The 511,712-nt window shown below is 42.8% G+C and overlaps 53 protein-coding genes, 3 long non-coding RNA genes and 2 pseudogenes across 84 annotated transcripts; 26 read left to right on the top strand and 32 right to left on the bottom strand.

Annotated features, from left to right (window-relative positions):
• Window positions 1-7,266: 7,266 nt before the first annotated feature.
• Window positions 7,267-10,933, top strand: LOC4344873 (putative F-box/LRR-repeat protein 23). 2 transcript variants are annotated; one of them, XM_015793157.3, is made up of 2 exons: window positions 7,267-7,776; window positions 9,997-10,933. In XM_015793157.3, the coding sequence occupies exons 1-2, from the start codon at window positions 7,754-7,756 to the stop codon at window positions 10,643-10,645; spliced, it is 672 nt and encodes a 223-aa protein (XP_015648643.1). In that variant the 5' UTR covers window positions 7,267-7,753; the 3' UTR covers window positions 10,646-10,933. The 2 variants fall into 2 exon arrangements, with proteins under 2 accessions (XP_015648643.1, XP_066159747.1); XM_066303650.1 differs by lacking the exon at window positions 7,267-7,776 and adding an exon at window positions 8,126-8,602.
• A 5,444-nt stretch (window positions 10,934-16,377) lies between these two features.
• On the top strand, window positions 16,378-18,898 carry LOC136351496 (putative F-box/LRR-repeat protein 23). 2 transcript variants are annotated; one of them, XM_066303666.1, is made up of 3 exons: window positions 16,378-16,908; window positions 17,565-17,729; window positions 18,354-18,898. In XM_066303666.1, the coding sequence occupies exons 1-3, from the start codon at window positions 16,496-16,498 to the stop codon at window positions 18,682-18,684; spliced, it is 909 nt and encodes a 302-aa protein (XP_066159763.1). In that variant the 5' UTR covers window positions 16,378-16,495; the 3' UTR covers window positions 18,685-18,898. The 2 variants fall into 2 exon arrangements, with proteins under 2 accessions (XP_066159763.1, XP_066159764.1); XM_066303667.1 differs by having other exon boundaries at window positions 16,432-16,908; window positions 18,382-18,861.
• Window positions 18,899-20,657: 1,759 nt separating this feature from the next.
• Window positions 20,658-23,315, top strand: LOC4344872 (putative F-box/LRR-repeat protein 9). Its single transcript, XM_015794011.3, has 2 exons — window positions 20,658-21,128; window positions 22,442-23,315. Exons 1-2 carry the CDS (start codon window positions 20,767-20,769, stop codon window positions 23,118-23,120), a joined length of 1,041 nt encoding a protein of 346 aa, XP_015649497.1. The 5' UTR covers window positions 20,658-20,766; the 3' UTR covers window positions 23,121-23,315.
• Window positions 23,316-30,744: 7,429 nt separating this feature from the next.
• Window positions 30,745-31,834, top strand: LOC4344871 (uncharacterized). Its single transcript, XM_015792952.3, has one exon. It carries the CDS (start codon window positions 30,946-30,948, stop codon window positions 31,795-31,797), a length of 852 nt encoding a protein of 283 aa, XP_015648438.1. The 5' UTR covers window positions 30,745-30,945; the 3' UTR covers window positions 31,798-31,834.
• Window positions 31,835-35,048: 3,214 nt separating this feature from the next.
• LOC107276736 (putative F-box/LRR-repeat protein 23) lies at window positions 35,049-36,588 on the bottom strand. The gene is made up of 2 exons (XM_066303514.1): window positions 36,374-36,588; window positions 35,049-36,271 (listed from the first exon to the last, which is right to left on the bottom strand). The coding sequence occupies exons 1-2, from the start codon at window positions 36,586-36,588 to the stop codon at window positions 35,746-35,748; spliced, it is 741 nt and encodes a 246-aa protein (XP_066159611.1). The 3' UTR covers window positions 35,049-35,745.
• A 5,369-nt stretch (window positions 36,589-41,957) lies between these two features.
• Window positions 41,958-43,786, bottom strand: LOC107275601 (putative F-box/LRR-repeat protein 9). Its single transcript, XM_015793722.2, has 2 exons — window positions 43,464-43,786; window positions 41,958-42,387 (listed from the first exon to the last, which is right to left on the bottom strand). The coding sequence occupies exons 1-2, from the start codon at window positions 43,784-43,786 to the stop codon at window positions 41,958-41,960; spliced, it is 753 nt and encodes a 250-aa protein (XP_015649208.2).
• A 5,157-nt stretch (window positions 43,787-48,943) lies between these two features.
• LOC107277898 (uncharacterized) lies at window positions 48,944-62,804 on the bottom strand. Its single transcript, XM_015793608.3, has 3 exons — window positions 62,679-62,804; window positions 62,511-62,575; window positions 48,944-51,412 (listed from the first exon to the last, which is right to left on the bottom strand). The coding sequence occupies exon 3, from the start codon at window positions 51,384-51,386 to the stop codon at window positions 49,260-49,262; it is 2,127 nt and encodes a 708-aa protein (XP_015649094.1). The 5' UTR covers window positions 51,387-51,412; window positions 62,511-62,575; window positions 62,679-62,804; the 3' UTR covers window positions 48,944-49,259.
• An 8,947-nt stretch (window positions 62,805-71,751) lies between these two features.
• LOC4344870 (uncharacterized) lies at window positions 71,752-75,273 on the top strand. Of its 6 annotated transcripts, none has more exons than XR_010734578.1 (6): window positions 71,752-72,079; window positions 72,885-72,999; window positions 73,847-73,902; window positions 74,282-74,461; window positions 74,547-74,738; window positions 74,809-75,273. XR_010734578.1 is itself a non-coding variant. In XM_066303611.1 (6 exons), exons 2-4 carry the CDS (start codon window positions 72,425-72,427, stop codon window positions 74,287-74,289), a joined length of 1,392 nt encoding a protein of 463 aa, XP_066159708.1. In that variant the 5' UTR covers window positions 71,752-72,079; window positions 72,192-72,424; the 3' UTR covers window positions 74,290-74,461; window positions 74,547-74,738; window positions 74,809-75,273. The 6 variants fall into 6 exon arrangements, 4 of the variants coding, with proteins under 4 accessions (XP_066159708.1, XP_066159707.1, XP_066159710.1 ...); XM_066303611.1 differs by adding an exon at window positions 72,192-72,790 and having other exon boundaries at window positions 72,885-73,902; XR_010734579.1 differs by lacking the exon at window positions 73,847-73,902.
• A 312-nt stretch (window positions 75,274-75,585) lies between these two features.
• LOC136351073 (putative F-box/LRR-repeat protein 23) lies at window positions 75,586-77,688 on the top strand. Of its 2 annotated transcripts, XM_066303312.1 has the most exons (3): window positions 75,586-75,756; window positions 75,854-76,226; window positions 76,949-77,688. In XM_066303312.1, the coding sequence occupies exons 2-3, from the start codon at window positions 75,892-75,894 to the stop codon at window positions 77,412-77,414; spliced, it is 801 nt and encodes a 266-aa protein (XP_066159409.1). In that variant the 5' UTR covers window positions 75,586-75,756; window positions 75,854-75,891; the 3' UTR covers window positions 77,415-77,688. The 2 variants fall into 2 exon arrangements, with proteins under 2 accessions (XP_066159409.1, XP_066159408.1); XM_066303311.1 differs by lacking the exon at window positions 75,586-75,756 and having other exon boundaries at window positions 75,764-76,226.
• Window positions 77,689-103,252: 25,564 nt separating this feature from the next.
• LOC107281900 (putative F-box/LRR-repeat protein 23) lies at window positions 103,253-104,601 on the top strand. Its single transcript, XM_015793719.3, has 2 exons — window positions 103,253-103,670; window positions 103,933-104,601. The coding sequence occupies exons 1-2, from the start codon at window positions 103,342-103,344 to the stop codon at window positions 104,363-104,365; spliced, it is 762 nt and encodes a 253-aa protein (XP_015649205.1). The 5' UTR covers window positions 103,253-103,341; the 3' UTR covers window positions 104,366-104,601.
• A 3,171-nt stretch (window positions 104,602-107,772) lies between these two features.
• Window positions 107,773-109,689, top strand: LOC107276462 (putative F-box/LRR-repeat protein 23). Its single transcript, XM_015793718.1, has 4 exons — window positions 107,773-107,972; window positions 108,242-108,355; window positions 108,941-109,100; window positions 109,336-109,689. The coding sequence occupies exons 1-4, from the start codon at window positions 107,773-107,775 to the stop codon at window positions 109,687-109,689; spliced, it is 828 nt and encodes a 275-aa protein (XP_015649204.1).
• A 2,701-nt stretch (window positions 109,690-112,390) lies between these two features.
• Window positions 112,391-115,630, top strand: LOC107276388 (putative F-box/LRR-repeat protein 9). 2 transcript variants are annotated; one of them, XM_015794089.3, is made up of 3 exons: window positions 112,391-112,539; window positions 113,688-114,040; window positions 114,672-115,630. In XM_015794089.3, exons 2-3 carry the CDS (start codon window positions 113,709-113,711, stop codon window positions 115,423-115,425), a joined length of 1,086 nt encoding a protein of 361 aa, XP_015649575.1. In that variant the 5' UTR covers window positions 112,391-112,539; window positions 113,688-113,708; the 3' UTR covers window positions 115,426-115,630. The 2 variants fall into 2 exon arrangements, with proteins under 2 accessions (XP_015649575.1, XP_066159560.1); XM_066303463.1 differs by lacking the exon at window positions 112,391-112,539 and adding an exon at window positions 113,264-113,326.
• Window positions 115,631-117,275: 1,645 nt separating this feature from the next.
• Window positions 117,276-120,156, top strand: LOC4344869 (F-box protein SKIP19). Of its 2 annotated transcripts, XR_001548123.3 has the most exons (3): window positions 117,276-117,934; window positions 119,146-119,917; window positions 120,009-120,156. XR_001548123.3 is itself a non-coding variant. In XM_015793940.3 (2 exons), the coding sequence occupies exons 1-2, from the start codon at window positions 117,378-117,380 to the stop codon at window positions 119,777-119,779; spliced, it is 1,191 nt and encodes a 396-aa protein (XP_015649426.1). In that variant the 5' UTR covers window positions 117,276-117,377; the 3' UTR covers window positions 119,780-120,156. The 2 variants fall into 2 exon arrangements, 1 of the variants encoding a protein (XP_015649426.1); XM_015793940.3 differs by having other exon boundaries at window positions 119,146-120,156.
• Window positions 120,157-125,888: 5,732 nt separating this feature from the next.
• On the top strand, window positions 125,889-128,176 carry LOC107276215 (disease resistance protein RPM1). The gene is made up of 2 exons (XM_066303513.1): window positions 125,889-127,990; window positions 128,062-128,176. Exons 1-2 carry the CDS (start codon window positions 125,889-125,891, stop codon window positions 128,174-128,176), a joined length of 2,217 nt encoding a protein of 738 aa, XP_066159610.1.
• On the bottom strand, window positions 128,174-129,934 carry LOC136351396 (uncharacterized). Its single transcript, XR_010734464.1, has 2 exons — window positions 129,663-129,934; window positions 128,174-128,639 (listed from the first exon to the last, which is right to left on the bottom strand). It is a non-coding gene; the product is annotated as an uncharacterized lncRNA (long non-coding RNA).
• A 4,732-nt stretch (window positions 129,935-134,666) lies between these two features.
• Window positions 134,667-137,811, bottom strand: LOC4344868 (F-box protein SKIP19-like; annotated as a pseudogene).
• Window positions 137,812-140,548: 2,737 nt separating this feature from the next.
• On the top strand, window positions 140,549-143,204 carry LOC4344867 (F-box protein SKIP19). The gene is made up of 3 exons (XM_026027509.2): window positions 140,549-140,676; window positions 141,362-141,708; window positions 142,120-143,204. The coding sequence occupies exons 2-3, from the start codon at window positions 141,377-141,379 to the stop codon at window positions 143,129-143,131; spliced, it is 1,344 nt and encodes a 447-aa protein (XP_025883294.1). The 5' UTR covers window positions 140,549-140,676; window positions 141,362-141,376; the 3' UTR covers window positions 143,132-143,204.
• A 2,202-nt stretch (window positions 143,205-145,406) lies between these two features.
• LOC107276429 (F-box protein SKIP19) lies at window positions 145,407-149,070 on the top strand. The gene is made up of 3 exons (XM_015793585.3): window positions 145,407-145,526; window positions 146,647-146,996; window positions 147,856-149,070. Exons 2-3 carry the CDS (start codon window positions 146,662-146,664, stop codon window positions 148,520-148,522), a joined length of 1,002 nt encoding a protein of 333 aa, XP_015649071.1. The 5' UTR covers window positions 145,407-145,526; window positions 146,647-146,661; the 3' UTR covers window positions 148,523-149,070.
• A 2,234-nt stretch (window positions 149,071-151,304) lies between these two features.
• Window positions 151,305-154,064, top strand: LOC9268520 (F-box protein SKIP19-like; annotated as a pseudogene).
• A 1,117-nt stretch (window positions 154,065-155,181) lies between these two features.
• Window positions 155,182-159,699, bottom strand: LOC9272514 (solanesyl-diphosphate synthase 1, mitochondrial-like). 5 transcript variants are annotated; one of them, XM_015793361.3, is made up of 13 exons: window positions 159,528-159,699; window positions 159,360-159,441; window positions 159,166-159,258; window positions 158,901-158,984; window positions 158,694-158,765; window positions 158,436-158,552; window positions 158,260-158,346; window positions 157,731-157,805; window positions 157,365-157,450; window positions 156,309-156,441; window positions 156,122-156,211; window positions 155,832-155,930; window positions 155,182-155,720 (listed from the first exon to the last, which is right to left on the bottom strand). In XM_015793361.3, the coding sequence occupies exons 4-13, from the start codon at window positions 158,913-158,915 to the stop codon at window positions 155,541-155,543; spliced, it is 954 nt and encodes a 317-aa protein (XP_015648847.1). In that variant the 5' UTR covers window positions 158,916-158,984; window positions 159,166-159,258; window positions 159,360-159,441; window positions 159,528-159,699; the 3' UTR covers window positions 155,182-155,540. The 5 variants fall into 5 exon arrangements, with proteins under 5 accessions (XP_015648847.1, XP_015648844.1, XP_015648845.1 ...); XM_015793358.3 differs by having other exon boundaries at window positions 158,901-158,981; XM_015793359.3 differs by having other exon boundaries at window positions 158,901-158,981; window positions 159,360-159,438.
• An 8,901-nt stretch (window positions 159,700-168,600) lies between these two features.
• LOC4344865 (nucleolin 1-like) lies at window positions 168,601-173,016 on the top strand. Of its 2 annotated transcripts, none has more exons than XM_015795396.3 (15): window positions 168,601-168,979; window positions 169,319-169,405; window positions 169,482-169,586; window positions 169,785-169,886; window positions 170,030-170,122; window positions 170,314-170,421; window positions 170,525-170,608; window positions 170,716-170,751; window positions 170,833-170,924; window positions 171,002-171,119; window positions 171,354-171,442; window positions 171,537-171,627; window positions 171,696-171,787; window positions 172,279-172,598; window positions 172,706-173,001. In XM_015795396.3, exons 1-15 carry the CDS (start codon window positions 168,704-168,706, stop codon window positions 172,732-172,734), a joined length of 1,722 nt encoding a protein of 573 aa, XP_015650882.1. In that variant the 5' UTR covers window positions 168,601-168,703; the 3' UTR covers window positions 172,735-173,001. The 2 variants fall into 2 exon arrangements, with proteins under 2 accessions (XP_015650882.1, NP_001409425.1); NM_001422496.1 differs by having other exon boundaries at window positions 168,603-168,979; window positions 170,528-170,608; window positions 172,706-173,016.
• A 1,868-nt stretch (window positions 173,017-174,884) lies between these two features.
• LOC4344864 (transcription factor GTE7) lies at window positions 174,885-177,003 on the bottom strand. The gene is made up of 3 exons (NM_001422482.1): window positions 175,662-177,003; window positions 175,406-175,574; window positions 174,885-175,286 (listed from the first exon to the last, which is right to left on the bottom strand). The coding sequence occupies exons 1-3, from the start codon at window positions 176,871-176,873 to the stop codon at window positions 175,222-175,224; spliced, it is 1,446 nt and encodes a 481-aa protein (NP_001409411.1). The 5' UTR covers window positions 176,874-177,003; the 3' UTR covers window positions 174,885-175,221.
• Window positions 177,004-190,706: 13,703 nt separating this feature from the next.
• On the top strand, window positions 190,707-194,326 carry LOC4344862 (SWR1 complex subunit 2). The gene is made up of 11 exons (XM_015793236.3): window positions 190,707-191,002; window positions 191,106-191,175; window positions 191,429-191,500; window positions 191,626-191,669; window positions 191,754-192,018; window positions 192,200-192,278; window positions 192,693-192,812; window positions 192,957-193,025; window positions 193,162-193,204; window positions 193,687-193,752; window positions 193,895-194,326. Exons 1-11 carry the CDS (start codon window positions 190,932-190,934, stop codon window positions 194,088-194,090), a joined length of 1,095 nt encoding a protein of 364 aa, XP_015648722.1. The 5' UTR covers window positions 190,707-190,931; the 3' UTR covers window positions 194,091-194,326.
• Window positions 194,327-194,670: 344 nt separating this feature from the next.
• On the bottom strand, window positions 194,671-199,792 carry LOC9269926 (uncharacterized). 2 transcript variants are annotated; one of them, XR_010734463.1, is made up of 5 exons: window positions 199,631-199,792; window positions 198,895-199,084; window positions 198,255-198,498; window positions 196,420-198,034; window positions 194,671-195,627 (listed from the first exon to the last, which is right to left on the bottom strand). XR_010734463.1 is itself a non-coding variant. In XM_026027620.2 (4 exons), exons 2-4 carry the CDS (start codon window positions 199,061-199,063, stop codon window positions 197,716-197,718), a joined length of 732 nt encoding a protein of 243 aa, XP_025883405.1. In that variant the 5' UTR covers window positions 199,064-199,084; window positions 199,631-199,792; the 3' UTR covers window positions 194,671-197,715. The 2 variants fall into 2 exon arrangements, 1 of the variants encoding a protein (XP_025883405.1); XM_026027620.2 differs by having other exon boundaries at window positions 194,671-198,034.
• Window positions 199,793-206,472: 6,680 nt separating this feature from the next.
• On the bottom strand, window positions 206,473-210,828 carry LOC4344860 (pentatricopeptide repeat-containing protein At3g59040). Its single transcript, XM_015792629.3, has 7 exons — window positions 210,680-210,828; window positions 209,687-210,005; window positions 209,260-209,550; window positions 208,163-208,411; window positions 207,964-208,088; window positions 207,346-207,444; window positions 206,473-207,263 (listed from the first exon to the last, which is right to left on the bottom strand). Exons 1-7 carry the CDS (start codon window positions 210,739-210,741, stop codon window positions 206,579-206,581), a joined length of 1,830 nt encoding a protein of 609 aa, XP_015648115.1. The 5' UTR covers window positions 210,742-210,828; the 3' UTR covers window positions 206,473-206,578.
• Window positions 210,829-211,108: 280 nt separating this feature from the next.
• Window positions 211,109-216,523, top strand: LOC4344859 (tyrosine--tRNA ligase 1, cytoplasmic). The gene is made up of 10 exons (XM_015793639.3): window positions 211,109-211,286; window positions 211,383-211,557; window positions 211,797-212,077; window positions 212,256-212,334; window positions 212,867-212,969; window positions 213,198-213,277; window positions 214,305-214,450; window positions 214,566-214,671; window positions 214,907-214,966; window positions 215,939-216,523. Exons 1-10 carry the CDS (start codon window positions 211,252-211,254, stop codon window positions 215,963-215,965), a joined length of 1,092 nt encoding a protein of 363 aa, XP_015649125.1. The 5' UTR covers window positions 211,109-211,251; the 3' UTR covers window positions 215,966-216,523.
• Window positions 216,524-218,138: 1,615 nt separating this feature from the next.
• Window positions 218,139-222,024, top strand: GLYI-11 (lactoylglutathione lyase-like). The gene is made up of 9 exons (NM_001403516.1): window positions 218,139-218,271; window positions 219,136-219,256; window positions 219,329-219,453; window positions 219,672-219,736; window positions 219,848-220,063; window positions 220,195-220,242; window positions 220,383-220,490; window positions 220,571-220,723; window positions 221,619-222,024. The coding sequence occupies exons 2-9, from the start codon at window positions 219,138-219,140 to the stop codon at window positions 221,658-221,660; spliced, it is 876 nt and encodes a 291-aa protein (NP_001390445.1). The 5' UTR covers window positions 218,139-218,271; window positions 219,136-219,137; the 3' UTR covers window positions 221,661-222,024.
• Window positions 222,025-224,764: 2,740 nt separating this feature from the next.
• On the bottom strand, window positions 224,765-226,650 carry LOC136351338 (uncharacterized). Its single transcript, XR_010734349.1, has 2 exons — window positions 226,313-226,650; window positions 224,765-225,204 (listed from the first exon to the last, which is right to left on the bottom strand). It is a non-coding gene; the product is annotated as an uncharacterized lncRNA (long non-coding RNA).
• A 2,267-nt stretch (window positions 226,651-228,917) lies between these two features.
• Window positions 228,918-231,025, bottom strand: LOC4344857 (autophagy-related protein 8C-like). Its single transcript, NM_001403493.1, has 6 exons — window positions 230,921-231,025; window positions 230,662-230,737; window positions 230,105-230,160; window positions 229,957-230,009; window positions 229,374-229,492; window positions 228,918-229,272 (listed from the first exon to the last, which is right to left on the bottom strand). Exons 2-6 carry the CDS (start codon window positions 230,696-230,698, stop codon window positions 229,175-229,177), a joined length of 363 nt encoding a protein of 120 aa, NP_001390422.1. The 5' UTR covers window positions 230,699-230,737; window positions 230,921-231,025; the 3' UTR covers window positions 228,918-229,174.
• A 1,098-nt stretch (window positions 231,026-232,123) lies between these two features.
• LOC9268758 (soluble starch synthase 3a, chloroplastic/amyloplastic-like) lies at window positions 232,124-245,011 on the bottom strand. The gene is made up of 17 exons (XM_015795182.3): window positions 244,888-245,011; window positions 243,193-243,372; window positions 242,184-242,247; window positions 238,864-242,097; window positions 238,466-238,680; window positions 237,662-237,932; window positions 236,894-237,069; window positions 236,661-236,768; window positions 236,125-236,234; window positions 234,662-234,764; window positions 234,227-234,397; window positions 233,975-234,103; window positions 233,551-233,733; window positions 233,312-233,443; window positions 233,121-233,232; window positions 232,832-232,955; window positions 232,124-232,603 (listed from the first exon to the last, which is right to left on the bottom strand). The coding sequence occupies exons 2-17, from the start codon at window positions 243,292-243,294 to the stop codon at window positions 232,471-232,473; spliced, it is 5,367 nt and encodes a 1,788-aa protein (XP_015650668.1). The 5' UTR covers window positions 243,295-243,372; window positions 244,888-245,011; the 3' UTR covers window positions 232,124-232,470.
• Window positions 245,012-248,134: 3,123 nt separating this feature from the next.
• Window positions 248,135-249,565, top strand: LOC107281899 (putative F-box/LRR-repeat protein 23). The gene is made up of 2 exons (XM_066303840.1): window positions 248,135-248,500; window positions 248,878-249,565. Exons 1-2 carry the CDS (start codon window positions 248,178-248,180, stop codon window positions 249,512-249,514), a joined length of 960 nt encoding a protein of 319 aa, XP_066159937.1. The 5' UTR covers window positions 248,135-248,177; the 3' UTR covers window positions 249,515-249,565.
• Window positions 249,566-249,999: 434 nt separating this feature from the next.
• On the bottom strand, window positions 250,000-253,974 carry LOC4344854 (phosphoribosylamine--glycine ligase). Of its 4 annotated transcripts, none has more exons than XM_015795618.3 (5): window positions 253,628-253,974; window positions 253,249-253,543; window positions 252,684-253,057; window positions 251,671-252,201; window positions 250,000-250,755 (listed from the first exon to the last, which is right to left on the bottom strand). In XM_015795618.3, the coding sequence occupies exons 2-5, from the start codon at window positions 253,511-253,513 to the stop codon at window positions 250,342-250,344; spliced, it is 1,584 nt and encodes a 527-aa protein (XP_015651104.1). In that variant the 5' UTR covers window positions 253,514-253,543; window positions 253,628-253,974; the 3' UTR covers window positions 250,000-250,341. The 4 variants fall into 4 exon arrangements, with proteins under 4 accessions (XP_015651104.1, XP_015651107.1, XP_015651105.1 ...); XM_015795621.3 differs by having other exon boundaries at window positions 252,684-253,054; XM_015795619.3 differs by having other exon boundaries at window positions 253,249-253,538.
• Window positions 253,975-260,450: 6,476 nt separating this feature from the next.
• LOC9270306 (putative aconitate hydratase, cytoplasmic) lies at window positions 260,451-267,859 on the top strand. Its single transcript, NM_001424313.1, has 20 exons — window positions 260,451-260,794; window positions 261,948-262,052; window positions 262,460-262,620; window positions 262,702-262,794; window positions 262,979-263,164; window positions 263,244-263,405; window positions 263,705-263,849; window positions 263,935-264,077; window positions 264,496-264,552; window positions 264,639-264,718; window positions 264,813-264,888; window positions 264,983-265,168; window positions 265,256-265,323; window positions 265,422-265,540; window positions 265,630-265,751; window positions 265,890-265,988; window positions 266,115-266,594; window positions 266,680-266,778; window positions 266,865-267,107; window positions 267,238-267,859. The coding sequence occupies exons 1-20, from the start codon at window positions 260,512-260,514 to the stop codon at window positions 267,304-267,306; spliced, it is 2,976 nt and encodes a 991-aa protein (NP_001411242.1). The 5' UTR covers window positions 260,451-260,511; the 3' UTR covers window positions 267,307-267,859.
• Window positions 267,860-270,271: 2,412 nt separating this feature from the next.
• LOC4344852 (protein PIN-LIKES 2) lies at window positions 270,272-272,649 on the bottom strand. The gene is made up of 2 exons (XM_015795366.3): window positions 272,473-272,649; window positions 270,272-272,134 (listed from the first exon to the last, which is right to left on the bottom strand). Exon 2 carries the CDS (start codon window positions 271,976-271,978, stop codon window positions 270,611-270,613), a length of 1,368 nt encoding a protein of 455 aa, XP_015650852.1. The 5' UTR covers window positions 271,979-272,134; window positions 272,473-272,649; the 3' UTR covers window positions 270,272-270,610.
• A 1,854-nt stretch (window positions 272,650-274,503) lies between these two features.
• LOC4344850 (uncharacterized) lies at window positions 274,504-276,748 on the top strand. The gene is made up of 4 exons (XM_015793242.3): window positions 274,504-274,634; window positions 274,812-274,929; window positions 276,140-276,231; window positions 276,435-276,748. The coding sequence occupies exons 1-4, from the start codon at window positions 274,619-274,621 to the stop codon at window positions 276,497-276,499; spliced, it is 291 nt and encodes a 96-aa protein (XP_015648728.1). The 5' UTR covers window positions 274,504-274,618; the 3' UTR covers window positions 276,500-276,748.
• A 473-nt stretch (window positions 276,749-277,221) lies between these two features.
• On the bottom strand, window positions 277,222-280,916 carry LOC4344849 (uncharacterized). Its single transcript, XM_015793713.3, has 3 exons — window positions 280,398-280,916; window positions 279,244-279,369; window positions 277,222-279,161 (listed from the first exon to the last, which is right to left on the bottom strand). Exons 1-3 carry the CDS (start codon window positions 280,722-280,724, stop codon window positions 277,587-277,589), a joined length of 2,028 nt encoding a protein of 675 aa, XP_015649199.1. The 5' UTR covers window positions 280,725-280,916; the 3' UTR covers window positions 277,222-277,586.
• A 6,352-nt stretch (window positions 280,917-287,268) lies between these two features.
• On the bottom strand, window positions 287,269-308,156 carry LOC136351420 (uncharacterized). The gene is made up of 2 exons (XM_066303512.1): window positions 308,055-308,156; window positions 287,269-288,700 (listed from the first exon to the last, which is right to left on the bottom strand). The coding sequence occupies exons 1-2, from the start codon at window positions 308,154-308,156 to the stop codon at window positions 287,387-287,389; spliced, it is 1,416 nt and encodes a 471-aa protein (XP_066159609.1). The 3' UTR covers window positions 287,269-287,386.
• A 3,766-nt stretch (window positions 308,157-311,922) lies between these two features.
• Window positions 311,923-313,023, bottom strand: LOC136351517 (uncharacterized). The gene is made up of 2 exons (XR_010734734.1): window positions 312,624-313,023; window positions 311,923-312,509 (listed from the first exon to the last, which is right to left on the bottom strand). It is a non-coding gene; the product is annotated as an uncharacterized lncRNA (long non-coding RNA).
• A 3,023-nt stretch (window positions 313,024-316,046) lies between these two features.
• Window positions 316,047-321,249, top strand: LOC4344848 (putative disease resistance RPP13-like protein 3). The gene is made up of 2 exons (XM_015793425.3): window positions 316,047-316,609; window positions 317,945-321,249. The coding sequence occupies exons 1-2, from the start codon at window positions 316,107-316,109 to the stop codon at window positions 320,535-320,537; spliced, it is 3,096 nt and encodes a 1,031-aa protein (XP_015648911.1). The 5' UTR covers window positions 316,047-316,106; the 3' UTR covers window positions 320,538-321,249.
• Window positions 321,250-322,231: 982 nt separating this feature from the next.
• Window positions 322,232-327,314, top strand: LOC4344847 (RNA-binding protein L-like). 3 transcript variants are annotated; one of them, XM_015795304.3, is made up of 7 exons: window positions 322,232-322,708; window positions 323,332-323,791; window positions 325,745-325,794; window positions 325,877-326,007; window positions 326,105-326,207; window positions 326,293-326,460; window positions 327,051-327,314. In XM_015795304.3, the coding sequence occupies exons 1-7, from the start codon at window positions 322,325-322,327 to the stop codon at window positions 327,051-327,053; spliced, it is 1,299 nt and encodes a 432-aa protein (XP_015650790.1). In that variant the 5' UTR covers window positions 322,232-322,324; the 3' UTR covers window positions 327,054-327,314. The 3 variants fall into 3 exon arrangements, with proteins under 3 accessions (XP_015650790.1, XP_015650789.1, XP_066159552.1); XM_015795303.2 differs by having other exon boundaries at window positions 326,284-326,460; XM_066303455.1 differs by lacking the exon at window positions 327,051-327,314 and having other exon boundaries at window positions 326,284-326,499.
• A 2,735-nt stretch (window positions 327,315-330,049) lies between these two features.
• LOC4344846 (germin-like protein 8-11) lies at window positions 330,050-331,154 on the bottom strand. Its single transcript, NM_001403492.1, has 2 exons — window positions 330,965-331,154; window positions 330,050-330,802 (listed from the first exon to the last, which is right to left on the bottom strand). Exons 1-2 carry the CDS (start codon window positions 331,080-331,082, stop codon window positions 330,246-330,248), a joined length of 675 nt encoding a protein of 224 aa, NP_001390421.1. The 5' UTR covers window positions 331,083-331,154; the 3' UTR covers window positions 330,050-330,245.
• A 2,945-nt stretch (window positions 331,155-334,099) lies between these two features.
• On the bottom strand, window positions 334,100-335,247 carry LOC112935981 (germin-like protein 8-10). Its single transcript, NM_001403491.1, has 2 exons — window positions 335,018-335,247; window positions 334,100-334,826 (listed from the first exon to the last, which is right to left on the bottom strand). Exons 1-2 carry the CDS (start codon window positions 335,133-335,135, stop codon window positions 334,270-334,272), a joined length of 675 nt encoding a protein of 224 aa, NP_001390420.1. The 5' UTR covers window positions 335,136-335,247; the 3' UTR covers window positions 334,100-334,269.
• Window positions 335,248-339,994: 4,747 nt separating this feature from the next.
• Window positions 339,995-341,107, bottom strand: LOC9272376 (germin-like protein 8-9). Its single transcript, NM_001424587.1, has 2 exons — window positions 340,918-341,107; window positions 339,995-340,725 (listed from the first exon to the last, which is right to left on the bottom strand). Exons 1-2 carry the CDS (start codon window positions 341,033-341,035, stop codon window positions 340,169-340,171), a joined length of 675 nt encoding a protein of 224 aa, NP_001411516.1. The 5' UTR covers window positions 341,036-341,107; the 3' UTR covers window positions 339,995-340,168.
• Window positions 341,108-345,566: 4,459 nt separating this feature from the next.
• Window positions 345,567-346,733, bottom strand: LOC4344844 (germin-like protein 8-8). The gene is made up of 2 exons (NM_001422481.1): window positions 346,492-346,733; window positions 345,567-346,301 (listed from the first exon to the last, which is right to left on the bottom strand). The coding sequence occupies exons 1-2, from the start codon at window positions 346,607-346,609 to the stop codon at window positions 345,745-345,747; spliced, it is 675 nt and encodes a 224-aa protein (NP_001409410.1). The 5' UTR covers window positions 346,610-346,733; the 3' UTR covers window positions 345,567-345,744.
• A 5,008-nt stretch (window positions 346,734-351,741) lies between these two features.
• Window positions 351,742-352,904, bottom strand: LOC4344843 (germin-like protein 8-7). The gene is made up of 2 exons (NM_001422480.1): window positions 352,681-352,904; window positions 351,742-352,502 (listed from the first exon to the last, which is right to left on the bottom strand). The coding sequence occupies exons 1-2, from the start codon at window positions 352,799-352,801 to the stop codon at window positions 351,946-351,948; spliced, it is 678 nt and encodes a 225-aa protein (NP_001409409.1). The 5' UTR covers window positions 352,802-352,904; the 3' UTR covers window positions 351,742-351,945.
• A 2,346-nt stretch (window positions 352,905-355,250) lies between these two features.
• LOC112936027 (germin-like protein 8-6) lies at window positions 355,251-356,400 on the bottom strand. The gene is made up of 2 exons (NM_001422479.1): window positions 356,207-356,400; window positions 355,251-356,029 (listed from the first exon to the last, which is right to left on the bottom strand). Exons 1-2 carry the CDS (start codon window positions 356,325-356,327, stop codon window positions 355,473-355,475), a joined length of 678 nt encoding a protein of 225 aa, NP_001409408.1. The 5' UTR covers window positions 356,328-356,400; the 3' UTR covers window positions 355,251-355,472.
• A 4,200-nt stretch (window positions 356,401-360,600) lies between these two features.
• LOC4344841 (germin-like protein 8-5) lies at window positions 360,601-361,631 on the bottom strand. The gene is made up of 2 exons (NM_001422478.1): window positions 361,418-361,631; window positions 360,601-361,236 (listed from the first exon to the last, which is right to left on the bottom strand). Exons 1-2 carry the CDS (start codon window positions 361,533-361,535, stop codon window positions 360,680-360,682), a joined length of 675 nt encoding a protein of 224 aa, NP_001409407.1. The 5' UTR covers window positions 361,536-361,631; the 3' UTR covers window positions 360,601-360,679.
• Window positions 361,632-365,438: 3,807 nt separating this feature from the next.
• LOC4344840 (germin-like protein 8-4) lies at window positions 365,439-366,577 on the bottom strand. Its single transcript, NM_001403490.1, has 2 exons — window positions 366,399-366,577; window positions 365,439-366,168 (listed from the first exon to the last, which is right to left on the bottom strand). The coding sequence occupies exons 1-2, from the start codon at window positions 366,517-366,519 to the stop codon at window positions 365,615-365,617; spliced, it is 675 nt and encodes a 224-aa protein (NP_001390419.1). The 5' UTR covers window positions 366,520-366,577; the 3' UTR covers window positions 365,439-365,614.
• A 5,511-nt stretch (window positions 366,578-372,088) lies between these two features.
• LOC4344839 (germin-like protein 8-3) lies at window positions 372,089-373,178 on the bottom strand. Its single transcript, NM_001422476.1, has 2 exons — window positions 373,000-373,178; window positions 372,089-372,841 (listed from the first exon to the last, which is right to left on the bottom strand). The coding sequence occupies exons 1-2, from the start codon at window positions 373,118-373,120 to the stop codon at window positions 372,285-372,287; spliced, it is 678 nt and encodes a 225-aa protein (NP_001409405.1). The 5' UTR covers window positions 373,121-373,178; the 3' UTR covers window positions 372,089-372,284.
• Window positions 373,179-385,826: 12,648 nt separating this feature from the next.
• On the bottom strand, window positions 385,827-387,010 carry LOC4344838 (germin-like protein 8-2). The gene is made up of 2 exons (NM_001403489.1): window positions 386,839-387,010; window positions 385,827-386,664 (listed from the first exon to the last, which is right to left on the bottom strand). Exons 1-2 carry the CDS (start codon window positions 386,960-386,962, stop codon window positions 386,123-386,125), a joined length of 666 nt encoding a protein of 221 aa, NP_001390418.1. The 5' UTR covers window positions 386,963-387,010; the 3' UTR covers window positions 385,827-386,122.
• A 20,655-nt stretch (window positions 387,011-407,665) lies between these two features.
• LOC4344837 (putative germin-like protein 8-1) lies at window positions 407,666-408,735 on the bottom strand. 3 transcript variants are annotated; one of them, NM_001422475.1, is made up of 2 exons: window positions 408,582-408,735; window positions 407,666-408,420 (listed from the first exon to the last, which is right to left on the bottom strand). In NM_001422475.1, exons 1-2 carry the CDS (start codon window positions 408,700-408,702, stop codon window positions 407,879-407,881), a joined length of 663 nt encoding a protein of 220 aa, NP_001409404.1. In that variant the 5' UTR covers window positions 408,703-408,735; the 3' UTR covers window positions 407,666-407,878. The 3 variants fall into 3 exon arrangements, with proteins under 3 accessions (NP_001409404.1, XP_066168964.1, XP_015649422.1); XM_066312867.1 differs by having other exon boundaries at window positions 407,726-408,417; window positions 408,570-408,702; XM_015793936.3 differs by having other exon boundaries at window positions 407,726-408,417; window positions 408,582-408,702.
• Window positions 408,736-425,841: 17,106 nt separating this feature from the next.
• LOC107275921 (uncharacterized) lies at window positions 425,842-431,064 on the bottom strand. 3 transcript variants are annotated; one of them, XM_015793584.3, is made up of 9 exons: window positions 430,922-431,064; window positions 428,220-428,376; window positions 427,944-428,012; window positions 427,771-427,830; window positions 427,417-427,488; window positions 427,113-427,178; window positions 426,898-426,939; window positions 426,738-426,806; window positions 425,842-426,085 (listed from the first exon to the last, which is right to left on the bottom strand). In XM_015793584.3, exons 2-9 carry the CDS (start codon window positions 428,374-428,376, stop codon window positions 426,012-426,014), a joined length of 609 nt encoding a protein of 202 aa, XP_015649070.1. In that variant the 5' UTR covers window positions 430,922-431,064; the 3' UTR covers window positions 425,842-426,011. The 3 variants fall into 3 exon arrangements, with proteins under 3 accessions (XP_015649070.1, XP_025883181.1, XP_025883182.1); XM_026027396.2 differs by lacking the exon at window positions 427,113-427,178; XM_026027397.2 differs by lacking the exon at window positions 427,417-427,488.
• Window positions 431,065-445,224: 14,160 nt separating this feature from the next.
• Window positions 445,225-448,154, top strand: LOC4344836 (CRS2-associated factor 2, mitochondrial-like). Its single transcript, NM_001422472.1, has 5 exons — window positions 445,225-445,734; window positions 446,234-446,361; window positions 446,454-446,679; window positions 446,809-446,936; window positions 447,515-448,154. The coding sequence occupies exons 1-5, from the start codon at window positions 445,230-445,232 to the stop codon at window positions 447,626-447,628; spliced, it is 1,101 nt and encodes a 366-aa protein (NP_001409401.1). The 5' UTR covers window positions 445,225-445,229; the 3' UTR covers window positions 447,629-448,154.
• A 577-nt stretch (window positions 448,155-448,731) lies between these two features.
• On the bottom strand, window positions 448,732-450,072 carry LOC107277927 (fatty acid desaturase 4, chloroplastic). Its single transcript, XM_015792996.3, has one exon. It carries the CDS (start codon window positions 449,916-449,918, stop codon window positions 449,043-449,045), a length of 876 nt encoding a protein of 291 aa, XP_015648482.1. The 5' UTR covers window positions 449,919-450,072; the 3' UTR covers window positions 448,732-449,042.
• A 1,849-nt stretch (window positions 450,073-451,921) lies between these two features.
• Window positions 451,922-455,903, bottom strand: LOC4344834 (glucose-6-phosphate/phosphate translocator 2, chloroplastic). Its single transcript, XM_015794847.3, has 6 exons — window positions 455,668-455,903; window positions 454,388-454,881; window positions 454,071-454,296; window positions 453,316-453,538; window positions 452,705-452,918; window positions 451,922-452,256 (listed from the first exon to the last, which is right to left on the bottom strand). The coding sequence occupies exons 2-6, from the start codon at window positions 454,874-454,876 to the stop codon at window positions 452,245-452,247; spliced, it is 1,164 nt and encodes a 387-aa protein (XP_015650333.1). The 5' UTR covers window positions 454,877-454,881; window positions 455,668-455,903; the 3' UTR covers window positions 451,922-452,244.
• Window positions 455,904-467,424: 11,521 nt separating this feature from the next.
• LOC4344833 (polyadenylation and cleavage factor homolog 4) lies at window positions 467,425-476,828 on the top strand. Of its 3 annotated transcripts, XR_003243817.2 has the most exons (8): window positions 467,425-467,868; window positions 468,938-469,303; window positions 469,487-469,603; window positions 471,619-472,335; window positions 473,050-473,979; window positions 474,082-474,613; window positions 476,149-476,222; window positions 476,547-476,828. XR_003243817.2 is itself a non-coding variant. In XM_015794535.3 (7 exons), the coding sequence occupies exons 1-6, from the start codon at window positions 467,599-467,601 to the stop codon at window positions 474,595-474,597; spliced, it is 2,913 nt and encodes a 970-aa protein (XP_015650021.1). In that variant the 5' UTR covers window positions 467,425-467,598; the 3' UTR covers window positions 474,598-474,613; window positions 476,149-476,828. The 3 variants fall into 3 exon arrangements, 2 of the variants coding, with proteins under 2 accessions (XP_015650021.1, NP_001409397.1); XM_015794535.3 differs by having other exon boundaries at window positions 471,622-472,335; window positions 476,149-476,828; NM_001422468.1 differs by having other exon boundaries at window positions 467,454-467,868; window positions 476,149-476,826.
• Window positions 476,829-478,797: 1,969 nt separating this feature from the next.
• Window positions 478,798-486,309, bottom strand: LOC4344832 (homeobox-leucine zipper protein ROC1-like). Of its 2 annotated transcripts, NM_001422469.1 has the most exons (12): window positions 486,111-486,309; window positions 485,699-486,007; window positions 484,429-484,709; window positions 484,159-484,276; window positions 481,814-482,452; window positions 481,620-481,721; window positions 481,271-481,471; window positions 480,941-481,115; window positions 480,510-480,781; window positions 480,315-480,410; window positions 479,369-479,796; window positions 478,798-479,274 (listed from the first exon to the last, which is right to left on the bottom strand). In NM_001422469.1, the coding sequence occupies exons 2-11, from the start codon at window positions 485,783-485,785 to the stop codon at window positions 479,413-479,415; spliced, it is 2,355 nt and encodes a 784-aa protein (NP_001409398.1). In that variant the 5' UTR covers window positions 485,786-486,007; window positions 486,111-486,309; the 3' UTR covers window positions 478,798-479,274; window positions 479,369-479,412. The 2 variants fall into 2 exon arrangements, with proteins under 2 accessions (NP_001409398.1, XP_015650022.1); XM_015794536.3 differs by having other exon boundaries at window positions 480,315-480,781; window positions 486,111-486,217.
• A 14,610-nt stretch (window positions 486,310-500,919) lies between these two features.
• LOC136351395 (ubiquitin-like) lies at window positions 500,920-501,229 on the top strand. Its single transcript, XM_066303462.1, has one exon. It carries the CDS (start codon window positions 500,920-500,922, stop codon window positions 501,169-501,171), a length of 252 nt encoding a protein of 83 aa, XP_066159559.1. The 3' UTR covers window positions 501,172-501,229.
• The last annotated feature ends 10,483 nt before the right edge of the window (window positions 501,230-511,712 follow it).

The following is a 511,712-nucleotide window of genomic DNA, read 5'->3' as shown; positions in this document are numbered from 1 at the left end:
TGGCAATGTGGCGCTCATGTCTCCACATGCCGCATCTCAATTACCTTCCCAAAGGTAATTGCCCAACCATATAGCATTTGATAAATATGAGTATGCATGATTCTAGAATAGCATTTCTAAGCAATTGTCATTGTTGACTAGGGACTCATACGTAAACATGGTTACAAAGATTTAAGGGTAAACAATAATCAAGGCATGGCATAATCACAAGTAGGATGTTCATCACTGCATGCAATTTTATTTGTAAACAAAACAATTTCGCAATTAGGATCAACATGTTCAAGGAATAGTGATGACTTGCCTTGCTCAATGTCTTGCGGGTCTTGATCTTCGCTTGGATCCGCAACTCCCTCGGGCTCTATAGTTACGTGCGAAAATTGATTTGAATTCGGTTAGAATTCAAATAAAAATCCAAATGAATCAAATGAAAGTCGAATGCGAAAGTCGATTTCTTTATATTAACTTTATTATCCGCGAACTAAGGCAAACCCAGTTTCGATTTAAACTATTTTGCGGGTATAAATATTTTGTTGCCATAAGTTTTTAATTTAATCTACCCGAGCATTATATCCATATAATAGATTGGAAATTTCTATCGCAAGCTAAATATCGGACGGAATCCTAAAATTATCTTATAATATTATACGATTAAATTTTAGTCTAGGACTAAACGACTAAATATAATATACGTCTAAAATTCCTAGTGATTAAATCCGAATTTCTACCGTGAATCAATTACTTATAGAGATTACCCAAAATAATCTATAATAGTCTATAAGAATTCATCTAATTGTTTAGTTATTAATTATATCTAAATTACTACCAATTTTAATCTAATCTGATCAAGAAACATATTTTTATAATTAACTCGGAATTTCGACCGAAATACTATTACGCTCGAGGAATTTCCAAAAATAATCTATGATTAACCCCGACCATTTTTATTTCCTAAATCCTCCTAATTTCTCCCCCAATTTCCCTTCTATTTTCTCCTTTTCTTCTTTTCTATTTTCCCTCTTTTCTCTCCCTCTCTCTCTTTTTCTCTCTTTTCTCTCCCTCTCTTTCTTTTTCTCTCCTTTTTCTCTCCTCTCTTTCTTTTTCTCTCTTTTCTCTCCCTCTCTCTCTTTTTCTCTATTTCTCTCCTCCCGGCTCCTTCCTCCTTTCCTCTCCTTTTTTTTTTCTGCTCCCTCCCGGCTTCTTTCTATCTCTCTCTCTCTTGGCTCTTTGCTTCCCCGGGCGGCGACGGCGGTGGGCGCGAGGTGAAGGGGGGGAGACGGCTCACCGGCGGCGGCGGTGGCGGCGATGACGGCGACGGCGGCGCAAGGCGGCGACGCACGGCGCGGCGGCTCCGGGGCGACGGCGCGGCGGCTTCGAAGGTGGCGGCGCGGCGGCACGACAACGGCGGCGCGGCGGCGCGACGACGGCGGCGCGTGGAGAAGGGGAAGAGGGAGAAGAGGAGGGAATGGAGTGGGGTGGAGAAGGGGGGGATTGGGCTGGAGTCTTTATAGGGAAGAGGGGAAGAAAGAGAGGGGAAGGAGGAGGAAGGGTGAAACGACGGCGGCGCGGCGGCGCGGGGCGCAAGGCGGCGGGCTCGCGGCGCGAGGCGACGAGACGGCACGCGGCGCGGCAGCGGCGATGGGACGCGCGCGGCGACGGGACGTTGATGGCGACGGCGACAGCGGTGGCGCGCGGCTCGGGGCGGGATGCGATGGGCGGCGACACGACGGCACGGCGCGACAGCGACGATGGGACGACGCGGCGCGGCGCGGTGCGGGCTTGACGGCGACGGCGGCGACGCGGCGACGGGACGGCTGCTCGGGGCTCGAGGCGACGCGGCAACGGGACGGCAGCACGCGCGGCATAGGGTTGGCGATGTCGGCGCGGGCTCGGGGCGGCTCGGCGACGTCGGCGCGGCGGCAGGCGGCACGCGCGGTGATGGCGACGGCGACGGCAGAGGGGAGGTGGAGCGGCGCGCGGCGCGCGGGGCGCGAGGGCAACGCGGCAGAGGAGGGCTAGGGCTAGGGAACGCGATCAAACACCTAGGGGGCAATGAATAGTGACTTTTCCTATTTATCCCGATTTTAGTGTATTTCCCATATAAATTTGATTCCACAATTCCTAAATTTTGCATATATGCATTTTACTCAATATTTGTGTTATCTCAACTAATGAATTCACCCTAGATTAATATTACTCATATTTTATTTTTATATAATTTATTTGAATTTTTAATTAGGGTTAATTCTTATCCCATCGTATTTAAATTTAATTAATAAAAGAAGGGTTACAAAGGCAGTTCTACACGACATTTAGAGTTTGGATGTTATGAGAGTTTTGGAGGAAGCGCCAGTGGGGTCCAAGGTTCAGGTCATCCGCCAACGATTTGTCCCTAGCTTCCTGCCAGAGCCACGTAGACCATGACGAATTTGAGCTATGCGTATGGAACAACCTCTTAGATCAGCAGTACGTCATTCTGCAACCTGAGATCCTTTATTCCCAGCCCTCCGCGATCTTTAGGTTGGCAGACCTTTTCGCACGCTACCAAGCAGCGGGCTCCGGAGCAGACATTATATTGTCCATAAGAAGGCACGCCTTCTCTTGTCGATTGTATCAGTTTGGACTATGATTAGGAATCCATTCTACTTTGAGGAATTAGAGGACTACGATTATTATTATTATTATTATTATTATTATTATTATTATTATTATTATTATTATTATTATTCCCGCTACGAGGATGATCTTGACAAATATGATAAGATATTAAGATGCTTCCCCGGGGTATGCGTAGTTTCCTGAAATGAAGAACCTTCAGCACGATTTGGTCAATGTGTTATCAATGTGAGTCCAACCTTTTCTTTTCTGGGAAGAATTTTCTCCACGCTCTTCATGTATGTAAATTCTGCATTCATATTATTTTTTTTAGAGAGCGTGCTTTTTATTGCCCGGCTTTGTGAGAAAAGCCTAAGAGAACATGACAAACCGAGAGCCTGTTCAGATTGTAGCCAAAATAAATCTTACCAAGTTTTGACAATGCCAAAATTTTAGTAAGATGGCAAAATTACCAAAATTTTGGCATGATTTCTTATGTATTGATCAAATTTAGCAACAAACTAAACGTAAATATTTTTTTTGACAACTTTACCCAAAAAAGGTATAGTTGAAAATGGCATCAAAATGAACAGGCCCAAAGTATGTGGAAAGACAAACAGAAAAACTACGCCTATAACACCGAAGTAACTAATATAACATCACTGGGATCACCAGTTTCACTGCAACCAGAACAAACAGCTAGGGCCTCCGGGATCATAAATCTTTCAGCAAGCACATCGACCTTCAGGCTTTAGCTGCCTCAGCCTGGCCAGGATTTCATCAAGCAAGTTGCGCAGCAGTTTCCATCGCTGCAAGACAGAAACAGCTCTATATATAAACCACATGCACTAGTAAAAGACCGTTTGTCCACAAAGAAAAACTTACACAAGAAGACAATTGTACCCAATGACACTTGCGACATCTGCAATGACGAAATTGAAACAGTTTCCTTTGCCCTTTTGCAAAGAGTTTCTGGGAAAAGATTGGTGTTCAACCGTTGATTCAAGATGTTGAATCCAGTTTCATCAGCCCAAGCCAGGCCTTCGAATGCCGATTCTACACTATCAGGTTTTCTATCTCCTTTGTTTCTGGGCATTGTGGAATCACAGACATGATGTTGTCTTTAGAGGCCAAGGTCCTTCCATCACCTCATGTCTACAGCGATGTGTGCGAGAAGCTGCTCTGTAGGCTGAAAATCTCAAGTCTGAAGCTCGCTATGTAATTCAAATTTGGAAAGAAATTTTCTCTTCCCCCTTACAATCTATTAACTCTATGTAATGAACCTCGTCCGTTTCCTTTCAATGCAATGACAAAATTCAGGTGGGGACGCCCCCCCCCCCCCCCCCCCCCCCGCGCGGTGATTTAGTAAAAAATATATATAAACCACATGTAGGGGAGATTTGATCAAAATATTGTGAAAAACCCAATCATTTTTGGTCAGCCAGATAACCCAACAAAAACCAGCTACCATCATCACAATCCCTATATATTTTGGAGTTGATTTTCTTTCTTATTCAAGCTACGAGTTACCCAAAGTTCCCAGGCAAATTGACTACCTGAATGACACCTCTAAGCACTGCCCACGCAAATCTAACTACCGAGCACCCAAAAATAACATGAACTTGCACTCCTCCATTCCACCCCTCCAATTCCTCAACCAATTGAACTGCACATTGGATTCTCTCCCTTGAAATTTACCAGGTAGGCGTTCGTGAAAAAATATTTACCAGGTAGAGGAAATGTTTGATTTTCAATGGCAAGCATTTTGCCTTTCCAGACCTCTCTTAGCTTGGTATCGACCACCCCATCAAACTTTATCAGTCTGCACAGTGATCTGGTTGAGAAAATTCCTCCCTTAGCATGAAGCCAGATCAGTTTATCGGATAATTAAAATCTTCAATTTCCATCACCCTTGCATCTCTCTTAAACTAGCTAGCTCTGAGCCCTCTTGACTGTCCACATTCCTTCCATAGTTAAACCTCCAAACCCCATTCTGATTCAAGTCAGCAACAGAGGCATTCATATTATTTGATCGATCTTATGAACTAGTTTGTAATTCAGAATGATGTAGTAATAAACTTTCTGTCATGACAGTTAATTATTGGCTTGTCAATTATCAAGGCAGCGGCAGCCGGAAGCCCGGAAGGAGTCTACCCAAGTGAAGCCTAGCTATGCTATCTGATTACTTGTGCTGTTGTGCAGTTTCCATTCTGGTTCGGACAGTGATTATCGCTCTTCAAGCGAAAGCAGCAAGAGGATGTTTTCTACGGTGACCACTACCGGGGAAGACCACTCATCACCCATTCATCATCATCCCCTCATAGACTCCTCTAGCGCATATACTATCAGAACTGGGAATTTTGTTGGTGGCCAGAAGCCGTCAAGAACAGAATCAAAGCCAAGTTTAGAGAGCAAGGGAAATCTAAATTTCTTACTGGCTAACTTTCAGTAAAAGTTTTGGCGGTTAGACTGACAAAAAAATTGTGATCATATCCAGCTTTTCAGAGCGCCAGAGTTATAACCTTGTCGGTCTGAGCCAACAAGAATATGGCTTACATGGCTGTTAGTTTTAGCCGCCAAGAAAATATGTAAACTTGACAGCTTCTTTTTTACGCCAATAAAATTAGCTGGCCATCAAGAAAATTCTGGATTGTTATAGTTATACCTGACTTTCACAACATCCTCACTGACCACTGTCTACCATGACTACTAACTATTCTCTGTGATCATGGTGGCTTGTTGGTAGGGTGTACCGCCATAAGTAGTTTCAAGTCAAAAGCTCTAATGGAGTAGTACTTTAAGACTGAATATGCATATATGGGGTGATCTAGCTAGATATCTGAATGCATATGCATGGGACATCCGGTACTTGGTTAGGGTTTTTTATGAGACGGATGGAGTAACGTGAAAATGGTCGGACAGGTTGGTAGCTACCTAGATTTAATAATCAATGGATCAACTAGTGGCGATGTGTATATATGCAAGCAATCACTGATTTGTATACCACCATGCATTGCATAGGAGTACATGATCTTTGGCGCATTGAGTTTACTGTTTAAGGTCTTTAGGCTGAGTTCGGAGCTACGAGTACTAGTATGCTAAACTGATCGATTAGCCCCATGTAAAATGAGAAACATAATTAGCAGGTGATTAATTAAATATTAGCCGTTGTAAACTCGAAAAAATATTAATATATTTTTCTAAAGAAACTATTGGATATAAAATTTTAGTAAAAAACACAATGTTTAGCCGTTTAGCTCATGAAAAAAATGGTAAAATTTTAGCCCAATCATCAGCTCTGAATGGAGCCTTAACCTATTGTTTTTCATTTGATATAAGTTTCAAACAAAGAAGTTTTGTAAACTCAATCCTTTTTAAACAATCGATAATCTTTAGCTTTGTTTCAGATTATAATAGTTTTGACTTTAGAAAAAGTCAAACTATTTCAGGTCTAAATCAAGTCTATAATTTATAAGTAACATTTTCAATACATGGTACTATAAAAGTATATTTGACTATTAATTTAAAAAACTAATTTGGTTTTGTGAATATTGATATATTTATCTTAAAATTTAGTCAAATTTTAAGTATTTTGACTTTAACCCAACTTATGATTTGAAGCCAGTACTAAAAAATCCTCATAGGTACATGATCATAGAAGCCAGTTTATTTAAAACCGGCTCCTATAACCTATTTACCCTACGTTCATCGGGAGGGAAAAATATGGAACCGGCATATTTGAATGATTATAGGTGCCAGTTTTAAATAAAAACAGACACTTATAATGTACAGTATTGCCAGTTTTTTTAAAAAACAACCGGCGCCTATAATATATTATAGATGCCGATTCTTAATAAAAAAACTGAGTCGAGCCGAGCCACCATCCAACTCATCCTTTTAACCTCTCCGTAGTCACCGCCGATCCTTACCCTCTCTTGCTCTATCTCTCTCGTGTTCATATCCGACGCCACCACCTGTCGTCCTCTCCTCCCCCCGCGCCGCTGCCCCGTCGCCTTGAGCTTGCGTGCCAACGACGACACCTCCGCTAGTCGATGTCCTCCATGGCGCTCCTCCAATGGAGAGACAAATTGGCGATGACGGTGCTAGTGGCTTTGCTAGGACCAGGAAGAGTGAGTTCATCTTGCTTGTTTAGTTCTTCATCTTACTTGTGTTGATCTATGATGAATGGGTCTGGAGATTGTTATTGTTGAGCTGTGATGGATGAGATTAGGGGCTGCTTGAAAGGGGCCGCTCGAAAGCATTAGCTTGATGAGCTGATGCTACGAGCCGACTTCTCTCTTTTCTTCTTGAATTGGAGAGAGCACGAAAGTGTTGATTCTACAACCAGCACAAGTGACCTAGTGCTGGTCCTGGAAAAATTGGTGCCGACTGCGGAACCAGCACGTACGCCAAGTTTACAACCGACACCATTAAGATGTTCTGCAATGGTGAATGGAGGGAAATAGATGAATGCAGTAGTGAATAGAGGGAATTAAATAGAGGAACATTTCTTTCTTGGGGCTGTCTATACATCTTGTGACAGAAAATCCAACCCCATATCATTCGAATTTTAGACCATTGGATATGCTTCAAGATTCGTGCAAACCCTTTTAACCTAACTCCTCTCCTCCTCCCCCCCGATTCAGATCGCACGCCGCCACCACCCCTTCGTCCTCGCGCGATCCCCGCCCCACCGCGCCGCCACCCACCTTGCCGGCTAGTCGGAAGGGGTCAACGGCGCCGGCGAGCCCCCTCCCCCTCCCCCTTCCCCCCTCTCCCCCTTCCCTCCTCTCCTCGAGGTGGCGACGGCGAGGTGCCCCCGCCCCGCTGTCTTCCCCTTCTCCGGCGGCTCCCTGCAGCCGGATCCACCACCACCGGTTGCCGCCGACGCCAGCTCACCGCCCTTCTCCATTCCCGTGGCTTCGGCGCCGCCGCCGCCGCCTCGCAGCCTGCCGGAGTCCACCGCCCACCGCCAGTCCTCCGCCGCCCACGGGCATCCCTCTAAGCCCCGAGGAAACCCCCCTCTTCCCCCTCCCCCAACCCCCCTCCTACCCTCACCCCAACCCCAAACCCTAACCCGTCGGAGTTGGGGTGTCGCCGGCGCCGGAGAAGAAGGGGAGCCCGCCGGAGTTGGAGGAGAGAAGCCGATGCACGAGAAGGCATGGATCCAATGGTCCAAAATCCGTAAGATTTCTTCCCCAAATTTCATTCGAATGCCATACAGCAATCCCGTTCTTTCTTTTAAAACGTACTTGCCCTCTGTATTTGTGTAGATTTTTTTCTCAATATGCCCTTATTTATTATCCAACCTTTTTTTCATGTCATCCGCGCACGTGAAATTGTGGAAGGATATTTTGATCCTTTATGAAAAAGGAACAATAATACCCAAAGTCAAAAGTTCAATTATATATAGAAAGGAACAGTGCATGAAATTCTATATTTAAAATATCCATTTCTAATTCTACACTACCGGAAATATAGAAACCGCCTTGCTAGTTGCTATATTATCTCTCAACACTAAACGCAGCACTCCACCCCACACTCGCCCAGAAAACCGCCTCCCCTCCCGCCTTCCATTCCTCCTCCAAACCCTAACAATCCCAATCCCCGCCGCGGCGCGCGACGCGATGCCGTCCTCCTCCCGCCGCCGCCGAGGCCATCACGGCAATCGCCGCCGGGGCCGCGGCTCGGGGGCACCGAAGGCGTAGGCGGCGAGGAACTGGGCGGAGCTGCCGCCGGCCGCGATCTCGGCCGTCCTCGGGGGGCTCGACCACGTCGACATCCTCACGGGCGCCGGCCAGGTGTGCCGCTCCTGGCGCCGCGCGGCCCGCGACGATCCGGGCCTGTGGCGCCGCGTCGACATGCGCGGCCACGCCAACGCCGACGCCAAGCGGGGGGTGAACCTCCACGGGATGGCGCAGGCCGCCGTCAAGCGCAGCGCGGGGCGGTGCGAGGCGTTCTGGGGCGAGTCGGCCGGAAGCGACCGCTTCCTCCTCTTCCTCGGCCGCGCGTGAGACCTCGATCCCCTCAATCCCCTAATTTTTTGTTTTGTTAGGGCATTTACATGATTCGTCCTCCGTGATTGCTTGCGTTTCGTCAGATTGCGATGCTTTGGTTTGAATTATTTGGTGGGCTATTGTGTTCGCGTCGCGGGGGGATCCCCTGATTTTCGGGCCTTTAATTACATGCTTTATATTCGTTATGCAAACGCGTGTTATGTGTTCAAATCTGAAAAAAAACCACGAATATTAGGGAAGGACCTAATATCAAATAATTAGAAGGGGTGAGGCTTCGAACCCAGGTCGTCTAGCCCACCACCTTGTGGAGCTAGCCGGAAGACCCCGTGTTCAAATCTGCATTTCTGCTCCTGGTCTAATGCTTAATTAGCGCCTTCATTTTTGGTGTATTCTATTGGACTACATTTAGACGCTTAATTAGCGCCTTCATTTTTGGTGTATTATATTTGACTACATTTAGACATGTTTTCGTCATTAGGAGCATGTTGTTTATTTACATGGATACTATAGTAGATTGATTATTCCGAATCCCCTCATGGTACCGTTACATCTTTCAATGCTGTCCTAACCATTGGTGTATATGGCTGTTTTTTTGTGCGCATTCATCGAAATTTTAGCAATGTTTTACTACTAGTTAGAAGGTGATGGCTTCTCATGGTTGCACCAGATTGAGCACTTTCATTAGATCCTAGGCCCAGAAACTTCAAGAAAAAAAAGAAGTATTCTACAAATATGTGGGTAAATCAATAGGAATAACCCATCACTGTAACATTCTTCAAAATTTGCTGCTGAATTTCCCTTCACACCGCAATTAGATAATACAGATCTTTGATTGTCTTTCTAATATGTTCCACTTGCCAAGTCATCCACACTGAAAAACAAAAGCATCGTTGTCTCTTAAACTTACTGGCACACTTGTATTTATGTATTGCATTGATAATAGGCTCCTGACATTTTAGCTTAGAGACAAAGGAAATGTCTCTTCCTCTATTCGAAGTAGAATGCAGATGTGAGTAAATTTCTGGGATTTGAAGCATTACCAGTTGAAACGACATATTGGAGATGATATTAAAATATTTTAATCCTGAAACAGAATGAATTCAGTTGAATGTATGCCAAATTTCAGTATTTATGCTACTCTCTCCAGTCAACTGCAGGCTCCAGCGTCCAGCCAATTCTTGCCACTTAAATATGTTTGGACAAAATCTGATAGTTTTATAAATTTAATCATTGACAGGCCAATTTTTTTCTGTACACCGCTTCTCTACGATGCCTGCATTTGTGCAGCTAAATAAATGCTGGTTATTTTTTGCAGAATTCTTGTTGGTTATTTGATTCGCTGATTCATTTGTTGTTAATTAATATCCAACTTCTGCTACCATTGCAGAGCACCAGGTCTGAAGAGCCTTCGCCTCATCTCTTGTTATGATGTCTCTAACAAAGGGTTTGGAAAAGCAATAAAGAAGTTCCCTCTGCTTGAGGAGCTGGAGCTTTCACTCAGTCCAAATGTTTTTGGGACAGATGTGTTCAGGACTGTTGGAAAATCATGTCCACAGCTTAAGCGCTTCAGACTGAGTCAACATGGCTTTCACAGTTTCGAAGACTCGCACGATGATGATGAAGCCCTGGGGATAGCAACTATGACTCAGCTACGCTCCCTTCAGATTTTCGGCAATACCATCACCAATGAAGGATTGGAAGCCATCCTTGACAACTGCCCCCATCTTGAATCCCTCGACATACGCCACTGCTTCAATGTCTTCATGGATGACACCCTGCGAGCGAAGTGCGCCAGAATCAAAGCACTGAGGCTCCCCGATGACTCAATCGATGACTATGACTTGCAGGTTTTCAGCCCTGTTTTTGCAGATTCAGGCAATTCCTCTGATGACATGGATGACGGTTACATGGTTCCCGGCCTTCACTGCGTCGTGTTCTCGGAGGAGAATGAATGCTTTGATGATGATATCAACGAGGACGAGCTGGATGATGAAGCCAGGATGATGCTCAATGGCCTGCGTGCGCTCCTGATGTGAATTCCATCCAAGTGTGGAGCCAGGAAGTGAAGTGCTTAGATGCTCGCCTTTTTCGCTCAACTCTCTGAAGCTCGCGTTGCATGTCCCATGTCTGTCAATTGATAGTTTGAACCTATGGTACTCCAGTTCTCAGAAAGTACCGGCAGTCTTTTACTCGGTAGTAGTTTTCATATTGCTTGAGGACGATATTCAAGCTCATATTAGTTTCGTTAAGGCTTAAAAGACAATATTCAGGTACTTATATTGGTCAGTATTAATTTTCAGTTCCCTGGTCGATACCTTCATTGATGTGATAGCTTTTCTTTTCTTTTCTGGTGGGTTTGGGATATGGTAGCTAAAGATTATCTCCTCCCAATCCTGGAGATAATTATCCTGAAGATAATGGGTAGGGGAGATAATCTGCAAGGATCGACTGATAAAAAAAATGTATGGATCGATACACAGATGGACAAAACCAACCTCTCAAACCTTCTCCTTGATAGAGTTCGTTCATTTCTACCTTCTTGTCTTCTCTCGATCCACAAAATCAAGAAATAATATGCATCACCCCCCTCCTTTATGTACCAACTTCACATCGCGTACTAGTATATTCTAATTAAGTGAGTCATATTGATTGTCGGCACCCGGGGATGCAATTCCCGAATACTCGGAGCGTACAACGTACTACTCCCAGAATCAGTGGCTAGTACATGCATCCACAACCTTATCATCACATCCACACATAATACACATACAAATAGATAGCATGGTTCACATAATTTAGCGAGTGCACAAGTCATACAATATAGATAGGGCTGACCGGCCAAATGGAAGAGTTTAGACGCAGCGGGAACAGTAACAAAATATATAAGTTCTTCGGTATGCCCATCTATCAAACCACCACAGGCAACCGACCTAGAAATAACCATCCTCGAAACCTCCGATACCCGGTGCAAAGTACGCGTCACTAGACATATCATTTCCTGCATCAATGTCTAAAAACAACAACAAGAGGTGGGTTAATACAAACGTATTGGCAAGCCTATGTCTTTTGCAAGTTGAGATCAAAGTAGGCTATGTTTGTGGACCAAATTTCAGCATAAAGCAAATTTTGATTCACAATAGTAAGTAATAATATATTGCAACGAAATTTATAAAGCAATAAATAAAAAATAGTAATAGTAACATAAGCACCATATTAATATCATCCTTGTGCCCTCCATGGCAGCAAGTAACCATTTTATTCTCAACCCACACCGAACAAAATCATCACCAATTTCCCACCATGCCAATTTCACAAAACATGTATTAAATGACCAACACTAAACTTGTATTATTTCACCAAGTCGCTCATGACCGTGAGCACGGCTAATCGATTAGTTTAAACTCTACAGAGTTTGTACACTATACCCACATGACATATACTAGCAATCATGTTAACCATGCCATGCGATACCAACCGGTACCCGTTTTTGCTAGCCTATGACGAAACCACTACATTACTCAAAGATTAACTTGCATGAGCACGGAGAGTGTTTCTCCACATTGGCCATGAACCAATGTTGCTACGAAAGGTGGACCCCATCCTAATCCCAACATCGCGAGGCAAACACATCCGTTCCCTTAACGAGGCACCATTCGTTATATTGGACATGCTCAGACGCCCAAGGCATATGGGGAACAAACTCCATTTCCATAGAGGCACAATGGTAGCTCCTATGAACCATCGCTCAGACTAGTCCCTACTACTTTGACCTTCCAATGCAAGGTTAAGTAATAAGCAATATAGTAGGCTAAGGTTACCCCATAAATAACACATGTGGTTGCACGATATATTTTAGTTGGTGACACATAGCTTGGTCCTTAATCGACTCGGGTGAACACTCCCCCTATCGGTATGTAACTACCACCATATGCACAACATTTGCCGCCCAAGTCTAAAATCACCACTTTTTAGTTTTCAACTTCACAAATATCAGGGGCAACACCTCTGTCCAATATTTTTAAATAGCCCAAATTTTGAAGAGTGAATGATCCATCATTTGTAACATACGAAACTCTAAGCATGGCTAAGCAATAGCTATATTAGTAGCGCGAATATACCCAAGTTGGCACTTGGACAGTATCACAACGCATCCTAGATGTGCCAACAGTAAGGTAATCAATAGTCACGGAGGATAAGTGCACCAAATAAGAGTTCTACCAAAATCTCACATTTTGCGATATCGCATGCAACTTATAAACAATATAGCATTTGTAAAAATATAGGATTCAACATAGCGTGCACCAGATGCAAAGGAAGCGGTGAGTTCTCTTTTCTGTTAAGTTTTTCGTTCCGCATCAAGAAAAAAAATCCTCCCGTGCGAGTTTTCTGTTTTCTTTCCTTTTCTTTTTTCCTAAAAAGCATTCCTCCCGTGCGTGTTTTTTCTTTTTTTTTTTGACTAAAAGATACTTTTAACTTAGATTTGAAAATTTTGAAATCAAGAATTGAAATCTTTTCAATTTAGATTCGAAAACTTTCAAGTATAGATTTAAAAGTTTAGACTTATATGTGAAAACTTTCTGGTTAGCTTTGCAAATTTTTAAGTCAAGATTTAAAAACTTTCAACTTAGATTTAAAAAATTTTTAACTCAGATTTAAAAACAATTTGATAACGCCAAAAGTGCCTGGAGAGTTTGTCAGAGTGGGTACAATAACTGGCTAAGGGCATCCATAATGTTGCTAGAAATCAAGTATTAGGCATTCAATGTATCCTTACTACCTGATAAGAAGCATTGTGAGGGTGATAAATAACTACTATCTGGTCATATAGGTAATACCCGGTAAGAAGCACTGTATGCCTGACACATGGAGTAAAAAATGAAATGAAAGCAACTGGCTGCCACGTGCAGGTGTACAATTGAGTCATCGATGATGTTTTTTCAAGGGCAAATTTTGCTACAAGAGACTTGTTATGTGTGGTTTTAGCCCTAGAACACTGTCCAAACTAACTTTTGGGGGAAAACACTTCATAAACGTGGTAATTTATCAGTGGACACCGCGCCGATTAAAATAATACTTTCCGGTTGGGGAGGAGAGATAAATCATGTGAAATATCAAAAATGCCCTTGGGCCCACATGTCAGCTCTATCTCCTATATCTCTCCTCACCCCTCTCTCTTTTCTCTCTCAGAGCGTGCTCGCACGGGGTGGCGTCGACAGCGGCGGAGATGGCGAGGATGGCGGGCGGCGGAGTGTAGCGGGGCGGCGGCGGCGGTGGACGAGCGCGCGACAGGCGGAGAGGTAGCGTCGGCCGAGCGGAGTGGCAGCGGCGGCGAGCGAGCGCGCGGTAGGCAACAGCTAGCGGCGCTGAGCGAGCGCGCGGCAGGCAACAGCTAGCGGCGGCGAGCGAGCGCGTGATAGGAGCTGCGGAGGCGAGCGAGCGCTTGATAGGAGCTGCAGCGGCGGGCGACTGGCGAGAGTGGCGCGCACCCCATGGCGACAGCGATTGCGACGCAAGCTCCCACGTCGGTTGATCTCTCCGGCGGCGGCGTCGGGCTAGCGGCTGGGCTCGCTGGGGAGGTGGCGGCCGCGGCGGCGGCCGCCTGAGAGTGAGAAGACGAGGTGGGCGGACGCCGGACGGCGATGCCGCGCGCCTTGGCCTAGCTGTCGCGGACCTCATGGAGGTAGAGGCGGACGGCGCGGGCGCTGAATGGGTTGGCCTCGGGGTGGCCGCCGTGCTCCTCGAAGGCGGCGCGGAGGTGGCCGACGAGCACGTCGAGGCTGCCCCACGCCTGGCGGAGCGGGCATGGGCACGGCGCCAGCGGCGAGGGGTGGCTCCGCCGGCTGCGCACTCGTCCACCGCTGCCGCTGCCCCGCTCCACCCCGCCGGCCGCTGTCCTCGCCATCTGAGAGAGAAAAGAGAGAGAAAAGAGAGAGATGAGGAGAGAGATAGGAGATAGAACTGACATGTGGGCCCAAGGGCATTTTTGACATTTCACGCGATTTCTATCTCCTCCCCAACCAGAAAGTATTATTTTAATCGGCACGGTGTCCACTGGCAAATTACCATATTTATAGAGTGTTTTCCCCCAAAAGTGAGTTTGGGCAGTGTCCTTGGGCTAAAAGCACACATAACAAGTGTCCTGTAGCAAAATTTGCCTTTTTCAAGAGGGGTCCACCTTATTCCTCCCTATTGCACATAAGCTTTGTGGCTTCCTGTGATATACTATTGCTATGTACTGTTTGGGTCCACCCTCCTACCGAGTTGGGTAGGATATACTGAGCTTGCCCTTAGCTAACCTTCGCCTACGTGGAAGTGAGAAAGTGTTGGAGAGAGAGGGAAGCGGACGCTTGCATGAGAGCCGGCCAAGCACAAGCGCATAGGCCAATGCCCCAATATGTTAACTGCTGCATGTCAGTATTCCAATATGGCCCAAAGGGAGCAAACCTGGTGGTCCCACACATACATAAGAAAATGGGGAGTGTATTCTAATCCCTCGAGGGGATATCCCCTCGTATATCTTTTTCTTCCAAATTCAATGCAAATAGTTGTGAAAAAATCTGAAAAAAATGACAATGTAGAGTATAATGATACCTACTAGTCCACCAAAATTCATGTTCAAATTCGATCTACACATCGAGAAACAAAAAAGACAAATTTAGATATAAACAGTACGCTACTATTCATACGCTGAATTTGTCTTTTTTATATCTCGACGTGTGAGTTGAGTTTGGACTTAAGATTTTGTGAAGTTGTATATATGTGTTGTATGAATGTTGTCAAATTTTTGCAGAATTTTTCATAACCGTTTAAATGGTTTTTGAGCAAACGAGGGAACATCCCCTCGAGGGATTAGAATAGTTTCCCTAAGAATGGTCCTGTCAAGATGCTTTGAATGACATGGATGTAAATTAGAGCCGGTGCTTACTCCACCTATTAAACCTGCTCTTAGCTTATGCTCAGGGATTCTGCTGCGTGGGTAATTGGTACATTAAGATGATCGTGCTTGTTGACTTTGCTTATACATGTAAAAGAATCAGCATAGTCGAATGATTTGAAAGAAAGAAAGAAATGTTGAACCCACCATAAACATTTATATTTTTCATGTTCACTTTGTCCATGGGTGCATTTTTGCAGGAATTTTCTGAGATTTACACATTTCCTTACCCTCTATGCATGTTAATTGTAGTTTATACGGCACAATCGCTAAGCGCTTGTAGTATAACATGCCGAATGGCCTGAAAACTGATCCTGAGCACAAGCATCTTTCTTCCTCGTAGGCAAGGTTCAAAATTTCATTTCGGTTCTATTGGACCCTCCAATACATTATTATTTTGGTCAATTTTTTTTTTGAATTTGACAATATTTATTCAAATTTGACCAAATTTTGTTGAAAAACTAAAATAATTTCGGACCAGAATTTTTGAAATTTCACCGTATTGGCACCCCAATATAAATGTTGAAAACGAAATACAGTACTGAACTCTGCTCGTAGGTTCTCTGCAATTAAATCTTTCTGGCAATCATCACTTGTCAGATATATATATATATTGTAATCAAAAGAAAGAAAAACCAGGTGTATTAAACTTTTCAACGCGATATATATATAAAAAATACTTGTTTGAATTCAGGCATGCATGCATTCAGTATAAATTTATTTAAAATTTTGTCTGAGAATTTTTGTTCGAAAGTATCACCAAATATCCATCGGAATTTTATTTAATTTTATCCCAAAATGCAAAACCATGTTCCAATCTGTATTATTTCAAATCACCTGAATCCGTATATGTTCAGCATATGAGTATCCGCATCCAACTGAAGGCATATGACTTATGGACTAGAAGGCTATACGACTGATCCGAGAATCCTAGCGATCGAGATCGATCGCCATGGCTTCCCCGTCGCGGCGGCGGCGGCGCCGGCGCCGGCGCCAGAGGAGGAGGACCCGGACGGTCCCGCTCGGCGTGTTCCTCTACCACACGACCCTGCCGGCGGCGAGGGACTGGGCGGAGCTGCCGGTGGACGCGATCCTCCAGGTGTTCCGCTGGCTCGACCACGTCGACATCCTGATGGGCGCCGGGCTGGCGTGCCAGTCGTGGCGCGCCGCCGCACGCGACGAGCCGGCGCTGTGGCGCCGCATCGACATGCGGGGGTTCGCCTGCCTCCCCTACTGGCAGCGCCACCGGCGCGACACCGTCCGCGCCATGGCGCGCGAGGCGGTGCGCCGCAGCGACGGGCGGTGCGAGGAGTTCTGGAGCAAGGTCGGCGGCGACGACGAAGTGCTCCAGTTCCTCGCCGACCAGTGAGTTTACATGGATTAATTATCTGTTGCTTCGATCGATCTGTATTCCCAAATTTTAAATTTTTGGGGTTTTATTATTTGTTCAGTTCTTGTTTCTTCATCCATAATTTGGTTGTTAGTAATTAGGAGCTTGATTTAATTAATTCGTGCGTTTAACAGATTAATTATATATCCTGATGAGTGATGATCGGCATGAATAATCAGTTAGGTGCATGATAAGATGGGGTTAATAAAAGAATAGAATAAAATATATAATGATATTTCTAACAATCATATTAAATGTAAAAAAAACATAAATTCATAATTTGGCAGCTAGCTTGAATCTTTGACACGAGTGAAAATATATATACAAGTTTACTACCATGAAAAATACTTGGAACAGATTTTGGCTCCTTGACACAAGTGAAAACTAAACACAAATTAACTTGACATGCCCATGAAAAATTTTCTTAGTTACGTCATTTTCATATGTATATATGCCCAAAATCATTCATTATAAAACATTTATATTATCATGGTTGAAACCCAACTCGTATGATCAATAATTTCATACATATATATAGATTGTTCTTCAGGGAGTACTGTGACTGAACTACTACTGAATATAAGTACTGAATTACTGATCATTTCAACAACAAAACCTTGAACGTTTGCAGCGCACCATACCTGAGGAGCATTCGCCTCGTCAAATGCGACCATGTAAGCAAGGAAGGAATCTCGGCGATCATCCAGAGCTGCCCTCTCCTGGAGGCCTTGTACATAGACAGCGACTGCATCCTCAGGCGCGACATTGATGCCCTGCGAGACACGAACAAGTTAAGGTCCTCACCGGTCACCCATATTTCTTAATAGAGTAAATTTCACAAAACTACAGATACTTTGATCAATCTATCACAAAACTACATATTTAAGAATGTATTTTACAAAACTATAGATTTAGAGTTAAATTTATCATGGAACTACAGATTTAAGATATTATATCACAAAACTATTGATTTAACAACTATTTTATTACAAAACTACACATTTAAAAACTATTTTATCACAAAACTATAATTTTTATAACTTTAAATTAAATAAATAATAGTGCTATGATCTAAGCTCTAGAATATGTAATTCTTTGATAACTTAATCACTAAATCTGTAGTTTTGTGATATGGTGCATTAAATCTGTAGTTCCGTGAAAAGTTTAACGCTAAATCTGTAGTTTTGTGATAGACATTCTTAAATCTATAGTTTTGTGATAATTTGACATAAGTATATGTAGTTTTGTGAAATTTACTCTAATTTCTTAATAAGTCAAAACAATTTATTATAGAATAAAAGTACTTTTATATGTGCGTTCTAAATCAAATACTGAAAAAAATACATTGAAAATAACTTAAAAATAGATATGAAAGTTAAGTTTAAAAATTCAAATTTTAGCATTGGCTTTGATTTATTAGGGAAACCAATAGGGCTCTAAGTATTCAGATACGGTCGCATGGCGAGGAAGAAGAAGCCGATAGGGCGCAGAATGGCAAGGACGAAGAAGCCGACACTGACTATGGCGATGACGAGTTCACTGGCGATCTTTCTCCGTGGTCCAGCATCTGCTTCGAACAGGACCGCGACGACGGCCTGGATGAGTTCTTGAAGTCGGAGTATTTCCTGGAGCCTCATCGCTACCTCCATGACGTTCATGTGAATGAATTCGATGAGGAGCAGGATTGCAGGATGCTCGACAAGGGTGATCGCAGGTACCTGAAAGCCGAAGGATGGACATATGTAGAGTGAATTTTTTTCTTTACAAAATGGGATAAATCCAGCCTCTACAATTTCCGGTTACCGGATGTACATAAACAGCCAATGACATGTATGTTGGTGATGGAACATCTTCAGATGAGTTCTAGCTTGCTGTCATCTTCAGAAGTTGAGAAACATCAACTAAAGTCGTGAAAAAACTAATCTTTCTCAGGAGCAAATTAGGCCACTTAAGCTGAAAAACAAATACCATCGGATACATGATTGGATAAATGATGACCGTCTGATCAATCATCAAATACGTACGTGCATTATCCCTCTGGAGCCTTCTAGTGTCTCTCGTCACCCACTTGGCAAGTATGAAAAGTAAGCAAGCAACACAGTTGGGAACTTAATGGTCCACAATTTCATATGTTGGGTACTTATGAAATTTAACACATGGACCAAGTGAAGCAAATACTATCTCCATTTTTGTATTATATGATGCCATATTAACTTTTAGATATATGTTTGACTATTCATCTTTTTCAATTTTTTTTCAAATAAATAAGATATAAATCATGTTTAAAGTACTTTTAGTGATAAAACAACTCACACCAAATAAATTACAAATATGTAATTTTTTAATAAGAAAAATTGGTCAACCATGTGTCTATATATTAACGACGTCATCTATTAAAAAATGTTGGTTATATATGTGACCTATATATGGGCAACTTCATAGTAATATTTAGGGCAAAGATCATTTTAATTGCAAGAGAAAAAATCTTCATCTTTAACAAAGATGGCTTCTCATATGGTCGCGCAAACGTACGATTTTGAGTGGCTAGTACGGATGAAAGCATCATAGAGTGATGAACTGATGATGACAGAGCTGATTTATAGATGATCACCGTTGTTGTGGAAAGCTAAGTGTGCCGCGTTTTTTTATCCTTGCTTGCCATTTACGATCCTCAACATGTAAAAAAGGAAATAGTAAGAGAGATCGAAGTCGAATTACTTGAAAGAAAGAAATTATAAAGGTTGAATCCACGACCATAATATACAAGCCCACCATCCTCCTCTCTCCTACGGGGCTGGCTGCCACGAGTCCACGGCCACTGGCCATTGGTCTACTGTCGAGCAGTGTTTGTGAAAAATAAAAAAATAAGTTTATTTGAATTTTTTAAAGCAACTTCTGTAACGAAAATTTTTTAAACGAAACAATATTTAAAAAAGCGCACTAATGGAAATTAAGGAGGTAGCCAAGCCGATCCCATTTTAGAACACGGCCTTAAAAAAGCATCAACATATTTCATTTATATAGTTGTACATTTAAATCTCCAAAGACGTAAATAATATTACAAAATATATACATATATATATTTGCAAACGTCAAAGTTCCGTAAAATTCTAGTTAATAATCTGTTTTCCTATTAATTATTGAATGATACTATTTCCGTTCGATGACCATACTCTATTTCACAACGCTGTTGACAAAGACCAAGCTTCTACTTCTCTACGAACCACAGAGTAAATTATAAGGTTAGAAATCCTTGTGATTTTATTTTCAGATTTATCTCTACTACTCCCCCACCATCCTACTTTCCCACTATTTATAAACACAATCCTGTAAAAAAAACATATTATCTAAAACAACCGCTAAAAAACCAGTGTTTTACCAAGAAAAAAATGAATCAATAAATCTGAACCCATAAAAACATCAAACCCAAACAAAATCCCATATGCACCCTCCGTCTCAAAATAAGTTTATTTGTGGGTTTATATGTCCGACGCTTGATCGTCCATTCTATTTTAAAAACTTAAGTCACACACAAAATATTATTCATGTTTTACCATTTCACAATAAAAATATTAATAATAAAAAAATTTAAGTAAAACAGACGGTCAAATGTTAGATATAATAACCCATAAATAAACTTATTCTGGGGCGGAGGCTAGAGGGTGTAGTGTAGGACTTTGTGGACTTTTCAAAGTTTCCACCAAACTCGACGGAGTTTATGGATCCTCACAAAATCACAGGTTCAACTCCAACCCAGTGAACCCCTCCACCTCGCGCGCGCCTTCCTCCACCAAACCCTAACCCTCGCAACCCCACCCCGCGAGCGCCACGCCATGCCTTCCTCCTCCTCTCGCCGCCGCCGCCGCCGCGGCCGCCGCCGCAAGAAGAAGGAGGAGGAGGCGAGGGACTGGGCCGATGGCCTGCCGCTGGACGCGATCCTGGCCATCTTCCACAAGCTCGGCCACGCCGACATCCTCATGGCCGCCGACCAGGTGTGTGCCACCTGGCGCCGCGCCGCGCGGGACGAGCCCGCGCTGTGGCGGCGCATCACCGTGCGCGGGACCGAGGCGCTCTCCGCCAGGATCAACCGCGGCGGCTTGGCCTGCGCCGCCGTCCGCCGCAGCGCGGGCCAGTGCGAGGCCTTCTGCGGCGAGTACGCCGGCGACGATGGCTTCCTCGTGTACCTCACCGAGCAGTAAGCACACTGATTTTAATATGTATATTTGATTGTTTTGATCCATGTCGCCTTTAATTTGGAGAATTTCTCTTTTAGCTGTCTTGATTAGTTGTCTTCATGTTGAATTTGGATCTTCTGTTTGATTTATCTCTGTTGCCTCCATTCAACATTACAGGTAGATTTGGTCCAGAATTTGTTCCAAATATTGATTGTTGCGGTGTTTGTCGTTGACTCTTTTCTTGTTTGGAACTTTGGATTGAAATATTAGTGTGAAATTGTGAAGGCTTTAGCTAAAATTTGCTTAGGCACTCTCAATAAGTTTGCCATATTTTAATTTAATCTGAAGAGAAGAACATTGATGCTATGTAGAAATTAATACCGCTTGAAGTTGTAGATCAAATAATTTGTCAGCTTATATCGTTGCAAAGTTGCATCAAATTTCGATGATGAATTCGTATGTAATGTGTTCTTCCGCCAGTCATTCTGAGTAGTTAACGACAAACACCGCAACAATCAATATTTGGAATAGGAGGATATACTTGTAAGGTGTTAGCAGGAAAACAATGTGATCAGATCATGTCCTTGGAAAAAAAAGGGTGATAACTGATAAGATCATAAGGATGGTTCGTTGAAAGAAATTGAATATATCTCTATCTTGGATAAACATAGTGAAAAATCCTACCTAGCTAGTAGGGTATTGACATACAGAATGAAAAGTGGTACCTGAATCTATTCGGAGGATTAGCAGTCACAACAAATTTCTGTGTCAGATTATGCAGTTATGCTTTGCTGACAAGGAAAAGAATGATACTTTTAGCTGACAAGGATTAGGAGTTCAGAAATTATTCCAGAGAAGAATGTGCAGACTTCATACACTCAAACTAACAGACAAACTGTTCATCAGACTATGCTTTGAAGTTTGAATAATTCTTAATCATGACATGGACTGGACTGGACTGGGTTTTGTGTTCATACACATATCTAAAAATATTATTGATGAACTTTTGTTGCCAATATTGCACTGGCATTCTTTTGCAAGTATGGCCATTTCTTATTCCTGCTATCTTCCACAGGACAGAAATGAAATGACAATAAAGTGAATATTTACCGTATCAGTACTTCAGTAGTCATTGTCCAAATAACTGATATATGAGAAGTTGGTTCATCATAATCCGTTCTCTTCTACATTGAGCATTGTCGCCTCTTCCAATTATTTATCTAACTGTGAACTTGTAGCTGGGTAGTTTATTTATTCAGACAGTTTTTATCAGCATATTTTCTGATGCGATTGGATTGCTGGTAGTTATAAAATCCCTGTGCTATCTTTGTAGGGCCTCCTGTTTGAAGAGCCTTCGGCTCATCTCATGCTTGGGTGTCTCAAATGAAGGAATTGAGGAGGCAACAAAGGAATTCCCTCTTCTTGAGGAGCTTGAGCTCTCATTCTGCTACAATGTTACTCATGAGGCGTATGCGGCTATCGGCGCGGCATGCCCACAGCTCAAGCGCTTCAGGCTTAGCAAACGATCCTTCTATGATTCAGGAGGTATCCGCTGGAAAAACAACGATGATGCTGGTGGAATTTCAAAGATGCACGGGCTACGCTCCCTGCAGCTCTTCGCCAATAACCTCACAAATGAAGGTCTCTCAACCATCTTGGATAACTGCCCCAACCTGGAGTCTCTTGACATTCGCCATTGCTTCAACATCGACATGGGCGCCGACTCCCTGCGAGCAAAATGTAGCAGGATCAAGATGCTGAGGCCACCTGATGACTCAACTGATGACTATGACTTCGATGTGTACACTCCCAGGAGGCTCCCCATCTCCCCCGGTTTTGTGCGGTATTATTCGGTGTATTCTGATCCGGAATATTCCATGTACTCGGATGAATGGACGTCTGAGGAATTTGATGATGATGATGATGATTATTCCGGTCCTTCCCGCTACGAGGAAGATCTTGACAAGTATGATAACGCGCTTCCCAGGTGCATGAGGACGTTTCTGAAATGAAGAACTGCATGATTTGATCAATGCGAGTGGAATTTATGTTGGAGTTCAACTATTTTTTTCTGGGAATATTTTCTCCCTTTAGATTCATGTAAGTTCGTTCTGCACTCATGTTAGTTGATGAATTTTATGAACTAGTACTATGTAGTACATGGAATATTCTCTTCAAAGTAATTAATAAATGTTCTCTTTAAAGTCTGAGATCTATTTCATTATTTGGGTTTTCCAAAAATCTAAGTCCTATTTGTAGTCGCTATATACTAAATTAAATTGTGGATCGGAAACCAAGTAGCCATAAGTACTACTTATTGGTTGCATGTTCATTGGTTTTGCCATATGACAAGTGAGTTAATTGCTTCTTAGTATTGATGCAACAAGAAATAGGTCTCATATTTTTGGAAGGAGGGAGTATTTGACATTGCAATTACCAAGGCAACTGCCGGGACAAGAGCTGGCCGTCGGCGGTGGCAGGTGAAGGACTAGAAAGGTCAGCGGGGGAAAGAACGAATTGATTCGAAGAGAAGACGCAACGGAAGGCAGGAGGGAGGACACGAGAAGGTCTACAGGCAGCGGATGGGAAGGGCAATAGGTGGTGGGATTTAGGGGTGTAAGTGGCTAACCCGCGAAACCCACTTATAGGCTAAAATAAGCCGTGAACCCGCTTATTTTGATCTATAAGTGGGTTCGCGGCTGACCCACTTACAGCCCTAGTGGGATTCCCTGGTGGACTACCTTGCGCCCCAGGTCTCCCGCCACACCTCTGGTTCCCCTATCTCCAAGGAAGCAGGCAGCAAGGAAAAGGGTGGCGGGCGGCACGGGGACGGACGACTGCTTGTCGACATGGGAGCAGCGAACTTGCACCAATGCGACCCTCTCCGTCGCATCCTCCCCAGTAGTGATGCCGTAGCACGTCTCGCCGAGCTTCATGACTAGAGCTGCTTTGGCCACGTCATCTCCACCACCACGCACACCGACACTGTCGTGTGTGAGGATGCTTGTAGCCACCTCCGCTCCTCCTTGGCCTCTGCCAGCGCGTGCGCAAGATGCCCCGTAGCCTGTGCCACTCCTTCTCAGCCTCCTCCGGCGCATGCGCGAGGACTCACACTTCTCCTTCTCAGTCTCTGCCGGCACTTGCGCGAGGAGCCCCGTAGTCATCGCCGCTCCTACTGGGCCTCCGCTAGCATGCGCAAGAGTAGGCTCGTAGCCGTCGCGACTCCTCAGCCAGGGATAGAGAGATAGAGAGAGAGGTGAGAGGGGAAAAAGATACAGATCAGTAGATAGAATCTGAAAGGTGGGTCCCATATTTTCTTAAAAGAAAATTGTTGACTAAACTGTCATGTAGGACCAAAACCGCTCACAAAACTACTCAAGTTCTATAATTACTTCACCCGGTTTTATAATTCTTGACGTTTTGGATAAGGTTGTAATCAAACTTTTATAACTTGACTATCAATAATTTTAAAAGTATTTAGTTTAAAATAACTAGAACAACGTATATGAATTTGTCTTTAAAATTCTATGATAAAAGTAAACATTCATTTATTTATTATATATATAAAAAATAAGATCAAAGATATATTTTAAAAACTGTGTCATTATCCAAAACTTCGAGAATTATAAAACCGTGAGGGAGCACTAGTATTGGCTTAGCTATAGTGTTGACTGTGGGCGCGCCCATTTATTAACCTTTGCTCTAACGTCAGTTTTGACTGCTCTAGATCAAACTGGACAGTCGACTATACAGTTTGGCTAGTCCAGTTTTTAGCTTGGCTTCTGCAAGAAGCTACTTCTACTACTCCATCGGAGCCGGACACCAATCCCGTGCGTGTAGCTTTTCCTCCTCTCAATCTCACCACCAACCGCATAATGCCCTCCTCCGCTCGCCGCCGCGGAGGCCGTCGCGGCGGCCGTGGCTCAGCGGTGGAGATGGAGATGGAGGAGGCGAGGGACTGGGTGGAGCTGGCGCTGGACGCCATCGCCGCCGTAAAATAAATTCGGCAAACAAAAAAAAAATCCAAAAAACCCTAAACCCTAGCCCGCCGCCGGATCCGTCGCCCCCGCCGCACGCCGTCGCAGGATCTGTCACCCCCGCCGCCCGCCGTCGCCTGATCCGTCGGCGGCGGCACCGAATCGGCGCAGGGCAGTGCCGCCTGAGGCGGCCGAGCCACCCCCGCTGCCGCGGCGTTGAGAGGGGGGGAAGCGCCGCGCCGAGGAAAGGAGGCCGCTGCTGTTGCCGAGCCTGCCGCTGCTGCGCCGGATGGGAGGTCAGGGAAGGGAGGCCGCCGCCGCCGGTGCCGAGCCCGCTGCGCGCCCGCCGTCCAGACCCGCCACCCGCCGCCATCGTCGTCGTCGTCGTGCCTGTTGCTATCGAGGAAGGGAGCGCCGCGCATGGGAGGTCGGGGAAGGCCGCCGCCGCCGTTGCCGAGCCCGCCGCGCGCTGCCGCGCCGGATGGCAGGTCGGGGAAGGCCGCCGCCGTCGGTGCCGAGCCTGCCGCTGCCGCGCCGCTCCTGCCCGCCGCGCCGTGCAGCCGCCGCCGCTCCCGCTCCGTGCGTCGGTGAGAGAGAGAGAGGAGAGGAGGAAAGAGTGAGAGGCTGAGAGGAGAGATAGGAAAAGGATAAGGATAGGGAGTTAAAATATCTGGATAGGAGGGGAGAGAGAAGAGGAGATGAAAAAATTTGAAAGGAGGAGGAGGGAAAAAATTAATTTTAAATTAATAAAATTTTGAATTGAATTTTATCTATCTAAATGAACTCGTGTGAAAAAGTTGTCAAAAACAAAGTTGTAGAACTCATTGAGATCTACCAATTTTATTTTGGTGATTTCTCCATCCGAGTTTAATTGAACTATATAAAACTTGAATTTTAAAATATAAGAAATTCAAATAAATTTTTGGGTAGTAAATGATGTCAAATGGAAAAGTTGTCAACAACAAAGTTGTATAACTTATCAGGATCTACAACTTTTGTTTTCGTCATTTTTCTAGATGACTTTGTTTGAACAATTTGAATTTGAATTTCAAATTATGATAATTTCAAACAACATTTACAAGTACTAAATGAATTCAACTGAAAAATTCATCAATAACAAAGTGGTATAACTCATCAAGATCTATAACTTTTATTTGGGTCATTTCTTCATCCGACAAAATAATTTGTAACCTTATTCACAAAATGTACATTTCTCTTATATAGTTGTATAAACTATAAGAGAGATATGTAAATTTTGTGAAAATGTTCCTATCGCTTTGTCGGATGAAAAAAATGACCAAAATAGAAGTTATAGATTTTGATAGTTATACAACTTTGTTGTTGATAACTTTTTCAGTTGAAATCATTTACTGCTTTAACATATTATTCGAAGATTTGAAATTCAAATTTTTAATTGATAAAACAAAAATAAATGAAAAAATGGCCAAAATAATAGGAGTAAGAACACAATAACATGATAGAGCATGATTTTAGAAATATTTAGGAAAAAGAATCATTCAATTTGAAGTTCATATGAGTCAGATAGACTAACTAGTTTCGCAGACCGCTCCCTAAGACGCCCGTATGGAAAAATCGATTTTTCCATGCGGGTGCTTAAGTGAGTCACATGCAAAAATGACATGCGGACCGCTTAAGAGACCCGTATGGGAAAATCGATTTTTTCAAACGGACGTCTTAAGGAGCCGTCTGTGAAAATGCCACTCGAATTTTACATACGCTACTAGTTATGGTCCGTTTGCAAAAAATCATAGGTCTCGTGCAGAAAAATCACTTAGTAGTGCGACCACGCCGAGATCCTCGCGGGGGCCGGCCAGGTGTGCCGCTCCTGGCGCCGCGCCGCGCGCGACGAGCCCGACCTGTGGCGCCGCATCGACATGCGCGGCCGCGGCCACGGCCACGCCGGCGCCGGCCTCCGCGGGATGGCGCAGGCTGCCGTCAGCCGGAGCAAGGGGCAGTGCGAGGCATTCCGGAGCCAGCACGCCGTGGACGACGGCTTCCTCCTCTTCCTTGGCGAGACGTGAGATTTTTTGAATTTGATTCCCCCACGCACTCTGATTTTTTGGATTCTTCTTTATACTGAATATTCGTGTTTGCTTTAATTTGGTTGAAATTGGCCGTATAGCCGGTACGGATTTGAATTATTTTGATAGGGACCGCCCCTCGATATGCAATCGCGTGTGAGGCGTTCGATTGTGCTCTTGATTTAATGTTTAGTGCCTCAGTTCTGTTGAATTAATTGCATTAGAAATTTTATTATTTATTTACATGGTTCTATATTTCTATTCGTACAGTGGCTACATATTCCCAATCTCCTTATTTTGCCTCTACAGCAAAGTTCACAAGAGGAAACGCTGTCCTAAAAACGTAGCAACCATTTGTGACTGGAGGTTTTGGGTCCTTTTTTTTGTCACATTTAAAAAAGGGAAACTCTTTTAATCCCTCGAGAGGAAGTCCCTTATTTCTTGTGCGCCATCCAAAATTATTTAAAAAATTCAAAAAACATGAGATGATAAATTAATATGTAATATATCACTGCAAATTAAATGCAAATTTTATAAGATGCAACAAAAAAGACAAAAGTAAAATGTATGAAGGTCATTCAACTTGTTTAGGTGTATCATATAGGTCACTTTATTTTTAAAATGCATATCTGCAGGTCACTAATGTGAGTTAACTGTGTCATTTGCCCATGTAACTATTCATGTGAGAATACTTTATACACATGACATGCCACATAGCATTGAAAGAAATGCATTTGTACATCCGCAAACTGTTGTCTTCTAGAATTTCACCTCCACCGCTGTTTATATTCATAGTTTGTCACTGTCGCTACCGTCGGTCTTGTCGCTACCAAGGTTCGATGGCAGTGAAAAGAGAGGACTAAGAACTAGAACTTATCAAAATAGGCAAAAGTGAAATGATTTGGTTCCCGTAATTTCCTGTTTTACTAACTGCTAGTGCTGTGAGAAAGGAACAGATAGACATGCAGTTTTCTGCACATGTCCAAAAAGCATTTTTTTTTAATTTTAGGTGGCATGCTATACCTATATGGTAGGTTCATATGGATAGTTAGATGAAAAAATGACCCACTTAATTTAAATTAGTGATCTGGATGTGTATTTTAAAAGTAGAGTGACCTACATGACACGTCTAAACAAGTTAAAGGACCCCCCTTACTCAAAAGACAAATACAATTAATTGTGAGCACACGTATACTCATTTAAGAAGGTGATTGCTGCTAAGATCATTGTAACATTCTCTATAATAATCTTTCTAATATGTTGAACCTAGCTTGCAAAGGGCATATATGCATGTAACGCTCCTTTGCCCCCATCCCAACCCAAAATTGAAGTATCAGTGTTTTGTAAACACACTTTCCATGCACATCGAAGCATCGGTGTCTTGTAAACACACTTTCCCTGCATGCTTCATGCTCCTCTTTGATTTGCAGAAAAATCATTTGAATTTTGGAGGATTTCAATCCTAGAGAAAAAATTCCTATAAATGCCTTTGGTACAGATGATTAAATCATGTCATATCCTTTAAAATTCCTATGGAATGGACAATCCTATAGCGATTTTGTAGGAAATTTAGTAAAAGCTTCAACCTCTTGAAAATTTTCCTTCGAGTATTTCTCTCTCAACCGATTCCTATGTTTTTCATGTAGTCCAATCAAACAGTCATTCTTATGTTTTTCTTTTATTTTGTAGTCATCTGTTTTGCACTTGCATTAGAATCATCTGTTTTGATTTGTGGGCATGGAATTCAAAAGCGAAGTCTGATCAAACAAACAGATCATCATCACAATGCAAGGTGCATATGGGCGAGGTCATCAATCATCAGACTGATCGTAGCCGTCGCATCTGTCATAACAGTAGTAATCATCATACTCGTCATAACCTTCAAGGGCGGAAGGAAGCTTGACAGTCTTTGATCGCGGCGCACTTTGCTACCAGGGCGTCCTCGACATCGCAAGATCGTAGCAGTTGCTTACGTCAAATAGCTCAAGGCAGCGGCGAATCTAGAATAAAAATTACCCGGGATCCACTACATAGTAGTTATCTAATTATTCACTAGTATACTAATCAAAATAGCATAAATTAGTTAGAATTTAACAATTTTACCTGGTGTCCAGTGACACCGGTAAATTGTATGTGGGCATGCCAGTGGCTCAAGGTGAGGGCAGCTATCATCGATGGCTGTCAGCTCGTCGTCATCAATGTTGATACCGTCCAGTCCAGAATTAGGGTTGTGTTTAGATCCAAAATTTGGATCTAAATTTCAGTCTTTTTCCATCACATTAACATGTCATACACACACAACTTTTCAGTCACATCATCTCCAATTTCAACCAAAATCCAAACTACGCGTTGAACTAAACAGGTGTCGCAGCTGGTGCAACGTCGCCATCCCCAGCGGCCCATAACCGTACCCGAAACACGCAAGCCGCGGATGAGCTTGTGTACATGTGCTCAGCTGGAGGCAGTTCAGCCGCGGGCACGTTTCGCCGGTGATCTCATAAAGCATGTGAAAGACGACACTTCCACAACCAACGAGGGAGAGATCCTCTAGCAGTGGACACTTTCTCATTAACTGGGTTAATGCTTCCTTGGAGATACAGGAGCAGAAAACATGCAAGGGACAGCCGCTTCAGAGAGGGCGACCTGCAGCAATGCAAGCAAAACGAATGACAAATTAGTGCGCAAGATTTTTCAAATGATTAGACCATTTCAGAGCAGGATTTAATTAATATATCACCGAAATTTTGATATTTCGGTACGAAAAATTTGAACAAAAAATGAATAACTTTTGCTAAATTCACTAGTTTTTATTTTAAAAAAATTCAGGCGAATTAGGGCGATAGAACTTCACTCTGGAAATTTCAAACCTAATCAATTCAGAGTCGGAGAAACACTGATGCAATAGAAGTATCATTAGTATATATAACTACCTGACCCCTATATACTCGAGCAGCTTATCATCAACAAAGATCTTCCCATCAAACTCCTCAAGCCGGCCGCCCATCCGAACGGTCCACGGCCACCATTGCCATTGCGTACAGGAAATCTCTCAAGATCAATCTGTTTACATCCTCATGGTGCAACATGTCCACGCATCGCCACAGATCAGGCCCAGGCACAGGCCCGACCGCCGGGCCGTGCCTGGGCCTCCCCCGGCACGCTGGGCTGGCCCGGCACGGTCGGGCTGGCCCGGCACGATGGGCTGGCAGGCTAGGCCCGACACACAAAGTTTAGGGACTAAAAATAGACATATAAATGTCGCTGTCCAAAGAATAGGGACCTTAAATATACTTAATTTTAGCTATTTATATCACAGCCCAAAGAAGAGGGAGGTAAAATAGACTTTTTTGAGCTATACATATATCACAGCCCAGTAAGAGGGAGAAAAATTAGACTTACTCTGAGAAAAAGCACGATGGGCCGTCATTCCTTCGGGCCGGCCCGGCACGGCCCGAGGTGTGTTGGGCTGTGCCTGGGCCGTGAGCGCGGCACGTGGGCTGGCACGGCACGGCCCGGTGCGTCGGTCGGGCCGTGCCGTGTCGGGCGGCCCACATGGCCATCTATCGACGGCGCCAAGCTTGGCGAAGACTACCGAGAGCGCGTCCAGCGGCAGCTCCGACCAGTCCCCTCCTTTCCCCTCCTCTTGCTACTGTAGCTTTCCAATCTCTCCCCCTCCGGCCCCTCTTCCCCTTCGATTCCGGCGGCTTGCCGCCGGCGAGGGTTGGAGGAGGGGTCCGGCCACCTCCCCCTAGTAGTATTGTGTCAGGTTTGTCCTGTAGTTAGGGTCTGTCCTGTGTCTCTTTTGCCGGTGAGGTTCTATGGTTGCCGGAGTTATTGATGGCGTTGGCGTTGGTCGATGGCGAGCTGTGGATGTTTCCTGGCAGCGGCGTGGTCTCGTCGTCGTCGTTGTTGGTGTCTTGCAGCTAGTGGAAGTGGAGGATATGCTGGATTTGAAGCTTGAGGTGATGGGGCGGTGTCTGGTCTTGCCGCCGCCGTGGTCATTGCTGCTGCGCATGGAGGTGCTGTTGGTGCTCTACGAGAAGGTTTATTGCTTGTGGTCTCTTTCCCTCTGTGCCGGCTGTGGTCTGGGATGGTGGTGGTGCTTTGTGCCTCTTGCTAGTGTCCGGGATGATGGCGTCGTCGCCGGAGTCGGTGATGTCGTTGTCCCTGCCACCGAGCTGGCCGAAGCCCTTCTCCGACCTCCTCCCTCCTCGGGTTCCCAGTTGGTGCTTCTGCTTCACCTTCTGCTAGTCCGCTCTTTCCCAACGTTGTGCGTCGTTCCCTCTAGAGAACAGTTCATTCGTCAATGGTTGTGCTCTTCACTGCTTCAGGGTGGCTGGATCTGGGGTCCTTCTCCCTCTTCGTTTCTGGGCAGTTGTATCCACGCTGGGTGGGCCATTCGGGTTGAGCTCATGCTCCTCAGATTCAAAGGCGAACTCCGTGGTGAAGTTTGGTTAAGTCCGGTGAAGCTTACACCAAAATCTACGGCTCAACAGCAAATCTCCAATTTGTGCAGACTCTGTGAAGGCGTCCGAAGAGGATTACCGGTTCGTCAAGCGGTCTGCATGTCAAAGGAGACCCAAGGTTCTAATCGTCGTGGCTTCGCCGCAGCTCCTGTCGATTCGCGCCTTCTACGCTGCCTAGTTTCAGGAGGTTGTTTGTACTCTTAGTCTAGTTTTCTCTGATGTGCATCTTGTTGGTTCTTTCTGTTGGCGATGTACGGGGCTTGCCCCCTTGATCTGTTGCTCTAATATATATGTTTAAGTTTCAAAAAAAAAAAAAAAAAAGACCAGTCCCTCGTCTCCGGCACCGGCAGCGCGTCCATTGCACGGCGGCAACACCACCGGAAAGAAGGGCTATGATCTCTTGCCATTGATCAGGTTTGAGAAATGAGATTATGGCCAAGAGAGAAAGCTAGTTGATTGATTCGATTGATCATATATATACACCTTGCTGCTAAGCTTGCTTGGGCTCTTGAATCGGAGGCGCCATGAACAATGGGATGTAGTACTTCTTGAAGTAAGATAGACGACATTTTAAAGGGGAAAATATGGGACGAATCCCTTCGTTTTCCCCGGCTGCCAGTGATAGTTCTCCGTTGTTAATTAGGCAACATAGTTTTAGTTCTATGCACACAAGCTCTCACGTGTACACATGTGCACACGAACTAAAAATTATCACCAAAAAATCTAGAAAAATCCATACATGTACTTTCAATAGTATTACACCTAGGGTTAAAATCTTAACATCAAATTTATTATATTTTAGCCGTAAAAAAAATCTGACAGTTTTAAAATTGTAATTTTATCAGAATTTTATCTTTTTTTTTACTCTCTATGTAGAATAAATTTGAAGATACGACTTTGCACGTAGATGTAATATTAATGGAAGTACATGTATGAATTTTTCTAGAATTTTTTGTGATAATTTTTAGTTGGTGTGAATGATGTGTACACACGAAGGACCTTCGTCCTTCGTGTATAGGATACGCTCCCTGTTAATTAATGCAAAAAATAAACCATGCATCATCACGGCAGCAGAGACGAAGCGGGTTCTGGCGCGTCGCGTGCGATGACCTCTCGCGTTCTGGGCCACTACTGGCAATGTGGCACGGGAAATAGGGAAATAATCATCTGGCATGCATAGGGAGGTAGAAATCTGATCGTTGATTCAGGATCGGACCGCTAGCTATTTCAGCTAGTCCTGCACATCCCAGTGAATTAATTAAATCTTTAATTAGTAGTATTTCACTTTTGCCTGTGAATCCGGACAAATGACTGTTCATATTCGTATAGAGAAATGAACTCGTTTTAGAACGGAGGCAGTACACTTTTTCTCCGCGTCGCCTCCCCGTGAGGGCGGCACGGGCGGTGACAACCCAAGCCGCCGCCGCACAGGGCCGGCTCTACAATTTCAAGGGTCCTAAGACGAACTTGGTGGTGTAGACCCTTAATATGTTTTTTCTATTTATATATTTTTAAACTATATATCTTCTGATGAAATAAACATTGAGCATGTTCTATATATAACCAAAGAACATCAAAATAGAGCTAATATGAATACCTTGAATAAAGGTCAAACTCCAACTGTCTAGCGACTCCATTAATAATACCTCACAAATGAAGAGATGACAAATATCCATGCGGCTTCTTACGAAAAAATACACTCCTTTAAACATTTTTTATGCAAAATCTTTAAAAAATGTAATGAGATTAATATTATCCATCGCATTCTTCTGAACGTAGCACATAGCCAAGCCTTGTCGTAGGGCCTAAACATAGTATGTTCTTGTGGTAATTTGGCCTCTCACCGAACATATGAGATAGTTAACAGACATACTCTTTAGCTACTTGAATAGGAATTCACTCAAGAATAGTACCTAAAAACTGAAGGTTGTGAGATCAGGTTTCCACGGAGGCAGCAATGACGTGATCAGTTGGACAGGGTCACTCCGCCACCACAAACAATCACCACGCATTTGCTCGCAGTATACGTATGTAGTTTCTATAGGTAAACGCACATATACGGCATACCAACTCGTACTTACTTACCTGATCCTGGGACCCTACTTACGTTGGGCCCTAGGCCGTCGCACTCCTCGCCGTAGCTCTAAGCCGGGCCTGCCGCTGCAACCCATCACCCTCGCCTCTTGCCTCACCCATCACCAAGGACGGCGGTGGCGGGGCTCACAGCTCCCGCTCCTCCTGTTCCGACGCGGGCGGACTCCAGGGCAGAGGTCGGCGACGCCGTTTTCAGCAGCGGGCGGAGGCCAAGGCGGCAACTCGCGGCGTTGGGCGGAGGAGGCATCACCGGCAGGGCAGAGGGAGTGGCGTTGGCGCACGGGAGAGGGAGCGGCGGCGGTGGAAGTGCCGCCAGATCCACGCCTGGATCTGGCGGGGAGGCGACAGGCGGTGGGGTTTGCTGGTGGCGACGGCGACGATGGTGCCCGGTGGAGCAGCGGTGGGCGAGGTCCGACTCCACAACGGCCGGATCCAGCTGGACGACAACAGACGGCGGTCGGTCACGCTTGACAGCGGTCGGTCCGGTGCTAGCCTTCTCCAGGGCTTGTGGATTGGCGCTGTCGGTGTATGGGTGGTGATATATTTTTTCATTTTTCCTGGTTACGACTCTCCAGGGTTATAATCTTGTAATTTTTTCTGCTCTATCAATAGAACTTCGTACAGTCTTGTGCGAGTCGTTAAAAAAATAATAGAGTAGATGATTTGGAGCCAATAGTTAGCTATACTATTAAATTGCTATAGACGACTGTCAGAATTCCAATGTAGGAAACTTGAATTGGAGTAGTTCTGTCAGGACACAAAATTGCAAAAGCGCATACACTATTGAGAGCTGCTACACATACGATGTTTGCTTACGATCAAATGTTTCTGTTAACAGCTGCTTATTCCAGTCCTAATCTCTTTTCAAAATATTCTAGTCCTAAGAAAATGTTCACTCCTAGGTGGATGGCACAATCAGAAATCCCAAAATTCCATATCACAATACAAGTAGTAGTCAACCCAAGGAAACTATTACTACTACAAAACATCAAATATGTGTCGCTGCAATAGGAGCCGGTAGTGCTAAAACCGGCACCTATAAGCCATTTCCCACCTCCGCGGGTTGAAATTGGGAAAAACCGGCACCTTTAAGTAATAATAGGTGTCGGTTCTAATTAAAAAACCGGCACCTATTCTATTTTGTGCCGGTTTTTTATAAAAACCGAAACCTTCAAATATTAAAAACCGGCACTTATAATAAATTATAGGTGCCGGTTTTTTTTAAAACCGACACCTATCATTGAGCCGAGCCGGAAGAGCCGAGTCGGCGCGGGCCCCACCACGACGCTTCGAGACTCGAGAGGATAAGGTCGATCGCTCGCTCGTCTCCTCTCGTTCTCTCCGCTCTCTCTCCCTTCTCTCCTCTTCTCTTTCTCCTCTCCCGACGATGGAGGCGGCGGTTGGAGGAGCGGTGTGCGGCGGTGGCCGCGCCCTCCCCTCCGCCGGTGCGGCGGTGGCCAGCGGCGGCCGCGGCGGGAGGCGGCATGCGGCGGCGGTGGGGAGGGGGGATGCGGTGGCGGCGCCCTCCCCTCTCGACTCTCTCTCGCTGGATGCGCCCCCCCCCCCTCCCCTCACCGGCCAGATCCGGGGAGGGGCGGCCTTGCGGCGGGAGGCGGCATGCGGCGGCGGAAGGGAGGGGGGATGCGGCGATGGGACGAGAGGCGGTGGTGGCCTGGAGGCGGCGCCCTCCGTCCGTCGGATCTGGCGGTCCGGCAGCAACCATTTTCTGTGATGATTTCTTTGATCAATGTTTTGTGAATGATTTCTGTGAAGTTCTTTTCTGCGAATGATCGTGGATTAGGGATTGGGGATGAGCTCGATGCATCGGCTCGATTTGAGCCGATGTGTCGAGCTTTTTTTTTTTTTTGGCTCGCGAGTGGTCTAAAGGTGCCGGTTCTGAAAATGTGATTTGTGCCGGATCACTCATCTGTGCCGCCTTCATTGTGCCGGTTGGAAAAACCGGCACCTATTAGAGTTTTCCAACCGGCACCGTTTACCATTTTTATAGTAGTGTATTCTAAACTCTCGAGGAGAGAGCTGAAAATCACCCCAATCTGGTCACTTCCAGACTTCCAGTTCCTGGTAGGGGCGAAGCGTCAACGACTTGATGCCGGCGCACTTGGCTTGCAGGGCGTCGTCGACGGCGGCGAGGCCGGGGCACCCGCTCACGTGGAGGAGATCCAGCTGAGGGCAGCCATCGACAATGGCCATCAGCTTCTCCTGGCTGACGCCGATGCCTTCGAGCGTCAGGTGTCGCAGCTCGCGCATCGTCGCGATCCCGACCGGCTCGTCGCCGTCGAAGTAGGCAGGTAACGCTCCGCACCAGCGTACGTGGAGACGCTTCATGCGACGGCACGCCTTGCCGGCGACCACGAAGACGTCGCCGTCGATATTTCTGCAGCTGTAGAGCGTCAAGTCCTCTAGCATCGGACATTTCGTGATGAGCTCGGTGAGTCCTTTGTTGGAGACACTTGTGCATGACTCGAGGTAAAGACACTTCAGACAAGGTGACCTGTAAATAAAATAATATATAATTCGTGCAAAAATGTAAACAGCATAGAAATTCAAGTACGCAATTGATGATCTACACATTGGACGGAAAATAAAGAAAAAAGCAATATTAACTCGATATGAAAATTTTACAGAGCAAAAAGTTGGAGAAGTTTTGTAGACAAAGCATTATTACCTGTCTGCGACATAGGTGAGGAGATTATTGGTAACAAACCTCTTCCCCTTGAACACCTCGAGCTTCCCGCCGGAGCGGTCCACGGCGACCTTCGCCATGGCGCAATTTCTCCGCGACACGTCCCGGGGGTGCGAGTGCGACATGTCGACGCATCGCCATAGGTGAGGCAGCTTGGCAGCTTGGAGCCACGAGTGGCACACGAGGCCGGCGCCCATGAGGACCTCGATGGCGCGGCAGCTTGCCGAAGACGACGGAGAGCGCGTCCAACGGCAGCTCCGACCAGTCCCTCGTCTCCGGCGACAGCTTCTCCGGCACCGGCACCGGCAGGGCGTCCATGGATTCCACTGCAACACCTGAAATCTGAAAAAAAAAAGAAAAAGAAAATACTGTAGATGGAAGTTTGAGATATCAGAGAAACAGCTTCGATAGATCCCCTACCTCCACCGAAGACATACTCTACTTGTCTCGCCGTAGGAAGGGAGAAAAATGAAAAGCTCAATGCGGTAAAGATCAAGGCGCGATTTATATATATAGGACGCGAGAGGTTGAGATGGCAGATGAGTCGCTTCGTTTTCTCTCCTCGGGGGCGGTGCACGATCTTGGGCTAGTGGCATTGATGTCGCACAGGAAATTAGGTGTGATTGGCTCAAGAGAGCAGCGGTTGAAATCCGACCGTTTGATTCACGATCTTGGATTCTTGGCATAGTCAAGGTTAATTCCAACACAAGACACCAGACATAGTTTTTATAAACTTCACATCATAAAAAAAAACTAGTACTAGACACTACTCTTTTAATGCAAACAATATTATTTCATACTTAAATTTAATACTACTTGTCGACGGGGGATATCCGTAGACTGGATATAAAGGGTATTATGGTACGTTGGAACGAGGATCTACGTAATATGACATCAAGCAAACAAAAGACAAGGATTATACTGGTTCAGGCCCCTTGATAGGTAATAGCCCTAATCCAGTTGGTATGGGATTATATGATGGAAACCGCAGATTACAAAAGAAATAATGGAACTCGATGATACCGACGAGACCGTAGTCGAGTTGGTTCGACTAGATCACCTGGCGACTTGGCTCCCGTAGGCTCCGGCTTCATAGGCTGTGGTGGATGTGTTGGCGATAAGATTCGATGCCTTAGGTCATACCCAGGGGGTCCCTTTTATACCACGGGTCAGTCGATCTCCAAGTAGGACTCGAAGATATCGGACCCCTCACGATATGGCAAAGACTCAGCCTTATCCGAGTAGAACTCCTTCCATCTGTGGATTCTGTATCTACCACATGATAGATTTCCTTAACGCATACATGAACTATCCGTACACGCGTGGGTATACCATATCAGTATACAACGTATATCCAATGATATAGGGTATACCTTATCCATAACCCTGACACTTCTTATCTCACATGATGTCTTGGATGTTATGTAGAAACCATGTCTTATGTAAGATCTGGCTTTCTTTTCTTTCTTAATTTATTCACTTTGTCACATCATATTTTATCTTAGGTGGTAGTTTATTTAATTCTATGGACATCATTCTAGTCATTGGGTTGGTAATGGCCTAATGGGTAAAAAATTAAGAGTATCACCAATAGTCCCCTAGTCTATTCCTAAAACTCATTTTGATAGATTTTAGTCAAAAAAAACAGCTTCGATAGATCCCCTACTCTCCTGCCCAAAATTTGAACTTCCCATCTCCCGAATTCTCGCTCTGTTGATAAAGAGAGCGCGATCTCACCTCTTCCACTCCCAATCGTGCGTTTCCCGCCTCTCTCCCATTCCTGCGCGTGGGAGCGATCTCTTTCTGCGCGCGGGGAAGGAAGAAAACAGAAGGGCCCATTTTTAGTTTTTGGGAATTAAATTTATGTTTTCTTTTGGAGGGAGAAGTTTTTTCACTTCATATTTTCAGTTTAGAAAACCAAAAAAAATCAAAATTTGGAGATAGATTATTGCTAATTTGTTGGTGATGCTCTAAGAGCAATATAAGTATTTTACGTACTCTATTCATCCCAAAATATAAGTCATAACTATTTTTTTCTTATGTCTTATAATATAAAGCATACATGCGTGAATACATTTACTATCACCTCTTGGTTCTTTAAATTTGGTTTATTTTAATTTATGTACTATTAAGTCTTCCAATCACATTGCTTGCATGTATGGATGTGATTTAATCAAGAAGGTGATTAAATTCTTTCTCGGTCTTTGTATTAGGAGTGGTTGAGCATTCTATTTTGGGATGGAGGGAATACTAGTTAGGCTTAAACCAACTATAAGCGCATGCAGAAAAGAAAGATAAAGGAAAATATGGAATATTGGCTCACATCACTACTACAAAACTCTTAATAAGTACGAGTTTATACGTACTGGCTCATTTAAAATCAGCACCTATTAACATTTTCCCAATTTTGTGGGACGCAAAAATATAGAACCGACGCATTTGAGTAAAAATATACCACTTTTCGAGAAAAATTGGCACTACTACTACTACTATCATTTTTAAAAAGAAATTAACACCTATTATACATTAGAGGTACCAGTATTATAGGCATCGGTTAATTAAAAAAATCAGCACCCATACAACCCAAGCTGAGCCGAGCCGGCCGGCAGGACGCGTCATTATCCACATGCACTCACAGCCTTTGCTTGATCTCCCCCCTCTCTTGTTAGATCCCCTCACGATCTCGCCTTCACCTCCACCTCCTCCCCAAGTTCCACTCCACCGTCGCCTCCGCCACCACTGCTCCCCTCCTTCAGTGCTCGTTGGCTTCCTCCCCTATGATTTATCACTCCAAGCCCTAGAATTCATCATCGGCGTGTGGCAGCGACGACGGTGAGACTTGTGGGGGGCACAAGTAGCAGGCGGCGGCGGTGTTGCTATGGCGGTGGAGGGACCTCACGGTGCTCACCAACGCGTCGGCCCTATGGAGGGACCATGTGGTGCTAGCTGACGGCAACGCACGGCTCAGGCTGCACGTCTACCGGCAGTGACTCCACCTCCATCGGGAGCACACCAAGCACAACCTTGGTATGTCTCTCCCTACTACTACCCGTGGCGCTCCTTCTTCCTTCGTCCCCCGCCTCATCCCCCCCCCACCCCAATCTGATTCGTGGTGCCATGTTCTTGCTACTCAATGGTGGCAACAACGTCTTTTTGCCAGAGCTCCACCTGACTGCAGCGACGCCTTCCCGAGCTCCAGGGCACATATCGAAGATTTATTTTTTTTTCATATTTTTTATTTAAAAAATTATAGGTGGGCACATATATATATAATCTTCATAGGTGCCTGTTCTGGAACCGACACGGCGACACCAATACCCGAGGTCATTGATGCCCCCAAACTAGGTGCTAGTTGGAAATCCGATACCTATACGAGGTTTCCAACCAGCGGTTATTGGGTTTTATCTAGTAGTGAATATAAGAGTTAGTTCTACACATGTTCCAAATAAATGAATTAAGTTTACAGTGAAAGAAAATACTTTCTCCGTCCAAAAAAAGAATTGTATTAGGATGTGTCACATCTTAGTATGACGTTGGTTTTTTGGGACGAAGGAAGTAAGAGGGAAAGAATTATAGCTAACCTTACACATCTAATTTATTATACATGTAAGTTCTAATATAAGGTTACATCTAGTACTTAGCTTTACCATTAAACTTGCTGTAATTGTTGATTTATAGGAACAAAATTACTGCACGTTCAGGTTTCCCACGTGACACGATTCCACATGATAGGTGAACAAAGACAAACAAATGACACTACTAGAGGATTGATTTTTCTGGACGCCGTCCCTTTTGTTTCCATGCGGTTCGTAAGTGGAACAGCACGGAAAAAATAGGGGACCGGGCGTCGGGCTATCGCCCGCACGGGAAAATCGATTTTTCCGTGCGGTCGTCCTAAATGAACCGCACAGAAAAATAAACCGATTTTTCCGTGCGGGCCTATTAAGAGAGCCGCACGCAAAAATAATCATCCCTCCTTTGTCCCATCCCTCTCCTTTATTCTCTCAGTGCTCTCTCTCCTATCCTCTCCTCGCGCGCGCCCCTCCTATCCTCTCCTCACGCGCGCGGCGGATGTAGGCGAGGGCGGCGGCCCGCGGCGACGGTGACGGCGGCTGCCCGCCGCGAAGGCGACGATGGCGCGCGGCTGGCGTAGGCGACGGCAGCCGCCCCCCGCGCGGATCCAGCGGCGGCGGCCACCCCCCGCGCGGATCCGGCGGCGTGACGGCGGCGGCGGCCCTCCGACAACGACGGGAAGGCGACGGTGACGATGACAGGAAGGCGGTGGATCTGGCCACGGCGACGGCGACGACGACGGGAAGGTGGCGACGGCTAGGTTTAGGGTTTTGTTTTTTCAATTTTGGTTTTTTTTTAATTTTTAATTTTCGCGTGCGGACGACATAAGCACCCGCACGCGAAAATCCGATTTTCGCGTGCGGTTGCGCCGCCCGCACGCACAAATAGCGATTTTTGCAGACGTACTGCTCCAGACGGGCTGAAGCTCCGCACGCGAAAATCCGTTTGACCGCACGGGAAAACCTTCTGTGGAGTAGTGTGACCAGCATGCATCAAATTAAACTACTCATACATTAGTAAGATTTATAGACAGCATCCTAGTCAAAACCGAAGTCGAGATAAAAAAGATCATCATCACAATGCAAGGTAATCCTTGAGCCCGTCGTAATCATAAGCGAGATCATCATCAGACTGATCATAACAGTAGCAGTCGTCGTCATCCTCGTCATAAGAGCAAGGTCAATAGTACTGTCGACAGTCGGCTATACTTTATCTCCATGTCATTTTAGAGTTAATATTATAGCCAATTAATACAATAGAGAAATTGTTGGACGGGCTATATCTCATCAATCAAATAATTAACTGTGCATGCATATACTAAAGTGTATGATCAAAAGTGCACACTATCCTTGTGACCATTTATGCGTGATATGCACATGAGCCTAGAAAAAGAAAGCCACGGTTCGTTCATGTGTTCAGAAACGAACACAACAGCATATAGGAATCGGCAAATCAAAACCCAAACCGGATGAAAGACGAGCAAGCGGCGGGCGGCGGCAACGAACGAGCTGAGATCAAAACTCCTTAAGCATTCACCGGGACTGTAGATCGATCCAAAAGCCGGTTGGCCAGATGAATCTAGAGCGGCAAGCGAGCGATTTGGCACATATCGGGTCGAGTTTTTTAGCCATGGACCATGGGCGAGAGTAGCCTCGCAAGATGCAGGCAAGCGGGATTGGAGAAACATTAACGGAGCTGAAGATTGGCGAGCGATGGCGTGCGGCAGCGCGGCGAAGATCTTGTCCGGCATGCAACGGAGAGGAAGAGGAAAACGCACAGGGGATCGGACGAAGTGATGGTTGGGCCCACAAATGTATTTTCTATTGGCACCAGGAACTGTACCTACATATGTATGCGTGCTATCGCTAGCGCTAGAATAGTCGTCGGCTTCCTTCTCTCTCCGCGATTCTCTCCCTTCCAACTAGGATTTGAATGATCTAGAATATTTTGCAGCCTGCTGAATCAGCTTATTGTACCCGCTCTAACATTATATTCAAGGTAGCAGGGAAGCTTCAGTACGTATCTTGATCTTGGCACACTTTGCTCGCAGGGTACGTAGCATCGACGACCTTGAGCTCATAGCACTCCCTGATGCCAATAAGATCAAGGTGAGGGCAGGGGGCTCTTCGTTGTCGATGTCGATGATGCCCCCTAAAATCAGGTGTTGCAGGTGGCGCACCGTTGGAATCCCCAGCGGCACATCGCACCCGTAACAAGGTCGCTCAAATGCCGTTCGTAGCTCGAACCGCTTCAGCTGCGGGAATGATTTTCCGGTGATCACATTCAAAGCGTGGAAGACGACACTTCCACAGTTGATGAGGGCGATGTCCTCTATCAGCGGACACTTTGCTATGAACTCGATGAACGCTTCCTTGTAGACACTGTAGCATGAGACAAGGCACAGGCGCTTCAGCTTCGGTGACCTGATGATGAGTAATATAGTGAGCAAGGAACGGAAAAAAAATGTCAACTTATCAAATGATGGTGTGGTTGTTTCAACGTACAGCATGAACATTGAAGTACTTCAATGATCAAGTTGATGCGATGTGCTTTTTTTAAAAAAAAAGTTGATGCGATGCATTTTAATTTGTACTAATATACTAACATAGTACCGGACAAGACATGTACTACTACTACGAATCCAGATATTGTAAGACGATGTGTCACATCCAGTACTAGATACGACCGCCGGTTCGGATTGTTACATTATACGATGACCGGCGGTCGGACCGGAGCCTCTGCCGGTTCGGTCCAGTTAAAAGACCGGATATGCAATCAAACCAATATATAAACCGGTCAGACCGGCCAGTTTTCAGAAAAAACCGCTATAAAACTGACAGGTGTCGGAGTGATTTGATCCCAGGATCACGTGTGAGGGAGGAAGCCCACCAACCACCAGGCTATCATCCCACTTGTGTTTGAAAGGAACGAGTAACATATTTAAAACCTACTGAACCGGATTAGACCATTGGTTCAACCGGTTGAACTAGTGAACCATCGAACCAAAAGCCTCACCAGTTTAATTTTTTTTAGATAATGGAATATAACATCCTGGCCTTTGCTCTAAAACGAGCTACATCCAATTATTATAAAGTTGCACTCATAAAAAGAGTGTAGTTCAGATTAAAAAGAACACACCACACCAAAGCAGAGGAAACCAGACCAAAACGAGGAGAATACATTTATTCAAGTCTATTTGTAAATCTCCATCCATAATTGGTAAAAAGTTGCACAACCATCGACTCCAACTTGCGGCATGCAACCTTTAGAAACTTCCCATCATCATCACACCTTTGTAGCTGTGCCCAACACCGGAGCCAGTGTGTTGCCCTAAAAATTACTTGCATATAGGAAATAGATGGTGATTTGTCAAAAAAAACATATCATTTCTACTTAACCATAAAGCCCAGCAAATGACAGAAAGCTCCCACCAATATCAGTTTACTCATTTTCTTGTCCGGTCTTAATGACTATGGCCGAAACAAGATTGAGTACATACCTGTCCCGTATATAGTTGAGCAGCCCATCGTTAACAAACCACTGCCCCTCGAACGCCTCAAGCCGGCCATCAGAGCGGTCCACGGCCGCCCTAGCCATTTCGGACATGACAATGGGTTCCTTCAGGCTCAGGGCCTCGTGGTGAACCATCTCCACGCATTGCCACAGGTGAGGCAGCTTGGCGGCGTGCAGCCATGAGTGGCACACGAGGCCGGCGCCCATGAGGAGCTCGATGGCGCCGAGCTTGGCGAAGATCACCGAGAACGCGTCCATCGGCAGCTCCGACCAGTCCCTGCTCTCCGGCGGTAGCAGCATGCTTTCCATTTGATTCCTCCACCGCAAAACCTGAAGGCAGAAAACAATTAACTGTATCAGGCTTGGAAAAAAATAAATCAGAAATTTGTGAAGAAAAATTGTTGGTTCAGATTGATCATACTAGTACTCCCTCCCTATTTTAATGTATGACGCCGTTGATTTTTTAACCAACGTTTAACCATTTGTCTTATTCAAATTTTTTATGCGAATATAAAAATACTTATATCATGCTTAAAGAACATTTGATGATAAATCAAGTCACAATAAAATAAATGATAATTACATAAATTTTTTGAATAAGACAAAAGGTCAAACGTTTGTCAAAAAGTCAACGGCGTCATACATTAAAATATGGAGGGAGTACTAAGGGCACCCACAATGGTTATCTATAGGCTCTCTATAAGAGATCCATGTCAGCATATTTTCCTACTTGGAAGAGATTAAATGAAGAGAGAGAGCAAAGCTATCTACTAACTTGGAGATAGTCTATAGAGAAAAACGAGACAATGTATTAGAGAGCTATAGATACCCATGTAGACATACTATTGAGATGGTTTACTATTAATCTAGTCTATTGCTGAGATGTACATGTTTTATAGATAACACCTTACTTTACCATTGCGGGTGCTCTAATTAAGCTCAAGCTGGCGGCGTATTCGAATAGCGCGCGGCGCGGGGATGAAGAATGGAAAAGCTCATCGTCAAAATAGACGCATTTTATAGCGCAAAGACGTACGAGATGAATAATCCATTGGTAATGCAAACCATGCATGCTTGCTTGACGGCGGCAGAGGCGAAGCGTTCTCGCGTCGCGTGCGCGATGCGGCCCGTCTCGCGTTCTGGGGCACTGTATAAATGTGGCATGGCACGGGAAATCTTCAACTGCACGGTGATCGAGAGGGATTGGTTTTGTTCGCCACTACGTAGTATACAAATCGTGTCCACGACCAGCGGCGAACACAAACAAGTATAATTGAGGAGAGGAAGCTAGAGATCAATTAATACCACTTGTCATAAAAGTTAATCGATATAGAGGAACGACGACTAACCTTACTGATCGCTTCCGTTATTAATCGCCCAAGACATACAGGTGACGACACAGGGATACATTATATTTGTTAACGAGGTTCAGCCGAAGCCTACATCCCCGGGGCTCTGATTTTATGGGCGTCCATAATCAGAGCCCCGGGAGTGTAGGTTTCAGTTGAACCTCGTTAATAAATATCGTGTCTTCCTGTGTCGTCATCTGGCATGTCTTGGGTGATTAATTACTGAATTAATCGAGAAGTTAGTCGTCGTTCCGCTCTATTGACTAACTTATATAGCATGTGCCGCTCGTGGCACAAGGCGACCACCATGGTGCCGGACGTATGGCGAACCGTGGACATGACGGCGCACCACACGATGCTACGATAGATGAAGGCGAGCGCACTGTGCGCTGTGGCAAAGGTCGCCGTCGACCGCGCCGACGGCCAGCTTGAGGCGTTCATGGGGAGGAAGTTTGTTAGCAATCAGCTCCTCAAGTACATAGCTGACAGGTAAAAATTAAGGTACTTTCAGTTCTTCAAGTAGTAGTATATTGAACTATTTGAGTGCGGGGCTTTTAACTATTTGCCACTCTTAGGAATGGTGCTTAATGATTTGCCACTAGACCCATATGTCACAGACACATGAGGTCCCATCTGTCATAGACAGTGAGTGGCAAATCGTTAATTGCCATATTTCAAAAGTGGCAAATAGTTAAATTTCCCCAAGGTAGTGTTGTCTTTAATTTCAACTATATTTCAAATTATGATTTGAAATGCATACGTAAAATATATTCCAATAAAATAGAGGGCTGATATACAACGGAATCCTGTTGGGACGGGATGATGCCGGTTAGGTATTAGGGCATAATACTTCTGAGGTATCATGTCCTAATACCTAACCGGTATCAGGCGATACTTGAGAGGTATTAGGTGATAACTATAAGGTATCAGGTGATACCTGTCAGGTATCAGACGATTCCTACCATGTATTATATGATACTTGCGAGATATCAGGTGATACATGTCAGGTATCAGGCGATTCCTACCACATATTAGGTGATACTTGCGAGGTATCATGAGCCGGGTACCAAAATGTCGTCATTGGTGGTCCCACCATCCACGTCCCACGCCGGAGCTCGTCGCCGTCGGCCGCATCCTCCACTGTCCACGCCACAATGGAGCTTGTCGGCGGCGGCCGCTCATCTGTCATCCACGCCCCACGCCGAGCTCATCAGATAAGGTAGCATTATAATGAATATAATTCGAACATATAGTAAAATTGGTATTCATATACTTGGAAAGTAATACAATATCAGAGTAGTATAAAGAAGATTATTCTAATAAAAGTACAAGTCTTACGAAAGAAGGAAAAGCTACTAGAGCCATACCCGAATTCTTCCGAAGACTCCGAGGACTGAAGATTCTATTCTATTTCAATTCCACTATATTCTACAAACTAAACTAAACTTGAGAGATGAAATGAACTTCTTTGCTTGAGGTGTATGAAGGAATGGAGAGAGCCAGCTCCTTAAATAGGCAGGTAATGATGGTTATGGCGGTTAGAAAGGTTGGTAATACCCTCCAACCGCCATAGGGAGTGAATCTCCACCGTCCAGAAGAAACCATGTATCCAACAGCACCGGGAAGGGTTCGGCCGAACCATGGGCTGGGCTTCCCTAGCCCATTTTCGGCAGGTGGCCTTCTCTTTTGCTCCTATATGCAGACTTGAATTTTGACTCAATCGGTTATGTCATTTCTGCATTCTTGGTCCATTCATTGATAAATCTAATTCTCGATATCGCCTAATTGATTGATCGCTTGTTTTTTTTATGTCGATTCTCCTTTATTTTATGTCCATTCTCTGCAAGAGGTTAGTAATCCTAGTGCCAGTGGAATATTTATTATTCTAACCCAAATATGCATTGCAAGTATAACTAGTTCTTCTTTATTTTGGTAGTATTGATGGTCGAAACTGATCTCTAACGACCGTCAACAGTAGCACTCGAGGCTCATGTGGTAACCCCTTTAGATATAAAAGGATGTCCAAGCCTATTGAGGAAGGGGTTGAATCCCACAAACTCTGGGTGAGAGGTTGAGCTTTGGCTTCCTCACCAGAGATTCAGAGACTTTGTAAGCTCTTGAAAAATCATTATACACAGGAGTAGGGTACTACACTCTTTAGCGGCCCGAATCTATCTAAATCTCTTGTGTCTCACCCATCTCGAGGGCCCGACCCCATTGAGATAGCCAACCACTCCCTTTTCTCAAACTCCTCATTTCTGCATTCTTGGCCCAACTCCTTTTCCGGTATGACTTGCTGAATACAGTGGGTAATACTCAGTCTTGCTATTTCTTCCCCATACCAGAGCTGAAGTTCTTCCTAGTTGGAGCTTTCTCGGAGAAGTTGGTTTCATCGCTGAAGGATGCCTAGGGAGTCAAGCTTTCAAGTTTAGCTCGCTTTTATCTTTCTGCTGCATTTTTGTAATCTTTTATATGTTTGTAAGACGTGGATATGTGTGTCAACAATTGTCGTTTGTGTACTCTGGCTGGTCCTGGACAGAGGTTTTAATTAATGCACATTCAGCTTAGACATTCTGGTTCGTGAATTTTTGGGCGTGACACCAGCCAGCGCACACACGTCCATTAGGAGCTCCCGTGGACATCTAACAATAACAGGGAAGAGTTGTTGCCCCAGATCCCGGTGCCCTGAAATCGAGCTTATGGCTAGATACACCACGATATGAAGAGGAACATAACTTCTTTTTAGATAATAGAAATGGTTTACATATCCAACCTCTACCTACAAGCAAACAACCAATGTATTCTATAATTGTAAATGGAAGAAAAAAATACAGGGATGTGACAAATTCCCAACTCCTCACCAGAATTAAAAGCTAAGATAAATCACGTAAGTCCTAGCAAGTAATTATGTAGGTGCTACCCTATCCAAAACGATACAAAAGACCCTGGTTACTAATTTTAAGAGTGTAGCACTATTATGCATAATATCATGCTCCTATTGTGATAGCATCAAACACCAAGTATAAAACCAACTGGCAGACATAATCATAACCGGTAAAGGAGTAGCCATTTTTAGTTAACAAAAACTTTATTATTTCTACGTCGCCAAATTGATCAATATAGAGCACGTCCGAAATAAAACCAATTTCTTTTTACCTTTTGGCGCAGCTTTAAAATGCTTTGTTGCTTTTCTTTCTCCTTTTATTAAATACGGAAAAGAGATGGCCATAGTGGCCGACTATAGCGCCCCACGATCGAACACCTCATGTGCCCATCCCACACGATCGGTCGTGAAATGCTTGGAAAGCTCCAACAAACAACTACCTGACGTGAACTCTTGGAGAATGCTGCGCGCTGGGCGCCCGACGGCAGAAGGAAAAATCGGACGCCTCAGGCGCCGGCGCATCCTGCCGCTTCTACTTTAAATAGTTTTAAAATGATTTTTCTTTTAAACTAATTATCCAATCTACGATCCAATCACACCGTTGTATTCGTTGCAATTAAATCTTTACAACAAGACCACACATGATTATATTTCGACAAAAAAATATTTTAGCTTTTCTATTGATATTTTTTTGAATGTTGCATATGATATCTTTTGATGCTTCAACCAGTAGTTTTATGATGTTTCAGCTAGTGTACTCGCGATGTTTCACTATGTACGGATCAAAGGTTGCAGTGGATTTTGATATTATGGAACGCGTCGTTGCAACAAATCACCCATATATTTTGGAAACCCCCTATTAAGAGATTTTGGTTTATTTTTTTTCCACCAAAAATGTTTCACTTAATGTACTCACAATGTTTCATTATGTATAGATCTAATGTTGCAGTGAACTGAAATATTCCATTGCAACAAAAAACACACATATTTTGGAAACCCCCTATTAAGAAAATTCGTTTCATTTTTTGTTCCACCGAAAAATGTTTCAACTAATATACTTATAATATTTCACTATGTATGGATCAAATGTTGTAGTGAACTGAAACATTCTTTCGCTATTTGCTGAAACATTATTTTATATAAGGTAAAATAACACCCGATTTAAACGAGTGAAACATTTTCGATTTATTTAGTAAAACAATTCCGATATACCTGGTGGAACATCGTGCAACATTTAAAAATAATTCAATAATAAGCTTAAAAAAATTTCGTCGGAATATATTGTGGTCTTGTTTTGAAGACGTCAGCGCCCGATTTTTCTCCCAAACATCGGACGTCCGAGCCGGAGTTGTCTACTCTCGCACGCCTTAGGAATACAATGCTTCGGCCGATTGGCCTGACTCCAACGTACGTAAAAAGGAAAACGACTTGAACAGAAAAAACTGGATGAGCTGCAGTGACTAAGAACAAGAAAAATGAAACAAGGAAGGTTTAATCTTGAGAATTGCAACAGTCGGTGGATGAGCGAGGTTGTTGGTGGTTGGGAGTATTAGCGAGGAAACGTTAGGATACGTTTCGTGACGTATTCCACTAGGAGGGCAGCGACGGTGATGAGCTCGCCGCCGTTGCTGAGCTGCCGGGCATGAGAATATGCGCTGCATTGCTGGCCCGCGTGGCACAAGACCTCCACCCAGACTTGGGCGATGAGGCCTAGCTTGCCGTCTGCCCCTGCCTCTTGTAACTCGTCCTGGCTGATGAGCTTTGCACCGAGCTCACATCCTGTGTCTAAAACCAGCTGGAGATGGTGTTGTGTTGTAAAATCAAGGTTGGAACCGTACCTGTGTCGTAGCCTACCACGAGCATCATACTCGGGTGTATCCCCGTAGGTCCGTAGGAAGCTGGCCAATTGCTCGGTTGAGTCGTACCGCAGGCCGCCGGCGGGGGTGAGAGCGTAGGCCATCTCGACGTATGAATCGCGGCTGGCAGTGGGAGACAGCATGTAGGGGCGTGCGGCGAGGAGGAACATCATGTAGTTGGAGAGCGCCTCGGCCGCCTTGGCCATGGGTTGTTGCTTGTCCTGCTTCTGCTGCTTCTTGTTCCACCAGGTGAGGTAGATGTTAGTGGCGAGGTGCCAGACAAGGATGCGCTCCTCCACGCTCCAGGTCAGCCGCTCCTCCCCGTTCAAGGTCTGGCCACCCTCGTACAGTCCCCATCTCTTCAACTCCGCTCGACCCTTTGAATCAAAAAGCTGATCATCTGCGTCTGCTTCTGGTCTTGATCCATGAGAGGCAGAGCCCTCCTCTTCTTCTCCTTTTGATGGAATTGGAAATTGATCTTGTTCGTCCAACACCATCGAGATCGAGGAGGAGGCAGTACCTTCTCTCTCCAATACTTGGTTCACCAACAGCTCCTGGATGCACTCCGAGACGGGGATGGGCCACGAGTAAGCCTTGGTGTTCCACCAATCTTCAACTCCCATCCATCTTGCCATCTTGCTTCTTCGGCTGGTCGTGCTGCCAACGCCCAACCGAAGCAAGTTGTGCTGCCCCATGGAGCACGACCAGTACCTTCTTCTCCATTGCGCTGCACGGACGAGCCGGCGGAGGCTCGTAATTGTATGGCCCAGATTGTTACATACAGTATTGTCCTCCATTCCGCGCTTATGGCGACTCCACCTCACCAAGAGAGGACATGTCCAGCTCGAGAACATAGCCCGCAACAAGGACGCAGTCTCCAGGATGACAGCGCCAACTAGCAGGACATAAGTGACAGCCACATCTAGCCTGTCGTAGCCATGGCCCTCACGGCCTAGTATCACCAGCTGAAACAGCAGGAATGCAGCGGTGGTCGCCATGGCTGGAAGCATATGAATGCAAAGGCCATACAAATTACTGTGGATGACCTCTACCTTGGTGTAGAAGATGTCGTGCATCAGGGAGAGCTGCATCTCGGCCACCTTATACAGATCCTTCCCACTCAAATTCGAAGCAAAAGGGTACTGAGACAGAGAATTTTGCGGCGGCCCCTTCAACCAAATCCTGGGAACCTCCAGCATTCGGTGAGCCATCAGTAGGTAGGTTTCTGTGTCCCACGGAGGTCCAGAAATTATCTTGTCAAGATAGTAAGAGCATTCAAAACCTCTGGAGGATACTTGAAGAGTTCGGTAATTCTTTGCCATCTGGCTGCTATCGGCGCACCTAAGCGCCCACACCCTCTCCCCGTACTTGACAACACCGGCGACAAACATGAGCATGGTGGCCCACCGGAGCAAGGAATGGCTGCCAACAATGGAGGACTCGTAGAGGATGTAGCCAGCTGCAGCCACCTGCACGGCGAGCGTCTGCAGGTGGCGTAGCCACAGACGGTTGTCCTCGATGGCGTAGGCGGTGATGCTGTCCTGCCCACCGAGGTGGAGCAGGAGGAATGGTGCCCAGAAGGCCATCAGCTGATGCTGGGGCGAACTGCTGGTGACGGACATGTGGCCGAGGACGTATATGGCAGTCCCGTCGGCCATCATGTACGCCGACCAGATGAAGAACCTAAGCACGCCGGAGTTCACGCACCGGCGGAACTCCGCCAGCACGAGGAGCGAGACCTGGAGCGTCAAGCTGAGAAGCACCAGTGCTTGGATGCCCCATTCATTCCATGCACGCATGATGACTTCTGCCCCAGCCATCGACGTACGACGTCTCTTGCTTGCTTCTGAAACAGATAAACACAAGTTAAACACAATTACTACTTGTTTTGTTTACGACTATGGAAGTGTTGTGCGATGAGGATTCTGGATTTCTAGCTATTGTTACTCATATACAAAAAAAAAAAAAAATCTCTATCAGGATTAGAGTTCGTACTTTCATTTTACTGGAATTCTGGAAAGGCCGAGTAGCTAGTAGGAGAGCTCCGTGTAAGGCTAAGGCAACGGTGTGTGAATTTTAATTTCAACCCAAACCACACACGAGAAACTCGTTTATCCAAAAACATCACCAGGACACTATGAGTAATTAAGGACTAGATGGTAGGATATTCTCTGTAACTCATTTCTCGTATAGGAAGCAGTGATCTAATGGCCTAAAAAGGATCAACCGGGTGGGATATATATATACTACATTCGTTTTTTCTAATGTATGATGCCGTCGACTATTTTTGTGCAATTATAAAAATATTTAAATCATGCTTAACGAACATTTGATAATAAATCAAGTCACAATAAAATAATTACTAATTACATATTTTTTTGAATAACAGTAATAATCAAACGTATTTAAAAAGTAAATGGCACATACATTAAAAAAAGAAGAGGGTATATAAGAGTGACACTACCACAAATCAGCCCATCTGTAATGGCACACTTGTGACAGGCGGAAATATTTCACCATAGATGGCCTCATCTCCGATAGCTTAAATTCGAGCCGTTTTGAGATAAGGCTGCGGGACGCAGCTTGTCACAAGTAAGGGCCTAGATGTGATGGGTGGGCCCCTATTAGGACCTGACATAGAACGCCTTTGTCCCTTTGTCGGGTCCATATATAAGCCTATCACGGATGACCCCTCACATGTGACAGGTATTGAGTATACACCCGTCGTAGATGAGGTACCTCAGTTGTGACATGTTAAACAATGCCCGTCATAGATAAGGGGTTATTTGTGACGGGTGTTGATGTGGTAGCCCGTCAAAGATAACTATAACTCATCTTTAATGTGTTGACCGATTTACCCGATAAAGATGAGTTACCGCCCATCCTCTAACTGTTTGTCATCCCAGCCCTGTGTACTGTGCATATTTTGGGAGAGTGAGTAGGGGCAAGTATTCTTTGCTCTAAAATCAGAGGTTAAGAAAATGATAACTTGGGGTAAAGCTGAATTATTTTTTCTGATAAAATTGTTGTCTAAATTTATTGTTCACAGATGGAGCGAAGTTGTGATATACACTACTAATCATTTGAGCCAAGAGTTTAGGAATGGAGTTGTTGAATTTCTGAATGTTGTGGATAATGATAAGAGGATTTGAGGAACGGATATATGGTATGTCCATGTGTAGACTGCAGAAATGAGAAGATGTTTTTAGAAAGGGTGTTGGTGCAGTCTCATCTAATACATAGAGGATTTATAAAGGATAAAACATGTTGGACCAGGCATAGAGAGCAAGAGCCATCGAATATTCCAGTTACTGAAGTGCGAGATGTATAGAACATGGAACAAGATCGAGATTACATGTTTGTACCATCTCCATTGGGTGGTGATATCATCAATGTCATCCCAGATACCCTCGGAAATATTAAGGAGTCAGCCTATAATGAGAGGGATTATGAGAAATTTAGCACGTTAGTGACAGATTCTAAGAAGCCTCTATATCCTGGAAACAAGCGAAGCACACCAAGTTATATGACATGTTGGATCACATGAAGCTTAAGGCAAATAACGGTTGGCTACACAAGAGTTTCTCGGAACTGTTTTAGTTTCATGGATCTGCTTGACTTGCTAAAGGACTTGCTACCAGAGGGGAACAAAATGCCAAGACGACTTATGATGCAAAGCAAGTGTTATGCCCATTAGAGGCTGGAGGTTAATTAGAAGAATTCACGTATGTTGAAATGACATATTGTAGTACAAATAATACACCAACTTTGATGCGTGTTCTGTATCTGCTATTTCTCAATACAAATGAAATAATGGTAGTGCTGAAGGTAAGAAGTTAAAGATGATTAGTCTCGCTAAGGTTGTTTGGTATCTCCCTATTACCGATCACATCAAGAAAATGTTTGCCAATCCTACGGAGGTTGAGTTAGTTTGTTGGCATAAAAGATAGGTTGATGTAAGCTAATATACTTGACAAATTCAACGTAGTCGAGGAATATTGATAGGATATACTTAGAATTTGTAGGGGAAGGGGAATGCTAAGGAGAAGGAGACGGATAAGTCATCGTTAGCCCCTAAGCAACGACAACTTAGTTTGTGCTAGGCATGCCCTTGGTGGATGACAATGAATTAGCTCTAATGGGTATTGCGTGTTAAGAATTGCCACTAGTAGAAAACAATTTTTCTCAACACCTAGATTTGATTTTTTTTAGGCTGGCTGTAAAATAGCTAGAGGCCCTATAGTTGTATCACTGCCTATAAAAGAACCGCTTACAAAAATGCCATTATTTTTGCAGGCGGACTTGAGACCTCAGCCTAAGTCCCTCCGCCTCTCACCTCTCTCTTCTCATTCTCGGGGGCTACTAACTCATGCATACGCGCCGGTATCATAAGTGTTGCGCACTATCGGGAGCCCAACTTCTGTTTCTATGTAGGGACACATATACTGCATGGTTCCATGCCGTTGGTTTCCTTTTTATATCTAATCAAGTCATAGATTAGATTTAATTTCTAATTTACTATTTAACTTAGTTTCTATTGAGGATTTTAAGATGTTTAGTCTGATTTTGAAAACTTTCAATCCATAGTACTTTTGAATGAAAAGCATGTAAATATTTTCAACTCAAATTTGAAACATTCAACTCAAAATTTGAAAACTTTCAAGTATAATTTTAACACTTTTAACCCAAATTATGAAAACTTTCAACTCAAACTTTAAAAACTTTCATCTCAAAATACAAAACTTTCAAGTCAAATTTTAAAGTAACCCAAAATTTGAAAACATTCAACTCAAAATTGAAAACTTTCGTCTCAAAAATGAAAACGTGGTCTACACGCCCTCGTCTCACCGAGGCTGGTTCAGACCGCTGTGGTCTACACGCCCTCGCCTTTGCCAACCCAATCCTCGCTAGGGACGGCACTAGCTTCTCCCCACCTCCTCCTTGCCTGAAGGCGCCGTCAAGACGGATAGCCACCTCGGGGTGCCGACCGTGGCGGGGTCACCTCCTAGCTCTCCGCCACCGTCGACCATGTCCCTACCGCTGGCTATTCCATCGGTCGCGAGGGATGGGGTTCTGTTCGACGTTCCATTGGTCGCCCTCGATCTTGACAGCTGGCTGATGGCGCAACTCCCGCTTTCAGTCGCCGATAACGACGCGTTGCACGCCTTCCTCGCCAGCTGCTCCAGGTCTCTGCCTCCAGCACTGCTCTCGCTGCCCCCGCCTCCGGTGCCTGCCACTGTGGGAGTAGTGCCAAAGCGTAGCAAGAGGATTGCAGCCAAGCTCACGCTCGCCGGCCTGAGTGACACGACCTCACCCGCCCAGCACAATTTTAAGCGCAAGATTGGGTTGGTGCCTAAGAAGGGTCCTGAGTCAACCGAGACAGCTTACAATGCCCTCTTCTCCTAGCCCCTCCCTCTAGATCACGCCATGGCCCTGTCTTCGCTCTTTTCTAGCTCTCTGCCTACGGCGCAGGCCAGAATATAGTGGGACCCCCTACCCCACCCTCCCTTGCGATAGGAGTTTTTTTCTTTCTTAGTAATTATCTTTTTTGTATCTGTTTTTTTTTTTGTTTATTTTTTCCTTGACCCCTGTCCCCTGGCAACGGCCTTCTGAGCGTGTGCGTTGTGTAATCAAACTATGCTCTCTTCTCCTAATATATTGACGTGCAATCCTTTTACGCGTTTGCGAAAAAAATAATTAAAAAGGAAGCTTTTGTTTGAAGTAGATGCTCGAAATGTTACCTATAGTATGTTTACAAAGCAATATTGATTAATTGAGTTTTTATATACCGCTATTCTACTATGTCTTAGAGAATAATACTTAGGTGATATATGCAATCAACCGGTTATGTTGAACTAACATTGAATACTTATTTTAATGTATTAATATGAGAGGCCGTGGTGGTTCTCCTTGAACATTGCATGATTGCATCTATGAAAGTTTGGGGGCGACAAATGTATATATGTATTTGTGGCTATATATGTGATTGCGGATACATCTACTTGTAGCTATATATGTCGGTGTATATACATATGCTTGTGTCTATATATGTTTATGTGATTTACATGGAATATGTGATTGTGGACATCAGGACATGTGAATGTACCTATATATAGATGTCGACATGTTGCTGTTGGGCATGAGGCTTTTCTTGTTTTTTCATAGGACATGTCTAGCAATTTTCTAGGGCTAGCTAAAAAATAAACATTTAAAAAAAAACTAAAAATACACATCATTGTTGAGTGAAGGCTGAAACCTTTCACAGATAAACCATGCATATCTGTGGCTGGTGGTATTTATACCCTGTCATAAACAAAGTTGTCTGTGACTGGCTAGGAATGAAATGCCACTCGACGTATGTGGGTCATCTGCGATGTGTGACAATGCCATCCAGTCAAGGTGGTCAACCCTATCTGTGATGGGTGTTTTTTTGGCCCGTCACAGGGATCCCATATAACTAACGGGCCTTCACCCGTCCCAAATGAGGTTCGGTCATCACGGACTACTCATATGTGACGAGAACCGTTCATGTTAGAGATGACTCCTCTCTTGTGTGGGGTTTGCTTTATTGCTATTACTCCCTCCGTCCCAAAATAAGTGCAGCTATGGGTTTTCGCGTTCAACTTTGACCGTTCGTCTTATTTGAATTTTTTTAAAAAAAACTTAAAAACATAAGTCAGGAGTAAAGTACTACTCACGTTTTATCATCTCATAACAACAAAAATGCTAATTATAAAAAAAATTAAAATAAGACGAATGATCAAAGTTGAGCACGGAAACTCATGGCTGCACTTATTTTGGGACGGAGGTAGTATTTCATTTCTTCTCACTGTTTCCCTGGTACACTTCTTAGTAGTTTTCTGAGTTAAGTGTAAACTAATTTTACCCTAGATATTCCCTCCTTTTTTTTAAGAGATTGGTTAGTTTATTTTTAAACTAGTCAACGGCAAATAATAAGATATATGGGGAGTAGTATTAAAAAGCTCCAATTTTTTTTCCTCAATTCCCTACCCACGTACCACCAAAACTTAAACTTACATTTTCACTAACCTACAAAGAAACTGGCCTCAAAACTTCCATTCCAGTCTCCCAACCTAACGCGCTGCGACATCTGACAGTCTCAAATGAAAAAATAAAAAAAGAGAAAAAAAACGCGTGAGGTTTGGAACTATAAAATAACCTAGAGCGATCGAAAACTTTACCGGCCTGCTGCAATTCAAAGGGTGCAAATTCTCGTCTCTATTAATTACCGTGGAATGTTCACGGTTTCAGAATTACCGTACGCGGGTAACAGATGATCTTCATGTATAAATAGAAATTACAACAGTTGTATATTAATCTAGCTAGATCGATATCTAGTTGGAAACAACAGAGCCTGCAACTCGATCGAAATTAAAAAAAAAAGGGGCTGTCTATATGGGATTTGAATGATTTCAAAGGGTTCAATCATTCAGATATTTTAACCATAGGATCTACATCCAACAGCCCGAAATAATTGATACAAATAAAAATTAAAAAAATACATATCTGATGTTTGAATATTTGAAGCCCACATTTATTTTCGGAGCCCAAAGACAGGCTCAAAAAAACCCATTGTCAAAAACAGGCCCAAATAAAATAATTTAAAACACAAAACATAGTGTAAAAATTTGAATAAGATCAAAGGCCCAGATTAATTTTCGGGGAACTAACACAGGCAAAAAAAGCCCAATGTCAAAAACAAGCCCAAGTAGAAAATTTGAAGTAGGCGCTTTGGATGCATCACAGAAAGTGAAGCAGTAGTACTTTGGATGCATCAATTACATGTAAGAATATATACATCATGTAATTACAGGCCCAGATTATGTATATATATTACAGATGATGTAATGAATTTCATCAATTTCATAGTGGTATCATGTAATTACAGGCCCAGATTATGTATATATATTACAGATGATGTAATGAATTTCATCAATTTCATAGTGGTGTTAAGTCTAATTACAGTACATTTTCACTGTAATTACATGGAAAAAAACACTGTAATTATACACACACACACAGACATACATACATACATCATGCAATTAGAACATTAGTTTTAATTTAGATCTAGTACTATATGAACATCAACTAATCTTAATTGAATGCTAATTGTAATTGACCTAATCAATCAATTTGACCAATTAATTCTATAGGTAAAAGTTCTGAGAACTATAAATTAACTATGATTTTATTTGCAGGAATCACGGCAAATGAAGAAGCAGAAGGTAGCAGTGCTTTGGATGCATCAATTACAGGTAAGAATTGGAGACAAAAACAGATTTATTAACATTCCAAATTTCATAGTAGTGTTAAGTCTAATTACAGTACATTTTCACTATAATTACATGAAGAAAACACTGTAAATTTAATATATACATCATGTAATTACAACATTAGTCTCAATTTAGATCTAGTACTATCTGAATATCAACTAAGAAGAATTGATATGATCAAAAAAGCATCAAATCCAGGTAAATCATTGTTATGTGGATTCATTCTTATTCATTAATTGCATCTCTCACTTAATGACTGAAGCATTATATCTATTTGTGATTTGTTAACAAAGGTGAGTGCACAAAAACAAACATACAATTGAAAATGAAGAAGCAGATAAAAGCAATGATTTGGATACATCAATTACCGGTAAGAATTTGAATCAAGATGACTAAACAGTACAGAAGTTGATAAAGTGCAATTTCAATTATCAGTGCTTGCAGGATATGAAATTACAACTTTTAGCATTACAAAAAAAAACCATAAACAAGTTCGAAATTAAACACTGGTTGAACTCAATTCAATATTTGTAGGACTCACATAGACATGTAATTTATAATACATTTTCACTACAATTACATGAGAAAAACAATGCAAATTTAATACACAACAGGTAATTATAAAAATCCCTATGATTCTGAATTTCGAATTAACTATGATTTTTTTGCAGGAACCACAGAATATGAAGAAACAGGAAGAAGCAGTGATTTGGATACATCAATTATTAGTAAGAATTTGAGACAAAATCAAAAATATTTACTTGTTCAAAGTACATGGTAGTGTGATGTTTAATAGTAGTTCTCTACAAAACAAAATAGTACGTAAGTTGATTGACTTCAATTTCAATTTTCAAATGGTGTTTAATAAGCCTGTCAATACGCAAGAGACCCTGAATTTTTTTCGGAGCCTAATCACATGCCCAAATATAGAGAAATGTACAGGAAGCCTATTCTAAAGCCCAAATAATATTTGAAACATATTACGAAAGACAAATTTTAATCAAAGCCTATCGATAAGCCCAGAGACCCAAAAAAAAATTCGGAGCCCAATCACTATAGAGATGTACAGGAATCCCATTCTAAAGCCCAAACATATTAAAAAGTTCAAAACTTAACACACAGTCAAATCATAGCCCCAAATATAGCAAGAAATATCGGCAGGTTTAGCTCAAATAAACAAAACAAAGCCTGTCAACAATCAAAAAGAAAAAGCATGTCGACAATCTTAATTCAGTTGCATTCCATTGAAAACAAAAATTACAGTACATTTGTGATAAATTTAGAGAATAAGAAAACTGTAATTTTAAGAGTAAATTGCACTTTGCACCGGGTAGATTGACACTGTTTTCACTTTACACCGGGTTCGACGGATACTTTCACTTTACACCGGAGGATAACAAACTAATTTTCATATAACACCAGGCTGTGGGATTTGGACTAAACCAGACGCACCGGCCCTCATCCACGCTGGCTCCTTTATTTCACGCTGTCTCGCGCGTGTTCACCACGTTGGTGAAGTTGGTTGCGATTCCCCGATCGAATTGCGCGGGAGAAGCCCACAACCCATCATCGTGATCCGATCATCTAGTCGAACATTTGTTTCGCCTATGCAGCCGCGGCTGTATGTGGTAGGTGCTCAGGTAGAAAGTTGATCATTAAGATAATGATCAAACAACACCTGTGTTCCTCATATGAATTTATACTTAAAAGCTTAACTAATTACCTTTGAACAAGCAACTACAGGCAACAGCACCTTGAGAGCCTCCCTTCCTGCCACGTCAAAACCTCAACACCTTCTCCTGCTGCACCTAGGAACTAGATCCTGATGTGCTCTTGCGCCTGCGCCTGAGAACGTCCTGCCCTGCCGCTCGCCATGAGAACGAGATTGCTCTCTGCGTGAACACCCACAGCCGTCGCTGCACATACGAAATTGACTAGATAATCGGATCACGATGGTGGGTTGTGGGTTTCTCCCGCGCGATTCGATTGGGGCATCTATCGCAACCAACTTCGGCAACATGGTGAACGCGTGCGCGCGAGACAGCGTGGAATAAAGGAGCCAGCGTGGATGAGGGCCGGTGCGCCTGGTTCAACCCAAATCCTACAGCCTGGTGTTACGTGAAAGTTAGTTTGTCATCCTCTAGTGCAAAGTGAAAGTATACGCCAAACTCGGTGGGAAGTGAAAACAATGTCAATCTACCTGATGCAAAGTGCAATTTACTCTAATTTTAATACATATAACATGTAAATTTTAGTGCATACATCATATACTGAATCAAATACATGCTATTACTCAATCAATTCAATTAGACTAAAACATATTTGTACTCGATCATGTAGCAATCAAATTTGTACAATGTTCAACTAGATTAAACCTTAATTTCACATGCACTTTAAACTGATTAAATAGGTCCATACAGCAGCACTACACAATGTTCAACTGCGCATGCACTTTAAACCTGATGAAATCTATAACTAAATTACTTACATACAGAACTAGAAGACAATCTTAAAGTATAAATGTTGAGGTACAAAAAGCATGTCAAAAAGCCTACAATGTTCATTCAGGTTTATTCTTTTGAAAACAAAAATTACAGTACAATTGTGATAAATTTACATAATAAGAAAATTTAATTGTAATACATACAACATGTAAATTTTAATTTTAATACTTATTTAAAATCTTACCTTTTCTGTGCATATTAGTATATTGCCATTGAAGTTGACAAGTCAGGAGTACTGGACCATATTAACTAATCAAACTACAGATGTTGATAGCAGGCATCAGAAATAATCAAATTCAGGAATTTGTGGAATGAATAGTTCCAGCATCAAACTACAAAATTAAGAATTTGAATTTCAGAATGTTATATATTTTAATCCAAGTCACAAACAAACTTTTTATTTGCAGGTATCACAAATGATTTATCACAAAAAGAATAAACCATTCATAGGAACAAAAAAGCATCAAACCCAGGTAAATGATAATTATCTTGCTTCATTCAAATTCATTACATGCATACCTCCTTTAATTACTTGATCAAAATTAAATGCAAATATTCATTTGTTTCATACAGATTTAGCATTTTATTATCTTTTCAATTCATTTATACCAGATCAAAGGATTGAGAAAAATGATCTCAACAGATCACACTAAAAAAGCAATCAAATGCAGAGATTGATTTTTTTTCAAATTTAAAAGATGGAGTAAGTAACATTATCGCGTCATTTACATTAAAGTTTTAAATTTACACTAACAAATGCCATTTTTATCAGAAAAAAATAACCAATACAGGAAATACAGCATATGCAAATGTTGACTCTAACAACTATCCTCTATATGATGAATTGTCTATTTTGGGATCAGGCAACAATTTAGTGAGTTTAAATGTCAGTATTGCTAAAATTACATATATTTGCACTATTTTTGTTAAGTATTTGATACAATATTAAATTTTTAGGTTTCAAACATTTCATACACAAGCCTAATGGAACAAATCATTTCATCACAGCCTACAATTTCAGATATGCAGGTATGAAATTGTGTTGAATAAAACTTTGAGTATTACTTCAAAATTCACAAGAGGCAATTGAATAGAAAAATTATATATTTCATTTAATGTACAGGAAGATATATTGAGATACTCAAGCTATGTTGCAACCCCAAGATATTTATATTATTTCATTTAATATATCTGCTACACCATTTTTCATCATAGAACCAAAATATCACAAATAAACAAGTAAAACATCACATATCAAAATTATCACATCTCATCAACATCAGAAGTTAAGTAATCTCAATCAGGTCAATATTATTGTACATAATTTCCTAAAAAAATTCAATCAGGTGCACAATGAAAAATTCAATCAGGTCAATATTAAGGTCAATGATTATGATTCACTTTATGATAAAAGGTAATAATTATCAGACTTATCATTACAATCGCATGCATATTCATGTTCATCAAGCATAAAATCAGACCCTGACGAGCACTTGTCATCAGAAATTCACCCTTTTGATTACGCATCTATTAAAAGTAACACAAACATCACCATATAGTGGTATGGATTGATTTATAGAAAACAAAAAATATTCAAATTGCTGGGGAGGATTTCTGATACTAAACAGTTCCAATATTATAACAAGCTTCAGTAAAAAAAAAAAAAAAGATTTGATTCACAGAGGAGGGCTCGGGCTCCTCATTGTCTACAAATCGCCGATCTAGCTATCAACTAAGCTTCTACTAAAAATTAAAAAAAAAAACATATCACACATCCATGCATCACCTCCCGCAACCGCTTCTCAAGGCAGCACACGCATAGAGAAAATACAGATCTAGAGGATGGATCTGAACGTTTCAGAACAAAAAGATCTCAAACCATGAGGAACTCGCCCATCACAGTTTTAAATCAACAAAAAAAATGCACATTCATAACACAACTCACGCTAAAATATCTAAAATACCCTAAATGAATGGGGAAAAACTCACAACGAAGGAGGTCATCGTACAGATTTAAATGGGAAAAAGGGTTCACCGTTTCACATTAGAAAATCAACCACATCACAAATCCAAATCGACAACGAGGAGAAGACCAGTCTGAATCGAGAACAACGAGGAAACAGAATAGCACAAGTAGACTCACCGGATAAAGGAATAGATCACTGGCGAATCAACGATGGCAAGCCCGAACTCACAGATCGAAATCGACTGCAAAAAATGCACCAAATCCATTAGCTACATCGAGCAAAGTAGCACAACTTCGAAACAAACAACCGGTAGAAGAAAAAGCAAAGAGCACAAAAAAAATCACCGTCGAACCGACGACGGCGAGGTCGAATCGCTGCCGCGTCGGCGTCGCCTCCAGACCAGGAGACGAAGAGAATGAGAGTTCTCTCGACCTCCCTCGGAGAAAGAAATCCCCAAAATCTCCATCTCGTCAGTGGCCAGTGGAGTACTAAAATACACACTACACAGGCGCGGTTTTCGAAATTAAACAGTAAAGTGGGGCCCACGTAAAGCCCAAAAGAACAAACTAGATGATCCCAATCCAATATGGAATAAGTTCACTTAAGGTCCCTTAACTTGTTAACGAATCTGATCTTCGTCCTTCGACCGGAAAACCAGATACAACGGGTCCCTCAACTATTAAAACGGGTGCAAATCGGGTCTCTCAGTGGTTTCGATAGCGGTTTTAGCTGATGTAACGCCTACGTGGCTAGTTTGACTAGGTCTCCGTCCTAGCATTGACGTGACGCTTACGTGGCAATTATATCTCAGAAAAATAATAAAAACCGTGGGCCCACCTGTCAGCTATAAAAAAATAACTTAAAAATAGCGAGGCCCACGTGGGCCCATATGTCAGCTACAAAACAAATGATGGGGCCCAGTGGGCCCCACAAGTCATTCTCTCCCCTCTCAGCCCTCCCTCTTCCTCTCCGTTCTCCCTCGTCCTCGCAGTAGAGCGGCGGAGCGGAGGGGCGAGCGGAGCCAAGGACGCCGCGCGTACCTCTGACGCGAGAGGAGCGGCGGCGCACGCCGGCCGGCGGGAGAGAGGGAGAGGAACGGGGCTCTCCCTCTTCTTCCTCTACGCTCTCCCTCGTCCTCGCGGCGAAGCAGTGTCGGCGGCGGCGGCGTCGCCGGCGCGAAGAGCGGAGGGGCGGGCGGAGCGGCGATGACCTGGCCAAGGACACCGCGTGTACCTCCGACGCGAGAGGAGCAGCGGCGCACGCCGGCCGGCAGGGAGGGAGGGAGAGGAGCGGGGCTCTCCCTCTTCTTCCTTTTCGCTCTCCCTCGCCCTCGCGGTGAAGCGGGGGTGCGCTTGGGTCGGCGGCCAGCGAGAAGACGGGTAAGGAGCGGCAGCGCGCAAGGACTGGCAAGGGGAGCAGCGCGCGGCTGCTAGTGGGAGAGGGTCCGCGGCTCGCGCCGGCCAACGGGTGGGAGGGAGAGGAGCGGCAGCGCACACCGCACCGGCGGAGAGGGTGGCCGACGAGAGCGTCGCGAGGGAGGAGGCAACGCGCACCAGCCAACGGGAGGGAGGGAGAGGAGCGGCGGTGCGCGGGGGTCGACGGCCGGCGGGAGGACGGAAGAGGAGCGGCGGCTCGCCAGCCTCTGTCCCCTTGTCGGCATCCCCGTCTCCTCCGTCCCCCTCGTAGCGGGCGCCGGCCAGCGACCGTCTCCGCCTTCTCGCCGACCGCTGGCTTTTTCCCTCTCCGTGCGCGCCCGCCGGCTAGCGAGGAAGGATGGCCGGGAGGGAGAGAGAGAAGGAGGTGCCGGTTCGGCGGTCCCTCGTCTCTCGTTGTCCGCAGCATGGATAGAGAGGAGGGTGGGACCCACTGACATGTGCGTCCTACTATTTTTTCATTTTGTCTGACTGACATGTGGGCCTCATATTTTTTTGTTTCTATTTTTTATATATTTTTTGCTTTCATTGCCACATCACCGCCACATAGAATGAAGACAAAGTCAAACCAGCCATGCAGGCGCCACATCAGCCAAAACCACCATCGAAACCACTGAGGGACCCACTTTGCAACGGTTTTGATAGTTGAGGGGCCCGTTGTATCTGGTTTTTCAGTTGAAGGACGAAAATCAGATTCGTTCACGAGTTAAGGGAGCTTAAGTGAACTTGTTCCATCCAAGATTGTACCAATCTCAAAGAAAGATCAACGGCCTAAAAAGTGAAAATACAGCTATCTAAAATCTGTCACCAGACAGATTACAATTCCGTTTCAAATGATGGTGCCATTTCAGAGCAGGATTTAATATATCGGTTAGGCAATTTCTATAGAGGTAAATATTTTGGGGGGAAAAATTCAAATTTGAATAGATCTTGCTCAATTGACGAATTTTTTTTAAAAAGATAAAAACCAGGTGATACACCCAAAAATTCCAGAAAAAACTGAATTCAGAGTTAGAGCCACGTACAATAATTATGTACGATTTTTAAAATCCTAATGAAAATAAAGAGATGTGGCAGTGGATGGGCCATAGACTAGTAGATTGGTGAAAATGAAACCCAAGAAGACAATGAACTCTAAAAACTATAAGGCCTAATTTTTAAAGTTCTAAAGAGGATGAATATAAGTAGTGGTAGATCGAGTAAGCAAATAAAAAGGTGTCAAAGGAGAAAGGGGTAGCGATTGGCATGGCATTTGAAAACTATAAAATTATTAGAATCATGGGAGTGATAATTTTAAATAAAATCATGTGTAAAAATAGATAATTTTCAATTGATACAAAATAAAATAAAACTTGAAATTAGAAAAGAAAAGAAGAGAGTTCAAGTACGAATATAATTTAGAAATAACTGGAATTCGAAATTTAAAATAAGTAATATTGTAAGAAGATTTCATATAGAATCGAATACGAGATAAATTAAAATAAAGAATAAAAATTAAAATAAATTCTGAAAATAGAAAAACAATTATAAGAGTTCAAGTCGGAATACAATTTAAAAATAACTGAAATTCGGAATTAAAAATAAGTAATATTGGAAGAAGATTTCATATAGAACTGAATACAAGATTAATTAAAATTCAATATAAAAAATAAAATAAATTTCAAAAATAGAAAAAAAATATAGGAGTTCAAGTAGGAATACACTTTATAAGTAAAAAAATATTGGAATGAAAAATATGAAATTTTCAAAAAAAAAAAGTAGTTCATCTAAAACTCAACAATGGCAAATAACAACAAAAAGGACATAAGCAGTAGACTATAGAAGAGTAAGATGGCGGCGGTTGATGGGACATCTTAAAACTATAAGCAAAACTACAGATAGAATCCCAATGGCGATTAATAGGAGGAACGACAGATAGACCGTTAGACAGCATGGTCACGACGGTTGGCGGAACTTCTAAAAAGTAAAAAATAAATCGCAGTGACAAACATATTCGATTTTTAAATCTCAATGATAATAAATAGGGGAGGCAATGGGCGGGCCATACAGGAATACAGTGCCGGAGGTAGCGGCGGTTGGTGGGACTTCTATCAAGTAAAAAAAATGAACCCCAATGATAGTTATGTTTAATTTTTAAAATCCCAATAACAATAAATAGGGGAGACATCAGACGGGTCATGAAGGAGTGCAATGGCGACGTTTGATGACACTTCTAAAAAATATAATAACAGAATTGTTGATGCAAAAACACACACTGGCCTGGGAGATCTGCTTAGCTCCTGAGCAGGACCAAAGGTTGGTGAGATGCGGGCGTGCCACTCAGTTTGACCCTGCAACTGACAAGATGTATAAATAGCAGATCAATAAGCCGATCGGCTGTCAAGCCGATGGAGTAGTTCCAGCCGATGCCGATACCAGCCGATAGCGATAGGGTTTAAGCGATCGGCTATATGTCCAATGTAGATTCCGACATGATATAAACAAAGGCAATCGGCTGGTGATGATAAATAATGTAGCAATATAATCCAGTAGAAACCAATCAGCTAATAATGACATGATAGAATAAGCACTGATCCGAAGGTTAAAGCATACATCGGCTGCAGGACCGACGTCAATAAATCCACAGATTAGATTAAACAATGAAACCTTTGTTGTCATCGTCTAAATCCAACTTATATGTATATGCAATCCTTATAAACCGATGCAACGTCCAGATAACTTATTGGCTGGCACCCCGATAAAACATCAGCATGAACCTATCGGCTTAACAAGACTTATATTATCAACAACAATCTAATAGGTCGAACCTAACCGATGCAACACGAGATTGTATATGTCTTAACAGTGAAATTTGGTAAGCCCAAAATCATCATCGGCTTAGAATCAATATTGGCTTCAGAGTCCTGGAATCAGCCGATGTGAGTCGTCAAATCGCCAACAACCGTGTTCTCGATGGAATCGGATCAATTAAAGGGAATTTATCCAGAAGAGACCGAGTTCAAGAAGGATGCGGCATGACAGTTTATCTATTAATTAGGAATAGTTTGTTAGTTTCCTTTTATCTTTAGGAAAGTGTGTTTAGTGTCCGATAAGGACTTTATGTTTTCCTTTTATCTTTAGAATAGTTTCTTTCTTGTCCGACAAGGACTTGTATCAACCCATGGGTATAAATATGTACACCCGGGGTCTATGTAATCTATCAATCTATCGATCAACAATACTCTCGACGCATTGCCACGCTCTTTACCGAGGTTTTTACTTATCATCCGATGGAACTTGGCACCTAACGTGGGGCTACATCGGCTTTCGATCTCCGGCGAAGGGGTAAGTCCTACGTTCCGCCGGCCTTGGTGAATCTATTGGCTACGTTGGTGTTGTTCAAGGCTGCATCGTTTCGATCTCATGGATCACTCTGGTTTGGTTAATATATTTGCCTACCTGATATCTACATTTTATCTCTAATTGCACTGTGTTTAGAGACGCGTCGGTTTAGTTGGAACTGTCTCGATTAGGTCTGATCATCTATCTTAGCCGATATATCTCTATAATCGCAATGCTGTTATAAATAGATTTGTTATATCCATCACATTAGACAGATCTATCGGCTCATCGAGTATTAGATTATCATATACAATCTCGTGCTGCATCGGTTAGGTTCGACCTACTAGATTGTTGTTGATAATATAAGTCTTGTGAAGCCGATAGGTTCATGCTAATGTTTTATCGGGGTGCTAGCCGATAAGTTATCTGGACGTTGCATCGACTCATAAGGATTACATATATATACAAGTTGGATTTAGCCGATGACAACAAAGGTTTCACTGTTTAATCTAATCTGTGGATTTTATGGCATCGGACCTCCAGCCGATATATGCTTTAACCTTTGGATCAGTGCTTATTCTATCATATCATTGCTAGCCGATTGGTTTCTTTTGGATTATATTGTCATTTTATTACACCATCATCAGCCGATTGCCTTTATATCATTATTTACATCAAGTATCAGAATCTACATTGGACATATAGCCGATAGCTCAAAACCCGATCGCTATCGGCTAGTATCGGCATCGGCTGAGATTGCTCCATCGGCTGTTTAGCCGATCGACTGTTTGATCTACTGTTTACATATCTTGTCAGTTGCAGGATCAAACTGACTGGCACGCTCGCATCTCACCAACCTTTGGACCTGCACTGGAGCTAAGCAGATCTCCCAGGCCGGTGTGTTAGATTTTTTCGTCAACACGCTTTTGGCACGCCTGGTGGGACCACGAATTTTATATCCACATGTCTGAAGAAGAAGTCAATGCAAAGATCATGGTCACGGTGGAGAATTTAACGGAGGAACAGAGGCAACAGATGGAGCAGTTTGTAGCTGATTTTCAAATGCGTCGTCTTCAATGTTTCATCATGACACCAGAAGGGCCAATTCAGAAGACTCGATTCCCCAAGCTGATAGTTGAAATACTTCAAGATACAGTTGATGAAGCGGTTCATCGCGCATTATTTGATCAGTCTGGAGTTTTGATGAGTACACTACAAGATGTGATCAAGAAGATAGTTCCTGAAATAGTTGCTCAAAAGATTCAGCTCGAGGGGCAAGCATATCAATATCGGCCAGAAGAACTTCGTCAATATGGGCATGATGAAGAATATCAATATAACAATGATTTGGCCGATAGAATTGCAAAGATAATAGAGAAGCAGTTTGGAATCTAACCTAAGGAACATACTTCTGTGTATCGGCTGCCATATCCTGAGTGGTTTGATAGGGTGCCATTGCCACACCGATACAAAGTTCTAGATTTCTCCAAGTTTTCAGGGCAGGATGATACATCTACAATGGAACACATCAGCCGATTCTTAGCACAATGTGGGGAGGCATCGGCTGAAGAAGCTCTGAAAGTTAGATTTTTTCCATTGTCTTTGACTGGATCGGCTTTTACATGGTTTTCATCGCTACCATCAGATTCTATCCAAGGATTCACCAGGGCCGGCGGAACGTAGGACTTACCCCTTCGCCGGAGATCGAAAGCCGATGCAGCCCCGCGTCAGGTGCCAAATTCCGCTGGTTGATAAGTAAAAACCTCAAGAAAGAGGGTGGCGATGCGCCGAGAGTATTATTGATCGAGATTGATAGATTACATAGACCCCGGGTGTACATATTTATACCCATGGGTTGATACAAGTCCTTGTCGGACAAGAAAGAAACTATCCTACAGATAAAAGGAAGACATAAAGTCCTTATCAGACACTAAACACACTTTCCTAAAGATAAAAGGAAACTAACAAACTATTCCTAATTAATAGATAAACTGCCATGCTGCATCCTTCTTGAACTCGGACTCTGCTGGATAAATTCCCTTTAGTTGATCCGATTCCATCGAGAACACGGTTGCTGGCGATTCGATGACTCCCATCGGCTGATTCCATAACTCTAAAGCCGATACTGATTCTAAGCCGATGATGACTTTGGGCTTACCAAATTTCGTCATTAACACATGCCCCCCAGTTTTGGAGTGTGAGAACTCATGCTCCAAAATTCTCCTATGTCTTATCGATCTTCCCTTGCTTCTTGCAATCGGCTTTTATAAGCCGATACTGTCTGCATTAAATGAGCTAGACTGTCAAATTCGTGGCAGAAGAATCTCTCTTTGATAGGTGCTGACAATCCTTGGAATGCAAGATCTGCGAGTTGCTCATCACTTAGACTCAAACTATAACATTGGCCGCGGACATTACGAAATCTCTGAATATATTTCATAGTCGATTCTCCTTCTTGCTGCTCAACCGATATTAAATCTGAAAGCTTCAACTCTTTGATTCTAGCAAAGAAATAGTCATGAAATTGCTTCTCAAGATCGGCCCATCCTTGGATAGAATCTGATGGTAGCGATGAAAACCATGTGAAAGCCGATCCAGTCAAAGACAATGGAAAAAATCTAACTTTTAGAACTTCTTCAGCCGATGCCTCCCCACATTGTGCTAAGAATCGACTGATGTATTCCATTGTAGATGTATCATCTTGCCCTGAAAACGGGAAGAAATTTGGAACCTTGTATCGGTGTGGCAATGACACCCTATTAAACCACTCAGGATATGGCAGCCGATACACAGAAGTATGTTCCTTAGGTCTGATTCCAAACTGCTCGTCTATTATCTTTGCAATTCTATCGGCCAAATCATTCTTCTTGATCACATCTTGTATAGTATTCATCAAAACTCCAGACTGATCAAACAATGCGCGATGAACCGCTTCATCAACTGTATCTTGAAGTATTTCAACTATCGGCTTGGGGAATCGAGTCTTCTGAACTGGCCCTTCTGGTGTCATAATGAAACATTGAAGACAACATATTTGAAAATCAGTTAAAAACTGCTCCATCTATTGCCTCTGTTCCTCCGTTAAATTCTCCACCATGACCATGATCTTGGTATTGACTTCTTCTTCAGACATGTTGGGTGCAAAACTCGTGTCCCACCAGGCGTGCCAAAAGCGTGTTGATGCAAAAATACACACTGGCCTGGGAGATCTGCTTACCAAATGACTTTGGGCTTACCAAATTTCGTTGTTAACAAGAACCCGACGAGATAATTGACTCTAAAAAGTAGAAGGTCCATTTTTAAAAAATTTCAGGAAGGATAGATAGAAGCCGTGGTAGATCAGGCAAACAAAATAGAAGGGTGATAAAAGAGTAAGAGGTAGCCGCTAATGTGACTATCATAAAATTAAAAATTGAAGGATGATAAGGTTCAATTAATCTTTTAAGGTTCTAAGCCAACGTGATAGCTATTTAACAAATTTTAAGTAATATCATATATTAAAAAATAGATAATTTTATATGGGTGCTAGCCGCGCAATTGCGCGGGCTTCCCATCTAGTTAGGCTTAAACCAACTATAAGCACATGCAAAAAAATAAAAGATAAAGGAAAATATGGAATATTGGCTCACATCACTACTATAAAACTCTTAATAAGTACTCCCTCGAAAGTCGTTTAGGGCAATGTTTAAGTCAATCATTGGGAATATAAATCATGAAATAACTCTCAAATTGTTGAGTTTGAAAATATAAAAATTATATGAATAGATTTATCTTGGAAAATACTTTCATAAAAATATACATATATCACTTTTCAATAAATATTTTTTAAAAACAAAAAGTCAAAGTTGTGTTTTGGAGACCGTGTCGTTGTCCAAAACAACTTTCTTTACGAGTACGGAGGGAGTACAAGTTTATCATATTTTTCTTGAGAATCATCCGTCAGAACCATCTTCTCTTCATCACCCCCTTCCTGGATGTTTTACCCACTAAGAGGTAGATCAAACTCTTGAGACTCTTGCATCTCTTATGTTTCATAGTACTGTAGCGAATAATCCTGTCCGTTCGCTGTGGATCGGACGGCTGAGATCATCCGAATGTCACGAGCACCGTGCTTCTCAGCCATTCCAGGATACGAACCCGTTGATAGGAGAATAATAAAATTTCCCAGTCTAGTGACATTTTAAAACTTTTTTTTATATAATTTTGCCCCTAATCGACGGTTGGAGTTCTGCTGCCGCTCACTTAACGAATCGCATGCACCTGATCAATTTGCAGTGCATCATCAATGCCACAACTCCAGAAGGCGAGAGGTCGCAGGCATTATTTTTCCAACACGGAGAGAAACCTTTTATCTTCACCCGCTCAACCAGACAACCAGAGGTGAAAACGAAACGATCAATTCATCGCCATCTCACCCCTATAAAATATGGCGTCCTCAGAAGGAGAAAATTGTGATTTTGCTATCGCAAAAGATTGGTTTCGCTGAAATACTATCCCTTCAAAGTGATTCATTAAAATGCTATCCTAAACTAAGGGGTGTTCACCGAAATACTATTTTGGTTCTTTTTGGTTGCTAGAAATATATTTTACTCTATTTTAAGTTTTGTTCAGACCAAAAATACCCTTGTGTCCTTATCATCAGATCGAATCGATCTCTCCAGCCGTCCAGTGTCGGTGTTGACTGAGGAGGGAGAAGCTGGGAGCGGCATCGGCAGAGGCGACACCAGCGTGCCTCCACATCGGCTTCGTCTCCGGCGCCGGCCCCCGCCCCTGCCACTCCCCCACCTCGTCCTCCCCCAGTCAGCGCCGCCGCCCCCATCCGCCTCCGCCACCGCCCCCATCCGCCGCCACCCCCACCCCTATCCGCCGCCCCCATCCACCGCTGCCCCTCGGTCAGCTCCTCCCGCCCTCCACTCCCTCCTCCCCTCCCTCAATGTGTGGTTAGGGTTTGGCTCCATGGATGACTCCACCTGGCTACAGATTGTTGGGAGGTATGCACTTCTCTATTTTTTTCAGTGACATGATTGCACGATTGATTTGCTGGAAGTAAGGGGTTAGATAGATCTGACTATTGTTTGCAATTATTTGCTTCTTTTTCTCTAGGCTCGAGGAGGAGCCTGGGAGTCAATTAGTAGTTGTACAATCGCCTACTGATGAACCTGATAGTGGTGGTAGTTCTCCTCCTACTCAAGGAGAACAGCCACAGCCAGAACCACATCCACCACCTATTGTTGATTGGGAAAACCTACAGATTATCGAACCGTTAGATGAGGAAGGAAGGGTAAACATCGTAGATGATGACCAGTTGTACGTGCTTTTGGGTTTGAGGGCTGAGGATGAAGCCGCCGAGAATGCTCCGAGCGGCGGCTGAAACTGAACAGGGTAATGGTAACGATGGCAATGGTGCTGAAAATGGGAATCACGATGAAAATGAGGTTGAGGTTGAGCCTCCGGTCGAGGACGAGGTTGCCGGAGAAAGAATGATGGTGAATGACGCGAATAAGCCATCCTTGGTCAAAGGAACTGTGTATCCCGACATGAAGGTCTTTAGATTGGCGGTTAGACAGTTTGCCATCAATGAGGAGTTTGAACTTTGGGTAAAGGCGACAGATCGTAAAAAATATGTAGGAGCATGCAAAGGGGCAAGTGATTCCCCTTGGCATGTGAATGGGCGTAGACAGGCTGACGAGCGAACCGTAATGGTACTTTTTTTCCTAATGTCATTAATATTTTCACTTCTATGTTGTTTTCTTTATTTTGCTCTAATGCCATGTTTTATTTGTTTTAATTTTGCAGGTGACAAAGTTTACTAATCATCACACGTGTACATCTAGCGGTAGAAGGAAGACTACCACACCAACCAGCGCCTGGGTTGCTTCCAAGGCCATCCATATCCTTGGGACAGATTCAGGTATGGGCCCTAAAGAACTGCAAAAAAGGTTGCAAGAGGATCAGAAATGCAAAATCAATTATGATACTGTGGCTAAGGGTAGGAGTTTGGCTATGATCCAATTGCATGGTAGTTGGGAAGAGAATTTCCATATGTTGTATAGGTGGAGGGCTGCAGTCATGGAGAGGTCCCCAGGTAGTGTTATTGAGATTGACACTGTTGAGGTTGATGGGAAGGTTTATTTTAACAGATTCTTTTGTGCATTTAGTCCATGCATTACTGGATTTCTAACTGGATGTAGGCCATACCTTAGTGTAGACTCAACTGCCCTAAATGGTTTGTGGAAAGGACATTTAGCATCTGCCATAGCTATAGATGGAAACAACTGGATGTACCCTCTTGCTTTTGGTTTCTTTGATGCTGAGACTACTGATAATTGGACCTGGTTTATGATTCAATTGCTTAAGGCCATAGGAAAAGTATCTCCTCTTGCAATTTGTACTGATGCATGCAAAGGACTAGAGATTGCAGTGCACCGAGTTTTCCCTTGGGCTGAACATAGAGAATGTTTTAACCACCTTATGCAAAATCTAATCAAGAAATATGGTGGATCTGTCTTCCAAGAGATGTATCCTGCAGCTAGATCATATAGGGCACAAGTGCACGAGGAGTGTATGGATACAATTAAGAAAGCATGCACTGATGTGGCTCTCTGGCTTGACACTTGCCATAAATTGATATGGTACAGGAGTGGCTTCAATGCTGAAATTAAATGTGATTATGTCACTAACAATCTTGCAGAGTGCTTTAACAATTGGATCAGAGATATAAAGGCCTTACCTATTTGTGAGCTTGCTGACACATGTAGGGAGATGATAATGACCCTGTGGAATAGGAGGAGAAGGATTGGAAATAAATTCACAGGTACAATTCTACCTGCTAATTTGCACCAGTTGAGAGCTAGGACTCGAGGGTTAGGCCACTTGTCAGTTGTGCATGCTGACATAACCACTGCTGAGGTTTGGGACAATAGTAGCAGCCATGCTAGGCATGTTGTGAGGACACATGAGCAGTCTTGTACATGTCAGGAGTGGCAACACACTGGCAAGCCTTGCCGACATGCCTTGGCAGTGATTACCTCCTAGCAAATTAGGGATGTAAAGTTGGAGAAGTACATTAATCCCTACTACTCTGTGGCCCTATTCTGGAATGCATACAACTCAATTATTGAGCCACTCCCTGACAAATCACAATGGCCTAAGGTGGATTTACCTTTTGTTCTTGGTGCACCCCTTGCAAAAAGGAACCTAGGAAGGTACAGGAAACTAAGGATCAAGGGTTGCTTGAAAGGTGGTGGTAGCAAGCCTAAAGACAATGCCAAAGAGAAGGCAACGATTAGAGGAAAAAGGTGTAAAAAATGTGGTGAGTTGGGTCATGGACAAACTAGCTACAAGTGTAAGCTCAATGGTACAAAGAAGAAGCCGTAAGTCTAAATGTCATTATTTTTTTCTGTTGTACTACATTTGTTTTTCCTTGTAAAATTAAAATATATATACCTCACCTTGCAGGAAACGAAAGGCAAGATGGAACACAACGAGGTATGGGCCGGCTCCTGCTCCTAATGCTCCTGATGTGGTTTATGCCCCTGCTCCTGATGCTTATGCTGCTCCTGCTGCTCATGCTGCTCCTATACCATATACCCCAACTAGGCCTACTGTAGAAACCATTATTCAAGAAAGCCCAACAATTGTGACAAGACGGTTAGTACAACCAACTACAATTACATTAACCTAGATGTATTTTTGCTTAACAACAACAATTTCCTTGTAGCCGGCTTGCAATGTTAATGGAACAAGGAGGGACAAGCTCACAACCGGCACTTGCTTCACAAGTGACATGTAAAAGGAGGGTGAATATTGCTGAATCAAGCTCACAGCCGGCTCCATCAAAGAGGACATGTACAAAGAAGCTCACACCCAAGAAAATGAAGCCTACTTGAATAGCTCCTCCTGTATCACAACTAATATTGTGTGCTGTGCATGTGAGGCACAATTATAGGAGGTATTTTGTGAACCATGGTGCATGTGAACCATGTTGGTGTATGTGAACCACCTTTGTTGTTGGTGCATGTGAGGCACTGTTATGTGAGGTCTTTTGTGAACCATGGTGCATATGAACCACTACTATGTTGTGAACCATGGTGCATGTGAACCACTGTTATGTTGTGAACCATTGTTATGTGAGGTATTTTGTGAACCACATGCTATTCAATATTATGTCATACATGCTGTCCAATTTTGTTCTATTTTGTTTTTACAATTTTTTCATGCCCAAATTTTATGGGTTAAGCTAGCTTCTCCATTATATCTTTATAACTTGGAGTGAGAAAAATCTTGATGTGTATGCGCGCTTGTGGCTGAACTGGACTACACACCATTTTTATTGTACAAATGTGAAAGCAAAATATATTGCTCTAGCAAAGCACGTGTTAACCTGCCATTATCCTGGGCGAAAGGAGGACATAGAGGCGAGGGCATTTTGGTCCGGAGAAAAACTAAAAGAGAGTAAAAACATTAGTACTAACAAAAAGATCCAAAATAATATTTCAGTGAACACCCCTTAGTTTAGAATAGCATTTTAATGAATCACTTTGAAGGGATAGTATTCCAGCGAAACCATTCTTTTGCGATAGCAAAATCACAATTTTCTCCCTCAGAAGAGGAGTTCTCCAGTATTCCTGCACACTAGAATCATATCTGAATCAAGTGGTCAGCGAAGGTAATGGATTAAGTTCAGTTTCATCTTTTCACCCCAATCTGAATCTCAATCTAATCAGTGGCCACTGGCAACATTACATATGCTCGATTGTTGTCAGTGTTCAGGTGGTGTTTGCCGACGCAATTGCCGTGGAATATGGAGCCGGTGCCGGTGCCGGAACCGCCGGCGGAGATGAGGGACTGGTCGGAGCTGCTTCTGGACGCGCTCTCGGTTGTCTTCACCAAGCTCGGCGCCGTCGAGGTCCTCATTGGCGCAGGTCTCGTGTGCCACTCATGGCTCGACGCTGCCAAGGTGCCTGAGCTGTGGCGAACCGTGGACATGGCCGTGCTCTACAGGGACATGGGCTCGAAGAACTTGGGCATTCTGACTGCAATGGGGAAGCGGGCTGTGAAGAGATCTAACTGGCAGCTCGAGGTGTTCAAGGGTAGGGATTTTATTACCAATCAGCTCCTCAAGTATGTAAGGCGCAGGTATGGCAAACAAGCGAAGCGATCTCTCTCAATTTATATATATGTAGTACAGACTTAATGATTCTTGTGCCACTTTTTAGTACAGATTTTGTCCTTGCGTAGATCAGAGTCGATCCCATTCTAATTGTTTTTTAATCTTTCATGGTAATTGTTTTAATCGAATAAAGATTGATATACAATTTATTATATCAAACACAATAATTTTTTAATACATTTCCGTTTAATTGGCTCTGGGAGTTTTTTAGATGCTTAACTTTTATGTAACTTTGTATGAATATTTTTTTTGAAAGGAAGTTTGTATGAATATTTGCTTTATGTTCATTAGATTGTGTACAAACTTGTATATGGAGATGTCTCAAAGTGATTGGGAATTTGTAATTCATTTCCTAAGATTTTAAATATGCAGTAATAGCTGTCATTGTCTCCGGCTATAGCTGTTTAAGTAGGCACTAACTATTTGCTTTCATTTATAATTAAGCTGCTATTTGTCGCTATATATAGTCTCATTTAGTTCACTGTTACTGCATCCGTTTCATATTGTAAGACTTTCTAGCATTGCTCACATTCATATAGTTGTTAATGAATCTAGACACTAGTCTTACATTATGAAACGGAGGAAGTAACTATTAAAGAAGTTTGATCGCTAAATGTCTTAACCGGCGATTTAAAACACTGACGTTTCCTCATGGAGTGCCAAAATGCCAATGTGCCATCCGTTGCAGGTCGCCGTGCTGTCTGAAGAGCCTTCACCTCGAGTCATTCACCAAGCTGATCACCAAGTCTCCATTGCTGGAGGACCTCGTGCTCAACTACTGCCAAAGCATCCGCGGCGACGTCTACGCCACCGTCGTCGAGGCGTGCCCGCGGCTCAAGCGCCTCGAGGTACGCAGGCGCTTGGGTTGGTGGGATGACGACGACATGCTGCTTACGATCGCGGCGATGCACGGGCTGCGACGCCTGACGCTCGAGGGCGTCCGCGTCCGCAGCAGAGAGCTGACGGCCATCGTCGATGGCTGCCCTCGCCTGGAGCTTCTTGACGTGAGCGAGTGCTTCCTGCGGCGTGACATCGTCGTCGACGGCGCCCTGCCTGCGAAATGCGCCTCGATCAAGACGCTCAAGCTGCCCTTATTCTCTGATGTTGATGCTGCTGCCGCTGCCACTGCTGCTGATGATGATGGTATATTTTGATGAGTACTTCGCTTATCATGGCCAGTACAGCAGCATTGATCCGTTTGATGACGACACTAATTTTGACGAGTTCGGTAAATTCAACCCTGACTATTTCTACTAGTGCGATGACCATATAGGCCACTGCATCAAGTTGTTAATGTTCGCAATTAGTATCATCATCTGGTAGTACTTATTATCTTTTCAGCCTGATGGTTCCATGTAAGAGTATGTCTGAATGCTTTTATGAACTGTATTATGAGACAAATTTCGCTCATATATTTTCTCTTTCTGATCTTGATTTAGTATGTGTGATCTATTAAAAATTTGTGTTCTAATTCAAATTTAATCGAGCCGATAAATGTTTATTAAATGAAGCGTATGAAGTGTGATGAAATAGAAACTTTTTACCAAATAATTCTTTTGACTTTTTATGTTAATAATTCTTTGTTAACATCGACAGCTCTTATTACTCATCAGGTGCACTCATGGACTCGAGCATCCTCATCCCTCCGATTTTAGTCCAAAGGCTATTATCCAGGTGGTGCAAATTTGTGATTGAACCTGCCTGCCTCCTATGCTGTAATTTTGCAAACAAACTCTGTTTCTTTTGGTAAGAAACAGAGGAGCATAAGCTCTCATCCCTCTTCGATTATAGGAAAAGCACCAGAAAATGCTACAAGTTTGTAGACATGAACAAAGTGTTTCTTTGAAATGCAGGAAAGGTAAAATGGAGGAATAGAAAAGAAAACTCAAAAAATTGGTAGGAACACATATGCAAATCAGAGGATTTGAAACTATTGGAATTATATAGGGAATGGTTGTGTTTGGATGGTTGTGAGAAACATCAGAATAGTTTTAGAGGAATGCAACGTAAATAACCAAATAACAGGTGACTCCCTCTGTCCCAAATTATAAGGTGTAAAATCAAAGATGTTTTTGATTATTATTCTGTGATGAACAATTGGGCATTGGAGTTTATTGGTTTTGTTATTTGGAATTTATTCACGAAGTAGTTTTGGAGATGATTGGATTTCACAGGTGAATATACAGGTACTGCTGTGGTTTTATGTGGACCGGTCAGACCGGGCTCTGGTAGCCGGACATACCGGCGTGTAATGCGCGGTCAGACCGGCGCAGCCCGCGGTCTGACCGGCCAACACTGTGTCGGTTTCGGTTTCGGGTTGTTTATTTGGATATCCGAGTTTATTCCATGATTATGACTTCTAGATGGATACTATACGTATGTAATACTATTGTTTGCTGCTAATGAGTCAAGTTGGAGATAGCTTGGTCTCGGAATATGGTTTCTTTGTTTGTTCCGTGTGTAGGTGACTCGATGTCTCGGGAGAGTATTTGCGGTGATGGACCGGGAGTCGACTTGGGGATAAGACGACGTCCGTGGTGGTCAGAGATCATGCGGGATACTTAGGCAAGAGTTGATGCACGTGGTTGATAGAGTTTCCATATGTCATACGATGGAGTTATTGTGTGCGTATGGGATGCGGAGTCGAATTTGGAAGGAGTCCAAATTTGGTATGATTGGTTATGTAAAGTTTCTTTCTTGTACTAGTGGGTTTCCTAAGGTGTTTAGGACTCCTAGTATGAGTTTGGTTCGTGGCTTTAGGCTGCCTACCTCATGTATAAATAGAGAGGGACCGTGAGGCTTCCCGGTATCACTTTAGAGAGCAATTGAGTTGAGTTTTGAGTTAGGGTTTCGAGTTTAGTCGAAATTTTTGTAAGGAGTGCTGTTGGTGCACTTTGTAAACACAGAGAGAAGTAATAAAGTCGTCATCCACTTTAAGAGTTCTTCGATTTGTGTTTCACCGGGTTTCGGCGGTCTAACCGGCGGCGCACCGGCGGTCAGACCAGCGGCATCGCGGCGGTCAGACCGGCGGCGACAGGAGTCGGCTACAAGGGTTTTCGGCGGTTCGACCGATCGATCTACATCGGTCAGACCGACGTGCATCAGGTGGTCAGACCGGCGCAACTACTTCGGTCAGACCGCGGTCCATCGATTTCGAGGGTAACTTTTATTTCCACTAAAAGTTTTCGGTTTTTGGGTATACCAACCATTCACCCCCCTCTGGTTGGCTTAGTTCTTGTGATTCGATCCTACAAGTGGTATCAGAGCCTCGTTTTCTTCTTTGGATTTTTATCGATCTAAAGTTTTTGCCATGGCTACTCCCGCTAGGTTTTCAACTAAGCCTCATATTTTCGATGGAACTGATTTTCCTCATTGGTGTAGTAAGATGCAATCTTACATTATGGCTGAAAATTATGATATTTGGAGGAAAGTTTCTCATCCTTATGTGATTCCTGAAGCCATTAATACTGATGCTTTAAAAACTGAGTTTGAAAATAATTGCAAAGCTCGTAATATTCTTTTGAGTGGAATTTCTCGTTCTGACTATGATCGTGTTGCACATCTTGAAACTGCTCATGAGATTTGGAACGCTTTAAAGAATTTTCATCAAGGAACAAATAATATTAAAGAGCTTCGTCGAGATCTTTTTAAAAAGGAATACATTAAATTTGAGATGAAACCTGGAGAAGCTTTGGATGACTATCTTTCTAGGTTTAATAAAATTTTGAGTGATCTTAGATCTGTTGATTCTTCTTATGATGCTAATTATCCACAATATGAGATTTCTCGTCATTTTTTGAATGGTCTCGACATGTCTATTTGGGAGATGAAAGTTACATCTATTCAGGAGTCTGTTAACATGTCTACTTTGACTTTGGATTCACTTTATACTAAATTGAAAACACATGAGATGAATATTCTTTCTCGCAAAGTTGATTCTAAATCGAGTGCTTTGGTTTCTTCTTCTTCTTCTTTGGTTGTTGATGCTTCTTCATCTATGCCTTCTTTTCTTGCTGCTTTTAATGCCACATCCGATGATCAACTCGAACAAATCGAGGAGGAGGATTTGGCTTTGGTTGCTAATCGAATTACTCGAGCTATGAATAATGCCAGGAACAGGAAAAGAGGTGGTCCAAATCGTTGCTTTGAATGTGGTTCAATTGATCATCTTCGTTCGCATTGTCCTAAGCTTGGGAGAGGAAAAAGAGAAGACAAAGATGGTGAGAAGACCAACAACAACAAGCCCAACAACTACAACAAGTCAAAGGGTTCTAACTAAGGGAGGAAGATGGAGAATCTTAGGAAGGCTTTTCAACAAGTTTGCGCCGCTTTCGAGCCACTAAGTGATGTAGATGGTGAAAGTGGAGATGATGACAAGGGAAAGAACGTCTCCGATGTTTGCTTCATGGCGCGTGGTGAATCTGACACAGAGTATGAAGACAATGAGGTGAGTGCTTTTGAGGAAGCTATTAATATTTTGAGTGCAAAAAATAAAAAGTGTGAGAAGATGTATAAAAAACAGGAATTTATCATTGAATCTCTTAAATCTAAAATTGATAGGTTAAAATCTCTTATTCCTAATGATGATGATTGTGAAAATTATGAGGTTTTAATGAATGAGATTTCAAAAATTAGAGATGTTAATGCTGCACAAGATTTGAAAAATAGATCTTCTCTTGCTTGTTGTTTTGCTTTGCACACACGCATTTTGGATGAGTTGTTTTTAACTAAAAAGTTATTGCAAAAATATCAAATTGCTTTTCATGCTAGTTTTGATGTTTAACATGATTTCTGCTAAAAAGTTAAAACAACCTCATGATGTTTTGGATTGCTCAACATGTAATTTGAATAAGATGAAACTAAAAGATACTTTAGGTCGTGTTGAGTACATGGAAGATATTGTGAAAAACAATGAAGTGCTTTCTTGCCCCAAATGCCGTAAAAGCAAAGGTGTCATGGTAGATTGTGAAAATTGTGTTAATTTGGAAAAAGAGGTTTCTTATTTGAAAAATTCTTTGCTAAGATTTTCTGATGCTAAAAAGAACCTCAACATGATTTTGGATCAATCAAAGGTTAGCACAAATAACCGTGGTTTAGGTTTTGATCCTTATGCTCATAATTCTAGACATCCTCCTGTTGTGTTAGGTGTTGGTGCTAGAAGAGGTGAGATTTTGATTAAACCTGATACAAATAAAACTGTGTTTAAATCTGCTGGTATCATGTCTACTATAAGTGCATCTTCTTCAAAATCCAATGTTGTGCGTGCAAAACCTCCTGTTTCTGCTTGTGTTGCTAAATCTTCTTGCTCTAACAATGTGTCTAAACAATGTGAAAAATATACTTGTTCTTTTTGTGGAAAAGATGGACATATTGTTGAATTTTGTTTCAGATTAGCTCATAAACAGAAAAAGGAGAGAGAAATTGCTTTTGCAAAATCAAAGTGGCAAAAATCGGGTTTTCCCTCGAGGAAATCGGTCAGACCGCAGTGGGTCCCGCGGTCAGACCGGCGACCGGTCAGACCGGCTGAACAACCTCGGTCAGACCGGGCACCGGTCAGACCGGCGGTACAGAGGCGGTCAGACCGGCTCCCGGTCAAACCGGCTACTGTACCTCGGTCAGACCGGCTTCAGAGGAATTTTTCTGAAAATTCTAAAATTGATTTTGCACGTGGATATATGCCTATTGGATCTTCTGGTCGTGTGTCTCAGTACTGGATTCCTAAATTTTTATTATCTAACCCCAGTACTGAGGCTTCGACTTCTGCTTGTGTGTAGGCTTTTGTGGCAAGGAAGGAGAACGTGTGGATCGTGGATTCCGGTTATTCACGGCACATGACCGGTGATAAAAATTGGTTCTCCTCCCTCAAAAAGGCATCCAAGACTGAATCAATTGTCTTTGCTGATGCTTCTACTAGTGCCGTTGTCGCTACAGGTTTGGTTAAGGTAAATGAAAAATTTGAATTGAAGAATGTAGCTTTGGTTAAGGATTTAAAGTACAATTTGCTTTCAGTTTCACAAATTGTTGATGAAAATTTTGAGGTTCACTTTAAGAAAACTGGAAGTAAAGTTTTTGATTCTTGTGGTGATTCTGTGCTGAATATTTCTCGTTATGGAAGAGTGTTTAAAGCTGATTTTGAAAATTCTGTTTCACCTGTGATAACATGTTTGGTTGCTAAGTTTGATAAAGATGTGATGTTTTGGCATCGTAGACTTGGACATGTTGGTTTTGATCATCTCACTAGGCTAAGTGGTTTGGATCTTGTTCGTGGTTTGCCTAAACTTAAGAAAGATCTTGATTTGGTTTGTACACCGTGTCGTCATGCTAAGATGGTTTCTACTTCACATGCTCCTATTGTTTCTGTGATGATGGATGCACCGGGACAGCTATTACATATGGACACTGTTGGTCCAGCTGGAGTGCAATCTGTTGGAGGAAAGTGGTATGTGTTGGTTATTGTTGACGATTTTTCTCGATATTCTTGGGTTTTTTTTATGGCAACTAAGGACGAAGCTTTTCAACACTTTCGTGGTTTGTTTCTTCGATTGAAGCTTGAATTTCCTGGTTCTTTGAAAAGAATTCGAAGTGATAATGGTGGAGAGTTTAAAAATGCTTCGTTTGAACAATTTTGCAACGAAAGAGGTCTTGAACATGAATTTTCTTCTCCTCGTGTTCCTCAACAAAACGGTGTTGTTGAAAGGAAAAATCGTGTTTTGGTTGAGATGGCTAGAACGATGTTGGATGAATACAAAAACTCCAAGAAAATTTTGGGCTGAGGCGATTAACACTGCTTGCTATATTTCAAATCGAGTTTTCTTGCGTTCTAAACTTGGAAAAACTTCTTATGAACTTCGATTTGGTCATCAACCCAAAGTTTCACATTTGCGTGTTTTTGGTTGCAAGTGTTTTGTCTTGAAATCTGGAAATTTGGATAAGTTTGAGGCACGCTTTACCGATGGATTGTTTCTTGGTTACCCCGCACACACTCGTGGCTATCGTGTACTTATTTTAGGGACTAACAAAATTGTTGAGACTTGCGAAGTTTCCTTTGATGAGGGTAGTCCTGGTACTAGACCCGATATTGCAGGTACACTGTCACAGTTTCAGGGGGAGGATGGTCATATTTTTGAAGACGAGAGCGACTACGACGACGATGACGAGGTCGGCTCGGCCGGTCAGACCGGGCACCAGGCCGGTCAGACCGCCGGCACACCTCTGGTCAGACCGACCCATGAGGAGCGGTCAGACCGGCCAAGTTCGTCGGGTTCGGGTACTGTTGATGCTGATCGAGATGGTCCTCTAGAGAATTCAACTTCGACCAGTACTGAAACAGAACGTGGATTAACTTCAGAAGTCGCTGCTCCTTTGCACATTCAACGACGACATCCGCCGAAACAAATTATTGGTAATATAGGTGAGCGGACTACAAGGTCTAAGGTAACGACTCATGATGTTTGTGCAAATTCTGCATTTGTTGCTTCTTTTGAACCCAAAGATGTGTCACATGCATTAACTGATGAATCGTGGATTAACGCCATGCATGAAGAACTTGAAAATTTTGAGAGAAACAAAGTTTGGACTTTACTTGAACCACCTTCTGGACATAATGTTATTGGAACCAAGTGGGTTTTCAAAAATAAACAAAATGAGGATGGTTTGATTGTGAGAAATAAAGCTAGACTTGTTGCTCAAGGTTTTACTCAAGTTGAGGGTTTGGATTTTGATGAAACTTTTGCTCCTGTTGCTAGAATTGAGGCAATTAGACTTTTGTTGGCTTTTGCTGCTTCAAAAGGTTTTAAATTGTATCAAATGGATGTGAAAAGTGCTTTTCTAAATGGTTTTATACAGGAGGAAGTTTATGTCAAACAACCACCGGGTTTTGAAAATCCTGATTTTCCCAACCATGTTTTTAAATTGTCTAAAGCTTTGTATGGTTTGAAACAAGCTCCTAGGGCATGGTATGATAGGCTTAAGAACTTTTTGCTTGCGAAAGGTTTTACAATGGGAAAGGTTGATAAAACGCTTTTTGTTCTTAAGCATGGTGATAATCAACTTTCCGTTCAGATTTATGTGGATGATATTATCTTTGGTTGTTCGACTCACGCTCTGGTTGGCTTAGTTCTTGTGATTCGATCCTACAAGTGGTATCAGAGCATGCGCAGGGAATTTGAGATGAGCATGATGGGTGAGTTATCGTACTTTTTGGGATTGCAAATTAAGCAAACACCTCAAGGTACTTTTGTGCATCAAACGAAGTATACGAAGTATCTTTTGCGACGTTTCAAGATGGAGAATTGCAAGCCAATTTCAACACCAATTGGTTCTACAGCTGTGTTGGATCCTGATGAAGATGGTGAAGCTGTTGATCAAAAGGAATATAGAAGTATGATTGGATCTTTATTGTATCTAACTGCTTCTAGGCCAGACATACAATTTGCTGTGTGTTTGTGTGCACGCTTTCAAGCTTCTCCTCGTGCTTCACATCGTCAAGCGGTCAAGCGAATAATGAGGTATTTGAATCATACACTTGAGTTTGGAATTTGGTATTCTACTTCATCTTCTATATGCTTAAGTGGATATTCAGATGCTGATTTTGGAGGTTGTAGAATTGATAGGAAAAGTACTAGTGGAACATGTCATTTTCTTGGTACATCATTGATTGCATGGTCTTCTAGGAAACAATCTAGTGTTGCTCAATCAACTGCTGAATCTGAATATGTTGCTGCTGCTAGTTGTTGTTCACAGATTCTTTGGCTTTTATCTACTTTGAAAGATTATGGTCTTACTTTTGAAAAAGTACCTCTCTTTTGTGATAATACTAGTGCTATCAATATTGCTAAGAATCCTGTTCAACACTCACGCACAAAGCACATTGATATTCGTTTTCACTTTTTGAGGGATCATGTTGAGAAAGGAGATGTTGAGTTGCAGTTTTTGGACACAAAGTTGCAAATTGCTGATATTTTCACTAAACCATTGGATTCTAATCGCTTTGCTTTTCTTCATGGTGAATTGGGCGTCATTCATCCTTTTGGCATGGTTTGAGGGGGAGTTTTTACCTCATGGTTTTATCAAGCAATAATATGATAATGAAAAATTGAGAAAAGAGAGTTTTGTTTATGCATATGGTATTTTCTCGTGCATGCTAGCAATACTTTGAAGGTTTATTTGTCTCTAGCATAGCTTGTATGTATTCTAGTCTTTTCATGAGATTTAGATTATGCTTTTAAGGGAGATGATGCATGACACTTAAATTCTATACTTGAATTAAGCAAATATGCAATGTTGATGCTCGCATATGGTTTGATTTATAAATGCTCTATATATATGCTTTATTGATTTGTTATTCCTCAAATACCTTTAATTGCTCATTGTGAAAAAGAGAATAAAAATATAAAAAAATGAATACCGAATCCTTGGAAACAGTCTTGACGACAAGGACGTATTCGATGTGAGCAAAATAATGAGTGCCGAATCCCTGGAAACAGTCTTGACGACAGGGATGTACCCGGAATAAAAGAGAAAAATATGAGCAAAAAGGCTCAAGAAAAAAGGTTATTTTGTGCTAAAGGTTATTTGAGAAAGAGTGATAAATGCAATAGGTCTATGTGTTTAGTGTTTATTCTTCAACCTATGTGCTTGTTAAAATGTTGCATTATAAATCGTATGAAATCATGAATTTTGATTGTTGATTCAAGCTTAATTGTAAAATCTTTGGTTCATGGTTATACTTTAATGCATGCTTGTTTTGTTATAGATGGGTTTATCTTCTTTTTATTGCAACACATGACTTGATATGCTATATGTATGCTAAGCTCTTGAACTTTAATGAACATAATTCCTATGCTTGATGAAATCATTGTCAAAGGGGGAGAAGTAATGTGAAAATTTTTGGATTTTTGGAGAAGCAAAGTGAATTTTTGAAGAGTTGTTGAGAAGAGCATGTTGTTGGTTCCATTGGGAATTTCTTTCTTTTAAAAAGGGGGAGAAGTTTTCTTTTGGATTTTTGAGCACGATGCGTACATTTGTACGAAGTGTGCTTTTTACCACCAAATATCAAAACATTTTTATGGATTTGCCAATGTGTTCATCAAGGGGGAGATTGTAAAATCAAAGATGTTTTTTATTATTATTCTGTGATGAACAATTGGGCATTGGAGTTTATTGGTTTTGTTATTTGGAATTTATTCACGAAGTGGTTTTGGAGATGATTGGATTTCATAGGTGAATATACCGGTACTGCTGTGGTTTTATGTGGACCGGTCAGACCGGACTCTGGTAGCCGGTCAGACCGGCGTGTAATGCGCGGTCAGACCGGCGCAGCCCACGGTCTGACCGGCCGACACTGTGTCGGTTTCGGTTTCGGGTTGTTTATTTGGATATCCGAGTTTATTCCATGATTATGACTTCTAGATGGATACTATACGTATGTAATACTATTGTTTGCTGCTAATGAGTCAAGTTGGAGATAGTTTGGTCTCGGAATATGGTTTCTTTGTTTGTTCCGTGTGTAGGTGACTCGATGTCTCGGGAGAGTATTTGCGGTGATGGACCGGGAGTCGGCTTGAGGATAAGACGACGTCCGTGGTGGTCAGAGATCATGCGGGATACTTAGGCAAGAATTGATGCACGTGGTTGATAGAGTTTCCATATGGCATACGATGGAGTTATTGTGTGCGTATGGGATGCGGAGTCGAATTTGGAAGGAGTCCAAATTTGGTATGATTGGTTATGTAAAGTTTCTTTCTTGTACTAGTGGGTTTCCTAAGGTGTTTAGGACTCCTAGTATGAGTTTGGTTCGTGGCTTTAGGCTGCCTACCTCATGTATAAATAGAGAGGGACCGTGAGGCTTCCCGGTATCGCTTTAGAGAGCAATTGAGTTGAGTTTTGAGTTAGGGTTTCGAGTTTAGTCGAAATTTTTGTAAGGAGTGCTGTTGGTGCACTTTGTAAACACAGAGAGAAGTAATAAAGTCGTCATCCACTTTAAGAGTTCTTCGATTTGTGTTTCACCGGGTTTCGGCGGTCTAACCGGCGGCGCACCGGCGGTCAGACCGGCGGCATCGCGGTGGTCAGACCGGCGGGCACACGGCGGTCAGACCGGCGGCGACAGGAGTCGGCTACAAGGGTTTTCGGCGGTTCGACCGTTCGATCTACATCGGTCAGACCGACGTGCATCAGGTGGTCAGACCGGCGCAACTACTTCGGTCAGACCGCGGTCCATCGATTTCGAGGGTAACTTTTATTTCCGCTAAAAGTTTTCGGTTTTTGGGTATACCAACCATTCACCCCCCCTCTGGTTGGCTTAGTTCTTGTGATTCGATCCTACATAAGGCTTATATTTTTTTACACGCTCTTCAATGATATATTTTGACAATTAATTTATTCCATACTATATTACCAACGAATATGAAATTAGCATCTGGTGCTTCTGGTGCCAGAGAGGCCACCACAGGAGATGAGGGACTGGTCGGGATCAGGTTCCCCTGCAGTTGTAATAGGGACTACAACTTTAGCAGTCATTTGGTGACCATTAGATCAAATAAGAGCATCTCAGATTCGGCCAGGGTATTGTAGCACACACATAAAAGTCCTGTGGTGTACTATAGCGCTGTCAGCCGGGTTGTGACGTCGTTATTCAGATTGATCCGACGGTTGTGGATGGATATGACTGCTTAACTTGCAGTCACTATAGGCTGTGTTTAGATCCAAAGTTTGGATCCAAACTTCAGTCCTTTTCCATCACATCAAACTGTCATACACACATAACTTTTCAGTCACATCATCTTCAATTTCAACCAAAATCCAAACTTTGCGCTGAACTAAACACAGCCATACTAACTACACTTGATCTTGCAGACTGGTGGTACCTGTAATATATGTAGTACTTCATCTGTCGGAGGCTTAACTCCTCCACCAGGGAACCGTGAGGCCCCCCTTTTTTGGTTTGGCCGGGAGCAGCGGGTGAGATTCGAGGGTTTGGGGAGCGAAGCTATGTGTGATCTTGATGTCGGAGGCTCCTCCAAGACGATGAGACAAAAGAGGTTTATACAGGTTCGGGCCGCTATAAAGCGTAATACCCTACTCCTGTGTGTATGATGATTCTTCTGTGCTTAGAAAGTCCCTGAATCCCTGGTATGCAAGCTAGGTTTAGACAAGCTTTGGCTCAGGGATCCTAAGTCCGATCCCCTCCCCTCGCTAGGCATGGTCCTCCTTTTATACTCTAAGGGGATACCACATGTGCTGCGAGTGCTACCTAGGGAGAAGGGTAAATATTCTCTATATTAATTACATGTCTTGGGCCTTACCTCAGAAGCTATCTGCACGTCGGTTGCTGGGCGGGGCCCATCAAATCATGCAGGGCACCCTTATCATTCGTCATTTAATGGATGAGGACTTCCAGGGTTCTCGTTCACACCAGAAAACGGGAACCCGGGTCAATTCAGAGTGGTTGGACCAGCTCTGACCGGGGTAAGAGGCTATGAAGCCCCTCATCATTATGATGGGACGGGACGGAGCACGCCGCTCGCCGCCTGACACACTGACAGGGCGGGGGTACACAGTCGCCGTCCCATCGGTCATTCAACCGGTCACAGACCGGTCAGATGCGCAGCACGCCGCATTAAATGCGGCATGGCGCGGTTCATAGACCGCTTTAAATGCAGTTAGGTGGGTGTTAGGCGCGTCCACCTAACCCTATACACGTGGGCTGATACGTGGAGGGGGTCGGGGCAGCTCGACCCCAAGCGAGGGCGGCCTCCTCCCTCTAACTGGGAGGGGGCAGCCACCGCGCCACCCCAGGCTCGACCCCCCTCGGGGGGAGCCACGTGGGTTTGGGGGCGACCCAACCCCAAGCTGGGAGGGGGTAGCCGCCGCAACACCCCGGGCTCGACCCCCATCGGGGAGAGCCACGTGGGTTTGAGGGCAACCTCCTCCCTCTAGCTAGGAGGGGGTAGCCGCCGCGCCACCCCGGGCTCGACCCCCCTCGGGGGGAGCCACATGGGTTTGGGGGCGGCCCGCCCCCAAGCTGGGAGGGGGCAGCCGCCGCAACACCTCGAGCTCGACCCCCCTCGGGGGGAGCCACGTGGGTTTGAGGGCGGCCTCCTCCCTCTAGCTGGGAGGGGGTTGCCGCCGCGCCACCCCGGGCTCGATCCCCCTCGGGGGGAGCCACATGGGTTTGGGGGTGGCCCGACCCCAAGCTGGGAGGGGGCAGCCGCCGCAACACCCCGGGCTCGACCCCCATCGGGGGGAGCCACGTGGGTTTGAGGGCGGCCTCCTCCCTCTATCTGGGAGGGGGTAGCCACCGCTCCACCCTGGGCTTGATCCCCCCTCGCGGGGAGCCACGTGGGTTTGAGAGCGGCCTCCTCCCTCTAGACGTGATACCCCGGGCTCATATCACCGACATCATCCATCCCATATTACTTGCCGCTTTGAGTTTTTGTTAGTAATGTTTGATCATTCGTCTTATTCAAAAAATTTTGAAATTATTATTTATTTTATTTGTGATTTACTTTATTATAAAAAGTAATTTAAGTATGACTTATCATTTTTTATATTTGCACTATTTTTTTCAAATAAAACGAATGGTCAAACGTTGCAAGTAAAAAGTCAAAGCGACGTCTATTTTAGGATGGAGGTAGTACTTGTTAATCTTGCTGAATAAAGTACTAGTACTAAATAATTTTGTAGCACGCCCATCCTCCTGGAACTCTCCCAGTGCAACACATACTACTTTTTTTTATAGGATAATGGAATAGAACATCCCGGCTTTTGCTCAAAGAGCTACAGCAAATTAGCAACACATACAACTATATGTTCATTTGTAATCCATACCCTTTCACTAATTGTCGGTGACATGGGGCCGGGGGTATCGTGACTAGAGGCTTGGGTAGCCGCGATCACCCACGTGGCCCGACCCCCTCGGGGGGGGGGCGGGCCCGAGGGTGACGTGGACACCCCTCCCTCTGTCTCCCCGAGGGGTCGGGCCGCTCCCGTTTCGGCCCCGAGGGCTGGGACGCCCCGACCCCCTATGGTTTTGGCGCCACGTGTGTGGGATAGGTGAGCCCAGCGGGGCTCACCTAACCGCATTTATAGTGGGTTGGACGAGCGCGCCACGCCGCATTTAATGCGGCGCAGCGCACGCTTATCCGGTCCGTGACCAGTCGCGGTATGTGACCGGTCACAGACCGGTCAGATCGCGGGTTAGGTGGCAACAGGCGGCCTGTCGCACGCCTCGCCGCGTCCCGTCGGAATGATGAGAGCTTCCTGGCTCTCGTCTCTAGCCGGAGCTGGCGTGCTGACTCCTGGAGTTGGTATGTCAATCCCGGTCAGATCCATTCTAGGCTTCAGCGCAAGCATGGCAAGAAAGTCGCTGGCCATTGAATGAAGGTTGAAACGGGCGTCCACCAGGAGAGCTGACGAGCGGAGCAGAAGGCGTGTGCTGTGCTTGTCAGAGGTCACTTCCGGCTGTAGACTAGCCCTCATTGTAAAAAGCATGTTTCCTTTCTTAGGCAGCTAGAGGCCCATGTGGTGACCCCTGACCACATAAAAAGGAGGCCCAGGCCTAGGAGAGGGGGGTCGAACTCTGGCCACTTGGTTTTAGAGCCTGAGCTCTCTCTGGTTCTCTCGAGCTGTATTCCTTCACACACAGATCCACCAGAACACAGGAGTAGGGTATTACGCTTCTCAGCGGCTCGAACCTGTCTACGTCGCCCGTGTCTTGTGCGATTCTTCTCGCTGACATTCCTCAGATCGAGGGCGAAGAACCTCACTTAGCGCCCCCGGCCGAACCGGCAAAGGGGGGCCTGCGCGGTCTCCCGGTGAGGAGCCCCAAGCTCCGTCATCTGGCGCGCCAGGTAGGGGGCGCGCGTGTCTTTCTAAGCCCTCGTCCTCTCTCGTGTGCGCCAAGCTTCTCCCGCTTAGCCCAATGGCCGAACGGGCAGTGGAGCACAACCTCTCTCCGAGCGCTAGTGGTGACGACGGGGAGCAGAACCCGCGCCGTCGGGCTCGCACCCCACCGTCCCCCTCTCGCCGAAATCTTGGGCGGGGGGAGGCGCTCGAGGGGGTCGAAAGATCCGCGACTTCGCCGCCCGCGGGCGACGGGGGAGGACGGCGAGACGGGGTGCATCGCCGCCTCGTCTACGGCGATGGCGGCACGCCCCAGGGCGCGCTCCAGGCTATGGGTGCGCTCCTGCGTCACCCGCCCGTCGTCCCCGATCCAGAGACTCCAGCCCGATGTTGGCTGGATGACGTGGCCGACTTGGTCATGACGGCGCAGCAGCGCCTAGGCGCCGGCGGGCAGTCCTCCGCCACCAAGGCCTCTGGCGCTGCCGCCGCCGGCTCCACGTCGTCGAGGCGGAGGGCGCGGCGAGCGGCGGCTGTTACCCACCGTTCGTCCGCCATTCCCTCGTCAACGCCTCCGACCCAAGAAGATGTGCGTGGGGGACCGGATGCCCGGCTCGATATCAAGCGCCGGCGCGACGATCGTCGCGCCGCCCACGCAACGGAGGGCGCTTCCTCGTCCGGAGCGCCACTTCGTTCCGGGCACGGGGGCCGGCCCCCCGTGTCCCCGGTTGGCGGTGCCGGCTATCGAGCCTTTGTGGCGAGCCTTCGGAACGTCCGTTGGCCCCCAAGGTTCCGGCCCACCATCACCGAAAAATACGACGGAAGCGTCAACCTCGCCGAGTTTCTCCAGATCTACACGACCGGGATCGAGGCCGCCGGGGGTGACGACAGGGTCATGGAGAATTTCTTCCCCATGGCCCTGAAGGGCCAGGCGCGGGGTTGGTTAATGAACTTGCCACCCGCGTCGGTCCACTCTTGGGAGGATTTGTGCCAGCAGCTCACCACGAACTTCCAGGGCATATATCCGCGCCCAGGCGAAGAAGCGGACTTGCATGCGGTACAGCGAAGGGACGATGGGTCTCTTCGCTCGTACATTCAGCGGTTCTGTCAAGTCCGCAACACCATACCGTGCATCCCCGCACACGCGGTGATCTACGCGTTCAGGGGGGGCGTGCGGCACAACCGCATGCTCGAGAAGATCGCCTCCAAGGAGCCCCAGGCCACCGCGCAGCTTTTTGAGCTCGCGGACCGTGTGGCTCGCAAGGAGGAGGCCTGGACCTGGAACTCCTCCGGTTCTGGTGTGGCAGCTCCGGCCGCCCCCGGGTCCGCCGCTCAGTCAGGGCGGCGGGACAGGAGGAGGAAGAAGAAGTCGGCCCGTTCCGACGACGAGGGTCATGTCCTCGCCGTCGAGGGCGCTTCGCGGGCCCCCCGAAAGGGGAGGCCTGCGAGCGACAAAAAGAAGGAGGCCGGCGCTCCCAGCAGGGAGCGCCCGACCGGCAAGTGGTGTACCGTGCACAACACCTCCCTCCACGACCTCGCGGACTGCCACGCGGTCAAAAGTTTGGCTGAGCGGACGAGGAAGTGGGAGGAGGAGAAGAGGCAGGAGCGCCGTGAGGGCAAGGCCCCGGCGGCTCCCGCCAGCAACCGGCGAGGTGAGGCCAAGCAGAAGGCCACCGCCGAGGACATCGACGATGGCGACGATGACCTGGGGTTCCAGGAGCCTGAGGCCACCGTCGCCACCGTCGATGGGGGAGCGTGCGCTCATGCTTCTCACCGGAGCCTCAAGGCCATGAAGCGAGAGCTTCTGGCCGCGGCCCCTACCCATGAGGCGACGCGGCGGGTGCGGTGGTCGGAGGTTGCCCTCACCTTCGACCAGACCGACCACTCGCCGTGCGTTGTCCGGGGAGGACAGATCGCGATGGTGGTTTCCCCCACCGTTTGCAATGTGAAGTTGGGGCGTGTCCTCATAGACGGGGGTGCAGCCCTCAACATCCTTTCCCCCGCAGCCTTTGACGCCATCAAGGCCCCGGGGATGGTGCTCCGGCCGTCCCAGCCGATCATCGGTGTGACGCCGGGGCACACCTGGCCGCTGGGTCATATCGACCTCCCGGTCACCTTCGGTGGTTCCGCCAACTTCCGCACGGAGCGGGTGGACTTCGATGTGGCGGACCTCAGTCTGCCCTACAACGCGGTCCTGGGGAGGCCCGCGTTGGTGAAGTTCATGGCGGCAGTCCACTACGCCTATCTCCAGATGAAGATGTCGGGCCCCGGTGGCCCCATCACCGTCCATGGCGACCTCAAAGTCGCGCTTGCTTGTATGGAGCAGCGCGCGGACCACCTCGCCGCGGCGTCCAAGCCCGCGGGTGGCGACGAGAGGCTCAGCACCTCCGTCCCCGCCACCCCGAGGCAGCGGATGGTCACGTGCGACGAGGTCCCGGTCAAGGAGGTTGCCCTGGGCGACGGCCCGTCCAAGACCACACGAATCGGTGGTCTTCTGGACGACAAATAGGAAGACGCGCTCGTCTCCTTCCTGCGGGCAAACGCCGACGTCTTCGCCTGGAGACCGGCGGACATGCCCGGGGTCCCCAGGGAGGTGATTGAGCACCGTCTCGCCGTGCGGCCGGGCGCAAGGCCGGTCAGGCAGAAAGTGCGGCGGCAGGCCCCGAAACGTCAAGCCTTCATCCGCGAGGAGGTGGCGCGACTTCTGGAGGCCGGATTCATCCGTGAGGTCATCCATCCGGAGTGGCTGGCGAACCCGGTCGTCGTTCCCAAGGCGAACGGCAAGCTTCGGATGTGCATCGACTACACCGACCTTAACAAGGCATGTCCTAAGGACCCTTACCCCCTGCCACGCATAGATCAGATTGTCGACTCCACCGCGGGGTGCGACCTTTTGTGTTTTCTAGATGCATACTCTGGTTATCATCAGATTCGCATGGCTAGGGAGGATGAGGAAAAAACTGCGTTCATTACCCCTATAGGAACTTATTGTTATACGACAATGCCTTTCGGGTTAAAGAATGCAGGTCCTACTTTTCAACGTACTACTCGAATTTCTTTGGGTAGCCAGTTAGGACGCAATGTTGAGGCCTATGTTGATGACTTGGTTGTGAAGACGCGCAACCAAGAGACCTTACTCTCGGATCTAGCGGAAACTTTCGAAAGTCTTCGCTCCGCCCGCATAAAGCTGAACCCCGATAAGTGCGTGTTCGGCGTGCCTGCGGGCAAGCTTCTCGGGTTCTTGGTCTCTGCCCGAGGCATCGAGGCCAACCCCGAGACGATACGAGCTATAGAGCGGATGCGCCCCCCCAGCAGGCTTAGGGATGTGCAGTGCGTCACCGGCTGCATGGCCACCCTAAGTCGGTTCATATCGAGGCTGGGAGAGAAGGCACTACCCCTATTTAAGCTCCTCAAACGCTCCGGGCCGTTTACCTGGATGGAGGAGGCTGAGCGGGCCTTCACTCAGTTGAAGGCGTACCTCAGTTATCCCCCAGTCCTGGTCGCTCCGGAGCCAGATGAACCGTTGCTACTCTACCTGGCGGCAACCCCGCAGGTGGTCAGCGCGGCGTTGGTCGTGGAGCGCGACGAGGACAACCCTCACTCCGCGCATCCCCATCCTGTATCGACTCGACCCGGGAGAGAGCAGGGAGGAGAGGCCCCCGAGCCGAACGGCGGCCCAAGACCCCCGACGGCCGGAGCTGGCCCTCCGCCTGCTTGTCCGACGGTGCCAGGCGCCCCCGACCCCCAGGATGGCCCCGGGGCCACTGCGGGAAGGCCGCGCCTGTCGCCCTCTGACCCCGAGGTCGTCGGCACAGAAGCCGAGTGCGCCCCGCGTGGCCTCTGGGACGAAGAGCGCCCTGGAGATGCGGCCCCTGGCGAAGAGGATCGGCCCCGCCGAAAGATGCAGCGGCCCGTCTACTTCGTTAGCGAGGCCCTCCGGGACGCCAAGACCCGATACCCTCAGGCCCAAAAGATGCTTTACGCTATTCTGATGGCTTCGAGGAAGTTGCGCCATTATTTCCAGGCGCATCGGGTCACGGTGGTTACGTCTTACCCCCTCGGCCAAATCTTGCATAACCGAGAGGGTACTGGACGGGTGGTGAGATGGGCAATCGAACTCTCTGAATTCGATTTGCGCTTTGAACCACGCCACGCGATCAAGAGCCAGGCCCTCGCCGACTTCGTGGCGGAGTGGACCCCAGCTCCCGAGCCCGTCTCCGCCCCCGAGGCCAGCTCGGGCCCCTCGCAGCTGCCTCACACCGCCTACTGGGTGATGCAGTTCGACGGCTCCCTGTCTCTTCAGGGCGCCGGTGCGGGGGTCACGTTGACCTCGCTGAGCAGAGACGTCCTCAGATATCTGGTTCGCCTCGACTTTCGGGCGACCAACAATATGGCGGAGTACGAGGGACTCCTTGCGGGACTCAGAGTGGCAGCTGGACTGGGGATCCGCCGCCTCCTGGTGTTAGGCGACTCCCAGTTAGTCGTTAACTAGGTCTGTAAGGAGTACCGGTGCTCTGACCCGCAGATGGACGCTTACGTGCGCCAGGTGCGGCGTATGGAGCGCCATTTCGACGGGATAGAGCTTCGGCACGTGCCCAGACGGGATAACGCGGTCGCCGACGAACTCTCAAGGCTCGCTTCCTCGTGAGCCCAAACCCCACCGGGCGCCTTTGAAGAAAGGCTTGCCCAGCCGTCGGCGCGACCCGACCCCCTAGGGGAGACGGACGCGCCTGAACGGCCCCCGAGGCCCGTCGGAGTCCAGGCCTCGGGACCCGAGGGGAGCGCTCCCAGCTCCCCTAGATTGATTGCTTGGATCACTGAGATCCAGGCGTACCTCGCAGATAAGACTCTACCCGAGGACCGCGAAGGGAGTGAACGCTTCCGGCGCATCTCCAAGCGCTACGTGCTGGTGGAAGGGATCCTCTATCGGCGCGCGGCTAACGGAGTCCTCCTGAAGTGCATTCCTCGGGAACAAGGCGTCGAGCTTCTCGCCGATATCCATGAAGGCGAGTGCGGAGCCCACTCCGCCTCACGCACCTTGGTTGGCAAGGCCTTTCGCCAAGGTTTCTATTGGCCGACGGCTCTCAATGATGCGGTCGACCTGGTCCGGCGGTGTAGGGCGTGCCAGTTCCACGCCAGGCAAACCCATCAGCCGGCCCAGGCCCTGCAGACCATACCTCTTTCGTGGCCGTTTGCTGTCTGGGGGCTCGATATCCTGGGTCCGTTCAGGTGGGCCCCGGGCGGGTTCGAGTATTTGTATGTCGCTGTCGACAAGTTCACTAAGTGGCCCGAGGCTTATCCGGTCATCAAGATCGATAAGCACTCTGCGCTTAAATTCATCAGGGGCATCACTGCTCGGTTTGGGGTGCCTAACCGTATCATTACGGATAATGGCACCCAGTTCACTAGTGAGCTCTTCGGTGACTACTGCGAAGACATGGGCATCAAGCTCTGCTTCGCCTCCCCCGCCCACCCTAGAAGCAATGGCCAAGTCGAGCGCGCCAACGCGGAAATCCTCAAGGGCCTCAAAACCAAGACCTTCAACATCCTCAAGAAGCACGGCGACTCGTGGATCGAGGAGCTGCCAGCGGTGCTCTAGGCGAACCGAACCACGCCAAGCCGAGCAACCGGGGAAACGCCTTTCTTCCTCGTCTACGGCGCGGAGGCGGTCCTCCCATCTGAGCTCACCCTGAGGTCCCCTCGAGTCACCATGTATTGCGAGGCTGATCAAGATCAGCTTCGCCGAGACGACCTCGACTATTTGGAAGAGCGAAGGCGGCGCGCGGCCCTCCGAGCCGCGCGCTACCAGCAGAGCCTGCGGCGCTACCATCAGCGCCACGTCCGGGCCCGATCACTCTGCGTCGACGATCTCGTCCTACGCCGCGTCCAAACGCGTGCTGGACTGAGCAAGCTCTCACCAATGTGGGAGGGTCCGTATCGAGTGATCGGCGTCCCCCGGCCGGGCTCCGTTCGGCTGGCCACGGGCGACGGCACAGAGCTGCCTAACCCGTGGAACATCGAACACCTTCGTCGCTTCTACCCCTAGTGGGGGTCGGGTGTCATGTCTCGGGCTCGGGCCAACCCCGCACCCCCCCGGGCGTGCGGGTTGGCCGGGGGCTACCACATGCATATACTTACCCTTTTTTCTCTTCCGTATTTCAATAAAAGCACTTTCGATTTCCTGAGGACTGTGTCTGTGCCATCGTTTCCTTTTGAAGAATCTTGGCTTGAATTAGCACGCTCGTGCCCAACCCTGCCCTCGGTGGCCCGGGCCGGCTAAAATCGCCAAACGGGGCCCAGAACCGAGCCGTGCCCCGGGGCGTGGTGAACTCCGGGGGGGGAATCGGCAAAGGCCCACAATCGGGTCATCCATAACCCTCGGTCACCGCGCTCCCGGCCTGGCCAGTCTCGACACGTGGATCTCCCCAGGCACTAGCCCCGACCAGCGCCGTTTGAGGCTGGGACCTGGGCACGAGCCCTTGTTCAAGCCAAGACACAGAAGGACCGTGGCACAGACCATCCTCGTATCATACACACAACAAACAGAACTGACGCAGAAATTTCCTCTTTACTTGATTACAGATTAAATCAGTCTATACAAGAAGGGGGCCCGAAGGCCTAGGAAAAAGAAGAAAAAGTTATTAAGATTGGCGGGGGCCTGGGGGCTCATTCCGACGCGCCCGGGTCGCCGGCCTCGTCGTCGCTGTCATCCGCACCGTCGTCACCGCCCTCCTCGTCGGAGTCGAGGGCGAACGCGAGCCGAGGGGCCGTACCCTCGAAGCTGTGGACGATGTGGTCGGCGGCGTCCCGGACCTGCGCGCGCGCGCCGTCCTCGGTTCCGGGAGGGAACTCTTCCAGCGCTGCCCAAGGGGAGAAGTCAGGGTCCCTGGCCTGGTAGCTTGCCAGCACGAGCTCCACCGCCCCCCGGGCGAGGTCCCTCGAAGACGACTTGATCGTCTCCTCGAGCTCCTCGGGGAGCCGCTCGAGGACCCCGGCCATCTCTGAGAGGCGCTGGGCGAGGCCCCCCTGATTGGCGGCGTACTTCGCGCACCGCCCGCCCCAGAGGCCCGCCTGCCGCCCGGCGCGGTCTAGACGGGAGACGGCATCCCGAAGTATGTCGGGCCCTACCTCGCCCGCCAAGCGGAGGGCCTCGACCTCCCCGGCGGACGAGTCCAGCGCGCCCTGCAGCTCGGCGATGGTGTGTTCGGCGGCTGCGAGGCGGGCGGCTAGGTCGCCGTCGCCCGCGGCCGCCCCGCCGCTATGCGCTCTCGCGTCCAGCTCCTTCGCCCGCGCCTCGAGCTCAGCGGCCCGCTGATCCAGTGCGGCCCTCTCGGCACGGGCGCCTTCCAGATTGCGGCGCGCCTGCTCCTCCCGCGCTGCCTCGCGGAGGAACAGGCTGTCCGCCAGCCGCTGCGCCGCGGCCTCGGCCTCCTCGAGAGCTCGCCCCCGCTCGGTGAGCTCGTCCTCGCGGAGGCGGAGTGCGGACTCCTCTTCGGCGCAGGCGGCCTCGTGCGCCGCCAGTGTTGCCTCCCGGGTGGCGACGGCAGGACCAGCCCCGCCATTGCGAAAGAGAGGAAGAAGACGGACCGCCCCGGGTAGTGTGGCGCCGGGCGTCCCTTGCCCAGCGCGACCACCTCCCGGCCGGTGGCAGATTCCGGCATGAATCGGCGCGGCAGCCCGGCCTGCCTCTCGCTCACGATGCGGGAAGGCGGCAGCACGCTACCGTCGAGCGGTACGGAGCCCCGTGCCATGACGCCGGCGGAGGAGGAGCTTGAGAGCGAGCGAGTGCGGCAAGGGTAGGGCACAGGAAATGAGGAGTTAGAGCGCAAGTGGCGAAGGCAAGGGGAATAGTGGCGAGAGGAAGGAAACGAATCTCTTCCTCGGCGTCTTTATACCCTTGCCAACGCTATGCCCGGCTCCTCGTTTCCCGCGCCCACTATCTCGCCCCCTCGTTTCTCACGCCCGCGCCTCCACTAACCCCACTCGCCCGTTTGCGGCGCACGCGGCATATGTGCGGCCGTGGCGGTTGAGATGGGACAGATCGTGTGCGCATTAACTACGCTCGCCAACCGTGAAAAGCGCCATCATCATGTCTCCAGGCGAAACGAACCGGCTCGTCCCAATTCGCGCGCCGCTCGAGTAATGTAGCGGTTTTGAAGAGGCCGCTCATTATTGTCGGTCGGTTTCCCCTTGCCGATGCGCGCGATTTGCGACCGCTGGGTTCCCGCCCGCCTGCAGGGACCGGCCCCACCTGTCACAAGGCCTAAGGAGTGGCGTCACGCCCGAGCGCCTCCCTCGAGGGGGGCGGTCGCCCTGGCGTAACGCCGGGGGCTACTGTCGGTGACATGGGGCCGGGGGTATCGTGACTAGAGGCTTGGGTAGCCGCGATCACCCACGTGGCCCGACCCCCTCGGGGGGGTCGGGCCTGAGGGTGACGTGGCCACCCCTCCCTCTGTCTCCCCGAGGGGTCGGGCCGCTCCCGTTTCAGCCCCGAGGGCTGGGACGCCCCGACCCCCTGTGGTTTTGGCGCCACGTGTGTGGGATAGGTGAGCCCAGCGGGGCTCACCTAACCGCATTTATAGCGGGTTGGACGAGCGCGCCACGCCGCATTTAATGCGGTGTAGCGCACGCTTATCCGGTCCGTGACCAGTCGCGGTATGTGACCGGTCACAGACCGGTCAGATCGCGGGTTAGGTGGCAATAGGCGGCCTGTCGCACGCCTCGCCCCGTCCCGTCGGAATGATGAGAGCTTCCTGGCTCTCATCTCTAGCCGGAGCTGGCGTGCTGACTCCTGGAGTTGGTATGTCAGTCCCGGTCAGATCCATTCTAGGCTTGAGCACAAGCATAGCAAGAAAGTCGCTGGCCATTGAATGAAGGTTGAAACGGGCGTCCACCGGGAGAGCTGACGAGCGGAGCAGAAGGCGTGTGCTGTGCTTGTCAGAGGTCACTTCTGGCTGTAGACTAGCCCTCATTGTAAAAAGCATGTTTCCTTTCTTAGGCAGCTAGAGGCCCATGTGGTGACCCCTGACCACATAAAAAGGAGGCCCAGGCCTAGGAGAGGGGGGTTGAACTCTGGCCACTTGGTTCTAGAGCCTGAGCTCTCTCTGGTTCTCTCGAGCTGTATTCCTTCACACACAGATCCACCAGAACACAGGAGTAGGGTATTACGCTTCTCAGCGGCCCGAACCTGTCTACGTCACCCGTGTCTTGTGCGATTCTTCTCGCTGACATTCCTCAGATCGAGGGCGAAGAACCTCACTTAGCGCCCCCGGCCGAACCGGCAAAGGGGGGCCTGCGCGGTCTCCCGGTGAGGAGCCCCAAGCTCCGTCACTAATGTTAACAAAAAAGTTGGCAACAAATATAGCAGTTTTCATTCTAGCATGGCGATTTTCTTTTCTTCTCTTTATTACTTTTTTTTTGAAAGAGGTTGTTTTATAAGTTCCGAGGGTCATTGAAGAGAAAATTCTATCTATAGTACTGAAAAAAGTCCAGTACCAAAAAAATAGCACAAAATTTTTCAAGTTCCAACCATAAACACATGCCATTATTTTTTATTCAATTTGTAGCACTTAGTGTCACATTAGCTATTCAGATCAACTGTTTAACCATGATTTAGGGCATGAATGGGCGAATTTGCCCTTTACTCTAGCCAAACATAAACTTGAGATGTCGTTGTGCTCTCAGCCACTTCACTTGCGGTGACGCCACCCGCGAGGTACGACCGTACGAGAGCGAGGGGTGTGCGCTCCAGGAGGGCATGAGAAGGAAGGAGCCAGAGAATGGTGTTGAACAGTTGAAGCAAGCGGTGTACGGGAGGAGACAACGACGGTGTAGATCCCGATGGCATGTCGAGCGGTCATGGTGAGGTGGCGACTGCATGACCGGTGCCAATGGCCTCGACCACGAAAGCACTACTCGAAGGTGGGCTAGTCAGAGGAACCAAGATCCATGGGGCGACGGACGGGGACTGACGAAAAAGAAGGGACCGCCAATGACGACTGCGTGCAAAGGAGGGTAGACACAGAGGCCCAAGAGGGGGTGAGGAGGCTAGTGACCCGGTGAACGGAGACGAAGCTGGTGGCGCCGTTGAGACTCAGCAGTGGTGGGGGCAGAGGGGACCCGATGGTTGGCGCCGTGGGCGACAACCCGGAATTGCTCTAGGAAGAATGTAGGGAACTCCTGGTGGTGGCGACCTCTAGGTCGACGAGGCTGCTGGGGTTTGGCATGGGTGCAGCTGAACCAAGTCACAATGCTATACATAGAGGAGCAAGGGGAAAATAGCAATTTGTCCATCCCAACTCACATATATGAACGTCAAATGTGACGGGAGTACTGCGAAACAAATCTAGTGACATAGGGTGTGTTTAGTTCATATTAAAATTGGAAGTTTGGTTGAAATTAGAACGATGTGACAGAAAAAGTTGGAAGTTTATGTGTATAGAAAAAATTTGATGTGATAGAAAAGTTTGAAGTTTGAAGAAAAAGTTTAAAACAAGGGCATATGCTTTTGATCGGAAGGGGGATTTTTTTCTGTTATTCTTTTTTTGGTATTGACCTTTTTCTGTGGTATGGAAGGCTGTGTTTGGAGGTGGGTGTTGGGAACCCATCTCCTATCCACGAAAAAACGGAGCGGTCCATTAACACGTGATTAATTAAGTAATAGCTAATTTTTTTTAAAAAATGGATCAATATGATTTTTTTAAACAACTTTTGTATAGAAACTTTTTTCAAAAAACGTACCGTTTAGCAGTTTGAAAAGCGTGCACGCGGAAAACGAGAGGGAAGTGTTGGGAACTTGCTCTTGCAAACACACCCAGGGTGTAGTTACTAACTATAGTCTATAGTGATCATGTATCAGCGAAAATTTGCTCAAATTCGCTAAAAAGAAAAGAAAAAGGTTTAAATATCAAAATTTTGTTCAAACTTGTACAAATTTGTCCCAAACTACTTTTTCCTTCCCTCCAAAATTTGCATTAAAAATGTAAGTCAACCCTGCGCAGAACACAATAGGCAGCACGCTGCAGGAGAACGAGGTCCTCATCGTTTGCCTTATTTCTACGATGAATTTGTATAAATAAAAATAAATTTGTACGTAAAACTTTTATAAATATATTCTTGATGACTTAAAAGTCAATATTAAAAAAGAAACTACGTTGAAAATATCTCAAAATCAATATCAAAATTAAGCTTGAAAATTCAAAATTTAGCCCTTTTTTTTTCTGATTAGGCCAACCGATGGAAGCCCGAAACAATAACTCCGATCCCAGTTCCCACCGTGTTGCTTTCCCGAGCCAGCCTTTCCTCTTCCAATTAATTTCTCCTTGCAGCTCTAGAAGTCCAAAAGGTTTTCTCGTCTCATCAGCTCGCCCTTATAAATGGCCGGTGTCCAATACACATTGCCTCTGCACAGGTTTCAGATTGAGACTCTGTTTAGTACCTATCACACTATTATATGTTTGACACTAATTATAAATATTAAACGTATATTATTAATAAAATCTATCTATAATCTTGGACTAATTCGTGAGACAAATCTATTGAGCCTAATTAATCCATGATTAGTCTATATGATGCTACAGTAAACACGGGCTAATTATGGATTAATTAGGCTTTTAAATTTTATCACACGAATTAGCTCTCATTTATGTAATTAATTTTATAAGTAGTCTATGTTTAATACTCTAAATTCATCTAATATAACAGGGTCTAAGGTTTAGACCATGGATTCAAACATCACCTGAGTACGTTTCATCTTCTCTGAATCAAAACATGGCATGTAACCTTCCCATCTACTCCTATCTAAATTCGAGGATTCATTTGTTGATCGGTCAACAGAACTAAAACTACGTACTAATATAGCTCATGTTTTTCTAGTTTCAGGTGTTCGTTCTAGGACAATAAGAGCATCCCCAACAGCTCATCTAAATTTGATACTCCATATGCTTATATGGATGGTCATCCAAATAAAATTCCTTCTTCGTATCTCTTCCCACTCCAACAGATCAACCATATTATATTCCCCATATCATACCTTTCTATATTTTAGTAATATTTTTCAACTACCATACATTTATATTATATCTGAAGCACTATATTTCAGTCTTTTCTCCATTTTTTCTCTACCCTTCTCAAACCTTCTTTTTTTTTTCTCTGTTCTTCTCTTTCCGTCGACGCGGGTGAGTGGCGCAGGTGGCCGGCGGGCAGGGAAGCGGCCGCGATGGCCGGCGGGCGCGGTCAGACGCCATGCTGATGCCGGTGCCGGAGCTGACGCCGCCGGAGACGACGACGACGAGGGACTGGTCGGAGCTGCCGGTGGACGTTCTCTCGGTGGTCTTCGCCAAGCTCGGCGCCGCCGAGATCCTCATGGGCGCCGGCATCGTGTGCAGCTCATGGCTCCACGCGGCCAAGCTGCCTCACCTGTGGCGATGCGTCGACATACCGCAGGTGGTGCGCAACGATGCAGTGTGTTGCGCAATGGCGAAGGTGGCCGTGGATCGCTCTGACGAGCGGCTTGAGGTGTTCAAGGCGATGTATTTTGTTGACGATGAGCTTCTCAAGTATATAGGGCACAGGTACACGATTTGTTCATAAGCTGCAAAATCCAAATAATCTGGCTGGGATAATAAATTTCATTTCATTCGTATACTTTCGGGCAGCGTTTAAAATTTTAGACCGAAATTTCTGTTCTACTGGATCATCCGATATGAAATTATTTCGGCTGAAATTTTTAGATTTTTTTTAATTTTCCAAAATTTGTTCAAACTAAACCAAATTTTGGCAATATCGGTACCCCAATACAAATACTGAAAACGATAATTTCAACCCTGCTTTCAGGTCGCCCGGTCTGAAGAGCCTCTGCCTCGACTCATGCTCCATGGTCTCCAACACAGGACTCACCCAGCTGATGGCCATGACTCCACTGCTGGAGGACCTCGTGCTACGCGGCGGCCTTGATTTGTCCGACGAATTCGACGATCCACTTGTGATCCCAACGATGCACCAGCTGCGGCAGATCGCTCTTGGCAGCCTCTACATCAGCAGGAAAACGCTGACGAAATTTGTTGATAGCTGCCCTCACCTGGAGCTTCTTGACGCAAGCGAGTGTGTCGCGGTTGACGTCGTCGACGACGCCCTTCGTGCCAAGTGTGCCAGGATCAAGACGCTCAAGCTGCCCTCCTACTCTTCTGCTACTGATGCTATGGCTACACTTGATCAGTTGTACTACCTTGCAGATGATGATGATGAGTTCTTCACAGCTTATTATTGACGACTTGGGTTAATTTAAAGTTTTCTATTTTTAGTAGTGCGATGATGACCAGATAGGTCACGGCATCAAGAGCAAGTTTAATAGTATAGCCCACTACTAGTTCCAATTCATCTATAACCAATCTAATAGCTAATTCATACAATAGTTGCTTACTATACTATTAATATATGGTTCCACCCGTCATACACACATTGCGTCTTGGAATCCGCGCTGCAGCTGGCTACAGATCTGTAGCTCGCTGCTCTTCTCTCTCATCTTTTATCTTATTAAAATATGTTTACAGCTAGCTAATATAGCCTGCTATTGTACCTGCTCTATAAGTTATCATCATGATGGTGCATTGTCCCATTTTTCTTGGTAACGCCAGTTATGACAGAGTGGTAAATTTACGAAGAGGATTAATTTGATTCATGCCATTATAAATGTGTTGTTAGAAAAGTACTATTATTATTTGCGATATCTGTTAGGTGGCACTAAAATTTATAAAATTGAAATTATGCTATCACTGTATAGTTTTCTGTCATCTCTGTTACATATGCATCCTCTCCTCGTTTGTGGCCTATATTAGTCAACCTCATTGGCTTCTTCGACTTTGGCGCTGATGTCAACCAACAGCACTATCATGTGGGGGGAGAACGAGATAGCACCGCTAGTAGAGATGGTGACGTGGCGGTGGTGGTGAAGAGGTAAAGTCAGGGCAGAGGAAGACTTGGCGTGGTGCCTCGAGGAGGCCATTGGTGGCACAGGGGCTCAACGAGGGTGCACTACCGGTTACTGGGAGCTCGATGAGGAGCAGACGACGGTGGGAGAGATAAGAAGTGATAGCCTCTAGATCCGTTCCTGTGGCTTTAAGGAAGCCGGTGCGAGACAAAGGAGCAAACGCCAGTGGGCGAGACGAGAAGAATCTGTGCCGGAGGGCAAGCTCAGCGCCACAGCCTCTAGTGGCGACCCGCGATCGACGTGGGGCAGAGCGACAAGGCTAGCAGCGGTGTGCAGCTCGGCCTAACTTCTTCGTCGGCTCTCCTCACTGCTCTTGGAGCATATCTAGGGCTCTATCGTTGGCCGGACACCTAGGGCCCTTGTCTTCATTATTGCCGGCTGTGGCCTCACTCCGGAACCATCAAAGCCAGCACCTCCTCTATTGTCGACTCCCAGATCTCAGCTAATTTGCTTCTTACCCCCACCGCAATGGTCTCCCAGATCCGCACGGCCTTCGGGCTTGTCCACATGCTATTGTCCATCACTAATTGACATAATCAGGAGAACAAGGATATTGCTCTCAAATCCCCTCTTCAATTCGCTAGCTGCCACCCAAGAGGAAACTGATGTCAACTTAATATCCCATCCCAAGCAGCAACCGCGCGTCATCTCGGCACCAGGTGTCCCCCTTCCATCACACAAAGCTACGCCTACGCAATGTCCCCTCGCTGGTATGGGAGCGTCCGATGCCTTCAAACTACCCGAGTGCTCGAGCGCTGAGTGTTGTACACCCCTACACCAACACGGTAGAGCACCCCAATGTGTCAGGTAGGCCGGATCCACCGCCCACACACCTTCGGATTCGCCGCCGAGCTTCGTCACCTACTGGGTGCACCGCAGCCTAGAGGCTGGGAGAGGTGAGAGGAGGGATCGCACGAGAGGAAGCGAGGGAGGAGAGAGAACTGTTCGGATAGAGGGAGGGAGGCGATAAGGATAATAGAGAGTATAGGGCCATTCTTTTTTATTGCACCTGGAGTTCATTTTGTATGGCGGCTAGCTAAGAGAATTACTTGCGAAAATAGATTTTTACATGCGGTGCTCTTAGCCAACCGCTAGGAAAAATAGTGTTATTTTTACAAGCGGCCCTTTTAAGACGTCCGCTTGTAAAATAGACTTTCACAGGCGGTTACTAACCAGGGACGTCCAATTGTATTTTCACAAATGTTTCTTATTTTGTCCATCGAAAAAAAGGTAACAGCATTAAAGGTACCCTTTTAAGTAGTGATTAGCGTTAGGTTGTTATAGATGGAACTCAGCCCCTCTAAGGGCAAGTACAATGGTAGACACCGGTATTGTCTCTACGTTAATTAGAGGCTATCACGTTACAATAGTTAAGACAATACGGTCTCTAACCATTAATGTACCAAAATACTTTCTTACTAGTCATCTTTCCTTTATTAGACTCAATGCAACGAAAAATTTCTTAATAAATGCTAAGAGTCGACTCTATACTGTTGTCATGCGTAGCAATCATCTTTCTCTTTCCTTCTTCCTCTCTCTTCCACGTCATCAAATATGCTTGCATGACAATAAAGAGAGACCGCTAATTAAGACCATTGTACATGTCCTAATTAGTTTGTTAGGTTTATTAGATAAGGTTGTTAGGAGGTTTGTTAATTACCAGTCAGCTCTATTAATTAAGAAGAGAGGCACTTCAGTGCTATGTTTGGCGAACTGGACGTACTTCTGAATCCAAGATGATTAGATGAACATTCTCATTTTCCTGCTTCATTTGTGTGTTTCTGATGGCCAGCAAGTTTCAGGGCCTGTTTAGTTTGCGAAAAGAAAATTTTTGGGTGTCACATCGAATGTTTAACCGAATGTCAGAAGGGGTTTTCGGACACGAATGAAAAACTAATTTCATAACTCGCTTGAAAACCGCGAGACGAATATTTTGAGCCTAATTAATCCGTCATTATCATACGTGGACTAATTATAGACTAATTAGGCTCAAAAGATTTGTCTCGCGATTTTCCCTGTAACCATGCAATTAGTTTTTTTATATATATTTAATGCTTTATGCATGTGTCCAAATATTTAATGTGATGTTTTTGAAAAAAAAAATTGGGGAAGTAAACCAGGCCTCAGTTAAGTACGGATCTCAATTATTCCTTATAAAATGGAGTATGAGAATCTAAAAAAGAAACTTTTACATTGGCCCCCACTTATAAATCAGGCCAATATCACCCCCAAAAAATTATCTTCCCGCGCAAACGCCGACCCGCCGCGCCCTCGAACTTCCACCGGCTGTGTTGCCGTTCCATCTCCATCCATCCGATCAAAAATCAATCGCTCAATCCGTCGTACTCTTCGATTCCAGATCCATGCCAACCTTTCGTCTTCCAAACTTGGAATTAATGAACTCATTGATCATGCAGCCTAGGGAAGTTGGAAAGGTTTTCGTCACTCTCACCTCGATCGCACTTTATAAACGGAGAACAACGAAGCCAAGCTTCTACAATACAATCTCCTCCGAGGCCAACTGTGGCGGCGAGCAAGCAGAGCTGTGATATTTCTGGTTCTTTGTTGAATCATTGGTCTGCTTCCATTAGTACTAATAAAGGTGCTAATCCTCTTTACATTTCTGCATTCGTTTTCAGTTTCAGGTGTGTTGCTGCCTTGCCGGCCGGTCGTTGTGAATCACTGAAATGAACGATGAACTGCCGCTGCCGTCGCCGGAGACGAGGGACTGGTCGGAGCTGCCGTTGGACGCGCTCTCCGTCGTCTTCGCCAATCTGCACGCCGTCGATCTCCTCATGGGCGCCGGCCGCTTGTGCAGCTCATGGCTTAACGCGGCCAAGCTGCCTCACCTGTGGCGATGCATCGACATGCAATGGCGCATCACGATGTCATGACGAAGGACCCGTTGGTCCGTCATTTGCTGAGCGTACTGGCTAGGCCGCCCGCCGTGGACCTGCCCGCAATGGAGTTTGTCAAATACTATGAGCGACGCAAGTACATCGAGGACAGGTATTCTCAATTTGACATCTACATCTATATGTCCCAGCATTACGCGCGTGCGATTACAAACTTCATGTTGCAAAGATCCTGTCTTGATGAAAAGAATTCAAAATTTTAATACACAACGCATGAATTAATATCTGCTTGAACGAACAGCGGTGTGATGCGCGCAATGGCGAAGGTGGCCGTGGACCGCTCCGATGGGCGACTTGAGGTGTTCGAGGGGTACGGATTTGTTAATGATGAGTTGCTTCAGTATATTGGGGATAGGTAATTAATTTTGTTTCAATACTAGACTTATTGTGTAGTTAGTGGAGTACAAATTATCTCTAGACACATACGCACTCTATCCCAAAATAATTATTATATAAGCTTATGCACCAAAATCAAATATAATTTAAATCGCACATATTCTCCCACAATGCATGCATCGAAACACCAGACCAATTACATCTTAGCACACACACATTCTTCTATGTTGTATTAATTGTGTTCCGATAAAATTCGTGTCCATACAATCAGTGGTGGATCCAAAAAGTAATAGTAGGAGGGTCTGAATAAATTAGAACAAAGCTTCAGCCACCTCTACTATCTATGTCTGATAAAAATATTTTCTGGGATCCCATGCATAGTCCTCACCCCCCCCCCCCCAGAAGTAAAGGCTCGAGGCCCCATAGCCCCCATGCTGCATCCACCCTGCATGTGATTATATGATAATCAATTTGAGAAATTTTAAATTTTATTATATCATTGATCAATTTAGGAAGGAGGGTGCACTGTTTAAAGGACCAGATTTTAGGTTTTAGTATGCGTTTATATGTCCATATGTTAAGATAACGCTTTTCCTGCATGCAGGTCACCCTCTCTGAAGGGCCTTTCCCTTATTTCGTTATTTTCGTACCTCGATATCTCCAAGAAAGTATTCACTGAGTTCATCAGCAAGTGTCCCTGTCTAGAGGACCTCGTCGTCGAGGAGGGTGGATTTATCGGTGGTGAAACAGGGTTCACTCTATCGGTTGAGGTGTTTGTATCAGGGGTCACCGAAATCCTGAAATTTCGGAAATTTTGGTCCGAAATTTTGAGCAAAATTTAGTTGAATTTGAACAAATATTTATCAAATTCATGAAAAATTGAAAATTTTCAGCTGAAATAATATCGTATCGTAGGTGACCGAAATGACCGAAATTTCGGTCCGAAATTTCCAACCCTGTGGCGAAATCGTCCTCGCCATTGCCAAATCGTGCACGCAGCTGAAGCGACTCAAGCTAACAGTACATACATACCCAGATTCTCGAGGTTTTTTCGTCGACGAGCCGTTTGGCATCGCGACGATGAAGCAGCTGCGACACCTGATTCTTGGGAGCATCTGCATCGGCAACGAAGAGCTGATGGCCATCATTGATGCCTGTCCTCACCTTGAGCTTCTTGATGTGAGCAAGTGCTACAAGCTCGACGTCGACGACGCCCTGAGAACCAAGTGTGCCGGAATCAAGACGGTGAAGCTGCCGCTCTCCTTGTCTCACGATGGTGATCAGTATGCTTATTGTGACTACCAAATTGATGAATACGGTGACTTCATTGATGACTACGCTGACTACTTTTGATTATGACTACCGCGGCCCTCCTATTTCAGTCTTTCATATACTCGCCGGATGGTGAGGAGTGATGATGACTACTGTTCGGATGTTAGGTACGTGTCCTCTCAGGCTGCTCGTTCTTATGCCTGAGCTGCTGAATTGAAATTAAAGCTCAGTTCAGAATGTATCTTCTCGAGCTTATTGCCTTGTGCTTAAGCTGCTCAAATTAATCAGTCTACTTGTTGGACATGAATCTGAAAGCTAGACGAAAATCTTATCATGATCTTATTTTGCTTTCCCTTTTATTATTTCATCCTCTTGAAAATACCCTTACATACCAGGTTAGGCTGTTTTTGTGCAGCATTGTGTTCTGTGATCGATTTAATTTGTTAATTTGTTCTTGTTATGGCTTGTTCGGTTTGGAGGGAAAATAAATTATTTGTATTCCTAAGGGTCATTCGGTTTGTAGGAATTAAGTATAGAAAAACCAAAGAAACTTTTATTTCCTACAACTTTGTAGAGAGAACAAAAAAAAATTAATATCCTATAAACTGCGGTATGCATGCATTTCTATTACTTTATTTCCTATTCCTATCAATTAAAATTCATCCAAATTGAATTTAACCGGGGTTCTCACTTCTCAGTCTAGCATGGCAGCTTAGTTAGTTAGTTGTGCCTGTACTAGTTCGCTCACCGACTTCATATATTGTCTGCTATAATTACAAACATGCACTTCGCATCTAAGAATTGCACACTTCGACAACATCTTCAAGCATGGACGTTGGATTTATCCTAATATGTTATTAATCTAGTATTTAGTTTTAAATACAATCTTATTATATACACATTGCATTTGAGCGGGGTGGAAAGAGTACGTGTATATAATCCCCGTTTCTCCTTAACATTAAAGTTAAAAGGATTGATGTGTATGCGGTTCTATTTTTTTTTCTCTATTCCTATGAAGCGAAGTTCCTCCAAACCAAATAATAAGGCCATGTTTAGTTCCAAAAACAAAAAACTTTTCGTCCATCGCATCAAATGTTTAGACACATGCATGTAGTATTAAATGTGGACAAAAAAAAACCAATTACACAATTTACGTGTAAATTACGAGATAAATCTTTCAAGCCTAATTACGTGATGATTTGACAATGTGGTGCTACCAGGGGCGGATCTACAGGACTGGGGCCGGTGTCAGATGACACCGACGACTTTTGGTAAAACCTATAGCAAAATTGCTTATCCATATATTATAGCACCATGATCTAAACATAATTAGCATATTATCACACCGATAGACACATTATGACACCAACGAATCGATTTTCTGGATTCGCCACTTGGTGCTACAGTAAATATTTGATAATTACGGATTAATTAATCTTAATAAATTCGTCTCGCAGTGGCGGAATCTGTAATTTATTTTATTATTAGACTGCGTTTAATACTTCAAATGTGTGTCCGTATATCCGATGTGACAACCAAACCCAAAAATTTTCCCCAACTAAACAAAAAGCCTAAGTCCTAAAATTGAATTTAATCGACGCTCAGTCTAGCATGGCAGCTTAGTTGTGACTGTACGAGTTCACCCACCAGGCCACCAACTTCATATATTGTCTGCTACAATTGCAAAACATGCGCTTCGCAATTTCTTTTAAAGAATATGCTGCTCTATTTTAGTATGAATTTTGTGGTATTTAGAGTGTGTTTAGATTTCAAATAATTTTGGCCAAAAACGTCACACCAAATATTTGACACATGCATGAAGCATTAAATGTTGATTGAAAAAACCAATTGCACAGTTTGTATGTAAATTGCGAGACGAATCTTTTGAGCCTAATTACACCATGATTTGACAATGTGATACTACAGTAAATATTTACTAATGATAGACTAATTAAGCTTAATAAATTCATCTCGTAGTTTACAGACGGAATATATAATTTATTTTATTATTAATCTACGTTTAATATTTTAAATGTGTGTCCGTATACTTAAAAAGAAACTTACGAACTAAACACGGCCTTAGCTACTTATATATCTGTTACATTTGTCCACCACGAAGAGATCCCTCAGGTCAATGAGCATGGGACGGATGCTTTGCTGCTGCAGCGCATACATTTTCTTGCCAGGTACTGCAATTCTTTTTCACGAACGTGAAAAAAATTACACGTCAATATATTATTTGCAGGTACTACATATCCAGAAAAAAATTCAGTTTATTTTTTTAATATTGGAAATAGGTTACATCTCCGTCCTTTGCCTATGGGAACACAACCAATACGTTTGAGAAGAATTTAAAATAAAAAAAATATTGATTCATATTCAACACTAGTTCTGATTTCTGAAGATCTCGTGTCGTTTGGTTCTTACTACCTTGCCAAGGCCCATCAAGAGGCCCAGAGCCCATCAAATAACCCAAATCATTCAGGCCCACTTATCGTCCAAAAGCGAAAACCTCTCTTCCCGCGCAAACACCTCCCCACCGCGCCATCCAACTTCCACTCAGATCACGAACTACACGACGTGCAGTTCCTCCACCCGTCCGATCAAAATCAACCGCTCAGATCAACCGTACTCTGACCCACCACTCTGCACGCGTGTCACCATCACAGCCGTACATGGTCCATCGAACGGCGCAAGATTATATCTACCGGCTTCTGTGCGGTTTTGATCTGCGCTGAAGGAGAAGACGAGCCCAAACCGCACCCGCCCACAAATCACGTAGAATTCCATTTCTTTCCGCCATAAAAACCATCGAGCAATCTCCCGAGATTTCAAGCCCTCCAAAATCTCGCCGGAGAGACGCCCAGGCGAAGCTCTCCGTCCCATCCTCTCTCCTCTCGGTCATCCCGGCCGCCGCTGCCGCGGGCGAAGGTACGGCCTCATCTCATCTCTATCCTCGCCAGTAACTTGCTCGTTTGGATCTTGCAGATGAGTTGGTTACCGTTGGTTGATTAAGACGTGGGTCGATCGTGCGTTACGAGAGGCTAGAAACTAGGTTTGATCTCTGATTGAAGTGTAGGGACGTCCGTGTTAATTGGTGCTTGGTTCTGATTAATGAAATCTGCTGTAGTCTGAGTGCTTGTTTGAGTTGGGGGTGATTTTCTATCTGCATTCTGAAACCAAATCCCAATGAAACCTCCCTTTATCTGAACACTCGTCAATTTCTTTTATCAGTCGCTACATGCTTACTCCTTATCCCAAGGAGTACATGTTTATTTATCTGGCGTTCGTGAAAAAAAAAACATGTTTATTTATCTGTGAACAGGGTATTGTTGCCAGGATGCCTGAAATTTCTTTGTTTGTCTTAGTACGATGAACCTACTGACTTCCTTTCTTTGTAGCAGGAATCCTAATAGTACAATGATGTGCAATGCTTTGTGTATTTTAAGAAAGAGATAATCCATGAAATGCCATTGACAAGCATCTAAGTCCCAGAAATGCCATCGACAAGTGTGAGTTCCAAGAAATGCCATTGTACAAGCGATTTTGTCCCAAAAATGCCATCGCCGTTAAGGTTCCGTCCATTCTGCGCCGTTAAATACACTGTTCATCCTTTAGAACTTAACAGCGTGGAATGGACGGAACCCTAACGGCGATGGCATTTTTGGGACAAAATCGTTTGTACGATGGTATTTCTTGGAACTCACACTTGTCGATGGTATTTCTGGGACTTGGACGCTTGTCAATGGTATTTTATGGATTATCTCTTAGAGAAAATAATTCTTCTAACCTCCCTACTCTAAAACCATATTGTCTTCTGAACTTTGTTCTTGTCCTCCTTAATTTATAGATACGTAAAACTCCTTTGTGCATTCCTGAAAAAATATATATACATATTGCGCTCCATGACAGGTTAACTGAACAATCAGAGTTTTATGCTAGTCATAAATTTACCACATGGTTCTCCTTTTATTGAGTGAATGATCAATAAATCATTCAGAGCCCTGACAGAACAGTAGTTGTAACTGCACTGAATCTCAGGTTTTTCCATGAGTGCTGATCTCTCAAACCATTTTCAGGTGTTTTTCGTGCCGCTTGCAATGGAGGTTGATTCAATCCGCTTGCCTGCACCAGATGAGAGGGATTGGTCAGAGCTACCGGTCGACGCGCTCTCTGTATTCTTTGCCAAGATTGGGGCCATTGAGATTCTGATGGGTGCTGGCCTTGTGTGCCACTCATGGTTGGAGGCTGCCAAGGTCCCTGACTTGTGGAGATCTCTCGACATGACGCGCCATAAGGTGATCTTCAAGAAGACCATCGGTGTCATGTGCGCGATGGCTAGGGTGGCTGTGGATCGGTCTGCTGGGAAGCTCGAGTCGTTTTGGGCTCAGAATTTTGTGACTTCTGATCTACTGAAATACATCGGGGAGAGGTAAACCTTTCCTGCTAAATTCTTTTCACTGTTTTTTTTTTCGAAAAATAGTTCTACTGTTATTTATATTTAATGCAGAGAATTGATTATGTCCTGCATTCATGTTATAGTTGTCAGATATTTTGTATCAGATGAACAACTCGTAGTTAGGAAAAGTGAACAAAAGAAAAGGGAATTATGTTTCTGCTCTATGACCATTCTGTGTTTGCTCAAACTAAGCTTGATATCATGTTCATAATGACTGCAACGCCTCAAAACAAGATGAATTTAGAATTTCTTCTGTAAAAGGAAAAAGGATAACTAATTAACAAGTGAACTTCAGAGAGAGTTGCCTTTCTACAACCACTGTAGTAGAACTGAATAATATAAGACTGCAGCTTAATGTAAAATGAAAATATCGTCCATGTCATTTTGTCATGATGTGCAATATCCAGATGTCAAATATTTCTCATGTGTCCTCACATACTATCGGCTTTACATGTCATTTGATCATTTCTCTGGTTACGCTCTGCATCTGATTATGTACAAAAAAAAAATGATATCCGAATCTAACTCTCCTGTTGACACTTCACCAAATTAAACAACCTGATTACTGCATTTAAATTTAATGCCTACATGCATGTCTCTGCAGGACAACTTCACTGAAGAGCATCCGACTGATTGCATACACACGTGTTCCATGGAAAGAACTGGTCAATCTTGCTGCAAAATCTCCGTTGCTGGAGGACCTAGAGCACTCTTACAGAGATTCCCTTGAAGAATTCTTCGAACACCTTGGTTGCAAGTGCCCACAGCTGAGGTGTCTCCGGGTGAACAATGACGGCTTCGTGTATGACGATGCCAAGTATGACCTGATGGACCAAGTTATTGGCGACCACGACGACGACGATGATGAAGAAGATGAACTCGAATATGGCCCTTGGGACTGGCCATCCAATAACAACGGCGTCGCCTTCGCCATTGCAGAGAGCATGCACGAGCTGCGTATCCTTCAGATCACAAACAACACTCTGACAAACGCCGGCGTCCTCGCCATTCTTGACAGCTGCAACAACGTATCCCCAAATGACCAGCTCCGGGCAAGATGGGCCAGTCTCAGGCATTTCAATCTTTCAGAAGGCTGCAGGTGGAGCAATTTCAAGGAGCTCCGTGTCATCGGCGAGGACGAAGGCCAAGAATTCAGGCCTGAAGATGAACTCTCTGATGGATTGTCCAAGGAGTTTTGCTACCCTTCCAAGGATGCAGGGATGGGGGATGGTTGGGATGATGTTTACTGGGATGATATCTCACTTCCTTCAGATGATGGCCGTGATCCTGACCTGAGCAATGTGAACTGTGACGATATCACCCAGTACACCTACCTCCATGATTACTATTCTCTTTAATTAGTTTGTTCTAAAAGAGAGATTATTATCGCTTACTACGAGTGTAGTTTTTTTTTTTTTTGGAGACGTTTGATAGATATTGCAGAGAATTCATGCAGCCTCTGCACCTATAATTTGGAGTTTGGATTTTAGATGAGTGGAGGTTGTCTTGCTCTAAGATTTTACCTTTCATTCACAATGATTCTATTTTAAGTAAATTTCTCTAGGGGTCACCTTTTATTACTGATGTTTTACTTTAGATCACCCCATAAGCAATGTTTTCACTTTGGATTGAGTAATCTTACCTTTTGTTTTTCTTTAGATCATCTTGACTCTCTTCTCAAGCATATTTTGACTAGCTTTGACATATAATAAGTTAATGCAGACAGATAAGTATGGTCGAAAGTGTCATAAGGTAATTTATCCCGTTCAAAGTGAAAACATTTGTTTTTGGGTGATCCAAAGTGAAACAATTGTAATAAAGGGCAAATTTTACTCCAAATAGTAAAATTAAGAGAAATTTTGATCCATAGCACAGGAAAGAAAGCGGTACCAAAAAAATAACACAAAAAGTTTCCACATTCGATCTATAGCATAGGCCATCAATTTTTCTTCGCCTCGTAGCACTTCCATCGCATTTTGAAGTAACGGCGTTAGATTGGAGTGGAGAAAATTTTTGTCGGACTCATTTGCCCTTCGTTCCCCACCAGGTCTCCTCTTCCACTCCCTCGTGGACGGTGGCACGACCGCCTCGTCTCCCCACCATCGCTGAGCGAGCTGCGGTGCTCTTCAACGACGTGGACGTGTGGCTCGCCGTCGCCGCCGACGGTGAGGTGGACCCCGTCTGGCGCTTGGCGCTGCTGATCGAGAGCCTCCCGCGTCGGCGGCCGCTTGACGAGGACAACGACGATGATGTGGGCGGCCCTAGCGTCGGCGTGGATGGATGTGGCCCGTGCGTCGGCGTGGATGGATGTGGCCCTAGCGCTGCAGAACTGGCTCTCCCTCGTCACGGTGCTGTGCCGGCTCACCGCTGCTTCCACGTGACGACGACGACGACATAACAGCGATGGGGACAACAGTGATGGGTACGACGGTGATGACAACGATAGCGACGGGGACAATGACCTGCCGCTTCTGCAGGCGGGCTATGGCGCGCGCTGGGGATGTGGGCGCGGCCGTGGAGCAGCCTCAGCGGGATGGTGTCGGTGAGGAAGTTCCCGCTGAGGTTGACGTACCGGAGGTTGGGATGGTTCGTGAGCGGGCGGCGAGCGAGCGGCAGTGGTGGGCTTTGTCGGCTCGGCAACCTCGGGCGGCGCCGCCGCCGACGAGTAGGTGGCCGGGAGCCGGTGGGCCAGAGGCGCGACGTCTCCACCTCCTCCTCCACTGCCTTCCTCCCATACGGATCTGGCCGGTGCTCCACCCCACGCACGCGGATCCGGCGGCGGCGCGGCGGATCTTGCGCGGGCAACAGTGGGAGGCGTGGTGGCGGGCACCAATCGAGAGCGGTTGAGCGAGCGAGCGGGCGGGAAGCGCAGCTCCGTCAGCTCACCGAGCGTCGGCAACACGGGCACGACAACGTCGGCGAGGGAGAAGAGCGCTAGCTCGGTGACACGGGCGCGACAACGTCGGCGAGGGGAGGCCTTGGGTTTGCCGGGCCGGCTAGCTCGTCGACGCGCGCACGAGCACGAGGACGGACGCATGCCGAGGAGTGTGGGCTGGGTGGATGGATGGATGGCTGCATCCTCACATGGGCACTAGGGGCAAATTAGTATTTTGAACTCTCATGGCTGAACACTCCATCACAATTCCGAACCTGACGAAAGTGCTGCGGAGCGAAGAAAAACTGGTGGCCTGTGCTATGGATGAAAAGTGGAAAGTTCTTGTGCTATTGTTTTTTTACCGATTTCTTTCGTGTGCTATCGAATTTTCTCTAAAATTAAACCGACTCTTTCTCCGTTCCGCTTCCCACCGCCATGCCTTCCTCCGCCGCCTCTCGCCGTCGCCGCCACCGCCACCGCCACGCCGGCAAGCCCGACTACCCACCGTCGGAGCTGCCGGACATCCTCCGCGTCCGCGAGCTCCGCCTTGCCCCTCGCGCCTCTTCTCTCCCAAACCCTAACCCTCACAAACCCCAGCCCCACCCCACGATTCCCTCCTCCACCACCACCACCACCTCTGGACGCCGTCGCAACCGCCGTGGCCGTGGACGCGGCCGCGGGCGCAAGGAGGGGGATGCGAGGGACTGGGCGGGGGGGCTGCCGCTGGACGCGATCCTGGCCATCTTCCACAAGCTCGACCACATCGAGATCCTGATGGGGGCCGGGCAGGTGTGCCGCTCCTGGCGCCGCGCCGCGCGCGACGAGCCCCAGCTCTGGCGGCGCATCGACATGCGCGGCCACGCCGACCTCTCCTTCGAGCTCAACCTCTTCGGGATGGCGCAGGCCGCTGTGCGCCGCAGCGCGGGTCAGTGCGAGGCCTTCTGGGGCGAGTACGCCGCCGACGAAAAATTGCTCCATTTCCTCGGCGAACGGTGAGATTTCTTTATCCCCCCAATTGCGCTCCATTCTGTGATTTATCTATTGAGCTCGCCCTTTCATTTGAGTGACCCTCGGATTCTGGAACTAACAATCCATAATGATTAATGAACACTGGAAGACTCGTCTATAATTGGGCATCATGGATGCTTCTCGTAAGTCATAACAGTTCAATTGGGGCAACCTAGTTTGCACCAAATGCTCCCTCCGATTCATAGTATAAGTCGTTTTGACTTTTTTTACTAGTTAAACTTTACGTAAAGCAAACATATTATCAAAGTAGAGACTAATTTAGTGTTTAAGATGTTGCTAATTTTTTCTATAAATTTGGTCAAACTTAATAATGCTTGACCAGAAAAAAGTTAAACCGACTTATAATATGAAACAGAGGGAATATATCATAAATTCGTAATTAGTCGCATTACATTTGGGTAGATATCAAGATCAGTTATAGATAGTGAACAAATGACAGACAGCTGTTTCTGGTTCGATATTTTCAGTGTCCCTCACGCAAGAGGTTTGATTCGTAATGTCCACATAGTTGTCTTCTGGGAGTCGCAGCAGAATAATTGATTAATCTCTTCATCTCGAGAATAATTGATCTGCAACATTAAATCTATACATAGTGAAACATTAGACTTGCATTTAGCTAGTTGTCTTCACGAGACACAAGGTAATATCTCACATCAGCTTATGGGCTGATGTCTTGATGATTGAAGGTTTCCTGACACAATTAATTGGTCAAGACAAGGTACATCTTCAGTCGGATTCAAAATAATAGAATGCAATTGTGAGAGAGCTTTTCAACTGGAGATTACGTTTCATCATGTGTCTAGTTAAACTGAATGAACTCACATGAATTCTTATTTGGTGCTGCTGTTGAATCATTTTAAATTGCACTCTAGGGCACCATTACGATACTTGAATGTTCCTCTTCCACATGCAAAATGTGGCGATCAAGAGAATTCCTGTCACTAAACCCTTTTAAATGCTAGAACTGTGATGATGTGTGATTACTCTCTAAAGTACCTGAATGTTTTCCACATGTCCTATTAGGGGAAATGTAGTTGCAGTTAACTGCAACTTCTAGCAAGTCTAGAAAGGATGACACAGTACTATTACGTCTTGTACATCATTGTCCTTTTTTTCTTAACGAATGTTCTTCATTCTATAATTGTTAATTCATACCCTAGTCCTATATTTACAGAGCACCATCTGTGAAGAGTCTTCGTCTGATCTCTTGCTATGATATCCTCAATGAAGGATTTTCAGCAGCCATAAAGAAGTTTCCACTGCTTGAGGAGCTTGAGCTTTCGCTTTGTTCAAATATAGGTGAGAGCAATGTGTTTGAGATTGTTGGCAAAGCATGCCCACAGCTGAAGCGCTTCAGATTTAGTAAAGACTGCTTCTACAGCTTTGAAGATAATGAATACGAGATGGACGAGGAAGCCCTAGGTATTGCAACTATGCATGAGCTACGGTCTCTGCAGCTTTTTGCTAATAATCTCAGGAATGAAGGTCTGGCAGCTATCCTTGACAACTGCCCCTACCTGGAATCCCTCGACATTCGTCATTGCTTCAATGTCAATATGGATGACACCCTGCGAGCAAAGTGTGCCAGGATCAAGACACTGAGGCTTCCCTATGACTCAACTGATGACTATGACTTCCAAGTTCAGAAGCCTATCTCGCTTGCTGACTTCTACTCTGACAGTGATGATGATTGTGTTTATGGTGGCCCCGACTATATTCTTGACTCAGATGAGTACGATGACTACTGTGACCCTTACCGCTACCTTGATGGTGTCTATGAGGGCGTCGCGTCAGGGCGAGCTCGATGAAGAAGATCGGATGATGCTCAAGACTATGCGCACGTTCCTGAAATGAATGCCATGCGTATGGTGGTACTTCTGCATGGTTCACTGGATCTGCTGCTCTCTGGGGTGTCACCACTTAATGGAAGATTGCTTAGCAACTTGGTCAGCCTATTTTTCTGTTCTTTTGTCTTCTTAGTACTCTCTACCAAGTTATTCACAACGGTGTCGGTAGTGTTAAATCTTACTTGGACAGGTTCCTGTTCCCTCTGAATTCGGTATGGTGGTGTATGACTATGTGCCTACAGCCAGAACAAGATAATGGCACACTTCTATCAGTATATGGTATGTTCCCCGGCCTAAAAAAAACGCTCGCGCTATGATTATCATTTGGTTATTCCCCATTGACCTTGTTTGTACTTGTTACTCCCTCCGTCCCTAAATATAAGGGATTTTGGTTGAACGTGACACATTCTAGTACAACAAATCTGGATGTGTCATATCCAACCAAAATATCTTATATTTAGAAACGGAGTACTACTTCTACTCTATTTTCATAAATATATGCATTTTAGGATGCGTATGAGTATAATAAAATACGAAAAATCTCACATCACTAACATATACAAAACTATTAACCTTTGATGTTTAGAAATCATATTACTATGTTTCATAATACTTTATTTGGCAATTTTGACTTGACATTGTTATGGTTTGACCACTTCTATTTTATAAATAGACTTGGAGGTATCAAAAGGAATACATTACTGATGTATGTTAAAATATAAGCATAAAAATCACATTTACCATAATCAGACAACTTAAAATATATCAATGGTCAAACTAAAGCAACTATCAGTTAAAATTACCAAATACTCCCTCCGTTTCATATGGACGCGACTCCCGGTCGGGCGTCCGATGGAAGGGGGATAAGCGCCACGTATGCGTGCAAAAACACTTTAAACTATTTTTTCTCTTAAATTATTTATTCAAATCATGATCCAATTGTACCATTAAATTCGTTGCAATTAAATCTTCAAAACAAGACCACACATAAATATATTCCGACGAAATTTTTTTTGGCTTATTATTGAATTATTTTTAAGGCTGTGTTCGTTAGGAGTAGTTCCCAACATCTCCTCCTCGTTTTTCGCGCACACGCTTTTCAAACTGCTAAACGGTGTGTTTTTTGTAAAAAGTTTATATACGAAAGTTATTTTAAAAAATCATATTGATCCATTTTTGAAAAAAAAATTAGCTAAAACTTAATTAATCACGTGCTAAACGCTGCTTCGTTTTGCGTGCTGGAGAGTGAGGGTTCCCAACCCTCACTCCCGAACACAGCCTAAATGTTGCACGATGTTCCACTAGGTATATCAGAATTGTTTCACTAAGTAGATCGAAAATGTTTCAATATTTTAAATCGGGCGTTGTTTTACCTTATATAAAAACAATGTTTCAGCAAATAGCGAAATAATGTTTCAGTTCACTACAACATTTGATCCATACATAATGAAACATTTTTTTGTGGAACAAAAAATAAAACGAATTCTCTTAATAGAGGGTTTCCAAAATATGTGAGTGATTTATTGCAAAAGAATATTTCGTTCACTGCAACATTAGATCTATACATAGTGAAACATTGTGAGTACACTAGGCGAAACATTTTTGGTGGAAAAAAAAGAAGTGAATTCCCTTAATAGAGGGTTTCCAAAATATGTGGGTGATTTGTTGCAAAAGAATATTTTCAATTCACTGCAACATTAGATCTATACACAGTGAAACATTGTGAGTATACTAGGTGAAACATTTTTTTTAGACACTTGGTAGGTGGGGGGCAGGACACATGGTGGGGCAGGGGGGCACGCGGCGTCTAGGGGTGGGGGAGCATCCGATAATGACACCTCGCGTCGGTCGCTCGATAATGAGCGTTTCCGGTTTCATATTATAAGATTTTTTTTTTAGCATTGCCCATATTCATACATACATACATACATACATACATAGAAAGTCTTACATTATGAAACGGAGGAAATGTTACGAAACAGATGAAGCAATTGATTTGTAGAGAAAATGCTTTTGTGTAGTTATATTTGTAATAATGCTTTTCCATGAATATGTATTAGAGAAAGTTACTTTCTTAATTAGCATTTCTCAGAGTTTTCACGAGGTTTAAGGGGAGGTCAAATTAAATTAAGGATGATTATGATTGGTTGAGATAGAAAAGTGGAGAAATTAAATAAGATATGGTTTGTGATTGGTCGAGATGTATCAGTAGCCAGAAAAGTTGCTTCAGAGGGAGTAAAAAATTAGAAGATTTGCCTTGCAATCTACTCCCTCCATCTTAAAATATACAAGGCACAACTACACAAATGTAACTATCAAGAAAAAATATTATCACCTCCTTATTTGGATCATCGTAATAAGAGCAAGTACAAACTAACTATAAGCACATGTGGAGAATATAAGAGAGGAGATAAGAGAAATGGATTAAAAATTTATAACCAGTCGTAGCATGGACTCAAGAATGTTATATGTGTATGAGATATGTGACCATGTATTAATATTGTAGTATATAGTTATAAGTAACTATTGTATGAATAGACTATTAAATTGGCTATAGATGATTTTGAATCCTATTAAACTTGCTGTAATAAAATGTATGCACATAATATGATTAGAGATCTTGAGATTAGTGGATTTTTTTTAAAAAAATATTTTAAGGGAATCAGAGGTGCTAATTAATTCCATGCATGTATGCGCGCATTGCATTATGAAATGTTGGGAAAAAAAAGCAGTTGCACCCTATATTTTAGGATGTAGATAAAAAAGCACATGCATATATGCAATTAACTAGCACATTCCCCTTCTATAAATTTATTTTTTAAATTCCCCTAACCCTAATATCTGTAATTTCTTGGATGCATGTATGGTATTTATTAGGGTGATCCAAACGAAGAGATGCTAATAATTCTTTTTTTTTGTCTTTGGGTTAGTATTAGTGTCAGTTATGTCTTATATTTTAAATGGATACTTGTATTTTGGAATCGATGGAGTATCTTGAACGAGTAAAAAAAATACTCCCTCCATCTCAAAATATAAGCATTTTTAGCATAATAACAAGTTAAACATTTTTAACTTTGACTATTAATAGAAAAAAAATAAAAATGATCAATCATGTAAAATTGATGTTACTATATTTATTATTAAACAAATTATCATAATATACAACTCTTATTATTTAAAACATTTTACTTTTATAGATATTGTTGATAAAATGAACATCTCGAAGACCATGTCAGAGTCTAAAAATACTTATATTTTGGGACGGAGAGAGTAGTGGATTTGAGTAATTAGCCCCGGGAGTCAACGAATTAACTATTTCCTTTGTCAACTGTTCATGCCAAACTAGAGCAGCTTCGCTGCGGCCATCGTCGATAGATTTAGCGCCCGAGGTTTCTGAAACCACCATTGCATTGTTTGCTTCGCGCTTGGATCATTTTTTTTTTCGGGGAAAAGGCATATATTACTTAGACACGGCGTCTTCAAAGACCAACCGCGAAATGAAATTACAGCCATTCCCAGTCCACAGACCGGACAAAGAATCACACCGGGCTTTATTCGCTAAACTATGACCAACCTGGTTTTGGCTACGTATAGCCTTACAAATCTTGACCTCTCTATTACTGCCAAGAAGCTCTTTCACCTCTCTTATAAGATACGCTAATTCAGACATATCCTTCTTCTTGGACTGGATCATTTGTATTGCCACCAAACAATCCGTTTCGAGCACAAACGGCAGGAGGGTCCATTGTAACGCAAGGACAACTCCTTCTTTGCAAGCAAGGAGTTCCGCCTCAAGTGCATTCCGGCAACTGGCCAGCTGCTTACAGGAGGCAGCAATCACGTTTCCTTCCGAGTCCCTAAGCACCACTCCGATACCTCCAGTCCCCGTTTGTGCATCATATGACCCATCAGCATTAACCTTCATCCAACCCTGCTGCGGCTTCTCCCAGTCGGTAGTGCATCCATTGTTCAGTCTTTGCTGACTATCCTTCTTGAAACCCCAATAATTGATCACATGTTTGCCCTTCGTCTGATTAGCCTGGGGATGCTGTTTGATTTCCAAGAGTGTATTGACATAACTCAGCAGGAAATTCTTAGACGCTTCAATCGTGGGTGCAGGCTTCCCATGCATGATTTCATTACGACTAAACCAGTTCCGCCACAGCACCATCAGGAGCAAAGAACGCCCTGAATCCGCCAGGTTCTCCAGGCAATCAAACAACCAATGGCCATAATCAGTAGAAGCTAAATTGTTGGAAATGAAACAGTGATCCTCCTGCAAAGCCTGCAAAAGAGCCCGAGCAAGTGGGCACCTGGTGAGCGCATGTCTTGTATCCTCCTTCTCCCTGCCACATATAACACAGATATCTGAAGATTCCATCTTCCTTTTCTTTTTATTCTCCATAGTTGCTAAACAGTTAGTAGTTGCCTTCCATGCAAAGATTTTAACCTTCTGAGGGATATTACATTTCCAAATTAGGTTCCAGGGGATAGTTGTGGATGCAGCACTTGAACTAGCTCTCTCCTCCATTTGCTCCAACGACTGTGCTAACTTGTATGCGCTTCTAACAGAAAACCTCCCAAATTTATCAGGATGCCAAGCAATGAAATCCTCCTCATCTCTAGAAGAAATCAGCATTTGTAAGATTACCTCAGCATCAATGGGGAGGAAAATATGGTTCACCTTTTCAGCATCCCAAGCGCCATTTTCTGTCAAAAGTTCAGAAACCCACTTTATTCTGCAATTACGTTTCCCAGTGATTGGCCTTCTGGTAAAATTGCGAGGCACCCATGGGTCTCTCCAGACACGGACAGATCGACCATTTCCAATTCTCCAAATAATTCCTTTCTTCAACAATTCAAGGCCATATTCAATTCCCCTCCAGCCGGGGGTTCGCGCTTGGATCATTGAGTTGGTCTTTCCGTGGAATCTCAGTACTACTGTACTAGCTAGCATAATCTTTCTTCCCTTGTGGCAGATCATGCACGTTGAGCATTTTTCTTTCCCCAACGATTCTCATGTTGCAATTTGGTTGACCATGCCTAGTTGTAGATAGAGCATTGCTTCTTGTGATGCGAGAATTAATGGAGACGTTGGTTTCGATGCCTTGATGGCATCGGATTGCACGCACGAGCAAGGCACTGGACATCGATTTTTTTTTTAAATTTTTTAAACCTTTTTAATTTTTAAAATAAACCGTTCCAAAAATATTTTTTCAAAATCTAAACCTTTCAACACGTCGCGTGGCAAAACAACACTACATGTTTTGTACAGCAGACGTAACAGTTTTATCCTGACACGTCAACGAGACCAGCGTGACCAAATAACGGTGCCATGCTGGCGATAGCGGCATGATAGTGTTGTTTTGTCACGCTAAGAGCGGGTACAATAGCAGACTATAAACTAGCTGTAAACATATTTTAAAGAGATACATAAGAAGAGAGAAGTGCAGCGGGCTACAGATTTGTAGCCAGCTATAGCACAAACTTCAAAACACAGTGTGTGTATGACAGGTGGGATCATGTAATAATTGTGTAGTATGTATACAATATTGTATGAATGAGTTATTAGATTGGCTATAGATAAATTGGAGCTAGTAGTGGGCTATACTATTGAACTTGCTCTTATTAGAGCAAGTTTAATACAGCCAACTACTAGCTCCAATTCATCTATAGCCGATCTAATAGCCAATTCATATAATAGTTGCTTACTATACTATTAACATATAGTCCCACCTGTCATACACACATTGCGTCTTGGAGTCCGTACTGCAGTTGGCTACAGATCTGTAGCCCGCTGCTCTTATCTCTCATCTTTTATCTCATTAAAATATGTTTATAGCTGGCTAATAGCTCGCTATTGTACCTGCTCTAAGGCTGGTAGGTTAAAAAGAAATAAAACAAAAATTCCTGGCCATCATGTTATTTTGGGTGGCGCCGGCGTACGTCATTGTCACCGAACACAAGCTAGCTCCATCTCTCGATCTCTGCATCACCGTCAAGTTGCTCGATCAGGCCGGCGACGGGCATGGCGGAAGCTGTACTCGTATCTCTGTCGGCAAAAGTCGCCATGGCTCTAGCCCGCAGCACGGCGATGGGCGTCGTCACCTCCCTCGGCCTCGGCGGCGTCCACTCCTCCATCGCCGCCGCCGAGCATGAGCTCAGCCTTCTCCGCGGCCACCTCCGCAGCGGAGGAGCCTCCTGCCGCGGCGCGGACGACGACGACCAAGACCCCATTGATAGCTGGGCCAATCAGGTCCGTGACGTGGCCTTCCAGCTCGACGACATCACCGACGAGTGCTGCTTCCTCTCCGGCTCCGGCTCCGGCCATGGCTTCGCGCGGTACTGCGCCAACGTCCCGACCTGGATCGCCCTCTCGAGGAGGCTACGCAAGGTGCGGGAGAAGCTTGGCCAGCTGTTGGAAGCGGCGAATTACCAGCGGCAACGCGTCGACGTGATGAATAATTTTGTTAGCTGCGGCGAGCTTCGCCGCGAAGATGATGCCGTCGCCGCTGGCCGGAGGATGGCGGAGAACGCGCGCTCCATGGACAAGGAGGAGATCATCGGCTTCTCCGATCACCGGGAAGTGCTTGTGAGATGGCTGCTGGCTGAGGACGCGGCGGAGCCACGCCGGCGGACGCTGCTCGCCGTGTGCGGGATGGGCGGCGTCGGCAAGACGACCCTCGTCGCCAGCGTCTACAAGGAGGTGACGGCGCCGGCGGCGGCGCCGGCGAGTCACCACTTCGACTGCGACGCGTGGGTCACCGTCTCGCAGCGCTTCACGATGGAGGACCTCCTGATGAAGATCCTCAGGAAGTTGAACTTGAACACCGTCGGTCGTCGTGCTGGTACTGGTAGGCGGCGGCGGCGAAGCGCCACCGACGTCGGTGACGGCGGCGGCGACACAGACTACGGGTCGCTCGTGGCGGCGCTGCGGGAGCGTCTCGCCAACAAGAGGTACCTGATCGTGCTCGACGACGTGTGGGACGAGACGCTGTGGGACGGCCTGGAGCGCGCCATGCCCGACGGCGACGGCGTCGCTGGGAGCCGGGTGGTGATCACCACGCGCAAGAGCGGAGTCGCCATGGCCGCGGCGCCGGAGAGGACAATGGCGCTGGAGCCGCTGCCGACGCACCAAGGGTGGGCACTCCTTTGCAGCGTCGTGTTCAAGGATGTTCCCGGCCACAGGTGCCCGAGCCACCTCAGGGAGGTCGCCGGAGACATGCTGGAGCGGTGCCGCGGCTTGCCGCTGGCCATCGTCGCCGTCGGCAAGCTCCTCAGACACAAGGATAGGACAGAGTTCGCCTGGAGGAACGTCCGTGACAGCCTAGCCTGGGTCAAGAACAGCGAAGATCTTGGCATTGGAGAGGCCTCCAGAATACTGAACCTGAGCATCGACGATCTGCCATACAAACTGAAGAAATGCTTCCTGAGTTGCAGCATATATCCTGAGGACTTCTTGATCAAGAGGAAGATCCTGATCAGGAGCTGGGTTGCGCAGGGCTTCATCGACGAGGCAAAGGAAGTACATGGCGAGAGGAGGACGATGGAGGATGTCGCAGATCATTACCTGGATAAATTGGTACAACGTAGTCTCTTTCAGGTTGCTGTCAGGAATGAGTTTGGCCGTGCCAAGCGGTTCCTCATCCATGACCTCATCAAGGATTTGATCAATCACAGGTCCAAACATGAAGAGGGGTTTGTTCAGTTCGCGGAGTGCGATCTAACAATGGATTCTAACATTAGGGTTCGCCATCTCGCACTCGACAGATGCACCAGCAGCAGGCGATCTGCATCTGCTGCGAAGATCGCCGCGCTTCGCTCCTTCCAAGCATTTGGTTCAAAACTTGATGCCTCGCTGATGTCTTGCTTCAGGCTATTGACTGTGCTGAATCTATGGTTCATCGAGATCAATAAGCTGCCCAGCACAGTGACCAATCTTCGCAATTTGCGATACCTTGGGATACGATCTACGTTCATCGAAGAGCTTCCAAAGGATCTAGGCAAATTACAGAAGCTGCAAACTCTGGATACCAAGTGGTCCATGGTCCAAAAGTTACCAAGCAGCTTGTCGAAACTGAAGAGCTTGCGCCACTTGATACTGCTTAAGCGCCATGCCGCTGACTACTATAGGCCCTATCCTGGCACGCCAGTAGGACAACTTCCTGCAGGGTTACAAAACCTGACCAGCCTTCAGACACTAAATTATGTCAGAGCTGATGAGATGATCTCCAAATCTTTAGCCAAGCTGGAGCAGATGAAGAGCCTGGAGTTGTTCGATGTGGATGCAAGCTTTGCCGCTGTTCTGTCATCGTCTATATTGAAAATGAGCCACCTGCAACGCTTGGGGCTCACTAACAGTAACACGGAGAGTGTAATAGATTTGGAGTCCATCACTGTAGCGCCCAGGAAGCTACAGAAGCTTGCTTTGTCTGGAAGGTTAGCAAGAGGGAAACTGCCAGGATGGACCTGCTTCCTTACAAGCCTCAAGCAGGTTCATTTGATCGCGAGCGGAATTGCGCAAGATTCACTCTTGCTTCTTTCGTCGCTGCCAGGGCTTCTGCATCTTAGCCTCAATGCCGCCTACCGTGAGAAGGAGATGACCTTTGCCGCAGGTGGCTTTCCTGCACTCCAGACACTCACCTTGCATGAGTTGAGTAACCTTAGTCAGATAGAGTTTCAGAGAGGATGCCTTGCTGAGCTACATGAACTGGTGCTTGACAAGTGCACCAAGCTAGCTGATTCACCAAAAGGCATGGAGAACCTCACACGTCTCCAGAATCTGAAACTTGTTGGAATGGCACCAGAGCTGATGGAGAAGCTGCAGGATGGAAAAGGAGATGATGGGTGTTATTACAAGCCTGGCACTGGCAGCTCAATGATCTGTCAAGTGCCTAGCCCTTCAAGATACCATATGAAATCAATAGTTTTCCTAAAACCACCAGCAGTGCTCGTCTAGGAGAAGAGAGCCTGAGATCAGCTACAGTACCATATCCTCTATTGCTCCTCCTGCTCCGTACTCCAGTCGCTGCTCCGGCGACTATGCTCTGACTGAATTATTATGAATTGTTCGGTGGAGCAGTTTCTATACTTATCAAATTTTGGCATAGAAGGATATTTATAAGCTGCTAATTAAGTATTATATACTGTTAGGTATGTTTGGATTACTACATTGTCAAAGGTTGGTAATAGCAAACCAAACATGACCTAATTGGAAAGAGAAGATTAGGATAAAATACTATCTCAAAAAAGGAAAAAAAAATCCTAGCGCAGCGCCCCTGTTCCAGTCAGGCCCTTTGTTTCTTGTGAGGTGATTATTACTAAAACATCACTGTAAAGAACTTCAATGTTGAGCAATCCCCATGCTCTATTTGTAAAACTTGTATTGTCGAGATGAAGAAATTAATCAACTATCCCATATTCCCATTCCGACTTCCACAAGACAAATACGTGGACATTAGGAATGAATCAAGCCTCCCACGTGGTTCATACTGTTGAATGTTCACCACCCACTACTGATCTTGATATCTACCCAAATGTAATGCAAGTATGCAACTAATTACGATATATAGTACTTGGCACTACGTAGGTTACCCCAATTGAACACAATTAGCCATGAATTGGAACGAGATTTGGCTGTGTACATCTCGTTGGATGTAGAGACTGGGTTTTTAATCCATTATCTAAAAAAATGAATTGGAACACGTATCAGAGCAAATATAATTGAATGGAATTGGGGGATGAAAAATCTAATCGGTAATTAAATCAAAGCACGAGGTCGATCGTCTAACCAGAGAACCAAGTAATAAAAACATCCCTGAAATTGGGGGATGAAAAATCTCACCTGTCGCCGAGGAAACGTGAGCACGTCTTCGTCGGCGGCGTGCTCGCCACATAAGGCCTCGCACTGCCCCGCGCTCCGGCGCACAGCGGTCTACGCCATCCCGTAGAGGTTGAGCACGAAAGAGAGGTCGGCGTGGCCGCGCATGTCAGATGCGTCGCCAGAGCTCGGCCTCGACGCGACGCGGCGCGGCGCCAGCCCCCGTCAGGATGCCGATGTGGTCGTGCTTGTGGAAGACTGCCAGGATCGCGTCCATCGGCAGCTCCGCCCAGTCCCTCCACCTCCTCCGCCTCCTTCCTCCCGTGCCCGCCGAGACGGCGACCGGAGGTGGTGCTGGACCTCTGGTGGTGGAGGAGGGGGAAGGGTTAGGGTTTCCAGAGAGCGGCGGCGCGCGGGGGAGGCTCAGATTAGCGCTTGAGGATGATGACCGGCAGCCGCCCCGCCTGGTCCGCTTGCCGTGGTCGCGGCGACGGCGAGAGGCGGAGGGGGAAGCCATGGCGGTGGAAATGGAATGGAGAAGAATTCGAAACAGCTGAAAAGTGAACTCTAGAGCGAAGACGAGAGGCAAATGGACAAGACAAAAACGATGCGGTGTGATTCGGTTTAGGGAAATTTGACAGTGTTTGTTTTAATTTTGATTGAAGAGTGACAGGGCTTCGCGTTTACTCCCTCCATCTAGAAAAATAAACCTAAGAGAAAATATGATATTTTCTAGTATAACGAATCTGGATAAAGTGGAGATGTCACATCCTTGCCAGCTACAGCGCGAACTTTAAGACACGATGTGTGTATGATAGGTAAGACCAGATATTAATAGTGAAAGTATATGTTTATAAGTGTCTATTGTATGAATTGACTATTAAATTGATTATAAATAATTTGGAGCTAGCAGTTGGCTATACAATTAAATTTGCTCTAACATCCATTTAAACACGCTACTCGTAAACAAGCGATTTATTAATACTTGCATTTATCTATGTCCATGTAGCCAATCTTGTGTACAAGAATAAAGAGTCACGCATTAAATCCAATAAAGTCACTAAGATGATAGGTGGTTGGATTGAAATATGTCTATCAAAAGTAAATTTTTCATATTTAAAAATATAGATATCAAAAGTAGATAAAGTGAGTACTGTATATGTGACTTATGTTTTTCAAATTTTCAAATGCTTTACGAATAAGATAGATAGTCAAAATTGTTCACGGAAAATTATGGATGCAATTAAAATTAAAATGTGGAGGGGAACTCAGGGCGCAGCCGAATCGATACCGGGGGCTAAGCAATGAGCTCAGAGGCGTGGTCGGTCGGGCTTTGGGTCATCGTCGGGAGGGAGTGGCAACTGCTACTGGCCCCTAGGATGCTGGGACTCCGACTCAATCACGAATTCACGATGGTCTACTAGGTCCTTGGGAGGGAACCTGCCGTGGCGGGTATGCCATATCAAACGTAAACAAAATTATATTTTTAAAATTTAATTTTAGAGTTGATTTTGTGTTTTTTATTATTGTAATCATATAAGCTTGTAATGACACAAAATTAGCTATACATTCGGTTTTGTTTCCGCGTCCCTCAACCAACAAATCAAGTATGAAGCCTCCTCTTAACATCTAAAACCAGTGCAAATTGAGTATGTGGAATGATCCAGGTGGTTTCACCTAACATGGCATGCGAACTGTGTTGAGTCATCATTGGACTTACCCCAACGATGTTGAATGCCTACTTGTCATCGGCTCCCATCGGATGGCTTATTTAGCCAAAGAAAAAGCCAAAAATTGATTTTTTTTAACTTAATTTTGACATTAATTTTGAGATATTTTCAACATAGTTTCTTTTTCAGCATTGGCTTTTAAGTCACTGAGAACACATATATAAAAGTTTTATCTACAAATTCATTTTTATTCTCTAATAAGCCGTTTTGGCTTATTACGAAAAAAGCCAAACGATGAGGCCCATCACCTCTTCCTCCTCCCTCTTTCTTTTTCTTTCACATTGTTCACCTCTAGGGCACGTCAGTACTCAATCACTCAATGAGGAACGGCATTGGGAGGGGCCATGGTCAGCGAGGGTGAAACAGCGGTAGGTTGGACCTTTAGGGAGGTGCCACCGCTAGAGATAGGGGTGGAAACGAGCTGAGCCAAGCTCGGCTTGCAGTGCTCATAACAAACTAGGTTTAGCTTGGCTCGGCTCAGTTAGAGAAACAAGCTAAAACGTGAGCTCGACTCGGCTCGTTTCCTGGCTCGAGCCAGCTCGAGCTGGCTTGCAAGCCTTCCTGTTGAAACACCTCTTCATATATATTTTGTAATTATTAAAAAAAAGTAATAACAAATCAACAACATGTAAAATTTCAATAAGTTTATATATTCAATTCTTTCAAAATCTTAATGATAAATTTCAAGTTGACAAAGAATAACACTATAAAAAGTAAAATAATCGATATAAACACATAATGGCCTAGGCTTGCAAGCCAAAATAAGCGGCTCGCGAGCTACCTCGGCTCGGCTCATTTCAGCAACGAGCTGAAAGGAGGCTTGGGCTTGGCTCGTTTGGCTTACGAGCCGAGCCAAGCCAACCAAGCTCGAGCCAAGCCCGAGCTGAGCTCACGAGCCCGAGCTTTTTTTCCACCCCTAGTAGAGATGGTCTTCTTGCTAGTGAGAGAGTGGTTGGACCTCGTTTGACTGTGCTTTTGGATGAGGTGCCGGCGGAAGGGGCCGGAGAGGGAGTGGGTGGACTAAGAGGACCTCATCCTCGAGGACACCGTCGGTACCTCCTCTCGCCATATTTCTCATCCTCCCACGTTCGGGAACGCTAAAATCTATTGCGGCCACCATTCATGCCATCCCGAGTTCCATCCTCGTCGATCCCTCTCTACGGTGAGTTTCTCGCAAAACCTACCATGTCACAACGTGCTCCGTTGGTTCATGCTCTTTACCCTCCACAATGTTGATGATTCATGCAGCGGTTCACCGGGAACGCGGTTTTGTTCTTGTGTACTGTTGTTTGCCTGTCACCATCATGTTCTGAGCCAAACCGAGCACCTTCATCATTGGATTGCACGGCCTCGATCTACTTCTAGGACATCATGCCCTCGCTAGATTCCATCAAGTCGCCATTGCACCATACGCCCGCCCCGCCACTGCCATCTACTTCGCTGCCACTAGCCACCTCTCTTTGTCTCCACCATAGCGCCGGTGCTCTCCTTGCCCCCTCTGCTTGCCAACTGGAGGACCGAGTCAGGCCTGAGCAGCTTGATGTCGTTGATTCCCCCAACGTCCCCACACATTAGTGTGCCTGCTTGTTGGCGCTAGGTGTTTGTTTCAGAGGGTTACTTGGATATTTGGATGTATGCCATTACAAATTTGCCTATTTCAAAATATGCGATTATAATTCATGTATTTGTAAACCATTGTTACAATTTGGTCGGTGTTGGAATATGACACTACTTACCCCTTGGATAAATTTGCAAAAAGATTTGGACCAAATTTCCCTCCTTCCTTCATCCTCCTCTTCCCCTCTTCTCTCCTCTCTTCCCAACCTCACAGGTCGCGCCCAATGCTGTCACAAACATTCACATGATGTCACCTTCTTTCATAGTCCTAAGTTTTATCTAATCTTCTATATTGCCATGTTCCATTTTGAGCCCCTTCATACCCATTCCGTAAATTAACCGTTATTCTTTTTCTTAAAGTGACTATTGTCGGTGTTGAAAATATGACATACCTGTAAGACTTAACACAAATATTTTTATAGAAAACTACGCAAGACCTATTTAAGGAAAACTACGGGAGATCTACTCAGACTCGATCAAAATTGAGTCGAAGACTACCTAGTATATCACTGAGTCCTATGATACGAGAGGGCCTAAGGGTATAAAGGCCTAGCCCCAAAAGAGGGCTGGAGAAAGAACCCAACAGAACAACAATCGATTCAAGCCATGACACCCATGAAGCCTAGCCAAGATCTAGCCTTCAATCCATTGAGATCCACCGGAGCCAAGCTTCCATACATCCTACCACTATCTCGTTGGAATCCCCGGCGATACTAGTAGATAGGCTTAGTCAGATGGAGTTTTAGATAGGATGCCTTGTAGGGCTACATGAACTGGTGCCTGGCCGGTGCACCCAGCTAACTGATTCACCACAAGGCTTGGAGAATCAGTTAACTATCACCACAAGAACCCTTGTTTATATCTTTGTAAATCCACCACCCTTTCTCTTTTCTTTTTATTTTTGTCTCTTCTCTTCTTCCTTTTCTTCTTTTTTCCTTCTGTTCTAGGTTAACTATAACCTCTAGTAACTTGTAACTTGGAAACCTCATTTCTATTAATGAAATGATTATAAGGTGGAGCACGCTCTACCTTCTTCCGTCAAAAAAAGGCTTGGAGAATCTCACACATCTCCAGAATCTGAAACTTGTTGACAACAGAGCTGATGGAGAAGTTATAGGATGGAGAAAGAGATGCTGGATGTTATTAGAAGCGCGCCAGGCAGTTCGATGGTCAGTCAAGTATCGAAACCTTCAAGATATCATATGAAATCATTAGGCCTCCTAAGACCACTAGCACAGCTTGTCAAGAAGAGAGGCCTGAGATCAGATACAGTCAAGTGGAGGTTCTCATGTATGCTGCTTTGGCGGCTTTGCTCTGCTGAACGTTATGCATTGTTCAGTGGAGGTTTCTAGAGCTATCAAATTTTGGAATAGAAGGATATCTATATGCTGCAAATCAATTGTTATGTGCTGTTAGGCATGTTTGGATTTTTACATTGTCAAAGGTTCGCAATAGCAAACCAAACATGCCTTAACAATTTTCCTATACCTCAAGAGGAAATATGAGTATTTCTTACAAGCTCTGAACTAATAGAAGGGCAGAAAATGGCCCAATTCATGGCCTCATTGGGCAATAGATGGACCTATTCATTTGAACCACTTAATCATTACTACCTTCTCGAGTAGTGACTTTAAATTTGAAATAAAACTGTGCAAGCAGAGCAAAAAAGGCAATGAGCAGATAGCAATAGGCATTATGCATTATCGTGTACCGGTTGTAGGCACACAGGTACAAACTGTCGCATACTGACTTTAAGGAGACTGCCTAAGTTAAAACACCACCAACACTGTTGTGAATAATTTGGCAGGGATTACTGAACGATACACTTAGAGTAGCAAAATAGACCGACCAAGTTTTTAAGCAATATTCAGTCAAGTACCATAGAAGAGTAGCAGAATCGATTGAATGAGTGAACCACGCAAAAGTACCAGCATACTCATGGCATTCTCATTTCAGGAACATGTGCATAGCCTTGAGCATCATCCGATCTTCTTCATCAAGCTCGTCCTCATATACGCCATCAAGGTAGATGTAAGGGTCACAGTAATCGTCATACTCATCTGAGTCAAGAATATAGTCGGGGCCACCATAAATGCAATCATCATCACTATCAGAGAAGAAGTCAGCACCCGACCAGATAGGCTTATGAACTTGGAAGTCATAGTCATCAGTTGAGTCATAGGGAAGCCTCAGTGTCTTGATCCTGGCACACTTTGCTTGCAGGGTGTCATCCATACTGACATTGAAGCAATGGCGAATGTCGAGGGATTCCAGGAAGGGGCAGTTGTCAAGGATTGCTGTCAATCCTTCGTTGCTGAGATTATTAGCAAAAAGCTGCAGAGAACTTAGCTCATGCATAGTTGCAATGCCCAGGGCTTGCTCATCCTTGTTGTACCCACTATGTTTATAATTGTAGAAGCACCTCTTGCTCAATCTGAAGCGCTTCAGCTGCGGGCATGCTTTGCCGACAGCCTTAAACACATCATTCTCACCTAAATTATCACATAGCGTAAGCTCAAGCTCCTCAAGTAGTGGAAACTTCTTTACTGCTGCTGAAAATCCTTCATCAAGGATATCAAAACAAGAGATGAGACGAAGACTCTTCAGACATGGTGCCCTGCAAAGATAGGACAAGGACATCAATAAAAGATAAAAGGAATATGGTGTACAACAGTACAAGAAGTAACTAGCAGTCTAGTCCCCCATTCAAGTCTTGGTAAATTTGTAGTTAGCTGCAATCACAGTTCCTAACAGATCATGTGTAAAAGATTCTGGCACTTTAGAGAATAATAATCACACATCATCACAATTATAGCATTTACAAGGCAAGTGAAATGGAATTCTCTTAATTGCCATATTTGGTCTGGAGAATTTGAATTATTAATTAAATGTTGCAATAGCAGGCTAGCAGCATCAAACATGCATGAAGTCTGCTGCATTTGTTGAGTTTCATTTGTCAGATAATAATTTGTAATCTCCAATAGAAAAGTTCTCTTCTGAATATATTCTATTTTGAATCCAACTGAAGTATGTACCTTTTCTCATAAACTATTGTCAGGAACCTTATGATCATAGCGGCATCACCCCACAAACTGATACCACCACAGTTTGTTAAGACCTTTTAAACACACACGGACTTTGCAAGGTGCTGCATATTACCCTGTCATTTGTGAATATATGATGGTAGCTAAATGCAAAGTCAAGGTGAATTCAGTTCATAAAAACACTGAAACTTGAGGCAGTTTCAGATATCTGCCAATAATTGGATATTTTTAGTGATGTACCAACATGTTCTTGATAAGTTATCCTTTCTAAATCATAGAATCAAATGGCAAAAATCCAAAGTCACCTATTAGCATTTGACGCTCACTTGCTTTCTTGTGAGGCAATTATTACTAAAGTATCAATGCAAAAGCTTTTCTATTGTACACTTCATTGCCAAGATAACAAAGTTATCCTGCTATGGCTTCCAAAACAGATATGAGTGTAGGAATCAAACAGACTCTTACATGAATCTATATGAACTCAAATCAGTGGCTATTGACATAATTCTGACAAAAGATCATTCGACAATGCAACACAAAATAAAAATCAGGGGCACTGAAAATATCAAACCAGATATAGCATTGACTGCAATTTCTGTTATTGGTGTATGTTCATCACCCACAAGTGATCTCAATATCTACCCAAATGCACTGCAACTAATTAAGATGCATTTAGTAGTTGGTACCGAATAGAACACATAATTAAACCGTGATTAGAAGCATAGATGATACAGTCAACCAAGAGTCCTACAATATTCTATTACATCCATCAATTTGAACAAGAGCAGCACATATCAGAACAAAGCTGACTAGAAGAAACCAGAATTCAGAAAGCACAATGCCGCGATCAGCTTACCAGAGAACGAAGTCGAACAAGATTATATAGAACAAACTAAAAAAAAAGATTCTTCTGAAGATTGGGGGAGAACAAAACTCACCGATCTCCGAGGAAATGGAGCAAATCTTCGTCGGCGCGTACTCGCCCCAGAAGGCCTCGCACTGCCCCGCGCTGCGGCGCACAGCGGCCTGCGCCATCCCGAAGAGGTTGAGCTCGAAGGAGAGTTCGGCGTGGTTGAGCATGTCGATGCGGCGCCACAGCTGGGGATCGTCGCGCGCGGCGCGGCGCCAGGCGCGGCACACCTGCCCGGCCCCCATCAGGATCTCCATGTGGTCGAGCTTGCGGAGCACGGCCAGGATCGCTTCCCGCGGCAGCCCCGCCGCCCAGTCCCTGCGCCCGCGCCCGCGGCCACGGCCACGGCGGCGACGGCGTCGAGAGGTGGTGGACGAGGGAATCGCGGGGTTAGGGTTAGGGTTAGGGCTCGGGAGAGCGGCGGCGCGCGGCGCGAGGCGGAACTCGCGGAGGATGTCGGGAAGCGGGTCGTACGGCAGCTCAAGCTCCGCCCGGTCCGTCGTGTCCTCCTCCACCTCCGCCTCCGGCTGCGGGTCGTGACGGTTGCCGCGGCCGCGTCGGCGGCGGCGCCGGCGACGGCGAGAGGCGGTGTCGGTGGTGGTGGGGAAGGAGGGCGTCGCGAGCTGGGGCTGGGGTTGGGGCTCGGGAGGGTTAGGGTTTGAGAGAGCGGCGGCGCTCTGGGCATCGCGGAGCTTGCGGAGGATGTCCGGCAGCGGGTCGTACGGCATCTCCGCCTGATTCCCCTCTACCTCCGGCTGCGGATCGAGAGGAGGCATGTCGCGGTGGCGCCGGCGACGGCGAGAGGCGGAGGGAGGAGGAATGCAGCGCGGTGGAGGTGGAACGGAGGGAGGAGAGTTTGAAAATTGAAATTTGGAAAGCTCGTGTCAAGGGAAGAGGACTGGGAAATGGGGAACAGGATTGCAACAGAGGGTTGCAGAAAAAAAAATACAGGAAAGATCGTTTTATTGGCCGCAGAAAAACGCAAGAATCGAATGAGAGATATAAACTTAAAAGAAATTTTATAAGAGGTTAGTGCTCTTGCTAATTTTTCTCCAAAATCCACATGCAATGAGTTATTCCATAAGAATTCCATATGATTTGGAAAGCTTCAATCCTTTGAATCAAATGGCCAAATAGAAAAATTTTCTATAGGATTTAAATCCTATAAAATTCCTACGTAAATCCTTTCAAAAAGGCTCTCAATGTGGTTCTTTTTCAGCATTGGTTTTTAAGTCGCTAAGAACACACACACATATATATATATATATATATAAAGTTTACCTATAAATTAAACTTTTATTCCCTAATATGGGCAACCGACGAGTGTCTTCGGTGATTTGCTGAAGGAAATTGCTATCCATATGATTCAACTATTTCGACTCACGTACGACTGAATTTTATCGACGGTTGTAAAAGACTATAGTGCATATGAAAATATTCTCCTTTGATTGATCTATTGTTGTATGTTTCTAGACTTTAGTTGTAATTGAGTTGTACAACTGGATCGTACATATAGCAATACCAATTATCGATGATATCTCCTGATTATAATATAATCCGGTTGTTTAAGAAGAGTCTAACTATTTACTCTCATATATAACTTAGCCATTTTAGTCTTTATTTTTATATATAGTCCGCTACTGAACAAAACAGATTCTAAAAACACACGACTAAAAAAATAAATAATAAAAATATCACGTGTTATTGAAACCTATATGAGTTTAAAACACACAAATTTGAAAAACATTTATTTGGATAACTCATGTAGAAGAACACGGGAATTTTGATGGAATCTACCGAGAGAAGAGAGACTAACATACCGAGATGAGGAGTAACATGGATTGGACTTTTCAAAGAAAAAATAAAATATGCTTTGAGCTCATATATAAATTTCATATGAAATTGAGGTATAGAATTACAAAACTTGGGTTTAACTTAAATCCGGTCTTATGTTACAAACAAGCAAGTTAGAAAACTTTTGCAGAGCTAGGCCTTGTTTATAGTTTATTACTAATGCAATGCTCAATATAATCTTGATTATATGGTAAGAATTCAATATTGCCAAACCTTTTGCAGAGTATACTCGTTTAGTGTTATTAATAGATATTTTTATTACACAGCAAATACACACTATTATACACACGCGATGCCACACATGCACCCGCGAATGCATCCCTTACACACTCAAAGAAATAGAAAACATCAGCACATCTCTAATCTCACTAAATTTCTATCAAAAACCTATTCATGTGCGAAATATTCACCAGTATTTGAATCCTGGCATGTGAAGTCCACCACACACAACCGGTGCTTCGGCTTCCCCTTATTAAATATTGGAAGAGCATTGGTGTTAGTTATGCGTTTTTTTGGTGGGGTTTACCTTACCATTTTGGTGAGGGTCAGTAGCAGTATCACCACGAAAATTGTGAGGTTCCAAAGACTGAGGATATTATCATACCACATGTGTAACCGTGACGATAATATGGATCACATAAATATTGCAAAACCTGGTGGGGGTTGGTTGTTGTTAAGTTGGATTTGCTCGCTAGTGTTATTTGGAGTATTTACATATTTTTTTTAGCACTAATCACATATTCTCTCCGTCCAGTCCCAGACCAAACTAATAGAACGAATCTAGTTGTCCAGATTCGTTATGCTTGTGTGTTGTAACAGGATACGAGGAAACTTGTTTAATTTTCTTGTAACAGAATCTAGGAACATATGGTTCATTTTATTTTCTCGGTTCGTTAGTTCCTTTACACCGTTTTTTTCTTCTTTGGATTGGTTTTATATACGTACGTGCGAATCAGAGAGGGATGGGGATGAGTACGATTGCGCTTTTAAACATCAAATTGTTTCAATATGGATAATAGAACCAAATACTCCCTTAATTATTCAATAGATGACATTATTAACTTTTGAATGAATATTTTACCTATTGTCTTATTTAAAAATTTTATATAAACACATAAGATACAAATCGTGCTTAAACTACTTTTAATTGAAAAAAACTCACAATTCTAAAAAACAAAACAACTCAAGGGTGTGATTAGTTTTTTTGGGTGTAAAAACTTTAAAGCATACGGACATACATTTGAAGTATTAAACATAAACTAATAACAAAATAAATTACATATTCCGCCTGTGAACTGCGAAGCGAATTTATTAAACCTAATTAATCCGTCATTAACAAATGTTTACTGTAGCATCACATTGTCAAATCATGGCGTAATTAGACTCAAAAGATTCATCTCGTAATTTATATACAAATTGTGCAATTGATTTTTTTTTCTCACATTTAATGTTCTATGCATGTGTCCAAACATTTGATATGACTTTTTGTCGAATCTTTTTTTATCTAAATAAGACCTATGTAAAATTTTAAATAAAACGAATAGTCAAAAGTATCCAAAAATCAACGGCGTCTTCGGTTAAAAAGAGAGATTGCATGCCATGTACCATATTTTACACAACTATACGAAACGGATTTGTATTTTTTTCGAAACAGCCATCGATCTCACAGTCGGGATCGAGATCTCTTGACTAATCCAAAACAGTAAACTAGTATTATAAAATATAGTCGGAGTTTCGCTTGAGAGTCGAGAGACTCCGAATTAAAGGCCCGAACGCTCTCCAGCCTCTAAACCCTCGCTACACGAAGTTTCCGGTGCCGCCGCTGCCGTCCGCCGCCCGCCACCCGTCGCCGCCGGCAGACGCCTATCCTGCCGCCGGCGAAGGTATATATCTCGCTACGTTAAGGATCCTTCCGTAAGCATCCAAGCATATGGATGTCTTAGCTTTCTACGGCAGGAGGATGAAATCAGTTTTTTTTATTAATTATTAATCGCGCCTCCTGTATGAAATTCAGAGATTAGCACGATCAGTGTGATATTAAGACCTCCCTTTAGTTACCTTTTTTTAGTTGGATGTTTCTTGTAGTTAGGATTTTCGATCAGGTCTTGGTTAAATCGGATTGCTGCCTATTTGTGCATCGATCTTTCCAGTACATCTTAAAATTCCCCCCTTTTCTTTTCGTAAGCAGCAGCCAGAGATTTTCTTTGGGGTCTCAAATAAATGGTTGTAGAAATTGAGCATAGCACCAAAACAAATTTATTTAGATTTGTAGTTGGTTCCGTGTAAATTATTTGATGACCCTAGCTAGTTCTTCCTATCAAGTTATTATATCATTTGGTATTTGAAGAAGTGTCTCTATTGGATCCATCATGTGATGATTTAATTTGTTTTCGTGATTATAAAAGACCTGAGTTTGATCTATAAAAAAGAAAAAGCAGTTCGGAACAATCATCCGTATTGCTTGAGGAAGTGCACATAGACCTTATGCTAGTTTAAACTTTCCACTTTTTTGAGTTATTTTCCCCCCAAATATGATGCCTCATTTGGTGATACACATTATATTTATAGGTGCTACTTGACACTATGGAGGTGAAGCCAAGCCCATTGCCCATGTTACCTGTCAGAGATTGGTCCGATCTCCCAACCGATGCGCTTTCTACCATTTTCATGAAGCTTGGGAGCATTGAGGTCCTGATGGGTGCAGGCCTTGTGTGCCATTCATGGTTGGCAGCTGCGAAGTCACCTGAGCTGTGGCGTTCCGTGGACATGACTCGTCATAAGGTGGTTTTCTCAAAGGGCATAGACACCATGTGCGCGATGGCGAAGGTGGCTATAGACCGCTCTCAAGGAAAGATGGAGTCATTCTTGGCTCAGAAGTTTGTTACTAGCGAACTCTTGGATTACATTGCTTGCAGGTATAATTTTACATCCTATATACCGAATTTCAGTCCTTGGCTTTAATAGCCTGGCTCATGTTAACAGGGTTTAGCACTGATGCTACTTCGATGATTTGTTCTCAGATATGTAGTTTAATAGTAGCTAGATCTTGTGAAGTTCAATTATGCAGTAACATGATATCCACCGTCAAGTTAGGTTTACGTATTTATAACTAATGGACTTTTAAAAAAAGAACCCAATCTCCCACTGATTATTGTGTATGCATCGCCCCGACTACATGGTGTGGAAGGAAGAAAGTGTGAGCTACGCGATTTGAAATATTTAGGGGCTTCTTAGTTCTTACTACACGATGTGGTTGGCACTGTACTCCTTACATGATAAATATCACTGTTAATTTGATTGCTGTCCTTCTGTGTTTAAATCTGCAGGGCTAGTTCTTTGAAGAGCATTCGGCTCATCGCTTGCAGAAATTTTTGGGAGCCATCATTGGCTGAACTTGCAACCCAATGTCCACTGTTAGAGGAGATCGAGTGCTCAGGAAACAAAATGTCTTCAGAATTTCTCGTATATGTTGGCAGGGCGCGCCCACAGCTGAAACGTCTAAAAATCCATATGCGGTGGTTTGATGAGGATGCAATGGAGAGTGAGATGGAGCATGAAATGGAGCATGAGATGATGCATGACGATGATGATGACGAGGAGGAGGAGGAGGAGGAGGAAGAGGAAGAGGATGAGTTCTTATACGAGGACGAGAATGTTGATGACGATGAGGATGAGGGGGAAGAGGACGAGGAGATCGAAGAGGATGAGGACGAGAATAATGATGATGATGATGAGGAGGAGGAGATGGAAGAGGATGAGGACTTGGATGAGGACAAGAATGATGTTGTAGAGGAAGAGGAGGATGAGGACATGGATGAGGGCGAGGATGATGAGAATGAAACTAATGAGGAATGGGAGGTAAGGAAGAACAAGGATGCCTTTGCGATAGCGGAAAACATGCCTGAGCTACGACTTCTTCAGATTTCAGGTAACAACCTGACCAACAAAGGGGTTCATGCCATCCTCGATGGCTGCCCCCACCTCGAGTGTTTCGACCTCTCCGAGTGCTACAATGTCAGAGTCGATGATCAGCTCCGAGCTCGCTGCGCAAAGATCAAACATGCCTGGCTGCCCAGGCAATCGCCTCGCGTTCACTGCCCTGATCTCCGTGTCATCGAGGAGGACGAAGGTGAAGACTATGGCATCACTATGCAAGATCTATGGGAAGCTGAGGTTGAGACTCTGGAGGCCGAGGCCAAGATGGAGGAGGGTAGCTATGGCGACTATTATGAAGACTACTCTGCCCTCTCATCCCCTGAGTCTTGCGTCGACTCAAAGGATGTATATTGTGATGACCCCAATGTTTACACTATGTACCATGACTACTATTCTTTGTGATCTTTTTATAACCTTGTTTAACCGATACAGGATGTGCCACCGTTTAGTATTTTGAGGTTAATTGGAATTGTTACAGTAAGGCTATGTGTGTGTGTCTATATATATATATATATATATATATATATATATATATATATATATATATATATATATATATATATATATATATATATATATATATATATATATATATATATATATATATATATATATATATATATATATATATATATATATATATATATATATATATATATATATATATATATATATATATATATATATATATATCCTGGTAAGCTTTTGCTTTTGCTGGCAAGCTTGTGTTGCTTGTATGACCTTGTGAATTTGTCGCCTTTATTAACTTGCTATTACTATATGATAGCTGGATAGTCGTTGCATCTGTTATTGGACATGTGAGTAGAAGCAATGGTTGGTATTGACAGTGTTCTCATGAGCTGCCCTATTGGGATGTACTGATGAACCGTCTGAAATGATGATTGAAATTGAAGAAAAACAACGATCAAATCGGGCGGTGGAAGAAGAGTGAATGGTATGGACAATCGAGGTTGCGTTAAACTCCCAAGTTTCGAACTAGTATTTTGCGAGAATTTGTTCAAAACTAAAAAAGAAAAGGGCTCATGGGGCCCTCTCGTATTCAACACCGTGCAGTGGCCATGTTCGGCAGGCTGTGGCTTTGCCACACTGATTATATGGAGTTGTTGCAGCTAGCGCAGTCCCAGGTTGGGCAGCCAAACAGGCTCCACATATATTTGGGTGGCAGTGTATCCTAAAATTTAGGATTAATTCGATCCTCACAAATATGCGGTTTTCAGATAAATGATATTGCAATCCGTCTATTCATAATCGTACTACTGAAATTTTACAAAATTGAAACCGTGCCACTGCCGTTACATTTTTCATCCATCTCCTTATCTGCACGTGGGACCCACATGTCAAATTCATCTTCTTCCTGCATCCCCCAGTCCTCCCCCCCTCCGCGGCGGTAACCGGCGGCGACGGTGGAGGAGAAGCAGCGACGGGGTGGCAGGAGCAGAACCCTCGACCGACGTGCGGACCGGTTCAGGGCGCTTGCTTTGACGGGCACCGGAGGTGTCCCTCCCCTCTCGCGCGCACTGCCAACCTCCCTCGGCGATGACGTCTTCTTGTCACCGTTGCCCGCTATGGGCATCTCCTTGCCAGTGAGCACTTCACGCCGATTGCTCTCCCTCACATCCTTGCTCGCCATTCGGTCGCCTCCTCATCGCCGCCGCTTCTTGCTCCACCGTCGTCGCTGTCGCCGCTTGCTCCACCACTGACGCTGCCACGTGCATGACGAGAGCCCCAGCGCTGGCGCTGTCGAAGCTCGCACCGTCCATGGATGGATGGGAAGAGAGGAGGAAGAAAACGGAGATATAAGAAGATGGATGGAGAACGTGACGACAGTCGCACAGTTCTAATTTTATAAATTGCAATGGCATAGCTACAAATAGACGAATTATAATGACATTTTTCTGAAATGACATATTTGTAATGGCATAATCGAATTAATCCTAAAAGTTATCTACTGAAACTTAGCATGTGCCAGCCCATTATCTCCCCTGTAGCTACGGTTATGAACCGTTGTGGAGCCTCATCGGTTGGCATAGTAAGCTAAAGCAAAAGCTAAAATTTAAATTTTCAAACTTAAATTTAAAGTTGATTTTAACATATTTTCAATGTAATTTTTCTAGCATTGGCTTTTAAATCACTACGAACAAATATATAAAATTTTTATCTACAAATTAACTTTTATTCCCTAATAAGCCGTTTTGACTTATAAGGAAATATGGACGACCAACGAGCCTCGCGCTTATTAGCTACCAAAGTAATTTATAGACAAAGATTTTAAGGTGTTCTTAATAACTCAAAAGTTTATGCTAGAAAATAAACTATGATTAGAAAATCAAAATAACTTTTTTTTTCTGCAGCTAATAAGCTCAAGATTAAACAATGAGACTAGATACCAAAAATTTTAGGAAGGTATTCAAGTAAAAAAAGAGCGAATGAAGAGAAAAAAAGTCATGTTTGTTTGGGTATTTCATATTTACATATCATTCTCAATATACAAAATATATTTAAAAAGTATTTCATTTCCTACACAATCAAAAAGCAAGCCTTGGATTAAACCACTGTGGTAGGGTAAAAGTGTCAAAACAAATAGGAATCCGGAAGGTTCTTCCACTGACCAACTCGAGAGGGGGATAAAAATGTGAAAAATGGCAAAAAACAAACCAGGCCCCTTCACCTTCAGTGTCTAGCTAGCATCGGAGTTCCTTTGCTCCAAACCCTTGCTACACCACCGTGTTGCCCGGAGCAGAAGAGGCCGCCGCCGCGTAGCTCGCCGCCGGCGAAGGTAACTGATCACCTAGCTGCGTCAAGGATCGTTCCATTCCGTTCCCTATTCTTCGAAAGGTGCCGATACCCTAGTTTCCTATTCCTAGTGTTCCGCATGAGTGGTGAGAAGGGGGAGATTGATTTTTTACTACTAATTTCTGCGGTCAAAATCCAGCAGATTTCCCCCTTGTTTATTGTGACTAGGTCTCTATAAGTAACTTATGATGTTGAAGAGCATACCTTGGGATGTTCCTTAGGTTTTTTTTTTTTTCGATTTGTTTGTGTGCATTTCGGCATTTTGCTACGAGATTCTTGCAGTTTTTCTTTGTATTTATAAAAAAGAATCTTGCAGGTTCCTCTTGAAGTGGCTAATTAACAAGTTTATTTTCAGTTAGCATCCAATCATACTTCGTACATTTAGAAATCTCTCGATTCCTTACAGGAGCAGCAGCCAGGCAGCCAGCCAGCAGATATTTCGTTTTTTTTTCTTTTTTGAAAAGAAACCTTTCTTAGCATATTATTTTGAAGGTTTTTTAGGTAGATTTTTAAAATGAACGGCTGTAGTAAGTGGCCATAGATCCAGAAAATGGTTGGAGACCTCTAATTGCCAGTGTCAATTGTTTTATGATCCTAGCTAGTATTCCTTTTTGAGTTACATTATCTGGTATGTTGAAGAAGGGTCTCTTTCCTGTGGGATCACATAACTTGTGACCGATTATTACAAATAGAATCATCAAAGTTTGATTTCTATGAGGAATTTGATGGAGGAAACAAAACAATTAACTTTGATCTGTCAAGCGAACTCGGCAATCCCCACCCTACTCTTCCGAGAGAATCATGGTAGCCAAAATGTTTTGCGAGAATTAGGCCTTTGAATTTTGTAATGCTCTCCGGTCTGTCTCATGCTGTTATTTCTTTGATTGTAAATAACTTTTATTTCTCTTAATGAAAAAATTCGCCTCTGGCATATTCCCCAAAAAAAAACTTTTATCTGGAAGGCCTCGTGTACTACAAGTCTACAACTTCCCTCAGTCATTTTAGTGATACTATATAATAACTCATGTTTGCTAGAACTCACAACCATTTTTAGTTTCCCTTCCAAGTTCTGATTTTGTCACTGATGATACCCTCATTTGTAGGCTCTTGTTTGCACGATGGAGGCGGTGCCAAGCCCCTTACCTGATACTGATAGCGATAGGGATTGGTCTGAGCTCCCAGTGGATGCACTTTCTGCAATCTTCACGAAACTTGGGACTGTTGAGATCCTAATGGGTGCAAGCTTTGTGTGCCACTCTTGGTTGGCAGCTTCAAAGTCACCTGAACTGTGGCGGTTCGTGGACATGACACGCCACAAGGTGATTTTCTCAAAGAGAACTGGCATACTGTGCGCGATGGCAAAAGCAGCGATAGATCGCTCCGATGGACAGATTGAGTCATTCTGGGCCCAGAAGTTTGTCACTGGTGAACTCTTGGATTATATTGTGAGAAGGTATTGTTTCCCAAATACTATATTCGGTTCTGGGTTTGAGGGGTTGAGCTTTTAGCGATTTACATGGACCATGTTGAGATATCAGAATTAAGTCTCGTAGCTTAATATATAAACTGCTTGCATATGTACAGTATGATGTTCAATTAGGCTTTATTTATCACTGTCAAGTTAGTTTTGCATGTTCATTTCTTGCAAAAAGAAAAAAAGGGTTTAGTGTTTATCAGTGGCGGAGCCAGGAATTTAAACCTGTGAGGTCAATTACTAGTGATTTGTATTTAAGTGGGATAACTTCTCTAAATTCTTTTGGATTTATACTTGAAAATTGAGGTTTATAGTACGTTTTTCAAAAAGCTGTGGGGTCGGCCGACCCCACAGAAATGGCCTAAATCCGCCACTGGTGTTTATGGCTAGCCAGCTGCTACAAGTTTCTTAGCCCAGTTTCTTGGCTTTCAGGAAAACTAATTGACTGGCTGTAGTGCCGTACTTTGCTACGGATAAAACAAAATATATTATATTATTGACTAAAATAAATAAATAAATACGTATTATTTATCAAATGAATTACCCATCTTTTCCCTATGGATAATATTCACCTTAATTTGATTTTATATGTCGTTATCCATTTAGATTTGATTGTTTTTTAATATTCAGAAATTTAAGGGGTTATTTGTAAATTTTATTCACACTGAAATTTACAATGGGGTAGTTGGGGTGGCAGATTCACTGCTGCCACCACTAGAGCCTTTTAAAGGAGTACAGAAAATGTGCACTATGCAAAATGAAATATTCAGGACTTATTAATTGGCATTGCTTGGTTTAGTTTATTGTCGTATCTCATTTTCTTTCATTGCCTATGCAGGGCCAGTACATTGAAGAGCATTCGACTCGTTGCATGCACATTTATTCAGTGGCAATCATTGGCTATGCTTGCTGCTAAGTGTCCACTTCTAGAGGAGATAGAGTGCTCATATCATAAAATGCCAGCAGATTTTTTCAAATGTGTTGGCAGAGTTCGCCCAAATCTGAAGCGCCTAAGAGTCCATATGCACTATTTTGATCAGGATGAGCTGGAGAATGAGTTGATTAAGCATGTCCTTGAGGAGGGTGGTGAGGTATTCGAGGAACCTTTCGAGCAGAGGGAGGCAAGGCGGAATGCGGATGCCTTCGCGATAGCAGAAAACATGCATGAGTTACGGCTTCTGCAGATTGCAGGTCATAACCTGACCGAGATAGGGGTGCGCGCCATCCTTGATGGCTGCCCCCACCTCGAGTGCCTCGACCTTTCTAGCTGCCACGACATCTACGTCGATGGTCAGCTCCAAGCTCGCTTCGCGATGATCAGACATGTCAGGTTGCCAGGTCTCATGATGGTGACTGCCCAGATCTCCGTGCCATCGGTGAGAGGGTCACTATGGCTGATCTTTTCAGAGGTCTCGCTCGCTCTCTGCTTGAGAAGATGGAGATGGGGGATGGTACCTATGGCGATGACTAAGTCCCTTCGTCCCCTGACCCCCGTGTCGACTTGAAGAACCTAGCCTGATGACCCCAATATTTTCCGTATTTTTCAGTGTCTACCATGGTCCATGGTTACTACTTCCTCCGTTTCACAATGTAAATCATCCTAGCATTTCCCACATTCATATTGATGTTAATGAATCTATCTAGGAAATGCTAGGATGATTTACATTGTGAAAGTCTAGATTCATTAACATCAATATGAATGTGGGAAATGCTAGGATGATTTACATTGTGAAACGGAGGGAGTAATAGCTATGATCTTCCCAGCGTACGTGCTGTTTAACCAACGTAGGGTGTGTCACCTGCAGTATTTGTTATCAGTACCTTATTAGTGTTTTGGGAGGTTAGAATGGTGGCGATATACACCCTGTTTACCTGTAGTAGTAGGCCTTTTGGTTTGCTGGCAAAGGGTATGCTGCTTCTATGACCTTATGAACTGTGTGCTTTATTAGCTTAAGCTTACTATTATGTAGTAGTTGGACAAGTCTCTACCTGCATCTGTTAGACTGTTAGCTGGAGATGTGTATGCAAGCAATATAATGGCTATGTTAGTGTATTGTGAGCTGTGCTCATCTCATTAGCATCATATTCTCAACAATTATTTCTTCCGTTCGGCATTTGCTTAACTTTCTACGTTCAAACGAGTCTTTGGTGTGCAAGTGTATTGCGTTGGTGTCTCTTGATTTACTGATCATTTCAATGTCAGTACAGTTATATTTCTGACTCTTGAACTCTTGTTAGCAGTGTTTCCTTCTCTTCTTTTTTTACGGATTCATCTTTTTCTTCTAATTTTGTAAGTTTCAGCAATGTTATTATACTAGAAGCCGGTTATTAACCACATTTTTCAAGATTTTTATTTTTTTTGAAGGAACCATTTTTGACAGATTTCAAATGCATGCGTAAGCAGTTGACTTTGTACTCCTATAGGCTGTCAATTGCCTAGCATGTAAAAGAATCCAGCCCATTAAAAGACAGCAGTCAAATAGTTCAGGAAAGTAGTTCACTTAAGATCTCTCGTCTTGCTGTTGAGTTTCAAAATCATCCCTAAACCGGAATACTAGATATAACGCATCTTTAATCTTATAAAAAAAAAGAATCCCTTATATGCCACTCAAAATTGGATCCCTAAACCGGAATACTAGATATAACGCATCTTTAATCTTAAAAAAAAAAAGAATCCCTTATATGCCACTCAAAATTGGCTTCTCCTTTATATGCCACTGGTTCAAGTTTATTTACCCTTTTATGCCACTCCCAGCAATCTTTCAGCAATATGCCCTTTTAGTCAAACGTTAGTTTTTTTCGTAAATGACCAATATACCCTCTCAACGAAAAAAATGTGTAAACTTCAAAAAATCATAACTAATTTATTTTAAATCCTTTTTGAGTGAACAAAATTTTGTCAGATCCTGTGAAGAATGCTCTTTGTATTAAAAATATTGTTGAAAAACTGCACGTTTCATGCTTTTATTGAAAATTTATTTGTGATGGTGATGGCTAAAATTGCATGTGATGAAAAAAATCAATTTTCATATGTTGTATCCAGTAGCTATATTAGTACTAAAATACTTATTATTGGTTGTATACCAACTCTCAAGGGTAAATGCGTCTTTTTACTATGAAGTTAATAGACAACTAGCGGTGCAGTGGCGTCAATGGCATAAACGGGAGGACAAACTTGAACCGGTGGCATAGAAGGGAGAAGCCAATTTGAAGTGGCATATAAGGGAACCGGTTAATTTGGAGTGGTATATAAGGGATTCTCTCTATTAAAATGGGTTATATTGGGTCCCAATACATTATTGTTCTCGGTTTTAACTGACATGGCAGCTAAGTCAGTGAGGAATCCACGTGAGCCCACATTTGAGCAGCTCAATCTTGTTTCACCTCTATCCCCTCTCTTCCCATGTTAATCTAGGCATCCAATGCGGCCAACGATGGGTGGGAAGAAGAGTGGCGAACGGTGGGAGAGGTGTGCGGCGGTTGATGGGGGAGGAGGACGGTAGCCGTTGGGAAATGCGTGAGGGCGTTGCCCGTGGCCCACCTTGGTTGCATTGCCATGATGAGCTATCTCATCTTCACCCTCAGCACCGGCTGCGTCGCCTCCCCACCTAATTCTTCCTTCTCGCCTACGGTCTCCGATGCTACACGAGTTCGCTATGTCATTCTTCATACTGCATGGGGGGGGCACGGGAGGTGTCCCTGCTATCATCGGCGTGGGGCCTACCAGGGGTAGGCGGGAGGGGGATAAGTGGGGTTGAGGATGGAAGGAGGTTGGCCCAGCAAGCCGGCATGGCGGTGGGGCGCAGGTGAGGGTAAGAAAGGTTATATGTACTTTGGAATGGAGGGAGTATCAAACAATTTATAGATCAAAGCTTTTATGTATTTTTAATGACTCAAGAGCTTTTCTAAAGAATAAACTATGATTAAAAATTAAAATTAACTCTAAAATTAAATTTTAGATTCAACTTTTTTTACTGCGGCTAATAAGCTAAGGATTAAACAACGAGACTAGATACCAAAATTTTAGGAAAGGTATTCAAATAAAAAAAATGGAAGGAAGAAAAAAAAAAGAGGTCGTGTTTGGCTGGGTCGTACATATTTTTGCATATCGTTGAAAGGAAAGAATACATTTTTAAAAGTATTTCATTTCCTACACAATCAAATAGCAAAGCTTAAACCACTACCACTGTGCTAGGGTAAAAACGTCAAACAAATAGGAATCCGGAAGGTTCTTCCACCGATCAACTCGAGAGGGGGATAAAAAGGTGAAAATGGCAAAAATAAACCAGGCCCCTTCACCTTCAGTCGGAGTCTCCCGTTGGAGCTCGAAACCCTTGCTACACCACTGTGCTGCCCGGAGTAGAAGAGGCGGACGCCGCCGCGTAACTCGCCGCCGGCGAAGGTAAGTAGGTAATCGATCACCTAGCTGCATCAAGTATCGCTCCATTCCGTTCCCTATTCTTCGAAAGGTGCCGATACCCTAGTTTCCTATTCCTAGTGTTCCGCAGGAGTGGTGAGAACTGAGAAGGGGGAGATTGATTTTTGACTACTAATTTCTGCGGTCAAAAGTCAGCAGATTTCCCCCCTGTTTATTGTGACAGGCCTTATGATGTTGAAGAGCATATCGTTCGGATGTTTTTACTCTTTTTTTTTCGATTTGTTTGTGTGCATTTCGGCATTTGGCTACAAGATTCTTGCAGTTTTTTTAATATGTATATAAAAAATTATCTTGTGGGTTCCTCTTGAAGTGGCTAATTAACAAGTTTGTTTTCAGTTAGCATCCATCTTATTTAGTACATTTAGTAATCCTTTAATTCCTACATGAGCAGCGGCCAGCAGATATTTCGTTTCTTTCTTTCTTTTTCTTCTTTTAAAAGGGACCCTTTTTACCATATTACTTTGAAGGTTTTTTAGGTAAATTTTTAAAATGATTGGCCGTAGTAAGTGACCGTAGCACCAAAAAATTGGTTGGAGTCTTGGAGACCTCTAGTTGCCAGTGTAAATTGTTTTATGATCCTAGTATTCCTTGTTAAGTTACATTATCTGGTATTATGAAGAAGGATCTTTTCGGTGGGATCACATAAGTTGTGACCGGTTATTGCAAATAGAATCATCAAAGTTTGATTTCTATGAGGAATTCAATTGGGGGGGGGGGGGGGGGGTAGAAACAATTAACTTTGATCTGGAAGACCTCATGTGCTGTAGTGTACAAACCTCAGTTATTGTGGAGATATATAATAAGTAACTCATGTTTGTTATAACTCACAACCATTTTTAGTTTTCCTCCCAAATTCCGATTTCTCACTGATGGTACCCTCATTTGTAGGCTTTGTTTTGCACGATGGAGGTGGACCCAGGTGATCCCTTACCTGATACTAACAGAGATTGGTCCAAGCTTCCAGTGGATGCACTTTCTGCAGTCTTCATGAAACTTGGGACTGTTGAGATTCTGATGGGTGCTAGCTTTGTGTGCCACTCATGGTTGGCGGCTTCAAAGTCACCTGAACTGTGGCGATTCGTGGACATGACACGCCACAAGGTGATTTTCTCAAAGGGAACAGACATACTGTGTGCGATGGCAAAAGCGGCAATAGACCGCTCCGATGGACGGATGGAGTCGTTCTGGGCTCAGAAGTTTGTTACTTGTGAACTCTTGGATTACATCGTGAGCAGGTATTGTTTTCCCAATACTATATTCAGTTCCTGGTTTAAGAAGTTGGAGCTTTTAGCAATTTATGTGGACCGTGTTAAGCTTTCAGACTTGCGTCGTCTAGCTTAATAAATTGATTGCATATATATAGTACGATGTTAAATTAGGCTTTATTTTATCGCCGTGAAGTTAGATTTGCATGTTTCTTCCTTGCAAATTAAAATTAAAAAAGGTTTATATGTTTATGGCTGGCAGAGAGCTACAATATATAGATTGATGTTTGTGGAGGTGCATTAGCACAAGTTCTTGGCTTTTAGGACAAAAATATGAGCTACACAATTTGAAATATTTAAGGATTTATTAAGTAACATTGCTCAGTTTAATGTATTGCTGTCATTTTTTGTCCTTATCTCCACAGGGCCAGTAGTACACTGAAGAGCATTCGGCTAATTGCATGCACATTTGTTTGGGGGCAGTCATTGGCTACGCTTGCCGCTAGGTGTCCACTTCTAGAGGAGATAGAGTGTTCGCATCATAAAATGTCAGCAGATTTTTTCAAATATGTTGGCATTGTTCGCCCACAGCTGAAACGTCTACGAGTCCATATGCCGTATTTTGATTATGATGCGATGGAGGATGAGATGAAGGAGCATCACAATGAGGATGAGGATGATGACGAATATGAAGAACCTTTCGAGCAGTGGGAGGCAAGGCGAAATGTGGATGCCTTTGCCATAGCAGAAAACATGCACGAGCTACGGCTTCTTCAGATTTCAGGTAACAACCTGACCAACAAAGGGGTGTACGCCATCCTTGATGGCTGCCCCCACCTTGAGTGCCTCGACCTTTCCGACTGCTACAAAATCCACGTTGATGATCAGCTCCGAGCTCGCTGCGCAAAGATCAAACATGTCTGGTTGCCTGGACAATGGCCTCATGTTAACTGTCCAGATCTCCGTGTCATTGGGGAAAACGAAGGCGAAGATGATGGGATCACTCTACATGATCTTTGGGAAGCCGAGGTTTGAGACTCTGCGGGCCGAGGCCAAGATGGAGGATGGTAGCTATGGCGACTATTACGAAGACTACTCTGCCCTCTCGTCCCCTGAATCTTGCGTCGACTCAAAGGATGTATATTGTGATGACCCCAAGGTTTACACTATGTACCATGATTACTATTCTCTGTGATCTTCTTATAGCCTTGTTTAACCAATACAGGATGTTAGTATTTGGAGGTTAATTAGAATCGTTACAGTAGGGCTATGTTTGTGTGTGTGTATATCCTGGAGTAAGTCTTTTGCTTTTGCTGGCAAGCTTGTGTTGCTTGTATGACCTTGTGAATTTGTCGCCTTTATTAACTTATTATTACTATATGATAGCTGGATAGTCGTTGCATCTGTTATTGCCTTATTGGAGATGTGAGTAGAAGCAATGGTTGGTATTGAGTGTGTTCTCATGAGCTGCCCTATTGAAATGTACTGATGAACCGTCTGAAATGATTATTGAAATTGAAGAAAAACCACGATCAAATCTGGCGATGGAAGAAAGGTGAATGGTATAGACAATCGAGGTTGCGTTAAACTCCCAAATTTCAAACTACTTTATCCGTCCCAAAATATAGCAATCTAGAAGATGAGACACATCTTAATACAATTAATCTGGATATGCATGTCCAAATTCGATATATTTGTCCAAATTCGATATATTTGTGTCCCATCAAGTCCTATGGCCCTGTTTAGTTCGAGGGGAAAAAGGTTTTGGCGTGTCACATCGGATATACGGATACACATTTAAAGTATTAAGGTAGACTAATAACAAAATAAATTATAGATTCCGTCTATAAATTGTGAGACGAATTTATTAATCTTAATTAATCTGTTATTAGCAAAATGTTTACTGTAGCACCACATTGTCAAATAATAGAGCAATTAGGCTTAAAAGATTCGTCTCGCAATTTACACGCAATCTCTGTAATTAGTTTTTTTTTTGTCTAGATTTAATATTCCATGCATGTGTCCAAACATTCGATGCGATAGGGTGAAAAGTTTTTGCGTGGGAACTAAACACGGTCTATGTTACTGTCGACGTTTGATGTCACGAGTACGGAATTTGGATGGTATGGAGATCATCGGTAGCAGGGTATATGCGAGATTGAAATAAAAGAGATGGAGACACGTTCGGGCCCTTATCTGGAAGGTAATAGCTCTACTTCTGTTGTCTGAAGCCGGTGTTGCTCTATATTCATCAGAATCACACAAGTACAATATTTGGTATCCTATCTAGCTGTCATCGATTTGGCGGCATAGTAACCCGGTTTTATAAGTTAAGAGATGTCATATATCTGGTTTTTCGATTGAGGGATGATTTTGTAATTCGTTGATAAGATGAGAGACCTCTGATGTAGTTTTTCCAACAAACAATCAAGCCTAGAAAGAAATAAAAATCAGCCCATTAAACCACAAAAGGAAATTAAATTAGCCCGTTAAAGGTCCAACTAGTAAAAAATCCAGCCTGTTAAAGGAATCCTATTTGGAAATGAACTAGGCCCAGTAAGAAAAATCAGGCCGTCGAACGGCCTGAAACGGCCTGAAAAGGAACAAATTCAGCCCGTTAAAGGCCTAACAAGTGAGAGCCTATTCAAATGAACAAGCAAATCAATTTAGCGTGTGAAAGAATTCAGCCCATTAAAGACCTAAAGAACTGATGGAGTCAGCCCATAAAAAACTGACCCATTAAAATTTGGAGAAGTAGAACATGCATCCAAAGCTTAGCTTGCAGGTTTCAGCTGTAATGATTTGACAAAGAAGAACATGATGAGATCTTTTAAGGATTCTGCTGCCCAATGGCACTTCTCATCGATTATAAATATATTTTCACTTTGTTCTCTTGATGAGCTTTTCTGTAAGATCTTTGAGTGCCTGTCTTGAGATCAGCACAGATCCATCCTTGCTCTCAGGAAGAGCATCGATTGCGTCTGCTGCCAATTTGGCATGTTCAGCAGCAAGTAACCTTGTCCTCTCAATTCCCTTACTTCTGGCAAGGTATGCAAGGGCCTGCGAAAATAAAATGAGCCCAATTGAATTAATTAGCTGTAGAGCATTTCACAACTCAAATAATTTTGAACCATACTAGAAAGAAGAATGAAATAAAGTCTCGGTACTAACTGCGTCTACATTTGAGGGGTCATCAAAACCCTGTTCTACAATTACGCGCAATTGCGGGTACTCTTCCATTGCAAACAATATGGGAGCCGTCACAATTCCCTGCTCAGATAAAGCACTTATTATTCCTTGCATATCACACTTCTGTACTAATTAAATCAGTGTTTTGATGTACACCCAACAAAGAAACCTCAAAACTAGATCACTAGTCGTAACATAATAACATGGAATTGTCAGTCAATAATAGTAATGTAAGAATTTGATATGATAGTGACCAAGAGTGATGATAATACTTGATGGATATCAGACAAGGAGCCTTTGCCTAGTGAAGCTGATGTCCCTGTGAAATCGAGGATGTCATCGATCAACTGATAAGCTATACCCTGACAGGAGAATGCAGAAATAAGTCATCAGTTGTCAGTAGTTCATGGTTAGCAAAAGAAGAAACAGATAATGAGTATGGATATATATATAACAAACCAAGTGTTTGCCATACTGATAAGCAAGCGTCGCAACTTCAGCTGTTTGGCCAGCAAGAACCGCAACAGCTTTGCAACTGTTTGAAATCAATGCAGCTGTCTTGTAATATGACTTCTGCAAATAGTAATCCATGCTGCATATGCATTCAGCAGTTGTTAAATAAAGTTAGAGAGAGAGAGAGAGAGAAGTGTTGGAATTGGATTGCCATGCAATTGATTACCCTAACTTGATTTTAATTTCTTCCAGTCCCTTATTCCCTTTTGTCTAGAACAATACTATCTCAGGTTTTTTAAGCTGATACTTTATCACAAGTGACCTATTTAAAATATGAATGGTATCAGCAGCGAAGCCAGGGAGGGGCGGAGGGAGGCCTGGCCTCCCTCAAGCCATTGCTTTCCCTAGAGGATTAGCTCATAATCATGCTAATTATGTGTTGGACTTAGGTGTATTAGGTCTCCTTCCACGTAGCAAATCATTTTCTAGTATACATGCTTGGTTTGACATTTGCCTCTATTATGCACTTGTTTTCCGATGAATTTTTGGAACCTAGCTTTTTGTGCAAAAATATCTTTTTTTTTCAAACTATCAACCCAAAAGTTTTATTATTTATATCATCTATTTTTATATAGATACAATCCACCAATTACACTAATTGCTACAAAAGAACTCTCGCATTTAGCCGTATCATCAAATCATATTTGCCATTGGATTAAAGCATGTATGAATTATCAACCATTAGATCAATGCTTCTTATCTTAGTAGTTAGTAGTTCTAAAACAGCAATGCAACTTGTGGGATATTCACCATTAATTTTTATAACTGTTGTCACTTGGCAAGCTGCCCCCCCCCCCCCCCTTCTGTATCTAAACCCTGGCTTTGCCACTGAATGGTATAAGTAGTATTGCTCACTTGTGGAGCACATATAAATTGCATCACAATGAAGTTAGTACTATATTTTTCTCTCAAGCTCTTTGTGCGCTCTATCACTAGGAAAAGTCCCATTGCCCAGGAATAGCTTAAATGCCAAGAAAAGTGATTAATGAATTGGACATGCACCTGCAACGTTGTATTGGAGTTATTCTCATCTGCATAAACTCACCAGTTACAAGGTTATTTACAGCCGTTGCTAGCAACAATATAACCTGCAGAGAAAAAAATGGGATAACCTTGATGTTATGGCCCTGCAAAAGGTCCATGCTGAAATGCAACTGATAAAATCTGATGTTGCAAGAAATGGAGAACAATGCAAGGCATCATGGCAGATGACACACCAAAATTAAAACAAATTGGTTCTCTGTTTTTTTTTTCTTAATTTATCAACATGTATACTTAACTTCATTCTAGGTATCGAAATCAACAACAGAATAAAATAAGGATGGAACATGATTATTGCACTAACAAACAAAGGATAAACAGTCACACCTCAGCATTGTCAAGAGACACCGCAGCAGTAGAAAATGCCTTGGAGAGTAGAAAATCACCAGCCAGCACTGCAAGCTGCAAGAGAGCATCGATTCACTAATTATTTGGTACATATTGTGTAAATGGAAGCTAGATACATCAAAATGCGATCAAGATGTGCTGAACAAAGAAGTGTGTCCAAAAAGAAAGAGGAGAGATTTGATATTGTGAAGCAGATAATAGAACAAATGGGCTTGCCTGCACATTCAAGAGTAAAAGAGATTGATGATAATTGGCTTGTGAGAACTACTAAATAGTGAAAATAAAGTAGTTCAATCAGTGCTATTTAATACATAGTATGTTCTATCAAACTGAAATCCACCAGCTCAAGAATCAAGATATACTTTTCAAATTACATCTTCCATATTTCATTTTGCCATTCAACAAAACAAGCTTACAAGCATTAGATTATATTGTCAAACTGCTTTTTCCTTGTTGCAAATATCATAAGACATCAACTATCCTTGTTATAAACACATTGTTATATTACCTTCTTTCCCATAACACAGTTCAGTGAGTCCATGCCACGCCTGGTATTAGCATCATCCAAGACATCATCATGGATAAGGCTTGTTACCTAAGGTGCCAGGTAGGAGATAAGTCATTGATATAAATAATTCTGGAAGGGGTAAAAAGTTAAATGAAACAGCTAGGTTGGACTTATACATGAATCAGTTCAGTTATCTCAGCAAGACGCATATATCTCTCACGAATCTCATTCTTTGAACCAACAATTGGGTCAGCCATGTCCATGCTTATAGATGAAGCCATCAATAGTAGAACCTGACACATCAATGACCAGGCGCTTCTAATGATGAAATTGGCAGGAGTAAATTGTTAGCATGTATGCATATTATAAGTAACTTGCGTCTGCAGCACAATCACAAGATATTCAATTACACCCTTATTAAAGTCTGTCCTTACAGTGGGGCAAGTTCTTTTCCCTTCAGCTCCAGCTCTGAAGAAGTACCCAGCTGCTAACGTCAGTTCCGGTACCTGGTCATGATGTATTTCATAGATACAACGATAATCTTTTCACATGAGGAGATACAAAGACAAATGGTGAAGGATTCGTGCCATCATACATTTATATAGCATCTCACAGTATAAAATTGTTGTTAGAGCATTCACCTCAGCTACCACCATTGAGCGCAATCTATTTGAGATTTCAGATACTTCATCTTTAATCAGTGCAAGGGGGTCTAGCAGCTCCTACTATACAGAAAAAATAAAAGATTATGCCAGGACATCAGATCCAGACAACAGAAATTTATGGTTATATTGGCAGAATAAATATCCTAAGTTTTTTATCTTCATAATGTGTGTTTTAACAGGATCACAGCCTCTAATTTCCTGCTTAAGAATAGAACACCTAAATCGCATGGCTTATCTGTACCTTAGCCATCTGCTCCCCTTCTCTGGATGTCTGATGCCTTGTGCTGTGAAAATAACATGAACTCCATAGAAACCCTTCTCTACCTGAGACATTCTGTGAAGCAAACAAGAACGTGATGTTAAAGCATTACACAAACAAATCTAATCAACTTCCACGCTACAAACAATGTACTCTGATAGTCTGATGCCGCATACATCAGGGTTAATTTGAGCAAGTAGTGAGTAGTTGGGGATTCGACGCCATTGTAAGCCTAAACTGCCCAAAAAATGTTGGCTGCTGCAGCAAAATTCTCGCATTCAGCGGCTAGCACGGCGGGGGGGAATCAGAAATGTCATGCCCCTCATCTAGTCGTCTCCCCTCACCTTTCGGTTTGGAGGAATGGAGGAGGCGTCGGAGGAGGCCGAGCGCAGGAGACCAGCAAGAAGAGGAAGACGCCTCGGCAGTAGCATGGCGGCGGCCGTCCGGGAGGTCGCCGGAGCTGCGCGCGCCGCCGCCACCGGCCGGCGAGATGCGTTTCGAGAGAGGGAGTGGACTAATGTGGACCCGTGGTGGTGGGGCCCACAACAAGGTTATTGTCGTCCCAACTGGATTCAGCATCGGAAAGAAAAACTAAAAAGAGAGAAGTCCGAATTTCCCCTGAGTTATTGTGGCGGTAAGAATTTCCTCGAAAATTCAAAACCCAGATATTTTTCATCATCAACTTTTTATATAGGACGAATTACTACTATATAACTCTCTGGAACCGTGTTGCAAAAAAATATAAAAAGGGTAGGGCTCTCATGCGGAACTGACAAGTGAGCCCAATCATTTTTATTTTTTTTATACGAAAGATTGTTACGTGTGCGTTACGTAGGATCAAAACTATAAAAAGTTGAGAGTGAAAAATGTCTAGTTTTTAAATTGAGGGGGGTAATTTGTACTGCAATAATAGATTAAGGGTTCGTATTTTTTCCAAAAAAAATATATTTGAATCTTGCAGAATTTTCAATCAATGGATATCGCCCTTTTAAATAAAACAAAAAAGAGACAAACATGTCAAAAATCGTAAATATAGATAAAATATTATTAATAAATTTTATTTTGATGTATTGTAATTGAGTGTAAGTGTTATATAACTAAGTACTCCCTCCGTCCCAAAATAAATGTAGTTTTGCACTGTTCATGTTCAATGTTTAACCGTCCGTTTTATTTGAAAAACTTTTATGATTAGTATTTTTATTGTGTTTAGATGATAAAACATGAATAGTAGTTTATGTGTGACTATTTTTTTTAATTTTTTCATAAACTTTTTAAATAAGACAGACGGTCAAACGTTGAACACGGATACCTACGGCCGCGCTATACTACCTCCGTTCATATATGTTGTACTAGAATATGTCACATCCCATTTTAGATTGGGTTTTTTTTTTGAAACGGAGGGAGTACGTAAGTATCAAAATTACGAATCTTTATGGAAGATTTCATGAACAAAAGTTAAAAAATAAAGCTCAATCTATCATAAGTGAAATAGCAAAACTGAACCGAATAAGGCAAAAAGGAAAAAGGATAAAAAAAGTACGGTCCTATTCGGACACGAAAATCCATCACCGTCGCCCTCGCCTGAGCTCGCGGCGCGCGCCCCGTTGCTGCTTCATCCGGCGCCGCCGTCGTGGTCCTCACCGGCGGCCATCGGCCCATCGCCTCCGACAACTCCGGCGGCGCAAGCCGCCAGGCCACGCCGTCACTTCTCCTCCGTCTCTCTCTCTCGCGCGCGCGCGCGACGCGGCGGGCATGGCAAACCTGCTAAAATTCAAACACAGGAGTAACAACACGAGTCAGGTTACGACACGGCGACGAACTAACCAAATCCGTCTCCGAGATGAGCCGCCGCCGCCGATATCATCCGAAGGCGCCACGCAGATCGATCGAGAGGCCGCCTCAGTAGATGTTGAGCGATCCGTGTTGCTCGGTGAAGATCAGCGCGTCGTACTTCGCCGAGATGATGTCGAGATTCTCCGGCAGGCTGAACCGGTTCGTCTGCGGCATGGCGGCGCCGCCGCCGGAGGAGGAGGACGACGACGCGGCCGCCAGCGCCGGCGGCGAGGCGGAGGACGCCTTGAACACGCCGTTCCTCCGCTACCGTCGAGCGCGCCATAGACCGTCACCACCGCTCGCCGCGCCGTATTGGCCGCGGGGGTTCGCCGATGAGGAGAAGGCGGAGAAGGAGGCGGTGGTGTTCGAGGCGGCGTTTCGGCGGCTGCTTGCGGAGAAGGAGGAGAAAGCGGAGGAGGAGGAGGGGTCGTCGTGGTTGCGAGGCGTGGTGCTGGCCATGGAGCGGCCGCCGGAGCCGAGGGGGAAGGATGAGGAGGTGAGGCTGCCGTGCTTGGCGCTCCCGTCGCTTGATGGGTACAGGGTTTACTCCCTCGCCGAGGGGCGCATGTGCGACGACGGCGACGTTCGGCTGCCGATGGCGTGCCGCCGCCGCTACGTGTCGTCGCCGTACGGCGGGAAGGTGTTCGTCACGGATCTCAACTGGCGCTACTTGTCGCACCTCGTCGACCCGTTCACCGGCGAGCGCACGCCGCTCCCCGACCTGCCCATCCCGCTCTCGGAGACGGAGCCGACGCCGTGCGCGGACGACGAGCCACGCGCCAACCGCACGGTGGCGGTGGGCACCGACGACTGCTTCGCGTGGGACTGGTCCCCGCGCGGCGTCATGGTCGCGCGCGGCGACACGGTGTTCTTCTGCGAGGCCGGCGGCGGGGAAGGCGGCGGCGAGTGGAAGCCGGTGCACCGGTCGCGGACCAACTCGCCGATGACGGTCAACCACCGCGGCGGCTTCTTCTTCGTGCTCGAGCGGCGGTCGCTGCTCACCACGGTGTTCGACGCCGAGACGCTAGCCCCCACCGCCGAGATCGCGCCGCCGCCGAGCCGCCACGACATCGACGACGCCTACCTCGTCGCGTCCACCGACGACGTGCTCCTCCTGGTGCGCCGCCGCGCGGCGGACAGCGACATCCGGGAGGTCTTCACCCACGCCTACCGCGCGCGGCACAGGGGCGCGCGGCCGTCGCCGCCGCCAGCGTGGGCGCCGGTGACGGACATCGGCGACCGCGCGGCGTTCGTCACCAGGGCCCACGGCTTCACCGTCGGCGTCGTCGGCCCCGACCCCGACGCCGACGGCGGAGAGGAGGCGGCGGCGACAGTGCGGAGGAACCGCGTGTACGTGATCCGCGGGAGCACGACGAGAGACCAGCTGGACCGCCGCGTCGTCAGCCACAAGATCGGCGAGGTCCACCTCAAGAACCCCATGCCGCCGACGCTGCTGCCATTGCTGCAAGGCGAGCTCGACGGCGGCGGCTGCTTGCACGAACGGAAGTTGGGGCAGCCACACTGGATCATCAGGAGAGATCAGCCTACGTCAGCATCGGTCAACGATTCAGAGGAGAGCGATCTGTCCACGTCAGCATCGGTCAACGAATCAGACGAGAGCGATCAGTCTTCGTCAATATCGGTCAACGAATCGGAGGAGAGCGATCTGTCTTCGTCAGGATCGGTCAACGAATCAGAGGAGTAGAGTTATTATTTCCTAGTTAATTTCGTTGTTTTTTTTCTTTTGTGTTAGTCTCAACCTCTCAGCTTATTTACGACTGTTTGTGACTTGTGAGATAAGACCTATATATATACTACTCTTTTTCTTCTTTTTTATGAAACAAGGTAAAGAAACCAACATTCATATAAACATGTGCACACTCATGTATTCTATTTTAAGGCTGAGTTCGTTAGGACTTGTTGGGAACAAATCTCCCACGCACGGAAACGGAGCGGTCCATTAGCGCGTGATTAACTAAGTATTAGCTATTTTTTTAAAAAAAATAGATTAATATAATTTTTTTAAGCAACTTTCGTATATAAAATTTTTTGTAAAAAATGCACCGTTTAACAGTTTGAAAAGCGTGTGCGCGGAACACGAGGGAGGGGAGTTGCGAAAACAGGCTGCCGAACACAACCTAAGTGTTGATCGTTTGTTCTTTGTCGTTCATGACATTGAATCGAGTCTGCACAAAAAAATTGTAGTAAATATATGATCGCTCATAGAGAATTTCTCTTCAAATATTTTGGTTTTTTATTAGTTGTACTGACACCATCTAGTTGTCCATATTCATTATGTAGATATATTTCGAAGGTGAATTAATCAGTTAGATATTTTTCCCAAGCCTAAAAGTAGAAGATGAATAGGCTTACATCAGACATATTAAAACCCGGATTCTACACCTAAAATGTATTTACAGAAATCAATATTCAACCAAGAGTACATAAACTCTAAGCTTGCGTGAGGTTCGCTCGAATACTAGCAAACAAGCACTAAGACTCGCACTCGTTACAAAACACATTCAATCAACCTCAACATACCAACACAAAAAAATATAAAGCTAAGCATCTATTCTTTTCCTCAAGTTCCAACTAGGTTTAGGGAAGTGTAACACTATGACTTCTAACAATTTGTATCTCTCCTTCAACTTACCACCATCCTCTTTCTCAAGCAACAACAACCATTGACGAACCCAATATATCCTTTTAAAAGATTACCTGTAAAAAGGAATTGAGATTGGCATCGAAGGCTACATCATTTCGGTAAAGCCAAATAGACCAACATAATGCCACCCCCAAAAAAAACAATTTTAGTTTAATTTAGTTTGTGGACCATTAAGTCAACTACTAAACATTTGTAGGTGTTTGAATTCCATTGCATTCCACGCAGATCTAGAAAATTGGTAATCAAATAAAAGATATGTATTGTTTCAGTAAGATTAGAAAGCAGTACGCAGTACTAGCCTCCCACATTCTTTTTGACATATTATTCTTAGTCAATCAAGATAACCCCTCTTTAGAAATTATAAGAAAATCTTGATTTTCAAAGAAACTGTAGGTTTTGAAAAGAAATTTCCTTAGTACTACATCCCTATGCACCAGCGTTTGTACACGCAGTTTACCATGAAAATTCCATTGTTATTAGCTTTCTAAGCAAAAGTATCGGAGGCAGCTACGGATCGGACGTCCGATAAACCTACGGCATCGGATGCCCACCCGCCCGGTGCACATTCACAGCTGCACATGCAGGTTTTGAGGGCCCATGAGTTGCTACAGTACTACACACTGCACCTCCAGAAAAAATAATTAGCGCAGCAAGCAAGGTGACATGCTACATCTATTCAATCTCTTTTCTAAAACAACCTTTAACAAAAATTTAAACATTTTTTAAAAAATAATTATCTTATCTATTATTCAATTGCATCATTATATTTATTATAATTAAATATTTAAAACAAGATCTCACATGATTATATTTCTAATATATATAGTTACATTTCTAATTGACACATTGGTATATAATACATGAAACATCGAGTTATAACCGGTGAAACATCATATGGTACTCCCTCCGTACTCGTAAATGAATTCGTTTAGGACAATGTTTAAGTCAAACCTTGGGAATATAAATCATGAATAACTCTCAAGTTGTTGAGTTTGAAAATGTAAAAATTATATGAATATGTCGACGGGGGATACCCGTAGACCGGATATAGAGGGTATTGTGGTCTGTTGATATGAGGATCTACGTAGTACGACATCAAGCAAATAAAAAGACAAGGATTATACTGGTTTAGGCCCCTTGAAAGGTAATAGCCCTAATCCAGTTGATATGGGATTATATGATAGAAACCACAGAGTATAAAGGGAATAGCAGAACTCGATGATACCGACGAGATCGTAGTCGAATTGGTCCGACTAGATCTCCCGGCGACTTGGCTCCTGTGCGCTCCGGCTTCGTAGGCCGTGGTGGGTGTGTTGGCCGTGAGATTCGATCCCTTAGGTCCTGCCCGGGGGTTCCTTATATACCGCGGGTCAGTTGATCTTCAAGTAGAACTAGGAGATATCAGACCACTCACGATATGGTAAAGACCCAATATTGTTCGAGTAGAACTCTTTCCGTTCATAGATACCATATCTACCACGTGACATATTTTCTTAATGTATACGGAAACTATCCGTATACGCGCGGGTACACCGTGTCAGTATACAATGTACATCCAAGAATAGAGGGTATACCTTATCCGTAACCCTGACAGAATAGATTTGTCTTGAAAAATACTTTCATAAAAGTATACATATATCACTTTTCAATAAATATTTTTATAGGAACAATAAGTCAAAGTTGTGTTTTTGTTAACGACCAACTTTGGTAATATTAGTATCGGAGAAGAAGATTGGATCGAAGCGGAATCAAAGATGAAGATTATCGCGGAAACAGAGTAAGAATCGGCTGGAGTCCGGATCGGCTACGATTGGGATCGGCTAAGTCCGAGTCAGACTGGGTTAAGTGATACAGCCGATTCCGACAATACGACTTGTGTACGACATCGGGTTGAGTTGATATGCTTCAAGATGATTGTCACGCATGGATAGAGTCATGAGAAGGCAATTGTATCTATTAATTAGGATATTTTATGTAATTTCCTTAGATATATGTTTGGGCAAAAGTCTGCCGTAAAGACTTATGGTATCTTAGAGTTTGTTGGAGATAAGAGTCGTGTCCGATATGGACATAGTTTGTAATTTTCGGGTATAAATAGACCCCGAACCCCATGTAATCAATTAACACACACGTTCAATACAATCTCGGCGCATCGCCACCCTTTTTTGCTTTAATTTTATTTCGACGAGTTCTTACTTTCGGGTTGAGCTGCATTGGTTTCAATCTTCAACAAGAGGTAAAACTTGTTATGACGGCTTGCATTCTCGGGATTAGTGCTTCCATCTTTATGATACTCTAATCTTGTTTATGTAATTCGTCGAGTTATCATATATCTTATATAATCTCTGGCAATATCCCTATCTAACCTACAATCGGCTAACATCTATAAATAGAGGGCAGCCGATTAGGTTAAATATCGACGTTGACTTAGATTACATACGATATCCACCACTCTATGAAACTTCCAATGGCTTGATTGTCTAGATATCGTCTTTCTTTTCATACTTATAGCTGCATCAGTTGTTTGATCTTATGAGTCGTGATTAGAATCTCAATCTCTAGCCTGCTTCTTGGTTGTTGATTAGGGTAGTATCAGAGTTTCAGCCGATCTTATCTGATTTAACTATATTTGTTTTATGTGCTTTATCAACATATTAGATCTGCCCTTTATGTCAAGATCTTATTGCATTTAAGTATATTAGGCTTTTGTTTGGTATATTCTTCTTGCTTTAATATCTTAACATAGAGTTGTATCGGAGTATTAGCCGATACATGCTAGATCTATCAGATCGGCTATGCTATGAACATATATAGTCTTGTTGTTAATATATATTTTAATCCAAGTGATTTATATTGTCTCGGCATGGCGACCGATCTATCCCAATCACTTGATTTAAGTATATATCGACATAAGGATTATATATTGTTAATATCTACAGCCGATCGAGTAGATTTAATTCTTTATTATTCACTTATAAATGCCGATCGATGTATATATGACATCGGCTCAAAGATAAATGATATGTCATCGGCACTTAGCCGATCGGCTATCGTTTATGGATTTAACCACGGTTTCTTTGTCTTTATTTCTTGTTGATTGCAGGATCAAATCAACTGGCACGCTAGCATACCCGAAGGTGAGTTTTGGACCTGCACTGGAGTTAAGCAGATCTCCCAGGCCTCGTGTTTTTCATCAATAGTTTTGGAGACCGTGTCGCTGTCCAAAACGACTTCCTTTACAAGTACGAGGGTGTACTTAATAAAACATCCAAATTACATAATGTGCAACATATATAAATAAAATAGTGAAACATCTAAATAACACCGCGTGCAACATTTTGGGTAATTTGGAACCATGCCATTATAATTTTACAAAGTTTGAGATATGCCATCGGTATCTCAATGACATGTAGGACCCACATGAGTCAATGACATGTGGGTCAGGATGGCATATCTTAAATTTTGCAAAATTATAATGGCATGGTTCCAATTTTACCTTTTATTATTAAATGAACTAGTGAAATTTCACAAAATACTTGTTGAAACATCCCAACAAACACCGTGTGCAACAATAAAAAAAATCGATTGCAACATAACAGTCTGAAATATGCAAGAATGTTGAATTCGGACTGAAACATACACTTCTCACATGTGAAACATTGAAATTTTAATATAATCATGTGTGATCTTGTTGGATAGATTTAATTATAATGAACATAACGTTATAATTAGACAATAGATTGGGTAAATGATTTAGGCCATGTTTGTTTCAGTTTAAGATTGTTGTAATCTAGATTATTAAATCAAATTACTCTAAGCTGGATTATAATAAGTTGACATAAAACAAGCTACGAGTTGTTTGTTTCTCTGGATTATTAGAAGCATCTAAGGGTAGTGGGTCTTTAGCCACTCAATAATCTGGAAAAAGCTCCTCTAGAGGAGATTATTGGATTATAGTAATCTGGCTTATAGATTATAATAATCTAGCATAATAATCTACTTGTTTGTTTCAGCTTACTCCTAATAATCCAGATTATAATAATCCTAAGCTGAATCAAACATGGTCTTAAGTGAAAAAAAGTTTGAAGTTTGAAAATATAGTGTCATAGATGAAATGGATATCGATGCATGTGTAGGAGAGATAACAAGAGAAGGGCAACTGCATGCATGTGCCTTTGCACTTATAACGAAAGGGCTAGGTCGATGTTGTGGGTGTTCGATATTTTGATCTCCATCGGACGATCGAAAGTAAGCGTACTCAAAAAATATCCCTTAGATAAGAGTGTTTTATTGTTAACTAGGCATGATTTTACGTGGAATCTTGTTCATGTTATCGACTAACATATGGCTAACCAGCATGATTTTTGTCCTAACGATGAATTGTACGAAGCATTAATTTGTTTTAAAAGTTTTTTAGTGGAGTGTTTGAATCGCACTGTTTTAGTGTACCTGGTGAAGTACTTTTGTGAACGACCAAATGAGCTCGGTTCGAAAGCCAAAGGAGACGAGGCCGAGATGTGATGTAGTTATGTGGATTGCTTTATTGTTCAATAGAGTTATCATTTACCAACTTGTGATTTATTATCATGTGGATTATGAAGAGTTGAATATGCGAACTTGTGTTAGTTTTACATCTCTCGATGTTTTGTTTATTTTTTTAATAATACTTACAAATTTTGTACTCAATTGAGATGTGCTTCGATTGGAAGGCTCGAGCCGAGCCGAGCCGAGCTTATGTTTCAGCTCATTTCCCAGTCCAAGCCTGGCTTTCCACCCGTTATTAGTGGGCCAGCCCATGAAAACGAACAAAACCCCCACCATCAAGGCCCATATGAGCCCACTTGTAATAAAAACCCTAAAAAGCCCAAACTAATGTGCGCCTCCACTATAAACTCCCTTCCCCATCTCCTCCTCGAGACCCCTCCCCTCCCTAAAACCCTAGCAACTACTAGGGTTTCTCTCTCTCTCCTCCCCCCCTACACAGCCGCCGCTGCACCCGCCGCCGCCGCCGCCACACCACCGATGGGGAAGGCGAGCAAGAAGTCCGTGGCCGTGGCCGTCGCGCCCGCTGCTGTGCCGGCCAAGGGGAAGGGCGGCAAGAAGCGGGAGGCGGAGGACGAGATCGAGAAGGCGGTGAGCGCCAAGAAGCAGAAGGCCGCGGCGGCGCCGCCGGCCAAGGCCGTCCCCGCGCCCAAGGCGGACGCCAAGAAGGCCAAGAAGCAGCCGCCGCCCAAGAAGGCCGCGAGCAGCAGCAGCGGCAGCAGCTCTGAGGAGGACTCGTCGGAGTCCGAGGAGGAGGTAGTTTCGCTTGGCCGTTCCATGTTTTGCTAGTATTCGCGTAGTTGCGTTTAGAGTTTGATGTTTACTATGCTTTAGCGTTTAGTATGTAGAGCTCGGAGTTTGTAAATGAGAGTAACTTCATTTGAAATGATTCGAGTAGTTTCATTGAAGGGACATGTGTTAGGTTATGGGTGGTATAATCTATTGCTTTTGTTTGTAGTTTAATGTACTCATACAATGGATACAACTTTAGTCCTTAATTCCGCTTTCGTTAATGTGTTTTAGGTGAGGCTTTTGTTTTGTGTGAAAAACGTCTGTTGAGCTTTATAGATTAAATATCTTCTCTTTGTTATATAGGTCAAGGTCCAGGTGAAGAAGACTACTAAGCCTGTCAAGCAGGAGTCTTCTTCTGATGAGAGCAGCGATGAGAGCTCTGATGATGAGGTATGGAGCCACTATTGCGATTCAATCTTAAGTTTTTACTGGATGAGATGCTGATTTCTCGCATATTTCAATCAAGGATGCTAAGCCTGCGGATCCGGTTGCTAATAATGGTCTTAAGAAAGGCAAGCCAGCGAGCAGCGATTCTGAGAGTGATTCAGACGATGAAATGGATGAGGACGAGGTTCGCATTTCATTTCTGTTTGGATATGTTTCACTTATGTAGTTTTATGTTAATGATTGTGATGCTCATGCTAGGTAGTTAGATTACAGTGGTTCTTTTTAACAGTATATTAAACATGCGACATTTCAAAGGGAACTGATCAACCTTTTGTTTTAGCTTGTTTGACATTGTTTCTATGTTCTTTTGTTCATCCTTCAGAAACCTGCTGCTCCAGTGAAAAAAACTTCTGTGACTGCACAAAAGAAAAAAGATGATTCTGACAGCTCTGAGAGTGAGTCAGATGAGAGTGATTCGGACGAGGTGAGTGCTTAGAGATGACTGGATGAATTCCTTTGCTGTTTTTATAGTTGTACTTACACTTGTATCTTTGGTTATATTCCTTGTAAATGTTAATGGACATATTTTTCATGGCATAGCTGACAGTATTTGATTATATTTTTCAGGATGTGCCTACAAAGTCTAAAGCCCCTGCTGTAGCTGCCAAGAATGATGATTCTACTGATGGTTCCGAGTCCGAAAGTGACTCTGAGGATGAGGTATTCCTTGGACTAGTATGTCTAATATGGTTCCATTGTTAAGTGTAACAACTAATGTCTAATATGGTTCCATTGTTAAGTGTTAACTCCATTTATATTTGTCAACTATTTAGGAGAAAGCTAAGAAACCTACCCTACCTGCCAATAGTTCTTTGTTTACATGCCTATCTGACACTCCTTTTGCCTCACAGGATGCTGCACCCAAGGGTGCTGCCAAGAAGGAAAGCAGCAGTGATGAAGAGGATGACAGTTCTGAGGAAAGCTCTGATGATGAACCTAAACAACCTCAACAAAAAAAGGTAATGTCGAAGTTTTGAATCTGCTGGATGACTGTACACCTCTGAACAGTCTGAACAATGAAATACTTGTTTTTAACAATTTTTTTTTATATAAATGTTATAGCAGGCCCAAGAGGAATCCTCTGAAGAGTCTTCTGAAGAAGATAGTGATGAAGAGGATGAAAAATTGGCCAAAACTCCTAAGAAGGTTCGTTTTCATGCTAGTATTTTAAATTTGATTCTATAGTACATAGATTGTTCTTTTCATTTACATTACAAGTTGTATGAATTAATTACTCTCTGTAAATTCTTCAGAAAACGCCTGCTGCCACCAAATCACAAAATGATGAAGTATGCCCCGCACCTTGAAGTTTTGTTTATTTAGCATTTTCTAAGCATAGGATATGTATTTGATATGATGCTTTTGTGCAGCCTAAAACTCCTGCGAGTAACCAAAGTCAGGGAACTGAGTCAGCAACCCTTTTTATGGGCAACCTTTCTTTCAATTTAAATCAGGACCAAGTGTAAGCCTTTCTGCAGAAGATTTGTCGACATTTTTCAGAAGGTGTGAATCTTGATCCTTTCTTGCTTGTGTTTACAGGAAGGAATTTTTCCAGGAAGTTGGTGAGGTTATCAGTGTTCGTTTGGCTACACATGAAGATGGCTCCTCCAGGGGCTTTGGCCATGTTCAATTTGCTTCATCTGAAGAAGCTAAGAAGGTAAGTTTTTATTTGACTTGTCATGTTTTCTGTCCATGTCATTTTTATTTCCTTGAGCTAAGGATGTGATGAGACTTCATTTTGTACCGATCCAGTTAGATGATTGTGATTATTTCATCCAAAAGTATAATGACACAGTATCAGAAAAAAAACCAAAAACCGCTGCTTAAACTACAGCAAGCAGTAACATGTTTGCAATAGTACTAGGTATGATGATTTGTTATTTTGTTTCAGGCGCTTGAATTGCATGGCTGTGATCTGGATGGTCGTCCAGTGAGACTTGACTTGGCTCATGAAAGAGGTGCATACACCCCTCACAGCAGGTAACCTTTTTTCTTCTTTATTTGTGAACGGGTTTAGCTATACTGACTGAATTTATGTGTTGACAATGTGCGAACTAATTTTCTAATTTGATAGGAATGATACTGGATCATTCCAGAAACAAAACAGAGGTTCCAGCCAGTCTATATTTGTCAAGGGTTTTGATTCATCTCTTGAGGAGAGCAAGGTAATTTCTTTGGTTAGCCTATTATGCATCACCTTTTTTTTTCTGATTGTTGTCTTTGCCAAATCCAGATCCGAGAATCTCTTGAAGGACATTTTGCTGATTGCGGAGAGATCACACGAGTCTCAGTTCCCATGGATCGTGAAACTGGTGCAAGCAAAGGGTCAGTTGCAGAATAAAACCATTAACAATTGTCACATTCTGATTAAACTTGCTAGCGATGAAACTTAATTTGCATGTGCCACTTTGCATGTATTTTTTTGGAAGAAGGTTCATCTAGTAAAGAAGATATTAGCGAGTGTGGATAATTGAACATATATGTTTGCATTTTGTGAATTCAATTAAAAGAGATGAAACCCATGGAGCTATCATTACCTGCTATATGAACATGTTGACTTAAATTTGTTATGTCAAATTATTGGTTGCCATGTTCCATGTATAACTTTGAAATGGACCTTGAAAATGACCATGAACCGTTATATGCTATTCAGCTTGTGAATTGATAAGTGAACTTGATTCTATCATGTGAAATACCTTTAATTTAAGTTGATGCCCTTCTGATTTACATTTATTGTTGTTTATTTGCTGTTTTGGTTACATTTTCTGAAGCATCTACTGATAGTGGCACTGTACAAATGTTGCCGAGTAATGCAGGATAGCATACATAGATTTTAAGGATCAGGCTTCCTTCTCGAAGGCACTTGAACTAAGTGGGTCTGACCTTGGTGGCTACAACCTGTATGTTGATGAAGCCAAGCCTAAAGGAGATAGCCGAGATGGTGGTGGGAGAAGAGGTGGCCGATCTGGTGACAGATTTGGCGGCCGATCTGGTGACAGGTTTGGCGGCCGATCTGGTGGTAGGTTTGGAGGTAGAGATGGTGGCAGAAGAGGTGGACGTGGTGGCAGAGATGGTGGCAGAAGAGGCGGACGTGGCGGTTTTCAGAGCAGGCAGAGTGCTGGTACAGCTAGTACAGGTAAATGTGTAAATCAAGTTTTGTTGCATGTTTTGAAAATTACATGTTATCAGTATCCTAGTTAGATACTCAGGTTTCTAAGACTTGCATTTTGGTTTGTCTTGCAGGAAAGAAGACAACTTTTGGAGATGAGTAATGGAGCTTGATCTTGCACAGCTACATGCCTACATCTTATGCAGCTGTCAAAAGGACTGCCTACCTGCAACTGTAGTGAAATGCGATGAGTTCTACTCCCATGGTTTACTCTATATTGCCGCCGAATGGCTGTACCAGTGAACAAGTTACTGTGCTGGTATTTTTGTCTGCAGTTTTGGTGTGTTTCCGGTGATTGTACTGGACATCTAGCGATTAGTGTAATGCAAGGATTTCCTATTACATTGTTATACATCAAGTATTTGCTTCCTCCGGTTTTGGTTTCATCGCAGCCTTATGCTTTGTTTCATCAAAGCTCTGCTAGAGGATACATCCCTCAATGTGTTTGTTTGGAGTTCCCTGAACAGTGGTTAGATAGCCAAGGCAACTTGTGTCACGGGTAGGTAGTGTTACGTCAGTTAGAAAATGGGTTGATTGGGTCCGTAAATTAACCGATTAGAAAAAATATTATTACTATTTACGATTTGATTTCGGTTGGGTGTCAATCGTCACGCCTCTGAATGGGGGCCTGGTGATCATATATAAGCATTGCTGGTGACCATCATCAGTACTTCCCTGTAGAATCGCTCGGGTTTCTGTTGATCTGTTGTATAGGAATGCTTACAGTATTTCTCTGTCCGCAGTCGGCACAATGGTAACATCCAATTTTTTTTTCTCCAATTATAACATGATGACAATATCTACATAGAAATCCTACCTATCGTAGTCACATTTTAACCTCTTTTCACTTTGGGGGTTCTAAAGTTTTTTGAGCCAAAAATCGTCATTCCGAGCAGGGTTTCATTTACCACCGGGGCCGCGGTTACCGCGCCCCGGCGGTAAGCACGGTAACCGCGGTAACCGCGACAAACCGTACAAAATTTATCAAAAATTCAAATTATTTTTCAAATTTATTTGAATTTGACGCGGTTACCGCGGTTTACCCCTTACCGTACCCCCGCGGTAAACGCGGTAACCGCGCGGTAAACCGCGGTAAATGCAACCCTGATTCCGAGTGCGATTGTGCAACAGGGCTCGATCCTTTTCACATAAAGTTGTACATAGCCAAAACACCGACCAGTCGTCGCGTACTACTTTTCACAGATCAACCGAGAAACGGCACGGGAACTACAACAACCTGTGGCCATCTCCATCAACTTCACACATCCACACAAACTTTTCCCATTGGTTGACCCCCTGATTTTCCCGAGTGCTCCAGTCAACCAGCAGTAAGCAGACTCAGCACACGGCCGGGGAAAGTAAAGCAACCATGAGAGGACAAAACAAACAGAATAAATCAATCAATCAAATGTCCCAAACAAGATTCGTCACAGCAAAGCAGCTGCTCATGATTTATCAGTAGGGTAGTTTTCAATCCTGGTATTGATGGATCGATCAAGGTTTCAAATGGCAAAGCACTTAACATGAGACAAATCGATCAAGGTTGGCAACTAAACAAGGATTCCATGCCAGCATCGTGTACTTAGCTCACATGGAATCATAGTGTAAGATAAGACTTTGCATAAACAAGTCAAGGTCAAGCACTCACCCTTGCTAAACTCGGGAAATTCCAAGCCTAGAACAATTTAAAGCAAAATCGAAGAGCAATAGAGCCAAAACCATGGTCTTGATATCTCAACAAAAGTTCATCTGTGACAACTGAACTCACTATGGTAACAAAAGAATAGACATTCATAATTCATACTTGTATAGAACACCACCAAATAATTGGAAAATCACCTCATTTTAACTCCATGCAATCATATCAGCGAATTCTCAATCAAGCAATGGCAGGTCAAACAATTAGAAAATCAACCCTTCGAAAATTTAGATGGGAAGAGAAGTGATGCATTTCGGTTGACATTTCGTGTAATTATGCTCAAGAGTCAAGACAGAATATAAGGATGTTTGGTTTGGTTGCAATGACAATGGAGTCAGCATAGGGGAAAACACCTTCAACCCAAAAGGTGTATGTCCCATAGCAATTTGAATGGATTACCCTACACAAATGCGCATCATTTGGCATCAATCACTAACACTAGAGCAAAATCTACACCCATAATAGATTAGTCACTTTTAGTTACCATCAATTAGTATTGCAGCAGATAACAATGCTACCATTCAAGAGATCCAATGAAGATCCACAGAAAATATGCAACAGAACAAAGACAGCAGGCACAAAAACATAATAAGATGATTTGAGACGAACTCATGATTAAATGCTAACACATTGCTACCTTTCTCTTTTCCTTCGATTATATTCCCTTCTTTACAATGGTCTTCGTTTGCCAAACTACCCACATAAACTAGCTATCCATTACTACCAACAACCTAAGGTGAATGCAGGCGCACACACGAACATAGCTCACAACAACTTGAACAAGAACCCATCCAATTTCCTATACCACGCTACTAAAAATACGTTGCCAAAATGGACCTCAGTCACCTAATAAAACCACTAAAATCCTATTGTTAGAGGAAGAAGCACCACCTAATCGGGAGACTGGGCATCATCCCCGTCTGAATCGGAGTCCCCAGAGCTCCTCGAGTCAGAATCTGCAGAAACACTTTCTGTGTCAGAGCAATTCAACTACGAAACAGAAACTGCTATGTCAGAGCAATTCAAATATGAAACAGAAACTGCGGGGGCATAATTCACATTTGTTCCGCCATACCACTGGATGCAGACGAGCCACTATCAGACCCGCTTGAGCTGCTCGCTACCTGGGCATCCCTCTCAATCTCCACCGACTGGTAATTTGCCGTCGGCATCTCATCGCCAATATCAACATACTCATCAACCATATCAACCTCTGAAACCCTCTTCTCCGGCGTGTCATTCTCCTGCAAAAGTGCAACATAAACAAAACATGAGAACACAATTCAAGCATTAGTCATTACACAGAACAAAGGATTGCAACATTGCCATACCGAGTCCCCAATTTCAACCACCGAAGGCTGATGATGCACATTCACCTGCACGGTATCGTCCTCAGTTGGAACAATAGCAGTCGCATCAACAGCATCACCGTTCATCGCGACAGTCCTCCGGCTCTTGCTGAGCGCCTTCTTGCAATTGACCACAAATCGATCGAGCTCCCACAGCGTCTCGACATCCATTTCGTCGAAATCAAGCTCAACGACCTCTCCCATTAGCGCCGGATCGGTATTCCTCTTCTGCACAATCTGTAGCACATTCCCCATTTTCTCCTCGGGCAAATTCCCGATCTCCACCCTCAACTTGTGCTTTTCCTCGTCGCTCATCTCCCTCTTGTTGGGCTCCCTCGCCTTGGGCTTCGGCCTCCTCCCCCCACCCCCAATCCTTGGCGGCGCCTGCATCGGCATAGGCACCGGGGGCTGCGGCGGCGGCGGCAAAGCGAGCGGCATTGGCGGCTCGAGACGCTGGCACTCCTGCTCGAACCAGGACAAGGCCTCCTTGTACAACCCCTCGAAGGTGGCGAGGAGGTTACTGGCGTAGCGGTGGACATGGTGGTCGGCCGGATTGTACCGCAGCGCGTTGCTGAAGGTGAGGCGGACATCGGTGGCGAATGCCTCATGCGAGGGGTACCTCCCGAAGGCGAGGTTCTCCTTGACGGTGCCGAGATCCATGGGGTTCCTGATGATGGCGTGGTAGTCGTGCAGCTTCAGCCGCTCGACGTCCACCGGCGAGTTGAACCACACGCTGATCTTCTGCTTCCGCAGCCGCGTCAGGATCTGCGTGCACCGCTTCCGCATCGCCGCCTGGAGGGCCGGGGGCGGCGACACGTGCCCCCGCTGGCGCGGAGGCTCCGCCGGCCGCCGCCGCCGCGCCTCCCACCCGTCGATGTCGGAGAGGAGGGCGCGGACCCGGCTGAGCTCGCCGGTGAGCCGCGCGCGGAGCACCTGGGCCTCCCTGCGGGACAGCTCGGAGGGGCGGATCGTCACGTGGCCCGACGGGGAGGGATCCGGCACGGACGGGGCCACAGTCGCCGCCGGTGGCCGCTGCGGCGGCGGCGGCGGCGGGATGCTGGGGCTCGGCCGGTGGTGCCGCCTAGGGTTAGGGTTGGTGGCGTGCTTGGGCATGAGGGGGACGCGGGCGTCGGCCCAGTGGTGGTGGTGGTGGTGGTGGACCTCATTCCGGCCGGCGAGCACGGCGGACGTCATCGCCGGCGGGGAGGGCCGCGGCGGCGATCTCACGATCTCCGGCGGCGAGAGGAGGGCATCGCTTATCGGGTCTCGGGCGGCCCTTGTCGGGTTCGGGGACCCGGTTGGGGATCTGGGCTTCGGGGACGAGGAGGAGAGGAGGGGAATGGAGCGCCTTTTAACGGCAGCGCGGGGTGCCCGGGGACACCGCGGGCAGGATCCGTACCGTCGGTTCCGAACCTAATGGCAGATCGGACGGCCCAGATTGTCCCGCCGTGTGACCGCGGGCAGCGCGGCCGCGGAGGGTCGGGATGCGGGAGGGCGACACGTGGCGGGCATCTGGGAGGTGGCGTGGCTTTTGCCCCGGGGAAAATGGTACGTCAACCGCGTGGGGTGAGGTGGTCGCTGCACGGAATTCACTGACATGTGGGCCATGCCTCGGCGAGGAACAGTGGGCCCGGTCCGGCAGTGGCGCGGGTTTGATTATCTGTGGGAGATTTGATGGGTGCGCGTGGGAGTTTCGGGAGACGTGTTTCTCGCGCAAGTTTGGGCCGCACGAATCGTGTGCTTTTCTCGCGAGTTGGTTGCCCCCGCTATTGTCCATTCTCTGTTGTGTGGGCCAGATTATTATTTATGCGTAGGCCCCTGGTAAAACTGAAAATCTGTCCTCATGAAACCACCCAGGCACCCACCATTATTTTTGTCTACATGAATATGTTCTTCAAAATGTAAATGTGGTAACTTTGTTCCATTGTATATTTGTATTTCAAAATCCAATAAAATTTTAATGTTGTGACCGCATTTTTTTAATATAAATCTAAGAATATAATTTTCTTGTGTTCCAATTCAAATATTCGGAAGACATGGAGTACTTAACCTAACAGTTTTAAAACATTAACATAGTATTTGTCCAAAACAATAATTTTCATTATGATTGTAATGAAACCTCTTTGGGTTGCACAACATGGTTTATTAGTTAATACAGTATAATATATAATAACGCATATACTTTACATACTAGTTGAATTTCTTTGGTGGTCTTAAAAAATGCCATGCTAGTTTAATTGATTTGTTTAAAGCATAATAAGATACTTACAAAGAGTTTAGGAGAATCATGAATGCATGGCTTTGAACTATGGCCATGTTTAGATCCCACCCAAAAATTTTCACCCCGTCACATCGAACATTTGAACATCTGCATGAAGTATTAAATATAGGCTAAAAAATAACTAATTGCACAGATTGCGACTAATTTGCGAGATGAATATTTTAAGCCTAATTGCTCCATGATTTGACAATGAGGTGCTATAATAAACATTTTCTAATGATGGATTAATTATGCTTAATAAATTCATCTCGTGGTTTCTTGATGGATTCTGTAATTATTTTTTTTATTAGTGCCTGAACACCCCATGCGACACCCTACATAATACCCGATGTGACACGCCAAAACTTTACACCTCTGAATCTAAACACCCCTATATATGTGTATTCCTACAGGCTACAGATCATAGGGCCTAGGATCAAAGAAATGTACTACTAGCTTGTACTAATTCTAATCAATAAAAGCACACTTTTGGTGTTAGGTGGTGCTGGATTTGTCATAAAGATGCAAGGTTCACCTTTTATAACTTGGTTTGTAAGTGTTTCTTGTTAGGTTCATAGGTTGTCTAAGTACAATTAGACAACAACTAATGTTAAGTATACATTATGACATATGATACATTTTGAAAGATGCTGATGTGGTATGTCAAATCCATTGACAAAATTTGGAACATTTCAGCCATTCATGCATGGAAATTATGATCATGTCTTCTATGTTAAATTATAATCCCTCTAGTTATAAATGCCATTTTGGATATTAACAAAACTCTCAAAAATACGACTTTAACGACTATTGCAAAATCATTTGAACACCTCAATAAAATTATAGTTTTATGAAATCATTTTCCGAGGCAAATTTGCGTGTATCTTCATTGTTCATTCTATCTAAATATTTTAAAATTTTAAGAACCTAACTTAAAATACATACATAATGACATATTCTTTTTACCAATGAGTGCAGGGAGTAACGACTAAGCACGATAATCACATATAAAACCACCATAATATACCTTGAATCGTATCACGAGTTTGCAACCATTGGAAACCAAAGCTTATGAGTAGTATTATCTAATTGGTACCTCATGACTCATGAGCAGGCACGTAAGTACGTACAATACCTCTACCAAAACAATCAATTTGATCAATTTGAAGTGATCAGTGACTCGGCGTTGTACATGTCCCAACCTCCGGGGAGCAAATTTGAATTTTGCTTTCCATCAAGGACCTAAATACAAAAACTCCTCAACTTCCCTTACCCCAGGTCTACCCACGCTATTTCAATTTCGCGGGAGGCGAAATGTATATTGTAAGAGGGAAAAAAAAGAGAAAAAGCGGGGGAAAGGTGGGGCCTAGCGCGACGCCAGCTGGGAGCCGGCAAATTGCAAAAGCGACCAGGAAACAGACCCACACAAGCAGAGCAGGGGGAGTGTGGGGCCCCGACGTGCCTCGCGCGGGACGCAATGCCAAGCGTGTAAGGGCGACGCGACGTGGAAAACGTCTTCTCCTCCTCTTTTTCTTTTTTTTTCTTCTCTCTCTCTTGAAAGGGAGAGAGCAATAAATATCAGCGCGGGAGGAAAATCCTCTCCCGCCATACGATTCTCCTCCTCCGTTGCCTTTTCGGCAAAAACGGATATGGTTTTCACTAGGGTGAAAACGGATATCCAATCCACTCCAAATATGTCCGAAACGAGGATATGATATGGGTTTTTAAAAATCTGGTGGATATGGATACGGATGCGGATAATCCGATATTTTTTGGGAATATACGATAAGCCATTTGCCTGATAAGCCAAAATTATCAACGTATGTAACCATTCTATCTATTACATATAACATAAGTTGATCCCTCCAATAGTCTAATTCATCAATTAACCTATATTTTTTTAAGTATGAGGCTTTTACTGTCTCATGTCACACTCGCGTAACTATATTTTTATATTATGGACATCATGTATTTATTTATGTTGTTTAGCACTTAATCATATAATTATTACTGTGGGTCATCTATTGATTATTGTATTATTGTTCCTTGCATTGTTACCTCGATGTTGTACTGATTCCATACACACGTAATATCCGATAAATTTAATCCGTTCCCGAACTGATTCCACACCATTTTCGACACTCGAAACAATCTGCTCCGCATCCGCATTCGTACACTATCCACACCCGCTAAAAAATGGTTTAGGATATAGTATTACCATTATCCGTCCGAATCCGCTCCGTTTTCACCCATACTTTTCGCTTCTTTGTTTTTTTAACCTTTTGAATCATCTCGCGGTGCATGTGACTGGATATGGTGAGGGGAGGGGTGAAATGGGATGGGTTGCCAAGTTAGGCAGCGGCAAAGGTGGGGGTGATGGGGGATGACATGTGGGCTCGAGCCATGGCGCAGCGTGAGCGTTGGCACAGTTACATTCGTATTTTACCCAACATTTTTGTTTTATAGTCCTTGATATATGGCTGATGAGTGGGAAAAAAAATGAAGCAATAAGACATAGTTGATAGGTAAAATTTTTATATATGTTTTATTATTAATGTTGTAAAAGTTAATGCTGAAAAATAAACTATAATAAAATAACTGCATAATCAACTTTAAAGGTAAGTTTTGAAGTTTAAATTTTGTTGTAGTTGATAAGAAGACAATGGGAGGCAACTTGATCGAATCACGTTCAAAATTGAGAAAATTCTTTCCATACCCCTGAAATTTTAGCCGTCCCTTCTATGCCCCTATATTTTCTTCACTCTCTTGCATATCTCTGAATTTTGATTTGGATCACTTCCATACCCTTTATCTGGATCGTTAGTTCACCGTTTAATAGGTGTAGAAAAGTCAGTTTACCTTTCAATATGTGAGGAATATATAGAAATTTATGGACTATATTGTTGAAAGTATAGAAATTTGTTTTGGGATCATAATATTCATATATAAGTTTGTAGTACATAGAAATTTTAATATATATAAAAAAAGTATGTGTAGCATTTTTTAAATGATAAACATAGCTTCAGAAAGCATTCCTATATAATATATACAACAGGAAAAAAATATATTGAACTACCATAAAAATGCTACATATACTCTTTTAATAAGTAAATAAATATTAATTTTTTATGTCATTATGTAAAATAAAATTTGCCATGAATAATATACTGTACAATAAAATCATGAATATAGTAGTCTTATATATCAAAATTATACACTTCCAACAATATAGCTAGTCTACAATTTTCATGTTTCCTTCATGTCTAAGGGAAAAATGGTCATTTTTATAGCAATTAAGCAGTCAACTAACGGTCAGCTAATGGAACGAGCATGAAAGAGATCAAAAACAAAACAAAATTAAGGGGTATACAAGGGAACTAGACAAAACTTGGGCGGCGTAGAGGAATTGGCTAAACTTTTAGGGTTATAGAAGGAATTTTCTCTTAAAAATATGTGCGTCATATATAGCGCATTGTAGTAGCACAAACACAATTTATTTTGCTACTGCTGGTAGACTATAGTTGTAGCTACATCAAGCACAACCTCTCAATTTTGTCGATGCCCTCAATTTTGATGGGTCATAGGGCAGAGACTGAGGACTGAGGCTCCATTTTTTTTATTAAGATGCATAATTTATCTTAGTTTTCATTAATATGTTTTTAAACTGTTAAACTGTATATTTTGTACGAAAACTTTCTATATATAATATATAATGTGCTTTAAAATAACAAATAAATTTAGTTTTCAAGTTTAAAATAATTTAAAATTATTTAATTATGGGTTAATGATTTTCATGTTTTGCATGGCTGCACTCAATCCTCATCTTAAGGTAAATCGAACGAGGCCTGATTGTCTAGATTGATACTGAATTTTGAATATGACATTAGTAATATACATCATCATTTTTTTAGAAGTGGGAGTGCTTGGTTTACTGTTCTACAAATTATTGGTATAAGGTACTTCCTCCGTCTCAAAATGTTGGTAGATAGAATTTAACCCATCCTATAACAATAAATTTGGATACATCTTAAATAGTAATGTTTTAGGACGAAGGAAGTAGTGAGCTGGTAAACCAAGCACTCCCACTTATCGGTAGTGAACAGAAAATTAGGGACAAAGTTTCTTCCATAGACATCGTGGATATTTGGACCTTCAACATTTATGGTTTTTAAACAGCAAAAAAATGTTTACTTTTATATGTGCATTAGCAAGTTAAGGCTGCATATATCCGGTTGGATGTAGAGACCGGGTAAAAAAAACTATTCTCTAAAAAAATTAAAAAAATTAGCAAGTTGTGGTTATAGATTCTATTTTTAAATGAACAAGTTTTAGCAAAAAGAAAATAGTTTTTTTTTCCAATCACAGTAACGGCTCCCATCTAGTCATGAGCTATTCATAGCATGGACACATCCTTTGCATCTTGCTTTTTTGAGAGCAAGCACCAAACATGAGAAATATCTGAAAATGGTTGGACCAAGAATTGTCATAATCCACCTTAATTAGTACACATGGGGACCTTAAGCATTTGGCAAAAAAACAATAAGGCAACAACTATATATATACAATTCCATGATGTCGACACATGTACAAAATACTATAAGCACTGAACACCAGTACCATAAAAACATGTTAATGCATTTTTTTGAAATATTTTATCTAAGCTAAAGTTGTTTGAAGGTGTAGCCTTCATGCATGTTTCTTGGTAACATGCTGATACTTGGCATGCCTCATTAAGATGTCTTTGCAAAGGTCATGAAATCATCTTAACCATAACCTCATGTAGTCATGCTCTACCAAACCACTATCAGGGACCTTCCAAAACTGACCTACAAGTCTATAAACAAGAGCTAGCTACACCTCCAACAACTTTAACCATTCACTGAAAAAAAGAGCTGGTATAGTAGAAACAAAAGCTAAGAGTTGCTTCATGACAATGAACTTTCCCATCCAAGTTTGAGTTGCCTCTTCAGGTCAGGCACTGAATTGCTATCAACACATCAGGAGATTGGCAATGTTTCCAGGGCATCTTCCTCTGCCATCTTTCAGTGCTCTGCCCTGCATAGCAAGAGGATGAGAGGAATGGATGAATGGCGGCTGATCATAGTAAGGTTAGGAGGGACAGTAACAACCACCATGTGACCTGCCTCTTGGTGTTCAGAAAATACATGCTTTGCTTTTATTAACCTCAAGGTCTATTCCCTCCATTTCATATCATACGTAGTTTTGATTTTTTTTTAATTTCTCTAATTAAACTTTTTTAAATATAACCAAATTTATAGAAAATACAGTAAAATTTTCAATATAAAGCAAACATACTATCAAAATATATTTAATGTTATATTTAATGAAACTAATATGGTATTGTAGATGTTGCTAAATTTTCTATAAATTTGATCAAATTTAAAGAAGTTTGACTAAAAAACCAAAACGATTTATAATATGAAACAGAGAGTAGTAGTAGTACTCATCTATCCAATTTCAGTAGCTTGCAGGGACAGGTGTCCAAAATGGTACACTCCTTGCATCATGCTTGTTTGTGCATGTCTAGTGTTCACAAGCATACATATTTACCCCTTCAGTTCCAAAATGCAAGTATTTTCAAAGGTTTTTAAGGGAATTAAATAACTAGGTGAAATAGAATGGTGGAAGATTGTGATTGATTGAGAAAAGAAATTGGATGGAGAAATTAAGTGGGAGACGATAAAATAGCTATATTTTAGGATGACTCTAGAAATAACTACATTTGATGGTAAACAACTTGTTATAGGGGAATGTATTGCTAATTGTTACAGTGTCTTACACAAGTTTCTTAAGGCTGTGTTCGGCACACCCTTTTCCCAACCCCTCTCCCTTGTTTTCCGCGCGCATGTTTTTTAAACTGCTAAACGGTGTGTTTTTTTACAAAAAGTTTCTATACGAAAGTTGCTTAAAAAAATCAAATTAATCTATTTTATAAAAAAATTAGCTAATACTTAATTAATCACGCGCTAATGGACCGCTCCGTTTTCTGTGCAGAGGGAATGAGTTCCCATCCGGTAGATGCGAACACAGCCTAAGCCTGTTTGATGTGTGTTTTGGTAACCAATGCATCAGATAGACTGAATAGTGTTGAAAAGAGCATCTCATGTTAGAGAAGGTTATTTTTCAGACTAAAGAACAATCTGCCAGGACACTGATGTGTATGTTAGTCAGCTTAGCTGCTCCACTATGATGCACCTACCATTTGATGCAGAATGTTTTTTTGTTGATGTTTGCCTACAATGACAATGCTGCCCCATGGGTGTGTGTAGTTCACGCCAAAATTAGAAGTTTGGTTGAAATTGGAACGATGTGACAGAAAAGTTGAAAGTTTGTGTGTGTAGAAAAGTTTTGATGCGATAGAAAAGTTGGAATTTCGAAGAAAAAGTTTGGAAGTAAACAAGGGCATGATAAATTTAGGGCCAGTGGTAGCAAGGCCCTAGGTGCAGGCCTGCAGCCATTGATGCTAGTGGGGGTACAACACCTTTCTTATGGGCAATTGATGTGGAGAAATGATGAAACCTGTAAACTGAAAGCCCACCTACTTACTACTACATAGAGTAGCAGCAAGCTTCAGGCTCATTCGGTTTAAAGTATTTTTAAATAATTGTTGTAGGAATTAAAACGTTAGAATTTTTTCTACATGCACCATTTGTTTCATAGGAGTAGAGCCTATCCAATTCCTAAGGATTCTATTCTCAGTGAAAGATCAAGTTCTCTAACTTTGTATTAGGAGGAGTGTTGGTGATTAATGACAACGATTATCAGAACTAACCTTTGCTATGAGTTTGTCATGTTAGGTTATGTTCCGGCAGCAAGCAAAAATGTTGATGGCTCATATGCGGGGATAATTGATAGGATTATGGATTGATGATAAGAAAGATAATACCTCACATATTGGGAATCAATAAGAGTCAAATGTTGATCATGAAAATGTTTAATGAGATCCCATCATGAGTTGACATGTTGAAGGAGATGTACACTATGGTTGAAGTTGATAAAAATGGATATGGTGTAAGAACCTAGAAGATAGACTTTGGTGGTGTTTGAATGTCCCGAAGGTGAAGATGAAGATGAAGATTAAGTGTTTCACGTAAAACGAGGTTGTAATAACGTGTAATTAATTGAGTTTTAATTATTTCAAACTTGAAAAATAGATTAATCTGATATTTTAGAACAATTTTCATATAGAAAGTTTTCGCACGAAACATACTGTTTAGCAGTTTGAAAAACGTGCCACGAGTATCCAAAATTTAATCCAACTTTTGTTGGAGAAAAGAACAGGTGTCGGTTGATAAGAACCAAAGATAAAGAGATTGAAGATATGAGATATGTTCCTTCCCTGTTTGTCTCTTTCCTTCTTTGTACATATTTATGGAAAATTAATATACCGTGGGGGCCTCCCCCACTATCTTTGGTTCAAAAAAAAAAAAAGAAGATATGAGATATGAAGTGGCTACTTATGACAAGACGGTGAAGCGCAAGTGAAGCTCGGCTACGATGGACCATGCGGTGATGAAGGGCAAGCATGGGGCTTGGCACCGACGAACCAAATCCAATAGAGAAGGGCGAGTGAAGACATTGTCATGACGGACCGTGTGAGACCATTTAAAGCTATGGACTATCCGTATCAATCATTTAAGAAATGGAAGATGCAATGCCAAAGATCAAGATGTGATTTGTTGGTGATCAAGAAGCGCATTGATCAAGGCAAATGTATAATTGATTTGGGACTAATGTGCTTATTGAATTATATGAGAATAGTCTTGATGGTGAAATGACTTTGACGTTGACAACCCTCAAAGTGAAGAAAAAAAAATATGGTGTGAATGCATTCCTATTAGTATAGCTTTTCTATTTGCATTTGAGTATAGCAATGCCATACTATTAAAAGGCATACAACATTGATGTGTTTGTTTATGTCTCGGTGCTCAAAGTAACCTATCCAAGTGCTACCTTGAGAGAAACCCAAGTTTTAGCCTATACCTTGGGTGGTTTTAGAGCTTGTTGTTGGTTAGGTTGAGTAGCCCTTTCAATAAGCTTTCCATAGAACCCAAAGTCATCGAAAACAGACTCCGAAGCAAGAAGTTACAGCTTTTTCCTCGGGTGTTGTCAGGTGGCCAGAAGATTCCGGGAAAGAATCTACGGGTATCCAATAAGACTCACCAGAGGTTTCGGGCCTTGTCTAAGATACTTCAGGCCTATACAGTTTGGCTAGTTCCTAGGGTTCCAAGAGGCTCCGGGGAAGAACCTCCGTATACCCGAGAAGGCTTCCCGAGGTTCCGAGCTAGATCCCGAATACTTTGGACCTGTACAGACCTGATTCTAATGGTTAGTTTTTGGGCGTCCATGAGACTCTGGCCCTAGGTCTTGAAGACTTGGGGACTGTGCAGAGCTATGAGTAACGACTAGTTTTTGATATGCTCGGGTATTTAAACCCCTTCACCCCCTCCATCTACAGTTGCTGACTTTGGGAGAGATTAGATAATCTAAAACCAAAGAGCCACTCCTCAATATCTTACCTTTGTGGTATAACTCTTTGTGAGTGATATTAGAAAAGGGGATTTGAAAAGAGAAGGGAATTGGGGTTGAGAAGAGAAGTTGATAGCTAGTGAGCTTCACTCTAATCTTTGAGTACTTGTGTTCATAGTAAGCAAATCTTAATTAATTTATGCTAACGAGTTTTTTCGTTCCGTGTGCGCTGAAAATCTATCTCGTTTAAAATTGAGAGAACAAACACAACCTAAGGCTATTTATAAATAACATAGCATTAACTATTTTATCAAAACGAAATTGAGCCACATGTCATTTTTGAATGTGAAAACCGGAAGATAAACCTTCAGATTGGACAGTGGAATTGTACATACTTTGCAAAAGGGCCCCAAAGAAAAATGGCGCGGTAGCGAAGTTCACGCCAGCGGCCGCGAGGCCGCACAAGTTGACGGCGCCGGCGCGGGGTGGCCACATGGCTGGTGGCCGTGCTCTGAACCGCATGCTGTGCCTCCTCGGCGTTTGCGTCATCAACAGGTTTGTGTCTCGTTCCCTTCACCTCCCCCACCCCAAATCCGTTGTTCCTCTTGCTCTAGGGTCCCGTTTTGTGTTGCTTAAGTTCTTTTTCAATAATGGAAGCTTTATTAAGACTCAGTCAAATACATTAAGATGATACATTTCAGCTCATCTCCGGTCTCTGTATAAAATACACACAGCCCCACACAAAAAAGAACCTATCTTGACCTCCATCACGAGACCGAGATATTTGTGGCTATCAATCCACAGACTAGATCACCACCCATACTTCTGGGTAAAAAAACTCCCGTGCCACCTGGTCCAAATGTCACGGTACCATCGCAATAGTATCTCGAGACCCGGTTTGTGGAAGATAATCCAAGTGTGAAGCCACTGGGTGACTAAAGTAATAACCTACAAAGGAGAAGACACTAACTTGTTAAAAAAAAACCCTATTTATTGCTTCTTAGGATCTACCTGCCCCAATATTTTTTTCTCGCCACAAATTGAGACAATGCATGTCGGTTTCGAGGCCGGAAATGGTGATGTTTAGCTCTGTTTTGTAGATATATTGGGCGGTTTGGTTCTTGAGCTTCCCGATTGCCAAACCAAGGTAACCAATCATGTTGTGTTCATTATTTTATCTTAATTGTAGTGTTAATGTGGATGCAGTACAACACCATATGGTCGAATTTTCCAGGTAAATTCGGATGATCCGGTGGCTATTATGATTGTAGAAGCTTCTGACGTCACAAAACTCGGGAAGTCATCATGTAACGTCGAAAGCTTATGCATTCATGAGTATTTATAATTGAAGTTTAGGTTTTCTTATACTACTTAAAAAGAGGGTTTAAGCACGAAAAATCCACAAGACATGTGTCACGCCCTGAAGTTTCCCCTTTTTCATGCTTTAAAAATTTGTTAAATAAATTGCCCGAAGAAATTGTTTAATTAACCTAGAGCTAATCCCTAATTAATAAATGCAATTAATAATCGGCAATGGCGTGGTGGAATTTTTCCTGAGTTCCCCATGCCCTAATGCATTAACAAGATTTTTAGTGGAATTTTCAGAGCCTTGAAAATAATTTTAACCAATTAAAAATGAGCAAGTGCAATATTTAATCCCAGAAAAAATCCAATCCTTTTTCCTTTTTCTTTTTCCTCCCCTTTTTTCTTCTTGGGCCGTCGGCCCACTCCCTCCCGCGCTCGGCCTCCTCTTTGTTGGGCCGGCCCATGCGCCCCTCCCTCCTCTCTCTAGGATGCCGACAGGTGGGCCCCACCTGTCGGTCGTCTCCTACCTCCGGCCGTTGGAGCCGGAGCTCCAACCGCCCGCGCCGCCGCCTTCTCCGTTCCACCTCGTGCCCCCACTCCACCCTTGCCGCGCGCCCACGTCGCCGCCCCACTCCTCCACCTCTCCCGCTCTCGCGCGCGCGCTCGCTTGGAGGCGGGATTCGATTTGAATCCCATCCCCCTCTCTCCTTCCACTCCCCCACGTCGCCGGCACAATAGGGACCCTCCCCGGCCGTTTCCGCCCCTCCCGCGCCCATAAAACCACTCCCCCGAGCCTCCTCTCCCGTTTCCCTCACTCGCCGCACCCTCCCGTGCTTCCTACCGCCGCTAGCGCCGTCACCACGCCGTGCCTTCGCTGCCGCTAGCTTCACTGCCACAAGAGCCTTCTCGGCCACCGCTCGCTTGCCGCGCGTCGCCGCCGTACCGCTCTCCCCGCGCGTCGCCGCCTACTGCCGCCTCCGGCCACCGCTAGCCGCTGCTGAAGCCGCCGCCGTGCCGCTCCATCACCGCTGTCGGCCTTGCAAGGACGAGGGTCTCCTCGTCCACCCATCCACCTCACCGTCCGCCGCTCGCCGCCGTCATTCGCCGTCATCTCTCCCCACACCGGCCACTCCACAGTGAGGACACCCTCCTCCTCTTTTTCCTTTCCTCTCCCTCGTAGCGACGAGCTGCGTCGGTCGCCACCGCCTCCCACGCCGCCGCTTGCCGTCGCCGGCGATCGTGCGCTGCCGCCGCCCCACCATGGCCGGCCGGCCGGTTTTGAAGCCGTGCCTAGCCACCGCCGCGCCGTCCGATCAGCCTCGGGGCCGATCTGGACCGTCGGTGGACCACCCGCGTGGTCCCGGTCCACGGTGGACCGGCCGCCTTGTGCCGCTGACATGTGGGGCCCGTCTGTTGGCGCTCCCCCCTCCTTTGCTGACATCAGCCCTAGGGCAATATTACGCAATAAAATTGATTAAGGATTTTTCTTTATTAGTAAAAACATAGTTTATCTTCTAAAATTCATAAGTAATTCATCCGAGCTCCGTTTAAGTCCATTCAACTCTCAGTAAATTCATAAAAATCCTTAGAATCCACTAAAAATGCTTTTGTTTCCTGTTTCAGTAGTCTTATCGCATGTTTTGCTTGTGTGTTTTGTTTGTCGCGTAGATTTTGGCCGTTTCGTCGATCCGCGGGTTCTCGAAGACGTTGCTGAGGTCTCATCAGTGCGAGAGCAAGGCAAGTCATGCATTACATTTGATCATATTGTACCCAATTTACAAATATCCCGCATTTCTATTAAATGTTGCATTCTTTTACAATGTCACGTGGGATGGGTTCTATTACTCAGCCATATATTGTTTACCTTATGCCATTGATAACTTGGGTATCAAAATGATTAGATATTGGTTTAGGAAATGCTTTGCCGTGCTTAGTTCAACTAGTACACAAATGGGGATCATATTATTGCATAGACTTTGACTATTAGCATAGCTTTGGATTGGTGCCACCGCAATGGTGTTAGTTAATTAAAATACACTGAATGGTGGGCTGTGGGTGCATGGTTTTGCTGGTCGCACCCATGGCAGTTAAGGACCGGTTCACGGGAAACCCTGTGAGACTTACCGTGCTTGCCACAAGCGAGAGTGGGTAACTGCTTGACTTGTAGTATAGCTCGACCCTTTCCTAGGCACCGGTGGCGAGGGTGGGCGTGATGGAGTTGGGTCGGCCGGGGTGTCCGGTTGTCCAGCTGCCAGATTCACCGGGCGGCGCATGAGGGGGCTGCCCACTGCCTTTTGAGGGGTGGGGCTGCCCACCTTGACCGTGAACCAAACACACCCTTAAATGAGCTCAATCCCTAAACGGCAATGACGGTTATCTCAATCGAAGCCCAACCCGAGCCCAAGTATAGCTGTATCGACCATTTGCCATATCGGCTCAATCAAACTCTGACTTTGTTTCCAGCCGATGCACAGTTCGTTTTGGCAAGATTCAATTTCCTTCGATTCCGCTTCGATATCCAACTCTATCTTGTCAAATTTCGCTATTAGCTCAGACGTAGCTACCATCATTTTGGGCTCTAATGTTTCAAATGACATTCCACAACTTGAACGGAGTGAAATGAATGAAACCCTGACGACGACGATATTTCTAAGATAAGTTGGTTTGTACGATGGTAGTTCCTAGATGTTGCAGTCGTCGATGGATCATGAAACAAGGTGCATGTTGAGAGATTTGATAATTTAACACCTTAAAATGAGCTTTGATTATTTGATAACTTGACCAACTTTTATTCACTCAGATGGTCCCATATATTATCCTCACAAGTGTCAATTAAACACAATTGAGAAAAAAAAGTTAAATTATCAAATTTCTCGTGCATATGTCACTCGTATTTGTTGGACTTTTTCTTGAAATAGTTTGGGCTGGCCCAACTATCCCTTAACAAACGAGCCCAGCCAATAGGTGGGCCCAGCCCAGCCCAAACGATCCTAGCCAGTCCCGTCCCCCATTCCCTTCCCAAATCGCTTCACCGAAACCCGCCGCCGCCACCGCCACCGCCACCGCCCACCTCCGCCGCCGCCAACCCGCCGCCCACGCGGGCCTTCCTCGCCGGCGCCGCCGCCTCCGCCGACGTGCGCTGCGGCCCACCTTTGCTTCTTCGTTGACTTTCTTGCCGTCTCGCCGCCGCCGCCGCCATGGCCGACCTCGCCGACGAGGATCCGCCCGTCCTCCTCGACCGCGCCTCTCGTGCCACCCGTGGGAAGAGGTGCGCGCTTCCCTCCCCCTCATCCTCTATGGCTCGCTCTATCCCTTTGGCTGCAATACCTAGTTCGCCCGCCGCTCAATTCAATTCTGTCATCGTTTCCTAGGATAACCAAGCTCCTCGAAGATGAGGTTGAGCAGGACGAGGTCTTCTGGAATCAGGACGCCCTCAAGGAGGTTCTCTTCTCACTCTCTTCCTTCCCGCATTCTGCTGCTTTTCTTCTTATCATTTCTTGATTTCTTTTAGCGGGTCTTGGATCTTGTTTTAGTGTGCTCGGGACAGATAATTAGAATAGCTTCCGTTGTTGTTGAGTTCGCCATTTAGTTAATTAATTGTGCGACTTGCGTCAATGCTGTTGGTTGCTGCAATTGCTTGGTTAAGCAGGATGACAAATACTATTCTTCATTGTTTGCTCATATTTATTACCAGGATGAAGAAGATGACAACTACGAGGAAGAGCAGGATGCTGGTGATGAATTCGACAGTGATTTTGGTGAAGATGTGAGTGAGATCCCTCTTCATGCTGCTCCTAATCATTTTAGCTTTCACCGGTGTGCTGCTCTTCTGCTTCTACTTACTAAGCACTGCACATAGTTGTTTGATGTAACTCCTTTGGATTCATCCAGGAGTCGGAACCTGATGATGAACCGGAAAAGGAAGTACGTGAGAGGTAGGTACATGTGTTTGTTGAGAGCAAGTCACAATATGGTGTATATTAGTTCTACACTCATGTCACAACTCAATCATGAAGCAGATTACCTATCAAAAAGCGACTCATATTCCCTGGGAAGACTATGAAAAAAATCAATGCCAAGAAGAAGAAGAAGGTGGTCCCAAAGCTGGAAGATGATTCCAAAACTGACAAGTATTCAGATCAGCAAAGTCCATCTAAGCAAACAGACATTCCTGATGAACTGGAGACCGGTGAAAAGACCATCAGGAAATCAACTAGAACATCTGTCATCGTCAGACAAGCTGAGAGGGAGGCAATACGTGCTGAGAAAGAAGCAACGATGAAGGTTGTATGCCCACATTGAGTCCTTAGCTTCTTTGTATCAAATTTTGTTGTTAGTGCATTGTGGCTGCCCATGGGCCAGGCAAAAGAATATTGTGTTACTCATATATTAGTTTTTCAATCCATGGCATTTTTCCATTTTGAGGGTTTAATTTGCTCACTTTTCATCTTGTAAATGGCTTCAGCCTGTTATTAAGAAGAAAAAGGAGGGAGAAGAAAAGCGTATGACACAAGAAGAGATGCTGTTGGAAGCAGCTGAAACAGGTATGTTTTTTGTTTTTATAAACCTTTTCCAGTTTTCACAAGAAGAGATGATGCAGGCCTTGAATGAAATGCGATCGCCTAGTTTGCTACCTGACGATTTGGGAGTATGAGTTTGTCTTGTTGAGAGAGTGCTGTCTTTTAGGTCTGGTTTTGTTGAATTTGGGTGGGTCCTTTTTCTGGCTATCGTGATGTATGGACCTGCTTCCTGTTAGCTGGAATTCCGAGCAGTTCTGTCTTTAGTTTGTTAGTTTGCTGTTTGTCAAAAAAGACTTTGTAAAAGACTATGTTTCTTTTGGCTTTTCTTCCAAAAGCTGTGTAGTAATTTGCCTGATCTCTAAAAGTTGCAGACCTGTAACGAGCCAGCTTTAATTGTTGCCATTAATACGTTGGGGCATTTTTTGTATATTTTTCCAGAGATCATCAACCTGAGAAATCTTGAACGTGTATTGGCAAGAGAGGAGGAGGTTAAGAAAAAAGCCGTTGTTCATAAAGCTGTTTATGAGGGTCCTACGATTCGGTTTTGCTCAAGAGATGGTAACTTCTCTATTAAAATATCATCAAGCATCTGTTTGCATCTGGAATGTGGAATTACTAGCTTCTTTTTTCTACATTATGAATTATGATAACCAATACCTTAGGTGTTCTCAATAGCTTATTATCAGTTCTGTGCTGAATTAGGGGAGTCACGCTTGGAATTCATCAACGGGGCATCATTTGGGTCAGAACTTTGTACAACCTCAGCTCCTTGTAAGTGCAAACTTTCATTTGGTTATTCTTTGTTATTTGCCTCTGCCAGTAATCACTAAATGTGAGCATCCGTGACAGATTGAGCTCATACTACTTATATGCCCTCCTCTTCTCATGATAATATTCTTCATTACAGATCCAGAGAAATCTATTTGTGCTGTAACTGGACTTCCTGCCAAGTATGTTCTCTGAGCGCACATTTGAAGTGACCTATATTGGCCTTTGATGTTCCTTTTCTGAAGCCGAAACTGTTGCTGTGTTTATTGCATTGATCTAAATAAAATTGTGCACACGTGCACCTTTTGTTTAACATCTCCACATTATTAGCAGAGTGTTTATCCTTAGACATTGCATTGCTTGAAATGCTGTTTGCCACATCCTTGTTATTGTTTGCCATCTAGTTCTGGTGAAATAGCTACATTATTTTGACTTGGCAATTTGAAATGATCCCACAGAAGCCGATTTGTTATTATTTTCTAGCCACTGTAAGACCACCTGTAGGATGTGCATTGTGTTAATATGGTCCTGCTGAAGAGATTTGGAACGTAGTTTTATTTCTTTTTCAAAGTAGTACATTTGAATTCTGATCTGATTGTACTGTTATTTTTGGATGATTTATTTTACGAGCAGATAAGCTTATTTTAGGTTTACAATCTTGCAGATACCGTGACCCAAAGACGGGGTTGCCATATGCAACAAAGGAAGCATTTAAAATCATCCGAGAAAGGTACTCTTTCTAGCTTTGTTGTTATTAGAATCATATGTTTTTTTTGGCGACTAACTGCTTGAATGACTTGAAATTTTCTTATGTAAAATGCACTTAATATGTGAACATCCTAACATATTGTCCATCGATGCTTGGCAATCAGTTTCCTGAAAGAGGAGGCTGACAGGAAGAGGCCCAACTTGGCGAATATGGGAGAGCTCTTTGAATCAATAACAGGAGAATACTCCACACCCAAGAAGAGAAGAATTGAGGCAAGATCACCCAGCATCTCATCAGACCAAAGGCATGGAGGACGCTTTCGACGAATACCTGCTCTTGATTTGCTGGACGAGGACTGACCGGAGATCTCTTCAGGCTAGTAGATATATTGTAGCGACGCAGTATGATGTTGATCCAGTATTCAGATGTCATGTAGCAAACTGTTTAGTTTTACCAGTTAAAATCGTTGATGTTTTAACTGCAAATATTGAGCAAACACGAGACGGCGGTATGGGTTTGTCTGGCCATGTTATTTTACATCTCAGAAGAAGGGGGACACCCAGCAAATTGCATGATAAATTTGCTACAAATCAAACATCTTGCAAATAGCAGCATACTATTATTACTTCTAATAATGCGGAAACACATGAAAACATGCACTTTTGCCTTGAGCGTATTCGTAAAGACATTGTTTTCCACTGGGAAAGTAGAGATGCCGGATTGCAGCAGAAATGCCATCTTTTCTTGATAATAACTTGGTCTTGGTACATATGAGCAGAAATGCCCATCAGTATAGTCCTATAGGATATGGTGGTTTGGTTGCTGAACTCAGTGGCCAATTCTCTGCCAAATCATATTTACCAAGCATTGCTGGTGGATAATTCATGTATAAAAAACACACAAATCTTGTTCCACTCATATTTTGTTCAAGGTCTGCAGTTTCTGAAATAGGATTGCTTCACCATTTAAGTCTTATTTTCACCTTACACTGTATAAAAGGGGCAGAAACCAAAAAACAGCATTATTACAGTACTAGCTTTTACAACATGAAACAGACAACATTTATTCAAGGCTGCACAATACTTTCTGGTCCAACATGAGCAGCTTTACTCGACACTGAGCAACAACTCTCTCCCTCTCTTGGTACTGCATGGAGTAAACTAGTAAATCTAATGTAGAGAAAACAAAAGGACTCGTGAAAGTTCATAGATGCTATCTGCTCAAAACAAAAGGAGAGCAAGATTAGACAGCCTGAAACTCCATCTCTCCTATATATCAAACTAGGCCTTGATCTTCAAATACCCTACTTTCACCATTGGGGCGAGGAGGACCTCCTTGTTAGTGCAGTGCACCGAGGTGCCACCAAATTCCTTGTCGTAGCTTGTTCTGCGAGGAGGAGCCCTTGGTGATTCCATGGCCTCTCTGTCATCCTCCGTGATGGTGTCAAGCATTGTCAGGAGCCTAGCACGCCTGATGATCGATGACAACTTCGATGGCGCAACCTCCGTTGTGATTTGGCTAATGAATTGAGCCATATTCTATAATCTATGGTTGTAACTTTAAAACTTTCTAGGCTGGATTTGGACACAAAAAGCAAGGAAGACAGCGAAAACAAACTCAGGGGCAATTGAGTTTTGCTCAATGTGGCTTGTCTTGGCTCCCATGAGATCTCTGGGGGTGGCTTTATATAGCTTATTCTCTCTGATTTTTTTTGGAGCTGCAAATTGATATAGTCATGTCTAGAAATGACAATTAATTGTCTGGAAGTAGTCTTTGGGGAGAAAATGAATGAGTTGATAGTGAAGACTGGAAGCAAATGGTCATCTGGGTAGAATTCAATAGTTATGTAATTATGTCACTCGTACTTGTTCTGGCCACGCATACTGGTTTTGCCGACTGAAGTATTCCAACCATTCAAGTGTACGTGCAAGAAAAATGTGTCATTATACTTTCCAATGTTCCTGTCAACCAATATTAATTGAAAGAAGAATACTCATGGAAAGTACCTTGCATTTCTGTTCTAAACAAAACCACTCAGGTTCTAAAAGTAAAGAGCTTATGCATTTTAGTTTGTGAAGCCTAGTCTGCCTAGAGATATTTGCTCTTAGTTTCAACTGGAGTCCTTTGTCAAAATAATATTACACAAGCCGATAATTTTATGCCCCTGTCTGCATTTTTTTAAAAAAAATCATGTCCCCTTACCCCTTTGAAAACTTCTCTAAAAGCAATATGTAAAAAAAAGAGATGTTATTTTTGCATTATTAATGATGACTCAATTTTTTTTTTGTTGATGTGAAAAAGGAGATCATTACTTTGGAGGAGGGATGCATGGTATATCATCAGAAACAGTTCAATATGAAAACTACCAGTAAACAAAAGAGACATTTCTTCAATAAAAGTATAGATCTGAGCACTAGCATTCTAGCAACATGACAACAAATTTGTACAAAAACAGCCCATACTGACTATGTCTGCAGCAACTTAGATTTTTTTTCTTTTGTTTTTCCGTACAACATAAAGTACAGCTCTGTTTTTGTTTTGTTTCCACAAACTAGAAACTATAAAAAAAAACAAGCATGCCATTGTCCCATATGTGAGGGCAAATGTTTCACTTCTTTTGCATCCTTTTCCATATCAATTTAGTTATGTATAATTTTTAATGCAGTAGAGGAATGAACGGAACCGTACCTTGCTTTGTAGGGCAGACATAGTGTCCTCATGGTGAGGGCAGTCACATGGCAACAAAAGATGTTTTCTTCACATTTTGGTAATGAATGACCTGACAAAGACATGGTGAAGAGGTGTGATGTTGTATATCCCCTTAATAGCTTAGCTAACCAAGAAAACACAAATGAGTTTTTTTTATCCATTGGTGCCAATGGCTGTGCCGCAATCCGCTTTTGTCATCATACCTCAATCCTCAGAAGATGGGTCATATTTTGCTGTGGTTCTGGAGTTGCACTTGCACAATACAGTGACTAGATTACTATTACTGGCTCAAGTAACCTTCATGACAAGTTAATGTGCATAAGTTGCACTTTGATATAAGTTACTCTTTGTGCGTTTTGTTTCTAATTCAACGAAAAAGCTTTTACATCAAATAATTATGAGTATATATCCATATGAGCCAAACATGATTCATATCTGATTGAACTGGCAACTAAACTAGACTTATAACCAGTTCAAACTAGATTATCCCTAAATTGAATGCTGCTGCCACAAACATCTCCAGGAAAAAAAATTGTGATTAAGGTGAAACAATATTTCTTTACCACTTGAAATCTTTAAGGCATATGATGACAGCAGCTTGACAAGCAACTTCTAAAGCCATCTGCTTATTGTTATGTTGATACAACTTTTGATGTAAGCTAAGTACCTTAAGGACAGTGCCTGTCAGAATTCAGGTTGGAGAAATTTCATCATTTTCGTCACACTGCATAATCATGCTCTGCAAAGATTCTGAACACATGCTTAAACAATGTTTAACAATCCAAGAGAATCTCATAAAAAACAAGAATATTGATCATGCGACAGGCAAAAAGAAAGCACTTCTGCCATGTTAATCATGTTTTAGGTATTAGGCCAAAAAAGATAACACTTATGTATATGTTTATTAATCATGTTATATGCATTATATAAAAAAGAGAACTGAAAGCAACCTATGATTTTGTATCAACAATCTGTACAATAAAAACAGCATTTCATTATGCACAACGTTAAGCTTTCCGTACAATACATGTTTCAAGTGAAACATTCTAGTCACTTTCAGGGTCAGGGATGAACCCCTTCTTCTGTGTGTATTTCTCGTCCTTGGGAATAGCTAAGAGGTAAACGAATCTCATATTAATTCACAATACTAGTATATACCTCCAACTATAACTTTATCTAATGTCGCAAGAACTGTCAATACAATTTTTTGTTCCTCAGCAAGAGACCTATCATTCTCTTCGCCGGCTTCTGTGATAGTGGCAGGAGCGATGATGCTTAGATTTTTTTCTTTTCATGTTTCTTCCTTCTCTCTTCCTTATCTTTTTTCTCTGAATTGCTCTCCTTTTTCTTTCTTTTTTTCATGTGTTTCCCAGAGATGGATGGTTCGCCATCCATTGTTTCCCTATGCCAATAATCATCTGTGGATTGGAATCTCAAAGACAGTGGCCTCTCTGGGCCTTGTACTTGGAGTTCCCATTTTTCTTCCACCCTTATATCAAGACTAGGTACGTTGTCTTGACTACGTGATGAAGCATTAAGATATGGACCGGTCTCATCCATCCTAGAACCAACGGCCCCTCGTCCTCTCTTCACCCTAGCATAGCACACAATTAAATTGTTTGTCAACAAATCTTAAAGATTGGTACGGGAATCATATGCAGGATATTTGATTCTAAGAAAACAGAGACATGGAAACAATTATTTGATGCTATGACTATCAAAAGATAGATAAATGGGCTTATTAGTTTTATAATTGACCAGGGCATGAGAAAACAACTCTATAGTTCCTTCAAGAAAAAATGGACGCTACTAACCTCGAATGAAGGAACATCTCTATTTCATCATCCCCTAGAGCACCCTCCAGGTCCAAGTAAGAACTATTATAAGAAGTGCTATCTTGTTCCATCCTTGGACTTGAGCTCTGGTTTCTTACATCACTCCTGCGTTTTTTACCTCTAGAGTCACCACGATTAATAGATCTTCTTTTTGTCTTAGACTCCAATTCAAGTTCCTTCTCCCTTGCTCGCCACATTTTATTGACCTCTACAACTCGGTTTGCTGCAGGTGAATAACACATTTTATTCAACAGCACACCAGAACAACACTTGATTTGTTTTTACAAGAGAACGGGTAATGTGATATTGGCTATGCTTATGAGCTAGCTATTACTCTAATGTTTATCTGGCTGATCATTCCTAGACAGAGGAAGCAATTTTACACAGATGGCTTTTACAATGTTGTTTAGCAAATTCTGGTTCTTCAGTTCCCCTTAATGTATGAATTTCATGACACGAAAGACATAATCATGGTAAAAAGCCCAATACAAAAGATTTTAGTATTTTGCAAATCTAATGATGAACAACAGATTCAAGAGAACCAGAAGTTGTGCTGCATTGAACAGTATCCAGCACCAGGAGTATGTGATAGTGAGAAAAAAAAGAACATTTTTCTAACCTTGTTGAACTCCACGAACTGTGGCTGTGAGGAACCGTGAATTCAGGCGATGCCTTACATTGGGCTTTCGCAGATACGCGTGAACACCTTCCCTGTCAGCCTCTAACTGCAATCTCCGTGCCTCTTCAAGGAGTAAAGAAGCAAGATGATTCTCCGTCTCCAGATCCATTGTCTAACTCAACTCCAGCAACTGTGAACACAACCAATCAAAGTTCAGATGAAAGTTCTCTTGATCATACAAACACAACCAATATTTTTAATGTCTCTACGAAGGAGCCAAATAGACCGTGAATCAAATTGCAGATGCAGATTGCAGTAGGCCGCGACCATGAACCTATATTAGTCGACCCTGTCCGTATGTCACCAGATATAACGAATTTCGCTAAAGAAATTAAAAAAAGAAGCTGCTAACTGACTAACTGAGACAAACATGAAGAACAGCAAGACACTCTCCAATATGTAAAGCATTGTTAATTTGCAGATTGGCGCTGACAAAAATAGCAGATATATACCATTTGTTCTGCCTTGATTTTGTTTGAATGGTGAATTAATCCAGAGGTAGCGTACGTGAGCGCATAGTATTAATTTCACCACGAGAACAATCGGACCTAATCTCTCCTATGACCCACCAATTTAGAACGGCGGAATCCCCCCTCATAAATAAATAAATAAATACTCTAGAAATCGCATATAGAAAGAGCAATTTAGGGGTTTGTTCTTTGTTCATCGTACGTACCTCACCGAAGACAGCGCGGGAGCGAGAGCGAGCTCAGGACGGGGTGGGTGTAGACCACCAGAGGGATCTCATCTCCCGATCCAGCGACGCCGCCTAGGGTTCGCGGCTGCGGCTGCGGCTGATCGAGTGGGCGATGGAATGCGAGACGGGGGAGAAATGGGTGGGAGAGGCGATCATTTTTTTTTCTTTTATTTTTGGTCGCCTTGCGTTGCGGCTAGTTTTATTATGGCTGACGTGGCTATAGCACCACTTATGATTTGATACTCTTCTTTTACATGAGGATTCTTATTTAATTTAGAGCAAGTTTGATAAAAATAGCCAACTACTAGCTCCAATTCATCTATAGTCAATCTAATAGTTTATTCATACAATAGTTACTTATAAACATATGCTACACTACGTGCTACATATGGCTATAAAAATGTAGCCCGCTTTCCTTCTCTCTTTCATGTGTGCTTATAGCTGACTTGTATTGTACTCGCTTTTATATAGACAGATAATCCTTTTCCTAAATAGAACTAGGGGTTCCAAGTAGGTTACGAGCAAATAAGACCTAGTACTATACATTCGATATCTTTCTTTGCCATGAAAGAAATTTGTCTTATCTCGAGAATTAACCAAACTTAGGTATACCCTTCCATATAAGAAGTACACGGTATTCTCGGCGGGCATGTATATAGGAAGAACAATATTGTAACACTGACAAAATGAAAGTTTTAATTGGACATAGCTTACATGCAAACCAAGGTTAGATACTATTGCATTAGGGGAGAAAAAAAATGCATTCAACGGTTGAATCCAATTTAAATGAAAATATAATTAGGAGATGTAGGAAAAAATAAGAAAAATAAGAGAATATTTATAGTTGATCCTACTTATAATCATGTGCATGGATATTATACATTAGGTTTATATGTCAAACTGAACCAAACTGAAATGGTTTATATTGTGGATCCTAGCTGGTTCGATGCACCCTGGAGGTGCTCAAAACTACGAGGAATTTAAAACCAAACTAGCTTCTAAACAGGGCCTATGTATCCATCATCTAAACGCCGCGGATGCTGAATTCCTCAATACAAGACCTTTTCATGTTTTAAACTAAGAAAAAGAAAAGGAAACGAGTCAAAAACAAAAGCATTTGATCACCAGGCACAACACAAGCATCGCTCTCATCGCCACCCATCGTGCCAGGTCTCAGCTGGCGCTCAATAGTCAAAACACACGCTCGACAGCATGACCGCCGACCAAAACTGCAGCAGCAGCACACAACAGAAGCATTCCATTCTAATTGTCACATCAGTGGCTGGAGCCTGGGAATGCAAGTAGGGATGTATGCGGGCAACCCGTGAACCTCTTTAAAGGTCAAATTAGTTAGTAACTCGTGGGTTGGCTCGCGGGTTACCTACCAATTTGATCTATAAATGGGTTTATGGGTTGATCCAGTTGTAAGCCGAGCCATGGTGTGAAAACCCGTGGATAGCTCTTTATTTAACATATAAATAGGTTTATGGGTCGGTCCACTTGCATCCTAGATGCAAGGTTTTGATATGCGAACAGTGAGATGATTGGATGATGGATGTAAGATGCTGGGTGCATAATGCTGCAATGCCTACTGTTGTCAAGCAGATTGGCAAGATCTTGCAGGAGGATTCAGCAGCTGATGATGTGAAGATGAGAGATGAAATTTCCCATGAATTACATGAAGGGTTCCTTTTTTTTTTGGTTTTCGGGTTTGTGGAAAAAATATTCAGGATAGAGAACATGAGGAGCAACATGGAAGTACGGAACGATGCTACTAATATGTAAACCGGAGTGAACAGAGAATAAAATGGGTGAAACATCACCAGAGGAAGAAGAAAATTTAGAGGCTGTAATGTAGTAGTTTGGCTTAGGGATGAATACCATCAATCTGTGAAATTAACCCACTAAATTGCAGCCATTAATTCATGTAACATACTATGACAAGGGAAAAAAAACAGGGGGATATGCGAATTAATCATTTTAATACATGTTGGGTGCTGATTCACATTAGCATATGCATCTTAGCAGTTCATTTCCAATTGACAAGGAAAATCTGCAAAGAACTCCAGATTGGATGGCAGAAAATTCCAGCTTTCATCATGGAATTCCATCTTCACCATAAATCTTATCCGTACATAGTAATCAGGGAGTAACTCTTGCAATAATACGCATCAATTTCAAGAATCGTAACCATTGCAGCAGAATATCTCAATTCAGCATATGAAAATTCAGAAACAGCACAGTGAGTATATACAAGTCATGAAGGCTGGTGGAACCAACAAGAGATACAGGTCAATTTCAATGACATGAAGGGTTGTCAATGCTCAGTACATAATACTTCATTGACTTAAACTGGGAAATGAGTCAATAATTAGTTTAATTACTCCCTCTGTTTCATAATGTAAGTCATTCTAGCATTTCCCACATTCATATTAATGTTAATGAATCTAGACATATATGTGTGCCTAGATTCATTAACATCTATATAAATGTGGGCAATGCTAGAATGACTTACATTGTGAAACGAAGGAAGTACTAGTTTCTTTGTGCCCAATTTTATGTAATCGACATTTGGAGTCCAATAACAGAACACTGGAAACACTCACCTGAACTTCCCCAAAAAGGGAAAAAAATCACTCATATATAATCTTCAAAGGACAAGCGGTACTCATGGTAAAAAAGTTCGACAATGTTCAAGAAGGTAAAATCCAAATTTCTTTTTATATGACAAAGATGCATAACAACCAAAATTGGCAAATTGTGTGGAAATTTCATCATGTGGTCAAATAACATGCAAACCTTGTGATCAGAATATACCTATGTACATCAGCACCAAGCCAGAGATGAAAGAGGAGTCTTAGAAGCCAGAACATGAGTAGAAATGCCCATGTTCTCTTAATAACAACTGAACAATTTGACCAAGATAGTTGTCCGCACAACTGTTTTCAATCTGTGCTCAGCATGAACCATTGCCAGTGATCATTCCATGTAAAAAAAGCATAATATTGTTCATCCATAAAAAAGAAAGGTGAAGAGCAACTTTTAGCTGGTACCGTTAAACAACAACGGCTCCCAATCTGTATAAAAAAAATAGATGTAACTCCCGAAATCAACAAACTTATTAACTTTCACCACATCAAAGAGACCATTTATTCGATACCATGGTACGTTCTGCTCAAACACGAGCAGGTCTAATTGGCACCAAACAACTCTTGTTTGGCACTGCACAGAGTAAACTAGTAAAAAACACTAACGTTGCGAAAACGAAAAGACTCAAGAAATATCACGGATGCACAATCTGCTCAAACAAAAAAAAGAGAGCAAGACTAGACCGCCCGAAACTCCATGTTTCCTACCAAACTAGGCTTTAATCTTCAGGCACCCTGCCTTCATCATCGAGGCAAGGAATACCCCCTTTTTGGTGCAGTGCATTGAGGTGTCGACAACCTCCTTGGCATAGCTTGTGCTGCGAGGAGGAGCCCTTGGTGATTCCATGGCCTCCCTGTCATCCTCCATGATCGTGTCGAGTCTCCTCGGGAGCCTGGTGCGCCTGATGATCGATGACAGCTTCGGTGGCGCAACCTCCATTGTGATTCGGGCAGCGAGTTGAGCCATTTCTATAGTAGCAATTTAAAACTTCCTAAGCTAAATTTGTATAAGAATATACAAAAGGAGGGAAGAAGAGTGTAGAATAGGGGAAAAAAGCTAGTTCAAGGGGGCATTTGGTTTCTGTTCAGTGTGGGCGTGTGGCTTGTGTTCTGGCTGCTCCCATGAGGTCTCCTGGGTGGGCTTTATATAGCCTATGCTCAGTTAATTATTCAAGTGTATTTTTCACATGGGTAATTCAAGTGGTCATGAATGGAGAAATTGGAATTACATTCCCTGAAAAGGAACTTTGTGAATAATAAATGAACTGACAATGAAGGCTAGAAACAAACAATACACCTCAATCAGAAGATGAACATGCTCACCAAGGGAGAAATTAAGACGTAATTTTGTAATTTGTACTGCTCTGGTCATGCATATTGATATGACCGGGTACTATTCTAACCATGCAAGTGTATGATCAAGAAAAAGATGAGCTGATGCCGCCTAACTCCCAATTTTTTCCTCTTGTTTTCATTCAACACATCAAACTATATTCATTAATCTATTTTTATTTTTAAAATCACCAGAATTACTGTAAGAATCATCACAATAATAAGCATGCGTGCATCATTCAGTATTTGAGTATCGCATATAGCCTACCACCTAAGAGCAGAGGAACCACAGCATCCAAAAATGCAAAACTGTAAATGGTAGGCTGCAAAATCCTTGTACCCGAAACAGAACCAAATATGCACTAGGTGTTAAACATTTTTTCTATCATTTTTAATATTATACAGAAATGCACCTAACTGTAGAATTGTTTGTAGGGTAAGTAGACAATGGAGTGGTCAGGTACCCTCATGGCAAGGGCAGCCGCATTGCGACAGAGGAGGTTGTTTTCTTCACCTTTTTGTAATGAATGAGCTGATAAAGACAGGTCACTGAGGTGTGGTGTCAGTTTGTCTCTTGTGAGTTTTGATCTATTGGTGCCAGAGGCTGCCATGTATATGCTTGTGTCCTGGTTTTGTTTTAGCTTTTGTACAGTTTAAGAAGATGCATGGTACAATGATTTCTAGTTAGGGTTAACAACTGCTGGCTTAGGGACTTGCAAGTTAGTTCAAGATAACAGACTTAAGTGGGCTGAGTGACCTACACATTATTTCAAGTTATGGACCCAAGTGAAACTTTTTGCTATATCTGCAATTTTCTCTAATTCAGTTGAAGAATGTGAGAATACAAGGAGGAACTATCAACTTACAATCAAGGACATGAATTCTTAAACATGAGCAAAATAAACTATAACATGAACTGTACAAATTAGTATCATCCCACATATCTTACCAACTGAGCTAAGCTCCATTCAGTTCCTTCTAAGTTAGTAACCAATAAGTCATCCTTTTCTATGGCCATAAATTGTATTTGCTGTGGGTCTGTTGATGTATTCCATATTTCCATCAACTAACCAATAAGCAAGATAAAGCTCATGCAATAAGGAATTAAAAAAAAATACAGTAACAAAGCGTAAAATATTATGCATTAGCATAAGAAAGAGAGAGAAAAACAAAACCATTTAACCTTGGCAACATGGTACAGTGATGGCAACTGATATGCCATTCAATGTGCCAGCTCTCGGCCGGTGAGAATCCTCACCGGCTCATGTGCTCAACACACGATCGACAGCAACCGGTGAGAATCCTCACCGGCTCAGGTGGTCAACACACGCTTGACAGCAAGACCGCCAGGCAAGCTGCAGCGGCACATAACAGCAAGTGTCCCCACATCGCTGCATATCTTTCCTACAGATTATGATTATCAGTCAGAGGAGAGGCAAGATTTTGATCCGCAAACAGTTGAGATGATCAGTGATGGGTAGGATCATGCCCCAACCAGGATCGAAGAGGAAGGGTGCATGCAGCATGTTGCTGTCAAGCATATTAGCAAGATCTTGCTGGAGATCAGAGGAGAATTCCTGGAAAATTCACTCAAAGCTGTCCTTTTCAGGTTTATGAAAAACCTGTTCAGGATAGTGAGCAAGAGGGAAAGAAAGTGGAACTACTGTTAGATTTTAAAACCAGAATGTTTATCCAGAATAAGCATGGAATCATCAGCAGAGAGGAAGAACAAAGATGTATTAAGCAACAATTTGAGTCCCAAAAAGGAAAAAAAAATTGAACTAGTTGTGCACGCAGAGTACTACTACCATTTTGTAATTTTAACCCAGGTGTTTTATCACTCTAGCTATTAATTTGTGCTACAGTATGACAAGAAGAACCAGAGAAATATGATATTAATCATTTTAGAACATGTTGGATGCCGAGCCACATTAACAAGTAAAATCTGGAAGGAGCTTCAGATTGGACGGCAGAAAGTTCCAATTGTGTCATCATAAAATTCAATCTTTAGATTTGATGTTCCCTTTTCACCACGACAACAGTAAATAGTGAATAGATATCACAATAGTAGACTTCAATTCTAAGAACAGTATTCCATTATTAACTGCAACAGTGTATCTCAATTTCAAGAAAAGTATATGGGAAATTCATAAAAGAGCAGAATGCGAAGATAAAAAAGGTCAGAATGGATACGGGTAGAACCAACAACAGCCACATGTCAAGTTGATCTAAAAAAGGACTAGTTTTTCATATACCTATAACAACAGTTAGTAGTCAGTGGCACTGGCAACATATCATCCTCGCAGCAAAGTGCCTTATTTGCTTATTTAACATTTAACTTGATAGGATCAAAATGCCTTATTTTCTTGTTGCCTTCTGTAGGCAGAAAGTGGCCCATGAGGTACAACACAAAATATCAAAAGTTATTTTAGGAAGTTGCTTTGACAGATAAATAGTAGCTGATTCCAATTTTAGCCTATCACAAGTAGAGATGAGCTAACATGAGTATTTAAAACCCAGTAAAAAAACATGAGTATTTAAGCTGCTAAAAATTAGTTGAAAGCAATAACTTTACATATATGTATGAACAAGCACCACGACATAATACATCCCTAACTACAGCAGTTTCAAGATGCTTGTCATAGCAAGTGTTGTAATACTACTTGCAAAGCAAGTGAAATTGATTGGACGAAGTCAATGCTTGTCATAGCATTGTATTGATGCAGTTGCTATCAACTGGAAAGCAAAACTTACCTGATAAATCTCTGCAATTACATTGCAGGTAACCACCATTTTGACCTTTTAGCCTCATTCCTTGAAACAGACAAGGCTAGACAGTAATATCATAAAAATAGCTATATTTGACATTTCACAAACAGCATGGATACCTTTGTATAGGAAATGCCATCACAAGTTTGGAATATAAAGATATACATTAATCAAAACATCAAGTGGCAAAATTTAGTTCTCGCTTATCTTTGAAAGAAACAAAATTTAACTCTTCATCGTAATCATCGTCATCATCATCATCATCATCGTCATTAACCTCCTCAAAATGACCTTTCCCAGCCTCGACTTTACCATTTCGATTACTTGTGGTGCATGCGCCATCTAACAAACTGTCATGCCCAGCATCATTTTGTCCATGTTTATACTCATTTCCAGTACCATTTATTTCTAAACCATATGTTGTTCCATCGGGTTTTGCTTCCAGCTGAATTGCACAATTCCCTGTCAATTCATTCGCTTCTTCTTGTTCTTCAGGAGTTTTGGCAAGAGAAAGAAGGATATTCTTTGCTTTCTTGTCTGCTGGGTACCCACGAGCCTCCATTTCTTTGAACCAGATGACAGCATTTCCAAAATCAGAGTTCCTTCCATGCACATCCATGATGGTAGTATAAATAGTCTGATTGGGTTCAACACCCTGCATCCGCATTCTCTCGTACACTCTCATTACTCTCTCAACATTATTTAATTTCGAGTAGCCCTTCATCAAAGTTCCATAAACAACAACATTTGGCTTCAAACCGTCCTCTTTAATCCGGCGGAAGAATTTCTCAGCCCCATCCATGTCAGAAGCATTCACATAAGCTAAGACCATTGTTGTGTAAGAACAGAGATCAGGCTCAACCCTGCAAAGCAAAAAATGTGTTAAGGTGAGAAACCTACAGTTCAATTAGTCTTGAAATTTAAGTCGACAGATAAAATTTGTACCTGTGTCTTCTCATGGCCTTGAAAACTGTATGAGCTTCTTCTACCAATCCAGATATTGCAAATGCATCAATCAAAATGTTATACGACTTGCGTGTTGGCCTGGAAAGTTAACATCAAATTGACCACCATTAGAATGTTTTGGAATATCTTTTACAGAAAAATACTGATCTCAAGCAGATATTCTTTGTCAAAAGTTGTTTTTTTTTTCTAAGTTGTGGATGTAACAGAGTATTGACTTGCTTTCATGGAAAAGAAAATACAAACTAGTTCCCTTTGGTTACAAAAATTTTGATGGCACATTGCTTGACATGAATTGCTAATGCATCACATAACATGTCATTGGTACATAGCAAAAAACTATTTAATGTGCTTACGAGTGGCATATTTTCACTTAACACAAAAAAGAATGAGAGAAATATGTTGCTAAAAGTATGATCAGATCAAAACACTGTTATCTGAAACTTCACATGGCTAACAGATGTCCTTAGAGCTCACAGCTTAAACATTAAGGCTTTAACCAATTTGGCCAAAAACTATGTTCATGATTACAGGGAGTCCAACAAAGGGATCAATGCTTAAATTGTATCAACCCAAGAAAATATTTAAAGGAGATTGAACCTGACTCCTGCATCAAGCATCTCTTCAAAAACTGCTAATGCTTCTTCTTCCCTTCTAGCTTTTCCATAAGCTTTGATGAGCAGGGAGTAGCTCACAACATCTGGTTTTAGCGCAGTTCTTTGCATCTAAAGTTATAGAATTCGTTAAAGGAACAAAAAATATAGATATACTTGATTGTGCACTTAAGCTGGGGATGTACCTGATCATAAATACTTGAAACTTCCTTGTAATTTGTTTCAAATGACATCAAACTATTAAAGGTGACTGTTGATAGAGGGATTCCTCTCTCTGACATCTGAGCAAATAGTTTCCGAGCCTGGGCATAGTCGCCAGCTTTCTTGTACATATAAATCATCATATGAAACATCTTCTGGTCAGGCTTAAAAGAAGCTCTTTTCTCATTAAGAAGGTCCTCAAAAATAGCTTCAGCTTCCTTGTATTTGTCACCCTGTCAGCAACCACCAGCACAATTGTTATGGACAAATGTAGAGGAATTAAGGGAGATGCTATAATCATAACAAATAATTTTGTTTGTGTCTAAGATAAGTTGAAACGACCGTGGAGCAGTATTTAGGACAATGACCAGAATACAAGAGATAAATAATTTATAAAGGATTCAATGAGATGTCAGCAAAGAGGCACCAGGCACTATCGATGCTTGGAGTGTGCAACAGGATGGGATCAGAGCAACAAGTGACTTTTGCAGAAAATGACATTTATGGTCGAGACACTATAGCATATCACAAATCTATCTGATTTTGAGCATGTACACATGAGATCTCTACAGGATTGGTGATCATTTGATTGGAGCATGTACAGATGAATTCTCTACAGGATTGGTGCATGTACACCATATAAAATTCAGAGCTCTTACGCCCACACCAAGGACACATGAGACAAGGCAAGCATGCAAGTAAATCCGTAAATGCCAACTATACTATGCACAGGAAGTCTGAAACACAACATTATTGTGAAAAAGCTTCAGTGAGTGTGTTTATTTATATGGTGTGCCACCTTGGGGGGGGGGGGAATCATATTATGCCCCCCAACCAAGTAACCAACCACCTGCTGCCAGGTACTCCTTGAGGTTACACCAAAAAGAGTTCACAAAATTGTAAACATTTATCAAACAAAAATGTTAAAGTTTCATGTCTTATGATAAATCATAGTAGACTGACTTGTTAACATTCAATCTGACAAAAGATTAATGATTATATATGGTCCTACATTCTCATGTGTTTCACTGGCTAAATCACAAGACTTTAGATTGGATGGCAAGGTAGATTAAATGCTCACCTCAACAAAAGATTTCAAAATGATTTGATATGTCACAGCTGATGGCTCAGGGCCTGATGTTTGCATCCTGCGAAACACTGCTTCAGCCTTACGATACTGCTTGGCTCTTCCATATGCTTCCATCAGTGCAGTCTGAGATATCACGCTTGGTTTGTAACCTTTCTTGTTCATATACTTCAGGACCCTCTCCGCTCTGCTAAAATCTCCTAATTTTCCATAGGCCGTAACAAGCATCAAAAAGTCCATCTCACTGAAGTTCCACCAATGTTGTGTGCGTAGCCATTCAAGAATCTGAAAAATGAGGCATAGAAATTCAAATATTTATGAACTCTTCAAATCACATTCTATTGTAGATGAAACAATAGCAGCTAGCTAGTTAGTCAACAGGACGGCTTCATATTGGATAATATGCTGCAAGAGAATATACCTCGCTGACCAGGTTCCATTTCTTGAGCTGTTTGAACCGCATAAGAGTTCCAAGAACAGCATCCCTTGGCAGTGGTTCTTTCTTGCTTCGCTGAGTCTTCAGAATGGAGACAGCTGATCCTGACTCTTCTATCTCCCTCATCATCATCCTCCAATTCTTCTGCTCTGCTTCATCAGCAGCATCCTTATATACCTCCTCTTTCTTCTTCTTCTGCATGAACTTTCTGGTTGTCAACATTCCATGGCAAACCACCTCAAGCCTTCGACTGCTCTTGATCTTCACATTGTGAAGAGCTAAACCACAGGATACTTTTGCATTGCTGACAGCATAAAAGATATTTCAAACGGAGTCATACAAGGAAACAGTCATCAAGTGAGAAAACGAAATGAAAAGAAAAGGCAACACAACAAAAGTCATACTATCACATAGACAACTATAGACAAGTGGACTACAACAAATTTACTGATGTTGAGCAAGTAAGAAATGATGTAAATCTATCGAATTACTTGTACAATAACAGGCTATCTCTCGTGCTCAATAACCAAAGGTTATGCTTTCCCCTTATTCTTTACCCCAATTCACATGATACCGTCACATGTCGTGATCACTAACTGCCACCATGCCAAAACAGGCTTGAAGAAACCGAAGCTTACCGGCTTCCTCAAATCAAATGACATATTGGAGCAATGGAGCATATTGAACCCAAAGACTTACAACCTAGCGATAACAACCCTGAATGGACATCACATAACCACACACACTCTCCACGATGCCCACAGAAAAATCCCCAGGGACCTTATCCACCAAACCCTCTTCCGAAATTGCCGCAAACCACAGCACAAAAACCTCATTACCCATAAATTCGAGCTCCCAAACCCACCAAAGCCCCACCTCCAACCCCCTAATTCAACACGAGTCGCCGCGCCGCCGCGCCGCCGCGCGAGCCTAGTGGGAGCTACTGCGAGAGGAGGAGGAGGGCGCGCGCGCGCTTACCAGAGGCTGGAGGAGAAGGAGAGCGGGGACCGCGCCCCTCCAATCGCCGCCGCCGCCTCCATCGCCGGAGAAGGCGACGCGGCGGAAGCAGCAGCAGCAGCAGCAATGGCGGCAGCCTTATCGGTTACAGAGTGATGAGACAGCGAGCCCCTCCCTCCCCTTCTCTCTCCCCGTCTTAAACCCCACGAGGATTAGGATCTTTTCGGAGATGCATCGGGGCCCACCTGTCAGCCACACACAGAATGGGCCCCACATGGGCCCCACACGTGCAGGCCGAACTAGCCCAAGATTGGTTATTTCATGGGTCACGGCCCAAGCTTCCAAATACTAGTACTCCTCAGGACGCTGTCCCTCTCGGATTCGAGCCACGTGTGGGCACGAATCTAAAAGCAACGGTATAAAAGAGCGGCGCCGGCGAAGCCGTAGACCGGCGGCGAGCAACGACGGCGGGCGGCGAGGGGGCTCGCGCGGGAGGGTTATCCGTGCGCCATTGCTGTTTCTTCGTACCCTGTTTGATCGCCTGAGCAAGCCCAAGCCAAAACCCTACTCTAGCTATCTTCCGTTCCGCCGTGATGGCCGGCGATGCCGATTCCGGTGGCCTCCCGGGGTGAGATCAACCGGCGCTCTCGATCGATCCCTACTAACCCTAGCTGTTGCTTTTGCTTGTGCATTGGATTTATTGGAGTGATTTGCTGGTCTGCAGGGGCGAGGCGGCGGAGGAGATGGGGATGGGCGGCGAGGAGGAGAGGGTTGCGACGCTGCTAGGGATCGCGGAGGAGTGCGACACGGAGGAGGAGCTCCGGCTGCTGCTGCGGGGGAATCCCCACCCCGTCTGCTACGACAGCTTCCTGCCCTGCGACCGCATGACCATTGCCCAGGTGAGTGTGCTTGCTTGCTTAATTGCGTGTTCAATCTCCCGGGTGGTTGCTTCCTGTTGGATCGATTGCATTTTCAATTTGGAGAATTTTGTGGCGGATGGAGCTGTTTGCTGATTTTATTTTTATTTTTTTATACATGCTGGAAGGGTGAATTTTGTTTTGTTTTTTTTTACTAATTACTCCTAAATTTTTGGCTGTGCATCTTATTGTTATCACCTATTCACCTATTCACCTGGCAGGGTGTTTTGAAAGCAATACATGTGAGAAAAATGGTAGAAGCTGGATGCAGAGTAAAAATCTGGATAGATGATTGGTCTGCCTTCCTGAACAACAAGCTGGGAGGTGACATGGAAAAAATCCAGACTGTTGGCCGCTACATGATAGAGGTCTGGAAATCCATTGGTATGAACCATGATGGGGTAGAATTTCTTTGTTCATCGGCTGAGATCAATAGTCGGGCAGATGAATATTGGCCACGTGTCATGGGTATTAGCACACACCGCAAGATTGGAGTTGTGAGGTATTTTCTCATTTTTGCAGTTTTAAGAATAGCAATAATTACATGGCATTTATCTGCTAGAAAATCTTGGAACTGACAATAGCTTAGGCGATCGTCTGTGTTCCTATTATTTTACAAAATGCAAGTCAGTTTGTATTCTTACTTATTGTGTGCATATGTTTCAAATTATGGGTCAAAGGGAGCTCAGGGAATGCAAAAAGCCTACTGCCCAGTTCTTCAACCCTTGCATGCAGTGTGCTGGCATATTCTTCCTAGAGGTAAGAATCTTCAATGGTTCATTCGTTTGGGAATTCATGGACACTAATACCCATGTTGGTCTTGTGCAGTTCTTTTAGTAAGAGGATCTAAGCAAATCTGTTATATATATATATCAAGTCATTTCAAAGGATTATATACGACCAAAGAAAATCCAGATAAACAAGTATAAGAATGCATACCACTGTTAAATTCTTTTTTCCATATAAGAGATTCCCAGGTTCTATTATAGAAGATGGAAAATTAACGGTTAAACCATTGTTTAACATACCACTGTTAATTAAATCAGTTTGTGGGAAGTCATGGACAAGCAGAGTGATGTCTCTTGCTAATGTTGATAAGATGTTTCTAGGCCATATAGTACTTGCAGATATGTATTTAGTTATGATATTTCCAGATTAAATTTGATTTGTCTGCACTGAATATTACAACATATTCTTTTTAGTAATAGGATTTTTCCCAACAGTTCTGTTTAGGTTAAACCCACATGCAGTCTATATAATTATGATTCTGGTTGAATGTTTCCTTTTCTAGGCAGACATTTGTCAGATGGGCATGGATCAGCATGAGGTCAACAAGCTAGCAACAACGTATTCTGATAACAGACAGGAAAAGAAGCCAATTATTCTGTCACACTGTATCCTTATTTTGTCCTGTTTTTATTTAGTTTTTTGAATTTGCCAAAATGAGTATTTGTGTATTACCTACACATTTACCTTCCATTTACCAAGTTATAAGGCATCAACAACTACAAGGGCACCATGGAACATAATACTCACACCAACAAGAGCTACAGCATAATTCTCACAGATTCATGGAGATTTGGTCATGATGTTTTTATTTTTCTTTTCTTAACGAATCATAGACTTGCTCCCTGGCTTGAAAGGGCAGAACAAGATGTCTGCTAGTGATCCAGCATCAGCCATCTTCATGGATGATGAGAAGGTTTTAATCCTGCCATTACCAAGTAGTCTTTTTTTATATGTGTATAGTGCTATTTCCACTTTATGCAGATGTTCCTCTCTTCAGTCTCTTGGAGTCCTCAAAATACACAAAAACAAAACAAAGGTCTTATTTTGCAGTGTCAGTCCTGATATATATTTAGTAGTACCTGTAAAGCCATTGTCCCCAAATTATATGCAAACAAAACATACTACATCGATATGATCATGCAATGGGATTTTGTATATTTGTCCTGTCAAACTAAAGTAAAATTTTGAAGGCTTTTATGCAACAAAGAATGTCCAAGATTAGGGGGTGGATGATGAAATGCAGTCGACTGTGGACATTATTTATATAGGAACTCACTCTGTCCAATTTTACAATGTATGCATGTATTTAAAAATTTCAAACTTTGTATGTCTTAACCAATTAGTAAAGTACCAATACAATATTTCAAAGTGCTTTTACATGGTTTTCTATCTTGACAAATATGTTGTATGAGAAATTAATGGCCAGAGTCTAATTTTGATGAAAGTGCCAAATCAAAACACACCACATATTTTTCCATTCAGATCTTGAAGATCTTAATTCTTCAACAAAAGAAAAATATTATGATAATATTGACAGCTTTGTGTTTACTTTGTCTTTCGCTGGTTGAGTTGAGTCTACTTGTAGGCATGGAACGATTAATTTCACTATTATTAAGTCTTTACAAACAAGCTTGCAATTAATATTATTTACTTACCATTCTAATGGGCTGATGCTGCATGCGCTACAAGAATGTTCTGCTTACTAGTAAGCTTCTGCATATGCTGTTTTGCTGTATAGTTCAGTTCCTGTTTTCTTTGATGTTTCTGTCACTATATAGCACGGTCCATTCATCCTTCTGTTAAACTTGGCTGTGTACATCCGATTGGATGTAGAGGCCAGGTTTATCCCATTTTCTAAAAAAAAATCCTTCTGTTAAACTGACATTAATTCATTGTCAACAAAAATATGCTGCTTATTAACAGACTTTAATGTGTTGCAGGCTGAGATAGATTTAAAGATAAAACAGGCTTTCTGCCCTCCAAAGATTGTCAAGGGAAATCCATGTATTGAGTACATAAAATACATCATTTTTCCTTGGTTTGGCAAATTTGAGGTGGTCCGGAAGGCTAAAAATGGTGGAAACAAGTAATAATCCTTTTAAAAAAACTCTACTGTCGTTCAGGGGAAAAAAGTCTATTAAACGTTTGTTATTTAATAATAGTGTATAATTTGTAAATGTGTAACACTTTCTATTTTACAGGACATTTATGAGCGTGGAAGAACTAGTCATGGACTATGAGAGTGGTTCCTTGCATCCTGCTGATGTAAAGCCTGCTCTGAAAGAAGCAATAAACCAAATATTGAAAGTAATGTTTCTTTTCCATCCCCTGTGAACTACATCTGGCTCTACCCAAGCTTTGTTGGTTGGGTGTTTTTTGTCTGTATGGTAGGCAATGTGGTTTTCCATTAGACATCCATGCTGTGTTTAAGGATAGCATCCATGATGTGTTTAATGATAACTTCAAAAGTGTCTCAGTCCGTTTGACCACTTGTCCAGTTGCTTATGTTTTACCTCACCTTACCAATTTCTCATAATTTCAGCCTGTCCGTGAGCACTTTGAAAACAACAAGGAAGCCAAATTCTTGCGTGATACAGTTAAGGTAATATCTTGTCCACTCTATTTGACATTAAATCAGAATCACACTTAATCATGAATAGCTACATGTTGGTCAGAACTCGGAACTCTTAGTTACAATTTTACTGTGATCTAGTTGGAAAGAGATAAGTCGCATTTATAACTGCCTAGATTCTGTTATTTTTTCTTGAAAGATTCTATTATATGCCATTGACGAAGTTGAATTCTACAATGTGCTATTGATTAATCCGTTTTCTTCATTATATGCCATCTCCATAGTGAACTCCTGATTCCATTTTTTTCATAATGCCTACAATAGCCTTGTTTTATTTTGGAAACAATAAGAGAATTGTTGGCTGATAGTATCAGAAAATATATTGTGTGCTAGTGGCAAAGTTGACCCTTTCCTTATTTAACTGATGTCGACTAACTGTTGACCAACGGCGATGACATATAAGTAAGGAAATGAGTTAATTGATGGCATACTGTAGAGCTTGAATTCAACAGTGGCATGTCGTAAAAATTTTGCTTTGTCGATGGTACGGACTATATATAATGTACTTTCTCTTCTTTGTACTGGCTGTCACTTTTGTAAGGTCTAGCTTTGGCTGAGACCCAGTTGCCTTCCCTGTAACCCTATCCTCTAATATCTCTTTGAATTTCGGAAAATTCCTCCTTCCATCTTGATGTCACATGCTTGTCTTGGTGCACCTTTGTGATTAGGGAAGTGGTTCCAGATTTACAGATTTATTTGGCATGGCACTAGTAGAGTACTAGTTAGTCCTGAGCTAGAGTGCATCTGTTTAGATGATGACAGTATGGTAGTGTACTATATCCCTGGTCAAATCTGCTAAAAAAATCATACAAGAAAACAGGGAAATGTATTAGTTAACTAATTGACTTGAACTGCAATTTTATGTCTGTTGGTCTTAAGTTCATCTGTTATTTGCCAATACTAAACTGCGAGTTAAAATCACGGAAATAATTATCCTTGCAGGGCTACAGCGAGGTCAATAGTGAATAAGGTCTTCCGAAAAAGGAAGATAGTGAAGAGGAAGCTAAATGCTAAATTATAGACGTGTCTCACGTTGGAGGCTAGCCAAAATCCGATTGAGCAGGCAAAGGACACCTAAACTGTTGGGCTGACTTAGCAGATTGGCACATTTTTAGTAGGAAGTTAAAAGAGTTGTATATACTCGACCAACAATTGTACAAAGGCCTTGCTTAAATACACTCCTCTTTTAGAAAACTTTACTGATTTCAATGCAAAGCAGCTAATTTTAGGTGAGAGAAATGTGTAATATGATAAACACAAACTGAAGATTAGATCTTGACATAGTCATATTATATAGTTATAGATATAGATGTAGATAAAGATTTTAATATTAGATAGGGAGCAGAATACCAATACTTTGCTCTATGATTGAAGTGTCGTGATTGCACTTGTGAAGCACATTTCTAGGCTCTAGGACAGTATGAGATTTGTGGAGATGAGAAATATGGATGTCAGCTTCAGGCAGAGATGCTCACAACTCATACCTGTACTGTGACTTTTTGAGTTTGTGGTTGTTTCTAAACTTTACTAGCTTTGCCTGTGACAGTTCACACGTACTACCTCCGTCCCATGTTACTTGTCGCTTTGATTGTCGCTTTGAGTTTTTATTTGTAATTTTTGATCATTCGTCTTATTCAAAAAATTTTGAAATTATTATTTGTTTTGTTTGTGATTTGCTTTATTATCAAAAGTATTTTAAGTACAACTTATTCTTTTTTATATTTGCACTAATTTTTCAAATAAAACGAATGGTCAAGCATTACAAGAAAAAAATCAAAGCGACATCTATTATGGGACGGAGGGAGTACACTCTGCAGGTGAGAAGCTCATCCGCTACTCTGACACTGTGAGAGTGACACCTGTACTATTCAGTACGCCTCTATTCATAAAAAAAAAAAATCCTAGCTACGAATTAGACATATACGTGTCCAGATTCGTAGCTAGGATTTATTATTTTTTTAAAAAAGAGTAATAATTGATTAAGGTCTCAATCATAATTGATGCTTTCTGTAAGCTTCTGTGCGTCTCAGAATCAGCAGTAGGCGAGTTTTTTGGTTTAAATATCTGCACGTTCAACACGTGGAGAACTCTGGTGCAACCATACGGTGGAGTAAAGAAAACAGAGAGAGAGAGACTTCAACATGAAATGTGGGGACCTTACATGATTTTTGTAGAAACTAATTCAGGCTCTAATGAGATTCCCATTAACTCCTAAACTTCTTTGGAGGTAGAAACAAAGTTAGGAGCATATCAAGTTTATAGGTGTAGTGATAAGGTTCCTTATCTGTGCCGAACGACGACATATGCAGCTGTGTCTTGTAGCATCAAATGATCACCGCTTCCATTTTGCCCAGCGACGACATATGCTGTTGCGTCTTGTAGCATCAATGAACACCGCATCGGGTTGATATGGATGCTTGCTTTTATTTTGATTTTCAATGTATAACATAACCCCTCCGTCCTAAAATATAACAACTTTTACCTATGAATTTGCACACACAGTTATCGTCCAGATTCATAGCTAAAAATGCTTATATTTTAGGACGGATGTAGTAGTTAACTTTTAAACATATATTATAACTATCAGTTTTGTTAAAAAATTCTATAAATACAAAAGAAGCATGCTTAAGTAAATAAACAAAAAAAACCATATTTATATACTCTTTCCGTCCCAAAATATAAGCATTTTTGAACTCTGACGTAGTCTTCCAAATGCTACTTTGACCAACAATAATATAAGTAAGAAGTTTTAAATAAAAAGAGTTGCATATTATGATGGTATGTTTAATGATAAATCTAGTAACATCAGTTTTATATGATTGATTTTTTTTTTATTTTTGTGCTATTAATAGTCAAAATTAAAAATATTTGACTTATCAGTATGCTAAAATGCTTATATTTTAAAATGGAGGAAGTAATTATTTTGACAAAAATAAATATATATTAAAAAGTTAACGGCGACATAAAAATCCAAAAGAATATATCGAGTTTCGTTTACATTTAAGCAATGTTCAATGTGATAATATCCCGATATTTTTTTTTGTTGGTTTGTGGTGTTCTGGAGCATTCTTTGAAAAGAAAAAGGTAAAAAGTATTTTAAAGAAAAGAAAAGAAAAGAAAAGAAAAAAGAGAGAGAAAAAAGAGACCTCAGCTGCTCAGCCCCAGTACTTGAGCCTCTCTTCCTTCCCCTTCCTCTTCCCATCGCGATACCTCCTCCTTCCCGTCGAACCCTCTCCAGTCTCCACTCCACTGAATCCTCCCACCTCGGCTCGAAGGTACTCTTCCCATCTATCCGTAATCAGTGGCTTCAATTATCCAGTGTTCTTCTGTTGTTGGTGATGTTGTTGGTGAATTCCAACTTTCTTGGATTACTTTGACAACTTTGTTCAGGTCTTCTTTACTGTGTGTGTTGGGGGGATGGGATGGTGAGATCATTCTTTCTCTCCAGTCCATCCAATTTGGTGCGGATTTGATTGGGGATTAGTCGTTTATTTACGAAAAATTTTGTTTGGGGGGGGGGGGGGTGGTTCGACGGAACCCGCATGCCGCTCAAAGGTGGGGATCTTTTTGTGTTAATTTTACCGGAGGTCTTGGGCTTCGGTAGAGGTTCTGTCAGGCCTCGGGGGTAATGGGTAATGACCCCGAAATGGAACTCAAAACTAAGAACGGATTGGGGAGATTTGGGAGAATTACGTTGTGTGCTAGTTTGGAGTTAGCATGTAAAACTTCCAGATCTTGAACCTGCGTGTCTTCGTTCAGAAAAGGGTCCAAGAACTCCAGATAAGAGAGAAAAGGGTACAGAGAAATTACAGTAGAACACCATGGTGGATGAAAAAGAAAATTAGGGAGAAATCGACTAGGAATAAAGAGTCCTCATAAGCTGCGGCTAAAGGATTTTCTTCCTGGGGATATGAAACTTTCATCTTATCTTACAACTGCCGTTTCATGGAATATTTTGTTTTGTTTTTTTTTTTGGTTTTGAAATGATAGCTTTGAGGCATCCTTTTTTGCTTTCGACCAGAGTTCTGTCCAAGTGATTTACTGTCATTGTATGGACGCTGAGATTATTCTTAGTCCTTTGATTTTATTATAATTAGCTTGTTTATTCTTCTTATCAAATTTACACTCTCTCACTTTAGGAATGGCAAGCGGTAGTGAAGCTGAGAAGTCACCTGAGGTTGTGCTGGAGTGGCCTAAGAAGGACAAGAAGAGGCTTCTACATGCTGTTTACCGTGTTGGAGATTTGGATCGCACCATTAAGTATGGTTTTGTGCTAGAAGTAATATTTCCCACACCTAGTATATGTCTGTTAATATGATGTGATTGTGGCAGATGTTACACAGAATGCTTTGGAATGAAATTACTGAGGAAAAGAGATGTGCCTGAAGAGAAATATACGAATGCATTTCTTGGGTTTGGACCTGAGGACACCAACTTTGCACTTGAATTGACATACAGTATGTTATTGATCCTCTGATATTTTGCTTCTTCATAGATGATTAGATATTGTAGTTAATGTTTTTTAAAGTATGTGTTAACCTAACAAAACAACTGGAGAATTGTTCTGTTTTTCTTCTCTCTTAACTCAAACAAGTCAGCTCTTGTTTTTATTTTGAGTGTACTGTCACCCATTTCTACACTCTAATGTGCCTATATGTTTTTTGTTTTTTGATAGATTATGGTGTTGATAAGTACGACATTGGAGCAGGATTTGGGCATTTCGCTATTGCAACTGAGGACGTATGTATTGTTTATGTATTCATGATTATGTTAACATGAATACATGATATCATGCTGCAAATATATGTTGTTCTCATGATTATCTTAACATGATATCGGATGCAAATATAGGTGTACAAATTGGCTGAGAAAATTAAATCCAGTTGTTGCTGCAAGATCACTCGTGAACCTGGTCCTGTCAAGGGAGGATCCACTGTGATTGCCTTTGCACAGGATCCTGACGGTTACATGTTTGAGCTTATCCAGAGGGGTCCAACACCTGAGCCTCTTTGCCAAGTTATGCTTCGTGTGGGTGACCTTGATCGCTCCATCAAGTTCTACGAGAAGGTATTCTCATTCGTTGCATAACTATAGGCTATTCCAAGAGTTAGAAATGCTAAAGTATCTCTTTTATATATTCTCTAATCTCTACAATAGTGGGCTCATATGTGTACTGGCGTTGTTTATGCTTAATGAAGGCCCTTGGTATGAAGCTGCTGAGGAAGAAGGATGTACCTGACTATAAGGTACCTCTATTTATCTTGAAAAAGATGCAATAATTCTGTTATTATGCCTGAAAGTTCTGAGGCCCATGCCTTGCTATTGTTTCTTAGACATATTTTATCCTATGAACTTCCATAGACTGAATAACTTTTGGCATGCACAGTATACCATTGCCATGTTGGGCTATGCTGATGAGGATAAGACAACTGTTATTGAGTTGACATACAACTATGGTGTCACAGAATATACCAAGGGCAACGCATATGCTCAGGTTTTTGGACAATCCTTCTTTTCTTCAGAGATTTCCTAAGAGATGTTGGCATTTCTTGATGATCTCTGATGCAAGTGCAGGTTGCTATTGGCACTGAAGATGTCTACAAGAGTGCTGAGGCTGTTGAGTTGGTTACAAAAGAACTAGGGGGAAAGATTTTGCGGCAGCCAGGTCCACTACCAGGGCTCAACACAAAGATTGCCTCTTTCCTTGACCCTGATGGCTGGAAAGTGGTATGGCTCCTGTCTTCGTGTTCCACTGTATTTTACTACTGTTAACCATCGAATGATCGGTACATCAATTATATTTAAGCCTAGAGCATTTGGCAGTTCTTGTTTAAGAAAGCCTGGTCAAAAAGGAAAGCAAACCATTTGCTTACACACAACATAGTAATTTTTAGTGCAGGCACAAAACTAAAACATAGTCACAAAGGACCAAAGTACAAGGGCTAGTGTTTAGGCATTACTGTTTACCAGTTAGGTCCATTCTTCTCGGCTAATCCGCCAGATTATCACCGCAGATTATTTGCACCATGCTTCCAAAAATTCTCTTCACCAGCATTGATTGATTAACCTTTTTCAATCTATTTGTTAGGTTTATAATGTATATAATATTTAATTATTCTCATAAACAAGCATATCATCCGCATTTCATCTAAAAGAACAGTACCTAAGTTTATAGTTCTGAACTCTACTGTTGATAAGGTTGGTACTTGGCACTTGTGAAGCAAGACATTTACTTGTGAAAAAGAAATCCCGCTTCTATGGCCATATGTATTTTCATTGTATGTTTGCTGATAATGAGTCTGCCATAATCTGCAAAGCAGAGGATAGGGGGCATCTTTGATACAATATACTAGAAAGTTTTCTTCTGGATGGATTTAAAAGGATAGAGTAAGATAAAAATAGGACACATGGCGAAGCACTGATACTGATGTTTATTGTAACACTAAAAAAATCGAGTACATTTGCAATCATTCATATAACTGTCAGATCTTCTTAGAGCATAGTTTTTCAAAGGCAGTAGCATTGAGCTGCTTGCTGATGTGCCAAATGATCCAGTGATATGTGCTGCTAGCATATTCATTGTGAAATAACACATTGTGACTAATGATGTTCTTCACTTTAGGTTTTGGTTGATAACGCCGACTTCCTGAAGGAACTCCAGTGAAGATGAGAGATGGCCCAAGTTCTGTGCTAGGAGGCAAAGCACAAACCTTATGTAGTAATGCCAGTGCAATGTAATAAAGAAGCGGTTTCCGCTCTATGAACAAGAATAAATTCTGGCACATGCGTTGTGCTTATGCTAGTACTGTCTGGGTTTGGCTGTAAATCCGCTATGCATTGCTACCTGTATCAGCATGACTGTTGGAGTGTTGTTGATAACAAGGACCAGTTTGTGCAGTTGAGCTGAGTTTCCTGATATGTTCTCATAGCCTGGTGGTGGTTCTTTTCTGATGATGTTTTGTTCAATTTGCGCATTCATGCTGCAAATAAGTTTGCTGTTTGCCAATATGCCCTGCATTGGCATTGCACGATATCAGTTCTCCATTAACAGTTTAAAATGGCACCAGGTTTGTCACTTGGAATGCATTTTGCCTGAGAACTAATAATAAACATGAGTTCAATAGATCCACTTACAACTAAGCTTAAGTTGCTGCAACTTACTGTTTGAAAATGCTGACAAGTTCACCTGAAATCTTGACATTTTAAGGATTAACCATTGCTTGGCAATTTTGTTATTGATCATCTGAACTAAACTATGAACCTTCAGACCTGCAGAGTTATTAACCGACGAGTCGGTTGGCGAATTTCTGATCTGCTGGCTGCTACAGTCCATACATTAGTGGAACAGAACGAGTCGGCTGCAGGTTCATTGCAAGTAGGCTAGAAGCAATACTTTTCTTGATCTGAACAGAAAGAAGTTGCAGTCCAGAAGAAAGGAAAATATGCTCCTTGCTGGAATTTGGATGATGAACTATTGTTCTTCTATTGTACTTACTGCTTGGGATTTACCTGATCTTCCAAACCCTCGTCTCAATATATTACTCGAAAAAATGTTACTTCTCTGTTCATAAATGCTTGACATTTAGGACAAGATTCAAACACTTCTTAAATTCTGATGATCAATTTTATATTAGAATAAATTTATAAAATCTAATAAGTTTGTGATATTATGAAAATATATACCTTTTTTTTATCGAAGAGAGTATGAAGGAAAAATATGTTCCTGAGAGTAAGGAACGGACATGCCTCCCTTGGCTTCAGAGTTGGGCTGGAGTCATATTATTTGGAACTTGCATAATTGCGCCAGAACTAACATTGATGATGCTTACATAAAACTTATTTAGAGTAAATATGACAGATATTTGTTTATTTGAACTTTGACTATGGCATAGATTTTAAGTTTCTTCATTAGACTTCATAATGCTTTCGACTCCAAAGATACGCAACCCTCTTGCATATTCCCTAAAAAACAACACAAGTGCTTTTTTTTTTCGAAAACGCAGGAAAGTTATATTTCATTTCATTAAGGGGAAGAAAAAACAACACAAAAAACACATAAACAAAAATGTTTACAAAGTAGGAGGACCCAAGCCCTCCTACCGAGACCCACACGCACTAGACCACCCGGAGAGCTTGGTTGTCTAGGCTTGCCGTCCCACTAAGGAGCTTTTGAAGACCAAAAGCTCCTGAAACACACCAAAGATAACCCTTATTTTCTACCACTTGCAAGACCGTCGCCTCATTTTCTATCACTTGCAAGACCGTCACAGCTCTAGAATTGGCGCCATTGAAAACACAGTCATTGCAAAAAAAAAAAAAGAAGACTCAGTCGTTGCGGTGCTTCCAAATCTCCCAAGCCACTAGGTCACCAAAAAGTGCTTTTGACTAACTAGAACCTTATTAATATGGCAGTTACACAAAAACTATGAAAAATTAACAATTAGCACAAATTCATCAAAACTAGAAACATGAAGCAACCAATTACCATAACTATAAGGACAAATTTTGATCACTCACATGAATGCCCTTATTCTGTGATTCCCAGCTTAGGTAGATGAATCCAAAAGAAGCAGCATACTGCAAAATGATCAGGCTTGAACAGATGCAGGCAGCTCACACCGTCCTTCACCGCAGGTTCTGTTGGATCACGTTGATTCCCTGGGGAAGAAGCAGCGCTGACGGTTGACGACAACGCCCTCTCGCCCTTGCTGTCAAGCTCAAGCAGATATATCTGGCTGCTTGTCTTGTTCATGCATGCACACAAAGCTGTATGATATTCTGCTCCTTGATGTCTCCTTCCTCAGACCTACTTAAGCGTGCCGTGTCCACCTTTCCTCATCAGCTTAAGCTTTTAAATGGACAATCTGGCACGCAGAACTCGATTGTACCGACAATTCAAAGTCGGAGTACCCATTTGAGTGTACCTTGTCTGTCTTTTCTTATGAGGTTAAGCTTTTAGACGAATTGTTTGGTACATAGAACTAAATAGGTTAAGCTTTTAGACGAATTGTTTGGTACACAGAACTAAATTATACCGAATAATTGTAATTCTTTATTGGAGTACTTATCTAAGTGTACCATGTTTATCTTTCCTCATCAGTTTAAGCTTTTAGGTTAAGTCTGTCTGGCACATAAAACTCAGTCGTACCAAATAGTCGCGATTCGCTGTCGGAATACCTGACAAACTATCAAAAGTCATATCATTCAGTCATGATGAATTGAACTGTTTCATCTGCATTTCAAACAGGAAGAAACTCGGAACATTTTGATCCATTGGAGCTGTGGGGGTTTCATGCCTGAGATGCAGAGTTTTGCACATGACCTCTCCTGTCATGTCCCTGAGAAATGTCACTGTTGGTTCTTCAGAGAGAACAGTATCATGCTCTAATCGCTGTCGGTTACGTTGATAACCTCCTGTGCAATGATCCTCAGAGGCTCGATGCAAACTACAAAATTTGTTGCTGTAAATGTGAATTGATTTGATGGTGTCGTTGTAATGTTGTTCTTGTTGGCTTCAGTTTTCTGCAAGATTCTGCATCATTCCATGGTCACCAAAGGACCAGTGTCCCTGTACTTATCTGCTAGATACTCTTGACCATCACATCCTCTTTTGGTCCCCCAAAAGGAAATAGTAGTATTATTCAGTCCCACACTTCTTGAATTTTACTGCATTATTTTGCACCTATTTAGCTAGCACTTCATGAACCAAGGATGATTGCATTGCACAAGATTTGGCAATTAATTGTAGTTCATTTCACAAATCAAATATTAGGAATACAAGATATCTGAGAGCCCTTTTAAATTGTCCAAGGAAAAAAGATAACATGTACACAGTATGTGCAAACAGTAGCAGCAAATTTACTGAAAGAGGTGACAGTAAGAAACTGAATGTAGTCATGAAGCAATATTAGCTTTTGCATCAAAATAAGAAGGCATTGAAAAGAAGGTACAATAGACTAAATAGAACCTATCCCAATTATCCTTTTGCATATATATTCTTTCTCAAGAGAGGATCATATAGTTAATCACTCAAAGCTTTGAAATGTCCATCGGTTGGCCCTATCATGAACATTTCATGATCAGGCTTTAACTGTGTTTTCAGCCACGGCATTGTGACTGACTCCTTTGTCTCTACTACAATTTTTCAGTTTCTTTTTTTTTCGACGTCGCCGCATAGTGCTGCACCCATGGGAGTCATCTTCTGTATCCTGGAAAAAATTTCAGATCTTGACTTAGATTCCTGCTGCTGGCATTACCTTCTCCATGCATGCTCTATTTGAATATGGCAGATCCATTGCATCTTCCAAGAACTGAATGGATGGAGTAAGGAATTAATGAAGCAACTTAATTAATTAGCTCTTGTTTCATAATTCTGTTGCAGATAGTGAAACCATATTACCTGTGTTCCAGGTGAACCTAGATATATTGCTGAACGTCACCCAGTTATTCTATTAATGATACTTGACACCGTCGGAAAACAATTAATTAGTACTAAGTACAGATTTCTGCATTCTAAGGACTTAGATACTGAACCATCTATTGTCTCCAACTTAGATCTTACTAGAATGTAATGAAATATATACCTTTGAACACATCCACATTGTAAAAATTGAAAACAGCTGATAAACTTGAAGACTTGAAGGATCTCACTGTGTGCATGTCAGTCTTATTCAGATATAAAGAAAACATTCGTACGTACCAGTGCAACTTCAAGTAATGGTATCAATAATAACAAGTAGCATTGTTACTCCAAAGAGCAAATTCATAACATATAAAATTCCATGCTTGCTAAACAGATACAGACATGTAAAATAAATACAAATTACTACAAGTGAAACAGATCAGCCTCACTGTATATATATATATATATATATATATATATATATATATATATATATATATATATATATATATATATATATATATATATATATATATATATATATATATATATATATATATATATATATATATATATATATATATATATATATATATATATATATATATATATATATATATATATATACAAATCCAGATTATCACTAATCGTAGCTAAACACAGAAATACAGTAACAAATAAACCTACAATGCTGGCGAAAAACAAGGGAATCAAGACCACCTGCATGAAAGAAACATCCAAAGTGATGGATGCGACGTGATATTGGCACGGCTCAATCAAAAGAGTAGAGCTCCTCGCTTCCGGAGCACAAGCTTTCTGATTGAACCGCCCCAATATCCCGTCGTCGCAAGGCCGTCTAATGGACCAACCTTAATATCACCAAAATAAAATTAAAAAAACACAAAATACATAACTGCAATGTTGCAACGACTGGCACCCTCCCTCGAACATGGACACCAAGAACAAACAAAAGAGCTATATATCATGAAGATCGAGCCACTCTTTTGCAGAATGCAGGAGGAGATGGAAGAAGTAGAAGGAGAAGGAAAAGAGAAGATGGATGAGCAACTGGTTTGAGTGAAGCATAGCTAGCCTTCTTTAATATAGCTCCTTAGAATTAGAGAGAGAGGAGAGGGAGGGAAGAAAAGAGCATGGTGGAATGCAATGGAAATGCAAAGGGTGATGGAGTGAATGAGCCAACAACCGAACAAAGAGGGGGTTGGGATATTTATTGGCGACATTCAAGGAAAAAGGAGACTGCTGTTCTTGATCAGAGTTCAGAGAGAGAAATTTAGAGAGAGAGAGAGAGAGAGCATTGAAGAAAGAGATGGTGATGATAATAATATGAGATGCCTCGAGTGAGTGAGAGAGAGAGAGTGATAATGTGAGCAGCAGTGTTAATGCGAATGCAGTGTGGATGCTTATGTGAATCAATGCACTGCATTTACAGTCTGCAGGTACAGCATGGGATGTTTGCTCTCCCTATTCAGAATTTCAGATCAGCAGTGAACTGTGTACCCTGCAGTGTTGTTCTGGAGCTGCAGTAATAACTCTCAGTACACTGTCATGGTAAGTTAAGTTAGCCTATCTGATTAATCAATTATAATTTGGGCTGATATTGATTCTTCAGATAATATAAGAATATGCTTTAATCATAAGTTCATAAATGCTTTGCTCATTTTACACCCGTAACTGCATGCTACTGTAGCTCATCTTGATCGCACTGCTATCTAAAATAAAATAAAATTCAGTATACTTCGCGTATATATGGATCCTGAAAATAAGAAGATTTGTTAAAAAAAAGTACCTGCAGTTTCGATCGTCGCTTTCAGTTTGATTACCTCTGTATATGAGATGCTTTTTCTTGTTTAGTCAGAAGGTGATTAATTACTGATCCACAGATGAACGCCATAGCTGGGGAGCTCCGGTCCGCGGCGGCGTCGAAATGGAGGATGGATGGCCGGTGCAGGGATGCAATTAAACGGACCCGCCAATCTACTTATACGTCAAATAAGTGGTAACCCATTTTCATGTCGTGGCTTGACTTATCGCACCTAGAGATGCAAATGGGTCGACCCATAAACCCATTTATAAACCAAATTAGTAAGGTAAACCCGTAAATATCTACTTATTTTGCATATAAGTGGATTTACGGGTTGACCTACTTGCATCCCTACATCCACCAGGCACAGCTTGGAATATGTTAAATTGTGCCAGTCCATGTAAGAAGGCCCAGATTGTCTGTGCAGTGGAATGTCTCATGAGCTCTTTTGCCACTGCACATCAACCGATCAGAAATTTTGTACTACCTCCGTATCAAAATATAAAAGTTTTAAGAGAGAGTGTGAAGTTAAATGAAAAAGAATGTGATTGGTAGAGAAAATAAAATATATGGAGTGGAAGATTGTAGTCGATTGAGAATGAAATGTAGGTGAAAAGTTGTTTGTTTGGGGATAAATTTTGAATCTTAGAAGTTATTATACTTTAAGACGGAAAGAGTAATTAATCCACTTTGAATTGATACTACTCTCTGTTAAAAAAATATAACAACCTAATACATAGAGTTAAGAATATATTTTCGTGGTATCTAATCTCGTCTTAAAGTTACTATATTTTGGAGGTAATACATACTCCCTCCGTCCCTTAATATAAGGGATTTTGACATTTTACTTGCACTGTTTGACCATTCGTCTTATTCAGAAAATTTTGAAATTATTATTTATTTTATTTGTGACTTACTTTATTATCCAGAGTACTTTAAGCACAACTTTTTATTTTTTATATTTACAAAAAATATAAAACGAGTGGTCAAACAAGGAAAGCAAAATGTCAAAATCCCTTATATTAGGGGACGGAGGGAGTAGAAGTCATCCTATGACTACTCAAATATAGTAGGATCTTATTGTTTGGCTTATGCTTATGATTATAAGCTAAAATTTAATTTTAGAACTTAATTTTGAAAAAAAAATATCATCGTAGTTTATTTTACAACATTTACTTTTGAGTCGCTAAGGACATGTATATAAAAATTTTACTCACAAATAATTTTTTAAATTATTAATAAGCGTTTTAAATAAGCATATGAATAAGTGAAACAATGGGGTCGGTAGTAATCCTATGCCAGCTCAAACCGTATCATCTGGTGTCATATCAGACATCACAATGCCTGGGAGAATGTTGCAATGCAATGCACTGATTTGATGATGCCAAATTCCCATTTACGGAGTAGTAGTAGTAGATCCGATCCAACATGTGGAGCTTAAGGCTGAAGGCCACTGCATCACAGGGCCCTGGACAAGTTTCCTGACCTCCTGTCCAGAACTCCAGGTTCTCCGTTGAAATCGTCACCGGAATCAGGCACCTCAACAAAAACACATGCATATATACTCCCTCCGTCACAAAATATCAACGTCTGGTTATGAACCTGAATGTAAGCTGGAAGTAATTTTTGCCTACATTCAGGTTCGCAGCTAAGAGTTGATTTTTTAGGGACAGAGTATGGCACAGAACACACAAGTATGGATTTCAGTTTGTTAGAATAGCAGCTTCAGAGAGAACACTGAAGCAATGCAATTATGCAACTTGTTGAACAGAAAGAACAGACCAGACAGTTGTTAATGTACTAAGAGCACCGTGTGCTTTGATGATTACAGGGTAGGTTTTTGACAATAAGATGCTAAGGGATTTGGAACATGCTGCTAGACCAGATTATATACAGAGGTTTTTTTTAGATGCCTATTTACACGAGGCATTGTCGAATTGATGATTGCTGCCACTCAGACAAACAGGCCGAAGGTGTTCTCCCCGCTGTAGGTCATGTAGAGGAAGCCGTCCTCATCCTTGTTCTCCTCATAGATAGCGGACATCAGGGCAGCTGTAGGAGCAATGCAACAAGGCATTTTAGGGATCACGCAATTATGATTTTTTTTTATGTTGATGTTGAACTGAGTGCTCCCAGAGCTCATATTGCCATACCTGTTGGTGGAAGCGTGTTCTTGACGAAGATGAAGATTGCCTTCTCAGCACTGAGCTTGATCCGCTTCCGAACAACATACACAAACTGTCCAACCGTGAGGTCAGCGGGAACAAGGTACCTGCATATAGATAAAAAAGAACATATGGTGGTTGGTCAACAGTGGTTTTGCTGCCATTACAGGATGCAAGAGTTATCAAGTATGATAGACAGGACTAAAATAATTTCTCATCAGTATTGGAATTTGGGTACTGGTACAAGAAAAGAATATGCCCAAGTGGAGTACATAATTAGCTTTCATTGAGAACTTGCACACACACCAAAAGAAAAAATAATCTTGATTTAAGACTTTTTTTAGTCTTTGAAAACTTGAAGCAATAGGACTGGAGGGCATGATTGGCAATGGAATAATTGAAAACCAAAGCAATCAACCTATTGGTAAATACAAAATTTTGGCACCTGGTATAATTTGCTAAAACTATTTTCAGCAGCATAAAAAATGAAGTGTCAACATAACTTGCCAAAACAAATAGAGATAAAGTGGCACTAGATTTATTCTTAAAAGTAAAATGGTTGAGAACTGACTTCTTTTTGTCAATGTCAGGAATGTCACTCCTCTCAGCCTTCTCAACAATGACCTATATTTAATCACAGGAAGTTGCTTCACATAAGAACAAAATAATCATGACAAAGTAAGCGAACACCACAAGCAACAAGAATCCATCCAACTTACAGGAATTCTATCGGGATACTTCTCCCTGATGCGGTTGGCCTCAGCCTGCCTCCTTTCTGCGACACAACACATGGCATAAACAGAGTGAGATCTTCAATTATACCACACATAACCAAGTAATTCTGTTGATAAGATGTTATGCGCTAAGAATTGATAAAAGGCGGTATCATTCAATAAATTTTGCCAATGGGCAGGGTAAAATAAACAGATCATGGTAAGATATGCGCTAAGAATTGATAAAAGGCGGCATCATTCAATAAATTAGCCATCAATCAACCACAGATCATTCACATCTCCTCTACATACGTATATGTAGAAATCAACCATATAGAAGGGGATAGATTGAGATTCTACAAACAAAAAGTGACACCAAAACCTAACAAGCAAACTGACCATCATCTAGCTACAAAACTAAACAATCCCCACACCATATCGGCCCTCCTCCCAAGTCCATAAGTATTCACGCAAAACAGCTACAACAATCCATCAAACAGCACACAGATACATCGATATCGACAAAAAGAAAAGAAAAGGAAAGGAGAAGAGGTGAGACGAACCGAGTGGGTGCTCCAGCTTGAACGAGCTCCTCGCCATCACGCGCGCCCTGCCTTGCTTTCTTCACTACTACCTTTCCTGCAAACAAACACAAAAAATCAACACCACCCCACAACACAGCACGCCAATCTCGCAACAAACCCTCACGGCTCAGATCGACGAGTAGACCCAAAAAAAAAAAAAAGAACACCACCAAATTCGGCGATCGTATAATCGAATAATCTATCGATCGATCGACAGCTAGGGGCGGAGAAGACTTACGAGATCGGATTGGGGATCGCGGCGGCGGAGGAGGAGGAGGAGGAAGTGGTTGGTTGGTTGTTTGCGGCGTGAAGCGGAGGAAGACGAGAAGAGATAGGGATAGGGAGAGGGGAAAGGGGTTGGGGGGCTTGGTTAAATTGCTACGCGCACGCAACGTATTGTACTCGGAAACTTAATTTAAAAGCAAAAACCAGGTCTGAGTCTACTCTACCTGGTTGCCCCAAGCAAGCTAACTTCTCACCTTCCAAATTCCAATTCCAATTCTATTTGATTTGATTAATTAATTAATAACTAGTTATAATATATTACCTCCATCCTAAAATAAGTGTAGCCGTAGATATTCGTGTCCAACGTTGGACCGTTCATCTTATTTAAAAAATTTATGAAGATATTAAAAAATTAGTCACACAAAAAGAGTTATTTATGTTTTATTATCTAATAATAACAAAGTTACTAATCATAATAAACTTTCAAATAAGACAAACGGTTAAATGTTGTATATAAACAGTGTAAATCTATACTTATTTTGGAATGGAACGAGTATTAGATGCAGAGTACTTCTCGACTCCCAAATCTATTCGACTTGATTGTGGTTAATTAGTAGCAGGAATTTAATTTTGATTAGTGCTAGTATTAGTTTTTTGAGTTTTGAGAAGAGAGAGAGAGAGTCGATGTTGTTTAACGTGAATTACAAGGAGACACTGGCTTTAGGAATCGTGATGGTTTTGCAGTTTGAAGTAGAATATCAAGAAGCCTCTTTTGGAACCGAGGATTTCTTTGAGGAATTTTACGGAAACCGAACAAATACTTCATGCGTTTGAAAGAATTCTGGAACACGGCTTGTGACCTAAATCAGCCAAGTGATTCAGCAGCATCTCACGCAAGCAAAGCCGCACCATTTAGGTCAACTACGCACTTGCAAGCCAGAATTCGTTCGGTCACCGTACTCTCTCTCGCAAATTTCTTCCTATCTTAATTACATTAAATGACCTCCTTCGCTCATTCCGGAAAAAAAAACTTGCGAAATTTCTCTCTTTAAAATGCATTGGTCACACATGGATGTACCGTATTGCCAAATTGTCTCAAAATATATGCAAATTCTGGCCAGGATGACCTGGAAGCCAATTGAGCAGCCATATATTGTCATTGGGAATATTTCTCTTGCAAGGCATACACAGCCACGCCATAGCCATAGTCCAGATGTAGCGCAAAAGAAACCATAGAACAACATTATAGTTCTACACCTTCATTTTACTTGCAATTTTGCAAACATATGTACACGGTTCTGGTACTAAATCAAGTATTCATAATTAAAACTGAGAATAGGAAACATAGCTGATACATACTCCCACAATTGTTTATGCATGCTGTAAAGAGTCTTTATTCTGCATATATATGTGTAGCTCAGATAAAAGATCTTAACTTTGAACCATGTTTGAGTTAATTTGTATCTGCAGCTCAGATAAAATATTTTAACTTTGAGCCATGTTTCATTTAATTTGTAGTATCTGCCAATGCTTGCTTTCTCTTGCCACCGTTGGATGGGGGCCTCAAAATTTGTGAGCTGAATGGTACAGTTCAATGTAGTCCAGGGCAGGCCGGTTCCAGGACCAGTCTTGCTCCATGACCCTTTTGCAGAGGGAGTGGAACCAACCGCGGGCTTCAAACCAAGAAGAGATTGCTCTGCAAAAGGGTAGCAAACATTGCATGAATAAGATAATATATGATTGAATTAGGGAAGATAATTCTTCTTCTTTTTTTGTTTGCGATTACATGGAAGACACATAAACAATAGACCACCAAGCACACAAACCACACGGATGTCACATGATGAATTTGGCTCGGGGTTCTGTACGATTATGTTCAGCTCAATTGTGCATTCACACAATTGTGAGGTGTGGAGGTACTTGCCTGTTCAGGGCGTAATCCACACCATTACAGTCAGCTCCATCAAAGCTGAACCCATTTGGTTCAAGGCCTAGAACTCGAGCCCGGTCTTTGTCATGGTCTACGTCGAAAACAGTGTCGTAAAGTCCTGCGCGTGAAGAAAATAGGATTCACGTTCAGCTCATGATGTGCAAAGAAAGGAGAGAATGAATCATAGGAGTACCAGTAAGCTATCTATGTATGTAAAGCATTTTTATGGTCCTTGAGGTCAGTAAGAAAGCTCATATATGTACATGTTATTATGTACACTCACCTCCGGTTTTCCGAACAATAGGGATGGATCCATAGCGCATGGCAACAAGTTGAGTCAAACCGCAAGGTTCAAAGATGGATGGAACAAGGATGAAGTCAGAGCCAGCATATATCTGTAGCAGAATCACTGAAATTATTAGCCAGCAACAATTTTTTTAGACCAATTTGATGGTGTAGGATATTGGAACTGACCAGGTGTGAGAGAGGCTCGTCATAAGTTAAACATAGTCTAACCCTGCCATGGTTTTCACCATGAAGACTATCAGCCAATCTGCAGAAATCACTCTGTATCCGAGGATCTGGAGCTGAACCAAGCAAAACCACCTAAAAAGCAAACACATCACTTGTTTCAGATAGGTCGGCAAAAATAATTGCGAAAGGGAAAAGCAAGTTCTAGGGAGACACTAGAAGATTGTCATCAAATGATTAACCTGTCCATTGCGTTCAAGTGTCCGATGAAGTGCATGTTTAATGAGGTGGATACCCTTCTGGGCTGTCAGACGAGTGATGATTCCAACAATGGGGACATCAGTCTGCTGCAGTCCAAACCTCTGCTGCAATGCTCTCTTTGCAGCATTCTTGCCTTCAACCACATTTTCAGAAGTATAATGCATCTGACATAGGATGAAATAAGCAAAACATGAAAAATGTTTGGGGCAATACTGTGGCATCAGTGTGCATTTGCACTTTCAATAATTACATATTAGGACAACTATCACAAAAGTATTAGTTAAAGTGATAATCTTATGAGTGCGCATAATTGGCAACCCAAGCAAACTTTGTTTTAGTTTACCAAGATCAAATACATATGGACTGGTAGTTGTATAAAAATGTATTCGACTATCATGACTATACCGGGATGAAGTTATCAGTATATGGATCCCAGATATCTGGATCAATTCCATTGAGAATTCCATAGAATTTTCCACGATGAGGAGCTATGGCACCATGACCTGCGACTTCCTTTGAATACGTGTGAGAAACCTGCAAGGTATGGCAAGACAGACATGAAGATGTTTGAACATATGAAAATAATTTTATTTTTCATATAACATGAAAATGCACCAAACTAGATGATAAAACTCTTCAAGACAATCAGGCACTCACAGTTGTGGCTTTGTCGCAGTATGTCATTGCTTTTCCAATAAAATGTGCTCCAAACTCAAGATTATGGATGGTAAATATAATCCGGGCAGTTGCCAACCTGGATTCTGCATAGTGTTCCTTGTATAGCCAGGCAACTGGTGCACTTGACCAATCATGGCAGTGTATTATATGCTGTCAGGACGATAAAATGTCACTCTTTTTGAAAAGAGGAGTAAAGTGAATGTAAGGTGAAAAAGTGACTGGGAAAGAAAAGGCTAATGCAGCAAATAAGTCAGTGACTTAAACATGTTTTGACATAATGAAATGCAAGCATGGAAAACAAGAACGTGAAGAAAATATCAAGAGGAAAAAACAATATATTTATTACCAAAAGTAAAAAATTCTCTTTTATCACTGATTTTGGACTTGGAAGTTTTCAATTAGAGAAATACTTACTGGAGAAGATCCACTCTGAAGGAGGAACTCTAGAGCAGACTGACAGAACAAGCCAAATCTGCCAGCATCGTTCCCTCCATATACCCATCCACCCCCAAACATCCTGCCACAAGACATGCCAAATTGATTATTCTGTGAAGCCACCTACAAGGAAACAATCTCCAAAACAGTTCCTGCGATAACTGAAATCATCATACAGGAACTGAACCAGTCAGGAGTAAATAATTATACTAGCATGTGTATGAATTATAGTACAGTGTGGTGTAATCACCTAAGCCCTGGTGCATCTTACAAATGTTCTTCTGTCAATTCAGCGCCATGAAGTTGTGTAGAGAACTTGCAGTTCATGGATATGGTAGAGCAAAAATCGAAATAAATATAAACTAGCTAAATACTAATGCTACCCAAGCAATTTGTGTTCCCAGTAAAGGCCAATATAGGCTGAGAAAGGGCAAGGCCAGGTTGTTCTCAGATATCCTGATTTGAGCTCGAACCAGCAAACTCTTTAACCCTGGCTAGGTCCTTATGCCTAGTCAAAGAGCTGAATAGGTCACAATTGTTTGGTCAAGGTTAGAGGACTAAAGATACCAATTCTAATAACTGAAGTAGAATCATGATCAGTGCATAACATTCTCAAAAAAATCACAAACAATTTTGCGACCCAAACTAAGAAAAAGATTTGCATATCTTCGTATTAAGGGAAAAGATTTAAACCACCATCCATGCTAAGGAGCGGCAAAACACATTACATGGATTCTCAAAAACAATTTTGCAATCTAAGCTTAGAACAGAACTATTCTGCTCAGACTACCAGCTGAGGCAAAACATGGAAACAAAGAAAGAGAATGATATTGAAGACTAAAAATGAAAAAAAAAATCGAAATCATTATACTTCTGGTGGGTTGCATTTGGTGATTGTACCTTTAATTCTTATATTTAGATTTCAGATTTGTATCACATACTTGAAAAAAAATAATAATATGCATACTGCAGTGGAAGGAGGGATCAAAAGAAGGGCCTAAACTGGCCAAGGTTTGAATAACTGGTACTACCTCCGTTTTTTAATAGATGACGCCGTTGACTTTCTCACATGTTTGACCATTCGTCTTATTCAAAATATTTACGGAATTATAATTTATTTTGTTATGAGTTGTTTTATCACTCATAGTTCTTTAAGTGTGATTTATATCGTATACATTTGCATAAAATTTTTGAATAAGACGAATGGTCAAACATGTGAGAAAAAGTCAACGGCGTCATCTATTAAAAAACAGAGGGAGTACTAAGTTAGCTCTTGTACTCGACAGGAACCAACAATTGGTTTTTAGAAGGATATCATACCCTGCATCTTAGGCTTAGTGAACTGTGCATTAGCTAGTATAAGGATTAGGGATGATGGTTTTCGTGAAACAAGAGTAATAGACTAATAGCTATGTTTGTGTGAAGAATGAGATGCAACATACCCATTTTGAGGTTCCAAGAAGTAAACAGACAGGTCTTCAACTAGTCCAAACCACACTTTAATTTCTGTACCACCCAAAGAAAAGCTTTGACGTACATGCAAATTCTTCACCTGCATTGAAACGGATGAAACATGGTTCATACAAGATATAAAATCCACTTTTCTATATTCTTGAGTTCTCTGCTACACTTGACAAGTCCTCTTTGCCTCCATAGTTCTTGTGCATCAAGGACAAGACATGAAAAAGTTATTTTTTTTCAAATAATACAAAATTTAGAACTAGAATTGTATATGATATATTAAGGTACATTTCGAATATTTGACAGCAATCCACATATCTAACACAAATCCTAACTAACTGAGAAAGGAAGGACAACACGGAGCACATCCATATACAGTATCGTAATAGACTCTCTTAAAATAGAGAGCTCTTCGATTTGAGTTTCTTAGCGACAAAACCACCACAGAAACCGAAAATAAATAAATAATATATTATATAATAGGAGAAACATAGGCTGTTGTGCTACTTGAACTTACATTGCTTTGATTCATAAAATTATATTTCGGGAGAATAACCTCAACATGATGGCCTAACTCTTGAATTGCACGTGAAAGACTTGTGACAACGTCAGCAAGGCCTCCAACCTGTAATTGGAGATTACAGAGTATGGCATTACTTTATGCACATAGAAATAACAGATAACTTGGCAAGTGTTGATGTCTAGCACTGTTGCTAGCCACAGAAAATTTTACATGGTAATATGGCTTACCTTTGCAATGGGTGCCATCTCAACCGCTATATGGACAATATGAATGGGAGGCTCCTTTGCATTGGAACCAGAAACAGGAATATGATAGTCTGTCCCATTCCTGTTGTCATAGATTCCACCTTCTTCCGACTCAGAGAAAACAAAGTCCATCATATAAGCATCCGATGGAACACTAACTGGAGAAGGAACATAACAGGGACTAATGAATATGGAAGGGAAAAAATGTATTACACTGTAATATTGAGTAAACTGAACGATATACCAACCAAAGTTCCAAAATAAGTTAAACATAAAAGGTAAATTTTGACAGGACATTATTGAGTTTAATCACCAAATTGCCACCTTTTACCAAGAGTTGAGTAATAATCCAAAGTAGTTTGAAATTTTGAGCTCTTCTGGGTTAGACTGCGATATACTAGATATTATAATGAATTATGTCTACAGTAAACCAGCTAGATTTTTTGCAGTTATAACATTTAGAAAACTCCAGTTACAGAATTGTCGTAGCTCATTTAGGCACTAAACTAGCTAGCTCTTCAGAATAGTATAATTATGTCACCTTGTGATTCAGGTTTCAAAATTGGTACTAGATACCATTTATGGATCAAAGTTGGAACATTGCTAGACATATACTTCAACAGTGCTTGATCAATTAATGGTCCAGTAGCACTTAATAATATATATTAATGGATAAAAGTGCACATCAGTACATGTATCATATAAATCTATCAGCATTAAAAGGAACAATGTAACAAGTCAAGCTCAAACCTGTCGCTTTTAAGTGACAACCATCTTCTGTTTTCACCATCTTCTTGGGTGGTAAAACACCACTTGGATGCATCCATCGGTTAAAGGACCACCTAAACCAAACCTCTGGCTTTCCATTCAGCACCGTATTAGAAGGATTATATAGAACATCCACAGTTGTTCCAGCACGTATTTCAAGTGGTTCAGTATAAACAATGTGTTTCTGAGAAAGTAGAAACATTCTCATAGTCTTTTCCTTCATCTCAGATTTCATTTTTGCTCTTTTCTCAACCTGTACAAGCAAAAAAGTGGGAATAGTAAGCCGAAGGACTTCACAACATATATCTGATGTTCAAAACATCAAGATATATACATGACAGTGAACAACTACATTTTTCCTTGAATAATATAATATGGTATAACAGAAGTTCCAATAAATAGTGCTAACTGCTAACTGGGTGGGCCATCAATTCGTTTGGTCAAAACAGTCAGCTTAAGGCACAAGTTCAAAGTGAAGAATGATCTAACTGGTCAAATTAATTATTGTATATTTGAAAGAATACTGAGTTTGGATGAATTTTATAACATGTCTTAGGATGTGAAATAGTAACTTATTTGGTCAAAAACATCCCCACAAAAAAAAAGAAGGTAATCGGTTGGTCAAAAACCTGATTTCACATGTGAAGTTCATTAGCTCTACGCAAGTTAATTACAAATAGAACAATTGCAAGAGAATTCGTCAGCCAACAAAATACATCAGAACCATGTTGTAAAACTCTGGATCAAATAACCAAGTCCATATTTAAAGATTCTATTTTGACTGACCTTTATTTTAATAGCTTCCTCCCGTTCTCTGATCTCGTGGAGAAGCCTTGTATAGATACAGTTTTCCTCTTCAACCCAATATTCTTCGTTAGTCATGGCATTTGGAAGAATAGCATGAAAATCTTGTCGACCATTGTTGTCATAATTCCTTGCATTTCCAGGTGGCCCGTCAGCAAAAACCCAGTCCAATACAAAGGCCTTTTCAGGTATATGAACTGTTTAAAACGAAAAGCAATGCATTACATATATTCTTACCCAAGTAAACCAAAAAAATAAGAGTGCAAGATAACTAGAACAAGGATTTTTTTTTCTAGAAGCCCTACGCTAATGTGGTAATGTATCTTATGATGCTCTAATATACTCCTACCCAAGTAAGAGAAAAATGTGTAATATCATACCATTAGCATACCACCAATCACCATTTTCGTCATCACATTCGACAAGTCTTTCAACAATAGAGAGTCCATCAGTCCAACTATTGCAACCACCATGCATCCAGATCTCAGTACTATGCATAAGCGGCCTTGAGTTTCTGTTATAGTACAATCTGACAGTGTCCCCTTGTCTATATGTGCTAGGCTCTATGTGCCACAAATTATCAACATGTGTTCTGGCTGAACTCAACAGATTTTGCAATTTGTTCTTCTTCAACTCTATCTCCTTCTTAGCCTGTTCCCTGGCAGCTTGTTCTGCAGCCCTTTGTTCTCCCATTCGCTGCTGCTCTTCAGCATGCCTCCTCCTTTCAGCTTCTTCAGTGGCAACTCTCTCAAGTTCTCTTTTCTTTTCTTCAACCAAGAACTCCTCAAAGGAATCTTCATCCATTGTACTTTCTACTTGCAGCACAAAATCATTACTATCATTGTTATCATAGACTAAACGACCATTGAAGAACACAAAGTCTAATCTATAAGCTTCCTTGGGTATGTGCAGTTTGCAAGACCACCAATCCCCACTCAATTCACTCTTGTGCAGTCTTTCGGTGAAAGGCCTCCATCTCCAACTATTGAATGCTCCTTTGATGTGGACATCAGGCTCATTCGCCAAAGCCGATAGGTTACGATTCAAATATACATCAATTGTCGAATTAGCCTTCACTGCCTCTGGAAAAACGAAAAGCTTGTTACCCATTGAACAATTCTGGTCAGCAAGTTCTTGGAGCATCCTTCGGAGTTCTTGTGGGTCGATATTGTCCTGTGGTGACTCCTGGATATCTGGAGTCAAAGAGATTACATCAACTTCATGCTGCTTTTTATAGGCGATTGCCCTTGCTACATCTTCAACCTGTGAAAGCTCTTCTTCGAAGAGCATATGTGGCAAATCATCGTCACCACCAGATTTTTTAGATATGCCATCTCTATCCTTTGTTTCCACTTCCTTCAAATGTAGTGGATCATGTCTCCGAACAATAGAAATTTGCTTTGATTGACTCTCTCTAGGTATAGCAACAATTGATAGATTTTGTTCGCTGACAGCAACAATTGATAGATCTTGTTTATGAAAACCAACTATTGATTGTTTTTGCTCAGGCACACTAACAATTGATCTGTCTTGTTTGCGGAAACCAACAATTGAATCATCATGCTTAGTGGAACCAACAATGGATTGAATTTTTTTAGGAACACCAACAATTGATTTGTCTTGTTTATGAGAGCTGATGATTGATTGATTTTGTCCATGAAAACCCACAATTGATCGGTATTTTTCAGGGGAACTAACAATTGATTGGTGTTGAAATGGGAGCCCAATAATTGACTGGCTTTTCCTATGGACACCATCAAAGGACATGTTTTGCTCAGGTAAACCAGCAGTCTGTTGGTCTTCTTTAGAGAGTTTAGCAACTGATTCCTTTTGTTTATCAAAAGTAATAGCCATTTGCTCCCGTTCATGAAAATCTACCGTTGATTGGTTTTCTGCATGCAAATTAAAAATTGATCCTTCTTGTTGATAAACGCTGGAAATTGGTTTGTCTTGTTCCTGATCCATGACAACTGACATAAGTTCAGGCTTTAAACTTACAGGTGTTTCATGAATGGTCTTGACTTCTATGAATGCTGAAGACAACATTGGATATCTGTGATGTTTAGTCCCTTCTTCAACTACATCATCATTCATAGAATCGATTGATATCTGTTTACCTACTAAATCCATATCAAATGTCTCATCTTCAACTCTAGCTTCATCAACTGCATCTGCTTCCTTTTCTGTTTCGGTGATTGAAGCATTTATTGAGAAATCTACATCAACTTCATCATCCTGAGCTCCACCCATGACAGGCACTTCTTTATATATTGCACTGCTTAAAGCATTTCCAAGCAAATCCACCTCAAATGTGGCTTCACCTGTTTGAGCTTCATCTACCACATCCACTTCCTCATGTGTTGAATTGCTAGAAGTATTCCCTAATAAGTCAACCTCAAATTTTCCATCATCAGCCCGAGCTTCATCCAACACATTCACCTCCCCATATATCGGAATGCTTGAAGCATTTCCAAACAAATCAACCTCAAATATGGCTTCATCGTCCCAAGCTTCATCCACCATATGAGCTTTCCCATGCATTTTATTGTTTGAATCTTTTTCTAATGAATCAATCTCAAATGTGAAATCATCAGTTTTAGCTTCATCCACCACATCCACTTTTCCATATTCTGCGCCGCTTGAAGCATTTGTAAAAAAATCCACCTCAAATATGCCTTCATCAGCCCAAGATTCATCCACCACATCTGCTCTCCCATACATTACATTGTTTGACGCATTTTCTGATGAATCCACCTTAAAAGTGACTTCATCGGACCGAGGTTCATACGCTCCATCCGCTGGCCCATACATTACAGTGCTTGAAGTATTTCCTAATGAATCCACCTCAAATTTAACTTCCCCATATGTTGAACTGCTTGTAGCATTTCCTGACAAATCCACCTCGAGTGTGTCTTCTATAGCCTTAGCTTCATCCATCACATTAACTGCCTCTATCATTGAATTGTTCGACGCGAGCGCAGACAGATCCACCTCAAATTTGTCTCCTTCAGCTCCAGCTGCATTTATTGCATCCACCTTCCCCATTGTAACACTGTGCAATGCTAATGAATCCATCTCAAACAAATCTTCTTTAGCTTTAGCTCCATCTACTACATCCACCTTCCCCACTGCAGCACTATGCAATGCTGACAGATCCACCTCAAATAAGTCATTTTCAGTCCCAACTTCATTTACCGCATCCATTTTCCCCACTGTGGAATTATGCAAGGCTGACAAGTCCACCTCAAATACATCATCTTCTGCCCCAGCTTCATCCAACATATCTACTTCCCCCATTGTTACACCGTTCAACAAATTTCTGGGCAAATCATCCTCAAGTATATCTAGCTTAGCTTCATCCGTCGCATCCACTTTCCTCATTGAACTGCTTGAAACATCTTGTGACAAATCCACTTCAGTAGTATCTAACTTTTTCCACTCTGTTGACTCATTACGTAGTAATCTGTTGTACGTATCAAATGTTTCTTCATCACTATTAATATGTTCTCGCTCCTGAATACTTGATTCAGCAGCAATTCTCGGAGCATATCCCCTAGAAGAAGCGACTTCCGTATGAAGGGAAATCGTCCTCTTTGCTTTCCTATTAGGACAGTCTGCATGATATAATTTTAACAAACATGACCTTAGCATAGCAAATAAGAAAATTAATAAAGCTTTTACGAAGCTATCCTACACAAACCTGAACTTGAAACCATGCATCGAACAATTCTGCTTCCAGTATATCTCCTGGTCATTAAGAAATACTGGAAAAAGAAAAGAAAGTAAATATTGTAGCTCGAGATGTTTCAATAAAAAGAACTTACTCCCTCTGTCCCCTTTTATTAGTCGCTAGGAATCTGTGCTTGTGAGGGGGGCACAACTCCCAAACGACAATTATAAAGGGACGGAGGGAGTATTGAATTATTTGAATCAATATTGCTGTTTTGAAATATGTAGGTTATTTTACTATAAAAAATCTATGCCTCTCAGATCCTCAATATAAAATTATTGAAAGAATTCCTGTCAGAAAAATATTTAAAAAATTATACTGAATTGCACTCCGAAACCATATTTCTTAGCATGTCGGTTTAGAATGGATGATACCCTCTCACATTAATGTAAATGCATAATGTTCAACTGTAGATAAAAAAGGGGGTGCATAATGAGCGGTATTTTTCCTTACAAAACAAGAACCCAACAAATCAAAACAAGAGGACAAGGTCTTTTAGGCTTCACTTCAAAACTGAACAGAATTAGCCCAGATGAGGAAATCTTTCAATGATTATGCAGACCTAAATATACAAGTACTTGGGGGGAAATTTTAACAAATGGAGTAGAATTAACTACCTTTCGATCTCCAGAAAGGAACTTTCAGTCCCGTTGTTTTAACCTAATCTAAATTTGAGAATTAAGATCATTGACCACAGAAATATTTCCCAAAATATTTCAATCAAATCTATCAACAACCGTAAGAAAGTCCAGGAAAGAACTCCCCATAACATGAATTTCCCCTTCATCACCAGAGTATGTTCCCAAGATGAAATGAATCAAAACCACAGGAAACACAACCAAAATATTAATATTTGAGATCATGTAACTGAGTAAATAATCTTGCATGCCCCTTCAGAAGGACGAACACTTGGTGGATCAAGCAAATCAAGAAAAGCAAGAGCAGCCGGAATCATGAACTTCTTGAAACTGAATCATACCTGCGCGAGGCCACCACCGCTGGCACTGCTAGCTGGCCGGATGACGACCTTCAGCCTGCTCCGAGGGCATAGAAGGCTTTGAGGCCGGAGAGCCATCTCCATTGCCAAAACCTCCTAAAGCCCGCTGAACACACCACCTAGCGGTGCCTCCTCTGCTTGATCTCTATCTCTCAAGAAGAACTAAATATAGAACACAGGTACAGCACATGAGCACATCTTTAGTGGAGTTTTGCACTGTCCTGACAAACACCACACTGAGAACCTTGTTTTTTTCTTATCTTTTTTTATTAAACTAATTATGATCCTTCCTTTCCGTCTTGGCTTCTACCCTGTAGTTAGTTTTCCTCTGCTGTTTGTTTTTTTGTGTGCACACAAGGAATATGTAAGTGGCATACTGTGGGCCCCGTGGGCCACCTGGTTGCTCATGAGAGGCATGAGTGTGGACAGTAGTGTTCTTGTGAATTGTGTGCTGTTCTGGAACATTCCATGTGCCTCATGCCAACAAGTCAAGCAACTTATCACGGAAGTTATACGTAAAATTATGGACATGTTTCAAAACTGCCGAACCTATTTTGGAAAACCATTTACCCTTATGTGAATGTTGAGTTAAACCTAATTGAGTATTTATTTTTCTGTCTAGGTAGTTCACATTTGTAGATACATAATCAGATGTAAGTGGAGATTGTTGTCACATTGCCAGGTGCGTTAACATTACTCTCCTTTATTTTGACTTTGCCTGCATGATTTTTTCTTTATTACATGTATTCTGATCAATTTGTCATTTGAACCTCATTTAGAACAATGCAAAAATAAAGTAGGGACTATAAAGGATTCAAACCTGATAAAAAGTTTCCTATGTGGTCCTTTTTGGAATGTATCTCATAGTTCTTCTAGAAATCTCCTATTTCACAAATGTTTTCCATTGAGAATTCGTAGGCACGCCCAGGCCCTCACCTTCTTAATTTTCATGTGAAGCAACGAAAATCATATTTTTACTTATTCTTTTGTGTTCTATTTTTGAAAAAGTATATTTAACCCCTAAGCGTGGTTAGCTTACATAATCTCTAGTGTGGTCATGCTCGTAGTACCATTTACACACGACAAGAGAGGCAAGTTATAATTGGTTGCGTGACTTCCAACAGTAGCCTTGGCTGTTTGATTCCAGCGCAGAAGGAGATGCCGTTACGTTTAATTTTCCAGAAATCAAGTTGTCAAACAAAATATAGCTAGAAGCCATTTTGGTGGGTGGCGGAGTCATGTTCTAGCCATTTATGTGCACACACAAGCCCGTGCGTAAGCGTACGAGACCGGGAATGTAATTATCCGGGTCTTCAAATTTCTAGACATGTGTAAAGAGAACCAATTCTCGTGTAGGTTTAGTAAACGTGTCGTGTCTTAATGAGACATCAAAATGTGGAAATAAGGCATCAAAGTACAGAAATACTTTCATAGCTTATCTTGAAGAGTAGCATGATGAAACCCCTTAGAGCAGTTTCTTCACAAATTTCATGTTTTCAGTCCTGAATGGCTATCACCAGAAATGCATCAACACTCTGACGTTAACATATGACAGTTCGATAGTTGTTTGCGATATTAATCGAAGCACCCAGAATCAATTCAACTTTCAGACGATCTCATAGACTTGCCAACGCAACGAAACGTGAATGAGATTATTGGAATCAATGGAAACCATACCAAACTGGTAAACCATTATGGGCAGCTCCAGTTTGAAGGGTCCTCCCAACTCCAAGAGCTCCAGTCATCTCCATTTGCCGCGTGTCAACATGCATCAACAATTCACTACATCAGGCACTCAACAAAAAAAGCAAGAAAATAAATTTTGCTTTTCGTCATTTCTTTTTTCCCTGAACTGTTCATCCACATCCACAAAGCCCCAAATCCAGTAATAACAAAATTCCCCGTGTCATGAATAGATTACCAATGTAGCCAACAAAATTAACCGCAGTCAGTGGTAACGCCCAGAATCTGGCGCCCGACATCAACACACAAGCGCATATCGGTGTCGGCGGAGGTGAAGGGCTGGCGGGGAGACGAGCGGCGGTGAAGCATGCGGCGGGAGTGGAGGTGGCGCCGGGCGATGGGGATGAAGTAGCAGGAAGGAAGGCGGTGGGGGGAAGCCGGCGGCGGGCGGCGGTGAAGATCGCGGCGCACGGTGGTCGGCGTCGGCGGCGGACGGCGGCGGTGAAGGAGTGAGGGGGACGGTGGCCGGCGAGGATCCGGGATCTGCGTGTCGATTTGGTGGTGGGCTGACTTTGCCTAAGGTGGCCGGCCTAGTCATGGTGGGCCTGGATTTAGCTGGGCTTTCGTGGGCTATGTAGCCCAATTACTAGCCGGAAATGTGGGGTTGTGTAGTAGATCAATGGCTGGATCCATGGCGCCGAGCTTTGCTGAAGACCGAGCTATATCACAGGCTCACCGCCACAGAAAAAAATTTCATAGTAGATTTATTTTAAAATATCATATTAATTTAAGATTTTTTATTTTAAAAAATAGTAACCCTATATTCCTATATATCTATAAAGTTTATCCCCACTAAGTGTAGTTAATGCTAATTCTTTCTTCTCTCATGAAGCCATATCTTAATTTTTTTTAGCCTTTGGATGATTCATCAATAGTGTAAATTGCATCTCTTCACATCACCTCCATTGTTTTTAGCCTTTGGATGATTCATGAAGGGTGCAATTTGCATCTCTTTCCCTCAAAAGGCACACCATACAACCCAATCATTTAGAATCTTTGGATAACTGATAAACGTATAAAAATATATAAATACATGAAAAAAAATCGTATAGCAGGTAAGAAAGAAAATTTTAGAACTCATGTCTATTATATTATCGCGCAATTCTTCCACAGCAACGCGCGGGATACCTATCTTGTACTTAATTAATCATGTGCTAATAAATCGCTCTTTTTTATGGGCACGAGAAATTAGTTTCTAACATCAATACATCATCTGCCGAAGCTGAATTAACACAAAGGCCAAATATTAATTACTATGAGTGACATTCGGTTTGTAGGAATGTAAACCAAAAAAAATTTGAATCCTACAAGATATAGATAGAAAATTTTTCGTCCACTCAAATCTCGTGAAAAAATCCATATAGATTGGTGTGTTGTTTTTACCTTTTCTATTTCTATGGATTAAAATTCTTCCAAAACTGAATAAGCTCTTAAGCCGAGATGAAACATTTTTGGAGGCATGTCACAAGCGCCTTCGACTGAGCCTGTTGAAATAGGCCAACGATCGCTGGCCAGGGGAAGGCGCCGATTCACGCATAGACAGTGGCTTCGGCGAACCTGCTAGGCGAAGCTAGAAGCCTTCACCACTAGGCCAAGTGCTTTCGCCTCAAGGCTAAAGAACCGGGGCCCAAAGAGGCCAATTCGCCAAAAGAGACACATGTTGCGACTTACAAAGAAACCCATGGTTAAATTGTCTATAATTACCTTTCTAAATATCTATATTATAAGGGTATCCATATAAATCCCCTTCTATACTTATTAAGCCTTAGGGAGACCCAAGGGGTATATACTTAACGGGGGATTTCCAAAAAAAAAAAATCAATATTAATATATATTGTTTTACTCTTCCACCAAAAGTGAACCACGCTATTGAACTAACACAGTTGTCATTCAATAACAAAACCTTTTCCATTGACCGTCCATCAGTACATTAAGAGAGTCTACCTTCGGCCTCTCGATGCTCATTTCAAATGTGTGTGAATATAAACTGTATTTTGCATCCCGCATAATATTTCCTCCGTCCTAAATTAAACTTTTGTATATAAATGAGATAACCAAAAGTTTTAACATGTATGTTCATATTCATATATACAAAAGTAAACTTAATTTAGAACGAATGGAGTAGGCGTTAATATGCATTTTTTTTCAATGTACTACCAAATCAATCTTATCGTCCAACCTCCTATATTAGTGGATGAGTGAAGAGGCCAGGAGAATTGGAAAGGTTAGTCGGAATATCTTGTCCTCTTGAGCTGTGAGAGATGAGAACCTTTCGCTTCCCGGCCGGCATGCATGTCATGCATGCATGCAGGAAGAATGCTGCCCGTGACCGATCGATCGAAGAGAAGAAAACGAGAAGATGTGGTTGACTGGTTGGTGCTTCGGCCTCTCGAGTTCTGGGATACTGATCTTAATTTTTTTTAAAAAACTAATATTTTCATCAAACTGTCGTAAAATTATATATTTAAATTTAAATTGTTGTATCACAAACTATAAAATTAATTTATCATAAAAATATAGATTTAAGATAAAAAATACATAAGATTATTGATTAGATTGTAAATTTTTCGTAAAACTATAGTCAATCTAATCACGAAACTACAAAGTTTATAACCCAAATAAAATGGTAGTACTAGGGATTTAAGTTCCAAAATTTACAGTTTTGTGATAACTTTAACATTAAATCTATAGTTATAATAATTAGTCTTAAATTTATAGTTTTATGATATAATATTTTAAATATATAATTTTCTTATACTTTAGGACCCGTTCGATGCTTCAAAAGGATAAAAAATTTTGCGCACGCGAAATGAGAAATCTCATTAACACATAATTAATTAAGTATTAACTATTATAAACTTAAAAATGGATTTAATTGCTTTGTAAAACAAATTCTACATAGAAACTTTTTTAATAAAAACATTATTTAACCGTTTGAAAATCGTGCTAACGGAAAACGAAATTTGAAGTTGAAAAATGAACTGACCCAGGAGCGAAACTTTAAGAACCTATTCTCCCAAAGTAATACTAGTAGTTTTGTAAAAAAATTACTTGAAAAAAATTAATGCGTGTGAATGGAAACAGGATTGCATTCAAATTTACCAATCAATCGATCGATCTTGCCGGCCTATATATAAATTGAGGCCTAAATCAACCTTCACCAACGCCATAATTTCAGCCTTCATCTCAGCATCGATCGCCTTGCCTGTTTACCTCCCCGTGAAATGGACGCCTTGCCGGCGCCGTCGCCGGAGAAGACGACGACGAGGGACTGGTCGGAGCTGCCGGTGGACGCGCTCTCGGTGGTCTTTGCCAAGCTCGGCGCCGTCGAGGTCCTCATGGGCGCCGGCCTCGTGTGCCGCCCATGGCTCGACGCCACCAAGCTGCCTCACCTATGGCGATGCGTCGACATAGCTGCCATGAAGAAGAAGAGAGCCGTGCTGTGCGTCATGGCGGACGAGGCCGTCAAGCGCGCCGACGGCCAGCTCGAGGCGTTCATGGCGGGAGCCTTCGTCACCAACAAGCTCCTCAAACATGTAGGGGACAGGTATATGTATATCACCAAGTTTTCTCTCAAATTCGCACGATTAATTTGGATCGAATTTTGAATATACGGTCATGTTTAGATCCCACCCAAAATTTTTCACTCTATCACATTAAACGTTTAAACTAAAAAATAATTAAGTGCACAGATTACGTCTAATTTGTGAAATAAATCTTCTAAGCCTAATTGCTCCATGATTTAATAATGTAGTGCTACAGTAAACATTAACTAATGATATATTAATTAGGTTTAATAAATTCGACTCGCGGTTTACTGACGGATTTTGTAATAGTACCAAACACCCGATGTGATACGCCAAAACTTCACCTCTCTTATCTAAACACCCCCCCTACAACTGAATTTTCCGTGTTCTTATGCAGCTCGCCCACTCTCAAGAGGCTTTGGCTCGAGTCGTGCTCATTGGTGACCAGCAATGGACTCGCCCAGATGATCGCCATGGCTCCTCTTCTCGAGGAGCTCGTGCTCAGCTACTGCCGCAAGGTCCGCGGCGGCGGCGGCGGCGGCGGTGGCGTCTACGCCGCCGTCGCCGAGGCGTGCCCGCGGCTGAGGCGGCTCGAGGTTCGCAGATACCCCGCGTGGCGTGACGACGACGGCGGCGGCGACCACCACCGCCGCCGCCCGCTCGGGATCGCGGCGATGCGCGAGCTGCGCCACCTGACGCTCGTCGGCGTCGCCGGCGCCGGCGACGACGAGCTGGCGGCGATCGTGGACGGCGGCTGTCCTCACCTGGAGGTCCTCCACGTGAGCGAGTGCCCCGGCCTCGCCGCCGTCGACGTCGCCGCCCTGCGCTCCAAGTGCGGCGGCGTCAAGTGCGGCGGCTTCACCCCTGCGTCGCGGCCGCCGATGACGACCAGCCGGCGACTGCGCCGGCGGAAGTCCGGCGACCGTCTCGCGACCGCCGGCCCAACCGGAAGTACTACGGGCCAGATTGGACCACCTGAGAAGTACTCGGCCCAGTTAAGGCCAGCTACAGTGCTATTCGCTAATCGCTACTAGTAGTACACTATATCTAAAGCTTTTTTATGTGCAAAGTGCAGGTTGCATCTGAAATCGAAAATCTTAATTTTGATATAGATATATTCAATTAGAGATAATATAAGAAATGCCATTGACAAGCGTCTAAATCCAAAAAATATCATCGACAAGTATGAGTTACAAGAAATGCTATTGTACAAATGATTTTGTCTCAAAAAAATAACTTATTAATATTAATAATACCGATTTTTAGTAATGTGACAAACAAAACAAACTCTTGAAATCGCAACTCGACCAAAGCATACCAAATTTTGGTAATTTCGAAATCTTCTACTCACACATCAAAATTTGGTAAGGTCTCAAACCAAAACAAGACCTCTACATTTCTTGACTGCCCTAAATGAAAGTCATTTTACTCTTCCTCCACTCTTTCCTAAATGCAAATCATTTTACAACTATTAGATGCTTTTCAATAAATGAGTAATCTTTTTCTGATGTAGTTTAAATGAAGGGTAACAAAATCATTGAGATTGTTATCTTAATTCTTGTGCACAAGTCTAAAACGACTTACATATGGAATCCCTTAATACCACTAACCAACGGAAGTAGATATTAAGCACCGAACAATGCTCTCTCTCTACTTGTGGAAGTCAAAACTCGGTCATTGTTCATCTGGCTGTTCCTCAAAATGCAAGCCCAACTCAAATTTAACAGTTGGTACAAAAAAAAAAACTCAAATTTGAGCTATGGTTTTGCCTTTCCTCAACCACAGAAGTGACAAATTTTCTCTTTATTGCTCTTAACATTACATGCTCACCATAGTTGTGGTGTGCTCAGGAAAATCCGCATCAGTAATTGGCCACTTGCTTGTGCTTCAGTGCTCTCCAACCAATATCGCGCCTGAAGAATCCTTCAGGCCAGTCAACAACATCTACTGCATCATATGCTCTTGCCCGTGCTTCCTCAATGTCTTTGCCCTTAGCCGTGATCCCGAGCACCCGGCCTCCGACAGCGACAAGATTTCCATCCCCATCCAGTGCTGTTCCAGCATGGAATATTTTTACCGCGGGCGAGACCTGCTCGGCCTTCTCGAGATTTCTTATTACAGTCCCCTTCTTATAAGATCCGGGGTATCCTTCGCTTGCCATCACAACCACCATTGCCATTTCAGGTGACCAGGTTAGTGAAACATCGCCCAGTTCCCCTCTGCACGCAGACATCAGAACCTGTGCTAGATCGGATTCTAATCGCATCATAAGAACCTGAGGTGCAAAAAAGAAGTATATATCAGTAGAGAAAAGTATAATCGAAATTTGATGGTAAAAATAGTGAACAGTTCAACTAGATTGCTTAGCAGCAAAAGAACAAAAACCCGATCTTATCTGGAAAATCTATAGTTGGGATACGTACCAGACAAGCAGAACGAATATGCCACAGGACTATCAATCTATTCATGAAAATGCAGCCCACAAGGGAATCTTGGATAATTGGGCCAGATGCTGGATGAACAATTCAGGCTGAGATAAACAACTACTACCTCTGGCCATAAAAATATAATATACCTTTTCAATTGACAATCTTCATGATTTTAACATTTTGCCTTTGTTATTTGCCAATAATATGCATAATTTTAAAAGTCTATACTCTAAAAGCAATTTTACTTCAAAGATAAACATTTTAGTAGCCAGTCAGAATTGTTTAATCTGCACTGGTATAAATTCGAAAATTTCATACATCAAACGGTTGGCCATCACTAACAAATATGCAAAAGTAGATAAAATTTGAAATTTGACCATCACTAAAATGACACAAAAATGCACCACTCATTGCACTACAGGAATGAAATCTACTCAGCTTCTTACTAGACCCCCTGTAGAGTTTGACCTGCTAGATGCAGACCAGGGTGTCAAAACTGTAGAACGAGAAAAATTCTGATGATAAGACACGCATGTTTGTTTCATTCTATTGTCCAACAAGAACATCTTAGCCATAGTGTGATCAGAGGAACCAGAATCCAAAATAGTCATGCAATTTTGTTTTACTATAATGTCCAACAAGAACACCTTGGCCAAAGCATGATCAGATAAACCAAAATCTAAATTATAATAGATATACATAGTTTCCTAATAGATAGTGCATCATTGAAGGTTAGAGTTTATAGATAGAGAATCACTAACCTGGCATTCTGGGTCACCGAATCGTACGTTGTACTCGATAAGCTTAGGCAGACCAGATTTCTTCTCAATCATAAGTCCAGCATATAATACACCAACAAACTTGCATCCTTCAGCTGCCATACCTTGAACTGTTGGGATTATTATACTATCCATAATTGTGTGCTTAAGCTCTTCTGTCACTATTGGTGCAGGGGAATATGCACCCATACCACCAGTATTTGGGCCTACATCACCATCACCAACCCTTTTGTGATCTTGTGCCGATTCAAGTGGCAATGCATTTTCACCATCCACTAATGCAAAGAAAGAGGCTTCTTCACCCTCCAGATATTCTTCAATGATAACCCGTGAACCAGCAGAACCAAATGACCCTTGAACCAGCATAGAGTCTATGGCTTCAAATGCCTCATCCAAAGTCATAGCAACAACCACGCCTTTTCCAGCTGCCAATCCATCAGCTTTGACAACAATAGGGGCGCCTTGATCTTTGACATATTGTTTAGCTTCTGCAGGATCTGTGAATGTGCGATACTATAAAAGAAATATAAGCACTTATGTTACCATTATTATTAACATCTCAAATTATACATATAGACTTATGTAGAGGAGCTCTGTTTTTCCCTATCTTTTCTAGAACGTTTACAGTACAACACAATGACTTTATTTCAAAACTCAGGCAATCCCAAGGGAAATTTCAGGACATATGGGCAATGCTTAAGTACAGTTCACCTAGAAAGCTGAAGATATATCATTAACTCTGAGATGATTACTTATATTGTCTATAACTGATATACTATCAAGCAAGTCAAATATGAACTTGGTTAGCAACCTTGTAACAATACAAAGGAAATATCAGTGTGATTATGCCTGAAATGATGCATCTTTGGTTCTTTCTTAAACATGGATATCACATCAACCAAATTTAGGCACCCCGTACTCTCATTGGAGCAAATGTTCATTGTCCCAGAAAGATTAAACTTATAGGGCTGAAAACTAATGTAAAAAGAAGGTACCTTAGCTGTAGGAATATTGTACTTATCGCATAATTTCTTCATAAAGTCCTTCGATCCTTCTAAAGCCGCAGCTTCTGAGGAAGGACCAAATGCTGGTATCTCAGCTTTCACAAGGTCATTCACAAGACCGGCAACAAGAGGAGCTTCAGGACCTACTACAACCATTCCCACTCCCCTCTTGCAGCAGAACGCGATAACGGCATCGCTATCGGAGACGTCTAAGTCCGATATACAGGTCGCATCTCCAGACTGAGCAATACCTGCGTTCCCAGGGGCACATAGGACCGCATCACAAGACGGAGAGCGATTCAAGGCGTAACAGAGAGCGTGCTCCCTTCCTCCACCTCCAATCACCAAAACAGTTATCCTCTCTTCTGAAATGAAACAGGAAACAGGAAATTAAACCATTGCCCCAGACTTTGCATCTAATAACAAGTTCTCTCGACTAACTCAACGACAAAGTTTCATCTCATAGCGCATTGGGACTTTGGATTTTTCTTTTCCATAAACATAAACCACCTGAAGAAAGAACAAAATAAGCTGAGCTAATCTAATACTACTTTACCAGTAAGCAGGCTAGCATCAGCCAATGATGCCTTCAAGCTTGAGCCCCCGCTGTTTGAAGCCTGAACAATCAATCGAGAACCGGAGGCGACACGGCGCATTGCGACAGAAGAGCAACTGCCCATCCAAGCCTGAGGAACAGGGCAAGACACTGAAGACTTCCATCCACTGCAGCGATGGCTACCGGCCAGCGCGAGTGCCCCATGCCGCCTTGCAGCGAGCTTGAGTGGAGCCCCGACGCCGTAAGCGGCAGCAGCAGACGCCATGGTTCTTGCTTATCCGGAGACCGAGCTGGCCTACCAAGAAACAATCGATTCAGTCCAAGAACATCGATCTTTTTTGTTTCTGGCAACTCTGGCAACAAGTTGCAAGGGGCTCACCTCTCTCTGTGATACGAAGCAGCGCGACCTAGGAGGAGACGCGGAGCCTCGCCGGCGGTGATGAAGCGGCGGCCGGATTGGGAGGAGGAGGGGGGCGAACTGCCGGACTGGTGCACACCACCGCCTCACGGTCTCACCGGGCTCAGTAGGGGCGGCGGTGGCGGGAGCTAGTGGGAGCAGAAGCGCGGCATGCTGCTGGCCGGCGGAGCAACAGAGGGAGAGCGTCGAGGCACGGCTCGCCGGCGAGGAGGCGGGAAGCCGACGCGACTGGAGCGGAGCGGCGGCGGAAGCGGCGGCGCGAGTAGTGAGCGAGCGGCGTTGATGGGGGAGTAAAGCAGCGATGGGCTGGGCAGGGTTGTTCAGTGAAGGCCCAAATACCACAACATGGCCCACCTGGAGTGGCCATCCACAAAGGAGGATAACTTTCCCTCACACAAAGAAATTGGATAACTCCATATATCAAAAAAAAAGAAGAAATCCAACAGGAGGGCTAATCCAGGAGATGAAGAACACTATCCTGGCGTTTTTTAGATCGTTTTGTGTGACGTTTTGTCCACGTGAGTGTAATAAAGTAGCTCATGGTCTAGCTGCGATTGGTTGTAATGAACCCGAGAATGCCAACCTCCTCTGGGACGGCATCCCCCTGGGTTCGAGTCTCTGGTTGATGGTGATTCTGCCACACCAAGGTTATAATGGAATCCTATGATTCCAGAAAAAAAAAAGAAGAAGAAAAGAAATGGGATAACTTTACATTTAGACCTCTCTGCTATAATATGCCTCGGTATGTTTGATATGTGAAGAAAAGTGAAGAGCGAAAAGTTTCTGAAAAGTTCGGAAAACGTGTGCGTGAAAAACGAGGTTTTTTTTTTATCGGTGGAACTAAACACAGCCAAAAGCAAGGTTCTCAGTTCTCACAGCCATAGATGGTTGTGTCAGAGCCCAAGTTGTGTTATCTGTAGTTTGGATCTCCAGTGGTACATTAAACATATACACATTTTACAAATTTATAAATCTAAGAGTCGGTTACCTTTTTTTTCCTTATAGAATAATATTCCCTACTTTTCACGATACTTATATTTTAAGTTGCTTAGTTATATGTATTAAGATTTGAGAAGAAAGAATATAATGCTTTTAATTTATATGGAAGAGATATATGTTTAGGGTAGAGTAAGGAGAATTTGATTGAACAATGATTGAAGTAAAAATACAATTGTTTTAAGACAAATGGATTATCTATTTATAATACTAGTACCAGGGCCGTGTTTAGTTGCAATTTTTTTCTTCAAACTTTCAACTTTTTTATTATAATAAAATTTTCCTATACACACGAACTTTCAACTTTTCCGTCACATCGTTCTAATTTCAACCAAACTTTTAATTTTTTTAGTGTCACAGCCTAGCACTATAAAATATCTTCCCGGTTGGTAAATCCACATCATACCCGTATTGTAGTCGAAAGGACATTTCTTCATCTTTTCTGTGACAAAGAAAGCTCTTCCAGATGTTAGGGTCCGTTTAGTTATCCAAAATTTTTTCCCAAAAATATCACGTCAAATCTTTAAACACATACATGAAGCATTAAATATAGATAAAAAGAAAAACTAATTGTACAGTTATGGGGGAAATCGCGAGACGAATCTTTTAAGCCTAATTAGTCCGTAATTAGCCATAAATGTTACAGTAACCCACATGTACTAATGACGGCTTAATTAGTCTCAAAAGATTCGCCTCGCAGTTTCCAGGTGAGTTCTGAAATTAGTTTTTTCATTCGTGTCCAAAAACCCCTTCCGACATCCGGTCAAACGTTCGATGTGATACCCAAAAATTTCCTTTTCCCCAACTAAATACCCCGTTATTACTACCAAAGAACACCGATGTGAACACGTACCTGGAAAACGAGAGGAATATCGCACGCGGCACGCCATTTCCCACTGACCAGCCAAGCCAAAAAAAATACAGGTGTCATACTGCCATCACATTGACACGCCCCAATTTATTCCTCCCCCATCATACACACATCGGAGCTCTTGCAAATCCATCCAATTCTTTCCAATGTGCGCCCACATCATCGCACGCATCCACGTACGCCTGCCTTTGCCCATCGTACGCACGCAATTACTACGCAGGAATGGTGGAAACTGAAAACGGCTCAAGGGACCTAGAAACATCATCTCCTGAAAAACAGAAGTTTTATTAGAGCAAGTTTAATAGTATAGTCAACTACTAGTTCCAAATCATCTTTAGCAATTGTAATAGACAATCCATACAATAGTTGCTTACTATACTATTAACAATTTTGCTATATCTCACTCGAAAGATTTTTTCTTATCTCTCACTCGATTTTCTTACTCAAATTTACAGTGCATTTTCTTGTAAGTTACAGTGTAATTTATGAAACTTACACTGTAACTTTTGTAAGTTACACTGTAATTTTTGAATCTTCGCATGTAAATTTTAAATTTTGTATTGGATTTGGTCTTTTTATTGAGGATATGGTAATTTAGTGTCCATTTATGGTGTTTCTTAATTACTTTTTGCTTTTTATTATATCTATCGGATTTTAATCTAAAGATTAAAAATCTGTGTGATACGATTATAAAAATCTTTCGAAAGATGTATAGGTACTCCCTACTATTAATACCCGGTCCCACCCGTCATACACACATTACGTCTTAGAGTCCGTGCTGCAGTTGGTTACAGATCTGTAGCACGCTGCTATTCTCTCTCTTTCTTTATCTCTTTAAAATATGTTTATAGCTTGCTTATAGCCTGCTATTGTACCTGCTCTTAGGCTTGAGTTAGAGAGCAACAAGACTTGAAATCTTTCCTCCCTGCACGAAAAATGTGATAATTTATTAGCGGATAATTAATTAAGTACTAACTGAAAAACTTATAAAAATAGGTCAATATGATTTTTTTAAAAAAATAACTTTTGCATATAAACTTTTTTAAAAAAATATATGGTTGAGTAGTTTGATAACGTATGCGTGAAAAAACGAGAGAATAGAGTTGAGAAAGGTGGGATTTGAACCCAACCTTAATTTTCTGGGCGACCGATGGATTCTGCTTAATTGTCAACGTAACATCTATATGAGCAGCTGCAAAATTAGACAGATTCGTGTAGTGTAATTTTTTTCTCACATGGCTATCTGTGTTAACTAGCCTAATCTAAAAACACAGTCTCATTCAACATATTAAGCCAGGGGTATAAACGTTCAAGAGAAATAAAATGGAAGAAAAATGATTCGGAGATGCAGAAAACAACGAAAATGACATCGTAGCGAATACTCACGATTTAAGAGTGGTATTTGAATCCCTTATTTAACGATGACATTCTAGAAAAACCAATTTTTACGCGTGACAAACATGCAAATTTTCTCTTTGAAAATACCTAAATGGTGGTGTATGCCACCACTCACCACCAGTGACATGTGGGTCTCAAACAATAAGAATTGTGGACTTATGTTTCGTCCTCGGCCTCAATAACCAAACAAGTCAATTTTATTTTAAAGCGAGGCACCAAACTAGTGATAAAATACTATATGAAGATTTTACAATGTGAATAATTATATTTTAGTTTCTGAGACTTTAAGATACATGTATATGATGGGTTCTCCTTTTTAATTTCAGTTGCAACCCCATTCAGCTAGTATAAGCCCTGGTTTATTTCCTAACATTTTCTTCGAACTTCTAATTTTTCCATCACATCAAAACTTTCCTACGTACATAAACTTTCAACTTTTTTTTTCAAACTTCTAATTTTAATCAAACTTCCAAGTTTGACATGGAACTAAACACACTACTCACTCCATCCAAAAAAGACAAAACCTGAGTTTCTGTGTCTACCGTTAACGTTTGACCGTTCGTCTTATTTGAAAAAAATATGAAAAAAATTTAAAAAGATAAGTCACACATAAAGTATTAATCATATTTTATCATCTAACAACAATAAAAATAATAATTATAAAAAAAATGTCATATAAGTTTGTCTTTTTTTTTTTTTTTGACGTAGGGGGTAAGATGGAAAGAACGGAAAAGGACGAGCATGCAGGTTTGGTGCATGATCGATCGTGATGGGCGGGGTTTGCCGTTAGGATTCGATCGATCTTACAGGAGAGTACCGGTTGCAAAGCGTGGAGTATACTCCTACGTGCGTAGCGTTTCCATAATGGGCATGCGTGCGTGTATAGTTGTATACCAGTCAGTCGAGTCGGTCGGTCTTATCCGGCCGGGGATAGCGAGTTCGGCCTCACTCCGTAGCAGTAAGTTTCGCGCACGCCCGGCCTACCTCTATACGGACGATGACGTGACGGAACGGAGCTTCTGGATTGGTATTATCTGTCAGGCTAAATTCAGAAGCTGGAAAGATTTTTTTTTTTTACCTGGCTAAACTTCACTGTAACTATAATTTACTATAAAAATTTTATCGTCAATTTATTTAACAATATTAAATTTTAATGGAGTTTTCACGGGTGGGCGGGCGCAAGGCGGTGGCTACGTCCCAGGCTAAATTAAACTGCATGTAAAGCACCACCATTTGATTCCCATTGTTTCCTTGGTACAACATCAGCCGATGCTAAAACTTGAAATTTAAAATTTAATTTTGAAATTAATTTTAATTTTTTATGAAAGTTTATTTTTCAGAATTGATATTTAAGTTGCCAAGAACACACATATATATAAGTTTTACAACAAATTCTTTTATTTTCTAATACTCGTATGACATATTATTCGTATTTGGCTAAATGATGAGGGCCATGCTTTTTGTCTATCAATTAAAAAATTTTGGATACTTAATCTTATTTGATTTTAATATTTTTATTCATAGTTTATTTTTTCACAATGACTTTAAAGGACATATTTAGTGAAAATCATCAAACAAGTTGAAACTCGTGAAAACCATATATAAAACATAGATAGCCATAAGCATAAAATACATTCACACCAAATTTTAAGTCCAAACTCAACTTTATTTTTTTTAAAAAAAGAAATTTCAGGTGAATAGTGTCATATCGCTATTCATCCAAAATTTATCTTTTTTTTACTTTCAAATAAAATTGAGTTTGAACAAGATTTGGTGTGATTGTATTTCATAACTATACCTATTATTATTTTTTTCATGAATTGAGAGAACTTTTACATATGTTTTATGGGTATTCACTTATTTGATGGTGAAAAACCAACTTTAAATTGTTGAGAAATTTAACCATAACTACTTTTTTCTAACATGCCGTTTTACAAGCTTGCTATGACCCAAAGGCATTTTAACTTTTTTCGTCTTGGATATACTATGATAAAACCCTAAAACCACAAGTTACACAAAGTTGTATCCCTTGCGGTTTTGCGGACGCAAGTATCACTAGAGAAAAAAGAAAAAAAATCACTTACTTATCTGTACTATTTCACTGGACCACTTAACCCTTAAACTACTTTTTTTCTCATTTTCCACCCTCAAACTATTGAAAACGGTTCCCTTCACTCACCTAATGCTATTTCTCACTTTAGTTCTCATTGTATAAATCATATTTTGCACTGGAAATTTGGTAAAATATAGATGCATCCACAACTTACGTCTCAACATTTTTTTATTTTTCTTCTCACTGTTTACATAGGTTGAAAACACTTCAAACTATTTTAAACATAAAAAAAATTAAAGTTCAAGCAAACGCACTGAAAACAAATTCAAAATATTTTTGAACTTCGATAATGGTGTCATCTATGGCTCTAACAAATTTTAACTTAAAATACAACTTGTATGGAAAAGTAACAGAAAGAGAAATGTTATTCAGAAGGAAAGTGAATCATTTTTAATAGTTTGGGGTGGGGTGGGGGAGTAAAATGAGCCAAAAAATAGTTCAAAGGATTAAGTGATCCATTAAATTAGTTTTTTTTGGGGGGGGGGGGGAGTAAAATGATTTTCTTAAAAAAAATATCCACATAAAGTGGTCTGTCCAAATCAAACAAATCATTTTCTCTGAGTCGAATATCTCCTGCTTCTATCATAGCATCATCCACTTTTGGCCATGTGGACCAAAATTAAATACAAATATTTAAAGTGAGAAGTCACTAGGATATAATTAATTAAGTTTTATTTATTTCAAACTTAAAATGATTCATCTAATATTTTAAATCAATTTTTAAATAGAATTTTTTTTTTACATAAAATATAATGTTTTACCAATCTGAAAAACATATAACCAAGTAAAATCTTGGGGTCCTTTGAACGCAGTATTGAAAAAAAATCCAGAGAAGTAGGGAAAACACAGAGTTTGATTAGACCGTATGAAAAACACATAAATTAGATGAGATAGATAGACTTAAAGATAAATTTTAAAAGGTTAGACCTCTTGTTAACTTTTCGCTAAATTTTTTATATAATTATGCATTCCATATATATATTTTTTAAAAAATGGTAGGATTCAATCCTCTGATTCAAAAGTTTTCATCTCAATTTTCCATATAAAATTAAAATCCTCAGAATTCTCTATATTTTTCCAACAAATCAAACTACCCTTAAATCACATATTACGGGACCGAACCAGCGCACATGAACCTGACCTTTCCGGTCCGGGAGGCCGCACCTAACCTAACCAAACCTCACGAGCCAAGTGTCCCCGAACCCAAACCTAAATCCCGATCCGGCCCCACCTGCCATGGACCCAACCCCAGCGACCGCGTGGCCGCCACGCCCTCTCCATTCCAACTATGGTTAACAAACTTAACACTAACCCCAACCCAACCAAGCGGAGTACAATTATTTTTGTACAAATGTTATTATTATTATTATTATTTTCTGAGTGAATTTTCGCAGTTCTTCCATCTCCTCACCAACCCCGTCCTCCTCCTCCCCTCCTCCTCCGCGAGACCCACCGAGCTCGCGACCCATGTATAAAGCGGCATACTCCTCCGCCTCCGCCCGCCTCTCCTCCTCCCTCCTCCGCTTCAGATCCCTCCCCTCTCCCGCTCCCTCCTCCTCGCTGTCGCGCCTCCTCTCCCTCAGGGCACGCGCGTTCTCGCGGCCGTCGCGCGGCGGGTGGGCGGCGGCGGGCGGTTGGTCCGGGAGGGCGTCGTCGTCGCCGGTCGTCGGGTGCGGCGCCTGCAGGGCGCAGATCGGGGCCGTCGCGCCTGCCGTCGAGCGCGTCCACCGCAGGATGGCCGCCACCGCAGGTGAGCCACCGTGATTTGGGAGGGTGGTGGTGGTCGCGTGAGATTCGAATCACGGTGTGCTAGCTGCGGCTACTGCTCTCGTGCTATCTCTTGATCTCTCGTGTGGGTTTCGAGATGCATCTGTATGGTTTGGAGTTCTCGTCTTTTGCGAGAAACGGAATTTGGAATTATGCGACGGATATGCCTTTTATTTTTTTATTTTTGGATTTTGGTGTGGATGCGTTTGGGGAGGAGGTTTAAGCTGATGCGCTCGCTCGCGATCGGGAGCACGATCCATTTGTAGTTGCGTTCGCATCGGCAGATTAGACTTCGACAAATTCAAAGTGAGCTCGTGTTGGAGCGCCGCAAGGATCTCTTTACAAGTCGGATGGATTCGGTTGGAATTTTAGGGCCTAGGGGTTTAGGGATCGGCAGGAATATATTCCTAGTACCACGCTCATCTTCCCCATGAGATTCGACATGGATGCTGCAGCTTTTCTCTCTGTCTGGGTGGAACGATTCCCTCGGCAATCTAGAAGCAGAGCTCCATGTCCAGATTTGATGGAGCTGGAGGAACTCGTGCTAATGCTCGCAGTTGATCACTGGCCACTTTTTTCGCTGGAAGATTTTTTTTCTTTCTTTCTTAAAAGTATCTCCTGGTAGTTTGATGGTGATGTCATTCTGGCTCGTTGGTGTGTTTCCTGAGCCGCCAACTTAGAATTGGTGCCCTTTGGAAACTCTATCTGTATGCTATCTTCGATGGTTGAACCCCGAGTGTAAGCATTAAATACAAAAAAGGCATATGTTAAGTGTTTAAGTGCGTAGAGTACAATGTGCTGTCGACGAATAGTCAATTTTTATGTAGTATTGGACAATAATACCTGCCCACAAGAATTCCTGTCACTCACACCAAACTACAATATTTGGTTGCCCGTATTCTTCTTGGTTAGAGTTCCCAAAACGTGAGTGATCAGCAGTCACTATTAAGTTATGACGACGGACTTACCTGGTTGACTCTGTAGACGTTTCTTCCTTAACTATTATTTCTCCTTGACATTTAAGCGTCTTGTGGACTTGCTATGCATATTCAGCTTTGGCAATGATGTAATGGTTTGTTTGTGTTACCCTTTCGATTATGCTAATAATTAATCCTATTGCTTGTCTTTGCCTACAGCTGCTGAGCATCCCTTCAAGAACATTTTGACCACCCTCCCTAAGCCTGGGGGTGGTGAATATGGGAAATTCTACAGCCTTCCTGCACTAAATGATCCCAGGATTGGTAATTGCTCTGCTTGCTCTTGGAGTTCTAAATTTTATCCTCCTTTCGTTGTTTTTATATTATATTATATTTTCAATTCTTATCTGGGCTGTGTACATTGAGCATGATTTTCACTTGAAAAATAGGGTGGACCTGTAAGTTTTTAGTGTTTTTGCACTACTTAGCTCATCATGTTTTTGAAACAAAGCAATTTAATGTTTTATCTTTGGAAAGCTAGATTTTCACTTTAAATTTTGTCTTATTATTTGATTTTGCATTAGAATATGTACCATGTAAAATCCACTTAGACCTGTACACATACTCTTTGTGTGTTCTAGCAACTGCAATGCTATAGTTTGCAACATTACGTCTGCACATTAAATTTGGTATTTGTTACCTAACAATGATTCTCTTTTTTGTTCTATCAGATAAGCTGCCCTACTCTATCCGTATTCTTCTAGAGTCAGCTATCCGCAACTGTGATAACTTCCAAGTCAACCAGAATGATGTTGAGAAAATTATTGATTGGGAGAATACATCTCCCAAGCTGGCTGAAATACCTTTCAAGCCAGCACGAGTTCTTCTTCAGGTTTGATACTGAAATGTCACATACGATTTTTTTGTCTGTTTCTAAATGCCTATTTTGCTTATGAGTGGTGCTACTCTCTAGGACTTCACTGGAGTTCCAGCTGTCGTAGATCTTGCAGCTATGCGTGACGCGATGGCCAAGTTGGGCAGTGATGCCAACAAGATCAATCCACTGGTACCTACATCATTTCTTTTATCTGAAATTTTCCATCAGTTTGTTCTGGCCATCTTAAGTTTTCACTGAAGAACATTTTAAGGTTGGCCAGAACTTAGGCCCTAATACATCTGACCAACATTGATCATCCTCCTTGGCGTACTTCTTTTCTATCTAAAATTCCATGTTCCCATTTGGACTGCAGGTTCCAGTGGATCTTGTAATTGACCACTCAGTGCAGGTGGATGTTGCAAGGTCACCAAATGCTGTGCAATCAAACATGGAGTTGGAGTTTAAGCGTAACAATGAAAGATTTGGTTTCCTTAAATGGGGTTCTACTGCTTTCCACAATATGTTGGTTGTACCCCCTGGTTCAGGAATTGTGCACCAGGTAATGCTCTGGTTCGAAGGAAATCTTGTGTTGATCATGTTTATTATCTGGACAACTCTTCATTTTGTTCATATTTCAGGTCAATCTTGAGTATCTTGGTCGAGTTGTTTTCAACACAGATGGAATTATGTATCCTGACAGTGTGGTTGGTACCGATTCACACACCACTATGATTGATGGTTTGGGTGTTGCTGGTTGGGGAGTTGGTGGAATTGAAGCAGAGGCCACAATGCTTGGTCAGGTAAATCTCGGTGGAGCCTCACCTCTAATGACATCTATTGAAATCTTGCACCGAGAATAGTTGAAAATGTACTGATCCTAATTTAATAGGAACATAAATATTTCGCTTTAATCTTTCCCTATAGTTGAAAATGCAGTGCTATTTCTTTCATTCTATTATCTACAAATACATATTGTGGAAATGGCACATTAAATACTATTCTTATATGGTTCAACAACGAAGTGTGGTATTGATCTTTATGTATTGTTTTATCACCATTTGATGTATCTCCATTTAACCCACATTATTATTTTATACAGCCAATGAGCATGGTTTTGCCTGGTGTTGTTGGGTTCAAGTTGACTGGGAAGTTACAGAATGGTGTCACTGCTACCGACCTTGTTCTTACTGTCACCCAAATGTTAAGGAAGCACGGCGTTGTTGGCAAATTTGTTGAATTCTATGGTCAGTATTCATGTTTGCAAGGGAACAAAGTTGCCTTGATATAGTTGCATCTTGTTGATATTTCCCCTTTCTCTGTTCTATCCAGGCGAAGGCATGGGAAAGCTTTCTTTGGCTGACAGGGCCACAATCGCAAACATGTCACCTGAATATGGAGCCACAATGGGTTTCTTCCCTGTAGACCACGTGACACTAGATTATCTTAAATTGACTGGCCGGAGTGATGAAACTGTACGTTTTGTTATCTGCACACTCTTCTCTCCATTATATTGCTTTGATAGACAGAATAAGCATGAAATAGGAGGTTGAATTGGAAATTTTGTGAACAATCCTGGGACATGCACTTGTTTGCGATGGTAAAAATATCCATGGGATTTCATTTCCCTAAGGCCTAGTTTGGTTAATCCCCATGGGGAGGGATTGGAGGGGGATTAATTCCACACCTCAATAGGTGTGGAATTCCAAATCCCTCCAATCCCCTTATGATCGGGATTAACTGAACAAGTAATGTGGCCTTGCAGTTTTTTTTAGCACCCCTTGGTATTGTATTGATTACACATATAATGGCTTATTCACTTGTAAAATATTGTATGCTGATGGGTTTCACCTTCTCAGTGTTCTGTAAACTAAATATTGCGTTTTGATTTAGGTGGCAATGATTGAAGCATATCTGCGAGCTAACAAGATGTTTGTAGACTACAATGAGGTATGCCTTTTTTGTTTGTTGTTATAGCACTTGATTTTAATTATTTGTTAAACATAATACAAACATATTTGAATTCATGATGGCAGCCTCAAACAGAAAGGGTTTACTCTTCGTATCTTGAGTTGGATCTTAATGAGGTGGAACCTTGCATTTCAGGCCCAAAGAGGTACAATTATATGATCTTGATTATGTGCTTGTTGGATTGTTCAGCTAATGGAGAGGTGCATAATATTTACCTGTTTGATTTTTTTAAATTGTAGGCCTCATGACCGTGTCCTTTTGAAGGAAATGAAATCTGACTGGCATTCTTGCCTGGATAACAGAGTTGGTTTCAAGGTAAGCGCAAAGTTTTGTAGGATATATCTTTTTGCACTACTGTTCTGTATCTGACATTCTAACTTACTAATACAATGCACGTGGAATATTACAGGGTTTTGCTGTACCAAAGGAACAACAAGATAAAGTTGTGAAATTTGACTTCCATGGACAACCTGCTGAACTCAAACATGGCAGTGTTGTCATAGCAGCAATTACTAGCTGCACAAACACATCAAATCCTAGTGTTATGCTTGGTGCTGCCCTTGTGGCAAAGAAAGCCTGTGAACTGGGTCTTGAGGTTTGATCTTCGTCATGTTTTCACAGATTGTTGCATTGCCTTCTTTTATCTGCTCTCTGTTGACTGTGCAATGCCATTTCTCTTCAGGTGAAACCATGGGTAAAGACAAGCCTTGCCCCTGGATCTGGGGTTGTCACTAAATACTTGTTACAGAGGTACCTTCGTGTCATTGAATAACTAATTTTAGTAAAGATGAAATTCCAGTGTCATATCTGGACCAATCTCAACCAAACATGGTAATTTCTCTGTGCAGTGGCCTTCAAGAATACTTGAACAAGCAAGGTTTCCATGTTGTTGGATATGGTTGTACCACTTGCATTGGCAACTCTGGTGATCTAGATGAATCTGTATCAGCTGCCATTTCAGAAAATGGTACATCTAGATTCTATGAATGTTGAATATTTAGCTGCAACGAGCCAATGAGTTTCTCTATTGGCAACTTATGGTTTTCTTTTTTATAGATGTTGTTGCTGCTGCTGTTCTGTCGGGCAACCGTAACTTCGAGGGTCGTGTGCACCCATTGACCCGGGCTAATTACCTTGCTTCACCGCCTCTTGTGGTTGCATATGCACTTGCTGGCACTGTAAGTTTGTGTTGTTTTCTCCTCCTTGATACTCATATTAACTCGATTCTGTTGGAAGGGTTGGCATGGTATTAAAATTTTGCCTATCTTTGCTTTTGTCTCAGGGAGCCTGCTAACATTAGAACTTGTACTTTTCAGGTTGACATTGATTTTGAGAAAGAGCCGATTGGAGTTGGAAAGGATGGTAAAGAAGTCTTCTTCAGGGACATATGGCCCTCAACTGAAGAAATTGCAGAAGTACGTGTTCTGTGATGTTATTTTAATATGTTTCAGATTTTCATCTGTAAGTGTGAGTTTCATTTATTGGAGATATTTATCTCTCGAGTCTCGCTTAATTATTGGCAATAAAATGCTACTTGACAGGTGGTCCAATCTAGCGTACTGCCTGATATGTTCAAAAGTACATACGAGGCTATTACAAAAGGCAACCCGATGTGGAATCAGCTGACCGTGCCCGAAGCATCGCTCTATTCGTGGGATCCAAACTCCACCTACATCCATGAGCCTCCATACTTTAAGGACATGACCATGTCCCCACCTGGCCCCCATGGGGTGAAGAATGCCTACTGCTTACTGAACTTTGGGGACAGCATTACGACAGACCATATTTCACCAGCAGGTAGCATTCACAAAGACAGCCCTGCTGCCAAGTACTTGCTTGAGCGTGGTGTGGACCGTAAGGACTTCAATTCATATGGTAGCCGTCGTGGTAATGATGAAGTAATGGCAAGAGGAACATTTGCGAACATCAGGATTGTGAACAAGTTTTTGAATGGAGAAGTTGGACCCAAGACCGTTCATGTCCCTACAGGGGAGAAGCTCTATGTATTTGATGCTGCCTTGGTATGTTGCTAGTATGTAGACAGACGATGTGATACTGTTGTTGTATCGACTAACATCCTTGGTTTTGTCTGGTACATTAATGCAGAAATACAAGTCTGAGGGTCATGACACTATTGTTCTTGCTGGTGCTGAGTATGGAAGTGGCAGTTCTCGTGACTGGGCTGCCAAGGGACCGATGCTCCTGGTAACTCCCCATATCTAGATTCGTCATCTTGTTTTGATACTCATGTTTGGGGAAGTATAGCATTATTAAGTACATGCTGTTTTCAGGGTGTTAAAGCTGTGATCGCTAAGAGCTTTGAGCGTATCCACCGAAGCAACCTGGTGGGTATGGGAATCATTCCTCTCTGCTTCAAGGCTGGTGAGGATGCCGACTCACTTGGCCTTACTGGACATGAGCGGTATACCATCGACCTCCCGACCAACGTCAGCGAGATCCGTCCCGGGCAGGACATTACCGTCACAACCGACAACGGGAAATCCTTCACTTGTACTCTTCGCTTTGACACAGAGGTACATACTTTCCAAATACTCGTTGGATAAACTTACCAGGCCAGTTCCGTATGGAGAATTCATTACAGCTGCTTAGGTCCTCTCAACCGGTTTGCTTACATATTACGTCGTTCTTTGTTGTGCTATATAGGTGGAACTGGCATACTTCAACCATGGAGGCATCCTCCCATACGTCATCCGCAACCTGGCGCAGAACTAGGAGAAAATGCACACCATTTCAAGTTTTCAACCATGACAACAACATTGCAGGCTCCTCTCCTTCCCCTCCCCTCTGTTGTGATCAGCCTGCACCGACATCGAGAGTTCGCCTGGGACAATCAGCCTCCCTTTGTTCACCATATAAATAAAAAAAAACCGAAAATAAAGCCGCAGGAGACAAGGAGCCACACCTGGAGATCTTGGTGTGAGGAACAAACAATTTTGCCTGCTGCGTTTAGTTGTGATGTTGAACCCTACTAGCTTGTGTTGATGAACCCTACTAGCTTGTGTTCAGAGAAAAGGACCTTTTTATTCATGGATTGAGTTAGTTTGGTCGGGTGCCCTGTTGATAGGCAGGGCGAGGTCACGAGGTGTACATGGTATGGTGCGACTTGCGTACATCTAGAGTTCTTACTGCTTTTCTACCTTTTCTACTACCGTTTTCACTTGCCATTGGCCAGTCGAAGGTCTAGCCCGGTTTACATTGTTTTGCATCGGCTGGATGGTTGTTTCATCGTATATACAGATTAGTCCATCCAGGCAGCGTTCGTCGTGAAAATAGAGAACAAGTGGTCGCTAAATTCAATTGATCTGATCAGAGTGATGGTAGGAATTAATAAGGTTGAAATCGGCCTATGGAGCTGTGGACTGAGCAACATCGATCGAATAAACAGATGCATTCAGGCATTCGGCAAGTACGAGAAAGTTAGAATTACTACGTGGTGTGTACTGTGTACTCTGTCCGTTTTAAGGTTACAATTAACGAAATGGCTATATATACCACCTAGGTTTTGACTCAACTAATGTATAAGATATAACTAATGTTTTTTCTATAACCACCTAGAGATGTATTCCCTCGGTTCAAAAAAACGAAAAAAAAGAATCTAGTACCGGATGTGATTCACATTCTAGGTATGTCCAGATTCATTATATTAGGATGTGTCATGTATAGTATTAGGTTGTTTTTTTATGGGACAATCATTCTGGTACAACGAATCTAGACATGTCTATGTCTAGATTCGTACATTCTAGTATAACAAATCTAGACATATCTCTGTCTAGATTCGTAGGATTATGATGTGTCATATCCAATACTAGTTTGTTTTTTATGGGACGGATGGAGTGCTATTATCTAGTACTCCCTCCGTCTCAAAAAAAGACAAACCCTGGTTTCCGTGTCCAACATTAGACCGTTCGTCTTATTTGAAAAAATTATAAAGAAAATTAAAAAGACAAGTCACACATAAAATATTAATCATGGTTTATCATCTAATAACAATGAAAATACGAATTATAAAAAAATTTCATATAAGACGGACAGTCAAAGTTGGACACGTAAACCCATGATTTGCCTTTTTTTGGGGACAGAGGGAGTAGGCCTAAATAGAGAGGCACGATTGGATGCTAGTCGTACGGCATGGTTACAGAACTTTTAACATTGCTCATCCCTTTTGGAAAATGTATAAATGCTTCAAAATATGTCATGAGAGGAAAAAATTATAAATACTTCAAAATAGTTTATATTATCAAAATGTATAGCATCAGAAATGTAACTATACAACTTACGTTTCTCGTAATACAATCATATAACAAATATTTGTGGTTAGAGTGACGGTCATAGTTAACCATGTCAGTTCTTCAAGAACAGATGAAATATCTAGCAACTGAGGAATAAAACAGGACAGCAAATACTATTGGTGCATCATCTGAGTATCTGACAGATCTCACGGCATTAAGCCATTAAACAATGACATGTAGCGACACCAAGATCAAATCTGAAGCCATTAATAAACAATGGATGATTCCTGCAGGATTACATTAAACAATATTTGATCCTTGATCTGTCTAGCACTGTCCTGATGATGTGCATCCATCTAAGACAATCTGTGCACTGATCAAAATGAATGTCCATAAGACCAGAGCCCCCTTCGCATTTCCCAGTGGGAGTGACAATAAAGATACATTATTATGCCATGTGCTTTGTAGTGCTAAGAATAGAAGGGTTAACAAGATCATTAGCCTCTCTGATCCGATCTAAACATTAAATGTTCATGTTAAAGCTAAGCAGAAGATTCCTAGACCAAAACCATGTTCAGGATTCCAGTCCAAGAAATAAAATAGTAGAGACGACCCCACTTGTCAGCGCCTTGAACAAATTACAATAACCTTAATCATCACTCCCTCAGTTTACTTCAAAATGCATTATTATTATTGTTGTCAGTTCAGAAGGATGGATCTCCAAGTTTGAATTCTATGCTTGGGAATTGATCAAATGGATGCTAATTTTAAGTTCATTGCTTTAGTCTTCAACTTGAAGAAAAATAAAAATAAATGCTGTCTTTCATCATCTTAAAAGGCAGTGTCTTCTGACCATTAGAAGACGATCAATGAGTGAAAAAATACTGTTAAATGCCGTTCAAATCTATCACTGACACTTATCCCTTCTTTCTATAAAGCTAATATCCACTAAACACCTAAAGCTCAACATACAAGCATAGTATTTATTAGCACTTCTAAAACCTACATGCAAGAATGCCACATCAACCCATTAAGCACACAAAGCTCAAAATGCAAGCATATAGTAATTATATCTACAATTTATTTTATTCTAAAGCTAAACATACATATGCTAAATCAACATTCTCAAATCATTTTTATAATATTTCAATCCAAATCATTTCATCATTTCTCCAATATCTAACATATATCCCGCAAAGCGCGGGACATCATCTAGTATTTTAAACATCATATAACAAATATATTACTTCTAATGAAGCTGTTAGAAAAGGACAACTTGGGGTAGCAACTGTAATGCTGCAATCGAATCAAGAAATGCACAAGTGAACAGCAATATATATTGACACTAATGAACAACAAGAGCATATATATCCTGTTCTCAAGTTCTACATGTAACTGAAATACAAATCACTAACAAATTACATACATTTAATCCATAAGAGCATGTATATTTAAGCATCACTGCATCAAACAGCAATATATTGACTTCTAATGTAGCAGTACTTGTACAACTTTTGAGCAGCAACTGTAATGCTGTAATCGGATCAAGAAATGTGCAAGCGAACAGCAATATATTGACACTAATGAACGACAAGAACATATCTCATGTTCTCAAGTTCTACATGTATCTGAAATATAAATCGCTAAAAAAAAATTAAATATACTATAAATACACTTGACCATAAGGAGACGTGGTTGAAAATCCATTCAAGTACCCATCTCCCTAGAAATCACTTCCGAGGATGAATGCTACAAACCAATTTTGGAAGGCGGCCGGCCATCATCTTTCAAATGGTAAGCAACCTGAAATATACGATCAGGTAGATGGAGAGAGATAGCACCGCACAAATGTGCTGCCAGAATAGAAGTGCCGATGCTTCCTTGACAGCATAACCTCTGAGGCTCGCAATCGCTCCAAGCAGGATGGCACTAGGGGTGGAGTACTGTAGCGACAGCACAAAGCGGTACATGTGGTCTTCCTCGACAAGCAGATGCAACCGATCTGCCAGCAGGACGACACCGATGCCAATGCACGGGAGAATCAGGAGCCTTGCAACAATTATACCAGTGATAGTCCGGATACCCAAGGCATTATCCTTGGGTCCTTCTGCAAGCATGCCCCCTAGAATTAACATCACCGAGGGTACAACGGCTTGAGCTAGAATCTCCAAACTGTCTGTAAAGAACGACAGTGGTGCATCAGGCACAAACACAAAATCTTTGAACAAAGGAACCATGCCGATGACAATGGCGAGCAAGGAGGCGATGGTTGGTGGCTGGAGAACATGCTGAATTGGAGTCTTCTCAGCTACAACCCTGATCCTCCTTACAACCTTTGGCTCCGCCAAACACCTTAGCGATTTTGGACTGCTAGGTCCAGCACCAGAAGTGCCCTCTTCTGCAAAATCAATATCAGGAAATGTATTCTGTGAAGAGCCTGAAATACTCATGAAAACCCGTGCAATGAATGGCGTCTTTGAGTGCTCCGTTTCTTTGTCAGCCATCCCTGGCCATTCCGCTTCATGAAGCAGAGATCTACTGTAGTTGCTGATCTGTGCAGGCTCTTCCACAATCTCGTTCCCTTCGCCTACAATCTCGTAGAATTGCATCGGTGGCTCCATCATATGGTAAACCAAGGTGTAGACAAGAATAACAGCGACCCATTGAGCAAACGAAACATAAGCGACACCCTTGCGGTGGCATCCAGGACCAAAGGGGTGATCCGTGGTATGGCAAACCGACCCGATGATCGCGATTGGGAGGTTACCCGTGTTGCCAAATCCGGTCATGATCACCGTGAACCTGAAAAACTGCGGCGGCGGGCGACAGATCAGCGCGACGATGTACCCAAGAATGCACCCGATGGCCGTGCTGATGAGCACGTTGACCGGGATGAACCACCAGTCGAGGATGTTCTGAATTGTGACCGACTGGCCAAGGTGGACAAAGATCAGGCATGGCAGGAACAGCGCAAAGACGAGCTTGCTCAGGAGCTTGAAGGTGGCCTTGGGGATGATCTGCGTCCTCGGGTTGGACAGCACAAGGCCGATGACCGTCAAGCACAGCAGCTTCATCAGCGGCATGACTGCTGACACCCAGTCCCCATGGACAGTCACCTGAGGGTTCACCTGCAGGTTCGCGGACAGCCAATCCATTCTCGCCACTAAATCTCTGTGTTTTTCTATCGAATTGGCCAAGATTACACCCCTTTTAGTTTGCCCTCCCAACCAATCAATCAGCTGCCTTCCTTGAGCAGAATCAAGACGTGTCAGTATCTACCAAATCGCATGCAGAAAGCTGATGACTTTTTTCTGCAAAAAAAGAGAAAGGATATGATTCAGGAATTGATGGATAAGAGCATCAATAGTGTGGTTATAATGGACAGACAGATCTGCTGATGATGCAAAAGTGAAAAATTTTGCTGATCAAAACAAACCAAACAAGAACAAAAGCCAAACCAACACCCCCAAAAATATTTTCCTTGGTAACAAACGGCTGTCGCTGACTAACCCACTACCACCGCAGTAAGAAAAAAACTCATGCGTAATTCTGAGGGAAACAAATCAACCCAGCCATCCCTGATGGATCTCCAATCTAATAACGACTCATCAAGCGGCGCGGGGAAGAGGAAGGAGACGAGAACGAATACCTGTCCACCTCGATTCGAGACCGAGATGGCGGCGGCGGCCACCGGTGGCCGCTGCTCGGAGGAGAAGGGGGGGGGGGGCGTCCACGCGCGCGCCTCCGGGGCTTAGCTCGCCGGCGGCGAGCTCTGCAGATCGGGATCACGCAGAGAGGCAAGCAAGAGTGAGACGGAGCAGGAGGTGACTAGGATAGGAGGAAAGGGGAGATATTATTATGATCATTTCGCCGTTTTCTCAGATAGTATTTCTTTTTTCTTTGAGATTACCCGCGCCACTAAAATTCCGTTTTCAGTCGAAATCAGGAGAGGTGGAGTGATTAGCATTTTTAATTGTATATACTCTATTTGTTTCCTAAGTCGTTTGATTTTTTTTTTCTTGTCAATTCTTTTTAGTTTAATTAAATTTATAAAAAATATAGTAATATTTTCAACGCAAAACAAACATATTATCAAAATATAGTAGATTTAATAAAACTAATTTGATATTTTATATGTTGCTAATTTTTACTATAAATTTGATTAGACTTAATAAAGTTTGACTATAAAAAGAATCAAATGATTTATATAATATGAAACGATGGAGTACCTTATTTTTATTTAAAAAAACACAGTACAAACATATACGCTCACTCCTATGAAAAGCACCACGGGCATTTCGCTGTCAAGGTATACGTCACATACCACTTAAAAAATAATTAGCTGTAAACAAAAAGACTTGTGTCAAGTCTACAACACTTCGCAATATATGCATTTTGGAACTCACTATTAATGTTTAAGATATTATAAGATGCTACTAAATGAAAAAATAAGTAAAGAAAATAAGAAATCATGAATCGAACTGTCGAATTGGTAAAGTTTCCGTGCTATCATAGTACAATTGGGAAATTGTTTGTTTGATTGTTTCTATACTTTAGTCAAAAAATGTGTTTATAATATGATAGTGAAGTGGCAACTATGTCTTCGCATTTGAGGTTTTTATTGAGAAAGAAGAAAATTTTCCCCTCAAATTCATGTGAAATTTTTTAGTTTGAAAGAAGGGTCTTTTAAAGTTCAGATTATACAACAGAATATTTAGATGTCATTGTTAATTAGTGTAGACTATGTGGTTGGATGGGTAGTGGAAGTAAGGTAAGTGAGAAAAGTGAATGGTGAAGGGTTGTGATTGGTTGGAAGAGAATGTTGATGGAGAAGTTGCTATATTTTAGGACAACTCTTTAGGCCTAAAAGTTGTTATATTTTGGGATGGAGGGAGTAAGTATAATAAAGAGTAAATTGCACCCACGGTGTATCAACTTGGTAGGTGGGTGCAATTTGGTGCAAAAACTTGAGAAATTAGTGTTCTAGTGCAACAACATGGTAGGTGGTGCAATTTAGTATAAAAACTTTATAAGTGATCGCATAAATGCAACAACTTATAAGGTATGCATGATTTTGATACAATAAGTTAAGAAGTTATGCGACAACTTAATTATTTGAAGCACTTTTTTATATATATTCAATTGTTAAGCACTTCTTTTGACAATATACTCGTGTGGATTTGTATATAAGCATATTTATATTTTTATCCTAATAACAATAATTGAAAGTTAATCAAACTGGATATAGAAATTATTATATTTCGGTTGAGATTTGGGAAGGTGAAGAAAACAAAAATTGTTAGAGGTAATTAGATGTAAATTGAATGTGCAGTATAATTCTTAAAGATTAAATTAAATATTATAAAGTAATATCCATAGGATTGCCGTGTAATGGCATATTAACATCGTGCCAAAAAAAAACTCACCTAGCATATGTTTAGCTAAGTTGATGCAATAAAATACTAAATTGTCAAGTTTTTGTACTAAAATGTACCCACTTGTCAAGTTGTTGCACTCGAACGTTTAATTCTCAAGTTCTTGCACTATATCGCACCCACCTGCCAAGCTGTTGTACCGTGGGAGCAATTTAGTCTGTATAATAAAATTATTATTATGAGTCTGATAAAACAAATCCGAACACTAAACGAAATCGGGCCGGGTGGGCCACCCGCTAATAAACGGGTCCATCGTCCAGACCCGAACCGAACTCCTCACCGCCTCTCTCTCTCCTCTTCCCCTCTTCTCTCTCTCTCTCCTCGACCACAACCCCAACTGCGGCGGCGGCGGCGGCGGCGATGGTGTGCGCTAAGTGTAAGGATCTCTACCCCCGCCTCGATCCGCCGCCGGATCAGCTGTTCGCGCGCTCAATTTCTTCTGTTTCGCCCTAGATTTTTTTTCTCTTTTTTTTTTTGGGTTGGAAAGATCATGCCCTAGGTTTTTTCTCTTGCGTGCGCGGCTGAACCGGGTTGTGGTTTTGGGCTTGAGCAGGCGAGAAGAAGCTGGGGAAGGTGATCGTGCCGGACAAGTGGAAGGAGGGGGCCAGCAACACCAACGAGAGCGGCGGCCGCAAGATCAACGAGAACAAGCTCCTCTCCAAGAAGAACAGGTCGATCCCTTTACTCCCCGATCTTTCTTTTGATTCCGTGTCCCCATCCGTAGCAGCAGCGATCGGGGATTCAGATAGCGTAGGTTTGATTTCGATGGTGCGAATCCCCCAGAGATTGATTGGTTGATTAGGTTAGAAATCGTTGACGGTTGTTCGTTTTGTGCCCAATCTTGTGTGCCTTATGTTCCTGGATTATATCGCTTTTGGGGGAAATTTCAAGTGTGTTAACTAAGGAATGGGTAGATCATGTGTGTGATTCAAACAATAGCTATAGAAGTCACTGATTGGGGATCATAATTCTTCCAAGAAAATGAATATCACCCTTTAATTAAGATCCATAATAGTTATAACTGTTATTTTGATTGAATGATGTTGGTGAACTTGAAGTTCAACAATGCTGGTTTTTTTTTTTAAAAAAAAATCATGCCACGGTCATTTTTCGCCATCATCCTGTAACTACAAACTCATTTCTCCATCAACACGACCGCCAATACTTAGATGGGGCAAGGCTGCAAGGTTCTTTTGCTCTTGTTTCCTCAATCCATGTGGAGGAATGTTTATAAAGACCCATCCAACTGTTTGGGACCACGGTAGCTTATCCTCCATTACTGGAGGAATGTTTACAAATAGCATTATTCAATTGCACATAGCAAAAAGGAAAACAACCCATCAAAACCGCTGAGCCTTTTAGAGAGAAGGGGAGCCAAGAGTAAAGGGTTTTGTGGAGTGGGAGAAGAGGTACGGGCTTTCATATTGATATATGATGAAGATAGCCAGATGTTCAGTCCTTTTCTTTCGGTGCCTTCAACTTAAAATTCAAAATTGCTGTGTTGATCCTGCATACTCTTGAATTTTTCATAGTATATATTATGCTGGTAGCTTTGTTCAAAAACAGGTTGGACAAATCATTTGAAATCATATTTCACACTTGTACTGGCTAGAAGGAGGCGTACCAGCAAGGAATAAAAAGCACTTCGCATGTAGCGCACATGTTGCCCAACCCCTTCCAAAACCGGATTGAACATAGCCAACTGTTTTAGCCAATCCTGAACAATTACTGCACGTTTCCCTGAAAAAGCCATCTTGTTTCCTTTCAGTAAAGTATTTTGTGCCTTTTCTACTACCTGTAAATCTTAAGTTTTTAAATTGTATTCAAAAGATATTTTGTTGTGAATGTAAGCTAATAATATGTACAACATTTTAATATCAGGTGGACTCCATATGGAAACACTAAATGTGTAATCTGCAAGCAGCAGGTCCACCAGGACGCCAAGTACTGCCACACCTGTGCATATTCAAAAGGTAAGGAACTCGCTCCGTCAGGAACACCCTGTTCCTAATTGGCATCATTGACTTACAAGAACAATGCTGTTTCTTTTTTAACCTGATACATGTGCATTCTTGCAGTCCAAGTGAATATTATCTGAGACATGCTCAGTATTATGAGAACTATCCATTATTATTTACTAATTCTGATTTCTGACCATAATATTGACTTGTTTCAGGTGTATGTGCAATGTGCGGGAAGCAAGTGCTGGACACGAAGCTGTATAAGCAAAGCAATGTGTAATGTCAACTCCTGTGCCATCCATGATAATCTTGTAATGCCGTGTCAATGAGATATTGTACTTGGAATCTAGCGGTTGAAAAATAGTGACATGTGTTCAAGAACTATGTACCTGGCTAACCATTCTAGAAATCTCCAAACTGTCTACTTACCGCAAATCTATGCTACTCCAGTGTGGCTTGGTTGTGCTTTCTGCAAATGTTTGGTGCACAAGGCTGCTGCTGAACGAGTTACTGGAATTGCTTGCACTGATTTCTCAAGTCTTTGTTGCATTGCATCTGGCTATAATTTGTGTGTTTTTAGAGAGATTTCATACATGCTTCGAGGCATGACCGCATGAGCAAATGGAAAAATTTCCATTTGTCGATGTTACATATATTTACGTACTCCCTCCGTTTCACAATATAAGTCATTCTAGCATTTCCCACATTCATATTTGCATTGTGAAACGGAGGAAGTAGCATATACAACTGAAATGAAACTCCTTGTTCAAATTTCGTCTCTTGTGAACTATAATGCCAAATAAACATTTATATGAATTGTTTGGAATTATTTTTAAGAAATCAAACATAGACCCTCCTTTGCTTGAAAAAAAGACTGGATCTAACTGAGATATTTTCCTGCTTGAGTTTATTTCATTCTTTTAAAATATGTTCAGAAAATTCAAATATCACTGAATCAAATACAGCAAGCTCGTAATTAACCTAGGATATGACAAACCTTCAAAACACGAAAGCCGATCTGAATTAGAGCTTTAACGATGGGGAGAGATCGAGATTACAAATTTTCATTGACAATGCTGAACTTTGTCTGAAAAATGCTGCTTGTATTATGTTGCTACGTTACGCATCCAAGCAGAATTCAGTACTACAACAATACGACAACATCAACTACTGCCAGGCTGCCTACCACTACAAGGCTACAACCAGCTAGCTATTCATTTCTATGGAGTAAAAAGACTAAAAGTACAGGAGACTAGGCTACATGCTACAATGCACAAGAGAAAATGGAGTAAATCGTGTGCCTGGCCTTATTTCTTGCTGTAAATTGCAGGGTTAAAAGTGCCTGTCGCTCTTCAATTCTTGCAGTTCTAGGTTTTCTGGTTGAGCACATGGCGGAGCTGGATCTTCTGGCTCTCCATCCGAGCTTCTAGAAGCTTCGCCTTTAAGCTCTGCTTCTGAACCAGCTCCATGCAGCCTCTGAACCCGCGGTTGAGTTGGCTGTTCATCGAGTCAGGTGAGCTCCATTGCCCTATACTTGGCGAGCTGAGTCCTGCATCTTGATTGGCGCCTTCGTTCGAAGAATGCATGCCATTTGACAGCCTTTCGTTCGATGATCTCCTGTTCATCATCTCCACGACATCTATCTTGAAGATTTCGCAGTTTTTCAGAGGGGATGACTTCCAGAACTTTGATATGGCTGACTCTTTCTTCTTGGATGGTTTTCTGTCTGCGAAGTAGGCCTTGCTCAACTCACCACTCAGGTTGTCATTCTGCCCAGCCTCAGAATCATCCCCACTGGTCCAGGAAATCTTGTCACATATCTTGTTGACTGAAGGTTCGCTTCCATTCCTTGAAGAGCTCGACCCCTGCATCTCTTCATTGCTTATGGTTTCCCAGCTGCTGGAATCACCCATGTCACTCTCATTGTAATGGCTTCTATTTGAGTACAGTTTGGTTGGGTTCTCCAGGAATATGTCAGTCATTGGGGAATCTTGCTGGTTTTCTGATTCGTGTACTGGAGAGTTGTGCTTATGGCATGGTTCAGTTTCCCTTGTCTCGAGCTCTTCACTAGGGCGTAACTCTTCAATGATTGCTAGTATATCATCCGATGCTGGTGGTGGTTCATACGTGAATTTGATCTCCTGTTCCCTGGTTGATTCAATTGACTGTAAGATGTTTTTTGCTGTTTGTACTATGGTATCGTCTCCCTTGGTGTCACTGAAAGAGGCGATGATTGCCTCAACATCTAGTTGCAGTTTGCTCAACTCTTCGTATTTGGCTTCAAGGGTGAGTTTAGCATCAACAAGTTTCATCTGCACACGCTCTTCACGCCACACCTCAGCCATCTGCAGCAATTTTCTGTCCTCATCCACCTCTGCACGCAGTTTCAGAGAGTCTTGCTTCAGGCCTTCAATCTCGGCCTTGTGTTCCTCTAACTCCCTCACCAGCTTGGTGCACACCTCCTCAGTGAGTTCACGTGTCTTCCTCTCGTTGTCATACTCCTGCAACAGATTGTTTGCTGCCATTTTGACCTCCTTCAACTCATCAACAAGCTTTATGTTAATCTTCTCTAGTTGCCTACGGTTCTTCTTCTCATGTTCAAGGTCTGCCTTCATATCTTCAAGAATGGCTTGAACCTTCTTGTGCTCTCTCTTCCGCCAAGCTGCTTTCTCCTCTGTCAGTTTCTTGAACAAGTGGTCAAGTTGCTTCTTGGCTGAAATCCGCTCAGCTTCTAGCTTGCCGACCCTATCCCGTGTCTGTTGAAGCTCCACCTGGAGGTTCGATACATAATTTTCCCCTTTCTGTTCTTCAATGAGATTTAGTTGGCTGGCGATCACATAGGCACCATCTGATTCTATCCCCTCTATGCCGTCAGGCTCCCACTTTGTTACATTCTCCAAGCTGGTTATAGGCAACACGTCTGAAGCAAGATGAAGTTGGCCCTACACAATTAAATCCGCCAAATTAACTATACAGTACAGAAGAAATACCAGCAAGTTTGAAGCAAGCAGTTTCTAGCATTACCTTGTGGAGCTCTCCACTATGTCGTTCCAAGACAGATATGGGGCTTGAAGTCTCATTCTTCAGGCCATATCGAGTGCTAACATGATCCTTCCTAAGTAGTTGGACTTGTAGATGCCTTGGTATATGCTGTCATAAGTAAATGTAACCAACAAGTTAACATACGACCAACAGAATGTCAATAACCAGAAACTAAAAATGTTTTCATTTTCATCTCCTCCCAGAAGCATATGACTCACTCTGTTACTATGAAGGTAACAAATTTAGACATCCAGAGTCAGATCTGCTGATTCATGTTGTTACATTTTAAAATAACTCTCACATCAAAACAAGCAAAGCTCACAAGTCACAAACAAAACTATTGCGCAGATAACCCAAGATGAATATCCATGTCTATAAAACTCTAGCAGTTATACTGCTTTTCGATTGGTCGTATCTTTCCACCATGAAACACCAGAGCAACCCCCCAGCCTCCACAAAGTTACTGCGAGACATCTCTGAACCCAGCTCACACAAACAATGCATTTGTTTGCTCTTGGAACCAAATTGTCAGATGCACAGAGCTGACACCTATAATAACCGCAGTAGAAACATTCCCATTACAGCAAGAAGCTGACAAGGTACCAGTAAATTCCAGCATCCAAAGAACTAGAAGCAGCAGCAACAGTAGCAGCAGGGGACAGGCGGATTACTTCCATATCAAGAACCAAGCACGGTACAGAAGTACACACTGATTGCTCTCTGCGCGCCGAAGATTCAATGCCAGAGCCGGGTCCCCACGTAAAGAGGAGTAGGAGTGGATGGATCACATGAGCAAAAGATTAGCGGATCACAAGAAACGCGCCCATGGCGATAGGGTTGTCAATAAATGCCACTCCCAACGATCAAGATGGATCACCAAATGCTGATAGGACGCCATTAATGGCGGGATCTGTGCTTCGATCTGGAGAGCGCCGTACAGCTGCCGCAACGGCTAAACGCCTCTACTGCTGCCCTGCCGCCACGGGCATGAACGGCGGCGGTACACGAGGTGGTGGTGCGGGATTCAATGCGGCCACCCGTTCGTCCCAAATCGGCGCAAATTGGAGCAAAATGCGGGCTAAAATTGGGGGTGGTGAAATTTGAGGGTGTTCGAACGGAGGAAGAGACGTGGTTACCTCGAGGCAGGCACGATCCGCGGCGTGGCGGGAAGCCGGAGGAGGCGCCTCCTCCGCCGGCCGCAGCCGCCACACCGCCGCGGCGAGCCGCCTCACGGAGCGGCGGCCGGGCGCCCCCACCGCATTCCCCTTCTCCCCGCCGTTCTCCTCCTCCTCCCGCTCCCCGGCGCCCCACCGCAGGTGCGGCGTGCCCGGCCCGCCCCCGCGGGGCAGCCCCACGGCGGCGGACGATGAGGCGGCAGCGGCAGCAACGACGAGGGGGGTTTTCAGCGGCCTGCGGCGGAGGCGGACGGGGGCGGCGGGGCGGGTGGTCGACGAGCGCGGCATTGTTGGGGTTCGCAGTTTGCTGGATGGCTGGCTGGCTAGGTTTCCGGCGGCGGCGGTGGCGGCGTCGTCGGCGACATGGGGTGGCGGCGGCGGCGGCGGAGTGAGGTGGGGGTGGGGAGGGGAAGAGTGGGAGTAGGGGAGTGATGATGGGAGGGAAGGGGTGTTGCGGTTTTTTTGGGGAATTGTAAGGAAAGGGAGCATTTAATGCGTTGTGTACAGGAATGACCGTTTTACCGTTTTATTAGAGCAAGTTTAATAGTATAGCCCACTGCTAACTCTAATTCATTTGTAGCCAATCTAATAGCCAATTTATATAATAGTTGCTTACTATACTATTAATACTTGGTTCCACCTGTCATACACACATTATGTCTTGGAGTCCGTGCTGCAGCTGGCTATAGATCTGTAGCCCGCTGCTCTTCTCTCTCATCCTTTATCTCATTAAAATATGTTTACAGCTGGCTAATAGCCTGCTATTGTACCTGCTCTTAAGGGGGGAAATGAGAGATAATGTGTTTTCTAACTAGAGTGATTTGGTAATTACTGTGCTGGATTGAGAATTGTGTAATGTTCAACCACCGTACTTATTAGGGCACCCGCAATGATTATCTATAGGCTCTCTACAAGAGATCAATGTCAGCATATTTTCCTACTTGGAAAAGATTAAATGAATAGAGAGAGCAAAGCTATCTACTATCCTGGAGATAGTCTATAGAGAAAAACGAGGCAATGGATTAGAGAGCTATAGATATCCATGTAGACATACCATTGAAGTGGTTTACTATTATCTAGTCTATTGCTGAGATGTACATGTGTCGGTGACATGGGACCGGGAGTATCATGACTTAGAGACTTGAGGCAGACACGATCACCCACGTGGCCTAACCCCCTCGGGGGGGTCGGGCCCGAGGGTGATACGACCGCCCTTCTCTTTGTCTCCCCGAGGGGTCGGACCGCTCCCGTCTCGGCCCCGAGGGCCGAGGCGCCCCGACCCCTTGTGGGTTTTGCGCCGCGTATATGGGGTAGGTGAGCATAGCGGGGCTCACCTAACCGCATTTATTGCGGTTTGGACGAGCGCGTCACGCCACATGTAGCGCAGTATGGCACGCTCGTTTATCCGGTCTGTGACCGGTCACAGATCGGTCAGATTGCGGGTTAGGTGGCAACAGGCGATCTGACACACGCCTCGCCCCGTCCTGTCAGAATGAGAGTCTCTAGGCACTCGTCCCTAGCCGGAGCCAGCGTGCTAGCTCCTGGAGATGGCACGTTGGTCCTAGTCAGATATATGCCAGGCTTTATCCCAACCTTTATAAGCAAGACGTTGTATGAAGAAGGACGAACATGCAGATTGCTAAACTGACACGTGGTGGACAAAGGTGACCAGTCTGTGACTGGTCTGACACTGGTTATGTCGCCAGAAGACAACTGTGTTCCCACGTTGCACCTGCTTCCGGCTGAGTGGAGGTAGGTATGGGCCGTCCCATCAGAAGGGTCACTCGGGCAGCAGCCGTTGCAAATCTCCGCCCATTTATGAAGAGATGACAGGGTGATCCCCGAGGTCAGACGAACGAGGACGCGTGGCCACACTCAAAAACAGGCAGTGTTTCAGCTTCCAAGAGAAGGCAAGCCAAGTTTTACTATAGATAGGATGGGCTCCCACCCAAAAAGGGGGAGAGGGAGAAGTGGTGCATGTGGTATCCCCTTGAGATATAAAAGGAGGACCTTGCCCACTTAAGGGAGGAGGCTGAAAGGGGGGATGATCGGGAGAGGAGAAGAGGGTTTTTAGAATAAGAGCTCTCTGGCTCTCCAGCTCTTGGTAGCTTCTTCATACACAGATCCACCAGAACACAGGAGTAGGGTATTACGCTTCTCAGCGGCCCGAACCTGTATACATCGCCCGTGTCTTGTGCTTTTTCCATTCTCGCGAACTTTCCACAGACTAGGAGCTTAGAATCTCACCCAGGGCCCCCGGCCGAACCGGCAAAGGGGGGCCTGCGCGGTCTCCCGGTGAGGAGCCCCACGCTCCGTCATCTGGCGCGCCAGGTAGGGGGCTCTGCGTGTGTTTTTCTAAGCTCTCGCATTCTTTCGTGTGCGCCAAGCTTTTCCTGTTCAGCCCAATGGCTGAACAAGCAAAGGCGCACAACCTCTCTCCGAGTGTTAGCGGTGACGACGGGGAGCCAAACCCACGCCGTCGAGCTCGTACTCCACCGCCCCCTCCACGCCAAAGTCCTAGGCGGGAGGAGGCGCTCGAGAGGGTCGAAGGATCCGCGACTTCGACATCCACGGGTGATGGGGAAGGGCGGCGAGATGGGGAGCGTCGCCTCCTCGTCTACGGCGACGGCAGCACGCCCCAGGGCGCGCTCCAAGCTGCGGGCGCGCTCCTACGTCACCCGCCCATTGTCCCTGACCCGGAGTCTCCAGCCCAACGTTGGCTGGACGACGTGGCCAACTTGGTCATGACGGCACGGCAGCGCCTAGGTGCTGGTGGGCGGTCCTCCGCCACCAAGACCTCTGGCGCTGCTACCACCGGCTCCGTATCGTCAAGGCGGAGGGCGCGGCGAGCGGTGGCTGTTGCTCGCCATTCGGCCGCCACTCCTTCGTCAGCGCCTCCGACCCAGGAAGATCTGCGTGGGGGGCCGGATGCCCGCATCAGTATCGAGCGCCGGCGTAATGGCCGACGTGCTGCCTACGCAACGGAGGGCGCCTCCTCGTCCGGAGTGTCACATCAACACGGACGCGGGGATCAGCCCTCCGTGCCCCCGGTTGGTGGTGTCGGCTGTAGAGCCTTTGTGGCGAGCCTTCGGAACGTCCGTTGGCCCCCAAGGTTCCGGCCTACCATCGCCGAAAAATATGACGGGAGCGTCAACCCCGCCGAGTTTCTCCAGGTCTACACGACTGGGATCGAGGCCGCCGGGGGTGACGACAGGGTCATGGTGAATTTCTTTCCCATGGCCCTGAAGGGACAGGCACGGGGTTGGCTAATGAACTTGCCACCCGCGTCCGTCCACTCTTGGGAGGATTTGTGCCAACAGTTCACCATGAACTTTCAAGGCACATATCCGCGCCCAGGTGAAGAAGCGGACTTACATGCAGTCCAGCGAAGGGATGATGAGTCACTTCGCTCATACATTCAGCGGTTCTGTCAAGTCCGCAACACCATACCATGCATCCCTGCACACGCGGTGATCTACGCGTTCAGGGGGGGTGTGCGGCACAACCGCATGCTCGAAAAGATCGCCTCCAAAGAGCCCCAGACTACCGCGGAGCTTTTTCAGCTCGCGGACCGAGTGGCTCGTAAGGAAGAGGCATGGACCTGGAACCCCTCCGGTTCCGGTGTGGCAGCTTCGGCCGCCCCCGGATCTACTGCTCGGACAGGGCGGTGTGACAGGAGGAGGAAGAAGATGTCAGCCCATTCACCGTGATTCACCGTAATGGGCGGTCGACCAGATTCACCGTGATTAGTCCCACCTCAATAAATCGACCTAATACACTGTAGTTTAGGTGGGTTGGTTGGGCCTGTTCAACGTGGTGTAGCGTTGATCAGTGGAGATTTAATGTTACTTTAATTACTCAACGGTTTTACTGTTTTGCTCAATAAAATGTTTTACAACCGCCTTTATGCAAATAGCCACAAACCGTCCTTGTGTTCCCCTTGCACGTCTGCATCGTTGGTGTGGCTTGCTGAGTACGGTGGTTGTACTCAGCCTTGCTATTATTCCCCCTTTTCAGAAGTGTAGTGCTTCTGAGCTGAAGACGAAGTTAGAAGACCAAGGCTCAGACCCCAGTTGAGTTTTGCCTGTGGAGTGGAGCTGAAGCCCCGCTAGGATCGCCTTTTTCCGCTGCTGCTGCTTTTGTTTCGGTGTGAGGACTAAGTGCCTCTTCTGTAAGTATTTTACGCTTTATTTACGTTTGGAACTGTATATTACTTGTCGTTTTGTGTACCCTGGCTGGTCCTGGACAGGGATTTAATACACAAAATAGTCTGGAAATTTTGGGCTAAATTTCTGGGCGTGACACATCGGGTCACGGTGGTTACGTCTTACCCCCTCGGCCAAATCTTGCATAATCGAGAGGGTACTGGACGGGTGGTGAAATGGGCAATCGAACTTTCTGAGTTTGATTTGCACTTTGAACCACGCCACGCTATCAAGAGCCAGGCCCTCGCCGATTTTGTGGCAGAGTGGACCCCAGCTCCCGAGCCCGTCTCAGTCCCCGAGGCCAGCTCGGGCCCCTCGCAGCTGCCTCACACCGCCCATTGGGTGATGCAGTTCGACGGCTCCCTGTCTCTTCAGGGCGCCGGTGCGGGGGTCACGTTGACCTCGCCGAGCGGAGACGTCCTCAGATATTTGGTTCGCCTTGACTTTCGGGCGACCAATAATATGGCAGAGTACGAGGGACTCCTTGCGGGACTCAGGGTGGCAGCTGGACTGGGGATCCGCCGCCTCCTGGTGTTAGGCGACTCCCAGCTGGTCGTTAACCAGGTCTGTAAGGAGTACCGGTGCTCTGACCCGCAGATGGACGCTTACGTGCGCCAAGTACGGCGTATGGAGCGCCATTTTGACGGGATAGAGCTTCGGCACGTGCCCAGACGGGATAACACGGTTGCCGACGAACTCTCACGGCTCGCTTCCTCGCGAGCCCAGACCCCACCGGGCGCCTTTGAAGAAAGGCTTGCCCAGCCGTCGGCGCGACCCGACCCCTTAGGGGAGACGGACGCGCCTGACAGGCCCCCGATGCCCGTCGGAGTCCAGGCCTCGGGACCCGAGGGGAGCGCTCCCAGCTCCCTTAGATTGATTGCTTGGATCGCTGAGATCCAAGCATACCTCACAGATAAGACTCTACCCGAGGACCGCGAAGGGAGTGAACGCGTCCAGCGCATCTCCAAACGCTACGTGCTGGTAGAAGGGACCCTCTATCGGCGCGCGGCTAACGGAATCCTCCTGAAGTGCATTCCTCGGGAACAAGGCGTCGAGCTTCTTGCCGGTATCCATGAAGGCGAATGCGGAGCCCACTCCGCCTCGCGCACCTTGGTTGGCAAAGCCTTTCGACAAGGTTTCTATTGGCCGACAGCTCTCAATGATGCGGTCGACCTGGTCCGGCGATGCAGAGCGTGTCAATTCCACGCCAAGCAAATCCATCAGCCGGCCCAGGCCCTGCAGATCATACCACTTTCATGGCCATTTGCTGTCTGGGGGCTCGATATCCTGGGACCGTTTAGGCGGGCCCCGGGCAGGTTTGAGTATCTGTATGTCGCGATCGACAAGTTCACTAAGTGGCCCGAGGCTTATCCGGTCGTCAAGATCGATAAGCACTCTGCACTTAAATTCATTAAGGGCATCACAGCCCGGTTTGGAGTGCCTAACCGTATTATTACGGATAACGGCACCCAATTCACTAGTGAACTTTTCGGCGATTACTGCGAAGACATGGGCATCAAGCTCTGCTTCGCCTCACCTGCTCACCCCAGAAGCAACGGCCAAGTGGAGCGCGCCAATGCGGAAATCCTCAGAGGCCTTAAAACCAAGACCTTCAACATCCTCAAGAAGCACGGCGATTCGTGGATCGAGGAGTTGCCAGCGGTGCTCTGGGCGAACCGAACCACGCCAAGCCGAGCAACCGGGGAAACGCCTTTCTTCCTCGTCTACGGCGCGGAAGCGGTTCTCCCATCCGAGCTCACCCTGAGGTCCCCTCGAGCCACCATGTACTGCGAGGCTGATCAAGATCAACTTCGCAGAGATGACCTCGACTACTTGGAAGAGCGAAGGCGGCGCGCGGCCCTCCGAGCCGCGCGCTACCAGCAGAGCCTGCGGCGCTACCATCAGCGCCACGTCCGGGCCCGATCACTCTGCGTCGACGACCTCGTCCTACGCCGCGTCCAAACGCGTGCTGGATTGAGCAAGCTCTCACCAATGTGGGAGGGTCCGTATCGAGTGATCGGCGTCCCCCGGCCGGGCTCCGTTCGGCTGGCCACGGGCGACGGCACAGAGCTGCCTAACCCGTGGAACATCGAACACCTTCGTCGCTTCTACCCCTAAAGTGGGATCGGGTGTCAGGTTTCGGGCTCGGGCCAACCCCGCACCCCCCTCGGGCGTGCAGGGTTGGCCGGGGGCTACCACATATGCATATTCTTATTTCTCTTATATCTTTATTTCAATAAAAGCATTTTCGATTTCCTAAAGGCTGTATCTGTGCTGTTGTTTCCTTTTGAAGGATCTTGACTTGAAATAGGTCACTCGTGTTCAATCCTGCCCTCGGGGGCTCGGGTCGGCTAAAATCGCCAAACGGGGCCCAGAACCGAGCCGTGCCCCGGGGCGTGGTGAACTCCGGGGGGGAATTGGCAAAAACCCACAATCGGGTCACCCATAACCCTCGGTCACCACGCTCCCGGCCTGGCCAGTCTCGACATGTGGATCTCCCCAGGCACTAGCCCCGACCCGAGCCATTTGAGGACTAGAACCTGGGCACGAGCCCTTGTTCAAGCCAAGACACAAAAGGACCGCGGCACAGACATCCTCGTCTCATACACACAACAAATAGAATTGACACAAAAAATTTCCTCTTTATTTGATTGCAGATTAAATTAGTCTATACAAGAAGGGGGCCCGAAGGCCTCGGAAGAAGAAAAGAAGAAACTATTTAAAGATTGGCGGGGGCCTGGGGGCTCATTCCGATGCACCCGGGTCGCCAGCCTCGTCGCCACTGTCGCCCACACCGCCGTCATCGCCCTCCTCGTCGGAGTTGAGGGCGAACGCGAGCCGAGGGGCCGAACCCTCGAAGCTGTGGACGATATGGTCGGCGGCATCCCGGACCTGCACGCGCGCGCCGTCCTCGGTCCCGGGAGGGAACTCGTCCAGCGCCGTCCATGGGGAGAAGTCGGGGTCCCTGGCCTGGTAACTCGCCAGTACGAGCTCCACCGCTCCTCGGGCGAGGTCCCTCGAGGATGAGTTAATCGTCCCCTCGAGCTCCTCGGGGAGCCGCTGGAGAGTCCCGGCCATCTCCGAGAGGCGCTGGGCGAGGCCCCCCTGGTTGGCGGCGTACTTCACAGTCCGCCCGCCCCAGAGACCCGCCTGCCGCCCGGCGCGGTCTAAACGGGACACGGCATCGCGAAGCATGCTGGGCCCTATCTCGCCTGCCAGGCGAAGGGCCTCGACCTCCCCGGTGGACGAATCCAGCGCGCCCTGCAGATCCGCGATGGTGTGTTCGGCAGCTGCGAGGCGGGCGGCTAAGTCGCTGTCGCCCGTGGCCGCCCCGCCGCTACGCGCCCTTGCATCCAGCTCCCTTGCCTGCGCCTCGAGTTCAGCGGCCCGCTGGTTCAGTGCGGCCCTCTCGGCGCGGGCACTTTCCAGATTGCGACGCGCTTGTTCCTCTTGCGCAGCCTCGCGGAGGGACAGGCTGTCCGCCAGCCGTTGCGCCGCGGCCTCGGCCTCCTTGAGAGCTCGCTCCCGCTCGGTGAGCGCGTCCTCGCGGAGGCGGAGCGCGGACTCTTCTTCGGCACAGGCGGCTTCGTGCACCGCCAGTGTGACCTCCCGAATAGCAACGGCGGCCTCGCGATCCGCCAGGTCCCTCTCCACGGCGCAGGCACGCTCTTCCAGCGCCATGGCACGGGCCTCAAGGGCTTCTTCGCGCCGCCGGGATGCCACCTCGGTCTCCGCCGCCCGCCGTTCTCGGGCAGCGGCAGCGTCAAGGACCCCCCGGGCGGCGTCGAGCTTTTTCCCTAGCTCCGCCTCCCAGCTCCCGTATTGAAGGCGGAGGGTGTCCTGCGCCTCGTTCATCACGGTGGTGGCGATGAGGGCAGCCCCCCGCTCCTCCTCCACCTCCTTGGCGATCTCCCCCAGCACCTTCCGACGGGCTTCGAGCTCTGAGACGTGCCGGCGGTGTGCCTTGCGGCCCACCTCCACCATGGCCTCCACCGAGCGTCGCCCCTCTTCGACACGCGCCCATGCGGCGTCAAGCTCCGCCCGCTCTGCTTGCAGGGCCTCCACTTGGGCACTTAACCCGTCCAACACCGTGGTGTTTGCGACGGCCAAGGCCTGCAGAAGGGGTTCTGCGCTCAGTGGAGCAACGGAAGGCGTGGGGAAGAGCCGCCTCGGTGAGGATGCCGCGCGGCTCGGCCCGCCGATGGACATGCCGGACTCAGGGATGTCCCCCGGACCTGGCTTGTCCTGAGCGTCGCCCGAGGGAGTGGGCCCAAGCGATACGCCCGCGGCCTCGTCGCGAGCTGCCTCGGAAGTCGTCGCCGCCTCGGCCTGGCGAAGTCTGGCCTCCTCCCGAGCGGCTTCTTCAGCTTGGCGAGCTCGGACGGCCACCTGGGCGGCCTCCCCGGCTTCCCGTAGGCGATCCGCGGCTTCTCGCCGGTCAGATTCCCGCCTCCGAGCCTCTGTGGTCGCCGGGTCCTCGGCCTCAGACTGGCCGGACTTGGAATGGCGGGAGGGACGCGACGGGATCTCGCTGAAACAGAAGAAAGACCAGAAGACAAACAAGATGGATGAGTGAAAACTCGCGTTGAGGGAATGAATATGGCCACGATGGGCGTGGGACGAACCTGCGAGGGGGTCGGTTAAACGACCACCTTGGAGGGGAAATAAGGTTTCCCCGGGATGGTTCTGTCCCCCCCATCTTGCGGAGCCGTTTCTTCTTCCGCTCCCCCTCGGGCTGCGACGTCGGCGTGGCCCCCTCCGGGCGCCTGCTGCTGGCACGCGCCGCCCCGCCCCCTCGGGGAGGAGATGGGGGAGGGGTTCCTTCCTGCTTCCTCTTCCCCCGGGCGTCGGCAGGGCGGCCGCTCCCCGGGCCCCCGTCGCGGGGCCCAGAAGCACGACCCCCTCCCGGGGTAGATTGTTCCCCCCTGCGGCTCCCGCCCGCGCCATCGTGGCCTCGAGGAGCCCGCTCCTCCGACGCCCCGACCGCCTGCATGATGGTCAGGATGGAGGCGCGGTCTGGATCGCTGCAGAGGGGGAGGACTCCTTGAGGAATGAGGGATGCCTCCACGGAGCTGAGATTCAGCACCCGTTGGACCACTATCTTGAAGTCCTCAGGAGCCCGGTCCCATCTGACCCCCTGGTGGGTCCTCATACAGTCCTCGGACCCGGTGTACTCCCAGGCGCCCCGGGCGCGCCGCTGGAGTGGCGCGATCCGGCGACGAAGATAGTCGCCGAACACCATGGCCCCTGTGAGCCCCTGGGATCGCAGGCCCGCCAGGCGGTCGAGGACGGCGTCGTAGCCATCTCCCAGATCTACCGGCGCCCGCCAGTTGGAGGCCTGCGTTGGAGGCTGGCTCGGAAGTCGGAGGCGCGCTTCGTCGGCGAGGGGGGTGTAGAACCAGTCGCTCTTCCAGTCATCCCACTTCTTGCGGAGGACGCAGGGAATGTAGCGGTTCAGCACCGGCCCTCGCGGCTGGAAGTAGCAACCACCAACCACCGACGGCGGCGACACCGGCTGTACGGTGAAGAACCACCGGAACAGCCGAAGGGATGGGCGCACCCCGATGAACATCTCGCACAGGTGCGCGAAGATGGCCAATGTCATTACCGCGTTGGGGGTGAGGTGCGCCATCTGGAGATCGTAAAACTCCAGAACATCCATGAAGAAAGAAGAAAATGGCGGAACCAGCCCTGCCATAGCAAAAGGGAGGAAGAAGACGGACCGCCCCGGGTAGCGTGGCGCCGGGCATCCCTCGCCCAGCGAGACTATCTCCCGGTCAGTGGCAGATTCCGGCATGAAGCGGCGCGGCAGCCCGGCCTGTCTCTCGCTCACGATGCGGGAAGGCGGCAGCACGCTACCGTCAAGCGGAGCGGAGCCCCGTGCCATGACGCCGGAAGAAGAGATGTTTGAGAGCGAGCGCGTGTGGCGAAGGTAGGGCACAGGAAACAAGGAGTTAGGGCGCAAGCGGCGAAGACAAGGGGAATAATGGCGAGAGGAAGGAAGCAAATCTCTTCCTCGGCGACTTTATACCCTTGCCAACGCTGTGCCCGGCTCCTCGTTTCTCGCGCCCACTATCTTGCCCCCTCGTTTCTCGCGCCCACGCTTCCACTAATCCCATTCGCCCGTTTGCGGTGCATGAGGTGGATATGCGGCTGTGGCAGTCGAGATGGAACATCTCGTGCGCGCGTTAATTACGCTCGCCGACCGAAGCGCCATCACCATATCTCCAGAAAAAACGAACCGGCTTGTCCCGATTTTTAGACCGGCCCCACCTGTCACCAGGCCTTAGGAAGTGGCGTCATGCCCGACCGCTTCCCTCGAGAAGGGCGATCGCCCTGGCCTAACGCCGGGGGCTACTGTCGGTGACATGGGACCGGGAGTATCATGACTTAGAGACTTGAGGCAGACACGATCACCCACGTGGCCTAACCCCCTCGGGGGGGTCGGGCCCGAGGGTGATACGGCCGCCCTTCTCTTTGTCTCCCCGAGGGGTCGGACCGCTCCCGTCTCGGCCCCGAGGGCCGAGGCGCCCCGACCCCTTGTGGGTTTTGCGCCGCATATATGGGGTAGGTGAGCATAGCGGGGCTCACCTAACCGCATTTATTGCGGTTTGGACGAGCGCGTCACGCCACATGTAGCGCAGTATGGCACGCTCGTTTATCCGGTCTGTGACCGGTCACAGATCGGTCAGATTGCGGGTTAGGTGGCAACAGGCGATCTGACACACGCCTCGCCCCGTCCTGTCAGGATGAGAGTCTCTAGGCACTCGTCCCTAGCCGGAGCCAGCGTGCTAGCTCCTGGAGATGGCACGTTGGTCCTGGTCAGATATATGCCAGGCTTTATCCCAACCTTTATAAGCAAGATGTTGTATGAAGAAGGGCGAACATGCAGATTGCTAAACTGACACGTGGTGGACAAAGGTGACCGGTCTGTGACTGGTCTGACACTGGTTATGTCGCCGGAAGACAACCGTGTTCCCACGTTGCACCTGCTTCCGGCGAAGTGGAGGTAGGTATGGGCCGTCCCATCAGAAGGGTCACTCGGGCAGCAGCCGTTGCAAATCTCCGCCCATTTATGAAGAGATGACAGGGTGATCCCCGAGGTCAGACGAACGAGGACGCGTGGCCACACTCAAAAACAGGCAGTGTTTCAGCTTCCAAGAGAAGGCAAGCCAAGTTTTACTATTGTCACGCCCGGAATTTCTATCCAAAATTCCAAACGCTTACATGTGTGTGAACCCTCGTCCAGGAATCAGCCGAGGCACACAATAACAAATTGATAATAGAGTACAAATATTACTCTAATTAATAAGCGAATAAAATGTCATTACAGAGGTAGATAGTTCCTCTCAATCAATAAAGATCTAAGCAGCGGAAAATAAATAAACGGCGCAGACGGCTCCACTCCACAGGCAGCTTGACCAAGGCTACACCTAATCCTCCACACCATCAGCCTCATTGTAGAACTCTTCCTCTGATGAATGATTGCAAGGTGAGTATATGACATACTCAGCAAGCCACGCAGCAAATATGCAAGTGCACAGGATAACAAAGGATGGCATAATAGGGTTGCATTTGCAAAAGCAGCATTTAGCAAACATTTGAGAATTTGATAAAACAGTTAAGTAATTAAACAATATTAATCCAACGCTATACAACATACCCTGTTGTATAGGCCCAACCATTCTGAACAACCACCCCGGCTGCACAGTTCTATCTCCAAACCAGGAATATACCATTCCAAACCAGGAGCTAATCAAATTATTACCAGTTTAAGCATCTTTTACAATGATGAGAGGTGTGAGACTAATCACGAAAGACATTGTTAGACCCGCCCATAACCGCGGGCACGGCTATTCGAATAGTTTTACTCTGATCAGAGGTGTACCACTGTACCCACAAGACACAACCCCACATCATGTCACCATGTGCCTCAATACCACCACGGTATCTCGGAAAGGAGTTGTGACAATACTCCTCGCATAACACAATCCACTGCAGCGCACCTTCCTGGATCATAATCACCCCCTTATAAACAAGGCATGGACTCCCCAGCGACCCCCGTGGGCTTATCTCCGCCACTTCTCAGTCTGGTGCCCCGCAATGAACCATGCTATACAAAAGATAAAGCCGTTGCCCATGCTGGCTTGTGGTTGGCACGATAAATGTTTCACAACCGAAACTCGTGAACCGGTCCTTAATTGTCATGAGCACGACCATCAAAACCATGTGCTCACAACCCACCATTACCAGGTTTTAGTTGGCACATTAATTAATTAACTAATCACGATTGACCATCGTGAACTATCAATAAGCCATCATGAAATAATAATGAGTCATTAGTTGTCCCGAATGTACTAATGTTTCTAAGCAGGGCTAAGCAATTATATCTAATATCTAGTTGAACCAATATAAATAAAGCTCAACTAGTCAAATTGTAATAACCCAAGGTATCAAGGAATAAGGTAATCAATGTACAAAAGGGCCATAACAAAGAATAGGTCAATTCCACCCAATGACATTCGAAAATAGATGCAATAGTTGAATAGAAACAATAGCTTTAAATAGGATCAACATGCTCAAAGGGTTGTTTGGGATCTGTGTGACTTGCCTTGCTGGCCTTGGAACTCTTCAAACTCTTCTTCTGCGAAAACGGACTCTCCGGAAACGACGGAATCTAAGCAAAAAGAAGCAAAATCACCAAAACAGCACATAAACAAGCATGAACAGTACATGTGGATATTTTTAATGTGTAGATCTCAATTTTAGAAAAAATTTAGAGACTTGAACCAACTAAATCGGAGCTAAGATGAATTAGTTATGAATTTTTAAAGATTAAATCGGATTAAAACACTTAAATCGGTTTAAATTGAATTATGACGCAATAATGAATTATTTTTGAAAAGGAAAAGGGGATTTATTGCGTCAGCAGGCTAGGGTTTGGTGGACCGGCGCATGGGCGGCGGTTCACACGAACGGACGGCTGAGATTGATCCGATCCAAATCGGATGGCCGAGATCGATCGGTCCACGACCGGCTCACGGGAGAGGATCCCGATGACGTCAACGATGACATCACCGACGACGGCGGCGGCTCGGCGAAGAAGACGGCTCGGGCGGCGGACACTCGCCGGCGAACGGCGGCACCACGGCACCAACGGAGGGCACCAGCACGTAGAGGACAACGCGGCGAACACACCGGTGACCAAAACGGCGGCGGAGAAGGAACGGACGACGACGGCGACGAGAAGGAAGCGGCGGCTACCTTCGGGTTGTCGACGGCGACGAAGCTCCGGCGGGTTCCGACGGCTGCGAAGGGGCGGACGAGGACGGCGGCGACTTGGCGATGACGACGGCGGTCTTCCCGAGCGACGGCGACGGCTGGAACGACGGCGGCGCACGGCTGAAGCGGCGGCGGCGAAGGCAAAGCTAGGGCACACGGCGCTAGGGCTACTCCGGCGACGAGAGGCGAAGGCGAGGGTGGCGACGGGTAGAGGAGACACCGGGGGTCCTTTTAAAGGGGCTCGGAGGCGGCGGCGAAGGCCCACGGCGACGGCAACGGCGAAGGAAACCTTCGGCTTGGAGAGAGGGAAAACCGATCCGAATCGAACTCGATTCCAAAGCTTTCCAAAGCGATTTAACCAAAGATTCCAAAGGAGAAAAGGTAGAGGAGATCCCGGAGATCATTTCCCCTCTATTGATTCGGCCGGAGAAGGAAAGGAACGGCCGGATTTGGAAAGCGGCGGCGACGGCAGCTCGGCGGCGCGAAACTAGGGTTTCGGCCCGAGGAAGACGACGACTGACAAGCGGGACCCACCTGTCAGCGACAGCGAGGGCGCGCGCGCGGCTGCGGACTGGGCCGGACTGGGCCGAGGAGAGAGAGAACGGTTTTGGGCCGACTTTCGGCCCAAAGCCAAAAGAAGACTTTTTAAAACCTTTTTCAATTTAAATTATTTCTTAAATGCAATTCCATTTATTAAAAATACTTCCTTAGCTCAAATAAATCCCAGAAAAATCTAGGAATTATAGAATTAAGCAAAGTATTTAATGAAATTTTATCTGGCCCAATTTTATATTGGAATTTATTAATTAAACTTAGATTTTCTTTTCAAGACTTTTAAAATAAATTCTAGAAATTCCATTTAAACAACAATTTATATATTTTGAATTTTCAGGGTGTGACAAACCTACCCCCCTTAAACAGAATCTCGTCCTCGAGATTCGGAAGAACTGGCGAACAGATGCGGATGAGCTGACTTCAATTCATCTTCTCGTTCCCAAGTTGATTCTTCTTCCGAGTGATTACTCCATTGGACTTTGCAAAAACGGATAACTCGATTCCTGGTTCTTCTCTCACTTGTTTCCAAGATACGGATTGGTTTCTCAACATAGGTCAAATCCTCTTGGACTTCTATCTGCTCAATATTAGCTTCTTCGGTAGGTACCCTTAAACACTTTTTCAATTGCGACACATGGAACACATTATGTACTCCTGCCAAAGATTGAGGTAACTCCAACTGATAAGCAACCTCTCCTCTTCTACTGACAATCTTATAAGGTCCCACAAAACGCAGTGCCAATTTTCCTTTGGTACGAAAACGATGAACTCCTCGAAAAGGCGTGACACGAAGATACACATAATCTCCTTCTTCAAAACTCAAATCCCTACGGCGATTGTCGGCATAACTCTTATGACGAGACTGAGCCACACGCAATCTTTCTTGAATGATCTTTACCTTTTCTTCTGCTTCCCTTAGGATATCCGTTCCGAAAACCTGACGTTCTCCCGTTTGATCCCACAAAAGCGGAGTGCGGCACTTCCGACCATACAGTGCTTCGTACGGAGCCATCTGTAGACTAGCTTGATAACTGTTGTTGTACGAAAATTCTGCATAGGGTAGATTCTTATCCCAACTTCCACCGAAATCTAGAGCACAAGCTCTCAACATGTCTTCCAAAATTTGATTCACCCTTTCGGTTTGTCCATCTGTCTGCGGATGATAAGCAGTACTAAAGTTCAGCTTAGAACCCATCTCTTCCTGAAGTTTCTTCCAAAAATTTGAAGTAAACTGACTGCCTCGATCAGACACTATCTTCTTAGGGACGCCATGCAAACACACAATCCTTGCCATATACAATTCTGCTAAGCGACTTCCAGAATAAGTTGTCTTTACCGGAATGAAATGAGCCACTTTGGTAAGTCTGTCGACTATCACCCAAATAGAATCATGGCCTGATGACGTTCTGGGTAAACCAGTAATAAAATCCATACCAATTTCTTCCCATTTCCATTCAGGAATCTTCAAAGGTTGCAACAAACCGGCGGGTTTCTGATGTTCTGCCTTGACTCGCTGACAAACATCACATACTGCTACGTATTCTGCGATTTCACGCTTCATACTTGCCCACCAAAATCTTTCCTTAAGATCCTGGTACATCTTAGTACTACCAGGGTGAATGGAGTATAAAGTATCATGAGCTTCTTTCAGAATTGCATCCTTTAAATCTTTGTTGTCGGGGACACAGATTCTCTCACCCAACCATACAGTTCCGTGCTCATCCTCCAAGAAACCAATAGCTTTTCCTCTTCTCATATTCTTCTTGATCTCTTGAATATCAGGATCATTAATTTGGGCTTCTCTAACTTGATCAATTAGAGTGGGCTTCGCTTCTAAGGCTGCAACGAAACCTCTACCGACAATTCCCAAATTTAATCTTTCAAATTCCTTGCATAATTCCAATGGCAACTGTCGTCCTTCTGTAGCATTGCAATAGCCTTTTCTGCTAAGAGCGTCTGCTACAACATTAGCCTTTCCCGGATGATAATGAATTCCCATGTCATAATCCTTAATTAATTCCAACCATCTCCATTGTCTCATGTTCAGATCCGGCTGAGTAAAGATATACTTTAAACTCTTGTGATCGGTGTACACTTCTGTACGAGTACCGAAAAGATAATGACGCCAAATCTTCAATGCATGAACGACTGCAGCTAACTCAATATCATGAGTAGGGTAGTTCTTCTCATGCGGACGTAACTGTCGAGAGGCATAGGCAACCACCTTCCCATCTTGCATCAGAACACAACCTAACCCAAGTTTGGATGCATCGCAATACACTTGAAAACCCTTCTTTGGATCAGGCAAAATCAAAATAGGAGCTGATATTAAGCGACTTTTCAACTCTTGAAAACTCTGCTCACATTCTTCCGACCACTTGTACTTTACATCTTTCTGAAGCAGTCGTGTCATGGGCTTAGCAATCTTGGAAAAATTCTCTATAAACCTCCGGTAATATCCTGCGAGGCCTAGGAAACTGCGAATCTCTGAAACTGTCTTTGGTTGCTTCCAATTGGTTACGGATTCCACGTTACTAGGATCGACGGCAACTCCTCCGGCTGAGATGACGTGACCAAGGAATTTCACTTCAGACAACCAAAATTCACACTTGCTAAACTTAGCATACAGTTGATGTTCTCGTAGCTTCTCCAATGCAAGACGAAGATGTTCTTCATGCTCTTCTTTGGTTCGAGAGTAGATAAGAATATCATCAATAAAGACCACCACGAACTTGTCTAGGTATTCCATAAACACCTTATTCATCAAATTCATGAAGAAAGCAGGGGCATTGGTAAGTCCAAAAGACATAACAGTACATTCGAACAATCCATACCTAGTGGTAAAAGCTGTCTTAGGTATATCTTCCTCTTTGATTCTCAACTGGTGATACCCTGATCGAAGATCTATCTTGGAGAAAACAGTGGCACCTTTAAGCTGATCAAACAAATCATCAATCCTGGGTAGTGGATACTTATTCTTGATAGTCACATCGTTTAGTGCACGATAGTCCACACACATTCTCTGAGTATGGTCTTTCTTTTCCACAAAAATAACCGGAGCTCCCCATGGTGATGAACTTGGTCTGATGTATCCTTTCTGTAGCAAATCATCTACTTGCCTCTTAACTTCTGCCAACTCATTGGCTGCCATTCGATAAGGTCTCTTATGGATCGGAGTTGTTCCAGGTACCAAATCTATTCTGAACTCTATATCCCTTTTAGGCGGCATACCAGGTAAATCATCTGGGAACACATCAGGATACTCCCGGACTATAGGAATCTCTTCCAAAGTTATCTGGTTCAGTCTTGACCTTAAAGACTCAGATGACAATGCATGAACAGTTACAACTCGACCATCATAGCTGTTGAGAGTTACTTTTTTGTTGGCACAGTCTATCACACCTTTATGTCTGGCTAACCAGTCCATCCCTAGGATGACATCAAGATCTTTGGATTTTAACAAGATAAGATTGGCCAGAAATGGTACTCCTTGAATTTCTATTCTGACAGAGGGGCTACGTTGCAAAGAGAGTGCTTGATTACTTGGGGTACTAACCATCAAAGGACGTCTAAGATCTTCTACTTCCATCCCATGATTTCCCGCAAAACTTATAGATAAGAATGAATGTGTAGCACCAGAATCGAAAAGTACTGTTGCAGGAACTGAGTTAACAAGGAACGTACCCAAAATCACATCTGGAGCATCTTGAGCTTCTGCAGCAGCAACATGATTGACACGGGCCTTTGATGCTGGTACAGCAGAGTTATTCTGGGTAGGGACAACCTTCACACGTCGGGGCTTCGGACACTTGTCAGCATAATGTCCTGGATCTCCACAGTTGAAACACACCACGGGCTTGCTGCCTTGCTCCCTCTTGGCAGGTTGTTGCTGTGCTGGAGCTGCAACAGGACGTGGAGCTTGATTACGGATGTTGTTGCCAGCATTGTTGTTGAAGAACTGACGCTGCGGACGAACAACAGACGAAGAACCTCCCTGTGACATGGGCTGGGGTCCTAAAGTAAGACGCGGCTTCTGATTATTTCCCTGTTGTGTCTTGAATTGAGCAATCCGACGTTTCTTCTGCTCCATGCGATTATACTTGTCCTCCTGACGAATAGCCTTATCCACTAATTTCTGGAAATCAGGATAATCTCCAACCATGAGTGGGTAAGAAAGCTCATCATTAAGTCCTCCCAAAAACTTCTCCTGGCGCTCTTCATCATTGCACACATCTTCCGGAGCATAACGAGCAAGACGATTGAACTCGTGCAGATACTCCGTAACAGAGCGAGATCCCTGAGTAAGCGACCTGAACTCCTTCTTCTTGAGAGACACTACTCCCGATGGTATATGCGTCTTTCGGAAAGCAGCGGTGAATTCAAGCCAAGTGATAGGTTCATCAGTAGTCCTGTTAAGGCGGAAGTGATCCCACCATTCAGAGGCAGGGCCATGCAACTGATGTGATGCAAATGAGACCTTCTCCTGATCAGTACACTGAAGTAAATCCAACTTCTTCTCTATGGCATGCAGCCAATCACTAGCTTCAACAGGATTAGTGGTACTAGAGAAAACAGGCGGCCTCACACGAAGAAATTCTGCTAACTTGTTCTGTGGAGGTGCATGATTATTCCCTTGGTTTTGCTGATTCTGAAATTGCTGCATCATCATGTTCATAAGCTGAGTCTGTTGAGCAAGAACTTGGGCCAGAGTGGGATTCTCTCCATTGTTGTTGTTATTGGGGTTGTTGGGACCATTCCCATTGCTACGAGTATTCACCATCTGGCATGGACAGGATAAGAAGAGAAAACGGGGGAAACTACTTAGGATAGAGAATTACTTTAACTTTTATTAATCTTAACTGAGTTTCATTATTACAAACTGAAGACTCTCACACCACTAAACTCACCAACTTCCTAACACTCAAAAGCAAACAAACACATGCAATTACATCCCACCACTGATGTAAATTATATGAGAGACCCACACACACAAGCAAACTTAAAGCAAGCAAACTAACACAACGATCTAAGACAACGACTTAACAAGTCACTCTAGTTCTTCCAAGCATCGGAGGTCGATTGAAGGCTCGTCTTCATCATCTTGAGTTGCTACCCACTCAATCTTGGAATTGATGCGCTTGGATTCTTCTTCTTCATCACTACTTATGATGATGACCGGAGGATCCGCTTGAGCTGGGGCAACTTCTTTCTCCACCACACGAACCTTTGGCGCCAATTGATAGCGAGGGACAAATAGAGCTCTCTTCCTTGCGGTAAGACGAATCCTGGCCTTCTGCGGCGGTGCTTCTCCCTTCAATGCGGCTAATTCCTTCTCCAAACGATCCACCTTGTCTTCTAGCTTGCAAATCTTACCACGATTCCGATCTTCACGATCTTGAGCGGCTAACACAGTCTCCGCACGACTTTCATCCATAGCCCACAACATCTCAACCAAATGTTTCGTGGTAACATCATTCTCAATTCCTTCAGTCTCAAGGTAACTGCCACGGTCACTTCCCTGGGGTTGGCGAGGATGGTAGCGATACTCAGTGTCGGCCAATTGATCACTGTAGCGATCACGGAGCTCTCCTATGGCGATCCTTGCCACCTCCTGACATGCATGGATGTAGTTTCTTCCTCCAGCTTCAAACATCACTGAGGGGACCTCTTCACTATTGCTGTTCAAGGTGACTTTGACTCGGCACTTCTCTTCATGACGGTCATGAGGAATCTGGGCATAAAAAGGGGCAGTCCCAAATCCAATGGCAAAGGACATCGTGCGCAACTCCTGAACAAAACCCTCAACACCAAACAGGTACTCAGGCTTGTAACGCGGCATCTCAAGACAAGTGAAAGGAGGGAGTTAAGACCTTTATCCAATTAATAGCACAAGTTTTTGGATTAATTTGAATAAAGTTAGAAAATCAGAGTAAAAAGGTAAGTAAATAAAGTAAACCAAGCTTTGCGAAATAAATTAAAATAGTTGGAAACGAGGTCACAAATTTTGTAATTTTGAATAACTGGTTTCAAAAGAAAGTTATAAAATCAACATACTAAATTTATTTTATTGCAGCAAGATTAAATAAAACAGTATTGTAAAACTTTTGCTGGTAAATGAGCCATTAGTACAGTAATAGATGTACAGTACTAATAACACTGGAATAAATTTTGAATGAGAACCATTAAAAGAGATTATGAAGTGCATGTGCCATTAGTTTGGTTTAATTAAAAGAGAAAGGGAGGAGAACAGTTCTACTTTTCCAATATTTTTCAGAGGGCTTCTATGGGTAACCATTTGGCATAACCTAGGGTCAAAGAGGCTCTGATACCAACTTGTCACGCCCGGAATTTCTATCCAAAATTCCAAACGCTTACATGTGTGTGAACCCTCGTCCAGGAATCAGCCGAGGCACACAATAACAAATTGATAATAGAGTACAAATATTACTCTAATTAATAAGCGAATAAAATGTCATTACAGAGGTAGATAGTTCCTCTCAATCAATAAAGATCTAAGCAGCGGAAAATAAATAAACGGCGCAGACGGCTCCACTCCACAGGCAGCTTGACCAAGGCTACACCTAATCCTCCACACCATCAGCCTCATTGTAGAACTCTTCCTCTGATGAATGATTGCAAGGTGAGTATATGACATACTCAAGCCACGCAGCAAATATGCAAGTGCACAGGATAACAAAGGATGGCATAATAGGGTTGCATTTGCAAAAGCAGCATTTAGCAAACATTTGAGAATTTGATAAAACAGTTAAGTAATTAAACAATATTAATCCAACGCTATACAACATACCCTGTTGTATAGGCCCAACCATTCTGAACAACCACCCCGGCTGCACAGTTCTATCTCCAAACCAGGAATATACCATTCCAAACCAGGAGCTAATCAAATTATTACCAGTTTAAGCATCTTTTACAATGATGAGAGGTGTGAGACTAATCACGAAAGACATTGTTAGACCCGCCCATAACCGCGGGCACGGCTATTCGAATAGTTTTACTCTGATCAGAGGTGTACCACTGTACCCACAAGACACAACCCCACATCATGTCACCATGTGCCTCAATACCACCACGGTATCTCGGAAAGGAGTTGTGACAATACCCCTCGCATAACACAATCCACTGCAGCGCACCTTCCTGGATCATAATCACCCCCTTATAAACAAGGCATGGACTCCCCAGCGACCCCCGTGGGCTTATCTCCGCCACTTCTCAGTCTGGTGCCCCGCAATGAACCATGCTATACAAAAGATAAAGCCGTTGCCCATGCTGGCTTGTGGTTGGCACGATAAATGTTTCACAACCGAAACTCGTGAACCGGTCCTTAATTGTCATGAGCACGACCATCAAAACCATGTGCTCACAACCCACCATTACCAGGTTTTAGTTGGCACATTAATTAATTAACTAATCACGATTGACCATCGTGAACTATCAATAAGCCATCATGAAATAATAATGAGTCATTAGTTGTCCCGAATGTACTAATGTTTCTAAGCAGGGCTAAGCAATTATATCTAATATCTAGTTGAACCAATATAAATAAAGCTCAACTAGTCAAATTGTAATAACCCAAGGTATCAAGGAATAAGGTAATCAATGTACAAAAGGGCCATAACAAAGAATAGGTCAATTCCACCCAATGACATTCGAAAATAGATGCAATAGTTGAATAGAAACAATAGCTTTAAATAGGATCAACATGCTCAAAGGGTTGTTTGGGATCTGTGTGACTTGCCTTGCTGGCCTTGGAACTCTTCAAACTCTTCTTCTGCGAAAACGGACTCTCCGGAAACGACGGAATCTAAGCAAAAAGAAGCAAAATCACCAAAACAGCACATAAACAAGCATGAACAGTACATGTGGATATTTTTAATGTGTAGATCTCAATTTTAGAAAAAATTTAGAGACTTGAACCAACTAAATCGGAGCTAAGATGAATTAGTTATGAATTTTTAAAGATTAAATCGGATTAAAACACTTAAATCGGTTTAAATTGAATTATGACGCAATAATGAATTATTTTTGAAAAGGAAAAGGGGATTTATTGCGTCAGCAGGCTAGGGTTTGGTGGACCGGCGCATGGGCGGCGGTTCACACGAACGGACGGCTGAGATTGATCCGATCCAAATCGGATGGCCGAGATCGATCGGTCCACGACCGGCTCACGGGAGAGGATCCCGATGACGTCAACGATGACATCACCGACGACGGCGGCGGCTCGGCGAAGAAGACGGCTCGGGCGGCGGACACTCGCCGGCGAACGGCGGCACCACGGCACCAACGGAGGGCACCAGCACGTAGAGGACAACGCGGCGAACACACCGGTGACCAAAACGGCGGCGGAGAAGGAACGGACGACGACGGCGACGAGAAGGAAGCGGCGGCTACCTTCGGGTTGTCGACGGCGACGAAGCTCCGGCGGGTTCCGACGGCTGCGAAGGGGCGGACGAGGACGGCGGCGACTTGGCGATGACGACGGCGGTCTTCCCGAGCGACGGCGACGGCTGGAACGACGGCGGCGCACGGCTGAAGCGGCGGCGGCGAAGGCAAAGCTAGGGCACACGGCGCTAGGGCTACTCCGGCGACGAGAGGCGAAGGCGAGGGTGGCGACGGGTAGAGGAGACACCGGGGGTCCTTTTAAAGGGGCTCGGAGGCGGCGGCGAAGGCCCACGGCGACGGCAACGGCGAAGGAAACCTTCGGCTTGGAGAGAGGGAAAACCGATCCGAATCGAACTCGATTCCAAAGCTTTCCAAAGCGATTTAACCAAAGATTCCAAAGGAGAAAAGGTAGAGGAGATCCCGGAGATCATTTCCCCTCTATTGATTCGGCCGGAGAAGGAAAGGAACGGCCGGATTTGGAAAGCGGCGGCGACGGCAGCTCGGCGGCGCGAAACTAGGGTTTCGGCCCGAGGAAGACGACGACTGACAAGCGGGACCCACCTGTCAGCGACAGCGAGGGCGCGCGCGCGGCTGCGGACTGGGCCGGACTGGGCCGAGGAGAGAGAGAACGGTTTTGGGCCGACTTTCGGCCCAAAGCCAAAAGAAGACTTTTTAAAACCTTTTTCAATTTAAATTATTTCTTAAATGCAATTCCATTTATTAAAAATACTTCCTTAGCTCAAATAAATCCCAGAAAAATCTAGGAATTATAGAATTAAGCAAAGTATTTAATGAAATTTTATCTGGCCCAATTTTATATTGGAATTTATTAATTAAACTTAGATTTTCTTTTCAAGACTTTTAAAATAAATTCTAGAAATTCCATTTAAACAACAATTTATATATTTTGAATTTTCAGGGTGTGACAACTATAGATAGGATGGGCTCCCACCCAAAAAGGGGGAGAGGGAGAAGTGGTGCATGTGGTATCCCCTTGAGATATAAAAGGAGGACCTTGCCCACTTAAGGGAGGAGGCTGAAAGGGGGGATGATCGGGAGAGGAGAAGAGGGTTTTTAGAATAAGAGCTCTCTGGCTCTCCAGCTCTTGGTAACTTCTTCATACACAGATCCACCAGAACACAGGAGTAGGGTATTACGCTTCTCAGCGGCCCGAACCTGTATACATCGCCCGTGTCTTGTGCTTTTTCCATTCTCGCGAACTTTCCACAGACTAGGAGCTTAGAATCTCACCCAGGGCCCCCGGCCGAACCGGCAAAGGGGGGCCTGCGCGGTCTCCCGGTGAGGAGCCCCACGCTCCGTCAACATGCTTTATAGATAGCACCTTATTTTACCATTGCGGGTGCTCTTATACTCCCTTCGTAAAAAAAAAACTCAGCCTAACCCCACCTAATACAACGAATCTGGACATGAGATTATCCAGATTCGTTGTTCTAGGTGGTACTCCCTCAATCTACTTTTGATAGTCATATTTCATCTTGGCACACAAACCAAGAATAAGTAATTCTACTTATCATCCATTTAAATAGTATGCTGCTAGTCATTTCTCGTAAACAAGCGATTCATTAATATTTATATTTCTCAATGCCCATGTAGCCAATCTTGTGTGGAAGAATAGAGAGTCACGCATTAAATCCGAGAAATTCATTAAAATGATAGATTGTTGGATTGAAATATGCATATCAAAAATAATTTTTTTAGATTTGAAAATATAATAAAAAGTAGATGGAGAGAGTATCAAAATCCCCACCTAGATTTTTTTTTTACGAACGGAGTACGTGTTAACTACATGGTACTAGATCCAACCTGATATCCGTATGTACTAAATTTTAATACTCTTACAATCTCATGATCTTCAAAGCATATCTAGCATATCTTTAACTACGACTTTATAGTTTTATATATGCAATAAATAAATATTTGTTTTTATTATATTAGTTAAAGTTTTAAAAGTTTACCCATAACCTTATTCAAAACATCAATAATTATAAACCAAAAAGTACCCAGATAGGCAGATACCATGTTGACGTGCATCAGACTAGGAGCCATCCCACCCCCACCCACTTGCATCTCGCAAGTAGTCAAAGGCTTTTGTGATCTAATACAACTAAAAATAATTTATTCTCTCCAACGAAAGATAAAATTTGGTCACATGGAACAACTACTTAGTTTGTATCCCATGATCATAACATATAGTCCCTCCGTCCCAAAGTATAAGCATTTTTTAGCTTTAACACAGTATTCGATATGCTATTTTGACTAACAATATCTATAAAAGTAAGATGTTTTAAATAAAAAAAGTTGCATATTATGATAATTTGTTTAATGATAAATCTAATAACATCAAATTAACATAATTGATCTTTTTTATTTTTTTGCTATTAATAGTCAAAATTTTAAAAGTTTGACTTGGTATTATTCTAAAAATGCTTATATTTTGGGACGGATGGAGTATACAATTTTGGGTTATACTAACTATAACTTTGGACAATTTGTTTAATCACGTTAAATATTTCTTGGAAGGTAATAAACTTAGTTTAAAAGAGAAACCACTCAAGGTGAGACCTTTTTTCCCCTACTTTTGACCAGAATAGCATCAATCTTCCTTGCGCCCTCGAAAATTCACAAAACGCACAAATTGTACTTAGGTAACACAAAATGGCACAAGCCCTCACGATCAGACCATTTAACTGTTTAGTTGGTCTGCCTTTCGATTTATTACACATTAGGCATAACATCTCCATATTTATTAGTAGCGTGAATAAGATGACAACAAAGTATACTAAAATAATAGTGAACGTACAGAACAGCAAAACCACACCGATCCAGCATCAACTGCGTCCAGTGACAGAAGTGCCAATATAATTTTCAGCAGAGCCAAGCTTGTCCACATCCAGGTATCACAAATTCACAATTCACATCGTCCCAGATGGTTCCCCTCTTCTTTATTCTGAAACCAGATCTTACTATCAATAACAAAGGAAAAAAAAGTGTGTTGGAATTATGAAGAAAAACAGTGATTTTTCAGGACAGAGTGAACAAGGAGAACATCTTGTTTGATGGATGGGAAAACTGTAAGGATGTAAGTTTGGACTCATGGAGTAAATTTTTGAATGGAATCAGCTCGAGATTGATCTATTTGACTTATGAGCAAATGGAATGTGGAAAACATCAAACAAAGATGTCGATAAAATGTATCAATCATCAGTTACACCAAAATGGTTTATGCTATAATCAAAAACAGAATTAACACCACCTACTTGCTACGATTTATTTCTCAGAAAAAAATAATTAATACAGTATTTTAATTTTACATGAATCAAATTAATATACTACTTATATGTGTTTGGCTAATCCTTACTCCCTCCGGTTTCATTTTAATTGACGTTTGGACAATGACACGGTCTACAAAATATATCTTTGACCTTATTTTTCTATTATAATATACATATATATGCTCCTCAAATGAAATCCTACACAAAAATTAAATCACATCGATGGTGGGGATTAAAAGTGATATTAACAGAGTAATCCCCATTAGAAAGGGGCAATTTTGTCCTTAGAAAAAAAATCTGATCCCGTATTCATGTCGATCCCATCGATCGAGCGATGGATTCGCGGCGCGCGGCGGCAGTTCTCGCAACCCCATGGCCGCGAGCTCCTGTGAGCAGCGCCGTGTGGCTTCATCCAACGAGGCAACGAGCAGCACCGGCCTCTTCCTCCACCCGGCCCCTTCCGCCTCTCTGCTGCTACCCCTTGTAGGATCAAAACACAAGAACTAAGTCAACCAGAGGGGGGCTAAATGGTTGGTATACCTAAAAACCAAAAACTTTTAGCGGAAATAAAAGTTACCATCGAAATCGATGGAGATCGGTTTGACTGAGATTGATCTACCGGTCTGACCGAGTAGATGCCGCCGGTCTGACCGATGTAGATCAATCGGTCTGACCGCCGATGTCGCCTGCCGCGCCTGTTGCCGCCGCCGGTCTGACCGCCGTGCTCCCGCCGGTCTGACCGCTGCTTGCCGCCAGTCTGACCGTCGGTGTACCGCCGGTTAGACCACCGAAACCCGGTAAAACACAAATCGAAGAACTCTTAAAGTGGATGACGACTTTATTACTTCTCTTTGTGTTTACAAAGTGCAACAACAGTACTCCTTACAAAAATTTCGACTAAACTCGAAACCCTAACTCAAAACTCAACTCAATTGCTCTCTAAAGCGATACCGGAAAGCCTCACGCTCCCCCTCTATTTATACATGAGATAGGCAGCCTAAAGCCACGAACCAAACTCATACTAAGAGTCCTAAACACCTTAGGAAACCCTCTAGTACAAGAAAGAAACTTTACATAACCAATCGTACCAAATTTGGACTCCTTCCAAATTCGACTCCGCATCCCATACGCACACAATACCTCCATCGTATGCCATATGGAATCTCCATCAACCACGTGCATCAACTCTAGCCTAAGTATCCCGCATGATCTCTAACCACCACAGACGTCGTCTTATCCCCAAGCCGACTCCCGGTCCATCACCGTAAATACTCTCCCGAGACATCGAGTCACCTACACATGAAACAAACAAAGAAACCATATTCCGAGACCAAGCTATCTCCAACTTGACTCATTAGCAGCAAACAATAGTATTACATACGTATAGTATCCATCTAGAAATCATAATCATGAAATAAACTCGGATATTCAAACAAACAACCAGAAACCGAAACCGACACAGCGTCGGCCGGTCAGACCGCGGGCTGCGCCAGTCTGACCGCGAGATACACGCCGGTCTGACCGGCTACCAGAGCCCGATCTGACCGGTCACATAAAATGACGATCTTGCGATTCACCTATAAATCCAATCATCTCCAAACCACTCCGTGAATAAATTCCAAATAACAAAACCAATAATCTCCAATGCCCAATTATTTATCACAGAATAATAATCAAAAACACATTTGATTTTATACCCCTCACGCTCCCAGCTGGCTGTGGAGCAGCTTTACGTTCGGATCCACATTTGCCCCCAATTAAACCAGCACTTGAACCACATTGAGCGGATCATTCCACATAAGAGGTTGTCTTCCCTTCTAAACACAAATCAACTACAACTCTGCAAGCAAGTACAGTACTCCGTATCAACCCTCAAGGACAACCGAACTCCTGACTGCCTCGGCCGGCCATTCCCTATTCCCCATGGAGTCAGATTTGAAGGCGCCCTCGTTGACGAGGTTGTTGGTGCGCGACGTCGGTGCCATATTGGGGTCATCTAGAAGCTGATCCACCGGCTGCGGCTGGTGTTCACAGTCGAGACGCACCAGGGTCAATTACGAAGATGATGATGTTGACGAGAAGCCGAGCCGGGCGTCACAGCGCTCGGCCCTGACGACGGCGGCCGGCATCCCTACTAACTGGAGCTTTGCTCCCGTTGTGTCGGAGCGAACTGCCGCCCCCCGAATGCAGAGCCGCTTGGCAGCCTGCAGGGATCGCCGCGAATTGACCACCGTCGCAAGTCAATCGCTCGATCGATATGGATATGGGCTCAGTTTTTTCTAAGTACAAAACTGCCCCCCTCGCTAATGGGGATTACTATGTTAATCCACTTTTAATCTCCACCATTGATGCGCTTTAATTTCCGTGCAGGTTTTTATTTGAGGAGCATAGAAGCACTCTCCAAGTATGTTTACTTTTATTATAGTGTGCTTTGAAAGACAAATCTGTATATGCTGTTCTAGTTCCTTTAAACTTAATATTTTTAAAGTTATTGATTTTTAAAGTTATAAAAGTTTGACCTCAACCTTGTTAATTAATATGGAACCAGAGAGTAGATTATAATCCGAATCAGATTTTAAAAGTAACAAATCAGATAATTTCATTACTCCTGTTGCCAAGCACTCATTTTGTGGTGGCTAAGAATTCTTAAAAATAAAATTATAAGTATGAAAATTTGCTTGGTTTAGACTACAAAACTACATATGTAAACAGCGTAAATAAAGAAAATCAAGGTTGTTTTATTCTCCATTTATTCAAAATCTTCATATACAGTAATATATCTATACCATATTAATGAGACACTTCCTATGAACTTTTAGAATTAATAGGTAATCGATACACCGATCAGTGTATAACATTGAGTCGTTATGAATTATGATGAAGTTTTAATTAATGCAATGTCTAGTAATTCTTCCATAAAGTGGAACGAGCATGGCATAGTTTAGTGAACCCATACTTACAGGTAGTTTGCTAGTGCTAATTTGCCACCAAATTATCAGGTTGGGATGGAGGAACCTGATGGAAGTTGAGGGCATCCCTGGACAACAAACTGACGCGGTTGTTCAGAAGACGGCAAGCCCTCTAAGGAAGCTAGTGCCTCACAATCGTTGATGCTTAGCTTAGTCAAAGCCTTGCAGGAATGTAGTCTTATGGATGTTAAACCTGAACACTGGGATATTTCAATTTCACTAAAAATCGAGTTTATCTATCTGCCCATCAGAGTTGAAGTCGATCCTAACATTTTTCAGAGATGGCATACCAACCAAGGACAGTTTCTTCAGGTATGGCATCTCCTCGAATGGTGATAGGATCTTCACTGCCGTGCTGTCCTGGAGAGGATGCTTTCTAAATTGCTGAGAGAGAAATCATCTCGTAGCCACCATGATGGAGTAGAACTAGCATAATGGATTAAATCGGCCTCTATATCCAAACGGATATACACAGCCAACCAAACTTACAAGAGTTCTTAGACTCAACATTCATCTTCTTATACACGGTGAGACAAAACCAATGGTTCAAATAAAAGAATACTTAGACTCCAAACTTCCAAACAACCCAAATTTGACTTGCTCAAAGCAAAAACAACAAAACAAAAACACGGAGAACGAAGTAGATCAAAGCAAAGCCTCAAGCTTCCAATCTTCTCCTTTGGTTCCAACCAAACTTGGCAAAGAAGTCCAACATTGTCGTTTCTAACTTTTTGCATCCATCTTTCACATGTTGGCCCTCTTCCTCTTTAAGAAGTAAGGACCATTCCCGCGCCCAGAAAGTCCTCCCTGAAAATTACCTGCACAAAAGAGTTAGTTTTGGATCTATTGAAGACCACATCATTTCTACAAAGCCACATTGCCCAACATAAAGCAGCAACACTAATAAGAAAGTGAGCTCTAAACCTAGGATGAACACCATAAGGCCAATTTCCCAACAAACTAGCGACATTAGTAGGCGGTTGGATTCCAAAAGTTATAAACAACGCATTCCACACAAATCTAGCTAGGTGACAATCAAAGAAAATATGTTGTATTGTTTCACTAGAATTACAAAAGCAACCCGTAGTGTTACCAACCCATCCTCTCTTAGCCAAATTATCATTGGTTAGAATGACCCCCTTTCTTAGGTACCATAGAAAGATTTTGATCTTCAACGGTACTCTTAACTTCTGAAACACCTCTTTCCTTGGCACAATGTCACGATATATAATAGCCTTGTACATTGAGTTAACAGAGAGAACACCTTTTTTATACACTTCCTAAACAAAAGAATCATTTTGTTATGTCAGATTAACCGGTATTACTCTTGCTATTACCTCCAACCAAGTTTTTAAGTTATCCCCCAAAATAGCCCTTCTAAAAGAACTAGCATAATTGAAGACGAGAAGACTGCATGCAAGATCTTTCTGTGGTTAAGACCTTTAATCACTTCTCACTAGATGGTACAACTGCGATTTAAGTCCCTCGTGCGTGGAGGAGAGGCATCGAGTTACAAGTCGTAGGTAAAGCCACATCAAGATACAGTTTGGAGGAAGCCTAAAACCCTAGTCGTCGGATAGATCTTATTGGGTTGTTCTAGATAGGTTCTAGTTGGATCTTTACCTCCCTATTGTAATTCCTATGGTATTCTCATCCAAATATCCATATAAAGTGGAGTAGGGTTATTACTCATCTTGAGAGCCTGAACTAGTATAAACCCTTGTTTTCTTGTTACAATCTCGCGTACACCTTTGTTCCAATGATCTCTATACTCTACAAATACCATATACTGGTATCACCCGTTGACACAATTCCCTAAGTTAATTTGTTATTTGTGCATATGAGTAAATGGATATTGGTGCATGCATCCATGCACATAACTCTTTGCAACCAAAATATAATGTTTTGGCTTGTTATTGACTTAAAAATAGTAGGGATGATGCATGCATCAAGTTTGCAATCAGAGTAAATATAGTATATAGAAGAGTTATTAGTTTTCGTTGACCTTGATGATCAATTGAGAACCGAGGGAGTATGATAATTTATTTCTACGTTTTTCTTTTGTTGCTGTATTTTAAAAAAAAAAAGGTTATTGCGTTTGAAAGGAGCCTTGAAAGGTGACATAAACCGAATTAAAGCGCTGGAATAATTATTGTGATCTCTGTGCGCGGCAGGACAGCCTCACAAACACACAAGTGTAATCAGAGATGCTTTGCTAGCTAGCTTCTGCTACAAATCACCTCTCCACATTACAAGGAACAGCATCTATACGATCATAATGCATGGATGGGACTAATCACTAGCTAGACATGAAATTAACGCAATATGCCCTGCATATATACGCACGCAGAAGCTAGCATCTAATGATGTGGCTAGCTATAGTAAGGTCTAAATCTAAATTGTTCACTTAGAAATCTTAATCAACACGTTGCTAGGAGATATATATGCATGTGTGCGAAAAGAAAATATTTTTGTAATGTGTCTTATATTACATATATCTGTTGTTGGAAACATTTGATCTGTTGGTAATTAATTTCAATTGATAGGGAAAACCAATTTATTCCGCTTGTTGGATAATGCCTTTTAAATTAAATTTGTTAGATAATGATGAATATGATACATAAGTCAATCTAAACAACATTAGAATAAAAATAATTCTATGTTATTTTATCTCACTAGATAATAGTACTGGATACAACATACTTAGGGGCTGTTTGGATGGGACTAAAAGTTTTTAGTCTATGTCACATCGGATGTATGGACACTAATTAGAAGTATTAAAAGTAGATTATTGACAAAACTCATTACATAACCATAGACTAATTCGCGAGATGAATCTATTGAGCCTAATTAATCTATGATTAGCCTATGTGATATTCTACGGTAAACATGTGATAATTACTCCCTCCGTTTTTTTTATTTGACGTCCGAGACAAGTTCGATCAAATTAAGGAACGGGTGAAATGTCCTTTCTGCCCTCCATTCCTTCTTCCTTCCGACGCAGCCACGCTGTCCCTACCGGCCACCGCGCGATGGCAGGCAAGCCTGCGCCTCGACGCCGAGCGACCAGCGAGTTTGAGATCGACCTCAACACCCTCTCCAACTCCCCCGCCTCAGCCGCCGCCGCCATTTGCAAGGCCATTGATGCGCCAAGAGTTGGTGCCGCAATGGCTGCCGCGCAACTCCTGGCCATATGCCACCGGAGTTCTGGGAGCACGATAGCTTCTTTCTCCAACGGCAGCAGCTAACAACGCATCCATGGTCGCGTCGAGATCTTCAAGAAGCGCAATCTCACCGGCCACTTCCTGTCCTGCTCCACCTACAAGGTGTCAAGGTGACGGGCCGCCTCTTTGTCCCCTGTTCTATCGCCTATACAAGAAAACATAAGTTCAGAACTTTGCGATCAGGGAAGGTTCAGAACACACATAAGCAGCATGGTGTTTGAGCTGCATTCACACATCAGAATTCAATTCCATGGCACACCTGCTGCACGGACAGAACTGCAGAGAGCGATCAATCTAGTTCTTTTGCCTCCTTGTCGCCTCTGGCGACTTTCACAAACCGGATGAGAAAGAATCTGGTGTTCTACTGCAGCTTGTTCAAGATTTCCTCTCCATCACAAGAATCTGGTGCTGCTGCCGTGGAACCCTACCTCGGGCCGCCGCTGCTGAGCACGAGCTTGCTGCCGAAGAATGAGAAGCAGTGGCGCCGCCGCGAGACCTAGCCACGGGGAAGGTGCGGACTGCAGTGGGGCATGCCAGGCAAGGACAGCGGCGGTGCGGGACGCAACAACGACAGCGGCGCGTGAGGGCGGGGAGGAGGAGAAGGAGGCAGCGGCGGTGGAGGAGGAGAAGGAGGCAGCGGCGCTGGACGAGGCGTCGCCACGTCGGTGGCAACGGAGAAAGAGTCAGGGGCAAGATGGAAATTTCGGGTACGGAAGATGAGCATCTGAATTGCCAGCGTCAAATAAAAAAAACACTTTCGGTTTGAAGAACGTCAAATAAAAAAAAAACGGAGGGAGTATGAATTAATTAGGCTTAAAAATTTGTCACGCGAATTAGCTTCGTTTATGTAATTAGTTTTATAGGTAGTCTATGTTTAATACTCTAAATTAATATCCAAACATCCTATGTGACAGCTTAGTAGAAAAGGGGCCCTTCGAGAGGGATTTTATTCGATTCCCTTAATTATGGGTCTATTGGTGCGTTCAGAAGCCATTTATGCGGAAGCGCTGCGGGCCTGCGGCTGCTGCGCTCGCGCGACTGCAGCTACTTGCGGAACAGCCGCGCGGTAAGTGCCAACCGAACTGTAGCCTTCAAGAATGTCAATATTATTTGTAATATACTCTTTCATAATTCTTGATGTTTTACTCAATATTGAGGTTAAATTATTAGAACTTTGACTATCAGTAACTTTTTAAATATTAAGTTTGAATGCACTATAACAGCACATATAGATTAGTCTTAAAAAATACTACAATAAAAATAAATATTTATTCATTATATATTACAACAAATATCATAATCAAATATACGTTTTGGAGACCGTGTCTTCCAAAACATCGGATGGGGGTAAGCTAATTTTAACCTACTCGGGACATAAATATTTCCTATCAAGTACCATATTCTATTCGTCCCCAAAAAAAAAAACACCTAACGAAAGTGGGGATGTGACCCCTCCTATTAGATTTGTTGTATTAGGAGGACCACATTCCCTCCTAAGTTTTTTTGGACAGATGGAGTAAATAATCATCATAGCAATATTTTTGTGTCTACAGCTTTGACGAGACCACACAAGCATTTATTCACGCATATATAATCTGGGCCATAAGCATACACACCTTAGGCCTTGTTTAGTTACAAACTTTTTCTTCGAACTTCCAACTTTTCCATCACATCAAAACTTTCCTACACACATAAACTTCCAACTTTTCCATCGCATCGTTCCAATTTCAACCAAACTTCCAATTTCGGCGTGAACTAAACACACCCTTAGTACAATATAATGACAAGAATGCCATATTTCTAAACTAAGAAATTATAATGGCAGCGGGAATCCACTTATTATTATTAGACCCTTTTACATGCATGGAATACCTATGTGATGTCGTGAAGATAAGGGCATGTACAATAGAGACCACAGCTACTAGTGGTCTTAACTTGCCACATAGGATAAGACCACACAAAAGCCACTACTATATCCACAACGGTGACCACAATTGAATACATTTTGTGTTTCAGCCTTTACCTATTTATATGTTAGCCCCTATGATATTTGTTAACGTTACCATAAAATTAACTATTTTAGATCTTATAACAACAAAAAAAATGTATAGATACCCCTAATCTATATATGAACCTACCATCAGCCTCTAGTCTCCTTTATTTTCTCTTCCTAGCCATCTCTATCTTATCATGTCCTCTCGACGCCGCCGCCTCCTCTTCCGCCACAGAGGCACTGGTCCCCCTACTTCCCATCCACCTCCGGCCTCTCCCCCGGATCTTCTCTGGGAATGGTGATGGGGGAAGGGACAACATCACCTGTCTCCCCCTCCCTTCTCTGTGAGCGGTGGTGGCGGAGGATCTCGGCGCCAGATCTGGCTGCATCGGATGGCCTCTCCCCTCCCACCCCCTTCTCGCTACGGTGAGAGACCACCGGCGGTGGCGGGTCCGGCCATGAGCTTACCAGATCCGGCCATAAGCTCGCTAGATCTGGCGGCGGCGGGGAGCAGCCGTGGCGGATGATTTGGCAAGCGGCGACACCACCACAACTGCAGCGGTGAGCGGCAAGGACGACCACGACAAGTCCTCCTCGACCTCTCCTTTTTCCCCAAGCGTGTCACAAGGCTCCAATTCTCCCCAATGCGCGTGACCCCGAGCAGCGGTTTCGAACCTCCCAAGCCCAAGCATGGCGAGGCGACCTCTGCTGGCACAATAAAGGTTTATGGAGCCACGATCCCCACTATCATGGGTGCTCAGCTCCAACATGGAGGTTTGAGACCACAGTACAGGGTGAGCGTTGTGATGGCCTAATACCTACATGCATAGGGGCATTTAACTATTTGCCACTTTTAGATTTGACAATTAACTATTTGACACACCTATCTCAATGACATGTGGGTCTACATTGTTTATGACATGTGGGTCCACATGTGTATATGACATGTGGGTCCACATGTGTCTATGACATGTGGGTCCAGTGGCAAATAGTTAATTGCCACATTAAAAGTGGCATATAGTTCAAAATCTCACATGCATATTCACAAAACGTGCACAGAACTACGTGTATATATATACGCGGATAAGTGCGCCCCATTCCCAATTTCCCAAGATAGCTACAGTAAATATATATACTTCATCCGTTTCACAATGTAAGTCATTCTAACATTTCCCACATTCACATTGATATCAATGAATTTAGATAGATATATATATCTAGATTCATTAGCATCAATATGAATGTGAGAAATGCTAGAATGACTTACATTGTGAAACGGAGGGGGTATTAAAAATTTTTAAAAAGTTGTGCCATGGATTCGCATATTTGGTCAGAATAGATAATGGAGTTAATTATTTTTTTCTGAGGAGAAAAATGCAACAACGTGTTGCATGCAATAATATTCCGTCTTCAAATTAAAGCCAAACCCAGAAGCAGCTAGCTAGGGCTGTGTTAGGGCTGTGTTTAGTTCAGCGTAAAGTTTGGATTTTGATTGAAATTGGAGATGATGTGACTGAAAAGTTGTGTGTGTATAACAGGTTGATGTGATGGAAAAGGACTGAAGTTTGGATCCAAATTTTGGATCTAAACACAGCCTAGCTATGATGTGTTCCCACACCAGCTAGCTAGCTTAGCTAACCCTAGCGTCTTCCCCTTCCTCTATATAAACGTGGAATGCAACAACGGCCTCACATCAGGATCGAACTTGCATTGATCAAGCACTAGAGAGAATATAATAGATCGCCGGAGATGACGGAGGGCGTGGTGAAGTTCGCCGTGGACAAGCTGGAGTCGATGGCGGCGCAGGAGCTGAAGCTGCAGACGGAGGTCGGGAAGAAGGTGCTCGAACTCCGCCACGAGCTCGAGTGGCTCCGCACCTTCCTCCGCGACGCCGACCGCAAGCGCCGCGGCTCCTCCTCCTCCTCCGCCACCGGCGGCGCCGCCGCCGCCGCGTACGACGAGCTGATCGAGGTGTGGGTGCGGCAGACGCGGGAGCTGGCGCACGACGCGGAGGACCTCCTGGAGGAGTTCGTCCACCGGGGGGAGCTCCACTGCCATGGCTGCTTCGACCTCCCCTCCTTCCTCCGCTGGCTCCGCCACTCCGCCGCCGGCGTCTTCGCCCGCCACGCCATCTTCGACGGCATCGAGGACATCAACAAGCGGATCGAGCAGATGAAGCAGCAGCGCAAGGAGTGCAACCTCGAGAAGCTGCCCTGTGCCTCCAAACCTCACCGCAAGAAGTACACTGACTGGTATATAGTTAAATATATGCTCATATATAATTAAATAAAACTGATATAAAGATTTCTGTAAATCGTTTTGACTTTTTTTTCTTCAATTTAAACTTTTTGAGTTTGATTAAGTTTTAGAAAAATATAGTAACGTTTTCAACTCAAAACAAACATATTATCAAAATGTAGATAACATATTCAATGTTATATTTAATACAACTAATTTAGTGTTGCAGATATTGATAAATTTTATTATAAATTTGATCAAACTAAAAAAGGGTTTGACTAGAAAAAAAATCGAAACAACTTATAATATTGAACGGATGAAGTAGTTCTTTTTCTTTGGACTTTCAGACGACTTACCAAACTTTGGAAATTCCAAAGACAGATGTATCGGACCGAAATTTAAATTCAAACAGAAAAAAGGGAATCTTTAAATTCAAACATAAATTTCAAAATGAAACAGAAATTAAAAATATATTTCGATCAAATCTTTTACCTGCAATAATTAATGTTTTTTCAAAATTATAGAACTTGTTCAAGATTTATACTAAAATTGTTTTGCACTAGCTTGTTGCTTAGAATACTGACAGCCTTTAACATTTTATACATTTTATTTTACAATAAAATATTAATGTTAAATATTAAAAGTATAACTACTACATGTAAAAGTATTCAGCTATGCTAGTCTTAGAAATGCTTGGGCCGAGGCCTCAGCACATCAGTGGGCATGAAATGGACCGCTATATGTATTGTGCTGTCATTGGACCCATACTGTGCTGGACCAGTCTATCCAATTAGCGTACCATTCAAGATAGATAAGATTAATTACGGATTTACGGGCACATAAAACAAAGCAATCTAGTTTTCGTGATAATAAAAAATAGTAAAGTAAAACATGTATCTTACTTAGAAAATAACATAGACTATACGGAAGTGGATTTTTTCCCTCGAGGGACATCCCGCGTTTTGTGCATATCATTTAAAAAGCTATAAAAAATTGTTAAGATAGATCAATATATAATATATCTTTTCACAAACATGTGAGTTGAAATTCGACCTATACAATTTGAAATAAAAATAACAAATTTAACCGTGAATTATACGTTATATTCATAGTCAAATTTGTTATTTTTATTTCTTAATTTAAATTTGTATGTTTATGAAGTGACATATCACATATTGATCTATCATATTGATTTTTTTTAAAAAAAAGTAATGATTTTTTAAATGACATGTAAAAATGAAGGAATATCTTCTAAGGATGAACTGAGTTTTCGAGTATACGAGTGATCCACCACTTATAACGATACAAGCTGTAAATTGACTTTCTTTGACTATTGTACATTCATACAGGTCATCGCTGACTGAGCTGGAGATCGAAGACAACCTGGTCAAGATCGGCGACTACGACGAAATCAAGAGGCTGGTCCTCGACCAGAGCCGGCAAAGGACGGTGATCAACCTCACCGGCAAGAGCGGCATCGGCAAGACGACGCTGGCGAGCTACCTCTACCGGCGGAGCAGCATCCGGAAGCACTTCGCCTGCACGGCGTGGGTCCACGTCCCCCGCAAGTTCCGCTTCGCCGACCTCCTCCACGACGTCATCCGCCAGGCCAACGCCTCCTCCGGCCACGACGACGATGAGCTCGCCGCCGCCGCCGCCGACGACGACGTGCGGCGCCGGGGTGGGATGGAGGCGGAGAGGCTCGTCAAGGCGCGCCTCGCCGCCGCGCTCCAGGGGAGGAGGTACCTCGTGGTGCTCGACGACGTCCGGAGCAGGGAGGAGTGGGCCTTCTTCCTCGCCGCGCTCCCCGCCGGCCTCGCCGGCAGCTGCGTGCTCGTCACGACGCAGGTCAAGATCAGCGAGGAGTCGGCGGCGGAGCAATCCGGCGGCGTCGTGCGCACCAGGGAGCTCGGGAAGCTGCGGCCGGAGCAGGCCGCCGAGCTGTTCCGCCGGAGGGTGTACGGCCACGGCGAGCCGGACCCGAAGAAGATGGAGCAGCTCAAGAAAGTCGTGGACTCCATGACGAAGGGATCCAACCTGCCGCTCAACATCGTCATGCTCGCCGGACTCTTGAGGTCCAAGAAGGAGGATGAATGGGATGCCGTGATCCATAGCCTCGATGATACGCCGCCGCCGCCGACATCGCCGGAGCAGATGCCGCCGGAGAAGGATAGCCTCGATGATATCGCGCCTGCTGCCGCCAGCGAGACGGCGCCGACATCGACGGAACAAACGACGAAGAAGAAGATGAAGGGGAAGCAGATGGCGACGTCGATGGACAAGATATTGACGGTGTGCATGGACGACCTGCCGACGCATCTGAAGCCGTGCTTCCTCTACTTCGCCGGGTTCACCGCGCAGACGCCGATCTGCGCCGGGAAGCTGGTCCGGCTGTGGGTCGCCGAGGGGTTCATGCAGGCGAAGAACGGGCAGACGGTGGAGGAGCACGGCGAGGAGTGCCTCAAGGAGCTCATCTCCCGGTGCCTCGTCCAGCTCGTCGAGACGGACGCCGCCGGCGGCAGGGTCGCCGCCGTCAGCGTCCACCAGGCGGTGCTCGACTTCGCCCAGGCGGAGGCGCGCGACACCAACTTCCTCCACGTCCACAGCGGCGCCGCGGGCCTCTCCAACGGCGCCGCCCGCCGCCTCGCGCTCCGCAACACCTACGACACCGACCTCGCCGTCATGCTCGAGGCGCCCAAGCTCCACACCCTCCTCTGCGACATCCCGGAGCGCGCCGCCGACGCCGCCGGCGCCGCGGCGTGGCAGAGAGCGCTCGAGCTCATCAATGGCCGCGCCCCCACCTTCTCCGTCCACGGCTCGAGGTTCCTCCGCGTGATGGATCTCAAGGGCGTGCGGCTGCCGCACCGGGAGTCGCTGCCGGAGGAGATCGGGTGGCTGATCCACCTCAGGTACCTGGGCCTCTCGCACACCGCCATGAGGCACCTCCCGAGCTCCGTCAAGAGGCTCCGGAACCTGCAGACGCTGGACGTGTCGCGCACGGACGTCGAGGCGCTGCCGTGGCGGCTCTGGCGCAACCCCTCGCTCCGCCACGTCATGGCGAGGCGGCTCGCCGCGTGGTCCGCGCCGGACGAGCGCGCCGTGCTCCCGGACCTGCAGACGCTCCACGGCGTGCCGTGGGGCCGGTGGGCTCGGAGCGGCGGCGGCGGCGCCATCGGGAAGATGACCAGCCTGCGGTCGCTCATGGCGTGGAACGTCTCCGCCGCCGCCGCAGCCGGCGGCGGCGGCGGCGAGCGGCTGTCGTCAGCTCTGGCCGGGCTGGAGTGCCTGCGGTCGCTGGACCTCGAGGCGGCGGACGACGCCGCGACGACGCTCCCGCTCTGGGACCTCCTCACCATGCTTGGCCTGAGACAGCTCGAGTACCTCACGCTACGAGGCAGGGTGGCGCCATGGAACCCGCCGCCACCGGAGACGACGACGACGCCGACGACGCCGCCACCATTGCAAGGCCACCACCACCACCACCACCATTACCTCCTCCCAAACCTCGCCAAGCTCGAGCTGCACAGATCAGAGTGCGACCAACCCCTCATCGACGCCATCGCCAAGCTCCCCAACCTCGCCGAGCTCGTGCTCGACGAGGCGTCCTACGTCAAGCCCTACATGAGGTTCCCCGCCGCCGGGTTCCCCAAGCTGAGGAAGCTGCAGCTCACCAGCCTAGACAAGCTGACAGAGTGCACCGCGGCGGCGGCGGCGGCCGGAGACGGCGGCGGCGGCGCGCTGCCGCAGCTCCGGCACGTGTCCGTCTTCCACTGCGGGAAGCTGAACACGTTCCCGGTGAAGATGGCGCCGAAGCTGGAGCTCCTCACCATCCATGATTCGGAGGAGTTGAAGAATTTCATGGATTGCAACCAAGACAACGAGCACATCCACGTGGTGCATGGCAAGATGTCCAAGAGGAGGGTGATGACTGCCCCCAAATAGAAGGAGTACTAAAATCAGAGCAAGTATAATAATAAAGTATTGCTTGGGTTTAAAATGAAAAAAATGGGTGACGTCAGCATGGTATCGTACATGACCGTCGTACTTCATCATGCTGATGGTAATACATGGGGTACTGAAAATTAAAAACAATATAAGGATATTATATATAAACGTTGGTAGGGAAACTATTTTGATATCTTGCGGGAACCTCCCTTATTTATTTAAAATCATCTAAATAATTATGAAAAGTTTCAAAAAAAATTGACAGTGTTAATAGAATTTTTATTTTTTTCTCAATGGGTATGTTGAATTTAAACTTTAATTTTTGGACTATAAATGTCACTATTCATTTTTTTTCAAATTTTTTATAACTATTTGTATTGAATTTGGGAGAAAAAAATACACGATGGACTATTCATTTTTTTCAAATTTTTTATAATTATTTGTATTGAATTTAAAAGAAAAAAAATATATGGGCAGATATCACTGATTAAAATTTGTTTCCCAATATTATCTATGTAACTATCTGCACTATTCATTGTACGACAATGTGTAAATTGCATGTATGAGCGTCTTTGTGGATTGTTAACTGCTTAATTTGTACACGGGGTGCGGTTATCATGTAGAGTAATATGCTCCGTGCGAGTATATACGGTTGTACTATATACATGTATGGTACTCTATATGGAATGATATATGATTGTTTTGAATATGTCTTCTCCATCATTTCACTCCTTACAAATGACTCTGTTCTTCTCCGACGACCTGAAAGCAACCCCTCAACCATAACGGTACAAGTGCCATTGAAGCAGTGACATATATGCCCCATATGTCAATGCCTCAACGGCACGCGCCGTTCAGCAAATGACGCACCGCGGCGATTTGCTACCATAATGATACACATGTACTATCTCTCCTTCTCCGTGCCTACCACCTTATTTTATTTTGCTATGAAGGTCTTTGCTAAAGGCTATTTAAAACATAACGATTTATAAGATTTTTAACATAAATCACGTAAAATTTCTACCTATATTTGTCTTGTCTAAAGAAGCTTTGAATACACCAACATAGGTCAACATCTTTTTTGAAAAATTCCAATTTGCTTCCCTAAACTATAGTCTAAGTTTACTCCCTTAATTGCAAAATTGGTTACAACACAACCCTCAGCTATCAACACCGTTGTATTCTGCATCCCTGAGTGGTTTCGACGACGGTTTCCTCCGATATGACGTTTACGTAGTGCTACGTGGCATTACTGACATGTGGGTCCCGCTATTTTCTCTCTTGTTTGACTAACATGTGGGCCCCCATATTTGTTACAATTTTTAGTTTTCCATTTTGCTCTTTCTTTCCAAATTAAACTGCCACGTAAGCGTCACATTAGATGGAGACATAGTCAAAAGGTGCCACGTAAGCGCCACGCCAGCTAAAACCAGGAACAATGCTGACGAGAGATCTTTTTTTTTTGCTGGTTTTGTAAGTCGGGTGATGGATTGTATCTGATTTTTCGGTTCAAGGATGAAAATTAAACCTGGCGACAAATTAAGAGCCCTGATGTGAACTTATTCCGCACGCGGCTGGTCCGAGCCCATCCAGCCCAGCCCACCTCACCCCTACCTTGGTCCTTGGTCCTTACCCCACCCACGGTCACGGACGAGGCATAAAAAAAAAATCTCACGCGCACACCCAATCCCAATCCCTCCTCCTCCTCGCCGCCTAGGGTTCGCGTCGCGCGGCGCCACCCCCCATCCCCCTCCGCCGCCGCCGCCGCCGCCGCCGCCGCCGCCATGATGCCGCAGCCGCAGCCAGGGATGGCCCCGCCGCCGCCGCCCCCGCAGGCGGGGGTCGCCGGGGGCGGCGGCGCGCCGCCGCAGTGGGGCGCCATCCCTCCCCCGGTGCCGCACCAACAGCAGCAGTACGCGCCGCCGCCGCCGCAGATGTGGGGCCAGGCTCCCCCGCCGCCGCCGCAGATGTGGGGCCAGGCTCCCCCGCCGCCGCAGCCCGCGTACGGCCAGCCGCCGCCGGCCCAGGCGGGGTACTACGGGGCGCCGCCGCAGGCGGCCCCGGCCGTCCCCGCGGGGCCCAACGAGGTCAGGACGCTCTGGATCGGGGATCTCCAGTACTGGATGGATGAGAACTACATCTCCGCCTGCTTTGCGCCCACCGGCGAGGTATATGCTTCTCTCCGTTTGTTTGTCTCCGAATTTGTGCCATAAAAATAGTTTTTTTTGTCTCTCATCTGTTGATGTGGAGTACGTTCATGCTATTTGCTATAGCTGTGTATTTGGCCTAATGGTTGATGGGTAATAAGGGTATGATACAGTTTTAAGGCGGCACATGCTGTTTGTATGTTTGTGTAGGAGTGTAAATGTGAAGACTTGGGATGATTTAGGTCTCTCATATGATGAGGACTGGTTTTTTTAGACTTAATTCTGTTGATTGGCGTGGCGCGATGGGATGGTGGCAATGTTTTTCCTCAATGTTTTGGGTATGCTTGAGTGTTTTTATGTTACCAATGCTTTAAGATATGTTAGGGGGAAAAGCTAGATTGTTTCTGCTGTTCCAAATAGGCTTATTTGGATGTTGTAATGCTTGTTTTTTTTGTAAGTTTGCCAAAAAAAAAAAACCAGACAAATCTTTACGAGTTTAGGAGGTATTTCTGTGGTAGGTAGCTGGTGTGTTGGTTTATTTATGACTTGTATGTTTTCATCATTGCACAGTTTCTCCTCAAGATCTGTTGCTTTTCTGTGATCATGTTTAGCTAATCTTTTATTTTGTGTCCATCATTTGGCAGCTACAATCTGTGAAGCTAATTCGTGACAAGCAGACTGGACAACTTCAGGGTTATGGCTTTATTGAATTCACATCCCATGCTGGTGCTGAAAGAGTTCTTCAAACATACAATGGGGCAATGATGCCAAATGTTGAGCAGACATACCGGTTGAATTGGGCCTCTGCTGGTGAAAAACGTGATGATACCCCTGATTACACAATTTTTGTTGGTGATTTGGCTGCTGATGTTACAGACTACATATTGCAAGAGACGTTCAGGGTACATTACCCATCTGTGAAGGGTGCAAAGGTTGTGACAGATAAAATGACAATGCGTTCAAAGGGCTATGGCTTCGTCAAATTTGGTGATCCTTCCGAGCAAGCCCGTGCAATGACAGAAATGAATGGGATGGTTTGTTCTTCAAGACCTATGCGTATCGGCCCAGCTGCAAATAAGAAAGCAACTGGAGTTCAAGAGAAAGGTAATCACTAACTGAATGCTGGTTGAGTTCATCTAGTTTTATCTGTTTTTGGCTTGTAGCTGGATTCCATCATTGTTACTTACATGTTGTGCAGTTAACAACAACTTGTTATATTATTTTTCTTTTTTTTTTCCCGTTGGTTGGCTTGTTCCATACTTCCATATGTATTGAAGATTGGCTGAAATCCTTCTACAATAACTTAGTAGCTCCACGCATTTCCTTCGTGAATTTGGATAATTTAATACACTAGGATTCTGAAATACTCATAAAGCTCCTGTTGTCTGGAAGCAGGATACCAACAGGCTCTCTTCATATAGGAGCCTTGGAATTGACTTGAGCTGCAATGCATGTCTTGTAATTCGTGGCCTCTGTTAGGTCAGTGTTAATTGTTTATGTCCTAAATTTGAAGTCAGTTCTTTCGGTACCAAGTACTTAATTTTGTTAAATTTTTTCCTTCCTGCCACATAATAATCCTTTTGTTCTTCTGGTATCTTTCGTTAAAGCTTTACTTGAAATTAAGATCTTCCTCAACTCAATAGGTTTCATGTAGAATGGACATTAGCTTGTTTATAAGCTTCCTATCCTTATAAGTAGCCCATACTTCTGCCCTTGTTATTCCTTTGTTACTTTCTTTTAGAAGGATGCTATGATGGAAATATCGTATGCTCTCAGTACCAATTCCATTTGCTATTCCTTTATCTTCTGTTTGTTGTAACATCCACTTCTATGCTGGAAGTATTGTATGATCTTAGTGCCAAGCCTAACCTGTTGATCAATTCCATTTCTATTCCTTTATCTTCTCTCTGTTGTAACTTCCACTTCTATGATCTTTCAATAATAGTAACAAAAAAAAAAAAAGCTACTGGCTCCTTTGTAGCTCTGTAAGCTGTTATGTTTTTAATACCTAATAATTATGACTTGTACCATTAGACTTGCTTCAGAAGCATACCATTACCACCTGCTGTGATCTATGCGTTCACAATTCTTTGTGAAAGTATTCCTGTTAAGGATAAACTTCTTTCTTGAGGGATTTGATGTGTTCTGCCAAAGCCCAAAGATAGGTTAGGAACAGCAAGAATCTAGTTGCATTTGTTGACTAGTGTTTCTTGGCTTCTTATATGGTCTTGGTACCTGTTAGCTCATTGACACTGCATGAAGATTATATTTGACAAGCAAATGCTGCAGGGCGTACTTGTTCCTTGTTTGCTTTGAGTTTATTGAGATACTTTAAGATAGCATGTTTTAGCTGTTTGCATATAATTGAGTTGACAACCAGGAATACTAGAATACTAAACTACTGGGCACTATTTGAATTTGAAGTGCAACAAGTTCAACATACGGGATGCCTTTTTCTGCCCTTGATTTCTGACTAGATTTGTGTTATTCTACTTACAACCTCCGTGTCTTTATGTGATCTGTCTAGTTGACCCTATTAATTTTCACTAGCAAACTATAATTATTTACTCAAAATCTCCTTTTCAAGGTTCTTCATATTAAGTTGCATCATTAGATATTAACATGTTGGGTCTAATCGTTTACACAATCTCTTACATGGAGCTACAGAATCAGTTTCAATAATGACCAGAAGAAAATACTTGTTATTTGCAAGAATTAAAATTAATTTATTAAAGCTTCATCATGGACATGTTCTCGGTTGTTGTCATTAGCACCAGAAATTTTGCAAGCAAAGACTGATATATGATATGGATGATTTCAATTTCGTAAGACTGTTTTGGTTGCTGCATTTGTTTCGTGTATCAGATTTCAATGATATCTTATGCTTGTTGCTGAGGAGGTTTGTATCTCTTGAGCCATGAAGCATGCTGTTTGCTTGCAACATCTTTTTAACTATACAGTCTCTTGCGACTAAGTGAAGATCATGATTTGCATGATATGCATCTGGATTTAACAAGTCTTACATTATATTTTTCTTCATTTGTGTTTTATTTACAGTACCGAGTGCTCAAGGAGTTCAGTCTGACAGTGATCCTAGCAATACCACTGTGCGTTCTTTGTTCTACTTTCTTGGTAAACGTAGTTTCACATATCAATTTTACTGATGACCATCTTTGTTGTTGAGCACAGATATTTGTTGGTGGCCTTGATCCCAGTGTCACTGACGATATGTTGAAACAAGTTTTCACTCCCTATGGAGATGTGGTCCATGTTAAGATCCCAGTTGGAAAAAGATGTGGTTTTGTTCAATTTGCTAACAGGTTGGCTAATTTTGCACCCTAGATATCCCTTGTTTGTGTGTATGATGTATGCACTCCATATATACTTTTATCTTAACCATATGTTCGATGCATTCAGAGCTTCTGCAGATGAAGCTTTGGTACTTCTACAAGGTACCTTGATTGGAGGACAGAATGTGAGGCTTTCATGGGGCCGCAGCCCTTCAAATAGACAAGCTCAGGTGATATACTGATCAATCTTTTACATGAACTGAATTTCTTTGCCCAGTCAACCAAAACTAACATATACATTTCCAGCCTCAACAGGATTCCAACCAGTGGGGTGGTGCTAATGCTGGATACTACGGTTATGGGCAAGGATATGAGGGTTATGGGTATGCTCAACCTCAGGACCCTAATATGTACGGGTATGGAGCTTATGCTGGTTATCCCAACTACCAACAACCCCTAGCTCAGCAGCCGCAGCAGCAACAGGTGAGAGCTGTGCTTTTTAACTGATGGTCCTGTTAACTGATTTAAGCCAGATTACCTTGTTAGCTTGTAACACCTCATAGCATTCATTTAATGTTTTTTGTGATAGGAAATGGTAGATAATAATTGTTGACATGATGAGAAATAATTTGTAAACTGTATGCTAGTTTGGTAATAAAGGTCGTAGTGTCAATTCACAGTTATTTCTATTGGTGCGCTACATGAAAGAAACACTCTTCTGAAAATTCTTTTATTGAGTGAACATTGTGGAGCTTGGTTGACAAAAGATGTTGTCTAGCCTAGACTGGCTAACCCTTTTGTTCTATACTCTCTGGCTAATAAGAGTAATTTGTTCTCCAGAAAAAGAGGTGTAGGTATTGTTTTTTTCTGCTCCAATTAAGTAGTCTTAAAACAAGAGTTAGCAGCTACTGTCGAGATATTATTCCACACGTTTCTTGCTGAATTTCTTACCTTCCCATTTATAAAATTTGGCACAAGACAATCTCTCTCCTTGGTTTAGTTAACTTTTCTGATCATGTTGGTACATTGTAGATATAACAATCACATATCTTAAGAATCTTCTTCCTTTGCAGTGAGATCCAATGGAAGATTTGGTTTTCGAGACTGATCAAAGCCGTCGAACGAGGTGATGCTTCTGCATTCCGGAGCATGTCTGGGTTATGTCAATAGAGATTGTGATTTGTAGTTCTCCAGATTTTGACTGCTTATGAGGTGTTTTGATTAAGCGACATGTTCTGTACTTCTGTGAGCCTGGGCTGGTGCACATTGTGATTCTGTCGTACATGTGAACTGCATGTAGTAAAAAAATCTTTCGTGGTTTGTTTTCTGCCTTAAAATTATCATTGCTTTGCTGTTATGTATTCTGCACAGCTTGTTACCCAGATGGATGTCATATGCCATTCGATTTTGACCTAGCATCGACTGGTTGAAATTATGAAGTATCTTATGGATTAATAACAATTGCTTTCTCCGTTTCACAATGTAAGTCATATTAGCATTTTTTGCATTCATATTGATGATATATCTAGATTTATTAATATCAATATGAATGTGGGAAATGCTAGAATGACTTACATTGTGAAACGGAGGGAGTAGTAGTGTACGTAATCAAGGTATATAAAACCACTTGGGCTACTTTGATGGACCTCAATCCTGCCCTATATATGTGTATAAGCTGAGGAATTCTGTTCGATTTTTTGACCTACACGTGGATAGGTACCGGAGTCGTACGCTGAGCCTTATTCAAGCTTAGTATCATTAATATGGCCTGGTTTGGTTCCTAACTTTTTTTTTTTAACTTTCAACTTTTCTATACACAAACTTTCAACTTTTCCATCACAACGTTTTAATTTCAATCAAACTTTCAATTTTAGCGTGAATTAAATACACCATATGTTTTGCCTTTTAGAGAACCGAATGATTTGAGTTGAGACATGGCCATAAATAACAGCCACATCGTGTTGCAAACCCGCTGCATAGTAGAACTGTTGGTATGTCGTGCTGCAATGAAATCCTTGTTTAACTGAACAAGGTTATTATTATATTTTGAAGACTTGTATCCACGTTTATACTGTTACTTTTGTACCTCCATTGCGGTGTAATGTTTCATCACATATTCTTGTCGATCGTCCTGGCAAATATTGCAGATCTTTTCACTGTCCTAGATTATGTATTTGCAAGACGTCGAGCGATTGGAAAACTAGTAATCACTTCATAATAAGGGTAATAATAATGATCGATCCGTAGGTCTTTAGGAGGAGAGGAAAGGAGGGAGGTGGGCTTGCATTGCAGGCCATACTGTTCCTAACGGTGTTGAGAATGGATGCCTTGAGAAATACTCCCTCCGTTTCACAATGTAAGTCATTTTAGTATTTCCCACATTCATATTAATGTTAATGAATCTAGATAGCCACATTCATATCTGTCTTGATATATATCTATCTAGATTCATTAACATCAATATGAATATGGAAAATACTAGAATGACTTACATTGTGAAACGGAGAATGTATGTTACTTTAGGTCCTTCAATTTGGCGCCAAGTTTAAAATTCATCTGTAAACCAAAATACCGTATATATAACGGGTTCCTTGAATGATATAACATGTTCTTTGATTTACAAAACCGGATCATCTGAAGTCTTAGCCAATATTATGCCTAATTTTAGCTGACGTGACAAGTTGAATTAACGTGCGGATCCCACGTGTCAGTGGTCACCACTTTCCTCCTCTCTTCCCCCTTCTCCCCTCTCTTCTCCATGTCAACCTCGTCCGCCTCCGTAGCTGCGCTCGTCCCTAACCCTACCTGTCATTTATGTTCGCCATCTACACAGACCAACACTGCAGCGTCACGCAAGCATGTGAAAAGTTCGACGCTGATGCCTAAGAAGTCCTCGTCGCGGCGTCCCTCCGTCCAAAAAAAACTCAACCTAGGAGGGATGTGACCCCTCCTAGAACAATGAGTCTGGATTACTCTTTATCCAGATTCGTTGTTTTAGGAGGGGCCACATCTCCTAGGTTAAGTTTTTTTTTTTTTTTGGGAACGGAGGGAGCATGTACTAGGAGGCAACGGCCGCAGGAGGGCTAGCCGTGCGTGCCAGCGGGGCCACAGAATGTCGTCCAACCGTAGCGCCGGCGCCACGCCAACGGCATGTGGGAGCTCTTATTAAGCCATATCGCATCAATTGTTTTTAGCCTTTAAATGATTAACCTACGGTCCAAACTATCTCTCTACTTTTCTTCTCTCATAAAGTCTTATCGGCTTACCTTTATATTTGAACCATCATTCTATATACTATTTAAATTAAAATTATCATAAACCACGTTAACTTACGTAATCTTATGTTATCTAGCTATTTTATACATTATTTTTACTTATTGTTATTCCACTAAACTTCCACAGCAACGTGCGGGGTTTCACCTAGTATACTCAGATGTATACTCCCAACCCATCCTCACTTCTATGGGCTTGGCCCGATATAATGTATGAACATATTACTGGTGCTTTTAAAAAGTCAAATAATCTAAAAGCACACAGTATATACAAGCTAACTGACGGGTAATTCTACCTTAATTAGCATGTGGTTAATTGCTGGGGCATCAAAAAATTACACTACGGACTGCACATAGATTCATTGACAGTTACTGTTTTTCCCCCTCTGCGTAAGAAGCCATATTGTGTTCTGATGAGATCTGGGTTTCTATGCATTATATTTGGACAAACACTATACATGGACAAGAGCAAGGCCGGCAGATCATCTAAATGCCATCCAAATTAATTACTACTTTCAAGAATTATATCTCGTATATATGTAGAGACGGATCCAGTGTGGATGCCAGGGGGATTCAAGTCTACCCTACCCCATATGATCGCTATTGAGAGAAGGGGACAAGAGGAGGGGAAAGAAGAGTGTGTTTGTGTGTGTGTGTTTTTTTCTTTGGTGGTGGGGGGGGGGGGGGGGGAAGAGGGAAATAAGCCCCCCTCCATTTTTTTCTTGGATCCACCTTATATGTGAATTTCTCATGCACACACTATCACTGATAATGATTTCATATTGAACTTCAGGACACTATTTTTTTTTGTCACAAAGAACACTGTATTTCATTAATTAAACAGGAAAACCATACACATGTATTGGAATTACATCACAGAATATAGCTAGTAGTGGTACACGAAATAGAAGTCATTTTATTGTAGTATATAAAGTTAATTATGCAGGATCTCTGTAACTGCACATAACTTTTTCTTAAATGCAATCAGTAAGATGATCAGTAATGGTTGTTCTCCCAGAACTGGGCTTGGAGCCAATCTATTGTCCCCTTTTCGACCTGGAATGCCTTGGCCAAAACATCATCGGAGATTGGTGGCTTCGACCCAAACACCGCATTTGCAATGGTGATGGCACCAGGGTTCTGGCTGCTAAGTGCGGCAATTGCGACCGCGGGCTTGTAGGGGTTAGGGTTAAATTGGAAGTGGATGAGCCCCACAGGGAATACGAACACATCACCCTTATTGAGCACTTTGGAGAAAAACTTGTTATCTGGGTTAGACGTGACGAAGCCGACATAGAGTGTTCCTTCAAGCACCGTGAGGATTTCGGTGGCACGAGGATGAGTGTGGGGAGGGTTTTGACCTAACGGTGCATAGTCAATACGTGCAATTGAGATGCCGAGTGTGTTGAGGCCAGGGATCTGCATGACGTTGATCAGTGTGACGTTAGACCCAACTTTGTTCGTCTTCCGAGGAGTGTCCAACATTGCTGCCTTGAAGAAGTGATCCGCGTTCACGTCCTTTGGGTTCAGGCAAGCAAATCCATTGACAAGCACTGCTTGCATGCAAAGTAAACGGACAGAGAAAGCTCAGAATTTCGCACTATATTAATATGTTTTCAATAAATCAAGTAAATGAGAGATGGAATTCTAGCCATGTTATATTGTGCTACAAGCAAATTAAAACAACTCGAAAATGAAACTGAGAGTTTGTATACCAGGTGAGTGCATGTCGGCAACGCAGAAGTCCTGCAGAGGGCTGGGATCCGAAGCCATGCCTTGCCATGAGGCCATGGCAAGAAGAGTGGCGAGGAGCAGGAAGGAAGACGAAGCCATTCTAATGCCCTTCTTAATTAGCTAGTAGCTTATATATACCTGCTTGTTAATTCAGGTGGTGTGTTTGAGATGCATTTGTCCATGGAGAGGATGCGCTTATATAGGAGCAGACAGAACATGTTGCTGTCTGAACTTGCATAAGCATACATGCGAGCAACCTAAATTTAAGAACAAGTCAAGTGTAGCTAGAGTCAGCTAGCTGTGACCAATTAAAGGATTGAAATGGTCTCTGGCATGCATGGCTGCTAGGGTAGAAAAAAACGTGCTGAACTTCATTAATATTAACTATATATCACTGTAATCTGTATATATATATATATATCAACTCTTGTGTGTGTTCTTTTAAAACGTTTATCTGCTCTACTAACTAATCTGACGTGTGTCGCTGACCGTGTATAATTTACTTGCAACTGTATGGGAAGACGCAGTCGAGATCATTCACACATGCGTTCATCGTCCACTATATATACATATTAATTATAAGTATAGCTTAATCACTGAGGAGATTTCTCAGGAACCAAGTAATGATGTTGATCTATGATAGCAACGGACAACGGTAAGTGACTGTCGATCGAGATCGGTCAATGCATGCACCTGTATATATCTATGAGAGTAGATACATTGATCCTACGTCAGAAACACATGTCAATCCCATCCGTACGGAGACCGGGCCGGCCGATGGATGATCATTTGGGAAGGATATCACCAAGAGCTAGCATTATTTAATACTAGTGTAAAATATATAATGAACAACACATATATATATATATAGTGTAAACCTAGAAGATATTATATAATATACAATTAATGTTCGAGATTTGTTCATGTTATCATAAGTAACACTTCTACTAATTAATTGTTAAATCTGAGAATAAAAGTTTTACTAATGGTAACGTAGATAAATCTCAGAGACGTATATTTTTAATTCTACGATAGGTTTAGGTCATTTTTCCCCTTTAGCATCACATGTAATACTACTCCAACACTTTTGCGAATGATCAATCTGCAAATATACTTTTCCAACACTTTACTTGGTCACCCTGCATTGTTTTCTTGGGAGTGGTTACTTCCACCAGCAATACATGCGTAACAAAGACCAGTACTACCTTTTTATTATCCTTTCTTTTGCTAGGGAACAAATATAGTCTAATATTGGATTTGCTAGTAGTCAGTATAGAGACTAGCTACTTACTGGTACGGAGTCCTATGGACACGCATGCTGCAGGCTGTGACAAACACTAACACACTGTGGATTAGCTTAGTAAGATTTATTAGTAATAAGACTTGTTCAATCTTTTCGTTGGTCCAGCGGAACTGCTGAAGCCGTCCAAACTTCACTAATATTGCTCCCTGCATTTTTCATTTATTTAATGTTGATTAGTGCAATGCAAATTTGAACTAATTAACCAACGTGAGAAACATAGAAAGTACATTGTACAACCACAAAGTTTTTGAAATCACTGCACCCACATAGAAACGAATAACATTTGATATGTGGTTGTATAAAATGTTTTCAAGTTTTATAGGTTTAACTAAGAGTGTAAATGGGTGGGGGTCGTGAACCTACTTATAGATCAAATAACCACTTATTTGATCTATAAATGGATTCTCGGATCCACCCACTTGCACCCTTAGGTTTGACAGTTTCTACATTACCAGATAGACCAACCTCTTTCCAAGTTTGCCACTTGTCCTTGATGGCTGGCCAGCATAGTCTCCATTGTCGAGGCGAAGCACAAATGAAAGATGTGGGTGTTCCGTTCTTTTTAGAATATGCCCTTGAAACTAGGATTGCACTTGCATCATTTTTCTTCAAAACTTTGAACTATTTAGAGATGTCATGTAAAAACCGAGTGCATATATTCACTTGAGGGACAGAATGATTTTCCCCCAAATAAATTCCTGGTGAATGGGCATTAAGCATAGGGATGCAAGTGGAACAAGCCAGCGGGATTTTTTCGCCCACTTATCTCACTTCTAATTCGTTTTTTCTTCTAAAATTTATACTACCATGTGAGAAATAAATAAGCAAGCAGACTTTTATACAGATAGTGGTCTTGTCCAGTTACATCCCTAATTGAGCGAGCATGGTGCTATGTGAAGCCAAGTAGATTGGATGTGTCACCTCATATGGCCATCCTTGCGCTCCAGGTTGCACGCTGCAAGATAAGCCCCACGTATCACAAGACACACCAAGAACATTGCATCAATCTCCCTAGGGCCTTGAGTCTGCCCAAATAGAGGAATAGTGTCGTGTCAATATATTTCCTCCGTTTCTTTTTATATGACGTTTGACATCATATATTTTGAGATAGAGGGAGCATATATCAAGTTGGTCAGATATGCTTTTGCATTTTGTTGATAACATATGACCTCATCTTACCTTTGTGGGGGGGGGGTGCTGTCTCTCTACCTTGTTGTGAATAGTAGTACCAAATATTCTGCTGTCCATGAAGACTGTCAATTTCATATTACTCCGGCCCTCCGTTCTCTTATTTATGTTGAACTAACCGACGCCATATATTAAAGAAAGGAGGTATCTAGTATATTATTGGAATGGGGATTTTGCAACATGATATGCATATTATGTTATTGTTTTCATATGTTCTTAGAATTTTTCGTGGCATTTAGGTATGAGTTTTTTTCTATTTTATTATCGTTGCCCTGGCCAGGCACCACGACAGACATGCTTGTTAGGCCACACCCCTCTTTATTATTATTATTATTATTATTATTATTATTATTATTATTATTTTCTTTAGAAAAATTAATCAGGAGCTCCAGTATATTCCGTTCAGAAGAACATTCACAACCTAATATGAAATAGTAATCATTTGAACATGGGTGAGTGCATATGGACAGACAGGTTGAATTAACTCCATATATATTAGTACAATACAGTATATATATGTGCTGCATGCATTCTATTAATAACTTGGGAACCATCGTATATAACATTAACATGCATGCCAAATAATTCAAGAGTACATATTCTTCCAGAGTTTTGGCACATTCAATTTATTCGACGGGAAACCATACATGTATTATATTGGCCTTACATTAGTACATAAATGTAAAGAACAAACACCTTGGAAGAACGGATAAGAAATACAAAATACATACCACTTATTTATGCTATATATGAAATTACAACATAGATTCTGTAAGCATAATTTTTTTAAGGCAATTAATAGTGGTTGTTCTCCCAGAACTGAGCCTGGAGCCAATCAATGGTGCCCTTTTCAACTTGGAATGCCTTTGCCAAAACTATGTCTGAAATCGGTGGCTTTGATCCGAACACTGCATTTGCAATAGTGATGGCACCAGGGTTTTGGCTGCTTAGTGCAGCAATTGCAACTGCGGGTTGATGAGGGTTAGGGTTGAATTGGAAGTGGATGAGCCCCTCGGGGAACACGAACACATCACCCTTGTTGAGCACCTTGGAGAACAATGTGTTGTTTGGGTTAGACGTGACGAAGCCGACGTAGAGGGTTCCCTCGAGGACAGTAAGGATCTCGGTGGCACGGGGGTGCGTGTGCGGTGGGTTCTCACCCAATGGTGCGTAGTCGATGCGCGCAATTGAGATGCCGAGCGTGTTGAGGCCAGGGATCTGCATGACGTTGATTAGTGTGACGTTGGATCCAACCTTGTTTGTCTTCCTAGGAGTGTCGAGCATGGCTGCCTTGAAGAAGTGGTCTGCGTTGACGTACTTCGGGTCCAAGCAAGCGAATCCATTGACAAGTACTGTATCATATAAAAGTTAACTCGTAAACTCAAGGTTTATGTACTTTTTTAACATATCCATACATGTTTCAATTACTAGATGTTAGTAAAGTAGAATAATCTCACAAGTATTTATGTGTGAAAGTCCAATTATTTTAGATTATATATATAAAGCTAAAAAATGTCTAAAATTAAGAGCATAAATGGTATACCAGGTGAGTGCATATCGGCAACGCAGAAATCCTGCAGAGGGCTAGGATCAGAGGCGATGGCCTGCCATGAGACCAACGCAAGAAGAGCAGCGAGGAGGCAGATGGATGGTGAAGCCATTTACTTGGCTTTGGTTTTCTGCTCTCTTCTCTGCTGAATTATTTGCTGTTTCTCTGGTGGCTGAGAAGCTAGCTAGCTGCTAGCTAACTGCTTGTGTTTATCGTTGGGTGATGCTTTGGCTGTGGAGGATTAATGTGCTTATATAGCCGCAGGGGCGCGGCAGCGTGAACTTGTGAACAACTGAACAAGTCAATTAATCTGAACTGATGTCAGCTAGTAGACTGAAATGGTCTGCAATTTGCTGCCTGCAGGTTGAACTTTTCAGCTTAAAAATATATGTATCGGCACTACTAACTAACCTGACGTGGTCGATTGTGTTTTCACACATTTTGACGATGGCATAGAGTAGTTATCTTTTATCTCTTTTTGAAGGAAATTAAGGATAGCAGTAGTTATGTTCGGATCTGCAGAAAGGGCCAACGAGCGTGCATCATCAATCAATGACCTGCATGCTAAGTCATCGATCGAAAGAACTATTGTTTCCAACCTTTTTCATTTACTTGGTCGCCATTATCTTGGGATCAAATCAAATTGTTTCGAACCGGCCGGTAATTAAGGATTATGAGAAGGACATTACGAGCAGCTTTTGCTACCTTTTAGCATATCATTAATTTTGTCACTGATCACTCTGCAGACTAGTCAAAAATTTACTTGGTCACACGCCATGCATTTTTCTTGGGAGTGGTTAATTACTTTCACTGGCAATATTACAGGCGTAACAAAGACTACAATTTTTTTTTCTGGAGAATAAATACAGTTTAACTGTACTGGTTTTCCCATATGTCACTCTGACCGTACTGGTACGGACACTTATGCAGGCTGTCCCGAACGCTAGTCCTGTCGATCGATTAGCTTAATAAGGCTTGTTATTAATAAGACCAATTCTATATATCTGTTTTTTTTTTTGCCGGGTCGGTGGAAGTCATCAAAACTTTTATTGAGATTGATGGCATGCAACATAGTACTTTTTTCAGCTAACATGTTGAAGGATAACCAGTCTGACCAGAAGGGTAAGAGGTATGCATCAGCATCCACTAGGGATGTAGCATCGTAAGCCAAGTTTCTAAAAGGAAGAGGTCACATAGGTTGGCAGGTTAAGTTTCAATGGTTTCTACAATGCCAAGTAGACCAGCTTCTTTCCAGGCTAAGTTTGCCACTTGTCCTGGATGGTTGCCGCGGTCTAATAAACTGCAAAGGCGAAACACGCATAGAAGACGCGGGCATTCCATGCTTTCCAAACCATCCATGAAATGATGAAACTAGGATTACATACACCCGTGTCGAAAACCTTCTCCTACCTTTTAGACATGCCCTTGCTAGCATCAGTACAGAACACATCACATATTTCAAAGGACCCAACAATGCTGGATTTGGAACCGGCAGTTCTGAATTGGCACTGATGAGGGAGGATCATCATTGCCGGATGTTCAAATAGACATAGATGTCTTTAACCGAGTAATAAAGGCACTAGGAACCCGCTCTTCTAGCTAGAGGATTTTAGAAACTAAATCCCAGAATGACAAAATCACTCACATACAGAATCTTTACACTCTTCAAGTTAAAAGGAAAATATCTGAATCACAAATCTAACAAAAAAAAAAAAAAACTGAGCACACATCACAGATCCAAACATGCTGAACATCTCCATGTACTTCTCATTGTCGACAGGATCGGGTGGTGGCGACAGGGAATGGAGAGGGGAATACGGCGAGGCACCTAGGGTGGGCAAGGTGTGGGTGGGGGGCCGGGGGGGGGTTGAGGCAGAGGCCGCGGTGCTCGTACATCCATCCACCATCCGCCTCTCTGCTGAGAGGAAATGGAGGGGATAGCTCTCTTATCCCTCCTGACAACACCATGCTCGAGGGCACTTTCCATGGATCCATAGTTATCGTTGTCGATACTCCTATGTGTGATCCCCATGGCGGAGCAGCCCAACCGCCATCAACACATCGGATCTCGAGGCAACTGTTGGTAATTCTTACGGTCACAGATAAAAGCCGCAAGCGCACGGATATACCGATGTAGAACTTCCCCTACAGAGTATTCCAAGGGTATCGAATCCAAGGGAATGTGTGTGATCAGATCTTCCTCCGGTTCATCCGAGGACACCAAGCAAAAATTAGACTAGATAGAGAGGATTTACTAGTGAGAAACAATGTGTAGGAAAAGCTTAAGTTTAATCTTAACACGATACTTCAGGTACTGACAACCCGCTGTTCCCATATGTCACTCTACTAGTACCTGGATAGGGAGGACTTAAGTGACCTTGAGGGCTGTCACCACCTCTACACCTACCTTAAACGTACTGTAGGATACACAGCAATTACTGGATAACAATTACCTAAACACCACATCTAAGCAATTAATATGTACTTTAGTGTTTATAACTCACCAAAGCAATCACTATATTTTAGTTGATTATAGTGAACAATAATCCCGTATGCTATTTAGGAACTAACCAAGAGATAATTCTCACAAGATAAATCTAAATTACTTCCTCCGTTTCACAATGTAAGACTTTCTAGCGCATTGTCCATATTCATATATATGTTAATGAATCTAGGCATATATATGTGTCTAGATTCATTAACATCTATATGAACGTAGGTAATGCTAGAAAGTGTTACATTATAAAACGAAGGGAGTACTCAGGAAATAAAAGAAATAAGAGAAGATTACCGACAGCTCTGGAATTCTTCCGACTTCTTCTACTCTACTCTCTTCTCCTAATTCTAGTATACAAATAGTACAATAGAGCCTCTTGTAATTTAGCTCAAGCTTGGAAGTGTGTGAAGAAGTGAAGGAGTGAAGCTCCTTAAATAGAACGGTTATGACGGTTGTGAGAAGGGGAAATGTCCGAACTACCTCGCAACCGTCATCAGGAGAAGATCTGGAGCGTCCCTGCCAAACCCCAGGATCAACGGTGATCACCAGGGTTCGGCTGAAATTGGGCTGGGCCCTCCTGGCCTGGCCTTTGGCCCATCTCCTCCCCTGGTCCTACTCTATCCATTTCTCGGAGTTGTGGGCTGATTCTTCAGTGTTTTGATAAAGTTCAAAGCCCATCCTTGTATGGATATGTTTCTTCCTCCACTTTAGTCTGATTTTCCTCCCAACTTCTGGGTTTATCATCCGCATACAAATATACACCAACACTTGTGGAATATGTGAGATTTGACACCTATCACTATGTTGGATGTTTTATTATCTGGACTTTATGCAAATATTAGCGGTATGGAATTGGCATTTAATAACTGCCAACAGCAACCAGTGATGGAGGAGAGAGAGAGAGAACTTTTGGGTTTATCATCTGCATACAAATATACACCAACACTATCAACACATCGGAGCTCGAGGCAACCAACGATGGAGGAGAGAGAGAGAGAGAGAGAGCTTCCACCGCACTAGGGGATGGGGAGGGACTCACCGCCATGCTAGGGAGGTGTGGAATATGTGAGATTTGACACCTATCACTATGTTGGATGTTTTATTATCTGGACTTTATGCAAATGTTGGCGGTATGGAATTGGCATTTAATAACTGCCAACAGCAACCAGCGATGGAGGAGAGAGAGAGAACTTCTGGGTTTATCATCTGCATACAAATATACACCAACACTATCAACACATCGGAGCTCGAGGCAACCAACGATGGGGGAGAGAGAGAGAGCTGCCACCGCACTAGGGGATGGGGAGGGACTCACCGCCATGCCAGGGAGGGTGTCGCTGTTGAGCAGGATGCACTGGTCCGAGGGATCCAGCGAGAGAGAGAGAGAGAGAGAGAGAGAGCTGCCACCGCACTAGGGGATGGGGGGAGGGACTCACCGCCATGCCAGGGAGGGTGCCGCTGTTGAGCAGGATGCATTGGTCAGATCCGGTGGCGGCCGGATTCAACGATGGAGGAGAGAGAGAGAACCTTCTGGGTTTATCATCTGCATACAAATATACACCAACACTATCAACACATCGGAGCTCGAGGCAACCAGCGATGGAGGAGAGAGAGAGCTGCCACCGCACTAGGGGTGGGGAGGATGGAGGAGAGAGATAGAAAGAGAGCTGCCACTGCACTAGAGGATGGGGAGGGACGCACCGCCGTGCCAGGGAGGGTGCCGCTGTTGAGCAGGATGCGATGGAGGAGAGAGAGAGAGAACTTATGGGTTTATCATCTGAGTACAAATATACACCAACACGGCCCACTAACCGTGGGTCACCAAGGTCACATTGGGATTGCTCCCCCACAGACCCAATCGGAGCCACGACTTAAGGTCCTGGACCTACACAACACAAAAGACTAGTCAGATGGATAAGGACTGTCCTACCTTTTAAGTCGTGCTCCTCATCATCAATTACTGATGTGGGACTAAACCCAACACAAATTTTTATAGAAATGCGTTTAAACACATATAAAATCGATTGTTATCAGAGTACGTAAAGCTACCCAAACGTGCAGTATAGCTTAGAAAATCGGTCTTGTGGACCATTTTTCTCCACGCCACATCCCCATATGTCACTGCTATATATGCTGCATGCATTCCATCAATAATTTACTTGGGAACTACTCCCTCCGTCCCTAAATTGACGCCGTTGACTTTTTTAAACATGTTTGATCGTTCGTCTTATTAAAAAATTTAAGTAATTATTAATTCTTTTCCTATCATTTGATTCATTGTTAAATATATTACTACTACTCAAGTTTTTGAATAATATTCACGAAAGTTTTTGAATAAGACGAACGGTCAAACATGTTTAAAAAAGTCAACGGCGAACAGAGAGTGTATATTGCATATATCACGCGTGCCAAATAATTGACTGTAAGTGCTCTTGCACAAACTTTGTGACATTCAGTTTTTCTAACGAACACCATACTGTATTCCATTTATTAAATGGGAAAACCATACATGTATATTGGTATTAGTACATTAGAAAAAAAAACTCACAGCTTGCAAGTATGCATAACAAGTACAAACTCCATACCACTTATTTATGTTGTATATAAAATAAAAACATAGTCCGTAAGCCGATAATTTTTTAGGATAATTAGTAGTGGTTGTTCTCCCAGAACTGAGCCTGGAGCCAATCTATGGTTCCCTTTCCAACTTGGAATGCCTTTGCCAAAACTTCATCTGAGATTGGTGGCTTCGATCCAAAAACTGCATTTGCAATAGTGATGACACCAGGGTTTTGACTGCTAAGAGCAGCAATTGCAACTGCGGGTTGGTGGGGGTTAGGGTTGAATTGAAAGTGGATGAGTCCCACGGGGAACACAAAGACATCACCCTTGTTAAGTACCTTGGAGAATAGTGTGTTGTTTGGGTTAGATGTGACGAAGCCGACGTGAAGTGTTCCCTCAAGCACTGTGAGGATCTCAGTGGCACGAGGGTGCGTATGCGGTGGGTTCTGACCCAAAGGCGCATAGTCAATGCGAGCAATTGAGATGCCGAGCGTATTGAGTCCAGGGATCTGCATGACGTTGATCAATGTGACGTTGGATCCAACCTTGTTTGTCTTCCTAGGAGTGTCAAGCATGGCTGCCTTGAAGAAGTGGTCTGCTGTCACATACTTTGGGTCCAAGCAAGCAAATCCATTGACAAGCACTGTATCATAAAAAAAAGTTAACTTTTAAACACAACGCATATATTATATTTGAACACATCTATACGTGTTTCAATTACTACAGTTAGTTAAGTTGAATAATATGGCAAGTGTTTATGTGTGAAAAACAGAGTGTTTCTCATCATAAATGTAAAGCTAGAAAACATCTAAAATTAAGAGCATATGTGATATACCAGGCGAGTGCTTATCGGCAACGCAGAAGTCCTGCAGAGGGCTAGGGTCAGAAGCGATGGCCTGCCATGAGACCAAAGCAAGAAGAGCAGCGAAGAGGCAGAAGGACGGTGAAGCCATTTTTGGCTTTGGGTTTCTGCTATCTTCTCTACTGAATTATTTGCTGTTTCTCTTAGCTTGTGGCTGGCTAACTGCTTGTGTTTATCGCTGGGTGATGCTTTGGCTGTGCAGGATTTATGTGTTTATATAGCCGCTGGGCACGCCAGCGTGAGCTTGTGAACAACTGAACAAGTCAATTAAGCTGGACTGATGTCAGCTAGTAGACTGAAATGGTCTGCAATTTGCTGCTTGCAGGTTGATCTTTTCAGCTTAAAAATATGTATCAGCACTAATAACTAATCTGACGTGGTCGATTCTGTTTACACACATTTTGACGATGACACACACTAGCTATTTTGACGATGGCATTAGTTATGATCGGATCTGTACAGAAGAGCCAATCAGCGTGCATTAGCATCAATCAATGATCTGCATGCTAAGTCATGGAATTCTCGTTTCCGACCTTTTCCAATTACTTGGTCACCATTATCTTGGGACCAAATCAAATTGTCACCTCTCACGAAACATCGGATGCAATCTGAGATCAATTCAAATTTGCATTAGAGATTAAGCATCGCTGCTGGTTCATGGTGGTTGGATGGGTGTCTCTGCTTAATTAATTAAACCACTGGGTACGATAAAAGTAGAGCTACGGCGATGAGCTAAGTCGATCTAGATCGATCACCTCTTCCTCCTCTCTCTGTGATGTTGCTGTGATGTCGACGTCATATCTAGGTTGATGTTGTTGTGATTGTTGGTGATTTAGATTGATGTTGATGTGATTGTTGGTGATTTGTACGAATCCTTGATGACTGGGTGATCAATTTGTTGTTGATGACAACAAAACATATTGCAACAATTATATTGTGTGCTGTAAATAGGCATGCCTAGTTATCACTTCCTGTTTAAAACGTAGGAGAGGAGAGGGTGGGATGAGCGGGAGAGCCAGATTAAGCTCTCTCTTGCCGCATCCGGTGGCTGCAGCATTATGGAGAGGAAGAGAAGGCCACTGTTGCTCCTCACCACCGTGGAGGTCCTAAGTTCGGGGGCCACTGGATCTGGTCCCCGTGCCTCCTCGTCCACATCACGGGACATGATAGGAGAGGAGAGGAGAGGAGAGGAGAGGGAGGGGCGAGCATGATGGTGGAGGAAGATGCGACCACCTCTACACTGTTGCATCGACAAAACACAGAAACGCGGCGCCGCTGCGCCTCTATGCTGGTGGCCACCGTGCCCATGAGAGGCGTCCAATTGCCACTCGCCGACCGAGCAGAGGGACAGGAGAGATGGAGACGGGAGAGATTGAGTGCAGAGGGAATGAGAGATGGGAGAGACGAAGAAGATAAGGATAAGTGTGGGACTTATCCCACACTCCATACTCCACATGCACTCAGGCTCACCATTGAAGTGTCCTTTTTATTCCTTAATAAAACCAACACTTTTATCCTACGTATAGGTGTTGCTGTATTAAAAAAACCAACACTTTTATGATTAGTACTGTTTTTTTAAATAAACTAGCACCTATAAAGTGTTATAGGTACCAGATTTTAATTTCAGACCCACTTCGAGGAGTTGGTAGGATGAAAAAAAAAATCCTCATATGCGCCAGTTTTAGATGAACCAGCACATAAGAGGGCATGCCCTATTAGGGTTTTTTAAGTCGTGAATGCTCTGATGCCATCATTGTCAATATCCAAATTTACGTTATTCTGTATTTGTATTTCTGTAAGGACTCTAGACTCTTCTTTCAATATTCCTTACTTTTTAATTCCAAAATTTGTTTTTTCTAAATTATACTACTATATAGACTCAGACTCTTCTTCTAATATTTAGTATTTTTTAATTTCGAAATTTAATTATTTCTAAATTGTATTCCTATATGGACTCTAGATTCTTCTCGCAATCTTGTTTCTTTTTTTAAATTTTGAATTTTAGTTATTTCTAAATTATTTTCCTATATGGAATCTAAACTCTACTTTAATGTTCTTATTTTTAATTTGGACTTTCAATCAGTTATAAATTCCTATATGGACTAGAGTCTATACTCTTCTTCCAATATTATTTATTTTTAATTATGAATTTTCGTTATTCTAATTATATTTCTATATGGTCTCTAAACTCATCTTTCAATATTTTTTTATTTTTTAATTCCGAATTTTAGTTATTTATATTTGTATTTTTATATAGACTCTAAACTCTACTCTTAATTTTATTATGTTTATTATGAATTTTAAATAGTTCTAAATTCCTATATGGATTCTACCCTCTTCAATCAATATTACTTATTTTTAATTTCAAATTTCCATTATTTCTAAATTGTATTTCTATGTCTAAACTCTTCTTTCAATATTCCTTATTTTTAATTCCAAATGTCAATTATAAGTTGTATTTCTATATGGATTTTAACCTATACTTTTAATTTTCTTATTTGTAATTCTTAATTTCAATCAATTCTATATTGTATATCGGTATGGACTCTGGTCTTCTCTTCCAATGTTTCTTATTTTTTAATTGCTATTTTTAGCTATTTTAAATTGTATTTATATATGCACTCTTTTTTTATTTTTCTATGATTAATATGATTTATTTTTTTATCATGAGAGCGAACACGGAGGCTTTTTTTTTCTATTATTTTAGTAAGTTAATAGCCTATATAGCTCAACTAAGAAATAAACTTTTAACAATAAGTAAGATCTAAACATGATTAGAGAGGAAAGTTAGGCTCATGCCCTAGCTGCTCTAGGCTTTCCTAAGATCTAAACATGATTAGAGAGGAAAGTTAGGCTCATGCCCTAGCTGCTTTAGGCTTTCCTTTGTCCATGCCTAGATGTACTCTCATTCCCAAGAGCTAGCCATGTCGAGAGAAAGTTGATATTTGCCCCCATATGTTTAGAGTGATTTTGCACTACTCCAATAGTAATGGTTTTCCTAAGTCACTCAAGGCCGCAAAGTCTAAGAGTCTAACAGTAGATTTTTCAACAAACATGGTTGTTGAGGGATATCCACATGCTGACTAGAAGGGCAAGGGGTCAGCTACTGCACGCACTAGGGGTGTAGCACCCCATAAGCCCCCAGTTGACAGATTAAGTTTCAAATGGTTTCTACAATGCCAAGTAGGCTAGTTTCCTTCCAATTTTGCCACTTGTCCTAGATGGCTTCCGCAGGTGCTGTTCAGATTGTAGCCAAAATAAACCTTACCAAATTTTGGTATTGCCAAAATTTTGGTAAGTTGGCATATTACCAAAATGGCAGGATTTATGTATTTACCAAAGTTTGACAACAAACTAAACATAGGCATTTTTTTGACAACTTCCCCAAAAAATGGTATGGTAAAAAATAACATCAATCTGAACAACTCTTAGTCTCCACTACGGAGGCCAAACACACATGGAAGACATGGGCATCCTGTTCTTTCTATACCATCCATGAAATGATGAAACTAGGATCACATACATTCGCGTCAAAAATTTTCTTCTACCTCTTAGAGATGCCATTGCGCACATCATATCACTAGTACGGAAGAGCACATTTGTGCCGGTTCCAAAGGATCCAACAGTGTTGGATTTAGAACCGGCACCGCTTATCTGGCAAAGATGAGGGAGGATCATTAATGCCGGATGTGAGAACTGACACTGATGGCTTTCACCGAGTAAAAAGAAAAGCACTGAGCTGACTCTTCTAGCTAGAGGATTATAGAAACTAAATCCCATAATTACAAAATCATCCACATATATACCAGAATCTGTACATGCTTCAGGTCAAAAGAAAAATATATGAATCACAAATCCAAAAGGAAAAAAGAACTGGACCTCATCACAAATCCAACATGTGGAACTTCTTGTACTTCTTCTCATTGTCGACAGGATCAGCAGCGATAACTGGGAAAAGAGAGGGGAACACGGTGAGGTACCTAGGGCCTCGAGGTGGGGCGGAGGCCGTGGCACTCATCCATTCTCCAAGGAGAGGGCCGCCATCTGCCGCCATCATTGCCGAGGGGAAAATGGTGGAGATAAATCTCCAATCCCTCATGATGGCACCATTCTCGAAGGTACTTTCCATGGTTCTGTAGTCGTCATTGTGGCTACACCTACTCATGGTCACCATGGTGGAGCATCCTAACCATAGTCATCACATCAAGCTCAAGGCAGCCGGGGGAGGAGGAGATCAAGCTGCCACTGCACGGTGGGAGGGGGAGGGACAAGTTGCCCCATGCACCGAGGGAGGGGGAGGGACAACTTACCCCACGCTGATGACTAGGGGAGGGTGCTGCTCTTGAGCTGTCTGCACCGGTTGGATCCGGCGGCCCTCGAGCTCATGGCTGTCAGATTTAGTGGTCCTCAAACTCTTGTGAATCAGATCTAGCGGTCCTCGAGACCACCACTCAGCAAGGTCCATCTTACAACCATGTCCATGTTGAATTAATGTTTCCTCATGTTAGAATTTTCATGACAGTTAGAAGAGTGGATTTTCTATTTCTTTATCGTATATATATGATGCACGCCAAATAATTGATAGTACATAATCTTGCATAGCTTTGGGACGTTAAATTTTTGTAACAAACACCATATATTGCATTATATTTATTGAACGGTAAAACAATGCATGTACATCATTTCTTTAAAAAAAGCCAACACCTTGCGAATTTATAGGAAGAACAAAATACATACCACTTATTTATTTGTATGTAAAATTAAAACATAGAGTCCGTAAGCGGACAATATTTAGGACAATTAATAGTGGTTGTTCTCCCAGAACTGAGCCTGGAGCCAATCGATGGTGCCCTTCTCAACTTGGAACGCCTTTGCCAAAACTTTGTCTGAAATCGGTGGCTTTGATCCGAACACTGCATTTGCAATGGTGATGGCACCGGGGTTTTGGCTGCTTAGTGCAGCAATTGCAACCGCGGGTTGATGGGGGTTAGGGTTGAATTGGAAGTGGATGAGCCCCTCGGGGAATACGAATACATCACCCTTGTTGAGCACCTTGGAGAATAGTGTGTTGTTTGGGTTAGACGTGACGAAGCCGACATAGAGGGTTCCCTCAAGGACAGTGAGAATCTCAGTGGCACGGGGGTGCGTGTGCGGTGGGTTCTCACCCAATGGTGCGTAGTCGATGCGTGCAATTGAGATGCCAAGCGTATTGAGGCCAGGGATCTGCATGACATTGATCAGCGTGACGTTGGATCCAACCTTGTTTGTCTTCCTAGGAGTGTCGAGCATGGCTGCCTTGAAGAAGTGGTCTGCAGTCACGTACTTTGGGTCCAAGCAAGCAAATCCATTGACAAGCACTGTACAATACAAAGTTAACTTTTAAACACATGGCATATATACTATTTTAAAACACCTATACGTGTTTCAATTATAGCTAGAGATGTTAGTTATATTGAATAATCTCGTATGTGTATATGTGTAAAAAACATAGAATTTACAAACCATAGATATAAAGATTGAAAATGGCTGAATGCATGTATAACGTACCAGGCGAGTGTTTGTCGGCAACACAGAAATCCTGCAGAGGGCTAGGATCTGATGCGATGGCCTGCCAAGAGACCAATGCAAGAAGAGCTGCCAGTAGGCAGAAGGATGGTGAAGCCATTTGGCTTTGTGGTTACTTTTTTTCTGCTCTCTTTTGCACTGAATTATTTGTTCTTTCTCTGGTGGCTGAGAAGGTTAATTAGCTAGCTTCTAGCTAACTGCTTGTGTTTATCGTTGGGTGATGCTTTGGCTACGGAGGATTGATGTGTTTATATAGCCACAGGGTGCGGCAGCGTAAACTTGTGATGGAGAACAAGTCAATTAAGCTGAACTGATGTCAGCTATAGTAGAGTGAAATGGTCTGCAATTTGTTGCCTGCAGGTTGAACTTTTCAGCTTAAAAATACGTTTTGGCCCTACTTACTAATCTGACGTGGTCGATTGTGTTTATACACATTTTGACGATGACGTAGAGTAGTTTTTTCTCTCTCTCTTTTTGATGGGATCTGCATAGAACGGTCAATCAGCGTGCATCATCAATCAACAGCCTGCGTGCTTAGTCTTTGCACTATCGTTTCCAACCTTTTCAATTACTTGGTCACCATTATCTTGGGATCAAATCAATTAATTTGTCACCCCTCACGAAACATCGGATGAAATCTGAGAGCAATCCATGGTTAGGTGTTGACTGACTATAATAGAAAGGGCATGCAATCCCTATCGGCTCATCACTACCGGTTCTACTCGAGCTGGCTGGGCGGTTCATGTTGGATTGGTGGTTGGATGGGTTCTCTCCCTGAACCCACCATAAAATGATAGGGATATATTACAAACCGACAATGTTATCACTGTGATTTTTTAACATGAACAGGGAGTGAACCGAGCTGAGCCAAACAAAATCCCAAGCCCACGGCAAGCCCCTTATCGGCAGCACGTGCTATGAATGAGCCAAGCTTGTCTGCCCAGGCTCGAGCTTGACACAAGCATGATGAGCTGAGACTATTCTGCTTTTGAGCTTTTGAGCCAACCCGGTTCGAGCTCGGACATAAATAGTATAACGTTTAAGGCAAAAATGATTTTAAAGCATCGAAAGTTCACGCTTTTGGTTTTTTAGCACTGAAAGTTACTAGCTCACTTGATACCATTTAATAGAAATAACTATTTTCTAGCAAATCACACTAATAGAAGAGGAGAAACTATTTTGCTAATACATGCTAGCTGATTCATTGTGTATCGAATAAACAATAAAATTCATATGCAGTTAGACCCGTTAGAAGCTCACGGGCTTTAGTTTCGGCTCAGGCTCGGCTCGTTTGAAGCTCGAGCCGAGCTTGAGTGGCTCGTGAGCCTTGAGCCTTTTTGGCAGCCCTATTATTTGGCTTCTCTCTCAAAGGACACACCTTCTCCTTCCCCACCGATTCTCACTTCTCTTCCATGTCACGCAACACTCCCTTCCATGCCCTGAGAAGTGAGATCGGTGTCTCCTAAATCTAGCGGGAGCAAAGCAGCAAGTTTGCCGCTTAGATTTGATGTGAGGAGAGCAGAGAGGAAGAGGGGATGCACAGTAGATCCGATAGGCCCGGGGCCACTAGCTCTTTCCCCCACCTCGCCGCTTACAACCCATCGGGGAAGGGATAGGAGGATGTGGGAGGTCGGGGCGGATTTGGCAGCAGCTCAATGCTGCTGGCCAGGGGCTCAACGACGAGGGTCTTCCTCGATGGCGGTGGAAACATCTAAAGGGAGATCCACAATATGACAGCCGCAGCTCAAGAAGATGACAACGGTGTCGGCTACACAAGAATTACCATGGTGGTGGACCCTCTCCACCAAGCGTCCGAGCGATAGCAACAGCCCCCTCTACACCGAGCGATTGCGACGGCCATCTCTCCACTAGGTATGGCAATGGTTCAATGATAGTAGATGTACATGAACTAGCTAAGTCTAGAGATCTCCTCTTCCACCCTGTCTCTCAGTGATGTTGCTATGTGATGTCGATGTTACCAAATCTAGATTGACGTTGCTGTGATGGTGGATGATTTAGGTTGATGTTGATGTGATTTTTGGTCATTTGTATGAACTATTGATAACTTGGTGATTATTTTGTGGTTGATGACAACGAAGAATCTTTTGTGCGATGTAACTAGGCAATAAGCATGCCTATTTATCACTCCTGGTTTAAAACCGGCAGTGATACTCTGAGGCCATCACTGCCACATGCGGTCTGTCAACCATCACGGCCACTTTCTTTTTCTACTCCCTCCGTCTCTAAATATAAGGGACTTTAGTTGGATGTGACATATCCTAGTACAACGAATCTAGACATCTCCTCCTGTCTAGCTAGTACTCCCCCGTCCCTAAATATAAGGGATTTTGGTTGGATGTGACATATCCTAATACAACGAATATAGACAGATATATTTGTTGTACTAGGATATGTCACATCCAACCAAAATCCCTTATATTTAGGGACGGGGGAGTACTAGCTAGCGTGAGATCGGTCAATGCATGCACATATAGATACATCCAACCTACACCCTCCGTTCAAAAATAAATTCATTTATTGATTTATGTGTCTAATATTTAACTATTCGTATTAATGATTATTATTTTTATTGTTATTAGATAATAAAATATAAATAATACTTTATGCACGACTTACTTTTTTTTAATTTTTTTATAAATTTTTTAAATAAGACGGATGTTACTTATTTAATTTGGGACGGATGATATACGTCAGAAACACATGTGAATCCATTAGGAAGGAGAGTACCGGTCGTGAACGGGTCATGACAAGGACATCACCAGGAGCTTACTATCCTCTAGCATAGTTAACTTTGTCACTGATGATGCACTCTGCAGACTCGTCAAATATTTACTTGGTCAGGCCATGCATTTTTCTTGGGAGTGGTTAATTACTTTCACCAGCAATATTACACATGAGTATAACAAAGACTACAGTTTTTTTTCTCGGGAATAAATACAGTCTAATAGTACCGGTTTTCCTAAGTCATTGTGGACCATACTGGTACCGGCATGCATGCAGGCTAGCTTTCACGGTTAGCTTAATAATAGTAGAGAAATAAGATTAATTATTTGGAAGCTTAGGATGCCTCTGAAGATTAAAATCTTTAGTTGGTACTTGCTTAAAGGGGTAGTGATAACTAAAGATAATTTGGCAAGGAGAAATTAGAATGGTAGTTTGAGATGCTGTTTCTGAATGAAAAATGAAATTATTCAACATCTTGTTATGGAATGCCATTTTGCAAAGTTTATTTGGGGAATAGTTCAGTTCTATTTTAGTCTTTACCCTCCTAATAGCATATCTCATGTTGTTGATGATTGGCTTCTCGGGGCGGACAAGAAAAATAGGAAACCTATTCTTATAGGAGCTTCTGCTATATGTTGGGCTCTATGGTTAAGTAGGAATGATATGATTTTTGACAAATCATCATCTGTTTTATATATGTAGATAATTTTCAGGGTAACACATTGGCTTAGGTCTTGGCACAACTACAAAAGTGTGATGAAGAGGGGCGAGTGTTTAAAAGTTGCATGTCGTAATCTTAAGACAACAGTTATATAACTATTTATCAATTTTGGATGAAGATTCACAAAAAATGTGTAGTCCTTATCTTGGGTCGGTAGTTTTTAGTTTGCTTTTTCTTCACGGTTGGTGTCTTCTTTTTTTTTTACGTTGTAATACTTGGTCGTAGCTCGTTGAGTAAAAGCCGGGATATTATATTCCATTATCCAAAAAACATTATCTATCTTTTTCGCTGGGCTGGCAGAATACGTGCAAACTTTGATTGAGATTGATGGAAACATTGAATATTTTTCAACAAATTGGTCGATTGTGTTTTCACATATTTTGACGATCGACGACGTACTAGTAGTTAATTTTCTCTGTCTTTTTGGAAGAAGGCATGCATGGTAGTAGTTATGAATCATCAAATCCATCCACGTTTCCAACCTTTCCAATTACTTGGTCACCATTGTCTTTTGGATCAAATCAAATTGTCACTCCTCACGAAACATCGGATGCAATGCATGACGAACAATATTAGGAGAACTGTCACAATCTGGATTTTAAAGAAATCCAGTGAGAGATATATTGCTAGCTAGCTAGTTTGCTTTATAGACTTGTTCAGCACATAACCACATGCAAATAAATACAGAAATTTATTATCGTGTCACACTAGGTAGTATTTTTTTTTCTAAAATATGCATATATATGGAATAGACATTGTTAATTTCTTCCAAAATATAAGAACCATGTTTCCTATGTAATAGTTATCCATTCATGTAGGTTAATCGACATTTTTTTTCAGGACTATAATTTATGTGCAAACTTTAATTTAGCTATATATGCATTAGGGATTTGACACAGTGTTATATTACTTTATCTAGGAGGCAACTGGTACTGGTAAAAAAAAAACAAATGCTACTGATTTGGGTCGGCTCATACTCATAGTCATAATAATACTCGTAGTCATAATAAGTTCAGCCAAGTTAGATTCTTAGCTCGTGAGCTTAATGAGCTAGTGCGAGCTGCTGGTTTTGCTCGTTAGTACAACAAATCACGCAATATCTTTGTACTTAGTGTTTCTTAACTAGCGCTTAGCCTTTAAGTTAATTTACGTCCAAACTACCTATTTGTATTCAGTGAGTTCTTTATTTGTTAGCTTTTATTATTATATGTTAATATATGATAAAATAGTAAATATGAAATTATAAAGATGATATAAATGTGTTAACAAGCCTAACGAGCTTAACAAGCTAGCTAAAGGGTGCATATGAAATTATAATGTAACCTACAATAGTTTCTTTTATTGGAATTTTATGATACTATAATTATAAATGTTTTGGAGGATTTAGGAAACACTAGCCAAGTGCCCATACGTTGCAATGGAAAACAAGTTAAATTTTTAGCTTATTAATTCAATTAAGCACATATTTAGTCTAAGTAGTACTTTTATAATTTTCCTTATCGAACGGGTAGGTGATTTTAAAATTTAAGTAGAGCCAACAGTGAAATGGGAGATGAGTCATTGGACAGTGGTGTAATAGTATAGATTTTGAGACCTAAATATCAGTGGTAATGGTGGTGTGAAAAACGGACACCACCACAATTAACATTTTAAGTTTAGGAAGCATTTCTTTCATTAAAATGTCTGGACAGTTAACTTTGAGATGCACTGTCTCCATCAAACATTGACGTGAACTTTATGCAACCATTCTCCAAACAAGGACGAAGTAATACCAATGTTTTCCTTTATTACCTTTATAACAGGGGATACCACACTAGAACAACATACAAAGCCTTTTCCCAACAAAATAATGTATTGTTGATGTGCTTGCAAGCACACATAATTAAGCCGACTAGAAATACAAATTTATTTTATATATTGCAGAATAGAAACTTATACATAGTATAACAACACATATACTTTGTTTAGATTTAGTAGTGGTTGTTCTCCCAAAACTGAGCCTGGAGCCAATCAATGGTGCCCTTCTCAACCTGGAATGCCTTTGCCAAAATATCATCTGAGATCGGTGGCTTTGATCCGAACACTGCATTTGCAATGGTAATAGCCCCAGGGTTTTGGCTGCTAAGTGCAGCAAGTGCAACCGCAGGCTGATGGGGGTTAGGGTTGAATTGGAAGTGGATGAGCCCCTCAGGGAAAACAAACACATCACCCTTGTTGAGCACCTTGGAGAATAGTGTGTTGTTTGGATTAGATGTGACAAAGCCGACATAGAGGGTTCCCTCAAGGACTGTGAGGATCTCAGTTGCACGGGGGTGTGTGTGCGGTGGGTTCTCACCCAAGGGTGCGTAGTCGATGCGTGCAATTGAGATGCCGAGTGTATTAAGTCCAGGGATCTGCATGACGTTGATCAGTGTGACATTTGATCCAACCTTGTTTGTTTTTCTAGGAGTGTCGAGCATGGCTGCCTTGAAGAAGTGGTCTGCATTCACGTACTTTGGGTCCAGGCAAGCAAATCCATTAACAAGCACTGTGTCATGCAAAAGTTAACTTTTAGAAACAAGGTTTACATATACGTGTGTTTGAATTACTAGATGTTAGTTAAGTTCAATATTCTCACCCATATGTACATGGGTGAAATTAAAACATAGAATTTCATATCATAGATACAAAGCTAGAAACTTGTCTAAAAGAACATGTATATATACCAGGTGAGTGCTTATCGGCAACGCAGAAGTCCTGCAGAGGGCTAGGATCAGAAGCGATGGCCTGCCACGAGACCAACGCAAGAAGAACAGCGAGGAGGCAGAAGGAAGATGGTGAAGCCATTTGGCTTTGGTTTTCTGTTCTCTTCTCTACTGAATTATTTGCTGTTTCTCTGGTGGCTGAGAAGCTAGCTAGCTAACAGGTTGTGTTTATCGTTGGGTGATGCTTTGGCTGTGGAGGATTGATGTGCTTATATAGCCGTAGTGGCGCGGCAGCGTGAACTTGTGAACAACTGAACAAGTCAATATTGAGCTGGACTGGTGTCAGCTAGTAGACTGAAATGGTCTGCAATTTGCTGCCTGCAGGTTGAACTTTTCAGCTTAGAAATTATATGTCTGCAGACGTGGTCGATCGTGTTTACACACATTTTGACGACGACGCGTAATAGCATCCCGATGGACGATAGTCCACGTATATTTGGAAGAAGTCACTGTAGTTGTTATGATCTGATCAGCACATTATTGAAAGGTCCAATTTGTGTGCGTCATCGATTGATCAATGACACACTATATATCATTTCCAACCTTTTTGATTACTTGGTCACCTTACAAAGGCCTCTGGGCACTGGCCGCCTACGTAGATGCATTTGGTTGCCTGCGAAATCGTTTTTCTTGTACTCCCTCCGTTTCAGGTTATAAGATATTTTGTTTTTGCTCAAAATCAAACTATTTTAAGTTTGACTAATTTTATAGAAAAAAGTAGTAATATTTTTAACCCAAGATAAATATATTATGAAAATTTATTCAATTATAGATTTAAAGAAACTATATTGGTGTTGTAAATATTACTACTTTTTTTCTACAGAACTAGTCAAACTTAAAGTAGTTTGACTTTGACTAAAGTCAAAACGTCTTGTAACCTGAAACGGAGGTAGAGGGAGTAGTGAATTAGTGACTGTCACCGCTCACGTAACCATGTGGTTGCCACGCATGCATGACAAACAATATTAAGAGAACCGTCGCAATCTGGCTTAAGAAAACGCTTTCTTGTGAGCGTTTAGTCAAGATTTGTTCACGATATAACTATTACTTGTAACATTGTGTAGCAATATGTTATTATGCCACATTAGCTAGCTATTTTTTTTAAAAAAATCTGCATATATATGGATTATGGAATATATATTAATTGTTGATTTCGTTTAAAAATAACACCGTACCCTTATATATTTTTTCTGTGTAAAAGTTATATATCCATCCATGCAGGTAAATCGACCACTGTTTTATGTATGTAGTACTATATATACAAACAGTTCTCTCATGCAGCTTGCTAATAAACCCTAACAACGGTGTATGTACCCAACCACATGAAAAGTGCTACTGTACCACCCCGGCATGAAGGAACACCTTTATAATTATAGAGGGTGGAATTAGTGTGCAAATTTTAGTTATTCATACATTAGGGATTTTAGATGACATCTTACATACTACTTACTATCTTGGAAGCAACCGGTGGCACTCTTTATTTTGTGGGGCTTTGTTGCCACCCTCTCTCCTTGTGCTCCCCTTGTCACCTCTTCTTTATCGGCCTTTGCCATCACCCATGTCCAATGGAGCAATGGGATGTCGATTCACTGGCTCACTGCGTCACCCTCCCTATCTTCCCTAAATCTTATTGTCGCTTGTCCCAACTGTTCACTCTGCTCATCACTTGCCAAGCTTGTGGCTCCTGCTCCCACCGCATCTGTCCAAAGATGCCACACCACCAGCCTTCAATTTCATTTGGCAAGGCTACCATTGCCAAGAAAAGAAGCCATGCAGCAAGGTGGAAGGGCATTGTGGATATGGTGCCATTAAGGGAAAACAACACTAGGAGTGTAATCGGAACGGATACGATTAGATAGCTCTGTTTTATGTCCAATATTTTTCTTTAGAGTCGGAATTGGGGAAAGGTAGTGCCGGATATCCCATCACTTATTCTGTATCATACCCTTTTTTCCCTCGGAATTGAATCAGGAACGCATATCTATTCTTATGTCTAATATTAGGATATTAAGCCTAGCTAGGGATGTAATTAGAATGTAAAAAAGAACTATTAACAATATATCTAGGAAAAGAATCAATATTGTTAATGGGCCCATAAATAAATGATGGTTACTCTATATTTTATCATGTTTCTAAGTGGAGTCGTAATATATTTTGTTAAATGTTCGATAGTACGGTACATATAAACAGATACTACTCGTCCTTCCTTGGATATTGTCAGGTATTCATTTTGTTCTCCAGCGCGTATGTCCCATAGTTAGTCAAATACAGAAGGCTTTTGCATGAATAAACAAACACACGTTCTTTATCATCGAAAATCAAATTTATAAACGTTTTGGTTAAGAAGCATATATTTTTGCACCGGAATTTATGATATTATATTGGAATTTATGAATATATAGCGCATAGATGTTTACATTGGAAATTATGATAGTATGTATAAACGTTTTGGTCAAGAAGCATTCTTACAAATGTCTGTAGGATTATCTTTGGGACACATCATCAATGTTATACTTTTGCGAGGATTTTATGCAACATTTCATCAAAACAAAGGCAAAATAATACCAATGCTTTACTTTATTAGAGGGAATATCACATGAGAAGAACATACATAGCCATTTCCCAACAAAAAACTGTGTTGTTGGGTTGTTTGCAAGCACACATAATTAAGTTGTCTAGAAATACAAATTTATTTTATATGTTATAGCACATAACTGATTCACGGTATGCCAACAAACATACTCAGTTTATATTTAGTAGTGATTGTTCTCCCAGAACTGAGCCTGGAGCCAGTCTATGGTGCCCTTCTCAACCTGAAATGCCTTTGCCAAAACTTCATCTGAGATTGGTGGCTTTGACCCGAAAACCGCATTTGCAATGGTGATGGCACCAGGGTTTTGGCTGCTAAGAGCAGCAATTGCAACCGCGGGCTGGTGGGGGTTAGGGTTAAATTGGAAGTGGATGAGCCCCACGGGGAATACAAAGACATCACCTTTCTTAAGGACCTTTGAGAATAGCGTGTTATTTGGGTTGGATGTGACGAAGCCAACGTAGAGTGTTCCCTCAAGCACCGTGAGGATCTCGGTAGCACGGGGGTGAGTATGCGGTGGGTTTTGTCCCAAAGGCGCATAATCAATGCGTGCAATTGAGATGCCGAGCGTGTTGAGGCCAGGGATCTGCATGACATTGATCAGTGTGACGTTAGATCCAACCTTGTTTGTTTTCCTAGGAGTGTCAAGCATGGCTGCTTTAAAGAAGTGGTCCGCGTTCACGTGCTTTGGGTCCAGGCAAGCAAATCCATTGACAAGCACTGCATGCATAGAAATATTAGTTATAACTACCATGCTTATATATGTTATTTGAACACATCTATACATGTTTCAATTACTATATGTTAGTTAAGTTGAATAATCTCGCATATGTTCCATAGCATTTCAGATCATGGATACAAAGCTAGAAAATATCTCAAAGGGCAGATATAATATACCAGGCGAGTGTTCATCAGCAACACAGAAGTCCTGCAGAGGGCTAGGGTCAGATGCAATGGTCTGCCATGAGACCAACGCAAGAAGAGCAGTGAGGAGACAGAGGGAAGAGGGTGAAGCCATTTGGCTTTGGATTTCTGCTATCTTTCTCTGATGGGAAGCTAACTAATATTGCTTGTGTTTCTCTTGGGGTGATGGTTTGGCTATGGAGGATTGATGTGTTTATATAGCCGGGGCACGCGGCAGCGTGAACTTGTGAATATTGGAACAAGTCAGGCTGAACTGATGTCAGCGACTGAAATGTTCTGCAGCCTGCAGGTTTCTGAAGGTTGCAGGTTGAACTTTTCAGCTCAAAAGTATGTATCTGCGCTACTAATTAAGGCCGAGTTGAGATCCAAAGTTTTTCTTCAAACTTTCAACTTTTACATCACATCAAAACTTTCCTACACACATAAACTTTCAACTTTTCTGTCACATCGTTCCAATTTCAACCAAACTTTCAATTTTGGAGTGAACTAAACACACCCTAACTAATCTGAAGTGATCGATGGTGTAGATACAGGGTGTGTTCAGTTTACGCCAAAATTAAAAGTTTGGTTGAAATTGGAATGATGTGATGAAAAGTTGGAAATTTGTGTGTATAGGAAAGTTTTGATGTGATGAAAAAGTTGGAAGTTTGAAGAAAAATTTTGGAACTAAACTCGGCCACCTTTTTAATCACTTTGGTTAATATTTTCTAGCCGTCGACATAAAATTATTGTCACCCCTCACGAAAGCTTGGTTAATTGTCATGCATGACAAAAATTATTAGGAGGTTTACTGTCACAATCTGGCTTAGAAAATTGAACGCTTTCTTTTGAGCGGTTAGTCAGGACAAGTTCAATAACCTTACATTGCTACTTTGCTATTTTATTGACTTGTTCATAAAAGAACCATCACATGTAAAAATATACAGCATTATATATTAATTATTAATTGTTCCAAAGTAGATAGCAATTAATTGTTTCTTAAAAACATATCTGCATATACAGAATTAATCGATATTGTTAATTTTGTTCAAAACGTAAGACCCATATGTTTTCTATGTGAAGGTTATAAGTTAGTGGAGGTTAATTTTTTATTGTTTTCAAGCCTGGTACATATGAGCGCTCATCTCGCTAGTATATTTACATAAACTAGGCGCCAACCCATGTTTATATTACACAGGCAAATACTTCCTCCGTTTCATATTATAAGACTTTCTCGCATTACCCACATTTATATATATGTTAATAAATCTAGATATATATGTGTGCCTAGATTCATTAGTATCTATATGAATATGAACAATGCTAGAAAGTCTTATAACCTAAAACGGAGGTGAATGTAGTATTATTAATATTATAAATATTAAAATTTACTTCCTCCATCCCAAAATATAGCAATTTGGGACTGGATGGGACATATCCTTGAATGAATCTGGATAAGGGCTGTCTAGATTTGTTTGACTAGGATATGTCTAATCCAGTCCTAGATTATTATATTCTGTGACGGAGGTAGTACATATTTATTTGAATACATTATTTTTAAATTATTTCAAAAGTTATATATAAACTTTGTTTCAAAGTTCTAAGATACGATAACCTACCTTAATATTTATTCAGTGTTCCAGAAATTAAACGACATTTTGTTAAAAAAATAAGGCACCTAATTTCCGAGTAGTTAGAGTTTACACTGCATTAATTAATACTCCATCCATTTCATAATATAAGGCACAACCACTTTTTTTAGATGTTCCATAATATAAGGGCACCCACAATGGTTATCTATAAGCTCTCTACAAGAGATCCATGTCAGCATATTTTCCTACTTGGAAGAGATTAAATGAAGAGAGAGAGCAAAGCTATCTACTAACATGGAGATAGTCTATAGAGAAAAACGAGGCAATGGATTAGAGAGCTATAGATACCCATGTAGACATACCATTGAAGTGGTTTACTATTAATCTAGTCTATTGTTGAGGTGTACATGTTTTATATATAGCACCTTACTTTACCATTGCGGGTGCTCTAAGGCGTGCATGCATGTAGGCCATTAACTATGATCCTTTCTCTATTAAATTATTACTTTTTTAAATCATCCACTTTCATGTTCTCTAATTCTATTGAATGCATACATTGTATTTATTAGGATGATCCAAATTACAAGATGATAATAATTATTTTTTTGGTATTTGGGTTAGGGGTGGTTATACCTTATATTTTGGAATGGAGGGAGTAACTAATAGGTCATACACCTATCCAATGGTGATATGTGATAGCAATGGTCTGTGAGTGATCGTTCGGTCAATGCACGCATGATCCATTCGTACGGACACTGACAGACCGTACCGATCATGAGAATGACACATGACCAAGAGATTATAATTAATACTTTTACTTTAGCACCTAGTACTCCATAATACACAGATATCATAAATAAACATTTTCGTACCAATTACTCGGAGAGTTTTCCAATAGTATTTACTTGGTCACACACTTTTATTGGGAGTGGTTACTTTGGGCGCGGCATGTGCGGACTCGGACTTCCATTTGTGACGTTAATTGCTTGTACGTTTTCATATGTGATCGTGCTCCTCATTTCAATTCGAAGTGGCTTGTTTTTTAAAAAAGGAGAGAGAGAAAAAAAAGAAAGTTTCAGGTAGTGTTAATAAAACTTTAAGTATATCTAAGGTTTCAAAATTTAAATTGAAAGTTTCACAAATTAAAATTAAAAGTTTTAGAAAATAATTAGTTGAATGTTTTAAATTTTGAGTAGAAAGATTCAAAGTTTATCTACTTGTATAAATTTGAAGTTGAATTACAAAAATCAACCTACGCCGTGTTTTTAGTTACAAAGTTTTTCTTCAAATTTCCAACTTTTCCACCACATCAAAACTTCCCTACACACATAAACTTCCAACTTTTCCGTCACATCGTTCCAATTTCAACTAAACTTTCAATTTTGGTGTGAACTAAACACAGCCCTAATTGCTAAAAAAAACTAAAATTGGAAATTGTCCTTGGGACATGAGGCCTGCTACCTGCAACTGCCATTCGTCTTTCCTGAGCAACTATGAAAAAAAAGGGAAACATTGTGCTTGTGAAAAATTGAGATCTGATTGATTTCTACTTCATATTAACCACCCACTCTACTCTCCATGTCCACCTCTCCTCCAGGCTCTATGTGCCTCCATCACTGCCATCCTAAATATTGGACCTAGCCTACCTCACTGTACTTAACCTTGAAACATCTCAAGTAATGTACCAGGCAATACCATTGTCGGTGCCAAGGCCACCCATTGCTCCATCAGCCATTTCCACTCCTCTGGTGAAGCTAGTGAGAAGTCGACTATTGGCGTCACCATGTATAAGGCTCTCTTCCTCACCATAAATCTCATCGCCATATGTCCCTACCGTTGATCCTACTCACTACTCGTCTTAAAGCTTGTGGCTCTTCCTACCACCGCATTTGTCCAAACCTAGCCTAGCATATACTCTCTCTCCTCTCTCTGTGTGTGTCCACCAGTTGTCATCAACAAAGCGATCTTTAAGCTTATTCAGTAAGCCTAGCTACAGATTGAGAGAAAGCATGCAGCAAGATAGAGGGCATGTTTAGTTCACGAAAAGAAAAGTTTTGGGTGTCACATCGGATGTTTGACCGGATATCAGAAGAGGTTTTTGGACACGAATGAAAAAACTAATTTCATAACTTGCCTGGAAACCACGAGACGAATCTTTTGAGCCTAATTAATCCATCATTAGCACATGTGGGTTACTGTAACACTTATGGCTAATCATGGGCTAATTAGGTTCAAAAGATTCGTCTCACGATTTCCCCCCTAACTGTGCAATTAGTTTTTTAAATATATATTTAATGCTCTATGCATGTGTCAAAAGATTCGATGTGATGTTTTTGAGAAATTTTTTGGAGAATTAAACCAGGCCAAAATCGAAGGGCACTACGCGTTCGGATATGGCATCACCTAGGGAAGACGTACACCACCAGCAATTAGCGAGAGGAATAGGTATGGAGTGAGAATGAACGAACAAATGCTAGTCCTTTGTGAACTTAATGTTTGGGGAAAATCAAATTTCTACAATAGTTAATTAGTTTGGAATTTATGATATAATATTTATAGGATGTTTTGGTCAATTAGGAAGCATTCATATAAAAGATTTGGAAAATTAATTTTGGGAGATACATCATCATTGCCAACTTTTATGAGAGCTTTACGCAATATTTTCTCCAAACAAGGGCAAAATAATTTATATATCAATATTTTCTTTCATTAGAGGAAATAATGCAGGAGGTGAATTTTGTTTATTCGTGACTCAAAGGAAGAATTTGGAACGCTTGCAAGCCCACGTAATTAATTGGTCCAGAAATACAAATTTATTTTATATATTGTAACACAAAAGCTAATACATTGTATACAAATAAATATTCAAATTTAATTAGTAGTGGTTGTTCTCCCAGAACTGAGCCTGGAGCCAGTCTATAGTACCCTTCTCAACTTGAAATGCCTTCGCTAAAACTTCATCCGAGATTGGTGGCTTTGATCCAAACACTGCATTTGCAATGGTAATGGCACCGGGGTTTTGGCTGCTAAGTGCAGCAATTGCAACAGCAGGCTGATGTGGGTTAGGGTTGAATTGGAAGTGGATGAGCCCCTGAGGGAACACGAACACATCACCCTTGTTGAGTACCTTGGAAAATAACGTGTTGTTTGGGTTAGATGTGACGAAGCCGACATATAATGTTCCCTCAAGCACCGTGAGGATCTCAGTGGCACGGGGATGTGTGTGCGGTGGGTTCTGTCCCAAGGGTGCATAGTCAATGCGCGCAATTGAGATGCCGAGTGTGTTGAGACCAGGAATCTGCATGACGTTGATTAGGGTGACGTTGGACCCAACCTTGTTTGTTTTTCTAGGGGTGTCAAGCTTGGCTGCCTTGAAAAAATGGTCTGCATTCACTTCCATTGGGTTCAAGCAAGCAAATCCATTGACACGCACTGCATACATCAAAGAACTAAGTTGTGAGCTCAAGGCTTATAAAGTGATATTTCAACGTAGATATACATTTTACTTTGCTAGAATAATCTCACATATATAGTAGTGACTAATAGAGTTTCAATTTGGACCATAGGTACAAAGCAGGAAAGTAAATTTTCTGAAAGAGCAAATATAATATACCAGGTGAGTGCATATCGGCAACGCAGAAGTCCTGCAGAGGACTAGGATCAGAGGCCATGGCCTGCCATGAGATCAACGCGAGAGCAGCGAGGAGACACAAGGAAGAGGGTGAGGCCATTCGGCTTTGGATTAATTTCTGCTCTTCCTCTTGCTGAATTATTTGCTGTTTCTCTAGCTGAGCTAGCTAGAATTAGTTACTGCTTTGTTGGGTGATGGGTTTAGCAATGGAGTTTTGATGTGCTTATATAGCTGCAGGGTGTGGCTTTGGTGAACTTAATTGTGAAGAACAGAACAAGTCAAATAAGATGAAGTGATGATGTCAGCTAGATTGAAATGGTCTGCAGCCTGCAGGCAACAGGTTGAACTCTTCAGCTTAAAATATCTTCCTGCTCTACTAACTACGTGGTCAAAATTGTGTTTATACATTTGAGAATGCCATAGTAGGGTTTTTTTGTTTTTTTTTCAAAAAAGAAGACGTAGTGGTTATTGTGTGTTCTGCAAATTAAAGGGGGCAATATGTGTACATCTTTAATCAATGACCAGCATTGCCAAGTCAGTACTCAAACCATCGTTTCCATCCTTTTAATTACTAGAAAAAATACCCGTGCGTTGTAACTGATGAAGCTATTTTAATCTTATTATTGTTATATGGTTTAGTTAAGATGAAATTCACTATGTTAAATTCGCTTGGATATATATTTTGTTAGAAAATCATGAGCTTCGTCTCAAATTAATGTGCTAGTTTTTGAAAGAGATTTCTTATACGATTCCTTCTACGATTCCTTCTGTATTTGTAAAAGTGAACGAATTTAAAAATCAACTCAACTACGAATTTGTATTTCCAAAAGCGAATGAATTTAAATACCGACTCATACACGGATGGTATACCAAGTACCGACAAAAACATCTTTAATTTTTACAATAGTAGAGACTTGGTCTCACCATTGTCATTGCACCAAATCTAATTGTTATTCCTCACGAAACATTGGATGCAATGTATATAAATCCGGATGGCAAATAATAGGAGAACTGGCACGATCTGGATTACAAAAAAAAAAAAAACGCTTTCTTGTGAGCGGCTAGTACGTCCAGACAAGTTCAACAATCTATATTTCGAGCTAGCTAGTTATAGCTTAATTGACTTGTTCACAACATAAATGGCCATCACATATTCACACACATGTAAATTACATACAGAAATATATTATTGTGTTAGACTTGCTAACACCTTTTTTAAGAAAAACTCTCTACTTTTGGGTGTAGAGGCCAGGTTTTAATCCATTTTCTAAAAAAATGGAATATATATTGTTGATTTCTTTCAAAATTAAATATCAGACCATTGCTTTTTCTGTAAAGGTAATCTTTAATTTTAACCGACCATTCTATTAGTCTGGTATACAATAATGCAAACATCTAGCACACCTTGATATAATTATCCCTAACAATAGTAGGTGCATGCTCACTGCTTGGCTAGCTGCAAAGTGCTAGCTTTGTCACAAGCAGGCTAGCTCCTCATGCCAACACCAATGACATGATGGAAATCCTTTAGTTGCATAAGGTAGAATTTTGTGTGCAAATTTTGGCTACTAAATTATGCATTAGGGATTCTCTATGAGTGGTTTCTTGGAGCATCACCAAGAGATTACATATAATCTCCCCCAAAAATTTATTTTTGGGTTTCCTAAACTGAAAATAGGTAGCTAAAAAACTGACCTCTCCAAGAGAACGCCTAAATTTTATCCCAAAATTAAAAGTGGGCCCATCTGATAGACTAACACCAGATTTTTCTCGTTTTCCTCCCTTTCTCTCGCGCTCCCAACGCTCCCTCCCCGCTCATGTGGCGCTCCCCCTAGGAAAAATCACGTGCGAATGAGAGATTGGGGATGACAGACATGTCATCACTCTCCCTCAAATGAACAGAACGAAGAATTGGGGATGAAATAAGGGAACTGTTGGTGATGCTCTTACTGCTTCATCTGGTATGTATGGCACACTCTATGTTAGCCCCTCTCTCTCTCCTTATACTCATATCCACCTTCACCACTCTCCGAGCTGATCAGTGTGCCTCCATCAACCACTTTAGTTTTTAATCTTTTTATTTGTTTTGAATCTAGACATTAATTTTGAGTCGTTGTCTCACAATTCATGGATTCCCAAATCTCTTTCATTGACATGAAAAGTTTCTACCAAGTGGCCCTTACTTATAGAGTATATATGTACATAGATGGAGATAAATTTGATATATCGATGTGAAATTACGCCTTTCGATTAAGCTACAAATCTATTTAATTCCTGGACTTTTTTATTTATCTAAAACACATCCTCGAATTCTAAAACTGGGTACACGGTTGAGATTTGAGAAGACGAATGGGAGAAATGCCGCGTACCCGTGACCTAGCTAGCTCCTTCCGTTTTAGGCCCATTTATCATTCCCTTCTCGGGCTCGGCCCATCCACCATTTTCTTTTCAGGAGCTGATCTGCTTTCCTGTACGCACGGGCCTCTTTAATTTGGCGGCACGTCACAAATAAAGCCCATTAACCAGTGTTCTGATCCGGCGCCGACGACGGCGAGCCGCCGGAGCCAGTACATATTGCTACGTTGGCAACAACCGAATTGACGAATTAATCCTCTCAGCTGTGCAGTGAAGCTGAACTGAAATAATTTTTTTATCGATCGTTGGCAGTGAGCTGAACTGAAAAATCCAAATGCAGGGTTGCATCTCGCCGGCGAGCATGTCGGTGCACCAGGGAGGCCATCTTGGCCTCTGCTCCTGCGGCGATGGCCGGCGTTCATCGCCGTCGTTGCCTCCTCACACAGCGAGCTCTCTGCAGGTGACCGACAGTTGTAATGTCCAGACTCTCCAGAGGCTGACGACAATGGTTCATAGGCCCAGCTCAACCGAGGGACTATAGAACCATTTTGGGATCTCGGCGTTGGAAGCAGCTCAACGGGTCAAGTACCCCCGAAATTTTTGATAATTTGATCTTTTCAAAAATTTATCTAAAGAATAGATCATGTAAAAAAAATATTATAAAATTAAGCCGAATCCTCAACGTGATGGATCTTAGCACTAAAGCCCAACATATTAGTGCCACGGGTCTTGGCGATGACCTCATACCCTCAGCGCCAAGGCTCATAACGCTGAGTTCTATACTCTTCAAAAAGTTTAGAGTTCCACCTCTGTACAAGTATTGTGTGGACTAATGGTCAATTGACTCCTCTTCCAACCCAGTGATTTGAGATTGAATCCCACTCGCATCGCACCTCCCACCCCCTTCGCGTCGAGGCGAAGATAGAAGAGCGTACTTTTTTTCCCTTGGCCATTTTTTTAGCGAATAAAAGAAGGCGGCGAAGAAAAAATAGAAATGATTATTTTCTCTTCGCCATTTTCTTCGAGTGAATAAAAACTTTGGAACTGATGGGGTTTGAACCCAGATCACTAGACATGTCCTACCACTACACCATATACTTGGGTATGATCCAAAGTTGGCCATGTACGTTAGTTTTTAACTTTTTCCCGCTACATGCATGGTCAGCGTCATGGGCCTCGATGCTAAGCTGTTAGGCTTCGACGCCAAGAAACATGGTGCTGAGTTCTTGATCCATTTGGTCCATTTTTTATCGAAGTTTTTTATGGTTCACTTTCAACATAAGTTTTCGAAAAGAGCTAATTTGTCAAATGTACTGCAATTACCCAGTATTGAGACTTGAAGGTGCTAAATGTTTGGTTTCAGTATTCGAGGGAATGTTTTAGACGTAGCGGAGAGTTAGGGATCAAACGGACTTATCCCTCAGTTAGAACTTAGAACATTACTTAATTAGGTGGTATATATATAAATTCCATTTTCGTTATCCAAATTAGTCGGTGAAGTCACTGATACGTAGACTTACGTTATGTAAACATATAGAGAAACTACATTCTTATGAATAATTAAGGACAGAAAATACGTAGCAAAATTAATGATCATATTATCGCCTTGGTTAATTGGTACATTTCTGTTGTAGTAACGAAGAGAAAAGGGCACCACTTCCATTGTATAACATTTATTAAACATGAGCAAGAAAGCACACGTACAACATATTATGACATTTTTGATAGGACAAAAGCCCATTTATTCTACATACTACAATGAAGTACAGGTTTCATATATATCATACTTGCATCAATTGATTAGGGAGAATCAGTATGAGATAATCAGTAGTTGCTCTCCCAGAACTGAGATTTGAGCCAATCAATCACCTTCTTTTCCACTTGAAATGCCTTGGTCAGAACATCATCAGAGATTGGTGGCTTTGATCCAAACACCGCACTAGCAATTGTAATAACTCCAGGGTTTTGACTGTTGAGTGATGACTGGGCAACTGCTGGTTTATTGTGGTCTAAATTCATTTGGAAGTGGATCATTGCCTTAGGAAACACAAATGTGTCACCCTTATGAACCACCTTAGAGAAGAGCCTGTTTGGGTTAGACGTGACAAAGCCAACATAGAGTGTTCCCTCAAGCACAGTGAGGAGCTCGGTAGCACGTGGGTGAATGTGTGGTGGGTTCACACCTAAAGGCGCATAGTCGATGCGGGCCAGCGAGATGCCGAGGGTGTTGAGCCCCGGGAAATTTAGAACGTTGAGGTTGGTGACGTTGGATCCAACCTTGTTCATGGTACTCCTAGGCATGTCAAACTTGGCCGCGTTGAAAAAGTCGTCCGAGTTCACCTCCATTGGGTTCTTGCAAGGGAATCCATTTACCCTCACTGCTCACATAGAACAAGTTAGTACATGTATACTAAGCTCCATAGAATGTAAATATAAATGTTATATATACTTTTCAAAATCAGAAGTAGTACAAATTCTTTTAGTGCCATGACGCATGCACAATTTCAGATGAGAACAGTGAATTTCTTCACAACATTAGAATTAACACCCTATTTAAATCAAGTGATCACACACTTACACACACACATATATATATATACTTAATTACCAGGTGATTTCATGTCAGCAACACAAAAATCTTGGAGTGGGCTAGGATCAAAAGCAATGGCCTGCCATGAGGCCAGCGCAAGCAGAGCAGCTAGGAGATACAAGGAAGAAGAGGAGGCCATCGTGTTAATTAGCTAAGCTACTATGAGTTGGTTTCTCCTGCTGTGTGTGAGATGCTTTGGCGACGGAGGCATCGGATGTGATTTTATAGCGGAAAGGTTGGTTCAAATTAAAGGAGCGCAAATTGTGGTGACAAAATTAAATTGCTTAATTAGCTGTGAGTAACAGAACAAGTCAAGTACGTGTAGCTGACCACGCGAACTCACCGATTGAAAAGTACTCGCTGCTAGTGCTTTAATTAATTGCTGATGATTAAATATTTCGTCTCAGTTTTAATTAAGTGGTTTCTGTTTAAATATACATATCTCTCCAATAACTAATTTGCATCGTGCTTGACCGTGGACAACGTATACACTGAACAGCAATTTAGATTTATGTATATCTTGTGCCATGCACATCAAAACTATAGTTGGATTACAATATTGCATGCTGCATCTGGCTGGTACAGAAAAGGTCGTCGTCATATCGATCCATTATCCGGAGTATTATTTAGTGAAGGCACTGAAAAGACCTGTCAAAGACGTCCATATAAAAACTAATGTCTGTTCTTTCTCCAACAAACTAGCATGCATCAATTAGAATACTGCTTCCATCCCAGAAAGAGTGTAGTTTTGTACTGTTTATATCCAACGTTTGACAGTTCATCTTATTTAAAAACAATATGATTATTATTTTTGTTATTATTCGTTGATAAAGAATAAATAGTACTTTATGTGTGACTATTTTTTTATTTTTATAAATTTTTAAATAAGACATACGGTTAAACGTTAGACACGAAAACCCACAACCACACTTAAATTAGGATGGAGGTACGTGCTCCACGTACCCAATATTGTCCCTATTACTCCTTCCGGTTTTATTTTAATTGACGTTTTGGACAATGACATGCTCTACAAGATATACCTTTGACCTTATTTTTCTATTAAAATATATACAATAAATAAATGCATGTTTACTTTTATTATAGTGTTTTGAAAGACAAATCTATATATGTTTTTTCTAGTTTCTTTAAACTAAATATTTTTAAAGTTATTGAGGGTCAAAGTTATAAAAGTTTAACCTCAACCTTGTCTAAAACGTCAATTAATATAGAACCAGAGGGAGTATTAATTTAGTGAATTCTCAAAAGACCTACATATGGATCACTGAATTGATCATTTTCTTTTCGGAAAATGGACTCAATGACGATAATATATATGTAGAAATATGAGGATTTTGTTTTTTGTATGATGTTATATATGAAGAAATGAAGGGCACCCATCACTTCAATGCGTGCACATTTATGCATATGCATATCCATGCATATACGCATAATAGTTGACCACGTCATTGAGATTAATTCTAATTATATCTTGCTTGTGCCTGCACCTAACCCAACCAATCGCTGCAGGTATATGCAATATGTCATGAACATTTTCTGATTAATTGATCACTAGCTCTAACGTTTTCCAACATTGATCACTTGCTTTGTTGGTTACACATATAGGAGTATATAATTTCCCCTGCTATCTAGTTTCTGTTTAACTGTTTTTCTCTTTGAAGAGGGTCCTCTATCTGTTGCTTGCACGTAATCCAGGAGTGAAATATAATTAACTAATGTATACCTAACCAATAATTTTATGGACAAATTAAATAATAATCGAGGCAATCACAAACTGTTGGAGGAGATATATAGGCAACGTCCTCATCCTAATTTCCTGACCTGTTTGTTCTGTTGCTACAGTTGGCAGCTATCACCGACTAAATTAATTGTTTAATTGAAAAAGGATAATATATTGTATACGTGGTTAATTATTTTCTAGTCGAATACTAAATTAAATTATATACGTTAATTAGTTACGGATATAAAGTAAAGAAAACGATGTGGCTGCTAGAGGATGATGAACAAGAAAATAATGCGTCAGGGCACATTGATTGGTCGGTCATTGCAATTATTATGCTAATTAAGGTCATCGCAACCTATATATATATATATATATATAGGGTAACTCCCCTTTAATCTGCACCTAATACGACTAATCAGCAATATCATATATACTTGTCGTTCATCGATCTGATGATCTGTCATGACTTTGTCACCATTTTTTGTATTGGGAGTAGTTGTATATTGCTAGATTAATTCGCGCGTCTTAGTTTAGTAAATCTGGTAACTTTGCACGAAACATTATTAGAAAACACACGGTAACTGGTGGTGCTATACAAGTTTAATTATCACACGTTCAATCTAATGTTGTAATGTACCATTGCTTGCGAGTTAATCAACCGACCGATTAAACTGGCCAGTTCAACTGTTGAACATTATGTTCTAGTCGTCGACGTTTATCCTTACTATACCAGTTTAATTATATTGGTTACGTAGCTAGCTGGCTACACCCTCCGTCCCACGATATAAAGGATTTTGAGTTTTTCTTACAACATTTGACCACTCGTCTTATTCAATTTTTTCTTTTTGCAAATATAAAAAATGAAAATTTGTGCTTAAATCACAAATAAAATAAATAATAATTTCAAAAATTTTTGAATAAGGCGAGTGATCAAACGTTGTAAGCAAAAACTCAAAATCCCTTATGTTATGGGACGGTGGGAGTAGCTAGTAATTAAAGCATGCATGCATGGCACACCAGATTTTTTTTCTTTATGAGGTCATCAAAATTAATCCATACCCTCCTTGATTGCCACTATAAGTATACATGGGCTTATGCATGCATGCAGGTCATGTTTATATTCTTAATAAATAGCGAACGTTTTGGTGTTGAATTATACTTTTTTCCTTCATAAATCAAAGAAGGCTTTTTTTTAATAAAACATTGCCTACAATATTAATTATTCCCGTTGAAAACTATTTGAAAAACGAGATAAAATTATCGGTGGTGCTTAATAAGGTTATTGTGCGCTACTTATATTAACTAGCCACTGGTGGAGAAACCATCTTTGGTCGGTCGACCAGATTTTACAATAGTCCCGGTTGTATTAAAAACCAGGACTAAAAATATCTTTAGTCCCGGTTTAAAAGCTACAGGATACTTTTCAATCTTTAGTACCGGTTGGTGTTACCAACCGGGACTAAAGATCTATTTGTAGTCCCGGTTGATAACATCAACCGGAAAAAAAGATCGCCATATGCTTTACTCCCGGTTGGTTTTACCAACCGGGACTAAAGATCTATTTATAGTCCCGGTTGGTAAAACCAACCGGGAGTAAAGATCGACGCGGAGATCGGAGAGGTGTGCACGATCGGATCGAGGTACCTCCTCCTCTCCTTTAACACCTCTCTCCTCCTCAACCTTATCTCCTCCTCTCATTTTTAACTCATCTCTTCAACCTTATCTCCTCTTCTCATTCTTATCTCTATTCCTCTCCTCTTCTTCTCCTCTCCTTCTCCTCTCTACTGCCAAGCCGGCGCGAGGGCGGCGGGTCGCGGAGGGCCGGCCGGCCGGCGCGGTGCGCGGTGAGGCGGTGGCTTGTGGCGGTGGCCGGCAGGGCACGGAGGGCCGGCCGGCACGGCGGTGCGGTGGCGGCCGCACAGCGGCGCGGCGGCACGGCGGCGCGGCGGCAGCTGGCGGCGGGGCGCGGAGGGAGGGCCGGCCGGCCGGCCGGCGCAGCGGTGGTGGGCGGCCGCGCCGCAGCGCGGCGCGGAGGGCCGGCCGGCCAGCCGGTGCGGCGGCAGTGCCTCGCCGCACGTCTTCTCCTCTTTTTTTTCTTTTTCTTTTTTTTTGAAGAATCTGAGATTGTTGTGTGAATGTATTTGATTGGATCTGAGATTATTGTGTGATGTATTTGATTTGTGTGTGATGTGAATATGTGATGAATTTTGTAGAAGTTGTGATGTAATTTTTTTTTAAGATTTTGTGATGTATTTGAGTATTTGAGATGATTGATTTGTGGATTTGGAGGCAATTTGAGGATGATTGATTTGGGATTTTGGGGATGGAATGGGGTGAAATCAATATATTTAAAAATAATGAAGAAAAGAAAATAATAAAGAGGAACCGGAAAGAGCAACCGGATTAGCCTCTTTAGTCCCGGTTGGTAACAGTTTTTTTACCCGGGACTAAAGATAGCGATTTTTAGTCCCGGATTCGTAGTCCCGGTTCGAAAACCGGGACTATAGGAGGGTTACGAACCGATAGTAATAACTTTTCTCCACCAGTGAGCACGCCCCTCATATATAGCCACCGAAATTACTCGCTAAGCTCTTCACCCATCCCCTCATTCCTCTCCCTTCCCGCAGTATATTGCCCCTTGATCTAAAAAGAATTACACCCACCCCTTCTAGTGAAAAAAAATATTATCTAGGTAACTCCCCTTCTCTACTCACGTATCAGGATAATTATCAATGTTTGTGTAAATAAATTAACATTTCTTCTCTAGTTAGTCTCTCCTTATCCTCCAAATTTAAATGCACACCCCTATCAAGACGTAAAGAAAATATCTAGTCAATAATTTTTTTCATATCAAGAGGAGAGGGATGTGAGAGACTTGTGGCCTAACCAGTGCTTAAGTAATTTTTTTTATATCAGTTTGGGAGAGAGTGAAGGGGAGCGGGAACGAACGGGTGAGTGGCAATATAATTAAGGTGAGTTATTTACCATAAACAGCGAGTTGCGCTCTATATATATATATATATATATATATATATATATATATATATATATATATATATATATATATATATATATATATAGTAGTTCTCTAAAATTATAATATTATGATGGTGATTTTTGAGACGATATATGTAAATATGATATCAATACATCCAATCTAAAATTTTAAAACGATGCAGATGATTTTTTTTTTCTGATGAGACCAATGTAATTTTTTTTCCCAAATTTAACCTAAAATATATTGATCAAAATAATACATTTTCCTAAGAAGAAGGGATCAGATGATTACTATTTATTGGATGGAGAAGCGCATAATGTATTGATTACTAGTTCACCGTAGGATGTGCATGGATCATCGTCAAGAGCCACGCGTATTGATTACCATGCATGTTAATTAAGCCATAGAATTCACCTGGGCTCTGCGGCAAAAATACACTAAAGTACAGCGCCAAATTTTCTGATTTATCTTCAATTAATTCTGTTTATTTCAACAAAGAAGTTCCATCAATACGGAACTAGCTAGACTGGTGTGTTTGGAACCCTAGGTTTCCAACCCCTTCTCAATCGTATTTCACGCGTACATTTTTCAAACTATTAAACGGTGCGTTTTTTATAAAATGTTTCTATACGAAAGTTGCTTAAAAAAATCATATTGATTCATTTTTTTTAAAAAAATAGCTAATACTTAATTAATCACGCGCTAATGGATCGCTCCGTTTTTCGTGTTTACTGTGCAGGGTGGGAACATGCTATTCCGAACACAAGAGAATTAACAGGTTAAGGGTGTGTTCCGAATAGCATGTTCCCATACTATTCCGTGTTTACTGTTTTAATTCTCTTTTGGTTTCTAACGAACAAATCACATATATAACCTGTTAATTCACCTGTCAGACAGAAGCAGAGAGCTTCATGTACATGTAAAGCCGAGAACATAAATACCATGCATTCACAATCACTGACAATTCTCCTTTCATGAACAATCATTCTTTTATATTAATATATAATTAGGAAAAGGACGCCGTACTGTGTCCATATTGCATTACATTTATTAAACATGGACGATCAAACATACTGTTTTAGCATACCATGACATCAACTAGGCAAAAGCCCATTTATTATACATATTATAACGCACAAAGGAACAATCAAGAAACATGATATAATCAGTAGTGGTTATTCTCCGAGAATTGAGACTTCAGCCAATCAATCACCTTCTTCTCCACTTGAAATGCCTTGACTAAAACATCATCAGAGATTGGTGGCGTTGATCCAAATATGGCACTAGCAATAGTAATAACTCCTGGGTTTTGACTGCTGAGTGCTGATTGGGCAACCGCAGGCTTATTGTGGTCTAGGTTCATTTGAAAGTGAATCATTGCCTTAGGGAACACGAACACATCACCCTTATGCACCACCTTGGAGAAGAGCCTGTTAGGGTTGGATGTAACAAAACCAACATAAAGTGTTCCCTCAAGCACAGTGAGAAGCTCAGTAGCACGAGGATGCACATGTGGTGGGTTGACACCCATTGGCGCGTAGTCGATGCGAGCTAGTGAGATGCCAAGAGTGTTGAGGCCCGGGAAATTGATGACGTTGAGGTTGGTGACATTAGACCCGACTTTATTCATAGTATTCCTTGGCATGTCAAACTTGGCCGCGTTGAAGAAGTCGTCCGATGTGACATTCATTGGGTTCTTGCAAGGAAACCCATTTACTCGCACTGTTTGCATAGAAAAAAGAAGGAAACATGTTAAAGTTTTGAGTAGCCACAAGAGCCATATTTTTGTGTAGTGCCACTATGCAAAACATACAATTTTCAATAAGCAGTGATAAAATACTACCGAACATTAGGATAATAGTTAAATTAAGTGTGCACACCAGGTGAGGCCATGTCGGCGACGCAGAAATCTTGGAGCGGGCTAGGATCAAAGGCGATGGCCTGCTGCCATGAGGCCAGAACAAGAAGAGAAGCTAGCAGAAATAAGGAAGAGGAGGCCATTGAATTTCTTTCTCTCTCTCTCTCCCTGTGTTTATCGTTATTTTGGGTGAGAGATGATTTTGCAATTGAGGGGATGCATGTGATTTTATAGCCGCATGGAGAGGTCTATCGAGAGGAAGAGAGGCAGTGTTGCGTGGCGACAGAAAAATAATTGGTTGCGTACAAACAGATTAAGTCAAGTACATATACGTGGAGCTGACCAAAAGTGATCGAAAAGTACTCTGGCTGCTAGCTAGACCTGCTTGCACATTAAATATTTCATCCATGTTTATCAGTTTGAACAAGTTTCCTCTGAAAAAACATGTCTGTTCTAGTAACTAAGTAACCAATATATATATATTATCCTTCCTAGTTCCCTGCAGTCAGCTCTGTTTGTTTCAAATACTAATCTACCTTATGCTTACTAGATACATGTAGTTACGGCTCGGCATGTTTCATTAGGTAGTTTTGTGATTTCCATTTTCATTTTCGTTGTTCATTTCTTATTATTGGTCGCTAATTATTGTTTGGTTCTAGCTATGGACGAAGGTGAGATGGAAAGAAGCTATCCCATTTTTGGGAGGTCTTTGGTCGCAAGTTTAATAGAGATACGACATCCTCAAACAAAAAATAACTGGATTTTTCACATTTTGGTCCTTTTAAAAAACTTATTTCGTAAATAGATCCCTGAAAAAACTTATCCTAGAAATGGTCCTTTTTGGACGGCGCCAGCCTCTCTGGCGCCGTCCCCCTGCCGACGTGGCGGGGCGATGCTGAGGTGGCTAGGGGGAGCGCGCCAGAGTGGCTGGCGGCCCCCGCCCCCCGAAATTTTTTATTTTTGTTTTATTTGTTTGATATTTTTTTCACGCTTAGAGACACACAAGAACCAACCATAGAAAAAATGAACTCAAATGGACGTAATATGTGACCTGTAGAATTTTTCCTCTCCTCTCCTCTCTCTCCGAACTAGTGCAGAGGAGAGAGATGTGCAACTTTTTTATTTTTATTTTATTTTTTGATATTTTTTTCACACTTAGGAACTCACAAGAACTGACCATATAAAAAATAAACTCAAACGAACAAAATATGTGGCCTGTGGAATTTTCCAAAGCTCTACCAAAAAACTTCTCTCCTCGAAAACACAATCTTGCAAGCAAAATTTGGAGGTTCTAATATCGCCGAACCTGGCAAAGCCGGGAAGAATCGGATGTAACTTTTTCTGTAGATGTCCGTGGATATATTATTTGCCTGATTCCGAGTCCGTATGAGAAAGTTATGCCTATTTTAATAAATGACATATTTTGTCTGTTTTCGGTAGAGCTTTGGAAAATTCTACAAGTCACATATTATATCCGTTTTAAGTTTATTTTTTCTATGGTTGGTTCCTGTATTCTCCTAAGTGTGAAAAAAATATCAAAAAAATAAAATAAAAATAAAAAAACTGCATCTCTCTGTACTATTTAACTTATGGCTATCATTTCATGTGGTTATATTTTGAATTAGAGATTAAGTAATTTCATATAGTGGTAGAGTGCATTATATTTAACATGCTGATCAAAGGTTTTTACTAAAGAAGTTATGGTCTAATTTTAATGAAGGTGCAAAATAGGCTAAGTGGTATGCTATTTTCGGATATCTAGCTAAGTGGTATATTCCGTTCAAGTTTAATTTTTTTTTTGGCTGGTTGTATCGTATCCTAAGTGCGAAAAAACATCCAAAAAATAAAACAAAAATAAAAATGTTGCAATATAGAGAAACATGAATGGAGGCGAGGGGTGGTGGGGAAGAGGGAGGTGGGCGGCACCAGCATGGCTGGCGCCCTCTTCCCTAGGGCGGCGCTAACCATTTTGGCGCCCTCCTCCTGCCACGTCGGTTCGCGTGTGCCACGGTGGCAGGAGGACGGCGCCAAAGAGGCTGGCGCCGTCGTCCACTCTGGCGCCCCAAAAATGACCATTTCTTGGATATGTTTTTCTAGGGGTCTATTTACGAAATAAGTTTTTCAAAAGGACCAAAATGTGAAAAATCCAGCAAAAAATAATCCCCTAAGATAATCCTCTAAAACCTCAGACCAAGCCATCTCACATTCTCTCCTCAGACCAATCCATCTCACTTCATCTTTTTCGCCGATATACAGATCACGCCGTCTCATCTAGAAAAAATGAAACCATTCTATATATCCATTCAGTATAGAAAACCATTTCGGTGAAACTTTTTTATTTTTAGGTGATCTGAAAGAAGATCCGCATGTGAAAATGCACCGGGGGTCCCTTATGACGAATCGCCTATGATAATCAATTTTTACCCGTGATAGTCTTATAACGACCCCTTTAAAAATAGGGTTATTTTTACAAGCAACCATCTCAAAGGACCGCATGTGAAATCATAATTTTTTACATGCAATCTATCACACTATTTTAACAACGCAGCCCTCCTAATATGACCGCTTATGAAAATGCGGGGGCATTATGCAGTGCCCATTCAGATACCTCTCCTTCCTATCACATCCCATCGATCTCTCTCACCTCAAACCTAGCACCGATCACTTCTCAGTTTAGATCTGATGCCCCTAGCTGCGTTGCTGCTGGCAACCCCTGCTGCTCGGAGACGTAGCTACGGCTCGGCGGCAGCTATGAGCTATGACAATGGCAAGAAGGCCTAGAACAATGACTAGTAGTGGAGCGCTAGTAGTGTGATCGAGCATCCTACTGCTTCCGTTTTGTGCATCATCTCGTCAGCTGTGACTAGCTCCTCTTGCCACACGAGCACCGCCGCCTCTCACTCGCCTTGCGCGTTTCATAGTACTCCCTCCGTTTCAAAATATCTGACACCGTTGATTTTTTAGTACGTGTTTGACCATTCATCTTATTCAAAAAATTTAAGTAATTATTTATTCTTTTCATATCATTTGATTCATTGTTAAATATACTTTCATGTACACATATAGTTTCACATATTTCACAATTTTTTTTAAATAAGACGAATGGTTAAATATGTGCTAAAAAGTCAACGGTGTGAAACATTTTGAAACGGAGGGATTAGTGATTCCAAAAAAAAGGGGGGATTGCCACCAACCAGTCCTACTTTGTCTCCAAACAAAGTAAAGAGTGGAAGAATGCAAATGTTACCTTAAATATTTTTTTCTTCCACTATTCAACCATATGTTTCAAACTTATAAACTTTTTTATTTTACTATTTATGCTAGTAATCAAGCAAGGGTCGATTTCTATTGCGTGGTACAAACTGGTGTTACCCGGTGAAGGAGCAGAAAAGACTGTCAAAGACGTTGATCCATGTCTAAAATATCTATAGCTAGTATACATAGTACTCCCTTCGTATTTTAATGTATGACGCCGTTAACTTTTTAATCAACGTTTGACCATTCGTCTTATTTAAATTTTTTATACAAATATAAAAAATACTTATGTTATGCTTAAAGAATATTTGATGATAAATCAAGTCACAATAAAATAAATGATAATTAGATAAATTTTTTGTATAAGACGAAAGGTCAAACGTTTGATAAAAAGTTAACGGCGTCATGCATTAAAATACGGAGGGAGTATTATTTTGATGACTGGGATGGTTATATTAGCATACATCTCTGTGAGACCACATTTTCCTTACGAGACACCTGCCTTACGAAGCAACAACGTGTGACAAGTACGCAACAAATTAAGAACCATATGCATCGATAGATCAGTTAAACTGATATATTGTGTCTTAAATTACAAAGCACGCATCGATCGATCTTCCCTAACTGGTCGACTTGCGCTGCCGACGCTCAATGTGTGTTGACAACAACACCCTAGACTAGGTTATCTCCGTTCATTCCAGATTTCATTAATTATTACTACTTCCTCCGTTTCTCAATGTAAGTCATTCTAGCATTTCCCACATTCATCGATGTTATTCATTAACATCGATATGAATGTGAGAAATGCTAGAATGACTTACATTATGAAACGGAGGGAGTATGATAGTACAGATCGATTGAATTGACTTCTTTGTGCAATTTGTTGATAAATTAATTTGTTTAGGTACGTATTTTAACTTTTCTGTATTATGGAATTGAGTTTGTTTATAAATATACTCCATAATTTAGATGGATAATTATTTTTACACGGACTTCAATGATATATTTTGATTATTAACTTTTTATATTATATCATCGACAACTATTAAAATAGGATCACTTGAAATTACATGGATATTGTTACTGTAATTATTAGCGAAGAGTTATCGAGTTTGATTTTTCTAAAAACAAGGTGCCTTTATAATTTGTTATTGTGAAATCATTGTCATGATTAATATTTGTGATGAACAATTGGCTATACAAATGATTTAATCAAAGAATTGGTTTGAGAGTATGTATGAATGTTGGCGTGAGTGCGTGTGACTAATGTGGGTCAGGTTGTGATATATGTACCCAGAAACGGTTGTTTTGTCTGATTGTGTGCAGGTGACTTAAGGACGGCCTTGGTCAATAGTGAGGACCGGGACTATGCTCAGGGAGGAGCAGAGGTCTAGTGCGGTCGGGATACCATGTGAGAAGGTGAATAGAGTCAGGATTCTTGGAGGACAACTTTAGTCAACGGTGGGGATCGGGACTAAACTCAGGGAGGAGTTGAGGTCCAGACGGTCAAGGAGACTGGGTGACAAAGTTGGATACGAGATGGCATACGGTGGATGGACATCGTGTGGGAGAGATCTTCGCAACAGGTTTCACGAAGTGTGCGTGCAAGCGTCGGTGTTCGCGAAGGAAATTGGTCGAGGAAATTAGGAGTATATATGAGCGTGCATATATGTATGTCTACTAGTGTGCAGCAGGCATGAGTGATCGATACATGCATGTGTGTTGGAGTCGGCATGGTTGGCTTGCTGCTGCCAGGTAGGTCAGGAGCAGCAGCAGGACGTGTAGGCCGGCAAGAGCAGGCGGCTCGGCTCGGCTAGGAAGTTGGTCCAGGAGCGAGACCGAGTTTGACTCGGTGAATTTTCTGTGGCCGGCTGTGGCTGCAGGTTTTGGAGAGTTTGTGAGAATTACAATTTGGTAATTAAGGATAGAGTCCTAGTGTTTCTAGGAGTTATATAAATAGAGAGGGAGCGTAAGGCTTCTCGGTATCGGTTTTAGAGAGACTAGAGTTGAGAGAAAGTTAGGGTTTCAAGTTTAGTTTGAGATTTTAGTGAGAAGTGTTGTTGGTACACTTTGTAAACACTAGTCAGCACTTTGTAAACACTAGTTTATGCAACAAAGTCGAAAAGTTTCAATCTACATCTTCGAGTTTGTCATCTACCGGTGTTTCTGGGTCCCGACGGTCTAACCGTAGGTGTGCGTGCGGTCTAACCGGTGGGATAGCGGCGGTCTGACCGCAGGTGTTCGGGCGGTCTGACCGGCGAGGCTTCGGCGGTTTGACCGGCGGCAGGTGGGCGGTTCGACCGGCGGCGACTGGACTTCGTCATCGACTTCGTTCGAGGGTAATCTTTAATTCCGCAAAAGATTTTTGGGTTTTTGGTTTTCCCTACCATTCACCCTCTCTCTGGTAGGTTTTTTTGGTCGTGCGATCCTACAGTTATTTGTGACGAAGTACCGCTAATATAATTTTCCTTTTATTTTATTTTATTATAACTCGTTTTTAATTCTTTTGGGATATATTAACATAGAGATTAAAGGATATCTAACTACTAGTAATATATATGTATAAAGTGATCTTGATGTACCACTGCCACCAAACAAGTAATAATAATGGTGGAATACGACATTAAATGACATAGAAAAATCAATACCTATATTATCCACATTGTTTGGTGAATTGAAGTTAGTCAAGTCGCTGAAAACAAGCAGATCATCGTTGAATTCCATTTTTCAATTTTCATGAAAGTGAAGACTATAAAAGTGTACTACTCCTAGTAGCTACTGTCACATCATTGCATGCTTTCACGTATTGTATCCATATGCACTTATATATAGTATATATATATATACTCCTATATATGCTCAATTATACTACAGTCCAGATCAATTATACTACAATTAGTCATGTACTCTCTCTGTCCAAAAAGACCGAATTCTTCGGTTTTCGTGTCCAACGTTTGACCGTCCGTCTTATATGAAATTTTTTTATGATTAGTATTTTTATTATTGTTAGATGATAAAACATGAACAATACTTTATGCATGACTTATCTTTTTATTTTTTTATATTTTTTTAAAATAAGATAAACGGTCAAACGTTAGACACGGAAATTCAGGAATTGAGTTTTTTTAGACGGAGGGAGTATCTTGCTTGTGCACCTAACCCAACTAGCTAGCTGACAGACGTATAGCTCTATAACAGTTTCCATTGTTCATTTGGCTACCATATTTCTGCTGGATGCACGTGGTTGCTTGCACTTCGAAGAAATCCTGGAATGTGACTAATTAATTAAGGCTTACCTAACAAAGAATCTTATTGTATAAATTAAATGTCATAGAGGAGATCACAATTAAACTGCTTGAGGATAGATATATAGCATGCGTCTTTATCCTCTCCCGACTAATAGAGATATCGTAGTACTATATTGCTACAGTTAATTTGCAGCTAATTTATTTTATGCATATACTATTGTTTTTTATATGTAGACCAGCACTTTTGTGGAAAAGAAAGGGCGCTAAGATCGATGGACATTAATTAATCACCGACAAACTTACTTATAAATTGTTAATTCGAGGGTGGTGATCAAAGTCATATACTCTCTCCATACTCGTAAAGAAAGTCGTTTTGTACGGCGACACGGTCTCCAAAACACAATTTTGACTTCTTGTTTCTATAAAAATATTTATTGAAAAGTAATATATGTATACTTTTATGAAAGTATTTTTCAAGACAAATCTATTCATATAATTTTTATATTTTCAAACTCAACAACTTAAGAGTTATTCATAATTTATATTCCCAATGTTTGACTTAAACATTGTCCTAAACGACTTCCTTTACGAGTACCGAGGAAGTATATGCTGTACATATATAATTGCTAGTGTTTATTAGTTCGAGTGTGGGGATATATAGAAGGCATATAACTGTGTATAATTGCTAAATATTTGTGTTGCAATGGTTTCTTAAAATATAATATCATATATTTTAAATATGAAAGTTCAATTCTCCAATTTTTGCAAAAAATAAATTTCGATATTCATAATTAACCAAGCCGCACCGTTCAATGAATAATTATTTTTCAAAACCACACATACACGAATGGTAACCGTCAGCGAAAAAAAATAGGTGGAGCTATCAAAGATCGTTTTTATAGCGTTCCAAGCGGAGAAGATCAAACAGTGCAGACAATGAAAGGTCAGTACAAAAGTATAGGCAATTGCATTGAACTGCATTAATCAACTGTAGATATATCGTATATATAGCTGGGGCTTACAATATTATATTGTGCAAAAGTATAGGAGAAGTATCTTCGGTATGACGAGAGGATGTATAACTCTATCCACTTAAATTTGAATTCTGATGTCGGCAAATATGCATGTTGAATGCATTCTTGTTCGTACACATGTCAAAGATCTAATTAATATACTTCCATTATGTAAAAGTATGAGTAATTTATATCATCTAGTTATATGTTTGATTGGTAACTTGCACGAAACCATGCAAGAAAACTGAAGATGTAGCATGAAGAAGTTTGCCGCGCGTCACTCGCGTGCAGTTTAAACCATAACTTGCGTACGTGTTAATCAATTAATTGACTATTAAGGCCCACCAGTTCACCTGTTCAACCATATGATCTAGTATCAAATTCTAGATATCTATAGACTAGCCATATCCATTCTTGATTTGTTCATATCAGAACATAAATAGTTTTTGATAAATCTCCAAATAAATCTTATATGCAGATGCTTTTCAGGTCAACGCACTGGCTCCGATTCTGGGCACATCTTCAAAAGTGTGAAGAGAACAAGAAGTTCTTATATTCTGCATGTTGAAGCTTAAAAGTTACGGTCATGCATACAGATTTTTACCAACTACGGATGGAGATTAATAAATAAACTTCAATAATCGTTTCTCCCTTTGTGTTAGGTTGATTATTTATGTTCTTATTGTTGCCTAAGTATTTACGGCTTGATTATTTATGTTGTTATTATTGTCTAAGTATTTGCTTTCTTTGAGAGAATTTTGTAATAAGTGGATATAGCTTCTTTGAAGCCAATGCCGGAATTAATTGTTTATTTCGTTATCTAAAAAAAAATCTCAACATATGCCTCAGTAGCTAGGCCGCTCCTCTAGTAGTAGTCGATCTGTAAACAGTAGCCACACAATCATTAAGGTGTGACACATTTAATTATGTTGCTACCCTTATCAATTAGGGTTTATTCGGTTTGAAAAAAGATTTGGATTTTTAAGAATTAATTCCTACAAGTACTAATCGGTTTGTAGGAATGAGGTATAGGAAGACCAAAGGATTTTTTTTCTTTTCCTCCAAATTGTAGAGAGAAAACATTGGAAAATTTTCATCCACTCATGTGTGCATACCTTGTTATTCCTCCACTTTTCATATTCCTATGAGTTGAAATTTCTCTAAACAGACCACGCCCTAATCAATTTTCTCAAGACAAACATTAAACACCCTTATATGAAGTACTAGTATTATTATGGTTGTGTTGATAAAGGGAATGAAGGAAATAAAACATTAGAACGTAACAACATATGTATTTGGCAAAAAAAAAAGTAATGCTGAGAAGAGAAATGTAGAATGGTCCGGATGACGAGGATGGAGGATGGAAGGAGAGAGAAAGGATATATGAGTGAGTCAGCTCTTATGCAAAAGAACAATCTCAACATGAACTCCTGCGAGAACAATCTGAACTAACAATAATCGAATAAGATAATACTCCCTCCGTTTTAAAATGTTTGACACCGTTGACTTTTTAGCACGTGTTTGACCATTCGTCTTATTAAAAAAATTAAGTAATTATTTATTCTTTTCATATCATTTGATTCATTGTTAAATATACTTTCATGTACATATATAGTTTTACATATTTCACAAATTTTTTTGAATAAGACGAACGGTCAAACACGTACTAAAAAGTCAACGGTGTCAAACATTTTGAAACGGAGGGAGTATTATTTTACAGCATAGAGAGGTAATAAACTGTGTATGGTACTCTCTGGATGAAACTAGCTACTCTAAAGAAATTATGCATTCTAAATTCTGAATGTTACCACCAAATAAATATTTAATGTCCTCTCTACCCTGAGCACTATCATTAAAATCAACATATATTTGCTTCCTGCATATGCAGTGGGGCGAAAAAATTTTCAGGAGAAGAAACATGCATACATATCATTTATAATGATAAGCATGTATATATCATTAAAATCAGCATATGTTATTAAATGTACATGTATAATAAACACAATTTTATCATTAAAAAGATAAATAAGGAGGGAAAAGATTGACGTAGCTACCCTTGTTAAATGAAAGGTTGTTGAGAGCGGGATGGTTGAAGATAAGATGAAAAGAAAATTAAATTAAAGGTGGTTGGAGCGAAAAGTAATGTAAGTTAAATTAAAGTGCATCTATTTTGATATAAAATTTAAATTCTAGCATATTATATTTATTTTAGGAGAGAGGATATATCAAATAATGATATTAATGCTGATCATGTTGGCATTGAGCCATTGAGCAATCCATCACGGCACGGCAGGGAAAAAGGACGACCGGGCGTACACGCCCACAAATAATGGCTCCAATCCCGTCAAAGTTAGCCATGCATGACCAGAGGAATATTGTATTGTTTTTCATCAGCTATTCAGCTTACATAAATAATGATATTATTATCCAAGTACGAGAATTAAATTATAAACAGTACTCCCTCCGTCCTATAATATAAGAGATTTTGACATTTTGCTTACACTGTTTGACTATTCGTCTTATTAAAAATTTTTTGAAATTATTATTTTTTTGACTTACTTTATTATCCAAAGTAGTTTAAGTATAACTTTTTGTTTTTTATATTTGCACAAATGTTTTGAATAAGATGAGTGGTCAAATAGTATAAGCACAATATTAAAATCCGTTATATTATGGGACGAAGGAAGTAGCTAGTAATTTTGAGGTTGGACTTCTAGAAGTAGAGATGGGCGCTCAGTAGGTGTGTCTCACCGCTTGGACGTTGCGACCTACGGTGTCATCATACAGCTATCATATTGGTTTTCTCACATGTTCTTTATTTTTTTTTCTAGTTACTCCCTTCGCATCAAAATAAATTTAATTTTACTTATCCCACATATCAATACAAAACAAAAAAAATATCCCTACATTATCAAATCTCAAATGCATTTATTTCTTTCTTTATCTACTCCTAATACATTCATCTCTTATTTTCATAAACTCCGATGCATTGATTATTTAAAAATAAACTTATTTTGAAACAAACAGAAAAGCCAAAAAAAACTTATCCTAGGACGGACAGAGTAAAATTTGCAAATTGGCACTCCAGTAATCGTTGCTCGTTGACACCCGCAAAAAAAACATAAATTTACCTGAGCACACTCTTAAAGTGTGTTAATTTACCACAGGACACTAAGGTCATTAAAATATTTTCATTAGAGTTGAGAAAAGAATTTAACTGAAATGACTTTGTTTCCTTCTTCCTCCATCCATTCCTCTCTCTTGTTTATCATCTCCCATGTTTAGCTAAGCCAGCAAAAGGGATGGCATTGATCTCATCGGTAGCAGAGGAGGCTTCTGGCAGGCCTCTCGTCCCTTTCGTCCACAGGCGAGCTCTTCACCACCTAGTGCCCGGGTACGTGCGTCGTTTCCGGAGTGTTTTCTCCGTTGGAACTGTCTAAGGGCTGTGCCTAGATCCAAAGTTTGGATCTAAACTTTAGTCCTTTTCCATTACATAAACATGTCATACACACAACTTTTCAGTCACATCATCTTTAATTTCAACCAAAATCCAAACTTTACGTTAAACTAAACACAACCAAAATTGAGTTGCCTGAACTTCTCCAAAACTTCAGTCCCATTTTGTCATCCATTAATTGGAGATACTAGATCTGTGATAGATCTGCTCAAATGTCTAACAGGAGTTTGGATTCATATAGTAGGCGGATACCAAGCCTACTTGGGGCTTTTGTTTTGTTTCCAGGCTTTATGGGCCTTCCTTATTTTTTGGTTTTAAAAACTTTGTAAACTACCATTTTCTGTATGAGGAATTTAATTTACAGAAAGTATCTTGAGCTACAAAATTTTACACTAAAATTTTTAATACCTTAAGATACTTAGGGCATGTACAATAATCTTTATTAGCAGTCTCTCTTTATTGTCATGCAAGCATATTTGGTGGCATGGAAGAGAAAGGAAGAAGGAAAGAGAAATATGGTTGCTACACATGACAACGGCATAGAGTCGACTCTTAGCATTTATTAGAAAATTTTCCGTTGCATTGAGTCTAATAAATAAAAGATGACTAGTAAGGAAGTATTTTGGTACATTAATGGTTAGATACCATATTGTCTTAGCTATTGTAACCTGATAGCCTCTAATTAACGTAGAGATCATACCGGTCTCTACCTTTGTAAGACATGTACAAAGGTAGAGTCTAATATGAGCTCCCTATATGCTAATTAATGTCACTAGAGACTATCCTGCTATAATAATAGAGACAATAAGATTTCTAAACCATTAATGCACTAAATATTTTTTTTATTATACTTCTTTCCTTTTCTCTACCCTCATGTAACAAATTTTCCGTTAATGAATGCTAAGAGTCGACTCAGAGCCGTTGTCATGCGTAGCAACGATGTTTCTCATTCCTTCCCTCTCTTTCTTCCACGTCACCAAATTTACTTGCATGACAACGAAGAACGCCCGTTATTAGACACCATTGTACATGCCCATAGTACCTAGAGGTGCCAAATTTTATAATAGAAAATATAGTATCTTTTGATACCTTCTTAAGGATGGTACTTTCTATACATGGGCTTACATTTCGGTTGTTTTGTTCAAGTGGGTTTTATTTCTCTACTACCATAAAAGCATAGTCCTCTTCTCTCTCCTCCCACCACGCACAATAATGTATATGTACGCTCCTCGTTCATAACCATCAAATTCAATGTTTATGCTCAATCAATTTTCTAGTCGATTTCTAATTATATGGGCCTAACGGCCAGTTACGACGTATGGACGTGTTAATATGTTATTAGTTAAGAAGAATTGTGTATTTACATTTGGATAACCTGACCCAAAACAACCACGCGCACGCAGAAAGAAAACACTGGGCCTCCTATATTAGACAAAAAAAAGAAAAAATAACATGATTATATATTGCACAAAGTGAAAGAACACATGCTTGATACCATACTTCGATTAATTACAGTTGCTTTATAACAGATCAACCTCTTGGCAATGCAAATTAAACCATCCGTGGTCATAGGCTGACGGCTAACCGGTGAAGTTGATCTTTTGGTTAAAGGACAAGTCCTCTCAAAGAAACCTGGCCATATTTATCTATAGAGCAGAGAATAGCTCAGGGAAAAGGTGAAAGGTTTCTTTTCAAGAAAAGAGTGATCATGGAAGGGTGTTGAGGGTTAAAGTATGCTGCCGGAAAAGCTAAAACTAGTAGCTACGTTTTGATTAAGTTAATTGCTTGATATTTCTCATAATAAATATATCCTAGCGAAGCAAACTTTTTTTTTTCTCAATTGATATATTATCTCTCGGTTGCAACGAACAAATCGTAGGCATAGAAACATATAACGTCTTTCCGAGTCCATAGTAACATGCATATATAATTTTTTTTTCATGGACTTCAAGAGGTTTGCTTTTCATTTTAATTACGAGGGAAAAGAACGCCACAGTCCAACATATTCCATGTCCAATAACATACTGCTTTAGCATATCATGCATGATAACAATTTCAGCACATAAAACCCCACTTATTCTACGTATCATATATGATAGTTACATAGCATCAGGTGCATGTAGTATACTGTCCTTGATGGTGCAACCAACAGGACAATCAGTAGTTGTTCTTCTAGAACTGAGCTTGGAGCAAATCTATGATCTTCTTATCCACCTGAAACGCCTTCATCAAAATATCATCTGAGATAGGTGGGTTCGATCCAAACACCGCATTGGCAATAGTAATAACCCCGGGATTTTGGCTACTCAGTGCAGCAATGGCAACTGCCGGCTTGTGTGGGTTAGGATTGAACTGGAAGTGGATGAGCCCCTCAGGGAACACAAACACATCACCCTTGTTGAGCACCTTGGACAATAGCCTGTTATCTGGGTTGGACGTAACAAAGCCAACGTAGAGTGTTCCTTCAAGCACCGTGAAGATCTCGGTTGCACGAGGGTGCGTGTGTGGTGGGTTCAAACCCAAGGGTGCAAAGTCAAGACGTGCTATCGAGATGCCAAGGGTATTGAGACCAGGAAGCTGCAAGACATTGACCAAAGTGACATTGGACCCAACCTTATTGTTTGTGTCTCTAGGCTTATCGAGCATGGCTGCCTTGAAGAAGTCGTCGGCACTCGCGTTCATTGGGTTCTTGCAAACAAATCCATTTACTCGCACTGCATCAGGTTTAGGAAAAATAATTAATTAGCATGCAAACCAACTATATATTTCTTTCAGTTCTAAGATTTATGAGATGAATACATATATATAGTAATTTTCTATATGCTGCTTATCGTATATGCAAGAAATTAGAGTATCGATCATGAAATTAAGAACATATTCAAATGTACCTGGCGAATTCAGATCAGCGACACAAAAGTCTTGGAGAGGGCTAGGGTCTGAGGCAATGGCTTTCCATGAGGCCAACCCAAGAAGAGCAGCAACAAGCAGGAAGGAAAAGGAAGAAGAAGCCATTAGATTTCTCTAATCAGATGCCTGTGTGTTTATGGTTTCTGTGATGCTTTGATCATAGGGGGGATGGATGTGCTTATATAGGCGTTGAGAGGGAGAGAGAGCATGCAGTTTGCAGTGTGTGATCTTGTAAGATTTTAATGGTTCTCCAGACTGTCAGTCTGTTTTATCTGGTTTCTCCATGTGACGACGTTTGGTTGACATATTTACATATAACGTTTATATAACAAAACCATAGTTTTTTGAGTTTGGGCTTTAAATATGTAGTTTTGTGATATTTTTGGTGCGAAATCTATAGTTTATAATACAATGTCTCAAATAAGTAGTTTGTGATAGTTTGATATTAACATACATATAGTTTTTTAAATTTACTCCTAAAGTAATTAATAGCCACCAGATGCAAGAAAGATTCGAAATTCACCGTTCATTTTGGCATATATCATCCAACTGTAACCACTAACGATTAATTAAACCCTTTACGGACAATTAGTGATTAATTTCTGAACCAATCAATTATTACAAGTGTCTAGCAACATATTCTCCCTTTGGAATGTATATATGTCAAAGTATTTTGATACAAGGTGCAATTTTATAACATCTTTTTTTAGAAAAAATCACGTCTACCTGTGGGTCCTGTTAGATGTACATTCGCCCCAAAAAAAATAAGTTTGTTTGAACTTAGAGAAAATAAAAATTGACTCCTTAGATGACCAATTTCTGGTTAGGGAAGAAATTAAAAAGATGTTGGCTGAAGATAGGCCTGCTAGAGTATAGAAAATTCATGGGATCAAAATTTAGCTAGCCATACTTTGGCGAGTGTGAGCCGTTAGCATCGGTCGGGTGCATGGCTATATGGTTATGTTCTGTCTGAATGTGTGTGTGTGTGTGTGTGTGTGTGTTTGTGTGTGTGTGTATATATATATATCCCTTTTCCAAAAAAATGATGCAATTTTTAATATAAATAATTCTTCTGTACTGTTGAGAAGATACTGAAATTTCACACTTATGTTCTTTCCAGATTCTTTTGGTTTTTTTTTCAGCAGAGTACGTAATTAATCTTCAAAGCCAATTGCTATTTTTCATGTTTATTCTTAATTCGAATTTGAGTTATTTTATATGGTATACTATATACTCATATTTGGCATACCTTGTTTTAATCTCTGAATTGTGATCTCACAATTCATGGGTTCGATTTTTTTCCCCTGGGTTACTTATATAAGGTATAGGTAGAGATATAGATAATGATATTTGATGTGCCACCTAACAACACAAGGTCGATTAAATTAGGTGGTATAGAGGTCATCTTCACCGTTTCCTATAATATACTAAAGTCACTTTGAAAAGGAACCAATTAATGAAATCCATTTTGCGAAAAAGTTCAAGTCAACATATATAACACAATGAGACATAGCCGTGTGTAGACAACACACCTGATGGACAGGGATTTTTGCATACTTTAGGACAAGGAATCAAAATATGTACGCATCCCATCAAATTAAATCAAGCGTGCATCAGGATAATTGCATCCTTATGCATATGTCGTATGGAAACGGCTGGCTTAGCTTATACTACATCTGGCTTATGTGCACCTAACGTAATTAGCTGGATTGCAATATCATGCATATTTTTGGTTGATCACTAATTAAGTACGTACGCACTGTCCAGTGTTTTCTCCTGGATGTGTTAATTACCTGCACGTAATCTAGACAGCAACTAATCCATGTACCTAACAGCATCATATCCTTCCATAGGGTTGGTGACGTCCGGTCATGTATAGCGGCTAACCTGGGTTGGTGCTAGATTTTCTTTAGAGTGTGCACTGATGGAGAAACCCTTTGTAGTCCCGGTTCGTAACCCCCCTTTAGTCCCGGTTTCCAAACCGGGAGTACCAATCCGGGACTAAAGATCGCTATCTTTAGTCCCGGGTGAAATAACCGGGAGTAACACCAACCGGGACTAAAGATGGCTCAGCCACGTGGCCGGCTGAGCCATCTTTAGTCCCGGTTGGTGTTACCAACCGGGACTAAAGATAGATCTGACCTTTTTTTTTTTGCATGGCCCTGTTGCTGCATGGTTTATATATATATATATATATATATATATATATATATATATATATATATATATATATATATATATATATATATATATATATATATATAAACCATGCATATATATGTTTCAATACATATATATGCATACATATATATATATATATATATATATGTATATATATATATTATATTATATTATATGTATATACATGCATAATATATATGTATTTATACATATATATGTTATGCAAATGCATATGTATATAGATATATATATGACCAAAATATATTTACATTATAGAAAATGTGTACACATGCATATAGAAACATATGTAGTCATGTATTAATTACAATCCATTATATGTCCTAGCTAGCTACGATTTCAACGTAGTAGTACTCGCTGCTAGCTCAGAAGCTAAGGACCGGTGAATTGTGTTTCCGTCGTAGTAGAATTCACCCTTGGGATCAAGGATTTCTTCGTTGATGAATCCCATGAGTTGTTCTTGAACCGCCGCGATAAATTCCTTGTGTGTGGTCAGGTTATCCCTCATGCGAATAAACTATATGAATGTATGAAATTGATTAGTAATTAAACAAGAAATCGCTACGTAATGAAATTTTGAATTTATTTGTACGTACATCGAGCTCTCTTGTGGTGATGATTTGGTCTGCAAGGCAGTGGCAATACTCGCACACGTAATAGCCGCACAAGTTAGTTCCCTGCTTTTGCTTTACGCACTACAAATAAATGACAAACAACGAGAGATCTAATTAATATACACTTGTATGTATTTGAATCGGAGAAATATAAATGTAGAGCATGTGTACTCACAGGAAATTTGAACTTCCGCCTAAGTCTTTCTCTCCATTTGCCGCGGACCAAATGACGGAACCGATACCAAGCCCTACATGGAGTTTAAAGCTATGATTCGTAGTAGCAATTAACATAACAAGATTTTCTTAATTAACAAAGGAACTTATGACGGTACCTGTCTATAAGTTCGAAAACCTTGTCAAACGTAGACTCTTTTTTATCCATTGAGTCATATACGTTGACGGTGCAGGCCTCCAGGTCGAAGAGTAAAAGCACCCAGTGGAATCTGCAATGTGCGTGGGATGCATTACATATGAAACACTTAGCAAGTTCGTACGGGAATGAAATTTGGTATGTAGGAAGACAGTAAAATTAAACTAACTCTGTGTTGTATGGCAACAGTATGAACGTCTTGTAATGCTGCGCCTTCAGGAGATGGACGAGATTGTCCTCTGTTTCTTGTGGATATTGGTCGAGCATTGCGACGTTTACTTTCCGAGGGTCGATGAATCCAGTATCGAAAACCCTCCGCCGTCGGGCCCTTTGAATCTCCATTCTACAACGATAAAAGGGAGTATATTATTTTCTATAGTCTACTTATATACAAGGACCTAATTAATTAAAGGAGACGTATAGTAAGAAATCTAACTGAATGATATACTTACAAAATCCAGCAACTCATAATAGAGACGTCGAGGGCGTCCAGCTGGTATAGTTCGTAGATTCCCCTGAAATTGATCCAGAGAATGTCATCTCCTTGCAAGAAGTCCGTGTCCCTGATCCTCGCTCCGATCATCTCTCTACCGGTGGCGCTCATCTCCATGTACAGCTGATGGAACTTGTACATTTGTGTGGGTAGGGACTGCAGCAGCTCAGGCTTGACAAGCGGTTTACCGAGTTCGTACATGTATTTCACTTCCGCCTTTTCGATTGGTGCGACTCCTAGCAATTGATCCGTAGTTAGACCGGTGTCAGTAATAAATTGTTCTATCGTCATTTCTTTACCGGTCACCAACGGCTCGATCTCCTGGTTTGGTTGCTCTCCAAGCTGAGGGACTGGTTTGGACTTTCCAGAAGATGCTTTCTTCAGCGTTCGCTCATAGTCCGATAGCTTGATGGCCTCCTTGACAGATGCAGACATACCCCTGAAGAAGTTCCTGACACTGGGGTCTATAGGAATCTTCTTTTCTGGACTTCGAGGCTTGAATTGTCTCTTGACTTCTGATGCAACGTAAGCGTCAAGCTCCTCTTGCGTGCAATCGTACCCCGGGTCCTTGTTCTTGGCGGCGTCAACTTTCGCCTTCTTCGTTGCCCTTGTGTGGGCAGGCGGTGGAGCTGGGGGGGCCCTTGACTTTGAAGGTGCTGGAAGAGGAGCTTGCGGGGGAGTAGGTGTAGGAGCACGAGGAGGAGTCGGTGCAGGATCCTGAGGAGGAGTCGATGCTGGAGCCTGAGGTGGAGACGGTGCTGGCGGAGCATGAGGAGGAGACGGTGCAGGATCCTGAGGAGGAGATGGCGGAGCCGGAGGAGATGGTGCACGAGACGCCGCTTGTCGCCCAGGGAGGATGATGTACCGCCTGCGCCATAGAATAATGGCATGGCATGTGTCTCGTAGATGCGTCTCACCGTCTGCTCCAGGGTAATCCAGCTCGAGGTCCTCGTACGCGCCTTCGACCAACTCAACTTCGACCTTCGAGTATCCTGCTGGAATCGGCCTGCAGTGGTAAGTACCTGAAGGGTCCGTTGGGATGGCCATGCCCGACGCCACCTTCATGTTGTGAGAGATTATTTATTAGTAATCAACATATATAAGCAGCAACTAGCGGAATGGCTAAATCTTACCTTTATTGATAAGTTCTTGAAAGGAATATGCAGCTCACATGGTGTCCGCTGAGTGATGTCATCAACGGGACAGGTCGATTCGTCCTGTGTTTGCATGGCGTCCATGCTCTGTGATCCTACCTGCCCCGTTGAGGCGCAGCTGCTACGGTTTCCTGACGGGCTCACCATTGCAGGAGGAATGGTCGGCTGGGGAACATGGGACCGATGTGCGGCCATGCGTTCATCAACCTTCCTTGCCACCTCCTCTTGCATGTTGAGTTCGTAGCTCGATACCCGGAACTCTAGGTCTGCAATCTTCGCCTCGGTATCTCTCTTGCTCCTCATCCGACTCCTGTATGTGTGGATGTCCTCCTTGAAACCAATCTTCCAAGGAATCACCCCTTTCCCTCGTGTTCGTCCTGGATGCTCTGGAGTCTGCAGGGCGAGTGTCAGCTTGTCCCTATCTCTGTCTGGTTGGAACGTGCCCTGAGAGGAGGCTTCCACTGCATCTGTTAGTCGTCGCGCAGCCTCTCGTATCTGATCGCCGAAGACCAGTGAGCCATCAGCTGGGTTGAGCGTTCCACCATGAGCATAGTACCAGAACTTCGATCGTTCCGGCCAATTGGCTGTTGCCGGTTCGATACCCCTCTCAATCAAGCTAGCCTCCATCTGCTCCCACTTCGGCATCGCGACGCTATAGCCTCCTGACCCCAAGTGGTGATGGTACTTCTTCTTGGCGGCATTTTCTTTGTTTCTTTCCATCATCGCCTGCCCTTGTTCACCTGTCTTATATGCAATGAACTCGTCCCAGTGATCCCTTAGCTTTGGGAATTTGTCGAAGTTCGGTGTCTGCCCCTTCAGTATATACTTCTGGTACAGATCTCCCTTGAACCTCTGAAACTGTTCTGCCATTTTCTTCAGAGTCCACCTTTTCACTTTGTCCTCTGTACCCGCAGGAAGGGTGAATGTCTCGAGCATTGTGGTCCACAGCATCTCTTTCTCCGAATCTGGGACAAAGCTCTCATGATCTCCGCGTGCCCTTGTTCTTCGCCAGTACACCGTACTGACAGGCACGTTATCCCGCACAACCCAACCGCTGTGACGTACATAGTTCTTGGCGGCTTCGGCCGGGGCACTAGGATGTCCATTTTCTTCCACTTCCGTTATGATGTGCCGACCCTCAAGCTTCTTCGCTGCACCTCGTTGCCCGCGTGCCCTCTTCTGTCCAACGGAGGGTTGACTACCACTAGCCTCCTCCTCCTGGTTCCCCTCCACATCCCTTTCCACGTGCCCCTGCTGGTTCCCCTCCGCATCCCTCTCCACGTTCCCTTCCTCGTTCAAGTACTGGTTTGGATCCTCGTTCCCCTCTTCTTCATTCCAGTACTGGCTGCTTCTCTCCGCGATTGTATCGTACAATATCTGTTCCTCATCGCGGTCAGCCATCTATTGATACAAGAAACATCTGCTAAGTCACGAGACATTTATGTTTTAACAATCTAAGTCATGTATGCTAAGTGTAAATGTCATACATTAGAACCCTACACAACCTTACGTGCTAAGTCTAATTACAAATCGTGATATAAGCTAAGTCTAGGTGACGTATATTATACAACCCTAGCTAGTAAATAATTATATACTAAGTCTAATTACAAATAAAATAATCTTATATTAAAACTCAAATAATATTACATGCTAAGACTAAAATAGTCATGTATATGCTAAGTGTTTCGTGCGTATATGCTAAGTCTAATTAAGACTACAATAGTCAATTGCTACTTGTCGCACCAATTCCGTAGTCAATAATTACATACTAAGTCTAATTACAAATAAAGTAATCTTATATTAAAACTCAAATAATATTACATGCTAAGACTAAAATAGTCATGTATGCTAAGTGTTTCGTGCGTATATGCTAAGTCTAATTAAGACTACAATAGTCAATTGCTAGGAGTCGCACCAATTCCGTAGTCAATAATGTCATACTAAGTCTAATTTGCAATAAAATAATCTTATATTAAAACTCAAATAATATTAGAACACTACACAATCTTATATGATAAGTCTAATTACAGGTCTAATAATCTTAATTAATTGCATTACAAATATAACAATCATTTATATTATTACGTCACTTGCCTGCTCCAATTCCTTCTAGGGCTAGCTCTTCCACTCAGGCTTGATGGACGACTCCGACAACACGTCTTTTCTGCAAGATACAAAAAGATGTATTAGGATAAATGCGAAGTAACATATATATATATATATATATATATATATATATATATATATATATTGCATTTCACGTTAACGTTCGTCCTCGTTCGTTCGCTCGTTCACGTTCCCTAGCTCGTTCACGTTCGTTCGCTCGTTCTCATTCACGTTCGTTCGCTTGTTCTCATTCACGTTCGTTCCCTCATTCTCGCTTGTCTTCGTTCGATCGTTCTCGTTCTCGCTCTCGTTCGTTCGATCGTTCTCGTTCTCGTTCACGTTCTCGCGGCAACGTACGTTGACGTGTTCGTTCTCGCTCTCGTTCGTTCGATCGTTGTCGTTCTCGTTCACGTTCTCGCGGCAACGTACGTTGACGTGTTCGTTCTCGCTCTCGTTCGATCGATCGTTCTCGTTCTCGTTCACGTTCTCGCGGCAACGTACGTTGACGTGTTCGTTCTCGCTCTCGTTCGTTCGATCGTTCTCGTTCTCGTTCGTTAACGGCGGTGTGGCGGCATCGGGGCGGCGGTTGGCGTGGCGGCGTGGCGGCGGCGGTGGTGGCGTGGCGACGGCGGCGGCGGCGTGGCGTTGCGGGGCCATGGCGGCGGGGCGTGGCAGCGGCGGCGGCGGCGTGGCGACGGCGGCGGCGGCGTGGCGTTGCGGGGCCGTGGCGGCGGCGGCGTGGCGTGGCGGCGGTGGCATTGCGCGCGCGGCGGCGAAGGCGGCGGCGGCGTGGCGACGGCGGCGGCGGCGTGGCGTTGGCATGCGGCGGCGGCATTGCGCGGCGGCGAAGGCGGCGGCGTGGCGCGTCGTCGTCGTGGCGCGTCGTCGTCGTGGCGCGGCGTCTCGTGGCGGGCGGCGCGACGGAGAGAGATCGAGATCGGAGAGATCGAGATGCATGAAGGGAGATCTGGCGGCGGCGGCTCTCACCCCAGAGATGCGGCGGCAGCGGAGGAGGCGGAGGCGGCGGCGAGGACGACGAGCTCGAGACGACGGCGAGATACGGCGGCGTCGGCGCGGGGATTTGCCCTAGGCAGTGGCGGCGAAGGAGAGAGGCCGAGAGAGATCGATCGGCCGAAAACGTCTAAGTGTTGGTGAAGAAGACGAGGGCGCACCGGGAATATATATACCCCCGGATCTTTACTCCCGGTTGTTGAGAACAACCGGGACTAAAGATATCTTTAGTCCCGGTTGTTGAGAACAACCGGGAGTAAAGAAAAGATCTTTACTCCCGGTTGTTGAGTCTTTAGTCCCGGTTGTTCTCAACAACCGGGAGTAAATATCTTTTCCCGCTATTTCGAAATTCTTTTTAAACCCGGTTAGGGTTAAGAACCGGGACTAAAGATTATAGCACTGCATATGATTTTCGCTTACATATGTGTTTATAAAATAGAAGTTAATGCATTAACATTATTTAAAGTACAAAGATTAATGACAATTACTTCAAAAAATTATTTTTGTCTGTAATAAATTAAGTGGATAAATCGTAATAAGCAAATATAATTAATAAAAATTCCAATAATCATATATACTTAGCATATATATGAATGATATTATTATATTGGTAAAAACTCTAATTAAGATATGTATGTACATACTGCATGATTTAAAATTAATAAAAATTGTAATCATCATATGTACTTAGCGTAGGAATTATATTAAATTAAATGCTAAAAACTCTAATTAACATATGTAAATGCCACATGCATGATTTAAACCTTTTAAAAATTCGAATAGTCATATATAAGTAGCATATGAAAGATAGTAAATTAAATTGTGAAAAACTCTAATATATGAATGATAGTTTTAAAAATATATTAAATTTAATACTTTTAAAAATTCTCCAGTCAATTATAATTAGCATATGAATGATAGTAAATTAAATGTTAAAAACTCTAATTAACATATGAAATTGCCACTTGCGTGATTTAAAACTTTTAAAAATCCTCTAGTCAATTATAATTAGCATATGAATGCTAGTAAATTAAATGTTAAAAACTCTAATTAACATACATATGAAATTGCCACCTGTGTGATTTAAAACTTTTAAAAATTGTAAGTATCACATATAACTAGCATATACATGATTTAAACTTGTTGAAACCTCTAATAATCGTGCATAATTAACATATGCCATACATCAATTGATTTATATGGATAATCAATACATCCAAAATAGTTTATATCGTGTACACAATAATTACGGCACGTACTTTCTCCTCACTATTGTTCCCTCCTTGTGATCGCTGCGTGAGTAAGGGGTGTCTTCATTTGATAGGAGGATGCTAGAGTCAATCGTCACCGTGAAAGGGGGTTGCCCATCGAACTGATCGTAATCCTCGTCAGTCTTGTCCTCAACTCCGACGATTTTTCTTTTGCCTGGGAGAACCACTTGACGCTTAGGCTCATCAGGCCCTCTGCCCTTCTTTCCTTTGCTAGACATGTCCTTCACCAAAAAGACTTGCGTTACATCATTGGCAAGGACAAAAGGTTCGTCCGAGTATCCAACCTTGTTAAGGTCAACAGTTGTCATCCCACTGTCATCAATCATTACGCCTCCACCAGTCAACCTAACCCATTGGCACCGGAACAGAGGAACCTTGAGAGGACCATAGTCAAGTTCCCATATGTCCTCGATGGCACCGTAATACGTGGCAGTTGTTCCATCATGTCCCATGGCATCGACACGAACAGCGCTGTTTTGGTTCGTGCTCTTCATGTCTTGGGCTCTCGTGTAGAATGTGTACCCATTGATCTCATATCCCTGGAATGTCGCGATCGACCCAGACGGTCCCCTCGCCAGGAAGGCAAGTTGTTGGTTGATCGACTCGTTACCCATGAGATGTTGTCGTAGCCACGCGGGGAAAGTATCAATGTGATGCCGTGTAATCCATGCATCGGACTTACCGATGTTCCTGGCGCGAACTAGAGCCAAGTGCTCCTCGATGTAAGGAGCTACCAATGAAGAGTGTTGCAGAACAGTGAAATGGGCTTTACGGAATAAATTGTTGTCTACCGTCGTTATTGCTTTCCTTCCGAGAGTTCCCTTTCCCCGTAGTCTCCCTTCATGGCGTGATTCAGGTACCCCGATTGGGCGAAGGTCTTCGATAAATTCTACGCAAAATTCGATGACCTCCTCTGTTCCATAACCCTTGGCGATGCTTGCCTCTGGACGAGCACGGTTACGAACATACTTCTTCAGAACGCCCATGTACCTCTCGAAAGGAAACATGTTGTGTAGGTACATAGGCCCGAGAATACGGATCTCTTTCACAAGGTGACAAAGCAGATGCGTCATTATATTGAAAAATGAAGGTGGAAATATCAACTCAAAACTGACGAGACATTGCACCACTTCATTCTGAAGGGCTTCTAATCTATTCGGATCGATGACCTTCTGCGAAATTGCGTTCATGAATGCACATAGCTTTGTTATTGTTGCCCGGACATTGTCTGGAAGGATACCCCTTATTACAACTGGTAGCAGTTGTGTCATCAACACGTGACAGTCATGAGACTTTAGGTTTGTGAACTTCTTCTCCTTCGTGCTTATTATTCGCTTGATATTCGTGGAGTATCCAGACGGTACCTTTATGCTCTCCAAGCATTCAAACATACTTTCCTTCTCTGCCTTGCTAAGAGTGTAGCTGGCTGGACTCAAGTAATGGCTTCCTTTCTCCTTTGGTTCCGGGTGAAGGTCGCCGCGTTGTTCCATATGCTTCAGATCATTACGTGCTTCCAGTGTATCTTTCGACTTTTCGTATACACCTAGGAAGCCAAGAAGGTTTACGCAAAGGTTCTTAGTGAGGTGCATCACGTCGATTGCGTGGCGTACGTCCAAGAATTCCCAATATGGTAACTCCCAAAATATAGAGTTCTTTTTCCACATCGCCGCGTGACCATCTTCGCTCTCTATATGCTGGCTTCCAGGCCCCTTTCCGAACACTACTTTAAGATCTTTAACCATAGCAAACGCTGTTTTCCCGCTGCGATGTTTAGGCTTCGTACGGTGGTCGGCCTTATGTTCGAAGTGCTTGCCTTTCTTCCGTACCGGGTGGTTTGCTGCAAGGAATCGACAATGACCCATGTATACAACCTTCCTACAGTGCTTAAGATACGTACTTTCTGTTTCATCCATACAGTGAGTGCAAGCCTTGTACCCCTTGTTGGACTGTCCGGATAGGTTGCTAAGTGCAGGCCAATCGTTGATGGTTACGAACAGCAGCGCTCGTAGGTTAAACTCCTCCTGTTTGTCCTCGTCCCACACGGGGACACCTTCCTTCTTCCACAACTGTTTAAGATCTTCGACCAGTGGTCTTAGGTACACGTCGATGTCGTTACCAGGTTGCTTGGGGCCTTGAATAATAATCGGCATCATTATGTACTTCCTCTTCATGCATAGCCAGGGGGGGAGGTTGTAGATACACATCGTAACGGGCCAAGTGCTATGGCCGCTGCTCATCTCTCCAAAAGGATTCATGCCATCCGTACTCAAACCAAACCGTATGTTTCGTGCGTCCTTTCCAAATTCTTTAAATTTTCTGTCGATGTTTCGCCACTGCGAACCATCGGCGGGGTGTCTCAGCATCCCGTCCTGTTGACGCTCTTCAGCGTGCCATCGCAACATTCTAGCATTCCCCTTATTCCTGAACAAACGCCTTAGCCATGGTATTATAGGGAAATACTACATCACCTTAGCAGGAATTCTCTTCTTTGTTAGCTGCCCGTCAACTTCTCCTGGATCGTCCCGTCTAATCTTGTATCGTAGTGCTTTGCAAACAGGGCATGCTTCTAGGTTCTCATACTCCTCACCGCGATATAGGATACAGTCGTTCGGACATGCGTGAATCTTATGAACTTCCAGTCCTAACGGGCAGACTATCTTCTTAGCCTCGTACGTTGTCTCGGGCAATTTGTTTCCCCCCGGAAGAATGTTCTTGATGAGTTTCAATAAATCGCCAAATGCCTTGTCACTAACCCCATTTTTTGCCTTCCATTGCAACAACTCCAGAGTGGTATCCAACTTTTTGTGCCCTTGCTCGCAACCTGGGTACAACGAAGTTCTATGGTCCTCCAACATCTTGTCCAATTTATGGGCCTCCTTTTCACTTTCGCAATCCTCCCTGGCGTCCTGCAACATCTGACCAAGATCATCCGCAACGTCGTTACCATCAGCAGCTATTTCCTCCTCGCCCGTTTGATTTCCTTCAAATCCAACATACTGAGCAAAGTCCGGAATATTGTCGTCTTCCACTTCATCTTCTTCCATTTCAACACCTTGCTCTCCGTGGGATGTCCAACAATTATAGCTTGGCATGAACCCCGACTCAAACAAGTGGAAATGAATAGTCCTGGATGCAGAATACTCCTTCTGATTCTTACACTTATTGCATGGACAACAAATAAAACCCCTTTGCCTGTTAGCTTCGGCCACTCTCAAAAAATAGTGCACGCCGTCAATAAACTCTTTGGACCGCCGGTCAGCGTACATCCATTGCTGATCCATCTACATGAGTCAAAAAAACCGTACACAAATAATTATTCTTACAATAATGACAGTCATACAATAATTATAAGATATCTTTATTCATACAAAAATCATAAAATATTACACCAAATAATTCTTAAAAACTATTTGTAAAGTTTTAAACTAATTTTAATGTGTTTTACTTCTTTTAATTTTCATTTTAGTTTGTTTTCTATTATTTAAGATTAACTTTCACTAGAGTTTTCCTTCTCAACTATTTTATAAAACCTTGTTTAGCAAATGAACTAAATTTCTATATATTCTTTCTTCCCCACACACATTTTCTCTCTCATCAACTTACAACTAAATTTTGGAGACAAAAAAAGTGTGCAAAACATAGGTGCAAATGTAGTATGACAAAAAAAAACATTGGAGGATGAAGTTGCAAACCTTTTAGGCACCTCCGATTTGTATGTAATCACCAAAATAAATTCAATAGAAATTTTGGCATGACCTCCCCTCTTTTTTGAAGAAATTTTGAAGCTTGCTCGGGCAGCTGGAGGAGGAATAAGACATATATATAGGGGTGGGACTTTAGTCCCGGTTGGTAGCACCAACCGGGGCTAAAGATCACCGGGATCTTTAGTCCCGGTTGGTACTAAAGTTACGATCTTTAGTCCCGGTTGGTGTTACCAACCGGGACTAAAGATCCCGGGGGGGCCTGACAGGCCCTGACAGTATTCGAACCGGGACTAAAGATGATCTTTAGTCCCGGTTGGTAACACAAACCGGGACTAAAGATCAAATATGCCCGTTACCCTTTTGAACCGGGACTAAAGATCATCTTTAGCCCCGGTTTTTATTGCATCCGGGACTATTGTGGAAATCGGCCGACCGACGAAAGAAGGTTTCTCCACCAGTGGTGTGTGCAGGAGTTCATTGGTATGCGCCGTGGTGTTTGCATTGTGTGCTTCGTTCCCCCTGGTTCTTCCTCGGCACACCTTTCTCTTCCATTTGTTCCTGTCACAGCCCCGATACTCCTCGGAATAGATTACCTGCGCGCACGAGTGTTTGTAACGAGCAGGCTTCCGGAAATCCGTCCATCTGACTACTTGGATAGACGGGCGATCAAGTTTTTAGAGAGCGTGTTCTTTGCGTGACTGCTCTCAGAACTGCTTCATCTAGGTCAAACTCTTCTTTCTCACTACTACAAAATCAATTTCATGGCGTCAACCTATTTTTTTCTCTAGCGGCCATACATGATCACCGTCAGAGAAAATATAACGAGGGGTGAGGTGCTAAGGACCGCCAGCGAAAATGGATCTTCGCTGGCGTCCAGGTTAAGAGGACCGCTAGCGAAGATGCACCCTTTTCGCTAGCGACCCATCTAAGTCGCCGCCAGCGATATTTTCGCTGGCGGCCCACCTAAACCACTACCAGCACAAAAAATGATCTCAGCTCCTTATCTTCCTCTTTAACTTTCGCCAGCAAAAATCGTGGGAGTGCGTGCTGAAGTGAAATTTTAACTTTATCTTTTTTTCTCGGCTCCCCGTATCTCAGTGGCAAGCAGCAGCGCGTGGCCGAGCTCGCGGCAGTGCAGTGGATGCGGCGGCGCAGTCCAACACACGCGGCCTCGACGACTGGGCGACCGTGCTCCAGGGAGCGGCGACGGCGACCTAGCCCTCTCCTCCCTCTCCCAAATCAGGCCGGAGGGGAGGGGGCGCAGATCCGGTGGCGGCAGGTTGGAGGGGCACGGATAAGGCGGCGGTAGGTCGGAGAGGCGCGGATCTGGCGGCTAGGGTTGCGGCTCAGTGACGGCAGCAGCAACCTCGACCTCGGCTCGGTCACGGTGGCCCGGTTCCGACAGCGTCGGCTGTTCTCCTCATGTCTGCCCCACGCTTCCTCTCCTTCTTCCCCGGCCTCCCACCGGCGACGCACGGTCTCCTCCTCTCTGCGGCAGCGGGGCGCGGCCTCCTCCTCTCCTCTATGGCTGCGTGCGGTCTTCTCCTCTTCGCTGCTAGTCGCCGCGAGCTCAGGGTCGGATCTGGCCGCCGCGACGATGGATCCTCCACGGTGGTGAAGGAGGTGGATCTGGCGGCGTCTGCCACGACGACAATGATGGTTACCGCGACGATGACGGCCGGGCACCGCGCCTCCAATCCCCTCCCCTCTACCACCTGGCAACCGCAGCGTGGGCTTCGGCAGGTTGCTGTACACCAAGATCCTTCCTGATCGCAAACTGTACCCCGACCAGGCCACATGGCTGAAACCCTACTACAAGTGGATATCTCTGGCGGTCCTCCATAGCTTGCCGCTGGCAAAAATGGTATGTTTGCTAGTGGTTGTCTTAGCATGCCTGCTTGCAAAACTTGATTTTCGCTGGAGGCCAGCAGACCGCCAGTGAAAATGAATTATTTCCAGTGGCCTTCGGTCGCAATCGGCTTCTCTGGCTGCCAGCAAAAACCCATTTTTCTAGTAGTTTCTCTATGGTAACGTCGACCACTACTGGCAACGGAAGAGGAGGGAACGGTGGCAACAGAGGAGAGAACGGCAATGGCAACAGTGGCAGCAACAACAACAACAAAAACAACAATGTCTCATCTGGATCTGGAGCGTTCTCCGGCTATGTTCTTCTCATCTCGATGTTAAACATGTTTTTAGATGCTATCGTTGCTGTTAGCATATTCATGTTTATCACCATGCAAGAATCATTCTTTATTCCATATATCATGTTTATTATACTATATTTCTAGATTAAAATATGCTGAATTATTACTATTTCCAACAAAAAGCGGTAAGAGTTGTGAGAAGAATGAATTTGGAGGAGTCCATCTTAAGTTGATGCAATTTTTGCTACTGATCTACAGTTCTATAGACACTTTTTTTTAGATAATGGAATGAAACATTCTGGCCTTTGCTCAAGAGCTACGACCAATTATTACAGTTCTGCAGACGTAGTAGTGGTCGATGCTTGTTGAGTATATGAAGCTATATCTGATGCTTAATTTGTCCATGGAAGGGATATGCAACCATATATATGAGATGATTCTGAAGTGGTCATGTTGATTTCTAATATCGGCAATAAAATTTATAGGGTGCACTAGATCAAGGAGAGATGATGACACAGATGTTTATACTGGTTTAGGCCCTCAATGCGAGGTAATACCCTAGTCCAGCTGTATGTGGATTGGATCAGTGTCCGATGAGTATGAGCAAGTGTCTATGGAGCGTGGCGCTGGTTGTGGTCATCCTCCCATTCGGGACCCCTACCCCCTCTTGGGAGGGTTACAAGGAAAGTATCTAGTTGATTGCAACTATATATGTCTCTCTCTCTCTCTCTCTCTCTCTCTATATATATATATATATATATATATATATAAGATATGCATGATCCCGAGATTTATATCTTATCCCGAGAATCTCTCTTTCTTTATTTACAAGATAGCCGCATGGGTCTAGGGCTCTTAGCCCACCCTATGCTGCACAGCCCAAAGGCCTTCCGTGGACTACCTTGGTACCGTTACAATCCACAGGTCAAATATAACAAGCTGAGCTAGGACTGGTTCGTTCCTCTGAACTGGTGCAGGTGGATTCAGTGGATGGATTCAAGTTAATCTTCCTGCAGCAGGGTGGCCAAATATAGATGGCCAAAAGGCCCGAGGCCCGATGGCCCGGCCCACAGCACGGTAATTTGGCCCGGCCCAAGCACGGCCTGGGCCGATAGGGGTCGGGCCTGTGCCAGCCCGGCCCGGTCGCCGAGCCGTGCCTGGGCCCCTCCACCGGCACGGTATAATGGGCCGGCCGGCCAGGCCCAACAAAAAAAATGATAGGGAGCAAAAATAGACATTATATGTCACAGTTTAAAGAATAGGGACGTAAATTAGACTTATTTTAGCTATATATATATCAGCCCAATGAGGAGGGAGGGAAAATAGACTTATTTTATATATATATATATATATATATATATATATGCCACAACCCAAAGAGGAGGGAGGAAAAATAGACTTATTTTTCAAAAGGCACGATGGGCCACCCATGCCTTCGGGCCGGCCCGACTGCTGGTGGGCCATGCCTGGGCCGGTGGTGCAGCCCATGGGCCGGCACGGCACGGCCCGGTGTGTTGGTCGGGCCGTGCCGGCCCGACAGTTTTTGGCCCGAGCCCGGCCGTGCCTGGGCCGGGCCGCCCGAATGGCCAACTATATGGCCAACTAAGTAATTACATTATGGTAGTGCCTATCGTTTGCATGCATGATATTACGTAAATTTATAGAATAAGACGAATGGTCAAATATGTGAGAAAAAATCAATGGCGTCATCTATTAAAAAACGGAGGGAGTATAAAAGTAAATTCAATAAAGTCTAAAAATAATGTACATATATTATAAAAGTAACTTAAAACAAAACGGAAGTAACTTTGTTACGACATTAGAAGTAAATTTGTTGTAGGGATAAAAATATGACTTCACGTCCAATGAAAAAAGGCATTCATTAAAGTTACTTTCTTTTTATTATAAGTTACTTATATAATATATGTAAATTACTTTTAGGCTTTATTGAATTTACTTTTATTTTTCTAAGAAGTAATCTAGTGAAATCTAAAAGTAATTTAGATATATGATAAAAGTAATTTATAATTTTTCATCAAAATATAATCATGTAAGATCTTGTTATAAAGATTTAATTGTTACGAACACAACGGTGCAATCGGATCATAAATCAGATGAGTAGTTTAAGAGAAAATTACATTTAAAGTATAAATGGATAGTATCTCTCTTAGATGGAGTGACAGCTACCACTAGCTGTGTAGTAACGTCCATGATATTCATGATATTGATGTTTGGCTGGCTGAGTCATCAGGTTTAGATAAAAGTGATAAAGATAGTATTAGAACCGAGTAGATTGACAGGCCACAAACACGTTAAAAGGTAATATCATATCCTTAATTTTGACAGTGTCTGTTCCTGTAACGTACACTTTTTAAGTCCCTTTCGTATCTTTGATCCATACACGTCTCTTTTAGTTCAGGCATCGATGTGTGTGTGACGGCAAGATGCCTGACTAGTCAAGGGCATGACACATGCTAATTAATTAAAAGGGAATATATTTTTACCTCAATTAAAATTAAAGGAAAGTTGATAGCAACATATGTATCCGTTAATTGCTGAATCAACACGCTGATCTGTTGCCTGCAGCTGCCTGCGACAGTTTCAACCTAATGGTACGTAGTTTGATTAATTCAGTTCAAAAGCTCACTCAATCGATCGGCTGCCTCCTAGCTCTTCATTCTACTAGCTGTGTTAATTTGATCTATTCTCTCTGCAGGCAGGCAATCAAGCATATCTATCTCGCTTATATGAGCTATATATATATGACTCTAGCCGACCTCTCCAGGACTTATTCATCATCTTGACAAGTAGTATAGTTTTAAGTGACACGTATTCTAACCCTTGTTATTTTCCATCAACATAAAACTTCAGAGATTATCTAATTAGTGATCTAAAACATTTATATATTATTCTCACGGTAGAGTACGTGTAGCTTATATATATACATCCTCCGTGAAAAAAAATCAACTCTTAGGATGAATCTGAATAAGTTCTTGTCTGGTTTACCCCGAAAAGTGTGCTTTAATTTTTTACGGAGGGAGTATGTGCTACATTATTTTGGGATGATATAAATTTCTGACTTAATGATCTGTGCATGTATCAGTGAGACTGTGATGCAGTCAGTGCCATTAATGGATTTATTTGTAAGGATGGAAATGACATAAAATGCGCCGATATTAATCTTCCAAATTAAGCCAACCGATGCTACCGGTTAAGTTGCGCTTCTTTACCTTGTGCCCCCAAGGCACTAATCAATTAAAACTATGGCTAGTAAAATATATAGCTTATGTTTTGTTCTTAGCCAAGCACGACATCAGTTCAAATGGATGGATATAGGAAGTACATGCAACAGTGTGGGAGCTAGTCCACATGCAACGTTGTTCGCGTCTTCATCATGATCAGCTGGAACATATATTTGATAAAAAATAGTAGATGTGCATACATTAACTGTGATATTTATAACAAAACAAATGAATGTTAACAACATTAATTTTAATACAATGTTAGTTTTAATTGCTTCTCTTAACAATCAAAAGTAGGTGGAAAGAGTTGGAGCAACTAATCATGTATAGTATCATCTTTCCCTAACAAGAAATCAAATCAGTGCATCAGGACACCATTTTTTGTTGTTAGGCAGAGCAATGCTCACTGTTGTGGAATGTTGAGTAGAGGGCCATATGGTGATAACCGTCTCCAACGGATTATAAAATACCTGGCATTAAGTGAAACGGTAGGTCTAGCCCTAGCGCATTGTGCAACCTTGTTAATATATACATGTACATCCCTGACTATGCAATGATATATATATATATATATATATATATATATATATATATATATATATATATATATATATATATATATATATATATATATATATATATATATATATATATATATATATATATATATATATATATATATATATATATATATATATATATATATATATATATATATATCAAGAAACAAATGTGCAATATAATTTGTGAGCTTATAAAATAGTAATTGACCAAACTTTTATCATGCTTATAATTAGACTCCTAATAGATTTTGTTACATGTTTGATAACACGGGACATATTGTTGGATATATACAACTATTCCTATATCCTACCCTATATTTTTTTAGCAGATTCGGAATCAGACGTGTATAGTACCAGGTATCCATTTTTCTCTCCCTCATTTTTCCCACAAACCTTTGGGTCGGGTAGTGGAGCGGGAAATACATGTCATTTTTCATCCCCTAAGCGTCATGTACATATATGTACACCCTAAAAGGACCTTGATGTCGCACATGGGGGGGTGAATGTGCATTCATAAAATTTGCTTAGTGAACTATATCAAATATTGTCACCAAAGTGTCCTGTCCTAATTACCAGAGACTACGGTCTGTGAGTTCTGCACGTGTAGAGTTGGCCTACCAACACTTAACACTAGGTACTCTGGTCCCTATTTTCTTCCTGCGAGTAGGAAGCATGGAAGAGTAGTTCGAGCAGCGAAATTAAGGGAACTAGCACGAAACATAGGAAGCGAAATACATAGAGAAGGCACAGCAGAAACAGGGACACGATTCTTTTCCCAAAGTTTAGATCTTGCGATCCTAATCTCCATTGAGGAACTTCAAGGATCCATATCTTTTTCGATCCCAACCCTTACTAAGCACGTAACTAGGAAAAAGTTTTAGCCTCTAAGGAACCACCTTGGTTCTCCTTGTTTCCAAGTGACCACAACGATCCCAACTTTGGACAACAGATTCCGTGACATTTGCCCTACCAAGCAACTTTAGCAACCAACTTGGTTTTCCACTTCAATGCGTCTTTCCTTGCGGAGGAGAGGATGAACATTCACAAACCTTCCCATGCTACCCACAAAGATTGAATACTCACATGCAATACCTAGCTAGCTAGAAGGAAAACCAACCAGAGTAACAAGCATGATGTAGAAGGCTAGTCGTCGATCCACAAGTGCTCAACATAACCTTGCCTCACAAGATCCAAACCCTTCTCTCTCTCTCTCTCTCTCTCTCTCTCTCAAGAAGAATGGCTTAAACCCCAAGAGAAGGTGGACAAACCCTATGAGCATAGGTCTAAAATATGTGACAGCCACCAACCAGAAGAGGGGGATGGGTGAGTTAAATACTCGCACACACCCAAAAAATAACTAGTCGTCACTCACATATTCAAAAACTATAGAATCTTGTCTCAAAGACTAGAGTATCCTCTCCACCTGTTATAACAACCAGACAAAAACTATCAGAACCTTTGATCTCAACTACCGGAGTCTTTGGTCTAGTTTGTCTGGCAGACAGTGGAGGATGACCGAAATGTCCGGTAAGCAACTAAGCCCCCAAATCCAAGTGATTGAACTGCAAAGTGCCTCTCACTAAGAAAACAAAACAAAGTATTGAGCATTGGTCCACCAACTAGAGCCTTTGACACGTACCTTTCTTAATAGTACAACGACATTCCTATAACCCAGCAAGCAAGTATAAATTTTCTTCTAGTTTTTTTTATGCTTGCTTGATTTAGACGGGTGTCTTTCATCGTTTTGAACACCATGGAGGCTAATTCCTGCATCGTTCTTCAATTTGCACATTAATCCCCTAATTTTTCTTGTCATCTATCAACCAAAACTCACTAGGGGACTATATGTTCCTTCAGACCTGAGTACATAATTGAATACCTTGCATATGGACAATCGCATATTCTTCTTTTTCATGAACTTCGATGGAATTTCCTTTAAAGTAACGAGGAAAAAGGACACCATAGTCCAATGTATTCCATGTATTATTAATTAATTAGGATAAAAAATTTAACAAATATAATGACATCAATCAGCACGAAAGCCTATTCATTCTATGTACTATATATGGCACAGATCATCAGGTCCATGCATGTAATTGTCCCATAGTGTTGCAAAGAATAGGACAATTATCAATTGCTCTCTAGAACTAAGCTTGGAGCAAATCTATAATCTTCTTATCCACCTGAAATGCCTTGGCCAAAATATCATCCGAGATCGGTGGGTTTGATCTGAACACTGCATTTGCAATAGTAATAATCCCAGGATTTTGGCTACTAATTGCTGAGGTAGCGATTGCGGGCTTATGGGGGTCAAGGTTGAACTGAAAGTGAATGAGCCCCTTAGGGAACACAAACACATCACCCTTATTGAGCACCTTTGAGAAGAGCTTGTTGTCTGGGTTGGACGTGACAAATCCAACGTAAAGTGTCCCTTCGAGCACCGTAAAGATCTCAGTTGCACGAGGGTGAGTGTGCGGTGGGTTCAAACCCAAGGGTGCATAGTCGACGCGCACTATTGAGATGCCAAGTGTGTTGAGACCTGGTATCTCCATGACGTTGATCAAAGTGATGTTTGATCCAACCTTATTGACCGCCGTATCTCTTGGCTTGTCAAGCATGGCTGCCTTGAAGAAATCATCTGCACTCACGTTCGTTGGGTTCTTGCAAGCAAATCCATTGACACGCACTGCTGACACAAAAAGTAATTTAATTAGCATAATATGTACCAAATAGTACACCATTTTGTTTCTGTCCAGTATATATAAATCAACATTTAGTTTCATCTGTGCTGCTTGTACTAGTAAAACAAACATTCCCTCTGAAACTAAGCACATGTACATATATATGTACCTGCGGAATTCAGATCGGCAACGCAGAAGTCTTGGAGAGGGCTAGGTTCTGCTGCAATGGCCTGCCATGAGGCCATCCCAATAAGAGCAGCAAGAAGCAGAAAGGAAATGAAAGAAGCCATTATGTTTTCCTGATCAGATGCTTTGTGTTTCCTGTTTTGTGTAGTGATGCTTTGGACATAAGGGATGGATGTGTTTATATAGCCGTCGATAGAGGGAGATCCTGCAAGGTCTGACCTTGTGTGTGCAACAGATCAAGAACAAGTCATGTGAAACCGTCCAACATAACTGATTGAAATGGTTTTGAAGACGCTGTCTATAACGTGTTAATTAAGTATGTTGTATCAGGTTTTCATGTTTTCTTGGAAAACGTATATCTGGATATCTGATTATCTATTCACTAACTTCATGTTTGACTGTATATATTTACACATACGTATATATTGGATGACTTAGTAATAGCAAATTAATTAACATTTGTACATAATCAGGCCCCTAAAAATTTAGTCACATTATTCATCCCTTTGATAATGGTACAATGATTAACACTTCCAATTGATTGAACAAGAAATTATTCTAACATACAAAAATTTACGAAATTACATGAAATCAATTTACAACCCATACAAATTACGAGCTTATTTCTAATGAAGCAAATCATCCACATCCAGTATGTAATTTTTGAATCGAAAATATTTTTTATGCCAAGTCTATCAAGGTGTGGAAGATTTCAAATAGTTTTCATATGCATAACCTACCATTAATTCGCTTCCAACAAATGACAATTCGATCGAATATCTTGTTCTCGTTCTGTTTGGTGAGACATCAAATTCTGGGTCAACACATGTCCAAACACTCATATCCAATTACTGCCACCATATATTTGTATTAATCTAATTAATGTTTCTTGTCGAAATGCTGCTATCGTATACTATTTGTATTCATCTAATCATCTTTTCTGACCAAGCTCTCTGGTTCTAATCCAAGTCCTATGCTCTGACTAAATCAATAAACGAGAAACATATACAGGCCGGCTTTAGAGATCAAATGATCTGTTATCTAAATTAAAGAACAAGAACAGGCCTCCCAGTCTAATTAATTAGTAGGGATATATATTTCTTCGTCCTCTGTGAACAGGGTAGAATGATTAATTAAAGTCACAGGATTTGCGAGATAAAGATACTAATGTAATCTGGTTTCATGAACAAAAGAACACAGAATCATTAATTTTTGCACCTCATAATAACTAACTATAGCACTTGATCCCATATTTCTCGTTTCGTTTGCCTCTTTAATTTAGCGTTAATTTCAATAAAAAATTTGCCTGCTCAGTGAGACAGAGACCGGTTAATACTTAACTAATTCTACGAATGTTGTCAAGTTCTTGTACCTGTACATATATAGAGGAATCAGATATTGACATATACCATGATAAGCAGCAATTACATGTACACGCACGTGCGTATATATATAGCTCACGATATTCTACAATTAATATACATATTCTGACACATGGTCAGGCGTGTGTTATAGTATTAATCTTGACTATCTTGACATTAGTTAATTGAAATTAGATCGACCCAGTTCTTAGCCTTCCATGAACACAGCCAATTCTCCTTTAATTAGATGCCACGCTGATGGATCCCTTTTAAGCTAATTCCATTGCCATATGGATGATATTTTGTGCTTTAAATTTTAGCAAAAATTGGTTATGCAGCATTCCAACATCATAATTTAGGTCTATTATATTGCACCAACACATTGTTTTATTAGCATCCAGGTTTAATTCTGGTCTTATATTTAACATCCCATCAATGCATCCAATACATTGATCGATTAGATTTTGTTTGTTTTGTTTTGTGTTTCTTGAAACACAAGATGTGAAATACCAATTAACACTCCACTCTGTTTATTCCTCTTCTCTTGCCGATCCCCTCCCCTTTCTCTTGCTCAAACTTGTCGGCGCCTTCCTCGAGCTTAACCGCTACCTTTGACATCCTCAAGAGAAGTTATCGGCAATATCTCAAGCATGTGTGTTCTTAGGCTCGACGAGCTTCTGACCACCTCCCTTGAGCTCAACTACCGTTGCTTCGGTGCATGTTACTTCATAGGGAAGAAGGGAAGGGAGCAAAGGAGTAGCTAATATGGTACAAGGTATGGGTGGTTTCGATGAAATGCTAACGTAGTTAACTTTTGGTGCTAATAAAACTAATAGGTTTCCTTTGGTGCAATTGATATAGAACTAAAACCGCGATATTTAAATGCAGCACCAAACCAATTTTCTCATCTCTTTTATTTATATTGGGTCTTGAGCACTTATAGATAGTTGGATATCACAATATGGCGCTGCAGACTATTCATAATTGTTCTAAATACTGCAGCAAACAATAATATAAGCTGTGTTTTGCTTCTCTGCACATTTCACCTCTGCTATTTCTAGGGCTCCTAGTCAATGTGAATTTAAAGGCCGTTCCACATAGAGTGTCGCCTGTCGCTTCAACTACCTAACGACATGTTGAGGAACAAATTAATTCCAAAACTGCACATATATATAGTTGTAAGCAGTGTTTGCACGACATTATTTCGCCCGAATTTTTTTATGTTCTTTCATATTTTTTGTGACTTTGGTCAAAATTTGTTCATATTTCAAAAAAAAATTGTTCTGAAATTTTCGGTGCGCCAGCGTAAATATGCAAAAGGAAATAGCAAAACCTGGTAGGGGTGAAACACTCTCTTTTTTTAATTAAACAAGTGACAACTGTTTCACGCATATTCGCAATGATGGACTTGTAACAGTGATGGACTAAATAGAATATTTTATATATTTTACTTCCACACACAAACAAGTACATGGCATAAATTTTACATGGAAATTGAATGAATAGAAGACATATATATAGGACACATCCAAATTAAGTTAGATATATAAGCATCAATTAACGTAACATCGATCGTCACTTCGTCAGCATTAGATGACCCTGAAGTGGTCAATAATAAGATGCTGAGCTAGCGACTGGTTTATCTCCTCTGACAGGTCTTGATGAATATTTAATTGGATGGACTATTAAATTGATTCATGTACGTTATCCTCCTAGAAACAAGGAGGTGTCGATCATGCATGCACAAGTTATCAGGGTGCAGAGAAACATATGATAAAGATATAGCGTTAGAACAGAGTAGATTGACCACACACATGTATAAGTTAATGTCATATATATCCTTAATTTTGACCGTATCTCGTCTCTCTACTAGAAAAAATGCCCGTACATTGCAACGGGTAAACTAAAATTATACCAAATATAAAAATATTAGATGATTAGGGTTTAGTTTTACATGATATGAGCTCTTTAAGAAAATATATTCCTAATGAAATAAAAAAAGTTCAACTTAAGAGACCTGAAGTGAACTTATTCCGTGCGTACACGCGGCCCATGAGGCGGCCAATAATGTGGGCAGCCTGAGAACATTTTCGGGAACAACTTTAGGGACATAAAGTAAACTTATTCTGTGAGGAGATTACAAGCGGCCCAATAGTGTGCGCAGCCTGGGAACGCGGGAGAAGCTGAGCCGTCCGATCTGATGGACAGTCCTGATTGATCACGACCTATATAAAAGTTCAAAGATCCAAACCCTAACCCTAAAAACATTTCCCTTCCCTCCCTCTCTCTCGGCGCCGCCTCTCCTCCTCCGCCGCTCCTTCTCCCCCTCTCCGGCAGCGCCTCTCCCCCTCCCCTATCCCATCCCCCTCCCCTTCCCCGGCGGCACCTCTCCCCCTCCCCAGCAGCGCCGATCGCCCCCCTCCCCCCCTCTCTCGCCTCCCTCGCGCGATGGATCCGGCGACAGCAGCGTCGGCGGCGACCGTGGGTGGATCCGGCCGCGGTGGTGGCGGCTGAGGACGGACCGGGCGGCGGCGGCTCCCTCCGACCCCTCTCGCCTCCCTCCTGCGGCGGATCTGACGGCGGTGGTGGTGTCATGTAACATCCTCAAATTTTTAAACTAAAATTAGACTGCATCATGCTGGCTTTTGATTAAATTAGTGTGTTTTAAAAATCTATTTGATTCTTAAATTGGTTCAAGTATTACTTCTTTAGAACCCTATTAATTTACTCTAATTATTCCCTTTATTCCAAACCTTAGTGAATTTGAGCAAATTCTCTCAAATTTCAAACTATAGAGTATTTCCTTAACTTACCCTAATATTAGTGAGGATTTGCTTTACTCCAAACCCTAGTGAAACCCTTCCAAATTCATAGATTAAATTGATTCTTTTCCTAGGGAAATATTCAAAATTTCTGAAAAAACACTGTTCTTTGCCTTCAAGGTGTTCGGTAGAATGCCTAGCCCAACTAACACAGCCCAATCCCTATCCAATCTTGCACAAAGTATAGAATTGATCCTAGGGGACCACATCCCACTCAAATACCGTGGATCTCTTTGCTACTTCCTCCCCTTTATGCGCGCTCTCTAGCGTCTGACTTCACCGTGCGCCGAGCCGTCGCGCGTCGGTCTCGGGATCGATCGCGCGTGCCCGATCGCCTTGGCGCGCCGCTAGCCATTCGACGCCCTCAAACCATCATCGCCGTACCAATCTTGATGACAACAAAGCCGGAACGACGACCGCCGCAAGAAATCGCCGCTCGACGCCGTGCGCGCCCGTCCAAAGCCGCCGCCGAGTCCGATTTTGATTCTACCCGGGGTGAATCGCGCCAATTTTTGCCGCACGGTTGGATTGAAGATAGACGGTGGTATCCCCTCTCACAATTCAAACCATTCACCCCCGAGTCGGCCGTTTTCACCATCGCCGCCGCCACGCGTCGCGCTTGGATTGGCGCCAACACGTCACCAGCCGAATTCGCACGCGGTCAAGCCAATCCTTCGCCGGTAAGTATTCAAACGTGGCCTCCCGCCACTCAAATTGATCTTGGCCGCCCTCTCACAGCCTCTGCCGCCCTAGCCCTATCCAAAGATCGAGCTCATCCATGGCGATGACGGTGCCCGAGCTCATCCACTTCTTCTAGCCCTATAAATAGGACCCCAATCCCTTCCTTGTCCATCATCGATCATCAGCAACCATAACCCCACAACACTGAAGCTCTGCCTCACCAATCCATCTCATCAACCACCATTGCCCGTCGGTCGAACACCTTGTGCACGATCGACTCCACACCTCTCCATCCATCCTCTGCCCTAAATATCCCTTAGAACACCTTATATCAACCATGTTCTAGTATATTAGACCCTAACCAAAGCCCTGCGTCGAGGTTTACCTCGCCGCACCAAGCCGAGCACCGCTGCCCCTGCGCTGCTCTGTTCTTCACCGCCGAGGAGTTTTTCCGGCCACAATCCTTCATCTCGACATATCTCGATGAGTTCTTCCGTTTCAACCATCTACATATTACCTAGATTCCATTTTAGCAATCCTTTTTCACTATCATTCCACCCTCTGAGCTGCCGACGTGAGCACGGCCGCCGCCAATGGAGATGCCTATCAGCAACTATTCTCCGCGCCTTGCCAAAGGATGGCAAGCTGTCGGAATCCATCTAGGTACCTCGTAGATGCTCTAGAACCCCTCCCCTAGCCATGTCTAACTCATATCATCTTGATCACCATCACGGCCTAACCGTGCCACTGCTGCCCTAGCCACTAGCCCATCCATGCATCAAATTAATCCCTCTGCCGCCGCTCGCCGTCGCCGAAGAACCCTAGCTCCCTCCCCTCTTCGGCCGCAACCACTTTCCCCCTCCATCGCCGCTGCAATCACCAACCCTAGCACCGCCGGCCCGATTTGGGGAATGGCCGGAGGTAGAAGAAGAGAAGAGAGAGAGAGAGACTGACAGGCTGGACCCGCACACAGTAACATTTCACTTTTATTTAATTTTCAAACTTTATAAGCCCATATCTTTTAAAATATAGATCCAATTCCAGTGAAACTTAGACCAATATTCTTCTAAAATCATTCTCTATCTTTTGAGCCCCTTTTTGCTATTTTTGCATTTTATTTTATTTTCTCCATTTTTCTTATTTTTGGATTTTATTTGAACTCCTTTTGAATTTGAATCTTATATGTCTAACCCTAGGTCTTGAGGATTCTTCTGACTCAATAGATAATATCGATCAATCTCAGGACATCGAGCAAGGCAAGTTACCATATACCTTTTAATCATTTAAGCCTATATTTTATAAATTATTTATTTATAGCCTTCTATTCAATATTCTATTTTCTATGCATAAATCAATCATAGAAACCCAGACAATTTAGTATTGCTTATTTTGTTTACAATCTGGTTAAAATACCTTATACTTAGATTGGGACAGTACGTAAGATTTGGATGATTTTCGGGTGGCTAGTACTGTCTCGATCGATATAGTTTTTACCAGGTACTTATGTCAAACGAACGGGTACGACTGCAGTTTCTAAAATGGGGACAGACCTAGTTATTATGTTAATTAGCAATATGGCACCTCAGTAAAGTGGTTCTTATTTTTAAGTCCTCGCGCAGGAGGCAACTATAGCCGCGAAGGGCAATTTATACCATTACCATGTACAGGTAATTGGTTTGTTGAGCTCAATTATATTTATGGTATATTTCTAAACCCTGATCGAGATGACGTGGTGTCATACGATCAGTTCCCCTTAAATACCTCAGGAACGCCAGAACTCCTCTTGCTCCTGGTAACATTACGTTCAGAGCATATGAGGATATAAGTTCATGGAACAGATGCCACAATTGTTAATAACCTAATACCGTGCCATGACTAAAGCCGATGATTATCAGCAAGTCGTGGACTGCGGGTAAAGCGTACATCTGCTGCAGTAGAATATTTTTGAAACTATTCGAATAGCCGTACTCATGGAATTGAGTACCGGGACTCATATGGTACCCTGGTTAGAAATCTAAAGTCTATATGTTTTATAAATTCTTGCTATAACTCTTCCAGATTATTTATTACTGCTTTTTGCAAAGAACCCTACTATATATTAATGCATAACATATTTCCATGATAACTTGCTGAGTATTGCGAATACTCATCCTTGCTCTTATAACCCCTTTTTCAGATTTGGGTCAAGAGGAGGACCCTTATGACTATTACTACGATGACCCCGATAATTTAGAAAACCCGGCCCTAAAGGTTATACCTTCTTCCTAGTCAGAATGTACTAGAACTTCCGCTATGTATTAAATAGTTAGGTGAGTACCTATTATTGTAAAACCCTTACTATTGTAAAACTTTAACGTATGCAATGAAGAACCAATTATATTGTATGTATCAATATCTACTGATCCAGGGATTGATACATTAATTTACGTCGGATCCAAGTTGTTAGTTTCGAGTTCCGACACGTCGACGGCGACCGCATGTGGGCTCAGCGGCTGCTGCTCCTCCTCCCCCGGTGTGGCGACGCGGCCGGGAGCCGGTCGCGGCGGAAGGCGGCGATGCCGACGACGGCGGACGACGGCGGCGACAATGGTGATGACGACGACGGCGGCCACGAGGAGGGCGGCTCCAGGAGACGGCTAGGGTTAGGATTTGGATTTTAGTTCCGATTTGGGATGTTGATTTGGATTTTAGTTCCGAGTTGGGAGGCTGATCTGCTCGGGGATTTTTTTTTTAAAAAAAGACAGACTCGGACTCACACGACGACGACTGACGAAACGGACGATCGGAAGCCTTACCTATTTTTTAAGTAAGTATATAGATGTAATGTATACTAGTCCCTTTCGTATCTTTGATCCATATGGCACTTTTAATTTTTCAATGGTCTTCAGGTATCCAGGTATCCGGCCACATCCCAAATATGGCAAATTGAAAAGGAACTAAGTTGATAACAACAATAATATTGCACTTAATTAACAATTCAACCTGCAGCTGCCTAAGACAGTTTCAAGCCAAGCGTACTTCGATTAATTCAGTTGAAAACCTAACTGGATCGATCTCGGCAGCCTCCTAACTACTCGTACGTTCTCCTTTCTTACTGCTCTTTTCTTTATCTGGTCCAAGCAGGCCATGAATACATATAGCTTCTGAGTCTTCTGACAAGTAATTGTACCATGTGTATTATATTAATTCTAACCCTTAATTCAATAGAGAATGCGTTGTTCTAACTTTTTTTTATTACAACAGAGAACATCAAAATTGTGAGACATGATGTTCTCAAGGGAGAGTAGCATATATATGAGTGTGCTGAGAAATTTCTAGCCCAATTAGCTGAGTACATGCAGTTGTGTGGATTTACTGACAAGGACGAAAATGACATGAAAGGCATCTATGAATCTATGAAATCTTCCTAGTAGCCAATTAACCTTCAAAAAGCTACTGAGAGAAAAAACTAGCTAGGTCGGCTTAAATATCACCATGTAAAATGTGATGAAACTTGCAGATCATCTCAACATACTTATTGGAATATCCATGATATATAATACCCTCAAAAAATAATAGCCACCAGGAACACAATAAATTAACCCAACCTCATCTGCTAAGAGAGTTCTTCACATTTAACAAAAACTAGAGCATGTTTCAAAAAGTAATTAACATGCATAATTTCTTCAGACAACAGACTTATGGATCCAGAGATAGACAAAGTTCAACATTGTTTCTCTAGACCTTGTGTCCTCTAGGCACTAAAACAGTAAAATTGTTGCTAATAAAATAGCTCATGTTTGTTTGTAGCTTCAAATGGATGGACAGGTCTAGAGCATTGTTGTTGAGCTACTAGTCTACTACAGATCCAATATACTGTTGTTCAGGGCGAACTCAAATACATCGTTCATATCTTCAGGATTAGCTGGACCTATATGTGTGAAAAAAAACTTATTAATAAATATGACATATATACAAATGTGCATACAATTGACGAGGGATATTCATGATGGAAAAATAATAATGCTACTGAAAAATGTAGAGAACATTTTCCTGCGATGTTAGTTTCAATCAACTATTATAACCATCAAAAGTACATGGAAAGTGTGGAAAAGCAACTAATCATGCATGTATATGATATCATCTATCCCTAACAAGTTAAGTAGCTTCACGTTTAAACAAAGAAAGTAAATCAAAATGGGACATGTGTGTGTTACAAGGTCTGTTCGTTTTCACTTTACGTTTTTTTTACTTGATATGTGACCTTGATTATTATTATTATTATAACTTTGCATTAATATATATATATATATAGTAAAATTTATATATATATATATATATATATACATATATATATATACATATATATACATATATATACATATACATATATATACACAGATATATACATATATATATATATACATACATATATATATATATATAGACACACACACACACAAGAACTCAATCACACAGATTCATGCATCACATATATACCTGAAGATCCAGTGGTCGATGCCACTTTTGATTTCGCACCATTGGATGAAGAAGTTCTATTCCGTTTCCTCGTTTGGGGTGGTCTGAAATTACTTCCAGGTGCTGCTAATGCTTGAACAATAATCGTATTGTCCTTCTCTTGCTTCATTGATGATGATGATGCCATCTGAAAATCATTTTTCTTTTACCAATTAGTGTGATGAAAATATAATAATGTGCATATATAGAGAAAAAATTCGAGCCAAGATACTGAACTAAACTAAGGGTGAAAAGTAATAAATCATATTAACCATATTTAAATTCATTGTTATGAAATAAAAGACTATTTGTATTTATGTGCACTGAACCGTGTGCGAGTGTGTTTGTGTGACACACAAATTAGTGAAAACACAAACTATTTTGTGTGTGTGTGTGTGTGTTTGTGTGTTTAGCATTTCATTCTTCTCTATCTGTCCTAGCTATAGGTGTATATATGTAGGATACTAGATAGAAAACCCTAGATGGATAGGAATATCCTTCTTCTGTTCATTCACAAATCCTACAAGCTCCTATATATGCAGATCTGCTGAGTAGAAAATAGCCCGTAAAACGTCCAATAGATCTACACAACGAACTAGATACTAAGATGAATCTACCATTCGATCAAATCAACAGAGAAATGGAGATATTAATAAGCAAAACAGCAAATGAACAGGGGTAGCATATATACGAATCTGTACGTCTCCAAACAATGAAAAATCAATCGATTTATACCGTACGTACCCTACCAAAAGGTTGAGACAAACCATGAAATCTCTCAAGACTCCCATGGAAATAGATCTTGGAACAAATAATCTTTTGCAGCTATAGATCTAGTAAAACAAACTAGAAACCATATGAAGATTTAGCTCTAGCTAATCTAACCTAGACAACGAAAGAATTTCAGAAAAGTTGCATACCTCTGGAGATCGAGGGATCTCCCTTGCTTGGCGGCCGCCGCGTTTCATCGTCTCTTCTGATCCTCCGATGAATCGAGACTTCTCTTGAGGGCAAGAGGTTCAAAGCTTCTCTGGCTTTTGAATTTGACGATATGCAAACCAAGAAATGGGGGTATTTATGCTTACTTGTTTGAGGGCACAAACGCCTTGTTAATTACCTGCCTTCTTTGGATGCCCATAGCTAGCTAAGCGCAATTAATTAATTTCCTGTAAAAACCACGCGGTAAATCATTTGAAATAGCACCCTCATTCCTGTTCATTTTAGGAGTTTGTTGTTTGGTAGGATTTCTTAGGCTTCCTTCTAATACATCGAAGCACAAATCGTTTATTCGTTCGTGAAGAAAAAAAAATCTTTTGAAAAAGTGTCCAAAACATATTAGAATAATTCGAGAAAAGATCACTCAGCAGCGGTAGTATTCGAGCTAAATTTCACGTGGAATTTAACAGCTTTTGTTTCCTAGCTCCAGCTGGTAGTAACGTTCGTCCTCTCCGGACGCATGCATGCAAACGCATGGAGCATGTGAACGCGTCCTGGTGCAATGCATTTGATCCGGCCAATGAAGAGAACCAACTTGGGCTTCGGCCTTTAGCTAATTGGACCTAAAGTGTGTGTTTGGCCCATTTTCTGTTGGAAAAATATATATTTTGTCAACCGGAATAAGTCTACTTTTCCTCCCTCAACTCATGGCCGTGTATGAATAGCATTCCTCAACCGCAAAACTGGGTATAACCCATCCCCCAACTTCGAAAACCGTTGCAAATCAACTCCCCGGGCAGTTTTGGAGGCACTTTTATCCTAAGTGGCAATTGACTTACTTATGTGACAGTTGACCTGCTGAGTCATCAAGCGGAACCCACATGTCAGCAGTCTCCACCTCATCTCATCTTCTCCCTCATCTCTTCCCCTCTTTCTCTTTCATATCTTCCTCCTCTCACCTTCTATCAGCAGGGCGGCGACAACGGCGCATGGGGGACGAGCTCGTCGGCTGGCCGCGCCGCGCGCGTGAGGGAGCGGCCCGGCTCGAGCACGCAGAGGAGGCGGGAGGGCGCCGGGGCATCGTCTGAGAGGGGGTCGTGGAGGACGAGGCAGCCCCTCTAAGTCGTCGGCCGCCCGCGCGTGTGGAGGATCTCGCCGGCCGTCCTCGCGCGGGGAGGATCTCGTCGGCCGGCAGCACGCGGGGGAGGATCTCGCCGGCCGTCCGCGCGCGGGGAGGATCTCACCGGCCGGCGGCGCGCGGGGGAGGAGCTTGCCGGCCGTCCGCACGTGGGAGAAGCTCGCCGGCCGTCCGCGCACAAGGAAATAGCTCACCGGCCGTCCGAGAAGGAAGCCACTGGGGATGTCGCCGAGCACCGGGTTGTGCTGCAGCATGAGGACGGAGAGGCTCCGGCACGGGGACGACAGCGGCATTGCCCGCAGCTGCGCATGGCGGACACCCGCTCCGCGTCGTGCGCACGCCAGAAGAACTCCGCTAGCTTGTTTGATGTTTGCTCGTGTTCTTCGACGATTTCGTGGTCTCTGATTTGTTCTGTTTGTTCCCCTTTCTTGTTTCGCGTGATCGCCGGCGTCTTCTCTGAATTCGGCAACCACCATGTGCTACTTGTCTTGCCGTTGATCTTGCTGGTCGATTCTATCGCCTCGCCTCCGCTTCTTGATTTTTTCCTTTCCCGTTTCTTGAAGGGAATCATGGTGAGGGAGAAGATGAGATGAGGTGGAGACTGCTGACATGTGGGTCCCGCTAGATGACTTAGCAAGTGAACTGCCACATAAGCAAGCCAATTGCCACGTAGGACAAAACTGCATCCAAAACCGTCCGGGGAGTTGATTTGCAACGGTTTTCAGAGTTGGGGGATGAGTTATACCCGGTTTTGCGGTTGAGGGATGCTATTCATATAAGGCCAAGAGTTGAGGGAGGGAAAGTGGACTTATTCCTTGTCTACCTCAACTATATTCTGGTCTGATTTTGCTCCCTAAATCGTAAACACTACTTAAAAAAATGATTTTCCTGTACAGGAGCTCTTATTTTCTCGTGCGGACCATAACTGGTCGCGTCTGCAAAAATCATCATCCATTTTCACGTGCGGCTCCTTGAAAGGATTGCACGGAAAAATCGATTTTCTCAGTCGGGTCTCTTAACAGACCCGCACGCGACAATAGGATTATTTTCGCTTACGGGTTTGTTAAGTGACCCGCACGCAAAAATAGCCCACACCACTTTATCTCCCCTCCTATCTCCTCCCACTCCTCACTTTATTTCCGCGTCGGCCTTCGCGCCTCCACTCCCTCTCTGTCTCCCACTGCTCACTCCTCCACCCACTTTATCTCCTCTCCCTCTCACTTTATCTCTCTATCTCCCCTCTACCGTCTCCCTCTCCCACTCCCCCTCTACCCACCTCCCAGCAACGGCGGCCACCTCAGCTAGGGCGGCGGTGGCAGCGGTGTCGGCGAGGGCGACATCAGCGAGAGCGGCGGAGGCATCGATGGTGGCGGCGGCATCGGCGAGTGCGGCGGCGGCATTGGCTAGGGTGGTGGCGACGGGGCGGATCCGTTGCCAGCCACCGTGGGGACGACGGTGACGGGCCTCGGGCAGGGTGGCGACGACGACGGTGGCGGGCCTCGAGCAGGGCGGCGGCGATGACGTCGACGGCGGTGGCGACAACGGTCTCGGTGTCTGGATCCATCAACGACGGTGGGCCTCGGCTAGGACGGCGGTGGCTGGATTAGGGTTAGGATTTTGATTTTCTTTTTTTTGTTTTGATTTTTTTTATTTTTCTCGTGCGGCGCACGCGAAAAACCAATTTTCGTGTGCGGGTGACGCTTCGTTCTAGACGGGCGGAAGATTCGCACGCAAAATTAAATTTCGACCGCACGGAAAAATCGTTGTTGTACTAGTGAAAACCAGTCAACTATTAAAAGTGGTTCGTTCTTTGGGCGGTTTAGACGGTGGTTTCATCCTATATGATGTTTATATGACATTACAATCAGAAAGGACATTGGTTTCATCATGTGGGGTGCCAATGTGGCATTACAAGTACATGAGAAAAAACAATGTTCTTCCTACAGGTAAGTGGCATAGCCTCTTCTTCCTCTTATACTAGTCTAACCCCTCTCTCCCCAATCTCTTCCTCAAAGTTGAAGTAGACCAGCGTTTGACTAGAGTCAAGCAGCGCATCAGGGTTCGTGGAGACGAGGGTGTTGGTGTCACATATCTGGTCAGTGGATACGAGCCCCCATGAAGATGCCATAGGCGACAAAGTTGTTGAGCGAGCAGCGGCGGCAGTCGGCAAAGGCGAGCTAGGCAGGTGCTGGCATGTGTGCAAAGAGAGGCAGATATTGAGCAAACGGCAGGTGTTGAACAACCAGTGGTCGGCGAAGGCGAGGCAAAGTCAATGAAGAGAAGAGACTAGAATCTACAATAGTGCCCTCCATCATGTGCTCCTCTAACCCCTTCCTCTCACTTGCCCTATCCCCTCTCTCTCTCTCTCTATCTGCCTGCCTGTCCATTCCTATGCACTGTCGGCCCCTACCCATTTTCCCTCGCCTCGCCACCACCCGAGCAGGCCAAACCTAACTACATGGGCATGGAATGGATGAGCCCCCAATGATAACAGCCGTAGACGAGACGGTGTCAAGGCGACCCGCTTGCACTGCCCAGGTCATGGTTTTACCGTCGCTACCTCTAGACCGTCTCCATTGGCAGGCCACTCAATCTAGAGCTTGAACCCCACAAGTGCCGCCCCACAGCTCCTCAAGCTCCACTCTACGATGCTCGCCTCCCTCCCGCTCTCCCCCACTTCGCGGCACCATGATCCGACAATGGCGCCTCTTCATCTACCACCACTCGCATGCACATTTATAAAGACACATCGTTGCCCCTCAACTATGTTGTTTAAATGAAGGAGAGAGAGGGAAGACCAGAACATATGGCAGAGAGAGGATAAGGGGAGTTGGAGAAAGAAGATGAGGATGGCGGAGTGGCGACTTACTGTCAAGTGGATCCCATTAAGGTTTTTATTTTCTCTGTTATTGTAATGCTACATAGACATATTACGTATGATGAAATCACTATCACTTTTATTTGTATAATAATGCCACGTATGAACCGCATAGGATAAAACCACCATTCAAAGCCCTCGCCCGCCGCCTCTACCACCGAGCACCGTCCTTCTCCGATCCCGACGATGACCCTCCGTTCACACGGGTCACGGAGTGCCCGCCTCGACCTGCCTCTAAGCCTGCACATGCGACGAAGAAGAAGAACCAGGGCGGCAGTATCAAGCAACCGGAGCTGGTGCGCTCCGACCTCCCGTTCAACTTCCGGTACTCCTACTCAAAGACGGACCCGGCGTGGAGGCCCATCGGGTTCCAACGAGACCTTGTTGGTAACACAAAAATCCTAGAGAGGGCGAGGATCGAAAGTCATGGCCTGAGAAGGATTTTTTTTTCAACCTTTTTTAATTTTAAAAATAAACCCTTCCAAAACTTATTTTTCAAATCAGAACCTTTTGGCCACACCCGCTTACCTAGCGTGGCAAAACAACACTGACACACTACACACAATCGGCGTGACAGTTTTATCCTGTTATGCCAGCGAGGGTGGTGTGGTCAAATAATATTGTCATGCCAGCCAGATCGGCATAACAGTGTTGTTTTGCCACGTCAGTCCGGCTGGCGTAACCAAAAGGTTCGGACTTGAAAATAAGTTTTAAAAGGGTTTGTTTCTAAATTAAAAATTTTAAAAGTTCAAAAAAAAACCCTGAGAAGCGACCAAAGCGATAAAAGCGATATGTTCTAAAAGGAGTTGGAGGAGGACATCTTAAGGGTTGATTGAACTAATTTTGCTACTGATCTAAAGAATCTGCAGAAGTTGTACTGAGTAGTTGTCAGATGCTTGTTGTGCAGATCTAGATGGAGCTAATGCTTTGGCCATGGAAGGAATGCTTGCATTACTGCATATGTATATCGTGTGACACTTGATGATTCTGAAGTGGTCAATAATAAGATGCTGAGCTAGCGACTGGATCATCTCCTCCAAACTGGTCTTGATGAATACTATACTACATTTAATTGGATGGGCTAGTGGATTGATTCACACCTTGCTTCGCCAAAAACCACATTAGTCCCGCTTCCAATTGAAACCGGGACTAAAGAACATTTTTAGTCCCGGTTAAAAAAGCGTGTGGCCCCTTACTACTTTTAGTCCCGGTTAATATTACCAATCAGGACTAAAATTCAACCCATCGTATATAGTCCCTCGGACTTATCCTCAAATCCTCTATCTCAAAGTCTTTCTCCTCATCTTCCTCCTCTCCCCCTCTCCTCTCTCTCTTATCCTCTCCTATTTTCTTGCTCTTATCCACTCTCTCATTCCTTGCAGAAGCAGTAGCGAAGCGGCGGCCTGGCGCGGCACGGGGGCGGCGGCGGCCTGGCACGGGGGCGGCGGCCTAGTGCAGCGATGATGGCCTGGCGTGGGCGTGGAGGTGGCATCGGCGGCCCGCGCGGGGGCAGTGGCAGCGGTGGCCTGGCAATGTGATGTGTTTGGATCTGTAAATTTGTGATGTTAATTCGATCTGTGAATTTATGGATAATTTTGTAATGTTTATGTGAATGTGGATGATTTTATTGTTGAGTTTGGTTAGAAATCAATATGCAAACAGCAAAGAACAATAAAAAAACTTTAGTCTCGGTTGGTAACACCAACCGAGACTAAAGATGGTAGCACCGGCCACGTGACACTACCTCTTTAGTCCCGGTTGTTTCAACCGGGACTAAAGATGAGCATTTTAGTTCCGAATTCGTGGTCCCGGTTGCATACCCGGGATTAAAGGGGTTGCGAACCGGGAGTGTAGATGCATTCTCCAGCAGTGTTGTCTTCTCATGTTGTCTCCCAGAAACAGGGCGTGGCCGACTAATTAATTACTACCTTTATCGTTTAAATATATAATGTTATTGATTTGATAAGTTGGATCATTTATCTTATTAAAAAAGTTTATATAACTATCACTTATTTGGTTGTGATTTGATTTATCACTAAAAATTCTTTAAACATGAGTACTTATATCTAGTATGTTTAAAATATTTAAATAGGACGAATGGTCAAAAAATATTAACGGTGTTATACATTAGGGATGTAAAATTTAGGTGTGTCACATCGGGTATTATATAGGGTGTTGCATGGGGTGTTCGGCCACTAATAAAAAAACTAATTACAGAATCCGTTAATAAACCGCGAGACGAATTTATTAATCCTAATTAATCCGTCATTAGTAAATGTTTACTGTAGCACCACATTGTCAAATCATGAAGCAATTAGGCTTAAAAAATTCGTCTCGCAAATTAGTCGCAATCTGTGCAATTAGTTATTTGTTTAGCCTATATTTAATACTTCATGCAGGTGTTCGAACGTTCGATGTAACATTGGCCTCATTTCAAAAGCTCACCGGATCGATCGGCCGCCTACTAACTACTGCATTCTCCAACTTTCTTTGTCCGATCTCTACTAGCTAATCTCTCCGGGACTTATTCATCATCACGATTGACAAGTAGTTGTGCCATGTATTAATTATATTCTAACTTATTATTTTGCAACAGAGAACATCAAAATCGTGAGACATGTTCTAATGGACAGTAACATATGATGAGTATGCTGAGGAGTTCGGGATGACAAATTATATTATTCTGCCTTATTAGCTGAGTACATGCAGTTATGTGCCAATGAATTTACTTACAATCATGGAAATGACATGAAAGGCACCTATGAATCTATGAAATTAATCTTCCTAGTAGTAGTAGCTAGCCAATTAACATACTTATTGGAATATCCATGGCAGTACCCTTACAAAATGATAGCCAGCAGGAACATAATAAATTAATCCAAACTCTCGTCTGCAAACAGAGTTCAACTATAACAAGTTTCAAGAGGTAATTAACATGCACAATTTCTTCGGATAACAGAGATTTATGCATCCAGACAGGCAAAGTTCAACATTGTTTCTCTAGACATATTGTGTCCTCCATGCACTAAAATTGTTGCTTAAAAAATAGTTCATATTTGTTCGCGCGGCTGGATAGGTCTGGAGCATTATTGTTGAGCTATTACAGATCCAATACATTGTTGTTGAGGGCGAACTCAAACACATCGTTTACATCTTCATTAGGATCAGCTGGACCTATATATTTGACAAAACTTATTAATAAACATGACATATATAAACGTGCATACAATTGATTGGGGATATTCGTGATGAAAAAAAATAATGTTACTGAAAAATGTAGAGAACATTTTCCTAAGATGTTAGTTTTAATTAACTATCATAACCATCAAAATTCAAAAGTACATGGAAAGTGTGGAAGCAAATAATCATGTATGATACTCCCTCCATTTCACAACGTAAGACTTTCTAGCATTGCTCACATACATATAGATGTTAATGAATCTAAACATATATATATATATATATACACACACATATCTAGATTCATTAACATCTAAATGAATGTAGGCAATGCTTGAAAGTCTTACATTGTGAAACGGAGGAAGTATCATCTATGCCTAACAAGTTAAATGGCTTCATCTTTAAACAAATAGGCTGTGTTCTTTTCTCCCTTTTCCCAACTCACTTCCCTCGATTTCCACGCACGCTTTTCAAACTGCTAAACGGTGTATTTTTTGCAAAAATTTTCTATATGAAAGTTGCTTTAAAAAATTATATTAATCTATTTTTCAAATATTTTAGATTAATACTTAATTAATCTCACTATAATTGCGTGCTTGGTTTTCCGTGTCGGGAGACAAGAGGAAACTAACACATATTAAAGTACCTGGAGCTGCTTCCTCTGGAATTTGTGGTACATCTGCAAGGCCTAGGTCAGGCTGCTGCTGATTTAACCCTGGAGAAACATTATATAAACATCTTTCTTATTTCAAACTGCATTTGCTAAATGCTCCAAATATGCATGGATGAGTTACACAATTGCTTACCTGCTGGCTCCTCCTTGTTTTGTTGTACGTTGTCATCAGTGTCTGTTTGGTGCACAAAGCCAAAGAAAGATGCATATGTTATATGAAAAGAAACTTCACATGGACTATTTATTAGTTTTTTAATGGAAGACTATTGACTAGCTAGTATTCAACTTCATTTACTTTCTTATATCTCTCAATCAGAATTACTACTAGTTTATAATTTTACAAATTACCAGTTTCTTCCTCCATAATTTGAGCTATGCCATTTGCAGTGGTTGATTCCTGCAGCATGGTGATACCTAGGAAAAATATTATACCACTTAATTACTAGTTTTCAATTTTCACTATATATACTGTTAAAAAAAACTGTACTTATTGATTTCTCTGCATTTTTCTGTGACTGATTCATATTTTTTGTTGCAGAGTGAGACCTATATCTACAGAAAATTATCTTAGCAGAAAAATTCAGTTTCTATATATTAAATTATTTAATCCAACATACTGTTGTTTGGAGCATATTTCTAAGAATAGATGTACCTGCTGCTTCCAGTGGAATTTGTGGTCCACCATGTGCAAGGCCTAGGTAAGCAGGCTGCTGTTGATTTAACCCTATAGAAACATTATATATATATATATATATATATATATATATATATATATATATATATATATATATATATATATGCCACTTTGTTATTTAAAACTTCCCGCATTTGCTAAAATGCTACTTCCTCCGTTTCACAATGTAAGTCATTCTAGCATTTCCAATATTCATATTGATATGTATAGATTCATTAACATCAATATGAATATTGGAAATGCTAGAATGACTTACATTGTGAAACGGAGGGAGTACAAATTAATCTGCATGGATGAGTTACAATTGTTCACCTGCTGGCTCCTCCTGGTTTTGTTGTATGTTGTTCACAGTGCCAATTTGGTGCACAAAGTCTGCAAAAAGCCAAAGAAAGATAACAGTTTTTTTATGGAAGACTTTGGTTATTATTCAACTTCATTTACTTCCTAATATCTCAATCACAATTAGTTTATAATTTACAAATTACCAGTTGCTTCCTCCATAATTTGGTCTTTGCCATGAGCAAATGTTGTTGATTCCTTCAGCTTGATGATACCTAGAAAAAGTATTGTACCACTTAATTAGTAGTTTTCAGTTTTCACTATCTATACTGTTAAAAAAAGGGTAAAAAAAGAAAAAAAAATAGTTTTTGTTTTATGAAAACTACTGGCAATATATATGGACTCTCTTTTTTTTTCTTTTTTACCCTTTTTGTTTTTTGCAAGGATGAAACATTCAATCACAAAGATTCATGATCACATACCTGAAGGTCCATCAGTCGATGCCCTTTTTGATTTGGCATGATTGGATGAAGAAGCTTTATTCCTTTTTCTCGTTTGGGGAGGCTTGAATTTAGTTACAGGTGCCGCTAATGCTAGAACTATAATTCTAGCATCCTTCTCTTGCTTCATTGATGCCATCTGAAAAATCATTTTGTTCCCATTCAGTGTAAACAATGATGAAAATATGATGTGTATAGGCACCAAATTCAGGCAATAGATGTGCCACATATATATATCATAATTGCTAAGGGTAAAAATTTAGATAAACCATGCCAGACATATATATTAAAATTCGCTGTTATGAAATAAAAGCTTACATATATCTGTATGTGGACTGAACCAGAGAGAGCTAGCTAGGTGTATCTATATATATGCACACAGAGTGTGTCCGTGTGTGTGTGTGTGTGTTACGTACACAAAGTGGAAACATAAACTGTAATAAAAATGTGTGTGTGTGTGACACACAAATTAGTAAAAACGCAAACTGTATGCTAATTAAAGACACAGTATTTCATTAATTCGCTCTGTCCTAGCTAGCTACTACGGTACCTACGTCCTAAAATGTAAGTATTTTTTATAGACACGAGTATTAAGAAAGTATGTGAAAATAATTTTAAAAAAAATTATAATTGGTTGAGAAGAGAAAGTAGGTGAAGAAATTAAATGGATAACGATTGTGATTAGTTGTGAGATGGTAGGGAATAGATAGTTATATTTTAAAACGGGGTTGTATTACGTATGAAAGATAATAGAAACCCTGGATGGATTGGCATATCCTTTCTGTTCTTTCCCAGACCTAATATATTAAACAGTTCATTCACAGATCCTACATGCTCCCTACATATATACAGATCTACTGGCGACTGAGAGTAGTACTCCTACAAAATAGCCCGTACTGCTTCTAACAGATCTAGACAACGAGCTAAACAAGAAGATGAATCTACCATTCAAATCAACAAAGAAATGGATAGAAACAAAAAAAAAACAGGTCAGGACTATATATATGAGATCTGTACACGTTTCCAAGCAATGAAAGATCGACTGATTTACACCGAACAAAAGGTTTGAGACAAATCCTGAAATCAACTCACTAATGGAGAAACCATCTTTACTGGGTTGGCACAAAACCACAATAGTCCCGGTTTGAATAGGAACAAACCGGGACTAAAGATCATTTTTCGTCCCAGTTTAAAACTTCGATGATTTTTAGTCCCGATTGGTAATCATCTTTAGTCCCGGTTCATTCAATATCAAGACGTGGCAGGGACCCTATTATCTTTAGTCCCGGTTGATGTCAACAACCGGAACTAAAGATTAGATATTTAATCCCGGTTGTTTATATCAACAGGAGAAAAGATCGAAAAAAAAGCGCGCGCGAGAGGGACTTAGAAAAATCAAGCGCGTGAGGAAAGACGCCCGGTACTAAGAAAAAAATCTATCTCTTATCTCTTCTCCCTCTACCTTATCTTCTTTCTCTTCTTATCTTCTCTTCCTTTCCTCCTCTCACTCCCAGCCCTCTCCTCCTCCTCCTCCTCCTCCTCCTGCCCTCCTCCCCTGGGCGCTCCCCTCTCCTCCCCATCCCCTTCCTCCCCTCCCCTCGCCCCTCCCACCGGCGGCGGCGGCCACGGGCAGCCGAGCCCGCTCCCAGACCGGAGCGGCGGGCGACCGGGCGGGCGGTCGAGCCCCCTCCCAGATCCGGGCGGCCGGCGAGGCGGCGGGCGGTGGCGCTCCCCGGGCGGCGGCAGAGCCCGAGGCGGCAACGTGGGCGGGCGGGCGGGCAGCCGGTGAGGCCGGCGAGGCGGCGGGTGACGGCGGAGCCTGAGGCGGCAACGCGGGCGGGCGGGCGGCGAGGCGGCGGACGACCGGCGCACTGTGTGGATGTGGATGATTTTCTGTGCGCCCCGATCTGTGCGATGTGGATGATTTTCTGATTTGTGCGATGTGCGATGTGTGGATGATTTGTGTAATTTTGTTGTAGATTTTGGAAATGTTTTTGTGATTTTGTGAGATTTGTGATGTATTTGGTAAACAGAGAAAATGCAGCTTGTTGTATTTATAGGGATTTTGTGAATGATTTGTGGTGCTCGAATGATTTGTTAATGATTTTATGAATGATTCCTGGTGCTAAGCAGTAGAAAAAAGAAAAAAAAGAAAAAAAAACATTAGTTCCGGTTGATGATAACAACCGGGACTAAGATCTATCTTTTGTCCCGGTTATTTTAACCGGGACTAAAGATGTCTACTTTTAGTCTCGGATTTATAGTCCTCGGTTGCATAACTTTAACTGGAAGTAAAGCCCCTTTCTCCAGCAGTGACTCAAGACTATATGAAAATAGACCTTGGAACAAATAAATGAAGGTTAGCTCTAGCGCTAATATAACCTACCAAAAGTTTGAGACAAATTAATCCATGAAATCAACTCAAGACTCCATGGAACAGATAATCTTTGCAGCTATAGATCTAGTAAAAACCATATGATATGAAGGTTAGCTCTACCGCTAATATAATTAACCTGCCAAAAGGTTGAGACAAATCCTGAAATCAACTCAAGACTCCATGGAACAAACAGATCTTGGAACAGACTTAATCTTTGCAGTTATAGAGATCTAGTAAAAACTATATGATCTGAAAGCTAGCTCTGGCTAATCTAACCTAGACAAAAGAATTTCAGAAAGTTACATACCACCGTCGATCGAGTTCGTGATCTCTCCTCGGATGAATCGAGACTTGTTGAGAGCAAGATCAGCTTGAAGCATCTTTGGTTTTCAAATTTGAGGATGCAAGCTAATTAACCCAGAAATGGGGGGTATTTATTCTGCTAGCTTACCTGTTTAAGGGCACAGGCGCGTTACTAATTACCTGCCTCCTTTGGACACCTCGCAACTTAGCTAAGCATAATTAATTAGTTTCCTGTAAACCACGCCGTAAATCTTCAACTTGAAAAAAAAGAAATGCCAAAAACACATAATTAGAATCAATAATTCGCGAAAAGATCACTGATCAGCAACGGTAGCATTCGAGCTAATTAAATTTCACGTGGAATTTGCCAGCTTCAATTCGTACGTTTCCTAGCTCCAGCTGGTAGTAACGCTCGTCCTCTCTGCATGCAAGCATGGAGCATGTGTTTGCACCCTGCAGTGGGAACGCGTCCTGATGCAGTGCATTTGATCCAGCCCATGAGAACCAGATTGGGCTTAGGCCTCTAGTTGATTGGGTCTAAAGTATGTGTTTGGCCCACTTTTTTGTAGGAAAAAAAATTATTTTGCCTTCCTCGACTATAGCCAGTCTGATTTTGCATCCTCAGCCGAGACTCCCTCAATTATTAAAACCGGTTTGTTTTACCTCTCTGAGCGGTTTGGACAATGGTTTCATCCTATGTGATGTCTACGAGGCATTACAATTAGAATTGAAAGGACATTTGTTTCAGCCTATGTGGCGCCAACATAGCAATCACGGAAAAAATAAAAATATCTAATGGGACCCACATAAACTCATGATATGTGTTGTAGCAGGAGGCAAACACCATCCCCTTATTGGACCGAAACATGCTCACTCACCTAGCAAAGAGCCAAAGAGGTTTTTACTCGCGGCAAATACTTCTCGATCGACCTAATGTAGCAGGTAAATACTAGAATACCAGTGAATGCGGCAAGAAGTCCAGTCTGGAAAAGAGTATTCTAGCCTACCACAAGAGGGAAATACCATTCGACCAGGGCAGATAAAGCCTGAAGGTTATGTCGTTGAGCAAGGAATATTCCCCAAGAAGATACTGCGGGGACCACTCCAACACTCTTGCAAGCTGGCGCCAGATATTTCAGGACCATACAAATGTACAACCATACCCTTAGAATTTCTAACTTTATAGGGGTATTATAGTAACTTCTTATGTACTCTTAGGGGTATGATTATAATCTCACATGTACCTCCAAAGGCTATAAGCCGGTCCTAATCTTGTAATCAAATACGAGATGAGAGATATCATAATACCATACGATACATGGGATTTTACTCTTCGAGCTCATCTCATTTTTTAGGATAGGAAGGGAAAATTGTACTTTCCCGCCTATCCCCAATTTGTCAGTGACCCAAGGTCATGACAATATGATTAGTCGTTTCTTCATATCCTACTAGTCTACCCCTATCTCTCCCTTAAAGTTGATGGAGATGAGCATATGGCCAAAATCAGCGCCACGTTAGGGTCCAACAAGGTGAGGGTGCGTTGGCATTGTAGATCTGGTCAGCAGACGTGAGCCCCATGAGAATATTGTCAGCAACGACGATGTTGAGAAGGCAGTGGTAGTCAGCAAAGGCGAGAAGAGGCAAAATCTAGATTAGCAGCACCCACCATCATGTGCTTCTCCCATCTGCCATCTTCCTCTCCCTTGCCCGGTCTCTTTCACGTGCCTCCCTCTTCGTCCCTACGCAATGTCGGCCCCTCCCCATCTCCCCTCACTTTGCTGCCACCTGAGCAGGTTGGATTTGACCGCACGAGTGCAGGCAAGAGGAGACTCCACAACCACTAAAATCTAGATTAGCAGCGTCCACCCTTATGTGCTTCTCCTATCCACCCCTTCCACTCTCTAACCCTCTAACCTCTTCACATGCCTCCCTCTTCGTCGCTATGCACCATCAACCCCTCCCCATCTCCCCGCACTTCATTTCCACCTAAGCAGGTTGGATTTGGCCGCACGGGCATGAGCGAGCCGCCAATGACAATGCCCGCAAGCGAGATGGTGACAATGTGTCCTGCTTGCACTGCCTAGACTGGTTTTAGCACCTCCACCTCACCGAGCTCGATCTTTGTGCATCGCCATACATGTGTATCACCATGCTTCACTACATTGAGCTCCAATCCATTACGCTTGCCTCCCTCTCGAGATCCCCCGCTTCACACCACGACCTAACAATACCGTATGTTCCGCAGATCTGTGGAGAACATGCAGATTTATGGAGACGCCGCTGCCCCTCAATTGCCACTACTGGCCTGATACATGAGAGAGAGGGAAGACTGGAAGAGATGGAGAGTTGGGGGGAAGAAGATGTCGGTGGTGACTAAAGTGTCATGTGGGTCCCATGAAGATATTTATTTTTTTTCATGTGATGTCAGACAGGCATTGAGCCACATCACCCACAAAATAAGAGGCATTGGATCATTTCCATGCTTCATCACAACCATCGAATAGACATTATACATCGACAATTATCATTTTTCATTGATTATGAGGTAACTCAACATTCATTGACCACTTAATGTAGTATGCTATAAAAAAAACCATTAAAATGTATTTCATTTTTATATCTGAGGTGTTTTTACATGTCCATAATATATCTCATGTCCATCCATTGAATTTTTATAACGAATAATCCGCCGTAACGCATGATATCTGTGAGTTTTTTTTTTAAAAAAAAGAAGAATTGATGGTACGAAAATCAGACTTTGCATGGCTATAGTTGAGCGAGGCAAAAATAGACTTTCAGCTAATTTTCTGTTTGGAATAAGTTCATCTGAGGTCCGTTAACTTGTCAACGAATCCGATTTTCGTCCCTCAACTGAAAAATCAGATACAATGGGTCCCTTAACTATCAAAACCAGTGCAGATTAGGTCCCTCGGCTGTTTTGAGGGTGGTTTTAGCTGACGTGGCGCCTACGTGGCCAATTTGACTCGGTCTTCATCTGACGTGGCATTGACGTGGCGCCTACATGGCAATTCGATCCGAAAAAAATAATAAAACCATGGGACCCACATGTCAGTTTCACACACAAATTAATAAAAAATGGTGGGGCCCACATGGGCTCCACATTTCATCCTCACCCCTCCTCTTCTTCCTCATCTCTCCCCATCTCCCCTCTCTTCATCTCTCTCTCCTCTCCTTTCTCTCCAGGCGACGGAGGGAGGCCGACGAGCACGCGTGGAGGCCGACGAGCAGGACAGCACCTTGGCGGCGAGGCGTGGACGAGCGAGCGAAGCGGGCTGGCGGAGCAGAGGAGGAGCGGCGGCGGGCGAGCTCCTCGCCCTCGCAGGGCTTCATCGTCGAGGAGAGGTCGCAATCCATCGTCTTCGCAGGGCGTCGCGCGGCGAGGCTGCCGGTCGTAGCAACGCCGAGGAGCGGCCGCACGGGACGGGGTCGTGGCGTGGAGTAGCTAAAAGGAGGCGAACGGATGGTCAGTGACGAAGTCCACCAACTTCGGCGGCGGCGAGTAGTAATCGTTGCACAGCGTGAACCCGAGATCATCGTCGAACTCCTGCCCACGGCGGCGGAGCTAGAGTTCGTTGTGGGTGTCGCCGCTCGTTGCCGCCTTCTACGGCAGGTGGAGCACCTTGAAGCCGTCGTGGCAGGCGACATGGTGGTAGCTCCTCGCCGGCCGCTGCATGAAGGAGACCACGACGGAGCTATCAGCAAACACACGCGATTTCAGTGGCTATCCTAGCTTGTCTGACGGTTTCAGAATGATGAACAGTGTCTAACGAAAAACGACAATGCAGAAAACCAGAGAAGAACAACGTTTTGGTGCTGCAAAACTGCGCAGCTTTTATGAGTTCTCTTCTTCCTTTTATTCTTCTCCACACAGGAGGTTGTTACTGTTGGAATTAATAGATGGGGTAAGGCCCATTCGAAGATTAATTCTTTGGAAAATCACAAAAGTCCACCTCATGGGAAGACATGCATGTGGACTTTAGTACCACCTTGCTTATTGTAGGAGAGGGGGACCTCCTTAAAAGGGAGGATGCCCTCCTAGCCACTTGAAGCATGTGTGGTGGAGAGAAGAGGGGGAACACGCGCGCGCTCTCTCACGCGTGCACGACGTTGTAGGATCAAGGAGGCCGACTAGAGGGGGGGTGAATAGGCGGTTTTAAAACTTAAATGGCACTTAAACAAAACTAACCTAAGTTGCTGCTAGGCAAGGTGAGGTGCAAGCTTAACTAAGCAACTAAGTTAAGTTTTGCAAACCTAAGTGATATGGGCTCAAATATGTCTCCATGAATGTAAATAGCACAAATGTAAATGCAACAAATAAATGAGACAAGAGACAAGGAATTTTTCAAAGGTTAACTAAGCAACTAAGTTAAGTTTTGCAAACCTAAGTGATATGGGCTCAAATATATCTCCATGAATGTAAATAGCACAAATGTAAATGCAACAAATAAATGAGACAAGAGACAAGGAATTTTTCACCGAGGTTCGGAAACTCGCCGGTTTCCTAATCCCCATTGAGGCGAGCCCAACTCCACCGCTCAACCACGAAGCCACCGCACGCCCCCTTCGTCAAGGGGTAGGCAAGGCGGGAGCCGGCCCACAGAGAGGACTACCCAAGCCTCGATTACTAGGGGTAGTTCTTCCTTCACTCCAATGGTGGTGAACTCCAAACCACTCACAAACAGTGCCGGGCCTCCTCCACAATCTCCTCGGAGAGGTCACCGGCCAACACCTCTACAAGCCGTCTAGGAGGCGGCAACCTCCAAGAGTAACAAGTCTAGGATGCTTGCCGAGGATGATCAAGTGCCACACTAGCTATAACAATGAAGCAATGCACTTGGATTGGCTTAACTCACTCTCTAACACCTCACTAGATAAACTAAGTGCACAAGGATGTGAGAGCTCTTGCAAGGGTTCAAGATAATGCAATGGAGTGCCAAAACCTTACCCTTGCTGCTGGGGAGTGGGTATATATACCACCAACCACCAAAACTAGCCGTTGGAACCGAAATCCCCAACTTTGTGCTCTGCCGGTCAGACCGCCGTTGTGAGGCCGGTCAGACCGGACTACTTTGTAACGGCTAGAAAACTAGCCGTTACAGGGCAATCATTGAGCCCACTCAACCTGGCTGGTCTGACCGCAGTGTAGTAGCCGATCAGACCATCCACGGCTCGGTCAGACCGCCGTCGGCTCGGTCTGACCGGTTGCGGCTCTGGCGGCTCTGTATCGCCACCAAAAACCAGACCAGTGCAACAGACTAGTGGGGCCGGTCAAACCGGCCTTACCACGCCGGTCAGACCGGCTAACAGACCCGGTCAGACCGGCCTAAGGCCCACGGTCAGACCGCAGGTCACTTTTCAGCTCAACCGACCGTTAGTAAAACGGTGATATCTCTTGACTCGGGTCTCGGAATTTGGCTTTCTTGGACTCTATGGAAAGCTTATTCAAAGGGCCATCCAACCCATGAAAAATCCATCCAAGAAACACAACTTAAGTCAAGGATAAAGGGCTCACACTCCAAAGGATATCCACCGGACATACCCATAAGATGTCACTCACTCCTATTGGACATGCCCACTTCTCTCTTGGTTTAGGACTTGAGAAAACTCATCACACTTGGTTAGACAAGCCCACAAAATGCACCTACATGCATATGAACTAATATGGCACAAGATCATCCACAAGCTCACTTCATAGACCCCTCTTGATAGTACGGCGCCTATCTAGCAAATCCGGTCCACACCAAACACCAAGACCAGGAAAAGACTAAGAAAACATTCTTAGCTACATTATACCTTTGCCTTGCGCCATCCATCTTGGGGTCAAGCTTGAGCCGAGATCAACACTTGTGACCATCCGGTTGAACCATGTTTATGCCGAGGTCTTGTCCATCCTTTGTCAAGACTTTATTCTCATCACAAACTTGACTTCATTCTTGCCAACATGACGATGTCCTTGGCTTGGTGACCACTAACCCATGGTGTCATTCATTAGCCTCATCGTAGTGGGACCTATTCCTTTTCACACCTCAAAGGAGAACATTAGTCTCAACAAATCGGTTGTCATCCTTCACTTGATGACCGACCGGTTGCATATGAAAGATATGGATATGTTTGTTGAGTATTCATTAACATCACAAGTGTCATATACTCGTATGCAAGCTCAAGTGCAAAGATCCGATATAAATAATAGGTGAACAACATGGATCTAGAACATGCACAATAAATGTATAGGATTTGCTCCCCCTAAATATATGCATACAAATAAATATACAAGAGATGCAAGTGTATGCATAATTAGAGAATGACCAATGGGGGTTTATCCTATACATATAGAGAAGGCATATGTAGTAATGATGTAGACCAACATAAAACATATACCTTCATGATCTCCATGTTCTCAATGTAAATGAGACTAAATAAGATAACATTCGAGTAAACATTAGTCTCACACTTATATATCAATAACATGGAAATCATATATATGAACCTATCAAAAAGTAGGAGATAAGAAGTGGTACATATCATTTTATCTCCATGCATTTCATCCTTGTCATGATTAAGGTCCATCACAAAAGAATGCATGTCTTCCACATCTCATTATCGGGAAATAACCTAGTAGACAACTTATGCAAAAGAGAGGTTAATCCCATAAACATCGGTTTATCATCTATCACCAAAGTAACAATTACATAAATTGTTTAATCCAAGATCTTTCAATCTTTTCTCTCTTTGGTGATGGATAATAACCCGATATAAACAATATAGAGAGATGAGATGAAAAATGATTTCAAATCAAGATAGAAATCTTATAATAAACAAAATATAGAATAAGCTCCCCCTCAAGATGTGCATACATATGGATATGAAGGAACACATATGCACATAATCAATAAAGATCAAATAGGAAGCTCACATTATATTTTGGATCCACAAGAGAGACCAAGTTAGAATATGTGAAGTTTAATACATACCTCTCATCATTTTTACTTTCATATCCAAATGAGACTAGTCAAAAAAAGGCTCATAAAAACGTTAGTCTCATATAATTAGATTTGTCATTAATCACCAAAACCAAATTAAGGCACTTGAACTTACAGACGTACGCGTCGAATGTCACCCTTGCGCAGATGCAGCCTCCTTTTGCAGTTTTGTTTTGCTGCAGGAAAATTCGGATTTGTTTTGTTTTTGGAAACATTCCGAAAAATCCGGTGCGTGAAAACGGCGTGGAGTCCGGATAAGTTACGCGCGACTTATCCGGTTCGGTTACGCGGAGTGGAGATCGTACGGGCGCCCTGATCAAGCGACCTATCTCTATATAAACCGAGCCGCCGCCTTCACGCAACACACACGAAATCAATCTAGGGTTTGCCTCCTCCTCTGTGCTGCGCCGTCGCTCGTAGACTACTCCATCCCGCTCGCCAGCGTGCACCTGTGATCAGGAGAGCAGGTCTCCGGAACCTCTGCCTTCGACGTCATGCACCGGGAGGAGGCGGCAATAAGGTTTTTGGGAAGCGCTTCGCGCGACTGCTCCCTGTTCGTCCGCAACGGCTCGCCTTCCTCTCCGCTCGCATGCTGCGCGCCTTCGTCGACGCCCACAACCGCGAGTAGTTCCTGCCGAGCAACCGGTCTTTCCGCCACCTCGGTACGTGTTCGACATGTTGCGCATATTTGATATGTTCATGTTTTACTGCTTAGTTTACATGTGAAGATCTAATGATGCGTTCAATCTAGTTTACATCTGCAATGTCATGATTTATTTATGGAATAAATTAAATCATTATGTGCTTATAATTTCAACAATCCAAAAACCTTATTATAGGCACTGTGATTTTACTATGGCTGGTTTTGCCGATGCACTGAGGACGGATAAATTCACCGATGTGCACTTCAAGAGATGGCAGATCAGGGTCACTCTGTGGCTGACAGCTATGAAATGCTTCTGGGTGAGTACTGGCAAGCCTATGGGTGTTCTTAATGCTGATCAGCAGAAAGAATTCGATGAGGCCACTACTCTCTTTGTGGGATGCATTCTTAGCGTGCTTGGCGATCGTCTGGTCGAGGTGTATATGCATATGACCGACGCTAAGGAGTTGTGGGATGCACTGAATACTAAATTCGGTGCTACTGATGCTAGCAATGATCTGTATATCATGGAGCAATTTCATGACTACAAGATGGCTGACAACCGTTCTGTAGTCAAACAGGCTCATGAGATACAAACCATGGCTAAGGAACTCGAACTCCTTAAGTGTGTCTTACCCAACAAATTTGTGGTCGGGTGCATTATTGCGAAACTACCTCCATCTTGGAGAGGTTTCGGTACTGCACTCAAACACAAGAGACAGGAATACTCCATTGAGGGGTTGATAGCGTCTCTTGATGTTGAGGAGAAAGCTCGGGAAAAAGATGCCGCGTCTAAGGGCGATGGTGGCCAGTCCACTGCCAATGTTGTGCACAAGGCCCAGAACAAGAGCAAGGGGAAATACAAAGCTCAGCAGACCACCAACTTCAAGAAGAAGAAGAACAACAACAATCCTAATCAGGATGAGAGGACTTGCTTTGTGTGTAGTCAACCTGGCCATCTAGCGAGGAAGTGTCCACAACGCAAGGGGATGAAGGCACCTGCAGGGCAGACCTCTAAGTCTGCTAATGTGACCATTGGCAACACTGGAGATGGAAGCGGGTATGGTAATTTACCTACTGTTTTTTCAGTTAATCAATCTACTAATTGGTGGGTTGATACTGGGGCCAATGTACATGTTTGTGCTGACATCTCATTGTTTTCTTCTTATCAGGTCGCACGGGGTTACACCGTCCTAGTGGGGAATGGGTCACATGCTTCTGTTCATGGTGTTGGCACGGTAGATCTGAAATTTACTTCAGGAAAGATCGTGCAGCTGAAGAACGTGCAGCATGCCCCTTCCATCGACAGGAATCTTGTTAGTGGCTCCCGTCTGACTAGAGACGGATTTAAGTTGGTTTTTGAGTCTAATAAAGTAGTCGTGTCTAAACATGGATATTTTATTGGTAAAGATTATGAGTGCGGAGGCCTGTTCCGCTTTTCCCTTTCTGATTTCTGCAATAAGTCTGTGAACCATATTTGTGGCAGTGTGGATGATGAGGCTAATGTTTGGCACTCACGTTTATGTTATATTAATTTTGGCTTGATGTCTCGGCTTTCCAGCATGTGTTTAATTCCTAAGTTTTCCATTGTCAAAGGTTCTAAGTGCCATAGCTGTGTGCAATCGAAGCAACCTCGCAAGCCTCACAAGGCTGCCGAGGAGAGAAACTTGGCACCACTAGAACTCCTACATTCAGATCATTGTGAAATGAATTGGGTGTTGACGAAGGGTGGAAAACGATATTTCATGACGTTGATTGATGATGCTACTAGATTTTGCTATATGTACCTGTTGAAAATGAAAGACGAGGCTCTAGACTATTTTAAAATATATAAGGCAGAAGTTGAAAATCAACTTGACAGAAAGATAAAAAGGCTTAGGTCTGATCGTGGTGGAGAGTTTTTCTCAAACGAGTTTGACTTATTCTGTGAGGAACATGGCATCATACATGAGAGGACGCCTCCCTATTCTCCCGAGTCTAATGGGATTGCTGAAAGGAAGAACCGCACACTGACTGACTTGGTGAATGCCATGTTGGACACCGCGGGACTACCTAAGGCATGGTGGGGGGAGGCATTGTTGACCTCGAATCATGTGCTAAACAGAGTTCCTAACAGAAATAAGGACAAAACACCATATGAGATATGGATTGGAAAAAAAACCATCACTTTCTTACTTGCGCACATAGGGGTGCTTGACGAAAGTCAATGTACCAATAACGAAGAAGCGTAAACTTGGACCTAAAACTGTGGACTGTGTCTTTCTGAGATATGCTCATCACAGCATTGCCTATAGATTTTTAATATTTAAATCTGAGGTACCTGACATGCATGTTGGTACAATCATGGAGTCTCGTGATGCTACCTTCTTTGAGAGCTTTTTTCCAATGAAGGATACACATAGTAGTTCTAGCCAAACCTCTGAAATAATTCCTAATTCAATCACACCACCAGAACAAACTGAACATACACATGAACATGTCACTGAGGAGGATGACAGTGAAGCTCCTCGAAGGAGTAAAAGACAAAGGACGGCTAAGTCTTTTGGTGATGATTTCACTGTGTACCTCGTGGACGACACTCCTAAGTCAATTTCAGAAGCATATGCATCTCCTGATGTAGACTACTGGAAGGAGGCTGTCCGTAGTGAAATGGATTCCATTATCGCTAACGGAACTTAGGAGATGACAGAGCGACCCTATGGGTGTAAACCTGTGGGGTGCAAGTGGGTGTTCAAAAAGAAGCTGAGGCCTGATGGTACCATTGAAAAGTACAACGCTCGGCTTGTTGCTAAGGGCTATACTCAGAAAGAAGGCGAAGATTTCTTTGACACTTACTCACCTGTTGCCAGATTGACCACAATTCGTGTGTTACTTTCCCTAGCAGCCTCACATGGTCTTCTCGTTCATCAAATGGACGTTAAGACAGCTTTTCTTAATGGAGAGCTGGATGAGGAGATCTATATGGATCAGCCTGATGGGTTTGTAGTTGAAGGTCAAGAAGGCAAGATATGCAAATTGTTGAAGTCTTTGTATGGTCTGAAACAAGCTCCTAAGCAATGGCACGAGAAATTTGATAGAACATTGACATCTGCAGGCTTCGCAGTCAATGAAGCAGATAAATGTGTATACTATCGCCATGGTGGGGGTGAGGGAGTTATTCTGTGCTTGTATGTTGATGACATACTGATATTTGGGACAAACCTTGAGGTGATAAATGAGGTTAAATCATTCTTGTCTCAAAAATTTGATATGAAGGATTTGGGAGTAGCTGATGTTATCCTAAACATTAAGCTAATTAGAGGTGAGAATGGGATTACACTCTTGCAGTCCCATTATGTGGAGAAGATCTTGAATCGCTTTGGCTACTTTGATAGTAAGCCTTCTCCAACACCTTATGATCCTAGCTTGTTGCTTCGCAAGAACAAGAGAATTGCTAGGAATCAACTGGAATACTCCAAAATCATTGGCTCGCTGATGTACCTGGCTAGTGCAACTAGGCCTGATATCTCCTTTGCTGTGAGCAAGTTGAGCCGGTTTACCTCTAATCCGGGAGATGATCACTGGCGTGCGCTTGAGCGAGTAATGCACTATCTGAAAGGTACTATGGAATTGGGGCTTCACTATTCTGGGTATCCTGTGGTACTGGAAGGATATAGTGATTCTAACTGGATCTCTGATGTGGATGAGATCAAAGCCACTAGTGGATATATCTTCACACTAGGTGGTGGTGCTGTTTCGTGGAGGTCTTGCAAACAGACCATTTTGACGAGGTCAACCATGAAAGCAGAGTTGACGGCACTGGATACTGCTACTGTTGAGGCAGAATGGCTGCGTGATCTATTAATGGATCTCCCTATTGTTGAAAAACCGGTGCCGGCTATCTTTATGAACTATGACAATCAAACGGTAATTGTCAAAGTGAATAGTTCTAAGGATAATATGAAATCGTCTAGACATGTGAAAAGACGATTGAAGTCTATTAGGAAACTGAGAAACTCCGGAGTTATAACGTTGGATTACATCCAAACAGCTAGAAACCTGGCAGATCCCTTCACGAAGGGACTATCACAAAATGTGATAGACAATGCATCGAAGGAGATGGGTTTGAGACCTATGTGAGTTATACTATGGTGGTAACCCAGTCTATGTGATCGGAGATCCCGTGAATTAGAACCTGGGAAGAACAAACTATTAGTAAACTAGAGGAGAGTACCAATATATACCCTCTCTAAGTAAAGATGCATGTACTCTCGTGAGCTGCAAGGCAGGTTGGCTATGCCTTAATGAGTTCTGTTGGCTTTAATTAGCGAAGATGCTGTCCTGCAGAGCATTCTCGAAAGAACTCACCTTTGTGAGCTTGACTGTTGGTCGCAGTCTATGGAGATTTTGGGTGAATCTTTTAGGAAGCTTACTAAAGACCTAGGAGTATGACTTATACGCTCCACCCGAGGGGTAGTCTACAGACGGTCTAGTACCAGATAAGACTCTGAGTGAAACTTGCTTGCACAAGACTTGCAATTCAAGGCGTTGTCCATTGTTCAAGTTGTGAGTAAGTGTAGCTTGAAGTTCTAGGTGGATGTTCAATCTTAATCGGTCTCCATCGAACCGCTGGTATATAAACAATACATTGGAAAAGGCAAATCTCAGTGGGATTTTGAGATTTGGTGGGGGATTGTTGGAATTAATAGATGGGCTAAGGCCCATTCGAAGATTAATTCTTTGGAAAATCACAAAAGCCCACCTCATGGGAAGGCATGCATGTGGAGTTTAGTACCACCTTGCTTATTCTAGGAGAGGGGGACCTCCTTAAAAGGGAGGATGCCCTCCTAGCCACTTGAAGCATGTGTGGTAGAGAGAAGAGGGAGAACACACGCGCGCGCTCGCTCGCCTGGCCTGGCAGGGCAGGCGCGCGTGCACGACGTACGCGTCGAATGGTCCACAAAATTGGCTCCTCACCCTTGCACAGATGCAGCCTCCTTTTGCAGTTTTGTTTTGCTGCAGGAAAATTCGGATTTGTTTTGTTTTTGGAAACATTCCGAAAAATCCGGTGCGTGAAAACGGCGTGGAGTCCGGATAAGTTACACGCGACTTATCCGGTTCGGTTACGCGGATTGGAGATCGTGCGGGCGCTCTGATCAAGCGACCTATCTCTATATAAACCGAGCCGCCGCCTTCACGCAACACACACAAAATCAATCTAGGGTTTGCCTCCTCCTCTGTGCTGCGTCGTCGCTCGTAGACTACTCCATCCCGCTCGCCGGCGTGCACCTGTGATCGGGAGAGCAGGTCTCCGGAACCTCTGCCTTCGACGTCATGCACCAGGAGGAGGCGGCAATAAGGTTTTTGGGAAGCGCTTCGCGCGACTGCTCCCTGTTCGTCCGCACGGCTCACCTTCCTCTCCGCTCGCGTGCTGCGCACCTTCGTCGACGCCCGCAACCGCGAGTAGTTCCTGCCGAGCAACCGGTTTTTCCGCCACCTCGGTACGTGTTTGACATGTTGCGCATATTTGATCTGTTCATGTTTTACTGCTTAGATTACATGTGTAGATCTAATGATGCGTTCAATCTAGTTTACGTCTGCAATGTCATGATTTATTTATGGAATAAATTAAATCATTATGTGCTTATAATTTCAACAGTTACATGCGTGATCTTGCCGGATCAACGACTAACCGTGCCATCCCACGATCTGATCCCTGCTCGATCTCTTCTACTACCGAAACACAAAAAACGATAACTAATCCCTGCTCCAGCGCGATGTCATTGATGGCTTCCACCCGGTCCACCTCCACAGAGCGCTCGGCGACGCCGGACTCCGCCTCCTCGTCGCCGGCCACGCTCGTGGTCCGTCCGGTCCTCTCCATGTCTCGGCGTCGAAGTGGAGCTCTTGCACAGCGACGGAGAGGAGGCCACCGATGCACTGCACGAACCCGTCCTGGATGGCCGCCTCGTTCTCGATGAAGGAGAACGTCCCGCCGGTGACCTCGGCGATGGTGTGCATCGCCACCGCGTCGTGGTCCTTGCCGAAGCCGAACGTGTGGACCGGCGGGGAGCGGTCGCCACGGCCGCAGCCGTCAGTGCGCACGAAGGACGGCGGCACGAGCGCGTCGCAGTTGGCGTCGCGGCCGCCACCTCCTCCTACTCCGGCGCCACTGCGCAATTCGAACAGCGACGAATGGGAGCCGCCGCGCGTGCCGCTGCCTCTCCGTCACCTGGAGAGAGAGGAGAGGAGAGTGGGATGAAGAGAGGGGATATGGGGGAGAGAGGAGAAAGAAGAGGAGGGGTGAGGATGACATGTGGGGCCCACGTGGACCCCACCATTTTTAATTAATTTGTGTGTGAAACTAACACGTGGGTCCACGTAGGCGACACGTCAATGCCACGTCAGATGAAGACCGAGTTAAATCAGCCACGTAAGCGCCACGTCAGCCAAAAACACCCTCAAAACTGCCGAGGGACCTAATCTGCACCGGTTTTGATAGTTGAGGGACCCGTTGTATCTGGTTTTTCGGTTGAAGGACGAAAATCGGATTCGTTGACAAGTTAAGGGACCTAGGATGAACTTATTCCTTTCTGTTTCAACCATAGGCCCATTAGGCCCACGTACATCGGTGCATGGCTTTCCTCGTCAAAAGCCCACCAAACCACTCCTCTTCCCTCTCGCTCTCCATGCTTCTCCCTCGCGACCTCCTCCTCCTCCCATGGCGGCGCGCCACCGCCGCCGGTGAGGCCATCGCCCGCCGCCTCAACCACCACCGAGCCCCGCCCTTCTCCGATCCCGACGACGACCCGCCGTTCACGCGGCTCGCGGAGCGCCCGCCTCGAGCTCCCTCGAAGAAGAAGAAGAAGGAGGAGGAGGACCAGGGCGGCAGGATCAGGCCGCCGGAGCCGGCGAGCTCCGACCTGCCGTTCGACTTCCGGTACTCCTACTCGGAGACGGACCCGGCGTGGAGGCCCATCGGGTTCCGGGAGCCCACCCGGTTCTCGCCGTTCGGGCCCGGCCGGCTCGACCGGCCATGGGACGGCGTCGCCGCGGCGGCGGCGCGCGGGGAGGGTGCGGGTGCGGCGGCGACGAGCAGGGAGGAGGTTCTTGGCGAGCCGCTGGCGGAGGAGGAGGTGGCGCAGCTCGTGGAGAGGTACCGGCACAGCGACTGCTCCCGGCAGATCAATTTGGGTGAGTTCCAGAAATTGCATTCCTTTCTGATGCTTTTAGCTCGTAAAAGTATTGTTTACAAAATTTATTCGGATTTTCTTGATTGCTTGATTGATTGATTGATTGAGCACAAGCAGCTAGTATGTTCATGACGAATTGAGAAGTTCACACGAGAAGAGTGTGTTGGTTCTAGCGAGTTGGTTATGCAGTATAAAGTGCCCAATTTTTGTTTTTTAATTCACTAAAGTTTGATGCTTTATGAACCTCCTGAGTGCCGCTACTGAATTCCACCATTAATTGGGATATCATGTCAGCATGAAAGTATTAGAGTGAACTCCAAATTGTAGAATCTAAATCAACACTTAGCATCGATGGAGTGACACTATGGGTCTATGGCATCATGCAGAGCGTACAGGTTCCATTGTGACATTTCAATATTTCATTTATCCTGTTGCTCAAGAGCATTAAGTTGTGCTTTGGAAACATTTCCCAGTTATGCAATGGTGTTTCATGTTCTCAGGCAAAGGCGGAGTGACACACAATATGATTGATGACATCCACAATCACTGGAAACGTGCAGAAGCTGTTAGGATCAAATGCCTGGGAGTGCCAACTCTTGACATGGACAATATATGCTTCCATCTTGAGGTCACAGCAGTACTACTTACTTGGGGAAATACTGGAAACTACATTTTTACTTCCTATTTTGTTTGGTCTCATGTCAGTGCACTATTGTGCAGGATAAAACAGGTGGGAAAGTAATCTACCGTAACATAAACATCCTTATCCTATACCGTGGTCGGAATTATGATCCGAAACAGCGGCCTCAAATACCACTAATGTTGTGGAAGCCACTTGCTCCTATTTACCCTAGGCTTGTGCAAAATGTTGCTGATGGTTTGACTTTCGAGAAAACTAAAGAATTGAGGAATACGGGATTAAATTCTTCACCTCTTATGAAATTAAGTAAGTTGGAACCTTTCCAGCAAAACATTCGCCATACAATTGTATAACCACGATTTACCCATCCATCCCACTGTTGTGTTATCGAGTTCCTTTTTTGTAACTGATGATGTGAGCTTCTATGTTGTACAGCTAGGAATGGTGTTTATGTCAATGTTGTTGATAGAGTGAGAGAGGCCTTCAAGACTGTGGAAGTTGTGAGGTTAGATTGCTCTCATGTTGGTAGCAGTGATTGCAAGAAAATCGGTGTGAAGCTAAGGGTATGTTGATATGATCCCAGGCTTTTGCTGCTGCATATGTGTATAGTAATTTTTTACTTTCTGCTCCTTATTATACTATATGCATATTTTCCCCCATTTTTTAAACTCTTATTGCACCTAATAAAATTTCTGTTATATTCTCGAATTTACAAGTACAATTGTGCAAAGAGTTAAGAAAGAGATGCTCAGATGATTTTTTTTTTCTTGAAATGTTGCTTAGATGAATTGACTGTATTAGCTGTTTGCATATGTATGCTATTCAGGTGAGGTTGGTGAAGAAAAAGAGCGGCACCATATCTTTTTATAACCTTAGATAAATTTTATAGCTAAGTAACTGTAGTGTTCATTTCAACATAGATGCCAATTGCATTACCGTTTCTACAATTTGTTTGTTCATTCTCACCCATGTAGTTGAGAACCATATAACACAGAGTGGAAAGATCTTACTCCTTTTCTAATGCATTGATAGATACACTGGAGAATTTAGTATTTGGATGATAGAAAGCACGTATTATCTTCTCTCTTGCAAATCGCCCCAGCATGAATGACGGTTTTGGCCTTCTCTATCCATTTCACAGGATTTGGTTCCATGTGTTCCCCTATTATTTAAAGACGAACAGATTATTCTCTGGAGAGGAAAGGTGAAACAGGAGAACTCTGTTTCACTTCAATTCAGTCCTGAACCATCATGATATCAAGTGGCTTAAATACATGAGTTGCTAGAAGAACCCTGCTGCTTGGATTACTTCCATCAGTTCCATGGGATGTCATGTGATCAGAACAAATTGTTGAAAACCTATTACGGGGTTACCAGAAACATTAGAAACCGCGCCGGTTGATTATTACATTTCCTGCAGCTATCTGGAATTTGGAGTTGTCTGAAAGAGTTGCCAGTGTTGCATGAGATGAAGACCCTGCTCTATTTGAGTGCTGAGCATTGAACAGTACAGACGCACATTGAATCATTTTTTCACCTTGGAATGAGTACTGTGCTTCCAGCCAAGGGATTGATATCTTCCATCATCTGTTTCTTTGTTCAAATGGCACATGTTCCTGCTGCTTCTGCTATCCGGGCAGATATCAACCATCTAGATTAGGACATAGTATCAAAAGTTGAGAGGTACATCATGTTGTAACACTAGTGGTACAGACAGGCCTTTTGAATTAGAAGGCGATCATTCAGAGCCTCAAATGAGGTTGTGGGCTTTGTGGCTGCTATCCTGTTGATTCCTTGATGTGCACCAAAGTCAAAAGGTGCTCCCTCCGGTCAAAAAAATTTAACGTTGAGAATAAGATGTGATCAAATTCTAAAATTCTTGCCATCAATTTTATATTACTATAAGTTTATAAAACCTAATAAGTTTTTTATGTTACGATAGTATTTCTCAACTCTCAAGGCAAATCTACTTGTATCATCTATTTTGTTTTAAAGCTAATCATTTGAGAAAAAAAATTGATGATTGAATTTCAAAAGCTTGATCAAATCTTGTTGTAAGCGTTAAATATTTTTGACCGGAGGGAGTACTTTGCAGGGAGATTCGGTTCTGTTCTCATTGTTTGCTTGTTGGCTTATCAATCGCAACCTCAAAACGACTGTAATCTATTGGTAGTGTTTCAGGAGAGAATGACAAAAGGTGTGGTTTGTTTCAGACCACTTATCTGATCTGAGTGTGGCTGGCTCTGAACTTTCTGCCAAGATGACAAGAGAAAAGGAATATCCTTCCTCAAACATGCCACCAGAATAACATATACACCACAAGAAAATTATAGGCAGTGAAATTAAGACAAAAGGAAAAAAATCAAAAATCGAATTTCCATTATCACAAAATATTTCTCTTTGTTTTTGTCTTTACACCATAAGGTTTGTAGATGGTAACAGATTCCTCAAGAATAATGCTCATTTGAAATAACCTAAAAAAAAATAAAAATTTAGACCTTTTTCCTCCTCTGACTAAAATTTTCAAGTTTGAACAATGCCTCTGTCCCTCTACTAAGATCAGTTCTTGATAGTGTCTCTTAGTAGGAGTAGAACATTACTATTCTTCTGTAATCTGTATCATCTTAGTATAGTTTCTGTATGTACATACCATCAGTCAGAATCAATGCTCACTGTGTATCCAACGAAGTGTCACCGCCGGCGACGGCGGCGGTGTCGTCGTAGTCCTCCGTCCAGGCGGCGTCCGGCTCGTCCCACGAGCGCGGGCGGACGCCGGTGCGGAGGAAGACGACCATCTCCATCGCCTCGAACACGCGGTGCCTGTCCAGCGTCGCGTTCCACATTCCGCTGACGATGCAGTAGTTGTTGTCGTACGGCGCGCGGTGGTGCGCGCCGTGCTGGGCGCGCGACACGAGCACGCCGGCGCGCTGCATCGCCCCGACGCCGGGGGGCAGCCGTCGCGGGTTGCCGTGCGCCCACGCGTGGAACTGCTGGCTCAGCACCACGCACGCCGCGAACACGGCGGCGAAGGCGTGCGCGGACGCGGGCGCGCCCGCGGCGGCGAGGGCGGCGCCGGCGGGCGGGAGGGCGAGCGCGACGGCGCGCGCCAGGGCGTGCAGGTTGTTGCACGGCTCCCGCCGCGTGATGGTGGAGGGGTGGCGGTGGTGGCCCTGGAACGCGGCGATCTGGGGGCCGAGCACCGGGGTGTCGGCGTCGCCGTAGTTGTCGACGAGCCAGTGGTAGACGCCCGTGGCGAGGTCGGCGAGGGAGTAGGCGGCCAGCGCGGCGGCGAGCGGCGCGGCGAAGGCGGCCGCCGCGCCGTTGGCGTCGGCGTCGGCGGCAGCGAGGGTGGCGGAGGTGGAGAGGGAGGAGAGCACGGCGGCCGAGCCGGCAAGCGTCCACGCGCGGTGCGCCCACGTGGAGCGCAGCTCGTCCGGGCCGGCGCGTGACGGCGGCGGCGTGCTCAGCGCCGTCGACGTCGCCGGCGTCGTGGAGGCCGCGCGGCACGGCGGCGGGAGATGGCAGCGCGGCGTCATGGCGTACATGGCGAGCTCGATCGCTCTACGCTTTGCTTCCCGAGTTCTTGGCAATGTCTACACCAACACACACACTCTCTCTCTCTAGAATAGAATAGAATGGGTTTCTCTCTCTCTCTCTAGAAAGAGTGCAAATGTGTTGTTTGTGGTGTGATGAGGGAGTACGTGGGGGGGAGAGGGAAGGCATGAGAAGATGATCTTATAAGCATGATGGACATGGATGGAGCATATGGTTGTGGGGCATACTGATAGACCAGGATGTGTGATTTGTGTTGAATCAAGATGCGTGTGTTAAACCTTCTCCTTCTCCATCAATTTGGGAGCAGGTCTGTGTTCAAAACTGCACTTTTCTCACCTGCTACTCTCATTTTATATGCACATAATTACTGAACTTGTAATAACAAGAAAGGTTGCTTTAGAAACTTATATATTGATCTTTTAGCTACTCTTTTATTAATCATGCGTTAATGAGCTACCTCGTTTTTCGCAGGGGAAAGAGAAGCTCCCCACCCGTTGATCTGAACACACCCTTAAACCACGTTTTCAAATACCAGCTGTGTACCTAAGGCAACCATGTTAGGTACCCATTGAAATATTTCAGTCTTTTGCGTCAAAAAAAAAATATTTCTGTCTTAAATGGTTTTTAGAACCTTGTCCTAAGTGAATGTCCAGGAAAAAAACTCGTTTAGCTAGCTGACAACCTCGTATTTTTGCTTATACTTATGCTTATACTTATCAGCTAAAATTTAAGTTTTTAACCTTAAATTTGAAACTGATTTTGGGGTTTTTCATCGAAATTTATTTTTCAGCTTTTGCTTTTAAATCGCTAAGAATACATGTATAAAAGTTGTTTCAAATGAGCCGGCCAAGTCAGAGAATCAGTAGGGAAAAATATAAGAAATTATAGAAAAGCAATTTTGAAGAAAGCTTGATAAAAAGCCGACCAATCTTTTTTCCACCCACCATGTAAGAGAGCTTCCCAATGGATTTCAACCATCCAAAATTTCTCTAATTTTTCTTTGTTTCAAATGAGACTTTAGGGTGTGTTTGGATAATAGAAAATGGAGGTGAGATTGGGCTTGATAAATGAATGAAAGGTTAAGATTAAATAGAAGAGGGAGAATTAATGGTTAGAATTTAAAGATATTTTTTCGTGGATGAAAAATCATTTCTCTTTTCTATTAGGCAAACACTGTCTTAGTATATTTTTCGATGAAGTGCAGAAGAAGAAGCAAAATGTTGGCATTGGACTGTGCCACGTGGTGCCAAAAAAACAAGTCCACACAGCAACCATGTGGTCTCCGGAACGCACACGATTTGTTGGTTTTACTGTAGCCACGTAATGGAACGGAGGCATCAATTAGATCCTCCAGCTGCATGTTCATTCCCAGCCACAGAGGCCCACGGGCTTTGGACTCATGCGTGCACCTCATTTTAGAGCTTATGAATTCTAAAGAAAAATATTTAACAGTGCTACCTAAATACTAATAATATATTCCAGATAAAAACAAGCATGTATGTTCTTATATTGTCCTCAAACATATCCTTCAAGGCTTTTTTTTTTTTGGCTATAATGTAAGACATGTGATCATGTCCTTCAACTGAACTTCTTTAGCAGAATCATTCAATACTTAGCAAATTAAGCCATGAAGAAATCGACAACCTCGTCTCTTTCCGTTTATGTTTATACTTATAAACCATAAATTTGAATTTTTAACTGATTTTGGCGATGTGGAGTTGGTTTTAGGGTTTTTTCATCGCAGTTTATTTTCCAGCCTTTACTTTTAGATTGTTAAGAATACAAATGTAAAAGTTTTTTTTCACAAATTATTAACGATGGGGCCGCTAAGTGTTATATCCCAATAGAATTATGTGGTTGAAAGCATTCAGAAATTTTGATCTGTATAATATCAAGGGATCAAGAAAACTTGCAATATCTTTGTTGCTCAAGAAAAATTGCAACATATTTGTGACCTCCGTTCATTTGCCAGTAAGAAAGGTAGTAACAACCATTGAAACCTGGGACTTGGATGGTAGTTACCTTCCCACACCCAGAATGAAACATCGACAAATTCCCATTCAAGTTTTTATTTCAAGATTACACTCGACCACAGTTCATAGCCTCTGGAGTTCAGTTTGCACTAACAAGGAACAAGAAACGAGCAACATAGACCATTATTATTATGACCTCATATCAAAACCTAACCCCCCTATATCTACAAGATAAGTTGCACAAGCAAAATTGGCCTCAGTGCTTGCTACTGGTTTGGCAGAGACATTCTTCATCTGGATCCCTTCTTCATCCATGGCCCTGAACATTACCATCTTTTTGAACTCACTGCTTTGCCTGAAACAGAAATTAAAAAAGTAAGTAAAGAAAAGAAAACGTCAGCTACAACCAAAAAAAAATGTTTAGGATAAATATGGCATTGGAGGAATAAGTCAGGTGCAGCAGAAGCTTATGCAGTCGTATTTACTCCCTCATGTTTTCAGATTTCCTCTTTCAAGTGATATTACCTCCTATAGCAAAAGAATGAACTAAAATACTCTGCAGTCTAATTACAGTTGATAGTAACATATCATTTACCAATCCATCCTGCTTATAATTGAGCGGAAAGGATTTAAAATCAAGCATATTCACAAAGTAGCTGCCTGTTTTTCCACATCAATGTCAAACCACACGTGGACAATACTATATACAAAATGTCATCCTTCTCGTGCAGGGAAAAGAAAGTTTGTTTGAAGTATACACAGGGCAAGCACGGCTAAAGTAAAATATCAAAGCAAGAATTTACCTGAGAATACAGGAATGTGCCAAGGATGGCAATGGCAGCTCCTAGTGCATTGACAGGGCGGACAGGTGTGTGGAAGATAATGATTGACGAAACAATCACAGATATACGCTTCATCGTATTGCCAATGCTAAATGTCAATGGAGAAATCTCATCCAGAGACATGTAAGACACCTGGTTGTATAAGTGGTAGAAAACGCTCTGTGCAGCAACCCACCTACAATATTCAACATCCCCAAAATTTAAGTAATATCAATAAAATACTCAAGTGTTGCTGCATACGCTGTAGTATGTTGTAAATCATCAAATACAATATATCAATCCATGCCAGCAAAGACTGGGTAAATTCCAAAATATGTCCAGTACATAAAACACAATATATCAATACATGCCAGCAAAGACTGGCCAAAATCCCAAACTAAGTCCAGCACAAGAGTGAAACCAATGGTCTCTTAAAAGTGTGTTAAATATGTAAGCATATGAATGATATCTCCTAAGGTGAAAATAATGTTCATTCTGAGTTGTCCTATGTAACACAAGTACAAAACTACGGGCTACAAAATAGCAATTGCTGAAGAAAAATTAAAGGATGCTTGGTTTATTTTATTGCTTACCAGACAACATTGGGACCAACTTCCGCAAGAGCCTTTTGCCAACCAGCAGCCCACATTTGAGGGCCCTCCATAGCGATAGCGAATGGTGTGAGTATGACAAGGGACATTATCGACAGGCAGGCATAGTAATTCATGCCACTGACAGATTTCCCCTTCATGCCCCTCTTTGAGAAGATGTTGCGGAAAACAAATGCAAGGTTTGATATCATGGCACCCATGAATCCTGGTATGAGGAGAAACAACAACTGTTAACATCAAGAGAAAGAGAACAGGAGAAGACCTGCCTGAGCTAACCTGAGCAAGACCAGACCACTGGAAACAATTACAGAGCCTATGACTCCTATTTCGTTTTGTTCTTAAACATAAATCTACGCATGGAACTTCAGGAAGAAATGAGAAAAAAAGACTTAAGCATGTATCTTCTGGTATAAAGGAGAATATAATTGCACCTGTTTTCATAACAATTAAATTAGATAAGGTTAATAGGTTGTATCTATGATCTGTTACTGTTTATTATTTCCTGTAAATTCTAATCTCAAGAACATTGCAATTCCTGAAAAACAGACATCCAGATGGGGCAAAATAATCATCTAATAAGCCATTTTGTGTTAAAACATAGTATTAAAGTATTGATTACTAAAGCAACCACTTCAGTTGGCTCACGGCTACTCATCGTTTATACAAATTAGCATTGCGGCTATAATGGTTCATAAGCTCATAGCAGAATATGCATCGATTTCGAAATATATACTTACCAACCATGTTAAAGTTCAGCTCTGTGACAGCAGCAAGAGCACATCCACCAATGATTGGAAGAAGAGAAAGATATACAGGAACCGGAAACGTCTCCCCAAGAAGGAACCTTGATACCAAAACACTGAATGCAGGCTCTGCACTTTTGATAATGTGTGTGAATGACACTGCTACTTTTGACATACTCACTGTCGCAGCAACATGCCCAATTGTATGAGCCACAGCAACCTTCAAAAGGAAAATAGCCAAAATCAATCATGCTTGCCCAAGCAGGCACAGCAAATATACAAATAATTGCCAAGAAAAAGATTCCACTCACCGGGAAAAGAACTTTCCAGAAATCTAGGTCAGTCTTGGGGGCCTCAACAAGGCGAGTGGCCCATGAGACAAGCATCATCGCAGAGCCGCAGGCAAGGGAGAGCGTAGAAGTGAGCCAGGGGTATGGGAAAGCATTGAGAACCTTCTTGTTGTAGATGTTAAAGATCACATTAAGCGCCCACCATGTCGCGAAATAGATGGAGATCTTCAGCTTCTGGGCAGCTTCCGAGCGGACGGGCACCACCTCGGTCTTAGACTCCTTGTCATCGGCTGCGGAAGCAGCACACCTGAACTCAAGTGGCTGCCTCTGAGCCTTTTGCCCAGCAGCTCTTGGGCCATCTAGTGGTGCAAGGTAGAGTGGTCTGAGTGAAGAGACCACAAATTTGGATGGTTTGAGACTTGAGACAGATGAAACCGAAGCTGATCTGGACCGTAGATTGGTGCCAGCGAAGGCCACAGGGCCAGGAGAGAGCTTCACAGCAGGTAGCATGGCTTCTGCAAATCAAAGAACAAAATTGTACATGACAACAGGTAGGAAACAATTTAAAGCATCATCTGTCATCAAATAAAACAAAACAGGCCATTTCCTTTCAACAAAAACTTTCTTTGAGGACCTCAGTAGAGCAATTGATCTATCAGCACCAGAAAAGAAAGTGACATGGAACAACTTTCCTCAATGAGCTGGTTAAGTAAATTTTACACATCATTCTTTTGAGATGGCTCCCAAAAATATTTCTCTTGAACTGATCAAACCAATGAATGAATCGACCATGTATGTATGACCCAACAACCATCTTTTTTAGTTTTCCTCCCAAATTACTCAGCGGAAAGTACTAGTAGTACACAATACCTGCACGGCAGAACCGTCACCAAATAAATCCCCAAATCACAGAAACTACAAGCCTACAAAATCATAGATGGGGACAAATTATCACATCGTTTTCGCCGAGTGATCTACACGTAAAGATACCAAGCTTCTCCAACTCCCGTGATCTAGCCCGGCAGATTTCGCATGCAAATCACCCATCTTTACCACCACCCCCACCCAGATTGAATGAAGACTTCTTTCTTGGATCAAAATACCCAACAACAACAACACAAAAACAAAATGGATGCATGAATGAAGACGCCAGTCTCAAGCCTCGCGCCCTCGCGGCGAGGGGAGGAACAAACGTGGCGGCGGCGGCGGCATCGCCGCAGATTGAAAAGAGAAATTTAAAAATAAACTTAAAAAAAAAAACAACCTCAACTTTGTAGGATCAAGAGAAGAAAAGATCTCACCTTATCCACCCACCAATCACTCTGTAGCAAGTTCCTGTACCCTGAATCAAACCGGCGAACGGTTCTTCCTCTCCAAGAACACACACCCCTCAAACTCGCCGCGGAAACAACAACAGAAACGGATGAGGATTTCGAGATGCCGCCGAGAGATATACCGTATGGAGGAGGAGGAGGAGGCGGGGGATCGTAGGAGAGCCCCAAGCCCTCGGAATCTGATATGGGAATTCGGAGATCACAAGGGAAGGAGAGGGGAGTCTCCGCTCCGGCGAGTATAAAGGGGGAGAGGAGAAGGTGGCGGCTGGGCTGGTAGGTGAAAAAAAATGCGTTTTTTTTGTTTTTTGCGTATCTTTTCTTGGTGGCTTGTTGGTAAGGTTGGACAAGTGTGAGGGTTTTATTGCAAATGTTGTTCTTTTTAAGGAGACCATCCCTAGTATTTGTGTCATCGAGCACATGGATTTCTGATTTTTCCGGGTTTTTGGTTTGGGAGGAAATTGTTGTGTGTAGCAAAAACCAAAAAAAAAATAAAGTTTGATTTTGGTTTCCCTGTTGTCTAGATGATGAGATAATGTAGAAGGCAAAGTTTGTTGAAAATGTAAAGCAAAAGAAATTAGCACCGGCAAGGTAAACAAGAAAAAGGTTATAAAAGCGATTTGGAGGCGAGCATAACTTACGTTGCGTTCTATACTGCATTTTCCTAGTTTCTATTTGCTCTTTTTTTTTTCATGTGCATCTTGTCGTGCTTTTTTAAAAAAATTCTATATAAGTGTTGCTTTTAAAAAAGGTGATTAGTTATAGTTATAACATCATATTTTTCAAGAAGAGCGATATTTTTTATTACATTATAAATAAAAAGAGCGATATTTTTTATTACATTATAAAATACATATATTTATAGTGTAATTACACTTGTCGGTGATATGGGCCCGGGGTATCAGGTTTAGAGAGAGGAGGCTGCCCCCCGATGCCACGTGGCCCTCTCCCGAGGGGAGTCAGACCCGAGGTGGGGTGGCGGCCACTCCTTACCCAAAGACTAGTTGGAGGAGGTTGCCCTCCAATGCCACGTGACCCTCCCCCGAGGGGGGTCGGGCCCGAGGTAGGGCGGCGGCCACTCTCTGGCCGAGACTAGAGGGAGAAGGCCGCCCCAGGCGCCACGTGGCTCCCCCCCCGAGGGGGGATCGGGCCCGAGGTCGGGCGGCGGCCGCCCCCTCCCGTGACTAGGGGTCGGGCTCCCCCGACCCCCTCTCTAGGTCACCACGTACGGTGGATTAGGTGTCCGCCTCCAGGTGCCCACCTACCCGCATTTATGGCGTCCCGAGCGGTCGCGCCACGTCGCATTTAATGCGGCGTACAGTGCACTCAACCGGTCTGTGACCGGTCGAATGACCGATGGGACTGGCTAGTGCACCTGTGCGCTGCTCGTGTGCCAGGCGGCGTGCAGCCTGACATGTCCCATCAAATAGTGATGGTGAGATGTTCTCATCCTCTTATCCCAGCCGGAGTCGGTCCTCCCGCTCTGGTCAAAGCAAGGCTCCTGTTTCCCGGTGTAATAGGAGCCCAGAAGTCTTCACCCATTAAATGGTGACTGACAGGGGCACCCCCCGTGTCAGGCGGCAAGATTTGACAGGCCCCATCATCAAGACGACGTGTGCTTGGCTTCCCAAGTCAAGAGACAAGACATGCATTTAATGCAAAGATTATAATACTTCTCCACCGGAGTTAGGTTAGGTTGTTGGGCCCATGTGGTAACCCCTTGAGGTATAAAAGGAGGTCCAGGCCTAGTGGTAGAGGGGGGGACTTCCGAGCGAACTGGCGCTTGGGTCTCGCAACCCTAAGCACTGGTGTTCTACATTCAATTAATCATGCACAGGAGTAGGGTATTACGCTTCATAGCGGCCCGAACATGTATAAACCTCTTTGGTCTGATCGTCTTGGAGGGGCCTAACCCCCTCAAGACCACACAGTTTCGCTCACCAAATCCTTGAATCTCACCCGCTGCCCCCGGCCGAACTCACAAAGGGGGGCCTCACGGTTCCCTGGTAGAGGAGTTCATTCTCCGACAACACTTTAGTTATACGTACAACAAATCTTTTACTATATACTATGATGAGATAAGGGACTAAAATTAGTTACCTACTCCCTCCATAAAAAATTGTTTAGATTCTTTGTGAGCATATCTCAATTGGCTAGATTCTTTGTGGTGGAATTAGTACACCTAGGTTGAAGTCTTAGACTTGATACGGTGCTAACATTTATGGCTAATTATTTTTTAGTGGTAGAGCGAGACGTCTATGATGACTTTGTGAATCCTAATATATACTGATCTAGTCTTTCGGATGTGCTCGTATGAATAGTGTGTATTCATAGGGGAGTGAGTGTGAGTGTCTGTGTTTCTAAAAAAATATAGCAAAGAGAAAAACAGGAGATATAAACAAAGGTGTCCAGTGTAAGGCTTGGACACAGTCAGGATCCTGACTGTGATCTGCCACAAAATGTGGCAACAGGTTTTTAGCAGGTTCGTTAAAAAATCATATTAATCTATTTTTAAATAGCTATTAATATTTAATTAATTATATAATAATTCGTCGCTCCGTTTCACGTATTAGAGAAGGTTACTAGGCCCACAAACACACTCTAAGCTCGCCCATTGCCGGACGTCAGCCTCACCGTCTAATACTCTAATCTAACCGATTTGAAGTCAATGAATTGGACTAAAGCTGTGTTCTTCCCTCAGTTTTCCCAACTCACCTCTCTCATTTTCTACGCGCACATTTTTTAAACTGCTAAACGGTGTGTTTTTTGCAAAAAAAAAAATCTATACGAACGTTGTTTTAAAAAATCATATTAATTCACTTTTCAAAAAAAGAGTTTATACTTAATTAATCATTCAATAATATGTGCTTCATTCTGCATGCCGGGGAGCCCCCTCCTCCCGAACGCAGCCTAAGCAGCTTTCGATGCTGGGCAATGTCATCAGTCGTCACATGCTCGCTAGCGTTGTTGCCACTAAGATCTACCCTACCGCCGAGCCAAGTGCAGATCGAGCATCGCCGCCGCTACTCGTCGAAAAGACATACTCCCTCCGTCCCTAAATATTTGACGTCGTTGACTTTTTTAAACATGTTTGACCGTTCGTCTTATTCAAAAACTTTTGTGAAATATGTAAAACTATATGTATATATATATAAGTATATTTAATAATAAATTAAATGATAGCGAAAAATAATAATTACTTAGATTTTTTAATAAGAGAATGTTAAAAATGTTTAAAAAAATCAACGGCGTCAATGGAGGGAGTATTTAACTATTTGCTACCTTTTAACGTGACAATTAATAATTTATCGTCTGAACCTATATATGTCATAAGTATATAAGAATTTACATGCCATTGATATTTTTTTTATAATTACACCATACCATTCATATATTGGTGACAAATAATTAAACGATAAATTTAAAATAGTACTAAATAGTACCTACCGGAGGCGATTTGCCCTTAGAAATAGTGGGCCCATTGCGCCATGGGCATTGGGATTTGGGCGACACGAGGGCCTGTGGCCTGTCAGGTTGAGCAGGAACGCAGAGATATTTTTTTTTCCTTTGGTTTTGAGGTAGTTCATGTGAAATATGTTAAGATTTTAATACTTCGGCAACTTGGTAGTAGTAAAATCGAAAATACTGGGTTAGGTAGTATCACATTGGAATGAATTTATAAATCAGATAATTTTTTTAATAATAAATCAGATAATTGTAGATGGACATCGCCCTCTCCCTATCACCAATATTTTTTCTCTGATACAGGTTAAATTATATTGAATAAGTAAATAATTTGCAACCCTCCTATTATAATAACCTAAGATAAAGATCTATTAACACAGAACAAAGATGCTCCACATCTTGAATCGTCGCGAGAGATACACCATTATATTGGACGAAGTGACTTCCACCTCATTATGGCTTAAAAAGCGTGAATATTAGAAAACGACCTAATACCAAATAATTAGAAGGAGTGAGACTTTAAACCTAGATCGTCTAGCCCGCCACTTTGTGGAGCTAGCCGAAAGACCCCTGTCCGTTTCTCATCTAGCCCACCTCATTATGGCTTATGAATTGTCGCGGACACTAGTAGTGCGCAACAGCTTGAAATGCGGCACATTATACTCAATTGTTATAGGTGACAAGAAGGTATCAAAAGTTATTCAATCCTTCATAATATCGCCAAAGAGAGATGGGGAGCAAGGAGACATGTTGGTGATCATATCTTAGGCTGTGTTTAGTTACACGCCAAAATTAAAAGTTTGAAGAAATTAGAACAATATGGCGGAAAAGTTGGAAGTTTGTGTGTGTAGAAAAGTTCGATGTGACGGAAAAGTTGGAAGTAGAATCTAAACAGGGCCTTAGGATGTGCATGAACATGATGAGGGCAAGGAAGAAATAGGAAATGAGAGTTAGAGGACATGATGGTAAATATACCGCTGCCGCGTAACATGTGAACACAAATAACCACAATGGTTACATGCTGATTCCCTTCTCTTCTCCTATACACTACATGCTTGAGCACTCTCGTGTTGCGAGGATGAAAAGGTGGAAAATGAGAAATAAAATTTAGCAAGTAGACTCAGTAACACAAAGTAGACTGCCATATGTGACCTACACAGATTAAAACTATATGGTTGAGATTTAGATCAAAGTAACAGTTAAAGGGGCCAAGGGAATAAATGGTTTCACCATTTTTAAATTTTTTTACGAGAAACTTCACCGTTTAAATTAAATAGTAAATCACATAGAGTCTTTTAGGCCAACATATTCGTAGAGTTTCCTGATGATTTAACCTTGAAGGGTGATGCATCATATATTATTTTCCTAGACTGCTATATTTTTTAATATAAAACTACATTTAAAAAACCACTCAAAATCCAAATCTTCTGTAAATGGAAGTTGATTGCCATCTAGTATCCTACCAAAACTTAAAAAAACATGGATCTCCAAAAGTTTGAGCACCTCACAATTGAACATCTAAAATCATGCAAAAAGGCATCTATAGTCTCAAATACACAATATCATTTAGCATGATCTTTGTATAGTCCATAAATGTTTTAAATGCCTTTGTTTTTTCTTGAATCTTTACCTTTGCTTATCCATTTATTTTATCTAATCTTCTTGTCTCTGAATAAATTACAAAAGCACAAACTCCACTCAGTGCAGAAGCTTCTTGGTATGTTAGCATCAATTTTGCATCCACATTGTACCACAACAGCATCCCTAGGAGGACTCCAATATAATAGTGCAAGCACACATCCGTACTATAGATTTAAAAAATTGTACTAATTAAATAATAATCCATTCAGGTCAGACCATATGTCACTTTTCCACAACAACCCCACATTTTCCCAATATTCACATCTTTGATAAGGGAAGCATGAAAAAATGGAGATGACCACTGACCAAAGAAAGAGTTGGTAGCTGGTAGGAGAGGAGAGGAGCATATTCCCAGATTGTCCCCAATTTTCCTGGGGGGCCAATGAGCCCCCAAAGACCTGGCATCACAATTTGGTCACTTTGGGGTTTCAGGAAAATTTTGACCTCTTGGAGAGTCCTTTGAACTCAAGCGGCTCTCTGCTAATCCAAGGGGTCAAACAGCCCTTTGATGATGACATCACATAGCAGCTAAATGTTGTTAAGTAGGCTATGCCAATTCGGTCTCTTCGGGTGTGATTAGTTACTTGGGTGTAAAATTTTTAAAGTATACGGACACACATTTAAAGTATTAAACATAGACTAATGACAAAACAAATTACATATTCTACTGGTAAACTGCGAGACGAATTTATTAAGCCTAATTAATATGTCATTAACAAATGTTTACTGTAGCATCATATTTGTCAATCATGGCGTAATTAGGCTTAAAAGATTCGTCTTGCAATTTACATGCAAACTGTGTAATTGGTTATTTTCCTCACATATGCCTCATGCATGTGCCCAAATATTTGATGTAATATTTTTTGCCACAATTTTTTGATCTAAACAAGGTCTTTGGCTGTGTTTAGTTCCACGTTAAAATTAGAAGTTTGAATAAATTGGAACGATGTGACAGAAAAGTTGAAAGTTTGTGTGTGTAGAAAAGTTTGATGTGACGAAAAAGTTGAAAGTTTAAATAAAAAAGTTGGAATCTAAACAGGGCCTTTGTCTCATAATTTTTGCAGAAAGGAATTAATTAACCTCTGTAATAATTGAGTAGCACTCCTTAAGTTCTAAGGCATCGTTCGTTTAGGGGTGATAGGGGAGATTGGCTCTCGTTTTCCGCGTGCACGTTTTTCAAACTACTAAACGGTGCGTTTTTTGCAAAAAATTTCTATAGGAAAGTTGCTTTAAAAAATCATATTAATCCATTTTTTAAATTTAAAATAGTTAATACTCAATTAATCATGAGCTAATGGCTCACCTTGTTTTGCGTATCTTCCCAATCTCCTCAATCTCCTTCTCCTCAAACACTCCCTAAGTACATACCAATCAACCTCGCAGAAGAACTGAAATATGGGATTGTGTTCTTTTTTCAATGGGTTGAGGTGAACAGTAATCCTTTTTCAGAGTAGGAGCCATTTGCTTTGAGACCCTTTTTTTTTCAATTTTTTTGTCCAGATTTCTGCCACGTATTCTTAAAATATGATTTCTCAACAAACTTTCTTTCTGTATGGATTAGACCACATATTCTAAACTATTTGCGAATTATATTTTTAAAATTTATTGTATTAAACCAAAAACAGTCCACGTCAATAATTAGGTTGTACAATGATAGAACAGGTAATTAAATGGTCAAGCAACTATGTGCATCTCAGTCTACTAGCAAAATGCCCGTGCTTCGCTACGGGTATAATGAAAGTTAAATGCTATAAATACACAGTTAACATATATGTAATAATGTTCCAAGATAGATAAATTGTTTAATGTATTGTTAATGATAACCAGGACTGATAAGAAATAACTATTGCATATTTATATATTCATATTGTCATAACACACGCTCTCAACTCTTGCATGGCAAGCGTCTGATATAATTTCTAAAATCAAACACGGACTCGCGTGGAGACAGATCGTTTCACGGCTCATGCATGGACGATAGATGGTGCGGACTCCAATATGTCGTGTTTTGCAGATGACGAAAAGAAAAAAAATAATTATGTTTAATTTTCAAATTAAAAACTGGTTCATTAATTATGTTTAATTTTAGAATTAAAAACTGGTTCATTATAAGATTTCAAATTCACTAAAAATCAGTTGAAGAAAGAGGTGCAAAATTTTTGATTTTTCAACCATCGGATGTGCATGGTCCGTGCTAGTGGCACTTAATATCTGTTGAAGAAAGATGTGCAAAACTTTTTTGATTTTTTAACCATCGGATGTGCATGGTCTGTGCTAGTGGCGGAGAGAGAAAATAAATATATGTTGAAGAAAGAGGTGCAGAACTTTTTTGATTTTTTAACCATCGGACGTGTATGATCCGTGCGAGTGGCGGAGAGAAAAAAATACGCACAAATAGGATTTGAGACGTGGGATGCAAAGTAGACTTATTCTGAGTAATAATAAGTGCAAAAGTTTTTGATAGGGTAATCTGGCCTAGGAGAGGCAAAACTTTTTTGATTTTTTAACCATGGGATATGCATGGTCCGTGCTAGTGGCGGAGAGAAAAAGATTGCGTGTAAATAGGATTTGAGATGTGGGACGCAAAGTAGACTTATTCTGAGTGGGTAATCTGGCTAGGAGAGGCAAAACTTTTTTGATTTTTTAACCATCGGATGTGCATGGTCCGTGCTAGTGGTGGAGAGAAAAATTGAGCGAAAATAGGATTTGAGATGTGGGACGTAAAGTAGACTTAGGCCCTTTTTGTTTAGGCTTAGGCTTATTGGTCTAGACTTTTAAGTCAGCTTATTGGCTTATATGATTTATAAGCCAGTGGATTTAATGTCCTAAGTTTAGTGGTGGAGTCATACATCTATCTCATATAAGCCAAAAAAGCTTCTCCAACCTAGCTTTTGGCTTAATAGTGTTAGAGTGGCTTATGGCTTCAAAAAAGCCAAATGAAAAAGCTGCTTGTTTGTTTTGGCTTAGACTTTTCGACTTATAAGTTGACTTATAAGTCTAAACAAAGAGGGCCTTATTCTGAGTAATAATAAGTGCAAAAGTTTTTGATAGGGTAATTTGGCCTAGGAGAGGCTCACAGAGCGTGCAAATAATAATAGTGGCTTAGGAGAGGCAAAACTTTTTTGATTTTTTAACCATCACAGATTTCCTTTCCTAACCATGTCGGCAAGCTGCTACTTTTACTTGGAGGTTATATGAAAGAACACATATTCTATATCAGCCGCGATTTTTTTAGTAGATTGGAAAATGTCCGATCGGACTATTAAGCGGATTAAAATAGATTTTAGTAACGAGATCAGGATGACGGACGAAAAAATATGCGGAAACCTTATGTATTTTTTTATTAGGTATAGATATAGATATAGATATAGATATAGTGAGTCTATAGTCCATAACCTTCAAAAGTTCAGGAAAGTTTGCATGCTAAAATATACAAGGGCCTGACTGATCAACTGTAAGCCGGTCGTTCTTCCTTACATCTGGTAACTCTTCAGGGATTCAGATTTCAGGGTAACTCATAACTCAAAACTACTAGTACTGACCTAGACCTCTTTATCTGTTCAAAATCAACAATTAAGTACTAAAAGCATACTTTGTGCATAATCAATCAACACCTGCCAAATAAAAAAAAGACAAAAGGGAAAATATCCAATAGCAGCCGTTGAAGCTTCTGAAAGCTAGCTGGCTAATCTGTTCATGGACAGGTTAGTTAGCGACTTAGAAAAAATTAGTACTACATCAGCTTCTGATATTCCTTTTTCCTCTCTTTTTTTCTTCCTTCGTCGATGTAGCTTTCATCGTAGCCCTTTCTTGTGCACTGATCACTCTTCTTTTTCGTCGATCCACACGCCTTCCCCGAGTGGCATGAAATTTGACGCCGCCTGCGAACTCTGACGTCGTTTTCGATGACGAATTAATTTGATAATTTCTGCACCTTTTAATGCTGGTTTAGTGTGTACAGTAAGTGTTAATCTCATTGTGCTGTAGGGATCAGATCGTCTCACTTGGATGATTAGGAGAAAGACGACGAGTAGATGGTGAGAGGTTGTGACTTGTGAAAATTGATACTCCCTCTGGTTCTATATTAACGTTTTGGACAAGGTTGAGATTAAACTTTTATAACTTTAACCATTAATAACTTTAAATATTAAAATATTTAGTTTAAAAAAACTAAAAAAACATATATATATATATATTTGTCTTTTAAAACACTATTATAAAAGTAAACATGTATTTATTTATTGTATATGTTATAATAGAAAAATAAGGTCAAAGATATATATTGTAGAGCGTGTCATTGTTTAAAGCGTCAATCAAAAGTAGGGAGTATTTGTGGATGGAGTCGAGATGAACTCTTCGATGTGTCTGATAATAGTATAAAATCGTGCACATCGAAGATGCCGAAGCACACACGTACCTAGGTCCTTGAGAAGAACATGGACAACAGTTGGGCTATTTGTTTTTTACTTGCCTAGTGTTCCTTTTTTGTTCTTGGAATATTCAGATTTGAGCAGTTGGATTGAATTAGATTCAAAATCTGGTCCCTGTACATTTTTAATTTTAACTTTGGAGTTCTCCTCTCCAATATTAGTATTAATCATGGGGAAACTTCAAGCATCATTGGTTTAAAACAGAATAAGGGTAAAACAGAGCATCACCTTGACAGGATTGTGCTAATTTGATCCTTTGGAATTGTGATGAAAGCACTAATTTCAATTCAAGATGGCCACCAGACTTATGGAATTAAATTCCAATTGAACAATTTTTATGCAGATTCATGTGAGCTGAATTTGGTGTTCAATGTGGGTCTGCACTCTAATGAAGTTCACCTAAAAAAAGTACAAATGCCAAATTAATAACTATATATGACAATGTGATGTCTTTATGTTCTCTCTCTCTCTCTCTCCATCTATCTCTATTCCCTACCTCTCTAGGTATTATGACAACAACATTCACATGGCATCCACCAAACATATACGTAGATATTGACCTTGGTGTCTTAATCATCAATAAAACTATCATAAAGTATCATGTGGAGAGAATATCTCAAGAAAGATGGTTATAATACACCAGCTAGCACTTTGTTATTTTTATAATTGTAACCATCTTTTGGGCTGAACAAAGATGGTGATTTCTACTTAGAATATGCAAATGGGCAGTCATGTGTGTCTTATAAATTGTTTTTTCTTCAGGCTTCAGCTGACTAACTGGATTGTGTAGTGGGCCCATACATACATATATACATTGCAGTCCATCTTTGCACAATGAGACATGTTCTAGGATTGACTGTAATTGGGCTAGCTATGAACTATATATGAGCTTGAAGGTTAGGCCTGGCAGGCTGACAGCCCAACATGGCTGTGGTTGTCTGCATGATTAGTTCTTATATCTTGTAATGTTAGGAATTCATACCGAAACTCATATCGTAATATTGAAGGAAAAAATAATAAGGCCAAAATATTGTGCAAATTCTCTTAAATTCATGTATCCTTCCTACTTGCCAAAATCACTAGAGCATTGAAACTGAAAATTTCGGGTCTATTGGACACATAAACAAACAAACTATTTCACCTAGATTTTTTTTTTGAAATTTTTGATTCTTTGTGAATTATAAAAAAAAAATCAAACTTGACCAACTTTTGTTTTAAATTTTAAATTATTTGGCCCAAAAATTATTGTAATTTCTGAAATTCCGGTCATATCAGTGCCTACTAATAGATTAAACCCTAGTATAAAGTTCTTTTTAAAACAATGGGAAAAAGGCCGTATGCCTATCTAATGCATTTACAACTCAATCTTTTTGAAGGTGACTGAATCTTCCAGCAATAAAAGGTGATGTCTTCTTAAAGATCCACAAGTAAAGAGATTTTGACAAGTAATGCATACTTCATGCTCAATCGTGGATGTGAATGCATATCATAAACATGCATCAAATGCAACAAGATTGACCAGGGTTCGCGAAATAAAGCAATAAGATTGATCACAACCTCATCTCACTGAGAACAAGGCCAAGGCATATCAAACACATCATCGGCAATCTTTTCAAATCTTATTCTTTACCATCCATATAACATGAATGGGGGTGTAATGCATGTACTAACCAAGCAAACCATCAAAAAAAAAACCTCAACAAAAATGCATCAACATTCACCATAACCTCATCCCATCGATAACAAGGACGAGGCATATCAAACACATCAATGACAATCTTTTCAAATATCGGCCTTTACCATCCAAATAATATGAATGGGTATAATGCGTGTACTGAACAAGCAAACCATCACAAAAATAAAAGAATCTCAAGCAACTTCGTCGTGAAGTCTAAGATCTACAGAAAACATAATGCCATCATGCATTTGACATCTTATCTACCACAACTCCACAAGGCCATAAATCCACACAAGAGGAACACTACCATTTTTCTCTCAGAGGAGGACAACAAACGAACAAGACATGAAGCCGATGAGTCCAGCAGAGCAGTCTCACTCTATTCCCCCAGTTTGATCTGGCACGTCGGATCAGGATCGGACGGCCGAGAGCCCATCAGTCACCGCCGGAATTAAATCCCAGCGAATCCCAAATCTCCCTCAAAAAAGAAAAAAAAAAGAAGAAAAATCCCCCAAATTCGCCTAACTCCGAATCGAAACCTCTCTTCCCCCTTTCGCCTCCGCGACGCATATGCCTCCGCCTCCGCCTCGTCGCGGCGCCCCCAAACCCTAGCCCGGCGCGGCGAGTCCCCCATCGGCGGCGGGAGCGGCGGGAGTAGGCGGGAAGGCGGGATCTCCTCCGTCCCACATGGCGGCGGCGGCGGCGGTTGCGGGGGCGGGCGGGGTGGGGCACGTGGTGGAGAGGTTCAGGGCGAGGCTGCGGGAGGAGCAGGAGGAGGAGGAGGGGGGAGGCGGGGAGGTGGCGGCGGCGGCGGTGGTGCGGGTGTACGTGGAGGTGCTCTCGGAGCTCACGTTCAACTGCAAGCCCATCATCACCGAGCTCACCATCATCGCCGGGCAGCACGCGGCCCTCGCCGCGAGGGGGATCGCCGACGCCATCTGCGCCCGCATCGCGGAGGTTGCTGTTTTCTCTCTCTCCCCCCTCATCCGGGGGGCTCTTCGCTTGTATGTACATAGCCTAGGTTTTGGGGATGTGTGGGCTTGCGTAGACTACTCGTCCAGTGGATATGCTTGCTTGCTGATTGTTGTGAATGCTAGGGTTTGGTGATGTGCTTCTGCTGAAAATTTTAGATATATACATGTTTTTGAATTTTGGAGCCAGTGTAAAAGTTCGGGTTTGGTGCGCTTTGTAGATGACATTTTGTTCCTAGGGTTTTGTAATCGTTGCATTTGATGTGTGATTTTTGTTGACTTGATGCACATATAGTGAACAATCGGATCAATCCCTGTTTGTAGTGGCTCCGATTGTTGCAAATTTGGTTGCTAGGGTTCAGTAATCAGAGTGAGATTCAACAAGTTTTAAAGTGAAGTGATGGAAACGGAGTGTATGCGATTGGCACCTAGCACCAGTCTGTGATATCTAAGTGATGTATCTATAACTAGAATTGAGTTTCAGATAATCAAGCGTATAGGTGGTAATGGCATTCACAGCCTCCATGCATAGGCTATCTTGTTCCAAATGAAGTTGCTAGGATCTTTGGTTCTGGAAGAAATTTTTTGTCTCTAAAACTGAACCAAAAAAAGGGAAAATAATGGTGATTGGTTGCTCGGAATTTACATGGCTGGGAATTTTTCTAAAATTTTCTTTTAGCTGTTTTTTTGGCACAACATAATTGCTGCTTGAAATGGAATATCAGTAAAACGATTTAGAGTTATTGTTGGACTCTTGGGCAGTATTGTTTTGCTTTGTATTGTCTGTTAATAGTCTATTAGTTATTTAGTTTTGATTTCTTTTCTGAAGAGAACATTAAAACTGCAATTTTAAATGGCAACAATATGGTAACCAATCCTAAGAGAAATGAGTTAATAAACTAAACTAACAGAACACCATGTAGCTTTCTTTACAGATTCTGTTCATCATTTCATAAGAGACTGCTTGATTTAATTTTAATCATATGCATGCTTTCTATTAATTATCTATGAACGAACTGTTCCTTTACATGATTTCTTATTCAATTTTGTTACAGGTGTCTGCCGACCAGAAATTACCATCTTTGTATCTGCTAGACAGTATTGTGAAGAACATAGGACGAGAATATGTAGGGCATTTTGCCGCTAGGTTGCAGAAGGTATTTTGTGATGCCTATAGGAAAGTTCACCGCAATCAGCATGCTGCAATGCGACACCTCTTTGGTACCTGGTCACAAGTGTTCCCTTCCTCTGTGCTACGCGGAATTGAGGATGAGCTTCAGTTTTCCCCCTTAGAGAATAAGCGCTCTGCCACAGCGACTGATATCCGACAGTCAGAGTCGATATCTCCTAGACTGTCTCATGCCATTCATGTAAATCCAAAATATTTAGAAGCACAACAACAATTTAAGCAGTCAACTTCGGTATGTGTTTTTTACTTCTTGTTAATACCAACTTGATTATTTGCTACAGCTAGTTGTTTTGACTATTTGTTGTGTGATTTAAGCATGGTGTCTATTTATTTCATTGCCTAGCTTGAGATATATGTGATGCCTTTCTGTTTCAGATCAATTTTATACATTGGAGTTTGTGCATATATTTTTTAGGTGCATCAACCAATAACTCGTGGAAATCGGCAAATGAATGATGTGGAAGAGGATCAAATAAATGGTTTAACATCTAAAAGTTCGCGAGGATGGCCTGCAACTAATTCAAAGCTCCAGGTACTGGGTCTTTCATCTTCCTTTTTTTTGCTTCTTGTCATTCTTTCACTCTGAATTACCAGCCAGGTTTGAGACCTACTCCCTCCGTCCTAGAAAAAACCAACCTAGGTGGGGATTTGACACCACCTCCTCATGTCCAGATTCATTGTCCTAGATGGTGTCAAATCCCCACCTAAGTTAGCTTTTTTTGGGGCGGAGGGAGTATAAGCCAATACTATACAGATAGATGCTACTGTTGAGTCCTATCTTTTTATAAGTACACAGTAATGAGTTCTGTTTTTTGCGCAACTCATTCTGGTTCTCCTGTGATCACCAGAAAATTAAACTGCATAAATCCTAACACTGAAGACAGTATCTACTAGTTGCAAATCAGATCCTTAATGCATTTGTGCTTTTTTACAACATAGAAGCAGTTCTGTTGTTTTCTTTCTCATATATGTACTGATTACTGACTCATCAATAGGGGCTTTGAAGGTGCTCTCTTTGTAGCTTGACAAAGGAGAACCTCCCTTTTGTTCTGTTTTGGGAGTGGTTATTTGAGATAGCAACAACCATGTGATTTAACACATTTGTAAACCCTGGCTCTGTTTGTAGTCTTCAGTGAGTTCCTATAACTCTTGTGATGACATTTGCATTGTTTGGGACAATGTAAAGCACCTTCGTTGTCTCCAGGTGTAACAAAATCCATCCATCTCAATATTAAATAAGAGAAAATGCTTTTTACAACCCCAAACTTCACTTTCAGAACTCTGCCCTTCTCAAGTCTTAACATTACCCAAATTTAGCCTAGTTTTGGGTGACATGGCGATGTGGCATAAGACTTTAAATATTTTCTAATTTTAAAAATTTGTAAATGACTTCAAAATTCTTCAAAATTATAACTTCTATGGAGTATTTATAACATAGATATATTTCTATATGAGCAAAATATAGTACAATTTGCAGTTTTCCATGCAGAAAATAGTGCTTAAATATGAACAAAACCATATTTTAGGAGATAATTAAACTATATTCCACTCTGAACAAATAGGTTCTAGATGGTCTAATGTACAAATGTTTTTATACTTCAATTACTATTTTGTAAAATTCAAATACGTAACCCAAGGATGAAATTGCATTTGAATTTTTATAATTTTTAAACCACTTCACAAAAAATAATCTGTAAAGATTCTCAGTTGCATATTGGTGTATTGAAACATAAATAAATTATGACTTTATGAGCATAGCAAAATCAAGTTTATTTGATGCACAAAAATGGTTTTATCTAGATTTAAAACTATTTTCTGTGGGGATTATAGTTTATTCAACTCCTATGAACTTTTTGTTGTTGCAAAATACCGTATAGAGCAGTGGCAATTTTTAAGTATTTCTAAGATTTTTATTTTAAAATTTTTGAAATTCGATTTTTTTTCAGCCTTTCCACTTTGCCATGTAATCTTACTCCATGTCTATCAAAAGTCAAATTGTCAAAACCACTTCAAATTTGTGCGAAGAATGAAAAATGTGTGGTTTTGAATGTTCAGGGTTGAATTGTGTGCAGTTATGAAGTTTATGGTTGATTTCTGGACACTAGCATATTGCCTGTGCGTTGCAACAGAATTTTAATTAAAGAAAATTACCATGAACATTTCATTAACGTCTCTTAATTTTTGTATATATATTTTCAATCACATGTAGACCTTTTTTAGTCCCACATTAATCTGTTTTCCTTCCCACAAAAAATATGAGAGTTGGTGGGAGTAGTTGACTTGTGGGCCCTCTAGTGCCACATGTCATCTTTTCTGTAAAAAAAATTGGGAGTTGTATTGGGGGTGGTGGCAGAACCACCACCTGTCTACTCCCTTTTATAAGGAGTGTAGATTATTAAATGGGATTTTTTCCTATGAAGTTTTCCCTGCTCAGTAATTTTTATTTCAATTCAAGTTTTGATATGCTGTTGCTACTTTGTTGTTTTGTTTATCTAAAATGTAACATGTAAGTTTTGTTTATAATCTGTCTTGAAATCATATGGACAGAAGTCTACTATGCTGTATGCTGACGATCTTGATCAACAAGAGGCATTTTGTTCACATACTGGGTTGATAAGGCCAAGTTCGCCACATCTTTTAAGCAAACATCCTTCCATACTCAATACAGAAGGACCATTAGCCAATTCAAGAAGAACCATGTCAAGATCACCACCTCTTGATGTGCTCCCTAGAAATGCATCCCCCAAGAGAGCTCTGGAGAGGCCACCACTATCGCATTCTGTTCTAGGACCTGACCCCAGAAGATTGCCTGATCGAAATGGTTGGTTTGAACGGAAGTGGGCTTTTGAGGATGGTGCACAACGGCCTTCGATGAGCATACTTGATGAAGAATATAGAAAGCAAAGTGCAAGGGAACTTATTGATGCTTATGGAAATTCTCAAGGAAAAGATGTCGATGAAAGGCTTCCCAAGATGCAACGTCTAGATTCAAATGGCATGGCAGGCAGACCTAGTGCACAAAAATGGCTAACTTCGGAGGAAGAAGAGTATACTTGGGAAGATATGAGTCCTACTTTAACTGATCGAAACAGAACCAGCGTGCCCTCTTTACCTCCCCTTGGAACCCTGAGAGCTGGATTTCTTGGGCCAAACAGTGGACTACTGGAATCTGATATTGTGAGGCACAGTTGGCCAGGCCAGGCTCCTCGACCAGCAATTGATGGGCCACCACTAAATCTCGAAGATAGAATTCCTACTAACGGGGTATGCTTGTCTGAACTCTATTAGTTATGATTATTGTTACTCATGTTGAAATGAACTTTGTGTATCTTAGCACTAATAATATTTAGTGAAATAATTTCAATCAATATGCCATCTCTTGCTTTCAGGAGGTGTTTTTTTATTCTTCAAGTCTATTAACTGTTTTTTATAAGAAAAGGCTTCCAATAGATTTTGTGCATATACTTAGTTAATTAAAGCTTAAAAGATTACAATACGGCATTTCATGTTGGGTCTTCCTTGGCTTCACTGTTTATGGTGATTATCTTCCTTAGCATTACATGCTTGCCCAAAGCTACTCTGTTTACTTACATATACTACTAATTGGAGGCATTTAACACATTTTTGTTTCTGTAATGTATATCTTTGCATTTCAGCCTTTCAGAACTTTGGTGCAAAGTAATTTATGCCATTTTTCACCAAGAGATTTTGATAATGTTTGCTACTGTATATTTTGTGGTCATATGCCATGCTGGCTGGCACATGATATCTCCTTCATTCTTCAGAAGTTTTAATTTTGAATATACACTAGATATTCCTTTACCATTTTATTACCATGATACTTAACTGCCTCTACAAGTTAACATTTTGTCCTTGCAATGAACAAAATTCATGCACAGTTCAACTTATAAGAGCGGAATGCTGTACTGATCTGAATTTACTTTAATTACCTTTTAATTAGCGTTGCCTTTTTTGCAGCCCGTTGACAGAACTAATAACAGGAGATATCCAGGCAATTTTGGTGTTCAGAATGGTGCCTTTTTAGATTACCAGAGTTCTGAACATACTCTTGATCCTGGGAGAACTACCATGCCAGTTCCACCTTGGCAGCAGACTATTGGTCAGCCGTTGCGGGTACAAGCGCCCCAGCCTGCATCAATTCTGAATAGAATGCCACTGCCTACTGATAGTGAAGTGCCAGTCAAGAGGTTGGCCACTGGTGGTACATATGATGCGCTGAATGTAGATATTCCATTGTTGGAGAAGCAAAGGTCCTCACCTGCTCATGCTCCAATGGAATGGCCTCTTAATACACAGTCACTAACTATACAACCAATTCCACCTGATACCAAACATCCTAGAGGCGCATCAGATGGTCTAGATTCTAGACCATTTATTAGCCAAGGGTCCAGTTCGTCTGTTTTTGTTCCACAGCATCATGCCTTGGATCGGAGAACAATGAATGCTGATGATTTAGCTCAACCATCATATCAGCATCCAGATTTGTTGTCATTGAGTCAACAAAATCAGGGCACAGTTTTGGGAAACCAAGGTCAACCTCATCACCCGCCGCAATTTCATCCCCATCCTCATTCTCACCTTCAAGAGACAATTAGAAGCTTTGCCCCCAGTATGTCTGTTGCACCTCCACAAAATATATTCCATGGACAAGGAGGTAGCGCAGCTGCACTCCTGCCAAGTTCTTTCCCTGTACCACCTGCAGTACCACCCTATGGCTTGCAGTCTATGCCTGGATTTCCTTTGCCATCGTTACCTTCAGGACCACCTCCTCCATCGCAGATAGGTCCATCATCATCGCAAGTTGGGGGCCCTCCACTTGTCTCTGGATTGTTAAGTAACCTTATGCAGCATGGTATAATCTCATTGCAACCACCCAGCCAACCTCAGGTACTCATATGTGCACCTCATTGCCAGTCTCTGATATTGTTCTATGGATACGCATGCAGTTGATTCTATGACTTACATTATACCTGTAATCTGTTCTTTTAGGATTCTGTGGGTGTTGACTTCAATGTTGACCTCAAGGTACGGAACGAGTCTGTCATTAATGCTCTGTATCAGGATCTTCCGAGGCAATGCAAAACTTGTGGCCTTCGTTTTAAATGCCAAGAAGAACATCGTGCTCACATGGATTGGCATGTTACGAAAAACAGAAATTCAAAGAATCGTAAGCAAACTTCACGTAAATATTTTGTCACTGTGGGTGAATGGTTAAGAGCAGCAGAAACAGTAGGAAACGATGGTGTTCCTTCTTTTGAGCCTGCCGAACCAGTTGCAGACGCAAAGGAAGAGAAAGAATTGGCTGTTCCTGCTGATGAGGACCAAACAACATGTGCTTTATGTCAAGAGCCATTTGAAGATTTCTACAGTGATGAAACTGAAGAGTGGATGTACAAAGGTGCAGTTTATATGAATGCACCAGATGGAAATATTGGTGGTCTAGAAAGGTCGCAGTTGGGACCTATTGTCCATGCTAAATGTCTATCTGGGCCAAACAATACTTAGGCCGGCCTAGCTGCTGGTGAGTATCCATGCATTACTTGCAACCTCACTATGAAAGTATAGCTAGTATATGTTAATGGCCATATGCTCACATGTGTTCAACTGCTGCTGTGATCATATTATCTGACTAGATTATAATTTTGGATGTGATAGACTTCTTTAACAGTGATCTCACAGGGCATCTTTCTTCATTGGTTGGGGACAGCATTTTACCTCGTTAATATGATTATTCATTCTACTTTTGTATATTCTCTTTTTTTTTTGTCAGTTCTGTGGTACTTAAATTGTTTAGCACTATTCTGTAGTATCTACATGCCATCTATTCACCTCAGGGATCCTTTGGATCATTTAGTACGGAAATGCGTTTTTGTTTGATAGTTTGATCATTTCTCTGTAGATCTGCTAATTACCACAAGTAACAAGATTTCTGATCCTTCAGTGTGTAGGGTGGACAGAACCTTTGGCATGTTTTGGCCACCAAGTAAAATCCATTAACTAATTCAGTCTATGTGTGTGGTTATGATTACTATGATTGTCATTATGACTGCACTTACTGTGGAACTGTCATGTTTGCTGATGATGTGAAGATAACATTTATTGTTCTGCAATGGACTGCTAAAAATAAAACAGTTGTGGTTTTTAAAAATGAAAATTAAATGAAATGAGCTTTTTTCATACAGGTCGAATGAGTGGTCAATTGTTCTACAATTTAGTGTTATCAAGTGTTTCCTGCATGCAAAAGTAAAATTGAAAAATCTGAGTTATTCTAGAACACCTGAATACTCTTTTTTAGTATGATTCATGATTTTCAAAGGAAGATTGGGTTTGAGCATACTCTTCTAGTAGTATTATGAAACAATATTCTTCTTGTATGTTACTAGCACACTAAAATAACATTTTGTCAAACAAATGATTTGTCTTTAACGCTTGGACACCCAAGACGGTCAGTCTCGTAGAATTAGCGGGAGTTGTCCATCAATTCCCGAAACTAGTTGAACCAGCTCGTACCTTTTTCCTACTGGAAATGTATTTTTCTGTTGTCCAGAACCGGAATTATGCGCTCCATTGTGCTTTTCTTGTTAACTGATTTACAGCCAATGTTTTATGTGTGCCAGGTCCTTTTTGTTTAAGATTTGTCATATATGCTAATATTGTGTTTGTAATTGTTCATGCAATATGTAAACCCCAGACAATTACATACTGGGAATTGGGATACTGAGCAGTGTAATTTTGCATTTAATATAAATAGAATGTGATGGCCTCAACTTTGATCACCATTTGGAGCTAACTGTTAGCAGTGTGGATGTTATATGGGAAGTTAATTCCTTCGTCCTATATAGAATGATCGGTCCTTTTGGTTCTTGGGCTACTCTGGGTTGAGGACTTACATAAACTATGAGTACAATTATGCTTATTCACACTATTAAGTATATGTTGTTACACATAATTTGAAGTTTGCCAGCATCTGCTGCTTAAACCCCTAGGAGTGCATCATTCAAACAGACAAATTTTCAATATGTTGCATGAGTTAACTACTTCACAATTTTATTGCAGGTACTCTTGCCTCATTTGTTTCGTGGCTGGGGCTGTAGACAAGACATGTAAACTACTGGAGAGAGCAGATTTTGGTATGCTTAGTATTTAATCCTCAATTGACAACCATGGGTTTGCATAGAATGTTCATGTGATGATAGTGTACAACTGTAAAATGCCTTTTGTAATATAGTGATTGAGCATGAGCATTTTTGCTCGACAGTCACTATGGTGCATGTTCAATCGTTTGGTCCCACCATCTCACATGCAGTGTGCTGCTTTTCCATTATTATAGTATATTTTGAAATCCCCATGTCTACTAGGTGATAGGCAGCCCTAGTTCAGAACGGTGCAATCACTCCACTGAACTTGCGAAACAATATCTTTCTTTCTTGTTTCCCTTCTTTCCTTTTGTGCAGGACAATATCAGTCGGCTACCTGGCTGGTAACTTCCAAAATCGAAAGGACATGTAAGGCGATCAAGGATGGAAGCAAAATCATCAGCTTAATTTCCAGAAAATGAAGGAGATGCTCTCTTCTTGAATTTTTCCCCCTTTTTTCATACTCTTTTGTATGGCATGGCGTTCTGGTATTAACACAACAGTTCATTTTGGTCGCATGTATGACTCATCTTGCTGATATGTTTGCACATGTCAAGTTCAGACTAGATTGTTTTTAAGTATGCTGTTTAAATTGATCTCTGGAACTCTTGTACATTTGTGTTCGAAGCAAGAATATTATTATAAGGGTGGCGATTTCTCACGCGGGGTCAGGTCCCCTGCGGGGCTGGGGCCGGGGCCGGGTGGAGTTTACGCTCCGCGGGGAATCGGGGCCGGGGCCCCGGAATTGGGCGGGTGAGGGGGCGGGGGAGGTATTTCACCCGCGGGTGACCCGCGGGCCCCTGAGGGGGGTATATTAGACTTGTAAATATTGTGCGAACAGTCACACAACCACCACAAAACATCACACGGCCCATTAGGCCCACGAAAACCCTAACCTAATCCCCAGCCACCGCCGCAAGCCTGCGACGCGCACGCGTGACGCGCCGATGCTAGCGCTGTGCGCCCCTCCCCGACGCGCCTCTCCCGATCTCCCCTACCTCTCCATCTCGTTGTCTTCCCAGTCGGCCAGTCCCCTCCGACCTTCGCCTTCCCCTCTCCCAGTCTCCCTCTTCCTCTGGTCTCCATGTAGTCACGGGTGGGCGGAGCGCGGGACGGTACGCAGGGCGGCGCTCGAGCGTCGATTGGTAACCGGCGACCGACGGAGGGGAGGGGCGCACGCGAGCAGATGATTCTCGCATTGAGGAGGTATTTCTCGATCTATTCATGCGAGCGGTCGATTCACAGATGATTTTTTTCTATATATGTTATGTGCTGAATTGATGAAGAGGCAACCCACTGTGGGGCCCTGATCGCGGGGCCCCGCAGGGGCCGGGGCTGGGGGGTGATTTAGCCCCGCAACTCCACTCGGGGCCGGGGACGGGTGGAGAAGTCGGGGGTTGGGGGCGGGGTCGTTCCAGCCCAACCCACCCCTGACCCGCCTCGTTGCCAACCCTATTATATTTCTATAAATCGCCAAAGCATTGTCTGTCTCCCTGCATTCTGTCCTGATGTAACAGGAATTTCAGACACACGGTCATGGACTACTACGTAATTGTATAATTGTAATTGTACTATGTTACCCCAATATTCATGGTGCAACTGTGTTTGAAGAACAGGGGATTCCGCACACGGCCCAACCCTCGCGCGACATCCCACGATTAACACTGTAATTAGCACCATAACTAGTTTTGATTTCTCGGTAATTTGCCGTATCCTATTTTTTTAAAGTAACAGATTGAAAACATATCTACACGTGAAGTCAAAATTTGAAAACTTTCAATCTAGATTTAAAAACTTTTCAACTCAAAATTTTAATTTTTAAAGTCAAAATTTGAAAATTTCAACTTCTCATCTCAAATTTGAAAAACTTTCAATTAGGGTTTTTCAAACTAGAGATTTGGAAACTTTCAACTCGAGATTTTGAAAACTTTCAACTCGGGTTTAAAAACTTTCAACTCAGATTTGAAAACTTTCAACTCGAAATTTGAAAACTTTCAACTCGAGATTTGAAAAATTTTAAATTAAGATTTAAAAATTTTCAAGTCAAGATTTAAAAACTTTTTAAAAAAATTGAAAACACTTGCTGCTGGAAGATTAAAAAGTAATCAGGAAAAAAACGCAAAAAAAGGAAAGCGAAAAAAAACACGGAAAAAAAAGAAAGCAAAAAAAAAAAAGAAAACGGCGGTAGGTTAGCCAAAAAAATCGCGCGCGCGCCGCGTGGGCCGTGTGGGGCATGAGTGCGCGCTGCCAGCGTGCGCGCGTGAATTAGCATTCTTGTGAAGAACAATCTGAGTTTTGTTAAATTTCAAAACAAGAGAACTAGTAATTTGCTCAAACTGCCCAAGTGTTTCGTGCAAATGGTTAGGTTATGTTGTAAAGCCATCCGTTGCAACAATTTCTTTCTCAGCATTCCAGCAGCTTGGCACTGGCAGGAATACTGCCATATGCATTTCCCTAGCGATAGGTTGAAGTGAAAATTCTCAAACCAAAACATTTAAAATATCATGTAAACACACACACACACACACACACACACACACACACACACACACACACAAAAGCAGGCACATTTGAGACAAGAATGGTAATGACCAACAAGCAACAACCACAAGTCTACAAATCATCGGAAATGTGATAAAATCCAAAAGGGGGGACATGAATCTCTCTATTCTCAACTCCTAGCTAAGGGACAGGAACCTGAAGTCTGAACAAACAGACAACACATCACAACAGTACAGATAAAAATGAGGCTTCATAGCCCTTTTTAAACATGGTAAAAGAAGCCCTAACATAGAGATTCAGAAAAACAACAAGGTAGCAGCATCCACTCTTCGATGCATTTGATGAAAATCAAAAGGTGGAAGTCAATGCCCGAACCATCCCCCCTTGCATAGTGGTGACACTATGTATCTTCGCGAAAATTTTCTCGCAAACGCGTCGGTTTCCTCGCAAATTCTTCACTAGCAAGGGCACCACATGGCAAGGAGAGTTTGAGGTGCGTTCTTGACTCCCTACTGCTGAATCAAACTCCAAAATTTTGCTGCTCCTGCAAAAAAACACACACACACAAATTCAAAACATTTCAGTAGGTGCTTTGAGATTCGTGCAGCAACGCTTTACTAAACGTAGCAAGCATGTACCTTGGAACATTGTTCGTGATCATATTTGGTTGAAGCCGGTGCTACTACTGAGGGTTGCTGTCCCTGCAGACGGCGGCCTTGATGCGCTCCACCGTGCAGGCGATGAGGCTGTTCACCGTCGCGACGGAGCCCAGCGAGAGCTTCGCCGTCGGCACGGAGTCGACGAGGATCTGGAACGCCACCGTCAGGAGGGACCCCCCGCCGGAGCCGGAGCCGTTCTCCCCGACGGCGGCCTGCGCGTTCCCCGACGGCCCGTCGGGAAGGATGGCGAACCCCGACGGCAGCAGCGCCACGTAGTCCGGGTCGCCGCCGTTGAGCACCACGTTCATCGCCACGATGTCCACCGGCGCGTACACCACGTAGGAGCCCGACGCGTCCGTGCAGCTCTCTTGCAGGATCAGCATGTTGCTCTGGTTTGAATTTGCACTCTACACACATGGACAAATCATACATATATAAACACATCATTACTTAATTTTATAGAAATGATGATACCCGATTTCATCGTGTGTAAACAGTGTAATCATCAGATTCATGAGCAGAAGGTAATAAATAGCATTCGTAGCGGCTGCAATATAGCAGTAGTGATCCTCTACCGATGCCGCTACAAGGTATAGCAGCCTGCTATTGACTTTGTTGAATTGCTATAATGTTTAGATAGTGTTCTTTACATATGGATAGAATAACCTAGCATTGTATGTTTTCTTTATCTTATATATTTATGTTATGAAATGTAGTAGTAGTTAAACATGCAGTCTAAATTTTAAACTTTAAGTGAAACTTGATGTTAATATTGATATACAATCTAAATTTATGGTTATTTTTCTTAATTATGCTATTGGAACTTAGTGCCTGCTATTTGCAATCCGCTACCCAGACACTAATTCGCTACCGACCGTTACATGCTATTTATTGCCTTGATGAGTAGTAACTAATTGGCACTTACATTGACACGAAGAAGCGAGACAGAGTTGCCATGGTCACGGCCGTTGGCAATGTGAGCCATTTCTTGGACGGCGCCGCCGTTGGACAGAATGTCCCACTGCGGAAATCCAAACTCGTCAGGAATGAATTTGATCACGTATAAAATTTGGTCAGCAAATTGGATAAATTCCCTAGGGATGGGGGGCAAATTGGGCACCTCGCTGCGAGAGGTCTCGTCGCGGAGGAAGTCGAAGACGGCGGCGGGAGGGACGGGGAGCCAGAAGGAGGTGGCGGCGTTGAGCACGATGCCCGGTGGCCTGCCGGGGTCGTCGACGCTCTTCCTCGTCATGACGCGCACGTCCTCCGCCCCGCTGCCCGACAGCGTCGTCCACTGGTGCGCCACCGACGCCGTCACGCCGCCGCAGAAGCTCGCCACCATCCTCTCCGCCAGCTTCAACATGCTCTTCCTCCCCTCCACGCTTGTAATCACTGCACCACAACACATAACATTTCATACACAAATTATACTAATCATCAGTAATCATGATTGTAATGTGGCATTTCATTGGTCACAATTATCTGTACTTCTTATAATTGCAATTAGTAGGACGTAGGAGTGGTTAATTGATTGATTGATTCGTCTTGTACCTCCAAGGTCGCCATTGGGGATGTTGCTGGCCATGGCGCTGGCGAGGCGCTCGCATTGCCGGTCCAGCGTGCCGACCCACCGTTTCGCGCCGAATGCGAGGCCGGAGTTCACCAATGGCTTGTAGATGTTGTGCACCGAGCTGTCGTCCACCTCCACATGCTCCACCCATGTCACCTACACACAACAACCCAATACATTTCAAATTAACTTTGCCAACAGAATATGAACGATCAAACCATTTCAACTTTTGCTGACAAAATATGAACAACAACAATATGTACTATCCTTTAATATTGTAGATATATATATATAGAGATTGAATTAATTACCTTGGAGTAGCCATTGGGCATTTCTTGGATGAGGCAGCCAGACGGCCTGCGCCGGCATTTCTGGACAGGGCTGGGGCGGAGGCTGTCGAGAGAGACATCGACGACGGCCCATGTCCCGTCGGAGTTGTTCTTGCAGTACCTGACGAAATAGCTCTCCCTCGTCGGCACCAGCGGCGACGGCACTTGAAACTCCATTGACATCTGCAACCGATAATGTTTAGATCATCATATATCTGGTGGATTAATTCCAGAATATATCCATGGAGCATGGAATTGGAGGCGTGCCATGAACAGATTAATTAAGGAGTTGATCGAGTAGTCGATGAGGATGAAGAAGACGTGTACGTACCACTTGCAGTGCACCATTGTAGTTGCCTGCCACGCCTGTGGACAACACCTCGTGCGTGGACGCTCTCGACACGATGCTCGAGAACACCGTCGCGAATTGATTCTGCAGCAAAATTATTCAAGCGAAATTCAACTGAAATTACTGCATATTTAGGTAGCACTAGCAGTAGTAGGTTTGAGTATTGTGAGACTGACCACATCCATGAGGATCTCGACGAGGTTGCTGTGCGTCATGATGACGACGGCGCCATGGCGGGACGCCTCCGACTTGAGGCCGTACTGCTTGGGGCCGAGGCCGCGCGGGAACATGCGCGCGTACTCCTCCTCATCGAGCAACGCCGCCGCCGGCTCCGACGACGACGACCAGAGCGGCTCGTCGAGCTGGGCCATCTGGACGAGCTCGTCCATGGCGGCGACGGCGAGCTCCACGATCATGGGCTTGTCGGCGTCGAGCGGGTGCACGCCGCGGAGGAGGTCGCCGGCGCCGCCGAACATGTCGAGGCCGGGGGTGACGACGCCGTAGGCGCCGGCGAGGTCGAGAGGGGAGCGGGCGGCGGCGACGGCGAGCGGGGAGGAGAGGACGGGGAAGGAGACGATGGGGGGCTTGCCGACGTGCTTGGCGGCGATGCCGGAGATGCGGTCGATCTCGTCGCGGAGGCGGGCGTTCTCGACGCGGAGGTGGTGCTCGTCGAAGGACATCTCGCCGAGGGCGGCGGGGCCGCCGCAGTTGGGGCACGACGCGCTGCTCAGGGCCTCCTTGTATCGCATGTTCTCCGCGCGCAGCTTGTCGTTCTCCGCCCGCAGCTGCGCGTTCTCGTGCCTCTCGTGCTGGTTCTGAATTAATTCAACACTACATATCGTCAATATACTATTACAACATTAATTTTACTGATATATTTATAGTTTTGTAAGGGTCAATCGATCAATATATGTAGCTGACAGAAAACACAATATTTTTCCATCTGTTCAATAGACAAAAAGATGCATATATATATACACACACACACGTCTGGGCTGGAATATATTTCACTATATCTACCATGTATAACAGGAGTAGAGGCCAGAGGGAGAAGTGAAATAAAATAAATCAGAAATGAAAAAAAGAAGTGAAGAAAGAAATAACATGCTCTCTCCGTTCCAAAATATAAGCATTTTTGAACTTTAACACAATTTTCGAGATGCTCATTTAACCAATAATATCTATAAAGTTAAGATGCTTTAAATAAAAAGAGTTATATATTATGATAATTTATTTAATGATAAATCTAGTAACATCAATTTTACAATGATTGATCTGTTTTATTTTTTTTGACTATTAATAGATAAAGCTGAAAATGTTTGACTTAGCATTATTCTACTAATACTAATATTTTAAGACGAATGGAGTATTTCTTCATAGTAATTAACCATAAACTAAAACTAAATGGTGAGTCCCAATGTTGTTTCATATAGTCTGTTCCATTAAGAGATACAACAAGGTTCAATTCAAACACTAACTGCTGTGGTGGTGCAGGAAACAATCTTGCTGCTGAGCAACATCCGCGTCCTCGGGAAAATTGGTTAATGCAAGCCAGTGCAAATTGTTATGTGAGGTTTAGACACTTGCATTGATTTCAAGTTGAGAAAACTTTTCCTCAGTGTTATCCAAACATTTTAATTCAAGACCCCCCCCCCCCAAAAAAAAAAAACATCGTCCTTTCTTAGTAGTACCGCCTAGTTTCATCCGTGTGTGCACAACCTAATTTGCTTTTTTGGCCAAAAATTGATAGCAGTACTAATTAACTCCGGTCACAAACAATTAAGTGCATTGGAATATGGTTTAGAGAAAACACAACTTTGATGACTATAGTTTGTATTAGAATATATAAATTCTGAAAGATACTATAAGATTTAGTATCATGAAAGATATATGGAGATAGTTATATAAACATTATATACCTTCGTTGTTCAATCTAAATATTCATATAGATACTGTAACTTAAGTATATAAATATTATACATGCTCCAGTAATTAAGTAGAAAACTGCTCATTATTGTACTAGTATGAAGAATGAAAAATCAAATTATTAGCTGATTTAGATTTAGAACTCACCCCTATTTGATTTAGATTATTGTCGCGGAACATCTACTTAATTATAAGGTTTATATTAAATGTTTTAAGAAATAAATAGGCAGTAATTTTTGAGAAATTGTTTTGAGAAAAACATATTTTTTAAAGCATGGAATAAATAATCTATTTGAATAATATTGTGAATGAACTGAAAAGAACATGGATTGCAATAATCCGTTTCTTAGTCTTGGATTTTGTGACTGTGTGTAGCGCTGATGGCATGGTGCAGCTGGTTGACCCTCTTTCTTAATAAATTCGATATTGGGTCCTTCCCCAGTGTCCAACGTGTTTTTTTTTCCTAGTCTTGGATTTTGGAATTTAGTGCACCAAAATTTTATTTTTCAGTAATTCCCAATCATTTTAGTCTGAAGCCATCAAATTAAATAACCAAAGAACACTCTATATATCTATAAGGAGTTTTTATACTTGCCTTCATCTGTGTGCGCTTGTTCTGAAACCAGAATTTAACCTGCAGAGGTTCAAGACCCAGCTCCCTGCTCAGCTCCTTGCGCTGCTTGTCGTCTGGGTGCGGGCACTCCTTGAAGAAACTGATCAAAATTCACAAACATTTACTTAATCTACAAAGATCAACTGATGAATAGGATTCATAACATTTAATCAATCTGACAAAGATTTGCAAGGGAGAAGAAAATTATCTCAGAATTGAAAACATAGGGATGAAATGATAAATTAATCTTACGCTTCCATCTCTTGGATCTGGTGCTGGGTATGGCGGTGGTAACGCTTCTTGCGCGGCCGCTGGTTGGGGTCCTGGTCGTCGCCGGAGAGGCCGTCGCCGGCGCCGTCGACGTTCTCGCTGCACGACTTGCTCTCGAACTCGTCAACCAGCCCGCCGGCGTCGGCGCGGCCGTGCAGCATGTTGTCGCCGCTGTCCGCCGCCGCCGTCGTCGTCACCGGGATCTGATCGAAGTATTGCTGCTGGAGTGCTTGCTGCAGATGATGGCTGTCCAGCATATCAGCCTGCAATTTCAGGAGAGATTAATTAAGAGTATTTTGTGAGAGGAGACCAACTCATCAGATATATGTGTTCCATATATAGCTAGCTCAGGATTAATTTGGAATAATCGAATGAGAAAGCAATTAAGATGTACCAAAGAAAAACTTATACGAAACGCTCATAAAAAAGGGGAAATTTTGCATGCTTCCATTTCTTTTTCTTTCTAAAAGGGATAGGATAGAGTAGTTACTTCGGCCGCAAAGTTGGAAATTGCTGACTTGCTTCTGCTCAGTATAGTGTATTTTCGAGACGTGATTGTCAAAAATGGATATAGCTAGCTATTTTTCTTTTTAGTATGATGCTAAAAATGAACTAATCCTTCCCTTAACCTGTTGTGCCTGTCTGCCTTTAAATTTTTTCTTTTTAAAAAAACATAGATCATTAGAACATTAAGAGATCAAGACCTAGAGAGACCTAAGGGAAGAGACTTTGTTTATGTATTCATGTATGGTTTCTTCAGTTCTTGCTTGACTCATGTTCATGTATGAAGTTGTATGAACAAAAGATCAACTTCTCTTTCTCTGTACTGTGTATGATATCTCCAACCAGTACTTCTGATTTCCAATAAAAGAGCTCATCAATTGGCCAGTAAACTCAGTATCCTCGAATGGCACGCCAATTAATGCATGCACGTATTCACAGCTAGCAACCGTTTCCAAAACAAAATGAAAAACAGATGCACAGCCAATTAAATTATAGTACAAGAGTCAAACGCAACAAGAAAAAAGAAAACGAAAAGCAAATTAATAAAGTAACTAGCTGCAAACAAAAAGTACACCAACTTTTTTTCAAAATTTACTTCAAAAAAAGAAAGCTGCAAATATATATATATATATATATATATATATATATATATATATATATATATATATATATATATATATATATATATATATATATATATATATATATATACGGTGGGTTCTTGTTCATCTCTGAAGAACTACCGTACCTGGGTGAGGGGCAGCTGCGCCGACGGCGATTCGTACGCCACGCCGTTCCGGCCGATCACCGGCGGCATGCGCCTCGCCGGCGTCATGAACGAAGCCAGGTAATTAAGCACGCACCCTAGCTAGCTAGCCACCACCAACCCCTTCTTCTTCTTCCTCCAGCCAAGCCTCTAGCTCCTCCACCCATTCGCTTGCATCTTCTTCTTCACCACCAGTACAGCTACACACACAGAAATGGCTATAGCTAGCTTGCACGCCACGTAACAGCAACAGTCAGAAGCAGATCTAGGGCAAGGTCAGCACCAAGAACTCTGCAAAGAAAAACAAAAATCCCATCAAAACCTGTGTTAGAGACGACAGCAACAAGATGAGATCTAGCTGTATATATCCGCCTTGATCTCTGCCCTGTTCTACCTGATGTGCTTCCAAGAAGCGTGTGATATCGCATGCGAGAAAACCACCGGTGGACAGCTCGAAACGAAGCGAGATCTCTCCAGCTAGAAGCAGACGCCGATCGCCATGGGAGGAGGAGGAAGAAGAAGAAGAAGAAGAAGAGGGGATTTGGGGGAGGAATGTGGAGATGGGGAGGAGGAGTTATTGCGAGAGGGGGGGCGAGTGTTGAGCGGATGCAATCGCATTTATTGAGAGAGGGTGCAGCGTTATTGCTCAGGCTCACAAAGAGCTAGAGAGAGAGAGAGAGAGAGAGAGAGACAGTAACATTTCAGTAGAAACGTATACTACTACCGAATTCTGTGTAGGTAGAGGTAGAAACGGATACTACTACTACTACTCTATACTGCAAGACAGTCAACTTTGTTTTTCTTTTTTGATTGCAACAGTCAACTTTGTTTATGTGTATATGGTTTGATACGAGTATATGTCAATATGTGTAGTGTTTAATTAGTTTTGCGTTGTTGCACTGGCTTAGCTAGCTTTGTGCTAGCGCTGTTCATGCAGGCATGCATTTGATTTAATATTATTCCAGCACACATATGTGATATCTGTTTTCTTGCTGGGGGCATTTAAGCTCGTAGATGGCAATAAACAGCTAGCTAGCTGTATCTCGCGTTCTGAATGAACAATATGATAATTTGCAGCAGCACACAACACATCGTGTGCATTTGTATATCGAAACTTTAATTTTAACTATATTTGAATTTTGGCTTTTGCCTTATTATCAGATAGTACAACTGAAATTTGAATTTTAAAAGTTAATTTTATGTTGATTTCGAGGGGATTTTTTTGTAGTATTTTATTTTTGTATTAATTAGCCTCAAACCACTAAGAACAAAATTTTTTTTATTGCTTCATTCATTTTTGAAAGGAAAAAGTACAAATTACCCCCTGAACCCGAAAACCAGATATTGCCCACCCTAAACTTTTAATACCGGATGAATTACCCCCCTGACACTGTTTTAAGCAGTTTTGGCTTGAGCTTGCACAAGTAGCGCTAACGTGCAATCCAGTCAGAAAAAAAAACTCCTTGGGCCCACTTGTCATATCTCTCCCCTCTCTCTCTCCCCAGTCCCTCTCTCTCCCTAGCGTCATCTCTCTCTGCCCAGTCCCTCTCTCTCTCTTACTTGGACAGGCGGCTGTGGATGGGCTCGGGCACGCGGCTATGGACGGGCGGTGGGCGGCGACACGTGGGGACGCGCGGTGGACGGCGGCGCACGAGGAGGACGCGACATCGGCGGGTGGTGCCCTCTCGGGATCCGTGTCAACGGTGACGAGACCTATACAGGGGGCGGTGGCAAAGCGCGGGAGGACACGGCGACAGCGGGCGGCGCCCTCTCAAGCTCGTGCCAATGGCGACGAGGCCTGTGCAGGGGCGGTGGCAAAGCGCGAGGAGGACTCTGCGGCGGCGTGCGGCACCGAGGAGGGGATTGGAGGACGAGGGCGGCGGGGGTGGACGCAGCATGGGGTGGCAGGGTGGCGGCGGGCGGTGGCGGAGGCCGCTCGAGGCGTCATGGACAACCTGCAGGCTCATGTCGTCGGAGCCAAGCACAGGGTTGGTGGCGGACTCGCGTGCGGCGGTGCTGGCGCGGTCCTGCGCGTGCGAGGCGGCCTCCTAGTGGCGCCACGCCTCGTTGCGGGCGGTGTGCTCCTGCTCCCTACGCTCCATGGCGTCAAGGAACTAGCGGTGGAGGCTCTCCTGGTGCTCCATGAGCCATTGTACCAGGCACTCGAAGAAGGAGGCCGACACGCTGAGCTACTCCTACCGCCGCCGCTTGCGATTGCGTCGCGCCGCGTCCACCCCCGAAGGTTGTGACTGTGTCTACACCACGGCGTGCGCGTCCTCCTCGGTAGACGTCTCCAACATGTTCGGGCGTGGCGGGCTTGTCCTTGGCCGGCACTATCTGCGCCGTCGTCCGTGCCGTTCGCCCACGCCTAGGCGCCCACCACCCGTCCCTGCGCCAACGTGCACGCCATGCGCGAGAGAGAGAAGAGAGAGAGGAAGAGGGAAGAGGAGTATGACAAGTGGGTCCCGTATTTTTTTATAAATAAAATGCTGACTGGATTACCATACGTATGCCATGTAGAACAAAACCGCTTTGGATTGGGTCGAGGGGGGGTAATTAATCCAGTATTGAAAGTTTAGGGTGAATGTTCTGGTTTTCGGGTATAGGGGGTAATTCGGTCAACCGCGATAGTTCCGCGGGGGGGGGGGGGGGTGGTAATTGTACTTTTTCCCTTTTTGAAACCGCACAGAGCAAACAATATTATATATAACGAGGTTGTAGTTATTTACAGTTTATTTAATTTGTTTTCCACTACGGAGAAAAGCGAGAGCTATAGTACACCATATCGTCCAACGCAACACATTGATGTACACCCATCCATTATTATTATTTCCCGTATTAAATTCCTTGGTAGTATATGTGCATGAGTACTGTTGTGCTGTGGTGAAACAGGCATGCAGCTATATAGCGCCAACTGAATTGATGATGCAGGGAGAGACCCTATTTCATCATCATTGGATGCTCCCAACTCAAAGATCACGTATGACAATCTGTTTTGGTGGGTGACAGTATTTATGAGTCTAAGGGACTTCATCAATAATGAAAAATCCAAAATTTTCACGATACATTTCAACTTTCAATTTCTCCACTTGCGTTTAAGCTGACCTTTTTAATTAGCCTGTATCCTGCTTATACATTTATATTATTTTGTGTAAATATATCTTTATTTGGATCAGTATTGAAAAGCATAAATTAATAATTCAATGTATATATATCCACCATTTTTTGTTTATCTTTTAAGGTCTTTGCCCATTTCAAAAATAACTTTTAACCATCAATTGGTACAAAATATAGCTATAGTTAAGAAAACAGCATTACATTTCTTACATGAAAAATACTTCGTGAACATGATTTTTTTTAACAGTTAATGGTGTATAAAAAAAATCTTTAAAGGAACAAAGCTGTTATTTTGATATTTCAGTGTAATTTACCTGTGGAAGCCTGAAAATAAAACCTAATTAAAGTTTCAAACAACGTTAATCAACACTGAACTTTATAAACTGGAAAAACAATATGTCCCTTAAGACCGGCCAAATATAACCATGTTTGCATGGCACAGCAACTTAACAAACTTGAAAGTAAAATAAATAGGATTAGTGGGACTCGGATATCATGCTCTCTCATCTATTTGTTCTTCCTTCACGTTCTTGCACATATCTTTCTTTCTCTTCCCTCTCCTACAATCTCTAAATATCTCACAAGTCACATTTCCCTTTTTGGAAGAAAGACAAGGGGTGATGACATGTGGACCCTGTTATTTTTTCTTTGTTTAGTAGCATTGAGACTAGGGATGAAAACGGTTTGGAAACGGATGGAAACCACCTTTATCGTTTTCGTTTCCATAATTTTTTCAGAATTGGAAATCTCGGATACGAAAATTAAGTGAATATGAATTGGAGTGAATACGGTAACGGATATTTATCGGAATATAAAAAACCCTTAAACTGAACTTCTCAAATCAACAAAGAGATGTAGCTAAATATTTTTTTTCTAAAACAATAAATAGATACTTATATTTTTTATCAATAATAATAATAATACATCTAGTTGTACACTTTACTTTCTTGGAAAAAAAGAACTATATTCATCTACGACATGGCCTAATAAAATTGGAAAAAAATTATTAGGAAAAAAAAATCTAAAGTACTGGACTAGAAAAATATTTCTATTTAATTAAACATCTCAATACATAGTATAAATTTAAACATTTAGAGTAGAGAAAACAGAAGCTAATCAGTTGTATATGAGAAATGCTTCGCTTCCAATCCCGAGAAAAAAAAATTGAATTCATTTCCGGAAAGTTTCCAACGGATTCCGATTTTCGATGGATAGCTGCCTTATCATATTCGTTTCCGTTTTTGAGAAAAAAGTTTCTAAAAAAATTCCGACCAACACCTTTTGTTTCCGAAACCACTTACGGAATCCAGAAACTTTCCGAGCCGTTTTCATCCCTAATTGAGACTGCCGACATCAGCAAAACCATTCCCATGTCAGCATCACGAACCAAATTGCATTGTACCGAGGCATTTTTGTCTGGTTTAGAAAATTAAGAGTGTTGAATAGCATCTATTTTTTAAAAAATTTTATGGTTGATTTTCAAACTTACACAAAAGTTTAAGGTTGTAAAACGGACCCTTTTCCATGAACAACAGAGGCACAAATTATATTTACTCTACTGTAGTGCTATAATTAATTAGCATGCAGGTCATATGTGAGTATATATATGTGACCTGTACTAGTAGTAATAACTGACAACCGTTACTAGTAATCGCCTCATGTGTTGACTCAACATAATAGAGTGGAGTATACAAACCTCCAGATAACCTGCATTGAATTTGGTCATTACTACATGTCAACTTCTGATACTACATGCAAGTTCTTTGGCTCTTTGCTGGTTTCTCTCTTTTTTGACTTTCTCAAGAGAGAAGTAATCTGAACTTTGAAGTTTGAAGTAGTCTAATGGTAGCACGACTATACTAGCTAGATTCATGTTAGAATTAAATAATTACTGTTGCTCGGAATATGAAAGTATAGCAGGTCAATTCATACAGTTGTATATGATCTTAGTTGGGACTTGGGACTTGGGAGTAGTAGTAGTACTGTTTACTGGACTGTCCCCTAATAATAAATGAATTCGACGAGATGATTTATACGGCATGTCTGCTACAAGACGGGATCTCATTGCAACGGGATGGACATATTAACTACTTACTCTGTTTCACAATATAAGTTATTTTAGCATTTCCCACATTTATATTGATATCAATGAATCTAGATAGATGTATATGTCTAGATTCATTAGCATCAATATGAATGTGGGAAATGCTAGAATGAGTTACATTGTGAAACGGAGGGAGTATTTTCTTGCACGAGTATCACAGGTATCAAGTTCTAGGTATCACAGGTACCGGGTAACATGTATCACAGGTATCGGGTACGATGCAGCTGGTACCACAACAGGTATTAGATATCAGGTATCGCAGTGGCGTAGCTAGGATTTAAAGTAAAAGTGGTCCATCTATATATAATATGTCAATTAAAAGGGTGGTCCACTATACAATTTTTATTATATTAACTAGCATATATAATATAATTTTAATTTTTTAGGTGGTCCGTAGACCACGGTGCCACCTAGCTGGCTACGCCCCTGAGGTATCGTCTCATAGAAGGGTATCCCATTCTAACATAATATCGTTGTCTAGGTTTTCTGGCAACAATTGCATATTTTGTTCCGCGTATTGCAATATGATTGGGAATTCGCCTCATGATCTTGGTATAGCTAGCGAAGCAATATGCAAATCATGTAAGAACTTGGCAATTAATAACTAGTCCAACCTTTCAACACTTTTTAGGGATTTCATCGCCCTGGCCACGATCTCATATTCTCAACATTCTTGGAGTAGCTGTAACAAGCCTATGGCTCTGTTCTTTTTTCCAACAAAAACTGAATAAACTTTTAGATAAAAGTGTCACGCTTTTTAAACTGCTAAACGGTGCGTTTCGTGCGAAAACTTTCTATATAAAAGTTGTTCTAAAATATAAGATTAATCCATTTTTCAAGATTGTAATAATTAAAACTTAATTAATCACATAATCACATGTTATTACCAACTCGTTTTGCGTGAAACACTTAATATTTATCTTCAGGAGATTTAAACACCACCTATAGTTTAAAAAATCAGGCTGACCTGACTGTTTAATCGAAAAACCCAGAACCAGATTGTCTGGTCCGTTTGCTGGTTGGGAGCGATCTGTGCTAACCATCTTACCATTGCATCAGTCCGTGGCAAACCCAAAAGAAAAATTACCGGGGTCCAATACATGCTAACTATCAAATTATTGGTTGATATATACTAACTAATATAGTATAAATTAAGCTATGATTGAATAATTTATCCGGGTCCCTGACCCCGGGTAGTACTATACATCTAGCCCATTGGTTAGACCGCCAAATTGGTGAACCGAGAGATTGTTCGGGTCACTCGTCACCGGTCCGGTTTTCGTACTATAATTTAGAAATAATAATGATATCCCTTTGTTCCACAAGATAATCTGATAATATATAGTAAACTGCTAATGTTAGCAGTAACTAACAACCCCATCATTTGGCATATTGGAGAAAAAGAGCGAAATGATATATTTGCAAATGAAAAATAATTTGTGAATAAAAATTTTATATACATTTTCTTAACGATCTGAAAGTAAAGACTAAAAAATAAACTACGATGAAAAAAAACTCAAAATCAACTCTAAATTTAAAGTTAAAAATCCAAATTTTGGTTGATATGTATAAGTATAAGCGAAAAGATGAGGTTGTAAAAGCCTCTTGAATAATATTACTACCAACTATAATTAAATACTACCCCAGTATTTTGGAGGGGAGATTAATTATTCTGAATCAGAAGCCTAAACGTACAGCCACCGGCCGGCTAACGACGGTGACAACAATCATCCTGTGTTCATATGGTGAAAAGTATACGTGGGTGTAGTCCATGCCAAGTAGTAGTATCTTTAACCCCAAATTATTGGTAGGTATATATATATATATATATATATATATATATATATATATATATATATATATATATATATATATATATAGTAAATTTGTTTGGTGCTCCATGGTGCCCGGGCACCATTGTTGAAATTGAGTATATACCCAATTCAAATGAGTATGAAACTTTTTCAATTACTTAGGTATTAACATTAACTACTTTACTAACTAGTTTAAAGCAAGTTTGAACTGAATTTGAACTTGTTTTTGTTAGATTTTGATTGTAGGTATATAGCATCCATACATATAATTAGTTAGGTATGTAATCATGGATTGTGAAATAAAGTTAAATTTGAGTTGTTTTGTTGATAAGTATAGGTATGAATCAAATTATTATAACTAGGTATATACTCACAATTTGAAAATTTTGAAAAATTTGAGTGATTTTGTGCATTAGATACCATGGTGCCCGGGCACCATGGTGCCCCATATGAGTGTCCTATATATATATATATATATATATATATATATATATATATATATATATATATATATATATATATATATATATATATATATATGTTCATCGATCATTTTCCCTCGCTGATAAACAAGTATAATAATTGCAAAACATGTGGCTGTACACCCTTCACTGTCATGGCAAGCCCCACAAAATACATGGACTTATCAACTTCAATTATTGATGAATAACAAACCTCTAGCTTAAGAAGTAATTTTGTAGACAAACATTAATCCATGATGTTGCTGTCAAAAGATTATAAATTTCCTTATAATTACCTAAACTAATGATGAATATAAAATATAATTTAGTTTTGTATAAACTAAACTACATATGTGCTTTGAAATATTAATTATATTTCATTATACAAACTTGCTTGTATAATACCAAATCTGGTAAAGTCAAGATTATATATTTAATTTGATTATCTGTTCTAAGGATTGGTTGGAAAAAAGTGCACATATTGAAACCCTATACGCATCATTCGAAATCACACGAGTCAGGGTCATCACTAATGCCCCATTGACATTGATATACATATTGATATTGACATGTGGGCCTCCATGTCCTTGTGTCGTGTTAGTTGATGTGGAAATACCAACTTGTGAAAGCAAGCCTCCTCTCCTGTAACATTGTATTTAAGGCACTACCACTAATAACATCTTGTTTTTTTTAAAGAAATGTTGGGTAGCATGATTTTTATTATAAGGATATGAACATGTTCCCTAGAGATTTAACAGAGATATACATGCATAATTATATTAAATAATTCATTAATGGTCTACAGTGTGATGCCATCCCAATTTTTGTAGAGGCTAATTAATTAAACAATTTTTGGTATCTTAAGAATCTTTGTGTACACAATTTCCTTGGTTTACAGGTACATGAGTAGAATCAGTAGGCTATGATGGAAGGCTCCTTGTCATTCAGCGAAATGCACTCTCTTTATTTATGTTTATTAATTTTTATACTTGTTTTATACACCAACATAGTCACCAATATGCATATTAAGTACTATCATTTCTAATAACACTACTACATAAACAACTATCATTGCCCGATGTGAACCGGCTCGGTATCACTGCCAGTTCATGATCTGAATTGACAGTGATACCGTCATTGCCGGTTCACGGCACCGAAATGATAGGTGACACAATACTACCGGTTCTTGCCACAAAGCGGTAGTGACTATTGTTCAGATGAACTGACCATCCGAAGTATGTACATCACTACTGGTTCATCACTTGAACCAATAATGATACGTGGATCTCATTAGTTAAGGCCGTGCACTCCTCTGATTAAGAATTTCATTCTTCTCGGGCTAGAGGCAAGGGAGGTCGTCAATTCTTTTTTTCATTCTAAAACCTTTGGAGATCGTTAGAAACTCGATTTGTGCACGATTTCACGTCTGATTTCAGGTTTTAAATGGTAAATCAAATCTCTCTAGATTTATCTTTTATTTCGTCGCTTGAATCAATTTATTCCCAAGATGAACCTTTCATTTGGTCAAGAAAAAACAGGGTTACTCTCTGAAAACCATTGGAGGCCATTAGACACTCGTTTTGTGCACCACTTTGTGTGTTTGTTTCGGTTTCTAAAGGTTAATTAGTTCCCTTCTCTTTGTTCGGTTTCAGTTTCTTAAGTAAGTGTTCATAAATAAATCATAACAATATGATAATAGTTTTTATGATAAATATGTACTGATATTATTCTCACATGTAAATCTCTGTATTTTTGTGGATATTTGAGGCTAAAGTTTTAAGTTTGACTACAATTATTTATAACATGATATGTCTAGTTGAGAACTGTGAGAATATGTTTGTTGAGGAAGAAACATTGATTTCCTTTGTGTTAAGGTTCAACGACCAGAATTACCTTTAAATGCCGACATACACTGGTCATAAACATACCTTAGACATCATTTTCTTCCACTGTCAGTACATTAGAATTAAGTTTGCTCCATAATTACGAGCGGTTTATCTCAACTCCCATAAAAAGATAAACCGTCATTAATTTTCAGGCTTATGATCATCAGCATGAAATTCCAAATGTTCCTTTACTACTTTAATACTCCATCCTCACTTATTGCTCAGTGCGTGAGATACTAAATATTGCAGCATTAACGATGCAAATTGTTCCTTTTGGTACTTCAACAGCCTCACTTATTGCCCAGTGACATAAATATTGCATTTATACACACATAAGCAAGCTGTAGGTGACACTGGAATTTGCAGAAGTATGGTGGAAGTTCAAAGGAAAATTATGTTTATATACTAACCTGACAGTCTTTGGATATATTAGCATCATTAGCCCTCCCATTTCTGCATCCCAGTAAATAGTCACTATATATAATTAAGTACTCTGCAAACTTCGATGTAATGACAAGTCGTAGACTCCTAACTAGGAATCATGTTCCAGCAAAAATCGATATACATATATTGCATACAAAAAGAAAGCATGCATATATTCAGGTCTAAGATATATATACTGGTTGTATATGATTATATTCATGAATTCATCACTCATCACTCATGTGTGCTGCAAGCTGCCTACGCCGTGATAGAGAGTAAATATAATATAGCCATTGAAAGAAAAACAGTCATACAACAACTTGAGAACACAAGAAAGCCATTAGCTCAAGATTGATTGAGTTTTAATTATTATAAACTTGATAAATAGATTTATTTGATATATAAAGGTAACTTCTATATAGAAAGTTTTCGCACAAAACGTACCATTTGACAGTTTAAAAAGGATGATAATAAAAATCAAGGTAAAATCTATATCTTAATTAGAAAAGAACATCACCTTATGTTCTGCCTAGTGGCCCATTTTTGTAATCCAAATATACTATCCATTAATCCAAGGCCAGCAACAGAAAGTCAATCTCATAAAAAGAAAAGGGTGGACTGAAGTGAACCTGCCCTGGGTCATCAGACTCATCAGAGCCACTTGAAAAGAGAAAGACCAACTCCAATCTCTAACCTGCATGTCCATTTGTGCATGCATCGCCATTGCAAAACCAAAGCATATGCATCCTCTGCAAACTGCAAACTGCAAGCACGGTTGGCAAACAAAGGAGGAGTAAAATCTGCAGGGAAAAATCACAGCGGCCATATGTATTTACTTGGCTTTGGTTCTTGTGTAGGGACTGGCTTTATACCTTGTCTTGAATAGTGGGTCAGCTATTGGCAGAGCCCAGTTACGCAGAGAAGCACATATATGGTCCCTGGGAGAGGCGTATATGTCACCATGTATGCCAGCCAGCCTACCATACTGCGTGCAACAACCCACAGGTTCAGAAAAGATTCAGATAACTCTGTGTCAGACTCTGCCTAATCAAGATAAAAATTACTTGTCACTTTTCACATTCAGATATATATAATCCTAGCTTAGCACTGAAACAAGAAAACATCAAAATTCTGCTTCCAATATATCCTCATGATACAAATAGCTTGCATGATTATTACATGGCTACTCTGTGTTTCCTGCATTGGACAACTTTATACTATGTGGCAAGTGTATTGGCAGTACATTACCAAGGGTTGCCAAGGAAAAGTTAAAGGGTTATAAAACATAAGAAGACAGAAATTAAATGTAAATCTGTGGTACAGCAAGGCTGTATTAATGGTACAATATATGTATATCGTAATAATCTCCCCTCCAGGATGCATGAGCAATTTGTACATATTGGACCACCAAGTACACCTTGCTCTAATGGAACTACACTATTGAGTATTTGAGGCATCATTGCCCTCCAGCTATGCAAAAGTTTGTGTGTGGTTCATCAGATGATTGAAAATTTGAGGTCGCCAAATGAATCTTTTAGCAGCAATATATCTCAAGTAGTATCCATGTAAAAGATGATCCACAAGATATTGTCTGAACTCTCTGAATCCATTTCTTTTGTAGTGCCTAAAGAAAGTTCAGTAATCAGCATCACTGAATCCTGTACTGTGTTTCTTTTAGCTGATTAATAAATAAACTTGGATGGTGAAAGTGAACACACAAAATGAGACAGTTCAATTAAAACCCTACCGTGCACAGGTGTCTGCCTTGATGACGCTACAGTGTACAAAATGAAAAAAAAAGAAGAAGAAAAGAAAAACTGCAATCAAGAAACTGAATAATCTGAAAACGCTTCGCCCTGCATTAGTTAGTACGGAGTACAGATCAATTGTGAGAGTGACATACCGAAGGTTCATAAAACATGGTTAATTGGAATCATGAACACGCATATGAACTCGTCGTGGTCGTCGTCGTCGGCGGCGGCGGCGGCGGCGCGTGAGATGGCTTCGGGAGATCGGAGGCGGTGGCGACGTGGCCCTCGATTATATCGGGAGGAAGGTTGAATGGGGGCGGCATCGCGGCGGAAGCTGTGAGGAGATTTTGGAGGGATGTGGGGGGTCGCCGCCGGCGAGGCGAGGTCTCCTCTCCCGGCTCCGGCGACCGGCCGGCGAGAGGGAGATGGCTCAGTAGATCCAACGGTCCGTATTGATCTAATTTTGCGAAAAGCCCCCTGAATTTGGACCGTTACACTGGTAGTAGCTGTCCACAACTTTGCAATAAGATCCCCCAATTTGGGCGCTATCTATCGTGGCAATCCCAAAATGTTGCATTCATACATGTGGTATAGATTTTACCTCGATTTTCATTAACACATTCCAAACTGATAAATGGTGTGTTTCGTAAAAAACTTAAAATTGCTTTAAAATATCAAATAAATTTATTTTTTAAGTTTGTAACAATTAAAATTTAATTAATTATGTGCTAGTGGCTTTCTTTTTTTTTTTCATAACTTCATCTTAGTCTTAAATGAATACCAACCTTATTGGAATGCTGTCAGCAAGAGGAAATTTAACTATTTGCTACTTTTATAGGGATTAATCCATCATACACCCCCTCAATTCTTACTGTTTAAAATTTACCCCTTAACTTTAAAATCAGGAATCTAACACCCTCAACTATCAAACCATTCAATTTACATCCCTAGAACATACCGTAGTGGTTTTTCTACTTATATGGCATCTACATGTCAATATGGGTCAGCAAAATTATTAAAAGCAATAATGACCCCACATGGCATTGAGAGTTTGAGACCCTCTTCCTCATCTCTCACCTACTTTCTCCCTCTTCTTGAGATTTCCTTGATTTGACTCCACCGATAGGCTTGCTCCATCCGTCTTTGCCGACGAGGCGTTGACCACCTTCACCTTCCAACCGGCGAGGTTAAACTCCTTCTCCCCAAGTGCCTCTTCCATCTGCCGGCGAGGTAGACCTTTGGCTTCCCGCAACATCCCCGTTTCCTCGAGCACTTTCCTTCTCCATGTGCCGACGAAATTGAGCTCCTGCTCCTCGCCACATCTTGGAGTGCCTCCTCCTCTAGGTGCAGGTGAGCTCGTGAACTCCCCCCCCAAGCGTTGCAAACTAGAGCTTTGACTCCTTCCTGCGTTGCCCTCCCAAGCGCCTCCTCCTCCTCAATGTGCTGGCATGGTCGAGCTCCGTCTTCTCGATGCCCTAAGCACATGCTCCATGCACAGGCCGTTAGACGAGCTTTAGCTTAGCCTACGCCTCCTCCCCGACATGCCGGTGAGCCTGAGAGCACTCCACCTCCCCCTCTCCTCACCGAGCGTCCCCTCGATGCGTTAGCAAGGTCAAGTTCCACTTCCCCCTTTGTCCCTCGAGCTTGAGCTTACAGATCCCGCTCGGGAGAACTTCGGTGCTAGCGCTTGTCTCAAGTGCGTCGAGATAGGGGAGAAAGAGAGATCAGAGCGATGGGAAGAATGTCTAATGACTAATAGTTGGGAGGGCAGTAAGGGGGCTTGCAAAATGAACGGCATCCCTCCGCAACCGTTAGCATGTTTCAACTGATGTGCAGTACGTCATAAAAAAGGTTCTTTGTAGGGGTGGAGTTAGAACGAAATGAAGGTGGGAACCAACATCAAATTTAAGCTGATACAAGTGTCTAAGTTTGCATTGAAGAGGATGCACATATAGTGAAAATAGTTTGCATTGAAGGGTATGGTGAAAATAGATAGCTAAGTAAATATTTTTCTTGACCAGGTTTATGGACACCTTTTGCACAATAGTTCAGCCCCTGGCTCTTTGGGAGGGCGTTTTTTAAAGAGGGCGTTAGGTGTAGATTTGTAAAACTTGATAATTCTTGTAATTTTGTTTCGCATCTCGTTGATGCTGACTCTATTAGCTGAGTAATATATCTCCCTTTCCCCGCAAAAAAAGGATTTGTAAAACTTTTTAAAAAATATATTTTAGTAAATATATCTCTACTATTATAAAAATTGAAAATGTTTCAGCGGTCCGTCATCCATGTTTGAGTAGGTTATATAAAAATTGAAGATGTTTCCATGGTTCGTTATCCGTGTTTGAGTCGGTTTTAATTTTATGTTTTGGTTTTAACCTATATCTCTTCTCTACCATTATAAAAATTGAGGATATTTTTGCCGGTATTTTGATACGTCATCCATGTATGAGTCGGTTTTTAAGTTCGTTTGCTTTTGGAAATACATATCCATATTTGGGTCAGGTTTTAAGATCGTTCAGAAGGAATCATATAAGAAATCTGTTTAAAAAAACTCGCATACTAACTTGAGATGATCGGACTCCTAACTGTAGCTCATGATTTTCTAAAAAAAAATAGATATCCAAGTGAACCCCTACAGTGAATTTTAATCTTAACTAAACCATATATAAAAATAATAAGATTAAAATAGACTTCACCCATTACAACCCACAGACATTTTTTCTAATATTTTTTTAAAAAATCCGGGATGGTTGCCTGTCATGGGCTGCGGTTTGGGCCAAGAAGAACGAGGTGAAATCTGGGCCAGCGCAAGGCGACTGGCATGCGGGTGTGGGGGCAAATCGTGGACAAAAGAGCAAAATCCGGCGCCGCCGACGTGGACTCCGACACGGCCGTCGATCTCCGACTCCGACGCCATATCGGAACAGAACCTAACCTCTCGACACAAATAGCGAGAAACCCCAACCCGTTCTTCTTCTCCCCATCTCGATCGATCGCGACCACCCCAACGTCCGGAATCCACGCACGATCTAATCAACTTCTCGCAAGGTAACTAAATCCTCCGCTAATATAATTGTGTATTACTATCAGAATCAGGCTATTATCAACATGCATGTTTGTAATCTGTAATAACGTATGTGTGTACGTGCATTATGCTTCTCGGTATAACTGGAAATTAGTCAAGTCGCAAATAACACAGCATGATATGGATTTGATTGTATTTCTAATTGATCGAACATGTATCAAGGTTTTAAAATCTCCGGCTATAACTACCATTATCTTCGGAGATGGTTGTTTGAGGAGGATCTAGCTATTTTACTATCATTATACAATTTAACTGCTATAGTCTTATTTAGCCTGCTATTAGTTGTTTGATAGGGTCTACAACTAACAGGCTCATCTTTTCGCTTATGCTTATTAGTCAAAAATTTAAATTTTCAATCTTAAATTTGAAGTTAATTTTGAGGTTTTTTCATCAAAGTTTATTTTAGATCGTTAAGAACACGTATATAAAAGTTTTATTTAGAAATTATGTTTTTTTATTTGCAAATAAGCTGTTTGGTCTATTCAAAACGATGGGGCTGTAAATGTCTTGGCATGCTGTTTTAACATTGGCAATGTTTGCTACAATCTCTCTTAATCAGAAAATGCAGATCATCGTGAAGACTCTGACCGGCATCACCATCACCCTCGAGGTGAGACCATCCGACACGATCGACGACGTGAAGGCGAAGATCCAGGACAAGGTAGGCATCCGCTCCGACCAGCAGCACCTCGTCGACGTCTCCGCCGGCAGCAAGCAGCTCGACGACGGCGGCAGCACCCTCGCCGACTACGACATCCACGACGAGTCCACGCTTCACCTCGTGCAAGTCCTTCTCGGCGACTGTCGAAACTAGATTTCGGCAATAATAAAAGGGGGTGGCTATCAAGTTCGGAAAGTGTATGGGTTTGGAGACAAAGGATTTATACAGGTTCAGGCCTTCTTATGAAAGAAGTAATACCCTACTCCTGTCCGGGGATGAATCCGCCGAGTGTATTATTGATTGTATGATTCGGGAAAAATCAGCATATGCCCCTAGAGGCGCCCGGACCCCCCTTATATATGGGAAGGAGTCCGGGTTACAAAAGATAATCTATATTCCTAACGGAATATGAAGATACAGGTAAAATACAGTCGTAACCGACTAATTCTCAGGGTGTTTCCTTGATACACAAGTTAAGAAACAAACCCGAGATACAGATAAGATATTCTATCTACATTAAGTATCCTGTACCCGGTTCGAATACCATCGCCGTGTAGATATGGGATACCCATAATCTCCACAGTAGCCCCCGAGTCCTTTGCAGTCGACCATCATAGCCTTCTCAAAGATGATAATCCGAGTACTTCAAACTCTTCAAGCCAAAATCTGCCGAGTGGACTGTAAAGGGCGAAAAGATAAAGAATATGGTGCATCGAATAGATGCACCTAATTAGGTGTAGCCCCCAACTATGTGATTAGTTAACAAACTAAACATATAGTTGAAAGATAAAATAATAACACAATTGTGCATTATATGACAAAAGCATACGAGGCGCCTAAATAGGCATGCTAGCCGACTGCTTTTTAGCCATAATAAAAGGAATCCGAGTGGTTTACACTCTAAAAGGTTCACGAATGAACACACTTGACAGGCATCCGAATATAAAAACTCTAAAGATTACCCATCAAGTATTATAAAGATTACGGTAATAAATAAGTCAAATAGCCTAGGCCATGACTATTTACCATGAAAACAGGCATATAACACGCCAAGGAAATGACTATAATAAAACCAAGTCATTCCTAGTTAACCCAAACAGCTTTTGTAGCCTAAAAAAGCTTGCAAAAACAGCATAACGCCTTTCTGTCGGGCACCTTTTTAATTTGCATTGTAATAATTCCAAAGAATTATATGACCGCATAAAAAGGATTTGATCAGCATTGGGCAACACTGTTGTGCGCATAATATTGCCAAAGCAAAATATGCCTAAGTCCCTAAGGAACACAATGGGCCACGCTGTTAAAAGTATTGGGCTGAAGTACTGTTCAGGCCTAGGCCCATTAGCACTTCCGATACCCTTAACAATAAAACCCGAAATCCAAGCGACGCCTCGTCTTCCCCGCCGGAACGCTCGCCATTTTCCCCATTCCTTGCTACAGTGCAAAGCTGCGCCGGCGAACTAGGGTTCACAACTCCGGCCAAATCCACCTCCGAAAAGTGCGTCAAAATCCTTCCCGTGATCCACCGCCTCAATCCCCCACCTCTCCCAAACCATCCCTCAAATCAAATCAACACATTTGAGTGAAACCAATGGCGGAAGAGAGAGAAAGCTTCGAAGGCCAATGGGCGTCATCCGACGTAACAGAAGAGAATCTTAAGGAGTTGGTGGCGCACGGCGTTCTCCCTGCCAAGGAGATCATCGGGTGGCGACCAGCGCACGGTGAGGCTTTCCCGTCTCCGGATACTCATGAGATTGTGGTCTTCTCGCATTTCTTCTACGGCGGCTTTGCTCTTCCGACCTCAAAATTTTTCCGCGGGATCTTGAATTTCTATGGAATCAGCTTGCATCACCTAAACCCGAATTCCGTAGTGCATATCGCCAATTTCGTCCATGCTTGTGAAGCCTTTTTGGGGATCAAACCCCACTTCGCCCTATTCCGTCGGATCTTCTTCCTCAAGCCCCAACCAAACAAGAACAGACCATGTGTAGTCGGGGGGGCAGGATTCCAACTAAGGGGAACTCTGAGCCAAAAATATTTCTCAATGCCCTTCAAGACTTCGAACAAAGGATGGCATGCAAACTGGTTCTATGTTCAGAATCCTGAACCTGCTCTTCCCGGGTACTCTTGTCTTCCTCCAGTGTACCAAGATACTTGGAACTCTCTTCCAATCGGAGATGAAGCGGTACAAGCCTTGGAGTTGTTGGACCGTATGTTAAATCTTAAAGAACAAGGCTTACAAGGAGAGCAAATCACTCGGCACTTCATCAAATGCCGACTAGCGCCAATCAAGGAAAGATCCCGCACAGCATTCGAGTTCGACGGCAAACATGATCCCAACCGTGAAGAACCAGACTCCCTGGATTTCAAAATCATGAAGGAGAGGATGTATAAAATCTTCTCAAATACAATTGTAGTCAGCTACTCTCATCAGCTGCCAGTTGTGCCATATAATGCGTTCAATCCGCCTCCACAGGTATGCATCGGAAACCCTCAAACCGTGATCAGAACATAATTTTATCTTCATGCTGAGTTGACTAACTATGGAAGCATCTTGTGCAGGAATATGCATTGATGAAGTCAGATCCGCCAGTCTCTCAGCGTCGGTCTCCTCGCCAACACACCGCTCAGGGAGGTGGAGGGCCAACGATCAGACCAGATCCGCAACCTCAGACCTCCAAATTGGCTGGTCAAACAGGTCCTCGCAAGAGAAAGCTGGTACTTGATGATGATGAAGGCGACGATGATAAATATGGGGATAAGGGCTCGCCTAATAAACCCCCAAAGCGTACCATGCCCAGGAAAAAACTGGCTGGCCGTGCAATGCCAAAGATCAGGACATCTTCTAGGTATTAGACCTCTCGGTATGATTCCGTTTCGGCATGTTTTCCGGTGAAAATAATGCTAAATACTGAAAGAACACTCTGCAGGAAACCATCTGATATAGATCCATCTGGAAAAGACCCTGATCCGGCTATGACAGAGCAAAATATATCCAAGGACCCCGAGCCGACTGCTGAAAACCAGCCGACTGCTGAAAGCCAGCCGACTGGCGCCCATGCTTCGGGCGATAGAACCAATCCGAGTGACCTGCCGCCGACTGGAAACCAATCGGCAACAACTGAAACGGCAACAACTCAAGAGCCCCCGACTGGAAACCAGTCGGACGCAGGCCCTGATCAAGAGATCCCCGAAGTAGAGGCGCAGACGACGACTTCACAAGGACCAGAAACTGGTAACGACTCGATAGCTGGGTCTTCAGGTAAAGAACAAAGATCACCTCACGCTCAGCTAGGTACATCTTCAGGTTAGTTGTCTTCTCAAACAATGGCGATTTAAATAACCTCAGTGTACCCGTCTAATGTCTTGGAAACACATCAGGACCATCAGGTGACGACGGAGAAGAAATCCCTCGCATAAAAGCGACCGACGACTCTCGTCCTCCTATCTTGATCAAATGGTGGGACGAGAACTCACAAGCCGCCGGCATAGTTATAAACCGTCAAAAGGAAGATGAAGAAGTGTGCCAGCTGAAGAAAGCGCTTGGAGAAGCCACTCGTATTGTAAATGTAAGTCTTCTGAGCGACGGCCTTCGGTAACTTTGTTTTCCTTTTAGCAGAACTGAACCATGATCCATCATGCAGAGAATCCATCTTCGCAATGAGGCCAAGACTACAACTTTGGAAAAGCTGGTTCCTCATTTGGGAACTCTAGAAGCAGTTAGGGACCAGCTGCATGAGGCCAAGGAGTGCGCCAAAAAGACAGAGAAAGAGTTAAGGGACCGAATCGCCCAGCTCCAGGATGCAAACTTCGAACTAAGTGGTTCATCAAAAGGTAATCATCCAGATATGTTCCATTGATTTATGCTATCATAATTGCATCCTGAACCATCTGGATCTCAAACAGCGCAAGCCGCCAGGATGGAACAGATGGCGAAGCAAATTGAAGCCCTGGAGAGAGACAAGATAGAACTGGCTGCGCAAAGGGACTCAGCCTTGAAGGAGGTCGAAGGTAACGCCAGCTAACAATCTGAGCTTCTCTCCTTATAATGCAACAGATGCTCATCATGAATGTGTTTTGCAGATCGCAAAATAAAATCGCAAGCCCAATTTGACGTCTTGGTTGGTAAGATCAAGAGGCTTGAAGGAGCAAGGGATGACGTCGCCAATGCCGCTGCACCAATTATCCAAGCCATGTTCCTCAATAATGGTGGTCCGAGTACACTCGACGCAACCGAAATATTTGACAAGCTGAGTGTTGCTCCGGAAGTATATTTCAAGAATATCAAGAAAGCTGGAAGTATGGGAGCTGGCATGGCCTTGGCGATGACAAAATCCTTGTACCCGAGAATTGAAGTCGACACCATTGATGGATTTGCAGACGGGACAAGTGAAGAAGCTGCTCTTGATCTTATCAATAATGCGCAGAGTGCGGCTGAAAAAATTGCGAGTGATGTTGTAGAGCAATTCCGCAACAATGACCTCCAGCCGAGCGATAATAACTCTGATGATGAAAGGACTGATTCTGACTGAGTGTAGATGTAATACATGGAGGCTCAATTTGTACAATACTGGTGTATTTATGCTGTGCTTGATGATTCTTGCAAAGTTTTTGATTTCTTAAAAGTTTTTGCTAAGCTTTGTTGAGCCTAAAACCCAAAGAAGCTATTAAAAACTTTCAGTCCTCGCAAACTAAGTAGAAAAACCAAACAAGGCAATGATAAACCAAGTAAACAAACTGAATTGATAAAAAATCACACTCCATTATTATGATGATAGCCCCCGACTGACAACTTCAAGGAGAAAACTTGATGTTTGACAGTCAAAATAGGGAAATACAATGATTAAGCGTAGAAACGACGAAGATGTTCAATGTTCCAAGAGTTGTCGACGAGAGTGCCGTCTTCGCGCTTGAGTCGATATGAACCTGGCCGGGTAACTTCAGAGATGATAAATGGCCCTTCCCATAGAGGAGATAACTTGTGCCGATCTCGTGTGGTTTGAATTTTCCGTAAAACCAGGTCGCCGACTAGAAAGGCACGAGATCGAACATTGCGATTATGATAACGTCGCAACCCTTGTAAGTACCGAGCTGACTGAATCAAAGCTGCTTCGCGGGCCTCTTCCAGTCGGTGCAAGTCGTCAACTCGGTCTTCTTCATAGTGCTCTTCTCGGAAATTACGGAAGCGCAAAGATTCGAACTCGACTTCACTCGGCAACATTGCTTCTGCCCCGTAGACAAGGAAAAAAGGTGACTGGCCTGTGGCCCGACTGGGCGTAGTACGCAAAGACCAAAGTACTGATGGTAACTGTGACACCCATTTGCCGGCATAGGGTTTAAGCCGGTCAAAAACTCGAGCTTTAATCCCTTGAAGTATCATGCCGTTGGCCCTCTCCACCTGTCCATTGCTCATTGGGTGTGCTACTGAGGCATAGCAAATCTTGATTCCAAAGTCTTCACAAAAGTCTTTGAAAACTCCGCCGGTGAATTGTGTGCCATTATCAGTGATGATCCGATTGGGTACTCCGAATCTGTGCACAATGGTGATGAAGAAATCGCGAGCATTATCTGCTGTAATCGTGACAACAGGCTTAGCTTCGATCCACTTGGAGAATTTGTCAATGGCCACGAAGAGGTGCGTGTAACCGCCGACTGCCTTTTTAAACGGGCCAACCATGTCGAGTCCCCAAACCGCAAACGGCCAAGACAGCGGGATAGTCTGCAACTCTTGAGCTGGTAGATGAATTTGTCTGGCAAAAAATTGGCAACCTTCACATGTACGCACAATTTTGTCGGCGTCGGACACTGCAGTAGGCCAGAAAAAACCCTGCCGGTAAGCTTTGCCAACAATGGTGCGCGCTGCAGCATGGTTTCCGCATATCCCAGAATGTATGTCTTTCAGCAATTGTCTCCCTTCCTCTAAAGATACGCAGCGTTGCAGAATTCCTGAAGGGCTTTTCTTGTATAACTCAGATTCATGCATAACATAAAGTTTGCTCCGCCTTGAAATCCGCTCGGCTTCATCTTTATCTTGAGGGAGCTCTTGAGAAGTTAAAAATCGTATGAAGGGCTCTCGCCAGTCGGCTTCAACCATAGCGACGTCATGGGTACCCGTAACTTGAGTGGCATCTTTGTGAGGTACCGTCGGCGTATAAAGGTGTTCGACAAAAACATCAGAGGGCGCTGCTTCGCGCTTGGATCCAAAGTTCGCAAGTCTATCGGCAGCTTCATTGTTGTGTCGAAGAACATGGCTGAGCTCAAGTCCATCGAACTTATCCTCCAGTTTGCGTACTTCTTGTCGATATGCCATCATGTTGTCGTCAATGCAGGACCACTCTTTCATAACTTGGTTGACAACCAGCTGTGAATCACCTCGAACAATTAGACGCTTTATCCCTAGGGAAATTGCAATCCGTAGCCCATGAAGGAGCGCTTCATACTCGGCGACGTTGTGAGACGCCGAAAAGTGTATCCAAAGCACATAACTTAGTCTTTCTCCAGTCGGGGAAATTAAAACCACTCCAGCTCCAGTGCCCGAAAGTCTTTTTGACCCGTCAAAATGCATGGTCCAGTGCTCTATTTTCTCCACGGGGGTATCCTCTTGGCACTCGGTCCACTCGGCGACAAAATCAGCTAACGCTTGAGACTTGATTGAAGTGCGGGGCTTGAATGATATGTCCAAAGACATCAACTCCAAAGCCCACTTAGCAATCCGCCCATTTGCTTCGCGGTTGTGTAGTACATCGCCGAGTGAGAATGATGTGACCACCGTTACCGAGTGACCTTGAAAGTAATGAGACAGCTTCCTGGTAGTAATTAAAATACCATATAACAGCTTCTGAACCTGAGGGTACCTCGTTTTGGAGTCGGCCAGGACCTCGCTGACGAAGTAAATTGGTCGCTGAACTTTCTGGACATGGCCTTCTTCCTCACGCTCGACAACCAAGACTGTGCTCACGACCTGGGAGGTGGCTGATACATACAGCAACAACGGCTCCTGCGGATGTGGTGAGGCTAAGACCGGTGGCTTGGTGAGGAGTTGCTTGAAATCTTCGAAGGCCTTCTGTGCTTCGGGTCCCCATTGGAAATTATCTGTTTTCTTCAGTAGCTTGAAGAAGGGCATCCCCCGCTCGCCAAGTCTTGAAACAAATCGGCTGAGCGCCGCCATGCATCCAGTCAGCTTCTGAACATCTTTCTGGGTACTTGGCGGTTTCATGTTGAGGATAGCAGTAACTTTCTCCGGGTTGGCTTGGATGCCCCTATGAGACACCATAAAACCAAGCAGCTTCCCTGACGGTACTCCGAAGGTGCACTTTTCAGGGTTTAATTTCATCCTGAAAGCGCGGATGCTCGCGAAGGTTTCTTCCAGATCCAAAATTAAATCATCCTTTTGCTTGGTCTTGACTACTACATCATCCACATAGGCTTCAACGTTGCGGCCGATCTGAGTTGAAAAGCATCTCTGGATCATGCGTTGATAAGTTGCTCCTGCGTTTTTTAATCCGAACGGCATGGTGACATAGCAGTATGCCCCAAAGGGCGTGATGAATGAAGTCTTCAAGCAGTCGGATTCCTTCAGTCGGATCTGATGATACCCCGAGTAGCAATCCAAAAAACTGAGAAGCTCGCAGCCGGCGGTTGAGTCAACTACCTGGTCAATGCGAGGCAACCCGAAAGGATCTTTAGGGCAAGATTTGTTGAGGTCGGTATAATCAACACACATGCGCCATTGCCCTGTTTTCTTCCGAACTAGAACCGGGTTTGCCAGCCAGTCGGGATGAAGGACTTCTTTGATGAAGCCTGCTGCTAACAGCTTGGTCAATTCCTCCTTGATCGCGTCCTTCCTGTCTTGTGCAAATCGACGGAGTCGTTGTTTAATAGGCTTGGCGTCTTCTTTGACATGTAAGGAGTGCTCAATCACCTCTCTGGGAATACCGGGCATATCCGAAGGTTTCCACGCAAAGATATCTTTATTATTTTGAAGAAAGGTGATGAGCGCGCTTTCCTATTTACAATCTAACTCGGCGCCTATTACAGCAGTTTTGGTAGGATCAGAAGGATCTAAGGGAATCTTTTTAGTCTGGGCTTCGGTTTCCCCACTTTTTGAAATCTTGGCAGCGGGCACTTCTCCTTCGCTCACCGTGGTTGCAGCCAGTCGGATTTCCTCTCGGGCAGACGCCATCTCGCGGGTTTGGGCCATGTCGCAACTCTCCTTGTCGCATGTGACGGCTTGCTTGATGTCACTCCGTAGGGATAGCACTCCTCGGGGACCAGGCATCTTCATCATCATGTAAGTGTAGTGCGGGACGGCCATGAACTTGGCTAACGCCGGGCGTCCGAGTATGGCATGGTAAGCTGTCTCGAAATCGGCGACTTCGAAACTGATATTCTCTGTACGAAAGTTTTCCCGAGTGCCAAAAGTGACCGGGAGGGTGATATGGCCGAGTGGAGTTGCGGATAATCCTGGAATCACTCCGTGGAAAGGCGCATTGCTTGGTTTTAACTCGGAGCGAGGGATCTGCATATCATCCAGGGTCTTGGCGAAGAGGATGTTGAGTGCACTGCCGCCGTCGATGAGGGTTCTGCGAAGCTTGACATTACGGACCACTGGGTCTAGTACCAGGGGGTACCGCCCCGGGTGGACCACTCGGTCAGGATGATCCGAGCGGTCAAACTTGATTGCGATCTCTGACCATCGAAGATACTGGGGCGTGTCGGGCTGGACAGCATTGATCTCCCGTTCAGTCAACTTCTGCTTCCGTTTAGACTCATAAGCCAGGGGGCCGCCGAAGATATGGTTGAGCTCCTTGCGGTGATCTTGAAAACCAGCCGGGGTGTCGCCGCCGTCCTTCTTTCTTGACGTGCTTTGTTCCTCGTCGGAGTTCTTCCGAATAGACTTGGTGTACTGCTCCGCGAACTGCTTGTAGATGAAGCACTCTTTGGCCACGTGGTTGGAGTTTGGATGATGCGGGCATTGGGAGTTCATGATCTTGTCGAAGGTGTTGACGCGCGAACGCTGTCGAGAAGAGTGAGCGGCGGTTGCAACAAGTTCCTCAGGCTTACGCTTGCGGTCCTTATGATTGTTACTTCCACCTCCTCCCGTAGCAGGCGTATTTTTCGGCTTCCAACTGGGACCCGACTGCTTCGATGCGGTGACGGCGTCTTCGGCTTTGGCGTACTCGTTGGCTTTTTCAAACATGAGCTTGACTGTTCTGGGAGGTTTGCGCCCAAATTTGCCGACCAATTCTTCGTGGCGAATCCCTTTGGTGAATGCGGCGATGATGACGTCGTCGGAGATGTCGGAGATCTTGTTACGTTGTTCAGAAAATCGTCGGATATACTCTCGAAGGGATTCTCCGGATTTCTGGGTAACGTTGTAAAGATCATATTGTGTGCCGGGACGCTCGAAGGTGCCTTGGAAGTTGGCGATGAAGTGGTCGCGTAATTCGGCCCAAGATCCGATCGTACCACGGGGCAGCCCATGGAGCCAAGATCGGGCGGAATCCGCCAAAGCCACTGGTAAATAGTTCGCCATGGCCTTGTTGTCTCCTCCTGCTGCGCGGATTGCGAGACCGTAGACGGTAAGCCACGATTCTGGATTAGTGGTACCGTCATACTTCTCTATTCCAGTCGGTTTGAAGCCGGCTGGCCAATCCACTCGACGCAGGTCGTCGGTGAAGGCTGCTACTCCGTCAAGGTCGTCGTCGTGGCGGTCCGGCGAGTGATGGTAGCCTCGAGCTGCTCGGCGCTGTATGATTGTATCGCGAAGATCGATGGGGCGGCGACGAGGTGGTGAGCGAGGTCGTTCCACTCGGCGCTCCCTATGAAGGTCGGGAGGTGAGTGAACAGACCGCTCGTCGTGACCCCTGCTCCTGCGGTTGGATCCTGCGCCGGTGATGCTGAGGCTTGGATGACGGTAGTCGTGAGATCGGAAGTAGGGAACTCGGCTGCCAGTCGGCGTGTGGACGCTTTCGGAGTTAACTGGGACCGAGGCCGCAATCATGGTCTTCGTCTGGTTCAAGATGTTGACGACGTGGTCGGATCGATTGAGCTCGTTTTGGTTGAGTAGGGTGTCGAGAAGGGTGATCGCGGCAACCGCATTCTGTTGAGGGGTGCGGAAAACCGGTGTCCCTTCGACATCTTGTTGGCCGATGAGATCACGCGCTCGGCGCCCTGCTTCCAGAGCTCGCTGACGTCGATCCTCAGCCTCCTTGGCGATCCGCTCGCGGTCCTGCTGCTCACGCCGTAGCCGTTCCTGTTCTTGTGCTTGATGCTCCTCCTCCAGTCGGCGACGTTCTTCGGTCTCCCGGGCTTGACGTTGCTCCTCCGTCTCATTATTGGCCATGAAAACGCCAAATTAGAGAGGGGTGTAGTTGTCATCTAGGCTTCCGTCGAAGTCGTCGAAGTCGTGGTAGCGAGAGCTGAACTCATCGTATTCCACGATGTCGGTGGGGCGCGAGTCGACGGTGGGAGAGCTGTTGTAGTCATCCAGCTGATCCGTCGAAACCGTGCCGAGTGGTTGGAGGATGACGCCGACTTCCCTGAAGCTAGGCGAAATCGGTGTTGAAGCCGACTTCCGCCTAGGCCTACGGGATGAAGACGCTGTCGTGGTGAAGACGGCCGCTAAATCGTCGGGGAGCTTCATCAGGACTGGTGGGTAAGCCCCATCCTCTTGATCTTGTGTCGTTGGAGAA

The sequence above is a fragment of the Oryza sativa genome, chromosome 8, assembly GCF_034140825.1.
Source record: "Oryza sativa Japonica Group chromosome 8, ASM3414082v1".
Lineage (NCBI taxonomy): Eukaryota > Viridiplantae > Streptophyta > Magnoliopsida > Poales > Poaceae > Oryza > Oryza sativa.
This window is presented reverse-complemented; position numbering and strand designations above follow the sequence as displayed.

What these genes read in the sequence shown, in the direction of transcription:
- LOC4344846 (NM_001403492.1), bottom strand. Translation starts at nt 331,082, where the DNA reads ATGGCTTCGTCTTCCTTCCTGCTCCTCGCCACTCTTCTTGCCATGGCC. An exon ending in TGCCGACATGCACTCACCTG is followed by an intron (nt 330,803 to 330,964) that starts GTATACAAACTC and finishes GCATGCAAGCAG; the next exon opens with TGCTTGTCAATGGATTTGCT.
- LOC4344847 (XM_066303455.1), top strand. Translation starts at nt 322,325, where the DNA reads ATGATGCCGCAGCCGCAGCCAGGGATGGCCCCGCCGCCGCCGCCCCCG. An exon ending in AACTGGAGTTCAAGAGAAAG is followed by an intron (nt 323,792 to 325,744) that starts GTAATCACTAAC and finishes TTTTATTTACAG; the next exon opens with TACCGAGTGCTCAAGGAGTT. An exon ending in CTTCAAATAGACAAGCTCAG is followed by an intron (nt 326,208 to 326,283) that starts GTGATATACTGA and finishes ATACATTTCCAG; the next exon opens with CCTCAACAGGATTCCAACCA.
- LOC107281900 (XM_015793719.3), top strand. Translation starts at nt 103,342, where the DNA reads ATGCTGATGCCGGTGCCGGAGCTGACGCCGCCGGAGACGACGACGACG. An exon ending in CTCAAGTATATAGGGCACAG is followed by an intron (nt 103,671 to 103,932) that starts GTACACGATTTG and finishes CCCTGCTTTCAG; the next exon opens with GTCGCCCGGTCTGAAGAGCC.
- LOC136351496 (XM_066303666.1), top strand. Translation starts at nt 16,496, where the DNA reads ATGGCTTCCCCGTCGCGGCGGCGGCGGCGCCGGCGCCGGCGCCAGAGG. An exon ending in CTCCAGTTCCTCGCCGACCA is followed by an intron (nt 16,909 to 17,564) that starts GTGAGTTTACAT and finishes GAACGTTTGCAG; the next exon opens with CGCACCATACCTGAGGAGCA. An exon ending in CGAGACACGAACAAGTTAAG is followed by an intron (nt 17,730 to 18,353) that starts GTCCTCACCGGT and finishes TTGATTTATTAG; the next exon opens with GGAAACCAATAGGGCTCTAA.
- LOC107277898 (XM_015793608.3), bottom strand. Translation starts at nt 51,386, where the DNA reads ATGGCTGGGGCAGAAGTCATCATGCGTGCATGGAATGAATGGGGCATC.
- LOC136351073 (XM_066303312.1), top strand. Translation starts at nt 75,892, where the DNA reads ATGGAGCCGGTGCCGGTGCCGGAACCGCCGGCGGAGATGAGGGACTGG. An exon ending in CTCAAGTATGTAAGGCGCAG is followed by an intron (nt 76,227 to 76,948) that starts GTATGGCAAACA and finishes CATCCGTTGCAG; the next exon opens with GTCGCCGTGCTGTCTGAAGA.
- LOC4344840 (NM_001403490.1), bottom strand. Translation starts at nt 366,519, where the DNA reads ATGGCCTCCTCTTCTTCCTTGTATCTCCTAGCTGCTCTGCTTGCGCTG. An exon ending in TGCTGACATGAAATCACCTG is followed by an intron (nt 366,169 to 366,398) that starts GTAATTAAGTAT and finishes CTATGTGAGCAG; the next exon opens with TGAGGGTAAATGGATTCCCT.
- LOC9272514 (XM_015793357.3), bottom strand. Translation starts at nt 159,614, where the DNA reads ATGCTACTGCCGAGGCGTCTTCCTCTTCTTGCTGGTCTCCTGCGCTCG. An exon ending in GCTCAATGGTGGTAGCTGAG is followed by an intron (nt 158,766 to 158,900) that starts GTGAATGCTCTA and finishes CATCATGACCAG; the next exon opens with GTACCGGAACTGACGTTAGC. An exon ending in GGAAAAGAACTTGCCCCACT is followed by an intron (nt 158,553 to 158,693) that starts GTAAGGACAGAC and finishes TTGATGTGTCAG; the next exon opens with GTTCTACTATTGATGGCTTC.
- LOC107276215 (XM_066303513.1), top strand. Translation starts at nt 125,889, where the DNA reads ATGGCTCTAGCCCGCAGCACGGCGATGGGCGTCGTCACCTCCCTCGGC. An exon ending in GTAGGACAACTTCCTGCAGG is followed by an intron (nt 127,991 to 128,061) that starts GTTACAAAACCT and finishes CCAAATCTTTAG; the next exon opens with CCAAGCTGGAGCAGATGAAG.
- LOC107281899 (XM_066303840.1), top strand. Translation starts at nt 248,178, where the DNA reads ATGGACGCCTTGCCGGCGCCGTCGCCGGAGAAGACGACGACGAGGGAC. An exon ending in CTCAAACATGTAGGGGACAG is followed by an intron (nt 248,501 to 248,877) that starts GTATATGTATAT and finishes GTTCTTATGCAG; the next exon opens with CTCGCCCACTCTCAAGAGGC.
- LOC107277927 (XM_015792996.3), bottom strand. Translation starts at nt 449,918, where the DNA reads ATGTACGCCATGACGCCGCGCTGCCATCTCCCGCCGCCGTGCCGCGCG.
- LOC4344852 (XM_015795366.3), bottom strand. Translation starts at nt 271,978, where the DNA reads ATGGATTGGCTGTCCGCGAACCTGCAGGTGAACCCTCAGGTGACTGTC.
- LOC4344865 (XM_015795396.3), top strand. Translation starts at nt 168,704, where the DNA reads ATGGGGAAGGCGAGCAAGAAGTCCGTGGCCGTGGCCGTCGCGCCCGCT. An exon ending in ATGAGAGTGATTCGGACGAG is followed by an intron (nt 169,887 to 170,029) that starts GTGAGTGCTTAG and finishes TATATTTTTCAG; the next exon opens with GATGTGCCTACAAAGTCTAA. An exon ending in GAAACTGGTGCAAGCAAAGG is followed by an intron (nt 171,788 to 172,278) that starts GTCAGTTGCAGA and finishes CGAGTAATGCAG; the next exon opens with GATAGCATACATAGATTTTA.
- LOC107276462 (XM_015793718.1), top strand. Translation starts at nt 107,773, where the DNA reads ATGAACGATGAACTGCCGCTGCCGTCGCCGGAGACGAGGGACTGGTCG. An exon ending in ATGCAATGGCGCATCACGAT is followed by an intron (nt 107,973 to 108,241) that starts GTCATGACGAAG and finishes TTGAACGAACAG; the next exon opens with CGGTGTGATGCGCGCAATGG. An exon ending in CTTCAGTATATTGGGGATAG is followed by an intron (nt 108,356 to 108,940) that starts GTAATTAATTTT and finishes TCCTGCATGCAG; the next exon opens with GTCACCCTCTCTGAAGGGCC.
- LOC4344871 (XM_015792952.3), top strand. Translation starts at nt 30,946, where the DNA reads ATGGTTGCCGGAGTTATTGATGGCGTTGGCGTTGGTCGATGGCGAGCT.
- LOC4344850 (XM_015793242.3), top strand. An exon ending in CTCCTCTCCAAGAAGAACAG is followed by an intron (nt 274,930 to 276,139) that starts GTCGATCCCTTT and finishes TTTTAATATCAG; the next exon opens with GTGGACTCCATATGGAAACA. An exon ending in CACCTGTGCATATTCAAAAG is followed by an intron (nt 276,232 to 276,434) that starts GTAAGGAACTCG and finishes GACTTGTTTCAG; the next exon opens with GTGTATGTGCAATGTGCGGG.
- LOC4344837 (XM_066312867.1), bottom strand. Translation starts at nt 408,702, where the DNA reads ATGGCTTCTTTCATTTCCTTTCTGCTTCTTGCTGCTCTTATTGGGATG. An exon ending in TTCCGCAGGTACATATATAT is followed by an intron (nt 408,418 to 408,569) that starts GTACATGTGCTT and finishes TTGTGTCAGCAG; the next exon opens with TGCGTGTCAATGGATTTGCT.
- LOC4344836 (NM_001422472.1), top strand. Translation starts at nt 445,230, where the DNA reads ATGCTTCTCCCTCGCGACCTCCTCCTCCTCCCATGGCGGCGCGCCACC. An exon ending in ATATATGCTTCCATCTTGAG is followed by an intron (nt 446,362 to 446,453) that starts GTCACAGCAGTA and finishes ACTATTGTGCAG; the next exon opens with GATAAAACAGGTGGGAAAGT. An exon ending in AAATCGGTGTGAAGCTAAGG is followed by an intron (nt 446,937 to 447,514) that starts GTATGTTGATAT and finishes TCCATTTCACAG; the next exon opens with GATTTGGTTCCATGTGTTCC.
- LOC9268758 (XM_015795182.3), bottom strand. Translation starts at nt 243,294, where the DNA reads ATGGAGATGGCTCTCCGGCCTCAAAGCCTTCTATGCCCTCGGAGCAGG. An exon ending in GCGGTGGTGGCCTCGCGCAG is followed by an intron (nt 242,248 to 243,192) that starts GTATGATTCAGT and finishes TTCTTTTTCCAG; the next exon opens with TATTTCTTAATGACCAGGAG. An exon ending in GTGGATTACGCCCTGAACAG is followed by an intron (nt 232,604 to 232,831) that starts GCAAGTACCTCC and finishes ACCCTTTTGCAG; the next exon opens with AGCAATCTCTTCTTGGTTTG.
- LOC136351395 (XM_066303462.1), top strand. Translation starts at nt 500,920, where the DNA reads ATGCAGATCATCGTGAAGACTCTGACCGGCATCACCATCACCCTCGAG.
- LOC9272376 (NM_001424587.1), bottom strand. Translation starts at nt 341,035, where the DNA reads ATGGCTTCACCGTCCTTCTGCCTCTTCGCTGCTCTTCTTGCTTTGGTC. An exon ending in TGCCGATAAGCACTCGCCTG is followed by an intron (nt 340,726 to 340,917) that starts GTATATCACATA and finishes TTTATGATACAG; the next exon opens with TGCTTGTCAATGGATTTGCT.
- LOC4344867 (XM_026027509.2), top strand. Translation starts at nt 141,377, where the DNA reads ATGGAGGTGAAGCCAAGCCCATTGCCCATGTTACCTGTCAGAGATTGG. An exon ending in TTGGATTACATTGCTTGCAG is followed by an intron (nt 141,709 to 142,119) that starts GTATAATTTTAC and finishes TTAAATCTGCAG; the next exon opens with GGCTAGTTCTTTGAAGAGCA.
- LOC4344849 (XM_015793713.3), bottom strand. Translation starts at nt 280,724, where the DNA reads ATGCCGCGCTCGTCGACCACCCGCCCCGCCGCCCCCGTCCGCCTCCGC. An exon ending in CGGATCGTGCCTGCCTCGAG is followed by an intron (nt 279,370 to 280,397) that starts GTAACCACGTCT and finishes TACTTATGACAG; the next exon opens with CATATACCAAGGCATCTACA. An exon ending in ATAGTGGAGAGCTCCACAAG is followed by an intron (nt 279,162 to 279,243) that starts GTAATGCTAGAA and finishes TTAATTGTGTAG; the next exon opens with GGCCAACTTCATCTTGCTTC.
- LOC4344841 (NM_001422478.1), bottom strand. Translation starts at nt 361,535, where the DNA reads ATGGCCTCACCCTCTTCCTTGTGTCTCCTCGCTGCTCTCGCGTTGATC. An exon ending in TGCCGATATGCACTCACCTG is followed by an intron (nt 361,237 to 361,417) that starts GTATATTATATT and finishes TGATGTATGCAG; the next exon opens with TGCGTGTCAATGGATTTGCT.
- LOC4344834 (XM_015794847.3), bottom strand. Translation starts at nt 454,876, where the DNA reads ATGCTACCTGCTGTGAAGCTCTCTCCTGGCCCTGTGGCCTTCGCTGGC. An exon ending in TCTGGAAAGTTCTTTTCCCG is followed by an intron (nt 454,297 to 454,387) that starts GTGAGTGGAATC and finishes TTCCTTTTGAAG; the next exon opens with GTTGCTGTGGCTCATACAAT. An exon ending in GTTGGTCCCAATGTTGTCTG is followed by an intron (nt 452,919 to 453,315) that starts GTAAGCAATAAA and finishes TGAATATTGTAG; the next exon opens with GTGGGTTGCTGCACAGAGCG.
- LOC107276736 (XM_066303514.1), bottom strand. Translation starts at nt 36,588, where the DNA reads ATGGGCGCCGGCCTCGTGTGCCACTCGTGGCTCCAAGCTGCCAAGCTG. An exon ending in CTCACCTATGTCGCAGACAG is followed by an intron (nt 36,272 to 36,373) that starts GTAATAATGCTT and finishes TCCAATGTGTAG; the next exon opens with ATCATCAATTGCGTACTTGA.
- LOC4344859 (XM_015793639.3), top strand. Translation starts at nt 211,252, where the DNA reads ATGGCCGGCGATGCCGATTCCGGTGGCCTCCCGGG. An exon ending in CTGGCATATTCTTCCTAGAG is followed by an intron (nt 212,335 to 212,866) that starts GTAAGAATCTTC and finishes TTCCTTTTCTAG; the next exon opens with GCAGACATTTGTCAGATGGG. An exon ending in TCTTCATGGATGATGAGAAG is followed by an intron (nt 213,278 to 214,304) that starts GTTTTAATCCTG and finishes AATGTGTTGCAG; the next exon opens with GCTGAGATAGATTTAAAGAT.
- LOC4344873 (XM_066303650.1), top strand. Translation starts at nt 8,454, where the DNA reads ATGCGCGGCCACGCCAACGCCGACGCCAAGCGGGGGGTGAACCTCCAC. An exon ending in CTCCTCTTCCTCGGCCGCGC is followed by an intron (nt 8,603 to 9,996) that starts GTGAGACCTCGA and finishes CTACCATTGCAG; the next exon opens with AGCACCAGGTCTGAAGAGCC.
- LOC4344870 (XM_066303610.1), top strand. Translation starts at nt 72,425, where the DNA reads ATGAAGCCGCCGAGAATGCTCCGAGCGGCGGCTGAAACTGAACAGGGT. An exon ending in CTGACGAGCGAACCGTAATG is followed by an intron (nt 72,791 to 72,884) that starts GTACTTTTTTTC and finishes TTAATTTTGCAG; the next exon opens with GTGACAAAGTTTACTAATCA.
- LOC4344862 (XM_015793236.3), top strand. Translation starts at nt 190,932, where the DNA reads ATGGCCGACCTCGCCGACGAGGATCCGCCCGTCCTCCTCGACCGCGCC. An exon ending in CGTGCCACCCGTGGGAAGAG is followed by an intron (nt 191,003 to 191,105) that starts GTGCGCGCTTCC and finishes ATCGTTTCCTAG; the next exon opens with GATAACCAAGCTCCTCGAAG. An exon ending in TCGGTTTTGCTCAAGAGATG is followed by an intron (nt 192,813 to 192,956) that starts GTAACTTCTCTA and finishes GTGCTGAATTAG; the next exon opens with GGGAGTCACGCTTGGAATTC.
- LOC4344854 (XM_015795618.3), bottom strand. Translation starts at nt 253,513, where the DNA reads ATGGCGTCTGCTGCTGCCGCTTACGGCGTCGGGGCTCCACTCAAGCTC. An exon ending in TGATGCTAGCCTGCTTACTG is followed by an intron (nt 253,058 to 253,248) that starts GTAAAGTAGTAT and finishes GTTTCATTTCAG; the next exon opens with AAGAGAGGATAACTGTTTTG. An exon ending in TCGGTGACCCAGAATGCCAG is followed by an intron (nt 250,756 to 251,670) that starts GTTAGTGATTCT and finishes TTTGCACCTCAG; the next exon opens with GTTCTTATGATGCGATTAGA.
- LOC4344857 (NM_001403493.1), bottom strand. Translation starts at nt 230,698, where the DNA reads ATGGCGAGGAGCTCGTTCAAGCTGGAGCACCCACTCG. An exon ending in AGTATCCCGATAGAATTCCT is followed by an intron (nt 230,010 to 230,104) that starts GTAAGTTGGATG and finishes GATTAAATATAG; the next exon opens with GTCATTGTTGAGAAGGCTGA. An exon ending in CCTGACATTGACAAAAAGAA is followed by an intron (nt 229,493 to 229,956) that starts GTCAGTTCTCAA and finishes ATCTATATGCAG; the next exon opens with GTACCTTGTTCCCGCTGACC.
- LOC4344833 (NM_001422468.1), top strand. Translation starts at nt 467,599, where the DNA reads ATGGCGGCGGCGGCGGCGGTTGCGGGGGCGGGCGGGGTGGGGCACGTG. An exon ending in CAACTAATTCAAAGCTCCAG is followed by an intron (nt 469,604 to 471,618) that starts GTACTGGGTCTT and finishes TCATATGGACAG; the next exon opens with AAGTCTACTATGCTGTATGC. An exon ending in AACCACCCAGCCAACCTCAG is followed by an intron (nt 473,980 to 474,081) that starts GTACTCATATGT and finishes CTGTTCTTTTAG; the next exon opens with GATTCTGTGGGTGTTGACTT.
- LOC4344872 (XM_015794011.3), top strand. Translation starts at nt 20,767, where the DNA reads ATGCCTTCCTCCTCCTCTCGCCGCCGCCGCCGCCGCGGCCGCCGCCGC. An exon ending in CTCGTGTACCTCACCGAGCA is followed by an intron (nt 21,129 to 22,441) that starts GTAAGCACACTG and finishes CTATCTTTGTAG; the next exon opens with GGCCTCCTGTTTGAAGAGCC.
- LOC4344838 (NM_001403489.1), bottom strand. Translation starts at nt 386,962, where the DNA reads ATGGCTTCTTCTTCCTTTTCCTTCCTGCTTGTTGCTGCTCTTCTTGGG. An exon ending in CGCTGATCTGAATTCGCCAG is followed by an intron (nt 386,665 to 386,838) that starts GTACATTTGAAT and finishes AACCTGATGCAG; the next exon opens with TGCGAGTAAATGGATTTGTT.
- LOC107276429 (XM_015793585.3), top strand. Translation starts at nt 146,662, where the DNA reads ATGGAGGCGGTGCCAAGCCCCTTACCTGATACTGATAGCGATAGGGAT. An exon ending in TTGGATTATATTGTGAGAAG is followed by an intron (nt 146,997 to 147,855) that starts GTATTGTTTCCC and finishes TTGCCTATGCAG; the next exon opens with GGCCAGTACATTGAAGAGCA.
- LOC4344864 (NM_001422482.1), bottom strand. Translation starts at nt 176,873, where the DNA reads ATGACGTCCGCCGTGCTCGCCGGCCGGAATGAGGTCCACCACCACCAC. An exon ending in TGGTTGAAATTGGGGACTCG is followed by an intron (nt 175,575 to 175,661) that starts GTATGGCAATGT and finishes GCACTTTTGCAG; the next exon opens with GAGAATGACACGCCGGAGAA. An exon ending in TGGCTCGTCTGCATCCAGTG is followed by an intron (nt 175,287 to 175,405) that starts GTATGGCGGAAC and finishes GTGTTTCTGCAG; the next exon opens with ATTCTGACTCGAGGAGCTCT.
- LOC136351420 (XM_066303512.1), bottom strand. Translation starts at nt 308,156, where the DNA reads ATGGCACCGACGTCGCGCACCAACAACCTCGTCAACGAGGGCGCCTTC. An exon ending in CCGAGGCAGTCAGGAGTTCG is followed by an intron (nt 288,701 to 308,054) that starts GTTGTCCTTGAG and finishes GCCCAAGTGGAG; the next exon opens with GCCCTGCAAGCAGAGCGGGC.
- LOC4344832 (XM_015794536.3), bottom strand. Translation starts at nt 485,785, where the DNA reads ATGACGCCGGCGAGGCGCATGCCGCCGGTGATCGGCCGGAACGGCGTG. An exon ending in CAGATCCAAGAGATGGAAGC is followed by an intron (nt 484,277 to 484,428) that starts GTAAGATTAATT and finishes AATTTTGATCAG; the next exon opens with TTTCTTCAAGGAGTGCCCGC. An exon ending in TCGAGATCCTCATGGATGTG is followed by an intron (nt 481,722 to 481,813) that starts GTCAGTCTCACA and finishes ATTTTGCTGCAG; the next exon opens with AATCAATTCGCGACGGTGTT.
- GLYI-11 (NM_001403516.1), top strand. Translation starts at nt 219,138, where the DNA reads ATGGCAAGCGGTAGTGAAGCTGAGAAGTCACCTGAGGTTGTGCTGGAG. An exon ending in GATTTGGATCGCACCATTAA is followed by an intron (nt 219,257 to 219,328) that starts GTATGGTTTTGT and finishes TGATTGTGGCAG; the next exon opens with ATGTTACACAGAATGCTTTG. An exon ending in CCATCAAGTTCTACGAGAAG is followed by an intron (nt 220,064 to 220,194) that starts GTATTCTCATTC and finishes TGCTTAATGAAG; the next exon opens with GCCCTTGGTATGAAGCTGCT.
- LOC112935981 (NM_001403491.1), bottom strand. Translation starts at nt 335,135, where the DNA reads ATGGCTTCACCATCCATCTGCCTCCTCGCTGCTCTTCTTGCGTTGGTC. An exon ending in TGCCGATATGCACTCACCTG is followed by an intron (nt 334,827 to 335,017) that starts GTATACCATTTA and finishes TATATGATACAG; the next exon opens with TACTTGTCAATGGATTCGCT.
- LOC107276388 (XM_066303463.1), top strand. Translation starts at nt 113,264, where the DNA reads ATGGCATTTTTGGGACAAAATCGTTTGTACGATGGTATTTCTTGGAAC. An exon ending in GGAACTCACACTTGTCGATG is followed by an intron (nt 113,327 to 113,687) that starts GTATTTCTGGGA and finishes AACCATTTTCAG; the next exon opens with GTGTTTTTCGTGCCGCTTGC. An exon ending in CTGAAATACATCGGGGAGAG is followed by an intron (nt 114,041 to 114,671) that starts GTAAACCTTTCC and finishes ATGTCTCTGCAG; the next exon opens with GACAACTTCACTGAAGAGCA.
- LOC112936027 (NM_001422479.1), bottom strand. Translation starts at nt 356,327, where the DNA reads ATGGCTTCACCCTCTTCCCTCTGTCTCCTCACTGCTCTTCTTGCGTTG. An exon ending in TGCTGATGAACACTCGCCTG is followed by an intron (nt 356,030 to 356,206) that starts GTATATTATATC and finishes CTATGCATGCAG; the next exon opens with TGCTTGTCAATGGATTTGCT.
- LOC4344843 (NM_001422480.1), bottom strand. Translation starts at nt 352,801, where the DNA reads ATGGCTTCACCATCTTCCTTCTGCCTCCTCGCTGTTCTTCTTGCGTTG. An exon ending in TGCCGATAAGCACTCACCTG is followed by an intron (nt 352,503 to 352,680) that starts GTATATATACAT and finishes TGCATGACACAG; the next exon opens with TGCTTGTTAATGGATTTGCT.
- LOC4344869 (XM_015793940.3), top strand. Translation starts at nt 117,378, where the DNA reads ATGCCTTCCTCCGCCGCCTCTCGCCGTCGCCGCCACCGCCACCGCCAC. An exon ending in CTCCATTTCCTCGGCGAACG is followed by an intron (nt 117,935 to 119,145) that starts GTGAGATTTCTT and finishes CTATATTTACAG; the next exon opens with AGCACCATCTGTGAAGAGTC.
- LOC9269926 (XM_026027620.2), bottom strand. Translation starts at nt 199,063, where the DNA reads ATGGATCTGGAGACGGAGAATCATCTTGCTTCTTTACTCCTTGAAGAG. An exon ending in AGTTCGTGGAGTTCAACAAG is followed by an intron (nt 198,499 to 198,894) that starts GTTAGAAAAATG and finishes ATTCACCTGCAG; the next exon opens with CAAACCGAGTTGTAGAGGTC. An exon ending in GAGATGTTCCTTCATTCGAG is followed by an intron (nt 198,035 to 198,254) that starts GTTAGTAGCGTC and finishes GTGCTATGCTAG; the next exon opens with GGTGAAGAGAGGACGAGGGG.
- LOC107275601 (XM_015793722.2), bottom strand. Translation starts at nt 43,786, where the DNA reads ATGGAAAGCATGCTGCTACCGCCGGAGAGCAGGGACTGGTCGGAGCTG. An exon ending in CTCAACTATATACGGGACAG is followed by an intron (nt 42,388 to 43,463) that starts GTATGTACTCAA and finishes ACTCATCATCAG; the next exon opens with GTCACCGAAGCTGAAGCGCC.
- LOC4344844 (NM_001422481.1), bottom strand. Translation starts at nt 346,609, where the DNA reads ATGGCTTCACCATCCTTCTGCCTACTGGCAGCTCTTCTTGCATTGGTC. An exon ending in TGCCGACAAACACTCGCCTG is followed by an intron (nt 346,302 to 346,491) that starts GTACGTTATACA and finishes TGTATTGTACAG; the next exon opens with TGCTTGTCAATGGATTTGCT.
- LOC4344860 (XM_015792629.3), bottom strand. Translation starts at nt 210,741, where the DNA reads ATGGAGGCGGCGGCGGCGATTGGAGGGGCGCGGTCCCCGCTCTCCTTC. An exon ending in TCCTTCTCCTCCAGCCTCTG is followed by an intron (nt 210,006 to 210,679) that starts GTAAGCGCGCGC and finishes TTATGCTGTCAG; the next exon opens with CAATGCAAAAGTATCCTGTG. An exon ending in ATGCTTGATGCAGGAGTCAG is followed by an intron (nt 207,445 to 207,963) that starts GTTCAATCTCCT and finishes TTAACTTTCCAG; the next exon opens with GCCAACACGCAAGTCGTATA.
- LOC4344839 (NM_001422476.1), bottom strand. Translation starts at nt 373,120, where the DNA reads ATGGCCTCCTCTTCCTTATTTCTGCTAGCTTCTCTTCTTGTTCTGGCC. An exon ending in CGCCGACATGGCCTCACCTG is followed by an intron (nt 372,842 to 372,999) that starts GTGTGCACACTT and finishes CTATGCAAACAG; the next exon opens with TGCGAGTAAATGGGTTTCCT.
- LOC107275921 (XM_015793584.3), bottom strand. Translation starts at nt 428,376, where the DNA reads ATGGCATCAATGAAGCAAGAGAAGGATGCTAGAATTATAGTTCTAGCA. An exon ending in ATCGACTGATGGACCTTCAG is followed by an intron (nt 428,013 to 428,219) that starts GTATGTGATCAT and finishes TACTTTTTCTAG; the next exon opens with GTATCATCAAGCTGAAGGAA. An exon ending in AATTCCACTGGAAGCAGCAG is followed by an intron (nt 427,179 to 427,416) that starts GTACATCTATTC and finishes TATTTTTCCTAG; the next exon opens with GTATCACCATGCTGCAGGAA.
- LOC4344848 (XM_015793425.3), top strand. Translation starts at nt 316,107, where the DNA reads ATGACGGAGGGCGTGGTGAAGTTCGCCGTGGACAAGCTGGAGTCGATG. An exon ending in CGCAAGAAGTACACTGACTG is followed by an intron (nt 316,610 to 317,944) that starts GTATATAGTTAA and finishes ACATTCATACAG; the next exon opens with GTCATCGCTGACTGAGCTGG.
- LOC9270306 (NM_001424313.1), top strand. Translation starts at nt 260,512, where the DNA reads ATGTATAAAGCGGCATACTCCTCCGCCTCCGCCCGCCTCTCCTCCTCC. An exon ending in TGTTTGTAGACTACAATGAG is followed by an intron (nt 264,553 to 264,638) that starts GTATGCCTTTTT and finishes TCATGATGGCAG; the next exon opens with CCTCAAACAGAAAGGGTTTA. An exon ending in CCTGTGAACTGGGTCTTGAG is followed by an intron (nt 265,169 to 265,255) that starts GTTTGATCTTCG and finishes ATTTCTCTTCAG; the next exon opens with GTGAAACCATGGGTAAAGAC.